General features: G+C 44.9%; 2 protein-coding genes across 3 annotated transcripts; both read right to left on the minus strand.

The window, feature by feature from the left end:
- Positions 1–25,641: 25,641 nt before the first annotated feature.
- On the minus strand, positions 25,642–372,187 carry ADAMTS17 (ADAM metallopeptidase with thrombospondin type 1 motif 17). 2 transcript variants are annotated; one of them, XM_046010435.1, is made up of 23 exons: positions 372,035–372,187; positions 371,195–371,565; positions 360,530–360,695; positions 308,590–308,762; positions 293,700–293,783; positions 292,783–292,940; positions 278,068–278,111; positions 230,317–230,422; positions 197,511–197,651; positions 195,531–195,681; positions 162,811–162,912; positions 161,604–161,749; positions 149,140–149,306; positions 140,885–141,012; positions 127,613–127,733; positions 111,453–111,533; positions 102,018–102,175; positions 99,077–99,236; positions 96,430–96,565; positions 48,211–48,415; positions 44,056–44,208; positions 29,630–29,807; positions 25,642–28,485 (listed from the first exon to the last, which is right to left on the minus strand). In XM_046010435.1, the coding sequence occupies exons 1-23, from the start codon at positions 372,111–372,113 to the stop codon at positions 28,316–28,318; spliced, it is 3,378 nt and encodes a 1,125-aa protein (XP_045866391.1). In that variant the 5' UTR covers positions 372,114–372,187; the 3' UTR covers positions 25,642–28,315. The 2 variants fall into 2 exon arrangements, with proteins under 2 accessions (XP_045866391.1, XP_045866390.1); XM_046010434.1 differs by having other exon boundaries at positions 162,811–162,915.
- A 54,652-nt stretch (positions 372,188–426,839) lies between these two features.
- CERS3 (ceramide synthase 3) lies at positions 426,840–506,165 on the minus strand. The gene is made up of 10 exons (XM_046010013.1): positions 505,992–506,165; positions 494,951–495,068; positions 490,519–490,637; positions 482,363–482,420; positions 481,336–481,386; positions 477,314–477,406; positions 473,638–473,766; positions 469,866–469,972; positions 459,320–459,473; positions 426,840–427,037 (listed from the first exon to the last, which is right to left on the minus strand). The coding sequence occupies exons 1-10, from the start codon at positions 506,162–506,164 to the stop codon at positions 426,870–426,872; spliced, it is 1,170 nt and encodes a 389-aa protein (XP_045865969.1). The 5' UTR covers position 506,165; the 3' UTR covers positions 426,840–426,869.
- Positions 506,166–528,811: the final 22,646 nt, after the last annotated feature.

Raw genomic sequence — 528,811 nt, forward strand, 5'->3', positions numbered from 1 at the left:
GGGATCATGACCAGAACTAAAGACAGATGTTTAACCCATTGAGCCACCCAGGTGCCCCTGCATGGTATATCTTTTGCTGTCATTTTACTTTCATCTTATGTGTCTTTGAATCTAAAGTAAGTCTCCTATAGATAGTACATAGTTGGATCATTTTTTAAAATTCACTTCATTAAAAATTGGAAAGTTTGATCCATTTATGTTTAATGTAATTACTAATAGGGTAGGATTTATGTCTTCCATTTTGCTGTTTCTTTTCTATATGTCTTAGGTCTTTTTGTTTCTCTGTTTCTGCATTACTGTCTCTTTTGTGTTAAAATATACTTTCCAGTGTAGTGTATTCTTTTGTTTATATTATATAAACAAAATATATATATATAAACAAAGTATATATATATATACATATATATACTGATATAACTGATATTATTTATATATATATATATATATATATATATATATATATATATATAATTTTATCAGTGGTTGCCTGGGATAGAAGTTGAAATAATACTAACTTAATTTTAATGATATACAAAATCTTTGCTTCTATATAGCTCTGTTCCCTCTTCCCTTCTTTAAGCTCATACTATCACAAATTATAATTCTCTATATTGTGCACCCATCAACAGACTTATCATTATGTTTTATGCAGTTGCCTTATAAACCATCTTTTTAAATGTGTCTTTCATTAATCTTCTAGAAAAAAGAGGTTACAAACAAAAAGATCAAATTATACTATTATCTTAATTAATTTAGGGTGGTGTAATAAAATACCATAGATTGAATGACTTAAACAACATTTAATTCTTTCAGTTCTGAAGGTTCAGAAGAATAAGATCAAGATGCTGGGATGGTTGAGTTTTATGTAATTGCTAATAGGGTAGGATCTGCAGACAGCCAACTTTTTGCTGTTTCCTTACAAGTGGTGGAAAAAGAGATCTCTTGTCTCTTCTTAAAAGTAAGTACATTAATCCTATCATGAGGGTCCCATCCTCATGACCTAATCTGACCCTAATTACCTCCAAAAGTCCCACCTCCAAATTCCATCATGTCGGGGATTAGGGCTTTGATACATGAATTCTGGAAGGACACAATCACTCATTCCATATTTACTGTCTTTTCAGTTTACCCACGTAGTTACCTTTACCAGTGCTCTTTGTTTCTCATGTGGGTTCACATTTCTTTATTATCTACCTCTTCTGAGTTCCTGTTCATTCCTCTTCATTTTCTTTTTTTTTTCTTTTCTTTTTTTTTTTTTTATTTGCTTATTTACAGCATAACAGTGTTCATTGTTTTGGCATCACACCCAGTGCTCCATGCAGTACGTACCCTCCCTATTACCCACCACCTGGTTCCTCAACCTCCCACCACCCCCCCCTCCTGCTGCCCCTTCATAACCCTCTGGTTGTTTTTCAGAGTCCATAGTCTCTTATGGTTCATCTCCCCTTCCAGTTTCCCTCAACTCCCTCTCCTCTCCATCTCCCCATGTCCTCCATGTTATTTGTTATGCTCCACAAATAAGTGAGACCATATGATACTTGACTCTCTCTGCTTGACTTATTTCGCTCAGCATAATTTCTTCCAGTCCTGTCCATGTTGCTACAAAAGTTGGGTATTCGTCCTTTCTGATGGAGGCATAATACTCCATTGTGTATATGGACCACATCTTCCTTATCCATTCATCCGTTGAAGGGCATCTTGGTTCTTTCCACAGTTTGGCGACCATAGCCATTGCTGCAATAAACATTGGGGTACAAATGGCCCTTCTTTTCACTACATCTGTATCTTTGGGGTAAATACCCAGCAGTGCAATTGCAGGGTCATAGGGAAGCTCTATTTTTAATTTCTTCAGGAATCTCCACACTGTTCTCCAAAGTGGCTGCACTAACTTGCATTCCCACCAACAGTGTAAGAGGGTTCCCCTTTCTCCACATCCTCTCCAGCACACGTTGTTTCCTGTCTTGCTAATTTTGGCCATTCTAACTGGTGTTAGGTGGGATCTCAATGTTGTTTTAATTTGAATCTCCCTGATGGCTAGTGATGATGAACATTTTTTCATGTGTCTGATAGCCATTTGTATGTCTTCATTGGAGAAGTGTCTGTTCATATCTTCTGCCCATTTTTTGATATGATTATCTGTTTTGTGTGTGTTGAGTTTGAGAAGTTCTTTGTATATCCTGGATATCAACCTTTTGTCTGTACTGTCATTTACAAATATCTTCTCCCATTCCGTGGGTTGCCTCTTTGTTTTGTTGACTGTTTCCTTTGCTGTGCAGAAGCTTTTGATCTTGATGAAGTCCCAAAAGTTCATTTTTGCTTTTGTTTCCTTGGCCTTTGGAGACATATCTTGAAAGAAGTTGCTGTGGCTGATATCGAAGAGGTTACTGCCTATGTTCTCCTCTAGGATTCTGATAGATTCCTGTCTCACATTGAGGTCTTTTATCCATTTCGAGTTTATCTTTGTGAACGGTGTAAGAGAATGGTCGAGTTTCATTCTTCTACATATCGCTGTCCAGTTTTCCCAGCACCATTTATTGAAGAGACTGTCTTTTTTCCATTGAATATGTTTTCCTGTTTTGTCGAAGATTATTTGACCATAGAGTTGAGGGTCCATATCTGGGCTCTCCACTCTGTTCCACTGGTCTATGTGTCTGTTTTTATGCCAGTACCACGCTGTCTTGGTGATCACAGCTTTGTAGTAAAGCTTGAAATCGGGTAACGTGATGCCGCCAGTTTTGTTTTTGTTTTTCAACATTTCCTTAGCAATTCGGGGTCTCTTCTGGCTCCATACAAATTTTAGGATTACTTGCTCCAGCTCTTTGAAAAATACCGGTGGAATTTTGATCGAAATGGCATTAAAAGTATAGATTGCTCTAGGCAGTATAGACATTTTAACAATGTTTATTCTTCCAATCCAAGAGCATGGAACAGTCTTCCATCTTTTTGTGTCTTCTTCAATTTCTTTCATGAGTGTTCTGTAGTTCCTCGAGTACAGGTCCTTTACTTCTTTGGTTAGGTTTATGCCCAGGTATCTTATGGTTCTTGGTGCTATAGTAAATGGAATCGATTCTCTAATTTCCCTTTCTGTATTTTCATTGTTAGTGTATAAGAAAGCCACTGATTTCTGTACATTGACTTTGTATCCTGCCACGTTACTGAATTGCTGTATGAGTTCTAGTAGTTTGTGGGTGGAGTCTTTGGGGTTTTCCATATAAAGAATCATGTCATCTGCGAAGAGAGAGAGTTTGACTTCTTCCTTGCCAATTTGGATACCTTTTATTTCTCTTTGTTGTCTGATTGCCATTGCTAGAACTTCTAATACTATGTTGAACAAGAGTGGTGAGAGTGGGCATCCTTGTCGTGTTCCTGATCTCAACGGGAAGGCTGCAAGCTTTTTCCCATTGAGGATGATATTTGCTGTGGGTCTTTCATAGATAGATTTTATGAAGTTCAGGAATGTTCCCTCTATCCCTATACTTTGAAGCGTTTTCATCAGGAACGGATGCTGGATTTTGTCAAATGCTTTTTCTGCATCAATTGAGAGGACCATGTGGTTCTTCTCTCTTCTCTTATTGATGTGTTCTATCACACTGATTGATTTGCGAATGTTGAACCAACCTTGCAACCCAGGGATGAATCCCACCTGGTCATGGTGGATAATCTTTTTAATGTGCTGCTGGATCCTGTTTGCTAGGATCTTGTTGAGAATCTTTGCATCCATATTCATCAGTGATATTGGTCTGAAATTCTCCTTTTTGGTAGGGTCTTTGCCTGGTTTGGGGATCAGGGTAATGCTGGCTTCATAAAAAGAGTCTGGAAGTTTTCCTTCTGCTTCAATTTTTTGGAACAGCTTCAGGAGAATTGGTGTTATTTCTTCTTTGAAAGTTTGGTAGAATTCCCCAGGGAATCCGTCAGGTCCTGGGCTCTTGTTTTTTGGGAGGTTTTTGATCACTGCTTTAATCTCATTACTAGATATCGGTCTATTCAGGTTGTCAATTTCTTCCTGGTTCAATTTTGGGAGTTTGTAGCTTTCCAGGAATGCATCCATTTCATCTAGGTTGCTTAGCTTATTGGCATATAACTGTTGGTAATAATTTCTGATGATTGTTTCTATTTCCTTGGTGTTAGTTGTGATCTCTCCCTTTTCTTTCATAATTTTATTAATTTGGGCTTTCTCTCTTTTCTTTTGGATTAGTGTGGCCAATGGTTTATCGATCTTATTGATTCTCTCAAAAAACCAGCTTCTAGTTTCATTGATACGTTCTACTGTATCTCTCGTTTCTACCTCATTGATCTCTGCTCTAATCTTGATTATTTCCCTTCTTGCATGTGGAGTTGGTTTGATTTGTTGTTGATTCTCCAGTTCTTTAAGGTGTAGAGACAGCTGGTGTATTCTGGATTTTTCAATGTTTTTGAGGGAGGCTTGGATGGCTATGTATTTCCCCCTTAGAACCGCCTTTGCTGTATCCCATAGATTTTGGACCAAAGTGTCTTCATTCTCATTGGTTTCCATGAATTGTTTAAGTTCATCTTTGATCTCCTGGTTGATCCAAGCATTCTTAAGCAAGGTGGTCTTTAGCTTCCAGGTGTTTGAGTTCCTTCTGAACTTTTCCTTGTGATTGAGCTCCAGTTTCAAAGCATTGTGATCGGAGAATATGCAGGGAATAATGTCAGTCTTTTGGTATCGGTTGAGTCCTGCTTTGTGACCCAGTATGTGGTCTATTCTGGAGAAGGTTCCATGTGCACTTGAGAAGAATGAGTATTCTGTTGTTTTAGGGTGGAATGTTCTGTATATGTCTATGAGGTCCATCTGGTCCAATGTTTCATTCAATGCTCTTATTTCTTTATTAATTTTCTGCTTCGATGATCTGTCTATTTCTGAGAGAGGCGTATTAAGATCTCCTACTATTATTGTATTCATATCAATATGGCTCTTTATCTTGATTAATAGTTTTCTTACGTAATTGGGTGCTCCCATATTGGGGGCATAGATATTCACAATTGTTAGATCGTCTTGGTGGATAGTACCTTTAAGAATTATGTAGTGTCCTTCTGTATCTCTGACTACAGTCTTTAGTTTAAAATCTAATTTATCTGATATGAGAATTGCTACTCCGGCCTTCTTTTGAGGCCCATTGGCATGAAAGATGCTTCTCCATCCCTTCACTTTCAGTCTGGGTGTATCCTTAGGTTCAAAATGGGTCTCTTGTAGACAACATATGGATGAGTCCTGTCGTTTTATCCAATCTGCAACCTTGTGTCGTTTTATGGGCGCATTTAGGCCATTCACATTGAGAGTGATTATTGAGAGATAGGTTTTTATTGACATCGTGTTGCCTTTGAAGTCTTTCTGTCTATGGATTGTTTCTATATTTCTGTTCAATGATATTCTTAGGATTTTTTCTCTTTTATAGGACCCCCCTTAATATTTCCTGCAGTGTCGGCTTGGTGGTTGCATAGTCTTTTAAGCCTTGCTGGTCTTGGAAACTCTTTATCTCTCCACCCATTTTAAATGTCAGTCTTGCTGGATAGAGTATTCTTGGTTGCATGTTCTTCTCATTTAGTACTCTGAATATATTTTGCCAGCCCTTCCTGGCTTTCCAGGTCTCTGTGGAAAGGTCTGACGTTATTCTAATGGGCTTTCCTCTGTATGTAAGAAGCTTCTTTGTCCTAGCTGCTTTTAAGAGGGTCTCTCTTGAAACATAATTCCCCATTTTAACTATAAGGTGCCGTGAGGACTTTTGAGAATCTAAAATCTTGGGAGGAAATCTTTCTGCCTCTAGTACATGAACATTGTTTCCATTCGTGAGATTGGGAAAATTTTCATAGACAACTTCTTCCACTATATCTTCTAGACTTCTTTCTTTTTCTTCCCCTTCAGGGATTCCAATAATTCTGACGTTGGAACGTTTCATGGCATCATTTATTTCCCTGATTCTGTTTTCGTGGCTTCTGAGCTGTTTGTTCCAGGCTTCCTCCTGATCCTTTCTCCCTATCTGTTTGTCCTCCAGATCACTAATTCTATCTTCTGTCTCAGTTACCCTAGCTTTTAGAGAGTTTAGATTGGATTGGAACTCATTGAGAGCATTTTGAACATCATCCCTGGTGGCTTTCAGTTCTGTCCTAACATTGTGAACATCATCCCTGGTGGCTTTCAGTTCTGCCCTAATCAATTCTGTTTGGTCATCCATGGCTTTCTCCAACCTAGCTATTGCCTGGATAATTGTTAGTCTGAATTCCTTTTCTGACATATTGTCTATGTCGATAGCCATTAGTTCTGTTGCAGAAGGTCCATCCTCTGTATTTTTCTTCTGTTGGGTATTCCTCCTCCTAGTCATTTTGGTAAGAGATGACTAAACAGATGCAGCTGGACTTATCGATTGTGGTGCAGTCAAGGTGCACCCTGGAATGTTTCTGTGCAATCAGGATTCCCCACCCAAATGAGAGAAAAAAGAAAAGAAAAAGAAATAGAGAAGAAGAAAGAAAAAAAAGGGGGAAAGAAAAAAGGAAAAAAAAAAGAGAGAGAGAGAGATAGGAAAAAAAGGGAAGATACAAGAGAAGGCTCAGCCCAAATGGGCCACAAGGTAAGATTTGTGGAGTATACAAACAAAAACAGACAGACAAAAAGAGTGATAAAAATATATGACAAGAGAAAAAAATATGTATATATAAGCAAAAAAAAAAAAGGGAAAACCTCCTCAGAAAGAACCCCAAGTATAAGATTTATATATTTTCAGGACAGACACAAATTCACAGAAACACTGACAGAAGGAAAAATTGGGAGAATGGTTATAGATTCTCAGTGTGGGTGAGGAAGGTTATTTTGATTCTTCCTGAAGGTATCTTGATGTTTTTGTTAAGGGACTCAACTTTCCTAAGTTACAGGGGGATTAGAAACTGGTTTGCCTATGGGGTAGCATTGATTGGGGAAAGGGGATTACCTTGAAGTTTAACTCTATATGTATAGTAGAAAATAAAAATTAAAAAAAGAATAAACTAGACTAAACTAAGTTAAAATTAAAAAAGAATTAAAAAATAGAAAAACAAAAGAAAAACACGGGTGTATGTATCAAAAAGTTCAGGTTAGAAGGTTATTAAAGAATTTGATGTACTGGACATCTCAGTGTGATGGTAAATAGGTTAAAAAATTATGTGTATGTATATAAAAAAAAAAGAACCAGAATATTGGCAAAGAGTTAAAAATAAAAGTTGTATTTATGAAGTAGTGGTGGTTGTTCTCTTGTAGTCTTTTTTTTTTTTTTTTCTTCCTTCCTGGTTGGTTTTCTGGGGGAGGGGCCTGCCACGTGGGTTTTCAGACAATGATGTTCCCTGAGTTAGGTCCTTCCGCTCCCCTCAAGGGGGTGAGCTCTGAGGAAACTGGTTTTTTTCAGCCTTTTGTTCTCTGGGGGTTTTTATGTTCTTTCATCTGCTTTCTCTCGCCTTGACAGCTTTTGATAGTTTTTGGAGGTTTAGAGGAGAGCAAACAGCACCCCAACCTCCCTCTCAAAGAGATGCCTCAGACTGTTTTGCAAAAGCTGCTGGCAGAGTCGGTTCTGAGTCACTGTCCCTGGGGATGCAGGAGCTCCTCGTTGTGCCCAAAACCAGGGCAGCGGTGGCTGTCTAGGCAGCTCCAGACCGCCAGAGAGGTTACGAGCAGAGATCGCGCACTGAGATTTTCCCGCTGTCCCGGGCTGGGAATGTCTGTTTTTTCCGGCTGCCAGAGCTCCAGGCTAGCGCCTATGAGCACTATCCCAAGGGAGGGTGTGGGACGCGCGCGTTTCAGGATTGCCGTCTGGCCGGGCTCCCAGCCCCTCACCGGAGCCAGACCCCACTCGTTCTCGGGCGCGCTGGCATTCAGGTGCACTGGCGGCTCAGGGACGGAGACCTGATTTCTCCGCCGCACTCTCTCTGGCTCCCCACCAGGGGAGGCTGTCCTGGGCCCGGGGACTTAGGTCCCTGACCCTAACCGCCCAGGTTCCCACTATTACCTCCACCCCCCACCGCGATCCTTTGCTGTTTGTTTTTTGAGGGCTTTCAACCAGACCCCAAGTTAATGCTGGTCCCCAGACGCAGAGCACTCTCGTGTTGGGGTGTTACTTTCCAATCGTTCACCTCTGGTGGCTCCCTCCCCCTTTTGTTTATCTTCCGATATCAGTCCGATGCTCCCAGTCTGCTTTACCTGCCACTGGCGTCTTCTGCTCCAGTAGAGATCCAGACGTGTATAATTCTGATCTCAGGCTGATTTCATGGGTGGTCGGAGTTCTTTGGTAGGTAATCAGCTCACTTTGGGGTACAGGTTGAAATGGTGCCTCCTCCTACTTCCCCGCCATCTTGATTCCCCCTCCTCCCTCTTCATTTTCTAACTTATTTCTGTCCACCTACAGCTTTGAACATCCTTTTATTTCATTCTGTGTGCCTGCAAGAGTTTAACTTCCTATGTGTGCAACCATTGACTCCTGCCACTTTCCAAGGTCATGGTTCCCAAGCTGCCTTCTCCCTCTGCCCAAGGACAATGTGAGGGCACCTATTTCCCAAGCTGTAGGAACATAATCCACTTGAGGAAAAACTGACCAACTTTCAAAGTATCGTATGTTCTATCTTGTCTCTAGAGACTAGGGCAGTAACTTCCACATTGTCTATTCTACTGTAGCTGATTGAATATAATTAGCAATCATTAAATAAAGCGCTGTCCCCTTGAGTAGATATGGGGCTCCTGTAGGGATGTTGTAAAACCCAGGGTAGACTTAGTAAAGGAGATCTGGTAGGAGCAGACCACCAGGGCTGGCCATTAACACCACATTATTCAGGGCCATTGTTAAAGGACTAATCAATTGTGAATTAGAGTTTGAGCCACATATAACTTAATTGTGGTATGGTGTCACCATTAATCATGTTCTGGAATGCTGAGAAAAGACTGAAGTGAGCTAAAAGTCGAAGGTTTAAGGTTTCTTGAAACAAAGCTCATTTAATGATATTCATGAGTGAATGACGTATTGTGGTAACCAGTCCTTGGTATTAGTCCAATTCCATTGGTGATCCCAGGGGCTAGATAGCTGCCCAGATGCTGAGCTTTCTGGAAAACAGTGATTAGTATTCAGCATGTGTCTGGGGAGAAACCATATACAGCACATCTTGTATTTTCAAAGATCCAAATGGAGACCAAATGAGAAGGAGAGGTTTAAGATTTCCACATAAAATTCAACAGTTGTATCAGGCTGGAGAGAGGGGCCAGATTACCATGCAGTTGGGGACTTCCTCAGAGCCCCATAGGACTGGAAACATGACCTAAACATGAGAGTCAACTCTGAAGGGACAGGAAACAAAGCAATCTTAGCACTGGGGAAACTGCTAAGGTGCTTTTTAATGCTATTGATCCAGATATTATTATTACCATGAACAACAAAAACACTTGCTGACCATCTGTTTGGACCTACTGTGTACCAGGCTCTGTCCTAGGTGTTTCATTGACACTGAAATACACAGTTCAATTTTCAGAACAATCTTTCATGGCACGTTGTATTGTCTTTATTTTAAGAGGTGAGCCATGAACCACATGTGCCTGTGGCATTGAGAACACAAAATTTCTGGAGTTGGGGTGTTCATGAATCATCTTATTGCTGCCTCTTCACTTCCTATAAACCCATATTGTGAGGCTAGTTCTTCCCTTGGCCCTGAATGAAAACTTTGGCCCATGAATTTTCTGGTCTCTCCTAGGTAATAAAAACAGTTCTAGGGTCACGTTCTCAAGTCAAGTAAATCTGCAAAATATTGTCTCAATTCAGTAATAAAAACATCTAGTTCCACTTAATAATCCAAATTCTGAACTTAGTTAAAGTTGAGATTACTCTTTGTCTTGCTTGGACTGGAAACTTGCTTGGAAGAGGGGTCTATGATAAGCTTCCTGAGTTTTTCTCACTAGGGCATTCTTCTTTTGTGAACCTGGGGAGGGTGGAAAGATCCCACTTGTCAGGTACTCATGTGGCTGCTGAGTATAAGCATTTTTTGGGACTCATGGGCACCAAAGGCTGACTTTCCTCCTAGAATACTTTGAAGGGTTGCTTGGAGATATACACCCACTATTGGGATCTCTCATCTGTGGGGCTGTGTGGGAGACATCTTTTCTCCATGTGTAGCTGACTTGTGGCTCCTTCCTCAGCTCCTGGATGTGGGCAGGTTAGAGTTGGATTCTTGTGGGTCCTCTCACCACACAGTCTTCTTGGACAGGACCCAAGCTGCCTACACTGATTCTCTCTTACATGGAGCCCACACACTCCACACACTCTAGAAACACAGACTGATCCTGGTGCAGCCATCTCTCTTGTGTTCTTCCATCAAAGCAGCTAGGCAGCTGCTATGAACCAAACTGTGTCCTCCCCAGCCCCATTTATATGTTGAACTCTTAAGCCCCTATGTGACTGTATTTGGATATAGGCTCTGTAATTAAGGTTAAATGAGGTCATAAGTGTTGGGCCCTGACCCAATAGGATTAGTGTCATTAAAAGACAAGACACCAGAGGCTTATTCTCTCTCTGCCTCCCTTTCTCTCTCCTTCCCTCTCTCTCCCTGTCTCCCTCCCCATTCCATACTAGAGTACATTCAGAGGGAGGACCATGTGAGAATAAAGCTTCAGTCCGCAAGCCAGGAAGTGGTTTCTCACCAGAAACCAAACACTGCTGGACCTTAACATGGGGCTTCCAGTTTCCAGAACCGTGAGAAAGACATCTTGCTTGTTTAAGTCACTCAGTCTGTGATATTTTGTTATGGAAGCCCGGGTAGACTGATACGGTCCTCACTCACATTTTTTTGTTTCTTTGGTGTGAGCTGGGCACTAGGACACTGTGCCACTCAAACTTCTGGATATGTATTATCCAGATACATAATACATATCCAGATATGTATTATGTAGCCCCTTTTCCCAGGTGGTAAGGGCAGTAGGAGACACCGTCTCTCTCCGCCCACTAGCAGGGCCAGAGTGAGGCTCACAGCGAACCATCACTGCTCCCCAAAGAAACCCATGAAGTGGGTGTGGGGTTTAAGAAATGTGTGGCTGGTTTTTCTACACAGTTTGACAATTTTGGTCAGGCACTATCTTGGGCACATAGTATCTCCTTGATAGCAATCCAAACATTCACTTCAATGCCATTTAGTGCACAGATAGGAAGAAGGTACACCAATGTTTTCAATCCAGAGCTCTTGAAGATTTGTGGTCTTTCCACAAAACTATTGCACCAACCTTCTAAAATGGAAGGATTTCAGGCCATAGGCTCATGAGGGCAGGGCTCAGTCTGTCATATTTACCACCATGTCCTTTGACTTTTGACATGCTTAGCACAGAGCCCACGTTATTTGCAGGGGACAATTGCCACATGGACATCAGCTAGTATAGTGCCAGGCACATCACAAAGGCTCAATAAATAATTGTTAAAATTGTTGAATGGAACTCCCTAGCACCAGAAGAAGGGGTTGGGAATCAGGTAAAAATTCTGGGGTCTTCTGAAGGGTCCAAGGAAGTCTGTTCAGTGAAGGGAGGCAGCTCTGTGGGACACAACCATGAAGTGTTACCATCTGAACATTTCCCCTGGACCAGGCCCATTTCCATTTGGGTCCAGCTTCCATCTTGCCTTGCTTCCTTCAGGGGATCCATGAGCCATCTCCTCTCTGCTCAGGGGCTGCTGTTCCACCTGGCCCCCAAAGGAGACACTTATGGGAGGACAGAACCACAATGCTGTGAAGGTCAGAAGAAACAAATGCCTCAGCCACCCTGGAGAAGAGGAGTTTCCACTTGGTCCCAGACCTCAGATAAGTCTTCAGTCCATGATTGTGTGGATTGTCTTTGGCCCTTGGTCAAAGCAAGTGGAAAAAAAGAGAGAGGGAGGGAGGGAGAGAAGCCCAGTTTAGGACAGGGGCCAAGGGTCATTGTTGCTTTCCATTTCAGCCCTAAAGTGCTGTGTGACCTTGGTGAAAATCATTGCTCTCTGAACAGACCAGGCACAGAGTGGGGGGATGGCAGGGAGATGGGCAGTCTGCTGGCTAATTCGTCGCATGTGTGTGTTGCAAGGAATAATGAAGTAGGCTCCATGAAGCCTGTTTTGTCCTTGAGGGGCAAACAGTACAAACTATTTATTTTAGGAGCATGGCTTCACCAGTTCTTCCAGCTCAGCTCGGAAACACCCTGGCCATCCTGGCACAGTCTCTCAGAAGCAGCAAAGTCTAATTAGGTGTCCTTTCTTGCCTGGAGCCCAGCTGGCCTGCTCTGAGTATAAGGCAAATATGTGGTTAGTCAGGCAGCAAGGTCCTCTGTATCTGACCATGGCTGCCTCTTGTCCTCATTCACTGATCCCGTCTCTTCATTGAGCCCTTCATCTGCACCAGGCCCAGGAGGTCCAAACAGGGTCTTCGCACCTCTAGGTTCAACTCCTATTACTGCCATGGTGTGGCACTCCATGTTCCATCCCCTCCATCCACCTCTGTCCCTTCCACCCGGAATGCTCTTTACTCGCCTCTGCCTGCCAAATCCTTGCTTCTCCATCAAGTATCCTCTCTGTGAGATTTTCATGGACTCCACTATGCGAAGCAAGTCACTCTGTGTTCTTGTCACTGCAAGGGGCAAAGACAAGAGTGCCTTGCTGGCTTCAGATTTCCTGGTGTTGAACATGGCCATGCCTTTTCTTTTCGAGCTAATGCATGGCCCAGGATTACTCTTAATTACTCAGAGCCAAATAGGACTTCATTTTGAGGTGGTTTCACCCATAAATCTACCACAGGACTTGGAATTTACAGTCAGTATTCCTTTAGATCTCTTGGGGGCAGTTTCTCGTTCTGATAAGGTAATGTGCTCTGGTAAGGTTTACAGAAGGCTGGGGTCTGTGATGCGTAGATCAAAGGTTCAAAAGGTTCCTACCATCCAGGAAGCTTGCACAATAATGAGAAAAAGATAAATATTTTGGTGTTTAATTTGTTAGTGTTTTCTCTTTCCAAAGAGAGCCAGGAAGGGTCAGGCCCATTTCCCAACTTAAGAAGGTACAACAAGCAATGGGACAGCTGAAAGTGTAAGGGCTGAGCATGGCGGGGTGGTTGATGGCTGTTGACCACCTGCTTAAACACAACATATTGACCCATCTATTCTCCTCCTGTGAAACCCACTCAGCTGGGCAAAAGGTCCCAGTGTGTCCACCTGTGGATCCTGCCTGAATCCCCCTGATATAATGTATTGATAGAATATTTAAGGTAGAGCATGGCCAGCAGACCAGGGGAGGAAAATGAAAAAAGAGTGTGTTGTTACTCACAGTTCCCAAAAGGGGGGCACAGGGCCCCATTGGGGGGCACTAGGGTCAGTCAGGAGGCAGCTGAAGCTGATGTAGACCAAAGCCTTTACTGTGGTTTCTGTAGGAATGGGTAAGGCAGGGGAAGCAGGCTTAGGATTGTCCCAATTGAATAATACCAGTGGGCTCTGGAGTAGAGGGGCTGTCCCTAGTTGTTTGAAAAGCTGGTCCTGAGATGATTAGGGCAAAGGAGAGTGGCCCAGAGTATTAGACAGAGAGCGCCACAAAGAAGGGGGTTGCAGGTGTGGTATGGTGGTTAGGGATTGGTTGGTTTGTACGTGAAAAGCACACCCTTGGACAGACAGGACACATTCTCCTGGGGTATCCAGATGAGGAAGTGCCTAGGAATTGGCTAGCCCTGGGTTGGGGGAAGATTTGTCCATTTATTCAGCCCTGTCTTTGTAGTGCACAAGCAGGCATACTTGTTTCAATAAAACTTTATTTATAACAATAGACAGCGGGAAAAGAACTGGCTGGTGGGCCACAGGATGCAGACCCCTGGCTGGGAGAGTTTGGTGTACATGGGGACTCATGGGCAGGGGATGGGAGGGGGATGGAGAGACAGGACTGGAGGGGCAGCGATGTTGCCTTGAGAGTGAGCTGGGTATTGGGCTTCGAGTAGGGAAACAGTAAAGGGAGCCCCATTAGACTTCAAGGAGTTGCTTTGTTATTAGTATGGTGGCTGGAGGTGGCAAGACTAGTGAGGAGGCAATTGCAATGAGCCTGAGGCTAAACAGTGTCCACTGCAGATGGGGAAGAAGGTTGGACTGAATGGAATTTGAAAGACGGAAAGTGACAGGACTTGTGACTATCCTGTTTATGGGCTGGTTCTCAGGTTTCTGGCTTTTACAAGAATGGGTGGATGGTGCGGCCACTCTTTGTGATGAGCAGGCACGGGGAGGGGTCATGAACATGAGAATTGACCCCTACCCATTGTAGGAGACTCTGGAGGGTTAAGATGAGCTTCCCCTGTATGTTCCATGAGACACTAATAGGTGAACCAAGCAGAAGGAGGTATAGCTGCTCTGGGCCCTTAAAGATATTGTTCCATTTCCTTCTTGCATCTGCTGTCAGTTAGCTGTTATTCCTCTGGGGTTCTGTGCCTTTCCTCTTTGGTTGCTTCTAAGATTTCCTGTTCATCCTTGATTTCTGCAGCTTTACTACAATGTGTGAGGTATAGATTTATTTCTATTTATTCTGTTCAGTATTTGTGGCACCTTTTGATATTAAAACTCAAGATTTTCATCAATGCTTGGCCATCCTAAGTATCTCTTTCAAATATGGCTTCTTTGCCATTTCTTCTACTCTCCTCTTGGGACCTCTTCTCAGACAAGAGTTGATACCTTAGTATTTTCACTCTCTTTTAATGATACTTTCATTAAAAAACAAACAAACCCAGGAAAACTTCATTTCTCAATAGTAACTTTTAGATAAAATTCTTCAATCTTACCTTCCAATCATGAATTCTCTAATTCCTTCAGTGCTAGAGTTTATCCAGTGTTCTGTGTTTTTCACTGTAATGACTTTGCTTGTTTTCTTATTGGCTCTTTTTCCTATCCTCTTGATTTTGTTACATGATTTTCTGTCCCTTTGAAAGCGTACGTTACTCCTTGATTTATCTGTTTGGGCATCCCAAGATAGCCATGTCAGAGTCCGGCTTCCATCGGCAACTGGCTGTGTACAGAGAGCTATGTCCATCCACCATGGCCAGGCAGCATGGTCTAGATGGAGCAAACTGCACAGGACCATCCAGTGTGGTCTGACCCATCTTTAGCTTGGAAAGCACAAGTCATGTCATTAGGAAGGGACACTGGTGATCAATGCAATGCTGGAGGCAGAGAAATCATTTGATGGTGCTTACAAGGAAGGCACTCAAAGTTGGAGAACTTGGCTTTACTGAATTACAACCATCTAAAGACAGTGGATCTGATTACTCTTGGGCAGAGGTTTGTTTATCCTAAATGCTGAGCCAATGGCCCTATTAGTTTTGAAATGAGTTATGTATTTTTCCACATTTGGGCAGAGTCACTATTTGCCAAGAGAAGGGTATGTACGGCAACATGTTGTTATGATTCTTCAAGGACAGGGGACTGCATGTCATCACTCATGCTTCCCTCCACCTCCCAGCCACCACACTGCCCCATAAAAGTGTACTGACTTACGCTGTGAAATGGGAATTCAGCACAGAAGTCATGATATAAACAAATTTGATACTCCGTCATTTGTACACTGAGATGGGTGTTGCATTTGCCTTGGGAGCCTCTGAACTCATGAAGCCATGTGGCCACGGCTCCAGGGGACACAGAGATCCTTGCTGAAATTGCTCTAGGGCCATTATATAAGGCACAACAGAATGTCTCAATATAACCAACCCTGTGGTCACACTTCACATGTAGACATTATGTATATGCATGTATGTCCATTAGATGCACACAGAATACAAATGAAATATAATGTAACATATATGGATATAATTATTTTATAAAAAACAATATTGGCAAAAATGATTAACCCATCAAACCAACGTTGCTGAACATTTGCAACACTCTCTCTTCCCTTGACTGAATTCCAACTTAATAAAAGGGTATCTGGCTTCCATCGAAATTTCAAAAATTTTCTGTATTTGATGGGTCAACAATTACAATAGTATGTTGACCTTGCAATATACTATTTTAATAATGTGTTAATACATAGCAATCTTTGGATGGAACTTCCAGAATTGCTGTTTTATAATCATCAGCAGGGATATTAAAACTAACCTCAGTGGCAACAAAGCCAACTGCTGATGTGTTGTTGCATGTGTGACCGGCACACACAGAATGAAGCTGGAAGTGAGCACCTGGAGACTTCTAAAACTTCTAAAGAACAGTTAGTTTGCAAGGATTCTGGGTGAGTGGTCTGGGAGTGAATTTTTAAAGGGTACTCGGTCATCTAAAGACTCTGCAGCAACTCAGTCCCTAGAGGAACTCACTCTTCCTTGGGGACCCATGAGTGGGCCCTCAGTGGAAGTTTCTACATCAACCACGTGGCCAGAGTCAAAGGGGACACTCATCTGAAACTGGAGGGAGTGGTAAAATGTAGACAGTGACCAGGAAAAGAGGAGTGAAGGAGGGATGGGTAGAGGAAGGGACAGAGAGAATAAATACATGTAACCCAAGAAGGAGACAGAAATTAAGATACAAAGATGGCAAGCATGGAGAAGAGAGAATTCTGAACACAGAGGATGAGGGGGAGAGAGATACTATGGAAGGAGCAGGGAGGAGCCTGTTGAGAGCACAAGGACACTTCTTCTCCCTGAGCCTCATTTAGGCCAAACTACACATCTGTGCACAGAACTTCTGTGTGTTGAACCGTAGGTAAGTGGTGGTCACTGGGGGGCGGGCGGCGAGGCAGCCCTGCTATGGGCTGATTTGCACCCTAATCGCTCTGCCAGAGAAGAGTTTTGTTTCATTTTGACTGGGCTTTATCTACCAAAGGACACTTCGATTCACTGGGTCATTTACAGTTTTCCTATAGACGGACAGAGTCTCCCAGACCTGAGTAGCTAGTCTTTTCCAAGGGAAATCCCAGTATTCTCCTAAGGAATTCCAGGAGGAAAACCTAATTTCTTTGTCATTTTTGAAAGTTAGCCTCTGAAATGCTGAAGCTGCTTGGGTTCTTTTTTCTTTCTTTTTTTTTTTTTAAGATTTATTTATTTCAGTGAGAGAGAGAGTGAGCGAGCAAGTGGGGAGGGCAGAGGAAGAGGGAGAGAGAAACCCAAGCAGACTCCATGCTGAGTGCAGAGCCCGGCATGGGGCTCCATCTCATGACCCCAAGATCAGACCTGAGCTGAAAGCAAGAGTTGGATGCCCAACCAACTGGGCCACCAGGTGTCCCAAAGTTACCTGGGCTCTAGAAGGGGTTGTTTTTCTGAGAAGGGCTTCAAAATCAAGGGGTTGACAGTTTCATAGTGCATGGGCGAGTAACGAATGTCCCTCATCCAGGAAATCTCCCAGTGAGCACCCACATTGCAGGGCTTGCCTGCAGGCACAGACGTCCTTCCTGACAACTCCTGGAGCCTCAGGGTTAAACACCAGATGGTGGCGCCACGTCAAGCCCAAACCTCAGCCTCTTTGCTTCCCGAATCTGTCACTCTCCTGTTCCAAAGATAAGATGAAAAGGAGAGAAAACAGCTTCTAGATCGCCATGGCAACCATCTGGAAACACCTGTCTCTGTTAGCAAGGGGTGGCTGACAAGGGGGAGAATCAGAAAAACTGCAAACATCTTGTTTTCATTGACTTAAAGCTAGTTGTCCAAATATTTGTATCTTAAGGTATAAGCAAAAAAAAAAAAAAAAAAAAAAATCATTGAATTTAGAGTGCACTTCTTTCATCCAGTACAAATATCTTCTGGTACAATCCTGAACTTAGCTGAAAATACTCTAAATAATATAAGTTGTAATCAGCAAAGGGGTAAGTGAGTTCACTGAGTGCGTTCACGTGCTGGGCATGGGAGTCATGTGTTTTCTGCCCTTACTTTTCTGGCACTTACTTTCTAGATGGGCAGACTTGCTAGCAAAACAGTTTAACAGACTAATGACAGGTTAAGACAAGCACGGAGGAGGGAATAAAGATGGCCGCCATGACTAGGCAGTGTCTTCAGAGTTCAAGGAAAGTCTGTCTGAGGAATAACATTTCAGCTGAGACATGAGAGATGTAGATATTCAGCCATGGGAAGAGCTGGGGCTGGGGATGTGTGGGAGCAGAACAAGCAATGGGACCTGTAAAGGCCCCAAATGGGGAAGAAGGTGGAGGATTGTCAGACAGAAGGAGGTCGTGTGGCTGATGTGGGTGTGAGCATGACCAGGTGGGAGGTTAGGACAGGAGGGGCATGATCACACAGGGCTGTGAGATGAGAAAACTCCAGGGGTGAGAAGCTATTGAAGGGTTTTAAATGGGAGAATGCCAGGATTTATGTTCGGGAGACATCGCTCTGACTGGTGTGCAGAGAATGTATTGGAAAGATCCAGAAAGGAGGAAGGGAGGCGGTTGGGAAGCTTTTGCAGTCCTGGTGGGGGTCTGTGACTTGGTGCTCGGTGGTGGCAGAGACAGAGGGAGAAGCAGACAGATTAGAGGCATAATTTGGAGGTAGAACCAGTGGTGTTTATGCCTGCTTTGGACTGGACTGGGGATAGAAAGGGAAACTGAAGAAGCAAGGATGACCTTGAAGTTTTGATGTGAGACATTAGTGGATAGTAGTGCCATTGACTGAGAGGAGGAAGTCTCTGGAAGGAAAGGGTTTATAAGATGGAGGAAATTGGGAATTTAATTTTGTAAGATCTAAGCTTGCGGCCTGCAGTGGGAGCTATGGTGTGCCACACAGATCTCCCTCTAAAACCTAGGCAGTGTTGGCTGACCCACAGCTCCATCCCCAGGCCTTGCCCTCAGCACAAGGGAGCTAACGCTTAAGGCTCCACCTTCTCCAGGGCAGCTGTCAGCCAGGGCCATCCACCTGCCTTAACAGGGGACAACTTCGAAGGGCCATTCCATCTCCAAAGCTCCCTATGGCACCAGCTGTTGTGACTGCACCAGAGTTGCATGTCTCCCTGTGCCCAACCCTGACTCTCTCATGCCATCACAGTATTCCTGAGCGCGCCTCCTCGTGAACCTCCCCCCATAAAATCGCCACCTCAGAGACGGTTCCCAAGAACCCAAACCAAAGGAGTTGGTGCCAGGAGTGATCCTAGGAAGCACACCTTAGAATAGGATGTTGGAGCTACATCACCTGCCAGCTAGACCAAAGGACCTCATGCTACTGGCATCAGTGTAGGGAAACGGTGAAAACTTTCACTGGTGGCGTAATGTCTCAGTCATTTGAAAGATACAGGCAAAGAAATTCAGTGGCTGTTACTGGGTGTTACTGATGCATTGGAGAAAGATGATAAAAATGCTGAGGGTGATTAATTTAACCATCAATCAGTTACATGCTGCACACCAGATCCAAGTTGACATTGCTGCTGGGGACCCCGAGTCTTACCATGGTCCCCTCTAAGAGTGAAGGGGGAGTGGGGTTCAGATAATAAATGGAGTCTTGATCCAGGTTGGGTTCATAATAGGCCCAGTGGTTCCTTTCGGTCACCCAGTGATCATTTCTCCTGTCCCTGAATGTGCACTTGGAATGGACGAACTTGGCCTGTGGAATAAGGCACCACTGTTGTGGGGAAAGCCAAGTGGAAGCCTGAGAAACTGCCTTCCCCTCTCCAGGCAAGAAGGTGAGTCGATAGCAATATCGCAACCCAGGGAGGATGGCATATTTGAGTGTCATGCTGAAAGACCTGAAGAATGCAGGGGAGGTTATCCCATCACATCCCCATCGAAGTCATTAGTTGGGCCCCTACAAAATTTAGATTTGGTCCTGTCTCACGACAGTGGACTACCACAGTCTTAACCACTGTGGTAGAATTAGCCACAAATGGATGGCTATGCCAGATGTATTTTTTCTAGAGCTGATCAACCAGGTTTAAGATACAAGGTATATGATGATGAAGCTAGGAAATGCATTATATTCCATCTCTACGGGAGAGAAAGATCAGAGTAATTCACAATCATGTGCAACAGCCAGCAGTAGCCATCACGTATATTCTCCTCCAAGGGCTATGTTAACACTCTGTTATAACATAGCCCCTGAAGGCTTGAACTGCACGGACCCTCCAAAGAATCCACACTGACCCACCATACCTATGGTATCCTGTTAACGAGACCAGACAAGCAAGAAGAGGCACGTAAATTGGAGGCCTTAGTGAGATACTTGTGCTCTAGCATGTGGGAAATAATTATTGTGAATATTCAATGACACATGTCATCAGTGAAATGTTTAGAGGTCCACAGGTCTGGAGCATGCCAGGACATCCTCTCCAAAGGGAAGAGCACTTGATTGCCTTTTGCTTCCCCTACCATTAAGAATGAATCATGACAAACAGCAAAGTGTTGCTGGCTTCTAGAGGCAGTCCCAGGAGAACCACTTGCCGGCAGTAGGGTTGGGACTGAAGGAGCTGGCCACAGGTGCCATGCTGGACTTTAGAACTGCTATGGACCGTGGCTGCCATGTGCCTCCCCTGCCCCTCCTTTTTATTTTTATTTTTCAGTGTTCCAGAATTCATTGTTTATGCACCACACCCAGTGCTCCATGCAATACGTGCCCTCCATAATACCCACCACCACGTTCACCGAACCTCCTATCCCCCTCCCCTCTAAAACCCTCAGTTTGTTTCTCAGAGTCCACAGTCTCTCATGGTTTGTCTCCCCCTCCAATTTCCCCCAACTCACTCCTCTCCATCTCCCCATGTCCTCTGTGTTATTCCATGTCCTCCATGTTTATTCAACAAGTAAGCGAAACCATATGATTATTGACTCTTTCTGCTTGACTTATTTCACTCAGCATAATCTCTTCTAGTCCCGTCCATGTTGATACAAAAGTTGGGTATTCATCCTTTCTGATGGAGGCATAATACTCCATTCTATATATGGACCCTATCTTCTTTATCTATTCGTCCATTGAAGGGCATCTTAGTTTTTTCCACAGTTTGGCAACTGTGGTCATTGCTGCTATGAACATTGGGGTACAGATGGCCCTTCTTTTCACTACATCTGTATCTTTGGGGTAAATACCCCGTAGTGCAATTGCAGGGTCATTGGGAAGCTCTATATTTAATTTCTTAAGGGATCTCCACACTGTTTTCCAAAGTGGCTACATCAACTTGCATTCCTACCAACAGTGTAAGAGGGTTCCCCTTTCCCCACATCCTCTCCAACACATGTTGTTTACTATCTTATGAATTCTGGCCTTTCTAACTGGTGTAAGGTGGTATTTCAATGTGGTTTTGACTTGAAACTCCCTGATGGCTAGTGATGATGAACATTTTTTCATGTGTCTGTTAGCCATTTGTATGTCTTCTTTGGAGAAGTGTCTGTTCATGTCTTCTGCCCATTTTTTGACATGATTATTTGTTTTGTGTGTGTCTTGAGTTTGAGGAGTTCTTTATAGATCTTGGATATCAGCCTTTTGTCTGTACTGTCATTTGTGAATATATTCTCCCATTCCGTGGGTTGCCTCTTTGTTTTGTTGACTGTTTCCTTTGCTGTGCAGAAGCTTTTGATCTTGATGAAGTCCCAACAGTTCATTTTTGCTTTTGTTTCCTTTGCCTTTGGAGACATATCCTTTCTTTTTAAAAAGATTTTATTTATTTATTTGACAGACAGAGATCATAGGTAGGCAGAGAGGCAGACAGAGAGAGAGGAGGAAGCAGGTTCCCTGCTAAGGGGAGCCCAATGCAGGGCTCGATCCCAGGATCCTGAGATCATGACCTGAGCTGAAGGCGGAGGCTTTAACCCACTGAGCCACCCAGGCGCCCTGACATATCTTGAAAGAAGTTGCTGTGGCCGATGTTGAAGAGGTTATTGCCTATATTCTCCTCTAGGATTCTGATGGATTCCTGCCTCATGTTGAGGCCTTTTATCCATTTCAAGTTTATCTTTGTGTATGGTGTAAGAGAATGGTCGAGTTTCATTCTTCTACATGTAGCTGCCCAGTTTTCCCAGCACCATTTATTGAAGAGACTGTCTTTTTTTCCACTGGATATTTTTTTCCTGCATTGTTGAAGATTATTTGACCATAAAGTTGAGGGTCCACATCTGGGCTCTCTACTCTGTTCGACTGGTCCATGTGTCTGTTTTTGTGCCAGTACCACGCTGTCTTGGGGATCACAGCTTTGTAGTAAAGCTTGAAATCAGGCGACGTGATGCCCCCAGTTTTTTCTTTTTCAACATTTCCTTAGCAATTTGGGGTCTCTTCTGATTCCATACAAATTTTAGGATTGTTTACTCCTGCTCTTTGAAAAATGCTGGTGGAATTTTGATCGGAATGGCAATGAAAGTAGGGATTGCTCTAGATAGTATAGGTATTTTAACAATGTTTATTCTTCTGAGCCATGAGCATGGAACGGTCTTCCATCTTTTTGTGTATTTTTCAGTTTCTTTCAAGAGCGTTCTATAGTCCTAGAGTACAGATCATTTACCTCTTTGGTTAGGTTTATTCCCAGGTATCTTATGGTTCTTGGTGTTATAGTAAATGGAATCAACTCTCTAATTTCCCTTTCTGTATTTTCATTGTTAGTGTATAAGAAAGTATCTGATTTCTGTACATTGATTTTGTATCCTGCCACATTACTGAATTGCTGTATGAGTTCTAGTAGCTTGGGGGTGGAGTCCTTTGGGTTTTCCATATAAAGTATCAGGTCATCTGTGAAGAGAGAGAGTTTGACTTTTTCATTGCCAATTTGAATACCCTTTATTTCTCTTTGTTGTCTGATTGCTGTTGCTAGGACTTCTAGTACTATGTTGAACAAGAGTGGCGACACTGGGCATCATTGTCATGTTCCTGATCTCAAAGGGAATGCTGTCCGCTTTTCCCCGTCGAGGATGACGTTCACTGTGGGTTTTTCGTAGATAGATTTTATGAAGTTGAGGAATGTTCCCTCTATTACCCTGATCCCTAAATCAGGCAAAGAACCCACCAAAATGGAGAACTTCAGACCAATATCCCTGATGAATACGGATGCCAAGATTCTCAACAAGATCCTAGCTAACAGGATCCAAAAGTACATTAAAAAGATTATCCACCATGACCAGGTAGGATTTATCCATGGGATGCAGGGGTGGTTCAACATTTGCAAATCAATCGATATGATAGAACAAATCAATAGAAGAGAGAACCACATAGTCCTCTCAATTGATGCAGGAAAAGCATTTGACAAGATACAGCATCCATTCCTGCTCCTCCTTTTTAAATAGAGTGTATCTACACTGGTTCTCCCATGCCTTTTCCACCATTTTCTCTTGGATGCTGGAGGCTGGGAGGAGGCAGTGTCTCTTTTGAGTTCCCTGGTCTTTAGATTGAGAGAAATAGTGCTCAAGAAGCTCTCCTGGAGGAAGCTGCACACAGAAGGAAGCCAACCTGCACCTGCACCTGACTTAGATGATGAAATCCAGGGCTTTGACCTTGACCATGACCATGATGTTGAAATGGGATGAGACTCTAGGTGAGCATATTCTGCGTCTGAGAGTATGTGAATCTTCCTCCAAATGGCTAAACGTTTCTCATCTCATCTGCTCTTCTGGAGCCCTCCCATTCTCCCCAGCATGAGACAGACTCTTCATCCCCTCCCCTTGAACTTAATGTGAGCCTTTGTGACTGCCTTAACTATTAGAGGATGATGGACGTGATGCCGTGGAACTTTCGAGTTGTCTAATGGGGTGACACAGCCGTCATGAGAGTCATGCTCTCTCTCAGAGTCTTGACCAGTGCAACCTCCCATCGTCCTTCAGGGTTGTGCAGCAGTTTCTTGGAGAGATCATGTTGTAGGTATTCTGGCTATAAGTCCCAGCTGAGGTTCTTAAGACCGGCACTGTTGGCCAGTTAGGCAAGCAGGGGAGCCATCTCATAATCCTGGCCTCTATTTGTGCTTTGAACCACCCCAGCTAATGTCGCATGGACAGAGGTGAGCTGTCCCCACCATGTCTCAGATTTGTGATAACTCTGAAGGGTTATCCCAGTCCCAGAGCTTTCTGTGGGATGGTCTGTGCACACAGAGAGGTGGTGTATGAAGATGGAGGTCAAGAGAGAGGTCAGGACCAAAGTTGTTAATTGGAGAGATACCAGAACATGTTTGGTTCTCAAAGTCTTGGGTCTGGGTGACACGACCTACAATGAAAGTACATAGAAAGATGGGGGTTAGGGCTGAGCCCTGGGGTATTCCATAGCCTAGAGCTGGCAAAGAAAGGAGACCCAGGAAGGAGCAAGAGGAGGACAAAAGTCAGGAGACAGTGATCCAGAAAGTGCAAGAAGAGCATGTCCCAAAGGAGAGGGCCTGCTGAGGACAAGACACAATGGAATAATCTAAAGGTCACATGACCCAAGAATAGTGTTAATGCAGGACAGGGGGCATGAGCCAGTGGAGTGGTCTGAAGAGTTCATGGAAGTTTCAATCCCCCCCACTTCTAGCCTGTGTCCAGAGGCCATCCAACAAACCAACAAAGGAGGCCTTGACCTTTCCTTTCTTAGAGTTCCTACAGTTCTTGCTCATTCTCTACCGTCCAGGACTCCAGGCTTGTCTGCTCAGTGGGGCTGTGGGCTACTGAGCTGGTCTTTGTTGCTTCTGTGTTCTCATCAATTCCAGGGAGTGCTTGGTTCCCACTAGAAACCCACTCAACACTCGCTGACTGAAAGCTTGTCCGTTTCACCCACCAAAGAGCCAACTGAGGGCCACCCGGGAATCGTAGCCGCTCCTGGAGAAATGACATACCACCAGGGCTGCTGGGCGTTCCAGAGAGATCAGAGCTCTCAGAGAAAAGAGGAGACGATACTAGCAGGTCTCTGAGGTAGGCGGCTGATGATTAATGAGAATGAACGCCAGCAACAGGCTTGTGTTTCCTGGCAACTGGGGATGCTGTGGGCAGTTTGCTCTGTTAAACAAAGGGTCTTTGCTTCAGGAAATTTCTGGGGGCTGTTCCAACATTCAAAGGAGGCCTTCCCTGTTGAATGGAGCTCCACGTTCTTGGCTGGGAAACTTTTTCTGCTTGCTGCTAGAAGGAGAGGAACCACCACCTCCCGACCCAGAAGAAGGAGCAGTGACATCCCTGCTCCATGTCAATCTCAGACGGTGTCCCACGGTGTGGTAACCTTGCCGTGTCCTTAGCCTGGGAGGATGGCAGGGCCAGGACTGCTCCTCATCCCTGCAGGGTGGGGGACGGAGGGGCTAAAGATAGAAAAGCAAGGCTGTAGGGAGCAGGTGCCCATTCTGGCATTACCAGGGCCCAGGCTCTGTTTGAAGTGCCCCCCTCGCCTGCACCAGGGGTCCCTGCACCCCAAAGGAGCATGGGTGTCTCCGTGAGCGAGGTGGCTTCTGCTCTGCGTCAGATACAGACTCACAGCACAGCTTTCAGGCCTTTGTGTCCCCACCCAGCGCTTTGCAACCACACGGGGGTGAGGCCCGGGACAGGATGATTTGTTAGTACTTGCTCAAGGAGAAGCAGCCACTGGCCAGAACCGCATTTACCAGTGACTTCTGACACTGTCCACAGCTGTGGTCGGGACACCGTTCCAGGCATGCTACAGGGCCACTTGCAGGGCAGGCCGTCCTCTGTCAGCCCTTGAGGACTGGTTTTTGTCTTTTACTTCACAGACAGCTTAAATTTGTTATGGAAAAACATTTTATTAAAACATGTTCGACTCACTTCCAATGAAATGATTAATTTTTCATTTACAGTGGTGTCCAATGTTGTCTTCTGCTTTTTTTTTCTTTCAAAACCAGCACCAAAATATAAAACAAAAATATCATGGGTACAGTACGTAACGTAAGTTAACTAATGGAAAATATATACATTTGACTCTGAAACGAAGAAAAGAGAGCAAAGCAATCATATTATTGCTGCCGAGGATCTTCCCTGTGTTCTGATAATATCAAGCCATGGTCAAGTGAGAGGGTTTCAATTGTACCCACGAAAGTAGCACCATAAGGTCATAAGACTCTGCAGTTAGTAACACATTTGTGCAATCAAAAAGGTACAGTACTCGAGTGACAGTACAGGGTTAGTGTTAATAAAGAAACGTCACTGTTGTGATCACAGGGTTTCAATGTCTTCTGTACACAGTGGAAGAAGAGCACCAGGCTGGTTTCGCTAACATCGATCATTGCTCATGCCATAAACAGAAGGCGGGCTGGGGAATTTCAGTGCCAGCGTGAGCTAAAAGAGGTCAGAAAGACACCGATGGGGGAACCAATGGGGTGTTTAATAAGAACCAAATCAAATCAGTTACTTTGGATTTTGAAGGTGTGAGGCCCTGGCCAGATGCATCCAGTGGATACGGTCAAGGTAGCCAGTGGGGGGTAATTCAGAGGCACCAGGGAGAGGGCTCGCCTATGGGCTCACCCAACTTGGGTACGAGCGTGCGTATGAGCAAGCAAGGCTGCCTGGCTTCCTTAGCTGGCCATCCTAGCTCTGCTCCTCAGGATCTGAGGCTGCTACCTTTCTGATGTTTTGGGGTAAAGCATAGCCCATTGGGGGCTGGGGGAACATGGAACCCTAGCTCCCCATGAATTTGAAAGTTTTGTGGAAATGGGGTTTGGGGGGATTCTGTTGGTGCCCAAGCCTGAGTTGAGGAGGACAGCATCTGGCACAGCCCTGGTACAACCACTGGGGGGGTGGGGCAGGGGTTACACTGCAGGGTGGATCACTCCATCATGGCATTCTCTGTCCTTAACACAGCACCCAAGCAGGTTTCTCGATCCTTCTCATGATTCAAGTGGAACCGCACAGATTTCTTGTCAGCCCTACCACTTCTCTGTCTCTGGAAAATGAAAAATCATACATTGAAACAGCCTTAAGCTAACCCTAACGTTGTGACATCATCAAAAACAAAAGCAGACACATAAACACAGCACCAAGAAGTCAGAAAGTCCTTGGAGATAACCCCAGCGAGACTGGCATACATGAGGCTTCCTGTCTGCAATCATGGAGGCAAAGCGGGTGTTTATCACGGTGAAGTCCTTGAATGTAAGCATCCATCAAACACCCACCAAGTTGGTGAGTGAAACAGGCCTCTTGGCATCTAGTCTTTCCCTTCCAGCTCCCAAAGTGGGTGGGGTCCCACTGTCTTCTGTACTCTTGTCATCTGCCCAGGCTTCTGGAGAGGGCGCAGCTCTGCTCTGAGGGGCTGCAGAAGGGAAAGACTTTCTTCGTGCTTTTCTGAGAGTCATCCTTGCCCTAGTAAGAAGATGGGTCAATGACAACAGTGTGACAATGCCGGGCCCCGCAAGGTCTGGGCTATGGGAAGGCATGGTGGTTGTGCCACGATCCTTGCAGGGGGGCTGTCCTCGATGGATCCTGGCACACCAGGCTGAGTGGCTCCTGGAGGAAACCTGTCCCAGGCCAGGGCAAAGTAGCCAGAGGTTCTAGAAAGAATCAACTTCAGGTAGATGGCCAGGGTCAATGGGAAGCCATTTGTAAGGTGCAAAGTTTTACGAAGCACTGCCTGGAGCAGAGGCCCCCAGAAGGCAGAGGGGCCATACGCCCTGGTTGAAGGGCTCACCTTTATGCCAGGAAGCAGTCCCATCCCCCAAATTAACATACGTCCCATTTCATAGCACCTTAGAGAAAGACTTTTCTGTTTCCCAATGTGGTCGACTGTATAGAAATTAGATGCCTCCCCAAACCCAAACACTTCCAGAATATTCTTCCCAACACAGGTGGTAGGCAGAATCACGTGGTCTTAGCATCCTTGGCTGACAGAGATTCAGACTGTCAGGGACAAGACTTCCAAGACAAGGCCCACGATCTAGAGAATGTGTTTTCAGAGATGGGCCGAGAGGCAAAGTGCTGATGCTCATGTGGTCAAGAAGGGCTCCGGCAGCCTGGGCCTCTCAGGAGAAGCCATTAGCAGAGGCTTGCTGACATCCGTCCTTCCTTCCAGGGTGGCGCCAGCTTTCAGAATAAAGCCAGTTTTCATGTAAAATGTCTCATTTGGGGGATAATCCCCCTGGCACATCAAGCACCAGAAATTCAAACGTCAAAAGAAAGCCAAGACAGAAGTGCTCAGGGACGTCTCTTTCTTTCGACAACTGTCCATCAGAGGTGTTCCCTTTGAGGTACACGGACCCTTAGAAAGGACAACAATTTTGTGACTCATGCCTATTTTTTTTCCTCACTGTAGAAAGCCATCCAGTGGCCATTAACAATATATTAAGTACAAAAGCGCTAACAGCAAACGTCAAGTCCACGCTCCAGTTCTATAACGGTCGGATTCTTGGGACAGCCTCGTGGGTCAGTGGTGGTGTGCTCCGGGGGTGGGGGTGGGGTCCGGCCGCAGGACTGGTGTGCTCTCAGGTGGGCGTTCAGCTTGCCATGTCATTAGCATGCAGGCCATGCCCTGCTGCGCTGGGGGGCTGCTGGGCCACGTGTCATGAGCTCAGCGACGGTGGAGGTGGCTGGCGCATCTTGTTTGCGTAGAAGTCCCTGCACGTCTGGCAGCAGCGCTGGTACCACCGCATGTCCTGGCAGAGGTTTTTTTCTCGGATGACCCGGCAGTACACCGTCCACTGGTCCCGTGTGCATTTGTAGGTCAGGGCGGCTAAGGGTGTGGTGGGGGGAGAGAGAGCCCAGGGGTTATGGACAGCTTGGGGAACATCCTGATGCATGCACAGAGAGGGCCCATGGTCTGTCTCTGGGGCTGCTCTTGCTCACACATACGCTGGAGCCTTGCATGGATGCGAGGAAACAGGCCCCCTGCCGGGGCCACGGGATGTCGCTTTTTTCTACAGGGGATGCACTCGTGTGTCTAACCTGACCACTTGGCAGGGCATGGTGGTCTGGCTGCTTCCTCAGGACAAGGGCACTGCACACCCCACTCCCAGCTAAGTGGTATGCACTGTTGCTTTTTGGCCTAGGACGCCATCCCTGCTGGCATTTAAGAGACAGAATGACCTGGGGGCAGTGGGCCTCAAAGGGCCACTGAAGCAGAAGCTAATGGCACAAGTGGTCTAAACCGCCTTCAGGGTCATTTTGTGGAGAGAAGGTCCTGCCAGAGGGAGGTCTCTGAAGCAGCATATCAAGGAAGTTTGTGCATGCTGAGGCTGGGGGATCCCTCTGCAAGCTCCAAGACCACCCCCATGTCTATGAAACAAAGAAGCCCCCCTCCTGGCTGCATTCCAACATTAGGGAACAGGACTCTGGGTGGGAAAATATTCCTTAGGGATTTCTATTTGGAGGAGGAGAGACTGTTTAAAGGAATCATTAAATTGGTGTTAAATGTCCCTCTTCTCCCTCCCATGCCACCGAATTCAAGACTGCAACCTATCAACACCTGCTTTCTTCTCGAGCATCAGCTTAAAGAAAACCGCACGTGCACATCCCCAAGGTTTCGTGAATGACACCCCAGCTCCTTCATTTCTGGAAGAACACAACTTCCCTTGCCCTTCTCATGCACAGGATCCCCAAAACCTTATTGGGGGACCATGTTTTGGGTGTGTCCCTCACTGTTGGCAGAGGGACTAGCGGGTGCTCGCCGTATTGTGTTTGAGGTTGCCGCTTGCAGACAAAGAACAAAACTCCATCTCTGAAACCTCTAACCTTCAACAGAGCTGACAGATGCTGGCCTCTCCAGGGCTGGGATCAGCCCCAAGGGGGGGTGCTTTCTGGCTTCTAGAACCCTCCACCAGCAGGGACTAGCTGGCTGGGGGCAGCAGTGCCCTCCCCACCAGCCTGGGGCCACTCACCGAGGCGAGGGGAGGTGATGGTGTTCACGTTGATCTTGTCATTGCAGACCTCCTGGTGGCACTGTCTGTAGGCGGCTGGCTTCAAGAGGGCGGGGCACTCGTTGCCATGGCGCCCGGTGATCTTGTGCATACATTGTACCACGCGGGACTGCAGGCCCTTCCCGCAGGTCGAGGAGCACTGCCGGAGATAGAGATGGTCTGAGCTGGGGGCTGAATCTGGGCCGAGTGGTCGTGACCATGGCTCCACGGAGCAGCGGCCCCTGTGCCTGGTCCCTGCATGTCATTCCCACGTGCTTGAAATAGTGCAGAACAAGGAGGCCTGGCTGCACACCAGCTGCCTGATAAGACGCCTGTTTCAAGATGTTGTGGACTGAATGTTCTTTGTCTCTCCAGATCCACATGTTGGAGCCCTGGCTCTCAATGGGTTGGTATTTTTTGTGGGGGGGCTTGGGGAGGTAACTAGGTTTAGATGATGCTATGAGGGCAGAGCCTCCATGAAGAGATTAGGGTCCTTTTAAAAGAGTTAGAGAGACCAGAGACTGACTTTCCACCACTTGAGGACACTGTGACTGAAGGGGCGGGCCAGGCCAGCTAGATGAAGACGGCCAATCAGTGGGGCATGCATGTATTTACTGAGGTGAGTTGCAATCCCATTGGCCACCTGTGTGTGGGCCGGGCTCAACCACCTCTATAAAGGCTGGTCTGTGAGGCTGTGAGGGGTGGAGGGTAGCAGGAGGAGTTAGAGTAGCCATTAGCGAAGCCATTGGGAGCCGTTAGGGTAGTGGTAGGAGTGGCAGTGTTGGGGTTGTGGAGAGTGACAGCGCCCTTTTCATCATCGGGAGCGCCATTGCTGGGAGCCCCGCCCCCCCAAGCAGTGGCGCTGTCACTAGACGGTCGGGAGCGGCCTCGTCAGGAGCGGCCTCGTCCCGGGGAGTGGCCCGTCCTGAGCGGCCTCGTCCGGGGAGCGGCCTCGTTGGCAGCGGTACAGTGAGGGTGAGGCAGGGAGCCTCCAGGAGGGACTCCAGGGCAAGGAGGCGGTGGCCCCCAGCAGGGCTCCGGCACCTACCGGTCAGTTTCGTTTCTGATGCATGGCGCGAAATAAAGCTTTGCTTGATTTTCGCTTTGTGTCAGTCTCGTTCCTTTGATCACGGACCCTAACAGTGACGAAGCAGTCATCTGCGAGCCAGGAAGTGGGCCCTCACCAAGAACCAAATTGGCCAGCACCTTGACTTTGGACTTCCCTGCCTCCAAAACCGTGAGAAATAAATGTCTGTTTTTTAAGCCTCTCATCTATGGTATTTCGTCTCAGCAGCCCAAGCAAAGACACAAGATCGTTGCTAAAATATTAATTTATGAGGCTTGCCTCTTACTTTCCACCCTTTCTACCTGTTCCAAGCAGAAAGCTGGGCTTCCAAATTCTCCAGCTAGCAGACAAGGTAGCTTGGTGGCACCCAGAAAGTGCTGGGCATGATGACCTCAGGCGTCTCCCCCTGGCCTTGGATGTAGAGGGGAGCTCAGTCATGGGCGGGGTTGAATTTCCCGAAAGCCTGAAGAGTTGGCGCTCAAAATTAAGTGGGAGAAAAGGAAGTGCAACCTTCCATCCTGGAGTCACAGATTATTTGTGGCTCACAGTTTTAACTCAGACACCAAGGCCTGAGTTGGCATCTCCAGTCCTTGTAGACCTGGGTTTGCCAAACCAGCCCAGTTAGCTAGGCAGACATCCCAGGTTCCCACTGAGCGCACTGGATAGGACTTCCCCATACAGTTCCTGTCCTCCTCCTGTCCCTCTCTGCACCCTTTTATAAAGTGTTCCACAGGGAACCCACCAGCTCCTTGGCCCCTCTGCCCTGATCCTGCCCTCCAAGCTCCTGGGCCCTTGCTGGCTCTCCCAGGAGCCCCGGGAACTCTCTCTCCAGAACTCTCTCTCTGATAAGCTGGTCTCCTTCGTCTGGAGAGTCAGGTGCACAGGCGCACTCTCTCCACCTGGGGTCCCCTAGTCACCCATATTTATGGGGTTCTGAGAGCACTCTGCAAAACTTTAATAAAGCAAACACCTCTGGAGCCACAGCCCAGCTGGAGTTCATGTCGGCAGAGAGGGGAGCAGGGCCTGTCCTCCGAACCCCACATGGGGTAGTGACACCAGGTTCCTTTGGATCATGTACCCCTCTGTCTCCTCCCTGTCCATCAGGCCTGACCTTGGCGGGGGAGGGGGAAATCAGTGAAGAGTCATCAGGCACTGGATCAGTGGGAGACTGCTGGGACCGGCTGCGACCAAGGGGCCTGGTCTGCTCCCCAAAGTGCTTATGCACACCTGGTGAATTCCTCTGCTTTCCAGTCTGACAAGTAGGATCTCGGTTGTTGGTTTTTGTTTTTGTTTGCTTGTTTTTGTTTTGTATTTCTTACTTTAGAAGGGTTAGGAATCTCGAGAGAATAGTGCAGGGGTCCCAGTCTTTTCAAATCAAAAAAGAGGTGGGGAAGCCACAAGCAACCCTCCCTGTGGGCTCTGGCATGTTCAAGCCAGAACAAGCACCCTCCCCCAGAGGACGCGGCCAGCCCCAGGGGCCTCAGCGTTGTGTCTTCCTTAACAGTCTTTTTTCTAGATAAACCAGGCAGGGGTTTCACACTGGGGCACTCCTGGGACTCAGGAGTTAGCACTGGGGCCCAGGGAAGTTTGAGGGGTACTGGGGTGGAGGGATGAAGCCATACGACAAGGTCCCACCAACAGGATACCTGGAACATGGGATGGCTGCCATAGCAACATGACTTCCACCTGGAGGGCATCAAGGAGGGACCTGGGATCTGTTGCAGGAATTTCCTGTTGTGCTTTGAAAAACCTCAATGTTCCAGACCAATCCATCTCTAGAAGGGGCACCCAGAACTGAGAACCTCTAATTTATCTGGAACTTCTGCCCAGTGTCCTATGTAGAGTATAATGAGCTCTCTTTTCTTAACAACAAACCGGTGAGGATTCATATACAAAAATGTGTAATGAAGCAAGAACGGACATCCAGCTATCACTCATCCAGCTGAGTTTATACAGGTATGCTCGAATAAAAGGGGGAGATGGCTTTCTCTCAAAATTATTCTTGGAAAAGACTAAGTTGCCATATACTTTAGTGAGAACAAAAGCTCTCACAGTTGAGAGGCAGGAATAAGGGATGCTTTAATTATTTGTAGCGTGATCACTTGGGGAGCAAGAAAAAAAGAAGGAAGCAAAAGAAATTTAATGATCTCCCGGAGGCATGACTCATAATCACAAATGAGGAGGATGAGGTAAAAAAGGTTTAAGAATCACTGAAAAGCTGGGGCGCCTGGGTGGCTCAGTGGGTTAAAGCCTCTGCCTTTGGCTCAGGTCATGATCCCAGGGTCCTGGAATTGAGCCCTGCATCTGGCTTTCTGCTCCGCAGGGAGCCTGCTTCCTCCTCTCTCTCTGCCTGCCTCTCTGCCTAGTTGTGATTTCTCTCTGTCAAATAAATAAAATATTAAAAAAAAAAAAAGAATCACTGAAAAGCAAGCTGGTAAGTGGTTATACAAAGAGCCTGGGATCCACACCAACAGAATGAAAGAAGGAAAAGGCTAAGGATCCTAACGTACTACAAAATCCCGAGGAAGCGGAGCATGGCCATGCAAACGCAGAGCTAAGCGACACCCCAGCTCACGAGGGCCTGTCCAGTGAGAGAAGCGCTTACAGATTCCGGAAGAGGTGGCATCTCTGTGAACTCAGCAGGGACAGGTCTTACGCTGGCCGACGGGGGACCCAGAAGGTGGAGGGGGCGATGATGAGGGCAGACGTAGCAAATGTTAGGTTGCACCGTATAAAACTGCTCAGATGCACTCGTTTTTGACCCCACACACCCAGCAGCTTCATCAGGTCTGACTTTATTACATGCTACAGAGAAAACTGGCACTATTTCTAAGTTAAAAGATAAGTATAAACCTTTAAATATGCACGTGTAACAACCTGAATGAATTATATATTTCAGGTAGGCATCTGACCTGCCTCTACCCTTAAAAACTTATATGTCAAGTTGGTTGTAAAATTAAAAAAAAAAAAAAAAAAAACTTGCTTCCTGGGAAAAATGGGATTACTGTGTACTTGGGACCTGGTATCTGCCTATTTGGCACTGAATTACGCATGTGGGGAAAAGAGGTATCTGTGTGCTGATCTAGGGGCAACATCAACATCCCTTTTCTCATCAAATCTTGACTCGGACTACAGGCCCTGGAACCACCTGGTGCAGGAGACACGTCGAGAAGGAAGAATTAGGAATCAAGTGTCTTCATACTCCTTCTAAGAGAGGGGCTCCTTCTGGGGCGGGACAGACGGTGGCTGGGGCCCCAGGAAACTGCACTGGTGAGTGGAGAAGGCTTCTGAAGCCGTGCCTGTCTCGCTCCCATGGCACCCCCTGACCACACAAGGTACCCAAGGCCCTGCCGGCTGGGCAGTCAGCCCAGCTGAGTCACTTCCTGACCGGGAACATCAGGAAGGGCTTCAATGTCTTTTGCAGGTGTCATTATTATGTATGTAAAAATCAGGGCAAGAACTCAATCCTGTGGGTCTATTCAAACCAAATGCAAAACTGACAAGGTCTCTGCCTGAAAATGATCGATGATCATTGTAAAACTCAGGTGTCTGGGGTTGCCTTTGAAAAATGATTTCCCCTCTGAAAGTTCTTAGTCTTGTTTCACAGGCTCTAAGGCCGGTGGGGGAGGAGGGGGGAGGAAGGGAGAGTGTTCATGACAGCCCTGTGTATACAGGTGGTGTGTCCGCTTGTCCCGTGGGCTCGCTTGTAAGGTTCCACAATAGTGTGGAACATTCCACAACAATCCTGAGGCTGCTGGCCACTGAGCTCAGTGGGGGGTCAGTGTTTGGGCCAAGGCCATGTAGTAAGGGGCAGAGGAGGGACAGGATCCCAGTTGCCCCATTTCATGGACCAAATTCCATCTTCCTGTATGAATTGTGGTTTATACTGGCTAGAGCCTCCATGTGAGCCAGGAAACAAGAAGTCAGGTTACTGCCCAGGTCCACCATCTTTCCTAGCACAGGTCACTGGCTTTTAATTTTCCAGCCTGGAGAAAGAACTGGCCTAACATCCACAGGTAACCACACTCTCCTTGACTGGAGTCTTATTAGGGACAGAGCAGCAGGGGAAGGACAGACCTGTTAGCACACTCCATCCCTACTTACTAGCTGTGTGACCTTGGGCAAACTACTTAATCTATCTGAGCCCCAGTTTCTTCATTTGTGGCTTGAGGATAATAAAATGTTCCTTGCAGAATGATTTCGATGATTAGAATAGCTTGGAACAGGGGCGCCTGGGTGGCTCAGTGGGTTAAGCTGCTGCCTTCGGCTCAGGTCATGATCTCAGGGTCCTGGGATCAAGTCCCGCATCGGGCTCTCTGCTCAGCAGGGGCCTGCTTCCCTCTCTCTCTCTCTGCCTGCCTCTCTATCTACTTGTGATCTCTCTCTGTCAAATAAATAAAATATTAAAAAAAAAAAAAAGAATAGCTTGGAACAGGGGCACCTGAGTGGCTCAGTCATTAAGCATCTGCCCTTGGCTTAAGCCATGATTCCAGGGCCCTGGGATTGAGTCCCGCATCGGGCTCCCTGCTTAGCAGGAAGCCTGCTTCTCCCTCTCCCACTCCCCCTACTTGTGTTCCATCTCTCACTGTCTCTCTGTCAAATAAATAAATAAAATCTTAAAAAAAAAGGCAAACAGAATAGCTTGGAACAGGTGAGCAGCCCGAGGGAGCCGTCTGCAAGTGCTACTGTAATTATTAACAGTCAGTGCTTGGACAAGAGCAGAGATAACCGACCAGGGAATCCCTGGAGCCCAGGAAAAGGTGCTGAGCCGCTTGGCCTGCTGGCTTAGCTCTCTGGGGGGTTGGCCACACCCCACCACCAGGCCCCACGGGCAGGTGTGGCTGTCTGCCTGTGCCTGGCCCCTGGCCCTGATCTGGCAGCTCAGCGAGATAACCTCCGGGAGCACAATTAGAAGCTGATCTGACCCTGAAAACGAACGTGACTGTAGACAGGTCCAAGGGGCTGCTTTGAAGAGCGGCCCCTTGTAACCTGAGCGTGCTGCACCGGGGATAACACAGGGGGCACAGACAAGGAATTCTGTCTCCTCCTGCCTCCCCTCCACCTCAGCTTTAATTAAACAGGGAGGAGACCACAATGTCTCCTGCTAGCGCTGGATTAGCCCCAAGCATCGCTGTGAAGCCATTCTGGGGCTTTTAAAAATCCCAGAAAACAGATCTATAAAAAACATATCTGGTCTTGTTGGAAGTCCTCTTTCACTGTGGGGTATTTTTTTCAGGTCGCTCATTACATTAACATTTAATGTGGCTCCCTGAGACTGGGGAAACAAAGAAATGAAGCAGTAATAAATCCAGCGGGGAAAGCTCCCCGCCAGACGACCCAAAGGGAGGACAGCCCTCACACCCCCCTCCCCAGCTGTGCACCACAGACAAGGCCTGGTGACCCAGCCCCCAGCCCCGGGCAGTCCCCCAGCTGAGATGGGGAGTAAAAGACACATGGGGGGGGGGGGGTTGTTCACTGGAAAAGCAATAACAGAATGAAAAATTCTGGTGCCCGGGAGCAAAAGACTTATGGCCAGAGAGAGAAATCTTTGACTTGGACATATCCATGGGCTCGTGGTATTCATTCGGGTGTGGCTGTGAACAAGAATCCCCTAAAAAACTGGGGAAGGCCTTTGGACCCTCGGACCCAGGTGACAGCGAGACATGGTGCAAAGCTTCCTTGCCCGGCTTCTTTGGGGGTGATGATGACGGTGCTGGTGGCGGCGATGACAGCAGTAGGAACAGCTGGGCCCACCTTCTGAATGCCTACCACGTGCTGAGCCCTGGACTTAATGTCACTCTCGTTAGTCCTCATTTATCGTCCCACTAACAGTGGCTACGGCCAGGGCGGCTCTCAGAACATAGTAGGTGCACAGTAAACATGTGTACACCACATTGCCTTTCAGAGAAGAGGAACGGGAGGCCCAGAGCATCCCTGCAGCTCCTCCCCAGTGATAGCTCCAGCCCCTTGCCCCCAACCCCAACCTCCTCCAGGGTCACAGGACTCCCCAGCAGGGAGGAACCAGGTCTCTTGTCACCCCATGGTGGCCCGGCCTCGATGACATGTTCCTCTGCAGCGAGGTCTGCCTTCTCTTCAACTTCTCCCAGCTGTAAAATCACGACTATAAATAACACCAGATCCCAAAGCGGTGTTTTGAGAATTAGCTAAAGGAGGTCGTAAAAACCTCAGGAAGACGGCAATGCTGCAGGAATGTTCGATACTTGCCGGAGCCCAGGTTCCGACGGTGGCGGGGGCGGCCAGGCTTCCTCCCGGGCTCTGGGGTGAGCAGCAGAGCTGGCAAGGGGGGAGCCCTCACTGCCCCAGCGTGAGGGGCCCACATTCTTGTGCTCTGCCGGGCAGGTTTGGCTCCCAGAGCCTGCGGCGGGGATGGGGGAAGGGCAGACCCTCGTGCTAACTCCATTTTCTGCTGGTGTCTGAAAGGCAGTTGGCTGGTGAAATGTCAAAAGCGCTTCAAAAGCATTTTTGACAGATTTCCCCCCAGACTTGGCATGAGCCGTGCAACTGTCGGAAGCTGTTGAAACCTGAAATAGCAGGTTTTAAGCAGTAATGAAAATCCCCACTGTCTTTCCTCCAGCCTTGAAACTGGAAATGCTTTCTCAGACACACACACAACTCATACTCCCTCTCGAGCTGTTTTTCCTTCCTCTCCTCAGCCTTAGCTTGGGGTTTCCCCAGTGCCTTTGAATTTGCAACCTGCTGACCTGCTGACAGATTCTGGCTGGGGTTCTACAGCCGGGGAGCCCCAAGGTCAAGGTGACCCCCGAAAGCCTGCAAGGGCTGGTGATCCCAAGAGCTCCTGATTGTGCTCTGGGAGCCTGGAGCGCAGAGGACCCTGCAGGTCCACTGTCCCTGTCAGTCCACAGGCAGGAGCTGTGATCACTCTGGTTGGTAGCTTAGCTCTCTCAGCCCATTAGTGACTGTGTGAAAGGCCTTCCACTCCTGCTGGAGGAGGCTGGCCCAGGCGCTCTGCAAGTGCTACAGCCTGCCTCCTGCCTCCTATGCACACTGTCACCATATGCAGGTACCACTTTACAGGACCTGAGCCACATTCAAATAGCTGTTGTAAGACATCAATATTTGATAGGCTCATGGAAGAAATGGGAGTCTGATGAGAGACAGCAGAGCAGGGATGTGGGACTTGTGTCCTCCCGACCACAAGCCCTGTTTGGGGGTCACCGATAGAGCATGTGTTCCGTAGAGACAACAGCTTCTCTGATTCAATGTCAAGGTCCAGGTAGTGGCTAAAACCCAGGCTGCCGTGCAGGGGAGCCACCCCTCTCTCTGATCCCTTGCTCCATACAAAGGCAGCTAGTTTGACAAAGGTCACCGGGTCAATGGACGGGCAGCAGGGCAAGAGAGGGGGCAGAGGCATCTGCTGTTAAACGATTAGCTCACTTCCACGCGGGCACCTGTCCTGGCAATTTCCGGGGGCTCCTCTGCTCTATTGGAAGTTCATTTCTCTCAACTGAGCAGATATGGGCTCTAGACTTTTCTCTGGAACTCTGTTACCCAGTGGCAGGCTCTGTTCACCCACTCGAAGAGCTCCACACCAAAGGGGTAATGTGCCCTCTGCCTTCTGACCCTGCTCTGAAAAGCACTGAAATGTGATGACCCTCCTTTCCCTGGGTGCTTATACTCCTATGAGTAACATCGAATGGAGAACTGGCTCTCTTATCTTCATGCAGAGTGCTGGCTGCCTGCCTGGTATGGCTTCACACAGTCCAGAAAAAGGCCCTGATGCCTCACACACTTCGTCTTTGATGTGCAAGTTTCTTTTTAATGAGGACTCAACTTTTTATTTCACAAATGAGGGCAGACAACAGACAGGACCTCAGAGAAAGAGAATACTAAAGAGAGATTTATACTAAAGTGTGAATGACTGATAAGAACCCTTGGAGGAATAGGTTGTGAGAGAGAACAGGCAGACACTTGACTTTTTGACAAGCATATGCCTGTGATGGTTCGAGCTGCGGGCATCTTAGAATTCAGCTCCTCCGTGTTTCAAGCTCAGAATCTAAAGCTCTGACATTATTATGCACCTGAACGAAAGGTGGATTAAGACTCAGAAGGCAGGGACCAAACTCTTAGCCCTGCCATTTTCTAATTGTGTGATCTTGGGGGTGGGGGGCGGTGGGGAAGCCACATCAGCACTGTGAGCCAGTTTCCTCATCTGTAAAACGGCCAAATGAGATAATATTAGTGAATGTACTTTGTTAATTCTAAAGCACTACTGGATGTCAGGGGCCACTACCGCTGGGCCCAAAAGAAACAGCATCACTCTCCACACAACCCCATCCACAGCTATCCAGGCAGAGGACGTCTGGGTCCCACAGCACAGTGTGCACACTGGACCAGGTGACTGAGTGTGGCCTAATGTCACTGGCTCCTTGTTGGTCTGTACCTAGGCTGGGCCACTGTCCACTCTCATACCCCCCTTGACCAGGACAGGTCTGGAACATTCTCTCCTGAGAAAAGGAGCTCAGGAAATGCTGCTTGAATCACAGAGACTTGGCTGCAGACCCCCAGCTTGGCAGGCAGGCCAGCCTTGCAGAGTGGGGTGTGGGGTCAGGCCCCATCCAAGAAAGAAGGTGCAGGCTTTAGAAGTGGTGTAGGCTGAAACACTTTCTGTAGCAAACCACTCTCGTTCTTGCTAAGGCGCTGGAGCCGAAAGCCCTGTCTCCCTGCCCAGAGCACCGGAAGGCATCTACCCGCTGTCTGGGACAGCACAGTATAGCAAGGTAGGAGCGAGAGGCTCTCCCTGACTTCTTCCCTGGAGTGCTGCAGCCCAGAGGCTCGTGTGCTCACTCCTTCCTCTGACGTTCCAAGGCCTCTAGGAGGTGTTGTGATTTCCATATCACAGTCTGGGGCAAGGGTGTGAGGGGGCACACCTGGGGCCTGACTGAGGCCTTAGAGTCAGACCAGCCCCCTTCCATGGGACCTCCAGGGGCACCAGGAAGTCAACGGTCCTTTGATCTCTTCAGTGAAAGGGAACGCCATACTCTTAACGCAGAAAGCCAATGGTTTTCTTTAAAAACACCATCCATTACAATCCCTCCAGAATAATTTGTTTCTAATTAGAAACATCCCATCATCTCAGTGGTGATTAATGCCTCTGGTCTTGAAACTGAAGCATCTCAGCTTGTGATCAAAAGTCTCACTATTCTAGAAAGAAATGTGATTTCCTCCTCTCCCATTTTAAGTGACATCTCCCTGCCCCCGGGTCGAATACCCAGCATTTAGCGGGTGGAAACAACGATTTGCACAGATCTGGAAATAGCTGGTATCCCAGGAGGACAGGTCATTTTTCAAACATGGCAGAGAGTAATAATGCCCTCAGCAGGAATGGGAATGTGAGGACTGTCCCACGTGGGAGACCTGGGTTGGGGTTCAGCCATGTGCTAAGGCTGGGGGAGGGGCCCTGCCTCCCCACAGTTCTGGGTGCTGTTCTCAGGCACCCTCACCCAGCTACAGGAGAAGACTGGTGCCAGCCCCTTCCCAAGGGATGACTGGTCCTTCTTGCTTCGGTGGGGGAAGGACAGCACCTCAGGCATGTCCTCAGACCGGCCTGTCCATCACCTCCCTAGAGACACGCTAATCTTTCTCAACAGCACCTTGGGGCCAACTAACAGGAGATTTCTTGGAGGCAAAATGTCAAAGCTTCCAGATACACCAAGGCTCTGACAGCCCTCAGACTCCTATTGACCTTCCTTTTGGGCAGCTTGTTTGAAGCCTTCAAAGTCTGGCACGTGGGCGGTTTGGGGGCTGGTTATAGGAGAGGATTTAAAAGTGTGCCAACCCCTTGTGTGTGATGAGGGCACTGTCCACAAGCCGTGAAGCCAAGCTAAGAGGTCAACGGCAAAGCAAATCTAGTCCAAACAAGTGTGAATATCAGGGTAACATTCACCCAGTGGAATCCACTTATGTTGGACAGTCACCCAGCGAGTGAGGACCAGGACCCCCATGGGGAACTCTATCCTTTCCATTCTCCAGAGAAGAAATGGGGGAAAACAACGGGCAGATTTTTAGAACTGTGCTGTACAGATCTCTGCACCTGAGGGTGGGGGGCAGACCACCTGGTGATGGCAGTGGAGGAGGGAGTGGTGGCGAGGCCAGCAGTCACGGTGTGGTCCCCCAGCTGGCTCTGTGTGGCTCCTGCCCCATCATGCTTGCTCCCAGTACGCTCATGCGATACAGACTTCCAATTCTGGGTCCGTGGCCAAGTTCTCACTTTGGGAGGTCAGGTCTTCCCTGGGCCCTAGCTCTGGCCAGACCTGCTGGGGAGGGGGCAGCTGGAAGCATGGGAGAGCATGCCTCCCTTCTATGCTGAGTACTCTCCCGCTTGGCTCTGTGTGCACCAAGCCAGTACCATCAGATACCAGCCCTGAATGGCAGCCGAGATCAGGCCATCAAGCTGTCCTGTTTTTACGGCCAGGGGTCATTGATCAAGCTGGCTGAGCTGAAGAGAAGGCTCTGTGGCCTTCCAATGCCTTACTTTCCAGAAAGCTGGGAGGCATTATTCACCATGGCCTGGCTAGTCAAGAGGCAGGCCAGCTAAGAGCTTGACCTCACTGGTGAACCTGGTGGGGGAGGGAGTTTGCTGGATGGCAAACCAGCCTCCGCAGCCAAGGAGGGGCGCTTGAACAATGGAGGAGGGTGAGTGGGAGCTAGCAGATCTGGGGTACCATGCTGCTGGGCCTCTCAGGTATGACTTACATTCATGTCTGGGGTTCTGTACCTCCCTGCACCAGGAAGTTCATGGTGTTAAGAGTACAAAAGTGTCCATCTGGCCTTCAAAACCAGAATGGGGAGGCTCGAGAAGGCCAGCCTCTGGAGAGCTGATGACCGTTTGTAGGACATGCTGTGGCTCAAAAGTACCATCATGGGGCCTCCGGAGCCCTTCTCCATGTGGACTGATCTCTGACCGGCAGTTCAGGAGCTTGGACTCTGGCAGAGGGGAGTGGACCAGTCCCTTCATCTCTGAGCATCTACTGCCTCTTCTAGAAAACAGGGCCAAGGACCTGGCCGGAGGGCACAGGCGCAGGGGTAGATCTCAAACAGAAAATGATGCAAGGTGCCTCATACTCTGATGGCTGCACATGGCCCAGGCCCTCCCTGACCCCTCCTCCCCTCTGCTTCCTGCCCAGGGACATCTGTGACCATGGAAGTCTCCCTTCACTAGTACAGGTGACACGTGGGGTGTGACCACAGGACCCTTCTAATTCCTCGGGTAGAATGACAGCTTTGTTTCAATCCACACGTGGACATTTGGAGACCAGACAATGGTCTTCTTCCTCTTACTATGTTGGAGAGCTCCCCTTCCATGTCTTCTGACAATTCTGACACAGAAAACTCCCAAGTGTTTTGAGAGCTCAAGTGTTTTGAGAGCTCGCTTCCATTTGGCTGGGCCTTTGGGATACACTGGTGACCTTTCTCAAGCTGGGTCTGACACCCTTGGCTAGGAGACATTTCTTGGCATGGTTGTATAAAAGGCTGGTCCTGCCAACTGATAAGACAAAGTTAGATGAGATCAGAACAGGTTAGTCCTGGAGACTGTGCCTCACCAGAGCGTAAACCCTGGGTGCTGGGTTTGGGGCAGGAAAATGGGCTGAGATGTCCCAGAGCTGGTCACACTTACTATAATGCCTTGAAAGCTCTGAGCATCTCTGAGAAACAGGCAGGGCCAGTGTTAATGAGTCTCTGTTTCAGAGATAAAGAGAATGAGGCCCAGAGAGGTTAAGATTCGTTAAACAGTGCGTCAGAGCTGTAACTCAGCCCCTTGATGCCTCGAGTCACAGGACTCCAGCTTCTAATGGCATTTTTGCACGACCCTTCAAGTGAAGCCGTCCTCCAATGGAAGACACATCCTTGCAACTCCATCCTAAATGTTATTATATCCACGGAGAAACTGGACTGTCAGCCCTGCTTCTATTGCTTTGGTCAGATGTACTGATTAGGGAGTAAATAAAAAGGAGGTGTTTTTGGTCTTCCCCAAATTTGCAGTTATCCGGAGGCTGCATTTTAGCACAGCTGGCAAACTGAAACTTGAGCTTTTTGGCTTTTATGTTCTCCAGGAGTTTGGAGGGGACCGTATGCTCACTTGCAGGAAGGTGGCATTTCTGCAAGGGCCTGATCTGGGTAAGTTTTGCTTTCCAATGACCAAACCATCTCTCCTTCCATAAAAAGAGGCACAAAGCAAATTACTGCCTGGGCCAGGCAGCTAATCAAAACATACAGTGGCTGGAGGAGTGTGGGGGGCTGGAGTGCCCCTGCCTGGGGAAAGGTGCCAGGCCTGCTTGGCCCCAGGTCATGGTGGCCAAGCGAGGACACAGGCCATACTGTCACATTGCCAGATATCTAGATAGGAGCCACAAATCCAGATTTTCAGGCGAAATCACCCTGTTTTTAAACATTGGCAATGAATTCCAGAATGTTTATGATATCCTGCAGGCCACACAAACACTGGGGGCAATTGGGCCACCAGTTTGCAAACACAGGGTGAAGAGACATCAAGAGGAATAAACAGGGAGTCTCCAGGTGCAAAGACCAAAAAAGAAACATGAACACCCTCGATGCTGACATTAGAAATTTCCCTTAGCAAATCAGAGGTTACCAGAAATTCTACAGTTCTTGGGAAAGAGTTCTCTAGCAGGCCTCCTGGCCACTGGTCACATGTCACAGCAGTCCTTACCTCAGCACCCACCGCCCAGCACGGGAAACAGGTGTCATAGGTAACAGGTTCACAGAAACCAGGGGAATGAAAATAAAAGAGCTGAAGAGCAAAGCAGTTTTTGTGTCTGATTTACGTTGCAGGGCCGTTTCACCATCTCTTCCCCCACCCCTGGGCTGCAGGCCAGGCTCTGGAAGATGGCCCTTCCTTTCTGCCACACCCCACCCTCCCAGAACCCCCATCCCTGCATCCTGTGGGCCCTCACCCAGGGGTCCTGAAAGTGAAGGGAAGTGCTGTTTGCCTCTGAGGTCCCTCCGCATCCGCCTCAGCCAAGGCTCCCCCATGTTTATGAGGCTTTTGTGATGGCTGGTGGCCAAGCCCCCCGCGGGATGCTGGGGCATAGCCAGCACGCAGCGCAGGAAAGCCAACTGGCATTGGGAGCACCCTGCTTCGTGCTCTGGGGAGGCCTTCGGTTTCCTTCCGACTGCACACAGCACAGGGGCACGGGCAGATGCAGAGCCTGGAGAGAAAGCAAACTTGCCCAGGTGGCCTGGGACTGCCTCATGCCATGGAGGCCCAGGGTGACTTCCAAGCTCTGGCTTGTAGAGTGCCCTGTGCTGCTGGGCAGGGTGGAGATGCAGACCCGCCACTCACCTTAGACCAGTCTCCAGTCTTCCACTCGTAGCAGCCTGAGTAGTCCTCACACGCCTCCTCCGCTTTGGGCCTCATGGACGCGTCACATTTTCCTTGTGAATTGGTGCATGTCACAGTTCGTTTCTGCGTCCCTTTGCCGCAGGTGGCCGAGCACTGCAAGACACCATCGGGATGTTTGACCCTGTCTGATTCAGTTCAAGGTCATCAATGTCTATTAAGTTGCAACTGTGTGCCAGACCCAGTGCTGGGGATGCAAGGATGAGGACATTTCTACAGGCTTCTATAGTCTGAGGCACATGGTCCCAGCTATGACTCAGCCAAGTGACTAGGGATAGGGAAGGGCCACAGGATCGGGGAGAGCTTGAGGTACCCAAAAGACTAAACCAGAATTTAGTGGCCTGCTACCAGGTTTAAGAGATCAACACAGTGCAGAAGTTCAAGGGGCAAATGCTGGTGGATCCCTCGAGCGGAGCAGGGGATGGGGCCAGGGAAGCCAGGTCAGGACACCCATGCAAAGACTTCTGAGGCCCATGACTCCTCCTGGCTGGCCTCCAGCTCCGTGCATTCTGCCTGGGCCAGCCTGGGGCAAAAGCACAGACTCAGGGCGGAAAAGGTGGAGATGTAAAGCCAAGCCACAGGTGACTTTCACGTTATGCCATTGGTAAGGTCTTGCAGAAAGCTACAATGACCGTGTTAGGTGTGGACGCTAAGAATGTCACCAAGCAATGGTCTCCGTGATGATTTACCTACTTCCCAGGAGACACTGTAAGAGAAAGTGTGGTGAGGGGACCCAAAGAGGGCCTGAGGAATGACAAATCATGTGTGAGCCCTGAGAGTTCAAGATTCCCACGCCCTTGGGCAGAAAGAGCCTTGGAAGAAGGGAGGAGAGGTGGGGTAATGGGTAAACATGGCGGACCTGCGGGGTGTAGCTGGACCCAGCTTCTGGCATGCTCCCTCTGAACTCAGGGAGGGACTTCCCTGGGCTCCGACAGAGCTTACCATCTTAAAACAAAGAAGGAAGTTCAGGAGGGGCCTATGACCTTGGGAGTAGGGACTGACAACATGCATGATTCAGCCAGCAACAGTGGGTAACACAGTCTGCAAATCCAGGGAGCTTTCCCTCCTATTTGCGGGTATGGAAGCCCTGCACGTCTCTACCACAGAAACAAATAATGTTTGTTTTTTTGCAGAGATGTTGGGCTGAAGGCTGCATTCTGCCCAGAGGTACAGACACAGTGAACCCCAGGCTCCCAACAGCTGGGTCCCAGAGCTATGGAGGGGACAGCCCATCCACTGTGGTAGCACAAAATGGAGCCCTCATGATTTGAGCATCTGCTTCCATACTTGCTTGATTTACCAGAAGCATATAGCAGTGATATTTTTGAGCCACAGCAAACTTGATTTTTTAAAAAGTTCCACTGTGTCCCCTGGGAAAATGCATCTAAAGGACAAAAGTTGTTCTTATATTTCTATTATTAACATTTATCCCAAAATGTTATGTAGCTTTATTTTTCCGATGAGTTCAATTTAGCTCTCTGAAGTTTTTGTTTTGCTTTGTTTTGTTTTTGAGACTGAGCTGGCTTATTTTAGAAGAAACACACATACTTCAGAACTGGCTGTGGCGTCATCTGGGGGGAGCTGGAGAGCATGCGTATTTGATCCCGTGTGTGGGTGAGGGGTTGGCTTAACAGAACCTTGGATGCAAGGGGTCAGTCCGGAGCAGGTGTCACCCTTTTGCAGTGGGAGCCTGGGTTACTGAGTTGAAGGTCAATCTCTCCGCTTCTATGCTGGGTGATGCTCCCTGACCATTTCATTAGCTATGCCCACACCCATGCTCCTTCTTCAACGAGAAACCTACTTACCACTTTTGCCAGAGTTCCTGCACTATCTTATTCTATTCTGCATTCCCTGTCCCTTTCCATTCCCTGCCCTTGAATTTCAGACACTAAAGTCTAGTCTGGTTCTTGACCAAACCTTGGCTCAGCCCTTCTGAGCAGCAGCCTATTGGCTGGAAGCCTGAAGCTTTGAGAAAAGGGCAGCCTTGCAGGTGGGCCTTCCTCTGGAGGGACAGAGGACAGGAGACAGTCACTATCTTTTGCTTCCTTCCTGATAACTTCTCCTCATTCTAACAAAGCTGGGAAGAAGCTGGGGGAGAGATAGGAAGGGCAAGTAACAGATGCCGGCTCTACAAAGGCAACCTCCACAGTCAAATAAATTTCTCTACCATGAAAAATTTAAACCCATTTGTTTCCGGATGAAGAAACATTAAAGAAGAAACATTTAAGGTTTCAGCAGTTGGGTGCCTGGGAGGCTCAGTCAGTTAGGCATCTGCTTTCAGCTCAGGTCATGATCCCAGTGTCCTGGGATTGAGCCCCATGGCGGGCTCCCTGCTCAGCGGGGAGCTTGCTTCTCCCTCTCCTTCTGCTCCTCTCCCTGCTTATGCTCTTTCTCTCTCTCTCTCTCTCAAATAAATAAATAAAATCTTTAAAGGGGCTTTGGCATGTGGTGAAGCCATAGAAATACCAGTTTGGTGAGTATCTCGTGAATGAGGGCAAGAATTGATTCCAAGTTGACTGTTCAGAAAGAGGTGATTTGGCTCGAGCCTGGACTGAGCCAGAAGGAGACTGATTGGTGTGGATACTATTTCAGCATCAGGATCAGGTCCACTCAGAGATATGACATGAAACTGGAGATATTTCTTTAAATCTTGCTTTAGTTGTCTCACATTTTCCAATCTGGTGTTCTTAATGCTATGATGATAGTTGATAATGTCAGCCTTGGTTACTTTGGTAAGGACTTTTTTTTTTCTATTAAAAAGAGTCTGAATGGAAAATTTATGGCTTTGATCTGATTAATGCGTAAATTTTGTTTGGATCAAGAGCTAGTGATCAAGGACCTCAGGCTCAAGGTCGGGGGGCAGGGTAGTGGGGGAAACTGCATGCCTGCCCCGAACCCTCCAGCAAGTAGTCCCCCTCCCTAAAAGAGTCCCCTGAATGTTCAACTTACAATCCTAAGCACATATAAAAATTAAAAATTTTAAACTCTTTTCCCTAAAATATCATAAAGTGCAGGTTAAAGTCTCAGGTCTTCAAACGTGTATATGTCCAAGATCTGTCTGAAAAGTAAACCCCATTTCTGAGCAGCCAAGAGTAGACTTTTCGTTCATTAAGAATGGGCTGAATACTTTCTTATTCAAAATAATTCCAACTGTTTGGCAATAAAAAGGAACTTTAAAAATATTTTCCACACTGAAGAGTGTCTTGGATTTAGCCTTTCTGACTTTCCTAGAACACATTTGATGGAGGACCTGAGGGAAACTTGCCCTTTATTCAAGCTATTTTTTGTTTTATGGCCAGTCAAAATCATTAATGCAAAGTCAACACAAAGCTTTGAAGGATGATATTAACAAAGATAAAATATTTCCAGAATAGTCTTTCAAGTTAAAACTTAAGGCTTAACTGACCTCTTTCTAAACTGTTTTATGGCATGAGATGTGTGACTCCAACTTGTATACTAAAAACTGTCCCTCCAAGTGTCTGCTTTGCCTCTTATAATCTGCAAAGACTGACACAGAGTTCAGAGAAAACCTTTGAAACTGCCTTCTCAATCTGATCGCACTAGAATTCAAATATACCAAGAGAAAATTAGAAGGTCAGCTGGTTAGTCAGTTGGTATGTTTACCTATGTAACTACCTCCCCAACCATCCACCCCTCCATCCATCCATCCATCTACCCACTCACCCACCCATCTTCCATCCATCCATCCATTCATCCATCCATCCACCCACCCACCCAAACATCCATCCATCCATCTACCCACCCAGCCAACCATCCTTCCATTCATGCATCCATCCACCCACCCAACCATCAAACCATCCATCCATCCATTTTTACTTGAGAATTTTCTAAGGAACTGGGATCGAACTGTGGTAAATATTATCAAAAAATGTACATATGATCAAAAACACATTACCCATGTTTGTTTAGCCATATTGTCTTCTCAGATGGAATTTAGGAACACGTGAGCTAGAATACATCTTTTTTAGTTATCTAGGGGCTGGCAAGCACTGTGATATTTGGGTTTGAGTCACAAACAGCATAGAGGGAAAGGCGCCATGTTGGGGTCCCTGTGGACAAGGCAGCCCGGGCACCCACCTGTGACCACTCAGATGCCTCCCAGATAGACAGGCAGTCCTGGCCTTCGCAGCTCTGCACTGGTGCCGGCCGGGGGCCTGGGCAGTAGAGGGGCCGTGTGGTGACGTGGGTGCCGTCTTGCAGCTGATATACGCAGGTCACCTCACGATGCTGGATGCCCTTCTCACAGGTAGCTGAGCAGGGGCTCCACGGGCCTGCCACCCACCTGTCCAGGAGAAGGAGAGACAGTGAGAGAATAACCAGGTGGGGAGGCCAGCTGCCCCAGGAGGCCTTCCGGACACATCATGGAGTCTTGGGCCTGTAGCATGAGGGAGGGAAATGGATATAGAGAGCTTTGCAATTGACATGAAAAATAATTCTGAAGTAGTAGAGCAGAGGGAGTCACATGAGTTAAATGGGTCAATGGCTTATTCAAAACAGAAATCCTTCTGCCCACAACAGCTCTATGGCAGATATAATTATTGGTCCCGAGTGGTTGCTCTCCCTGGGGCGGGATCACATATCCCACCCACTGTCTACATCATGCTTTGTTCAATGGGGTGTGAGTGGACATGAAGCTGGCCATTTCCCAGCAGAAGCTTTGAGTGTGCTTGTGTGGTTTGGCTCTGCTTCTCTCCATTTCCTGCCCTCTGCCATGAGAATAGCAGGTCCCACCACGGGATGCTCCGACATCTGACCTCTGTCATAACAGGACATGGCAGTCAGCCACTGAGAGGCTCAGGTGGTTTGTGACTGCAACAAAACCTGACCAGGACGGCCCCTGACAAAGGACACCCAGGGCCAGCTTGAACACACCAGGACCAGGGACTCTCTGGTCCTCCAAAGAGTGGAGGGCCTTTTTGGTGGGGACGGTCACTCTTGAGGAGACAAGTTGTGGGCTAGGACAAGACTGAGCCGGTGACAGTGCTCCACTAAAATCTGACCTAACTGCCTTCCATTTCAATGACCAGGTTCTCGGCCTCAGTGTGGCAAGAAGCTGAGCTGCTGGAAATCATGATTTCTCAGGACACAAGTGGGGCTTTGAATGCCTTTTGGTGGACACAAAAGGACCCTCTCCTCCGTCGGTCCCTGCAAGAGCCTCAGATCCTCCCAGCTCCCAGGAGCTCACCACTTGACAAAATGGCTGAATTCAGTGATGGCCAGGTCTGATAACCATTCAGGTCTTCCTCATTAGTTGGAATAGCCCTAAGCTCCTGAAACCAAATCTGATCATGTTCTACTGTTAGAAACGTCGTTGGTGTCTTCCCACTGGCAGGGTTCTTGAGGGGACACTGGGTGGTGCCAGGCCTCTCTTCATCTCCAGGTCCAGCTTACTTGCTCATTCATCTCTCCCAGCATGGCACATGCATGGAGGGCTTCCCATGTGCCAGGCACTGTTCTAGGTTCTGATGATGTGGCAGGGAAAAAAACAAAGCCCTGCCCTCTGAATCTTAGCCTCCTGATGGGGACAGACAGTAAACCAAAGAAGGATACAAAGTAAACTGTATATAGTGTATAGTAGATATATATATATATATATCTCAACTATGTATATCAGTATATATACCCAATATATAGTTGATATATATAGAATGATAAAGATACACAGAATGATATATAAAGAATGATAACACAATAGACCATATATAGTGTATATTATACATCATACATGAAGAGAGAAGATGCCACATGGTGGTAAATGCTTTAGAGAAAAGAAAAGCTGTGGAGGGCAGACTGGGGAGGAGGTGAGGGGTGAGCACTTAAGGTGGCAGGGATGGTCCCATGGATAAGGTGACATGTGAGCAGAGCCTAGAAGTAAGCAAAGAAGTCGTCATGTAGTTCTTTGGGAAAGGACTGCTAGGCAGAGGGCACAGTGGGTGCAAAGGCCCTAGGGAAGAGTGTGCCGGCAGGGCTGAGGAACAGCAAGGAGTCTGGTGTGGCTGGGGGAGGGGTGAAAAGAGAGAGGGGCAGACAGAGGAACACGAGAGAGGGCAGGGTGAGATCCTATAAGCCCTGGCTGGCCACTGCAGCTCTTGTTTGAAGAAGATGAAGTCACAGAGGGTTTGGAGAGAGGAGTGATGTGCCTTCCAAACTCGGAGAGGGTCATTCTAGCTCTGGGCAGATACCAGTCTACAGGGCAGCAACGAGGAGACTACTGCACCAGTCCAAGCAGGAGATGAGGGTCGTTTGTATTAGCTGGGGGGTGGTGGCAGTGGTTGGGCTAAATTTTGAGGAAATTTGGGGAGCTATCCAGGCCCCCTCCCCTCCACCTCTATATCGTTCCTCCTTGTCTGTTAGTGCAAGCTCAGGTCACCTCGTCTGACTTCCAGTCCCCTTGGTAGAGCTCCTCCCTGTCTTCCAAGCCCCTGAAGGGAAGCTCTTCTTACCAGATCCCTTGGCTATGCTGCGGGATGGAAGTGACCGTGCCTACCCTGGAGTGTGAGGACAAGGGACATATTGCCTGTAAGCTGCTTACACCAACACCTGGCACACTTAAGCCTATATAACTCCTGGTAATTGTTCTTCTTTATCTCCTCAGTAGGAGATAATGAAGTCCTAGAGAGCAATCAGCAAATCTTGCCCCAATTTTAGCCTCTGACAAGTACTTGAACAACACTCAGAACAAAACCAACTCCTACCCATTTCTCCTCTTTTGGTCTTAGGAGTAACAGGATTGCCTTCTTAAATATTTGAAGATATTGTTCCCCTTTTAAGTTTTCTCTTAACTTGTTCAGGATAATTTGCATGTGGCAGATTCTGAACCCTTTCCCTTCTAATTCTCAGGGGAGAATGTGATGATTTTTCCTTCCTCTTTAAAGGGAGGCTCTGTGTTCATTAAAGTAACTCAGCTCCACACTATGTCTGTTTTAAGCAAGCAGACTGCACCTCTGTTAGCTCCTATTTCTTCTTTTCCTCTCCTGAACTGACTCTCAGCCAGATCTCCTTTGTCCTGACCTTTTGCCATTGACTTTGTGAATGCAAATGTCAGGTTCTAGCTAGAGACCTGTTCGGTGCTACTGCATTGACCTCAACCATGGAAAAAACTTCATATCTTCCTCTTGTTTTTTCTTTTTTTAAAAGATGTTATTTATTTATTTGCAAGAGAGGGAGAGAGAGCACACACACAAGCAGGGGGAGCAGCACGCAGAAGGAGAAGCAGGCTCCCTGCTGAGCAGGAAGCCTGATGTGGGACTGGATCCCAGGATGCTGGCATCATGACCTGAGCCGAAGGCAGATGCTTAAGCCACTGAGCCACCCTGGGCACCGCCCCCTCTACATCCTACTCATGGGACTATCACCTGCCCGTGGGCATGCATGCTGTTGGGCAGAAGGTGCCAGCATCTCCACCCTAGGGCACACAACCAGAGCATGGGCTCTAGGGAATGTGCAAGTTGACGCTGGCCAACACAAAGGTCACGTCTGGGCAGGTGGAGGGATAGGATAAGGCCTGGGAGAGGTTCCGAAGTCCTCCCTCAGACATCTCCTATGTCTCCTGTTCCATCACAGACTGAAAAAGTCAGACCCGCAGGGATCTGATTCCTATAGAGCTGGGAGGGGTTACCAACCTTCCCTGTTCTGCTTTCCTTTCCCTCTGGTGTCTCCTGGGCCTTTCAGGGACTTTGCAGAAGGATGACAGAATGGAAAACAGCCCGTGCATCCCTCCTCCCCTTTCCAGAAGTATCCTTTGGCCCCCCTGCAATGTCCCTTCCTTGCTGTTGCCCAGAGTTTGGCAGGAGAATGGAGGACAGAGCTCAGAGTACATGCAGAGTGCATGAAAGAGATCTACGGCCTGCACTCACGGATACGTAACAGGGGTTTCTCTGTCTCCTGGAGCTGTGTAAGAGGGATCCTCCTGCTCCCCTCCTTGGAGGGCTAGTAATTGTTGGATGTACTGAGGACCCACTGGGATTCAAAACAAGCCTTGTCTGAGGCCAAGGCAGCCTCCCAAAACCACTGTGGTTCTCATGGACAATGTGATGGGGTGAGGAGGGGGCACAAATGCACTCCACACCCACAAGTTCCACAGGGGGCAGCTCACGGTATCTTCCCAGCTCTGCACAGGGTTATGGAAGAGGCAAATATGGCACAACTGGGCTGACTGGCCAGGAGGCCTAGGGAGACGTCTCAGTCCATCTCGGGGGGAGTCTGGGGGAGGTGATGTCTAAGAAGACCCTTCAAGTACAAGCAGAGGTAGCTGGAAATAAACTCGGGGGCTGAATATTGTTTTACTCAGGGGCCCTTTGTTATTCTAATACTTGATGAGTTTAAAAATAGTGAAAGGATGGGGCGCCTGGGTGTCAGTGGATTAAGCCGTTGCCTTCGGCTCAGGTCATGATCTCAGGGTCCTGGGATCGAGCCCCGCATCGGGCTCTCTGCTCTGCAGGGAGCCTGCTTCCTCCTCTCTCTCTGCCTGCCTCTCTGTCTACTTGTGATCTCTGTCTGTCAAATAAATAAATAAAATCTTAAAAAAAAAAAAGTGAAAGGAGTGTTAAATCACTATACTGTGCAATTGAAACTAATATAACACTGTATGTTAAGTAACTGGAGTTTTTAAAAATCTTTTTTAAAAAAGATTTTATTTATTTATTTGTGTGTATGAGAGAGAGAGAACATAAGGTGGGGGGGCAGAGGGAGAGGGAGAAGCAGACTCCTTGCTGAGCAGGGAGCCCCATGCAGGGGCTCCATCCCAGGACCCCAGGATCATGACCTGAGCTGAAGGCAGACTGAGCCACCCAGGTGCCCCCTAACTGGAATTTAGATAAAAAATTAAAATAAGAACAGTGATGGGGAAATATCTGGGTGCCCCTGCTCATGGCAGCATTATTCATTGTAGCCAAAAGGCGAAAGCAGGCAAAGTGTCCGTTGGTGAATACACAGGTAAATAAGGTATGGTAAGAACGTACCATGGGGATAGGACTCAGCCTAAAAAGGAAGGACCTCTTGTCCCAAGCTACAGCATGGATGACCCTGGGGGACATTACGCTGAGCAAAATAAGCAAGTCACGAAAGTACACGTCTTGAATGACTCTGCTTGGATGAGGCAACTGGAGTAGATTCAGAGAGACAGAAAGTAGAATGGGGACTACCAGGTGGGAAGGAATGGAGAGCTCGTGTTTAACGGGCGTGGAGCTGCACTTGCACAAGAGGTCTATAGACTTCTGGAGACAGTCGGCTGTCATGGCTGCACAGCTCTGTGAACGTACTTCATGCCACTGAGCTGTAACTGAACAGTGGTTAAGGTGGTAAAATTTATATGTATTTTACTACAATTTAATTTAAAAAAAGTGGTGGTTAGAAACAGGGAGTAGAGACATGAGAAAGGGACAAGGAGGTGAGGTGTCTCCCCCGTCCCAGGGAGGCAAGGATGAGGCAGGAAACAAGGCTGGTGCTCAGCTCTACGCAGCCACGTTGTGGTCATGAAGCACCCATGTGGAGCATTCTCACAGCCCTGCCTGAGAGATGGGAGGAGCTGGCTCACAGTGATCAGAGATGTTTTTCAGCTAGATGATGATGATGATGATGATGATGATCTTTTGCTTCCCATCTTGACAAATACCTCAGCGAGGTATGGGGAGAAAGAAAAAATGACTTTTTGGAAACTGGTTTTGGTGGCTGAACCATTTTACCAGAATGAGAACATGGCTGCAGGAAGCTGGTCTACAGTGGTGGACCATCTCCATGCAAACATTTGAGGAAAATCCCAGTAATTCCAAGTCCAGGAATTTGAGAAAGGAACTGCTATTCCATAAAACAATTCATAGGACAACTGAAGTCTGATTTTTTTAAAAATACTCGTGCCCCCTAAAAACCTCAACTGTGACATTTACTAGCTAAGTTTGAGTTCGCAGATCTTCTTAAAAGCAGTAAAACGAATTCTTGAGGAATCCACTGTTAATGCTCCTTTAGTTCAGACCACCCTTCCTCACTTCCTCTGGAGTCAGGAAGGATTCCTTTCCTGTCTAATAGGAAACAGACGGCTCCTCCACACACACTTCAAGTTTGACCATTCTAATCAGAACCTACCTGAGACCTTGTATTAATAATATTATTATTTTTACTACTGCTATAGCAAATAACCATAATGGCACAAAGTAACAGAGTTAGCATTTGACACTTCAGGAGGTTGGAAATCTGACATGGGTCTCACTAGTCTAAAATAAAGGCTGTGTCCCCAAGGCTGCTTCCTTCTGGAGACTCTGAGAAGACCTGCCTTTTCCAGCTTCCAGACACTGCCCCCCATTCCTTGGCTCATGTTCTTTTTCTCCATCTTCAAAGTTAGCAGCTTCAGGTCAAGTCCTTCTCACACTGTATCCCTCCAGCATTCCTGTGTACCCTCCTCCCCCGCTTTTAAGAACCTTTGTGATTGGTTTTGTTTCCTTTGCCTTTAGAGACATATCTTGAAAGAAGTTGCTGTGGCTGATATCGAAGAGGTTACTGCCCGTGTTCTCCTCTAGGATTCTGATGGATTCCTGTCTCACGTTGAGGTCTTTTATCCATTTCGAGTTTATCTTTGTGTACAGTGTAAGAGAATGGTCGAGTTTCATTCTTCTACATATAGCTGTCCAGTTTTCCCAGCACCATTTATTGAAGAGACTATCTTTTTTCCACTGTATATTTTTTCCTGTTTTGTTGAAGATTATTTGACCATAGAGTTGAGGGTCCATATCTGGGCTCTCTACTCTGTTCCACTGGTCTATGTGTCTGTTTTTATGCCAGTACCATGCTGTCTTGGTGATCAGAGCTTTGTAGTAAAGTATGAAATCAGGTAACGTGATGCCGCCAGTTTTATTTTTGTTTTTCAACATTTCCTTAGCAATTCAGGGTCTCTTCTGATTCCATACAAATTTTAGGATTATTTGTTCCAGCTCTTTGAAAAATACCGGTGGAATTTTGATCGGAATGGCATTAAAAATATAGATTGCTCTAGGCAGTATAGACATTTTAACAATGTTTATTCTTCCAATCCAAGAGCATGGAATGAATGGTCTTCCATTTTTTCGTGTCTTCTTCAATTTCTTTCATGAGTGTTCTGTAGTTCCTCGAGTACAGATCCTTTGCCTCTTTGGTTAGATTTATTCCCAGATATCTTATGGTTCTTGGTACTATAGTAAATGGAATCGATTCTCTAATTTCCCTTTCTGTATTTTCATTGTTAGTGTATAAGAAAGCCACTGATTTCTGTACATTGACTTTGTATCCTGCCACGTTACTGAATTGCTGTATGAGTTCTAGTAGTTTGGGGGTGGAGTCTTTTGGGTTTTCCATATAAAGAATCATGTCATCTGCGAAGAGAGAGAGTTTGACTTCTTCATTGCCAATTTGGATCCTTTTATTTCTCTTTGTTGTCTGATTGCTGTTGCTAGGGACTTCATCAAGATCAAAAGCTTCTGCACAGCAAAGGAAACAGTCAACAAAACAAAGAGGCAACCCACGGAATGGGAGAAGATACTTGCAAATGACAGTATAGACAAAAGGTTGATATCCAGGATCTATAAAGAACTCCTCAAACTCAACACACACAAAACAGATAATCATATCAAAAAACGGGCAGAAGATATGAACACACACTTCTCCAATGAAGACATACAAATGGGTATAAAAAAATGTTCATCATCGCTAGCCATCAGGGAGATTCAAATTAAAACCACATTGAGATACCACCTTACACCAGTTAGGATGGCCAAAATTAGCAAGACAGGAAACAACGTGTGTTGGAGAGGATGTGGAGAAAGGGGAACCCTCTTACACTGTTGGTAGGAACGTAAGTTGGTGCAGCCACTTTGGAGAACAGTGTGGAGATTCCTCAAGAAATTAAAAATAGAGCTTCCCTATGACCCTGCAATTGCACTACTGGATATTTACCCCAAAGATACAGATGTAGTGAAAAGAAGGGCCATTTGTACCCCAATGTTTATAGCAGCAATGGCCACGGTCGCCAAACTGTGGAAAGAACCAAGATGCCCTTCAATGGACGAATGGATAAGGAAGATGTGGTCCATATACATGATGGAGTATTATGCCTCCATCAGAAAGGATGAATACCCAAGTTTTGTAGCAACATGGACGGGACTGGAAGAGATTATGCTGAGTGAAATAAGTCAAGCAGAGAGAGTCAAGTATCATATGGTTTCACTTATTTGTGGAGCATAACAAATACATGGAGGACATGGGGAGATGGAGAGGAGAAGGGAGTTGAGGGAAATTGGAAGGGGAGGTGAACCATGAGAGACTATGGACTCTGAAAAACAACCTGAGGGTTTTGAAGGGGCGGGAGGTGGGAGGTTGGGGGAACCAGGTGGTGGGTATTAGGGAAGGCACGTATTGCATGGAGCACTGGGTGTGGTGCAAAAACAATGAATACTGTTACGCTGAAAAGAAAAAAAAAACACCTTTGTGATTGCACTAGACCCGTGTGGATGCTACAGGATAATCTATTTTAAGGCTAAGCTGATGAGCAATGGTATTATTCTGCAAGGGTTGCTGGAGAAAGGACCACAAACTAGGTGGCTTGAACCACCAGAAAGTTATTCTCTCATAGTCCTGGAGGTTAGAAGTTAAAAATCAAAGTGTTGGTAGGCTTGGCTCCTTCTGAGGGCTCTGAGGGATCTGTTCTATGCCTCTCTCCTCGGTTGTAACAACAGCTGGCCATCCTTGGCATTCCTCGCTTGTGCGAGTGTTACTCTAATCTCTGCTCCTGTCTTCACATGGCGTCTGGCCTGTATCTCTGTGTCCTTACATAGCTGTCTTTAGAAGGACTCCAGTCAGATTAGCTCAGGGGCTCACTGTGCTTCAGTATGACCTCATCTTTGCTAATTACACCTGTAATGACCCTATTTTCAAACAAAGTCACATTCCAAGATACTAAGGCTAGGACTTCAACATCTTTTTTGGGGCGGGGCAGGGGTGGTTGGGGGAAGGATACAATTCAATCCAGAGCACAAATTTACTTCCATCTGCAACCCTCTGATTTCCCTCATTTCCCTTTGACACGGAACTCAGCATACGCAGGAGTTCTGGGAATTAGGATATAGACATGTGTTGGGGGGGTGTTATTTTGCCTACCCCAGATCCATCATATTCACAGTTCTGAGTAATTTCAGCTTCTATTCAAAATGCATGTTCTTTTCAAATCTTGATTTGGCTGAGATTTAAACTAGGCAAAGATCTTGTGAAATCTGCTGAAATCTGACTTGGTGGTTACAAAGAATGAATAACATATTCAAGATCCTGTTCTTTTCACAAGGATATTTTATATTGAATATAAAGTGAATCCCAAATATAGACAACCAGAGAGAGAACACTTTTAGATCATTCACTTTCAACAAGTTCAAACTGAAAAAAAAATAGTGTGAGCTGTATTTCAATACAAGAGGTGCTCAAGCTAATAAGTGTGTCTATGGGATTCAGTCAACTTTATATATCTCCAAAATGCATCAGTAAGAAGGGTCTGGCATTGGCTGAGCACCAATCTGGGCCAACCTCTGTGCCAGGGATTTTCTCTGCATTAGCGAAATTAACCAAAGGAAGGAAATGAGATGTTTGTATGTGATAATCTGAGCAGTTCTTATGGAGACAAATACCAGGCATGGCATCATACAGGCCACATGTAAAATATCACAGCATAGAAAGGATGATGCGAAACAGCTCCAAAGCTCCAGGAAGCTGCAGGGCAAGTTAAAGAGAGAACAGCTACTATACAAAGTACAGTTGCTTTGTTCAACCTTGGCTTACATGTCCCCCAGACACATGAATGTCAGCTTTATGCCAAGTTCTCAACCGAGCACTGGGGCACTTGGCTCAGTGTCCCTACATTCATGAAGCTCAGGCAATTGTGTGTTCCTTGGGGGAAAGAGAAACATATAAACAGACAATTTCTTCACTATCTGATAAGTGCTGTGGAGGAAATGGAGTTTGAGTTGGGTCCAAGGTGAAGTTGGCCCATCACAGCAGCAGGGCTCAGTGCTCTCACAGAGAGAGCCTGCTATGATATGCCAAGGAGTGAGAGAGTGTGGCCGCCCAGTCTGGGACAGCTGGTACTCAAAGAGTACTTAAAGGTGGGTGGAAGAGAAGTTGCCTTGGGTGTCTCAGGTAATCATGAAACTTGGAGAAAGGTGATGGCCTTCACCGAGGCAGTAGAGGAGAAATGAAAAACGGACTCAAGGCTGTTTAAGAGTGAGGCTGACAGGGCTTTGGGTATGTGGGGTCAGAGACAAAGGGGACAAGAGTCAAGATCAGGATTCCAGCAGGCTCAGAGGATATCAATGGTGCCTCCACAGTGATGCAGAACACAGGGAGAAGACTTGGGCTGGGGGCAGAAGTGTGGGCACCACTTTGAGAAGGTCAGGTTGAGGCAGCCATTGGGTGGGAGCTGAGTGGTGCTGGGAAGGGTCTGCAGGGGCAGTTCTGGTGTTCAGGGGTGTGGTCTGGGGTGGGGACACAGGGTGGGAAGTCATCAGCAAGAAGGTCATGGTAGAGAGCTAGTAAGAACAACTCACCTGGGAAGCTTCTACAGGGAGAAAAGAGGACAGAGGACAGATGGCAGGGGCCAGGAATGCAAGCTTCTATGATTGGAATAAGGAGCCAGAGAAGGGGCAACCAGCAAGACTGTTCAAGAAATGCCAGAAAGGGTTGGGTTGGAAGGGGCCTGAAAAGTATTCTCTGGATTTAGCCACAAGGAGGTGTTGCTGACTCGGGAGAGGCCCCAGGGAGAAGGGCTGCCAGCGCTGTGACTGCTCAGTTGAATGAGGGTGGAGAAGAGAGACTTTGGGGATGCCCTTCAAACAAATCTGATTTGATGTCTACACAGTGGGCTCCACAGATCTCAGTCTTGGGGTAATACTCAAGCTTTGGAAACCAGGCCTGTCCCCATGGCAGAGGTAAGGAAGACCTCTCACCATTCTCATTGGGGCTCTGGTCAAGAGGCTGCTCATGGAAGAAGCACCAGTGAGAGAGGGCCTCTGAGTGAGAAAGAAGTGCTGAGAACAGCTCCAGAACAGACCAGGAGCTTCCTCTCATGGACAGGTCTGTGTACAAGGGGTAGGAGCTCTGGGAAAAATCATCCTGGGCCAGATGGCAGAGCAGGTAACCTGTCAGAGGTCCACACAGTATCTGAGATGCAGGTGGCCAGCAGGGGCGGGAGGTCAGGGACCAGTGAGTAGAGAGAATGTGTTAAGGGGAAGACTGGGACTCAGTCAGGGTTCGACCCTGTCTTCCCCTTGAGATTTGGGGCAGAGTCCAGGCCCGTTGGTTAGTCCACTTTGATAAAGGGTCCGGCCTTTGATAAGAGTGATATTGTCCACCCCTAAGCCAGGAAGCACCCAGGATGTCTGATCTGGAAAGCTAGACAGATCAAAGCTCTCCCTTTTCATTTAGAAAGTTTGAAGATGGGCACCTGGGTGGCTCAGTTGGTTGGGCGTCTGTCTGCCTTTGGCTCAGGTCATGATCTTAGGGTCCTGGGATTGAGCCCTAAGCCAGGCTCCCTGCTCATAGGGGAGCCTGCTTTCCCTACTCTCCCCACGCATCCTCTCTCTTGTTATCTCTGTCTCCTCTCAAATAAATAAGTAAGATCTTAAAAAAAAAAAAAAAAGAAAGAAAGAAAGAAAATAAAAGAAAGCTTGAAGAAAACTTGAAAACACAGACTCACGTTTGCCCTTTGGTGGGTCAGCACTATATCTATGAAGGCAGGGTCACCCCTCTGCTTTGTGACCAGATCCTTTCCCACTGCCTTCTTGATTTGCACCACCAGAGCTCCCAGAGGAAGGCTGCTCAGGGCTGGTTAGTCCTGCCTTAGAGATGGAGAAACCACTGGGAGAGGTGGCCAGGCTGGCCCAAAGTCCACCAGTTATTAAGGGGAGAGGGTCCTCTGTGTCTGAATCCAGGGGCTTTGTTCTTTACTTACACAATTATGGTTCTGGTTAGGCTACACCACCCTCATCATGATGTCCTATAAGTCGGGGTGGGGGGGCACAGGTACGTTAGATAGACATTCTCAGATTCTCGGAAGCCTACATTCATGACCTAGACTTGGGTCTTCACTCCATAGACTCACCAGCCATGTGATCTTGGGGAGGTCAGTGCTCAAGCCTCAGTTTCCTCCTCTGTAAAATGTCGGTACCAGTGTTCTCATCTCACAGGCCTGTTGGAGGACTGGCCCAGGTGATCGCTGCTACATAGTCCAGGCCAGATGCTAAATCATGGGAGGTAAAGCTCTGGGGGAGACGGCTCACCCAGAGGAGGCTCGCTGAGGATGTGGGTCTCTTCCCATCCTCCCAGGTAGAGGGCTGCTATCCATTGGGCAGTGAGGGTGTGGCTAAGAGAATGTAGACTCCTTGCTCAATTTCCCCATGGATGACAAGGCCTTCTCCAGGGTGCCACTTGTGCTGCATGCCGACTGGCCAAGAGATGGACCCCCTGGGCCCCTTCCCCAAAACACCAAGGAGGACGGTAGGCAGCATCAAACTCCCATCTGTCCGAGTGGCTTTTATGGCTTGAGGCAGACTGAGCCAGCAGCTCCATTAAGAAAACAATCAAAACAAGATTTTAACATGTGCCATTTATAGTCTCTGAAGATACATGGTTGCTTTTATTGAACAGATGTCTGTGAAAGAAGGCGCAGGGCGAGGAGCAATGACTGGGACTTCACAAGCTCAGCTGTGATGTTCTCCCCAGGGAACGAGGGGACACTTTATAGCCTCACGTTCTGTTTCAACTCAGCATTTCTCCATTTAAAACTTGAGAATTATGAGTTCTCATATATATTTCCCCGAAAAGTAATATTATTCACATATTTGTCTTTTGAAGGAGGAAATGAAAACCTGAAGGGCATAATGAGGAACAAATATGCAAGTCTGTGAATGTGAGGTTTTCTGGGCTCCAGTCTGTTAGTCCAGCCCTGAGAATCAAGATGGCTGGTTGGCCAGGGTCTGAGAACTTTCCGCGTTTTCCTGAAAAGGTCTTTGAGTCACTGTGGTTAGTTCTCATCTGCTGGGGAAGGGAAGACAAAGAGAGGGAGGAAGGAAGGAAGAAAGGAAAGAAAGAATGAAGGAGGTTGGAAGGATGGACAGAAAGACTTCAATACTTAGGTAAAATACTGTTCAAGGGAAAATGTTTTACAAATGGGTTTCTCTAGAGGAGGTGGGTGGGGGTGAAATAGGTGATGAGGATTCAAAGTACACTTATCATGATGAGCACTGAGTAATGTATGGAAGTGTTGAATCACTATGTTGTACACCTGAAACTAATAATAATGCTGTAAGCTAACTATGCTGGAATTAAAATAAAAAATCTAGAAGAAAATGATTTCTCTAGATCTTATACCAGGTAATCCTTTTTCCAGGTCTCCTTTCTGCCAGGCAATGTTCTCAGCACCTGACATGATTCAACTTATTTGATCCTTATGATGATCCCACATAAAGGCATTTGCAGGTGAGCAAATTGAGGCAGAGAGAGGTTAAACGCCTTGCCCCAGGTCACACATTAGTTAAGTGGAAGAACCATTTTAATGGTTCCAGTGAGATACAATTGACACACCATATAATTCAGCCATGTAAGGAGCAAATTCAATATATTCACAGAATTGTGCAACCACCACCACAATCAATGTTAGAACAGTTAGTTACCTCCAAGAGAAACCCCCATATGCCTTAGGTGTCATCTTCCCCTACCTCCATCACTCTCAGCCCTCGGCAATCACTAATCTATTTTCTGTCTTTATAGTTTTGCCTCTTCCGGACATTTCATATACATGGAATCCTATAACATGTGGTTCCTGGTAACTGGTTTCTTTTTCTTAGCATAACGTTTCCAAAAGTCATGTATGTGGTGGCATATAGCAGTACTTCATTTCCTTTTATTTTCGAACAATAGTTGATTGCATGGATATACCACATTTTATTTATCAGCTCATCAGTGGATGGGCATTTGGGTTGTTTCCATGTTGTGGCTATTATGAATCATGCTACAATGAACATCTGTGTATAATTTTTGTGCGGATAGATGTTCTCATTTTTCTTGGGTATATTCCAAGGAGTGGAACTGCTGTTTGATATGTTAGCTATATGTTTAACGATTTGAGGAATGCCAGACTTTTCCAAAGCAGCTGCACCATTTTGCAATCCTGCAGTAGTTCAGGAAGGTTCTAAGTTCATCACATCCTTACACACTTTTGCTATTGTCTGTCTTTTTCATTATGGTCATCCTAATGGGTATAAAATGGTATCTCCCTGTAGTTTTGTTTTATTGTGGCAAAAGATAACAAACCATGGAGTTTAACATTTTAATCACTCTTAAAAGAGCGTATAGTTCAGTGGCATTAAATACATTCACATTGTTGAACAACATCACCATCATCTTCCAAACTTTTCTTCTTCCCAAACCGAAACTCTGGACTCATTAAACAATAGCTACTTATTCCCACTCCCCCCTGCTCCCAACCCCCTGGGAACCATCATCCTTTCTGTCTCTATGAATGTGATGACTCCAGGTACCTCCCATAAGTGGAATCACATAGTATCTGCCCTTCTGTGAGTGGCTTCTTCAGCATAATTTCTTCAAGTTTCATCCATATTGTGTAGCATGTGTCAGAATTTCTTCCCTTCTCGTGGCACCTGGGTACCTCAGTTGATTAAGCCTCTGACTCTTGATTTTGGCTGAGGTCATGATCCCAGGGTTGTGAGATCAAGCCTTGTGTTTGATCCACTCGGCGTGGAATCTGCTTGAGATACTCTCTCTTCCTTTTCCCTCTGTGCCTCCCCATTGCTTGCACACTTTCTCTCTCTAAAACAAATAATCTTTAAAAAAAAATTTCTTCCCTTCTTAAGACTGAATAATATTCCATTGTATGTATGTAATACATTTAATTTATCCATTTGTCCACTGATGGACACTTTGGGTTGCTTCTACCTCTTGGCTATTGTGAATAATGTTGCTATGAACATGGTTGTACAACTTTTTTTCTGAGACCCTGCTTTCAGTTCTTTTGGATATATACCCAGAAGTGGAATTGCTACATGATATGGTAATTCGGTATTTAATTTTTTTGAGGAACCACTATATTATTTCCCCCAATGGTTATACCATTAGACATTTCAATCAGCAATATATAAGGGTTCTAATTTTGCCACATCTTTACCAACACTTGTTATTTGCTTTTTTTGGATAACAGCTATCCAAATGAGTATAAGGGATTATCTCATGATTTTGAGTGGTTCCCTAATGACTAGTGATGTTAAGCATATTTTCATGTGCTTATTGACCAACTGTGTCTTCTTTGGAGAAATATAGAACCAAGTCCTTTGTCTATTTTTAAATTGGGTTGTTTTTTGTTGGATTTGTGGAGTTTATATATTATATAATCTATATATATTCTGTAGAATATATATATTCTCTATATTACTCTTTTATAAAATGTATGATTTGCAAATATTTTCCCATCATTTTGGCTGCCTTTCACTCTGTTGATAGTGTCTTCAACGTATAAGAGTTTTTAATTTTAATCAAGTCCAAATTATCTATTTTTCCTTTTGTTGCTTGTGCTTTTCTTGACATATCTAAAGAAATCATCATCAAATCCAATATCCTAACACTTTTTTCCTGTTTCCTTTTAAGAGCTTTATAGTTTTATCTCTTACCTTTAGGTCTCTGGTCCACTTTCAGTTAATTTTTGTATACTGTATAAAGTAAGGATCCAACTTCATTCCTTTGTATGTATTTACCATTTGCTGACTTTCACTGTGGTTTGATTTGTATTTCCCTGATGTCTGATGATACTGAACATCTACTCATGTGCTTGTTGGTCATTTGTAGACCTTCAGAGAAATGTCTACTCAGATGATTTGTCCATTTTTAATTGGGTTGTCTTTTTTATTATTGAGTTGTATTTTTTATATATTCTAGATGCAATTACTTTATCAGATATATGATTTGCAAAAGTTTTCTTCAATTCTTTGGATTATCTTTTCATTTTCTTGATGACTTTGAAGCACAAAAGTTTTTTAAATTTGAATAATGTCTAGTCATCTATATATTTTTTGTTGTTGTCTGTGATTTTGCTCTCGTATCTAAGAAATAATTGCCTAATCAGGAGTCAGGAAGACTTATGATTGCTTTTTGTAAGTTTTAAAGCTTTAGTTCTTACACTTAGGTTTTGACCCATTTTGAATTCACTTTTGTCTACGGTATGGGCTAAGGATCCCACTTCATTCTTCTGCATGTAAACAGCCAGTGTCTCAGCACAACTTGCAGAAAAGATTAGTCTTTTCTTCACTGAAATGTCTTGGAATCCTTATAAAAAATCAAGTGACAGCAAATGAAAGGGTTTATTTTTGGACACTCAATTATATCCTATTATTATTTATGTTTTTCTTTATGCCAGAACCATACTGTCCTGATTATTTTAGCTTTGTAGTAATTTTTGAAATCAAGAAGCACAAGTCTTCCACCTTTGTTCTTATTTTTAAAGATTGTTTTGACTCTTCAGGGCCCTTTGCAATTCCACATACACATTAAAATCAGCTTGTCTGGTTTATGCAATGAAGACATCTGGAATTTTAATAGGGATTGTGTTATAGCTATAAATATACATATAATATGTATATGTATATTTATATATTTCTATAGGTTTAATAGTTGAATTTTAATAGAGATTGTGTTAAAGCAGTTGATCAATTTGTAGAATATTTCCATCTTAAGTCTTCCAGTCCATGAACATGAGATATATTTAGATATTTGTTACTTTTTCTTTCAATAACATTTTGGTTTTTTCAGTGTAGAAATCTTGTACTTCTTTTATAAAATCATTTCTAAGTATTTTATTGTTTTTGATGCTACTGTAGAAGGAACTGCTTTCTTAATTTCCTTTTCAGATAATCCCTTGCAAGGACAAAGCAATATAATAGATCTTTGTATATTGATTTTATATCCTAATAATCTTGCTCAGTATGCAGTTTTCGCAACTTTTTTTCATGGATTTTTTAGAATTTTCTCTATATAAATCATGTCATCTATAAATAGATACAGTTTCACTTCTCCAATCCAGATGCCTTTTCACTTTCATTTCATATTCTTGCCTGAAAATGTCTACAGGCACAGTACAATGTTGAATATAAGTGGTAAAAGCAGACATTTTTGTCTTGTTCTTCTCTTAGGAGAAAAACATTCAGTCTTTCTCCATTAAGTATGATGGTAGCTGTGGGTTTTTTATAGATGTTCCTTATGAGGTTGAAGAAATTCCTTTCTACTCTTAGTTTGCTGAATTTTTTTATTGTGAAGGAGTATTACATTTTGTCAACTGCTTTTTTGTGTGTGTTTGTCAACTGAGATGATAATGTGATTTCATCTTTTATTCTGTTGATGTGGTATGCTACATTAATTGATTTTCAGAGGATAACCCAACCTTGTATTCCTGGCATGAGTTCCACTTGATCATGAGGTGTAATCCCTTTTATACTGCTGAATTCAATTACCAATATTTTGTTGAGGATATTTGTGTCTTTACTGATAAGAGATATTGACCTGTAGTTTTTTGAGAAACATTGTGTCTAGTTTTGTTTTCAGGGTACCACTGGCCTTACAGGATGAGTCATAAAGTGCTTCTTCCTCCCCCACTTTTTGGATGAGTTTGTGAAGGATTTATACTAATTCTTTATATGTTTGGTAAAATTCATCAGTAAAGCCATCTGATCTTGGGCCTTTCTTTGTGGGAAGTTTTTATTACTAATTCAATCTCTTTACTTGTTATAGGTCTATTCAGGTTACCTATTTTTTTTTTCCTTAGTCAGTTTCAACAGTTTGTATTCCTGGGAATTTGTCCATTTTAACTAATTAATCTAATCTTTGTGCCAAAACCACTTTTACTTTTTCAAAATAGTAGCACCAAATCCCCAGATAATAATGGGGACAAATAGAGGGCTGTTCAAGGGATCAGGTATGCCAAGGTCACTGTGTTGTTTGGGAAAAGGCTAGTGCTTCTGAGTAACTCTGAACTTCACTGAAACCCTGAGAGTTCAGATATACAGGAAACGTTTAAGGGTAACCATTGAAAGAACAGAGAAACAATCTATAGTTTCCAAATAAAAGAAGGGAAAGAAGTAAATAAGAGATGTTGTTAATTCTAAATATTTTGTAATTTTCAGTACCATTTCCTTTTTAACCCACAAGTTACATATATGTATATTTTTGGTTAAATATATATATATATATATATATATATATATATATATTTAGTTTCTGAAAATGCAGAGTAAGATGGATCATTACCTTCTTACAGCTTATTTCCATTGTAGTTTTCTTGTGTTCAAAAAATGGGGTGTTTTGTTATTTTAGTTGCCAAAAATATGGACTTTACCAGTCAACAGAAAAAGAATCAACTACCCCATTACATGATGCAGAAGCAGCATGTTATCGTATGGAAGAAATAACTTCATGGTCTTAACTCATGCTATGCAGAGAAAGACATTCTGGATAGGTTAAAATCTTATATATGAGGAAAGCCAAATCTTAAAAATTCTGGAAGAACACGTAAGAAAGTAGACTGATGACTGGCAACATAAGGAAGGAATTGTCAAATAAGACAAAAGAAGCAAAACCCCCAAATTAAAAGTCAATCGATGCAAATAAATTAAAGATATAAGCTTCTACCCAAACACACCACAGGTGAAAAGAACAGGCCTCAAAGTAAGATATTTATAACCTAAGATGTATTAAGAACTCTTATCCATCAAGTAGGGATAGATAAATAGCCCAATAGGTTAACTGGCAGAGAACAGGAGAATCTATCACAGAGGAAGAAATAGCAGAATTTTCTATGAAAATACTAGATCTCACTATAGAGCAGGGGAATTAAAAAAAAAAAATCAAACAACGATTTACCATTTTCTGCCTACCAGATTGGCAACACTACCAAGTCTGACTAAACCAAATTTGGCCATAACCGGAGCAATGGTAGCTTCTATTGTGTTTATGGCATGGTAACTACAGGTAAGCCCTTTGAGAAAGCTCAACGTGTGCATATCTTATGACTCTCTCCTTGCATTTCTAGGGATGCAATTTCTTGCACATGTGCTAAAGGAAACTGGACAAGGATGTTTAGTGCATAACTATTTATATAACCCCCAACTGGAAAACGATCCAAATGTCAACCAATGGCAGAATGATTTAGATACAGAAGATGGAAGAATAAAAAGTCGAAAAAACAGATGCACCAGAGCCACAGTGGCAACATGAAAAGATCCCAAAGGCAAGATGAATGTACATATGCTGGCTAGGACCCTGCTGAAACATGCCAGACAATGCCTTCTCTTGTTTGCAGACAGATCCATATACAGTGAAAGCTTGGAAATTTGGACAGGTAAGCATATACGCTAATGGGAGGGGCAGATAAGAGGATCAGAGAGGACAAGGAGGGTTTTAGATGTGTCTGTAATACGTTATTACTTAAGAGATATGAAGCAGGGTGCCAGGGTGTCTCAGTTGGTTAAGTGTCTGTCTTGGGCTCAGATCATGATCCCACGGTCCTGGGATTGAGCCCCGCATGGGGCTCCCTGCTCAGTGGGGAATCTGCTTTGCCCTCTCCCTCTGTCCCTCCACCTGCTTGTGCTCCCTTTCTCTCTTTAATAAATAAGTAAAATCTTTAAAAGTTAAAAAATTTTTTTAAAAAAAGATATGAAGTGAATACAGCAGTGGTAAACATGTTTACACTGGGATGTGCAGACATAGGTGTTTATTAATCTCAGTGCTTTCCATATATAAGAAAATGTTAACAAGAAAAATACACACACCAGAGTCAGGTCAGTATGTGCCAACTGACCTAACTGCAGACCTACTGTGATCAACCAAGAACATGGTGCCCCGGAGTAGATGCCTGGACCCCACTGTTCCCCCATGGCCATGCGGGTCAAATGCTGCTGTTTATTTCTTCTTATTTTTTAAAAGATTTTATTTATTTATTTGAGATAGAGCAAGAGAGAGAGAGAGAAAGAGAGAGTGAGCGCACAAGCAGGGGGAGGGTTAGAGGGATAGGGAGAAGCAGACTCCCTGCTGATCTGGGAGCCTGATGCAGGACTCAATCCCAGGACCCTGGGATCATGACCTGAGCTGAAGGCAGATGCTTGACTGACTAAGCCAATCAGGTACCCCAGTATCTTTCCTCTCTAAAAGCATAGCTCAGAATCCAGCATCTTTTTTTACAATATCCTTATTTAAAGATGTTGGAAGTGGACTCTAAAACCTTAGGAGTCCCATGTGGGCCAAGCCACATCTGCTGTGGAATCCGGTCCTGTGGTCTCTCCAGTCTGAGATGTCACACTTTCAAATTTGGGGGGAGAGGTGTGTGGCAGTTCAGACCCTCCACCCAAGTGGCCAGATGTGTATTTTCCTCTAATTCTCACCTTAAAAGGCCACTCGGCACCGTCTGCTTGCCACCTGGGTGCTCTGTCCTTGCTTTGGTCCCCACGTTCCTGTTGTACACGTGGACTAGTTTGTCTTTTGATTGGCTTCATGGGTTAGCCCCAAGAAGTCTGTCCTAAGAAGATTAGGGAAAAAGACTCCCCCGGATGAATGATATGACATGGTTTTCCCAAGACACCAATCCGAGAAGACCAGTCTGAAATGAACGCCAAAGTCCTGAGCCCAAGTGGGCAGCCGAAAACACCCAGAGGCCTGATTCACACCAGCAGGAGTCCCTGCCTAGCCGTCCCAGCCACACAAAATTATTCAACGTGAAAACATGCAGGCAGACCTCCCCAACATTCCACCCCCACTGCCGCTCCAGTTTGGCTATGAAAATGCTCAGAATTTCACAAGACTCTCTGAAAATGTTCCTAGGGGGAGTTCTCAAGAGCTGGAGCGAGCCAGCTCTGCGTCTTCTGGAAGGGGTACAGAGGGGAAAGGCCGTTGTGTTTGGAGGGACAGAGGCAGGGCTCCAACACGACCAGCCTGAAAAGCTGGCTGACTCTGGCTCTGAGCTCGCTCTGGGAGGGTTCTGGCACATGGATTTATGAGCAAGAGAATTTACAGCTCTGCCCACTTCCCCACCCACGACTCCCTTTAATTGCAAGCCTCACATTTTGCTCCCTGTGCCCCTCCTGCCAGGAGTGCTCCCTGATTCCCCCAGAGCTGACGGGAGCCAGCCAGACCCTTCGACAACAACCTCTGAGGGGACTCTCTGTTGGTCTATTTTAAATCCCCAGTGCCTTGTCATACACCGCTGTGTTAGAAGCCATGGCCTTGCTGGTGATGGCCTGTAAAAGACTGTCCATGGTGAACCTGAGAAGAAATTCTTCAGGGGTTTCGGGCATCCAGGCCAGGGCCACAGGGAGAAGGCTGGTTGACGCGGGACTCAAATACTGTTCAGTGGCTGGTGTCCTGCCATGTCTACCCTCCTGCCCTAAATAAAATGACAGAGGGTCTTTGGTGAGCGTAACAGTCCTTGATGCAGCTGAGGGCTCCGACATGTCTGACATGGGTCACCACTTCGCCTGATTTTTGCTGGCTTTTGCTTTGATGTCTTAGCTGCTGAGACCTCTTGTCACTCCATCTTCTGTTCTCAGTGGTCTCCTCCTCCCGCATTCTCTGGACTCAGCCTTCCCCTTGGTTCAGTGGCTCTTTTGCTCTCATGGCTCACTTATATCTTATTTTTCCTGGCCTTACTTCTGCCACAGTTTCCATAGGTGTTTTGATGCAGAGGACCCCTGACTCTCCTCACCTCGGGAACTCGAGGCTCATGGGATTGACAGTGGAGAACAGAAGGGAACCCCAACACACCTCTGGCTCTGGGTGGGCTTGCTTATAAACCATTCCGATTTTCCGCACCGCCAAAGTCTGGTGGCTCCTTCTTTTCCAGGGACTAGGCATAAAGGGTATGAGGATCTGGGGGGCAGCTCAGAATGCTCCCTCAGCCATGTCCACGCACTGCTCAATGCCACTGAGCTAACCTCTACAAGGAATCTCAAATATGCCTTGCTTTCCCATTTCCAAGGCCACCTTTGCCTGGGGTATTATAACACTCTCCTAACTGGCCTCCTCTCCTCTTCCCTCCCACAGTAATCTGTGCACTTCTGCCCTGGTTTCTGTCATGTGATTTCCTCACTCTGAAACTATCAGGGGCTCCCTAGTACCTATTGTCTTTTACACGCTGGGCCCGGCAATCAAAGAATCAAGGCCCAGTCTAAAAACAGAGCATCCCTTCAGCCTATTCTCTTCCTCATTCCACCAAGGACCACTGATGTTTTCAGGAATACATGCAAGGCAACAAAAATAAGACTCTGGGCTAAGGAAAACAAGAATCAGGATAGATCAAGGTAAGGGGAACCCAGTCTTATCTCCTGGGTTTTGGTTGGTCCCATGTATTCTTTCCCTCCCCAGATTACCTGATATTCCCTGACCCAGAAATGTGGATGCTGCTCCTTCTGCTTAGCATGCCCTCCTTATTTTTCCCAGTCGGCCGATCTCCAGTGCCTGCCCCTCTGTGAGCTCCTCTGTGGGTCCTAGATATACCCTCTTCTACCTCTGGAACTTCTAAGGTTCTTTAATGGTCTGAATGATAGGGTTTTCCCTGAGAATATCCTCATGTTGCTATGGCCGAGGGCCTCCTAGGAGGCAGGAGGCTCTGTTCTAGTTCTGGCTCTCTGGCTAAGTCTCTGATGACCTCGGCTACTAAACTTTCTCCAGGTCCCCATGTGTCCATCTGCGAAATGGGCTGAATGGCTCCTACTCATTCATTTCTCACATAGATGTGTCAGCAATCAATATGGTCAACCCGTTATGGTCTCATAGCCCCTTCTGGGTTGACTCAGGTCTTCGGCTAGCACATTCCAGAACAGTCTAGGCTCTGTACCCCCTCCAACCTACACCACTGACTTGGCCACGGCCTTCACAGTCTGCCCACCTCCTCCTCAGGGGTGGCTCTCATGAAGGCAGTGTGTTCTGGGAGTGCACCCTAAACTTTGGCTCCAGCACATTGGAGAGACACTGTGCATTCAAGCTGCTGGCTAATAAAACAACCAGCAGTTTCCTATAAAAAGTTACAGTGGGATAAATCCACAATAAAATATTCATGCCCTTTATTTCACTTCACAGAAAGATTCAAACATCCCAACTAAATGGAGTCATGGCAGATGCTGGGCAGATGTTCTCCAGGCAAGCTAATGAGAGACAATAATTAGTTTCAATTAAGTTCTCAATAAATTATGCAACAGAGACCTTTAGCCACTCAGCCCGGAGTGCCTTGCTGGGCCAAAGTCAGTGCACTGGGTCCAAAATGATTTAGAAACTTTGGATTGCTCTGGATAATTCATGTTGTGAGTAAATTGCATAGTCTTGGCATGAGAGGAAATAATACCATAACCACTTTCAATTGAAAATAATCATTTGTTAATAATTTTAATAGCTAATGAGCTACAGAAAATGTGTCCTTGAGCCCTCCAAACAGAAAGGAAAGAGATTCATTTAATTCCTGGCTTTATTAAGTCTCTGGCATTAAATCACCGATATACTTTTGAGATTTTTATTCAGCAAGTATGTCAGAATGATCTGTTTCACTAGGATACTGCTTCTTCTCTTTGATCTTAAAAAACAGTTTCCTAAGTATCTGTTCAGTGAGAGTGTCTCTGTCTAACTGCATTTTAGGGATTTCCCACCAAGATGGGCACATGAGACTGGCTGCCTCCACTCCACCTTCCAGAACCTGAGAAGAGACTTCTAGATCGCAAGTCGTGTCAAACAGCTTTATGACACCCTCTTCCTCCTCCTCCTCTAAGTGTCATGTGTTGTCCATTTTTAGGTGAAGAAAATAAAATTTTGATTAGAGAAGTGGAGAGAATGTTCCACCCCAGGTGAAATACCTGGGATCACTCAGAGTCTAGATCCCCCTCCCTTCATGCTCCAAGGCCTGGTCTCGTTTACCTGTGGATGATCCTTGCTCAAGCACTTGCTTTACCCCTGGCACTTTTGAAGGGAAGTTTTCAGCATAGGGCTTTGTGTTCATTGAAGACCCAACAAACGTTTTTTGAACGTAATTGAATTCATGGTTGTCAATGAAGAAAATTGAGAAGGGATTTGGAGATTCCTTAAATGATCTTTGTGTTTGTCTCCAGGGGATCTCTGTCTACACTTCCACTCATTTTAGGAATCTCTTCTCTACCCACATTTCTGTTTACTTGGTAGAATTTATATATATAATCCATGCACATTGTGGAAAATCTAGAAGGTACGTAACAGTATAAAACAAGAGAATCAAAGAACGCATATGATCCTAGCCTCTACCTAAACATATTTTCTTTAATGTTAATGTCATACTATAAACAGGTCATTTGACATTTTATTTCGCTCTTATAGGCATGAGATCTATGTGATCAAAAATCTTTTCTCACGAGTGATTTCTTTCATGCTTGCATAACACGCCATCACATGGATAGAGCCAAATTACTTAACTAGCACATACTTACTGGACATTTGGGTAGTTGCCAATTTTGTCCCTATTTTGAATCATTTCCAAAGGGTAGAAATTGAGGTCCTGGTTCCCAGGTGATGAGTGATACATTCAGACAACCAGCAGTGACTTCTCGGATCTGTGCATGATGGGAGCGTGTTATACCATGACTGGTGAGATCTGTCCCGCTAGCCTTCTGATGCACCAGAGTGGGCACACTTGTTCTCTAGATGATGATGCTTAAGATACACAAAGGCAATGGGGCAAGAAGTCCTCAAAAATCCTTCTATGTTTCTCTTTAGTCTCTCTCTCTTGTTTAAAACCCATAGACACAGCCCTTCAGCTATTCTTAATGAATGAGGCAGTTGCATCCAGGACACTTGCCCTTGACTCCCAACTCCTGCTTTAGACACACCCAGTCAATAAGCAATAACCACACTGATTGGACATTTCTCCATGCCAGATGTCACATGCTTTGGGTCTCACTCAATCCCTAGTTAGATAAGGAAAGAGAGGCTCCTTTAAAGTAGGCTGCCTGGGTATGTCGCCAGTGAGTGAGCTGGGCTCTCTCCCCCTTTACAAACTCCCCCCAGCTCTGCTGTGATGCAGCTCAGCCACTGCTCCCTGGGACCCTGACACACTTCCATACAATTCCTGGCAGGCAGTTCTTCCTGTGTCCCCAGTCATAGGCCTTTTCCATAGGGCTGGAGCTGTCTTGCTTCCCTGTCAGGCATAAAGCTCTGAAGGGTAGGAAGGAGCCTCCTCATCTTAGGCTGGGCTCAACTGGACCCGATGTCTGTGCATAGAAGATGCTCAATTAAATCTACTAAATGAGTGAGTGAAGGAAGAGCTTCAGATGCTCAGATGAGTTTAATGTCAGTAGACACCCCAGGCCTCCCCACTTTTGAGTTACTGTCACATGTGGGTGTTGTATCCTGTATAATTTTATTTACGGGTAGAGGGGACTTTTGCATTAAAAAAATGTTGGCTATTAATTCCCATCTTTATTACTTTGTGATCAGAGGGTCTTGTTTGTATGAGTTCTACTTCATGGAGCCTTTGATACTTTCTTTGTGACTAATTACATGATCAATGAATTTCTCTGTGCCCTTGAGGAAAACAAGATTCTCTACTCTCAGGGTGTGGTGTTTGAGATACTATTTTTTATCTACTTGCCGCCTGATCTATCTTATACTGCCAATGGCATATTAATATCTCCTACACCCAATAAATTTCTCTCCAAATCCCTTTGTGTATCCTGTGATTTAAGCTTGAAGTAGTTGCTGTGTTATTGGGGCACAACTATTTATAACTGTTTTATCTTCATTGTTAATATTCTTGCCCCATATATGCTTAAGTCTTAGTTCTACAATTAAACACATTAAAATGTTTACCATCCAGTCCTTTGACCACAGTGTCCCCAGGTATCTCTTGGTTAGATGAAGAACAACCCTATCATGCAAGGGTTGGCCAAGCATGGTCTGAGCACCAAATCCCTTTTGACTCCTGTTTTTGTAAAGTTTTACTGGAACACGGCCCTATTTGTTTATATACTATCTATGGCTGCTTTTGTGCTACAAACAGTTGGATAGTTATGACATAGATCATATGGCTTGCAGAGCTAAAATATTTAATATCTTCCCTTCTCAGAAAAAGTTCGCCAAGTTCTGGTCTAGTAGATTCCTCAGAAAGGGCTCATGGGTATAGTATCCTAAGCTCTTGCATATTTAAGGCTGTTTTTCTAAAGTCTTGATACCTGAAGGACAGTTTTGCTGGATATAAAAGCCTCAGTTCAAGTTCTCCTTCCTGGTCTGCTGTCCTGTCCTGACACCATTCCTAGTCATATAAGCACTGAGAACAGGGGTCTCTGTGCCACTCACTGGAACAACAAGGCATGGGTGGGTGATGGAAACAAGGGAGAGCAGAGTGGGTGCCCTGGTCCTGGCAGGAGCCCTACCACTCAATAGCCACAGGTTTCTATGGTACACCTTGGTCCTGTGGCAGTCTCCACCATGGAGGCCTGCCCAGAGCAGTCACATAATGGGAAGCTGACATATTCAATGGGCCTCCCAGGACACAGATGAAGGAGACCTGGATCTAGCTGTAGCTCCAGGGCAATGGACTATAAGCCTGCCCCTGTTTTCCTGCTTCATCTATAGCAACATCACGATGACTTGCCAAATGCTCTGCTGACCTGGTTTACCACCCCAATATAACACTGATAGACACTGGTGTTCTCATTAAACCCTCCCCCATTTGGGGCATACATGCAGCCTTCTCCCTAAAATGCACATAAACCATCTTCCTAAGTTATTGATCTGTCCTCTAGTTGGACTGGGGTTTGACAAAAGTCTGAGATGGCATTCCTTGGACCTGTACATTTATCCACTTGGGAAACTGAAACCCACCCTAAGAATCTGGTCCCTCCCTCATCAGCCAGAATTTCACAGAACTAATCAGCAGAGCCCTGGAGGTAACATTTGGAGGGTTCTGTAGCATCTTGAATTGGACTGGATTTCCTTTTGGAATGGGGTTTCAGACACGTCTAAAAAATCATAACGATAACAACAGTGATCATAAAAATGATTTATTTAGCACTTACTGTATGCCAGGAACTGCCCTAAGCAATTTATTTCTACAAACTCATGTAATTCTCATGACAGCCATAGGGCAGCAGGTGTTATCCGTGTCCCCTGTTTTACAGAGGCTGAGTGGCCTGGTTGAGATTTCCCAGTGGCAACTGTGGAGCTGGGACCAGATGGGAACTCAGTAGCTGAGCTCTCATCCTTGAACTTGGACACACTTTGCTTCCTGGTGCTTGGGCTCTACGCTCCCTAATCGTCCTTGGCCATCATGTTCTGTGTGTTTTTTTCTGTCTTGTTCCAGTTTTAACCTCATTTGCCTTGTTAAGAAGTATTTTGGCCTTAACCTTCCCAGTTTAGCATAATTCAAAGTTTAACTTAATCAACAGCACAAGTCTTTTTTTTTTTTTTTTTTTTTTTGTAAACAGGTCTCAGCTGGCAGGCTTCTGCTTGACTGACCTGAGCTATCTGCTGAGGTTCCAAAGTGTTCTCTTGCCACATGTCCCTTTGGCCTGGCGTTCTTATGCCTTTGTGTCTGGCTCATTCAGAGGGGCTGGGCAGCTCCCTGGTTCTTTGTCTTCTCTTGTATGTTCTTTTGGGTCTGTTCATGATAATGGAGTCAGAATCAAATCCTCCAGAATTTGCCCTACCTTCTGAACTGTACTGACCTTCTTTAGGTCTGAGATCAGAACTAGCTCTACTTTGACTTTTATTTCTTCTGTTCTCCAAAAGCAGAGCAGTCCATGCCTAACCTTGCTGAATTCCCTTTCCTGTGACCAACTGAAAAAATGATATGGCAAGTCATGGCTTCCCTGTTTTCATCACTGTCATACCAATGATTGACTCCTTCCTGGTCTATCAGAATTAAAGTGAGAGTGATGGCCCCTTTCACAGCATCCCTCTGAGAGAAGAGCAAGTGAAGAGTGCTTTGTCTATAAGTGTGGGTGACCAGTTGCCTATACTGCCCCCACTCCATGCCATCTTCATCACCAGTCAGTCACAGAGCCTCTGCCAGGCAAGGCCAGGGCCCTCCTTGAGGGCCCTGCTTGCATTCTTGATGTAGTTAGAGTCTCCTGCCCCAGTTTCTCTTTCCCCCTCAAATGGTCTGGGGTCTGGGTCCCCTAGTCCTCCAGCCCCCAGGAGGTGAGATAACTGAGTACTTTTCCCTCCTGGATCAGTCACACATTCTTTCTACTGGAGGATTTTTGCATCTGCTGTCAAATTCAAATCATGGGACCCAATCCGCCAAACCTGGTTCTTGTCACCACACTTCTTCTTGAGTTAAAATTTCGAGTAACCTTTGCTACCATATATTGGTGGCTCTCAGTGTGGTGCCTGGGCCAACATCATTGGAAAGCTTGTTAGGGATGCAGATTCTCAGGTCCCTCTATAGATCTTCTGAATCAGAAATTCTGGGGGAGTGGGCCTGGATATCTGCAGGTTCATAAGATCCCAAGAGATCCTGGTACGTTAGAACCACAGCATACACTATAAAAATAATCAACTGATCTCTGACTTACTTCTGATGAGCTCTGTGAGAATGGCTGGTCCTCAGGTCACCTTTTGTTCTCCTTGACAACTCACTGGTCAGGTGCAGCTGAATTTTTTTTTCCATCCCTACTCTCAAGAGCTAATGGAAAGCTCTCTCCAAGTGGCCAGTTTGCGTTCCCTTCCCAGGAAGTGGATTAGGAGTCATGGAAGGGAAACCACTACCGAGTCGTGTGCTGGGTATGGGCCAGAGCACATTCATTACCTCCACGGGGCTAATTTCTGCTCCTAATGCCGTCAGGAATTCCTCTTGGATATTATGTACTTATATTTCACCAAGCTCCTTCCTTCAGTGGTATTTAATTCCAAGTATAGGTTAGCAGGCAGAAGTGCTGGCAGGATCCAGCATTTGACATCCATCCACATCAAGTGTAACCTTATTACTTACTCCCCACCATCTCTCCGGCCTGCTTAGTAATGAGCCATCTGGTCACGACACATCTGTGAAGCTTCTAGTCACGCACCAAGCCAGTAACCCAATCTTGGGGCTTGAATGACTCTGAAACCCTTTCATATAATCCCTTTTCCTCCTCAAGTCCTACCTCCATTCTGCTGATAATATTATCTGAAGTTCACAAATACAGTGCTCAGAAACAGTCATGATGCCGGAAATGAACCACTTGAGATTTTTCTGCTATTTCAATTTACCCCCAAATACATATAAATTATATAAACTTGTTCTAACAACAAGAGGAATGCTAGCATATATTAGGACCTTCCCCCAATCTTTCATTACCTGGAAAACACCAGTATGGGTTATTTAAATTAGGTAGTTATACACTATTAAAAATGTGTGTGTGTGTGTGTGTGTGTGTGTGTGTGTGTGTGTGTGTGCAGTGTCTTAAGAAATGACGGATAACCCATAAAATGCTGGGGTCCAACAGCTGGCTGATGTTTATTATTAATATAGTTTTGTAGCTGAGCAATGATGATGGTTTTGGCCAGCATTTCATCTAGTGCTTACTTGGGGTGGAGGAATTTATAGGCATTACTTCATCTAATCTTCTCAAGATTTCTATGAGAGAGGTTCTAATTTCCCAATTTATAGATGGCAAGATCAGGTAACCTGCCCATGTGTTTGCCTGTAGATAGCAGTGGCACTGAGACAAGAACCCATGCCGCAATGGACCAACCAGCCCATGATCTCAATAACCCTCACAGGAGGCTACCCCTGGCAACATGGAGAGAGCATTTCACTCTTTTTCTCAGCTACCAAGCCTAACAAACTGTGTGTCTTGGTGCCTCTATACAACAGGGATATAATGATCTTCTCTTTTCAAACTTAAAACAATTCTATTTAAATGAAGACCACAGTAAAGCATGGATTTCAGAAAGTTCTCCAGGAACTGATGCTGACAGTGAACAAGAAGGGTTCCTGGGAGGGGATAGGGTCAAGTCAGAGTTAGGTCAAGGTTAAGTCAAGGTGGGCTTGGATAAAGTCCATCCTGGGCTGTACTGAGGATGGGTGAATGATTTAACCAGAGGATAACTGAATACGCACCAGAGTCCCAAACCAGCCTCTGACTGCCACCCCCTTGTCAATGGAGCACTTGTCCAGATAGACATTTGTCTCCTGTTGGGTCAATGCTCATAGTGCTAGAATGAGACCTTATCTTCAACATAGCAGTGCTTGGCCATGGAGATAAGGACCTCAGTTGGTACTACATAATCCACTCATCCATTCCAGCAACTTACTAACCCTTAAGCTCTGGGCGCTGCTGGTACTGGACAGAGAGCAGTACACCCAAGTTTTCCCTGCCCACACATGACACACTGCTGGTGCTCTAGAAATAGCTGCTGAATGAATGGCATATTGACAAGGTCCTTTGTGGGGGAGAGAGAACAATAAAAAGAAGGGGAACAATAAACAAAGGAATACACAGAGCCATACAGATTATTGAACAGGAATGACAGAGGTGTCCTGCCCACACCTGCTATTTGGTCCAGGTGAATTCACTGTTTGGCCACAGTGGACATATTACAGGTGTCAGAGGTTACAAGTTTGATCCCTGGTTGGGCAGGCTTAGCTTTCTGCCCAGAAAATCATAGACCTGGGCCACAGACCATCTGTTCAGTCCCTGTAGCTTGGGTCTGAGTGAGAGAGTGTGAGGTTCTCCCCCAGGCTCCTGGAGCCCATCCCTGGCAAGCTGGGGATCAAGAGTGAGCTGTCTTGGTATTCACAGGACAGCACCCCTGCCAGCACCTCTCCCTGCACCCCCCGCAACACTCTGCACATACACAGGTCTCCTGGGAAGCCTCTTTTGTATTTGAACCTCATCTCAGATGCCAAAGTCCTGAATTTAAATTTCTTTCCTAACACGAGTCCAGATAATGTGAAGGACAAGCCAAAAAACTGGCCAACGACAGGCCTTTCTCAACTTATGATGGAGTTAGGTCCTGACAGATGATCGAAAGTCAAAGATACCAAAGTTGAAAATGCATTTCATACACCAAACCTACTGAGCATCATAGCTTAGCCTCATCCACCTTAAACGCGCTCAGAACGTTCCCATTAGCTCATGCCTGGGCAAAATCTAACACAAAGCCTATTTTATAATGAAGTGTTGAATGTCTCCTGTCATGTATTGATTACTGTACTGAAAGTCAGTAACAGAATAGTTGTACAGGTGCAGAACGGCTGAACGTGTATTGGTTCTTTATACTCATGACTGTGAGGCTCACCAGGAGCTGGGGCTTGGTGCCACTGCTGGGCACCACCACAGAAGATCATCTCCTGTATCTGTAGCCGTGGAGAGGATCAAACTTCTGGCTGCATGTTTCACTTCCAGAGAAGGGAACCATGATGGTTTCCTCTGCTTCCTGTCCCAAGCTGAAGTCCATTAAAATGCCGTCCACTGCCTTCTCTTGTCTCACTTCTGAGTATCTGTCTAAAGGTGCCCTAGTGAGAAAGGGTTCTTTTTCATGCCATGGTAGATGCAGGTTGTCCTATTTTTTTTTTTTTTTTTAAATGGGAATGTACAGCAGGAAGAATGCAAGATTTAAAGTAGGAAAATTTGGTTTGAGTTCTGCTTGCTACCGGTATGACCTTGGGTAAGTCACTTCTCAAAGTCTGCATCTGTAAAATGGGGTGATGACACCAACTTTCTAGCCGTTCCCTCCCTGCTTGCCTTACTGGTAGGAATGGATGGGACCACTCCTACCCTGCTTTGGATTTTTGCCACCTCCATAATTTACCTCTTATCAAGAAGAACACAAGTTCTCAGTTTTATGACTCTCTGCTTTCAGGTGTACAACAGAGTGACTCGGCAATTCTGTACATTACTCAGCGATCACCATGATACGTGCCGTCACCATCTGTGACCACACGCCATTATTACAATATTATTATGACGTACTTTTCATCTCCCTGACTTATTTATTTTAAAACTGCAAGTTTGTACCTCTTAATCTCCTTTACAGATTTTACCCATTCCCTTCCCCCCGTCCCCTCTGGCAAAGACAAGTTTGTTCTTTGTATTTCTGAGTCTATTTCCATTTTATCGTCTGTTTGCAAATGGGTATTGAGGTTTTTTGTTTGTTTGTTTTTGCAGTGAGGAAAATATTCGATTGGGGTGATGGCTGCACAACTCGAGTATTACTAAAACTTTATGTGAGTTATAGCTCAATAAAGCTGTGAAAAAAGATTCTCTGCTTTTACAATAAATTCATTTTCAGATATTCTTTTGAGAGGGAGAACAGTTTCTCTGGGATTTACAGGAACAGACTGAATTGTCAGGAGGGAAGGAGAAGGACAAGTGAATAGAGTTTAAGCAGCAGCTGATGAGCTCACTGGACTCAGACACATTTCAGCCCATCACACCTGATCCGGTTACACTCCAGGAACTGGCACTTGTGGCTGGTACAGTTTGGGGGTTAAAATAACCAGGAGAGGCCTGGGTTTGGTAACACGTCGTACCACACCCATCACTAAAAGTTTGGAAAAAAAAGGCTCATGCTTTGAGAATCGTACAATTGCTGATGCTGAAAGTTCACATCCAAGAGTAACATTCTCATCAGGCTGCCTTTCTTACTGGGACACAGGAATTTTCCAGTACAGTAGCCCTCCTGTTAATAGACTTGTCGGCTCTCACACTAGCTGGACAGTACTGACTGGATGGTTTTCCTTAGTCTCGCTTTGGTCATGACATCAGCATGTCCCTACATGTTTGGGGTGGAGGACGTCTGCTGTTTCTGCCGGCTCGCTGTTGTGTTCCTTCTTGGGGTTTCCTCTGGGTGACTATGCCACACCCTGCAAGAGCATGGGAGCCAAACCAGGCCAATCAGACCTTCTCTGAGAATCTAGATTCAAGTGGAGTCACTCCTGGAGGGGAGGCAGCTGGCTCCAAGATACCCTCTCCAAGACATGCTTTTCAGCATCTCGTCAATATGGGGCGCTATTCCATATCCTTTCTATATACTCTTAACTTTTTGGTATGTTTCTAGATTTCAGTTCTATTCCCTGGGACCAAAGAACCTTGATGCACACGTTTCTTGAGTCTAACTTCACTAGAGCCAAGGTCTAGTGTGTTTGAGAAGCTAGTGGTCTCAGATCACCTCTGCTAGATTTCTATGCTATTGCCACAGCCTCAAAGCAGGTGGGAGTCCCGTGGGCGCAGAAACACCATCTGTAGCCACGTCATTAGCTAACTGGGTGGTCTTCTGCCTCCCGCCATACTTGATCATCTCTTCAATGAGAGAAAGAGGTCTGAATACTGAGTGTACTTTTCTGGTAGAGGGGTAGAGTTACCCTGAGCAGGTCACCTTGCAGGGTGGCAGCAAGACACATAGCCTTACCTTAAGAGAATCATGAACCCCCATGGAAGGGAACACCAAAGCTGGGCTTTGAATGAAGGACACCATGTCATGTACCATTGCTAATATCTGAACTGGCATTTGTGGCCTTGGCCAACAAGCAGCCTGAGCTATTGCAGTTGTGAACCCTTTCCTTTGACATTTGGAGCTGTTCTGTAAGACCCTCTCAGGGAAGGTTCCAGCCAGAATGGGGGAAAGGCCCAGATGTGACTTCACACTGCACTGACTCTTTCCACCCATTCTCCCTCCTGCTTCCGTGTGTGCCTGACACCTGCTTCCTAGAGGACTCCATAAACTCATCCTGACATAGGATGTCAAAAAAAGGTAACATTTCTTCCCTCCCAGGGCAATGCCTTTGGCTTACCAAAGAAATCCTTAATTCCATTCCTTCCTTGACACAATGGCCCCTTAGCCCAACTGCGCAGGCATTCAGAGCTGGAGGGCCAGCTTCCTTGGAGCAGGAGAAGCTGGCATGCCTTCTAGCTAACCTTCCCTGCTCTCACAAAGAGCAAGAATAATGCTGTGTACCACAGGGCAAACATAAGCACTTGAGGTATTTGTAAAAAGATTAATTTTCAAAAGTGCAATAAGGCTGGGCAAAGACCAGGCATGCAGGCACAAAACATCACTTTAGATGGTTAGAAATATCCCAAGTTCGTGGTGCTGCCGCTTAACAGGTACCTCTTGAAAAGCTTAAGGATCCGGCCTATGTGGGGCCTTTCTACAAAGGTTTAGATGGTTTTTTTTAGGGGGGAAAGATGCAAAACGCAACTGGAAGGCAGTAGTTATTTAAGCTGTTTAATACAAATGCTGGGGTATTTCCAGAGCATATGCACTACTCAAGTCCAGCAAGAATGATCCTGTCTTTGTATGAAGGAGTTCTGACCACAGCTTCTGCCAAGTTCTTTTTTGAAAATTTTTACATCTTTACATTTTTAGATCTATGTATACAATGTAATGACTTGATATTTGCTTATATTACGAAGTGTTCATGGCAGGAAGTCTAGCTAACATCTGTCACCATATGCGGCTATAGAATTGTTTTTCTTGTGATGAGAATGTTTAAGATTTATTCTCTTAGCAACTCTAAAATATGTGATCTATTATTATTAACTATAAGAATAGTTATAATAACTACAATAGCTATAATAATGTGCCATCCTGTACATTAAAACCCCAGGATCTATTTTATAACCGGAAGAGCGTACCTTTTGACTTCCCTTACCCATTTCACCCACTCTGCCACCCCCTGCCTTCAGCAAGGACCAATCTGATGATCTCTGTATCTATGAACATGTTCTTTTTCACTTTCATTCTTGTTTTAGATTCCACATATAAATGAGATCATATAGCATCCGTCTTTCTCTGACTTATTTCACTTAACATAATGCCCTCAACATCCATCCATATTGTTGCAAATGGCAAGATTTCATTCTTCTTTATGGCTGAATATTATTCCATTGCATGTGTATATATGTTTTTCTGTATCTATTAATTTTATTTATTCATTTGCCAGTGGAAACTTAGGTTTCCATATATTGGTAAGTAATGCTGCAATGAGCAGTGAGCTGCATATATCTTTCTGAGTTAGTGTTTTCATTTTCTTTGGACAAATACCTAGAAGTGAAATTGCTGGATCATATGGTACTTCCTACTATGTTTCATAGATGGGAATTTACATTCCCATCAACAGTACACCAGGGTCCCCTTTTCTCCACATCCTCGACAACACGTTATTTCTTGTCTTTTTGATAACAGCCATTCAAATAGGTGTGAGGTGACAGTTCATTGTGGTTTTGATTTGCCTTTTCCTGATGATTAGTGGGTGTTGAATATCTTTTAATGTGCCTATTGGTCATCTGTCTTTGCAAAAATGTCTACTCAGATCCTCTGCCCATTTTTAAAAAGACTCTTTTCTTGCTATTGAGTTGTAGGAGTTCTTTATATATTTTGGATATTAACCTCTCATCAGAGATATGGTTTGCAAGTCTCTTCTCCACTAAGTAGGTTGCCTTTTCATTTTTTGATGGTTTCCTTCACTGTGCGGAAGCTTTACACTTTGATGTAGTTCTACTTATTTATGTTTGCTTTTGTTGCCTTTGCTTTTGGTGTCAAATCCAAAAAATTAATCACCAAGCCTGACTGTGCAGAGTTTACTTAGCCTATGTTTGTTTGTTTTTTTTTCTAGGAGATTTATGGTTTCAGATCTTACATTCAAGTCTTTACACCATTTTGAGTTCTTTTTTGTGTATGGTGTAAGAGTGTGGCCTAGTTTCATTCTTTTGCATGTGGCTGTCCAGTTTTCCCAACACCATTTATTGAAGAGACTGTCCTTTCCCCATTGTATATTCTTGGCACCTCTGTCATAAATTAATTGACCATATAATGTCTGGGTTTATTTTTGGGTTGTCTATTCCATTCCATTGATCTATATGTCTGTTTTTATGCTACTACCACACAATTTTGATTACTATAGCTTTCTAATATAGTTTGAAAACAGGGAGTGAGATATTTGAGCCTTCCTTCTCAAGATTGCTTTGGCTATTTGGGGCCTTTTGTGGTTCCAGACAAATTTTAGGGTTGCTTGTTCCAGTTTTGTGAAAAATGTCATTGGAATTTTGATAGGGATTGCATTTGGTAGCATGAACATTTTAACAATATTAATTCTTCTAATCCATTGGTATGGCATATCTTTCCATTTATTTGTGTCTTCTTCATTGTCATAGTTCTCAGTACACAGGGCTTTCATCTCCTTGGTTAAATTTATTCCTAAGGATTTATCATTTTGATGCAATTATAAATGGGATTATCTATAAAATTTTTTCTGGTAGTTATTAGTGTATAGAAATTCAATACTTCTGTATACTAATTTTGTATCCTGCAGCTTTACTGAATTCATTTATTAGTTCACAGGTTTTTTTTGGTGGAGTTTTTAGGTTTTTCTATATATAGTATCATGTCATCTGCAAACAGTGACAGTTTCACTTCCTCCTTTATCATTTGGATATCCTTTATTTTTTTTCTTGGCTAATTGCTCTGACTAGGATTTCCAGTATTATGTTGAATAAAAGTGGTGGGAGTGGGCGTCATTTTCTTGTTCCTGATCTTAGAGGAAAGCTTTTGGCTTTTCACCACTGAGTATGTCAAGTTCTATTTTAATTGTCTTAACAGTGTGTGAGGTTTGCTCATTCTTACTGTGTGATGTTTCTGCTTCAGGGTTTGGGGAGAAAGTGCCATGGATGAGGAGGAAGGGAGAGACAGAGCTTTTCTCAGAGTAGTATTTGACTGAGTTGGGTGAGCTGGGTGCGACCAGGAGAATGGGCAGGTCTGCATGTCTAGAAGGACCCTTGAGGTAGGGATCTGTAATCCTAGAGACTGGATTCCCCTGTCAGTTTTTTTTAATGGAGCCCTTTCTCATCCCATCCAGTACTAGACTCTGTGAAGTAGGTAGGCTAGGAGGCTATTAGGCTAATGTTAAATTCTTTGGCTGCTTAAAATACTTGGTACATGATAGTACATTGTTTAGATAATAAAAAGAAATAACCAAGTAAATAAAGAGATGGTACTACCAAATGGTAGTTGTTCCCTTCATTTTATGTATGCACAAACCACTGCTCAGAGACACAGCTGGGGATCCCCAAATTCCCCTGCCAGTGAGAGGCATGGATAGCACCAGTGTGTGGGGGTTGCGTTTGCTGCCTCCTGATTGAAAACACTGCCTGCTTACTTGCATGGCTCCTCTAAGTTGATGCTAGGGGGTGGCTTTTTTGTGAGGTCAAAAGAATGATGGCTGGCATGGGGAAAAGGACTTCCAGCCTCATCTGTCAGTGTGTTGGGGAATGGCAGCTATAGGGGGACATGCTTTAGCTTTACTAGAAAGCTCTCCAGAGGAAAGAGCATGGAGAACCCAGGGAAGCTTGGGAGACAGCCAAAGGGAAAGGTCAATTCAAACAGGACCAACGGGAGGACGACTGAATGTGCCCATTAAATTCTGTCCCAAGAATTCCAACCAGAGGCTCAGGTTTGAAAAAACCTGGCATTCTGTAGTGGGAGAGGACGGACAAGATCAACAGCCCATGCATGATAATAGTGGCCATTAAATTAAGATCTGGTGATGCCTGCTTAGGAGGAGACACCTAAAACATTCCAGCCAAGGCTCCTGACTGTTGTTAGTTCCCCATGTTCCGAGATACCTGGGCTCTGGGTTGGGACTGGCCTTCCAGCCTCTATACTCATGGAAACCTGCTGGAGGCCTCTGCTTAGAGTGCAAAGAGCCCGAACTTTTAAAAATGTGCACTTCTTTGTTTGTTTTTTAACAGCCTTATTGAGATATAACTCTATACCATACAATTCAGCAATTCAATGGCCTTTACCACAATCTAGATTATTCTTATTATGCCAAAAAGAAACTCTATACCTTTTAGCTACCAATCCTCAATTTCTTTTCCTCTCCTTCTCCTCAGGAGAAGTAACTATTCAGATCCCTTATTATAGAATTATGTGTCATTTTATTATTGAGTTGTAATAGTTCTTTATATATGCTAGCTTTTAATAAATAAGATATATAAATATATATAAAATATGCATAAAATAGTTTTATATAAACTTTATATATGGTTAGTTTCTTATCAGATGATTTGAAAATATTTTCTCCCACTCCATGAGTTGTATTTTCATTTTCTTTATTTTATTTTCGTTTTTCTTGATATTTCAGGGTATCTCAGGACACAGCAGGAAACTTATTAGCACATAAGGTTTTAATTCTGATGAAACCCAATATATATATACCTTTTTGTTGTTGCTTGTACTTTTGTTGTCATATCTAAGAAATCATAAACATAATAAAGATTTTTTCCCACTTTGTTCTAAGAATTTTATACATTTAGCTCTTTAGGTCTTTGATCATTGGGTTAATTTTCATACATGGTGTGAGGTAGGTGTCCAACTTTATTCTTCTACATGTGGACATAAAGTATCACAATTCCGCTTGTTGAAAAGGCCATTATTTCTTCACTGAATGCCCTTGGCCACATGTCAACAATCAACTGACAACAAATGTGAGGGTCTATTTCTGGACTTTCAATTATATCCCATTGTTCTATATGTCTGTCCTTATTGCAATACCACACTATCTTTTTTTTTTTTTTTAAAGATTTTATTTATTTATTTGACAGATAGAGATCACAAGTAGGGAGAGAGGCAGGCAGAGAGAGAGAGAGAGGAGGAAGCAGGCTCCCTGCCAAGCAGAGAGCCCGATGCAGGGCTCAATCCCAGGACCCTGGGATCATGACCTGAGCGAAAAACAGAGGCTTTAACCCACTGAGCCACCAGGTGCCCCAATACCACACTATCTTGATTACTGGAGTTTTGTAGTACACTTTGAAGTTGGGAAGTATGAGTTTCCAACTTTGTTCCTCTTTTTGAAGATTGTCTTGACTATGCAGGGCCCTTTGCAATTCCATTTGAATTTTAGGATCAGCTTATCCATTTGTGCAATAAAGACAGATGGGATTTTTATAGAAACTGCATTGAACCTGTAGATCAATCTGTGGAATATTTCCACCTTAACATTAAGTCTTCCAATCCATGAGCATGGTACATCTTTCCATTGATTGAAATATTCTTTAGTTTCTTTAAACAATGTTTTGTGGTTTCAGAGTATGAGTTTTGTACTTCTTTTGTTAAATTTATTCCTAAGTATTTTATTTTTTGATGCTAACGTAAACAGCATTTAAAAAAAAAAAAACTTCATTTCTGGTTTGTTCATCACTGCTGAATAGAAATAATTTGATTTTAGTTTATTGGTCTTATATCTTGCAACCTTACTGAATTTATTAGTTCTAATATTTTTCTAGTGGATTCCTTAGAATTTTCTATGTTCAAGATCATGTCAGCTGTAAATAGAGATAGCTTTACTTCCTCACTTCCAGCCTGGGTGTCTTTTATTTCATTTTCTTGCCTAAATGTCCTGGTTAGAACCTGTAGAACAATTTTGAAAATAAGTGGCAAGAACAGATACCGTGTCTTATTTTTGTTCTTAGGAGAAAAGCATCTAGTCTTTCACCATTAAGTACGATATTAGTTGTCGATTTTTTGTGGATACCCTTTATCAGGTTGAGGAAATTCTCTTTCAGTTCTAGTTTGTTGAGTGTTTTTATGAGGAAAGCATCTTGGATTTTGTCAGTCTTTTTCTGCATCTATTGAGATCATCATGTTGTTTTTAAAAAATTATTTCATTGATATAATGTATTACATTTACTGATTTTCAAATGATAAACAACTGCATCCCTGGTCACTTGGTCATGATCACTTGGTCATGGTAGATAATCCTTTTTTATGTTGCTGGATAGAGTTTGCTTGTATTTTGTTGAAGATTTGTCAGCAGTACTCCTAAGAAATATTCATTTGTAGTATCCTTTTCTTATGATGTCTTTGGTTTTATTATGTGGATAATACTGGCTTCATAGAATGAGCTGGAAAGTGTTCCCTCCTATTCTATTTTTGGAGGAGTTTAGGAAGTGTTGGTGTTAATTCCGCTTTAGATATTTGGTAGAATTTGCAAGTGAAGCCTTCTGGTTCTGGGTTTTTCTTTTGGGGAAGATTTTTGATTAGTAATTTAACCTATTTACTTGTTATAGGTCTCTCAGATTTTCTATTTCTTCTTTATTCAATTTTGGTAGTTTGCATCTTTCTAGGAGTTTGTCCATTTTATATTAATTATTGAATTTATTGGTATATAACTGTTTGTAATATTCCTTTACAACCTTTTTCATTTCTAATTTTGGTAATTTAAGTCTTGTCCCATTTTTTCTTGGTCTAGCTAAATGTCTTTTTTTGTTGTTGTTGTTTTCTTCATATAATCACTATTTGGTTTCACTGATTTTTCTTCCTTGTTTTCCTATTCTCTGTTTTAAATATCCCCCTAAGCCATAAAATTTCCCCTAAGGACTGCTTTGGATGCATGGTCTAACTTTGATATGTTAAGTCCTCATTTCATTCTCTCACAATTTCTTTTCGATCCAATTGTTATTTAGGAAGTTTTGTGGGTTTTTTTTTTAAGTTCCATGCATTGTAGTGTCCAAAATTTCTTTCTGTTGTTGATTTCTAATTTTATATACTTTGCATTATTTCAGTCCTTTTACACTCACTGAGGTACATTTAATGGCTTAGATGATGGTTCATCCTGGGGAATATTTCACAGGCACATAAGAAGAATGTGTATGTGCTCTATAGTTATCTTGTAGGCCCAGTAGATTTATAGTGTTGTTCAAGTTTAACATTTCCTTGCTGATCTTCTTTTTAGTTTTAAAAAATCTATTATTGAAAGTTGGGCATTAAATTCTCTATTATGGCCGAATTACTTTTCTCTTCATACTGTATATTTTAAGGTTCTGTTATTAGGTACATACATGTTTATAATTGTTATTTCTTTGATGGACTGCCCTATTATCATTATAAAATATTCCTTTTTATCTCTAGCAATTTTTTTGTTGTATCAAAATCATTTTGTCTGGTATTTGTATAGATAACTCTGATTTTTTATGGTTTCTCTTTGCATGAAATATCTTCTTCTATCCTTTTACTTTTGAATGTCTTTTTTTCTTTTAATAGAGTGAGGACACATGCACACATACACATGTGAGCAGGGGTGGGGAGGGGCAGAGGGTGAGGGAGAGAGAATCTTAAGCAAGCCCAGTGTAGAGCTTGATCTCAAGACAGTATCAAGAGTCAGATGCTTAACCAACTGAGCCACCCAGGCACCCCAGGAATTTGAGTGTTTGTGTATATAAATGTGCACCGGTAAGGAGAAAAGAATAATACTTTCCTAGGCAAAACACTCCTATCTATTCAATACCTGTGGACTATTCATACCTGTAAGAGAGCCAGCCAGCAAAGGACTCTGCCAGCAGTGGCCTTCATTAGCCCCCAGGGGAATGGGCTAATTTTCTGGGATGCTACCACCAAACATACTCCAAGCTCAGTTCTGAAATATCCCCAGAAATTTTACAAGTCAGAAATACTTCAATGTATACCCCCACTATAGAGCCACTCCTTCTTGGTGTGATTTTTTTTTTTTCCCCCAGAACCTGGAGAATATGTATTTCCCCTTATTTCTGATGGATCACTATGATTTTGGTTGTGTTTACTTTTATTCCTCAGATTGAGTTTCAACTTTTCCATATACTTTTCATTTTTTGTAATTGTGACACAAAAATCTAATGTGAACACTGAGTGCTCAATGCTTTTTATATTTTAAGACTCAGAAAAGTGAGAAAGAGGGAAGGCCTCTTTTTTTTTTTTTTTTTAAGATTTTATCTATTTGACAGTGAGAGACACAGTGAGAGAGGGAACACAAGCAGTGGGAGTGGCAGAGGGAGAAGCAGGCTTCCCTTTGAGCAGGGAGCCTGATGTGGGGCTCAATCCCAGGACCCTGGGATCATGACCTGAGCCGAAGGCAGACACTTAATGGCTGAGCCACCCAGGCAACCCGAAGGAAGGGCCTCTTAATGGACCCCTGGGTCTATATGCAAAGTCTTGTTGATGTTGGAGGTGGGGGGAGATGTTCAAATGATTGAAGGGTTAGTATGGCAGCAAAGGGCAGCAAACAGAATTCTCAAATGCAAATCAATACTCTGAAATGCTTTCTCTTTCTCCATCTGGAATGTTTCCTAACTTAAATAACTAAAGGCTTCAAAACCTTACTATTAAATTTAAATATAAGTGAAGTTCTGGCATTTGAGTAGTATTGGAAGAAAGATTTCAGATCCAACTGAATTTCTCCTCACCATTCTTCTACCATGGATAAGGGATGTAATATACCAATAATGCTATTCAACAGCTTCCCCTTCCTAGGCACTGCTTCTTTACTTAACATGGCTTGTGGGGTGCCCCCATCCCAGACCCATATGCCCAAGTGTCTGAAGAGTGGGCCAAACCTGAAAGAGTGGTGCCCCACTCTGGTGATCCCCAGTCTATCACTGTTGACCTGTAGGAACATACAACCTCGGGCCTCACCCTCCTGCCTGTGGGAGCAGTCCTGCATCGTAACTCCCGTTCTGCCCCAGGAGGCAGGTGGTGCCAAAGGTGGCTTCCTCCAGCTTCTCCCATCTAGGGCATGGGAGATGGGTATGGCAAACAGATGTACCTATTTTATTTTCAAGGAAAGCAGGAAACTGGAAAGCTTTAGGTTTTTGACTAGCTAGAAATAGATTAAATAATGGTATCTTTAGGGGCACCTGGGTGGCTCAAGTGGGTTAAAGCCTCGGCCTTAGGCTCAGGTCATGATCCCAGGGTCCTGGGATCAAGCCCCGCATCGGGCTCTCTGCTCGGCAGGGAGCCTGCTCCCTCTTCTCTCTCTGCCTCTCTCTCTGCCTGTCTCTCTGCCTACTTGTGATCTTTGTCTGTCAAACAAATAAATAAATAAATCTTAAAAAAAATAATGGTGTCTTTTCAGATTTTGGCTCTACCTGAAGATCTACATGTTCTACGTTTCATTCTTAAGTCATGAACTCACACACATACACACACATAACATGCTTTCATAAAAACATGAGGGATTCCATTCCATTCTAATTAAAACAAAGCTAAGACGGCTAAGATAATGGGTTAAGATAATGAGCAAAGAGGACAGATTTAAAATCCAAATATACTTCCCTGCAGATGACGATTCAACTCAATTGGCAGTACAATATTAAATATTCTTTTCTGAATCACTCTAATCCATTGTACAGTACAGTATGTGCTACCTGGGAAGGAGTTCAAATCACAGATCCTATGGGAAACATCTAATAGCTTGGAATGGCCTTTTCAAAGTGGCCAACAAGCTCTAAGAGACTGCAAGAATATTAAATCTGGGGTAGCATGAGCTATGTGTTCCAGAATGAGCCCATCCCCCTGTCATACCCCACCCTCGTTGCTCCAGCATTGTCGGGGCCTGGGTCTGAAGGACCTGGCATGCAGTGTTACTCTTTGGATGCCGAATGATGGTGGGGCCTCATCCCTGCAGACTGTGGTCAGCAAGGTGAAGACTGCTGGCCACAGTCATAACAGCTGAGCAGATCTGTGATTTCTGCCTTTCCTGCCAATGTCGGGGGCCAGGTTTGCCGATGTGTTTGTATTGGTGTGCAAGATGCTGGAGAGAGGCCATCTGCCTTGTGTGTTAGATTCCAGATTCCATATGGTTATGGCAGGGTTTGGGAGAAGTATCCACAGAGCTAGGGGCAGGATTAGAATAAAGAGGTGCTAATGGTGTGCCGTTGGGAAGGTAAGGGAAACTGTCGGGAACTTGATGGAAAAAGAGGGTTGAAGAAAATTAAAAGGAGATCAGGAGAAATAAAGAAAAATATAAGGGAAAAGACAAACATCGCTGTTGTTTTAAAGGTCAAAGAGTAACAATAATATAGAAAGGCTCTTTCGCCTTGCCAGATTCAACAGCGAGTTGCATTTTGGCTTCTTCAATAAAATTTACACCATTGGGTTCTCGGGCTCTCCTTCCAGCTTCCAGGCTCTGTCTTCCAGGCATGCCCACCCCACCTGAAACAGCCATTTCTCCTCCAGACCCTTCACATCTCCACACCTATCCCTTTTATCAAAGTTCAGTTCTTTACTTACAGATGAAATCTGATTATTTAGCAGTAATTTTCTGAGCCAATCTCTACCTTTCTTCACCTACCAGCCTAAGTCCATATTACTAGATGTTTTGAAGAAAGACTCAGGTCAACTAGATCATACTCTGTAGTAATTCAAGTTTTATTGTCCAAATGTGTGTGTGTGTGTGTGTGTGTGTGTGTGTGTGTGTGTGTGTAAACATGTATGCATATATGTATCTTCACATAACATAGGCATATATATATTGTGTGTATATGCGTATATATACATACATGTGTGTGTGCTTCTGCGTGTTTAAATATAAATAAATACAAGTAAGACTAGCAGGAGTTTTAAAATCTCTCAGATCACACATTTCTTTCAGCCAGACAATAAATACTCTTTGATGAGCTATGACATTTCATTCTTATGTGGGGCTCTTTCAGATGGGTTCTTCAAGACAGTATGAAGTCAGATGGTTCAAAATAAACAACTAAATAACCAGCAAATGAAACCAAACTAGAGGAGGCAATGAAGCATTTCTTGTCTAGGCCCTGAGACAAATTTCAGGTGCCATCTTCTATCAATTTCATTTTGTCTTCCGCCTTGGGAAATTCCACTCATTCTTTAAGTCTGATTCGTGTGATTTTATGGAGTCAGGAAGGGAATGGAAGGAAGTGGGTCAGGAAGGAAAAACAGTTGACCCAGAAAGATAGGTCAGAAAGGGAGGGAGGGAGAAAATTAGTATTTATCAAGTTCCATGACAGTGAAGACCTTGTGTGTCTTTCTCACCTCAAAATACCTTGGTACCTCAAACAGAGCCTGGTGAATGGGAAGGTGCTTGACAGGTGCATGTTGGATGAAGGAAATTCCCAATGTTGTACCGCTCAGGGTCATGCTGACTGCTTTAAAAATGAGTACTGAACAACTGGGCACTACAGACTAACCCAGTATAATGACATGTCCTTCTTTGTATAACAAGAAAGTGTATTTCCCGAGGTTGCATCTTCAGAGCTTGGGCTTGTGTTGAGGTTGTGGTTCCAACATGTCAGAGGGCAAGGCAAGGGTAAGTAATATTCTAAGGCAGGGCCGGCAAAGTTTGGGCCAAGTCTGGCCTGCAGACTGTTTTTGTACAACCCAGGAGTTAAAAATGGTTTTTACGTTTTTAAAAGGGTTATAAACAAAACAAAGAAAACCAGACATCAGAAACCATATGAGACCTATAAAACCACAAAAATACTTATTTTCTAGGCCTTTACAGAAAAAGTTTGCTGACCCTTATTCTAAGGAGATACTAAGCATGTGCTTCTGAACTTACTTTTAGTCTAAAGTGGGTTTGGCTTACACCCGTGTTCAACCAGGGCAAGACTGCAGGCCTGTGGTCTGTCAGAATGTTCTGTGAGTGATCTGGAGCCACACCTACCTCTTCTCCCCCTACATACACACTCCATACGCTTCATCCAAGCTTATGGCAGCTCTGTAGCACTGTTTTAAAGGGTACATACCTTTGTTAATGCATGCTGCGTGATGTGACTTCTTTGTATGTGTTTTCCTACAGGGTTTTCTGTATAGTTTTACAGTACAGTGAAGTCCCCTCCTGGAGTATCTGTGTGTGGCAAAAATCATAAAGGGGTTGCTCTGACCTATTGGTGTGATGGCGAGAGACTTTGTTATGAAGCTTTGAATTCATCTGGAATCTAGTGGAAATAATCAAGAAGTGACATAATTACCTGTCTTCTGTCTTTCACTAAACCTGGTTTGGTCATTGTCTCTTGATTATTTGCTGCTTTATTTTTCTCCTCTTTCTTTTATCTCACTCTAATTACACTTATATCAGTATGCCTGATGTTATCCCACAGATCACTGAGTCTTCTTCCTGTTTTTCCAGACTGGAGAATTTCTATTCTTCCACCTTCAGGTTTGTTCTTTTTTTCATCATCTGCTGTTAGGCCCAACAAAGAGTTTTTCTTTTTTTAAGTTTCAGATACTGTGTGTCTTGGTCCTAAAGTTTGGTTCATTTTTAGAGTGTCTCTTTTTTGTGCTTAGATTTCCTAGGGGTTCATTGATTGTGACCATATTTTTTCTTATGTCTTTGAGCATAATAGTTGCTTCAAAATTCTTGTTTGCTAATCTAAACATATGTGTCATCTTAGAGTCCATTTCCATTAATGTATGGATTACATTTTTCTGGTTTTCTTCCTATGTCTGGTAATTTTGGAGTGTATTCTGAACATTGTGAATGTTTTGTTAATCTACATCAGTGCCATTCAATAGAATTAAGACATGAGCTATATATGTAATTTTAATTTTCTACTACCATATTAAAATTTAAAAAGAAACCAGTGAATTTAATTGTAATAATGTGTTACATTCGACCCAATGTGTCCAAGGCATAATTATTTCTACATGTACTAAAAATTACTAAGATATTTTATAATCTCTTTCCATACTAAATCTTTGAAATCAGGTGTCTATTTTTACTTTTATAGTACATCTCAATTTGGACTAGCTAGTGGCTACCAAACACAGTATGTGATCAGCACAGTTAAGAGTATCCTTGTGAAGAATATTGAGGGTTGGTCCAATACAAGCAACCCCATCATTATGGAAAGAAGACAGTCCGTAACAGTTTGTAAACTTTATTCCTTGGTCCATTCCTTGGGCCTGTGATATGAGGGAGGGCAGAATGCACAAGGCTACTCTTCCTCATCACACATGGGTCTCAATTCAGTCAGAGCAACTCCAATTTCACGTTTTACGTTATTTGGCTTATATGCATAATTTAAGAAATCTCTGGACACTAAAATAGTTTGAAATCATAAATGATCTTAAAATATGATTACTGACTGGTTCCCTAAGATCTTTCTTGCTCAGTCATGCCCTTGAGCCCATGCTGAACCCCCTCTTCTAGGTTCACATATCCTACTTTCTAGTATGTCACAGAGCTGAGCTGTCTCTGTGGCCTGTCTGATCTTTTGGTTGTCACAGTGGCAAGGTCTTCCTTTTTTGACCCAGGGTGTGTGTGTGGTTGATTGATTCATCAACTGAGGAGTCTGTGGGATGGCTGCTCATAGTCAAGATGCAAAGTGAGTTGTTCCTCATGACTTTCAGGGTTAGGGTAGGATGACTTTCTTTGTTTAAAGTGAAGTATAATTAATATACAGCATTATATTACTTTTACACATACAACATAATGATTCAATAATTTTATACATTACTCAGTGCTCCCCATAAATACACTCAGCATCTGTCAGCAGACAACACTGCTACCATCTTACTATATTCCCTATGCTGTCTCTTTCATCTCTGTGACTTACTTATTTTGTAATTGGAAGTTCATACCTCTTAATCCCCTTCACCCATTTCACCCACCCTCCCATCCACCTTCATTCTTGATTTGCCAAAGACCACACACCACCAATGAAATAAGTCTCACCTCTTGCTTTCCCTCCTATCTTCCCTCTCCCACTTGCACACTTGACCAGTTTGACAAGGCAAAGGGGGATAGCACAAAAACCACATGCTTTGTGAAACTTCCGCACCAGACAAGAGGCCCAAGTTGAGCTTACAGAACTGCCATGTCATAAGTTTAGCTTCTTTACAGAAGAAAAACATGTACAGAACCACCAAGCAAAAGCCATACACCTCAACCCAGAGCAGAATGGGAGGCCAGGAGTGCTATTACACACTCTACTAATCACAGTACAAAGCAATGTATCACTGAAATGACCAGAAATAAAAGCTTAACTGATAAGCACATTTCACACAATTCATCTCAATTGACAGCCCCAGAAAATTCACTTCAGAGCACGTGAAGTATCATGGCCATGGAATCCATCAGAACTTCTGACAGATTCCAAACAACGAACACCAAGATCCACACTCATTGGTGTTAGTTTCAGCTGCTGAAACAGACCTATCACAAACACTAGCCTGTGTGACTCACTCATGGGTGCTCACACTCTGCGATTTCCTTTTCTCCTAAGACAAAAATAACTTGGGGAAGCTGACATGTATCAGGTGAGAGTATGTGGTGATTTTTTTCTCCATGAGATGTTCTTAGGGTCGTGCTAAAAAATGCCTTCTAGCTAGGATTATACATTTTTTTCAGAGCCCTGGCTTCATAGCCAGCAAATCAGTATTTTGAGCAAGCAAAAATCACCGAGCAGCAACAACAGTATATGGTGCAGAGAGGTACTGTGGGATCAACTGTCTATCACCGCCCCCCGGTGCTGGGTGTTTTTGCCCTGACCCTGGGGGTCCAAGCATGAGAACATAGCTCCTTACCGTGACTGACACGGATGTGAGTTGCACCTTCGGACCTGAGGCTCTGGACGGCTTGCTTGAGGACAGTCACTGTCATTCACCAGAGTCGTGGTCTTATTAACAATCCGTGTGCAGGACACGATGGTTCTGCGTTCCCCTGGAAACCAAACCACAGGGAACTGAGCAACTGTGGCTCTCCCACCTGGAAAGGCCATACATGGATGCAGATAGAGGAGCATTTGGGTGCATCTTTTGATCAGTTTGTCAGTGAAGTGACTGTTACCATGCTTTTTTGGTTGTCAGAGAAAGTACCATAATATTAGGGATGAGGGTGTGTCTGACATGGCAGGAGCAGCATGGAGCAGGAAGAAGATTCTAGAACAGGATTGGAAAAAGGTGACATCGCAGATTGGCTATGTTTTTGGATAGCCCGGGATCCAAAGAGGCCAAAGTTCTAATTTGGGACTTTAATTTCCAACAAAGATTGCCAATCTCTTTATCTGTTCTTTTGATATTTAAAAAGTCTACAGAGGTCTGGTCTTGATTATACATTTGTACATTAGTCCTTACCAGAGATCATAGCTACCTATTGGAGATTCCCTCCAGAACTGCTGGACAGCAGTGACAACAGGGAGGTTGGTCTGAAGGACACACAGACCTGCCTCCTCCACATGGGCAGTCTAGAGCTAGTCTGAGAATTTAATTAGCTGGCCAATGGCTACATGTCCTCAGCATCACCTGCATTTGGGGACATCACTAACTGGTTACCCCAGATGGGGGTAGCCATTCCCTGGGTGTCCCCAAAGCACCCTACACATGGCTTGGTCACGGTTTTGCCAGGGAGGAGGATGAATGGGAGCTAGGAGGGGTAGCTTCAAGAGCCAGGTTGTCTGGGCTCAAACTTGGCTCCATCACCGGCATAATGATCACAGGATCGACAGCTAGCCGCCATGATTCTGTGCCTCAGTTTCCTCAACCAGGCTGGTCCACTTAACCTCCCTGTGCCTTAGGGTGCTTCAGGGACAGTTAAAATTAACTGATACACAGAAAGTGTTTAGAACAGAGCCCAGTCAGGGTTAGCACTCATGTTAGTTACCTTCTGCTTTTCTGATTATTTGGGGAGTGTAGCAATATAAGAATAAGAGGATGTCAGGCACAACTCTTTGGACCCATTCCTCACTCAATCTGCCTCCTGCAGAATCCTGAATGATACCATCAGCTCCGACTCCCTGCAGCGGCAGCCTTGCATGAACGTAAGCAGCACGAGGCCACCTCAAACCACAGTTCAACTCTGACCGCAGGTCTGACAATGGTGAGTCATCAGTAGTCACTGGACAATCTGGAAGTCATTGGTGTCCCATAGGAATGCCGCTGGGCTGACAGTGACAGCAGGAGAACAGCACTCCCCAGCCCCCCAGCCAAGGGGAGACTGCTAACTGCTCTGTCTGGGACATGCTTAGTTTGTAAGTTGTCCAGGAGGAAAAGTCTGGCAGTCGGGGATATGGGAGGTGCTTCCTTTGGAGGCTAGAGGGCCATGGGCACAGGGGGACAGCTGAGGGACAGGGACAAGGACAGGGCTGACAGAGGATCCTGGGGCTGTGCTGACTGCCAGGGTTGCCTGAGGAACAGGCCAAGAACAAGCAGCGAGGACAGTGAGCCAAGATGTGCAGGAGAGGGAGGGAATTCACAGCTGACTCCAGCAGTGTCTGATGGCCCAATCACTTTATAGCTGTAATTCTTACCCAAGAGAAATGGGACAAGTCACTTAAACCAAAAACGGTCCTCTACATACTGGGTATCTGACAAATATCTAGGTGGTCAGCGACCATGCAGGAATGGGTATTGATGGGGCCAAGTCACTCCCTGGGTTGGCATTCCAGAGTCCAGGTGAACCTTCCGTCCTAACTCTGGGCCCATCAAAACCCACCCACCCTGTGTCTCACCTCCCGAGAACTGGTCATATGTCCTGCCAGGGTGACAAAGTACAAAAAGGCTTCTAGCTAATTGTTGTGAATGGCTTCTTCCTCTGCTCCCTAAACCTCCCAGTAATGAATACAGTGCCTTTGCTGATACTGATTTTTAGCATGGCGGTCTCATCCCTGCAGTGGGCATAGGGGTGGATCCCTCTGTTTTAGAGGCGAGGAAATTTTAGCATAGAGGGGATAAGTCATTGGCTAAAACATGGTGGCAAATCACGAAGCCAGGACTCATGCTTGGAATGTCTCCCTGGACTCGTGGGGCCCTTTCTTTCCACTGTGTCCTATAGTGGGGTACCTGTGGCAAAGAGGAAAGAGTATTTGGGGGCAAAACACCTGGGGGGCCCTCCGCCAAACAGTAACAGGTGGAGATCTATTCTGTTCATCCCCAGGGTCACTCACCTGTCATACCTGTGATAGACCTGTATGGGGCTAAACCTCCACTCAGGGCAGAGGTCGAGGGCCCTGCACCACAGGCAGAGCAGCTGTGTGGGCGCAGGAGTGTGGAGGGCTGTGTGAGTGTTTTGCAGAGAAAACTGCAGTGGGGCGTGGGTAAGTTCCTGCGGAAACAGAGGTGACACGGCCAGCCTTTCCCACGCCCTGCACGCCGGCCACAGAGTGCCCTGGGTTCACGCGCTCCTCCAGCAAGACCCCACACCCGACCCGACAGGCCCATGACCCTGGTGGCTCACCTCCTCCGCACTGCACACTGCACCCTTCCCAGCCGCTGTGGGTCCAGAGGAACAAAGAGTCCTGGGGTTTCTCGGGTTCACTCTGATTTTCTGCGGTGTAGTTGACAGGAACGGTATACTCATAATGGATTCCATAATTTTGGTCATGAAATAACAGCACCTGGATCAGCAGCAGAGATCAAAGGCCATTTTGAAATAGAGCAGAAGCCCACAGGCTTGCAGAATTGGCAAATGAAGCCACACTGTGGCCGGCTATCTCTACCGGAGTAAGCAGGTCTTTTCTGGGTTTCAAGACTGGTTCGGTCTAGGGGCGCTCCCTTATTTCAGACTCAGGTTCCTCAGAGACTCAACTGGGGCAGTAGGGTATGTGGACCCTCGGCAGGGAGCCCTGCTCTCTCCTGCTGGAGAGAGAACCCGCTTCGATGAGGACTTTGGGGAGGAGCACATTTGTGGGTTCTCACAGGGAGAGCTGCTCTATGCAGACGAAGAACCTGTTCCCACATACTCAGCCACAAAGCTGCCCTGGAGAGACACAAATATGTGGCTTTGACCTAAAACAGGTATCTGAACAGGGAGGGTTACTCTAGTCCTTTGAAAATGAACATCAGTTTTCCGTCCCCCAGCATCAGCCATTGCTGCATGTAAGGCAGGCTCAAGGGCAAACACAGCCCCACCACATAGGAATCTTGGGGACTTCTGTGGAGGAGTCCAGGGGTGACTGAGCCTTCTTGCTGCCACGGGAGCTAGGACAGTGATGTCCACAGGGTGGCAGGGGCCTGGCTCAAGGGCTAAAGCTGAGAGTGAGGGGGTGGGGAGCCATCCTGCAGCCTGGGGCGCTTGGGTCTGAAATCCTGGTGAGTGAGCAGATGGATGGGCCTGCCCTCTGTTTGGCAATGCATGTATAAGCCCTATCAGAGTCTGGCTGGAGGCGATGGGTTGTCAGGCTAGACTTGGAACCAGTGTCAAGGCAGTGATCAAGTTCACTTTGAGGCCTGGAAGAGTATGCTCCACCTGTCTTGACCTGGGGAGGTCCCCCTGCTGCCCCTGAGAATCTCTTAGCCCTTGAAGGGCTTGAGTTGCAGGGTAGGAGTGAGGTGCTAAGGGCAGCCTGAACCGCATAAACATCCACTTCTCCAAGAAACAGGCTTGCAGTGATACATTTGGAAAAATGCCTCCAGTTTAAAAAAAAAAAAAACAAAAAACCCTCCTTAAAAGATCTTTATTATCTCAGTATGGGAATAAGACTGGTGAATCAAGAATCCATATGAAACCAATTTCATGCAATTTTGCAGCCACGTATAATTTGTGTGTGTGAGTGTGTAATTGGTTTCAAATGCAGGTCCCTGTGACTCTGTGGGGGCTCCCGACCCTGCAAGCCATGTACACACCCCAGTTTGGGGACAACAGACGCCTCTGTAGAGGCAGAGGGGCACCTCTTATTTCTAGATTTAAAAGCCTGAACTAAACATATTTCAAGAGAGAAAAGTGATTAATGTTAAAGAGGGCTGGGACTTGGGCTGAGTTTATTTAGTTTCTGAGGCACGGTCTGAATGAATCTGGGCTGTACGTTTGCTTTCATGGGTGGATGATTCCCTTGTGGTTTGTGAAAGCTTTGGGCAAAAGAGGGAAATACACCCTGATCTTAGGGTTTGTTAGAGGAAAAGCAATTCACCAGCCAACAGGGGACATGGCTGCAGGGTCTTATCTTTTTTATCTTCCTCTTGAACTCCATTTAAATCAGAACAGGAGGATTTGTTCCAATGCCTTAGACTAGGACGGAATCTCATCACAGGGCAGTGGCCTGGGGATGGGTCCTGGGGGGCTGGGGACGTGCAGGGCCAAGTCTGCGGTGGATTTAGTGGGCTGACTGTGGCAGACACAGGTTTCTGGATGGCTGAAGCTGGGCATGGAGACCAGTTCCCTTTGCTCTCTCATTGTAGGCTGGGGGGCAGGGCCGGCATGGGCATGCCTGTCCGGCCGCCAGGTGCTCATGGGCAGAGCCAGTCTCCTCAAGAGATTGCCTGAGAGGTGGCTGGCAACTCCTCTAGGTGTCACCTAACCTTGAATGGTCGCAGGTTGCCAGAGACGACAAATTAACGGAGGGGAAAAAAAAAAATTTCCAAGCGGAGACTCCGGAAGCACAGAGGACAAAATGTGCTTTGGTTATAGACGCACAAACGGTCATGGAACCCGTGCTTTGGAACAAGACGTGGAATCAATAATTATGAGCTATTAGAAGGGAGTCATAGGAACTCCTGGACTGTAAGAAGGAAATGGTGGGATCCCTTTCTCTGGAGATTTTTAGTACTCTTAAAAGGATGCATCACTGATATTCAAGTGATTCGCATGGGGTCCCCCTGCCCTAAGACAACGGGCAAGACGAGGTGGCCCCAACCTGGCCTGACTGCCAGGTTCCATGACACCACCCCCGGGGCCGATCTTCCTGTGGAACCTGGTTCTCCCTCTCCTGATGCCCAGATGCCTGGGGCAGAGCCGAGTCTGGAAAATCTGAGTGATGCTGGTTTGGAAACGGAGTCAAACAGTTCATTTCCAAAAGGTAGTTTCCAGTGTGGATACACAAACTGTGGGGCGGACCTGTGCCATCTGATCTAAAAGCAGAGACTCTGAGTGGGGCCAAGTCTCTCCCTGGCTGTCACACGGCCAAGTATTTGCTTCCTGGAGGCTGTTCCTTTTGAAAAAGATGGCAGCTCTGCCAGTGAAGAGTCAGGGCGAAGTCTGGGCAGGGGAAAATTCTCAGGCATGTGGTGAAAGGGATGAGATAAGAAAAGACCAGGAGAGAGGGAGGCTCGAGCAGCAGGTTGCCAGGAAACCCACCAGGAACCAGGCAAGCTCCTCTCCTCAGCACCCCCAGGAAGGAAGGGAACTGGCAGACCCCTTGGAGCCTCGGGCTCGGGACAAAGGCAAGAGCACAGCAAGTTACCATCAGATGCAGTGGGATCTTGGTTGGTCCCTTGGCAGAAATCTTCTCCCACAGGCCCCTTCTAACATAGCGCACGGTCGTGCCCGCAATCTGGTACTCTCCGGGGAGCTCTATCTTCCAATCGCTGTTGATGGATCTCTTATTGGTATCTTTCAGAGCTAGGAAGAAAAGGGAACATCATGGAATCAGGGGGCATCAGTTGGCCTTTTCAGGGGAATCTGGGTATCCTGAGGGGTGGGTTGGAGATCTCCCACTCCGCCTCTACAGGAGAAAGGAGGGGGTCTGCGGTGATAGAAGGTGGGCTTTCTGGATGCTGAGAACAGAAGTCTTGCTCACAGAAGTCAAACAGCTCAAGATTTGCAGGACCCTGTGTGACAGAAGGCCGGGGGATGGAGACAAGCACAGCCCAATCACATTTTACTAAACTTCCAGGGTAGAGGATCTTCTGCCTGATGGATGAACTCTATTTTAATGTGTCCGAGGCCACAGATATGGGTTTGCTGCTTTAGCAAAATTCATCAATTCATTTAACTGTTACCTACCTGGGGCTTTTGACAGCCTGATCCAGCTTTTCTTAAAGACTTGAGAGCCCCGCGGTCATAAAGTGGGGGCTCCTCCAAGAAAAAAAGTTGCTGTTCTATTAAATGGTAGAGTTCGGGAACCTGAGCTGACCATGGATGGGACAGTAGCGCTCAGACGAGCCATGAGGGTAGGGCTCCATGGTCCTCGGGTTCATTCTCTGCTGGCTTACCCCTCCACTGGGTAGAGAATGTGTAGGAAGAAACAAAATCGACACTTTGCTGGTTGGCCAGAGCAAAAACCCGGTTTTCCACACAAGATATATATTGATTATCTGAGTGCAGACAGTGACTTTCTTACGTTGCCTTGCTTAGGTTTGGAATCATGTTGTTCTCACAACTAGAGCATTCTGCAGTGAAATTCTGTTTTGTTGTTGTTTTGGGTTTCATTTTGTTATTTAAGGAAGACAAGAACTAAAATGTACTCTGGCATTTGGGAGAAGGTCGCAAACGATGGCAGGTTGAGAACAAGTCTTCCGTCACTCAAACAATGAAACTCCCAGGACATCCTGGGTGCTCCCAGTCCCTCTCTCCCCAAGTGCACCTGGACAACCCACCCTACTCCCTGCCCATGCCCCAGATGCTTCCAATCGCTTTGAGACCCTGCTTGGTCCACAATCAGTGAAATCAGTTCCACCCCTTCCCTCTTCTCTGCTTCCCAAGGCCAGAAATAAAACACCCACATTTAATACCAATTTTGGATGATGAGAGCTGAAAACAAAAAGGGGTTTCTGTTAGTCCTCAATTCATGACCCCCAAGGCTGGGTCAGGATCTTGTTGGACCTGGTCCTGGTCAGGCCACCAGCATCTGGGGGATGCTGGGCCTCTGCTTCCCTGTCTCTAGGACACGACGGTCCCCCTGCTTGCTCTCGCCCTGCCAGGCTGTCCTGGCATGCATGGTCACGACTCCTCGCTTCTAGGAACTGCCAAGAGAAACTAGGAAAGAAGCAGGAAGGGTTGCTTTCCAGTAGAACGACTTCCAGTCAGGATTTTCATATCCAGGGTGGTTGTGGAGAGTGAGCGGTTGAGGGTTACAGGACTCCAGGGAAGGCTTAGAAAAGAGAAGGCTCTACCTCTTGGAATCGAACATTTCCCTTCAAGAAATTCTACCTGCTACTGAAATTTCCTGGCTACAAGAGGGAAGGGGAAATGTTAAGAGTACTCACAGTCTCTGCTCCTTTGTCCCTTCCTCAGCCAAAACCTACCAGCCACCCTCGAGAGGCAAGTTCTTGGATTTAGCCCCCAGGCGTACTTCTACCCATTTATTCTTCCCAACAACTCTCCAGGGGAAAGCATTATTTTCCCCTTTTCACAGATGAGGAAATGGGGGCATGGAGAGGTTAAGTTACCTGCCTAAAGTCACACAGCTACAAAGACTGGGTAACCTGAACCTAAACATACTGAGCTCAGCACTCTTACAACTCTGGCATTATTCTTTAGGTTACAGCCTCCGTCTAGAGTTTTGCGACAAATAAAAAAATGTGCAAGTGTCATACTTGTTTTCAGAAAGAACACATTCCAGGCTCCAACTGTCGCAGGGTCTCCCGTTCCATATACTCTTATTATAACGAAACTCACAGACTAGTCTTTCTACTTCTCTGTAGGTTTGGAGAATTGTTTCTTGCACAGGCACACACAAATTTGGTTTCAGAAATCAGTACATGCTGGTGGGGAGTGGCAGACACAGTGAGGGGTCAGAGTCCTCGAGGAACGGTCCCAGAGAGAACAAGTCGGAGAAGCACAGGGAGCGCCAGACACATGCCTCCCCTCTCCTCACCCCTGCCAACTCCACCAGTCAGGGCCTCCTCACTGGGTGTTGAGGACAAAGCTCTTGCCCTCAGGGAACTCAACATTTGGAAGGGAGACACGTAAGAAAACAGATAAACACGGTAGAGTTTCATAGGCTCTGTAGCAGAGGTGAGTTCAGGGTCTGCATCTGTGTGGGGGGGGACAGGGACGGGGGCATACAGAGAAGACTTTCTGGAAGAAAAGCAAGGAAGAGGGTGGCCTGGTAGTGCCTGGCAGGCATGGACTGTGGATCCTGACCTGGCGGCCATGAGAGCTCTTCCTGTGAACACCGCTCTGTGTGGAGAAGCAAGTGGGAGGTGAAGCAATTTTTTCCCCTAGAAGTCTGGCTGGGAAAGGGAGGCAAGATGAAGAGTGGCTCTAAAGGGTAGAGAAGGGGAGAGAAGTTTCACTGTTCTTATTATTGGGGTGGGAGATGCAAGCATGTTGAGACCCTCCTCCCCCACCCGGAACTTGGCATTAGAGATACAGGCAGTTTCTTTAGTTTCTTTATATGTGGACCACTACGATGCTTGACTCACCCCACAGAACCCATTTCCAACACTCTGGAGTGGCAGCTCTCCTGGCCACTGGCCACCCTCATGCACCTGCTGACTCCCTGACTCAGTGCCTGGGCTGGGGCCTTGGGTTTAAGAGTTGAGGCCCTGGCCTTGTTCTCATGTTATGGCTGCTATGAATGGTGTGTTGGCTGTCTCTCTATCTCTAAGTAACAACAACCCAGAGTTTCCTTTGGAGGGTTTTCCTCTACCTGACTCCAAACTCATCCCCATTCCAGGTATGGGACCATCCCCCAACCCTGGACTGTGAGAGTCAGTTCCAAGACTTCCGATCACCTTAAGAAGCAACTTTCTTGGGGCGCCTGGGTGGCTCAGTGGGTTAAGCCGCTGCCTTCGGCTCAGGTCATGATCTCGGGGTCCTGGGATCGAGTCCCACATCGGGCTCTCTGCTCAGCAGGGAGCCTGCTTCCCTCTCTCTCTCTCTCTGCCTGCCTCTCTATCTACTTGTGATCTCTCTCTGTCAAATAAATAAATAAAATCTTAAAAAAAAAAAAAAGAAGCAACTTTCTTTCTACAGGATTGCCCGGAGACTTAAAGTAAATCTGGATTACCACCTGGAAAGAGGCACCCAGATCAAAGTCAACTGAGAGGATAGTGGTGCCAGGGTAGAGAGGGACACAGTTTCCCATGACATCATTTTAAATCCCTGGATCCAGCAGTGCCTGAAGCTGATACTCACCAACTGAGAACAGTTTGGCTTTCACATGTGTCTTTTTAAGGTTTTGTTTTGTTTTGTTTTTTAAAATACCAACCATGATAGGGGCAGGGCAGGTTGGGAAAGAAGATTACTAGTATGGACTCCTAGAAACCACCCTAGGATCCTTAGCAGCGTAAGCATCAACCCTGAGATTTAGAAGGCTATCTAGGCCTTAAACTGTCTCCTGGGCCTCTGCTCCTATCCGGCACTAACGCTTAGGATGAGGTGGCTCCTTCTTACTCGGCCTTGTTTGTGCATCTCCTAAGGCCCTTTGTGTAAGATGCTTTCAAGTGACACTGAAAGCTACCCCGCCTCCATGCCAAAAGCCAAACATCTGGGGGGTTAAGACTGGGAAGGCCTAGCCAAAGTGCAGGAGGGACACCCGGAGACGATTCTCAAACCACCCGCAGAAGCAGCATGTAGAAATGTGCAAGCCAGCCTGAGGAGCCCTGCTTCTGCCGGCAGAGGCATGGCTCTGGCTGATCCAGGGGCCAGATGGACAGCCGGCTGGGGCTCGGGACATGTCAGCCTCTGATCGCCAGAGCAGGGATGTGCCTGTCAGTAGAAGGAAGGGTTGAGAGGGGCAGGTGGAGGAGACATTGCACGAGGTGGTCTGCAGGGTGGGTCTGGGAAGGCCTGGGAGGAGTAGGCACTGGTCAAGGAAGGGGGGGAGGCAATGTGAGAGCGGCAGGCTGTGGCTGGCCAGCTAGGACAGAACAAGGTCAATGCTGAATGGGGGAAGAACGCGTCAGACGGTGCAGCACTGGTACCCAGCTTGCTGGGGAACGCAGCCTAGATTTACAGGGCCTGTAAATGCAACCCCCTAAGCAGGGCAGATTTCAAGCAGTCTGTGTGACCGTGGTGAATGCAGAGCTCCTCCAAGCCACACGTGGCTGCTGGGGTGCCCCCCATGAGTTCGAAAGCTCCTGGCTTTGCTTTGGAGGGGCTAGGCTGGAGCTGCTCACTCTATCATAGCTCTGGGGGTGTGGGCGGGTCCACAGGGCCCTAGAAAGAATAAACTCTGAGTATGGCCACCTCCACGACACCTTCCAGGCACTGCAAACACGGCTTTCAAGTCGTCTCTACACCCAGCATGGGGCTTGAACTCACAATCCTGAGATCGAGAGTTGCATGCTCTACCCACTGAGCCAGCCGGGTGCCTCCAATGTGGCTTTATGATGGCCGCTTGGCACCCCTTCCTCAGGACAGTTCTATGGTGATGTCAGTCCTTGATGAATTTTGCAATGGGAGGGTTGCAAAGAGGGCTTTCCAAGAAGCAAGGTGATCACTTCTAACCTATTGACTCGGTGAGGAATCTAGTAAGCAACAGTCACAAATTTGCAAGGTGCTGGGGTCCACTGGTGACACTGGGACTTCCTGCTAAGATGGGAATTTAGCACCTGCGAGTCCTTCAGAAGGGTGGGATAGCAGCCTCAGAGAATCTATGAACATCAAGATTGTTATTAATAGCAAATACACAGGTACGGTGTGGAGTCTGATGGGAAACCTATGACAGGGGCTGGGTCAGCTCCAGCCAGTGGGAACACTGATCATCCCCTAGCCCATTGGCATCAGCCTCCACCCCAGGCAAGCTTCTCCTCCACGGGGTGTTTGAGAGCCGGTGGGGCAGGAGCGCCCAGACCCCTTGCAGGACTGCTTTCCAAGGCCTTGTACATAATGCTGCATTCATTTTCTGAAAGAAGGCCCCAGAGCTAAGTTTCGGCCCCTACAAGTTCCCGTCCTTCTCATTCCTGTGGCATCAAGGGTCTAGCCAAGCCCCTCTGTGTCTGTAAGCAGGTTGAAGTTAGCCTGCACTGAAATTAAGATTTTTAGGTCCAGAAGTTCAAACAGGGGCTATTAGAAGGATTACACATGCTTTGATTTGACAGGCAAATAATAAAGTGACAAACAAAGGGAAATCTTCAGCGACTTGATTTGATCTGTGTTGTCTGAAATTTGGATTTGCAGGGAGGAAAATTTTTTGCTTTGCTGGTTCTGTCTGGGTCAGAGGCTGGATGTTTTAAGCCACCATCCAAAACAGAGCAGTGCTTGCTTCCATGTATTTGGGTTAGAAGCCATGAGGGGCCTCTCAGCAGCTGGAGAGACTTTTGGAGCAATGAGGATGGGCACAAACAAGCTCTCTCTTGTTACTGTGGCAGAACAAAACCATTCCATTAAGGAAAGGCCCAGAACATGAGGTCTGATGGCAAATGTCCATTTCTCTCCTGGGGCCCTCTTTCTCCCTGTGGACAACTACACATCGTCCTTGGACATCTAGGCACTGTGGGAAAAGATCGTCAGCCATTTGGGGGAGCTGGGGATGGGGGAGAGGGGAACAGCTCCTTACAGCTGGCTGGAGGCACATTAAAGAGGTCCGACCCCATCCGCAGGCCCTCCTCTTGTGAGGAGCTGTGCAGATGCTGGGCTTCTTTCTGTCTTTCTCCCTCTTGGATTCCACTGGAAGACTTGACCCACAGTCAACCTACTTCTAATCCTGGCATCCCGTCAGTTCCTTGTATTTCCACTCGGAGCTCTGCCAGCTCTGTTCTCAGCTGCGGACACAAACTGCAGAGGCATTTCCTGTGCCAGGTGCCTTGCTGCAGAGAGCCAGGCAGTGTGGGCTGAAGGTAGGTGGGGTGAAATTCTGCAGGAACGGCTCCCAGCAAATGTGAGAGAGTAATTCAGAGTTACATTGGGTTGACTTCCAAAGTACCCAGCCCCGAGTGGAAACAGGGCTTGTTTGAACTAATTTTAGAAACATCAGGAGCGTGGACCACCTTTGGATTTGCCCTCACCCCCACACCCAGCCCTGGACTCCTTGGATTTAAAAACATAGGAATAAGATAAGAAGACCAAAGCTGGCTCTAAGCTCCCTCGGAGGTCCAGCACTTCTGGGGATGTTGTTCTGAGACACGGAACCCATCTCCTTGGGATGGAGGTTTGCCTCCTCGAGGTCCACACAAAGAAGGAAAAGCAATGTGCAAGTGTAACACGTGTACTCTGGGTAAAGACACCCCCTCCCCTGTCCCCGCTGATGTCTGGTGATGACTGGACATATCAGGGCGATTCGAGGAGGCCTGTAAATGGCCACAGCCCCAGAGGATATGAGGAGTATGCACAGGCTCCTGAATGGACCCTTGGAGCCTCTGTCTTGTCCTCGGTGAAACAGGCAAAGCAATATTTTCCAGTGCTTTTGGGGCGGTGAGGAATCAGGTCTGCAGAACAGGGCAGGGCTCAATGCCTGGGAACCCCGAATGTTGATGTTTGTGTCATCCCCACTCGTGGCCCGCCGACTCCAGGAGCTGAGAGGAACCAATTGGAGAGCCAGTCCCCACCACTGGCAGCACTCACTAGTTAGATGGCCCTAACACAGGCTCCAGGGAGAAGTTCATTTTTAATATTTTATTTATTTATTTGAGAGAGACAGTGAGAGAGAGCATGAGCGACGAGAAGGTCAGAGAGAGAAGCAGACTCCCTGTGGAGCTGGGAGCCCGATGCGGGACTCGATCCCGGGACTCTGGGATCATGACCTGAGCCGAAGGCAGTCGTCCAACCAACTGAGCCACCCAGGCGTCCCGAGAAGTTCATTTTTACTAAGTTGAGCAATCTAAAGGATTCTGACACCCTTCTGTCCTTCTTATCTTGCTGCAGGAAAGTACAGATAACGTTCCTGCTTTCGAGGGACATCTGGGGCTGGGGCAGGGGCAGGAATGGTGCTGGGAAGTCTTGGAAGCCAGGACCAGAAGCCGAGGGACTCGCTTGCTGCTGCTTTGATGAAAGAACCACGCCACTGACCATGGAATGGGGCTTGTTCCTGGGATACTGAGATTAGGTTAAAGGCAATGTCTGCCATCCTTCAAGGCCTGGTGCCCCCCAAGGGGCAGAAATTTTTCCAGGTAGGCGAGGGCTGATGTACCAGCTGGACAGGGTGAGACTAGGCAAATGGGTTTCCAAAGCAAATGCTGGTAAGGAGGGGGTGGGCTCTTTGGGAATTTTAGTAAAAAAGGCCATGGCTCTGCAGAAACTGCCAAGAGCAGCACAAGCCTATCTTAACAGTGTGCGTAAGCGTCATTCTATCTGCAGGGACAGCTGGGGCAACTGCAGAGAAGGGTGCCAGGCTAGACTGGGACAGTGGCCATGCTGGGAAGGTGGCAAAGCCATAGGGGCTGATGAGACCCATGTGAGTGTCACCCTAAGGGATGGTAAGGTCCTACCCTGGAAGCAGGAGCAGCAGCGGCCTCCAGGAGGTGGGGCGGATGGCAGAAGTGAAAGCTACAGAAGAGGGGACAGGGTTGCCTGGGACATACTAGGGACCCCAGGAGGTTGCTGGCTGGTGAGCCCTGGTGCTGGCACTCAGAAACAAGAGCTCCTGGACCCACTCCTGCCCCTCCCCAAGGCATGTGTGTGAGGATTAACTCGGTGTTTGCAAACAGTTCTTAAAGGATGGTGGTCTTCATTGTAAACTTGCCTACTATAGGTTTGTTTTATGTCTGTCTAATCAGATTTTCTTTTTTAAAAAAGATTTTATTTATTTGAGAGAGAGAGAAAGAAGGAGCACCTGTGGGCATAAGCAGGGGGAAGGGGAGAGGGGGAGGGAGAAGCAGACTCCCCCCTGAGCAGGGAGCCCGATGTGGGACTTGATCCCAGGACCCTGGGATCTAGACCTGAGCGGAAGGCAGACACTTAACTGATAGCTACCCAGGCGCCCCAGACTTTCAGTTTCTCAGGTAGGGACTATTTCAAAGAAAGACTTAGAGACTTCTGTATCTACAAAGGCAGGAACGTGGACCAAGATATAATTTTTTTTAAAAAGTCAGTGATAAAAGTTGAAATGAAAGCATTTCATGAATAACTGTTTCAGCTAAAACAACTTAATTCTTAAGTTTGAAGCCAGAGAGAAAGAGAAAGAGAGAGAGAGAGAGAAAGATCATGTCTTGTATATTCTTGTCAATCTCAAACAGAACCCTGCAACACAGACTGAGGAGATAGTAACAGAAGGAAGCCCAGGAGAAGGGTAACTGGGCAGGAGATCAGCCACCTCCAGTTTGAAATCCAACCCAAGACAGAAACACAGGAGGAAGGCTGGGCATCTCTTTTGTTCCCGTAACAGCATAAAGAACACTTGGGACTCAACCCACAAGTACTCAAGTACCAGGCAGATATTTGCAAGGACCAATGGAAAGGCTGGCTGTTCAGCTTAGGATACACCAAGAGAGACTTCAATGCCTAAGAAGGGGTTCAAATGAACAATTCTTAGGGCTTGAAGTATGGTTCTGCTGAAGGCAGTGAAGACGAACCTGGAATAGGACCCCATCCTTTGACAGAAAGACACAGGCATTTGTGCTCCAAGTCAATAGAGTTGGCCAGAAGGAATTTGGGGTACACAGAACTTAGTGAAAACCAGTGTTCTTTTGTGGTTCCATTAGCTCTAGGGCTATTACTCTTTTTTCCCAGCTACGAAACCATCCCCAGAGCTATCAATAGCTAGGCAATGTGCCCATGCTATGGAGGCAAAGGCTGCTCTGGGTTCTCCTGGGGTGACTTTGGGGGACTTTTGCGATCCCAATTCCTCGTTTCCTTCCTACTGATCTCCTCTCCCCTGCCCCATCCACTTGGGGGTGGCTGCACTTTAGCCAACCAAGATGGCATCATGTGGTCCACTGTGATTACTTCTATTGTTAGACCTCGGAAATGAATGTAACACCCACGGCCTAGGAGAATGATGGTGGACCATGTAATCAGCCCGATGATCCAAATCTCAGAACATGAATCATGAGTTAGATTCTTTTTGCTTTACCCAGAAAACTGTGGGCGGGTTTATCCTCCACCACGCGAATCCTCCGGGCTCCCGCTGGAATGATGGTAGCTTCGATATAACCTGTGGTGGCAGATAACAGGAAGGTTATAACACGCCTCCACCCCCCATCAGAGGAGCATGTAGAACCCCCCCCCCCCCAAATCCACCTGACCCTCCCCCTCCCCCACCCCTATGGTGATTTCAGAGCCTGCCGCTGGTCCGGCTCTAAAAAATCACATAAACTAACACAGAGCGTTCTTCTATGGCCAGAACCTCTGGGCTGCCCAAATTCTAGAAAGAACCATTTGTGTGTACTGAGAGTTGAACTGCGTCTCCCCTCCACCCCCATTCTTATGTTGAAGTCCTAATCCCCACTACCTCACCACGTGACCTGATTTGGAAAATGGGTCTTTGCAGATGTGATTCCTTAAGATGAGATCCCGCTGGAATAGAATGGGCACTGCATCTTCTACAAAGCAGGAGTTCGGATGCAGACAGGTACACAGAACTCCATGGAAGCAGGAAGCAGAGATCAGGTCGATGCTTGTAGGGGGCACCGGGGTGGTTTAGTTGTAAGCCTCTGCCTTCAGCTCAGGTCACAATCCCAGGGTCCTGGGATCAAGCCCCGCATCGGGCTCCCTGCTCAAGATGCTTCTACGAGCAAAGCAACACCCAAGACACCCAGCAAGCCACCAGAGGCTAGGGGAGACACATGAAGCAGATTCTTCCTTCCAGCATTCCAAAGGAAGCAAGCCTGCCCACACCTTGATCTTGGCCTTGTAGCTCCCAGAGCCGTGGGACAGCAACCGTCTGTTGTTTATGCCAGTCAGTTTGCAGTACTTGGGGACCATGGTACTTAGTAACGGGGGCCCTAGCAGACGGAGACAGCCTGGAATCCTGCGGGAACAGCCCCTCCCTGGAGCACAGAGGCAGCCTGCCCCTGGCCACTACATCTGCTGGAGGTTCCTTTGAGCGTTACTGTACTCTGAGCTGTCCCCCAATCCATGGAATGATAGCAGAAGCTAAGCTCCTTGCCCAGTGGCAACACCACTCCTTAACACACTGTTGGCCATTTCCTGCTTTCGCTGACCTCTGGGCATCTCTGCAACTCTCCCAGTGCAGTCTTTTGTCTGTCTCCTTGAGTATTTCCAACTATAACGGGAGGTCCTTGGAGGTGGGGGGCCTTCTTCTGCCCATCCTCCGACCCCATATATACTCAGACAGTGGGGGATAACGACAAATCGAGGAGGGTAAGGCCGAGGCTGCCAGGCAGGAGGTCAGGCCCTGGCTGCTGCCTGGTTAACTGGGTCACTAAATGAGCCCAGCCCTATGGTGTGATTTTGAAATACAGGCTGGTGATCATTTTGTTTTGATTTTCATTTGAGTTTTAGACAAGGATTATATGTGTTTGCTTCAGCAATTTAGATGAGGATCCCAAATTAGATTATGAAACCTTCCCCTGTGGTTCCTAAATGTGATCATCAGAGTCAGCAGGGGAGCATTAAAAAGGAGAGATTTAAAAAAAAAAAAAAAAAAAAAAAAAGGAGAGATTTTAAGCCCAACTACGTAGAGATTACGGAAATATCTATTTTTGAGAGGTTGGTTTATTTCCTCATTTTCTCACAGTAAAACTAGCCTTATTTTTACTATAAAAATAGTTCGTGATAATTCAAACCACAGAAGGGGAAAAAAAAACCCCAAAATGAACACATTGCACTATAGAAATTACCCCCTAAAAAAGTGAAATTTTGGTGACTAGCCTTTTCGGCATCTATTAATGCATATAAAAATACATACATCATTTTACATGAATAGGATATTGTATAGAGTTTTAAAAGATCAGGGACAACTTTAAAAGAGTTTTGCTAGGCAGTACCTTGTGCCCAAGGTACAAAATTCAAGTTACAAAAGATTATAGTAAAAAGGATGTGTCTCTCATAAGATATACCCTATACTTAGCTACCTTTGTAACACTTTTGTTTTTTATAATAATGTGTTTATTTTGGCCGGGTTCCTATAAAGCTAATTGAAACATCTGCTCCTATGACAGTTTTGTTTCTTCCGTTCTAATTGTTACGGCTTTAATTTCTTTTCCTTCACCATTCTTCTGGGAACTTACAAAACCATGTTGTGTGCAACAAGAGACGGTGACATCCTTGCCTTATTCATGATGTTCCCAAGAATGCCTCCAAAGTTTTCCCACTGAAAATGATGTCTGTTGTGTTAAGGTGACTGATATCAAGTATCAGGTTAAGGAAGTTCCCTTTCATCCTAGTTAAGAGCTTTTGTTATGAAGAGATACTGAAGTTTTGCTGAGATCATCATATTTTTTTTCCCCCAATCTGAAGACCTCAGGGCATTTGAACTGCAATCACACTGCTCATGGCTAACATGGAGGGTGGGTCAGTATCTTACTTTGTCTTTCCTTCACCTACATTTTAGCTAACTGTTACTTCTTTTTTATTCTGATCTTTTCCTGTTAACCTTTAATTGTATTTACATTTCTATTATATGGTTTGTCAGCTGGTAAGTGAAGTATTTTAATCCCTGGACAACAAAAGATGAGGAATCAGCATAATTACATTGTGCTTCACTTCCTTACATCTTACTTTCAACTTTTATTATATGAATCCTACACTGTATCTATTTGTAACATTTATCTTTTGCTAAAATAATTCATGCATTTGTTTTAATCTCAGTCCTAAAACTTAATTTAGTGTTCATTGTGCGTCCCTCCACCAGTTTCTTCAATGTATTCTTACTTGCCTCAAGTTTGTGCTCTTTGAGATGGGCTTTGGGAATTACATTTTCGGAAATACAATAAAAATTATCGTTTGCTGTTCTTAAACTCGAATGTCAGTTTGAAGGGTACAAAATTTTTAGATCACACTTTCTTCCTCTAAGCCCACTATTATGAGTTGCTCCACTGAATGTCAGTGAGGAAAAAACTGAGGCCAATCTGATGTTTTTATTAGATTACCTAAAATCTAGATTGAATGCTTATAAGAGTCTTACCTTTAAAATCTTTAACTATTAGGCTAATCATAGTTTAGTAGAATTTTTTCCTGGGATATGACACTATATTATTACTGTACTTAAATATCTATTTTTTCTGATTTGTTTGACACTGATTTGTATGACACTATATTATTACTGTACTTAAATATCTATTTTTTCTGATTTGTTTGGTTTTCCTTTTTGGGACCAAATTATGCCTGATTTTCTGCACCATTTCTGATCAAATGGTGTTCATTTGATCTCTTACCCTTTGGATTCTTTGTTCATTTACATTTTGCTCTGCTCATTTTTGTCAGTCTTGCCCTCTGTGTTCCTTTTTGTATTCTCAGCAATGTTACTGTCCTTTTTTTCCATGTGGACTTGGTTTCTGTGATGGATTCATATTCATCCTTGACATCTTTCCATAGCTCTACCAAATCATGTTTCATCTCCCTCTGTTGCTTCACTATATCTTACCTATGAGTTCTTGTTTTATTGAGGCTATTGTTTAACCAGTTTTGGAATTTATGGCAGTAACATTTGGTCCCGATTTTCACCTTCTCCCTGGCAACATTTTGCTGGTATTTATTGTCTTTTTATCTCTTTCCTCAGTGATGGATCCTGTTCTGATTTTCTTTCCAAATTACTAATTTTTAGTGATACAAATTCTAATTGTACCAGCTGCTTGTAGTAGGTTTGAGCAATAAGGAAGAACAGGAGAGTGTCATCGGCTAGCATGACTCTTAATTGTTAGGACACAGGCTTATGTATATCAGTGAATTTATTTTTATTTTTGTAAAATTTTATGTATTTTAAATTATACAAATATACATGCATGTTTTCTCATAAGAATATTATAATATAGGTAAATTTCAAGTCCTCTTAATCCCACTCCACTCCCTATGAAAACTGCCACTATTGGTCTGGTGTATATTCATTCATATATTTTATTTATATACATATCCATGAAAACTAAGAATATTTATATTTGTCCATGTTTTACCTATGCATTAGGAGAAACATTATATTTAGTCATAATGTACTATATTATACTTTTTGTAACATAACATATCTTGGGAGATCTATCCATGTGAGTGTGTGTAGTTCTATTTAATTTTTCATTTAAATTGTAGCTTACATAATTACTCACTTGCTGAGGTATACTTAAGTTGTTTCAAATCTTTTACTGTTAGAAACAATGCTATCTTGTGTATGAATATGCACATAAAACTAACAAAATAGTAGCAACCTAACCCAGCAACATATAAAAGGATTATATACCATGATCAAATAAGATTTATCCCACGAATTCAAGGTTAGTTTGACATGTAAAAACAAATCAATGTAATCTATATAAAAAAAAAACAAAACCCCCAAGATCATTTTAATAGGTTCAGGGAGAGTATGTGACAAAATTTTAACCCTTTCATGATAAAAACACTCAACAAAGAATACAAGGGAACTTCCTCCACCTGATAAACAGCACTTGCAAAAAACCCACAGCTAACATCAGACTTAATGGTGAAATACTTTAATGCTTTCCCCCTAAAATCAGGAAGAAGACATGGATGTCCACTCTTGGTACTTCTATTTAGCACTACACTGGAAGTCCTTTCCATATTGATCAGATAAGAAAGATATTTAAATGGATCCAAATTAGAAAGGAAAAGTAAAAACCTCTCTATTTGCAGATGTCAAGATCTTACATATAGAAAAATGCTAAGGAATACACTAAAATACTAAAATAGGTTCAGCAAGGTTGTAAGATATGAGGCTTGAGCCATTAGAGTAGAACAGTTTGAAATGAAATTAAGACAACAATTTAAATGAAATAGCATCAAAGAATGGCAAAGAATACTTAGGAATAACCTTCACAAAAGATGTGCAAGATTTCTACACCAAAAACTATAAAATGTTACTGAAAGATATTAAAGAAGAGCTAAATAAATGGAAAGACACTCCATGTTCACTGATTTACGTATTCAGCATGGTATATATATATAAATATCTGCTTTTTGTTTCTTGCCAAAAATGACAAGTTGATCCTGAAATTCATATGGAAATGCAAGGGACCCAGAACAGACAAAATAATATTTAAAAGGAATAAAACTGGAGAACTGACACTTACTCATTTTAAAGTTTTCTAGCCAGCTATAATAATGAGGACAATGTGGCACTGGCAAAAAGACACTTTAAAAAAAAAAGATTTTATTTATGTATTTATTTGAGAGAAAGAGAGAAGGGGCAGAAAGAGTGGGACAAGCAGACTCCATGCTAAGTGTGGAGCCTGATACAAGGCTCCACCTCACAACCCTGAGATCATGACCTTAGCTGAAATCAAGAGTTGGATGCTCAACGAACTGAGCCACCCACTGACCCCAAGACAGACATATTAATGGAATATAATTGAGAATCTATAAATCCTTTATTGACTTTTTAAAAGCAAAGTTGATAAGAACATTAAATGGGGGAAATAAATGGTCTTTTCCCCAGTGTTGGAATAATTGGCTATCCACATACAAAGAAATGAAGGTGGACTCCTATCTGAAGCCATACAAAAACCTATCCTAAAATGGATCATAGACCTAAATCTAAGAGCTATAACTATGAAAATCTTGAAGAAAACATAGGAGTAAAATTTTTACGACTTTGGATAAGGCAATGATTTCTTAGATATGACAGCAAAAGCACAAGCAACAAAAGGGGAAAAAAAGTAGACTATTTCAAAATGTAAGACTTTGTGCTTCCAAGGACACCATCAAGAAGGTGAAAAGCAAACTTACACACTGGGAGAAAATACTTGCAAACCATTTTGATAAAGAAACTATCTAGGGTCTATAAAGAAACCTTATAATTCAATAATAAAGTGACAAATAATCCAATATAAAAATAGGCAAAGGATTTTAATAGACATTTCTCCAAAGAAGATATATAAATGGTCAGCGGGCACAGGGAAAGACGCTCAAAATCATTAGTCATTAGGGAAATGCAAATCAAAACCACCAGCAGATATGACTTTATATCCACTGAGATGTCTATAACCAAAACAATAGACAAGAAATCCTACAGAGAATGTGGAGCAAATGGAACTCTCATTCATTATGAGCAGGAATGTAAAATGGTACAGGTACTCTGAAGAAGAGTTTGGCAGTTCCCCACAAAATTAAGCAGAATGATTGTATGACTGACCAATTCCATTCCTAGGTACATAGCCAAGAAGAATGGAAAGACATGTCTATGCAAAAACTTATATACAAATGTTCACATCAGCCTTATTCATAAAAGCTAAAAAAAGAAGAAAAAAGGGGGAAACAACTCAAATACCCATCAAACTGATGAATGTATTTTTAAAAATGTGGTGTAACCACACAATGGAATATTATTCAGCAATAAAAAGAATGAAGCAACTGATAACATGCCACAACAGGGAGAAAGCTTGAAAGTACTATGCTAAGTTAAAGAAGCCAGTCACAAAGGGCCACATATTGTTTGTGCAATTTATATGAAATGTTCAGAACAGAGAGAAAGACCTACAGAATGGTTGCTGAGGGGCGCCTGGATGGCTCAGTGGTTTAAGCCTCTGCCTTCGGCTTGGGTCATGATCTCAGGGTCCTGGGATCGAGCCCCGCGTCGGGCTCTCTGCTCAGTGGGGAGCCTGTTTCTCCCTCTCTCTCTGCCTGCTTCTCTACCTACTTGTGACCTCTCTCTCTGTCAAATAAATAAATAAAATATTTAAAAAAAAAAAAAAAAAAAAAAAAAAAAAAAAAAGAATGGTTGCTGAGGGCCAGGTAGGAAGGGGATGGGAATGACTGTTAAGGAGTGTGGGATTTCTTCTTAGGATGATTGCGGTGATGGCTGCATAACTATGTACACATACTAAATGCCCACTGAACTGCACATTTTAGAGGGCCGAATTTTAAGGTATGTGGATTTTATTTCAATGAAGATGCTTTAAAAAAAAAAGAAATGATAACTGCAAATGAATATATAGCTTTGCACATCTCTCACTGTGCATATATACCATGTCCTACCTGATCAGCTGTGAGAATTGCTGGGTCAAATATACATGAGCTGAAATGTTACATGGATAGCTCAACTGCCCTCCATAATAGCTTGACTAATACAGAAGTCAACAACACTATATGAGGTTGTCTGTTCACTCATAGACTTCTAAATACTTGAAATTGCTGAACTTAGCATTCACTAATCCAATAGGTGAAAAAAAAGAGATTTAATTTGCATTTCTCTCACAATCAGTTTGGTTTGGCCTCTTATTACACATTGATTGCCATTTGCTGTTCCTTTTCAGTTAACTGCCTTGCTGAGAAGCACTGCCCATTTTTCTACTTGTTTTTTGTTTTTATTTATCAGCAGGAATTTTAAAAGGATAACTTAGTATGTATTAACATATATTTAATGTGTTTTAAACTCAAACTCTCTACTTACTAGACTTATCACAAACATTTTTTTTTCTGTTTCTCACTTTTGGTGCCCTTTATCACATGTTTTTAATTTGAAAGTCATACTTCTGAGATCTTTTTGTTTTCTGATGGTTTCTTCTCATTCTGTACTAGTTTTATGGATACCATTGCATCTCAAATCTTTTTAAGGATAGCTGGTAGAGATTTTGCAACTTTTATTACTTGAGTGAACTTGTTTTTCCCGTGGGTCATCTTTTCAGGTTTCCTTGGTCTCTCCCATTTGTGTTGCAGGAAGGATGCCACAGATGGGCTGTCTCTGTCAACCTGGGTGGGGTTTGCTGACCATCAGGACTGGTTTTCAGCTGGCGGGTGTGGGGGGGGGCAGGGAGCCATTGTTGGGTGCCGACAACTGAAATAGTGAAATGTTTGCTCCATGTGCTGTGGTGTGCTGCTGGCCACCAACTATCTCTAGGTCTCTCTCCAGAAGTGATAAGGATGCAGTTCCCTGCCCTCTTAAACTGTGTGACCACGTGACCCGCTGATCCTTAAAATAAGTGTGAAAGTGATGTGTACATAGGAGTCTTAAGGGCATCAGGACCTGATGTGCTGTGTTCCTTTTTTCAGCCAAGGTGATATGGCAGCACCTGAACAATAAAATCTGTCAGCCCAGGTCTGTGAGTGGCTCAAACATGCAGACCCTCCTACTAGCCACACTGGATATACAACATGGGCAAGAAATAAACTTTTGTGTTAAGCCACTGAGATGGGGGGGGGGCTTTTGTATTGCATCGTTTGTTGCAGCAAATCCAAGTCTCTTTATTCAGATTCATGTACATATGAGATGTCCTTTTTCCCCTTAAACCTCTTAATAAGTTCCTTTTCTTTCCTTTTTTTTTTTTTTTAAAGTAGGTTCCCTGCCCAGTGTGGAGCCCAACGTGGGGCTTGACCTCACAAATGAAGACCTGAGCCAAGATCAAGAATCAGACACTCAACCTACTGAACCACCAAGGCACCCCTTAATAAGTTCCTTTTCATTCATTTCAAGGTGAGCGCAGGAAGAGGGGAAGCACTTGTTGTTCAAGCTGCCATCTTAGGAAGTTTAGCAGCGTCTGTCAGTCTTGACAGCAAATGCCTGGGCATTGTTACTATAGATCCAGCTCCGGAAGTTTTACAAATTCCTGTTCTACTTGATGCTTAGGGAGACTCAGATGTAAACACAGTTCGGTCTGAGGGCTGAAGACAGTTGTCTCACTTTGTATGCCCTGATCCTGATTCCCAGGCAGGATGATTTTAACCAGCTGGGGTGTGGTCCTCCAGTGTGATTCCTTCCATACACTTCCCAATGCCATAGGGATTGGCAACATTGGCTCAACCCAACAGCCTGCCCGTGGTCCCGGCACTACTCTGTCCTCACAAAGGGAGGCAAGGGGTTCTGATTAAAAACAGTTTCTGCTCTCACAAATGTTTTTCTACTTAAAACATCTGGCCACTAAACACCAAACAAAACAAACAGAACAGAACAAAATAACAACAGAACACATCTTTTAGGATTATAGCAATGGACTTTGAACCACAAATTTCTCTTAGAGAAATGCATTCCTTCTGGGGGAGTTTGAAGAATTACTGGATCCTCAGCATACAAGGCAGTGAAGTGCCAAAAACAGAGATAAAATTATTCAGGGTCAACATGATGGAAACCTTTTTGGGGAGGAGTCTCCATTTCAACCACAAAACGGACCTGGGAACACGATCTGCGTGGGGAGCTGAATTCTTCTCAGAAAAAAGCTGCTGGTAGATGGAATCTTCCTATTTTGTGACTAATAAGCCTTGGTGTCAGCATTACCAACTGCTAAAATTGGGGGTAATGGATGCATCCACCAAGATCCAGAGTCGCTCATTTTCCACATTCCAGAGCAAGGTAGGCCATTTGCAAACAATGCACGGTCACCACACCTATGTTTAAGTAGTAACACTGAAAAGGTACCTGTCTTTTCTCCTCTTTCAACTATGCTGGGGGCAGAGCAGATGAGTAATAAAAAGCTCGGGGCAGATGTAAAATCACGTGAGGCTCATCCTCAGGTGACCACCGAGTAATAGGGCAGGGGAGTCACTGCCATGAATGGGTTCTGGTAACCTCTCTAAGATTTGCAGAGAACTAATGAAAGAAAAATCCTGAAAGAAAAGGCGGGTGTTCAGTCCAGAGACCAAGGAAATCACCTCTACTTCACTCTCCTTTTACCCCTCTTCGGACCCACAGCTCAAAGCCCATGCTGAGGCTGGTATAGAAAGTCGCCAGCAATGGCAGGAGGCCCATCACCAAGTCCCAAAGCACCCGGTCATCCCTCATACCAGATGGCCCCTCAGGCCGATGCCAGGTACCACATGTTGACTGGGCATGGAAAATAATGAAAGGGGATGGACACTAAGAATTCACAAGATAAAGTCACAATTTAGGCAGGGTAGGCAAGACTTTATCTTTGGAATGATTTTCCATTCTAGTCTCTGCCATCAAGCAGGAGCCATCCAGTTAGAGGGACATGATTTGGTTTCATGAAGAAGCCATAGTTAACATTCAATGCCTTTTCCATCCTTCTAGGAGAACATACTGTTTTTGCTGTTGGGACAAGTAGTCAAAAGGAACGTCAATGCGATGTTGACTTGAAACCTATCTCAAGTCTTCTGAATAGTTACTATCATCAGGCTATGAACACATTCCCCTAAAAAATACTCTTCGTCTGAATCCCCCAAGTGCACCTGCCTTTAGATGATGCGGACACACTTTCCCCTTGTTTTTTTAGGAAGAAAACCATTGCGCTGGTAAGGTACTGTGATGGAAAGCAGGTGAAACTCTGGCTGTGTAGCCTGGGACTCTTTCACAAGGTTGTATTGAACATGTAAACAAAACAAAACAAAAAAAACCCAAAAGTGTGTGTGTGTTTGTTTGTTTTGGGGGGGTAACTGTCTTATAAAATGCTTGGAGAAGTTTTTGTATAAGTTAATAGTCCCCCTCCCCTTTTTTTTTTTTACAGAAAGTTGTTTATGAGACTACTACTATGTTTATGTCTACCCCTAGGGATTGTTTTGGGTCTCACTGGAAAGACCTCATTGTTTGGGAAGGCTGTGGGGCCAGACTCATACCCTTGTTCAGTTCCCAGAATGTGAGATCGGTGTAGGTGGGCCAAAACAAGGCTGTGACCTTATCTCTAGTACAAAGACCAGGAGGATGTGATCCCCTGCCCTTTGGGAAGTCCAAGGCTGTGATACAGACCCTTCTCTATGGAAGATCGGACCATCTGTGGCAAATTCTCCGGCAAGTCATAGCATTTTTCTGCCCAAGAGTCAAGTGTGGCTGAGGAGAATGAAGATGTATCCCTTGGCATATTGACACAAGTTTCTATCTGGTCTCTGATCTCATAACTCTTCACCTTTCATAGCTTTAAAAATTAGTTTTATTCTATAGTTTTTCTTTTGGGCAATCAGTTGTAAACATCAATTATACAGAAATGACAAAAGGCCTTTGAATTTATCCATGGCTTCATGCATGACTCATTCCCATTGACTTGGCTCAGAAAACATTCAGGCACGGAAGTGAGGAAAGAATCCCACACCAGATGCGTCACCTCGAGTGCGGCGCATGACACATAAACATCTTACATGAGAAACACTTGGGAACAGCCTTTGCCATCACACATGTGGACACCTTCGTACAAAGATTATTCTTGACTGAGGAAAAGAAATACACGGTCATTGGTTTCTAGGCACATTTCAGGAACTGAAACTGTAGTTCTTAATCACGGTGGTGAGACGTGTCATTATTTGTCATCACGTAAATTTCCCCATGGCACTTCCATACCCCACACCCAGAGAACAGAACGTGGCATGTGACAGAGTTTTTAAAGATAAATACGTGACTTGCAGATCTATCCACACTCAAAAGGGATAGATCATGTCACCTTCCCTTTTAAGAATTCATTGTTCGAGAAGGTTCTCTCTGAGGATAAGTGCAAAGCAATTTAGAACCCATGGGTGGTTCTCCGTGGTGACTGCAGGGGCTACTAGTCACCCTTGCAGCACCGAGGAAGAGCACAAAATAAAGATAAAATAGTTACAGTCACACTTGAATGAAGTGGAGGCATCATACCAAGAACGTTTAAGCTACTAAATTAAAAAACTCAGCTGTTTCAACTCAACCAAAGCCTTGAGCATGTTCAAGCCCATCCATGAGAGACGTAATACAATAGCCATTCGAAAAGATTCTTTCCATAGTTGAGTTGCTGAGGACCTCGCTTATTCCAAAGTCCGGAGTCAATAGGCCAGGGGGTAATAAAGAGCCTACACTCAGAATGCCATAACCCCACTCACTGCTGATGACCCTTAACACAAGAAGGGGACCTCCTGGGGGCTGTGGACACTGGGGCCTGTGTGGGTCCACTCTGGAGTCTCAGCTCAAGCACTTTCGTGACCAAATCCAAGCGAGTTCAGGCAAGGGTCAGGACTTCATCTAACTGGGCAAAAATCCTGCATTTGATTACTTGTTATCTTTCTGGTGTGGCATTTCTTTCCAATATTCACCCTGAAGGGTGATAAGACATTCCTCCTTCTCCCAGTCTTTGTAGATGCCGGGAGATGAAAGTCACCTTCCTATCTGAACTGACAGGATGAGTGAATCTGCCCCTGTTCCCTGATCCAGGGGGCTTTATACCCTTTCAAAGTTTTGTGTTTTTTTTTTAACTTTTCAGCCGGATATGTTCTTCTTCCAGTGGCACTATTAGTTCATTTCTACCTATCCTTTAAGGCTCAGGGACCACCCTCACCTTTCAGCAGGCCTGGGCTAGGGGCCCCACTAGAATTTGAGGCCCCACAGCAGCCCCCACTGAGCTGCCTCGCCTCACACGTGGACTCAAGCTGCTTGCCTGGGGGTACCCTCCCTCCGTGGTGACAGACTCGGTGGCTGTTAACTTTTATTTCTGCACATTTCATGCTTAAAATCTAGTAGTGTCGCATTAATATTTATGGGGTGACTGTTTGTCAGTATCTTTGCATAAGTACATTCCAGAATGTTGGGTTTGCATTTGATGAAACGCTATTAAACAGTGATTCATTCATGTGTGAGTGAGCCTCGGGAAGAAGAATCCACACTGATAGGAGCTTCTGCTCACAGAATCCAATGGTGAAGATTTGGAAGTAACTGGCTTCAGACTTTAAAACAAAGATGTGACATTTGGCCAACTGCTTGGAAGGACAGAAATTTCCAGGTGGGAGAAGCTGAACTGTGCTTATCTTTCTTGGAAGGTTTGTTAATGATGAGGGAGCAGAAGGCTAGCTGAGGAGGAAACATAAGCTGACACCTGCAACTTCCCCTCAACCGCACACTCCTGGGTGGGATCTGTGGGATATTCTTCCAGGAATCTCCCAACTAAATGTTAATACCTTGCTAGAAGGGAAGACAACCTGAACTTGACAATGGCAAGGACTCTGGTATCTTATAGGTTAGCCGTCTTTAGCATATGAAAGTCCTTTTGAAATCTTCCTTTCCCTTAGCTCCTCCAGCTCCTGAGTATCTAATCAGACACTCAAGACCCCGGTGTGGCGGCTTTTTCTGCCCATGGGTCCTGTCCACGTGCTTTAATAAAACCACCATTTTGCAACAAAAATGTCTCAAAAATTCTTTCTTGGTCATCAGCTCTGGACCTCACCCCACTGAACCTCACCTATACTCCAAAACCACATCTCTAAGACTTCTGTGCCCCAGAAGCTGGAAGGAAGCATAACACCACAAGCCAGGGTGGGGACAGCTACCCCCAAGAGGCTTCCAATGGCAATCTGTCCCTTCAGGAGGGACTCGCTGCCTGAGCCCCAGAATCCTGACCACCCTAGGAGGAATGCTGCACATTCCTGCTCACCTTCCTCCCTTGCACAGATGGGACTCAGGTACCAGGTAGGATGGAGAAAGGGGAGAGAAAGGAAAAGAAAAATTTACTATAACTGGGAGAATGGATTTACTCCTGTTGAGATCAAAGGTTAACAAGGGGAGGGGAGGGGTAGGAAAGAGAGAACATTTTCTGCTCCATCAGGACTCTTGGAAGTGATCTGCTATGTTGCCTGCAGTGGAGGTTTTCAAAGACCCGTGGCAGAAAGGGCCTTGGTGTTCTCGTGAATTGCCCAGGGGCAAGAGTGGGTGTGTTTGTGCTCAACCCACCTTCCACAGAAGGGAGCAACTGTGGTCAGTTCAGTTGATCGGAGCTCACACATTTGACTTAAATAAAGGGTTCTAATGCTTTTTTTTTTTTTTTAAATCAAAAAGTCAAACTTGCCAACTGCAGAGGTTTTTGTTCCTCGCTCCCCTTGCTGGCACATTAGGCAAGGTCAAAGTCTCATGGCAACCTGGAGCTGGGACCCAAATAGCGGAAGTGGCCGCAGACATGTCAAAATACATAGAAATCACCAAAGCTCCAGTGCAGTGTTGTTCCAGAATTTTCTGCAGTGATGGAAACATTCTCTCTCTGGGCTGTCTGGCACAGGAGCCCCAAGCCACAGGGGATCACGGAGCAGTTGAAATGTGGCTAGTGGGACTGAGGGCTGAATTTTAAATTTAAATTTAAACTGTAATTAAAATTTGAATAGACCAAAGTGGCCTGTGGCGACTGTCCTGGATGATGCAACTTTGGAGGGTACGTTCCCCCAAACCGACTTGCTCTAGTGTTTCCTTCCTCAGTTTATCTCAGGATCCATGTGGCAGGCAGATTCTCACATATTTCCTATTGCACAGGCTGGGCACCTGTCTTTAAAATCCAGAAACCTGGCCTGAAATGTCACTTTTTTTTTGTGGGGCACCTGGGTGGCTCAGTGGGTTAAAGCCTCTGCCTTCAGCTCAGGTCATGATCCCAGGGTCCTGGGATCGAGCCCCGCATCGGGTTCTCTGCTCAGCAGGGAGCCTGCTTCCTCCTCTCTCTCTCTGCCTCTCTGCCTGCTTGTGATCTCTGTCTGTCAAATAAATAAATAAAATCTTTAAAAAAAAAAAAATTAAAATTTTGTGCTTGCACTGGCCTTTGGTTTTGCTTTTACAAGATCCTGCAAAATGCTTGTGCAATAGGTTACCGTTTCTGCAAGTTATCGAGAAGGAATGTTTCCTCTAGACCAGGTCTCCCATTCATATAGAGACTGGGGAACATACACAGAATTTTCCTTTCCGCGTCAGTCCCAGGGGCCTGTGTTCCGTTGTAAGTGCCTATTTAGCCAGAGCAATGCCATCAGGTTAAATAATGACTTTGTTGTTTATACAGTAAAACTTAAACTGGCCCTGCCCGCCCTTCTCCCAGGGGACTTACTTAAAACAAGTCCCAGAAACTAGTCTCAGGTAGCAAAGCCCAAATACAAGGGTGGGTCAGGCCAGGTGGAGGTATTCAATCAGTGGGGGAGCATACTGTCTCCTACCTACCAAGGAGCATGGGCCCCGCCCTTTGGATGCCTTTTGGATGCTCATTCTGACCAAGGTTATAGGCTAGTTCAAATATCTACTACAGGGTAAACTGTGATTCAGTTGGTCACTTATGTGTGACCTAACAGGACTGTGCAGCTTTCTCTCTGTTATAATCTCATTGGCCGCCTATGCGTGGCCAGGCCCAACCACATGGCCTTTGCCCTTAAAAGCTACTCCTTAAGGCAGAGAGTTGTCACCTCTTTGCAAGAGATGGCCCTGGCCGGTCAGTTTGATTCTCGATGCTTGGCGTGAAATAAAGATTTGCTTGACCTTCACTTTGTATCAGTCTCATTCCTTTGACCACGGACCCAACACCGAGAGGCCTGCCCATGATTTTGTTCTCTTGTGGGGTTAATACTGAACTGACAATCTTCTATCCAAAATTTCATTCAAATTGAAATAGAGGCTTTTCAGCTCAGTTCCACCCAAAAGCTATGTTGGTGATGCTGCTCTTGGTGATGGGCGAGTAGACACTCTCTAAGGCTTCCAGAAGAGTTTTCTCCCCAGATGACCTGCCTGCCTCCTGCTCCTCTCCTGTTCCTACGTATCAACCCAGATACCTCCCTGGGCACCATAAGCACTTGTTCTCTGGTACAGGCGATCAGAAACCATCTCCCACCTCTGGGCAAAGCAGCTTATAGCTGTGCAGGTGTTCAAGCAGAAAGACCCATCAGCTGAACTTTGACGGTCTTCTCCTGAGCACAGCTTTGTGGGGGGTCCTACAGGAGACTCCCCTACTTTGCATTTACAATCAGCAGTGGCAACTCAGACTTCCAGGGAGAAATGGCTTTATGAGCCATTTAGGGATTTGTGTAAACGCTGTCCTACTTTAACTGAAAGAAAACTCTGAGAAAACCTCTTCTATCTGTAGGTGAAAACAACATGGCGAGGTGTCCCATCAGAAGATGGGCTGACATGAAGCTTCAGGGGGCCTGGTTGGTCAGGCAAACTACTCGCATCTAGGAACCTCAAGATATTCTGGCTAACGTGTTTTCTTTTTGCCTCGCATCTAGGAACCTCAAGATATTCTGGCTAATGTGTTTTCTTTTTGCCACACAGATGGACCAGGTCGCCTATCACTGACGAGCCCTTATCAGTGAAGTGCAGGGAAGGCAGGTGATCTTCGGCTTTGTGCAAAGGGAATAAAATATATAAATACCGTAGGCTGTCTTGCACTTGCAGTAAGCCCTTGGGTCTCCCCCTCACCCATCCTCCCCCCTTGGAAAGGCCAGGGTCGCCTTGCCCTTGGGCTTCACACTCACCTGTGCCCCGCGAGTGGCTGAAGTCGCCCTTCACCACTCGGCATGTCTTGCCGTCCCCACTGCAGACTCCACACCGGTCTTCCTTGGCCGCGGACCCGATGATGCCATCACAGCCAATTTTCTGAATGACCAAAGGGCTGGGTTATTCTGGGTTTAAGACTCGGAGGGATTTTCAAAGAGGATCTCAGCAGCACTGACTTCTCCACTAGGCTCAGCAAGCATGGTGCCTGGGGCCCACCGTACTTTCAGAAGCCAGAGAAAATATTTTAAATTCAGAAGAGAAAAAAAAAAAAGAATAGAATCTAGCTCGTAGTCTATCTGTCTTTATATCCACATAGTTGTCATACATATTTTTAAATTATTTGTTAGAGAAGAGGGGGGTGTGAAGGCAAAAAAGTCCTCAGAAGTCCCACTGAGGCTGGAAGCCTCCCCCTCTCGAGTGCTGGCTGAGGCCGACGCCAGTTGGCCAGCCTCTGACTCCCACATACCTTCCAGGGCGGCCACAACTTCACTGGATTCACATTTCCCTTGGGGCTGCATGGGGCAACCTCTGTCTTGGTTGGAATAGCCAGCAGAACAGTCTGGAGCAACCACCCTGACTTTTCTGTTGAGGTCAGGAAGCCCAGAGCTCACTGAGACATGGCTGGGAATGAGCCCCCCCCCCCCCTCCATTTCTCTGTTAAGACCTAGCCCAAGAAGACCCCTGTCTCCCAAACCTTTCAAAAAGGCCTGGGTGCGGTCAGAGAAGAGTAGCTTGACCCTGAGTGGCTCCGGGCAGCACAGCCCAAGTCAGTTTATGAAGTGTAGGAAAAAGATATAAACTCCTGTTCTCCCTTCAAAAACAAATGCGTGGGTTTTATACTCTGCAAAACAACATACCTAGCTTTATATTATGGTGAACACAGAGTATTTAATTGTTCAGTAGTTAAATTGCTAAAACTCCCCTCTCCACTTTTGCCCCTGAAGTGAATACTTCCAGAACAAGACCGAGTTTCCTCATCACCCTGCATTAGGGATTGGTGCTTCAAGGCATAAAGGGGTCAACAGCCAGATTAACTCAGGCCAAGGTGATTTTGCTCCTTCCCACTATGCTTGGGGGGGGGGCTAGCAAGGTGCCTCTCTCCTTGTACCCATTCCTACAGCAACTTCCTCTTGGCCCCATGGCTCACAACTTAATCAGAATCCACATGCTTTGTGATGGTAGTGCTGGTTTTTTTTTTTTTTTAAAGATTTATTTATTTGCCAGCGAGCAAGCCAGTGAGCATAAGTAGGGGGAGGGGCAGAAAGAGAGACTCTCAAGCAGACTCCCTGCTGAGTGTGGAGCCTAATGAGGGGCTGGATCCCATGACCCATGAGATCACAACCTGAACAGAAACCAAGAGTGGGATGCTTCACCGACTGAGCCACCCAGGCGCCCTGCACTGGTTCTTCAACAGGAATGTGCGTCCACCTCTCCAGGAGGGCTATCAGAACAGACTGCTGGATCCTGTGCCCAGCAGGGCTGTGCATTTCTAACAAGATGCCAGGCAAGGCGGCGGCTGCTGCTGCTGCTAATCGGGCCACACCTGGAGAACCACCCCAGGATGGGATGCCCCATGAAGAGTGAATGTGTGTTCCTTCTAAGCAACACTCCCAGAGTCTCATCCTGGGATCCTTTCATTTTCTTAGGGAAGAACTGTGAGAAAATTACTGTTGCGCATCCAAAAATGGTAGCATAACTGAATATGTTTCGGAGAAGATCTGAAGATCTGCTAATTGCTGAGCAAATTGAGTCCAAAAATGACCATTAAGAAAACTGAAAAAGAGCAGCATTTGAGGGGTGGGGAGAAAGAAGAAAAGTTCAAATGTGTTCAAAGTGATAGAAAGGCAGGCCAAGGGCAAGGCTGGGGCCTTTAACCAGGCAAGGAATGAGTGCAGGCAAATGGACTTGAAAGGGCTGAGGAGATTTAGGTGAACCAGGTGGTAACTGGTTCAGACTGCAACACGTCACCAGGGCAGGACACCCAAGGGTGGCCCAGAGGTAGACCAGTTGCTGCAGGATACCTGGCACCTGGAGTACATTATAGGAGCTGCCACAGTTCAGGGTCTGGACCGCTGGCCGATTGTTCAAGCTACTCAATATAAAATGAAGTAGCCTAAGAATCCAAGGCAGCCGAGATTCAAAATTTTGCTCAACCTGCATGCTCAGCAAAGGCCCTGGAAGCAAATCCACGGAGCCCCTCGTGTGTGTGCTGCCCATCTATATTGCTCCTATGTGCTCAGAGCTCCAGCCTTTTCCCTAAACCCTGACCTCTTTCATGTCACCCTGACCTGACATGTGCCTTCCCCATATCTCAGGTGCTTTCGGCTCTAGACTTTTCCTACATGGGCTTCCTATTTTCCTTAAACCACACTCCCACTCAGCAATAGTGGGCCTCTGGCTTGGCTACCCACTCCCTGTCTGGTTCCTCAGTTGGAATTTCCTGATTAAACACTTTCTAGATGCTCTAAGTTAACACCCAACTCTGTCCAGACAGCTTCCCTCCCTAGCCCCAGTGAAGGCACCTGACAAATCTGAGGCCACACAACAAGCTGTCTGGCGGGGCCAGGAACGGTCCCTCACCTCTAGCCTCCCAATCCTGGGATGGCTGGGTTTCTCCCCTGATTATCCTCAGCCAAGGACTGGCGATCACTGGGAGAGTTTCTGGAGAGGGCTCCTGAAGGCAGCTGGGTTTGCAAGAATGTATAAATGTTCAGAATAAAGAAGCTAAAGGAACAGGAGAAACGCCACCTGGAGGGAAAGGGAACATAAAGGGACAGTCTGTGCTGGGATTTCAGAAGGCCATCTACGGTCTGGCTGGGAGATCAGGACAAGGGGCAAAGCGTGTGTTTGTAATCTGCCAGAGCAGGAATTCACCCAGAAGCAGAAAGGGCAGGCATGGGTGGTACTTCAGGAAGAAATGGGACAGGGACTCAGTGGGAGGAAGGGCCCTTGGGAGAGAGCACACACTTTCCTGGATGAGCAAACCACTTCTCCCCCAAAGTCCCCTGAAAGAAGGACCTTGGTGGGAAAGAGACAAGTGATGAGGAAAAGTCATGGCATAAGTGAGGGCTTGTGAAGCCCCTGCATGCCCAGACCAGCATGTGGTGTCTTCGTGGCTGACCCTGGCAGATGTTGTTGGCCCACACAAGCAAAGGCAGGTCTGGGGCAATTTCCTACCCCTCATGAGACTCTTGTCATGGCGCCTGGAGCACAGTATAAAGAACATGTACACGTCTGTGCAGCAGCAAAGCCCCAACCAGTACCCATTTAGACCTCACGGCATCCAAAATTGAAGTAAATGTGATGTTTGGAGTTGATTTTCTTTTTTTCTGGGATGAAGAACGAGTCAGTTGGGAGTCCAGCAAGGCCTGATGTCTGTGGGGATGGTGGGGCATGCTGGGCCTGCAGGGAACTAGCCCTTGCCTCTTTTCTGAGGGTCTGGGATGTTCACAGGCAAGTCCAGGGGGCCCCATCCTCATCAGCATCTGTTCCTTTCAAGAGGCCCAATACAGCATCGAAAGAGTGTGGGCTTAGATGTGGATCTGACACAGTGGGGGAGCCTTTCAGAAACCAGATTTTTGGTTGGTCAGATAAAATTAGTCTATGAAGATGCTATGTCCTTTCCGACAAAGTCTGGCTCTGTGTGCTCTCGATAGCCTAAAAGGAACAACTTGCCCCATCTGACCAGTAGTCAATTTCTAGGGTAGGCAGGAGATCTCCCAGGCCCAGGGACATAAAACTGCCTAGGGTGGGAGTCCTCCAATGCCAGCATGCCAGAATCACCTCGAGGGCTGGGCAGGTCACCCATTGCTGCAGTGGGGCCCATGGATTCGTCATTTCCAGTGAGTTCCCATGTGATGCTAGGGGCCCAAGACATATTGGGAGTCCACTGTCCTAGGTTTGGAGCTCAGAGATAGAAATCCTCATGGAGGTAGCCGTTGCTATCAGATACTAAGCCTTCTGTGTCCTGTGTACCTCTCCCTGTTCTCCACCCACACCCCCTTGGAAAGGCCCTAGTCATGAATTCCCACTGGTAAAGTAAGTCCTGTTGCCTCCATCTTCTGTCACCCTGAGCTAAAGCAATTCTGGGCTGAGGCATCCTGGGGGGATGTGACGGAGCCCAGCTGAGCCACAGGACAACAGAAGCTGGCTTTCCTCTACTTTCAGGAAGCAGAGCCCCCTTACAGTGGTGCTCAGGCCAAGTAAATGATCCATGGGAAGAGCCATAACAACAGAATGTCTAGTCACAAAACCATAAATGCCCTCAGCTGAGGGTCTCACAGATCACCTGGATGTTCTGTCCTTCTACTCACAAGCTGGTTACACTTCTACACCTCTCCACCAAGGAAACAGAAACTCTGACCTGGAGACTTCAACAGCCTTGCTCATAGGATTCATGTTATCTTAACGTGTTAAGTTGTCAAAGGCTGGATACAGGGGAAACTGCTCTGTTATTTTCTCCTCTCTCCCTAAGCAGCATCTTGTTTCCATTTTAAAAGTCAGCTTCTTTCACTAAGACTTCACCTCTAAGAACAAAGCTATCCTCAGACCTCACTTCAAATTGTAGCTAACGGCCTTCTGGATTAGGGCTAAATTACCCAGGCAGGTAGGCCATCAGCTTCTCTTCCCTAAATGTTATGCTCAAGGTTGTCATCACAACACATATCCTGAGGATGATTACAGACTTGGATATGAGCCTCAGTTTCCCCATTCTTAAAGCAAGAGTAGTAACCTCAACCTCAGAGGTAGAAAATGACCTCTGCTCTGGCTCACTGCCCGAGGCCCTGGTGACGGGTGGGTACTGTCAGGGCAGATGGAGACTGCCAACTTCCTTCACAGGCTAACTTCCTTCTAGGGAGTTGGGGGACAGCTACCACTGTCTGAGCAGATTGCAGCTGAATAGGTCATTGTCCACTATCCCTTTTTCTTCCATGGAAACCCTGCTCTCTCCAAAAAAGGAAGAGAGGGAAGGAGAAGGTAGGCAGGACCACATCCTTCCCCCATCCCTCTTGGTAAAATATGCACAGAGAGCCAGTGTTTAGGGGCTCACCCACAGGTGGGCTCTCCCATAATATCAAGCAGCATCCCCATGCAGCAGGTCACTGTCTGCCCTAGGGAGTTTCTCAGATCAGGTGCAAACAGGAATGCACACAGGGTCACTCTTTAAATTAATGCTTCAGGGCACTCAGGGGCTGGGGCAGCTTAGTGCACTCTGCCCACTCTGCTTGGTATTATTTTCGGCGCTGAGTGCATTTGAGGGCAGGGCACAAAAGGGATGCCAGTGTCTGAAGAGCAGTAAATCTGAGAAGCAATGGACAACAGTCACACTAACCTGCCAATAGTGGCATTTCCTCCCTTTGCCACACAGTTAATGCAAATGATATAGAATATGCTTGTAAGGGCTGGGATTTTTTTTTCCCCCCAAATGGAAGCTACAACAGCATTCAATTCAAGTCATTAGTTCTGAGTTTTTTCTGAGAGAGAGAGAGAGAGAGAGAGAGACACTGAGATGGAGAGGGACAGAGGAAGGGGAAGAGAATCTTAAGTAGGCTCCATGCTGGGCATGGAGCCCTAAACCAGGCTTGATCTCATGACCCTGAGGCCATAACCTGAGCTGAAATCAGAAGTGAGATGCTTAGCCAACTGAGCTACCTAGGTGTCCCATTTATTTATTTATTTTTTAAATTAGTTCCAAATGTTAAAGGAGTTTTGTTTTATTTTTTTTAAACAGGCTCCCACTGAGCGGGAGCCTGATGCAGGGCTTGATTCCAGGACCCTGAGATCATATCCTGAGCCAAAGGCAGATGCCCAACTGGCTGAGCCACCCAAGCACACCCCAAACGTTAAAGGAGTTTTAACAGTTGTACTTACGAAGTCTGGTATTCTAAGAGGGAAAGATGACCAAACCAAAGGAAATAGCAAACAATAAACTCTAGAATCTCCCTGGGTTTTCCTAGCGATCCCCAGCAGTTACTTTTCTGCATACTCTAGCCATTCCTGCGACCCATTACTGAGCTTTCAAACAAATTATTAAAGTTCTTGGTCAGTGTCTGCAGTGGGGAGCACTGTTCTGACAAACCAGGGTATGCGGCACCAGGGGAGGGCACTTCTAGGGCATAATCAATCAAAAGCTCAAGATAGTGGGGACCTGGTAGAGAAAAAACAAGTTCTTTCTGGTAAAGACAGACCCTGTGAAACATGCAGAAAGCCTAGAAAAGCTTTAGTGCTTAGCACTGCGGCCTGGAGCAGGGCACAGGATGAGCCAAGGACAGGGTGGCCATTTTCCCCATAAGTGAGGAATATCCATCTTTAGTGGTTTGAAATCTGGATTCTACCCCTGGAATCCCAATCCTGCTTGATGGAAGATCACCAGTGACAGACAACCTCTTGGTTACCACATCTAGTGGCCTTTTCTCCATCCTCATCTTTGACCTGGTGGTTTTTTCTCCTGAAATCCTCTGGTATCTACTTTTTCCCCATGCTCATGGTCACAGCCCAGTTTAGACCCTGATGATTCAGGACATGACCTATAGTACCTGTTTCCTCTCCTCTGCTGCCAGATTAATCTTCCCCTAAGAAGATGAGAAGGCCCACGGTGGTGGACCTCCACTTAGGAAATCAAGACACTCCGTGACCACATCACACCTGCTCATCTCTTCAGCTCACCTCCCTCCTCCTTCAAATCTACACTGAACCCAATCTCCTACCAGCCCCGTGCTGCAAGCCCTATCACCTCTCAGTCTTGCCCTAACACCCTCCTACCCTGTTTCCCGGATTCCACTCAGGCCCTACCACAGCCAATTCTCCATAACCAAGATGACTTCTCTCTGCTTCAATCCCTCCACTCCTGTCAGAATGAAATCTAGGTTCCTGTCACAACCTCCCAGGCCCTGTATGGCCCAGAGCCCGACACCCCTGCCCTCACTGCCACTCCCTCCAGCACCTGCCACTCAGCCCTCCTCTGCTTCTGGAACCCACCAGCCTTAGAGCCACCTTCTGCCAGGAGCATTCTGTTTTGCCTTCACAAAGCTGATTCCTCCACAAATGCGATCTGCTTGGAGAGACAAGCCATGCCATTCAGTCTTGCTCAGCTACAACTTCTCTCAACCTATGACACCATTTTCTTCTCCACATGGATCAGTCCTTGGAACGACCATGTTTATGAGTTTATGTGTTCCTTGTTTATACACTGCACGAGGACAGGGACCCCCTTGGTCCTGTTCACCACTGAACGTCTAACACGCAGAATGTGCTCAATAAAGCTCTGATGAATGAATAAATCAAGTTCTACCCTAAGTGCTTTCTGCTACGTCTAAATCAAATCTCACTGGCTCTCAATCATGACTTCATTCTTGGTTGTTAGGGTCTCGCATGAGTAAGTCTTATCTTCGTGACAGACTCCAACCATAGGGAGGATAGTGTCTTACAATTCTTTGTATTCTTGTCCCCCATGCCCAAACACAGCAGCCAGCATGGTGTTAAGCACATCATAGATATTCAATAAATGCATAAGAAGGATGGCCTCTTACCAAGCTGGGGTCTGGGGCAAATTGGGAGCAGGAGACTTTGATTTTCAGAATGGGTCCGCTGCCTCTCTCTTCTTGCCCTGAACCTGCCAGCAACCCCTTCCCAGTGGGGAAGTTTATTCTCTCCTATTTTGAATTGGGACTTTCTCATACAGGTTTGGATGGTCTTTAGTTTTGTTTTGTTTTGCTTTTGCTTTTGGCCAGGAGAAGAAGCATTTGCCTTCTTCAACTTCATAGCTATCTTCTTACTACAACTCTTTCTCTTCTGCTGGAGGGATGCCACTGACTTCTTGCTTTAATTTTAACTGAAGGCTTTTAGGTCAGTAACAGCACCCGGCCCAGCATTGCCTGGGCTCCTGTGTTAGCTGTACCACCCATTGCTATATTTATCTTCTTGACGGTACCTTTGTTTGGCTATACTACACATGATTTCTTCAGAACGAATGCAGGAAAACTAAAATTTCTGAGTTCTTCTGTGTCTCAGAATTACCTTATTTTGTCCCTGTGCTTGACTGATAATTTAGCTGCAGAGAATTCTACGATTATCCTAACTTTGTGCCAGGGTCAGTGTCTCTGCATTTTTCTTCATCTTTCTTATTCCTGTTACTGGTTTTTTGATCATCAAAGAGCTGATGATCTCTGGTTGACCACTTGTATTTGAGAATGAGGTAGAGAAAAGTAGACTGAGGGGACTCTGTATATGGGGATGGAGGTGTTGTGTGATAGGCTTCCATTTGGGACTGGCATGAGGGAAACTGGAGTCCACTCCCCAACTCAGGAGGGTGAGCACTGTGCCCAAGCATGGAGGTCACACACCTGCTCCAGCTGCCCTTGACCAGTTTATCACACAACTTTGAAAAGGAGGGCCCTGATACGAGGTGTGAAGGTCATTACCCAACAGCACATCAAGCTCCAAGTGCATGGCCAGCCATGGTCAACCATGTTGTCTGACTCTTTGCCTCCTCTTCAGTTGCAGCCAACACCTCATGCCTACTCTCCTTCCCAAGTCCTAGATGCCCTCAAGCATTCTGCTTTCTTTTCTGTTGTAACTGCTTGCTCCTATTCCAGCCTCTGCTGCTTTGTTCCTTCAACGGAACTTCCATTCTCTTCCACCCTCCAGAAAGACATGCCATCTTTCTTTTGTCAAAGAGTGACCTCTGCTTCTCTTCCCCATCATGGTTTGTGCATTCCTGCCTTTATCATCAGTTTAGTGGCGTCCTGTCATGGGAGAGGAGCACATGTGAGGCTCCGTCTGCCAGCTTAATCCAGAAACTGTTAAGGGAAGTTAATCAGACGGAAGGGGTGCAGGGAATGACTTCAGAGCTTTAGGCACTGCTTGTCCATAAAGGTTAAGCACCAACAGTCCTCTGCAGAGTCATGACGTGGGGAGCAGGAGCAACCAGAGGGTGTTGTTGAAATACAGGCCCAAGCACAAGATCCTGTTATATTTTCCTGCCTGCTTGTTACCCTTCTTTATACAGTGGGACTCTGAGGCCAGAGTCTTATAGTCCTCCCAAATTCCACCAGTAATTCTACTTGCTTAATGGGCCATTGTACACAAAATGGGAGGCCAATAAATGCTGGATAATGAAAACCGTCCTCTGAAATGGGCTCCAGATTCCACAATCACTGAAGTCTTAAGAGCAAGTGACCCATCCACCCACACACCCACTCCCTGGGTTTCTCCTTCAGGACATAATCAAAGGCTCTCCTTCAAGCCAGCTGCTGGGAGGACAAAGATAACCAAACAGAATCTCTCCACCAAAGAAGCTTATGGGACGTGAAGGTCTTCTTGGTTTTCATCCAGCCCAAGATACATACACAGATTAGGAGCTCAAGCAAGAGGGACCTTAAATGGAGTACGATGCCTACACGTGACTCAAGCTGGTGAGGCCTTAAAGAAAGGCCAAGTATACCTGGTCTCAGGTATATCCAGATCTGCAGTTTGACTCGCTCACTTAAGATCAGTAGCTCTGAGGCAAAGTCGCACATTAGAAACATATTAACTTGATTTCTTTGCCTCTGCAGGCCAACAGTAGGAATTACGAATGATGGAACTCCTGATTTATACAGACTTGCTGAAAAATAGACAATGTTTGTGTTTCTTTCCCCGACTCGCTCCCACTTTTATGAGTGCTGTTAAGTTTCATTTCAGCATGTTAAATAATTTGTGACTCACTGAAATGAAACTTAACTCAGTCCTCATAAAAACAGAATAAGATGGTATTTCCATGTTTCATGTTATGGTTTGAATCAGCCTGCTATTTGAAGCTTAGTGGAATCTGCTCAAAATGCCATTTGGGAGCCTCTCGTCCCCTCCGTTCTCTACCAACTAGTCACCGTGCTTCTCAAAATTTCCCAGAACTCCTTCTGCCATACCAAAATAGCAAAATTTATAGCTGAAGGGAACAGAGGAAAAAGCTAGTAAGTGAACCATAGCAATATTTCTGTAAGTGCTATCTTACATAAAATGTGGATGATTCCTACCTTTTACCCTGTATAATCAGGTTACAGTATTGATGAATAAGTACAGATCCTCTGCTCACTAAACTCCTGAGATTTTTTTTTTATTACTATTCTTCTTTTTCATCAATTTTCCTTGCCTTAATCATTCACAAGTACCACAGGAATCCAGAATATTCTACTTTGGCAATTACTGTAATAAGGCAACTATATATATATATATGTTTTATATATATGTATATATTATATATACAAATATTATATTTGTATATTATATATACAAATATATATATATTTGTATTTAATTTCTTATACTCTTTTTAATTTAAAAGATTTTATTTATTTTTTAAAAAAAATGTTTATTTATTTATTTGATAGAAAGAGAGATCACAAGTAGGCAGAGAGGCAGGCAGAGAGAGAGGAGGAAGCAGGCTCCCTGCTGAGCAGAGAACCCGATGCGGGGCTCGATCCCAGGACCCGGGACCATGACCTGAGCCGAAGGCAGAGGCTTTAACCCACTGAGCCACCCAGGCGCCCCAAGATTTTATTTATTTATGAGAGAGAGAACATGGGCGAGAGCATGAGCAATCAGGGCGGAGGGGCAGAAAGCGAGGGGGAAAGAATCTTAAGTAGACTCGGCACTCGATCTCAGGACCCTGAGGGTCATCACCTGAGCCAAAACCAAGAGTCAGATGCTCAACCAACTGAGCCACCCAGGTGCCCCTGATTTCTCATATTCTTATTTAAGCATGCTCAACTTTATTATAAAACTTCATTAACTATGACTTTACTAAGTTGGATTCTTGTGAGAATTGATTTCCCGAAGGGCTAAACTGAAGCTTTATGGTTTCTCTCTGAGGAGTAAGAACGGTTAGTAAAATTACAGGGCGTATTTTTACTTCCTTCAGGAAGCGAGTGGTTTCTCAGGGATTTAATCTCATGAGGGGCCTATGTGTACATGCTGCCACCACCTATCAGGATGGTGGTCCTTCTACTACGACTGGAGGCAGCTGATTACTGGGGTACATCTCCTCTACCAGAGGAGATGGTACTTGTGAGAACTGACGAGGGGTGAGGTGAGGCTCCAATGAGCCTGAGCCAGCCCACTGCCACAAAACATCGGGGGTGGGGGGAGGGCACTGTCTGCACCTGTCTTGAGGAGTGGTGCTTGGTTAGGACAGTGGTCAGTAAATGCCAAGACCAGGATGGGGGTGAAGGCACTGGAGACAGATCAGGGGCCAGGCAGAGATGGGGTGGCTCCTGGGAACGGAAAGGCAATACTCATATTATTGCCATCACATTCAAGTGCAGGGCAGGCTCTGGCTGGATGGTGCCAGATGACCACAGACTGAAGGCTGTCAGAGCCGTTGCGTGGCAGCTCACCCATGTTGTTCTGACTGATAAACTGGCTCATTTGCTGTCATGGCACTGGGAAGAGTTCCTCATTGAAAAGCATGGGGTTAGAACGGAGGTCACAGAAGGGGCCCACTGGCACTGATCACTTTCGCCTGAAATCATGTCTCGCCACTTCGTACTGACCCTACTGGTTGTTCATCATTGTGCTGCAGGATGGCTGGCATAAGTGTAGAATTTAGGAAAGAAAAAAAAAAATCCTGCACTTGACTTGCTGGCGGTTTTACAGAGAATTGCTGGCAATTTCGGTGACAATGATAAGACCTGTGTTCACGCGGCCTCCAGGCTCTGCACATTCTCCACAATAACGCTGTAGCCCTGAGGCCCGCCAGCCCCACAACTGTCACTGCCTCCTTTCCCTGGAAGACTCCTTGCCAAGACTCTCAGGCACCCAGTGCCTATCACTGACACATATCTGGATTTGATAACAAAGCCAGGCAATGCCTGGATGTTGTCAAGTTCTTTTCCTAAAGAATCTCAGTTTGGGACTAGTTTGGACTTTGCAGGGAAAAAAATCCACTAGGGTTGAAATGGCCACAGGAACTACCCTAGAAGTTGTGTCTGTGTGTTTCTGCCTTTCTCCCTTTTACTCCATCTTGCCCTTGGCCAGGTGTCAGGAAGCAGAAGAACAAGCAAGATGTGCTGCCTTATGGGGTCAACGGGTCCCAGGCCTGGAAGCAGGTTTCTGGTACCAGTACAGTTAGGCGGAATGACAGCTTCTCTCCCCAGTGACCCCTGGAATTAACAATTGTTCAAAATTTTTTTCCCATGAAACTGAACATCAGAGTTGGGAGGCGTGGAGACCTCACGGGTTCTGGGACGTAGCTTCTCTTTTCTTAGCAAAATGAGAAGGCCCCCCAGGAGTCCTTGCTGAGTGCATTCCTTGCTTACTCTCATGCTGCAGGTGCTGGTCTGTGGAGGCCAAAGTAAAGCGAATATTGGAGGCAAGACCTGGCTTTCCTTCCCATGCCAAGTGCACAGCTCTCCTGCTAGCCGTCTGCTTGCTTCGGGCTCTGGGGACTCGCTCCTGACAGGTGCAGGTCAAACTGAATCATCAGGAAATACAACAGACGTGGCATAAAGGAGGGTGGCATTACCTGAGTGGTGGCTCTCTGGGCACTGGAAATACACAGCCTCCTGACTCCCTTCCCCAGTCCCACATCAGGAGGATGCTCCTTCTTGGGGAGAAATAGTCCTATCACACCGAGCTGGGGAGTGCTGCCTCGGGAAGGCTCAGCTTTGGGTGTGCCCCCAGCTCAGGCAGATTTAACACAAGTGGAAGATGAGCTTCGATCCATCGTCTCTCCCTCCCTCCTTGTTTTTCCTGTTGTTTTCGTAAATGATACTTATCATTCATTCTAATGAATCACAGACACCCAACACCAGGATGGCTTTGAGGACTATACTGCACTGGGCATACTGCTACCCTGGGCACCACCTATGAAGGATTCAGCTTTGTTCTACTCTTCTTTGGTAGCTAAATGCAACATAGCTTGCCCAATAACATATTCACATGCATCTTCCAGCCTGACCTTAGTATTTGACCTGTTCTGTTAAGTCGGAATGGCTTAAGTTACTTTAAGGTTTTTTAAGACTATCATGTTGCCACTCTTCTTCCAGCCACCTAAGCTCTCCAGGGGTATGAGGTGGGCTTTTGTTGCTGCTGAGGGAGGAGGGATACCAGTTTGCAGGAGAGAGCACCCCTAGTGCCTTCTTGAGAAGATCCATCCCCGCAAGCCTCCCAAGGTCTCTGCCCGTTCCCCCCACCGCTGCACCAAAAACTTCTGGGGGTGAGGGAGCCTCCCCTCTGAAGAAAGCCCCACCAAAGACACAAGGAAAACGTGTTACCTGGCACTTGCCATGCACACAGAGGTCGGTCTCATAGGGCCCGCAGGGGGTGCCATCCAGGACCCTGTCAGCCACCAGCAGCGGGGACTCCTTCCCAAGGGGTGAGCAGTAGAGTTCACATGGTTTATCTGAGGAGGAAAAGGGGAAGGTGGACATTGATGGAGGAAGGGGTGTGTGGGCCACACAAGAGGCAGGTGCTCGAGAGGCATGAGCCAAGTGGGGTGCAGGTGCACGTGGGTGGTGGCCCAGAGGACAAGAGATCAATCAATATGAAATAAAGGTCACAGAAGCCCAGCACATGTTCCTCAGAGGCATGAAGCTGGCCCCTGGAACATTCCACACAGCAAACAGAGAAAGGTACGTGAGTGAGGGCTCTGGGGGTTCTTATTTACCTTATTCTCTTCATCCTTTGCAAAGGTATAGTATTCCTTTTCCTTAAGGTATTAAAAATACCAGGCAGAACATTTTGTTGTGTGCTGACCTCTGAGTGAACTGACTATATATCAAGGGAGAGCCTGGGAGCTTCTCTTGTTGTGGGGGTGAGAAAGGGGGAGAAGGTGAATGAGAATGCCTCTGGGTAGGAGGGGGTGTGGGCCCTGTGTATGTCTCCACAGCAGTGGCTTTTGTTAAAGGCTTTAGTGCTCCACCAGCTGCTGGATAAAAGCAGTAGGGCTGTGATATATATGGCGAGAAGGTTCTGGGAGAAGCTGAGCTGAAAATACAGGAACAAAAGGGGCCTCTAGGACAGCGTGTAAGAGCCGTGTCACCTGACGGGATGGAAACCCCTGGTTTCTGGTGCTCTTGGAACCAAGAGAGCTCCTAGAACGTGACAAGCCCTCATGCCTTTGCCCAGGCTGCTCCTTTACCTGGAAATCCCTCCCTGCAGAGCTTCTGGAAGTTTCCTATCACCCCAGAAGTTTCCACTCCACAGCTCTCTCCTCTCATGCCATCTCTTGACATGGACTCTCCAACTGCACTTTGCATACACCTCCATCAAAGCCCTCAGACATTATCCTATTGTCTTATGAGTGTTTGAGTGACTTCCATATACAAAAGGATTTCTTATAAGGTGGGTTCCATTGCTAAAAGAGTTTGAAAGGGATGGGTTTTAATTATCTTTAGACTGAAGAACTGACAGTACTGCAAGACCTTAGAGGACAAGGGACTGAGATTTTTATCTCTTGTCCCAGACCAGGCCAAGGATGTGGCTCACAGAAGGACTTGGTAAATATTTTAATCTTTCCATATAAACTTTAGAATCAGTTTGATGGTATCCCCAAAATAACTTGCTGGGATTTCACGGGAGTTGTGCTCAATCTATAGATCAAGTCAGGGGGAACTAACATCTTGACAAATATTGATTCTTCCTATTCATGAACATGGAATATCTCCCCATTTAATTGTTTTAATTCACTCATCAGAGTTTCCCTCATATAGATCTTGCACATACAGTGTCAGTTTTATATATAAATATGCCATTTGGGGGGTATTCGTGTAAATGGTACTATGTTTTTAATTTCAACCCCATTTGGTCCTTGCTGGTATATAGGAAAGTGATTTTTGTACATTTACCATGTATCTTGTAGACTTGCTGTAATTATTTACTAGTTTCAGGAAGCTTTTGGGTTTTTTGTTGTTGTTGTTATTGTTTGTTGATTCTTTTAGATTTTTGTGTAGATGATGTCACCATCAAACAAATGTAGTTTTATTTCTTCCTTACCAATCTGTATATTTTCAATTTCCTTATCTTATTTCATCAGCTAGGACTTCAAGTATGGTGTTGAAAAGGAACAGTATAAGAAGAAATCCTTGCTTTATTCTTGATCTTGGGAGAAAATCTTCAAGCTTATTTTTAAATAAATGAATGGATTTTGTTCTTCTCTATGGAACTCCGAAAGAGGAATACACCCCTATCTCTCTCTCAGTCACCTAATTCTAATGACATTAATGGATTATTTTTGCAAAGAAACTTCCAGAAACAGAAACACCAACGCTTTTGCGCTGCCTCTGTCGGTCCCTTTGTTTCCACCACTGGCTCATTTTCCAGTGGTCTCGGGTAAGCAAGCGCAGGGGTAGAAAAAGGCTTCTGGAGTTGACTTGGCTTCAGAAGATCTTGGCATCCCAGCTGGACAGTTCCTGTCAAAGCAGATGTGTTGTCTCACCCAGGCTCTGGGGCTTTCATGATTGAATGACATTCAGAAAGCCACAAACATTTTCAGCAGCTTTCCATAGTTTCTCTCCCATGGAGCTCTGCTGACCAACATGTCCAGTGGGAAGTCTTGCCTTAAAACACTAGAAAGAAACTACAAAGGTTCAGTAGAAATGTTCAACTTGTTTGTTCTAGTTAGTTGTGGAGGTGCTGTGGAGGGGGTGTTGTGAAGAACTTCCCAGGTAAGTAAAGTAATGATGTTTCAGTGTTTATTCATTCAAAAAACAGTAACTGAGTCCCTTGATCACACAAGGTACTGTTTGGGCACTACTGGGAAAGAATGATGAGTAGTGTATGCTTTTCAAGGCCTTGGTAGTCTAATGGACAAGTACAGAGCAAATCCCAGATGAGGCAGACTGTGAAAATACCTATGAAATGGGCCTGAGCTGTTAGAGGGCAGGGTATAAAGTGGAAGGAATGTCCCAATTCCCCAGAGAGCAGGCTAGAGGCAGCTGTCCCTCCATTTAGATGGAATAACCCAGGAAGGCAGCCAGTGGAAGAAGTATGAGAGACTAAAATGTAAACTGAGCTCAGGTTCTGGAAGGTTCATTTGACCAAATTTTTGAGGTCAAATTTTTGAGGTCCTTGGGACCCCAAGGTTTCCTGTTGGCATCTTGGGGAACCACTGGAAGAATGCAGCACCATAGCTCCCAGTCTGAATGGATGGGGTATTTTCTTCACACACTGGGCTTCCTCTTATGTTTCACTGTTAAGGAAAGAAGGGTCCTCTGGTCCAAGTGGTTTGAAAACTATGGATTTTAATTACCTTTAAACTGAAGTGCTGGAATAACTGAGCTTTGAAATGGTTCAATCAATAGCAGTAATAATGGTGATGATGGTGGTGACGTTGATAAAATCATAAATGACATTAATTATCTACTAAGTCAAAGGCAGCATGCTAAGTAGCAACTATGCATTTCAGGTGGCGCTGTCATCTTTCCATCTTATAGATGAGCATGGGAGACTCACACAAGGTGTGTGGCTACCCAGAGTCCCCCGAACAGGCAAGGTCAGACCCTGACCTCTTTGTCCCGCCTAGTTTTCTTTCTACCATCACTGTTTTCTTTTTGGATAGAGAACGTTAGTGGCCCCAAATACCAAGAGGCAAAATGGTGCTGCTGAAAGCAAACCACCAGTTTCATGAATGCTTCTGGCTTCTGAGTGTCCACTCTGATTTGAGCAGAAATGGAAGTGGGATTTGGGTAGAAAAGTAGGGGGTCTTTTGTGGCAAGTTAGAAAGACCAGATTTGGAGGGGATAAAGATGGTTTGTCTGGGTTCTGTTATAAACATCAGGAAAATGGAGATTCTCAGATGGAGGGATTTTGGCCATGACCCCAGGCAAACAGGTACACTCAACTCCACCTACACTGGACTTTCCCACCTGCAGACACTGTCCTCCTCGGCTTAGGCAGCTGGGGACACCCAGACTCTGGACCCAGAGTCCAGAGGTAACACTTCCTTCCTTTGCTCAGCTGAAACTCCATTTGTCCATCTCCTTTTCTGGAGTCTGTGCTCAGAATTTAGGGCACTTCCTCACCTCTAGGATGGTATAGCACTATCTCCCCAAAGGACTCAGGATAACCTTTATAAAACTTGAGAAGGAGCCCCTCAAAATTCTCTGAATATTCCCCTCTAAGGTACCTTGGGTGGGCAAAGAATCCCCAGATAAATTCTTAGCACAGAACGAGGTCAAATCTTCTTAAGAACTATAGAACCATGCACTCCAAGGAAAGAAGCTTGGAACATCCCTTTTACATGGTTGATGGGGGCCTAAATGAAATTCTAATTGAGGCTGGACTGATTGGTGTGGTTCCTGGTCTCTTGTTGCCAGGAGTTATGCTTGGATGGGAAAACCACAGACAAGGCAGGGGAGATGAGCTCAAGGGCTTGAGAGGCACATTATCTTATTTGCTTAGTGGAGGCTTGGAGGAATCCCCGTGGTACTCCATGGTGAAGAGGACACTTGTGGGTCTCAGTATACTCTCGCTGTTCTCTTTCTGCCAGTGGTTGTAACGTCTTACTAAGAGATACCAAGGAATTCTGAGGCCATCACAAGTGCTCACTCCAGCTCTGTCTGGCTATCTGTGGGGGATACAGAGGAGGCTTCCAAGTCCCCTGTCCCCAAAGCTGCCTACAATAACTCTAGAGCCAGGCCTTAGTTGACTGGATCGGAAGAAGCCACTTGATCATAGCTATACCAGTCAGAGTCTTTCTCTCCATCACAACCTCATAGCTATGCTTCAAGAGGCCTCAACCGATCGGACTGACAGTGGCCAGCTGACTGCAGGTGGACCAATCAGTCCCCGTCTTAAAGAACCAGCACTAAAATTCAGATTTAGAGAGCTGTGTCTACTCATAGTTGATGAATCTGAAAGAAGTCTGTACTCTCTTATCCACAATCCAGAAGTCCAAAAAGCTCTGAAAACTGCGAGCATTTTCTTACATATATGGCAAACACATCTGGCAGCAAAAACAGCTTTGACTAACATGAGGCTTTGCTAGTGTTCAGAATTCCAGTTAGAGGCCATTCATGTGTTATTTGGTAGAGACATCCCTGTACTTCTCTGGGCTGTGGGGTGCTTCCCTGGACCCCACTGGGAGTACTGGTAATATATGGTTGATGCGCTGTTGTTACCTAACACCAAAAATGCTTTGGCCAACAGATTCAGATAAAGGATGGAAGTGTTGTGGGTCACCCTTCAGCCTCATGTGGACAAGTCACGAGAAAGCTACTTTTCAGTTGGGAACAGGAAGAAATGACTCACAAACACAAACTGGGATGGGCATGGAGAGAGGTCCTGATATTTTCAGAGACCCTGTCCTTAGACCCCAGCCCTTGGGATCTGAGACACCCTGAAACTTTGCAACAAGTCCTCTCTTTTTCATTAAGCAACTCCAGTTGGCTTGAATGAATTGGAGTTAGAGAGACCTTAACCATCCTACGCTCCATACCCTGGAAGGCTCAGCCCCAGAGGGGGTTCTGCCATGCCAGCCCGGGACGAGCTGGGAATGCACCTCCATGTCCAGACACGGCCTTAGCCAAGCCCTCTGACACTTCAGCGGGCTCGTGGCCTGCTGGCTTGGGGAGGAAGGACAGAACTCCTGAAGGTTTCCACTTAAATGAGATTCCACGGGGAAAGCAGAAATGGGGTGGGTTTGGCAACAGGCCATCTCCATGGGTTTCTGTCTAAAGGCTTTCCCACTTAGAACTATTTTCTAAGGAGAGCCTTTGTCTTCTTTTGGAGGTGGTATGGATTTGTGGTCCTGAGTCCTCCCTTGGAAAATCTACCTCTGCAAGAATTTTTTTTTTTTTTCAGTAAGAGAAAAAAGAAAAAGTATAGCTTCCCCTTTCTTGAACCGTGTGTCACTCGCCAAAGAATTCCACAGTGATAGCAATGCTATGAATAGGGCAGTCATAATGGGCTTCGAGAGAGCCCAGAGCCCAACCACAGGAATCGTTCCCATCACGGCTGAGCTAGAATTGTGCCTTTTATAAGCTGATTTTTGAAAGGAGCAAACTTCTAATCTGTATTCTCCCCACTGCCCTCTGAATTGGCCATTTGTTATTTTGTTTTCATCCTTGTGAAATGCTCCTTTTAAAAATGCTGGCTTCTGTTTATATTTGAGAGGGAAATGAAACCAAATCTGCGAGAAGTCAGGACAGTTCCACCCCAGAAGGGGATATGTCAAGCTAGCCTTGCAAAGGCCTGAACTTGGGGTCTTTCCCTCAAAGACAAAATGCTTACTGCCCCTAAGCTGTTCTTATCAGAGAGGGTGGCACTTTTCAGATCAAAGGCGGTCGCACACTGGCTGTAATGATCTGTTGCTTTAATAGAGAGAAATGAAAAGCGAGTGGGTCACAACACATTCTGAGCCTGGTGGGCTTCCCCAGATAGCTGCCTTGCGAAGTGTCCTGGGTGGGGGATCCAGGGCAGACATCCGTTTCTGCCCCTGGGATGATAAGGGACCCAAGGAGCTCAGCAATCCAAAAGTGGTTACAAGTCAAACAGAAGTTTAATAACGACTTGGAGAAATCTGTGGAAAACCAGACATTTAAGTGGGATTTCTGCATTGAATAAAGGAGCAGGAGAACGCAAAGCTGAATCAGACCAAGGAAAGAATAACAACAAGGCTGTGTGCACAGTTGAGTGGAAATGGGAATGGGGTGAGTCCCTCTTGGAGCTGACCTCTTCTTGCTCCTGACAAGAGTCAGTGAAGGACAGGACAGTGGACCTAAAGTGTCTCTGTCCAGCAGGCTGGAATGGCTGATGGTTTGGAAACAAGGCTGTCTCTTGTCAGAACCCACCATGGTGCTGGAAACTGGGTAGCCTCTGCTGCCTGGGCTTGCTTTCTCTCGATTAGGGGTCCAAAGATGCTCGAGACATCTGGAAGCCTCCTGGGTCTTCTTGCATCAGAGGAATGCCCAGGCGGAGAGCAGCGAGCATCCAGCTGTGCATGTTCCTTTCAGGAGGGTGGGCCTCCTCTCTCCCTCATCTGCAGACAAAGCTGAGGGTATGTGGGCTGCTCTTCTCTTGAAGTCATGGTTAAGTGACGCTGCACCTCCCATCACACAGCTCCAAAAAGTGGTGTTTTTCAAAAGGCAAAAAGTCTGGGGAGCTCCCCGAGGCTTTTAAATGAGCCCACATCTGCTCCGCGGGGAGCCTGCTTCCTCCTCTCTCTGCCTGCCTCTCTGCCTACTTGTGATCTCTCTCTCTCTCTGTCAAATAAATAAATAAAATCTTAAGAAAAAAAAAAAAAAAAAAAAAAAGGAGCCCACAGGTGAGCCGGCTGGTGGTTTCTGCCATGACTGAGAACATTCCAGGTTACTTTACAACTCGGTTCAGAGCTGATGGGTCAGCTGTCATAGCTGGTGATGCCTGGGCCTACCCTCTCCAATCCCCCAAAGCTACGCACACTTGAGCCTATAAGAGCAGACTGCAGAGTGGAGATTTCAGAGGTTCTTCAAACCACAGAGAAGAAACCTAAGACCTGGCACAGGAACCTCATTCTCCTGCAAAAGACTGAAGAGGCTGATAAAAATCAGGCTCAGTCACTGTAGTTCTTATTAAAGCCTCTTCACTCGACACTTAGGAAGTCATGCTCTTGCTGTCTTACTCCGGTACTGGAAGCCAGATGATAGCTGGTTATTTTCCAAGTCAGCTCCTCTGGAATGGGGGTCCCTCCCTGCTCCTTATCAGCCGCAGGAACTTTGATGTGTCATGTAACCCATAACCTCCTATCTTTGCATGGCTTGCTCTGCATGGTAATTGAGATGACGGATGCAGAGCTAACCTTGGCCTGGCCTATGGTGTGCTCAACAAACAGGACATCACCATTAGGACATAGTCTTGTCTCCCAGAGATGCGCAGAATTTTAAGTGTAAAAGACCTTGAACTAGGCCATGGGGGGCAGACAGTCCTTATCAACAAACATTACAAACCCTATGGACACGATATACCATCGAGAATTTGATCAGCCACTGGAAATGCTTGCAGTGGCCCATGGGGCAGAGTCCCCTGATTTGGGAGAGAAAGCTCTTGGAAAGAAAACATGACCCATGCCTATTATCATCTCCGAGTTGTAAACTGTCCTCAAAACTTTTCCCCCCCACAAACACCTTAGTCAAGAAGTGAAAGCCAACAAAACGAACCAAGAAAAGAAATGCAAGAAAGCATCAATGTTGGAAAGAGAGAGAACAGACATAGAAGCCCACCGTCCTGTGCCTGCAGAGCCTCTCTCTCCTCAAAGTTGGCCCTGGGCCCCTCAGTACATGGCACTAGGTGGCAGGCTGCCAGCACCCCTACCTTGCTGCAAATGGGGGTGCAGGACGATTCTGCTGCTTTTAAGAAATCTCCCAGGGCTGGGTCATCCAAGTTCAATCCCACTGCTCCAGAAGCGGGTCCACTGCTCACCGGTGCAGCGGGCCTGGAGCGTCCCATTGGATGGATGGCTGGGAAGGGGGAGCCCCATGAGGTTTCCTAGGAGGTGTTTACATTCTTGGAGGAGAAGGGGGGCACTGTGAAAGGACGTGCCATATGCCTTTACCATCAACCACCACTGCTGTCAGCAGGCCCTTCTTCTTGCTGCTCAGCCGGTCATGGGTCTGGCACTGCTGGTCCCGGAAGCTGGGCAGGCCCTTGGGGCAGGGAAGGTTCTCGCAGACAGCATGCTCTACACTGGCTCCCAGGCAGTGCGTGCCCCCGGGCCCAGGCCTAGAAGGAAGGAAAGGTCCATGTTAACCAGACAGTGCTATGGACACAGCAGGGGTGCTCGTTTTTTTTTTGTTTTGTTTTTTTTTTGCTTTTTTTCTTTTTTGTTTGTTTTTTCCCCCTTTTGCTAGGAGGGGAAGGGGCCTGGCCAAGTTTCCAAAGTAACCTCCCTCTGCTCTTCCACACTATATCTCAGCAATCCCAGTCCCATGCCGATGGCATGTTTAAGTGAGCCGTCAGAAAAATGCATTCAAGAACTATAAATCAGCGTCATCTGGAAATAGAACCCGGTATCAGTTCAGCAAGATCCACAAATTGGGTCTTTCATCTGAACTTAAAACTTGGCCATTTGTAACACTGAAAACCCCAAGGGGGAATATTTAGTGTGTGTGGGTTTTTTGTTTTTGTTTTATTCTTTTTTTTTGGTCTTCTATAAAACAAAGACCTTTACACGGCTCCTAGGTCTACTCTGGAGATCACTAAATTTCAGAATGAGTAAACTGCTCTCGTTTAACTTTGTAATGAGAAGAATCAGAATGGTTCATTAACTAGTTCAATGGCTTAGGGTAGAGACCTGCCAGATCCGAGCTCTGCAACCTTGACCTGGGGACTTGGGCAAGTGTGAGACAAGTGGTCAAAGATACATCCTGGGTCCCTGAGGCTCTGTGCTTAGACTGGGGTTCCAAGCAGTTTGGGAGCCCTAGCTATGTTCTCTGGCCAAGCCCATGTGTGTGAGGGGCAGTGAGGAGGAGCAACAGGACCCTGGTCTGGCTGGCTGAAATGTGGGTCTGCCCAGCTGTTCCATGAAGCCCTGGGGTGTCCTCAAAGGGCTCTGACCCAAGAAACCTCAGTGGTTTCTTTCATTTCCACAATGCCAAAATCACCATGAAGGAGTACGACTGTTTTCTCCCTGAAGTTTTTATTGAAATTCAGCATCAAGGGGAAAAGAATGCAAATCACAACTGTTTTGCTCATTGGCTTTTCACAAATTGCATACACCTGTTGGCAGGGCAATAAGTTTTGACACAATCACCATTTCATCCCAAGTATTTCTTTTTCTCCCTTTGCCATTCATTGTAGTCAGACAATGAGGCCACCCTATGGTCACTGCTTCAGGGGAGAGAGATCAAAGCAGAAGTCCTAGGCGTTTGTGTCATCAGGGATCTACAAACTTTTTCTGCAAAGGTGACTATTTCTGGCTTTGTGGGCCATGCAGTCTCTATCCCAACTACTCACCTCTGCCACTGTAGTACAAAGACAATGAATAGCCAAAAGGGCATAACTGTGTGCCAATAAAACTTTATTTATAAAAGCAGGCGGTGTACCGGATTTGGTCCACAGGCCATCATTTCCAGGTTCTGGTCTACATAAATGTGTTGGAGAAAATGTCTGAAGCAGGAAGAAAGGCTTCATTCTTCTTACCTCTATGCCCATCTTATGTACACCAGGCAACCTCGCCCTCACTTGGGTATGGTGGCTGCCTTGAGAGGGTTATACACACTGGTGGCCCCAGAGAGGGGCCCTGAGTTCTGATCTCCTTCCAAGTCAGGAAACAGCAAAACCTCTCTAAGCCTTTTGGGATTTGAGAACAGAGAGACCTTTTGTTCTTTTTCCTTCCCAGAACACCAGGGAGGCAGCTGGATCTTGGAGAAATGATTGCATGGCATGTTTAGGGAGACAGAGTCTCCCAAGAGCCCTGGGCCTGAATGCCAAGTGTGGACAGATGAATGGATTCCTGTGCTGCAAAGCACAGTATAGCAGAAAGAGAGAAGGGAAAAGCCATGTGGACCAGCAGGAAGGACATCTCTGTAACGGGCTAGTTCCCATGGCTGGGACCAGAGAAAGGATGGGTGAGGCAGCAGATGCTGTAGGGTGAGAAGTTACGGGTTGAATTGTGTCCATCCAAAATCATATACTGAAGTCCTAACCCCAGCGCCTCAGAATGTGGCCTTATTTAAAAATAGGACCACTGCAGATGTATTTAATTAAGATGAGATCATAGCAGAACAGGGTGAGCTCCTAATCCAATATGACTAGTATTCTTATAGAAAGGGGAAATCTGAGATGGAAACAGAGGGGAGAACAACATGCAAAGATGAAGACAGAAATCGGGTGATGTCTCTACATTCTAAGGAATGCCAAAGATCACTAGTAAGCCACTAGAAGTCAGGAGAGAGGCATGGAACAGATTCTCCTTCACAGCCTTCTGAAAGAACGAATGCTTTCAAGACCTTGGTCTTGGACGTCTGGTCTCCAGAACTAAAAGAGAATAAATTTGTGTTGTTTACGCCACCCAGTTAGTAATAGTTTGTTATGGCAGTCCTTAGAAGACAGATATACCAGAAGACACAAGGATCAGAGGCATCCTCACTGAATATAGTTGTAGATTCAGGGAATATGGGGCAAAAATTCCTGATGTGATTAGGAATCCAACCTGAACTAGAATGGAGTTCAAAAATACAAATTAAAACATCAAAAATACAAATACAAATAAAAATTGGTTTCTAGAACAATGAGGCAAGCTACGTTTGCCAGTTAGGGTGGAACTGAGATTTGTGCACCTCATGTAACTAACTTCCTGAGCTGTTCCTAAGCTTTATTTTAGCTTCCGTTGCACCTATCTCTAACAATTGCTTTTTCCAGATTTACATCTGACTGACCTTTATAAACCAACTACCTTTATGCCTTGTGGCAGGCGGATGGAGAGATTAGACATAAGAAAGATCCAGCAGAACGTGGGCCTGGAGGTGAGGGGTAGTCTGTGGGATACCTCATGTGTCTCAGGTTTCTTTCCTCCTGGACTCTGTCTACCTACCTGTTTCGTCTCCCTAACCAACCTTCTCCCATGGGCAAGTCCCCTTTCAGCCCCCCATCTAGTCCACCATCCCATCTTCCCCACCTCCCCTACCCCCGACTCTCCGTCCATCCTTGAGGCCACCTCCACCCTATAGCCTCTTTTTACTTCCTACAAGGAGCCTCTTTTGACCATGCTTGTCTTTGCTATGCTGCTTATCATTAATCTTGTGAAATAGTGAGCTAGATTATGATCTTCCTCCTATCTTTCTGCAGCTTCATGCAGAGAACCTTGCACAGACTAGTCTTTAACAAACAGTAGACTGTGGTGAACTAAATTATCAAAATTTATCTTAAAAAGACCAAAAGAGAGAGTGAAGTTAGGGAACATGGGGGAGTAGGAAGCACCAGGAATCCATCTCTCCACTGAGACAACAACTGTATTGGCAAAAAACTGTCTGAGGTAACTATTTTGAAATTCCGGAGTCTACTTGAAAGCATACACCCTTCTGGAAAAAGCTTGGCTGGTAAGTTGTGGTTTAATTTAGATGCATTTTAGCCTTTATTGTGGGAGTGGCTATCTGTTCCCCACACTCCAGCCCCATGGCAGGCAGCTGTGCCTGGTGTGTCTTGCTGCAGCCAGGCTGGACAATAAGAACCTGGGGTTCTGTGTTCTGACTGTTCACTGTTGCTTTTGATTTCTGTGATGCAGGAACAGAGGGTGGCCACCATTGTTGCAACTCCTATGAGCTGAAGGGACCTCCAGGGAGTTTCAAAGAGCAATACATTTTTCCCCCTTCTCCCCCTCTGGGAGCCAGATATGTAAGGGTTGTCATTCAAAAGCAACTGCACGTATGGGAAAATTTAGGAAGCCACCAGGTAGGCTTGAAAAGATGAAGGCTAGAAAAGGTTCGGGAATATCTTATGTTTTTTACTTCAGGTTGATCCCCAGCACAGAGAAACCTTTCAACAGCAAAGAAACAGAAAATCCAGAAAGGGAGAACTGATTATCAGAGTTACATTATAAGATTCGAATGTCCAGTTTTTCAACAAAAGAATCACAAAGCATACAAAAGAAAAGAAAAGTATGGCCCACTCAAAGGGACAAAATACACTGGCAGAAATATACCTGAGCAAACTCAGATGCTGGGCTTATTAGGCAAAGACTTAAAAGACTGTCTTAAAAATGCTCAAAGCACTAATGGATGACATAAAATAAATACATAAAATGATATATGATAAAAATCAGAGTATCAATAGAGACAAATTATAGAAAGGAAAAATAAATTCCAGGATTGAAAAATACAATAACTGAGATAAAAAAATTCACCAGGTGGATTCAGAAACAGATGTAAGCAGTCAAAGAAAGAGCCAGCACATTTGAATATAGGACAATTGAAATTATTAAGCCTGGGGGTGAAAAGAAAAAGAAATGAAGAAACGTGAATAGAGGGGACCTGTGGTAAACCACTAAGAGGACCACCGTAGACATTATGGGAGTCTCAGAAGGTGAAGAGAGAGGAACAGAGATTACTTGAAGAAATAACGGCTGAAAACTTTCCAGATTAGAAGAAACACATGAATGTACAAATCCACGAAGCTCAAAAAAATCCCAGTAAGATAAACTCACTGATACACTTTTCAATTAAACTGTCAAAAAATAGAGAATCTTGAAAGCAGCAAGAGAGAGGCAACACAAAACACATAAGAGAATCTTAATAAATTATGAGCCTATTTCTCATCAAAAACTCTGAAGCCCAAAAGACAGTAAGGTCAATACATTCAAACTTCTCAAAAAACAAACAAATGAACAACAATAACAACAACAACAACAAAAAGCACCAAGCCAAACCAACCAACCAACCAACCAAACAAACAAACAAAACCTATCAACTAAGAATTCTATATCCAGCAAAACTGTCATTCAAAAAAAGGAGGGAGAAATTCAGACATTTCCAGGTAAACTGAGGAAGTTTTTATGTATTGTTTTTAATACTAGACACGCTCTACAAGAAACACTAAAGAGAGTCCTTCAGGATTCAAATGAAAGGATGCTAGATAGTGAGGTGAAGCAGATGAGGAATTAAAGATCTCCAGTCACACAGGTATGATGTTAAGCTTTGTCAGTAGAAGGTACCAGAGAGATACTAGAGAAAGAACAGACTTTTGTCTCTGGTTCTGGTATTGAATTTTTCTCAATAGACCCATGTGGTGGCCTGTGATGCATGCCGCCTCCCTCTGGGTGGAGGCAGCATCCAAATAAACCAAAGCCTTGGAAAAATCCCCAGCCTGGTTTCAGATGCTATTTCTCTCCTTGGGTAGCTTTCCCAAACACCCCTTGCTGTGACTTTCCAGAGGGTTCCACCAGTGCAGCAGCTCTGCAAACTTCTTCATCACCCAATGGGCCTCGATTTCATCCTCTCCAACAAAGTCTAGGAAATTCATCCCTGGGTGTGTGTGGGCGGGGGGGAGGGAGGCATCTTCATTATATTTGTTCCTTTTTTGAGTGCTCTGCCTCAGACTGGAAGAGAGTGGCCACTTCCTATGTTTGCTCTTCCACCGTTGTTCCTGTATTCTCTTTATCTCTTAGCAGCTAGGTCCTATTACTCCAACCACCTGTTATAGCTAATGTTTTTTATGTTAAACTTCCCCTGTTCAAAAAAAAAGACCGACTTTTTTTTTTTTTTTCTTTCAAGCTTTCCCTTGGTTCACTATTTGATCCTGATTGGCAGGGCTGCTCTGCAAAACCAAGCCCCCCTTCAATTACATGCATGCGCCCTAAGAGCCAATAACTCCTTCCCACTGCCAGCATGCATGGCCACGTGTGCCCAGCATACAGCTCTCTGCCTACGATGCACAGCACTGCAGCAGGAGCCTCGCTCTAGGATAGGTGGGTTTTTCTGCATATTGTACCTCAATAAAGATGTTTAAACACAAGGGAAAAAAAAAAAAAAAGGTAGAGAGGCTCTGGTGAGAGATTGAAAGTGTGGAGAGAAAAGTGAGCTCCTACTGGGCAGGACCAGCTGTCTCTTGCTAGGGTGGGGCATGGAGAGCTTTGGTCAGACCCCAGTGCAGAGTTGGGAGGCAGCAAAAGTTCACCAAGGTGAGCAGGATCACAAGGCACTTTTCTTTGGGAGTAGATGAACACACAGAATCAGGACAGGAGGAAGAGGAATGCTCTGGCTGATGGACACTTTTTATTTTCTTTGCTCTGTTTAGTTAGCGAAGATTGATTATAAATTGAAAGTCTCAGCAGTAGTTCAGATCTGCTCACCATCCAGAGACACAGATGCTTAGTGGATGGCTGGCAGCTGCAGATATCAGGAGTAGTGCCTGCCTCGTAATGCCCCTTCTGGGCAGCAGACATCCTAGTTTTAAGACCTCTTCTGCAAGGTATCCAAAAGACTGAGATTTTAAAAGTCCATCTGTGGGAACACCAGGTCACTGACACGTTGAAAGCACGCATATGGGGGGTTTCACTTCAGAAGCAAAAAGCAATTATAGGCACAGAACGTCACTCGCTACCCCCAGGCGTCCCCCTGGGTCTTAGGAGCCTGGCTGCTTTCTGAGCTATGCTGCTCCATTCCATAGAATTGCATTCCACTTCTATGCTTCACTCACCATCTTGTCTTTCTTGTGCTCTGACAGAGTGGGCTTTTCACACAAGACCATCTGAGCCTTTTTCCCCCAACCCTACTCTCCATCCTTCCCTCTAAAACACAAGCCTTCTGATGGGGTACCAGAATTCAAATGACAGATGAACTTTCTGCCTTGCAGTCTTTGGGCAGAAACTCCCACCGACAGTGACACAAATTGTGGCAGGAAAGAATGAGCCTAGGAAGCTAGATGAAAAACACGGATGGTCCCCCAAGGCCCTTATGTCAGCTGGCAAGAAATACAAATTCCAAGTGCTATGAAGACCAGGACTAGAGAAAGAAAAAGGTGGGGTGGGGGAGAGTGGACTGTTTTGCCAGTGTTTTTGAACAGTGAATAAACCAGCTGCGGAAAGCAGGGAAGGAGCCAGGAATATAAAGTGAAGGGGGTAAGGAGTGGGTGGTGGGAGTGCTCCAACCCCGAGATGTACACAGCAGTGAGATCTGGACATCCTTGGGAAATCTCAAGGCAGCGAGCCTGGTGAGCTGAGGAGTGAGCCAGGGAGAGGACATTGCTTTGGTCAGAGATTGGCTCCGGGCCTCGATCAGCTGTGCTTTGTAACAATCACCACGTCAGGCTTCTCTGCAAAGGCAGGCTAACAATGGTTGCCTGGAGTTCACAAAACACAGTCTGTATCCTGCATGTCCCCCAGAAACACTGGGGGCTGCTGCTAACCCACCTGCCCAAGACTGGGCCCTTCTCTTTCCATGCACCTGGGCTGCTTCCCTGAAGGTGAGGAACCTTGGAGAACACTGCCAGGGAGAAAGCCCTTTGGTGTTCTCCAGAATGAGGCACAGAACAACACTGTTATTGCACAAGACTAAATAGGTTGACCAGGCATAAATATTACAGAAGCAAAGACATAACTGTTTCTCTCACTTGGGATAAACAAGGCTGGGTGACATTTTGGAGTCTGTTCTGGAGAGGACCCTGAGGTCCCCTAACTGTGGGCTACAACCTCCCTGGGGCAGGGCAGGCATAATCCTCATATGCAGGGGAACCTGAGCCCTGACTCAGGGCTGTCCACAGCACCGGGACCTCTGTGAGGTGTGATGGTACAAGAAAGGGTGGCTAGCTAGTGACCTGCCTTCTTGGCCTAAGAATTTACAATAACCTTCGAGTTTTGGGGGAAAAAAAACAGTATCGAGTGGGGTTCTGGGGCACTGGCAAGCAGAGACTGCTTTTTCTCAGCAAGCATGCCTCCAAGTAGTGAGGGAGGCAGCACGTGTCATAGAGGGCTATTCTGTTAGAAGCATGGAAAGGAGAATGGTGTCCAGCCCCAGGCGGCCTTCATGGAGTTCAAATCCCCGTGTGGGGGAAGGCAAAGTGAAAACAAGTAAGCAAGGACATAAGGGCAAGTGCTATAAATTGTTGTAACACTTGTAACGTGGGAAAAGGGCACTGAGAGAGAGTGTAAAGCCAGCACCCTGCCTTGTGCAAGGTAGTCGGGAAGGAGGCCTGAGGAGACATTTACTTAGAAACCCAAGGAGGGGCACAGCAAGCTGGGGAGAGGGAAGGGATACTGAAAAAGGTCCAGAGCTTGGAGTGCTCTGAGGACAGAGAGAAGTTCTGCAGTGGGTTGAAACGGTGGCCCCTTCCCCTCCAAGATAAGCCCACCCAGAACCGTTGAATGTGACCTTAATTGGAAAAAGGGTCTTGGTAGACTCTTTTGAGGACTGAGGATCTCTTAAGTAGGAGAGGTGGTCATCCGTCTGACTTGGAGTGGGTCTCAAATCCAGTGACAGGTATCCTCAGAAGAGAAGAGAAGACCATGTGAAGACAGAGGCAAGTCTACAAAGGCAAAGCATGCCAGAAAGTGCCCGAAGCCACCAGAAGTTCAGGGAGAGGCATGGGTGGGATGAATCCTCCTTCGGGTTCGAAAAAGAATCAATCCTGCCAACACCTTGATTTCAGACTTCTGGTTTCTACAACGGAGAGAGGATAAATCGCTGTTTTAAGACACCAAGTTGTGGTAATTTATGATGGCAGCCCCAGGAAATGAATACAGAGACCATGATTAAGAGTATGGACTTCATTCTAAGTGTAGCAGAGACTGGTGGAAAGGGCTGTAGCAGGAAGAGAGAGAACTGGATTTGTGCTTAAGTGGATCTCTGGTTCTATGTGGAGAATGAACCTGGGGGGGCAGGGAGTATGCGGGAAGCAGGCAGGCCAGTGCAAAAGGTCTGAGAGAACAACACAGCCTCACCGCTGGGCTCTACACCAGTTGACAGTGGGCAAGTTACCTAACCTCTCCACAACTCAGTTTCTAGGGCAAAGAAAGAGCACCCATCCTATAGGGCAGCATTCATTGATTTACTACATGTAAATGCCGAGAAGGGAACTGGGGCAAGGTGCGTTTGCCATTCTTATCACAAGAGGTTGTGGAAGAGGAGGAGAGGGGACAAGGGGACCATTCATGGACTCAGGGGCTTTGGCCTGGAGCCATGTGATGGAGGGTGGTGCTGTTAATGGAGAGCAGAGATGTGCACTGGGAGGAGAGATCACAGTCTGGGAAGAGTCACGTTTGAGGCATCCAGGAGAAGACTGAGGGAAGTTGGCAGGACTGTGCCCATCGAGAGTGGGCAGGGACTTTATCTGTTTTTGCTTGTCACTGTAAGCCTAGACCTAGCAGAGATCCTGGCCCAGAGTAAGAGCTTTGTCAAGGTGTACTGAAGGTACCATGTTGGGAAGGCATGACTGAAATGGGGCACAGGAGCCAAGCGACATGAGAACACCATCATTCTCTTTCTGGTGTGTCTACTATTGCCTGACCCATGGGATGTGGCTGGACGGCCGAGATCAGACATAAAGACTTCCCTCCAGGGATGTGTCAGGGCCCATAGCCATCTGATGTGCTGGGACCCACATACCCCTCAGTAGGCCTGTTTGCAGAGGCCTGGCGAATTCTGCCATTCCTAAATGATGAGACATAGGAAGAGGTGCAAAGAGAGAAAACTCATGACCCCCACTGGATGGGGGTGCCCCTGATAAAAGGAATGGAAGATTTTTACAGCAACTTCGGGGTTTCCGGAATAGCCTCTGTCTTGAGGCCAATGGGCCTGGAGGGACGGGGTAAGGACCTAGCCCATGAAATCCCACAGCAGGCCAGGCTGGTGGGGGAAGGCATATTAGCTTGGCTTTCTGAAGAAGGGGTTTTTTAAGAGTGGTAAGGGCAGAAAACAGCTGCGATGGGAACAACAGGTCCAGCCAAAGTATGGGGGAGGCCCTAGCCAAGGTCATGCCAAGCAGACAGAGTCAGGCCCTTAGGTGTGGCTAATGTGTCTGCTCAGCACTGATGACATCTTATATTCTTGTAAGGGTTGTCCTCACCTCAATACAATCCAATTGTCCACTGTCTCGGGCCACGGGATCCTTCTGGGCATTTAATGGTTCTGCTATGCCCCTCCTATGACATTCCTGGGTGACACCTGATACGGAATGATGTGCTGAAGGAGACTGATCCTCTGCCAGGGTATAAGAGCTCTGGATGCAAACATGAAGCACTGGGACAGCTACAACTCTTGCAAATTGTGCCCTGCTCTGAACAAAGCCTTTCCACGTAAATCACCCTCCTCTGAGCCTCACATGTGCTGGGAGATCGGTGACAGGGCACATAGTTCTCTGTTCATGTAAGATGGAGAGGGCCATGTCCTCAATATAGACCATGTCCTTTATAGGCATTCCCATGAATTATCCCAACTTCAGAGAGAGACAACACACGTAATAGCCATGGGCTGCTGTAAGGAGCGGGGACTTGAAGCCTTCTCTGTTTCTGCTTCGAAGGCCAGCTCTTCCTGTGATACCCTGCCAGCTCCCTCTAATGGTGGAACTGAGAAGGGGCTTCCTTGAGGTCACATGACCAACAAACAAGCCAGGCCCAAATCTCTGCATCCTGATTCCAAACCCAGAGCTCTCTTCTTCTTCTTCATTTTTTTTCTTTTTAAAGATTTTATGTATTTGAGAGAGGGAGCATGAGTAAGAGAGAGAGACCAAGCACAGGAGCAGGATTGGGGGAAGAGGAAGCCTGACTCGGGGCTTGATCCCAGGACCCCAGGATCATGACCTGAGCCAAAGGCAGATGCTTAACTGACTGAGCCACCCAGGGGCCCACAGAGCTCTCGTCTCAGGTCCACAGAAGGAACTATTTTAACTTCCTCACAGGGCTATGAAAAAAACTGTTGAAGCCTCTCTCTATTAATTTCTCACCATTTAGCTAAACAGGCTTTCTAACCAACTACACATCTGTGATGGTTACTTTTCTGTGTCAACTTGACTGACCTACAGGTTATTTCTGGGTATGTCTGTGAGAGGGTTTCCAGACAGATTGGTATCTGAATCTACAGATGCAGGGATCTGGATGGCCCTCCCCAAGAGGCATCATCCAATTCCCTGAAGCCCTCAACAGAACAAAAGGCAGAAGGAGGAGGAATTCACATCCACCCCGTGCGCCCTCTACACCCACTAGGACCTCCCTCTGCATCTTCTCTTGCCTTCCCACTGGGATTTACACCATCAGCTCCCCTGGTTCTCAGGCCTTCAGACCCCGACAGGATGATGCCACCAGCTCCCCTGGGTCTCCAGCTTGCATATGGGAGATCATGGGACCCTATGAGCCAATTTCTCACTGCAAATCATATATATATTCCTTGATTCTGTTTCTCTAGAGAATCCCAGTATATCCTCCATGCTTTTAATTAAGAAGTCATTTCTAAAAGATTAAAAACCCACCTACTATTTTTCAGGTACTCTGCTTAATACTGGAAGGAAGAGTTTTAATAAGACACAGTATGTGATGCCAATTCTCATAGCACTACTGGGGCAGGGGGCGCGGAGAGTGCTTTTGACCTTGACTAAACTGAGAGGTCAGTTTCCTTTAATCGGCAGGTTCTGGACCTTGGCTGGCCATTGGGTTCACCTGTAGAGATTTAAAACATCCAGTTCCCGAGTCCCAGCTCCAGAATTTGTGTGTTGATTGCTCTGGGATAAAGTCTGGGCATCAGAATTTTTAAACACAAGGGGGGTTTGCTACTTATTCATCAATATGACTTAACCATGGATATAAAGCATTTCTCTTTACTCATTTATAACTCATTCATTTGCAAAATTAATGTGATCCAGCTGATGGCACACCAGACATAAAGAAGACTGTTTAATGAAATATTAAAAATGGAAATCTCAGAGGAGAAGAGAAAAACCTGTGGGAAAGGAATTACTGTAATGAAGCACAAATCTAGCCCTGAGCTTTCTGGAACAAATGTGCCAAGAACAAGAAGGGTCATCCTCAAGGTCAATGAAAGGAAGCCAATGAGGGAGGAAAACCCTTCCCAAAAAACAAAACAAACAAAATATGATTTTCTGTCAAACAGTTCTAAGAGCACAGGTGAAAAATATCTGGATGAACAAGACAGCTGAACCCCCAGATGCTCTGTGACTCATTCACAGCCAGGCGGCTCCCACATCAGCTCATAGCCAATCTGAAGGCCAGCCATTCTTCCCAAAGGTCCACAGGCTTTCCTGAAATGACCCTGATTGAGGAAGCCTGCAAAGGGAGATTGTCACCCAGCTATCTCACGAAAGCTTTCTACCCAGGCCCACATGAGGAATAAGGAGCCAGCTCACGATGGGACTTCCTGCATCCATGTTCACAGCTAGAGCTCTGTCGAAGCCAAGACGCCGTATGACACACATGACACCCTTGCCCCCCGGGGGCCTTGGAGGGATTTCATTTTTTTTTCCCCTTAAGCTCAAATTCTCCTCAGGAGACAGACCATTCTTGGCATCAGATGGGAAGAGCTGCGATTTGGAAACCCCGATCAGGGCACCCTGGAGAATGCCTGGTCAAGGGGGACTTACGGGGGGTTGTCACACTTCCTCTGCCGGAAGCGGGCTCCTGTCCCACACGTCCGGCTGCACATGCTCCAAGCACCCCACGGGCTCCAGTCTCCATCCACGTGCTCCGGAATGGGCGTCTTGCTCACACACTCTCCTGCGCGGCACCACTGAAACACAGCAGGGCAGGCCCCGGGCCCCAGGGCCACTCAGCGCCAAGGAATCCCACCTGCTCGCTCGCCACATCATTGCAATTTCCTCCACGTGAGAAAAGACCACGCCATTCCCAGTGGCTTTTTGTAACTTACACAAAAGTAGGCCCTTTCAGGGGTAGGCATGCTTGTTAACTCTGGAGACCATCCTTCTTACTCGCCCTGACACGTATATACCTGTGGGCTTTGCATTTTGCCCTAACAGGCCATAGTATGGGCTCCCTTGGAATTTTCTCAATTCTCAGAGAAAGGATTAATTCACAGGGCTCGTGAAGAGACCCGAGCTTAGGCAAACTTCACTTCACATGAGCGCCTCGTCTCTCTGGAAGGCTGTGCTTCCTGGTTCTGTGGTTTTGCACTCCAAAGTTGGGTTTGGTGCTTGGAGAGGACACTGCCAGCTCCACAGAGGTGAACCCTGGCTCCGAGAATAAGAGAAAGCCACTCCTCTACGATGGAATTGCCCAGCGTGCCCGGCACTTCTGGGCCATGAGAGGTGATTTAGTGGTTTCCCATCATGGCATCTGGTTCACTCCTTGCAGTTAGGACTAAGGAGAAATCTGTGGCTGCGGGCCCTGAACACCCCTCCTCTCCAACATCAGTCTCTCCTGTTAATGAACATCAGGCCTGGGGCTCGCTCTCTAAACCTCTAGCTAGACTCGGCTAACACTGTGCTCATTGAACTCGTTTTAGGATAGCCTTTTGTGTATGACCAGCGATCCTGTTTTCCCATGTATGGTTTGTTGATGTAAAAGATTTTTTTGTTTTTTAAGGAAATTCACTTTTGTGACAAGAAGAGTCAATTTAATAAAAATATTAAGCAATTCTTGTATCTTATCAGAAAAAAAGGAGAGACGTGATAGAAGTGTCGCTCTTTGCCCAGAGTGGGCTCCATGGCCCTTTCTGGGGCAGCCCGGGGGGTGTGTCGAGCACGAGTATGGTGTGGAGACTTAACCTTCAGGAGACTTGCCCAATGCCCAGGAGACGGGGGCCAGGGGAGGGCCATGGGAGGTGGGGGTTACCTTGTCTGCCCCACACTCGGTGCCGTCCAGAGGAGGGTCCAGCTTGGTCTTGCAGGACGTATCTCCTTCCACCAGGCACCACAGTCCAGCACACATCAGATGCTGCTGACAAGGGAAGGAACACAACTGCCTAGAACGCCATAAACAGGTCACTTCTGGGGTTGGAAGGTGGGGCCCAATGACTGGTTTGGATTCGGAATTTGAAATATGAAGGGAAGAAGGAGGGTCATGAATCTGGATATAAAAGTGCATCATTCAACTGGTTCATTTTAATTCCACAAAATTCTGTGCATTGACTCCGAGGAGGGCTTTGTCTCGGGGGATTCGGTTCAGCAATTTCTGCATTAGCTACTGAGGGGGTGTCCAATGCAGGGTGCAGGCTGGGCGCCATTAACACATACCTTCCGTTTAAATGGAGGAAGATGTGAGGCAGATACCCATGGGTCAGACAGAGTGCATGGGAAAAGAATCTCCCTGCCCTCGCCTCCTCAGGGAGGGCCTGCTAGAAGAGGCAGCTCTGTTGCTGAGGCTGGAGGGGCCCATACACAGGCCTAAAAGCCAGAGCCCGAAGGCCAATAAAGGGCTCAGAGACCCCAAGGGGTTAAAGAAGGTTTTCCACTCTCTCCGTGGCCACCCATTTTCTAGTTCAGCTGACTTATGCATAATTTCTTACAGTTATTTCACCTAAGGAATTTCTTAACATGCACAAATATACAATTAAAATAATTCTTCAACAAGGCCAGGCATTTAAAAACAGACTCCCGTTTGTGTTAATAGAAAACCTGCATGTTGACCAAGTGCTCAGGATGGAACCATTTATGAAAAGAACTGGAGCAGACATGGCTAGCATCCTCCCTGGCTGCCTCAGTCTCCCCCGCAGGACTCAGAGCATACTCAATGTCTGTACACACCGGCTGCCACTTCTCCAGTCTCTCTGCCAGAGGCCATCCTCTGACCTTGGAATGACCCTGGACCACAGGAATGGGAGTTGGATAGCCCATCTCCCCTGGTGGGATGGCGCCGAGGCAAGCTCCTCACTTCTCTCAGAGGGTCCTGGTGGGATGGCCCCACTGTCCCTGCGGTCACCTGCCCTTCAGTGCACTTTGGTCTCTCCACCCACGTTCCTGCCCCCTCACAGTGCTTCCTGGGATCACTTCCCAGATAAACTACTTGCACCCAAATCCTCGCCTCGTGGTCTGAAAATTGAGAACAGATGTACTGAAGGCTCTTTTAAAGAAGCAGTGCTTCCAGGATGCCAAGCCCAATCATGGGGAAGAGGCCTGGGCTGAAGCAAGGAAGACCTCACCCTCTGGGGCATGGCCAGGGCACCTGTGGGTGCATTTTGGGCTGGGTGAGGGTCAAGAGTCCTTGCTCAGTGGAGCCTGCAAAGCGTGTGCCTCGCTTCGTGCAGAGGGCTGCCTTTCCAAGTACTCTTAAACATCTGCACAGAATAGATGTGTACCATGCTGTCTCAAATCAGAAAGTATTTGGAAGCTGAAGAGACAAGAGGAGAAAAAGGGAAGGAAAGCAGAGCTGGAGGGGCTTTGACAAAGAGCCCAAAAGCCTACGGCACTTCCTCATTTCTCAAGTATGTCAAAGCGGCTCTGGGCCTTTAAAGAAGTTGATGATTCAAGTGGAATGGTGCACATTTGGGGTCAGGAAAGCCCCTGCGTTCCCATTACTGCTCACCTCTCCATGGAATGGTAAAAAGATGAGAACCCCGAGCACACTACCAGCTGGTCCCATAAAGACAGACTGCACCTCATTAAATGTTTGATTCCATGCACCTTGACCCCAGAGCTCTTCAAGAGTGTGGTGTCAGTGTGTGGACACGTCTTCATGAGACAGACTGACCCTGAAGGTAATTTATGGGGGAGGAGTGCTTGGGATTAGGAGACGAACCTGCCCCATCGGGAGGGAGAGGAAGAAGGCAGTGTGGACTGTTATGCACTTTATAGACAGCACATTCCCATAAAACCTTTCTAATCATCAGAGAAAAGGAGATGGGGTCAGGCAAAGCTTTCTTACATAGAACACAAAAAGTACTAACCATAAAGGGAAAACAATCAATGACTTGTCCTATATTAAAATGAAGAATTCCGTTTATCAAAAGACAACTGTAAGAAAGTGAGAGGGTATTTGTAATACATGGGAGAGATATTTGTAATGCATGGAACCAACAAAGGATTTGTATCTAGAATACACGTAAAAAACACAAAACAAAAGCCCCCGTGGACAATTAAAATGGTGCAGTAGAAAAATGGGCAAAAAACTTAGACACTTCACAAATGAAGGCATTTAAATGTAAGGAAGGCCAATAAACATATGAACAGGCACTCAGTTTCATCAGCCATCAGGGAAAGGCTAATTAAAACCACCAGTCCTTACCTCTACACACCCACCAGAATGACTCAACAACAGAAACAGAGAATACAAAGTGTTGGAAAGGATGTGATGTGATAAGAACGTTCTTAAATGAATGCCGAGCTTCTAACTTGGTCCAACAACTCTGAGAAACTCTTTGACAGTACTTACTAAAGCTGAAGACATGCACGTTCTAATACTCAATAGCGCCACTCCTAGGTATGCACTGGACAGAAACGTGTGTCTATGTTCACCAAAAACATTTTGTCAAGAAGGTTCCTAGCAACAATCTTTGTATTTGTCCCAAAGTTAGAAACTGTCCAAGTGGCCATCAACAGAGGAATTATGGTCTACTAGAACAATGGAATACGGCATGATCCCATTTATATGAACTTCAAAAACAAGCAGGAGAAAAATGGTGGTGCTGGGAGTCAGGACAGTGGTTACCTTTCTGTTTAGTCTCAAAATGAAGACAAGGGGATTGAGCAGGGAAGGCAACTTTAGAGTGGCAGCCTCTGACCCCAGCTCGGCCATTAGCATCGCCCTGTGTGCCCAAGCTAAGCAGCTGCCCTTCTGTGATTCATTTTCAGTACTGGAGGGGCGCCTGGGTGGCTCAGTGGGTTAAGCAGCTGCCTTCGGCTCAGGTCATGATCTCAGGGTCCTGGGATCGAGTCCCGCATCGGGCTCTCTGCTCAGCAGCGAGCCTGCTTCCCTCTCTCTCTCTCTGCCTGCCTCTCTGTCTACTTGTGATTTCTGTCAAATAAATAAATAAAATCTTTAAAAAAAAAAAAAACAACCATTTTCAGTATTGGAAAAACAGTATGGACAGTATGAATGCTTGTTACTGTGATGCCTTTTAGAGAGCTGGCATTCATGCTGTGCTTTCCAAATGACAAAGTACTCTGACATGTGTCCGAGGCCCATGACAGCTGTGGGAGGCAGGCAGGACAGGGCTTTCTCTATTCTTTCCATTTTTCCAAAGAAGAGGTGCACATTTGTAGAGGTCAAGGGCCTAAGCTGGGTCAGAAGTACTGGACTGGGAGTTCATTGATCAAGGTTCATATCTTGGTTCTCAGCCTATGTAGTGGCTCCACAGATGTGTTCACTCTCTAAAAACTAATCAAGCTCTAAATAAAACATGCGTTTTTATGCAAGCACAGCATACTATTTATAGTAAAACTATTTAGAGAGAGGGAAGATAAGGAGAGAAATGCATGCTTCAACTGGCGAGGGAAGATTCTCTGGACCCAACCTATCACCAGGCAGAAGTAGGAAAATCAGGGCTTCACAAGGAAATTACAAGGAGAGACCCTACATGTAGGAAGCCACTCCTCAGAGCAAGAGACAGAGTACACAGTGGGCAGTCTTGCAACTGCTGGTCTCTTTAGGTCAGAACCCACACTCCTCTTGTAAGGAAAATCACTGTTAGCCTGGAAATAACTCTGACAATCTCCAAAATGAATATCCTATCAATCGCTGGTCCAAGAACAACTCAGAGGTGAGCAATAGTCAAAAACAATCAGTATAGGATTTACACAAATTAGTACAAATAAAAAGGGAGAAGAAAGCATGTGAAGAATACTCACCAGATAATATGATCATCATATGGGTAAAAAGAATGTCCAAACCTATGTGCATTATTTTTTATAAAAACCATAGTAATTTTTTTTTTAACTTGCAAAAAGCAAATACATAAGAACTCAGGGAAAGGATGGTCAGGTCAAAGGAGATAAATTATCAACCATCAGAACTGGAAGGTAAGAAGGTAAGAAAGAATCAAATCAGATGGCCAATGAGGACAACACTGAGAGCAGAAGAAGAAGAGCGATACCACTGAACACAGAGAGGTACATGGAGTTAATGACTGAGAAAAAATGAATGTAATAAAAGGAATAAACAACTGAAACAGAGTTGGCAAATATGACAGACATGGAAGTCACGTCAAGGAGATGCAACATAAAGCAATTTTGTGGGAGGCAAGGAGGATGAGCTCCAGTTTGTCCGAAGAGGAGACAGATGTTTGTGGAGGTCAAGGGCCCTGAGCTGGGGCTGAAGCACAGCACTCCTAAAGAGAACCACGATGAAGGAACAGAAAAGGTATCTGAAGAGAAATTCAAGATCCTATCCTGAAATGAAATGAAAGAAGGTCTCGGTTTGAAAAGCAAAGCCCCATTCGAGGAAAACATGGCAAAGAATAATGAGCATGAGGCATGTCCTGATAAAAGTTACCAGATTTCAGAGATACAGCCCCAAATATTTTAGGCAGCCGGACAAAAAGATCAAGTCACCGACAATGGGAAAAGACAGCAGATTTCCCCACAGCAGCACTCATGGCCAGACGGCAGTGGAGCCACGCTGAGAAGGACACGAGGAAAGAAAGTGTAACCCGAGCAATTTCTAGCAACTAAGTATTGCTCGAGTATTTAGGTAACAGCAAATTAATTTTTTAGAGATTTTATCTATTTATTTGAGAGAGAGAGAACGCGCGCACACGCACACAAGTGGGGAGGAGAAGGAGAAGCAGACTCCCCACTGAGCGGGAAGCCCACATGATCCCAGGACCCTGAGGATCATGACCTAAGCTGAAGGCAGATGCTTAATTGACGGGGTGCCCCAGAAAATTATTTTCAAACCTGTAACTAGCTGATTCCTTTTTTCGAGAAAATACTAGAGGATAAAGTACAGTCAGCAGAGAAACGAATGCAAAACCTAGAAGTGACTAGAAGTGAGCACCCATCAAAGCACTGATTGAAATGTGGGGACTGAAATTAGAGAACAGAATGCAGAGTATATAAACCTGGATGAGGCAAAAATGATACAGATATAAGAACGGGCTAGAAAAGAAGGTGCAGTAGGGTGGGGGAGCATGAGACTGTCCATATATATCAGTTTCTTTATCACGTCTAGCAGGGGGAGGAATAAAATATAAGAAATGTAAATATATAAGAGCTTTTAAAGGGAAAATATGAATTACTAAGACAAATAATTAAATTGGGGTGTTGAAAGAATGGAGATAAGGAGCTTAAAGGTGGAAATGCATTTATTTCAACGTGCCCAAGGAATTAGGGTATAGTACAAACTCTAAAGAGAGGTTTGCCTATGACACCTTTTGCTTCTAGCAAATGTCAGAATAGATAAGTCTGTGGAAGGCAACACTATTCTTCCATTCCAAAAAGAGCTAGGTATTTTTTTTTGAGCTAGGTATTTTTTTAATGACATTTTATTAAAGATTTTATTATACCCAATGTGGGGCTCAAACTTATAACCCCAAGACCAAGAGTCTCATGCTATTACCAACTGAGCCAGCCAGATGCCCCTAAAATGTCATCCTTACTGCTGAGCTAACCAAAGTAAAGGAAATGTTCAAGGAAACCATTACAAAACACACACATAGCTATACTTGTACGTACTTACAACACAGTCCAATCTGTAGTCAGCACATACAAGGAGGGCTGGCAATGATCAACATTCCAGTTGGGAGAGTAAGTCTGGAATCTGGAAGGGTGTTTACCAGTTCTAGAAGGAATGGTGGCACCCCTAGCTTTTTGAGACAAATATAAAGTCTCTGTGAGGAAAAGCAACCACCATTCAGGCTCTCAAAATTCCCCACTTATTTTCAATAAAAGTAAACTCACGATGAAACATGGCAACATAAATCACAGCTGGCAGAAGCAACCAACAAAATATTTAAACTTCCAAGGTATTTAGATGATAGAAAAATCACAGATACAGAATATATAGTAACTATCTAGGAGTACCTGGGTGGCTCAGTCAGTTAAGTGCCCTATACTTGATTTTGGCTCAGGTCACTGTCTCGGGGTTGTGAGACCGAACTCTGCACTGGGTGTGGAGCCTGCTTAAGATTCTCTCTCTCCCTCTCCCTTTTCACCTGCCCACCCTCTCCCTCTCCAGAAAAAAATTATTATAATAATTATCTATAAAATTTTTAAAGAAATAGAAGATAACATCGCATATGCAAGCCAGTGGTGAGATACGATTGAATATGATCAGGCAAATCTGAAAAAGAGACTAGAAAGAACTTTTATTATAAGACAGTCAAGGTATAATTGTTGAAGGAAAGCAGTGGATTCTGACATCACTGAAGGAAAGAATTCATGACTGGAAAATAGATGTGAAGAAATTATAAAGAAGAGAAAAGAAATTGGAAAAAACTTTAAAAAACTGGGTTAGGAGATAACAAAGAGGAAAATACTGATGTCTGTGTCTACTCATAGTCCCAGAAGGAAAACAGAAAGAATGGAAGAGAGGCAGTATTTGAGAAGATAAATAGCTAACACAGAATATGTACTGTGTAAAATAGTGAGTCTCCCCGCTTAGCAGGGGCAGTCTTCTAAAATGGGCCCTCTATCTCCTCCTACTCATGCTTTTGTGAAACACCCTCCCCGTGTAACATCTGATGAAAGTACAGGCTTGCTTTACAACCACTGAAAACATCAAAAATCATATGATGTCATTTAAAGCAACTTTTGGGCCAATGGGAAAGTCAAAACCAAAGTTGCAAATTATGAAGAAAATAATGAAGATGAAAATGCTAGATATTGTGACATATGAAAGAAGAGTCTCAAATACTCAAGCAAGGAAGAAAATAAATTGTCTACTTCAAAATGTATGAAAGGGGAACAATATAAATTTCTAAGAAAACAGACTAAATTAACAAAGATAAAAGGAGATATTTATTATTTAGCAAACAAAAACCACAGACAAATATGAGTTGGCTCTCTGGGGGAAAAATGAACTGGATAAACCACTTGTTAACCTATTCAAGAAAAAGGGAAGAAAGCATGAATAATAAGACAGAAAGAAAGGAGAAAGAAAAAAAGAAAAAAGATGGACAGAGGGAAAGAAAGAAGATAACCAAAATGTAAAGAAAATTTTATGTATGTAGAGATATATATGCACATAAATTTTAAATAATAATCAGTGATCACTGAGCTCTATTCTAAGTACATAAACTTGAGATGAAATGATTTCCTTACAGTGTATAAATTAATAGAGCGATTGTTCAGAATAGACTAAAAATGCATACAGACTAGCTGCTATAGAAGACCTATGTGGGGGGAGGAAGAAGACCTATGGAAATTGGTCAATGAGCTACACTTCCTGAAAACCTTTGGCCCACATGGTTTCTTAACAGTATTTTTCATAAGGAGATTCTATTTAATCTTTCAGAAACAAATAACACCAATACATTCAAACTGTTTAAGAACATTTAAAGCGGGGGGATGTTTTCCTTATTCTTTGTATTAATTCCTATCACACTGAAACCAAACTGAATAAGATAAGCACAGGAAAAGAAAAAAAAAGTTAATACCAAACTCATTTATGAAGACTGTGGCGAAAATCCTAAAGTTTACTAATATAGTAAACCATGTACCATGTCCAAGTAAGGTTTACTCCACGAATCTGAAGATGGTTCAGTATTAGAAAACTTGCTAATATAACTGCCATATTAATAATTCAAAGAGAAGTCATCCAGTTCTCTCAATGGATACTGAGAAGACATTTAATAAAATTTAATCATAACCTCTTATTAAAATTCTTAACAATACACACACAAATGGATACTTCATTTGATAAATATTTATTTCATGGGGAGACATCAGAAGCATACTCATTAAAATTGAGAAGACAAATGTATATTACCAGACTGCTATTATTTTAGATGAAAGAAAGAATTAGGGGCTAAAATGGGATTATGTAACTAAAAACCCGAAATGACTCAAGGAAAGAAATACTATAACTTCTAAGAGAATTCAGTCAGATGGTTGGGTAGAAAATTAAAATATGGTAATCAAAGCTCTTTATAAATAGCAACTACAACCAATTTTATAGGTATAATGGAATAAAAGATCACATTCATGTGGGAAAAAATATTCTATAGGGATAAAGAAACTTATAAAATATACATAAAGAAAAATTTTAAATTGCCCTGAATGAGGGAGGGAAGATGTCTTGAATGGATGTAAAGAAACACTATGTAGGAAGACTTAAAATTATAAAGGAATACATTTTTCACTGAGTCTCTAAAATAATTGAATTTAAAATACCAATACAATTTAGACTTAAGTAGATTCTAAAGATCACATGAAAAATAAACAGGAAAAGAATAGCTAGTAAAACTGTGAAAAGGCATCTGGTTAGTATATTAAAATATTTTATAAAGCTATAGTCATGTAAGTATTAAGAGGTACATGATTAAATCAGTGAAACAGACTGGAAAAATCCAGAAATATATTTTAAAAATAAGATATAAATAAGTATAATATATTATAAAAATGGCATTTCAAATTTATGGGGAGAAATGAATTATTTAATAAATGTTATGGAGCCACCTGAGAGGCCACCTGGAAATAAAGTAAAGTTGGATCCCTTACCTCACACCTTACACTAAAATAAATGACTCTGTATTAAGGATTTATTTTTTTTTCCCATTTTATTTATTTTTTCAGCGTAACAGTATTCATTCTTTTTGCACAACACCCAGTGCTCCATGCAAAACGTGCCCTCCCCATTACCCACCACCTGTTCCCCCAACCTCCCACCCCTGACCCTTCAAAACCCTCAGGTTGTTTTTCAGAGTCCATAGTCTCTTACGGTTCGCCTCCCCTTCCAAATTTTTTTTTTTTTAATAAACATATAATGTATTTTTATCCCCAGGGGTACAGGTCTGTGAATCGCCAGGTTTACACACTTCACAGCACTCACGATAGCACTTACCCTCCCCAATGTCCATAGCCCCCTCCCCCTCTCCCAATCCCACCTCCCCCCAGCAACCCCCAGTTTGTTTTGTGAGATTAAGAGTCATTTATGGTTTGTCTCCCTCCCAATCCCATCTTGTTTCATTTATTCTTCTCCTATCCCCCTAACCCCCCAGGTTGCTTCTCCATGTCCTCATATCAGGGAGATCATATGATAGTTGTCTTTCTCTGATTGACTTATTTCACTAAGCTTGATACGTTCTAGTTCCATCCACGTCGTCGCAAATGGCATGATTTCATTTCTTTTGATGGTTGCATAGTATTCCATTGTGTATATAGACCACATCTTCTTTATCCATTCATCTGTTGATGGACATCTAGATTCTTTCCATAGTCTGGCTATTATAGACATTGCTGCTATAAACATTCGGGTACACGTGCCCCTTCGGATCACTATGTTTGTATCTTTAGGGTAAATACCCAGTAGTGCAATTGCTGGGTCATAGGGTAGTTCTATTTTCAACATTTTGAGGAACCTCCATGCTGTTTTCCAGAGTGGTTGCACCAGCTTGCATTCCCACCAACAGTGGAGGAGGGTTCCCCTTTCTCCACATCCTCGCCAGCATCTGTCATTTCCTGACTTGTTAATTTTAGCCATCCTGACTGGTGTGAGGTGATATCTCATTGTGGTTTTGATTTGTATTTCCCTGATGCCGAGAGACGTGGAGCACTTTTTCATGTGTCTGTTGGCCATCTGGATGTCTTCTTTGCAGAAATGTCTGTTCATGTCCTCTGCCCATTTCTTGATTGGATTGTTTGTTCTTTGGGTGTTGAGTTTGCTAAGTTCCTTATAGATTTTGGATACTAGCCCTTTATCTGATATGCGTTTGCAAATATCTTCTCCCATTCTGTCAGTTGTCTTTTGGTTTTGTTAACTGTTTCCTTTGCTGTGCAAAAGCTTTTGATCTTGACGAAATCCCAATAGTTCATTTTTGCCCTTGCTTCCCTTGCCTTTGCCATTGTTCCTAGGAAGATGTTGCTACGGCTGAGGTCGAGAGGTTGCTGCCTGCATTCTCCTCAAGGATTTGGATGGATTCCTTTCTCACATTGAGGTCCTTCATCCATTTGGAGTCTATTTTCGTGTGTGGTGTAAGGAAGTGGTCCAATTTCATTTTTCTGCATGTGGCTGTCCAATTTTCCCAGCACCATTTATTGAAGAGGCTGTCTTTTTTCCATTGGACATTCTTTCCTGCTTTGTCGAAGATTAGTTGACCATAGAGTTGAGGGTCGATTTCTGGGCTCTCTATTCTGTTCCACTGATCTATGTGTCTGTTTTTGTGCCAGTACCATGCTGTCTTGATGATGACAGCTTTGTAATAGAGCTTGAAGTCCGGAATTGTGATGCCACCAACTTTGGCTTTCTTTTTCAATATTCCTTTGGCTATTCGAGGTCTTTTCTGGTTCCATAAAAATTTTAGGATTATTTGTTCCATTTCTTTGAAAAAAATGGATGGTATTTTGATAGGGATTGCATTAAATGTGTAGATTGCTTTAGGTAGCATAGACATTTTCACAATATTTATTCTTCCAATCCAGGAGCATGGAACATTTTTCCATTTCTTTGTGTCTTCCTCAATTTCTTTCATGAGTACTTTATAATTTTCTGTGTATAGATTCTTAGTCTCTTTGGTTAGGTTTATTCCTAGGTATCTTATAGTTTTGGGTACAATTGTAAATGGGATTGACTCCTTAACTTCTCTTTCTTCAGTCTTGTTGTTGGTGTACAGAAATGCAACTGATTTCTGTGCATTGATTTTATATCCTGACACTTTACTGAATTCCTGTACAAGTTCTAGCAGTTTTGGAGTGGAGTCTTTTGGGTTTTCCACATATAGTATCATATCATCTGCGAAGAGTGATAGTTTGACTTCTTCTTTGCCGATTTGGATGCCTTTAATTTCTTTTTGTTGTCTGATTGCTGAGGCTAGGACTTCTAGTACTATGTTGAATAGCAGTGGTGATAGTGGACATCCCTGCTGTGTTCCTGACCTTAACGGAAAAGCTTTCAGTTTTTCTCCATTGAGAATGATATTTGCGGTGGGTTTTTCATAGATGGCTTTGATAATATTGAGGTATGTGCCCTCTATCCCCACACTTTGAAGAGTTTTGATCAGGAAGGGATGCTGTACTTTGTCAAATGCTTTTTCAGCATCTATTGAGAGTATCATATGGTTCTTGTTCTTTCTTTTATTAATGTGTTCTATCACATTGATTGATCTGCGGATGTTGAACCAACCCTGCAGCCTTGGAATAAATCCCACTTGATCGTGGTGAATAATCCTTTTAATGTACTGTTGAATCCTATTGGCTAGTATTTTGGCGAGAATTTTTGCATCTGTGTTCATCAAGGATATTGGTCTGTAGTTCTCTTTTTTGGTGGGATCCTTATCTGGTTTTGGGATCAAGGTGATGCTGGCCTCATAAAATGAGTTTGGAAGTTTTCCTTCCATTTCTATTTTTTGGAACAGTTTCAGGAGAATAGGAATGAGTTCTTCTTTAAATGTTTGGTAGAATTCCCCTGGGAAGCCGTCTGGCCCTGGGCTTTTGTTTGTTTGGAGATTATTGATGACTGTTTCAATCTCCTTACTGGTTATGGGCCTGTTCAGGTTTTCTATTTCTTCCTGGTTCAGTTGTGGTAGTTTATATGTCTCTAGGAATGCATCCATTTCTTCCAGATTGTCCAATTTGTTGGCGTAGAGTTGCTCATAGTATGTTCTTATAATTGTCTGTATTTCTTTGGTGTTAGTTGTGATCTCTCCTCTTTCATTCATGATTTTATTTATTTGGGTCCTTTCTCTTTTCTTTTTGATGAGTCTGGCCAGAGGTTTATCAATCTTATTGATTCTTTCAAAGAACCAGCTCCTAGTTTCATTGATTTTTTCTATTGTTTTTTTGGTTTCTATTTCATTGATTTCTGCTCTGATCTTTATGATTTCTCTTCTCCTGCTGGGTTTAGGGTTTCTTTCTTGTTCTTTCTCCAGCTCCTTTACGTGTAGGGTTAGGTTGTGTACTTGAGACCTTTCTTGTTTCTTGAGAAAGGCTTGTACCGCTATATATTTTCCTCTCAGGACTGCCTTTGCTGTGTCCCACAGATTTTGAACCGTTGTGTTTTCATTATCATTTGTTTCCATGAATTTTTTCAATTCTTCTTTAATTTCCTGGTTAACCCATTCATTCTTTAGAAGGATGCTGTTTAGTCTCCATGTATTTGGGTTCTTTCCAGCTTTCCTCTTGTGACTGAGTTCTAGCTTCAGAGCATTGTGGTCTGAAAATATGCAGGGAATAATCCTAATCTTTTGATACTGGTTGAGACCTGATTTGTGACCCAGGATGTGATCTATTCTGGAGAAGGGTCCATGTGCACTAGAGAAGAATGTGTATTCTGTTGCTTTGGGATGAAATGTTCTGAATATATCTGTGATGTCCATCTGGTCCAGTGTGTCATTTAAGGCCTTTATTTCCTTGTTGATCTTTTGCTTGTATGATCTGTCCATTTCAGTGAGGGGAGTGTTAAAGTCCCCTACTATTATTGTATTATTATTGATGTGTTTCTTTGATTTTGTTATTAATTGGTTGATATAATTGGCTGCTCCCACGTTAGGGGCATAGATATTTAAAATTGTTAAGATCTTCTTGTTGGACAGACCCTTTGAGTAGGATATAGTGTCCTTCCTCATCTCTTATTATAGTCTTTGGCTTAAAATCTAATTGATCTGATATAAGGATTGCCACCCCAGCTTTCTTCTGATGCCCATTAGCATGGTAAATTGTTTTCCACCCCCTCACTTTAAATCTGGAGGTGTCTTCGCGTCTAAAATGAGTTTCTTGTAGGCAACATACTGATGGGCTTTGTTTTTTTATCCATTCTGATACCCTGTGTCTTTTGATTGGGGCATTTAGCCCATTAACATTCAGGGTAACTATTGAGAGATATGAATTTAGTGCCATTATTAGCCTGTAAGGTGACTGTTACTGTATATTGTCTCTGTACCTTTCTGATCTACTACTTTTAGGCTCTCTCTTTGCTTAGAGGACCCCTTTCAATATTTCCTGGAAAGCTGGTTTGGTGTTTGCAAATTCTTTCAGTTTTTGTTTGTCCTGGAAGCTTTTTATCTCTCCTTCTATTTTCAATGATAGCCTAGCTGGATAGAGTATTCTTGGCTGCATGTTTTTCTCGTTGAGTGCTCTGAATATATCATGCCAGCTCTTTCTGGCCTGCCAGGTCTCTGTAGATAAGTCTGCCGCCAATCTAATATTTTTACCATTGTATGTTACAGACTTCTTTTCTCGGGCTGCTTTCAGGATTTTCTCTTTGTCACTAAGACTTGTAAATTTTACTATTAGGTGACGGGGTGTGGACCTATTCTTGTTGACTTTGAGGGGGGTTCTCTGCATCTCCTGGATTTTGATGCTTGTTCCCTTTGCCATGTTAGGGAAATTCTCTCCAATGATTCTCTCCAATAGACCTTCTGCTCCCCTCTCTGTTTCTTCTTCTTCTGGAATCCCAATTATTCTAATGTTGTTTCGTCTTATGGTGTCACTTATCTCTCAAATTCTCCCCTCATGGTCCAGTAGCTGTTTGTCCCTCTTTTGCTCGGCTTCCTTATTCTCTGTCATTTGGTCTTCTATATCACTAATTCTTTCTTCTGCCTCATTTATCCTAGCAGTGAGAGCCTCCATTTTTGATTGCACCTCATCAATAGCTTTTTTGATTTCAACTTGGTTAGATTTTAGTTCTTTAATTTCTCCAGAAAGGGCTTTAATATCTCCAGAGAGGGTTTCTCTAATATCTTCCATGCCTTTTTCGAGCCCGGCTAGAATGTTCAGAATCGTCATTCTGAACTCTTGATCTGACATATTACCAATGTCTGTGTTAATTAGGTCCCTAGCCTTTGGTACTGTCTCTTGTTCTTTTGTTTGTGGTGATTTTTTCTGCCTTGTCATTTTGTCCAGATAAGAGGATATGAAGGAGCAAATAAACTACTAAAAGGGTGGCAAAGACCCCAGAAAAATGCGCTGTAACCAAATCAGAAGAGACCCCTAATTGTGGGGGGGAGAAAGGGGATAAAAACAGGTTCTGAAAAAAAAAGAAAAGAAAAAAAAAGGAAAAAAAAAAGAAAAAAATTTAAAAAATAAAACAAATAAAAAATATAAAAAAGAAAGAAAAAATATATATATTTAGATGAACTAGTCAAAAAACGTTAAAAAAGAAAAGGGTAAAAGTTTTTAAAAATTTAGCAGAAGAAGAAAAAAGAAAAAAAAATTGAAATAAGAAAAAAAAAATTGAAGTAGCCGCAAGACTAAAGAATCATGGGGAGAAAGCCATGCGTTCCGTGCTTTTCTTTCTCCTCCTCTGGAATTGCTCTGCTGTCTTAGGAATTGAACCTGCTTTCTCCTTGATAGATGAACTTCGTCCTGGCTGGATATTTTGTTGATCTTCTGGGGGAGGGGCCTGTTGTAGTGACTCTCAAGTGTCTTTGCCCGAGGCGGGATTGCACCGCCCTTACCGGCGGCCCCACTAAGTAATCGGCTCGGGTTCGCTTTTGGGAGCTTCTGTTCCCTGAACGCTTTCCGTAGAGTTCCGGAGGATGGGAATGAAAATGGCGGCCTCCTAGTCTCCGGCCCGGAGGAGCCGAGAGCCCGGGGCCCCACTCCTCAGTGCGCCCCCAGAGGACAGCACCCAATCACTCCCGTATCCCCAGCCTCTAGCCGCGCTCTGAGCTCACCCAGCCCGCGACCAGTTCAAGGTAACCCCGAGCTGAGAGTTCAGTCCTCGGCTCTGTCTCTGCAGCCAGCTTCTCCGTTCTAATACCTGCGAGCTCTCCAACACTCTGACACCCCCGATCCTTCTGTGACCCTGCGGGGCCTGGGGCCACACTGACCCCGCGTGGGCTTCACCCCGGTTTAGCCTCTGGAGCAATGTCCCTCAGTGGAACAGACTTTTAAAAGTCCTGATTTTGTGCTCCGTTGCTCCGCCACTTGCTGGGAGCCGGCCCCTCCCCCCGTGGTCTATCTTCCCGTCGTTTTAGATTCACTTCTCCGCCAGTCCTACCTTTCAGAAAGTGGTTGATTTTCTGTTTCTAGAGTTGCTGTTCTTCTTCTCTTCGCTCTCCCGTTGGATTTGTAGTTGTTTGCAATGTTTAGATAAGCTATCGAGCTGATCTCCTGCTACCTGATGTAGTCTCAGGCTGCTACTTCTCCGCCATCTTGACTCCTCCCCAAGGATTTATTTTTTTTAAAGATTTTATTTTATTTATTTATTTGACAGAGAGAGACTCAGAGAGAGAGGGAACACAAGTAGGGGACTATGAGAGGGAAAGTAGGCTTCCCGATGAGCAGGGAACCTGACTCGGGGCTCGATCCCTGGACGCTGGGATCATGACCTAAGCCGAAGGCAGACACTTAACGACTGAGTCACCCAGGTGCCCCTGTATTAAGGATTAAACATAAAAATGAAATCATAAAATGCTAGAAGATATCACATGAATTAAATTTATTTACAGTTTTGGAGTAGGAAAGACCTTCCCAAGCATGACATGAAATTCAGAAGCCTTATAACATAAATACTGATATATTTGACTTTACACACATACACACCCGCATACACACACATTCCTGCTTGACATAAATGATTAAAAAAAGTAAACTGCAAAAAAATTGTAATTCATATTTCAGCTAAAGGGCCAATTTCCTTAAACATAAAATCTCTAACAAATCACTAAAAAAAGATCAATAATCCAAAAGATTTAAAAAGACAGTCCAAAGGAAAAAAAAAGAACACAATTGGCTTCTTAATATGTGAAAAAATGCTCAAAGTCATTAATAAGAGAAATGTCATTCAACCTGCAATAGACTCATTTCCTAAATGTTCAGACTGGCAAGGACCAGAGAGGCTGAGTAAAGACATGGGGAGATAGGAACTTTCGTATGTTGTTTATGGGAGCATAAATAGATAAGCTTCTTCGGAGATCAATCTGACAATATCTATCAAGAACTGAGAGGCATGTACCTAATTTCACCTCAAGTTCAATGACAGGCAAAATTAATCTGTGGGTTCAGAAAGAAAGATAGTGATTATTGCTGGCAGTTAGTGAATAGAAGAGGTCTTTAGGGAAGCTTCTGGAATTGCAGAGATGCTATATTTCTGATGTGCAGGCTAAACTGATGTGTTCAGTTTACAAGGAAAAATGAATATAACTGTACACTTAGGATTAAAACTTTTCTGTGTTTCCTGTTGTGTTATATACAGGTGAATAAAACATGCAAAAATGACCTTAAAACCACTTCTAGGTATTTATCTTGTAGACTAACAGTTCTCAATTTGGGGTGATTTTGCCCCCCTACAAGGAATTTGACAATGTGTTAAGACATTGTTTTGGTTGTCACATCTAGGGGATGCCTGACTGGTAGTGGGTAGAGGCTAATGTTATTAAATATCCCATATATTTATGGGATAAGATAGCTGCATAAGCTATCATAAGCATAAGATAGCTGCCCGTATAAGATAGCTGCAGCAAAGAATGACTTCAGTAGCGCCAAAGTCAAGACACTCTGTTATAGATATACTCAGCAGTAATGACAAAAAGAAAAATAATAAGATACAGTGAAGATAAAAGACTCTTATCTATAGGAAAGAAACTGAGGGTTGCTGGAGGGGGTGCGTAAGAGGGGAGGCTGGGGTAACCGGGTGATGGGCATTAAGGAGGGCACTTGATGGAATGAGCGCTGGGTGTTATGTCAATGGTGAATCACTAAATTCTACCCCTGAAACTAATAATATGCTATATGCTAATTAAATTTAATTTAAATTTTAAAAAAGTTACAGTGGAGAGTCCTTCAAGATACCTTACCCAGGTGACCAAGGTTAGTATCACCAGGACAACATTCCCCATGTATCCACAGGGGGTGTGTTCCAAGACTTCCAGGGGATGCCTGAAACCATGGATAGTACTGAAAACTACAGACACTGCTATTTCCTATATGTATATACCCATGACAGAGTTTAATTCATAAATTAGGCACAGTAAGAGATTCTGAATGATTACAAAACAGAACAATTATGACAATATATGATAATAAAAGTGTTATGAAAAGTGTTATGTGTCTTATTGTAGTAACCCTAATGATGACGTGAGATGATAAAAAGCCTATATGATTTGATGAAGTCTCACTTCATGACCTAGGTATTGTGACCTGGGGACAGGCTACGAATGACCTGACCACAGGTCAGGAGAAGGATCAGCTGCTTCAGACCACAGTTAACCATGGGTAATGTGGATAAGGGGGTACCACTATAACAAGATGTTATGTGTTACAAGATGTTACAATCATACAGAACCTCAATATAATCATGAGAAAACAGCAGGTAAACCCAGATTGCAAAATAACTGAACGATACTGCTCAAGTGACAAGGTCATGAAAGACAAAGACCAAGGAACCACCACAGACTGGAGAGACCAAGGAGACAGGACTAACTAGATGCAGAACAGGATTCCAGTACAGAAAAGGGGCATTGGCAGGAAAACCGGTGACATCTGCATGCACTTTAGTGAAGAGAATTGTACTGGGATTAATAACCCGGTTTTGATAATGGTTTTAGTGTTCTGTAAGATGTGGACACAGAAGGAAGCTGGAGGGAAAGGTATACACCTACTGTACTATTTTTGTACCTCTTCTTTAAATCTAAAGCAAACTCACAACAAAAAGCTAAATAACATAGTTTGTAGTTAAAAAAGAAAAAGGATGGGGCAACTCTACACAGGGACTGAACAACTCTAAAACATCCTTAAGAGGAAAAAAGCAAGATACACAACAGCACAGTAGGATGCTTATATTTGTATGAAAAAGGAAATCTACAAATGTTTTGAATTTCACACCTTGTGCATACACTGCTTATTCAGAAAACAGACTTGATTCTGAAGTCACACTGATAACCAAGCATCTGTGGTGGAGATTTGCTACAATGACTTCATGCCCACAACGCATATTTACAAAGTATCGATCAGATAAAACGTGAAAATGGCAATGTGGCTTTTCTGGAGTGAATTCTTTCCTTACAGCTTCTGTAAACAACAAGTGCCACTGCCTTGTTCAAGTCCTCTTCCTTTCTCATCTGGACAAATGCAATCATTTCCTGTAGGTCTTCTTGATTGCAGTCTTCCTCATGATTAATGTATTTCCAAAATCTCTTTGGAAACACAGATCTCAACTTAACCTCAACACCCATCGCTCCCTGCAGGACTCACTTAAAATCCCTATGACACATCCTGGCTCCTCACTTAGCTTCTGCCCCTGTCCTCTCCCTGCCACCACCAGGCACCCCTGTCCTACGTGCCCCTGACTACCCACATTCCACAGCTCCTCTGTGCCCCGAGGCCCCAGCATGGGCTGCTGTTTCTGCTGGGAGAGCCCACTTCACTGCAGGCTGTACCACGCCACACTGGAGAACTAAGGTAGAGAGCGAGGATGACCTGTGCCTGCCCTCGGAGGTCAGTGCAGGGAAAGAACCAGAAATGAAATAAATAATCTGAATAGAGAGCCATGAAATCATTCTCTGTATTCTTCAAGGCCAAATCCAGGAGCCCCATCTTCTGTAAAGTCTTTCCTTCTTTTCTCCGTTCTCACCAGGAAGAACCCATTAGGGGGTTCTAAGAACACTCCACCTCCAACTGGTTCTTCTGAGTGACAGTCCCATGTGTCTCACCTGCTACCTCTCTGGCTCCCCTCCATCCTGAACTCCCAGGGAGGTGGCGTGTACTGGCTGTGTTTCACTGCCTCCTCCTCTCATTAGCTGGAGGCTAATACAAATATTAGCATCCTGCCATGCTATTGCATATCTTGTTTTCCTCTTAACATTTTAGAGTTGTTCAATCCCTGTGTAAACGGAGTTGCCCCATCCTTTTTCTTTTTTTTTTAACTACTGATTGTGTTATTTTGCTTTTTATTGGGAGATAGCTTTAGACTTAAAGAAGAGGTACAAAAACAGTACAGAAAAGTATGTACTTTCCACCCCCACACCCCTACCAGCTTCCCTCTGTGTCAGCAACTTACAGAATCCTAAAACCATTATCAAAACCAGGATATTAATTCCAGTACAATACATGTGGAAGCACACGGTACACACCCAGACAAGCCTTGCTGAATGAGCAAATGAATGAATCAGTGAATGAACAAATACATTCATGAGGAGGCCATGCACTGCTCTGACAGCGTAAGGGAAGAGCTAACATACTCTAAGAGTTTACTGAGTTCAGGCTAAGTACTTTATCAGAATTATCTCATTATCACTCATACCACTTAGGAGACAGAAACAATCACTTGTCACACTTTGCAGTGAACTACCCAAGCTGTGGATCTGGGATAAGCATCCTCTTATCCACTGCCTCTTGATGGGTCCCAATGTCTTCCTCTGCTTTGTCCACCTACAATCTCGCACCCTCTCCATCAACTAGAAGCATGGGCTCTTCACATCACTGTCTCCTATTTGCAGAAGAATGGAATGTTTTGGGCCCTGAGCCCATAATGTTCCATTTGCAAGCATCACTGGGCTACATAATCTTGGCTCTAACGAAATGTACAGTCACTCAAGTCACATTAGGGGTGAGAGTGCACAGGCTCCCCCAGCTCCTGCTCCAACAAACAGAAGAAAGTAGGGCAATCAGCTCGAGACCTGCTCCTGCCTAAGAGGAATAAAGGAGGATCAGGTTTGTCATGTACAGGTAAAATTTTATCCTGCCCTGGATTTTAACTTTGTGTTAAATGGTGAAAGTATCAAGTTTTATAGGGGAAAAAAAGTGAAATAAGGTCAGATGGGAGAGAAAAAATTAATAACAACCACCACCACCACCACCAAAAACAAAAAACAAAAAAATCCCAAAACCAAACCAAACCAAACCAAACAGCAGTGGAAAGCTACTTGTCTGGGACAAAGAACAAGGAAAATGAAACAGCTGTCTGGTTCTAGCATCTGTTGCCTCCCTGGCTACATTTAAGGTTTGGCAAAAGTCGTATCAACTGCATTTTGCAGCAGAGAGCCTCCATGGCTGCGGGACCAGCACACCAGTGCCAAGCTTTCCTCCCATGGCGTACTGTGAAAACACAGGCAAGATCTGAGTTCCCCAGGAGACAAGCACTGTTCCTGCATTCAAAGCTTTACCATTATTCTGCCCCTGGCAGTGTCTGGTGTCCGTTTTAAGTGCTGGGGAGGTTGTTTTGATTCTCTTCCTCACTGGGCACCCACTGAGTGTTTGGAGAACAGCTCTGTCTTACAGCCATACTGAAGGCAATGGTTATGTAAAAACCCTCAGCAATGTGTTGCTGATAACACCAGCCAAAAGGGAGATAAAATAAGAGCTGGATGAAAAAGTTACTAATCCAAAATTTCCACAAGTACTACTGCAGTTTGAAGCCTTCCCCTAGGCTGGTATGCCAGCCCCATTTCTGGAAGGCTCCCTGAGCCCTGAGGTTGGTCACTCCTTCCATGTCTCGTGGGTTGTAGAGACGGTTACCTGACTGGCCACCTTGAGGGAGAGAGGGGATGTCGCAGGGTGAAGGCAGGGCCGGGGCATCCAGGCACTCTGCTGGCAAGGGGTTGGGGGACAGGGGATAAGAAATGGCAGATAACAACACAACTTGCAAAGTCTGGAGAGCTCTCTGAGGAGGCAGTCTACTGTAAACTTCCAAACACTTCTGGAAAATTGGGGCCATCTGCTGCCAAAGCCCAACAGTTTTGAGAAAGGCTACAGATGCTGGGCAGGAGGCTGAGGCTGAGACTGAGGCAGGCAGGACAGCTTTCAACTTGGCACCCAACCCAACGTCCTACTGCGTGGCCCCGTCTGTCTGAGAGGGGCAGGGCGAGGCTCTGGCTTAGCCCAGCCGCCCACTCTGGCCAGGTACTCGGCATTAAAGGGGCAGGTCTCATTTAGATCGGCAGTTCCCAAGCCTGGCTGAGGGTGAGATTTCCCCAGGAAAGCTGTTTTCTAGAGACTCAGAGACTGAAGATCTGGAGGAGGGCGTTCAAACTTCCGACTTTCTCTGGAGAAGCTTCTAATGACCCACCAGGTGTAGAAGTGACCAACATGAGAGAAAAGCACCTGTAGTTCCCGGTGGAATTCTGACACTCTAAGCTTCCTGGACCCCACAGGGATTTCTAGTCATTAAGATGCCTGTGAGAATCTCTATAGGATCTGGGAAAGTTGGCAAAGAGCCTTTCCATTCTGGCGACTTGAGGTGGTGGGGGGTTGAGGTTATGACAAGAGAGAGAGAGACTGGATGCTGGAGAACAATGCCTGGTGTTCCTAAGGCAGCAGGAAAAATGAGGAAAAGAAAGAAAGCACAAGGAAAGATGCAGAAAAGAAGGACCAACCAACAAGACCGTCAGCTAAATAGTGGCCCCTCTGCCACTGGCTTCAGGGCGGAAAACAGTGGTAGTACTACCCTTTTCTGAGTGCACAGTACAAGTCATTTGTTACTTAGCCCTTATAATAACCCTATGGTATGTAAGTAGAGCTTCCCGCACCCCATTTTGCAGACTGGAAAACTGAGGCAAAAGAGACTGTGTAATTAGCTCAAGAGGCAGAGGCAGGACATGACCCTGGGTGCCTGATTTGGGAGGCGACCTTCTTAAGGTGTGATAGGAGCAGTCCTTCCTGCTGTGCAGAAAGGCCAAGAGAACTAGAGGGGAAGAGCGAACGATAGGGAGAAAGAAGACATAAGACCCTCAAATCCCGATTACCATTCTAGACACGCTTGCCTTCCTGAAACAAGTGGCCTAGAGCTTCTGTGCTCAATGCTTAAAAAAAAAAAAAAAAAAAAGAATGATTGGCACATGCCTGTCCATTGCAAATGCCATGATGCATAGGCATACCCTTGCTCAAGTCAGTTATAAGGCTGGTGTTCATCCCTTCCCAGCACTACCTTCTTCTCTAGGTGGGGCTATCATACACGGGCTTCAGGGCAATGATGGAATGTGTTGCCAAGGAGATTGTTGGGTTAAGGGTCATTACATAGCACCTTCCAATTCAGAATCTCCAGGAACCAGGGTGATGGGGGGGCAGATAAGTATCTTTCATGCAGGAAAGGGCTGGGGGCTTTATGATACTGTGATCATTGTCATAATGTTGTCCTAACTCTGCATATCTTCCTTCTGTCTCCAGGAGCCATGTGACACTCTGCCTTTCAGCTGACAATACCTACCTTGGGCTCTCTCACACTCTGCTCCACCCAGCACGATATCTGAGCCCCAACAGCTTTAAAGTCTTGTTAAATAGTGCCTTGGCTTTCTAGTGACTTTCCTGACAGAGACAGGAGGAACTTGTAATCATAAAGAAGATGGACCGGGCTAATTGTGTAAAGTTCATTTCCCCTTTGTAATAAATATTTACCATGCAATGTTTATAACTTTTATGTTTGGACTTTCTTGAAATGCTTTATTGAATTAAAAACATCACATTACCATTGGCTAAAAGAGGAGACAGCTATATTTGCCAATAATTGCTGCAAGAAATGCCAGCTATCGATGCCAATTTTTTTTTGGTAGTTCATATTTCCATAGACAGCTCTGAGCCTTACAATACCAGTGTTTTGCAGACAGACAAGGATGTAATGGTGATGGTGTAGGGATCTCCAGAGCCCTAGACAAGAAAATGGACTGCATTTTAATTTCTCTGGACTCTCTAGTATGCAAATCTTTAAGAAGGCAAGAAATCTGGTTAATATTTGAAGCTAGCCTGCTCCCAAAGCAACTGTTTTTCCCAAGTTATTTACCCTATGCCTCTGAATGCAGAAATGGCTTGTAATTTTAATTGATCTTAAAAAAAAAAAAAAATACACAAAATCCCAGTCAGAAGGAAGTTCCATACTTAAATTCCAACTAAAGAAGAGGAATAGCTCATGGCAAGCCAGCACTTCCTGCTGGGGACAGATGGTGGCCTGCCACGGCCTAGCATAGAGCCTTTTGCTATGAGTCACTAGGGGAGCCTATAAACACCTTTGCAGAATAATATTTGTCAATGCATAATTACAGAATTCATAAAATTGCCAAGGAAACAATTAAAGTATAATACAAAATATAAAAATAAATAGTTCAGTGACCCATGTGTTTCTTTGTCAACACATTACCTGAGAAGATCTGGCCCTGGGTCTAATAACCACTGTAATTTTAAAGATTATTTATTGGAGAGAGACAGAGACAAAAGAGTAAGCAGGGGGAGGAAAACAGGGAGTGGGACAAGCAGACTCTTTGCTGAGTGGGGAGCCTGATACAGGGCTTGATCTCACGACACTGACAGCATGACCTGAGCGGAAATCAAGAGTCAGATGCTTAATCAACTAAGCCACTCAGGCAGCCCTAACCATTATAATTTTAAAGTAGTGGTGAGTGTAAATGGTAACTTGAGGTAGCAGCTACAACCATCACGCAGTATGAAACTATCTGGGAGTTCTAATCCCGAGTCATGGGTGCTGCTAAGACTGTTGTGGCTTACTGCCAATATCCATGGTTGAAGGAAACTACAGTTGAGCCTTGAACAACACCGTCATAGGGATGCTGACCCCTGACACCACTGAAAGTCCACATGTCACTTTTGACTTCCCCCAAACCTGACTACTAATAGTCTTCTGCTGATGGGAGGCCTTACCAATAACATAAACAGTTGATTCGCACATGTTTTGTATGTTACCTATATTATATACTGTATTCTTACAATAAATTTAGTTTAAGTACAAGCAATGTTAAGAAAACCATTCAGGAGCGCCTAGGTGGCTCAGTTGGTTAAGTGACTGCCTCGGCTCAGGTCATGATCCCAGGGTTCTGGCATCGAACCCCGCACCAGGCTCCCTGCTTTGCAGGGAACCTGCTTCTCCCTCTCCCTCTGTCTTTCTCCCGACTCATGCTTGCTTGCTTGCTCTCAAATAAATAAAATCTTTTACAAAAGAGAAAATACATTCATAGTACTATACTGTATTTATTTTAGAAAGTCCCATGTATAAGTGGATTCCTACAGAGCATACCCGTGCTGTTCAAGGGTCAACTGTACTCATTTCAGTTATACATCGGAAAAAGATAAAGACGAAAACTTCCATCAACCTTGTTCACAAAGCCTCTGAAATCTATCCGGCAGCCCCTGGTTCAGAACCCCTGCTTCTGTACAATAAACTTGTGTCCATGAGAAACATAACCCTCTGAGATGATAGGCATCCACCTTCTGCCAGGGATCAGCTTTGGTTCCTCATAAAAAGGCAGAAGCAAAATGAAAACTTTCCCCGCTGGTAGTCATGGTGGTTGGTATTTTTCTGAAAATATAATCTCTCCAGTTTCTTTTCTTCTTATTTTTATGGGTCTTTATTCCAGAAAATGAGAAAGAAAATGTTCAACTCCTCAGCACTGGTGTGTTTTGTGGTTTTCTTCCCTTGGCGGTGTCCAACCTCGGTTACATTTCATTATTTTCGTGTGTGTGATAGGCTTAAATTTCTAGAAATTTCTAACACACACACACACGTTCCTCATGGATAGTTAGGTATTTTTCCAACCTACCCCTACTGCTCTGCACAGGAATATCCACTGAGGGGCTTGCCAGTGAAGTTCTCACCGTCAACAAGTTTTGGGGGATCCCAGACCTGAGAACAGGGACGGTGTTCCCAACTTAACAACTGCATGAGTGTGGTTTGTAAAAGAAAAGGTTCCTCCACATTCTCAGAGCTATAATGGCTTCGTGATGTTCATTCCCCTAAAATTCCTGGCTATGAGTGTTTTTCTTTCTTTTTCACACTCTCTAGAAAGTAGTACCTTTTTTTCCTATTAAATGGAGCCTCACATGATTTGGAGAATTTTGCTGAGAATTCTCCATCGCAGTTCATCTCTGAAATAACCAGAGACCCTTGACATGTCATGATATCATGGGCAAGATTATTGTGAAGTGGACAGCTGGAGAAGTGGGATGAGCACAGGGCGACAAGGAGACCTACATCTAAACAGAATACATCATGGGCCCTAACGTCAACTGCACCATTATCTTAGCAGAATGGAGTATAAATGATTAATGTGAAACATACACTAAGAATCCACTTTATGTAACCTATTTCTAATATGCTTAAGGGGCCACAGGGATAAGCAATACATGCTCACGTTTTTTCTTTGTTGGCTTATGAGCTGTAACTTTGTTGTGTTGTTTATTGGTTGACTGACAGGTGATACTATACATCTTTAACTTATCACAGTCTTTCTGTGCAATCATTCCACCTCATACGTAGTATAAAACCTTACAATAGTATACGAACCTCTCTCCTGCCCTGGCCTTTGTGTGAATATCATGCACTTTACTCTTAGGAATGTCATAAACTCTACATTACTGCACTGCTTTTCCATGGCAAATCTATTACTGTTTCTTACTGTTTCTCTAAAAAAAACATCGCCCTAAACTTCATGATTGAAGAGAACACCAATTTCTCATCATACAATTCTAGAGGTTGGAAATCCAGAATCAGTTGCAATGGGCTTAATTCAAGGTTTTCACAGCCCCTCTGGAGGCTTTGAGGGGACAATCTATCTCCCTGAACTTTCCAGCTCCTAGAATCTGCCTTGTTCTCCTTGGCTGATGGCCACCTCCTTGCATGACTCCCACTTTTTCCTTTCTGCTGCCTATTCTGATCTCCTGATTCGCCTTCACTCAGGACCTTCTGATTACATCAGGTCCATCCAGGGAATCCAGGAAATCTCCCCATCTCAAGATCCGTAACTGAATAAAACCTGAGAAGTCCCTCTTTCCCTGCAAGGTAAAGCTCACAGTTCTGGGATTAGGACACGGACATCAACCATGACTGTACTCTTATTTTTTCTGTAAGATAGTTGTTTAAATGGTCGAGGATCTTTTAAAGACAGTTGAATATACTTAAGTATATCATATATTCACCACGTAGCCCCTACTTCCAGGGTTCTTTTCTTTGTGTAGATCTAGATTTCTATCTACAATCATTTTCTTTCTGCCTGACTCAATCCCAGGACCCCGAGATCATGACCTGAGCCAAAGGCAGAGGCTTAACCCACTGAGCAACCCAGGCACCGCTGCCTGAAAGATTACTTTTAATATTCTTTAAAGCATGGGTTGGCCAGCTGTGATTATCTTAAGCTTTTTTATAACAGAAAAACTCCACTTCACCTTAATTTGTCAAAGAGATTTTTGCTGGGTATTGATTTCTAAGGTGACAGCTTCCCCCCCCCCCCTCAGGACTTTAAAGATGCTGTTCTACCATTTTTCCACCTGCATAGTTTTGAATGAGAATTTTTTTTTTTTTAACCTTTGTTTATGTGTTCATAACTTTTCTCCTCTGGCCTTTTTAAGATTTTCTCTTTATCATTACTTTTAAGCAACTGGATCATGAGGATTGTTGGTCTAGATTTCTTCACGTTTCTTGTGCTTGGGGGGTCACAGAGCTTCTCAGATCTGTGGGCTTATCATTTTCACGAAGATAGAATTTTTTTTAGCCATTATTTCGAGTATTTCTGTCCTTGCTCTCTCATTTCCTTCTGGGGTATCGTGTGTGTGTGTGTGTGTGTGTGTGTGTGTGTGTGTGTGTGTCTGTCTCCACCTGAAGACCCACAGCTCACTCATGTGGTCTTCTATTTCTTACCTTTTTTAAGTTCAATCACTTCATTTTCAAGTTCACTGAGGATTTCTTCTGCAATCTCTCATTTCCCAGCAACAGGGTCTCTTTCATTTCAGACAGTGGAGTTTTCATTTCTAGAATTTCCTTGGGATCTGTTTTATATCTTCCATATCTCTACTTAACATATTCGATCTCTCTGCTATCTTCTTGAATCTGGATTATGGTTACAATTACTGTTTTAACACTCTTGTCTGTTAATTCTCTCTTCTGTGTCTTTCTTGGTCAGTTTTGATTGATCGATTTTTCTCCTCATCATGGATGTATTTTTCTGCTCTTTGAAGACCTGGTAATTTTTTATTTGATGCTAGACATTGTGAATTTTATTTCATTGAGTGGTAGATGATTTTGTATTTCTACAAATATTTTTTAGCTTTGTTCTAGGGCCTGCTTAAGTCGCCTGAAAACCAGTGTGATCCTTTCAGATTTTGCTTCTAAACTTTATTAGGTGGCATTAGATCAGCATTTAGGACAGGGCTAATTTTGCCACACTACTGATGCAACACCCTTCTGTGCATTTTACATGAGCTCTGGAGGTTCTTCCCTCTAATATTTCCAGATGGTCTTGGGTCATCTTCTCACACGTACATTGCTGAGTACTAAGCTAAAGACTCATGGAGATCTTGTGCACATTTCTGAGGTTTTTTTTTTTTATTATAAAGCTCTTCTATGGAACCTCTCTCTGTGAACTCTAACTTCCTTGGCCTCTCTGTGCTCCTAGCTCCATTTCTTCAACTCAGGAAGCTCTTTCTTCTCAGTTCTCCCTCCCCATGCCATAGCCTCGAGACTGTCCAGGCAGTAAGTCCGGATAATCAAAGGGCTCACCTTATGTGCTCCACATCTCTCAAGAATGACAATTCTTTCTTGCTGGATGTCCAGTGTCATGGAAAAAAAATCACTATTTCATATAGCTCATATAGTTCATCTGATTTCTTAGTTGCTTCAGGTGGGGCAGTAAATCTGGTTCCTGTTACTTCATCTTGGCCAAAGGCAGAAGTCAGAATAGGAAACTAAAGGCAACATTGGGACCATAATCATTTTATTACATGAGATCCAATTCAATCCTCAAAGTCATTAAAGAATAATAATGGTTATAAAGTTCAGTCTGGCATGGGATTAAAAGACCTTTCTGTTGGTTCTGGATATCTCTGGCTGCCGGAAGGATACAGGTGTTACATAAGGCTTTATTTTTCATGCCAGTGAGAAGTTCAATATAGAGAAATGCTGAGCCTACAGATGTACACAGACAGATTTAGTTCTGAGTTCCATAGATGGGAATCAGTACTACCCAGAAGGGTAATAATAACACACATATCAGCTCAAGTACTTGGGTGCTGACATGGTGACAGACTCAATTCTCAGTACCTTATGTGTATTAACTCACCAGGAGCCTTGGATTTTACCAATGAGGGCACTAATGCACAAATAAGAGACACACAGAGATGGTCACTAGCAACCAATCACTCACTATCAGATCTACTCTGCTACTTTGAACAGTTTCTTGTCTTGGGAGGAAGCCAGAGGAAAGATCTTTTTGGATCCCTGCAAGACATTTGACAAAGTCTTACACGTATGTTGCTGAAACAGAGAGTTAACTCAGCTTTAGAGAGAGTCAGCACATTATAATTATACAGGGACGTCTCTAAGAGTTTCTTCTTCAAAACAGTCTTGTCCATAGGGTCATCAGTGGTTGGATTAAAGTCACATGAAAACTTAAATTTGCTGTTAGGGTTATGGATGGATCCCAGATCAACAATTACTTACCAGCACCTACTATGTGCCAGCACAGACCAGAGTACTTGGAAAACAATGGTGAGTAAAAGCAAAGATTCCTGCCCTTGAAGGGTTTATCATCTAGAGGGAGATTATCAATAGTTATGACAAGCAAGTGAATTATATAGCATGTTAAAAAATGTTAAGTTTCTGAAAGTAGGGCTTTCCTTTAGGGAATCAGGAGAACTGGGTGTTCTAAGCGTGGGTGGGAGAGGGTTACCAAATTAACATTTTTAAGGATTTTTTTTTTTCCCTTTTTATTAATTTTTTCAGCGTAACAGTATTCATTCTTTTTGCACAACACCCAGTGCTCCATGCAAAACGTGCCCTCCCCATCACCCACCACCTGTTCCCCCAACCTCCCACCCCTGACCCTTCAAAACCCTCAGGTTGTTTTTCAGAGTCCATAGTCTCTTATGGTTCGCCTCCCCTCCCCAATGTCCATAGCCCGCTCCCCCTCTCCCAATCCCACCTCCCCCCAGCAACCCCCAGTTTGTTTTGTGAGATTAAGAGTCATTTATGGTTTGTCTCCCTCCCAATCCCATCTTGTTTCATTTATTCTTCTCCTATCCCCCTACCCCCCCATGTTGCATTTATTTACTTATTTATGGCGTGTCAGTGAGTTAGGGGGAGAAGCAGAAGGAGAAGAGAGAGAGAGAATCTCAAGGAGACTCCCTGCTGAGCACTGTGCCTGATGCGGGGCTCAAACTCATGACCCTAGTATCATGACCCAAGCTGAAATCAAGTATCAGATGCTTAACCAGCTGAGCCACCCAGGCATCCCTTACCAGATTAAAATTTTAAATTGCATGGTCAGGGTAGGCCTCCTTGAGAAGGCTGAAAAAACAAACCCCCAAAACTCAAAAAAGATGAGGTACTTAGTCAGGGACAAGTGGGAGGAGAGTATCCTGGCAGAGGAAATGGCCAGCATGAAGCAGAGCGTGTCCCTGCAAGTTCAAGGAAGAGCAGGTAGGCAATTCAACTGGAATGGAGAGGGGAAAGAAGATGCAGAAGGAAGTGAGGACAAGGATGAAGAGGGGAAAGGGCTCATACTAGCACCAAAAGTCAGTGTTACAGGGGATAAGAAAGGAACAATATAACATATGTACACCCTTCTGTTATACTGAACACCTACTGAAACACAGATTCATAAAGGTACAACATGAGTAATTTTAAGACAAAGCAAGTCTTAGAATCCCTTAGTTGGGGGACACCTGGGTGGCTCAGTCAATTAAGCATCTGACTCTTGATTTCAGCTCAGGTCATGATCTCAGGGTCCTAGAATCAAGCCCCCCCACCCCTCGGCCTCCGCGCTCAGAGTGGAGTCTGCTTAAGACTCTTTCTCCCTCTCTTTCTGCCCCGTCCACTACTCATGCCCTCGCTCTCTAATTAATTAATTAATTAATCTTTAAAAAAGAAAAGAAAAAAAGAACCCCATAGTGGGTACTGCCTTAGTTTGGCTTTGAATCATATGGTGTGTTCCAGGCCTAGGGTAGGACTCCCCAAGCTCTTGGTTCCCAGCTAGCTTCTGCCTCTCTTCTCCATCCATATCTCCTGTGCTTCAGCATGGCATTACCACTATCTGACTGTGTGAGTTGCCGCTGTCTGACTTTAAGATTCGCACTGAAGGGAGCACCCTTGTCTTGCAAGCAGGAAAATTTCCACCAGCTCCCTGAGGCTGCTGGCCAGCTAGTCAGCTGTGCTAACACATGCTCCTTCGCTCCTGCTAGGTACTGGGGAGACAAATGTCCATTTTGTTTTAGGACTGGTGAGCTCTCAAAGGAAAGGCAAGTGGGAAAATGTATTTTGTGGTTCCTGGTGAACTGTGGAAATAAATGTTCGGTTTCCCTATAACTTACACAATGAGAGGATCTCACTTTATATATTTGTATGTTGAGCTTCTATGGAAAAAAAAAAAAAGTAACATAGCTGAGCTGATGATTACTTAACAACATTTCAGTGTCTTCTTCAAACAAAATGAAGCTAGCAAAGGAAAATGAAATACCAGGTCACTTTCCTCCCTGTTGGGATCTGTCTTTAAATGACTGTACATAGTCTTTTCTCCCTCAGTAATAGACACACCCAGGCTCAGTCTGCACCCCACCCACACCTTCCTGGCTGGTTGACCTTGGCCTATTACCTAAGCTCTCTTAGCATTCTGTTTTCTCATCTGTTAAATGGGGGTACAAAGCCTCTGCCTTGACAGTTATCCTCAGGATTTCATGTGACGGTGCATGGAAAGTTGACCCTATCTATGCGCTCTCTCTCTGCCTGGGAACTCATGAGTCCCCAGTATAGGTACCTCCCTCCTCCTATCCCTCCTGGCCCAACTGGTATGCAATTACCTGGCTCCTAAAAGGCAAAAAATGGCTGTAGCTCTCAGGCAGGGAGTGGTCTCTGCCTGGCTCCCCACCCCCACCTCACCTCCCCCATCCATCCTGCCCCCGTTTGAGCCAGCAGAGCCTGGCCTGCAATATCCCACCAGCCCTGAGGTTGGGCCGAGTGGCTGCTCTGTGTCCTGTGACTCAGCTGGGCACTTCCCTCTTCTCCATCCCCACTGTCCAGGGCAACTTTACTCTTCCTGAATGCTCAGGGTCCTCCCCTGGGGTTCTAGCCACATGGATTTTGTGCAGACACCACACCATCAAAGGATCCTCTGAAAGCTGCCCTTTCTGATGATTCTATGTCGTCGGGTACTTTAAAGCACTGAAGGCTAGGACAGGCAAATGGTGCCTCCTGACTAGCACATGGTTTATGAAGAAGCGTCTTCATGGTCAAGGCCAGTGGTGAGCACAAGACATACCAGTAGCAGACTGCCAGGGATGACTAAATCCTGGGGCTCATTGCATCTCCCCAACGAGGTGTAAGGTACAAGGCACTGGGGTGCTCGGTGGGCGATGGCTCTGGAAGAGGCCCTTGCTGGCACCTCCGCAGGGGGATGGGAGAGAAGGATTCACGACAGTGAACAAATGCCCTTCAGGTAAACAGCTAATGGGAAGTACTGAGGAGGTGCTGCCCTTTTCTGCACCCCAAACAATGGCAGGTTGTTCTCCACCTGAGGACTCTGCCCTGATTTCCTGAACCAACACCCCCAGAACCAGGAAGCCCTCAAGAGGCAGTATCCCACCTCCCGGAGTCCAGATGGACTTGTTCTGCCTGGCTGTGACCCGGGGGTCTCAATCTGGAGGCACAATCCCTGGCGTGTCTGTCCTGGAGTTAGCCTTGCCCTCGGCTCTTGTTCTGGGAACCTGCCCGGCCCTCCAGGCTCCTGCCCTGGGACTTCATGCCAACCTGAGCTCCAACTCTAGGACAGTGCCCCTTGGGCCTGCTGCCACTGGGTGCCTCCTGAGTCCCAAATGACCCCACCCAGGCTAGTTCTCCTGCTTCTGGCCTTCTGCTCCAGAACAGCACAGGCCCTGCCCCCCTACCTGAGCCAACTGCCAATGGCCGGCTAGCACACCAGCTTCTCTGGCCTCCCCCTGGGCCATGGCACAGACATGGCACTGCCCCAGGTCCTCACGTGTCCATCTTGGTACCTCCACCCCCAGAAGGGGCCAAGCCGCGGCCTGCCGTCTGCAGCATGGTCAGAAGGCATGCGCTCTGCAGGCCAACAGACTTGAGACCAACCCTTGCTCTCCTGCCTACGAACCAAGCCATTCGGAACGACTGCTTCAACTCTGAGGCTTGGTGTTACCCCCCGTATGCTGGGGAGAGCAGCCTGGGAGCCTGTGGTGAGAGCTGACTGGGCTTACACGTTAGAAGCTCTAGCAAAGGACACACCATGCGGGCATGGCTCAGTAAATGGTAACATCCTGACAGGGTCATTGATGCCCACTATCAAATAACCAATGTCATCACTTAGTGAAATGTTCCCAACCTGACACGTCCCAGCGCTTCGCGGTTTCCGGCCGCCTCCCATAGCTGTCTGGGGTCTGAGATCAGGTGACACTACTTCACTCCCGAGAAGGATGGGGTGCTCCTGTGCAAACGCCCGCCAGCGTGTTCCATACGTGCGTGCATGGGTCAGTGAATGTGTGCGTGCATACACAGGTGTGTGTGTGCGTGCACAAGTGGCACAGGAGAGCCATGTCCTCCAACAGAAGGCAGGCGATCTCTCCTGAGCCAGCCCTCCTGCAGCTGCTTACCTCCATGTTTCGGCAGAAGGTGGCATTGGTGCCAAACAGGATCTGGCACTGCTCGTTGGCGCTGTAGTGCATCCCTGGCAGCTTGTGAGGGAGGCGGACAGCATGCCGGCTCCTGGGGTCGGTGACCAGCAGACATGTGCTGACTTTTGACCTGGAAGAGCCAAGAGGCAAGCTGACTGGCGAGTGTCCTGCCCAGGTTTCTGTTCTGACTTGCCAGCCAAGAGCAAGTCAGAAGACTGCATCTCCAAACTACCGATGGCAGGATGCCCCATGGCATCCTGGATCAAAGCATCAAAGCATCATGGATGGTGCTTTTTGGTTCTTTTTTGCTCTTTTTTCCTACCTGGCCCAATGCAGATATTTACAGCAAAGGCAATGGGAGTTTAGCAACTAGGAAAGGGCCTGAGACGCACACCCACGAGGCTAATGTACCTTTCTCAAGTTTGAGCATTCTTGGACAAGAATGCTTTTGAAATAGATTCCTAGGGTATTTTCTTAGAATATGTCTCTGAGCAAAATTACTAGGAATGAAGAAAAAAAGGGAGAAGTTAGGGTCATTCTGTTCCATTTCAAATAAAAACCAAGTTCTTATTTCCAACTCTGCAGATTCTCTTGGAGGGGCTGTGGCAGGCCGTGACAGTGGATGGGTCCAGGTATCCCATCCCCGAAAGCTGGCTGGTGGCACGGCCTGCGAAAGACATCAGGACGGCAACCAGGGTGGGAGTGTCCACAGATGTTGAGAGCAACTCTGAGAAACTGAACCAGGGGGCTGTGGCTCCATTAGGAGGTTAAATACTTGAATGCTTTGATTTCTCAATTCCCAAAGCAAGGCAGATGGTCATGGAGAGGAAAGCCAGCCTCTTACCAAGATTCCTAAGGGACGGAATCGCACACGAATACACACAGGCTGACACTGGTCCACCTCTCCTGGGCTCAGATACACACAACACTTGAACAAAGGCAGTGGGACGAGCCACGTGTGTATGAGCAAATGAAAATGCCCCACCCTGGTTCACTGACCCTTCTGGGAAAAATGAAACAATGTCAAATGGCTTACAATATTTCATTAAGGTTCTATGATAACAAGTCCTCAGGAGGAAACAAATTATATTAAAACTAACAAGTCCATTTTTAAGACTTTTGTACCGCTTAATTTCCCTAACCAGGAGGCAATGTCACAAAAGACTCAGGATGAGGAGAGAAGGCAGAGTGATGTCTTAACTGCCCGATCCTGAATTCACTGGGTGCTTTAATGTGTTACTGAACTACAAAGCTTCAGAGGCAGGTAAGACTCCCTGAATCCCTTTTGTCTTCATGGAGAGGACAGATAACTCCAGCTAAGTACGGAAGTGATTAGGGTCTATCCATCAAATCTGTAAGTTTGTCCCTGAGGTCTTGACACTAAGGGACGCTTATGGTACAGGAGCTACAACCTTGTTTGACAAAGGTCTAAAATCAGACTGCCAGCTCTTCCATGGAAATCTGCGAGTGGAATGGTGCAGATATATTCTGGAAAGAAAGTGGCCGTGAGATAGACAGAGCCCATGCCCACATGGGAGGGAGGTGAGCGGGCCTCGCTCCTCAGCAAATGCTTTCCCTATCAAGGGAAGCAGCCTGAGCATTAAGGAAATGTCCTTTTGCATAGCAGCCCAGGGATGCTGCTAAGACAGTGTCCATTCAAGGTCAAAATACTGCAGAGAAACAAGATGGGGTTCTTTTCAAGTCACAGTCACCATGTTAACATTCAATCAAATAACAAAACATTTATGAATAGCAGCTGGATGCCCTGCATCATACTGGACACACACCTGGGAGGAAGTCTTGGTCCAAGAGGGGAGGTTCTGTACTGACCGCCTCTTTGCCAGCTCACAGTTCTAAGAGATTCATTTCTCCTTCCCATACTTGCTAAGACTCCAACTGTTGTGTCTTCTGGAAGTACTTTCAAATGTAGCAACTGTATAGAATGATTCAAGGACTTACTTGAGGAAGTTTTCAAGGTCATCACGACTGCATGAGGACCAAGAGAGGTCGCTGGGATTCCGGCCTTTTACCCATTCTCCTGACATGATGTGGGATCTGCCGGCACAGGACGAGTGGTCATCATCGTGGTTCATTCCCAAGCTGCCCAAGGGAAAGGAAAAGGAGAGAAGGACACTTAGACTATAGGCTTTCACATACTAGGCTAACTTAAGTCAAACCTGAGAGACCAAGAGTGACACAGGTTGATACTCGGTACTTGGCTGCTCTCAACAGAGAAGACTGACAACCACAAGCTTATATAGAAACAGAGGGATGATTTCCTTACTTCATGAATGAAGACTGATGAAGCACACAGAACACCATAGCATTTGCTAAATGCATGAAGAAATGAACAAATTACATTCACTGTGGTATCATAGTTCTTAAACTCTAAGTTTCTGATGATTACACTTGCTTTTTGACACTAAAATGTGCCAATATTAAGGATCTAAGTGTTTTGTTGTCCTACGGGGAAGTCACATTGTGAAGGTCTAGTGGGGACCATCCAGACTTTGGCTTACATAATATCATGGGTGCAAATCTTCAAATCAGTGACAAATGCGGCTTTTCTATCTTTTCTATCACATCATTATACCTGGGCCCACCAAGATCACACCTGTCACCTTTCCTGCCCCAGGGTACCTAACAGACACCAGGATGCCTATCTAGATGTATGTGGCCGACCACACAGCATAGGCTGAATGACGGTCTTAGTTTGCACATCTGCAGTCACTGGGATAACCTGGGACACAGAACATATGAGATCAGAGGGCCCACGCTTTGTCGACCTGTGATTTCCAGGGCAGAGACTTGTTGTGCCCAAGGATGCCCATCCTTTGTCAACAAGCTCAACGGAGATGACATGCACCTTCCTTCATTCAAAAATATATAAGAGAAGTTTCCCAAGTGCCAGTTAATGGACTAGAAATAGAACAAAGAATGGTGCATGATATACCATCCTTGACCCCAGATCACTGCCAGCCTGGGCAAGGAGAAGACATAGAGATAACTCCAAAAAGAGGTTCTAACGGCTTCCCCAGAGCAACTTTTCCCAGTTTCCGTCACATGTCTCTGACCATTTTCCATCAATTCCCCATGTTGGCTGCTTAATTTTGGTGTCTCTCAACAGAAACCTACCTGTTCTTACTCTGCATGCCCTCTAGGTCCCTCCATACGCTTGCCTACAAGACACAGCCTTCGCTGCCATCACATGGAGTTGGATCAGTCAAAACCTTTCACATCCTTCTTGAAATACACCGGCAGGCCCTCGTGCTCCTAGGTCTCCAGGCTAGCTGGGCACTCTCTGCTCACTATGCATCTCTGCTCCTATGAGTCGAGAATACACTTAAACAGGGCTTAACTGTATGTATTCTCAAACCGATTTATGTCACTAACACCTGCTGTGCCAGTTAACACGGGTGGTCACATCTTGTGCTAACCAGTGAAACAGGAGAACAAAAGCCATTGTTTTCAGGAAAACGAACTTAGTGAGTAGCTAAAAATAGCCCAATGCCCAACTGGGGGTGGGCAAGACAAGTGTAAAAGATGAGGGGGAAGAATATAAAAATATGCGCTAGCCCCCTTCATAAGGGTCTTTTATGTTCTACTCCGTCTAGAAAGAAAAAAGGAAAAAAAAAACCAAACAAACCCTGGGATTTGAACTCATTTCATTACAGTTGCAGCTTGCGTGAAGGTGATATTTAAGTCCAGTTGGCAGCCCTCAAAGAAAAAGCTTTCAGCCCCACCGTGAAATCGGTGAAAAAATTTAACATTTTCTGGGGCACCTGGGTGGCTCAGTGGGTTAAAGCCTCTGCCTTCGGCTCAGGTCATGATCTCAGGGTCCTGGGATCGAGCCCCACATGGGGCTCTCTGCTCTGTGGGGAGCCTGCTTCCTCCTCTCTCTGCCTGCCTCTCTGCCTGCTTGTGATCTCTGTCAAATAAATAAATAAAATCTTTAAAAAAAAATTTAACATTTTCATGGCTTAAGCTAAAACAAAATGTAGAAGGCACCTAAGTATAATTTCTTTACATTTCCCCACTTGGACCAATTTTTTTGGTCAGTTGGTCAAGTGGTTAACTACTATCCTTTCAGAAGAAAGCACACCAGCGGTGTCACCTTCGTGTGGATGTCCACATTGTGCCATGGTCCGGACTGCTCTACTAGACCCTGCCCTCCACAATGCCCTCCCTCTGCGTTTCCCAAAGGCTCTTCCAGCTCCCCAGATTCTCTCAGGGCAGCATTCTAACCCAGTTTCTCCACCAGTGACTGGCACAGAGCGGGCATTCCATGCATATTTCTTGGATGAATTATCTATTTAATATGGGGGAAAGCACCACAAAATTGGAGAATCCATTATCCATTACAGGGGTGCTAAGTCATGCAGTGGCAGCTCATTCAATGGAATGATGCAAGTCTTCTTTGGTTAGACAATCCTGCCCTCCTGCCAAGAGACCAGGTAGCCATCCGGTTCAAGCAAAATGAAGAAACAACAGATTGCCCGAGAAGTCTGACCAAGAGGAATAATTTAGATATATTTCCAATAGATACTTTGCTGAATGAATCCTCTTTTTCAATGCCACAACTCAGTTTTTCTTTTTCCTGCTCATTATCTATCTATACCTACAACTATCTACAGTCATCTGTCTACCTATCATCTCTTTGTTTTGTGTTAACATTTGAAGGAACTAACTGGTTTTTCAAGTGCATTTATAGCAGAGAATGTTAAAAGCGATCTTACATTTGATTTAGGGTTTGATTTGAGATCTTTACATAAAACTAGTGAGAGAGTTTTCAAATGGAGCTTATGAAAATGTTGAAGGATTTCAGTGAACTCTGCTCAGTGTGCAGAGGTGACAGAAATAAAATGTCTCATGAAAAACGTGGCTCCATCCCATCTTCGGTGACAAGGTGTAAGCACAGCAGTGGACCGGGTGAAAGGGCTTTGTCGTCAACCTCGGAGAACCCAGTTCTACCGAGAACCAATGTGTGAGTCAGTTGTTCATCCGGCTTTGTGCTTTTAGAAGCCGGTTCCCATCATCCCAGGCTGGGAGCTCCAGAGCAGCCACCAGATGGGTTTTTTCAAACAACAAGGACGCCCTTTGGGAAACCACAGTTGGGGGAGATCCAAGCCCTGGCAGAGTGGCCTCACCACAGATGGAGGAATGTTTCCTTTGTGACCACTTCTAAGTTTTCTCTGGTGGTCAAGTTGTTGTAAAATCAAAGAGGCTCCTTTGCTTGCACTGCCAGACTCTGCTGGCGAGAGGGCCTTGTCTCTCAGGAGACAGAATTCTGTTTAAAACAGTTGTTCAGAGAAGCTGGCTATACCATCCATAGTTGTGGGCCTGCACAGTACGTTATGTGAGCATTTCAGGACGCCGGCCCCAGAGGAGGACTTCCCCAAGGAATGTTCCAGTCAGCAAGATCAGCCAAGAGTGGGATTCTTGGATTTCTGGAGCCTGTTTCTAACACAGGTTATGCTTGATCTGGTTTAAGATGTTCAAATGCTAACGAAGTGCCTCATAAATTTACAGTTAGATGAACTAGCATTGGGCTGGGAGTCTTGATATTTGAGGTTTACATAAACTACTGTTTAAGCTATTTTTAGATTAAATTCAGGAATACTTGACTAAGAAATGTATGTTGTTTTAGATTTATGTCCCATGGCATCTATTACTTCCGGCAACATTATATTTTACAAAAAATGGGTAGCATTAAGCACACACGCTAATTCTAAGTAACAGTGGGGTTAAGGATACAGACAGGCCTCACGTCACACATGACCCAAATTTATCAGACACAATAACAGTTTAATGGCCTGGAGTTGATTTTTATCTTAAAACAAATAACATACTGCTTCTGTACTTGCCTTAGGAAACCTGATAAATAACACACAGGGAGTTCTGAGAGAATCCCTACAATGTTCAACCCCTCCTAGCTTCATCCCAAATCCTGAAAAACCATGAAGAGGGTTGGGTGTTCTAGTTCTGGGTTTGGTGTATCTGCCATGCTGAAAGCTTTGATTTTACCTGGCTCTGAGCCTACTTGTGGAAACTGTATTTTGGAAATACAGTTTTTACTTTTGGAAATACCATACTGTATTGTGGAAACTGGGATTTTGACATCAGGGATGCAATCAGGTTCCATCTCCCCTCAAAGTGGTCTTGCCTGGGAATCTAGGGAAACGGTTCCTGCAATGTAGCCTCTCCACTGAAGGGGTTCTCAGCCAGTCCAGGCCCTATCCCAGTAGCCCTGTGGGCAGAACAACAGTCCCTTTTCAGGAAATGCTCACTGACGCTACAGTAACAGGGATGGCTCGTGCCTCATTTCTAGGAAATGAGAGACAGCTTTTAGTTAATATTACTTAACATGATAATAACTCACACCCCACCTTTACTTTTCCTTGACAGGAAAATTCTCACTGTCAATACTTCTTTGCCAAGAACCACACTGTGCCCTCTTCAGCCACTAAGAAATGTCCCCTGCACATGCTGAAAGTCACTAGGGGTAACAGGGTGCACTCGCTTATAGAGGCTAAACTGTCACGATCACCCATAACCTCTTTGCGGGAGGAACAAAACAAGTAGGCAGCAATCACATCGAAATCCTTTCACCCCAGAGAAGTCTTTGTTAGTTTTTGGTTGTGCACAGGGAAGTAAGCCTGTCAGCCTTCAGGAATTCAGCAGCAATGCAACTTCCAGAATAGATCTGGGGGTCTCTACAGGTTCAACTTTACCTCCTACACACACTGGATCATCGTGGGGAGAATGATTCCACAAGCCCACAAAATTCTGAATCGCCAATGGGCGAATCACGATCCACAGAGCGCCGGTGTGATCTGCTTTGCCATAGCAGATTACACCAGAGTGGTGAAGATAGGTAAGACGCATACAGTATAAGCCATCTCTCTTCCCTAGCCAGAGCGCTCAGGTAACGAAAACACTCACGTTCTTGAACTAACACCTAAGGGATTTTGAAGTCAAGTATCTGAGCCAGGTCTGTCCTCTCCTCAGTCTGGCCCGGGACTACGTATGTGTGCGCATGCATCCATATGCGTTTACTCATATGGAAGATTCACATCAAATGGGCTGTTAATTTTTCGCTTAACAAAAATTCAATTCACTGGTGAGAGAGAGGTAAAGAGAGAAGGAGCACAGAGCAGATGACAGTGCCCCTCGCTCCAGCAAGTGTGTGCCCAGCCTGAGTGTGTGACAGGGCTGGTTAGACTCCTTGCTGCCAGCCAGCCTCTTTTTTCTGAGACCATCTTTCTGGGCCAGGTAGACCTGAGCAGGTATCTAGCCTCTCAGTGATGAGGCTGGGTATTCCACGTCTTTGCTAGATGTGGTGAATGAGGTCTGCTTTTTATTCTGCTGTAAATGACCTACCAGTGCACAGGAAAGCCATGGGTTATTGTATATGGGTCTTGTGATTGGCATCAATGTGGACACAGTGGTTGCAATAGTTTGTCAGATGATTCTCTTACCACATGCAGATAACCACCACTCTGACTCTTCCCTTTCAATGCTTATACCTCATTTCTTGCCTTACGGAATTTGGCAGATTTCCAAAACAATGGAAAATATTAGTTACCACCTGGACATCTCTACCCTGGTCCCAAGTCTAATGGAAATGCTCTTAATTCACATACACTGAATACATCTGCTCCAGATTGCTTGTAGGTAAGCAAACTTGATCAATTTGAGGACATCTTCTAAATTATCATTTAATTTTTTCTAAATTATCATTTAAGGAGGACTTCCTCACTGCCATTTGAAAGTAAAGACACTAAGACACTCTGACATAGTGGACAGAGTGATGGTCCAAGGATAAAGAGGTCATGGTTGGTGTTAAAGATTTGCCCCAGTTAGCTAGGGGACCTGACACAAGGCTCCAACCATCCCAGGCCTGTTTTCTTAGTTGGAAAGTGAGGGGCTTGATCCAGATACTATGAAAGGTTTTCTAGTTCAGGATGTAATCATTTCATGATTCCTATTCTAGAAGACTGAACACAATTTAAGGTAGAGTTGCTATTCACTCTTTCAGTAAGAGGTGACTGAACATGACCTTGTACCAGGCATTTTCAGGGTGCCAGTTATAAAGCAACGAGTGGCACACAGTCCTGCCTGCAGAAAGCCCACAGTCTGGTGGGGACCACAGATGAATCAACAAGCACGCACCCTTGCTGTCCAGTGAAACTTTCTATAATGAAGGAAAATCTCTACTTGTGCTGTCCAATATGGCAGCCACTGACCACAGGTGGCTACTGAGCGTTTATTTTTTTTTTATTTTTTAAAGATTTTATTTATTTATTTGACAGAGAGAAACACAGCGAGAGAGGGAATACAAGCAGGGGGAGTGAGAGAGGGAGAAGCAGGCTTCCCGCTATGCAGGGAGCCTGATATGGGGCTCGATCCCATGACGCCGGGACCATGACCTGAGTCGAAGGCAGAGGCCCAACCCACTGAGCCACCCAGACGCCCCTACTGAGCGTTTAAAATGTGCAACTGCGGCAGAAGAACTAGAGCTCCTCTCTCATTAAATTTTAATTAAGATCACTTTAAAGATCCACCTGTGGCTGAGCACTACCATGCTGGACCACACAGGCGTAGGCAATAATGTGACTGAACTAATTTGAATACCATCAATAGGCTAGGAGCGGTGGATGTCATCACCCTGGCATTAAGAGTATATCCATGCCCACAAATTACTTACAGACTTACAGATTCTGGGAGAAATAAGACAACCTGATGACACACCCAGAGAAGAAGTAGTGGCCAGGTATGGATACCAGGAGCTAAATGCCATGGACATTTAGAGAAAGAAAAGTTCCACAGGTTATCTCACAGTGACTTTTTTTTTAATTAAGGATTTTATTTGGGGCACCTGGGTGGCTCAGTGGGTTAAAGTCTCTGCCTTCAGCTCGGGTCATGATCTCAGGGTCCTGGGATCAAGCCCCGCATCAGGCTCTCTGCTCAGCGGGGAGCCTGCTTCCTCCTCCCTCCTTCTCTCTCTCTGCCTGCCTCTCTGCCTACTTGTGATCTCTGTCAAATAAATAAATAAAATCTTTTAAAAAAAAGATTTTATTTATTTATTTGACAGAGAGACAGAGATCACAAGTAGGCAGAGAGGCAGACAGAGAGAGAGAGGGGAAAGGGGAAGCAGACCCCCTGCTAGCAGACAGCCCAAAGCGGGGCTCAATCCCAGGACCCTGGGATCATGACAGGAGCTGAAGACAGAGGTTTAACCCCGAGACACCCAGGCGCCCCTCATAGTGACTTTCTGTATGACCTTCATTTATGCCTACTTTTTCTGCCTGCTGATGGTTGTGCTGATGATGCCATCTGTGAAAAGCCCTCTAAATCCCTGAGTGTCATCTATTAGAAGAGCCTGCATTGGAAGAACCAGAGTAGAACCTCCCTGAAGGCTTTACACGGCATCCAAGAAAATGAAAGAATGTCAGCCTAAATTGATTTTGACAATGAGGTGCCTGAAGAGCAAACATAATCTCCAAAAAAAAGAGGGATGCCTTCTCTGTGCAATTAAATCTGGGGCATTCTCTGTGTCAAATCAATTTAGTCAAAGAATGATAGAACATGCCTTTGCTAAGTGAAAAAGTGAATGTTGAGATATAATAAGGCAGAACAAAGGAGATACTTCTAATGCTGAAAAGTTCTGTGAGGTTCTCTTTGGCTTTTTAGAAGAAGAAAATGCACTGGAAAAAAACATTCTTTCTATTTCAAAAGAAGACTACAGAAGCAATGAGAGCTTCTAAAAACAACCAAAGACACAATGAATTCCATCCTAGTCCCAGAGCCTTCATCCCTGCCTGCTCTGGGCCTAGAGTGCTGAAGTGCTCCCTACCAAGGGCCTGGTGTGACCTGCTGAACCCCAGAAGGCTATGAGGCCCATGTTGACACCGTCAGCTCCAGATGCCAGCATCATCGACATGGCTGAGCTCCCTCCACTCCCTCACCCTCCCAAACTGCACAATGGTTTACTGGGACTCCTGTCTTCCTTCATGTCTGTGGTAGGCCCTCCTCTGGCTTGGCTGCATTTGATGGAGGCAAGCATGAGGCATGGGAATGAGGCAAGAAAACTGAAGGACTCCACAAAAATCTGTGTTTTGCTCCTTTTCCTGCTTCTATTCTTGCTGGGACCAGCACCCCTACCCCACTGCATATGTGTTTCATGGTACAAATAACTGTATGTCATCATTGTAAAGGACAGGGAGTCATGACTTCTCTAGAACAGATAACATCTAAGGAAGGACCAGGTGAGAATGACTGGACAAAGCTACCGTATGTACATTCCAGACCATTGGCACTAGACATCTTGACACCAAGACCCCTGGCTCTAAGGAGTAACACCCGGGCTGTTGTCTTTGTTCTAACTGGTTCCTGGATGTCTAAGGGGACTCTATACCAGACCACTGTCCTCAATAAAAACCCCTAGACCCCAAACAAAGATGAGACTCATGCTCCTTTCCTTTTGGAGTCTCTCAGATGCTCCATCTGTATCTGCTCTTACATTTTCAGTAAACTCTGCTCTCACTTCTTGTGGGCTCATGTTTGATTTCCATCCTGTGTGAAGTCAAGGACCCTCTTGGCTGGTCCTGCAGGACCCCCTCTGGGTCTCCGAACTGCCAGCATCAGGAAGGGTTCCAAGAATGTAGGCTGATGCAGCATAAGTGGGTCTCAGCTCCACTCATTTCCCCAGTCTGCCAAAGGGGCTCTGCAGCGATGGGGAAACCAACCCTGAACTTCGGTTCCAGGACAGCTCAACAAGAAGACCACGTGCCTGGCTTGGCAAGCAAGAACACAGAAGAGAAGTTGAAGCTGAAGGGTACGAAGTGTTTCTCTCTCGAGCAATGTGCTCCCCAGATCCTGCCAAGGAAAGGCTGCCGGAATAGAATACCGTCCCTGTCACGGCACCAGCTTTGTGAGCAGAAACTGGGAGACTGGGTGAGAATGAGAAACATATGCTTTCTGCTTCTTGGACTAAAGAGTAATTAACCTAGTGGGGCTGCAGACACCGGGCTGGAAAAGGGCAGGAAGTGGAAAGATAGCTAAAACCTTCCAAAGATGCAAAATCCCGGGCTAATACATCCTACCTCCCAGATGTCAAAAAGGAACTTGTAGTTAATAATGGATGGCAAAAATGACATGTAAATGAAGCATGATATTTCAGTTGTAGGGAAATATACAGCCAGCCCCCATCCTATGTCACTGTTCTCCGTGGAGTGTGACAGGGGCAAGTACTTCAGGCAAATACTGAAGTACTTGCCTCTTCGGTCAGGGGTTCCAGATCGAATCTCCTGGTCCCTCTGCAGTGGGTCAAATCTCCATGGCTCTGCTCTGCAGTGAGGTAGAGAAGGAAGAAGAATGTGATTCTTTCCCTTCCCACCACGGTATCCAGTGCCGGGGGTTACCTATCCCCAACTGTCCCCTTGTGTCCCTGATTCAGAAGAACCTTCCCTTCCCCCGCCAAAGCACTCTGTGTTTTAACAGTCAGCACATCCATCCAGAGGAGTGATGGCCCTGTAGGGTGTGTTGGGCACTGTGGTGCCAGATGGGGCAAAGGGGGGGGCAGGACTCAGGGCACCAAAGTGCAGGTTCTGTTCACTGCGTTCCTCAGAGATGGGGATTTATCCGCTCCTGCATCAGCCAAGGTCTGCCGTTCCCTCAGGTGTGAGCTGGGTAAGCCCAGAGGATCTGAAGGGCCTGAGTTGATGACCTAATCATGCGCTCTACCAACACGGACTCCACGTCTGTCACGTACAAGGCACGGCTCTAAGCACCCAGGTGCCCACGGGACACACATCAAAGGTGCAGACAAAGGTGGGCCTCTCCCTGGACACGGGTGCTGAATGGGATGCTAAAAATAGGAACAGGGAAAGCAGATGCATTATGATAGGGGCCTCCTGCCCAAGCAGGAGGGAGCACCTGGAAAAGCAGAGGAACAGTGTTTTCATTGTGCCAGGACATGTTATGTGTGTTAACTCACTATTACAGTCCCCATTTCACAGGCTAGGGAAAGCAGAACTGAGGGGGAACTGAGAAATCAAGCAGCCCGCCCAAGGTCAGAGGGCTGGGAAATGGTCAAGTATAATTTGAACCTGGGCAGTCTCTACTTTGAATCAGAGTGTATGGCCAGCCCTTAGAGGATAAAATTTGCCCCCACACCCAAAGGAGAGCGAAGGATGAGCCTCCTAACACGTGCCAAGAGTTGCTGTCTTGAGGGTCAGGAGGCCTGACAGGGAGCCCTCAGAATACTATGGACTTCATAGAAAAATCCCTTTTGGCAACAGTAATGAAAAGCCAAGAGGCACCAGAGAGGCTCAAGTCTGCTCTCAGGGCAAAGGGACTTGCCAGCAAGACAGTATGGAGAGAGGGGAGGGGCCTACAGAGTCCGGACATGGCCTGGGGGAGAACAAGTGCTGGGAAGCAGCCAAGAGCTCTCCTGGGCCCAGCTTGAAAGAATCACATTTCTGTTCCCTGGGAACTGAGATGTTCAGACAGGGGTTCTGACTTGGTCCCCTTCTTTTTGGACACCTCCCGGTTATCTCATCCAGAACACACATCTGAGACATTGCTAGCATCCACCCTACCCTCTAGCCTTCCCATAAATATCTGAGGCTCAGAGGGCAAGGGCAGGAGAGGGAGACAGATCTAGGGCTATGAGATGCTGGGTGGGCACAGTAAGAATGCCCACCTTACTTTGAGAATGACTCAGAGAGTGTGGGGTGAGGGTGGGAAACCTTGGAGTTTTTGTGGTATCTACCCATCCTCTTCTTTTAGTACTTGAAAATTTTGCACGTTAAAAGCATATTGCCAGGAGACTGTCACATGGGATACTGACTACTTTTCTATTTGAAACCTGGGCTCTAAAGAGCCACAGGGTTTGGGATATTATGGGTTCTTTTTTTTTTTTTTCGGGGGGGGGGATATTATGGGTTCTTGAAGCTCCTCTGTCTGAGCCAGTGTAGAAACCAGAGTCTAAAGAGAGATGCTCCCCTATACCTCTCTGCTGGCAGCAGGAAGTGCTTCTAGGAACCAGGGGTCTCCTGTGTTCTGGTGTGAAATCAGATTTCTGGTCTACTTCCAGGTTCTGCCTTCATTCAACAGAGCTTGTGAATGGAGATGGGAACTATGTCTAGAATCTTCAGAAGACATCACACTGGAAATCCTTCAAAGGTCCCTCTATGGACTTGAGGATGACATTTGGTTTGGTGTCAGAAAACCTCAGAGTCAGCTCTTAAATGACTGTCTTTTAGATCTACTTAGAAGAAATGCTCTACATTCACTATTTTCTATTGGCCTCCCCTCGTGCCGCCCGCTCCCAAGTCCCCTACAAAGAAACAAAAGGGTGGTCTTGTTTTCCTTTTCAACCACTGATATCCCTTAACTAAACATGAGTATTTTCAAATATGCCTAGACTTAGCAACTGATTGCTTGGAAGGCTTGGATTTAATAAGCCTTCCAATCACAAACAGTAGCTACTACCTGATTTCTCAGGGGGATAATTTTCTTAGCCAACAGAAGACCTGGCTTAGAGTAGCCAAAATAAGGGTATGGCAGAAATTAAAAAGATACAAAGGGTATTCAAATTGGCAATGAAGAAGTCAAACACTCTCTCTTCACAGATGACATGATACTTTATATGGAAAACCCAAAGGTCTCCACCCCCAAACTACTAGAACTCATACAGCAATTCAGTAATGTGGCAGGATATAAAATCAATGTACATAAATCAGTTGCTTTCTTATACATTAACAGTGAAAATATAGAAAGGGAAATTAGGGAATCGATTCCATTCCATTTACTATAGCACCAAGAACCATAAGATACCTGGGAATAAACCTAACCAAAGGGGTAAAGGATCTGTACTCAAGGAAATACAGAACACTTAAGAAATTGAAGAAGACACAAAAAGATGGAAGACCATTCCACGCTCATGGATCAGAAGACTAAACATTGTTAAAATGTTTATACTGCCTAGAGCAATCTATACTTTCAATGCCATCCCAATCAAAATTCCACCAGCATTTTTCAAAGAGCTGGAGCAAACAATACTAAAATCTGTATGGAACCAGAAGGACCCCAAATTGCTAAGAAAATGTTGAAAAAGAAAAACAAAACTGGGGGCATCACGTTGCCTGAGTTCAAGCTTTACTACAAAGCTGTGATCACCAAGACAGCATGGTACTGGCACAAAAACAGACACATAGACCAGTTGAACAGAGAACAGAGCCCAGATATGGACCCTCAACTTTATGGTCAAATAATCTTCAACAAAACAGGAAAAAAAGATCCAGTGGAAAAAAGACAGTCTCTTCAATAAATGGTGCTGGGAAAATTGGACAGCTACATGTAGAAGAATGAAACTTGACCATTCTCTTACACCATACACAAAGATAAACTTGAAATGGATAAAAGACCTCAACATGAGGCAGGAATCCATCAGAATCCTAGAGGAGAACATAGGTAGTAACCTCTTCAATATCAGCCACAGCAACTTCTTTCAAGATATGTCTCCAAAGGCAAAGGAAACAAAAGCAAAAATGAACTTTTGGGACTTCATCAAGATTAAAAACTTCTGCACAAGAAAGGAAACAGCCAACAAAACAAAGAGGCAACCCACGGAATGGGAGAATATATTCACAAATGACAGTACAGAAAAAGGGCTGATATCCAAGATCCATAAAGAACTCCTCAAACTCAACACACATAAAACAGATAATCATGTCCAAAAATGGGCAGAAGACATGAACAGACACTTCTCAAAAGAAGACATACAAATGGCTAACAGACACATGAAAAAAATGTTCATCATCACTAGCCATCAGGGAGATTCAAATCAAAATCACATTGAGATATCACCTTACACCACTTAAAATGGCCAAAATTAACAAGACAGTAAACAATATGTGTTGAAGAGGATGTGAAGAAAGGGGAACCCTCTTACACTGTTGGTGCAGCCACTCTGGAAAACAGTGTGGAGATTCCTTAAGAAATTAAATATAGAGCTACCCTATGACCCTGAAATTGCACTACTGGGTATTTACCCCAAAGATACAGATGTAGTAAAAAGAAGGGCCACCTGTACCCCAATGGTCATAGCAGCAATGGCCACAGTCACCAAACTGTGGAAAGAACCAAGATGCCCTTCAATGAACAAATGGATAAAGAAGATACGGTCCATATATACAATGGAGTATTATGCCTCCATCAGAAAGGATGAATACCCAACTTTTGTATCAACATGGACAGGACTGGACGAGATTATGCTGAGTGAAATAAGTCAAGCAGAGAGAGTCAATTATCATATAGTTTTGCTTATTTGTGGAGCACAAGGAACAACACAGAGGACATGGGGAGATGGAGAGGAGAAGTGAATTGGGGGAAATTAGAGGGGGGAGACAAACCATGAGAGACTGTAGACTCTGAGAAACAAACTGAGGGTTTTGGAGGGGAGGGGGATGGGACGTTGGGTAAGCCTGGTGATGGGTATTATGGAGGGCATGTATTACATGGAGCACTGGGTGTGGTGCATAAACAATGAATTCTGAAACACTGAAAAGAAATTAAAAAAAATTTTTTTAAAGATACAAAGTGGTTGGAAATGAAAACTGAGTCTACCTTCCCCCACTGTAGTTTCGTAGTCCCCTGCTGCCCACCCCCCAACCCAGTGGCAATCTCTGTCACTCATTTTCTAGGGGCTGCTGTTTTAATGGGCACTGGAAACCAGCCCCCAGCACTTCCTATCCCCTTCAAAGGCAGTGCAGAGGATGGGATTAGCTGACCTGCAGGAGGTACCTGCTTCCCTGGGGAAAACCTGCAGCTTCTCAAAGTTCAAAGACCCCTCAGGGACATCAAAGGCCACAGGATGCTCCAGGCAGCAGAAACCCTAAGGACCTGCTCCTAATGACCATCACCCCCTTCCTTTCCCTAAAAGCCACACATCAGGAGGGGCTTTATTGCCTAATTATTTGGACTCTGCCTTTTCCTCCTTGCCTGGGGAGCCGGGGGAGGCATGTGTCCTCCTACCTCCTTAGCACTGTGAAATGCGTGCCATGGTTCAGCAGGCATGAGAGGATTGTAGCCCCAAATGACCCCAGCGCCTGAGCAGGCACTAAACTCTCACAAGACCCCAGGGCCTTTGCCTGTGCACTTCATCTCTATGTGGCCACCCCTTCCTGCTCTTCAGGTCACTGCCTCTCTGTAATAGCCCTTGACCCTGCCCAGCTAAGAGGGATCCCTCTAGCCTGAACTCCCATGCACCATGGTCTTTCTCTCAGGGCTTCCCTAAAGGTGGGACTAGTCAGTCTTCTTTATACCTCGCCATCCCAGAGCCTCTCCACAGCCTGGCCACATGGTGCTAACCACACAGAGGTGCTGATAACTGTTAACTGTTCAGTTAAACTGAACAAAACCAACTTGAGCGTATCTTAGAGTTTCCCCTGAAAGCTTTTACCCTCATGGATATATACGGTCTCTTTGCTCTATTTAGGTGGCAGGGTTGAGTCTGGGAGTCTCATCTCCCCACAGAAATCCTGTGGGCCCTTTCTCCTGCAAGTGTAGTAAAAAATCAGAAGCAAGCAGCCACACCTTCCACCAGGAACAATGGGGTCTCTATCATACCTTCCCTGCTCTAAGGCAGGTTATGTCCTGCCTGATGAAATATAACACTAGAGACCTAGGAGAATTTCAGAGACAAATCCTCCAGTCTTACAACCAAGAGGCACCCAAGGGCAACATTTCTGTAAGCCCTGGTTCTCACACCCAGCCGCACAGGGGACTCTCCGGGCGATTGCTGGAAAAATGCTGGGGCCTGGCTCCTACCAGCAGAGGCTCTGATTTCACTGGGAGGAGGCATGACTTGACTAGCGATTCTTAAGTGCATTAGAACCACTGAGACAGTGTTAACCGGTGGTTCTCAGGCTTCAAGGCACACTGGAATTCCCCTACGGACCCGTGAAAGCTCAGATGGCTGGCCCCGGCCCAGAGTTTCTGATTCAGCAGGTCCAAGGGGAGGGGGGTAGCAGAGAGAGGGATGAGAATCTGAATGTCTAGTAAGTTCCCCAGGGATGCTGAAGCTGCTGGTCCAAGAACACAATGACAGCCACTGTTGGTTTTTACTATGTGTCCCACACTGGCTGCAGGTGAAAGTCACCTGGGAAACTTTGACCATTACCAATGCCTGGGGTCCAGCCCAGACCAAGTAAATTAGGACTTTGGAGGCCATGGCAGGCACCTGTGGTTTTCAGGGACTCCCAAGTTTTCAGTCCGGTATACCTCCAGTGCTGAGAACACTGCCTCTAAGAGAGAGGCTGTCTGTGAACGTGGTGGCCCAGTTTCTTCCTATTCTGAGTAGAGATGGGCCTTCATGCAGCTTCTACATACAGACCCCATGCCTGCCTTCTCCATGAGAACTGATCAACCCCCCTCCCCTTCGTGGTATGACAGAGTCTGAATATTTGAGAACACGATCCTACCCTCCTTTTCTCTTCCCTTCTCCTGCCCACAAATTCCAGGGAGACGTCCACACTGATAACAAATGGCAGGACTTCTTACCAAGCTTTAAGCCAGGCCACAGAGATTTAGGACAATCAATTCCTGGTGAGTCAAAGCCAAAAATCCTGACTGTACTTTATTTCTGCCTGGATTCCCAGTTGAGGGGGCAAGACCCAGGGAGGGCATTCCTGATGGGAGATTCTGCACACACACAAAGTCCAAGGCCCAAATATTCCATTTGCGAATTTTATAGTGATGATGAAGATTCTATGGAACAGACAACTTTTGGGAATGGTGGTCACCCTACTGCTAAATTACTGAATGCTGGTTTGTGGGACTCTCTGTGAAGCATTCTGGGTACACGGTACATAGACACTCTTTGTTTCTCTAACACCAAGGATTTGTTTGAGAAATTTTGACACAATTGAGACCTTGGGGGCTTTGTTATTGCTCTTTCTTTTCTCCTTTGCTTTTTTTTTTTTGAGGCTCTTCTTAAGCTATATTTTTTATCTTAAAAAAGAAATCTTCACTTCCCCTGGTATAAATTATAGCTTCTTACAGTAATCACTACTGCTTAACTGGCATTCAATTTACAGGATAAAAATATATTCCTCCGGCCGTCTTAACGACTGTGTACACAGCTTGTCCTCAAACCCTCTCTGAATTTTGGCTCAGAGCAACTATCATGTTAAGAGGATGGAATGTGGTTTCAAGCAATGCCAGGAGGATTGCATAAGCGATAATTGATATTTTTACTAGCGGCAACTTTGTAGTTGATAATGGGTTATTAAAACAGGAAAAGAGGCCCTCCTCCACAGAATCCCATCTGAGATGTAAAAGGAAAGGTGTTCCAGACAAAAAGCCCCTCGGTGTGAATAAAGGTTGGTTCTGGCAGGTCCCATAGCTTCCAGAATGTGCAGCCCCGGGGCAGAAAGCAGCAGCGAAGAGAACCCCCCTTGTTTCAGGGTCTCCGGGGCCGAAGCCTGGGCTGCAGCAGCCCCTTCACTCTCCCTCCCCTTCAGGTACATGCGACCCAGCTCTTAGCAGAGCTTGGTGACACTTCTGGAGCAAAGCGTGGGGTGGGTAGGGGGAGAGACAGAAATAGCAAGGGTACCAAGTGTCCTGCCATCCTTGTTCCTTTTTAAAAAATAATTTTGATACTGGCTTTTAAACATCTGCTTTCAACTTATGTTTACAGAAGGCATCAGTGTCGAATCTGGCAGGCCTGACAGAGCAGAAACTCACGGGTCTGAAGTAGGAGTTGTCAAGGGCCCACAGGCTGGCCTTGTCTTTGGCAGCTCCCACCACCCAGGTCCTGTCCTCCACGTAAGATGTCACTGCACTGAAGGCAGCAGAAGGCTCATCTCTTATAAATACCATAAAGGTTCCCCTGCCCCCTGCCACTCTGAGGTTTTCAAGACAATCCTCATTCTTTAGGAAACAGAACCCACATGCTGATCCTTTATGCATAAAAGGAGGCTGAGGCACAGGCAGCTGCTGAGGCACAGGGGATGGTGAGGGAAGGCGGGCCAGGGCAGGGCGGAAATGCTAGACCTGGGGGGGGGGGGGAGGGTCACCTTTTGTCCTCATGCAATCACCAGCTCACTCAGCCTGCATATCACATCAGCGTGGATTCTGGTTCTGGGGTCACCCCGCTGTCTATGTGGATGCCCGTACCCTGCCCCCTGGCCCTGTCACCCCTCAGGTGTGCAGTGCAGTGACCCTGTCCACTGCTTTGCAAGATTTCATACATTTTTTTTTCCCTTCATCACCCTCCTCCAGCTTCAACACAGACTTGGTCTTGTCAGTGTCACAGGCATATACATACTTATTTTTTTGTAGATAAGGCTTTTGTTTTTAGGGCACTGGAAGGAAGACAGCTGGAAGCGAGGGGGCAGGGAGACTCAGAGAGAGAAAAAGAGAGCTGAAGGTGGTGGAAACAGTGACAGACTGACCTGCTCGTGTCAGCACTCCCTGGAACAAGGCTGAATCATCTTCCAAACCAGGTAATAGGCTCTGCTGCCCGCTGGGGCCATGATACCAAACAAAATCACACTGACCCACACAGGTATGCACTCTCTCTGTTGCTACATCTTAATTTCTTTCTGAGTCAACCTCAGAAGGAATTGCCTTCAAAGGAATTGCCTTCAAGCTGTATCCATGGCTGGTCAAGTCTGGGGGCCCTGGGACCCAACTGTTTGCTCCCCGTCTTCCCCGCTCCACTTGCCCTGGTTCCAGAAGGAACCATAACCCAGCAGCACAGACATGGGTCCAAACCGTAAAGAAGCACCTCCGGGTTGGAGGAAGAGACATGGGAAACCCCCAAAGACCACGACGAGTGAAGGCTTTCCAAAGCCAACTCATGCCGATCCCCATCTGAAAATGTACAGAGCTCTTCCAAAGCAGGGAACACAGCTGATAACCGTCTCCAGGTGCCTTTTCTCTGTCGTTACAGAGGAAAGTCAAAGGGGCAACGCCATGACAGAACCCATGACAAAGAAGACTCCTTTTCGAAATGAGGGTGGCTGCCTAAGAATGAGGGAGCCTCATATTTTCGATGCTTCTGGGGTCATCAGACAGTCACCTGCCCACATGGGAAAGGCCATGTCCTAATGGGCATGAATGAAGGAGAGCGGTCATTACTGACAGTGAACCGAGCCAATAAATGGATGCGGACAGCTTCAAGCAGCATGCGGCTCTGCACAAGCTTGCAGCCGCCATGATGCCGGCCAGGAGGAAGACCAGGACAATGAAACTGCTCATGTGAAGGAGTGCAGGCCTGCCCGCTTGGCTGTTTGTTGGAAACACCTAAGGAAGTCCAGAAAAATCCCACCTGCAGAAATGCTGATTTAATGGTGTGAGATGCGGCCTGGGCAACCGCATTTTAATGTGTTTCTGTGGGGGGAGGAGCAAAGGAGGGGAGAGAGAGAGAGAGGTAATCTGAAGCAGGCTCCGTGCCCAACAGGGAGCCCAATGTGGGGACTTGATCTTGCCACTCTGAAATCACGACCTGAGTTGAAATTGAGAATCAGACACTTCACGGACTGAGCCACACAGGTGCTGCAGGACATCTGCATTTTTAAAAGATCCTCAAGGCAGATCTTACTCTGAACTTCTAAATTTTGCAATAATTAAAGGTACATAGGGGGCTAAAAGGAAAATGCAAGGAGGTTCTGTGCACCCTTCACCCAGCCTCCTGCTATGGTAACATCTTACATCATAACTGTGATGCAAGGTCAAATCCAGAAGATGAACGTTGCTACAATCCACAGTGCTTCTCCAGATCTCATCGGGTATATATATATACTCTCCCAGTGTGTATTTCCGTGCTATTTTGTCACACATTCAGCTTCCTATAACCACCACTTTGATCAAGAGATCAGAGCACTAACACAACGGGTCATCTGGGTGGCTCAGTCGGTTGAACGTCTGACTTTGGCTCAGGTCATGATCTTGGGGTCCTAAGTAAGCTTCTCTGTGCCTCAGTTTTCTTACCTATAGAATGGGAAGAATGACAGTACTTAACCCAGGGGATGGCTGGAAGGATTGAATGAATTGAATAGATGTAAAACACTGAAAACAAGCGTGATTAATAAATAACCCATGAGGGGCGCCTGGGTGGCTCAGTGGGTTAAAGCCTCTGCCTTTGGCTCAGGTCATGATCCCAGGGTCCTGAGATCGAGTCCCACATCCGGCTCTCTGCTCAGCAGGGAGCCTACTTCCCTTCCTCTCTCTCTGCCTGCCTCTCTGCCTACTTGTGATCTGTCTGTCAAATAAATAAATAAAAATCTTTAAAAATAAATAAATAAATAACCCATGAGATTTGCCACTGTTTAACAGGGGTATATATGTGTTGTCACCTTGGCCCTGGGGTGTATATACCAATCCCCCCAGATCCCAATCCTAGTTCCTTTTGTCCCATATGTCGTCCAAGGGTCACAGGATCAACCACAGGAGAGTGGGATGTGAGATCATAGATCAGTTCAACCCTCCTCAGAGTCCACGAATAGCTACTTCAACCCCCAGGCTGGAGGGTGAGCTCGGTACAAATACCAGTGTGAGAGGAAATCAGCCCTGCCTCTCAAATTTCTGGAGGGCTCTGATTTTCAGAACGTTCTTCCTCCCACTGAGTGGAGACCTTTTTCCCTGTGTCTTGAGCACCCTGGTTCAGCTCTGCCACTGGGGGCCATGCAGAGATCTCTTGGGCCCTGACAGCCTCTACTGTGACCACCTTCAGTGTGTCCCCTGCACACCTCTTCATCACCAAGACATGCAGTTCTCCCAGCTGTTTCCTTCATCATCCCCTCCCCGTGCATGTGGACACGGTCCTAGCACAGCCCTCCTCATACCGAATGCAAGACTCCTAGTGCTCATAACTGCTAAAAGGCAGGGTGAAGCTCCCACTGCCTCCCGTTTCTGGAGATGAGGTTCATGTCAATGGGGTCTAAGAATGCCCTGGGTTTGAAAGCATGTCACTCACCACAGCCCCTTATATCCAGATCTATTTCATCCCTTGTGTCAACCTTTGTCTACTGGCAGTGGCTGCCTATAGAATGAGTAAGTACTGTGAGTTGGGACTCCATGGAAAAGGATTCTGGGATCACTTAGTAATGTCTGTCAGCGAAGCACAACAAGAAAGTGGAGACCAACATGTGTGTTGGCAGTGACGAGAACCTTTTCAAACAGGCTGCCATGAAGCCGTGTTTTCACCATCCTGTGTGTTCCATCTGGGTCATCTGGGATTTAACTTAAATTAAATACCATCGGGAAAGCTGAAAGGCATAGGAGCACTGCCCAGACTTCAACACTGACAAGGGGCTTGAAGCCAGACTCTGCCACTCACCAGTGGAAGGATCCCTCATTCTCCAATCTCTGTAAGATGCAAACAACAGCAACAGAGAACCAGGTACAAATGAAATGCAATCAGGCACCGCAGCACTGGCCACTGTTCCCAGGTGGTCAAGGACTGCGTGTACTCTGAGTTTTTCCACGCTGTTCTCCCTGCCATCTTTGTGCTGTCGCAAAAACTGGTGAGCATGCTATCCCTCTCTGCATGCAGGTCATGACTGAAATGTTACGAGGAAGCCCCAAGGTGGGAGGAAGTTTCTCTCCCACACAGCACTGTACCGACCCTGCCTGGAGTAAGGCTGCCCAACAGTTACAAGTTCACTTAATCCCAGCAGTATCCAGTCCACCATTTCCCATACTTCTCATTAGGAAAGTTAAGAGTTTGGCAGAAACCTTGGTGAAATTTACACTCCCAGCCTCTGTACAACCTGCTTTGGGTATGACTTGTTATCCGTTGATTCTTGGTGGGGGTCTCGAATGGCCTCTTTTCACTGTGAATGCTCACAAATGATATTCGACGAATCCTTGGGGACTCTCTCCTGCAAACCATATTAACATTGTGAGTCTAAATTGTATGCCATTTGTTTCACTTTGGTAAGAGGACGTTTGCCTAGTTCAGCCTTTGGCATACCTTGCTTCTCCTTCATTGCTTCTCCACAATGATCAAAGCGGGCTGGCACTCTCATTTGCAAACAAGTTGTCAGTCTGGGCCAAGGGAGCCCAAACCACGTGAGGCAGCTGTCTGATCTCTTATCGCCTCCTCCATTATGTGGGGCTTCAGCTCCTCACAGAACAAGGCGTATGGAAACCAGGTGGGACGCACTAGGTAGCTGGCTCATGATGAGGCTATCCAAGCAATAAAGCCAATTAAGTTATAAACGGCAGCGTGGCATAGGGTCTGGCTCTTCAAAACACAATGTGCCCTTGGTCTTCAAAAGGGGTGTCTTATAACCCTTTGCAAATCTGTAAGTTTGGAATTATGATTGCTTCTGCGGGAGCTGGGGGGCCCTCTTAATTTTCTTTTCACTTTGGTAACCAACCATCCTAGTGAGTTATTTTCATGAGGAATCACTTGTAGAAATGGCTGTATGCACGACAAGGACTAGAGAACAGTTAGTACTGAACACCAATGCCAGGTGGTCATGAGACTCAAGAGGGGACCAGCTTCTCGGGACGCATGATTCAATGAGTGTTGCAGCAAGAAGTGACCGGTTCTGCGCTTTAGGGCTCACTCTAAACCTTCAGACTCCAGCGTCCCACATGGTACTTACTGGACTTCTAGACCTTAGGTAATATTATGGAAAATGAGAGAGAAAATGATGCCTTTGGTATCAGATCCAAAAGTGGCTGACTTGCCAACTCTGAAAATCCACCAACAGGGCAGCTGTGGGATGGGTTCTCCACACATGTGTCACTGGTGGCAAGGATGTGAAGAAGCTATACTTAGGGCCAGCACAGTCACTCATGCATCTGCTTCTGCCTTCAAAACCCAAAGAAAATCTGAATGAGACGGGGCAAGACAGGAATGCCGGCATATCTAAGCCTCAGGCCAAGGATCTTCCTCTGCACTTTGAGCACGTTAAAGACCACTGCTTTGGAGCTTTTAGGGAGAGTTTGAATTTCTACCCAATGTTTCAGTTCTGCCTCTTTCTTCCATATTCTAGATGCTAAACCCCCATTCCATGGGCAAACCAAATTCTGGTGGGCCAGGAGGTTTGTTGCCACCCAAGAGGTGGGCATCTTGGAGGTTGGCCAAAAATTTACCAGATTTTATGATGCATCAAGTTAAATGTTTAGACTGGAGTGGGGTCTCTTTAAACAGACAGGATGGGTGGTGGCTGTTTCAACCATGTCTTCAAAGAGAGCTGGTGTCCAAGCTACAGAGAAAGTTGAGCAGGAACCTGGAACCTAGCTCTGGAAGGCAGCAAAAGAGCCCTTGGCACCTGCTGGCACCATCTGGGCAGTAAAAAAAGCATGGGTGAAAAGGAAGGATCATGGGAGAAGTTCTAAAACCAGGGCAAGAAAGCTATTCAAAAACCTGCCCCATGGAAAAAAACTTACAAATGAAACAGACAGACAGATTTTCCCATCAAGACCAGCGGGCAGGTGCATGACCCACCCAGCTAGGAGCAGCCCCATGCTGAGATGGGATCCGCAGAAGGGGCTACCGCTCTGATGTGCTCTAACCGCCCCCCACCCCCCCTCAACTGTCTTGTGCACGGGAACACCTGGCTGTCCCAGAACCCGCCCAGCTCCCAGGTGGCACGATAACACTGGTGTTCAGAACACACTCTGAAGAGCAAGGCGCTAGCTAGATGCAGTTCTAGAGGTTTCTCCAGGAGTGGGGTTGCCTCATGCTTCTCTGCCAGATTCTGGACTGGGCAGGGGATAGGGGAGTTTTAGGGGACAACTGTTAAGTCAGTAAGGGGAGTTTGGATTGGGTTTGGGGAATAGGAAAGCAGTGGGCTTTCTGGGAGTTTGTTCTGTGGACAAAGCTAAGCTCCACGTGGACCAGACAGCCAACAGCAAGCTGGCCTCTTCCCCCCAACCCCCTGCCAGCTGTCGGAACACAGCTTCTGCCTCCCCTCGGTGATCACAGAACACCTGCCACAAAGATGAACAGGCTCTTAAGGAATCCAGGTCTCCCCCGACCACAGAGCCACCCACAAAGACAACTGTAGGTTTAGGTGTCGCTAACCCAGTGAGCACGTGTTTCTTCCTGGAAGGCTCCCTGGACTGGAAACCAACCTGCACATGCCTCTTGGTGGTGGGCAAGGCTCCTGTCATCTGGTCCTCAGTGTGTCTGAAGCTGCCCCACAGTAGGCATCCTACTGGACCTGTTATCAAGTTTGGCTTACAAAGACCATGATGGCTTCTTGCCCCTCCTTCACTTTTGTGGTCTACCCGTGAGGAGCTGGGGGAGCCATGGCCACAGTGCAGTGCAAGCTCATGCCCTCACCAAGTAGCACAGCCCGGTGTCCCAGGGTCCAACATCTCCCCATGGCTGTGCAGCCAACCCACACCACAGCATCAGCATCTCAGGGGCCTTGATAACCCTGAGATTGTTCCTGGCTCAGGAACCAAGCTCTCTCCTTTCCATTCTCTCTCCTGATAATAATCAAAAGTGAGCGCCAGCAAATGACCGGGCTTACTTAGCACCCACCCCCTCTCAGCACCACAGAAGTGTGGCTATGATTAACAAGACCATGTCTTTGCAATGCTTCCAGTGACTGGTGAAGAGTATTACAACATCCCTCCTTCTATATCTACCTACTTATTTATGTTTTTTCCAAGAGAGGTCACTCCCAGATCCCCACACGGGCCCCTGACAACCACTTAGTTGCTCAGACTTCAGCAACTAGGTGCACAATTTCAGACCCCTCCCACTGGTTCTTTCTGCACCACCGTCTGGTGAAACCACCACTTCCACACCCTCTGTGCCTGCAAATGGATAAGGATGAGGAGAGCTCTTTTCCCAGAATGCACTGTTGACAGTGCTGACCGCAAAGTCTGCAGGGTCTTCAAGAACGTGTGGCTGCCCTCACGTTCAGTTTGGAAGTTTCCATCAGCAGCAGGCAGTAGATAAATGAGGATTTCAGGCATGACACGAAACACCTTGGGAGAATGGGGGCATCTCTTTGCAAGCTTGGGCTGCGATAACAAAATACCATAAACTGGGTGGTTTATCAATAACAGAAATTTATTTTTCATAATTCTAAGAGGCTGGAAGTCCAAGGTTAGAGTGCCAGCATGTTGGGGCTCTGGTGAGGGGCCTTTTTCAGGCTACAAAAGGCTGTGTTCTCTTTGTATCCTCATGTGGCAGAAATAGAGCTAGCTAGCTCTCTGGTCCCTTCTTATAAGAGCACTAATCCCATTCATGGCGACCCATGACCTAAGACCCACTAATACGATCAAAAGGGGGATTAGATGTCAGCATATGAGTTTAGAGGGGTACAAATATTCAGTCCATTCCAGAACACTCTGTCTGTAAAGAAATCGGTATCATATACCCGGTATCGTACACCTCCCACGTTCCTTACAAAATCCTAGCCATGTGAGCAGAAAGTGTCTTTCCAGGTAAAGGTAAGTAAAGCCAGTTACCAGGAGACCCACACGGGGAGGGCTGGGCCTCAGCACAGGCTCGTTCTCGTGTATAAAGGGCACCATGCCATGGCTAGATGCTCCTGCTCAAAGTCTCCCACTGGCCACTTACAGCTGCAGGTAGGGCAAGAACTGGCCATCTGCTAAATAAGGCCGAGTAGACTGCGCCTGTCCCTTCCTTCTCTGAGAACCAGAAGAAAAGCCTCTTCGCCAAAGCTGCCGGAAGCTCTGGCAATCTAATGAGAAAACTGGATCTCATCTCATTCCTGGAATAGTCTGTAACGTAAGGAAGTTCTGAGGGGATTTTGGAATTTGGTTCTTCAGCCAAACTCCACGTTCCTCCCATCTTCTCCAATACCATCTCAGACAACGGTCTTTTAGGCAAGGAAATCCACCTGATAATTAAATGCAAAGAACTCCTGGGGCAGAGAGAGACACTCGCAACAGCTTCCGTAGCCTTCCCTGTTACAGTAATGACACTCTGGGGGCTATAGACGGACGCCCCAGAGCCAGCTGGAGTTTCCATCAGAGCGATAAAGTCGAGCCAATGGCTATGCCGCCTGGCTGCTCCAAATGCAGGTGGGACTACATCTGTCTGCTTGCTGAAGAGCTTTTCCCTTTGTTTGTGTTCCCCTCCCAGGCCTGGCCTGTGCATATCTGGGAAGGCTGTGGTCAAGGTCCTCTTAAGGACAGCGGCTCTGGGCCTTCCAAGCAACTGGAACAAGTGTTCCGTCCCCACATTCGAGTCTGCATCAAGGGCAAGACTGCAAAGGAAATCCTGGTAACTTTCTGTGCAATGCCTGTTAAGGCAGGGCCATGAGAAATCCTAGCTCAGGGCAGAAAAGCCCTGTGAAAACAGCCACCAGTTACAACCATTCCTTGCTACTCTGGACACTGCACCTCCCATTCAAAAGTTGCACGTCAGAAGGGGTCAGAAGGAAATTCTGCCCTTTTGAAAGCCACACTCAGGGCCATGAGGCGTGGGCTCATGGAAGTCATGCAGGGCGCAGGCCTGCCTTGCAAATCCTCGGGGCACCCCTGCCTCTGACGTCTCAGGTCTTTCTAGCTCAGTGAAGACATGAGGAGGAGGGTGGCTTATAAATTAATGTTCAAGACCATGCAGTTTCCAGCAGCAAATGTAAAAAAATAATAATAAAATGAAAGGAAACGAGGCCTGAATGTTTTGCACAACTCTGGAATTTGGATAAGACAGCCGCGCCCTGTGGATGCTTGCACCGACTTTGATCCGGGGGCCAAACGCCGAAGAAATCGTCCTCAGGAATCCCTCCAAACTCCTCTGCGTGAAACCTGAGAGCCCCGAACACTGCGAGCACCACCAATTACCCTTCAGTCTGGAAGGGGAGGCTGCAGGAGGCCGTGGGAGCTGAGTGGGAACAAAGGAGGAGACCCAGAGAACCAGGGAGGAACCTGTCTGAAAACCCAGTGTGGGACTTGCCTGTTCTAGAACCAGACCAGAGACACCCAGACTTCTGCAGATCTCCTGGGGGGAATGTACTCCAGCCCAAACTTTCTGTTCTGCAAGAAAGGTAGACCCCCTCCCACCATGTGAACACAACTATCCCAATCCCAACTAGAACAAAAGCATACTTCCCCTTCCCCCTGGGATTTCTAAACAGTTATGACATTTCCAGAAATCCTCTCTCTGTTGTACCTTCTTTATACAAGGCTGGCCCATCTAAGGTCTATGCTCTGCCTACCAGACTGAGCCCCCCGGCAAAGGGTCCGGGCAACAGCTGTGGCTGCCAGGGCCATCCGCTAGCGGGTGACCTGCCTGAACACATCTGGCCTGCATTCACTCTGAATCTCCCCCACGCTGCACAGGGCAGCTTTCTTAATACAGATCACAGACAAACATTTCTTCTCTTCACACATCTGGATAATGGCTTTCCTTACTTCCTGTTCTGGGATCGAGACAATTCTTTTCAGATTGAATTTTGTCGACTGTAGTAATAAGAACATTTCCCCCAGAAGAGTTCTCTCCTCCCCTTTCCCTCCACTCCCCCGGCCTCCCTAGACACTTGTCCACTCTCTGCCCACAAGGCACAATTCTCAGGGATGGGAATCAGATGACATTCCGTGCTGCGCCCCAGGCGAGCAGGTCCCCAGGCATGTGTCAAGAGACATCCTTCCAACATCCACTGCCCCGAGCTCATTTGCAGTTTGTCACGTTCTGGCTGGAAATATCCAGAGTGCCTGGATCTAGCTTTTAAGGAATGTCTTTAAGGGAGGATACCAAGCGTCACATGGAAACTGCCTGGGGTCGAGGATCTCCCTCATTACTTCAGGGCAGCACGCAGGGGTATCCCACCTGCCCGGTCCTCGGTCCTCGTTGGGCGGAGCAGGGGAACAAAGTCCTTGCTCTGCTCATGTCTCAGTGCTCCTTCCAGTTCTGCCAGCCAGGACGATGCTTCCAAAATACGGGGCATGGCTCCAGTGGACCATGGGTGGGTGGGTGTGTGTGTGTGTGTGAGCCCGCAGGTCTGAGAACCTGGCTGTACCCCACACATTGTTGCAACTGAGCCCATTTGTAACTATTTGCATGTCTGTGGGTGCACATATGACTGGCCCAAACACAGCTCCTTATTAGGACACTTGTATCTCTAAACCTCAACCCAGCGTTTCTCTTCGGACGCCTAGCGACTCAGTACCCTGCCCCTCACATTCCTCCCATGGCCAGGCACTTAACACTTTGTTCAGAACCCTCACAGAGGTCTCCTGGTAAGTGTCGGGTGAGAGGTGACAGGACTGACCCTGTCTACAAGGCCACGGTCAGGACAGCTGAGCTTTTCTCCACCTGCCACGCTATGAATGCACATGGTTGGTGGGGTGTCAGGGAAGTGGCAAAGGGAGTGGAATTCTGGGTGACCAAGAGGTGAGTGAGAGTCAGGGGAGCAGGATCATACCTGGCATTACTGCAGTCCACGTGATGGTGGCCCAGAGACAGACATGAGAATGTAGACGACACCAGAAAGCAACAATGAAGCCCCTGAGGCCCGGGAGCCATGGTTCTCCACCCTGGATACACCAGGAATCCCTGGAGGGCCTTCCTTAGCACTCTCTCTCCCAGAGGGCAAGTCCTAATTGCTCTAGGGTGAAGCTCAGGCCACTGGCACTTAGAAATGCTTCGGGGGCTCCCCTTGTATAGCTACGCCCATGTGTCTCCTGCCCCAGGTTCCCAAGCTTCCCCAAAGAGAGCAGTTTTCAGAGGCCACAACATGAGGAGAGGTAAATTCCAGAACAGAAAGACTTGAGAAAGGGAATACGGAAGTCAGGGAAAAAAAAAAAAAAAAAATTCCAGGAAAATCGGGTGGGAAGAGTGCCCACCCCGAGAACAGGCAGAAAGAGCCCAAACAGAGAGCATGGCTTTGGGGCCTATCTGGAGGGCTTTTTGTAGATTTACTTGGGTTAGAGAAGTTTGCATAGTTTGGAAGGACTCAAGGCAGGAATTGATCTGGCTCAGGCTTATCTAGCAGAGCCTCCTAAATAAATACAACAGAAGCAGAGATTTACTTTCGGCAAGAGAAAGCTCTTTGTTTCTACCTATAAAGATAGGTCTTTATTCCCCCCTGTATGTGGGTGGCCGAGTATGCACTATGCGGTTTCCCTCCCCTCTTTCAGCACCCCATCTAGATGGGCCTGTGTTCAGATGTTCCCTGGGAGCTCTCGGTCTTACCTGATTGAGAAGCAAACTGCATGTTATGGTGTTCTGGGTCTCCCCAGGCCCCAAATGTCCATTTGAGACTCTTTGCCCTCCTCATCTCCCACTGTCTACTGCCTCCTCTGGGCCTGATCATGCCACCCCCCACCCACCCCAAACAAAAGGCATTCTCACCAGCTGTTCTAGAACTGCTTCCTTTTCCCCTTTTACACTAAAACTCCCAAATCACAGCAAACAGTATATTCTAAAATTCCCGCAGAACTACTATACTGGTTATTTTAGTATTCTACTGAAGTCATTACCAACTCCCTCCTTGATCTGTGAGGGTGTCATCTGATTTTGGTTTTGCATTTCCCATGGGCCATCAGTATGGACCTGGACCTAACCCTCATTGGGGGAGAGTCCTATCCATGACCAGTCAGGGCTGGGCCTCAAAAGCACGTGCTTGCCCAAGAGAAACAAATGCTTGCTTCTCACTGTCCCTCTTTCTTTTTAAAACCAAATATTGATAAACATCTTGGACACTGAAGTCTACCACAAGGCACCCTGTCCTGGTTTCTTGAGGGAAAACACCTGGGCAGCGCTGGCCCAGCTGGGCTGTGTCTCTCAAGGAATGGCCCCCTCACTTCATCAGTTCAGTTATAACCAGTAACAGCTGTCAGCTACAGCTCTCTGGAGGGAGAGAGGTCCGTCACTGCCATCTTCTCACACTCAGGAGCTCTTCCTCTCTCCTGGTCACCGCAGGATGAAGGAGTCCCTCATTTCCGGTTAGGTTCTCAACTATCATGGCAAGACAGGGAGACAGCTGCCTTCCCAAATGCACACTACTGAAGGAGACAGGCAATCTTTCACCCCAAGTAGGCAACTAAGTCATGAAGTCTCATCAGAAAACCTCAAAGTCAGAGTGCCTGGGTGGCTCAGTCAGTGAAGTGTTCAACTCTCGGCTTTGGCTTGGGTCATGATCTCAAGGGAGTGAGACAGAACCACATGGCTGGCTCTGAGCTCAAAGAGGAGTCTGTTGAAGACTTTCTCTCTCTCTCCCTTTGCCCTCCAATCCCTCTCTTTCTCAAATAAATAAATGTTAAAAAAAAAAAAAGAAAGAAAGAAAGAAAAAGAAAACCTCAAAGTCACTGTTATCATTGCTTCTGCATGGAGCCAACTCATCCTCCCAGCAGAAACACAGATAGACCCTCCCACATTCTCCACCTTGACTCCCACCAGGAACGGCAAATCCTTCAGACCCGTCCAAAGCTGGGGCTGCAGTTTTTCCCACGCTTTTTCTTTCTCAGGTAATCAGAAAGCTGTTGATCGTAGCTGAGGTACTTGAATTTCCTAGGGAAGTCCCTCGGCTGATACGCTGTCTTTCTTCTGCAACTAGGAAGCCACAGATTGTCCTTTCTGCCTTGGTTGGCAGCAATCTTAAGGTACCTTGGTTTTTGTGATATGTAACAAGTTTTCTTCTTATTTCTATCTCTTAGAACATGGGTCTTTAATAGCCCTGATGTATGGGTATATGATCCCAAAGTGATCCCAAATCATTTCAAGTAGAGACTAGAAATTTTTAAAAAGTAATACTAGTTTCCTAATCTATTAAATAAAAGCTAAATAATACCTACCCCATAGAAATGATCAATAGCATAATGATTGCACAGCATCTAACACAGGAGGTGTTTGGTAAATGCAATCTGATTTGACTTAAACACCATTAGTACATTATTAATTCCTGTCCTACGCAGAATTATTGATACTACCATGGCAAGAATTTTCCATTTAATTCATAACTTAAAACCCACACGATTGCAGATTGGATTAGAGACAGTTTACGGTACCAAAGAAATTATTTTTGAACTACAATATGTAAAATATGATCATTCATACAAAGAGACACAGAAAGAGAGAGGAAAAACACAATTCCAGGATCTGGATGAGTTAATTGAGGAAAATGAGCTTAACATTCCCTTTGTGTTTTCTGACAGCCAAAGCAGGGAGAAAATCAGGTTAAGGTATAGGACTCTCATTTTCTGATAAATGCAACGTGTACCTCATATGGAAAGTGAATTTTTCTCCTGACATTCAGAGCTGGAGTAATGGCTTACACGGAATCATATATGAGATACTGTGGGTAAGCAACAGAAGGGTCATACTTAGGAGCATCCAGGGGCAAAGGCACACACCAAACTTTCAGAAGAGAAGTTTCACTTTATCAGTATTAAATTTTAGGAACCAATGGGTGAGCCCCTCTGGGAACTTTCTAGAAGTACATAGAAGGGTACGCTTTTTCATTTCCTAAAGCTTTCACTGAGAAATTTTCTTGAAGGGCATAGACCAGTGCTCAGGTCCTCCGAGAATACCCTCCCATCCCCTCTCAGTGCACATGTACTTAAAGAACGTACTTAATTTAACTTAAGTAGTTAAATGACTCCACTCTGTTCCAATATGCAGCCGCCTACAGGCTTCAGATCTGTGAAGCAGCCTGGCTTCATTCGGACTATAGACTGATCCCTCTTGTTAAGCCCCAACACAGCCTCGCCTGGGGCTCTGAGCCCAACTGGTCAGAAGGGTCTGCAGATGCAGAGACTGTGGCTTTGTCCCTGCTTCCCATTGCTCGCAAATAATCAGAGACAACAGACTTCCCTGGGAAAACTATAATCGCCCAACTAGGGGCAAGGCCAAATGCTCACAGAATTTATTGGCTTTGATGAACAATTAGGTGTTTGTTTTTGTAGGTAATTAGAGCGCAATAGCAAGCTGTAAAGGGCCCTCCAAGAAACGGAAGCAGACTGTAGCTAATGGCTACTGGAGTCAGACTGAATCTCCCCATTCATTCCTGCAGCCCTCCTGCGCTGGAATGCCAGTGGCCCTGCACAATCCCCCAGGTCAGCGGGGAGAAAATGGCCCCCAGTGCTCTTCACGTCCAAGGAGAAAGGTCTCTGTGCGGCACGTGTGTGCTCACACATGGGTGCAAAGAGCATTCCAGTGTGGGCCCTGGCACTGAAGACTGCATGGAATCTTGCAGTTCATATAAACAGATGCATTCAAAAGTCCACGACAACCCACGTGTCGGAAAATGTTTTGACAACTGCATTCTCAAGACCACTAGGTCCTTGATTCTGAGGAACCAAGATGGGCCGGGTGGGACCTTTGTCACAAAGAAGAGAAAAGAGGATGTTTGCCAAAGCCATACTAATTTACATTTTTCTCTCAGCAGCCACTTTCTCCCACAGCTTTGAGTGTGTGTGTGTGTGTGTGTGTGTGTGTGTTTAGCAAATCAGAAATATGAATACATACTTGATTACAATTAATTTTTAAAAATTATTTCCTAGTAGTATGGGCAAAAAAAAAAAAAAGTGTGGGCAAAGGACTGTTGCCAATATTTAAAAAATACTGTTGAGAAAAAAGAACTGTGTACTTAAAGACAACTACTCATTTTACTTCTTTTAGCCAATGACATGTTATTTCTGCCTTAATCCCAGGAAATACACACGGGATTATTATCATTTGCTCTGCTCACATCATGATACTCAGTAGGCACAAAAAGGTAACAACTAAACCCATCTACGAGAGCGAAAAAAATGAGAATGGGACCAAAGAAAAGACCAAAAAATACAAATAAAGTCACAGATACGGCTAACCTTAGATGAAATTGATTTTGTGCTTCTCCTTGTAGACCGACTTTACTTTTGCAGAAGGTTGAGCTCACATTTAGGGTCCCGCACATCATACTCAATTTTCGCCAAGAACTAGATTTCTATTTAATTTTGTTCTGCCCAACCCGATATAAATTTTCCTATTGTTCTGCATGCTCTGACTGCCTCAATTTATGTATTTATTTTTTAAGTTCTCATGCAGTCATACCAGTTTTTTTTCCCTTCAGAGAAATACAAAACAGACACCTACTGCAGGAGAAGTAGTAAACCCTCAAGCCACAGTTTTTAGGGTTGGCTGGCTTTCTGCCACCTGAGATTTCCTGCAGGTGATCTCAATCTTGGGCCAGCCACTCAACCCCCCTGACCTTCTGTTCCCTCCTCTGAAAATCCAGGAGGCTGCCTCAGATCCTTCCCACAACATCTTTGGGCTCTGAGGTTTTATGGCTCTTCCCTCCTCCGGGGAAGAATTTCCATGGACAAAGGCAGCAGCTGATAAGTCTTTTAAACTAAGACACTGACATTCTGCCTTAAGACAGTTGGACTCCATTGGAAACCAGCTCTCAAGAAATAGAAAGTCAACAGTATGAAGATAATCCCATTATCTGAACTATAGAGTGAATCAAAGATCATGCTGGTCCAGGAAAGGAAATGCAACCAAAGAAGACATTCTGAAGCAAACCTCTTTGCTCTAGACTGTGTGCACTAAGAAGAGACATGAACATGAAATGAACATTTCAAGTCTCAGATCATCTGGTCAGTAATCTTTCTGGGTTCCCTGAAGGACTGGGACCCAGGCTTGCTGGCCTAGGTCTGTGTTACAGAAGAAGCAAAGGCGAAGAGCAGCATGTTTCAGAACTTTTGGAATTCAAGAAAAAAAAATAATAATAAATATATAAATATGTATGTTTCAGAATATATATATGCACACATATATTCAGGAAGGAATTGGAAAAGGCAGAACAATACAGACTCTGATACTTACTTGTGGCCCAGCTCATGAGCGATGGTAAAGGCCAAATTGAGACCATTGTCTTCGGCAAGCACACATTTCCTCTTAGCACTGCACACGCCTCCTAAGTAAGCAATTCCTGCAGCAGAGACACAAAAACACATCCTCTTCAGAATGTGGGAGGCCCTGACCTCGCTAGGCCAGTCCATAAGGTCAACATCACTCAAGACGGAGAGGGGAGGGGCAGACTAGAATGGTAATGTGGCCATGGGGCTGGATCCCTCATTCCAGAGCTCCTGAGGAGGATGGGCTGGTGTCTACTGCTTTGGGATTCAGCGACAAAGCATTAATGATAATAATAACCACCACACAGATCTCCCAAGCATTTAGTAGGTGTCAGGCAATGTGCCGCATTTGCACGCATTATCTCATTTCATCGTAACTACCCAGGCTGGCGGTGACAGAGGGAGACCAAGGCTCTGCAGGGAAAGGTGAGTTGGAGTGGCATGTGGTGGTGGGATGCTCTCCAACTTCAACATCCAGTGGGGACGGGGTGAGGCCAGTGAGGCAAGGCCCCCAGCGTGAAAAGTTGAAGGAGGGTCCCCCTCCCCAGAGCTGACCCTGTGCTTGCACACCCAGAGAGGAAGGGGATGCATCCTTAAATTCTGCACCCCGGGCACCTTCTTTCCCTCCTCCCAGTCCGAGCCCTGCAGGACCAGTACCCTCAGGGTGGGAGTAGGGCACCTAAGAGCTACTAGGCTCACAGAAAGCAGGCCAGGGAAGGCTGTGCATGATATTCAGAAAAATGTTTCAGGAGCCTTCCAGAGAGAATGAGACTGGGAGAGAGAGAGAGAGAACTCCCTGGAACAGGAGTCATCAGTGACGCTGAGCCCAAGGACCAACTCACTAATCTCCACACACACCTGACTGGGGTCCCTTGGCTGCTGAGACAAGAACTGAACCCAGGCCTCCGGCTGGGAGCCAGACTCAGGGGAAGGGTATAAGCGAGGGACAGGAGGCTGCCAGCCTCTGGAGGATGGAGCAGAGTTTTCTAAGGGACAGAGGTTACCCTGGCAGAAAGGCATATGTGAACAAGAGGGCTTTGGCCCGCCACATCTGAGGCACAGCCATGTGTCTGCAGCTGCCACTCCCCACGGTAGCTCTCCACGTTCCCTGTTAGCTCCTGCTGTCTCTGCACCCGGACAGGCATCCCTCACTACCCAGGTGCTTCTCAATGACACGGGGTTTATCTTAACACCAGGAGTCCACAGACCCCTACCCCCATCCAGGGCTTGGGACGGAACCCGTGTGAGGACGGGAAGCCCCTGTACTCCCCGGGACTGTAGCCTCTGACCCCTTCATACAGCATGAGACACATCAGTGGGTGGTGGCCCAGGGCAGCTGGCACGGCGCACACTGGCAGTGGCTCAAGGCTCCTCTTGCTGTAAGTTCACAAGGGCTCTGCGGTGGGCTGTGGCTCCACTGGCCCCACAGCCAAGCACGTGCTGCCCAGGGATACCTGGTGACCAGGTGGATGGAGGCTGTCTCAGCCAGACTCTCCCCATCAGCACTGTGCCCTGAGAGGGACTGTGGCCACTGGCATGAGAGGCACCCATTTTTCCACCCACGATGCCATGCCCCACCAAGTTGCATGCTGCCCCCTATTTAGCAGGCCCCTTTCACTAATGCGCACCAGGTGTCTCAGGAGCAGACACCAGCCTTGCAGGCACAGGAACTGGGGAGGGAGGGAAGGAGTTGGTGGAAAGTGGAGGAAAATGGACAGGGGAAGTTAATTAAAAATGAACCTCTTTCCTTGCTTCCCAAAAGCAAAACCTATCCTCTTTGTTGATACAAATCCAAGTGGAGGTGGCCCTCAGCCGCACACAGGACACTCCCTCCTTCCTCCCAACAGCCCCCCAGGAACCCCAAGAGGCAGAGCTCCCTTGACCTGGGCTCTACTCTGCAAGGAGATGCTGCTCTGGGGCTGAGCTCACAGTCGGCACACCGAGCCGGTACCACAGCGCATGTCGATTTTTATTTGGGAATATGCAACATGCTTGGCCAAGGTTGAAGAATTAAGAAAAAAAAGAGAGAGAGAGAGAGAAACAGAGGGAGAGAGAGAAAACGAAAAAAAAAAAAAAAAAAAAACAAAACAATGAAATGTTAGTTGGCTTCAAGATGTGGGTTTTTTTTGCACGTGAACATCATAATCCAGCAAAGCAGACATTGGAAGTAGAAAAATGACAACCAGAAAGTATATGATCCGGCTTCTTGGTGCCTTCAAGGTCATTATTCTGGTTTTGTTTAAAAATGCTTTGTGGGTTTCTGCACCAAGTCCAGCAGTGAGTAGGTGGAATGCTACTACATAGTACCGATGGTATGTGCATGCAACAACACACACACACACACTCAAATGCACACCCAGCAGGCCTCTCCTGGCCTGGGGGCTGCAGCATCCTGGGTCAATGAATCAATCAGAACAATCAGATGTGTACACCCCCCCGGGAAAAGCCATCTGGTGAATGGGGAAGGGAGGCATCAGAAGCCAGCTGTGCTGAGCTTGCGGTCCCAAGAGTGGCTGCTGAACCAGCAGACTTCGAAGCCACACGAACACGTTCCTGGCCCCTGCTGCTCTCAGCACCCGGAGCGGGCAGGCCTGAGTTTCCACTGTAATTAGGTAACACGCAACATTAGGGAAATAGCTAAGCAAAGAGCCTTCCAATAATTGCATTTTAATTTTTCCAAGGCACAGAGGATGTTTTTTTTTTTTTTAAGGAGAAAACAAAGGATCAGTTTATTTAGGAGAAATGTTCTCACACACGGAGGTGGATTAAGATCTAGTGCTTTGAATGATGTATTCCAATCATGCACAGCCTGGTCAGGAAAGCAAGCAAGGCAAAGTGCGTAAGTGAAGATGGCCCCCAAGATGTAGTGCAGGAGCCTGGAGGCTTTAGGATCCATGGTGTGGAAATGCCTACAACTCACAAAGTCTGGAGAAATCCCAGGTTGTGATAAAAGAGCTGCAGGCAGTAAGCGGCAATTGAGCCATGAGCTTCAATGAGAAACAAAGCCCACCACTCTTCCTGTTCCCTGGAAAAAATGGAGGAGCAGTGGGAAGGGGAGGGGAGGCTGAGGCTGTGGCATCAGAAGAACTTCCTATTGCACCAGAATTCCCTACACCTACAGTAAGACCTTAGAGAGGTGTTTTCCATGTCTTTAGCCTTCCATGATTTACAATTCTTCACCAAAAAGGGAAGAAAAGCAACATGGAACTTGTGTTCTCAAAATAACTGAACTTGAAATGTTAAAAACATCAATTCCACATATTTGCAGAGCTCCTCGGAACAAAAAGGGAAGCAGAAAGGCAACTGGCATTTACTGGGATCCCCTCTAGGGGCAAGCACAACTCGGAACGCGTGACCCTCCCTTATTCAGTGGGTATGGTTACTGGCCCCATTTTACACATAGGGAAATGGAGGCCCAGTAACCAATTACATGGCTGACCAAGCCGGACCCAGGTACAAAAACAGGACCCTCTCTAATACTGGTGCTCCTCCAGATAAACCCTGAGCCCCCCCCACCAAAGCTTTGGTGACCAAGAACAATGAGTCATCTTTGTGGGTTTCAAAGATTTTCATAAATCTTAACGTGTGCTTATGCAGAGATGTGGGTGGGATAAAATAAAGATTTCAGGCATTTAAGTCCAAGGTTTTTTAAACTAAAGATAAAAAAGACTCAAGAGATATGTGCAACAATATTAGCAGTTACCTCTGCTAATGGCGCAGTTCGTTGAGGATCTGACTCTTGGTTCTGGCTCAGGGCATGATCTTGAGGTTGTGAGATCAAGCCCTGTGTCGGACTCTGAGCTGAGCATGGGGTCTACTTGAGATTCTCTCTCCCTCTCCCTCTGCCCTTCCCGCTCATTGGCTCTCTTTCTCTAAAATAAAAACATAAATCTTAAAAAAAAAAGAAAAATCCAAAACGCCAACAATAAAAATGAAGAGATGTAAAGATTTTTTTCCTGATGCCTGGAGAAGTCTATCAGATTCGTTCAGAAAAGCCAGAGTCTCCTAACCCATCTTCCCAGCCATGTCAACTCAGTGTGGACATTCTCCCTTCTCTTCCTTTCTTTGGTAGGACTGCAAATTTGGAGAGGAAAATGGGTGAGGAAGTTTAATTATTTTCTTTTTCAGTAGAAAACTGCATGATATAAGCACATAATTCTTAAACTCAAGAGTTGACCATATCCTTTCTAGATTAAGGAATAAACAACACACAACTGTATAAACTCTGATTTATCCAGCAAATTGTCACATGTAAACAGTTTGCAGCTGTTGGCCTTATTGGCCATTACTCATACCTTCTTGGACTCTGCCTCAGAAAAAAATGGTCGAGTTTCTCCTACTAACTGCTCAAAGTACTAACACCATCATGGTTATCACTGGGACACCACGCTGACAATTACAAGATAGCAACTTACAGCTCTTCACTTGGCAGTCACAGTGACTGAGATAGAGTTGCACATTCAGCCTTGTGGACATGACCTCACACTGATGTAAACTTCCCTAAGTGGTTGGAGGTATGATCTGAATTTCTGAACAGCATATAGGAGCAAATGTCTTAGAGTCTAGGGTGCGACGAATGATAAAGAACTACAGTCAATTCTCATTATCTCTGGGATTTAGATTCTAAAAAGGCACTATGAACATGAAACTCTCAAGTACAGAACCACCGCTCCTAGGGGACATACAGGATTAGGTTCCTGTAAGCCTCTGGTCACAATACCTTTGTCAACTGACTAATATGGCACCTTGTTTTATGTGAGTTCCTGTTTAAAGACATGTTAATATAATTGTTGATTCATTAACTTTGAATTCATGGCCAACAATCCTATAACTAACGCCTAAATGAAGCTTAATCTTGTATTTTTCTCTGTAAGACACACTGCAGCCCTTCTGTGCTTTTTAGAACACAAGACAGAACTTAAGCACTATTCCTGGAAGCCACTGTAAAAAGCAAAATCATCCAAAAACAAGCACAAAAATGTAAAAAATATGGTACCAGAAGACCAAGAAAAGGACTTTTTTTTAACAATATGAGAGTTGAAATGAGAAGGCAAAGGTCCCCTTGTTCAACCTCATCTGCGAGCAAGCCTCTTTGGTAACTCAAATATTTTGCTTCTCTGCACACATCTGCAAATGACCACATAAACACTATAAACATTGATTTTGGAGTTACAAATAAATTTTAGCGAGTAGGCAAATTCACAAACACAGAATCCTTGAATGACAATGGACCATATTCTTAAAATTATGTCCTATTATCAGACACGATGGAGTCCTTACCAGTTGCAGTAAGAAAATTCTACATTTAATTATCTACATTTAAGTGTTACATACGTTTCTTAACTCTGTATTACCTAAATTATTTGAGGACACCTAGGTGACTCAGTCGGTTGAGCATCCAGCTTTTGGTTTTGGCTTGGGTCACAATGCAGGGTTGTGGGATCAAGCCCTACACACAGTGGACAGAACCTCTGCTGAAGAACAGGTACAGCTTCTCACAAACTGGGATAGAACATGAAAGATAAGGCTCTGGAAGGCTGGCAGGAGAGGTGGCCTGAGTGGCATGGTGCCCTAGCTGGGGACTGAGGAGCACCACCTTCCAGATCTGTCACAACTCAGTGCTCCTATCTCCCAGAAGCACAGCTGGATAAGCTCTTCCAGACCTATTCTTGCCTTGGCAATTCCACCTCCAGTTTCCCTGCTTCTTGTTTTCTGGATCCCTGGGTGTCAGTTATGATAGGAGGAAGAGGAGTTAGCCAAGGTCTTTATTCCTACACCATGAACAGAGGGTGGGAGCCATGGTCAAAGAGGAGCACTGGCTCTCTCCTAAACAGGAGTATTGTAGAAGCTGCCACTGTAATTAAAAGCTACAGTACCTAACACTTTTTACTGAGCAGAACACTGATGACCTGAAAAACCCAGCAAATTCCTTGAGGCTAAAGAAAGTAGTAAGTGGGCAAAGTAAAGGGAACAGATTTCAAGTCTGATCACTGAAGAGTTCAACATTCCTGATTTTGCAACTTAACACAAAGAGTAGGCAAAGTAATGTAGGACTTGCATAAAGACAGACATTTCGACAGAACCAGGAGTCCAGAAATAAACCTGCATATTTACAGTCAATTGATTTTCAGCCAAGGTCCCAAGACCACCCAGAGAGGGGAGAAAAAGGTTTTTTTCAACAAATGGTACGTGTTAACAATTGGAAAGCCACATGCTGAAGATTGATGTCAGACCCCCTTCTTTACATGGTACCCCCCAAATTAACTCCAAATGGATCGAAAAGCTAGATGTAAGATCTAGAACTATAAAATGCTTAGAAGAAAACAGAGGAATAAGTCTTTCTGATATTGGGGTAGGCAAAGCCTTCTTGGGTATAACATCAAAGGCATAAGTGGGGGATGCCCATGCCAGTGTATTCATGGGTGCAGTCACCGTCCCTGGAATACAAGAATAGCTGTGCGGGGGCTGGGAGTGAGGTGGGGAGATGGGCCGTCACCAAAACAGGCAATGATTGTGCTGACACATCCCAAGGAAGCTTCCCAGCCTTCTCCCTGCACCGTAGCTTTCTGCTAATCTGCCCAAAAGACTCCATGTCACAGGCAAAGGTGCTGAGCCCGTCCAAATGTCACAAGACCTGCTTCTTTGAGATAGGGGTTTCCAGATTATGGTCAGAGTCAAGGAAAACCACACTTTAGTTTTCCCCAATGCCTCCAGGACCCAGGGTTTGGGGAAGAGATGCCACCACAACTCCCAGTGAGGGAATCACACAGCCAAGTCCCCAGAAAGGACTGGAGGGTCCCAGGACTGAAGCCACAGCTCCTGCAACATTCTGATGAGTTCAGTAAGTGTAAGTGTAGGAGTCAACTTTCCCCATAATTTAAGTTTGGAGCAAAAAAGTTCATCCCAACACTTTACTGCATTCTTTGAAATCCCAAACACGCTGGGACAGGGGAGGGAAGAGAAAGAACTTGATACTCAACAGACCACGACCAACGTGAACCAAGTGCACAGAGAGGTCCTGCAGATTTCCCACCCTCCAGGCAAGATGGCACTTGTGTCCCAGTGGGGCCCAGCACATGGGAGGGGAACTCCAGGGAGTAGACTTAACATTCCTCAAATAAGCAAAACGCCTCTCCTCGGAGGAGCCCATAGCAGCTCGGGGGTTCTGAAACAGGCCTGGACACCCACCAGGAAGGGCCCCCAGCAGGTTCACCTCAGGACATCGGAGGGGAGTCTGTCCGGACATTCTTAAAGATCTCTTACTCTGACAAATACTTCTTATCAAGTGTTTCCCGACTCCCTGTGTATGACGGCATCGTGCCAGGTGTGGGATCCCAAGTCGAATAAAAGCCACGCAGGCCTAGAGGGAAACACAGCTCTGAGAACGACATCCAGCAGAAAGCCAGCGAGGCCGGTGGCGCCGGGAGCGAGGCCGGTGGCGCCGGGAGCAGAGATGCTGTAAATCAGGCGCTGAGCCTGCAGGCTGGGAGCCAGGGTCTCTAAGACTCAACTTCCCCAGGGAGCTGAGCCCACAGCCAGCTCCTCAGCAGCGCGGACAGTGGAGACCGAAGCTGGAGCTTTGGCACCGAATCCCCTGCGGCCTCCCGCTGTACGTCACCTGTTATTTTGGAACACCCCCCCACAGCCATGCCCTCATCCTCACTTCCGTTTAGTCGGCCAGCTCTTCCGGGACCCGGGACCCGGGACCGCGGCTAGCTCCTCAGGCCGGAGCGTTTGCCGCAGCATCTGCGAGTGCCGCAGGAGCTGGAAGCCTATGAACTCCCTTCAAAAGTTCTCTGAGCACTCGCATGTGCTCCCCGAGCGCAAGAGGGGCACAGACCTGCCTTCCAGCATCTGCCGCTCCAAGAGCGTGACTGCCTCAGAAGCCTGCTCGACGTCTGCACCTCCTTAACACTGAGTCCTCTCCTGCGCATGCGTGCGTGCGTGGGTGCCTCTGCGTGTGCGCACACAGCGTGAGCGTGTGGACGTGATCCCGGGCATGTGACACAGCAGTCTTCCTGGAAGCTGGCGCTAGGAGGCCGATGCCCACACTCTCATAGGAACGGGCACAGACGCATTCGTGTTTTTGCATGGATGGCATTACTTATCATTTGTTTTTGTCAATAACTTTACAGGGGGCTTTGGCAGTCGCTCCAACAGCTTTAAGACTCCTCTGTCCTCCTTTCTCGCCACCTGTTCCCTTGACTGGTAGGTTAGCAAGCTCTCCCTCTCCCTCTGGGAAGTTGGGGTTTTAGGTGGAGGTGAGGCTGAGAGGACAGGGGAGGTGTTTTGTCTAAAAATACCTCCTCTGTGTGGGAAGAGACAGCTGAGGCTTCCTCCCGGCCAGATGTCTCCAAAGGGGTCTGAGAGTGAGTCCAGGGGCTCCTTGGAAAGAAGAGCACGTTCCCACGTTCCCAGCCCTTCTGTGGCCAGAGGATGGGCCTGAGTTACAGTCTGTCAACAATTCTGTTTGAACTTGTTCGAGAGCCTGCAGGCAGAGCCAGGGGGGGCGGAAAACGGCTAAATCGTGCCATTAGCCAGTGCCAGGAAGAAAGCGAAATGATGGGTGGCATCGTGCCCAGTGTGGAGGACTGTGTTGTGTCCCGCCACATTCACAGGCTGAAGCCCTATCCCCCAGTGTGACCCTTCCGGATATAATTCAGTTCAAGTGAAGCCACGAGGATGGGGATCAAACCTGATATGAGTGGTGTCCTCAGAAGAAGAGGAAGAGATGCCAGAGACCTCTCTCCCATGCATGCCCAGAGAGCTCATGTGAGGACCCAGCGAGAAGATGGCTGTGTACAAGTCAGGAAGAGTGGCTTCACCAGAAATCTACCCAGGAGCATCTTGATCTTGGACTTACAGCTTGAAAAACTGAGAAAAATAAATGTCTGCTGGATAAGCCACCCAGTATGGGGTATATTGTTACAGTAGCCCGAATGGACTAGTACACCCAGAGCCTTGCCTAGATACAGACCGGAAGTGCTGTCTGTTCGGCTTGCTCACCTGAGTAAGTGGTCTTGCCATCCTCATGTGCTACATGACACCAGAGCTGCCCCACAGGCTGTGGGACCAGGCTCACCATTTAGGGCATAGCTTCATAACAGGGAACCAGTCTGGAAAGTTGTATGGACCATCTGGCTGAAACAGTGAAAATGCTTGGTACAGAAGTCCCAGGGTGGAATGCAAGGAGTCAGAGAAGTGTCTCTGGCTCTGTATTTCAAAGTCAAAACACCTCAACCAGTGGCACGTGGAGACACAGGTGACATCGGAGTCATTTGGCAGTGGCGAGCGCAGGCGAGTTAAAGCTGGGCTCCCCATCGGGGAAATGAGGAGAGAAGTGGGAAGACAATGTTGTGACCAATGCAGTCCCACGTCTATCGGCATCTGGAAAGTTCCCCATCCCTACGAAATGCTTTCAAAAAGCTCACAGGTATAGACTTCAAGAGACGAGTCAGTTTCCAATAAGGCTTGTAAAGGTTACACAGTCCTAGGTCTGAAGACTAGGGGGCTGAAAAACCTCTCTTCAAATCCCCAGGGAATTGCAAAGAACACCTGGGAAAAGGATGGGGAGCTAGGGAACCGACCCTTCTGGGTCTGTGTGGGAACCTGCAAGCCTCACCAGGCACCCAGCAGGCCCCCGAATTTCTGCCACGCAAGGGAAAGGGAGCCCTGCTGCTGTTTCTGTTCAGTGACTCTCAATAAAAGCGGAACCAGCAGCAACGGACATTCTGTGTGCCCAGGGCCAAGTTCAGCAAGCTGAGAAACACAAACGCCGCTGTTCTTTTCACCTTGACTCATTCAAAAATTACAAGAGCACGAGCCAGGAGACACTGGAGCTGTCGATGCAGACGTCCAGACAGTGGTTACGTGTGGGAGGAGAGGGGCCGTGACTGAGATGGGGCCCAGGGAGGGGCATCCACTTGGTTGACGAATTCCAGGGCCTGACTCGGGTGGTGATGGCAAAGAGGTTCCTGTTAGAGTAATTCACTGAGTGATTGAAAAAAAGTCGGTCTGGTGATTCTTCGGGGAACAGACACCAAAGGGGCATGCGTGAGTCTTCCCAGAGGCCAGGACTGTCTTATTTCTGGATCTGGACTGTGGTCAGGCAGGGTGCTCCATCCAGAAAGATCTGCTGAGTGGTGCACTTAGATATACTCTGTGTAAATGAGACTCCACTTCAATTTTATGTAAAGAGATGTGAAATAGGAAAGTATGGGCCTGATTCAGCAATGTGGGAATGACCAAGATTAGAGGCCAACATAGATGACAGGATCTGATGTATAACATAGTGACTACCCTTGAAAACACTGCATTAATTGAAATTTGCTAAGAGACACCTAAATATTCTCACCAAAAAAAAAAAAAAAAAAAAAAAAAAAAAGGAGAAGGAAGGAAGTAAATATGCAAGGTGATGAATGTGTCAGTTAACTTGAGTGGAATTCCTTTATAATGTCTACATATATCAAATCATCATGCCATACACTTTAAGTATACTACAATTTTATTTGTCCATGATACCTTAATAAAGCCGGAGGAAAAAAACGAGTTTGCAGGACGAGCATTCAAGGGTCACAGGTTGATGAAGTCATGGTGCTAATAATTAGTTCATTAGTTACTGGGATTAAACAAGTCAGTCTAATTTTATCTGCATCACCAGACATCACCTGGATTACCTGCATTTCTCAGACCATATGAGCTATATCTATAATTCACCTTCACTATCTTGCAAGGACTCTCACAATGGTATATTCTTGAAAGTTGTCTGAGACAGCCTTGATAAGCAGCTTCATACTCATAGCTGTATTTCCACAGGAAAAATAAAATATGCATAGACATGTTTGCCAAGTTAGCAAAAAAAAAAAAAAAAAAAAAAAAGGAGAAAAGAAAAGCATTCAGAATAATTAAGAATCCACATTTCTTGCTAAATACTTAGCCCAGCAAAGTCATCCTCTTGGGGATGCAACGTGAAATCGAAGTGAGACACCAGGACAAGGGTCTAGAGCAGCACCAGGCGCACTTTGAATCCATGCTTGGAATCCTCTAGGATGGACATGGCTCTCGGGCTATGCTTGGGGGTACAGGGAGGAAGTCAGGCCAAGCCCCAGGGCAGCTCTGCAGGGCTCCCCGAGCACAGGTCTGTAAATTCCCCCACTGGCAGGATATTACAGCCCCTCAACAAAAGAAGTAATCTAAGGTGGGAGTCGGCTCTCATTTGGATATTGACTCAATGTTCACAGCTAGTCAACCTACCATGACGAGCCCTCCCTTCTGATGGCCTAGGGAGCCGCAGGAGGGGCTCTGCTTCTGCTGACAGGAGGCAAAAAATGACGTCATTCCTTTTGATTAAAAAAAAAAATAAAAGACAAAAGCCAGCCTCTTAAAAAAAGAATGTTGAGGAGACTGGGGCTAGGAAGGCAGGAGGAGAGCAAGCACAGGGAGAGGAAGCAAGCTGATTTGTTTTGGAGGGGGCAGACAAAGAAGATGGTCAGCCTCTGGTGTGGCATGAAGTAAATGGGCTAAATTCCCAGGCTCTGCCTTTAGGTTCACGTCCTTTTGCTGCTTTACGCATATGGGTAGGACTCCTGACCGAGAGGCTACTTGTCTTAGTTTGATGGAGCCACAACAACAAGATACCACAGACTGGGGGGGGCTTACTGACAACAGACACTTATTTTTCATAGTTCTGGAGCCTGGAAGTTGGAGAGGAAGTCAGTGCGGTCCAGTGAGGGTCCTCCTCCAGGTCACAGAGGCCATCTTCCTGTTTTAGCCCCATGTGGCAAGGGGCGAGGGAGCTGTGGGGCATGTTACAAGGGCACTGATCTCAAGCTTGAGGGCCCCACCCTCATGACCTCATCACCTCCTAACACCATCACCCTGAGGATGAGGATTCCATCCTATGGGTTTGGGTGCTGGTGGGGATGGGACACAAACGTTCAGACCACAGTAGGTACCCTGAGTTTTGGGATTATTCCAGGCTGTAAAAATAGTGTGAAAGTCAGTGTCTGTGTCTACAATGTCAAAGGCAGAGAATACGCATGTGTTTCTCATCTTTTCAGTATTTCACACACTTCTGTGTCACGTCTGTGCTGACGAAGTTTCCCGTTCCCTCCCCACCTCTCCACCCCCTGTCTCCATCCCCAGGACCAGGCTCTCATTCAAGCCCTGCTGTGGCATTCGACCAAGGCTGGCCAGTCTGGCCATCTCAACTTACCCCAGACTCAGCCCACACCAAACGGGACTTGCTACTCCAAACTGAGCCTCCTCAAGGCCCCACCACCCCCCACTTCGAAATTCAAAAGCTTGCATGGCCCTCTCTTTCTCTCCGTCTCCCACCCCGTCTCAGACATCACCAGTCATTTCCTGCTGCTCACAGACTCTGAGACTTATTCCCTACTTCCTGGGTCCAAGTCCAGACCTTAGCCATCATTGGTCCTCAGCGGTCACCTCCCCAATCCCTTCTCTAGTCCTCATAAGTCCAGACTGGAGGGTACCTTCCTCCACTGATTCTTCCCTGATCCTACCAGGCTCACTCCTCTCCTCTAGAGGCCCAGAGCCCATCACAGTACCTTCCTGCAGTAGGAGTCCCATTCTCGTGGTAGCCCAGGCATCTGAACAAAACTTACATCTGTAAAGACATGAAGCAGCCTCTTTGCAATTGTGAGCAGTGTGGAACAATGAAGGTTAACACATCCTCAAATGAATGAATGAATACATACCAGCCCTGCCAGCTTGATCTTTATATAACGCCACCCTCTGCTACTTACAAGAAGTCAACTGGAATAGGGGAGAATTAACGAGGAGAAGGAGGCTGATGACTGCTAACATTTCTTGAAACATTTGCCATGTGTGCACCACGCCCTGTGCTGAAGATTTCTGTGTGTTATCTCATTTTATACTTATAATCACCTGGTAAGCTACATACCACTATTGTCCCCATGGTACTAATGAGATCCCAATGAGGAACTACAGAAGTTGACAAGTTGTCCAAGTTCCAGCAGCAAGTGAAGGTGCTGGGATTCGATCCCAGGTCTTTTGTACCAGAGGCCTTGCTTGAAACTTGCATCAGAGGTTGCCAACCGGTGCCCACATGCAGGATCTGGACTGCAGAAGTGATAGACCATCTAATAAATGGTGCCAGGGCAGTGGGAACAGACTAATTATGTTCTCCACCATGTCATACCATATACAGAAAAAACTCTAAACATTAAATGTACGAGTGTGAAAACAAAACTGACTCCCTCAGAAGGAAATGCAGGAGGATGTCATTACCATCTTAGAGTAGTGAAAACAATTTTTTATGATTTTATTTATTTAACAGAGTGAGAGAGAGAGAGAGATCACAAGTAGGCAGAGAGGCAGGCAGAGAGAGAAGGGGAAAGTAGGCTCCCTGCTGAGCAGAGAGCCCGATGTGGGACTCCCTCTCAGGACCCTGAGATCATGACCTGAAGGCAGAGGCTTAACCCACTGAGCCACCCAGGCACCCCATTAGTCAAAACATTTTAAAGCAAGACCTAAAAGCCGCAATCATTAAGGGACAGGACCGAGAAATCTAGCTAAAATCTACACTGAAAATGTCTACCCTACAAAAAATATCACAAGGTTAAAGACAAAGGACAGACGACGTGATTTTCAGCTCTGGTGGCCAAGCAAAAATTTAAAAGCTGCTCCCCCTCACCAGTAGTCAGAAGTGCAAACTGGCTGTTCCCACCGAGTATGCTGATAAAACCCAGCAAGGTCAGCAGGATTAAAGACCCTCAGATGCCTTTAACGAGAGTAGACGGGGATAGAAAGGCCATTTCAGAGAGCAATCTGGCCCGTCCAGAAAAGTTGAACGATGCACAGGCGTTGAGAAGTGACTCTACCCAGAAAGTACCAGGCTGCATCTCTGCATGGATGGTTCCCCCCCGCTGGCCCTGGTGACAGGAATCTCCATAGCCCATGATACACAGACACACATGTACCTGTGTGTCCACACATGTCCACATTCATGACCACATGTGCACACACACATATCTGCACACACACAACCACCACTCCATAAGATGCAATTACCGTCCTCATTGACGGAGAAAATCAAGGCACCAACAGGGTGAGCCTTGCCCAGGCTCGTGCTACAGCCAAGAGGAAGAATCCATTGACCTGGGCAGTCTGGCTGTAGGTCACCCCTCTCCCAGCCCTGAGCAGGAGGGTGCCTCTGCTTCAGGGAACAGAAGGGAGGCAGGGGAGATGGACACACAGCCAGGTCTGTACCTAATACACTCCAGGGGATGTAGGAGAAGTCAGCCAACTACTGTTCAAAGTCCAGGGAGTTTTCTACTAAAACATAAAACTAAAAAGGCTCTAACACAGATGTCTTTAACCCTTCACACTGGGCAAAATCTGGTTTATGTGCGTTTATTTCTTGCAAGAAGTTTATAGCTTTCCTCAAATTTCCAAAGGTGTCCAGAACGTCAAAAAAGTTAAAAACACTAAACACAGGAATCCCAGAATATAATCAAGGACATTCGCTAGGGGAAAAAAATCCTCTCTGGACAGCCAAGTCAGACTAAAAGATCCTGAGAAAATTATCCTTCAGCCCTCAGGGACTACCCGAGCATTCCTCAGAAGGTGATAACCACCAACGTTTCACAGAATGTGCTTTTCTTTGCCAGATCTCAACTGACTGACTCACAGAGTAAAGGGGAGTAAGGGTCTAATTGCCATTATTCACCAACAATGCTACTCTTAAAAGAGCAGCCAAATCGACATAAGAGATGGAAGGGGGTAAGGGTTCTGTCAATTAGGAGTGTGTGTTTTATTGAAGAAACACCTTCAATTAAGTATCCAAGTTAAAGTGGACACAATGTGACAATGAAAGAAAAAAACAGCTAAGGGATAAGCATGCACACACATATGGTTTGCAAATACATAACCCAGACTGTTGAAATATATGCACGAACTTTTCAAAGAAACCACTGTTCTATTCTGACAAGGCCCCTATCTGTCCCCCCAGGGCTGCATTTAACTGTAGGACCTTTACTGTATCTTAGAGTTTTTTATTGGATTAGGAAATTGCATGTATGTAGAAATGGACTTCACACTGCAGAGTACACGTGATGTTGGTTACAAATTCTTTTTTTCTGCACTCGTTTTCTGCAAACGAGTATTTCTAAGAAATGAATGGGTTTGGGGTTAATACGAGTGAAAACTCAACATAAAAGCCATCTGTTGATTTTATTCCCTGCTGGAAGGACACTGACAAATTACCGTTCTCATTCAGAAAATTTACATCAGTGTCTGCTGTATCAGCTTCAAGGTTAAGGTCAAAGGACCCTTGTTCTGCTTCATCCCGCCCACAGCATACATACCCTGAGGACCTCCCACGCCAGTGCCCACCAGCACAGGAACAGAAGAGAGGTTCAGTTTTCCATAAGTCATCCTCACTCTTGGTCTAACGTAAACAACCAACCCAAACTTGGAAGACAAGGCAGGGAGAAGGCAGCCTATAAAAGGAGAAGTCCTTCAAGCCCATCTTCTGAGAAAGTATGAAATTGCACACAGATTTTTAAGGTATTTCTTAACCACACTGCTGGCCTGGCCACCGTCCACTCTTCCTGGTACTGGAAACCACAAAATGTTCTGGGTTCATCTGCCCGGCCCGCCACCCACATAGGACACTGAAATCACTTCTTCAGGCCTCCTGTATTAGCTCCCTTAACTGGTCACCCCAACTCTAAATATGCCACAGACTTCCCCGGGGATGGGCTTAGATTATCACTATCGCAACCACGATGTCATGGAGAAGTGGAGGTTTGCTGTGAAATTGTCCCAATGCACATTCATTATTCTCCCGCAAAGATAACTGTCTCCTAGGGGAATAAAACTGCCCCATTCCAATCTATTGTCTTTTGAATCTATTGATCTTTTGAACCTGAGTTTGGTATCATGAAATAAAAATTACTTCCAATCCTCTCAAGAGAAGATCTTCCATTCAAAAACATAATAACCCAAGAAGGCAAACCAAAAACTTGTGAACCTGTACTATGCTGGGCAGGCTCTGAGTATAGCCAAAGACAGTCCCCATGGCGGGTTTGGAAGGCAGAGGCAATCATAAATCAGGTGAGATGGGTGAATGCAGGAATCAAACCCGAAGGTGGTAGGACAAATTTCCCAAAGCAAAGCAAGATGTTGATGGAGGATCATAAGATGAAGTGACAATCTTTCTTGATTCCTTTTTAGATTTCTTGTCTGGATCTTGTCTGGAACATCTACCAAAGTGATTCAGGACCAAATACCTGGCTTTCCTTTTATCACTCCAGCCCTGGGACTGTCCCTTGGCCATGGCAGTGGGAACCTCCCTTCCAGCCTTGATTTCTGGTTATGACTGACTCTCCTCCTTTATCACCTGAGCTTATCCAGCACAGATAACTCCACAGATATCTCTGGAGTCTTTACACTGCCATCAGAGTTTTTTTTTTGTTTTTTGTTTTTTTTTTTTTATTTGACAGAGAGAGGGAGATCACAAGTAGGCAGAGAGGCAGGCAGAGAGAGAGGGGGAAGAAGGCTCATCGCTGAGCAGAGAGCCCGGGCGCGGGACTCGATCCCAGGACCCTGAGATCATGACCCGAGCCGAAGGCAGAGGCTTAACCCACTGAGCCACTCAGGCGCCCCGCCATCAGAGACTTTGATGGCATCTGCAACACCCAGGCTGGCCATCACTGCCCTTGGGGGACCAGCTGTCCCTCTAGAAGATAGCCAGCAAAGTCTCTGACTGACCTGGCTGGAGTGAGTGACCAAAAGAGCAGAGAATCCCTCTTCAGGATGATCCCCAAGGTCCCCGGCCTGCTCTACAGCTAAGGGCAGATGGACCTCCCTGGAAAAGGCTTCTAGTGTATTTCCATTCTCCTGCTCAAAGACATGTGTGCCACTGGCAGAATGGCCAATGAGCCCCATGGGAGACCCAATTTCTCTGAAGATTGTTCTCAACCTCAAAGTTATTACTATACAATTAGGATACTGCCTGACTCTAAGAAAACCAGGATTGTGCTTCGTTAGCAGGGCTGACTTGGAAGCCATGGTTTCCAACATAACCTTGGCCAGTCTTGAGGATATAAACCATGGGTGGACTTCTCTTTGGGGCAGCTGATTCTGAGGGGCTGGAGCACAGCAGCTCTGGACTCTGGCCTGTGTCTGAATCCCATTCTGCCACTTACCACCTGGGTGATTACAGCAATTACTTAATCTCTTCGAGAATTCTTCCCTGTCTGTAAGATGAGTCTAATGGTTTGAGGATTAAATGAAATAATGAGAGTAAAGCACCTTTCCCATAGTAAACACTGAACAAGTATTATCTGTTACAGCAATTATTTTTGACCAAGTCCAAAAAAAAAAAAGAAAGGTTTAATGAAAAGTATTTATCAAGCAAAACTTCTGTGCCAAGAAGTATCTAACAATCTCTCAATTATAAGCTTTAGTTGCCAGTGTAAAGATGTGCCAAGCCTCTAAGTGCTTTTTATCAACATGATATTTGGGAAGCTGAAGACAGAAGAGTAACCAGCTGAGGGCTTGCAAGGCACTATCGTCAGTGGACTCGGGGCCACTCTCTCTATCTGCTCTGGAGACAAGGAAGTAGCCTGGTAGGAAGAGCTATGACGGGTCTTTCAATTGTCTGGAACCATGCTGCATTTCCTCTCTTGGTCTGGACTCCCCCAGCAGACCCAACTTCAACTTGGATTTTTGACTGATTCTTTTCAAGTATGAGGCTCAAAGAACTCCCTTTGGAGATGCTTCTACCTGCCTGGACAGTGCCTGTGTCTGCCAAGCTACCAGGATGCTTCATCCAGATGTCTCCACAAGCCAAATGTCTATGTCCTGGTGGATCAAGCATGCTGGATAACTTCCCTGTGCTTCAGAGAAAAAGAGAACCCTTTATAAAACGTTCTCAGGTTCAAAAATAGGTGAATTACTAAAACTTGAATAAAGATATTTACTAACATCAAATCTATAATGCATACTGAACGTACTCCTTGCAAACGTCATGATCTCTCTGAGGTCACCTTGCCATAGGCTTCCCAGGTGTCTGATCAAATACAATCCTAAAAATTAATAAAATTAGGTTCCTAAGTCAGGAAATGCTATTTTCAAGAGAAAGAGTTGATATTAACTCTGAACTGAACAACAGTAACTTGGCCTGCAGGAGTATGTGTTATAGTTCAGAAGCATGTTTCTGAAAGGAAACAAAGAAGTAGGATGTCTTCTATCCCACCGAAGAAAAGATCTGTCTGGGTTTTCCCACCAAATTGGGGTTCAGGCCAAGACAGTTCAGCGGAGACAAGAATAGTTTTTTCAATAAATGGTGGTACGCCAAGTGGAGTTCCACACACAAGAAAATGAATTGACACCCCACCTTGTGTCATACACAAAAACTAACTCCGAGTGGACTGTAGACCTAAATATAAAAGCTACAATGATAAAACTTTTAGAAGAAAACTTAGAAGTAAATCTTGGTGACATAAGGTTAGGAAATGATTTTGTAACTTTGACACCAGGACGTAAGAATGATGAGAGAAGACTGGTAAGCTGGGCTTCATCTAAATTTAAAAGCTTCCATGATCCAGTGTGTACCATCACTAAAGTGAAAAGGGCAACACCCCACTCTTGGAGAAAATACTTGCAAATTACCCACCTAATAAAGGAGTTGTATCTAGAATATATAAAGAATTCCAACAACTCAATAAAAAAGAGGAAAAACAATTCAAAAAGGAGCAAAGATGCTGAACGGACATTATTCCAAAGAAGACCTACACATAGACATAAGAGTTGATCATATTAATGATCAAGGAATTGCAATTCAAAACCACAAGAAGATGCTACCTTACCTCCACGCAACTGACTGTCATTCAAAAGACAGATGTTGGCAAAGAGGTGGAGGAATTTGAACTTTCGGACGGTGCTGGTAACTATGTAAAATGGGCAGACACTTGGGGAAACAGTCGGACATAGTGTTATCTCATGACTTAGTAATGCCTCTTCTAGTTAAATGCCCAGGAGACCTGAAAAGCCATCCATATAAACACTCAGACATAAATATTCGTAGATGTATTACTCGTAACATCCAGAAAATAGAAATAACCCTAACACCCATCTCCTGAGGATGGATAAACAAAATGTAGTATATCCAAGGAATGGAATATTCTTGAGCAATGGGAAGAATGAAGGACTGACACATGCTAAAATATGGAGGAACCCTGAAAACATTAGGCTAAGTGAAGAAGCCAGGCAGAGAAGGCCACAAAGTGTAGGATTCCATTTAGATGGAATGTCCAGAATAGGTGAGTCTAGAGAGACAGAAAGTAAATTTTGTTGTTGGATAGAGCTTGGAGGGGAGTGGGAGTGAGGAAGGAATGTGGCCTTCTTCCAATGGGTCCATTTCTCTCCATGGTGACAGAAATCTTCTAAAATTAAATTATGATCAGGGCACCTGGGTGGCTTAATCGGATAGGCATCCGACTCTTGGTTTCGACTTAGGTCATGATCTTGGTGTTGCGGGATCAGACCCTTGCATCAGGCTCTGCTCACTGCAGGCTCTCTTGCAGTGGGCAGAGGGATTCACTCCCTCTCCTTCTACCCCTGCCCCCATTCACACACTCTCTCTCTCAAATAAATAAAGTCTTAAAATTTAAAAATATTAAACTATGGTCGTGGTTATACAACTCTATAAGTATACGAAGAAACACTGAAGTATATACATACATTTTAGACAGGTAAACTTTAAGGTATGTGAATCATATTTCAATAAAGTTGTATTAAAAATGTTATCCTCCACTTAGAAGGTTTTTTTTTAATCTTTTTTCCTACTTAAAATAATAATTAACAGAGTAGGCAGTCTTAAAAACACTGAAGAACTTGGAACAGGATAATAAAAACCACTCATAACCCTGTCCCTGTATAAGGAGGCAACCTCACTCTCCTTAGATAAGGCTTTTTCCATTTCGAACCCAGGGTTGTGATGGCAGACAGAAGTAAGCTGGCGGCCAGCATGCCCAGAAGCCCTGAGTCTACGCCCTTCAGGTGGGCTCAGTCATCACCCTCAAGTGGGTTGGGGTAGGCAGGTAAGGAGAGAAACCTGGGAGAAATCATGGCAGCTTTACACTTGGGAGATGGCCAAGGGAAGAAGAATTCTGACTGTTCCAGGTGGAAGGAAAGGGTCCCTTCATCTAATTTGGGGCACTAGAGACCCCGAAGTGTTCTCAAGCTACAAATGCCCCTTTTGTGCAAGATCTAAACCATTCAGCTAATTCCTCTAATTCCCCATCTCCCTCCACCACTATCTACCTTCCACTGAACATCAGTACACAACTTCTTAAACAATGTGTGCCAGAACTTGTGATAAGCAGTTTCCACATGAATGCCCCACAACAATTTTCCGTGTTAGGTACAATGATTATTTCCATCTTGCAGAGGAGGAACATAGAGCCATGTGTTCGCCCTTATGGCCTAAGTTCATAACCTATTCTTGCCATAATTTCTGATGTGTGAAGTCTTATCAACAATCTATCCACTCATTCACTTATTTAACTGGGACTGCTAACCCGATGAACTGAAAATAAGACCTTGAATGTTCTTCATAATGAACAGACATGTATCAATGTCAGGAGACTTCATAAGGGACAACAGATGTGCCTCTCCACAGAAGACTCCTCAACAAGGGTCAGACTAACCCCAAGGAAAATGGGAAGTATTCAGTAGCTTGAGGGTCAACCAATTCCTACCATGTCTTTTTTTTTTTTTTTTCACCTCAAATAAATCCATCTCAAATGTGGATACCTCTTGCCTTTGCTTTTTTCTCCCAAACTATTCATTGTGAGATCTTCAACACAGAAAAGTTGAACGAACAGTCATATTATCAGCCCTACTGCTTCCATGAGAATTAATGGGTAACATCATTTTCTCCTATTTGCTTTCTCTAGCCTTTTACTTAAGATTCAATTCATGGACCATAAAATTCATCTCTTGGAGTGTGTCCTTCTGTGGGTTTTGGTATCTTCACACAGTTGTACAATATCACCATGATCGAACTTGAGAACATTTTCATCTCCCCGAAAAGAAACTGTACTCAGTAGAAGTCACTCCCCACTCCTTGTTCCCCCAGCCTGAGGCAACCACTCATCTACTTACAGTCTCTGATTTCCCTATTCCTGACATTTCCTCTAAATGGAAATTATAGAGCATGTGACCTTTTATGCCCACTTCTTTCACACTGCATGACATTTGCAAGATTCATCTCTGCTGGAGCCTGTATTCATACTTTGTCTCAGTGAATAATATTCTCCATTGTGTGGATATACCTCAATTTGTGTAACATTTGGGGAGTTTCCACCCTTGGGGTATTTATGAATTCATATAGGACCTCCATGTTGAATTTTTGAGCAACTGAGGATATGCTTCTTGATTTCCAATTTAACACTGCCAGTTCGATGGGCAAGGCAAATCTCTGCGCTGTTCTTGAGACCGTGGCCTACAAGATGTGTACAAATCTTCTCAACTAAAATAATACATTGTGAACGTTTTATGGTGCTTTTCTTATCCTTTCCAGGAACCAGAAGAATTCCCCTGAGAAAAAAGATATCCCAGTGTGTACTTACAGCTCTCCTCTTTAAATATATTCTCACTTGTTCTACTACCTGTCAGGTACTGGGTCAATTGTGACAATTTGCCAAAGACCCACATCATTCTCGGGGGATCAGAGATCCTTCCAGAATGTTGTTTCTAAAAAAGGTGGGGAAAGAGTGTCTCTGTGTAGATTTGTGGGCTGGCCTGAGAGCTGGTGTGAAACTGTCCAGAACCCAATCCACTTCCAAGGACTAAAGGTGCTATTAGCAGGGCCTAAAATAAGGCCCTACTGTCTACTTCTGTTTGTGCTCAGGGCTGGTGGGACCTAGAGACTCCTTCTGCCCTCAAGCTGGCACACAGCCAACAGTGGCTTGGGGTTTCCAAGAATACCATGCAGGAACCACCTTGAGGGCCTTGGAGATGCTTTTGCGTCCTTTTCCCCATCGCACTGGAGTCAGTCGAGACCCTTACAGTCTGTGACCTCGTCAGCCAAGTGGGATAGCATGTGGCCCAAACTGTCCTAGTCAACTAAATCGTGTCTCAGCCTTATGAGCATTATCCATGACCCCTGCAGTCAACCCATCCATTTCCACTGCCACCATCTCCTTGAGGCTCCTATAGACTAATCCACGTGGAACAATGCACTGAGAAGCACTAAGATACATGCTGGGAAGAAGCGAAGGGTCAGGTCACCACCGGGGAGGTGCTATTTTGTGCAGATATTTCTCTGCCTTATGTCCGGGCATCCGTCTGGCTTTGGCTCACTCCTACTACCACACTGGCAGACAAGCCAGATGGTTGCTCCTGCCAGCTCCCTGGGATCAAAGGGATCATGGCACGTTTGAACAGAAAGGTGTGATCAGAACAATGTGGCTTAGTTCTGCCAGATCTTCTGCAGCCTGGTAGGCCAGCTGTCAGAGGCGGCAGATTTGACAGGCCTCAGCACTCAGCCAGGAGCACGCGGCGCTTGGGTGACTGGCACACCTGGGTAGTCTTTGAGCACTCCCCACACCAAACTCACAGGCTTGGGGCCATCCGCTCTTGCCCACAGTCATCCCAGGGCTCCACCGTCCATGCTTGGCCCCTCACAGCAGAGCAAGCCCTGGAAGGCAATGTTCCTCCACCTAGGGAATATGTGGAAACACTGAATTTTGGAAATATTATAATGACTGAAGGTCACTTGTGGGCAGGGGCCACGGAGGCTGAACACTCGAGCACATCAGACAGACCTGTGTGCTGGGAAAACCACTCTGTCCAGGAGGTCAATATGACTGCCACTGAGAAACAGCCCTTCTAGGACAAGAGCCACAAACTCAAATGCCTGCGAAGACCACGCAGTATCCTGCAGATGAAACAGGCTCCCTTATTATGGCCTTGTGAACTGTGTTCTTTTGACACAAACACACCGTGCTGGGATTTTGATTAGAAAGGGCATTTTTCTGCGATTTAATCCTACCCCCCCTCAAAAAAATACTCTTTCGCACTTTTTTCTCCTTCACACTTTTTTCCCCTTGAAACACTCAGCCTTCCTTACCCTATTTTTCATTTTCCCACTTTTTATAAAGATTTCGGTAAAGGAACATTTAGTTTCCTCTTAATGATGGCACCATGGGGAAAGCAAAAGCATACATTTGCAAATGCATAGCACCTGCCATTTGCCAATGAGCACCAGAGCAGAGAGACAAGAGGTCCGGGTGGGGACTGTGGCACACCGGAAACCATCTAAAGCGGGCAGCCCCTACTCTGCTCCAGCAGATACTGGCCATCCAGGAACGTGTGCCTGGAGTTGCCAGATCCATCCAGAAAAGCCAGAGAGACAGGGAAGAGAAAAAAGCACCATTTTTTTAATTGTTTTTTTGTTTTTTGGGTTTTGGTGGGGGATAAGTATTAGAAAACTACTAAGGGGCCAGATGCAACCCCTAGGTAACAAGTTTGCTGTTTCTGCACGGGGTTGTATGACCACATTTCATATGTTGCCCAGCTGTGTTGGCCCTGAGTGGCTCTCGAGGGGCCAACAGCTGGACCCTGCCTTCCCATGAGGTCGGGAACAGGGCAAAGCACCCAGCCCCAAATGAGGAGACCCACAAGAATTACAATGATCTCTGTCCCAGTGACTCACATGTGTTGGGATGTCTACACTGGCCACATTTTTTTTTTTGTGCTACTCAGCATAGGCATGTCAACTGCGAGTGTCCAAGTTGGGGGAGCGTGGCTGGCGGGGGGGTGGGGTGGACACATGCACCTGAGAGGGGCTGCTACCCATGAGGAGGTTTTCGCCGGCAATTTCCTCCTCTGCAGCCAGATGTTGATACCCCAGGGTAAAGAGAGCCGCCTGAGATACCCAGACATGGTTACTAGAAGTTACTTAGCACACATTCCAAGAAGGGAACTCAAAAGGATTTGATCTGAAAGAGAAAATGCTTGCCATTGTGAAGGGGCAAAAAATTATCCTTTTTTACAGTGTCCCAGTTCTTCACCCCCAAGTGCAAAGGCTGAGAAAGGGCATTGTTTTCCCAGCATCCCCTCTGATCTGCCTTCACTTTCCCCGAGGCTTACATTTCTGAGGCAGCCACAGATGGACACAAAAAGCACTTTGTCAGGCACAGGCCACCTCAGGCATTGACTTCCCAGGGAGAAGACTTCCCCTCAGCTCCAGAGTGAGCCCCAAGGTGCAGCCCCAGGCTCTGGACAGTTCTGTTCTTTGTCCCTGATGGGGCCACCCAGAAGTTTTGGGGTGTCAGAACAGCAAAGGAAGCTGTTAAGACTGGGCAGGCAGCCTCAAGAATCCAACAAACTTCACCACTAGAGTTCTGGCCAGCCCCAGGAGCACCCAGGATCACTGGGTCTGAGATGGGGTGGGGGTCTACAAGGTGGCCTCGCTGGGACCCTGTCATCCTTGCCGGGCAAATCCACCACCAACCTCACAGATTGAGGAACCCGTCCTTTGTAGCCTGAGTGCTACAAGAAATAAATTTTCTTCTATTTGCAGCAAAACAGGCAGTCATTACTGCCCCACTGTTGAAAAAGTAACCGTCTTAGCAAAAGCCTTCTGAGGGACAAAAATTTCACACGGGGACCTAAAAACATCCCTTTCTTAAGCTTGGGGAGGCATATAAAGAAATATTTCTCCATCGGGGCAGGAAGGGCATTTGGCTTCATGAAAACCAACAAGTGCCAGGGCACAGCCCAAACGAGGACCCAAGAGGGGAGAGAGGGGCTCTACATGAGTCCCCCCAATCTGATGACTGTTGCACTTGGAGGGCAGGAAGGGGAGCAGGGTCAGCCCGTGGGGGTGTTCAAAGACAGAGGAAGACAGGGGACCTAGGTCTTCAAAGACAAACAGGAATCAGCCAAGAGTGGAAGGGGGCAAAACCCTTCCAGTCTGCACCCCAGAAACATGAAAATGGAAATGGGTGGAGTTTGAGGGGTCATAGCACCCCGGGAAGCACAAACTGGTACTATCCACAGCTAGACCACTGAGTGAAGCAAAAACTTTCAGCGCCGCTGAACTTGTGGCATGAAGCAATGTACAAGAAAGAGAAGATGCTCAACGGAAATACAATCCTGAAGAAATCTTGTGATCCCATCACATTTGCAAATCTGGGGTGTGCCTGGAAAGTCAAGTGCAGGAGACTTCTGGCAAAAGATGAGTCTGGAGAGGCAGGTGAAGGGGTGGACAATAAAAGGCCTTAGAGAATGCATCTCAGCTGGGATTTCATCCTGTGGTTGTGGAGGAAACCAGGGGCGAGTTTCATGCAGGGGAGTGACAGGAGTAAATTTAAATAGGAAATAAGCCACGGTATATCGGTCGGTTTGATCTAGCTGGTATATACTGGGTACCAAGAAATATGAGGCTGAACCACTCAAAACTGCTGAGAGTCAATGGTGTTGACATAAAAAAATGACAATTTCACTTGGTTCAGTCTATATGTGCTTTGACGCAATTAAGTGACAAACAGGCGATGTCTGTCATTTAATGAATAAAGATATCAGGAGGGCTAATCAGAAGAGGATGAGGTGTCTACGCCTGGCCATCTCCTTACCCCCCTCGCCCCCCAGGTGACCTCACCCCTTTCCAAGGCTCCAGTTATGTTGAACGCTGATGAACCCTACCTGCCATCTCATTCAGACCACTCTTTGAAAACCCAGATCCACATTACATGACTCTTGGACATTTCCACCTGGATTTCTCATGGTCTAAAACTGAATCTCAGGCTCATATCCAGCACCAAATCACAGCTGTTTCAACTTGACCGAAGTAACAACAGTCTACCATGCTGGTTGCTGAGCTGGGTGCTCATGGGTGAACAAGACGGACATCCTTCATCACCCACCTACCATCCACCCTCCATCGTGCCAGAAATCCTTACCAATTAATCTCCAATTAATTACTGACTCATATCCATTTGGCCGTATCAGATCCAATCTTTCCTTCATCTCCCCTGATGTATAAATTAGGATGCATTTGCTGCAAGTAACAGACAACTTGGCCAACTGTGGTTCAATCATAGAGGCAACAACCACTGCACTACACAGAGGTCTAGAGGTGGGAGACTCCTGGTCGGTTAGCTAGCCGGTGGAGGCGTAGTTCTGGCAAGTCTGTGGCTGTTGGCCTTTCCCTTGTGGCCCCAAGAAGTCTGTTGTAGTTCTGGCAAGTCTGTGGCTGTTGGCCTTTCCCTTGTGGCCCCAAGAAGTCTGTTGTAGTTCTGGCAAGTCTGGCTGTTGGCCTTTCCCTTGTGGCCCCAAGAAGTCTGTTGTAGCTCCAGGCACTACCCTGACACAGTTTCTTCTTAGGGAAGAAATTCTTCCCCTGAAGCTCCCAGCAGGCCTTCCTGTGGGTTTCCCTTAGGGCAAACATGGTCATAAGACCACTGCTGCAAGGGAGCCCATATGAGTGATTATCTGGGCCGCCATGACTGGTGTTATCACCCGAGGGTGGGCACACCAGCAGGGGAGGTGGGTGAGGTGGTGTGGCTGTTAGAAACAGAGCTAGCAGGACCTTCTACACTGGCCATTCATCTTAGAACAACAGCTTCCTCCTGACCCCCACCCTACCCCTGACCCCTTAAAGTAAATCAGGTCATGTCATTCTGCCTGAGGCTCCTTAATGATAAATCACTGCACTGGGTAAAATCTACAACCCCCAATAAGCACCTACAAGGCCTCATGTAGTATGGCCTCTCACCTCCCTCTTGGCCTTATTTGTCACCATTTGGCTCCTTTTTGTTCCTCAAGTGCAACAAGCATTTTTGTGCTTCAGAGATTTCTGAAGGGGCCATCTCCTCATCTAGAACATTCTTTTCCAAGACCTTTATATGGCAGACTTCTCACACTTCAGGTCTCAGCCGTCATGGGAGTCTCTCAGAAAGTTCCTATAAGTAACACTAACACCCTGCCCTTTGGTTTCACCAACCTTAGCAGAGTTTATAGCGCATACCTATTTGTATGACAATTTCTTTTATGTCTGTCTCCTCAATCAGAATGTAAGTGTTCCTGACACAGGAATCCTCCCTGGTTTGCACCACTATAACCAGGGCAGTGCACTCCAAGCCTGACATGTAGCTCATGCTAATGAACACTATTGAAGTCACAGTTGATTAATTAGAGAATGAACAAACTAGCCCTCGAAAGATGGACTGGCCCCAAGGGAAGAGGAACGTTCAAGGGTGGTAGTGTATAGGGTACTTTCTGCAGGAAGGCAAGGTCCAGGACACTGGGTTGGCTGAAGCAAAGATCTTGGCGTGAGAAGTAAGAAACCACTGAACATGTATGGCAGGCAGTGGCATGAACTTTTGACTGCCATGTTCAGAGTGTTCTCGTAGGACCCTGATGCTCCAGCCCTCATGTTTCCATGCGGACAGACCTCAGCTGCAGTGAGATTCTACTCAGTAAGTGGGTGGCTGGCCAGCCTGGAGGCCTGGAGGAAGGAGTTCGCATGCTCACTAGCCTTTCCAACTTGCCCTCCTGCCTGAGGAGGACAGGACCCAGAGGTGGACTCACCACCCATAGCACTGCCTCTCCTCCCCTGCAAGAGCTGCAGGGGAAGAAGCTTGGTAATTCTTGGGTGAAACATTCAGTGACATTCAGGGCTCCTTCCCCAGTCACTTCATCAGTAGAAGCTGTGACGGCCACTGGCTCCAAGCGCAGAAGGGGAAGACAGCTACTGCGGATTAGCCCCGAAGACCCCCCACTCCGCAGTTCACCATTAATTCCACAGATAATGGCTATCAAAACACCTCTCTCCTCCTAAATGCCTCTCTGCGCATGTTCCCAGTGTTGAGTGAACTGGCGAATGTGGGCCCAGCTCCCCAGGTGCACAGTCTTAAATGCCATCCCACTCTTCTGACCTGGAGTGCGAGTCCTGACAAGTCTCTGCTGATACACGGTTCACTCTCAGCCTGGTGGCTTCCCCTCTGTGAGATACCGTCCCACCTGTTTACCGGGACACTGACTGTACATGTCCCTGGATTGAGAACCACCATGAGGCTGGCCCCACTACACCGAATAGGCCCCAATCTCCCGGTCAATGGTCCAAATAGTCCACTCCACGCTGACCACACAGAACCACATGATGTCGCAGAGGCAGCCCCCCAAAGGCCACACATGCTGTAGAAGCTGCTGACCCCCGATCCCAGCAGCAGAGCCTGGAGAACCAGCACGAAACTCTGTCCACCTGAGCAAATGCAAAGGCTTTCCACTGCAGCGCAGTCAGGGAACGTGAGGAAAAGCGTCTCGAGGTGGTAGCGCACAGAGCTGCAGTGGGCGGGTACGTGCAAGACTAAGACAACAGGCTCACAGTGGCTACCCGGCCAGCATGAGACTGCCATTAGTCTCATGAAGGAACAGACACAGGGGAACCGTGACTGCATGGGCCCCCCTCACTGGACGAAGGCACACGGGCTGGCAGGCCCACTGGCCGATGGCAAGGGCTTCAACTCACTCTGTTCTGACCTCCAACCACCTATGAGGGCCAAGCCTGCAAGAGCATAACCAAAGTGAGGCCTTTAAGGAGAACCACAGAGAATCAACAGAGAGAACCCTCCGGATGGTCTGAAGAGGAGCAGAAACATTAGCAAGGACACTCACGGTGGGCCAAGGCTGCCCGGCCTGGCTGGTGGCTGCCTTCTGATGTCCTCAGAGGGATCTCCACCTTCTATAGATGAGTGCCCAGGGTTGACGGTGGGCGAAAAGGTAGCAGATCTGGTGTGCAACATAACTCTCTCCAGATATGGTTAGAGTTCAAGGAGAAATAGTTTATGCCAGGGAGGCATGTAAGTGACATCCAAACCTGTAAGGGGTGGGACGGGATGGGGGGTGAGGAGGGGGTAAGGGACAGGTACTAACGCCAGCAAAGGCTCAAGAGCAGAGGCGTGGAGGAAACTGGTTCGGACTGGAATAGCAACAGCATGCTAGCCGGAAAGCTCCAGAAAAGATAGAGGGTCTAACTGTCCAGAGTCCTCTTCATAATGTCCATTTCAGGCCGGCCACTGGGGTGGCACACAAAAGACTGCTACCGAACATTTCCAGCAGGTCCAGCAATTCAGCAAAAATTTAGGAAGTACTGGGTTTTTAACAGCAGGTTTTCTTGTTTAAATGAAGGTAGCTCGTGGGTAACAGGAACAAAGATTAATTACAAAAGTAGATTTAAAAACACAGACACACTCGGGCACACAAAACACATCTTAGCAGGAGAATCAAGGCCCCTTGTTTATACCAAACAATGCCAGACGTGGGTGTTCAGACTCTGCCTGGAGACCCAGCTCGGGGGTCATCACTCTGTCTCCCAGCAGCTCGGGGACAAGAACCACACGCAGGGAGGAGGAGGAAGGAATCATCATGGCAAGGTAAGTCCTGGAAGGCAGCCACTCTTTCCTCCCGGCACTGAGAATTCTGTTGGCACCGAAAGGAATTTCAAAAGTTGGAAACCCTTCCCATCAGAGTGCAGATGGAGAGCCCACACGTCCTAGGGGGGAAATAATCCAAGGCAGTCTTTAAGATAAATACTTCCATCGGGGTAATTTAAGTGCCTTGTATCTAGTGATGGCGTGCCTCATTATTTCCAGCGCTGCGTTATGTTATGGCGCCCGCTGCTTTAAATTCTGAACGCGTGCCATCTATCAAAGACAAGAAAATCCCAAAGGCACACTACTTATCATCAGATAATCCAATGGAAAGTTTAATTGAGGCTTCGGTGCAATGCCTCTTGGCAATGACCCCTGCTTCTAACTCTCCGGCTAATGCTCATTTCATTAAAGACATTTCCCAGTGTGCCTGAGCTTCTTACTTCCTAACCCAGCCACTGGAATTGTGCGGATGACAATCGTCTGCTTGCAGGAACAAGCAGCACCTCTCAGCTGCTGGCCTGGCCTGGATGGGAGACGGGCACCCGTCCGGTTCCTGCCAGGAGACCTTGTTCCCTTCCCCAAGGACCACCCGTGATCGACCCATATTTTTCTTTTTTTTTTTTTTAAAGATTTTATTTATTTATTTGACAGAGAGAGATCACAAGTAGGCAGAGAGGCAGGCAGAGAGAGTGAGAGGGACTCGATCCCAGGACCCTGAGATCATGACCTGAGCCGAAGGCAGCAGCTTAAACCACTGAGCCACCCAGGCGCCCCTCGACCCATATTTTTCTAAGTGTTTCACCAGCTGGCCTCTTACTTGGGATTAAAAGGCCTTCTCCGGGGGCGCCTGGGTGGTTCAGTGGATTAAGCCGCTGCCTTCGGCTCAGGTCATGATCTCAAGGTCCTGGGATTGAGCCCCGCATCGGGCTCTCTGCTCCGCAGGGAGCCTGCTTCCTCCTCTCTCTCTGCCTGCCTCTCTGCCTACTTGTGATCTCTGTCAAATAAATAAATAAAATCTTAAAAAAAAAAAAAAAAAGGCTTTCTCCAGAGCTGACGTCACGGGATGAGTAATTTCCCAGCATGCTCCTGGCTTTCTCAGAGCACCGGAGGTGTTTGGAATCATTTGCTTGGTTGGTCAGGTGTAGGCTTTCCCTGAACTCACTCAGTCTTGTGCAAAACGGTCTTCTCTTGTCTGCTGCTTTCTTGTGAGCTTTGAGTATACATTTTCTGGCCTCTGAGTCAGCCACAACTGTATTATGTAATCTCGTGGTAATCCCCTGGAGACTTCAATGATGTATAGGAATTCCTCGTCAGTTTTCTTCTTCGGAGCCCAAATTTGGGCTGAGCACAGATGGAGAATAAATCCTTGGCATCATTCTCCTTCATTAGTCTCCACGTCTGATTCCTGAACCTCTGTCCTACTTAATAAACTGCACTTATTCTAGAACGTAAAAGATCAGCAAAAATGAACCAAGGAGGCCTTAGCCCCAAGAGAATTGTCTGAAGAGTCAAAACTTGTTTTCCCTCAGCTGAAGTAATGAAGGAATTTATGCTCAGAAGATGATAAGCAGAAAAACCGGGTTGGGCTGGGGATACCTGCCCAGAAGGCAGTTCCGGATTTCACTGCACATTTCAGAAGGCAAACCTTTCTCCAAGGCGGGCAGTACAGCCCCAGACCAGCACAGGGAGCCAAGCCCTCCAGGTGGGACCCCTGCTTGCAGCGTGGAGTTGGGACAGGAGGCTCAGCTTCTCTGCAGCCACCAGCGCACCCCTCAACCTGCATCTTCTCCCCCTCCCCCAAAGGCAGAGGTGACATTCAAGTCCTGGGCGTAGACACATCCATGGGCTTTGGAAACCAGAGGGAGATGGAAACAGTGCCAGATAAGGAATGAATTCTCTGGTATTCCAGAGAATACCAGCATCAAGTCATGCAGAGAGGTTACACGTGCTCCCAGTATGCCTGTTCTCTTCTTAATCAAAAACACACTGGAGGGACACAGAGGCTATGTCAGTGGTACCCCTCCCTGCTTGTGCTGGGAAACCTAAGGAGGCTATGAGGGCTGTGTGGGTCAGTGTCAGCCCCAGAGTCAGCAGAACAGCGTCCTTCCTCCCACTGCCTACCCTCCCAGTCTGCCACCTGACTAGCTGCTGTCACAGAGCGGTAAGGGTGATGCAGGCTAATGCGGATTGAGCACACCTTACCTGCAGACCACACGCTAGGCTTCCTCTCATTTCATCCTCACAACACTTCTGTGCAGACACCGTTTCCCTTGCCCTTCAGATCTACACTGGAGTCAGCACACATTCAGCCAATGGCCCATAGTTTCACAGGCAGGAGGACCACCTCAGCTATGCCCATGTGAGGCACACCCTTCTTAACCTCCAAGTCCCACTGCACTGTTTTCTTTCTTAAAAGTGGAGTTATCTAAATATTTAACAAGTATCAGTTGTGTCTGAAGATCTTTTATAGAAGATTTAACACATTGGAAGGTTATATTGAGCAGCTTTTTTGTTTGTTTATTTGAGAGAGAGCAAGCACCCACACATGTAAGCATGGTGGGGAGGGCCAGAGAGAGAGGGAGAGACCCTGACATGGGGCTCCATCTCATGACCATGAGATTATGACCTGAGCCAAAATCAAGAGTCGGTCACTTAACTGAACCACCCAGCCACCCCTGGGTATCCTTTCAAGATGGTAAACTAGAGTCATCAAGGGAAGTGAAAAGCCCCTAGTGGTGGGATAGAAGCTCTTAATCTGTCTGGACACCTCTGTCAATTTACTGATTCATTCATTCGGTTATACCATTAACACTCGTGGAGCAATCAGGTGCCAGGGCTGGGAATATAATGGGGTCATGAAGACAAAGAAGTAACTGCTTGGGATTGGTGCTCCTGCTGCAGAGGCCGACAGCACACGGGTGAACAAATCTTCTGGGGTACAGATTGACTGAGTAGGGAACAGACAGCACACCATCCAGGGCCCAGCAAGAGCAGGTGCAAAGCCTTGACACAGCGGCAAGCCTGGCAGGGGAGGAACAGGGGGAAGGCACAGGCGGGCGAGGCCATGGGCACCAGGAGGTGAGGTCAGTAAGGAAGTCATGGGCCACAATGTTCTGGGGCCTACAGATCCTTGGATTTTATCCCAAACCACCAGAGGGGTTTAATCAAGGAACTCACGTGATCTGCTTTATGTTTTAAAAGGAACCCTCTGGTTATGACCTAAGAATGAGCTGTGCGGGAGGCCACCATGGAGGACTGGAGACCTGGCAGATGACAGTAAAAGGCCTGGACCACAGGGGGAGCAGCAGGGGTGCTTAAAGGAGGTCTGATTCATAATATATTTTGAAGGCACAGCAGGGGAATTGCTGGTGAGTTAGATGTGTCAGGCGTCTTCTGAAACATGGGCCACAGGATGGCCAGTTGACTCCTAGAAATGGCTAATAAAAATCACAGCCACCAGTTTCCATGAGGCAGACAGGTGCCAGGCCAAGCGCTTTACATCCGTTGGCCTACTCACTCCTGATGACCCTGCCAGGCAGGCACCCGCTGCGGAGGGAAGAAGGAGGGAAGAAGCCCGAGGTCACATGCCAGCAGGGAGGGGAGCCAGAATGCCTCTAGAGTCCCTCTTTCTGCTTCTGTGACCCGTCTCCTCAGCCACAGCCATGATCCCTGAGCTCACACTCTCTCTGACTTTTACGTGCAGCCCATGCATATCTGGGTGTGGAGAAAAAAGTGTGCCCATGCATATCTGGGTGTGGAGAAAAAAGACGGCTTGGAACAAAAGAGCGACTGTCTTATTAATTTCCTTTTCCAAGATTTACAAAAAAAAAAAAAACAAAACACAAGAAACAAAACCCTCTTGGGGTTTCCACTATATCTCAAAACCTATGTTTACCTTGGCAACCGGAGGTCTGTGGCAAAGGAAATGCTATAACCAGCTCCTGGAAAGGCCGGCCCCGGGTGGTGCGGTGGGGGGAGGGGGGCTGCTGCCACTCTGCTCACACCCCTGCCTCTCCGGGAGGGAGGAAACCCCCCCTCCACTTCCATCAGGAGCCCAGCCGGGGTTGAGGGGAGAGCCGCAGGCCATCCCAGCTGCTCCCAAGGCAGCCCCTCCGCGGCCCAGGCACAGCTGTCGGGTGCTATCTGATTCTGTAATGAAGGGGTACCGGAGACAGTAAGAAATATCTGGAATAGCAGGACACCGAACAAGAGGAAAGGGGTGAGAACCTGAGAGAGGGAAGCCATTAAGTTGAAATGGCTCTTGGGGGGGGGGGGGGGGCAAAAACCGCTCATCATTTTCATAGAGTAAAAAAACCAAACCAAACCAACAAAAAAACCCCTGGAATGCGTGGGAAAAGTAACAGGAGCCCCACGTTGTACAAGCAGCACCTTTTGGCAATTTGAAGAGAGGGCCCAAATGGCCCCGCAGGGGGGCAGGACGCCAGAAGATTCTCAGCGGGGGTCAGGCTGGAAAAGGAGAAAATGGAAAAGGAGAAATGGCAGAATAGCATTCGGGGACAGTGTCTTCTTCAGCAGTGACAGGGCCAGGACTCTGTTTACCAGAAGGTTTAGGGCCGGCTCGCTCGGGGAAGGAAGTCAGCGGTGCTGACACTGGGCAGGGGTCTGCGATGCTGCCTCCTGGTTCCTCTCAGGCAGCTGCTGGGCATCTGCTGGGCTTCCCTGAGCTGGCAGGTGAAGATCCCCGTGTCCTCTCCCACCCTACACACGCACACGCATGCACACACATGCACACCCAGTAGAATTCAGTTCTCCTGTTTCTCCGGTGCTGCCAAGGCCTAGGTCAGCGGTTCTCAAACTTGAGTGCCTGTCAGAACCCCCTGAGAGCTTGTGAAAACAGACCGCAGAGAAACTGGGATGCGGAAGGGCTTGGGTGGGGCCAAGAATGTGCACTTCTACCACCTTCCCAGGTGCTGCAGATGCTGTGGTCGGAGATCACCCTTTAAGACGCATGAGCTTTGAACATCTCCCTTCCTCAACAGCAGCACCCAGGACTCCCAGGTCCTCTTCAGACACCCGCTGGGTGCAGGGGGCACAGAAACAAGGCCAACAGAGCGTGCACGGACAAAACACTTATGGTGAGTTCCCGGCCCTCTGCCTATGCTTCCCATTTCCTTTCCACAGTGACCACAAGAGAAGGAATCAACATCACGCCCATTTTACAGACCAGGAACCTGAAACATGAGGACAAGACTAGCCCTGGTTTCTACAGTTAGCAGAGCTGGAATTCTTCAAAACAGGCCTGGGGAAAAACCAGAGGCCATGTTAGAAACTTCCACTCCCCCCTGGCCCAGGCTCAAATCTAAACTCGCAAGCTGGGCTCTCCCCCACAGGGGCCTTCAGTACCCTGCCCCAGAGTCAGCTCCCCCCTCCAGCACGAGCATAGATCGGGGGTCAGGCTGGCCCACACTGGCCCGCTGTGCAACCTGGGGTGAACTCTGCATCAGTTCCTTCATCTGTCAGGATCCTGTCCCTTCGACATGAGGTGCCAGCGTCAACCCTCAGTCTCAGTTGTCCTCACTCACAGTGTGACTCCTGCCTGAGGGGCCAGCACCCTGACATGCTCTGAAGCCCTGCCCCAGAGCCCTTTCCAGAAGACCCACACAGTGACAGGCTGGGGGCAGCTGGGCAGGAAGGCCTGTGGCCAACTGAAAGGAGGCAGACGGGATGTGCGGAGCAGCGGTCATCATCAGGGCTCCCCACAGGCACTTGGCGGGAGCAGGGAGGGAACAGGCCTGGGGGAGCACATCGAGATCTTCTCCAAATAGGGAAACTGAGGACTGTTGAGTTTGTGAAGCAGCATGCCCAATGTCAAGGAAACAACAGCATGAGGACCCAACCCAGGTCGGACTGTGGCTGAGAAGCAGAGCCAAGGGTCCTGCGAGAGGAAGGCAGAGGGGGAGAGGGCCGGGGGCACCCTGCTTGTCCCCACTGCGGGATGGCTGTGCACCCTGGGAAGCCGTTGGCTGTGCACCAACGGAAGTGTTGCTCTTAGAGATTAATATCCCTGGCATGGGTGACATCGACATCTCTAGAAGCCCCTGTGGGCCAAGGAGATTACAGGCAGAGAGTCTGACTGCCCAGTGTCACCCTCTCACCCAAGTCTTCGGCCACTCCAGCTACGATCTGAAGTCCCACCTCCACAAACCCCGATGCCCCTTCCCTACTTCTCCTCTTCACGGAGGATCTCTACTCCTACTCTTGAGCTTACTTCTAGATCACACACAGCCAACCCCTCTGCAAAATGTCAGTGCTACAAAGACAGGGGCCTTGGTTTTGTACCTCCAGTGTCCCCAGGTCTGGAGCCATGCCTGGCACAGACGAGTACTCAAGGAAGGTGTACGAATGTAAAGCCTGGAGAAGCAAAGCGTGAGGACAAGGTCTATTCTGAAAAGACTGCGTGATGGAGACTGGGAAAAGAAGGCCGTGCTGGGCACACGTCATGATGGGCGAGCGATACTTGCAGGAAGAGAAAACCAAATGGGCACAGATGTGGCAAGAGAGTTAGGAGTTAACCCTCAGGCTTTCCAGTGAGTTCCTTTAATGCCAGCCGTCACTTATTAATGGTATAATCCCAGACAAGAAATGTATCCTTTTGGGGGCTCAGTTTCCCCATCTGCTCACAGGAATGAGGATACTTCACTTAAAAGGCTATTGAAAGACAAGATAGAGTTAAGAGAAAATACTGGAACTGCACTGTCTGGAGTCAGTGTCTGGCTCCACCACTTACCACGTGGTGTGGGGCTCTGGACAAGTTAGTGATCGCCCGTGCCTCAGTTTCCCCACACAGAAAACCTGCAGCACTTCCTCAGAGAACTGGAGGATTAAATGAATTACAGGCATGCAGCATCTTACACCAAAGTTCCTGACAAACAGGGGTGGCAGCTCTGTCACCACCGGACAACAGGACAAGCAGCAGCACGGACGCCATCTACCCAGCAGGGGCTCGTGCGGGGATACAGCAGAAGGCTCTGTTGAGAGCAGAGCTCCTCCCTGCTCCAAGGAGAAGTTCAGAGAAGGCTTGGATCTTGGCACTGCTCCCGGGCTTGTGAGGTGCTAAACTGTCACCTGTCGCTGCCTACTACATGCCCCATGTTTGCGTCCCCCTCCCCCGAAGTCATTTATGGAAGCCCTGACCCCCAGTGGGCTGGGGGTATGATCAGATTTAGAGTAGTCATGGGGCTGGTGCCCCCACGGTGGGATTAGTGTCTTTGTAAGCAGAGGAAGACAGAACAGGCACACGGGCTCGCTCTCCACTGTGAGGACACAGCAGTCATCAGCAAGCTGGGAAGCTGGACCTCAGCAGACACTGAATTGGCCAGACACAGACGATGATGGCCCATGGTCCCCAAATATCAGTGGTAATGCTTCCTTAAGTCTCAGTTGCCTGCGTGGTCCAGTCTGGCCCAGGAACTGAAGCCCAAACAGCACACCTTGATCTGGGACTTCCCAGCCTCCAGAATCATGAGAACAAATGTCTGCGGTGGCAGCCGGCCAGCCAGGAGTGTTTTGCTAAAGCAGCCCACGCTGGTGAAGACAATGCCTGTGACCAGCGGGAGATGGAAGGCAGCTAAAGAGCTAGAAGAGTCTACCTTTTGTGGAAGTGAGCAGAGAAGAGGGTCCCTGCAGGAGGGAGCCCTAGAGAAGAGCTCTACCACCACAGAGGCTGGTACCCTGTCCACATGTGGATATCTACTGAGCCGCCAGGTTCCCTGACCTGCCTGGTGCTGCTGGACCTCCTGCAGAGAGAATGTCACCAGGAAGAGGGTGGACAAGGACACATCACCCTTATTTACTCGACTTGATAAAGAAATCAGATATGAATCCCACCCATTGGGGCCTCACTACTTTCAGAGCAGGAGATAGTAAGCCCTCTGGGGGAAATAAGTCCTACCCTCAGGATCAACCCAGGACTCTGACCCTCCTAACCAGAACCCAGCCCTTTCCCAACTAGGACTCAGTCCCTTCCCAGCCAGAACTCAGCCCTTTCTAGCCAAGACTCAGCCCCTCCATGATGATGGCTCAGCCCTTCCTAACCAGGACTCAGTTCCTTCTAACCAGGATTCAGCCCTTCCTAACCAGAACTTAGCCCCTCCTAACCATGGTTCAAGAGGTCACTTATTAATGACCTAACCAAGACTTAGCCCCTCCTAACCAGGACTCAGCCCTTCCCAGCTGGGACTAGCCCTTCCTAGCCAGGACTCAGCCTTTCTGGTGCAACAACAGAACCCCCTCCCCCCACAACAGCACTTGTCAGGAAATTCTGATCCAAGTTGTCTATGCCAATAATTCCAAAGGCTATTTCAATCCAAACCCTAAATAACAGCCAGGCCCAGATCTGGTGTCTGCAACAGAACAGACCCACAGGCTGGCCTGACATAACCTCCACTCCCTGTCCTGAAGCACTCCTAAGTCTCGAGCTGCATATTTGTAGAAACTGAGCTAGAAAACTCAGAGCCAACTTTCAACTTCCCTCAGGGGAGCTGGGGATTCTTCAACTTAAGGAGCTCACAACGACCACAGGATTCTGGTAAACCCCCTGAAACATTCAAGCAACAAACAAACATTCTTCCCCTTCTGCATCAGGAAGGTCACACACACCCTCCCCTGTGGTTAATTCTGAGCACCAACCACAGGGCTTGAATGGGACCAACCCCAGCTTTCTACACCATGAATCCAACAGTTGAGCAGTCACTGAGAAAGTGAACTCTTGGCTCAACTGTAAAGTGATGACTTTAATGCCAGACACAGATGACGATGCCCCATGGTCCCAAAGTACTAGTGTAACACTTCACTGAGTCTCCATTGTCTGCCTGGTCCAATCTGGCCCAGGAATCCAAGCTGAAGGAGCATACTTAGCAACCAAAGAAACTTGCAAAGGGCCCCCTAAGCCCTATATGCATTTAAGAATATTAAAGAAGGCTCTCTAATTCAGCCCCCCAACAATGATTCTTCTAATGCTCTCTCCTCTCTTCACTCTTCCCCGAACCCATCCCAATCTCTACATGTTCTTCTCCTCCTCCTTCCCTGCTGTGCCCTGCATACTACCCAGGGTCCTACAGCCCCTCGCCTCCCACCCGGCCCCCCAGGAAGGGAAGCATGAGAACCCCCTTCTCTGGGAATTGTACTTCTCCTGTCCTGTTTTCCTAGAAGAAATCTCAAAAAGAAGGGGGTAGTGAATAACATTCATAACTTTGCTCTTTTGGTCATCTCGCTTAAAAAAAAAAAAAAAAAAAATCCGTAGGGGCACCAGGGTGGCTCCATCCGTTAACCATCTGCCTTTGCCTCAGGTCATAACCCCAGAGCCCCGGGACTGAGCCCCGCATTGGGCTCCCTGATCAGCAGGGAGCCTGCTTCTCTCCCTGCTCCTCACCCCGCTCTCGTGCTTGTTCTTTCTCTCTCTGTCTCTCTCACTCAAATAAATAATTTTTTAAAAAATTAAAAATTAAAAAAATTTGTAGTAAACTATATATGGCACAAAATTTACTATTTTCACCATTTTAAGTATACATTTCAACAGCATTAAATACATTCACATTGTGGTGCAACCATCACCATCAGGTACCTTGAGAGCTTTCTCATTTTTCTTTTTTTAAAAAAGATTTTCTTTATTTGCCCAGTGAGAGAGTGAATGAGAGAGCACACACAGAAGTAGCAGAGGCAGAGGGAGAAGCAGGCTCAATGCTGGGACCCCTGGGATCATAACCCAAGCTGAAGGCAGATGCTTAACCAACTGAGCCACCCAGGCACCGGAGTTTTTTCATTTTTCCAAACTGAAACTCAACATTCATTAAACACTAACTCTTCATTCTCCTTCCCCTCCAACCCCTACCATCCTACTCTGTCTTCATGATTTTGATTCTAGAAATCCCACATAAATGGAATCATATATTATTTGATTTTTGTGACATGCTTATTTCAGTTAGCATGTCTTTGAGTTTTATCCATGTTATAGCTTATTTCAGAAAACCATTTTCTTAAATTTTTATTTATTTGACAGACAGAGATCACAAGTAGGCAGAGAGGCAGGCAGAGAGAGAGAGGAGGAAGCAGGCTCCCCGCTGAGCAGAGAGCCCGATGTGGGCCTCGATCCCAGGACCCTGGGATCACGACCTGAGCCGAAGGCAGAGGCTTTAACCCACTGAGCCACCCAGGCACCCCAAAACCCTTCATTTTTAAGGCTGAATAATACTTGGGCATATCACACACCATATTTTATCTGTTCACCATTCAGAGAGCACCTAACTCACTTCTTTGTGAATAATCCTGCTAAATACGTGAGTGTACAAATATCTGTTCAAGTCCCACTTTTCTTGGGTATATGCCTAGAGAAGGAATTCCCAGATGATATTTTTATTTTTTGAGGAACCGCCATTCTGTTTTTCATTGTAGATGAACCACAGCTTTCCGAGAGAGGTACACAAGGGCTCCCCTTACCTCCACATCCTCACCATCACGTGTATTTTCTGGGGTTCTCTCAGGCAACAGCCATCCTACTGGGTGTGATCAATCATTGCATTTCACCCTCAGAATAACCCTGGGTAGTCTTACTCCCATTTTACAGATGAGAAAACAGAGCTGGAGATTTTAGATGACTCACACGAGGGTAGTGGTGGAGGCAGGACTCGAACCCACGTCTAGCTGCAGGGCCGATGCTCAGACCACCACACTAAGCCCACTGTGGCCCCTGAGGCTGGTTCAGTGTTCACTGTGGAGGTGACGGGGCTCTTTGGGTGGTACAAGGGACCACCACGAGGGTCATACTGCGATGAAAGCAGGGTGGAAGCCCTTCTCTGATTCTCTGTTCCCACTGGACCGGCAGCATACGTGAACTGGGCCCCCTCCCCGCCGGGCCAGTCCTACGGCTCTCAACACCTGGGAAGGCGCACAGGTTCCCAGAGTGCATCAGGACTCACAATTACACAAAAGGCATCTCACGAAGACCTCGTTTCCTATTTATGATTCTACTCCCTATCCCGCCCTCCATTCAAGGAGGGTTTTTGGTGGTTGTTCCTAGCAAACCTAATAAACGGTCAGGACTGACTGAGAGTCGCATGCCTGGAGGAAGGGCCACACCAATAATGAGGTGAAGCACCCCACTTCATTCCCAGCTGATCCCAAAGCCCACCTTCGGCCTTGAGGAATGGAAACACAATGGAGACGGACATATCATGCCTCGGTCCATGATAAACGACGGGGGCGGGCTGTGGCCCAACACCAAGGTCACCAACACCTCGAGTATCAGAGCCACCTGACTAGAAGGCCATCTGTTCCAGAGTCCCCTTCAAGCCACCTGAGTGCAGAACCTGGAAAGGTGCTAGTTGGCAGTCTTGGGGAAGGACAGCCTCCCTAAGGCATCCTGCTTTCTGAGCTGAACACAGATAGGGGCTCCAAAGCCTGCATTTGAAGGACCACAGCTGGAAACCTTGCAGAGGCCAGGCGCTCTCGCACTCAGCCCTCTTGCTTTCCAGCCCAAAAGGCAATCAAGCACAGCTCTGCGTTTTTGTTGGTCTCTGGATCGTTCCAGAATAAACAGAGCCGCAATCTCCAAAGGGCTGGCAGAATCCTACCCCATGCAAAACATACCCACGTATTTTTTTTACCATTTTAAAATGTATCTCGGCCATTATGTAACCTTAGACATGACCCTGGCACAGGGAAGAAGAAAAGCTGAATTTGGTCCCCCGGGGCAACTGGTTTCAGGGGGGACTTCCTGCCAAGTCCCCAGCAGAAACCTCCCGCCCTGGGTTCTTGTGTCGGCGCCAGGGCCGGCGGGCCTCGTCGGGGCGGCTCCCTCCTGGGGAGCTTCCCGAAGTCTGTGAGCACAAAGGAAGCCCCTCCAGACTTCAGGGCAGAGGAAGTCCGTACACCTACTACACGCTTCCACCGTATGTGCACGCACCTGGGCATGTGTGCATGTCCGGGTATGTGTATATGGACATATGTAGGTGCATGGGCAAGTGGGCGCACGCGCGTGCGCGCACACACACACACACACACACACACTCGTTCACCTTTTCATTCTCTCCAGTCACTATCTTCATGTCATGCCACAGGACAGCCATACAGCAGTAAACAGGTGGGAGAACCCCCAGGGCCATCCCCTGCTTTAGGCATGGAGGCTCCAACAAAGGTTTTTGGAAGACCCTCTCCAACATCATTTTTGAGAAGCTACTCTAAATCTACATGGGAAGCTGGACAGGGGAGGGAAGAAGCCAGGCTCCTGAAGTACCTCCTGTTTAGCTTTCCCAGATAATTTCTGTTGGCTGAGAAATCCAAGCTGAATTTGCAAGGAGCAAAGCCCTCACATTAACAGAATGCGACTTTGCTAACTCTCTTAAGGGCATGGCCAATTTTTTTTCTTTTTTAATTATATGAGGAGGAAGGCAGCACTGGCCCAGAGAATCTAAATCCCTGATTGCTAGATGCATGCCTATTTGATTTACAAAATTGAAGCCTTTCATAAAACCTCACACACACACCAAAAAAATCACAAATCATGGTCAGGAGCCTAACTATAAATACCGATCTGACTCCTGAAAACAATGAACTTGCTGAAGACCTCAGGTCATCTGATTCGGGACAACTAATATATCATTGACTGTTAAGCCTTCTCTTCTGGAAGCCTCTCAGGGTAGACACAAGGGACACAGTGTGGGTCAGCCTGACGGTGGGGCAGCATGAGGTGGGGTTAGAAGGAAGACACATCAGACCTTGTTCCCTCAATGGAGTAAATGTCCTTCGGGGACAGACATCTGAGACTACTTCTGACAAACAATTCTGAAGCAAAACTGAACCCTGACTTCTGTGAGGTCAGAAGGAAAAACAAAATAAAGCAAACAAACCCACAGGAAAGCTCTTGGATGCAAACCCGAAGCTCGGCCTTACTCGTGAAACTTTTGTATTTTTATCTCAAATGGTACTTTCCAGCGGCATTCAGCACACAGAACCTTTGACGCCTCTACCATTCAAAGCTGCCCTCCCCGAGTGAAGACTTAGCAATACCAGAAAAATGCAATAAATAAATAAATAAATAAATAAATAAAATGTGCACTCTGAAGGACATTCCACAAAGTTTTTCAGTTTTTCAGCTTCAGCACTAGGACTGGACCAACCAAAGGTCCTCCAGGGTGATGAATGTGGAGGGATAAAGGGCAGCCAGACGGATGCTTTTTGATGTTTTTTTAATACACACAAAGTGGCAAGACGTTCTTGCTGAAGCCCTGAGACATGACAGTTCAGAACGTCTCCTCCTTGACACTCTTATTTAATAAAAACCCAACAGGGCAGTGTTTGGACACTAAGCCCTCGCCCTCGTCTCTCACTGGTTTCCCAGCAAATGTTCCTTCCGTGGTCTTATGGAGGCTGCCCTGAAACAGACTTCCAAAGCAGATATGTCATTTCCCAAAACCTTCATCCTGGTGGGTGATGCTCCCTCTCGCACTTCCTCCCTCCCTGACAGACCTGCTCTGTGGATGTCAGTGGCCACATCCATGAAGCCCCCGCTGGGCTGCCCAGACATCTCAGGGAGCTCAGTGCCAGCACGATGGGCCACACAGGGACACCCAAGTTCAGGGACAGCCATGGAGACCTCTGTCCAAACAGCAGGGTTCCAGTGTGTGGACCAGTCTCAGAGCCCCTCAGTGGTATCTCCCTGGTCTTGTATATGCAACATTTCATGAGGCCACTGAGCATGTCCATTGTCTTTGGTGCAGGATTATCACGTATCACATCCCTTGACTTGGCAGCAGTAGGGGAAAGGAGGTTTTGCCATTAATTAAAAAAATGAGAGCGAGCAAGCAAAAACACTAATGCCAATAATTAGAACTAAATTTGTGAAGCTTGAATAAGGTTGTTGTCCGGAAAAAAAAAAAAAATCACCACAGCTCAGTTTACAGCTAAGGTTAGAACCAGGACAAACGCCACGTTAACTCAGATGTGTCTGGTGGTCCAGGCTGCTCAGGTACCACCTACAGATGCCCAGAGGCGTGTGTGTTGGGAAGTGCAATGTGAAGGGCCAACAGAGGCTTTCAGAGGTCTCGCCCCTTCATACTCCTTCTTACTTAGGACAGCTTTTTCCTCGGGATGAAGCAATTCAACAGAGAAAAAGCCCACAACCCCCAAAAGGCAAGGTTTTAAAGGTTTTAAAATAGGGACCATCCAGTGAGGGGGCAGCTGTTTCTTTTAGCGATGAAGCTGTTTTTCTAGAACCTTCTGCCGTAAGCGTTGCCTTTTCTCCCTGTACATGTCTTCCTACAAGGTGGAGATCAGCAGGACCTCTGTGCTGCCATCCCTTCTCCTTCCACAGTGGCCCAAACTGGAAGAGCTGGGAGGGAGGGTCCATCAGGTGTGACTGTTTTAAAAGCGTGTTTACTCATCTGTGCAGGCCAGCTCCAAGCCAGGGAGGTGGGGCTTGATGAGGCTGCTCCCCCTCAGGGGTCAAGACCACCTCAGACTTAGGGCCAAGGAAGCCCTCCTTGCTTACGCCAATAGGACCCCGGTAACATGCTGCAGACACATGGGTTTCTCATATTTCAATCTTAATGAAAGGGTCAGGGATGCATCGGACATTGGTGGTCCTGGACTGTCTAGCATCCATCCTTCCCCCTGGCTAAAGCACGCTGACTGCCCTCTGGAGAACTCCTTCCCGTGTTATTGCTCCCCGGTGGAAGCCCAAAGAGCCAGAGCCTCCCTAGCCCTGTGCAGATATGTTGAGGAGCTGCAGGTCACGTGACCCGGGGCATGACTGGGAGCTGGTGACAAGCAGATGGAGGCCATCCCCCACCGGCCCCACCACTGACCTCTGCATGGCGTCTACGGTCTCCCCTTCCAGGGCTACCTGGGGTGCTATGTTCCAACCAGATCGTGCACCCACCTGGTCTGCTGAAATGGGCGCATGCAGACTGAACAGGGAAAGTAATTTTTAACAGGACCCCAAACTCCACTAGCTACCTGGGGGTTCTCCGAATGAATTGTTAGAATTTCACTCTGAAATCTATTTTAAGCTGCTTTTTAAGACAGTAGTTAAAATGTTTACAACAGGGGCGCCTGGGTGGCTCAGCTGGTTAAGCTATTGCCCTGGGCTCAGGTCATGATCTTGGAATCCCGGGATGGGGTCCTGCATCGGGCTCCCTGCTCAGCAGAGAGTCTGGTTCTCCCTCTGACCTTCCTCCTCTCATGCTGTCTCTCTCTCAAGTAAATAAATAAAAAAAATCTTTTTTTAGAAAAAGTTAGTAACAGCACATTACCTTTGGGGGGATAGTGGCTGGGAGGGGGCATGAGATAACCTTTGAGGGGGCTGATGACATTCCACACCTTAATCTGAGCAGTGGTTTTGAGGACACAGACATATGACTATACCACAGTGTGGATGTGCTTAATGTCACTGAACTACACACTTAAAAATGGCTAGGATTTTATATATAAATTTTATGTTATATATATTTACTACCATTTAAAAAATAGTTTAAAAGAGAATTCAAAATATTGCTTTAGAACTATTTCAATAGGGGCACCTGGTCTACGGCCATACCACCCTGAACGCGCCCGATCTCGTCTCAATAGGGGCGCCTGGGTGGCTCAGTGGGTTAAAGCCTCTGCCTTCGGCTCAGGTCATGATCCCAGGGTCTCAGGATCGAGCCCTGCATCAGGCTCTCTGCTCAGGGGGGAGCCCGCTTCCCCCTTCTCTCTGCCTCCCTGTCTACTTGTGATCTCTGTCTGTCGAATAAATAAAATCTTTTTTTTTCCATTTTATTTATTTTTTCAGCGTAACAGTATTCATTGTTTTTGCACAACACCCAGTGCTCCATGCAAAACGTGCCCTCCCCATTACCCACCACCTGTTTCCCCAACCTCCCACCCCTGACCCTTCAAAACCCTCAGGTTGTTTTTCAGAGTCCATAGTCTCTTATGGTTCGCCTCCCCTTCCAAATTTTTTTTTTTAATAAACATATAATGTATTTTTATCCCCAGGGGTACAGGTCTGTGAATCGCCAGGTAGCAGGAAATAAATAAAATCTTTTAAAAAAAAAAACTATTTCAATAAATACAACTAAAAAAAAAAAAAAAAGCACAGGTATAAATTAAAAATCCACTAAGACTGGTACCTTTTGCTGTATGCATGTAAGTTTATACCCGAATCAAACCAAGAAAGCAAACAGAAAACACTACCATGTGCCAAATTACAAAACACCAGCAATCCCCAAGCTTCCCTGGTTTCTCAAGGTGCCACATTCTCCCATTTTCTGTAAAACCAAGGGCACAGCCCCTCCTGCTAGAGCCTGACCCTGAGATCTGAAGGCAGCTGTTCAAGATCTCTCAGCACTGGCAACCTCATACCTATGTGATTCAGATTATTTTTCCATTCTGCAGAATCAAAACAAATACAAAAACAAATTGGATGCTGGAATGACAAAATTATAGACTTGGAATACAGATACGTGGTAGCCAGGAGTTAGGGAAAGGAAAGGGGGGAGGGAGAAGAAGGAGATTTACAGGAGCAGCCTGAGTGAGCTGCTTAGAGGTGATGGACCAGTTCTGCTCCGACTGTCTTGGTGGCTGGATGAATTTACATACATAGTAAAATGGCATGGAACTATATGTAAAAACACACCCCAAAACGGGATTCATGCAAAAACCCAGTGAAACCTGAGTAGAATCTGTAGCCTAGCTCACTGTACCGTGCCAGTCAATTTCCCGGTTTGGAAATACACTACGGTTACGTAAGTTGCAACCGTGGGAGAAAGCAGGGTGATAGGTACAAGAGACTTAGCTCTGAATTTCTTTGGCAACTTTCAACGATTCTGTAATTATTACAAAATAAAAGGTTAAAAAAATACAGAAACAAATTGGATGAGACTGCTGTAAGTCTGCCATAACCCCAGTTTTCAAATTTTTCTCTTCATGGAATCACTGCTGTTCTTACAAACCGACTTGATAATAAGTACAAATAAATTATGGCATGTTAAAACAAAAGCACTATGTAAGTTTTGTTTTGTTTTTTCTCCCAAAGGAAGGGATTCATTTCCTTTGTAGAAGCTGAACATCACTGAGGTATTGGAAAAGAGGATGCAATAAGGAAGTATGAGACAGGGCTGGTTCAGCCTTGTGCTAAGTGGCTGTCACAGAAAGAATGATTACAGCTGGTCCATGCAATTAAGAGATTTTATGGAGGAAACAGAGACACACACATACACACACACCTGGGAGGTCATGCAAGGACATTAGATTTCATCAGCAGTGTGCAAAGTGTCAAATGAGTAGTGTTATGGACCGAATGGTGCCCTCCTCTCCCTGAAATTCATATGTTGGGGTGCTGACCTCCGATGTAAATGTATTTGGAGACAGGGCACTTAAAACTGTGCTAGGACTCCCTAGGAAGCACAGGTTTTTAAATATTTGAATCCCACGATAATATGTATCTGTCAATCCTATGCTGTTTACCTACAATTCTAAGCACGTCGCATTCAGATTCTTGCTCTCGGTGGTGCCATATTTTGACCTCGTGGTAAATAAAGATGTGTGCCCCGCAGTCACAATTGGAAACCGTCTTGATGTTTCCTTTGTGAAGAAAGCACCCTCTTCCTATGGGTCAAAAACTGGTTCCAAGTGGAAACCTATGAGCTATCAAGAACAAGCCAGATACCAAGAAGGATAGAAGAGAAGGGAAGATGGCAAGTGGAAAAGCTGGGGAGGGAGTGAAGTTAGAAGAGGGAGGGAAGGGGGAGAAGGAAAACGTGTCTTGCCATGCTGTGTGTCAGTCTTGGGACCTTGTAACCAGAAAGCAATAAGCCTGGTGCCCAGCCTGGTGAAGGAGGCTAGCCTCACACCCACACAGTCCCAATTTACCGCTTAGGCCTTTGCTAATGATCAGCCACATGCATGAGAGTGAACCGGGAAACTCATGACAACAGCATAACGTTGTGGGGTCCCCACCTATAAGAGTGACCAAGAGGCTGAGAGCCAAGCGTGCCCCCAACCACGGTCCCCTTGAGGCAACCTGGAGGCACCTCCCGTAACTTCACTTTTCCTGTCTTCCTTACTCAGCATCTGTCTTGATGCCTTCTGCCCTGAGCAACCTCACACTTCCCAGCAACAAAAGAGGAAGTCAAATGAAGACAAAGAACCAATTTACAAGAAAAGAGGCAACAGGAAAGGCAGGGTCTGTCTGAGGAGAGCTCCTCCAGACTGGAAATGTTACCAGGTCTCCAGATTATCATGGGGTTCAGCAGCCCCCTAAGTGATTATTCTGCTTCTAAACTTACCAACGGTGTCACACGGTTCGTCTTTGTGTACGCAGAAATCTGTCCTAAAGAAAACAAAAACACACAAAACACAAAGACAGACATGGTCAGGTGTATGCAGTAGCCCCCAAGGATGGGAGAAGAAATCACTGTCAGCTAAGCTTGTCTGGTCGTCCTGCCCAGAGCAATGCTAGCCATTTGTCAAGAGTAACCCATCCACAATATTCCCAACTGGCAGGCCCAATTACCCCACCGTAGGCCCTCCTTTCATAGCTAGACTACTCCACCTAACACCTGGTTGCTGGGAGGGCTCCCTCCAACAACTGTGGAAGTTCTGGAAAAAGGTTTGCAAGTCCTTCATCACAGACGATCCTTCTTCAGTATCATCAGACTATGGTGACTTCCCCAAGCGACTCTACTCGGGCGGCGACTGGCTTTAGATGCTGAGGTGGTCATGTAGCACTTCCATGAGAAGACGACGGAAAGCGACTTCTTCAAGTTATAGCCTTTAAATCTTCCCAGGATCCCCTGGGGCCTGTAGCTATGTGGGAAGAGCAAATTTGCTCCAAAGCTCGTCCAGCCTCAGGGGTTCACTATGGCCTCTAGCTACTCATGTTTGGAACAATAGGTCTGGGTCCTTCTTTTCCAAAACCAGAGCATTCCCACAGTTAGGGGCTGACCTGACCACTGGTTGTCTGGGACCAGGAAAGGAGAACAGTGGCCTGGTCTCCCCCTCCCGACCCCAGGGCCCCATGTTTGCCTTCTCAAGAGGGCTGGGGGGTGCTGACAAAAAATGTCCACTCCCTTAAACTCCTTCAGGTTTAAAAGGTGTGTTCTGAACATTTTAAAGTTCTTCTGGGAAGGAAGATAGGGCCAGCCAGACAAGGTGGGCACTAAGCCCAGTTGTGAAAGAAAGTGGCAGGTCTGGGTTGGGCCACTTTTCCCCTTTCAGACACCCTGGCATCAGTGTCCTCAATTCCTCTGCTACCCTCTGTCAAAATCTCTTCTCAGGGAAGGATCTGACCTGCCGTTTGCAGTGGGCACAATGACAGAGAAGGCAACGTGTCAGTCTCCTACCCTAAGTCTGTAAGGTCATCTTTCCTTCTGCCTCCGCATCAGTCCCACTCTGAGACGCAGCATGTTCGGTGTATTTACCCCCAAACGGTGACCCACACCTGATACTTCTTTTTTTTTTTTTTTAAAGATTTTATTTATTTATTTGACAGAGAGAGAGATCACAAGTAGGCAGAGAGGCAGGCAGAGAGAGAGGAGGACGCAGGCTCCCCGCACCACACCTGATACTTCTTAGTGCCAGGTGGCCTCCTGTGGAAATGGAGCAGAGCCTGTGTTCCCAACTCTGGCTTTGCCTCGGGCTCACCTGAGGTGAGGTTTGTCAAAGGTTCCACCTGCCGACTCAGACCCACAGATTCTCCGCGGGGTCCTGCTCTACAGAACCAGATAACACTGGGCGCTTATGAGCGCAGAGGAGAGGAGGGGGCAGCTTTGAAGGCTTAGCCCCGAAACCGGTCAGAGAAACACCAAGGAGAAGCTGGTGCCAATGCTGTCAGCAGCTCACACAGGTTCTGCTCACGGCAAGTTTCTAATTTTTTTCCTGACAAGCCTCTATGTTTGACAATCAATTTGAAAGCCGTTTTAACAAAGGGAAAAAGGAAGCCTTCAAGAATCCCACATTTGGAGGGGAGGAGTCAAGATGGCGGAGAAGTAGCAGCCTGAGACTACATCAGGTAGCAGGAGATCAGCTCGATAGCTTATCTAAACATTGCAAACACCTACAAATCCAACGGGAGAGAGAAGAGAAGAAGAACAGCAACTCTAGAAACAGAAAATCAACCACTTTCTGAAAGGTAGGACTGGCGGAGAAGTGAATCTAAAACGACGGGAAGATAGACCGCGGGGGGAGGGGCCGGCTCCCGGCAAGCGGCGGAGGAACGGAGCACAAAATCAGGACTTTTAAAAGTCTGTTCCACTGAGGGACATTGCTCCAGGGGCTAAACCGGGGTGAAGCCCACGCGGGGCCAGCGTGGCCCCAGGCCCCGCAGGGTCACAGAAGGATCGGGGGTGTCGGAGTGTCGCAGAGCGCGCAGGTATTAGAACGGAGAAGCCGGCTGCAGAGACAGAGCCGAGGACTGAACTCTCAGCTCGGGGTTACCTTGAACTGGTCGCGGGCTGGGTGAGCTCGGAGCGCGGCTAGAGGCTGGGGATACGGGAGTGATTGGGTGCTGTCCTCTGGGGGCGCACTGAGGAGTGGGGCCCCAGGCTCTCAGCTCCTCCGGGCCGGAGACTGGGAGGCCGCCATTTTCATTCCCGTCCTCCGGAACTCTACGGAAAGCGTTCAGGGAACAGAAGCTCCCAAAAGCGAACCCGAGCCGATTACTTAGTGGGGCCGCCGGTAAGGGCGGTGCAATCCCGCCTCGGGCAAAGACACTTGAGAGTCACTACAACAGGCCCCTCCCCCAGAAGATCAACAAAATATCCAGCCAGGACGAAGTTCATCTATCAAGGAGAAAGCAGATTCAATTCCTAAGACAGCAGAGCAATTCCAGAGGAGGAGAAAGCAAAGCACGGAACTCATGGCTTTCTCCCCATGATTCTTTAGTCTTGCGGCTACTTCAATTTTTTTTTCTTTTTTCAATTTCTTTTTCTTTTTTCAATTTTTTTTCATTTTTCTTTTTTCTTCTTCTGCTAAATTTTTTAAAACTTTTACCCTTTTCTTTTTTAACGTTTTTTGACTAGTTCATCTAAATATATATATTTTCTTTCTTTTTTATATTTTTTTATTTGTTTTATTTTTTAAATTTTTTTCTTTTTTTTTTTTTTCTTTTTTTTTCAGAACCTGTTTTTATCCCCTTTCTCCCCCCCACAATTTGGGGTCTCTTCTGATTTGGTTACAGCGCATTTTTCCGGGGTCTTTGCCACCCTTTTAGTAGTTTATTTGCTCCTTCATATCCTCTTATCTGGACAAAATGACAAGGCGGAAAAAATCACCACAAACAAAAGAACAAGAGACAGTACCGAAGGCTAGGGACCTAATCAACACAGACATTGGTACTATGTCAGATCAAGAGTTCAGAATGACGATTCTGAACATTCTAGCCGGGCTCGAAAAAGGCATGGAAGATATTAGAGAAACCCTCTCTGGAGATATTAAAGCCCTTTCTGGAGAAATTAAAGAACTAAAGTCTAACCAAGTTGAAATCAAAAAAGCTATTAATGAGGTGCAATCAAAAATGGAGGCTCTCACTGCTAGGATCAATGAGGCAGAAGAAAGAATTAGTGATATAGAAGACCAAATGACAGAGAATAAGGAAGCCGAGCAAAAGAGGGACAAACAGCTACTGGACCATGAGGGGAGAATTCGAGAGATAAGTGACACCATAAGACGAAACAACATTAGAATAATTGGGATTCCAGAAGAAGAAGAAACAGAGAGGGGAGCAGAAGGTCTATTGGAGAGAATCATTGGAGAGAATTTCCCTAATATGGCAAAGGGAACAAGCATCAAAATCCAGGAGATGCAGAGAACCCCCCTCAAAGTCAACAAGAATAGGTCCACACCCCGTCACCTAATAGTAAAATTTACAAGTCTTAGTGACAAAGAGAAAATCCTGAAAGCAGCCCGAGAAAAGAAATCAGTAACATACAATGGTAAAAATATTAGATTGGCGGCAGACTTATCCACAGAGACCTGGCAGGCCAGAAAGAGCTGGCATGATATATTCAGAGCACTCAACGAGAAAAACATGCAGCCAAGAATACTCTATCCAGCTAGGCTATCATTGAAAATAGAAGGAGAGATCAAAATCTTCCAGGACAAACAAAAACTGAAAGAATTTGCAAACACCAAACCAGGTCTCCAGGAAATATTGAAAGGGGTCCTCTAAGCAAAGAGAGAGCCTAAAAGTAGTAGATCAGAAAGGTACAGAGACAATATACAGTAACAGTCACCTTACAGGCTACTAATGGCACTAAATTCATATCTCTCAATAGTTACCCTGAATGTTAATGGGCTAAATGCCCCAATCAAAAGACACAGGGTATCAGAATGGATAAAAAAACAAAACCCATCAGTATGTTGCCTACAAGAAACTCATTTTAGACGCGAAGACACCTCCAGATTTAAAGTGAGGGGGTGGAAAACAATTTACCATGCTAATGGGCATCAGAAGAAAGCTGGGGTGGCAATCCTTATATCAGATCAATTAGATTTTAAGCCAAAGACTATAATAAGAGATGAGGAAGGACACTATATCCTACTCAAAGGGTCTGTCCAACAAGAAGATCTAACAATTTTAAATATCTATGCCCCTAACGTGGGAGCAGCCAACTATATCAACCAATTAATAACAAAATCAAAGAAACACATCAATAATAATACAATAATAGTAGGGGACTTGAACACTCCCCTCACTGAAATGGACAGATCATCCAAGCAAAAGATCAACAAGGAAATAAAGGCCTTAAATGACACACTGGACCAGATGGACATCACAGATATATTCAGAACATTTCATCCCAAAGCAACAGAATACACATTCTTCTCTAGTGCACATGGAACCTTCTCCAGAATAGATCACATCCTGGGTCACAAATCAGGTCTCAACCGGTATCAAAAGATTAGGATTATTCCCTGCATATTTTCAGACCACAATGCTCTGAAGCTAGAACTCAATCACAAGATGAAAGCTGGAAAGAACCCAAATACATGGAGACTAAACAGCATCCTTCTAAAGAATGAATGGGTCAACCAGGAAATTAAAGAAGAATTGAAAAAATTCATGGAAACAAATGATAATGAAAACACAACAGTTCAAAATCTGTGGGACACAGCAAAGGCAGTCCTGAGAGGAAAATATATAGCGGTACAAGCCTTTCTCAAGAAACAAGAAAGGTCTCAAGTACACAACCTAACCCTACGCGTAAAGGAGCTGGAGAAAGAACAAGAAAGAAACCCTAAACCCAGCAGGAGAAGAGAAATCATAAAGATCAGAGCAGAAATCAATGAAATAGAAACCAAAAAAACAATAGAAAAAATCAATGAAACTAGGAGCTGGTTCTTTGAAAGAATCAATAGGATTGATAAACCCCTGGCCAGACTCATCAAATAGAAAAGAGAAAGGACCCAAATCAATAAAATCATGAATGAAAGAGGAGAGATCACAACTAACACCAAAGAAATACAGACAATTATAAGAACATACTATGAGCAACTCTACGCCAACAAATTGGACAATCTGGAAGAAATGGATGCATTCCTAGAGACATATAAACTACCACAACTGAACCAGGAAGAAATAGAAAACCTGAACAGGCCCATAACCAGTAAGGAGATTGAAACAGTCATCAAAAATCTCCAAACAAACAAAAGCCCAGGGCCAGACGGCTTCCCAGGGGAATTCTACCAAACATTTAAAGAAGAACTCATTCCTATTCTCCTGAAACTGTTCCAAAAAATAGAAATGGAAGGAAAACTTCCAAACTCATTCTATGAGGCCAGCATCACCTTGATCCCAAAACCAGACAAGGATCCCACCAAAAAAGAGAACGACAGACCAATATCCTTGATGAACACAGACGCAAAAATTCTCGCCAAAATACTAGCCAATAGGATTCAACAGTACATTAAAAGGATTATTCACCACGATCAAGTGGGATTTATTCCAGGGCTGCAGGGTTGGTTCAACATCCGCAAATCAATCAATGTGATAGAACACATTAATAAAAGAAAGAACAAGAACCATATGATACTCTCAATAGATGCTGAAAAAGCATTTGACAAAGTACAGCATCCCTTCCTGATCAAAACTCTTCAAAGTGTGGGGATAGAGGGCACATACCTCAATATTATCAAAGCCATCTATGAAAAACCCACCGCAAATATCATTCTCAATGGAGAAAAACTGAAAGCTTTTCCGTTAAGGTCAGGAACACGGCAGGGATGTCCACTATCACCACTGCTATTCAACATAGTACTAGAAGTCCTAGCCTCAGCAATCAGACAACAAAAAGAAATTAAAGGCATCCAAATCGGTAAAGAAGAAGTCAAACTATCACTCTTCGCAGATGATATGATACTATATGTGGACAACCCAAAAGACTCCACTCCAAAACTGCTAGAACTTGTACAGGAATTCAGTAAAGTGTCAGGATATAAAATCAATGCACAGAAATCAGTTGCATTTCTGTACACCAACAACAAGAATGAAGAAAGAGAAATTAAGGAGTCAATCCCATTTACAATTGTACCCAAAACTATAAGATACCTAGGAATAAACCTAACCAAAGAGACTAAGAATCTATACACAGAAAATTATAAAGTACTCATGAAAGAAATTGAGGAAGACACAAAAAAATGGAAAAATGTTCCATGCTCCTGGATTGGAAGAATAAATATTGTGAAAATGTCTATGCTACCTAAAGCAATCTACACATTTAATGCAATCCCTATCAAAATACCATCCATTTTTTTCAAAGAAATGGAACAAATAATCCTAAAATTTATATGGAACCAGAAAAGACCTCGAATAGCCAAAGGAATATTGAAGAACAAAGCCAAAGTGGGTGGCATCACAATTCCGGACTTCAAGCTCTATTACAAAGCTGTCATCATCAAGACAGCATGGTACTGGCACAAAAACAGACACATAGATCAGTGGAACAGAATAGAAAGCCCAGAAATCGACCCTCAACTCTATGGTCAACTAATCTTCGACAAAGCAGGAAAGAATGTCCAATGGAAAAAAGACAGCCTCTTCAATAAATGGTGCTGGGAAAATTGGACAGCCACATGCAGAAAAATGAAATTGGACCACTTCCTTACACCACACACAAAAATAGACTCCAAATGGATGAAGGACCTCAATGTGAGAAAGGAATCCATCAAAATCCTTGAGGAGAATGCAGGCAGCAACCTCTTCGACCTCAGCCGTAGCAACATCTTCCTAGGAACAACGGCAAAGGCAAGGGAAGCAAGGGCAAAAATGAACTATTGGGATTTCATCAAGATCAAAAGCTTTTGCACAGCAAAGGAAACAGTTAACAAAACCAAAAGACAACTGACAGAATGGGAGAAGATATTTGCAAACAACATATCAGATAAAGGGCTAGTATCCAAAATCTATAAGGAACTTAGCAAACTCAACACCCAAAGAACAAACAATCCAATCAAGAAATGGGCAGAGGACATGAACAGACATTTCTGCAAAGAAGACATCCAGATGGCCAACAGACACATGAAAAAGTGCTCCACGTCACTCGGCATCAGGGAAATACAAATCAAAACCACAATGAGATATCACCTCACACCAGTCAGGATGGCTAAAATTAACAAGTCAGGAAATGACAGATGCTGGCGAGGATGTGGAGAAAGGGGAACCCTCCTCCACTGTTGGTGGGAATGCAAGCTGGTGCAACCACTCTGGAAAACAGCATGGAGGTTCCTCAAAATGTTGAAAATAGAACTACCCTATGACCCAGCAATTGCACTACTGGGTATTTACCCTAAAGATACAAACATAGTGATCCGAAGGGGCACGTGTACCCGAATGTTTATAGCAGCAATGTCTACAATAGCCAGACTATGGAAAGAACCTAGATGTCCATCAACAGATGAATGGATAAAGAAGATGTGGTATATATACACAATGGAATACTATGCAGCCATCAAAAGAAATGAAATCATGCCATTTGCGACGACGTGGATGGAAGTAGAGCGTATCATGCTTAGTGAAATAAGTCAATCGGAGAAAGACAACTATCATATGATCTCCCTGATATGAGGACATGGAGAAGCAACATGGGGGGGTAGGGGGATAGGAGAAGAGTAAATGAAACAAGATGGGATTGGGAGGGAGACAAACCATAAATGACTCTTAATCTCACAAAACAAACTGGGGGTTGCTGGGGGGAGGTGGGATTGGGAGAGGGGGAGCGGGCTATGGACATTGGGGAGGGGAGGCGAACCATAAGAGACTATGTACTCTGAAAAACAACCTGAGGGTTTTGAAGGGTCAGGGGTGGGAGGTTGGGGCAACCTGAGGGTTTTGAAGGGTCAGGGGTGGGAGGTTGGGGGAACAGGTGGTGGGTAATGGGGAGGGCACGTTTTGCATGGAGCACTGGGTGTTGTGCAAAAAGAATGAATACTGTTACACTGAAAAAATAAATAAAATAAAAAAAAAAAAAGAATCCCACATTTGGCAGGAAAAAAAAAAAAACAAAAAAAAACCAAGAACCCTACACTTGTCACAGTCCCACTCTAAAACCACAGGAACTGGCACAGGAAGGGAGGTGGGATAACCACAGAAGCCATAAAAGGAAGCCTTGATTTTTTTCTGTCAAAGTTGACCTTTCAGTATTTCTGTATCCTCTGGGTAAATACCCAGGAGTGAGAATACAAAAACACTAATCCAAAGGGATACATGCACGCCTATCTTTTTTTTTTTTTTTTAAGATTTTATTTATTTATTTGACAGAGAGAGATCACAAGTAGGCAGCGAGGCAGGCAGAGAGAGAGGAGGAAGCAGGCTCCCCGCAGAGCAGAGAGCCCGATGCGGGACTCGATCCCAGAACCCTGAGATCATGACCTGAGCCGAAGGCAGCGGCTTAATCCACTGAGCCACCCAGGCGCCCCGCACGCCTATCTTTAAAGCAGCACTGCTTACAGTGGCCAACATACGGCGCAGCCCAAGTGTCCATCGAGAGACGAAGGGAGAAAGAAGATGTGCTGTGTATATATGCAACACAGTATCACTCCGCCATCAAAAAGAGGGAAATCTTGTTATTTGCAGTGACGTGGACGGAGCGAGTAAGTATAATGCTAAGTAAAGTAAGCCAGTCAGGGAAAGACAGATACCACAGGATCCCACTTATACGTGGAATTTAAGAAACAAACAAAAAAATGAGCAAAGGGAAATAGACAAATCAAGAAACAGACTCATGACTAGAGAGAACAAACTGATGGTTATCAAAGGGGAGCTAGGTGAGGGATGGGTGAAATGGGTGACGGGGACGAAGGAGGGCACTTGTGATGAGCACGGGGTGACGTATGGAAGGGATGTATCGCTATATTGACACCTGAGACAAATATGACACTGTATGAGAACCAACTGGAATTAAACACTCAAAACAAAAGATAAACTTCTAAAAGGCTGACTAGCAGGCAGTAGAAGGTGGCAAGGAACCAGCAGTGGCAGAGCTCACTACTCTCCTGTCTATCTGACCCCAACTCAACAATGTTGATGGGCCACCCCTCCCGTTTGAAGGTATTGAATGTCATATGCACACAAGGACCAAGGTGGTCCAACACCTTGTCCAGGGTTTCCCAGAGTGAGCATAACTAAAAGCCTGGGTAAAAGGAGAAAGCGGACGTGACCATCAGTCCCACGGTGAAGAACTAAAGAGAATCGAGTAGAAGACGCTGCCATCTTGGAGAGAGTGCCATCTTGGAGAACGCCAGCCCTGCTGGCTGACGGGAGCACTGCGTGTTCCCTCATCCTGTGGCTTCCCTGAAGGGAAGTAGGTGGTCTCAAATGATGGACCCTGCAATACCACCCATTGCTTCTCCTGAGAGAGTGGGAGGAAGTGCTGTCTGCTCAGAGAGGGGAAAGCCAAGCTCAATTACAAGCCTGGCTTGAAAGGGTCAGCCAAGATTTGGATCTTCTTTCTCCTTCCTGTTCAAGGTCCTTTCTCAGGAAAGAAAACACAAGGCCTCTGCCCAAAGGGGCAGCTTCATCTCCACGTGATCCTGTACCTACTGCAAACTCATGCCTAACCCACATGCCGGGGTTGAAGGGTTCAAGTGGGGTTCCATCAGAGCTCTCCCGTCCTAGTCCTCTTACTTTCCACTGCTTGCTCTTCAAGAGAGGGCAGGCCGCGTGGACCTCCGCGACCTGGCACGCTGCATGGGTGAGTCAGCTGTGTGCACTAAGGCTTCTCATCCCCCGACCTGGTTTACCGCTTTTCTATTGCCATCTTGAAAGGCTTTTTTAAGATCCCTCATTTTCATTCTGCACCGGGTCCCACGATTTTAGGTAGCTAATCTTGTGCATAACCTATTGCCTGGCATGCCGTTGGGGCTTAGTAAGTAACGGCTCCTTTATTACCAACCGACACACATTTCCAGAACACTTTCAACTTGCCGTGCAGTCTTACGGGTAGCCTCATTTCTGCAGTGTTGGGGAACCTGAGAAAATGCAAGGCAATGGTCCAGATACTCTCTGAGCGCTCACCATGAGCTAGGCCCGCAGGAGACCCCCTTGGTCAGAGCCTGGGGAGCTGGATGGAGTGACACAAAGGGCAGGGTGGAGGGACAGCTGCAGGTGGACCCATGGCGGAGCTTCAACTGGCCCTGCGCAACTGTTCCCGGTGTCTCCTGCAGGCACAGACCTGTTTGGGGTTGGGGGGCGGGGGGAGGAGCGATTCCCTCTCTCGTGGCTTCCTAAGGGAGATGCAGGGCCAAAGGTAAAGTGGAGTCAGGTGCTGAAGCCCCACCTGGACCCCAGTCCTCTGTGTGGGTCCCCTGTGGTCCCCAGCCTCCGTCCACTCAGCGGGGTTTTCCAGCCCCAGACAAGGCTGTGGCTGCTGGAAAGTCCGCTTCCGTGGCTTCTGGCTCGGCAGCTTCCGCCGCATGTGATGTCATGCTCACATCTCTGTGGCTGGCCGTCTGCAGGGCTGGTGGGCGTCTGGGACAATGTACTCTCGGGCTCAGCCACAGCCCATAAGGAGCCAGAGGAGGGCGGGAAGAAAGCCTTGCATTGACCAGCCTCGGTCCCAGGACTGGGGAACACCGGCCCGTAAACCCCGTTGGGTCCCTGCAGCCCGTGATTAGACTCTCAGCTCGGATTACTCTGGGAGGAAAGAGCTGCCTCTCGGGAGCAGCAGCTGTCTTACACCCAATTTCCACGTGAAAACATCGGCCCATTATTATCCCAACCTAGTGAACTGTGGCTCTCAGCCTCTAATTATTAAACAGTGCCTCTTGGCCAACTCGGCTCCCAGCCCCGACTCCCCTCTGCCTCCCCCGTCCTTCTGGGAGGTCTTCAATTTCACAGCTGGGAGGATCCAGAGTGAGCTGGGCATCGGCCGATCCGGCCCAGCGGCTCCACAGAAGCAGGTGAAAGGAAGGACGAGCGCTCATGTAGTTCATCAGAGGTCTGTGTGAAACCAAGGAGGAAAACCCCGGCTAACAGAGATGCAGGAAGGCTTTGCAGTTGGCTCTGCCTGCAGCAGAAGGAACCCTGCTCTTCAGGGGTCACCAGACATGCCCCCGCCCTAGCACCTGCCCCCATGCTTTCGGGACCACCCCCTAAGGGCTTAATTAGAAAAATTCTCAAACTGTCTTAAAGTGATTAAAATACACAGAATACAGAATTTGCTATCTTAAACCCTTTTAGGCATACGGCTTCATGAGGTTCAATGCATTTATAATGTTGGGCACCAATCTCCAGAAGTCTTTTCATCTTATAAAACTGAAACTACATCCATCGAACTTCCTATTCCTTCCTCCTTCCAGCGTTCCACCCTGTCTCTAGGAATTTAACTGCTCTAAGCGTCTCAGAGAAGTGGAATCATACCCTCTGTGGCTTTTTGTGGATCTCACTTAGCATCACGTGCTCCAGGGTCACCCATGCTGTGGCCTGTGGCAAGATGCCCTTCCTTTGTAAGGCTGAATAGTATGCCATATGCATAGCCCATATGTTATGTACCCATTCACCAACAAAGGACACGTGGTTGCTTCCACATTTTAGCTATTATGAGTCATGCTGCCACGAACACAGGAACACACATATCTCTGGAAACCCTCCTTTCAATGCTTTTGGGTCTATACTCAGAAGTAGGATTACTGGACCAAAGGGTAATTCTGCACTTAGTATTTCGAGGATGCATTTACTATTTCCCACCAAAAGAGCGCAAGGGTTCCCGTTTCTCCACATCCTGACAATGGTCGTTATTTTCTGTCTTGTTTTTTTTTTCAGTAAGAGCCAAAACCTAATGTAACCTAATGGGTGTGAGATGTTAAAAAAAAAAAAAAAAGTGATATTTTTATGCAAAATATTTCCACTACAGTAAATAAGTTTGTTAGAGGCGGGAAACAGAAAAGAGAGCCAGAAAACCTAACTTAACTGGCAGCCTTCTCAGGCCAAGGGTAAATTCATGTCTACCAACAATAGTGTTTTGCAAAAAGGCTAAGCCGGAGGCTTTGTCAACACTGATTTCAGTAACACTTACTTAGTGCCTCTGAAAAAAAGGGGCTACTCGTTCCTAAACGGAGACCACGTGCAAGTGCATCCTTGACCCAGACAAGGAATGAAACTGCAAGAAAGAGATGATGTCGGGAAAGATCTCACAAACACCAGAATTTGTATGTTTTATCTAGTTTGGGAACAAGCCACTTTCAAAGTAGTGACCTTGGAAGTTCAGTGGTACGTTCCAAAGATGATGTTATTAGAGCTCTTCTCTAGGAGCTCACTTAATGAGCATTTGGAAAATCAGTTGCGTGAATTTACAGCTATACACAGACATGGTTCCCAAGGACCCTACCCTGCTCCCCAAATCAAATCCACTCTCAAAGGGTGCTATGTATCACCCCAACGCCGCAATTCTTAGGGTGCTTTACAGAAAACCCCACCATTTCGAAGTGCTTGGAGCCATGGCAACCTCTGGCCAGTACGCATGAGGCCAGGGAGTGGGGGTGACCATTGGGGGAGGTGGTGCCTGGATGCTCCCAGCACTCCCTGGGGTGAGCAAACCCAGATCCAAAGCAAGAACCAGCTCCTGCTCATCACTTGTAGGGCACCAGCCGGATGGCAGCCATCAGAATTACTGAATAGATGTCTTCTCACATGTCCTATTATACATTTAATCAGAGCCTGTAATGGCAGCAAATGCTCTCCTAAGGGATCAGCATGTTACAGAGCACATTTTTAACCCTTTGGGGTTGGCAATTACTGCATCATCCACCCACAGTGGGGACAAGGTATGTGCTCGGGTCTGGTGGCAGCAATACCCATGTCCTGGGGCTTTTTAAGAGGAGAAGGTTAGGCGGTTGCCTTGCCTGGTGCCTAGAGATAAGGTGTCAGAAGTTCCCCAGACAGCTTTGGGATGTCACTTGGCCAGGGGCTAACAGGAAGTAGCTCAAGAGATATACCAGGGAGCTTTTCTGGCTCCTCTTCGAGGGACAGGCTGTCTCAGGCTACCAGAATGATAAAGCCCTCCTTGCCACAACTTAACCTCTGAACTCAGAAGAAAGAAAAAAAAAAAAGACAACCTATAATTTGAGAAGTAGTTTCCCTAAATTAACTTAAAAAATTCCCTAAAATTCAAAACAGACAGATTCATAGCAAGTCTAATAACATTTTCACATTTTAATCCAACAGATTAAAATGATCAAGAAACACTTCTGCCTATTTCGTAAAGGGGGAGTTTTGGTGTGAACACAACGCATTCTACTTATATCATGGAAGTCAGGCAACCCAAGCAAATCAGTTTTTCTCGGAGAGGTTTGAGACATGAGACGAAAATGAAAGAGCCACATCCATATCTGTTGTGGGTTAAAGTGTGTCCCCAAACACAGATATGTTCAAGTGTTAACCCCTAGTACCTGTACCTGTGAATGCGATCTTACTTGGAAAGAGGGTCTTTGCGGGTGTAAGCAAATTAAGATGGACTCCCACTGGGCTACAGCTGGACCCTAATCCAAGGACCGATGTCCTTATGAGAAGAGGGAAATTGGGACAGAGGGAGGAGGCTAAATGACCATGTGATAGTGCAGGAGAGGTCGGAGCCATGCGCCTACAAGACAAGGGATGCCAAAGATTGCAGGCCACCACTGGAAGTTAGGAGGAAGGATGCAAGGATCCTCTCCTGGACCCTTCAGAGACAGCACGGCCCTGCCCACACCTTGACCTTGGGCTTCTGGCCTCCAAAACAGTGTAAGAATGCATTTCTGTTGTTTTAAGCCCCCCAGGCTGTGCTCATTTATTACTGCATCCCCCTGGCAAACTAAGAAAATGTGGCCGCTGCCTGCATAGTAAGTCTGTCTTTGGTTTCTGTTCTCCGCTGCCAGGCCCCTGTTGTCCCTCTCAGACTGGAAAAGTCCAGCTCTATAGTCTAGAAAGATGCTCAGCTCCTTACTTGCAACAGAACATCCATGGGAATTCCCCAGGCCTCTCTGCCAACTGCTGTTGCCCCAGGAGTGCCCCGGGGTTGGGGCCATGCACAGCACATGGGTACCTACATGTATTCCCTCCTACAGGAAACTCAGGGTATCCACTCCCCCTCCACCACCGACAGCACCCGCAAGTCAGTCGAGAGGCAACCTCAAACACAGGTTAGCTCTTTCCTGGTGAACGTTATCTCTGGTGCTCAGGAGAGGTAGCAGATACATTTTCTTGGAAGCTTTAAGACTCTTGGGTAACCAGGATTTTGGTACTTTTCTTTTAATAGTAACAACAGCAACAATTATGGCTAACGCTGACTGAGTCCTTACTTTGGGCCAGGCACCATTAGAAGCACTTCCTGCGTGCATGGGATCCTTGCAACTCAGGGTTAAATACTATAATTTACCCCCATTTTACTGATGAGGAATCCAAGCCTCGGTGAGCTGGCTCACAGTCTGATTTCCAAGCCTGGATTCCAAGCAAACTGCCCTCTTTTCCACTCCAAAGAGGGACATGCCTTTCCCCAATTGTGTGCACCGCTACAGACCAAATCCAGCCTCACCTGGTAACAAATACAGCCGCGTCCACAGGGGGCGTATCATCCTTCCCTCCTGGAACCTGATTATTGCCGAGGTACCGGGCTCCTCCGTATTCCTCGTTCTGCCAATGACAGAAGCTTTCCAGGGACCGCTCACCATGGTGCCCAATGGACAATTTGGCCTGAAAGAAATAGGGGTGGGGGGGGGCAGTTAAAGAAGCAAACAGCCAGGGAAGCCAGAGTTTACATCAGAATATAGTGTGGAGACAACTGCTTGCTGGGACATCATCCCATGATGTGCTTCCCCCAAATGCAACCGTAATGCTGGTAGGAAGGTGCACAGACCAGAGAGAGGCCAGGGCCTTCTTTGCAAGTTCATATGAAGACTACGTTATTAAAGAAAAAAAAATTTTTTTTTTCTTTTCTTCTTTTTTTGGCAAACTGAACTACATACCCAACCAAGCATCATCGGTCTCTTGTTTTCAAGTGCATTGCCCAACTCCGCGAGTGACATTATCATGTGGGAATGCACTTGACTCAAAGACAAGAAAACAATGCTACAGAGAATCCAAATTTGGCCCGAGGCTGGGATGTAGCTCCAGAAGGTAGCGATTGGTTTCCAAAGACCTCACCATCTAGAGTTGCACATGTGAGATGCGCCGGGAGTGTTGGAGGGATGCGCACAGGCCCACTGCTCAGGGTTCCCTTGAAATTCCAAGCACATCACGTGCACACCAAGCTTCTAGTAACAGTACCTGCCCTCCTCCCACTGGACATCCCCTGTCCCCAGCCCAGGGCACACTGCTGCCATCTGCAAAGCCTGGCAGGGCAGATAAGACTGACAACCACCTGCATTCCTCCTTAGCACTCCACAGCAACTAGGAAACTTGCAGACCAGTTACGCTGTCTGTGTGCTCTGACGGGCATCCGTGGGGACTTACAGGCCGTTGTCGTAGCAGGACGAGCTTGGTAACCTGAATGTTCACCTTACTTCCAAGGCTCTGGTGTTGAAACATATTGTACACCTGTCAAGAGAAAAAAAAAAAAGAATGATGTAAAAACTAATTTAAAAAATTAATAAAAAATTGGGACGCCTGGGTGGCTCAGTTGGTTAAGCAGCTGCCTTTGGCTCAGGTCATGATCCCAGCATCCTGGGATCGAGTCCCACATCGGGCTCCTCGCTCTGCAGGGAGCCTGCTTCTCCCTCTGACTCTGCTTGCCACTCTGTCTGCCTGTGCTTGCTTGCTCTCTCTCTCTCTGACAAATAAATAAATAAAATCTTTAAAAAAAAAAAAATTAGTAAAAATACAGTGGTATCCTGGATGGGATCCTGGAACAGACAAAAGATGTTAGGTAAAAACTAAGGACATGTGCATTAACTATTGACTTTAGTCAATAATAATGAATCAGAATGCCAAAAAACAATCCAATGGGCAGAGGACCTGAACAGACATTTTTCCAAAGAAGACCTACATATGGCCATTGGACACATGAAAAGATGCTCAGGCACTAGGGAAATACCTACCCAAACTACAAGGAGCTATGAACTTACACCTGTCGGAATGACTAGCATCAAAAAGACAAGAAATAATGAGGATTGGCAAGGATGTAGAGGAAAAGGAACCCTCGTGCACTGTCGGTGGGAATGTAAACTGGCGTAGCTACTGTGGAAAACGGTACGGAGGTTCCTCCCAAAATTAAAAATAGAACTACCCTCTGATCCTGTAATTCCACTAAAAGGTATTTACCTAGAGGAAATGAAAACACTAATTTGAAAAGATGTATGCACCCCCACGTTTACAGCAGGATTATTTACAACAGCCAAGTGTTGATCAACAGACGAATGAATAAAGAGGTAGGATACATCTATACAATGGAATATAACTCAGCATAAAAAAGAATGAGATCTTGGGACGACTGGGGGCTCAGTCGGTTAAGCTGCTGCCTTCGGCTCGGGTTGTGATCCCAGGGTCCTGGGATCGAGTCCCCCCGCATTGGGCTCCTCGCTCAGTGGGGAGTCTGCTCTCTCTGCCTCTGCCTGCCTCTCTGCCTGCTTGTGTGCACACGCGCTCTCTCTCTCTCTGACAAATAAATAAATAAATAAAATCTTTAAAAAAAAAGAATGAGATCTTGCCATTTGTGACAATATGTATGGACCTGGAGAGTATTATACTAAGTGAAGTAAGTCAGAGAAAGACAAATAAATACCACATGATTTCACTTATATGTGGAACCAAAAAAACAAAAAGAACAAACAAAAACAGGCTCTTAAATACAGAAAACTGATGGTTAACAAACTCAGGGGAGGTGAGTAGGGGCATGAGGGAAATAAAAAAGGGGGATTAACCTTAAAAAGATATAAACTTCCAAGTTATAAAATAAAGAAGTCACATCGGGGTGCCTGGGTGGCTCAGTTGTTAAGGGTCTGCCTTCAGTTCAGGTCACGATCCCAGGGTCCTGGGATTGAGCCCCACATCAGGTTCCCTGCTTGGTGGGAAGCCTGCTTCTCCCTCTCCCACTCCCCCTGCTGTGTTCCCTCTCTCGCTGTCTCTCTCTGTCAAAGAAATAAAATATTAAATAAATAAATGATAAAGAAGTCACAGAAATGTAAAGTATAGCGTAGTAAATACAGTCAGTAAGATTGTAGTAACATTGTTTGGGGACAGATGGTGACTACACTTATCATGGTGGGCACTGAATAATGTACAGATTTACGGAATCTATACATTGTATACTTGAAATATAATACTGTATGTTAATTATGCTTCCATAAAAATAATAAAAATGATAGATCATTATTGGTCCATTAGTTTATACCATACTATTGTAAGATAATAATAAGCGGAGATTTGTGTATAGGAACTCTCTGTACTATTTGCTCAATTTTTCCATAAAATACAAACGAATAAAATAAAATTTTTATAAGTAAGATAAAAATTATACTCATTAAAACTATTAATGTAAAGATTATAAAATATTAAAATATTTTAAAACTTGCATTTTGCTAGTACAAAAAATCTGAAGAAAGAATAATTATATGAAATTTAATTTTCGGTGTTCATAAAGAACAAAAACAAAAAAAAATGTATATATGGGAAATATGACCCAGATTTATTTAAAAGGCCTTCTGGGGGCACCTGGATGGCTCAGCTGGTTGAGCATCTGACTCTTGATTTCAGCTCCAGTCATGATCTTGAGGTCACGGGATTGGGCCCCATGTCGGGCTCTACACTCAGTGGGGAGTCTACCTGAGGATTCTCCCTATGTCTCTACCCCTTCCCCCATGCTCACTCTCTAAAATAAATAAATACTTGAAAAAAAAAGATCTTCTGAGATCTAAAAACTCCCATAAATACGATTTCCCAAAAGAAAGACGCACATGATAGGAAACTCTGGAATCACACCCACATGTGTGTACATACACACAAAGCTAAGCTGGAAATCAGTTGTTAAAAAAAAAAAAAAAAAGACATAGAACAGTAGATTCCAAAAGAAAGAATGGATATTAGATAATCCTGGTAGAAAACTTAAAACTCCCATTATGGACTTTTATGGGGGATGTTGTAGGGGACCTTTAAGAAAGGGAAGGGAAAGTCAATGCCTTTGGCCATCCGTCATGTGCCAGCCTATGTCCTCTCCAATCCTCATCAAAACCTGTCAAATTCAGTATCTCCACCACCTTCAGCTAATCAAGAGAAAGACACCTGCTCAAGACCCACAGCCAGTCAACAATGACCCCAACTCATATCCAGACTTGTCGGGACAATAAGGCCATATTCCTCCTTTATTCCCCAGAGTCTTCATTCTAACCACAGTGTGTCACAGAGACAGGATTATAGTAACAAGAGAAGATTTGTCCCTCTCAGTTTTGTATCTCTTGCTTTTAGAATTTCATTATGAGGACCTCAATATAAAAAAAAAAAATCAAAGGAAAGCATTTCAAGGGGAAGAGAAAGAGGAAATCTCAAACAAGGCAGAGGAATCAAAGTTGACATGAGTGAGAAAAGCCCATTGAATGTGAGACTCCCTGGTCCCTCTCTGTAAATATGGACAAAGCAGGATGCAGAGGGCATAATGGGATAATGGGGTAAATATATATTATCCCATATATATTACATATATATCCCATATATATATTATCCTATATATATATTATCCCATAAAATACATACATATTTTATATATATACACAATACATATAAGTATATATTATATAAATATAATGGGATAAATCACATGGGTGGTAGAAGAAGATATGGAAAGAACAGGGATGGCGAGTCTTTTGAACACCTGGGGAAAGACTTCCGCTTTAGTGTGTGCTGGTTTTTCCTTTGTTTTTTCTAGTTTGAGATACGATTGATATACAACACTCTATTATTTTTAGGCGTACAACAAGATTTGACAGACACACACACACACACACTACAAAATGATTGTCCCAAGAAGTTCAGCAAACACCCATCACCTCGCATAGTCACAATCTGTTCTCTTGTGGTAAGAACTTTTAAGATCTATCCTCTTAAGAACTTGCAAACATGTGATTCAGTATTATTAACCACAGTCACCTTGCTATACATTATATCCCCAAGACTTAGAATAACTGGAAGTTTGCACCTTCTGACCCCTTTGCCCATTGCCCACCCCCACCCCCCCCCATCTCTGGCAACCAGCGAACTCTTCTCTGTACCTAGGAGTTCAGCCTTTTTAGATTCCACATATAAGTGAGAGCACACAGTATTTCTTTTCCTCTGAGTTATTTCACTTGGTGTTGAAACTTCTTTTTTTTCCCCCCCGATAGACACCATCTAGAAGGGAGAATTTTCCAGCAGGGACATTAGAACTTTCTGCTGTGTTCTTTGGTACATCGGCAGCAACATAAAGCAACAACCAGAACGGACAGTGGAGGCACAGTTAATTCAGGCCACGTGAAGCTGGACACAGTGTCTGGTACACACTCGTCAGAAGCCAGGCACGCACTGTGTTTGAGCATCTGTGTGAGAAAGGAATTAGCTCTGTCATTGCTTGGATCGTACTCTTTGAGAACTATTGTTAAAGCAAAAGAAAATCTTTGTGTAACTTAGTATCCTTTCCCACAAGGAAAAATAGAACACATTTAGTTGTTCTGTTCTTACTTCCTCCCCCAAATTTATTCCCCCAAGAACAAAAAATAGCAGTCATTGTTTCTTTTTCTTTTCTCCTTTTTTTTTTTTTTTTTTTACACTGGACCATCTGTAGGCCAATTCTGAAGTCATGTCTTAATTACCTATCCCCAAACCTGGGTGAAGAAGAGGAAAACACATAACTTTTTCCTTGTTTTGATATTTTGAGAACCACCCAATGGCTGCAACTCAAATTCTTCCAGAAATATTCAGCAGTAGGATTGGGCCCAAACTGGAAAACCTCAATTCAAAACATGAAAAATAGGAAGAATGAAAACCTGCAGTTCTGAGGGAGAAAATTCAAGCCACACAGGATTTCGAGGTGCCATCTTATCATTGCCGAGAACATCAACACCAGCCACAGACATTAAAGGACATATTATTTAAGGAAGGTTTAAAGGAATAACATAGAAAAGCAATTTTCAATGGGACTGGGACATGTCACAGAAAAGCTGCATGAAGATTGCAAATTTCAGGAAAAAAAATCTATAGGGACAACCTCCCTTGGCAGAACCTTCCATTTCCTCCTCGCTGGCCTGATGACGGCTCTGTGCGTGCTATACAACCCTACCCTAAAGGCCTAGTCGCTTCCCTTGGGGCCAATGCTCAAAAAGGAGGGGTGATGGAAGGAAGACAAAGCTTCCTGCTTCAGAAGGTAAGAGGAAGGGCTGGAAAATGGGACAGTTTAATGGGTACAGAGTTTCAGCTTTGCAGGACGATAAAGTTCTAGAGATGGGTTGCACAACACTGTGAACACACTTCCAACTGAACTGTGTGCCTACAAATGGCTAAGATGGTAAAATGAACGTGTATGTCACCACAGTTAGAATTTTCTGAATTAATTTTTTGAAAGATACTTCATGCTCTAGCGACATTCTCTACCAAGCCCAAAGGCAGGTACCACCCCTCAATGTGCACCAGGCTGCTCACGTCCTGAAAAGCCTATCTGGGAGCCTGACTATGGCCAGAGCACCTCGTCATCTGCTGTGAGCGGTCCCATGTTCCCACAGAGCTCGGCAGGGCACAGGGCAGATGCACAGGTTCTCCCGGGAGGGCCCAGGGCCAAGCCAGGCAAGCCAGACGCAAATCTGACAACAACCACAAACACAAAGCGGCAGGCCCCAAAGACATGTAACGAAATCTCCTCGTCTTTTTTTCCCATGGAAATTCACGCTCAGGGGCAGTCCCGGAGGCGGCGGCCATATGATGTTGAAGGAGACACCTGGTTGGGCAAGGAACAGCACGGCCAATCGTCTGGAAATTCTGACTCCGGCGTCCAGCTCTGGCTGCGTCTTGGCAAGTGCTCAGAGCCCTGGCTGCATTTGTCACATTTCCTTGGCAGCCGGGGGTGCCGAGCCAGGGGGGACCCACTGCCAGCAGCACAATGCAGCTCTCCTGGCTGGGCGAATTGGGGACATGGGCAGGGAGGGGCAGACGGGGTGACGGGGACATGTGGGGAAGAGCTATGCCAAGTGCCCACACAGGGTTCCCCCAAGAGCACCACCTACCTGTGCCACTAAGAGCCTCCCCAAATCACATGCGGTGCCCATTCAGACTCCCATATGGGAAAGGACTCTTTCTCCAGCACAGTGCCACTCAGGGGGGGTCTCTGAAGCAGCAGCAGCAACATCGCCCGGCAAATGCTGGAAATCCATTCTGGAGCCCACCCCAGAACCAAAGAGCCAGGGGCCCTGGGGGTGGGCCTGGCCACGTGCATTTTGCAATCCTCCCCCCCACCCCCCCGCCGGCAGCTTCCCTGGGATGGCTGCTGGCGTGTGGGAACCAGCGCGTGCTCAAACACCGTGACAGTTTCTCTGGGCACAACGGAGAGGCTTGTTGTCTGTTTCACATGGTAATTGAGTAAAATTGATGTCATCTTTCCTCCAAACAGAACTTGCCTGGAACATCTCACGTTTTCTTTTCACTCCACGGTTCTTAAGAAAGCTAAAAACAACCAAGGCTCCAGCAAGTGGCCCCGTTTTCCAATCTGGCTGCCCAAACTACAGGTTTTTAGTGTCAAAGCCACCTGTTTCCGTCCGCAATTTGTTCTTCAAAATATTCCTGTTCCCGTGTCACTACCACCCCCCACCCCAACCACAGGAAAACCCAGAGATATACATAGAAAGGCACGACAGCACATTGGGAGCAGGGACAAAGCCAAGTCCAGGGGACCATGCTGTGGCCTGCTGCCAGCTCAAAGACCCAGGCTGGCAGAGGCCTCTCCCCCTGTGGGTACCAGTGCCGGTGAGCGGTTTGCTGGGGACCCAGAGCCCAGGGCAGGGCTCCAGTTCCATGGAGAAGAGACAGGCAGCGGCGTTTTGTTAAAACAGAAGTCAGTGCATGCCACGCTGGTGCTTCAACCCCTGCAGAAGCTTGTGGTCACACATGGAGTTAATGCCCACCCACCTGCCCTGGCGTACCAGACCGTGAGGTCAGCTGGTTGGCACAGCCCTCACTCACCAGAGACTGCCTCTTTCCGGGCCCCCCAGATGCCAGACAGAGCACGGCTGGGTGGCTCCTTAGTGCCTTCCCCCTTCTCACTGGAACATCACTTCTCACAGTGGTGACCTGACCACCTCACTCACCCATGTGCTGTCACCCGGATCTCTGTAGAGCAGTTTGTAAAATCTACACGTTTTACTGATCTGTGTGTTGCGCACTGTCTTTTGGTCCCACTGCATGAACTCCATGGGAATGGGACCTGTTACAGTCCCGATTCTATCCCCAGACCCTAGAAGAGTCCTTAGCACACATGAGGTACCCAGTAAATACAGCTGAATAGAATTAGGGAGTGAGCCTCTTTTTAGCCTATTTTTAATTACAGTAAATACATACAACATAAAATTTAACATCTTAGCCACTTTTAAGTACACAGTTCAGTAGTGTTAAATGCATTTACGTTATTGTATGACAATCACCACCATCCATTCTCAGAACTCATTCATCTTGCAAAACTGAAACTCTGCACCCATTAAATGCTACTCCCTATTCCCTCTCCCCAAGCCCCTGGCAGCCCCCATTCTACATTCTTTCTCGATGAATGTGACTACTCCGGGGACCTCATCTAAGTGGAATCATACAGTGTTTGTCCTTTTGTGAGCGGTTTATTTCGCTTAGTGAAATATCCTCAAGGTTCATCCACATTGTAGCCTGGGTCTGAATTCCATCCTTTCCTAAGGCTGACAAACATTCCATGGTACAGATAAACTACACTCTGTTTATCCATTGACCCGCTCATGGACACTCGGGTTGCTTTCTCCTCTTGGCCATTATGAACAATTCCACTATGAACACAAGTGTACAAATATCTGTTTATGATCCTAACTTCCCCCTTTTGGGGTATATACTCAGAAGCAGAACTGCTGGATGACATGACAGCTCTAAGTTTACCTTTTTTGGAAGACCACCAGTCTGTTTTCATAGGGGCTGCACCATTTTACCGTCCCACCAACAAATCACGAGGGTTTCATTTCTCCACATCCACTCAACTTGCTATTACATGTACTTATAAATAATAGCACCCTAATCAAAATGGTTGAAAGGCAGTGGGACACACAGGCTTCCAGTTACGGGAATGAACAAGCTCCAAGGATGAAGGTGCAGCATAGGGAAAACAGTCATTCCTATTATAATAGCGTTGTATGGTGACATAGCATGACTCATGGAGCTGTCAAATCATTATGTTGTACACTTGAAACTAATGTCATATTGTGTGTTGACTCTGAAATAAATAAATTAGATTTAAATAAATAATTAAATAAAATCCTAATGGTAATGAAGTGGTATCTCGTTGTGGTGTTGACTTGTATTTCCCTAATCATGGCGGACACTGAACAAGTTTTCTAGGGTTTACTGACCACTTCCAGATCTTCTTTGGAGAAATGCCTAGACAAGTCCTTTTGCCAATTTTTAAATCAGTTTTTTTTTTTTAATTGTTGTTGTGTTTTAGGAGTTCTCTATATGCTGGATATTATCAAATATGTATTTGCAAGTGTTTTTCTCTCATTCTATGAGCTGCCTTTTGATTCCAAGGATAGTGTCCTTTGATGCAGAAAACTCTTCAAATTTGATGAAGTCTGATTTGCCTATTTCTTCTTTCATCGCCTGTGCCTTTGGTGTCATAGTCAAGAAGTCACTGCCAAATCCAATGTCATGAATTTTTTCCCCTGTGTTTTCTTCTAGGGGTTTTATAGTTTTAGCTCTGATATGTTCAGGTCTTTAATCCATTTCAAGTTAATTGTTGTATATTGCATTTGGGAAAGGTCCAACATCATTCTTCTTCATGTGAATATCCAATTTTCTCAGCACTATTTGTTGAAAAGACGAACACTTCCCCCACCGAGTGGCCTTGGCACCCTTGCTGAAAATCATTTGACCCTATAACTCAGGGTTAATTTCTAGGCTCTCTATATATTTGTCTTTATGCCAGTGCAACAGTGTTTTGATTACTTGAGCTTTTTGTAGTAAATTTTGAAATCAGAAAGAGTGGAGTCCTCCAACTCGGTTCTTTCTCAAGATTATTTTGGGGATTCAAGGTCCCTTGAGATTGCATGAGCATTTTAGGATGAATTTCTCCACTTCTGCAAAGACAATTATTGCTGGGCCTTTACTGTACTGCACCTGCAGATTGCTCTGGGTAGTACCAACATCTTAATAAGAAGTCTTCCAACCCATGAACATGGATGTCTTTCCATTTCCTTAAATTTCTTTCACTAATGTTTGGTAGTTTTTAGTGTATAAGTCTTTCATCTTTTTTATTAAGTTAATTACTAAGTATTTGTTCTCGATGCTACTGTAAATGAAATGGTTTTCCTAATTGCCTTTTTGGATTGTTCATTGTTAGATACAGAAGTTCAACTGATCTGTGTGTAGTGGTTTTGTATCCTGCTACTCTGCTGAATTACACTGTAAGTTCTAAAATTTGAGAGGACGAAGTTTTAGGATTTTCTACATTTAGGACCATGTCATCTGTAAACAGAGAAAATTTTATTTCTTCCTTTCCTATTTGAATGCTTTCTCTTTCTTTTACTTGTGCAACTGCTTTGGCTAGGACAACCAATATTATGTTGAATAGAAGTGGCGAAAACAAGCATCCTTGCTTTGTTCTTCATCTTAAGAGGAAAAACTTACAGACTTTCACCCTTGAGTACGAGGTTCACTATGGATTTTGCAGAGATGTCTTATATAATGTTGAGGTAGTTATCTTCTGGTCCTAGTTTGTTGGGTGCTTGTTTTAATGGGAAGGTGCTGAATCTTACAAATTCTTCTTCTAAATCAGTTGAAATGATCATGTGTTTCCTCCCTTTGTCGTCTTAATGTGGTGTAGTACATTGATTGATTGTTGTATGTTAAACCATCCCTGCATTCTGGGCATATCTCCCTCTTTGCCATGGTGTCTGATTCTTTTAATATATTGTTGGATTTGGTTTGCTAGTGTTATGTCAAGGATTTTTACATGGATATTCACAAAGTAACTGTTCTTTTTATTCATAAAGAAGTTTTCTTTTCTTGTAGTGTCTTCATCAGATTTGTAAGTCAGATTTCTAAACCTACTGATTCACTCTCCTCACTAATTCTAAGTCTTTCAATTTTCTATTTCTTCATGATAAAGTCTTAAGTTTTGTGATCCTAGGAATCCAACCAGGTCACCAAGGTTATCCAATCTGTTGGTGGACAATGGTTGCTAGCACTCTCTTATAACGCCTTTTACTTCCATAGAATTGGTAGTCATGTGCCCACTTTTGGTTTTAACTTTAGTAATCTGAGTCCTCTTGTTCGTCCCGCTAGCCACAGGTTTGTTGATTTTTTTAATTCTTTTGAAGAATCAGCTCTTGGCTTTGTTGAGTTCTTCTACTGATTTTCTATTTTTTATTTATCTCTGTTCTCATCTTTTACTATTTTCTCCTCCTGCTAGCTTTGAGTTTAATTTTTCTTCTCCTCCTAGTTCCCTAAGTTTTAGAGTAAGGTTGTTGATCTGAAATCTTTTTTTTTTTCCTAATGTGAGCATTTACAACTATACATTTCCCACTGAGTACTACTTTTGCAGTGTTTCATAAGCTTTGATGTGTTTTTGTTATTAGGCATCTGCATGCATTTTCTCTTTTCCCCTGTTACTTCTCCCTTGACACATGCATTTAGAGCATGCTGTTTAATTTCCCCATATTTGTCAATTTTCTATTTTTCCTTCCATTATTCATTTCTTACTTAACCCCACTGTGGTCAGGAGAAGATACTCTGTACAATGTTGAGACTTAATCTGTACCCTAAGATACAGTATATCCTGGAGAACATTCCATGCGTGCTTGTAAGTAAGGACTATTCTGCTGTTGTTTTGGAGGGTTCTGTATATCTGCTAGATCGAGTTGGTTTATTATGTTTGTCCAAGTCCTCTATTTCCTTACTTATTTTCTGTCTAGTTGTCCTATCCACTACTGACAGTGGAGGGGGTAAGTCTCTATTATTACACAACTGTGTATTTCTCCCTTCAATTCTACCAATTTCTACTTCACATAGTTTGATGGTCTTTTATTAGATGTAAAAAGACTTGACAATTGCTATATTTTCTTGCTGTATTAAAATTCTTTTTTTAGAGATTTTATTTATTTGACAGAGAGAGAGATCATAAGTAGGCAGAGAGGCAGGCAGAGACAGAGGGGGAAGCAGGTTCCCTGCCAAGCAGAGAGCCTGATGCGGGGCTCAATCCCAGGACCCCGAGATCACGACCTGAGCCTAAGGCAGAAGCTCAACCCACCGAGCCACCCAGGCGACCCTAAAACTTTTTTAATATATGGTATCCTTGTTTCTTTTTTTGATTAAAGTCTATTTTGTGTGCTATTACTATAGCCACTTCTGCTTTCTTGTGGTTACTATTTGCATGGGGTTATCTTTTTCCATACCTTTGTTTTCAACTTATTTGTATCTTTGGATCTAAAGTGCGTCTCCTGTAGACAGCATATAATTGGATATGTATTTTAATCCATCCTGATCTTTAAAAATTTTATTTATTTGACAGGGGTGGGGAAAGAATGAGCAGGGGAGCAGCAGGCAAAGGGAGAGGGAGAAGCAGGCTCCCTGCTCAGCAGAGAGCCTGACATAGGGCCCGATCCCAGGACTCTCAGATCATGACCTGAGATGAAGGCAGATGCTTAACTGACTGAGCCACCCAGGTGCTCCCATCCTACTGATCTTTTGATTGGAGAATTCAATCCATTTACATTTAAGAAAATTACTGATAAGGAGGGACTTCTGTATTTTACTATTTGTTTTCAATAAGCTTCATAGCCTTTTGTTGTTCCTCATTTGCTGCATTACTGATTTTTTGTGTTGAGTTTTTTATACTGAAACTTAATTCCTTTCTCATTTTTTTCTTTTACTATATTTCTTTAGTGAGAGAGAGACTGGAGGGAGGTGCAGAAAGACAGGGAGAAAGAGAATCTCTGGCAGGCTCCTCAACGCCCAGCTCAGAGCCCAATGCAGGGCTCAGTCTCACAATTCTTGAGATCATGACCCGAGCCAAAATCAAGAACTGGACACTTAGCCGACTAAGGCACCCAGGTGCCCCTCCTTTCTCATTTCCTTTTGTGTATATTCTGTAGCTGTTTTCTTTGTAGTTACCATGGGGACTACGTTTAACATTCTAAACTTATAATACTCTAATTTGAATTTATAGCAGCTTAAATTCAGTAGCATAAAAATATCTCCGCAGCAAGACAGCTCTTAAAAAGCAAATAAATACAGCATTATAACTTGAGATAAGGACCAAGTACAAAAGCAGACTGCTAAAAAAACAGGCTGGCCTTTTCAGAGGGTTCAGCAAGGAGAGCCCCTCTGACGGGACACTGACCCACAGCCCTCTAAGACAGAGAAGCTAGCTTGATAAGGAGCAGGGAGAAGAGCATTCCTCACAAAGAAAAACCACAAGTCACAGAAGAGCTTGAAGACCTGAGAAAGAGGCCCGCATGGCGGGAGTTCAGTGCTGACATGGAGTACAGAATCAAGTCCAGGAGAAGCAGGTGGGCCCAATTCCACAGCCAGACAGGGCCGTGCAAAACAGGGCCATGCAAAAATTCCCTGTTAAGTCCATGGGAAGCCACAGAAGGGCTTAGGGCTGCTCAGTAACAAAGTCCTAATTCTGTTGGATGAAGCTCTTGCTGGCCATTCTGTAGCAAGGTGTCAAGAGGGGAGAACATGAATGTGAAGAGCCCAACAAAGTGGCTCCAGCAGTCACCAGGGTCTGAAATAATGACGAGCAGTCCAGGGCAGAGATGGAGATAAACAACGGGCCCCACACCTGCTCGTGACCTTGAACAGGTGAGACAGGAGTCCCTCAGCCCTGGCTCTGAGAACCTGCCCTGCCCTGTACTCGCTCACTAGCTGCACACCCTGATGATGGCACTCCTGGCAAGCTTCCATTTCCTTCTCTGTACTATGGGAGTATAATGAAATCCACCAGGTCTGAGGAGGGGAAGGAGGAGAAACAACCCAGCTACTCATCGCAGACCTCCACTCCTTTCCTTCCTCTCAGACACGTGCCACTGTTTGGTGCTGATCTAATTCACTCACACACACACACACACACACACCCAGGAGAGGCTACAAAAATTCTAAGCAAACACGTGACACCCAATTCGCCCAGGTTGAAAGTGTTACCAAAGCCCTACGAGTGCCCAGGCTCGCCTCGCGGACAGGAGTCTGTCTAGATTTGGCCCTCAAGGGTCCGAGCGGCAAGCGTGGGCAGGCAGGCCTCTGAGAGAGTCACGTGAGAAAGTTGGGAGGGCGTGGGAGCCTGGATGTCGGCTCCCAGTGATGCTCTTTCCGCAGCCTGCGGAGAGTGTGTTGCAAGGAAGGCAGCAACTACGCCTGCAGATTCCTTTTCCAAATCCACCGAGGCTAGGGAAACAGAGCCAGTTCAGTCCTGTGGGCCCACAGTCAACCCCCTGATGGGAGAGAGCTGGGCTGGCTGGCTGGCTTCGGCCCCCCCTCTCATTGCACCTGGAGACCTAATGACAGGGCTCCTGAGCCCAACCACAATCCCTTCCCATCCTCCTGGCTTAAAGGAGATCTCACTTCCTAACAGAAATCCCTTGGCTACAACAGCCACAGGAAGAACAGATTCCTTGGGATTCTCAAACTCAGGTTTGAGGGCCTGGAGGATGGGAATGGTGGAAGGTGGCTTGTTGGAAAGAAGGTACCAGGTCCGCACACAGCCTGTCTTTAAACCTGCTAAATGGCAACCTCACCACGAGAGCAACAGAAACCAGCTCCCAGTGCTGAGAGTCTGCGTAAGTGCGGTCAGCAGACTCTGCTCTTGTTTGCTTTCCGGCCTCATCGGACTGGCCAAGAAACCCGGAGGTGACAGGAGGTGACCGGAGGGGTCCGTATTAGCGCACACATGTTGGAGGCCCTTCGCCACAGTGGCCCTGCTCTCACTGGGTAGGCCTCATCAGGGAACATCTAAATCCCCATTTAATGGGGTTGGCCCCAGATTTGCCCTCGGCAACAGGATCTGGAGCCTCCAACCTCTTTATCCAAGCAGCGGAAAGGGCGTGGGGAGCGCTGAGTGAAAGCCAAGCCTGGGGACCGCTCGGTCGGTCCCTGTGCTTCAGTGTTACAGCCATGGGCAGCTTGAGGGCAACATTGCCATGGACCCCCCCACACCCTGCCCACTGGTGGTACTATAGCTGCCCCTGTCCTGACCACAGAATCATGGAAGCAAATATCAACGTGGAATTCTGCCTCATCACTACTTGAGCTGCCGTACTGAGTGGTTGCTCCTGACACTGGTGCTCCGGACCATTAAAAAAAAAAAAAAAAAAAGAAAAGAAAGAGATGAAATGAGCTACAGATGAAAGAAGCTGGTGTGGAGCCAGCCCCAGCAGCTCCCCTCCCAGGTGTCCTCTGGGCAGCCCAGCAACCCGCCATGCACCAGCCACCAAGAGGACTCGGGGTTGTGCAGATGAAGAACACGTACTTCTCAGAGACCAGGGCCAGCCTTCTTCCTCCCCACGTGGCGACCTCCTCCACCCTCACGCCTGCCCCTCAGCTCAGCCCCTCTCCCCACCCCATGCTCTCCATGTCCAATGCCCCCTCTCGCCTCTTCCCACTCTAGTCCCTGCTGAGCACAGCTCAGTTCCCGCCTCCCTCACCCCTTTCAGCAGTCCCGTTCCTCAGGACGTCCTCCCCACCTGCCCCTGTCCAGTGTCCACCCACACCCCTCAGGCTCCCCACTCCCTCCTGCAGCCAGGTCACACCACCTGCCTTCCCACACCGTCAATGTGACGGTTTCCTGCTATCCCCATTCATCAAATCAGACGTAGACACAGGTTTCGGGGCTCCTTCCCTGTACCCACAACCAGACAACCTCTCCCAGCTCCAACTTTCCTCCGGCCCTCACGGCTCACAGCAAGAGCTGATCACACTCAAGTGTGATCCTGATTCCTTCTACTAGACTGCTGATTCCTTAGAAGAGGGAGGGGGACCAGCACTGAGGAAAGGTCTTGGCAAACCACTGGTAAGGAACAGCAGGCAGGGGTCAACCACGGCACAGACCCTAGCGCTGAAGGTACATGGGAGGGCAGGCCCTCCTCCGGGGGATGGCGCTGTGTCTCCATCCCCCACCCTAGGGAAAAGTCAAGGACACAGCCCTCATCCCGGACGGCGATGGGATACTCACCATGTTCATGACGGTCAGAATGAACCTCTGGGCGGCCTCTGCCCCGTGGTACTGTACCATGTCGGCATCGGCCACCACTAGGGTCTCCACCGTGTGCTCGCTGGTCAGCTGGATGGCGTTCCTCCGCTCCCGCCAGTCCCGGGATGGCCTGTCCCTCCTTGGCTTCTTCTTTTCTAGAAAGGACAGAGACATCCATGCAGTTCTTGGCATTTTGATTTCCAAAGCCAGACAGTGAAGCGGCTTCTGCCGAGCCTCCCACAGAGAACGGTCGGTCTCCAGTGGCCAGGAGCTGGACCTCCACCATCACAGGGCAGTGGGGGGGGGGGGGGGGACACACCTGAGCTCACATCCCCACAGGGGGAGCTGAGGGACAGAAGGGGGCTCACACCTGTCCACATCGCAGCCAGGAGGCCCATGGGACTGAGTATCAGGGAAGAGAAAACCTGTCCCATCAGAGGAGAGCGGACAGCAGCACAAAGTCGGTGGAGGGAAAGGAAGCCCAGACCCAGTGGGGAAGCAATGGGAAGGCACCTCAGGTTAATGGCAGAGAACCAGCAAGCTTTCTGAAAGGGCTAAACCCACTTCTGACAGCTGCAACCCAGGGAAGGGGCACTCTGGCCCACAGTCACAAATAAGGAGCCATAAACATTAATAATCACAAAGCATTATTTCAAAGAAAAACAAAACATCATCAGGAAAGAAAATCTCATGACATGCCCATCCCGGCCAAGACGGGTCCTTTTGTGAACCAGGGGAAGGGTCATTGCTGACTCTCTAGATAAACTCATTCCCTATCAGATCTGATAGAGATACGCACTCACTGTTATCGCTTAGAGCCCAAATCAGAGTGGGCAACTACAAGCTGCTAGGCGAGGGTGACCCCGGCTTTGCTGGTGAAAAGCCCTCTGACCAGTGCTAAAGGCTGATTCAAATAGCATGCATTTTCAGGAAGCCAATGTATGTAAACAGAAAGGCACTTCTTAAATGTGGTAACAATTATTTCCATTTTGAGCGCTAGACCCTACAGAGATGACTGACGTCATCTCTGCTACAATTTCCACGCAGCAAACCCAGCCTTCACATGCACAAACCAGCTTCAGAGAGTGACCTGACCCTTCCAGAGCCCAGACAGCACACCGTGAAGCAGGCTGAGGTACGGGTCATCCTGAACAAACAAGAATACTCTGTGCCATATAACTTACACCTGTGAAAACTGACGAGCACTGGAAGTGTCCAACCACAAAGAAAGCCAGCCACAGTGAATGGTCTACAGCCGGGAAAGGCACGTTTGTCACGATACAGTTAAATCGCGATTTTGCAAAGATTTAGCCTATAAGTACCTTTGCTCCCGCCCCCCGGCCCCCCCAAAAAATGAGTAAGTAGCCAGACAACCAACCAACATAGGTAGGACACAGCTAAAACATGAATGGTAGGGGATATGTGATCTTCATTTTCCTTCTTTTCTCCGTATTTTCCAAGCGTATAGAATGAACCAAAATTACTTTTTATTTGTTTAAAATAATGACGTTGAGTTTGAGAAAAACACAGATGTCCCTTTCACATTCTCCACAATAATCCAGAAGGCATGGGGGAGCAAGGTGCCTTATCTGATGAGCTAGAGAAAAGCAAGAGGAAAGGCACAAGTGTGCTGGTCGTGTCTCTCCTCACCCAGAGCCAGATCCACCTCCCAACAAGTCTTCTGGGCCTCAGCAGTGGAATGAGGGAAGAGTCCATGCTAAGACAAAAGGCAAGGTCTCCGACGCCCTGCCTTACACGTGAGCAGAATGGAAGAGGCCTCTTGTCCCTCTAAAGAAGTTCTCTTTATACAACTAAACCCGCATTCAGCAACCTGCTCATCTCCAGCCCAAGGAGTCAGGCACATGGGTGATCTCTATATTCTGGGCTTAGGATGCTCACCTGCCTGGATCAGGCCAACCTGTCCCACTTGGGTTTTCTAACAAACCACCCTGCTCCCATTTCAACAGACCGAGGTGAAAGGTTACCCAGGTGAGGGCTCTGTCGTCATGAGCACAGCCAGCCACGTTCTCCCAGCCACGGGGTGCTACAGCTCCATCTCCTGGGATGGAGCCCCACGTTGGGCTCCCTGCTCGGAAGGGAGGTCTGCTTCTCCCTCTGCCTCTGCCCCTCCCCCTGCTCACATTCCCTCACTTGCTCTCTCTCATAAAGGAATAAAACCTTAAAAAAATGCACTGTGCGGGGCGCCTGGGTGGCTCAGTGGGTTAAAGCCTCTGCCTTCGGCTCGGGTCATGATCCCAGGGTCCTGGGATAGAGCCCTACATCGGGATCTCTGCTCAGCAGGGAGCCTGCTTCCTCCTCTCTCTCTGCCTGCCTCTCCGCCTACTTGAGATCTGTCTGTCAAATAAATAAATAAATAAATCTTTTAAAAAAAAAATGCACTGTGCATCACTCTTTAAGTACAAAATAGGACTACTGAGACCTGGACCACAGGGAGCTAATAAGCAGGGTGTCTGTTCTACAGGATGAAATGCTATGGGCTGACACGTGCCCAGAATACTAAGTAACAGGTAAAACACAATGGTCAGGAGCTCTGGGTTTTGTTTTGTTGTGTCATTTTTTGTTCTGTGGTTTTTAAAGGATTTTCACTATAACTATCCCATGTGTTCCCTTCACGGCCCCCAGCCCCTGGCCTGGCACTTAGTGTGGCATAAATATTCACTAGACAAACGCACCCACAGATGGATGGATGGATGGACAGACAGATGCACAGATGGGTGAGTGAGTCAGTGAGTGTGTGAGTGGAGTCCCTGTATCCCGCTTCACAAAGCTGAAGTCAAACACTGGGCAGTGGTGACTTCAGTCCTTGAACCCAAAGCTCCCCGCTGGCTCTGCTCTGACTCTCCCCACCTGCTCTTCCCCCGGGTGCCGAAAGGCTCCTCGCTGCCCTCTGAACAGCAAACCTAACAGGAGGAGGGCCGAAGAAAGCTCCGTAGGTAAGGGTTCTGGGTTGAGCATCACGAAATCGATGCTCCTGCTTCTGCTGCTGCAGGATCTACCCAGGAAGACAGGGCACAGCTCTTCTGAGTAGCCCTCACTGACCGTGCTCCTTCGCTCGGAGGGTCTCTGGCTTGTTCCCAGCCCTCCAGCAGCTACCGCGTAATTATCCCTCCCAGCTGTCTGGGGCCCGCCGTCAGGCTGCCTGTGCTCCCTTCGCTGCGCATTGCTACTCGGGGCTATCAGGCTAGACCCACGCTGGGCCGGCCGGTGATGCGCAGCTCAGCACCCTGTCCTGTTCCTGAACTCCAGGGACGAGGCCAGAAGCCTTGATTCAAATCCCTGCGGCCCGATGGGTTTCAGGAATTCAGAACTTTTCAGATTTTGCAAGGCAATCCAGTGGGCATGCCACATAATGAATACCACTTTCAAATGAGGTCTGGGGCACCAAAGCGGTTATCAAAAGTCTCTACGATTTCTGCAGTGAAATGAATAAATGAGGGGTCAAGAGAGACGCTTGTTAGCCTCACTTCAGGGCAGGTCAGGCCTTCCACAAAATGAGTGTCAAAAGTCCTAGTGGTGGGACGCCTGGATGGTTCAGTGGGTTAAATGTCTGCCTTCGGCTCAGGTCATGATTCCAAGGTCCTGGGATTGAGTCCCACATCGGGCTCCCTGCTCAGTGAGGAGCCTGCTTCTCCCTCTGCTCTTCATCTCATTTGTTTTCTCTCCCTCTCTTTCTTAAATAAATTTGAAAAATCTTTAAAAAAAAAAAAAGAATTCTATGTATTTATGTAAGCTACGCCAAGTCTTCTTTAGAATAAGAGAAGAGAAAAACACAAAAAAACTAAGGGCATTCTAAATGTAATGTTTTTAGAATATTCACACTATTACTGAGTCTAAGAATTTGGGGACTACTGAAAGTGCTCAACAAACACATAAACTGTCATTTTAGTTATGAGTTTTGCTCTTGGCAAACTAAAAAAGAAATCCCAAAGTCGCAGTTGTGAATTATCAAGCTCTGTATGACACATATTTCTTTAGTTTAAAAATAGAGTCTTTAGATATTTACCAGAGAAATAACACACGGATCACATAATATTTGGTGTGAGAGTTCAAGAGCCAGAAGAATTACTTTGTGATTCTACCCATGTCATTTCCAGGGAAGACCTCAGGTCACCTTCATGCGAAGAGAGAGGAAAAACAAGCCTGTGCCAGCTGCAGAGGCAAGTTAGAGAGAAAACAAATAGAGGACACGGGGGCAGCTGCCCAAAGGCACTGGGCCCTTGGAGACCAAGGACAGAGGGCGCTTCAGGCCGAGAAGACCAAGACTGGTGCCAAGTGGTTGGACACTTAGGTCCTGAGTGTCCAACACGCTTACAGAGTTAAAGGAAAGATTCAGACTTAAACATGTTGTCATTCAAGCCAGTAACATAAGCTTTCCCCCACACAGCACTCAAGGTCCAGGGGCACAGGGGACTGGGAAGAATTTAGAACCAGATGTTCACCTAGCTGCCCCGACTGCGGCTTTTCCCCAGCTCTCCTGAGGACAGGGTAAAGGCAATCCTATCAAAAACCCTTGATGCCAGGGGTGCCTGGATGGCTTAGTGGGTTAAGCCTCTGCCTTCGGCTCAGGTGATGATCTCAGGGTTCTGGGATCGAGCCCCCGCATTGGGCTTTCTGCTCAGCAGGGAGCCTGCTTCCCCCTCTCTCTCTGCCTGCCTCTCTGCCTACTTGTGATCTCTCTCTCTCTCTCCCCCTCTCTCTGTCAAATAAATAAATGAACTCTTAAAAAAAAAAAAAAATCCTTGGTGCCATCATGCTACACTGCAAAGAACTTACCTGTGGTCAGAAGAAGGACACCTGCCCCTCCTTCTCACCTTGAGACACACAGATTCTGTGATCTGTGCCCAATCCCCTGAGACCCTTATAAACCCTGTGGGGAGGAATCCCTTCCCGTGCGTGCCGGTAGAGGGGTGTGCACTGGCAGGACGGTGAGGGAAGCGAGGGGAGGAAGGTCTGCAGCCTGAGGGCCACAGCACTGATGACAAGATTCAACTCCTGATGCAACTGAGCACGCCCTCGGCTCTGCCCTAGACTGCTGCAGTCTAGGGCAGAGCCGAGGGCGTGCTCAGTTGCATCAGGAGCCAGGGTAGGCTCTCCAAGCCTTCTGTGACTGCCTTCAAAACTAGAACCATCACACCCGCCACGCAGGTTTGCAGCAATTAAGTGAGATGCTCACTGAATGCTTACATTCCCTGGAATGTTACGATTCTTCTATAAATGAATGGCACCTTGGTCATGATGAGGATTTCGATGGTGGCGTGGCAGTGACCTAGTGGTTAAGGACACGGCTTTCAAGACAAAACAGCTGGATTCAAATCCTCCCCGACCGTTTTGTCTGACCTGGGATAACTCTCTTGGCCTCTGTTTGTCTCAAAGACCTCATCAGTGAAACAGAGAGAATCGCAGCATCCCCCACACCAGGCTGCTGCAGGGAGAATCGTGGCATCCCCCACACCAGGCTGCTGCAGGGATCCAATCCCTCAGTAGGGCGCCTGGCTCGCAGTATGTGCTCAGTAAAGCGTGGCTTGACGACTGTCATCCTTCGTGGAGACGGGAACAAGAGAGGCGCCTGTGGAGTCTGCAGGCAGGGTGTCCCTGTTAGCCGTGTGACCCAGGCAGGTCCCCTAAGTCTCCCTGTGGGCCCAGGCTCACATCCCAGAAACACAATTGCCTGCAGAGACACCTTCAGAAACAGTGAAAAAGGCCTCCCAACCACTCCATAATTTGCTGCAGAGGATTTGGGTTTTTAAGGTAAGAGTCCAGGGGAATCCCTTTTGGTTACAACATTCATTTTCACACCTTCTTTCTATGGAAACAAACAGGCCCTGGGCTGTCCGAAGACACCCTCTGGAGAATCACTTCTAGAGAGCAGTTATTTCATCTGAAGGCTTTCTGGATGAAAATGCACCAGCCACATATGAGCGCTAAGGAACACTGTCTCGGAGGAAGGCAGCTGTGTGCTCCCCTTGCCTGCAGTTTAAGTCCCAATTCCAGCCTCCAGAAGCCAGGCTATCACCCCTCATGAAGGACTGATGCGCACGGATCAGTGTGTCCACAGCGAAGGGCATGTGGGGCCTCTGGGTGGAGCCACCCCCCCACAAGTTGACCTCCTCCGGAGTGGGACAGGGACAGCTCTAGATATCTGGGCTCTGTGGGAAATGCATTGCTTGTGTGATTCTTTGAGGGGTGACAGGTGACAGGTGAGTTTCCTTGCTCTGAGCTGCAAATCTGCTTGTGCAAACTAGGTCAAAGGCAGAATCAATAAAATGGCCACTCCCTCAATCTCCCTGAAATCAGATCCAGCTGGCGCAGATGGAGCCCTGCATGGGGACATGAGGACAGAGGGCAAGAAAGACTTCAAGCTCCCTCACGATTTTCCTCGTAGCATAAGAGATCGAAGGTGACTCACCCCCAAAACAGACAGACTGAAATTAGAGAAATAACCAGAGAAAAGAGAACGCAACTACATGGACAGAGAAGGTCACCATGGTGGCTCTGGTGACAGAGATCCCCAATCCGTGTATTGTTACCCAAATTCAAGGCACCCAGGCACTTGGCTCTGTGTCCACACTGTGGGGGTCCCCTCCCTGCAGCCAGAGTCACAGACTGTCACCATGCAAACCTCCAGAGGAACAAGCTGAAGCACCAAGAAATTTGTTGAATTATCTAGCTCTGGGCTGCCAACTCACTTGACTGGGATTCCAGGGATGACGGTCTAACCTGCCCATTCTGCCTTAGAATTTGGTTCTGAGTTTCCAGAAATCAGGGAGTTTTGTTGTTGTTTTGTTTTGTTTTTTTTTTAAGATAAACATGCTTGCTTGTCAGTTTTCTCAATCTCTGACAGGTGGGAGGACACCCTTCCTCAGGGAAAGGCAATATTTACCTCACACTGGCCTCTGCAATAAAAAATACCAGTAAGACTTTACACGGGGGCCTCTGGGTGATGCCCAAGACAGCGTTTTCAACACGTTTTATGGCAAATGTGATCATGAATTCTCTTTCCTTGTATCTGATAGGAACCTTCTCTCACACCGAAGGGCCTAAAGTTAAACACTCAACAAAAGGAATTCCGGAAAAATTCCACTGTGTGCTCCAAGTCAGGAGCCTTGGATAGTTTCTCCATGCAGGGAGGGCCCGGCAGCCAACATGACATGAGGAGGGCATGAGCGGGGCAGCCGAACTAGGAAAGGAGAGTGGCAAGGGGCCTGAGTGCGAAAGGACATGTGAGGTCACAGACGATGACAGGGCTTCTGGAATAAGAGGGGAGTTGTTTGGCAGGCAGGATCCACTCATTCGCCTCATGGCTCAAGCCCTAAGAGGGGCCCCAGAACCCCCCACCCAGGTGCTGAGGTCTGTGGACCCCCAGCGTACCCAGGGTACCACGCAGGCCACGTGAATGGCTGTTTGTTTTTTCTCTTTTTTGCTTTTCTGTGCCTGTCACCTCAAAAACAAATTTAAATCTGGCAAACAAAAGTAACAGTGGGACTAGCAGAATCTCTCGGCTTAGATCAAGCAACAGACCGGAGCCTCGGGGTCCGCTGAGAGTGCCTGGGAGCCCGTCCGTGGCCACTGGTGGGAAAGCCCGTCGGCCAACCTCAAGGGGCTTGGAGCACCCCCCAAATCCCCTACTCACCTCCTAACTCCGCAGCTGTTAACATTCCCTTTGCAGTCTAACATGGGTCTAGGCTTGTCTGCTGGATCTGACTGTGAGCTCAGGGACCCAAACATTATCCCCCTGGACCTGCCATAGCGCATACCCAGCACAGCCCCGAGCACAGGAGGAATTCAAGAATTATACTTCGTTAAATGAATTTTTTTGAAACTTTTTGAAACTCCTCATGAATGTCAAGATGAATTTTTCGGGAACTTCACATAAATTGTCCTAGAATGACATTCCCATGGGGCGCTTCCTCCACCTAGGAGGAGGTAGCAAAGCCTGTCATGAGAGGCCCATAGCTCTGCCGTCCAACGGAGCTGGTGAGAATCTGCCCCTCCCCCTCCACAGTGATGGCCGGAAAGTTCCCTCATCGAGAAAGTAAGGCTATGATTATGCCTCTCCCTGAGGGCAGATGTGCAGAATAAGGAAGGGATACGGGCTCAGTCTCTAACGCGGTCAGATCTAGAATGCCACACCCAGATCACAGGGCCAGTCTGAGTTCTCCCCCCTAGCATTACGCTGCTATTACCAGGGTTCACGGTTCGGGTCTAAAGATTCACTTTTACACTTTGCCTGATCCCAGAGACAAACAGAACTCGGACGCCTTTCTGCGCTCTGTAGGGTCTCGCTGCTCATACTCTCCATCAACCAGCTCCTCTCATCTAGACACACTCATCAACCAACTTGTTGCCTTTGAAATTTCTTGCTGGGCAGGGGGCATAAACAGATGTCTCTAAGGCCATCCTCAACCAGGCAACCATGAATTAAAAAAAAATAGAAACATAGTTTCCAGAAGAGTGAGGGAGTAGCTTGTCATTCCTGCTTGACGTGCCAATGTAACCTCCCAATATTCCAGGAGTGGGGGGGGGGGGATATTGTCATCCCAAATATGACAGAACATAATACATGGCTGTATGTGAAATCAGCTGTTGAAACTATGAAACATTCAAAATGTCTCATATAGGCTAGAAGAATGAAAACCAAATGCTTTTCACAAAAGCCTGGCAAACAGGGTCAGTCTCTTCTTGGGGGGACACCCGGTGCTGCTGGGAGTGGGCTTTCCACACACAGACAGTCCCCACCACACTGACGTCACTGCCACCACAGCACAAGAAACAGTGAGATGCATGGTTTCAACTGTATGTCCAATAGCCCCACTGTCCTCAAATAAGCAGCCACCGGGTATAATGAAAACACCTTCAGGCTGGGAACTCTAGATATTCAGTGGGGCCTGACCTGGATGCCCTCAAAGGGGCCAGTTAACAGAAAGGTCTCTGTCTCCCATGCACGGGGAATTTGTCTTTTGCCTCTCAGCATCTCTTCCACACTGGCCGGGGCGGGGGGGGGGGGGGGGGGGGGGCCCGCTGGGAATCTGCAAACTACACTTCCCAGACTCCTTTGCCATCTGGCTTTCTGGGCAGCTCCGCCAACAGGGGGCACTAGAGGTATACCAAGAGAGGGTGAAGGGGCTTCCTGTGTTTTTAGCTCAGGATGGCACTGATCCAGCAGGACTGCTGGACAACAAGACTCCAGTCTCCAGCTCTTGGGACAATCCCAGCCTAGCCCCCTACCCACCTCAGCGGTACATCCATAGGGACACCAGCTTGGCTAAAGGTCTTGGCGGTCTGATGCCCCCTCAGACCCTTGGGTCTCTTTGTTCCCAGAAATGCACCTCTTCCCTTTTCTTAACCCAGTCCTCGGGTGACAGCTGTTTCCTGGGTCACCCTAGCTTCCCCCCTCTGCTCATTCAGACTTGGTCACTGATAGAGCAAATTCCACGAGAAATCCCTCTATTGGAAAACACATGGCACGGTTTCCATTTTCTTGGCCAGACACAAATGGGTAGAGCCTAAAATGAGAGGGTCATTCCTTACACTACTTCCTAGATTTCACTCGAGCATCAAGGATTTTTTCCCCGTTATGGAACTAAGGATTTATTTATTCGCCATGGGAGCCCTGAATGGGCTTTTCGGCTCTGCCGTAAACAAGAATGCTGCCCTACATTGGGAGTCACCATTTAACAAAAACAAATCACTAGGGGGTTTCCAGGGAAGAAGTACAAACATCCACACGTGCCATCGATCTCTCCAAGGACCTATCACAACCACATCCCAGGACATGGGGACAGTGCCACACAGACTCCGAGTCAACGTGGGAAAGTGCAGGAGGAGGAACCGTGAATAACCAAAGAGCCAGCAGTGGGCTTTCAGGTCTAATTTCAGCAGTTTGCACCCAAAGACATATCCACACCGTGCTTTGCAATAAAATCATCAGGTTCCCCCAAATTACTTTCTCATCCCTTTCTTTTCGTCAACCAAAGCAAAAAGGGTCTGTTTCTAGAAAAGCGATCCTTTCCAACTGGAAATGATGGTTCCACGTGTGCAGAAGAGCTCCCAGCCAGGTGAACTTTTCCGGCAGCTGCAGAAATTCAACATCCTTGAAATATAATGGCCTTCTCTCTCTCTCTCTTTTTCAAATAGGAAAAAAATAACGTTTACTCTCCAAGTATGAATTCCTTAAATAACTTCCCCCAAGGCCAAGTCATTTCATAAAAGGCATTTTTTCATGTAAATTCCTTATAAAGAAAGGTGGAAAATAAGAGTTGTGTTTTTTGGGGGGTGGGGGGTTTTTATATTTTATTTCTTCATGGGGAAGATCCCCCATGAAGAACTGATCAACCCTGGGATCCGAAATGAGTCCCTCCACCAGGCAGGAGGTGTGATCCACATCCCGGCCCTGGGACTCAGCAGGGCCAAGGGCAGGAAACATGCGCCAGCCCCGCGGGACCTTTCCGCCCGTGGTCAGAGTCATATAGGTACCCAGCAGTCAAGCACCACTGCCTGTGGGTGAGGTCGAAAGGTATTTAGTCAGCCAATAAATGCTGATGGGGAACCCACTGGGTGCTAAGCACTGTCACCATGTATAGGTGACCCTCCTCTAAAAGGAACAGATGTTAACCAAATGCACAGATAAATATACGGAAATTTCTAAATGTAACACATGCTTGTAAGAAAGAGTAGAGCATACTGTGACAGAATAAAAAGGAAGGGGTTCCAATTTATACTAGATTCCACAGGGCAGTGACACGTGGGACAAAATCCAAAGGACAGGAGTTAACGTGGGGGTGGGGAGAAAGAAGTTGGGAGCAGGCTAAGCAGTGGGAGTGGCATGAGCACAGGTCCTGGGGACAGAAGGAGTCATGGCGTGTTCTAGAAACTGTGGGGTGCTGAGACAAAAAGAGAGTGTGACTGGCAAAGAGTCTTGAGCACCAGGCAGGGGCAAGGATGCAGGGTCACGTGGCACATGTTTGGGGTTTTCTTCTTCACCCCAGGAGCCTTGGGAAGCAAATGAATGCATCACCCTGGCTGCTGTGGGGAGAAGAGATTCCAGGGGCCACCACCACGGAAGGTGGGGACTCCGGCTAAATAACCAGGACAGACAGGTCATTTTTTTTTTTTTTTTAGGAAAGCAAGTTTATTCAACAAAGTATTTACTGAGCCCTTAATGTGCCAGGCACTATTTTAGGTGCTGGGAGTACATCCCGTTGATTTAAAACATACAAAAATCCCTGTCTTCATTGTGCTTACACTCTAGAGAAAGAAAATGAGACAATAAACATAATAAATAAATAAATTGCATAGGAAGTTAGAAGGTAATAAGCACTATGAAAAAAAATAGAGCAGTTGTGAGAACGAAGACAAGTCTTATCTGGGAACTTTCCAAAACCAGAAATGGGGAGAAAAAAAAAAAAAACAAAAAAAAAAACCTCTTTCTTGGAAAGTATATATATCTATAAATGACAAAAGAATATACTTCTGGCTCTTTCATGTTCATGGGATTTGTACGCAAGAAATTAAAGGGAGTTAAAAACATGAGAATGGAATTGAAAACTAGGAAGACTAACTTTCATAAAAGGAGGCAAAGTGCAGGTAAAAAGAACCAATAAGGGGCACCTGGGTGGCTCAGTGGGTTGAGCCTCTGCCTTTGGCTCAGGTCATGATCTCGGGGTCCTGGGATCAAGCCCCGCATCAGGCTCTCTGCTTGGCGGGGAGCCTGCTTCTCCCCCTCTCTCTGCCCGCCTCTCTGCCTGCTTGTCATCTCCCTCTCCGTGTCAGATAAATAAAGTCTTAAAAAAAAAAAAAAAAGAAACAATCACATTCAGGATGTTGACTTAGAAGGGGACAAGGACACTACAGGGGGTATTTGCGTAAGAAAGAAGGGCCACCAGAGATCATTCCTGCTTAGAATGGTTGTGCTAATCACGGAGTTAGGGACCACTGGTTTGGGTTTCAGGTGTTCTTGAATCACATGAGTGCAGAGGTCAAGTTGGCTGCTCGATGTGCAGACTTGGAGCTTAACAGCAAGGTGAGAGCAGAGAGGGGCACTTAAGCATCAGTGATCCCAGACTGGTCCCTCAGGGACCTCGAAACCGTATGGCTGGCTGGAAGAGCGGGGACAACAACACAGCAGCAGGCAAAGGTGGGGGCTGGGGAGCACTTGAGGTGCAGGGAGAGCAGAGCACGGAGTCACAGGAGCCAAGAACATAAAGTCTCAGCATCTGTGACACAGGAGAGGACCTGGTCAAGAGGAACTGGATACAACAAAAGGGGGTCTCTTAGTGAGAGCTCCACTGGGCGGAGACGGGGGAAGTGGAACTGAAACCAGACCAGGGATGGGTGAAGGAGAGGTGTGGAAATGGGGCAGATGTTGGAGAGGTTGGGGAGTAGAGGAACAGGGATACTGCCGGAATGTCCTAGAACAGAGGGACCATTTCCCTGAGATGGCAAACACTTGCACATCCAAGGGGGAAACCCAGGTCCATGGAGGACTGCCATCCTCTCTCAATTTCTACCCCTCTTTCCTGCTCATCGGGCCCACAAACCGAAGTCCACAGACTCTCAACCAGGAAGAACAAGGCTTCTAACAGGCCGACCTTATACCAACTGAGAAAAGATGACCCCCTGTTCAACAGGCACTAGCCCAGACCCAGATCTGTAGCTGGCCCTGTGCTGGGTACCCACCCCCCCAAAGGGAGAGAAAAAAGTACATAAAACTTCACAGTCCTGTGAACACCCAAGAATGAAAGGACCACCGGAAACAGCACAGAACTCTTAGGGAAAGTGCGATCTGAATTGGAAGAAGGGGAGGAAAAGCATATTCGCTGAATCAGGAAAGGACAGAGCTGCACCCCTAGGAGAAAAGCAGCAGGGAAAAGAGAAGAGGGAAAATGCTGGTTAGCACCACCTGGGAAGAGATGCTGGGTCTATTCCAAGCAGATGGTTACCCTGGTCGATACAGGGTACCCTGGGTAAGGCAGAATCCTGCCATTTCTCATTCAAATCGCATCCACCTGAAACCTTATCTCAACCACTATTAAATCGTCAATGTACCTTTGAAAGGTATTGTATTCATCTGCCAGGGTTTTGCCCTTACCAAGTGCCACACACTGGGTGGCACAAATAACAGACATTGATTTTTTTACCCTTCTGGAAGCTGGGGGTCTAAGACAGAGGTGTCAGCGGGGTGGATTTCTCTTAAGGCCTCTCTCCTTGGCCTGCAGATGGTCATCCCGTCCCTATATCTTTGCAGGTCTACCCCCCTCTCCACACGCCCCCCTCAACCCTGTACCCATCCGCGTCCCATTTTCCTCTTGTTATGAGGACACCAATCATGTTGAATTAGGGCCCACACTAATGACCTCATTCCTACTTAATCACTTCTGTAAAGACCCTCTTTCCAAATACAGTCATATTCTGATGCGCTAGAGATTAGGACTCAACAATAGGCCTGGCAGGGAGACAATTTAGCCCATGACAGACGGATATTCATCGTCTTCCCTGTCTTAGGAAGTGCGCACTGGGTACGTCACCTTTGCATGAGTTGGTGTGTGTATAACCATATTTCAGGACAGTGGGGCAATTCCTGTAAAGGCACAATCCTTGCAGGGGTCCAGCAAGATGCATTTGGCAAATTTTGAAAAATTGCTTTATGCAAGCGCTTGGCATAATCACATGCTTTAAATCTTGCTGAAAGCATATACACAGCCTACTGGAATCTGACAGTTTTATCTTCTAAACTGATGGAAGAGGAAAAAAAAGAAGAAGAAGAAGAACATTCCCCAAACACACAGCTTGGGGGAAGAAATTAATTAACGTGCTCGTGTTTCAACCAGAGCAAGACAGGGCAGACAAAAGCCTGAAAAGAAATCGATTTGTCTTCTGCACCTGGAGTCTCTGCCCCCCTCCCCCGGCCAGTCAGAATCCTGGGTATTGTTTCTTTTGACAGCCGGTCTTTCATCTTTGACAAGGAAGTACAAGAAACTTTAGATAGCTCTGAAATTCCTCCACCTTTGCAAGGAGGGCAGGCCACTCTTGGAGTTGGAACTCATATGCAAAACTGAAATAAAGCTGAAGGCTCCATCCTTCTACCCGTCCCCCAACACCCCCGTAGCACTCAGCATACCCTAGAGCAATTGGCGGGACATCTCCCTAAGCTTCTGGGCTTTGAAGGTGCAGACTGCCCACCTCCTTCTCTCCACCCTGATGAGGGCCCCTGGAACAGAGTCAGTCTTCAGCTGCTGTTCTGGAATGTATACATGAATGAGAGAATGATTGAACAACGAGCAAAGGATCAGATCATGTTTTTGCCCTCTTTTTAGAGGCTTAGAAGAAAAAAAAAAATCTCCATGGCCTTTGTAGAGCTCTCGGATGTCAGAGCTTCTTCCAAATGTATTAAATTTCCACCTATTTCCAGAGTAGTTTGCAGTGGGACCTCATTCCCTCCTCTCCAGACCTCTTAAGTCTCACAGAAGCCCCAGATGTCTCCTGACACATGGAGAAAGGGGCTCAAAATACCCGACATACAGGCCTGGAGGTGGGAAAACAAGTCCAGGTGCTCCTCTTCTGGCCTAGAACCTGCCACCAGACTGTGCTGCTTCCCAAGCAAAGAGCCCCCTTCCCGAATGTCCAGGACACTCCAAGGCGAAAGAACCCACCCTCCCTGCACGTTCGTCTGAGCGTGGCCATGGTTCTCGGGGCACCAGGGTGACTCTTCCTAATGAAGCTCTGAACCCCAAGTTTCCAGGGCCCCTAGCAGGTTGCCACGAGGTGGGCTATCATTCCCTTGCACCCGGGTCAGTCATCCCTTGGACTTCCACATGTAAAGTCGCCTTGGGCTCCACCAGGGTGAGCAAACCAGCCAAGCAGGGGAAGGGGTGGAAACCTCTGTTAGGCCAACTCAGAAATACCCAAGGACAGCCTCTGCTGTCGCCCCACGGCTTCCTCTAAAAGCCAAGGAAGCCCCCACATTATCATGCCAGACTTCAGGAACTGTCACGTCTCTTTCCCACATGCTGGTCTCTGAACATGTCTTAACACCAGTTAACCAATGATCACATGACTAACTGGTACACGCAACTCGTATGTCGCTTCTTCCACGAGGCTTTCCTTGGACCTCTAAGTCACAACAGCACCTTTCTATTTTCTTCAGATCACTTACCAAAGCTGTAATTATTTAATCGTTCCGTGTTTAATATTAGTCTCTTCCCAGGGCAACTAGGTGGCTCAGCTGGTTAGGTGTCTAACTCTTGGTCTTGGCTCAGGTCATGATCTCATGGTCATGAGATTGAGCCCCCCACTCCCACCATGTCAGAGTCCATGCTAGGCATGGATGTGAGATTCTCTCTTTTCCTCTCCCTCTGCCCCTCCCCCACCCATATATGTATGTGTGTGTGTGTGTGTGTGTGTGTGTGTGTGTGTATGCATATATATATATGTATTTTTTTTCTCTTTCCCTAGACAGGAAGCTCAGTGAGAATAGGAACTATGTCACTTTATTCATCACCAATAACCTAATACTTAGCATGTAGTAGTTGTTCAACAAATAGGGTTACAATAAGCAGCTGAAAAAGCAAATGAAAGAGTATTACACATTTGTACTACTATGGTAAATATTTTCACAATTTTATCACCTTTCACTTGTTTTTGATATTTAAATCTTTACCTATGATTTTAAAGTAATTTCTTAGGTATCGTTTCTGAGTCTTTGTCCTTGAAGAGAGGATTTTAATGCCTTGATATTTATTGTAAAAATTAATAATGTTTGAACTATCATATTTTTAGTTCTTTTCCTCCCTATATTTTCCTATGTTAACTACATTTCATTAAGTTTATCATCTCTAGTATTAAGGATGCAATTCTGGGGCGCCTGGGTGGCTCAGTCGTTAAGTATCTGCCTTCAACTCAGGTCATGATCCCATGGTCTTGGGATCAAGCCCTGTGTCCAGCTCCCTGCTCAGCAGGAAGCCTGCTTCTCCTTCACCCACTACCCCTGCCTGTGTTCCCCCTCTCACCGTCTCTCTGTCAAATAAATAAATAAAATCTTAAAAAAAAAAAAATAGGATGCAATTCTACTAGTAAGTTATCTTTACAATCTTGAGGAACATCCTTTACATAGCTTTCTGATTATCAATGTCAAGATAGAATTTTGGCTTTCCCTTTTGCACAAAAAATAATTTAGTCTCTTTTTCCTCTCATATTCCCTCAATTTCTCAGATTTATAAATATTTCTTAAACCTGAAGTACAGATTATTATTAAAGTATTATACCTTATACTTTACAGCTCTTAATTTTTACAACAGCTTTGTTAAGATATAATTCTCATACCATAAAATTCACCCATTTTAAGCATGCAATTCAATGGTTTCACAATCATCACAACAGAATGTTTTCATTACCCAAAATGAAACTGCATATCCTTTAGCAATCCCTCCCAATCTCCGCCTTCCCTAACCCCAAGCTTTCTGTCTCCATAGATGTGTCTATTCTAAACATTCCATATAGACAGTGTTTTCAGGGTTTGTCCATATTGTAGCAGGTTATCAGTATTTCATTTCTTTTTATTGCTAAACAAGATTCCATTGTATGAATGTACCACACTTTATTTATCTGTTCATAAGTTGACAGACATTTGGGTTGTTTCCACTTTTTGGCTATTGTGAATAATGCTGCTATGAATGTTCATGTAGAAGTTTTTATGTGGACAAATGTCTTCATTTCTCTCGATCAAATGTCTTTCATATTTCAGTCCCCCCATTTTTAAATTGAATTTTCTTTATTATAATTGAGTTACAGAATATATTCCAAAGACAAAGCCCTTATCAGTTGTAAGAACTGGAGAAATTTTCTTCTATCATGAAAGCTGTCTTTTGCACTTTCTTGATGATGTTCTTTGAAGCACAAAAATTTGGGGGACACCTGGGTGGCTCAGTCAGTTAGGCATCTGCCTTCAGCTCAGGTCATGATCCCGAAGTCTTAGGATCGAGCTCTGCATTGGGCTCCCTGCTTAGTGGGGAGTCTGTTCTCTCTGCCCCTCCCCACTCATTCTCTCTCTCTCTCTCTCTCTCTCTCTCTCTCAGAATATTTAAAGAAAAAATTAAGTAAAAAATTTTTCATTTATGAAGAAGTCCAAGTTATCCATATTTTCTTCTGGTTGCCTGTCTTTTTGGTGGTGTATCTCAGAAATCATTGGCTGACCCAAGGTGACAAAAATTTATACCTATATTTTATTCTAAAAGTGTGATAGTGTTCCACTTTCATGTTTAGGTCTTTGATGTCCCTGTAAATTTTCAGTATTTTGCATTTCATGTGTAACTATATTTGCATCAGTTAGTTAAGCTTGCTCTATCTGAAGCCAGTTCAACCATCAACATCAATTCTATATCATGACTTCCCTATGTGCAGTCTCGATTTTACTGCAGCACAGAATCATCTGCAATTGTATCTTAAGGAAATTCTTCCTGGAAGAAGGACAAGAGGGGTGTATAGTTTCTAAACTCTACCCTCAGTTGGCCTTATACTTGATCAACAACTTGTCTGAGTGTCACATTCTTTTTTTTTTTAATTAACATATAATGTATTATTTGTTTCAGGGGTACAGGTCTGTGATTCATCAGGCTTACACAGTTCACAGCACTCACCATAGCACATACCCTCCCCAATGTCTATCACCCCGCCACCCCATCTTTCCCACTCTCCTCCCCTCCAGCAACCCTCAGTTTGTTTCCTGAGAGTAAGAGTCTCTTATGGTTTGTCTCCCTCTCTGATTTCATCTTGTTTCATTTTTCCCTCCCTTCCCCTATGATCCTTTGTCTTCTTTCTCAAATCCCTCATATCAAGGAGATCATATGATAATTGTCTTCCTCTGATTGTGAGTGTCACATTCTTAGGGCACAACCATCTCTCACCCCAACACTGCCACCTTGGCTCCATTGTCTTCTGGGACTGAGTATCTTAGACAACTCTGAGGCCTGCCAGATTTCTGTTTCTCTTTAAATTTTTTTTTTATTTTTTATTTTTTTTAATTAGAGAGAGAAAGAGAGAACAAGTACGAGTAGGAAGGGGTGGGACATAGCAAGACAGAAAAATCTCAGGCAGGTTCCACACTCAGTGTGGAGACCAACACGGGGCTCAATCTCATGACCTTGAAATCATGACCTGAGCCATAATCAAGAGTCTGATGCTTAATTACCTAAACTACCCAGGCATCCCCACTGAGTAACCTATTTTGTCTGCTTGAGGATAGTACAGCCTTTACTGTGACTCCTGTAATTCACAAATTTTGCAAGGACAAATAACCCTGGGTCTATGTATATTAATTTTGACTAGAACACAGAAAGACTTTTATCCTATAAACTAAGCTTTGTTTTTTTTTTTAACCTTCCAGAAAGTGTTCATTCAATATAAACCTTTGATCAGTGCTCCCATTCTTTTTTTTTTTTTTTAAGATTTTATTTATGTATTTGACAGAGAGAGAGGTCACAAGCAGGCAGAGAGGCAGGCAGAGAGAGAGGGAGAAACAGGCTCCCCACTGAGCAGAGAGCCCAATGCGGGGCTCGATCCCAGGACCCTGAGATCATGACCTGAGCCGAAGGCAGAGGCTTAAACCACTGAGCCACCCAGGCGCCCCCAGTGCTCCCATTCTAACTTGGTGGGGGGGGGGGGGGGGCATTCAGGATTCCTTCTTCAGAGATACTGAAATTGGGTTTCCATTTTCTACAACCCATTTCTATTCCTTCTATCTCACTGCTTTCTTTCCTTTGCATCCCAAGAAAGCATCTCACATTTATTCTCTGCATCACTATTTCAAACAGGTAATGTCATTTCTGCCCTGCACTCCCTCCTTCCTGGGTTTTAAATTTTACTATAGCAAACTTTAGTCTTATAAGCTTTCATTACCTCACCAGCTCCCTTTTATGTCCAGGCTATTATTTTTCATCTCATTCTGTGGTCCTAATGAATTTGCTTCTTAGAAGCCCTATGTTTCTGTACCCCATTCACAGACACTAGTTTTCTTAGATTTACTCTGGTCCCTGGCATAAATCCTTTCTGCCTGGCCAGCTCCGCCAGGCTGGGGTAGGATTGTAATCTCCAGACAAGCGAACTATACGTTCTGAACTGATAGGATCTTCAGTCAGGATCAACAGGCCTCCTTCTGCCCACAGGGCCATGCTAGATGCAAAAATGCCAGCAGCAACACGCCTCGTGCCGCAGGGCTGTCCTGGAGTTGGCCAGAGAAAGGCTAAGAAACACCAGTGAATGCCAACCCAAGAAAGACAGCTGACTGGTTTCCTAAGCAGCCCAAATCCTCTGAATGTCAGAGCCAAAGAAAAACAAGTGGAAGTGGGAAAATATTTTTCTCTTGCCCTCCTGTGGACCGGCAAGGTGTGGCTCTTTGTCGATCTGGGCCCACCGTCCATTACAGTCAATGCAAGGACCTCACTGATTTTAACAAGGAATTGCTTATTTCCTTCATTTTTCTTAAGGTGTTTTTGTTCTTCTCTATCTTCATATGGGTTTTTGTGGGAAAAACTGCTTATTAGGTCCAGTGCTCAACCCAAGGTCAGGCTGCAAGCATTCTTTGTAATACCCTCGTCAGCCAGAGGTTAATAAAGAGAGCATTTCCTGGCCTCCTAATCTGAATGTGTCATCATATCCCAGGGGATTTATTTTAATCCACTGCCACTGCAGATTATAACAAACTCATTTGGACTGTCCTATGCTCTGTGGAGTAGTCTTTACAAGAGGCTCAAAATGTCCTGAGCCCAACAGCCTCAGGATCCAATTCCTGGGCGAGAACACAGCTGCATGACATTTCTGGGAGCAGAGATTCTGGAAGCATGACATCTGGAAGCAGAGATGCCCAAGGACCTCCTTAGGACAGTCAGAGCAGACACATGTGCTCTCTCTGTAATGGTAAACTGTTTCCCCTGATCTCTTAGATACGGGTTAGCCTCTTCACTGCCTCCCTCCCTTGCCTCCATGTCCTTTTCATCTATATTTAGCGCACACCCTCTTTGGAGTCAGGCTCACGTCACTTCTGCTCTGGTCCTGGCACGTCTGAGCCAACCATCCACCGCACAACACGGGCTTGCACCCAGTGGCCCTGGGGCCATCCTGTTGTAAAAGGATGCCTTCCTCTATGAAGTACACAGTCATCTTCTGTCTCATGTGATTCCAGTTACTTGTATCCCTGGAAACCACACTGGTTTTTCTCTTCCGGAAGCCTCTAAGAGCAGACCAACATCAAGTCACCAGCCCAGCAATCTTCTGGGGCTAAATTCTGCCACCATGTAGGCCTGGCCATTTCCAGCAGACCTCTGCCCTGGGGTGACCACCCTGGGGCATCAGTCAGCACGGGGTCTGGGATTTGCTCCACATATGCCTTCCATCTGCAATCACGCCTGGCTACATGGCCCCGGCAGGAGCCTCAGACAGGGCACAGCAGCCGCATGAGCTCAGGGTCTGTGACCAGTCCCGCTACAGGTCAACCTGTTCCCTATCTGGGTGTCGCCCAAGATGAGATGAAAGTCTGGCCAGGGAAATCCACAGGTCAGCTGCTAGTGTCATGACCAACCTGCTTCCCAGCTCTGGGAATGGCACCAGTGACTCTTCCTTCTGGAATGCTTCCTTCTCCAGGCCAGTTATCCTGATCGACAGGAGAAAAAAGCCCACACTTCCTGTCACGCCCAAGAGATCTTTAAGGAATATTAGATCATAGACTGTACTTCCAGAAGATCCACTTCAGTGCTGCCTAAATTAAGTCATCACCTACACTAGCACACTGCCACGGGCAAGCTAACCTCAGATTTATGATACATAGCGTTCCTGACTAGAAGAGCCAATTTTATGACAACATTGGTTCCCAACGTGGCCGTTTTTCTCTTTCATTCCATGAGCCGCTAGAAATAGCTACTTGTGTCGCACTTCTGGGAAGAGAGTATGAGGGGCTCACTGGGGAAAACTATTAAAAAAAAGGTTTGAAGACCTCTGGAAATTTTCTTACAGGGCACACAAGGAAGCTCCATTTCGGACAAGCGAGACTAAGAAGATGCGCTCTTCTACCCCTCGGCCAATCAAGGGGTTGGGCACTTCACCAGGAGGGGCAGGCCACCAGCATTTCTCCAACCCTCCAAGTCCTCACTGAAGAGTCTAATCTCCTCATGGGTGCATCCAAAAGGTCGGGGCTCCCTTCCTTTGCATTGCCCCCACCACTCAGAAGAAGGCTCTATCCCAGAAGAATACTGGAGGCACCAATCACCACCCCAGCAGCTTGCTCATAAGGCATATATTCCAAGCCAGGAAAGGCAAGCTGAGAAGACCAGAAACTACCAACCCTGCCAACTGCCCAGCACGGTGGCTCTGTGATTTTCCCCGGGGACTAAGGCAATATGCTTTCCCCAGAAAACTGGTGTTATTTGAAACAGAGTGCAGGAAAGTTCTAGTCTAAGGGCACTCTCCAGAAATAATGGCAATGTTAGTGGTAAGCAAACAGGAGGTTGAAAACTCGTCTTAATTAAGAGTAATAAGCTAAATGACAAGCCAGCTAGTTCATCAGAGAAAACCTGAGGGAGAAAAGACAGGTAAGAACAGCCTTCCTGGGGTTAGAAGGGATCTCAAAGGTTTGCCACAAAAATGACGCCTTGCTGAACTTACATCAAACTTGGAGCAATGGGGGGCGCCTGGGTGGCTCAGTGGGTTAAAGCCTCTGCCTTCGGCTCAGGTCATGATCCCAGGGTCCTGGGATCGAGCCCCACGTCCGGCTCTCTGCTCCACAGGGAGCCTTCTTCCTCCTCTCTGCCTGCCTCTCTGCCTAGTTGTGATTTCTCTCTGTCAAATAAATAAAATATCTAAAAAAAAAAAAAAAAACAAAAAAAAAAAAAAAAAAAAAACTTGGAGCAATGTATGCCCCAGGGCACTGCTGAAAATAATAGAGCCACCAGCTGGGTGTGATATCAAATGAGGCAGGAAGCTTAATAGATCAGGGAAAAGAGAAAGTCAGACAAGCCTGGTTAAGCCACTGTCACCTCTGAGTGACCACACCCATGACATAACCTGTTCCTTCTGAGGAACAAAACTGAAAGTTTCACTCTGCACAGGAAAAAAAACCATCACTGAAATAAATAGTCCGAGTCACTAACAAATAAATAAGCAAGCAACAAAAAGGCAAACCCTGGGAAAAAAAGAATAGGGGAATCAGCATCCGAGAGGGGCGCCTGGGTGACTCAGATGGTTAAGCAACCGACTCTAGATGTTGGCTCAGGTCATGATCTCAGGGTCATGAGATTGAGCCCCACAATGCGGGGTGTGGGGGGGGGTCCATGTTCAGTAGGGAGTCTGCTTCTCTCCCTCCAACCATCCCCTACTTCTACACACATGCTCTCTCTCTCTCCCTCTAAATTAAAAAAATCTTTTTAAAAAGTATTTAAAGAACTAAATGAAAATCTTCAAAGAACTAAATGTTTAAAGACTAACTGAAACTGTGCCTAAAGAACTACAGAAAGCTATGTTGACAATGTCTCATCAAATAGAGAATATCAATAAAGACATAGAAATTATTTTTGTTAAAGAACTAAATTGAAATTCTGGACTTGAAAAGTATAATAACCAAAATGATAATTTCACTATTAAGGGCTAAAAAAACATTTAAACTGGGAGAATAATCAGCAAATTTAAGGATATACTGATAGAGATTATACAATCTGAGGAACAGAGAAGTGAACAGAGCCTCAAAAGAATATCAGATAACATTAAGCACACCAACGCACATGTAATAGGAATACCGGAAGGAGGGAGAGAGTGAAAGGAATAAAAAATACATATATCTGAAATAATAATGGTTGAAAAATCCCTAAGTATGATGAAAACCATGAATCGATACATCCATGAAGCCCAACAAACTCCAAGTAGAATAAAAATAGAGATCCACATCCAGACTTACAGTAAAAATGATGAAATTAAAAAAAAAGATAAAATCCTGAAAGCAGCAATAGAAAAATGAATGGTCACGTATAAGGAGATCTCAGTAAAATTAACAGTTGACTTCTCACCAGAATCAATAAAGGCCAGAGACAGTGAGATGTCCCATTCAAAATACTGAAAAAGTAAACTGTCAACCAATACTCTTATACTCAGCAAAACCACCCTTTAAAAATAAAGGCAAAATAAAGACATTCTCTAATAAACCTTCACAGAAAATCTGTTCCTAGCAGACCTGCTTTGCAAGAAAGTTTTTCAGACTGAAAACAAGTGACTCCAGATGATAATTCAAATTGGGACACTCAGAAAAGAGAAAAGGTGTAGTTGTAAGAGACATAGAACTATGTATTTCTTCCCCTTCTTCTCTTAATCGATTTAAAAAGACATTCTGTGAAACAGTATTTATATAGTTATACTGCCAGGCCTTTCACATATAGAAATACAACATGTTTGACAATCATAGCACAAAGGAGTTGAATGAGAGCAAAGTTGTCTTGGTGTGAGGAAAGGATACCAGATGGTAATTCAAATTGACAGAAACAAATGAAGACGATCAGGAATGGTGAATAAGAAGACTGATATAACAAACTGTCTATACAGACCTGCTCAACTTTCTTTTCTCAGCTCCTTTATCAGACACAAAATTATATAAACAATTTGATAAATTAAGATAAATTATACAAAGTAAAAACGATGTATTGCTGGGTTTGTGATATATACATATATACAAACATATAACATATACCATGATACATATGTAATTACATCTGTATCTCCGTATCTGTATTTATCTCTATATGTATAAGGGTAGAAGAGAATAGAACTATATAGGAATAACATTTCTATATTTCACTAGAATAAAGTAAATAAATCTAAAACAGCTTCTGGTAAAATGTATATGGTAATTTCTGTAGCGATCATTAGGAAAATAACTCAAAAAATGCATAGTGAAATAATTAAAGGAATTAAAAGTATTCATTTAATAAAAAAAAAAAGTAAAAGGAAGAAACAGGAACAAAAGGACATGTAGAAAATAAAAATTAAAATGGCAGACATGGGGCGCCTGGGTGGCTTAGTCAGTTAAGCATCTGCCTTCAGCACAAGTCATGATCCCGGGGTTCTGGGATCAAGCCTTACATTGAGCTCCTTGCTTATCAGGGTGTCTGCTTCTCCCTCTGCCCTTCTCCCTGCTTGTGTGCTCTCTCTTGCTTGCTCTAATAAATAAAATCTTCTTTAAAATGGCAAACATAAATCCAATTATATCAACACTAACATTAGAACAGATTTCAGAAATCCAAGTAAATGTAATAAAGGAAGGACATACTTTATTTAAAATCATACAAACAGCTTAACAGTAAAAGAATGAAAAAATAACATGAAAACAGCACAGTAAGAAAGCAGGGGGGCGCCTGGGTGGCTCAGTGGTTTAAGCCACTGCCTTCGGCTCAGGTCATAATCTCAGGGTCCTGGGATCAAGTCCCGCAACGGGCTCTCTGCTCGGCAGGGAGCCTGCTTCCCTCTCACTCTCTCTGCCTGCCTCTCTGCCTACTTGTGATCTCTCTCTGTCAAATAAATAAATAAAATCTTAAAAAAAAAAAAAAAGAAAGCAGGAATGGCTATAGCAATATCAGGCAAATCAGACACTTAAACCTTGAAACAGACAATTCAACAATAACCGAAATTTCAAATCAGTAACTTAACCTTTACCTTAAGACATGAGAAGAGCAAACAAAATCCAAAAGAAACAGAAGGGAAGAAATAACAAAAATTACAGAAAAGAATTAATTAAAAAAAGAACAGAAAAATACTAGAGAAATACCAACTCAACCAAAAGTTGGTCCCATGAAAAGCTCGAAAAAATTGACAAACTTTAGGGGCATCTGCGTGGCATCCAACTTTTTAATTTTTTTTTTTTTTTTTTTGACAGAGATCACAAGTAGACAGAGGCAGGCAGAGAGAGAGAGAGAGAGGGAAGCAGGCTCGCCACCGAGCAGAGAGCCCAATGCGGGACTCGATCCCAGGACCCCGAGATCATGACCTGAGCCGAAGGCAGCAGCTTAACCCACTGAGCCACCCAGGCGCCCCGGCATCCAACTTTTGATTTTGACTCAGGTCATGACCTTGGGGTCATGGGATCAAACCCCAAGTCAGGCTCTACTCTTGGCATGGAGTCTGCTTGGGATTCTCTCTTTCCTCTCCCTCTGCCCAACCACCATGTGTCCATGCTGTCTCTCTCTCTCAAATAGTTTTTTTTTTTAATTGACAAACTTAAGCCACATTGGCCAAGGGGATAGGGGAAGATCCAGATTACATCATGTATGGAAGAAGGAACATTACTACTTATCTTACAGAAATACAGAAGATTATTAAGGAATACTATGAACAACTTTATGCCAATGAATTATAATGTAGAGGAAAGGGACAAATTCCTAGAAGTAAAAACAAACTACAAAAACTGACCATGAAGAAATACACAATCTGAACAGACCTATTGTAAGTAAAGAAAGTGAATTTGTAATTTAAATATTATCCATAAAGAAAAGCCAGGCAAAGATGGATTACTGGTGAATTCTGCCAAACACTGAAGCAGAAGTCGGTACCAATTCATCACAAACTCTACCAAAAAATAGAAAAGACGGGAACACTTCCCAGCACATTATATGAGGCAATATTACCTTGATACCAAAACACGATAAAGGCATGACAAGCAAAGACCACTACAGACCAGTATCTCTTATGAAGATAAATACAAATATTCTCAACAAAACTCCAGGCAACTGAATCCAGCAATATATAAAAAAGAACATATGTCCTGACAAATTGAGATTTTATTTATTCCCAGGAATACAAAATTTATTTAACATCCAAATGTAAGAAACCAATACAATATCTATAAAACCACACCATCCCCCCAACAGAAGTAGGAAAAACACTGGACAAAAATGAACATCCCTTCATGATAAACAACAACAAAACCACAATAAAAATACTCAACAAACTAGGAATAAAGGAAATGACCTCAACCTGAAAAAGTATCTACAGAAAACACACAACTGACATCATCCTCAATGGTGAAAGACTAAATGCATTTCCCCTACTTTAATTCCTCAACTTCATAAACTCTATCTATGAAAAACCCACAGTAAATATCATCCTCAATGGGGAAAGGCTGACAGCCTTCCCTTTGAGACCAGGAACACAACAAGGATGTCCACTCTCACCACTGTTGTTCGACATAGTACCAGAAATCCTAGCAACAGCAATCAGACAGCAAAAAGAAATAAAAGGTATTCAAATTGGCAATGAAGAAGTCAAACTCTCTCTTCGTAGATCACATGATACTTTATATGGAAAACCCAAAAGACTCTATCCCCAAACTACTAGAACTCATACAACATTCAGTAATATGGCAGGATACAAAATCAATGTACAGAAATCAGTTGCTTTCTTATACACTAACAATGAAAATATAGAAAGGGAAATTAGAGAATCAAATCAATTTACTACAGCACCAAGAACCATAAGACACCTGGGAACAAACCTAACCAAAGAGGTCAAGGATCTGTATTCAAGGAATGACAGAACACTCATGAAAGAAATTGAAGACAAAAAAAAAAGGTGGAAAAGCATTCCATGCTCATGGATCAGAAAAAAAAAAAAAAAAGTTAAAATGTCTATACTGCCTAGAGCCATCTATACTTTCAATGTCATCCTGATCAAAATTCCACCAGTATTTTTCAAAGAGCTGGAACAAACTATCCTAAAATTTGTATGGAACCAGAAGAGACCCCAAATGGCTAAGAAATGTTGAAAAAGAAAAACAAAACTGGAGGCATCATGTTGCCTGATTTCAAGCTTTACTACAAAGCTGTGATCACCAAGACAGCATGGTACTGGCACAAAAACAGACACATAGACCAGTCGAACAGAGTAGAGTGCCCCGATAAGGACCTTCAGCTGTATGGTCAAATAATCTTTGACAAAGCAGGAAAAAATAGATATTGGGGAAAAAAACAGTCTCTTCAATAAACAGTGCTGGGAAAAATGGACAGCTATGTATAGAAGAATGAAACTCGACCATTCTCTTACACCATACACAAAGATAAATTTGAAATGGATAAAAGACCTCAACATGAGGCAGGAATCCATCCAAATCCTAGAGAAGAACATAGGCAGTAACCTCTTCAATATCGGCCACAGCAACTTCTTTCAAGATAAGTCTCCAAAGACAAAGGAAACAAAAGTGAAAATGAACTGCTGGGACTTCATCAAGATCAAAAACTTCTGCACAGCAAAGGAAACAGTCAACAAAACAAAAAAGGCAACCCACGGAAAGGGAGAATGTATTTGCAAATGACAGTACACAGGGCTGCTATCCAAGATCTAGAAAGAACTCAAACTCAACACACACAAAACAGATAATCATGTCAAAAAATGGGCAAAAGACATGAACAGACACTTCTCCAAAGAAGACATATAAATGGCTAATAGACAGATGAAAAAATGTTCATCATCACTAGCCGTCAGGGAGATTCAAGTCAAAACCACACTGAGATACCACCTTATACCAGTTAGAATGGCCAAAATTAGCAAGACAGGAAACAATGTGTGTTGAAGAGGATGTGGAGAAAGGGGAACCCTCTTACATTGTTGGTGGGAATGCAAGTTGGTGCAGCCACTTTGGAAAACAGTGTGGAGATACCATAAGAAACTAAAAATAGAGCTTCCCTATGACTCTGCAATTGCACTACAGGGTATTTACCCCAAAGATACAGATGTAGTGAAAAGAAGGGCCACCTGTACCCCAATGTTCATAGCAGTAACGGCCACAGTCGCCAAACTGTAGAAAGAACCAAGATGCCCTTCGACGGACAAATGGATATAGAAGATACAGTCCATATATACAATGGAATATTATGCCTCCATCAGAAAGGATGAAGACCCAACTTTTGTAACAACATGGATGGGACTGGAAGAGATTATGCTGAGTGAAATAAGTCAAGCAGAAAGAGTCAATTATCATATGGTTTCATCTACTTGTGGAGCATAAGGAATAACATGGAGGACACTGGGAGTTGGATAGGAGAAGTTAGTTGGGGGACATTGGAGGGGGAGACAAACCATGAGAGACTGTGGTCTCTGAGAAACAAACTGAGGGTTTTGGCGGGGGTGGGTGGTTGGGTGAGCCTAGTGGTGGGTATTATGGAGGGCACATATTGCATGGAGCACTGGGTGTGGTGCATAAACAATGAATTTTGGAACACTGAAAAAAACATAAATTAAATTAGGAAAAAAAAAAAAAAGAAAGAAAGAAAAGGATCCAGCAAAGCTGCCCTATTCATGGATGACATGACCTAATTCATAGAAACCTCTAAGGAACCTACTATAAACTGTTTGAATAAATGAGCTGAATTAATACTAAATTAATAGAAGATCAAAGGATGCAAGATCAAGAAACAAAAATCAATTGTTTTCTATAAAGTAGCAAAAAAGAAACTAGAAATGAAAAGAAGAAACAATTCCATTTACTACAGTACCAGAAAGAATACAATGTTGAGGAACAGAGGTGAAAATCTTACATTCTGAAAACTACAAAACACTGCTGAAAGAAATTAAAGAAGACCTATACAAATGGAAAGGTATCCCATGTTCATGGATCGAAAGACTTAATACTGGGAAGATGGCAATATTCCCCAAACTGATAAACAGATTCAAAGCAAAATGTCATCTGGCTTCTTTACAGAAATTGAAGAAGCTGATCCTGAAATTCATATGGAAATTCAAGGGAGCCAAAAGCAGAATAAGGAATGAAGGAAGAAGGGAAAATATCCTTTGTAATAGTTACAATACAGTTATTCTTTAAAAGGTAAATACAGGGGCACCTGGGTGGCTCAGTTGGATAAGCATCTGCCTACCAATCAGGTCATGATCCCAGGGTCCTGGAATCAAGCCCCACATTGAGCTCCCTGCTCAGCAGGGAGTCTACCTGTCTCTCTCTCTCTGCCCCCACCCCGCTCCTGCTCTCTCTGTCTCAAATAAATAAAATCTTTTAAAAAAAACTTTTTTGAAAGGTCAATACATATCTACTTTATGATCCAGCCATCTCACAACTATATATTAACCCAAGAATTAAAAGAAAACAGTCCATAAAAACACCCACAAACCAATATTCATAGTAGCTCTATAGCATAGCCAAAAACTGGAAACAACCCAAAAGTCAGTCAATAGGTGAAAGAGATGACCTGGATTATCCACACAATGGTATACTACTCAGCAATATGAAGAAATAAACTAGATACACACGAGAACATGGATGAATCTCAAAATAACCAATGAGTGAAAGAAGACATTAGGAATATATATCATATTCTGTACGATGACATATATACAAAATTCTAAACAGTAGACACCGATCCAGTGGCAGAAAGCAGACTGGTAGTTCTTGAGGAGGGGAAATGTTGGGAGGGACAGGGAAGAGGCTACAGGGGGGACAAGGAAAGTTAGGAGTGATGGAAATAGTCATTACCTTGATTGCGACGGAGGAGGCTTCACTGTGTGTTCATGCATCAAAACTTATCAGTTGTACATTTCAATCACGTCTGGTTTAGTATACGTTAATCTGATTTCCTTAAAGCTATAATCAGTTAACTGACTAAGTACACTCAGTGGGGCTGTACCACATTCCCGATACAAAGCCCCCCACTTCAGTATTGACACCCATAGGCGATGGCCCAACAGTTTCTAAAGAAATCAAGGCTGAAGAGACAGATACTTGACATGTTCTCTCCTCCCTTTGAAAGTGGGAAGGGAGTATGCCCTTCCTCATGCTGTCTGGGACCTGGGATCCTCATCATTAGCAGCATCACATGCCTGCCAGTGTGAAGACGTGGTTCAGAATAAGGCCTCTAAATACTCCCATATTGAGAGGTGGGGGGTCTGTCACCAGCTCCCTTGAAACTGGGTGCACTGCGACTGCTTCAACCAACAGAGGACAGTGGAAATAATGCTCTTTGGTGTCAGAGGCAGAGCCTAAATGGCTGGCCAGTGCCAGCCAGTTGCTAGAACTCTGGGACTTGGGAGCTTTGAGGGGCCACATAAGAAGCGTAACTTCCCCCATGATGTGAGAAGGTCAAGTCTCAAGCCGAGGCCACCTGTAGATGTCCTGGCTGATGGTCCCACCTTCCGTGTCAGATGTGAGTGAAAGGGTTTCCTAATCATTCTGACCCATCCCCCCCCACCTTCCCCACTTCAACTCCTCCCCAGGCTGGAGGCTCAGCTGCTATAGTGCAGATCCAAACTCTCTTCTCTATGCCCTATCTGAACTCCTGACCCAAGGAGTCTGTAAGTAAATTAAAAAGGCAGTTTCAAGCTTCGGGTTAATTTGTTACACAGCAGTAGGGACTGCTGCAGAGGGAAATGCAGTAATTTGTTGGGTTTCTCCCAGGCCAACCTAGGTAGACACTCCTATGCCCTGCTCTGCTTCCAAAGCCCAAAGCACCTATCTACATCACCAAGCCCACCCAGACTTAGGGACCTGGGTGTCCCACAAGAACACAGGCCCGGAGCCCTGCTTTTAGAATGGTCTCTCATACAGGCATAGCCCCCAGCTTGAACATGACTTCTTTCCTCCACTGCCCTCGGGTGAATGAGGAGGAAGGCTGAGAAGGGGACAGTACTTTACTGACCCCTGGGGCAAAGGCCTGGGTACCATGCAGTTTGACCATGGCAGAAAGAACCCAACTCCCAAGGAAGGATAAATTGAGGAAATGGATGTTAACATGACTGACATGACACTGGGCGAGTGGCTGAGGTTCCCTGTGTCCCCGTGGAACAGAACTTAGTGTGAGCTCCCACAGACCCTCTGCATGGGGGGCTGCCTTCAGGGCGAGAAGTTAAACCTGATACAGCCACACCTGGGAGGCCATCTTACACACAGGTAAGAGCACCCACGAAGACAGCCCAATTATCACAGATCTGATCTGGACAAACAATGACACTATTTTATGAAAAATACAGAAGTAACCAGTACATCCTGAGACTCAGGTACATCTCCTGCCAGAAACTTCTCCCCTCTGTGTAAGGATGCCCTCCAGATTCCTCAAAATGGTCAGCTCGTGTACTTAATTTAAAAGTTGGTTCCCGGGGCGCCTGGGTGGCTCAGTGGATTAAGCCGCTGCCTTCGGCTCAGGTCATGATCTCAGGGTCCTGGGATCGAGCCCCGCATCAGGCTCTCTGCTCCGTGGGGAGCCTGCTTCCTCCTCTCTCTCTGCCTGCCTCTCTGCCTACTTGTGATCTCTCTCTGTCAAATAAATAAATAAAATCTTTAAAATAAATAAATAAATAAATAAATAAATAAATAAATAAATAAATAAAAGTTGGTTCCCTTTGCAAAAATCTTGCTTTTTAAAACAACTTTCCAGTGACGTCTACTACCAAAAACATTACACCCCAGAGGAGAACAATCTCTGCTTCTTGCCCCCACGTGCCCAGACAAGTCACACCCATACACATACACACCACAAAATGTCTCATGGTAGAACCTTGTCAAAAAGTTCTTACACGGGGTGCCTGAGTGGCTCAGTGGGTTAAAGCCTCTGCCTTCAGCTCAGGTCATGATCCCGGAGTCCTGGGATCATGCCCCACATCAGGCTCTCTGCCTGGCGGGGAGCCTGCTTCCTCCTCTCTCTCTGCCTGCCTCTCTGCCTACTTGTCATCTGTCAAATAAATAAATAAATTCTTTAAAAAAAAAAAAAAAAGTTCTTATACAACATTGCATTTTATCTGGCAGCCAGAAGTGATGTTCAGCTATCTGGACCATAGGCTGTGAGAGGCGGCTTGTCACAGACAACTGGAAGGGAGAGAAACCGAGAAGAGGACGGTTGTGAATTTCAGAACCTCCGAAGACAAAGCAAGTGGCCCAATGCCATTGGTCAAAGTCTCAGGCCTCCTGAAGAGAGAAGAGAGTACCCCGTAGCTCACACTGGTAGTAATTAACTCAGAATTGTATTCTTACTGCAATTTGAACTCTTTCCTTTTTTTTTTTTTTTTTTTGCTATTGCTAAATGCTTTCCCTTTTTAGGTAGTTACTGATGTATTACAACTCCAAGGAACTGTTCTTTAACACAGCTGAAACTGGAACACCTTCCAGAAGTCTGTATTGTCAGCATTGGAATCATGGGGGGGGAAAAAAAAAAGTCATGGGAAAAACAGAATCCCGGCTTCGCTCTCCAGCTTTGCTCTGGCTTCCCCTCCCAGCTTGTTCTCCTCACCGGATGATCCTATATGGGATCCCCGTGGGAGCTGGACCAGGCATCAGAGAGCTCTGCCCCCGGGGACGCAGGGACAAGTCTCATTTACCTGGACACACACCTCAGGTGCTGAACGAGCTGGTCAGACGAGGCAAGAAAGCCACTGGATTCAGAGCCATCAGTCCCTCCCCTTGATTCCTCCCAAGCCACTGTGTCCCCAAATCTAGCAACCATCTGGCCTCTGCTGCTGGCAGGGCGTTTTGCTGGGGTATCTGATTTTTTTTTTTTAAACAACATAGGTGTCCCAAAGGAAATGATGCTTTGATCACACGATGCCCATTTTCTACCACAGCTGGAAGATCTGCGCCAACAGAACTTCTGTCCTGATGTTGCTGCCCCACGGCCCTCCACCAGGGATCTCGCCAGGGATCAGCCTGGGATGGAGCCTCCACGACAGAGAAGGTCTGGGGGAGAGGCCCATGCTCGAGGTCACGCAGTACGCATGCATGCTGAGCCAGGCCTCGAATTCAGGCCTCCCTGACCCCAGGCTCCACACTGACTACCCCGGCTGCCACGGAGCCCTCGCCATATTCCCAGACCAATTCCTGGATGACACTCCCAGGCCCTACAAAGTCCCAGGCACACCCACGGTGTACAGAGAGACAGGTGACTGGGACGGTTTGCGATCTCTGGCATCATCTTCTTGGCACATCTCTTTCATTCCTACCGTGTTCAAGGCTCAGCTCAAGCACCACCCCCCGCCACTGAGCCCTCCCAAATCCCCCCTTCTCAACCTGTCAGCACCCCTGCCCAGCCCATCTGAGGTTGGGTACCTAGATTCTGGGTGGCTTAGCCCATTTCTCTGAGCTCTTTCTCCATGTTCCCCGCCACCCACCATGTTTATCCCGTGAGGGCCTGGCCTTCACGGCATGACGTGAACACAGAGGAAGAGGAAATGTGCGTGGGACATCCTCAGAGGGGCTCGCAAATGGACTTCCTGTATGTTTCGTGGGGTGTGTGCCCTATAAAACCGGAAAAGAAGGACTGTAGTATATTCCTCACAGTCTGCAGACAAGCAAGTGAAAAATCTCCACCTACATACAGGCAGGTCAGAGACCTGAAGACACTACCAGGGCCAGGGCTGGGGAAGGGCAACAGGGTGGGGAAACAGGCGTATCTGAGGCAGATAACCTGCTGGCAAGGCACAGCCTCCCCCCTGAGGGCCTGAAACACAGATGCTCACATCCCTGGAAAGGCCAAGACATCACTCGCTGCTGGAAAATGCATATTTATACTGAAGGAGACAGTTTTTCAAACTCAGAGACAAGCCAACAAGGCCCCTGACAGAAATTAATTGAGGGCCTCAGCCTCAGTGCTTTTCTGCGTACTCGACACCAACAGAATGATTAAGTGCCTCACAGAAAGGGGACTAACGGTCCAAATATGACTCAGACGGTACCCTCTGGGACGGAGCAGGCATGAAACACAAATGCTCAGCTCTCCCCACTATCGACTGTCAGCTCTACACAAGGAAAAGGCACTGTGTCAAGGTCAGGAGGTTGGAGACAGTCAAGGGAAATCAAAACTCACCCGAAAGCAGTCAGAAAAGTAGCAGCCGGCCTTGGCGGTGATGGCTAACAGTTTATTTTCTGGGAGAAAGTTGTCTTTCCTTAAATGTTGACATAAAGAAAGCTCATTCCCTTGGCGAGGACCCAGAAACCCAAGGATGGGCTCTCTAGGGGACCCAGGGAAGTGGGACCTATAAGCTGTGTCTCTAAATCACGGCTGTCTCCTTGGAGAGAAGAAAAGCCTCTTTTCCCTCACCCACACCCTGGGCAATCCCTGGGCCGGGGGTCTGGCATCAGCACCCATGGCAGATGTGGTGGGGTCTCTCTGTGTCCCCTCCTGGGGGCTCTGGCCCTTTGCAGCCCGTCCCCCGGCTGTGTCCACACCACCACCACCGCTGACCACTGGTGACGCCTGCTATTTTCTGCTCAACTGGGCGGGAACACCCCCGGCTTTACTGGGCTTTTCCCCAGTGGTTCATTGTCCAGCTCTGTCCAAACACAGTGACAGGGAGTTTGATCTATGACTTGCTAATGGACTGAGAAAGGCACAGCTCCTTCAGCCTGGAGGCACTTTGTGCAACTGCACACCCGTTCCAGTGAGCAAATTCCCTGTCTGTTCGTGCACACGAAATTGCCCGTTGCTTTGAAAGAAAGCTGTGCAAAATGAACCCGCTGCATTTGTGGCTGGAAATCGCCCAAGAAAAATGGGCAGCAGATGTCCTGATGAGACTTTTTTTTTTTTTTTTTTGCTGGGCTTTTCCATGAGAAATTAGTGTACTGAAAAGGCTAGACCTTTCTGTGGGGTGGTGCTGGGCTGGGGGTGGGGGGGTGGCTGGGGGGGGAAGGGGAATGCAAACCTAGAGTCATTTCTTAAATGGACCCAACAGTCACTCCAAACCCAGCGTCTGTTCCCTTTCCCTCTCTGCGTCGGACTTCCTGGCCCGAGTCTGCTGCTGGGAGGGAAGCCAGCCGGGCAGGCGGGTGGGCATGCTCCTTCGCTCAGTCACACACTCTCTCCTGCTCTCTCCCTTGGAGGGAACATGAACTCTGCTGATTCAAAAATCAGACACTTCTGCGGGAATTGGCAGGGCCCAGATCTTCACCCCCACTGGCCCTGGAACACCAAGTCAGCACCTCCGCAGGCAGGCCCGGCCGGCCGCCTGGACCGCGCCTTCTGGGGGCCACAGTCCCTCGTCCAGCCCCGGCATTGGCCTGGCTGCCAGGAGCTTCCTTGAGCCACCTGGACAGCTCCAGCCAGCGTGTACTTTAAATAATAAACTATGCATTCTTGATCCGTCTGCAGCTCAAGGCAGATTTTCCTGTTGGAGCTGGAGGCCTTCTCTGCTTTGAGTTACTGAAGTGGGGCGGGAGCGGGTTGCGCAAGAGGCACAGGAGACAACTGGAGAAAGACAACACCGCTCCTCTTCCGAGTACCCTGGCGGGGAGAGCTGCGTGTGGGAAAGTGGATTCAGACACACATGCACAAAAAAAAAAATATCCTGGTCTCCTTTTCTTTTTTTTACTCAACGATGGAATTTCAGATTTTCTTCCTCAATCGAGAAATGAGAATCTGGAAGAAGAGGACTGATGTGCTTGCCCTATGGTGGCTTTTCAGGGACCATGCTTAGAAGACGCCTGGCAGCGGCAAACCAAGAACTGTTAAATAAAAACTTGCAATGCTCAGACTTACAGGAGAAATGTGTTTCATAGAAACATTGGAAATATATTTATGAAGGTGGTGGGCTGAAGAATGCCGGCCCCGCCACCAAAGATGTGCACAGCCTTGTCCCAAGGACATGGGTCTGTATTAATTTAACATGGTTAAGAGGGGCTTTGCAGATGGGATTAAGTTAAAGATTCTGAGATGGGGAGATTATCTGGGATGCTCTGAGTGGGCCTGATGTAATCACCCATATTATTATATAAGGGAGACAAAGAGATCTGACTATAGAAAAGAATCATGGAAGGGATGTGGCATAAGAAAGAATCAACTGCCCGTTGCTGGCTTTGAAGATGAAGGACGCGGCTGGGAGCCAAGGAATACAGGCAGCTTCCAGAAGCTGGAAGAGGCAAGGAAATGGATTCTCCCTCAGAGCCTCCAGAAGGAAAGAAGGTCGGCTAACATCCTGACGTTAGGCCAGTGAAACGGATCTCAGGCTTCCGACTTCCAGAACTGGAAGATAATATATTTGTGTTGTTTTAAGCCACTAAATTAGTGGTAATTTGTTACAGCAGCAATAGGAAAGTAATACGAGTCTTTCTTCCAGCCGGAGGGCCTTAGACACAACTAAGATGACAAACCCCTGATTGAGGCAAGTGTGATATTCAGAATGCAGACAAAACACCTCTGGCTTCTAGAAAACTAAGTGAGGCAATCAGGGTGGCTTTCCAGGAATAAGTAACATCTAAATTAGGCCTCTGAAAATAAGATAGGCTTTGAGAGCAGTAAAAAGATCTATACGAAAGGGTCATTCCACACAGTTCCCTAAGCCAGAGGACAGCTTTAATATACCAAAGGCTCTGTGAGCTAAGAATTACAATCTAGTTGGAATCACATTAAATAAATAATTACGTAATACGTCAAGTAAGGGGAACCTCGATGCACTTAAATTTGAAAACCTAGATGAAATTTTCTAAGGAAATGCAATTGACCAAAATTGATCTCATTAGCAATACAAAACTTAAACCAATTATTTTAGGGAAGAAACTGGGAAAGTTAGAAAGGAACTATAGTCACAGAAAAGCACAGTGCTGAGCTGGTTCCCCACGGGACTCCAACAAATGTTCAGAGAGCAGACGGCCTCAATGATTCATAAATCGTTCCAGAGTCTGAAAACAAAGGAAAGCTTCCACGCTCTTTTATTTTTATTTTTTTTTAAGATTTTACCTATTTATTTGACAGAGAGAGAGAGAGAGAGACACAGCAAGAGAGGCAACACAAGCAGGGGGAGCAGGAGGAAGACGGAGAAGCAGGCTTCCTGCCGAGCAGGGAGCCTGATGTGGGACTCCATTCCAGGACCCTGGGATCATGCATGACCTGAGCAGAAGGCAGATGCTTAACGACTGAGCCACCCACCCTCCCCTTCCATGCTCTTCTAAAAGCTAGTATATCTTCGATATCTAAGCTGAGGACTAGCATATAACCCACACGTGCACACACACACAAATTATGAAGCAGTATTGCATATGAATATGGATGCAAAAAGCTTAAGCAAAGCATTGGCAAAGAGCAGTATCACATTAAGGAAAAAAATATACTATGACCAAGTGAGACTTATAATACCAGGAATTCAAAGTTGGTCTAATATTAGGACATTGTTTACATCATATACCACCTTACTATATCTAAGGAGAACAATCATATAGATGCTTGTCTCCCCAGTGCAGCCAAAGCCTTTAGCAACTCAAGTATCCACGTCTGATTTCAAAAGAATTACACTTGCCGTGGTCATATCTGAGACGATTTGTACATCAAAAGAGATAAGGAAGTGAAGGTGGGGGGAATCAGAGGGGGAGACAAACCATGAGAGACTGTGGACTCTGGGAAACAAATGGAGAGTTTTAGAGGGGAGGGGGTGGGGGGATGGGTGAGCCTGGTGGTGGGTATTAAGGAGGGCACGTACTGCATGGAGCACTGGGTGTGGTGCATAAACAATGAATCTTGGAACACTACGTCAAAAACTAATGATGTACTGTATGGTGACTAACATAACACCACAAAAATTTTTTAAAAAGAGATAAGAGTAAATAAATGAGTATCCATGGAGTAAAATAAGAATCTACAAGTCCACGCAGATACACATAAATAAATGGGGGAGAAGAGGAAGCTCTCCTTGCAGGAGAACGTGGATCAAAAATCTGGAAGAAATAATGGAGTCAGGACAGCACCATTTTGAAGCCCCCATATGAATAGAATCTGTGGAGAATCAAAATGCTAAAACTGAGTGAAAGTCAGATGAAGAACAGGATATTTATGTCGCCTCAAAAATAACCCACCAATTTTTGCTAATTACAAAAGGAAAGATCATAACTCTGTATTGGATTCACCTAGAAACTCAACCTGAACCAAGTAATAAAAGTTGACACCCAAGAACGGGACAAACCAGCAGCACGTGCCTCCTGAGAAGCCGCACTGGGAAGAAGACAACATCGTTTCCGTGGTATTCCTGCTGAAAATACATAACCTCTGTCCCATCGTGAAGAAACAGCAGACCAAACCACATTTAGAGACCCCCTACAAAAGAAAGCTAGACTGCACCTGTGTTTTCTGAAGAAAGGTGAAGGTCAGGAAAGACACATACTAAGCAACTGACCCAGACTGGAGGAGACTACAAATGCAATAACGAAATGCATCATGGGACTCCAGATTGGATTCTGGAGCAAGAGAAAGCTATAGAACACATCATTGGGACTACAAACAAAATTTCAATAAAATTGCACATTAGATAATGACATTATGTCAACATTTCATAAGCCCATTTGCTAAACATACAATGTTAAGAGTCCTTAAAAAATATAAATATAAGTATATGGGGCGCCTAGGTGGCTCAGTCGGTTAAGCATCTGCTTTGGGTCAGGTTATGATCCCAGGGTCCTGGGATCGAGTCTCCAGGTGGGCTCCCTGCTTGGCAGGGAATCTGCTTGTCCCTCTCCCTATTCTCACTTTTTCACTCTCTTTTGCTCTCTAATAAATAAATAAATAAATAAATAAATAAAATCTTTTCCTTTTTTAAAAAAGGGAGTATTTATAGATAAAAAGACAGTCTGCAAATTAGTCTCAGGTGGTTCAGGGAAAAAGTGTCTGTGTAGGGGGAGATCACTGGGGAGCGTGGAAGGAGGGGAGGGAGAGAGTGAGAGGGAGAGAGTGAGAGAGAGAAAGAAAAAGCACATGACCCCGCAAGGAGAGGAAAGTGTGAACTATCAGTGGGCGTGAGTAATGGGTATACCAGTGCTTTCTGCAACTATGAACACAAGAAGCTAACAAAAGTATGGTGGAGTACAAGTCAAGAGGACAGGGGTACGAGAACAAATAGTTCACTGTGAGTCTGATGATGGGGAACAAGTGGGTCAGAGCACTGGGTACCAGCCTGGTGGAAGTGGGCATCATCAGACAGGGACGTGGCTCAGAAACACCCGCTCTCAGGGAGCAGGTGGGGACAGCAGCTGGCCACTGGACATGCGTAGCTGGATCACCGGAAGATGTAGGGCTCGAGACACAGTTTGGGAAGAGAGTGGCGGGGACCATTTCAGGGTGCAACCATAAGGACCCCAAGGCCGCAAGAAAAAGGGCAGGCAGTGGTCAGCACCAGGGCCCCCTTGGAAAGCGCTGGCATCTGGAGGCCAGGAGACAGCACAAGGGCGAGCAGTCCTTGACGGCAATGCTTCCATGACGCTGGGAAGATACAGCTGAGAAAATGAACCAGGCTTGGGTTCTGAGGCGGACACGTCAGTTCTCGAGCCCAGCTGGTCCCAGAGGTAAAAGGAAAGCAGAGAACAGCAAAAGAAGGCTCGGAAGGCCGGCCCGGAGGCCCGCAGGTGAGCAGGCAGCGCGGGAAGCTTGACTCCCACCTGGGCACCAGGTCCCACCCGCAGGACCCATGTGCCCCTCGCAACACCCCTGGCCCATGTTTGGACACCCCCGCTTCACATTGCAGAGTCAGCATCCGTTGGGTGTCTGGGCCCTTATTCCCATTCTTTCCTCCCTCCGCCCTGCCCGGCAAGCACCACGGGGAAAGAGAAAGTCCTTCCAACCGGAACTCTCCTTGGTTAGCACGGGAGAAAGGGCTGATGTCAGGACTGACCCTAGAGCCCATCCAGAATGACTCTGGGCATCAGTGTTCCACTCCAGGGTCAGCAGTCACCTGCTGGAATGTTGTCTCCATGAGGGCCAGGACCAGATCAGGTCTCTCATTTACTCCTGGATACACAGGGCCTGACACAGAGTTGGCATCAAACAGACCCGGACTGAGCGAATAAATTACTGCCTTGGGTAACAGGGCCTGTGCCAAGTTTTAACACAGAGAACTGAACATAAAATGGACTCAAGCCAACTTATGGAAAACATACACAGACCCACGGTCATTGAAAGCTTAAAAGCACAGAGAATGGGATTAATATTTCTACAGAGATTCATTCAAACACTGTTCCCAGGCCTTGTTTATCCTTTTTTTTTTCTCCTGATTCTCCATCAATCAGCCCAGAATCAGAGCCTCCAGAGGGAACCCCAAGAGCCCTGGAGATTTCTCCAGGCGAGAGGGACTTCCCTTCCAGCCTCCAGGGGGCCCATGCGTGCAGTGCTCTGTCTACTTCTTTGGAGATCTTGGGGCTACTTTTGCTGAATGATCCAATTTTTTAAAAGAAGGAAGGATGGAAGAGGGAGGAAAATGCCACAGATCAACTGATAGTTCATGCAGGAGGAATTTTTTTAACTGAATATATAGGAATTTTTTTATGGTAACAAGCTTTCTTGAATTCTTCACATTTTTAAATGTTTTGGGGTCTCTCCCACTGTGTGCTGCCTCCCAGCCAGGACACCTGTAGGACCCTCCCTTCAGTGCCCTGTTGCCCCAATTTCTGCTCCCCCTGTGATGGTCAGCTCGTGCCAACAGGCCCCGTCCTCAAGCATATGACCCTGGCCTTTCCTTTTTGTCAGGCTCTTAAACCTAAAAATGCCTGGTTGGCTTATACAAGAGCGGCTGGAAATCTGGGAGACAACAAGCATGGACAACATTTCAGCTCCCCAGCATTCGCATCCTGGAGACCACTCTAGAAGCTTCCATGTACTTTTCAGAGTGGCTATTGTAGGAACCAAGCTCCTGCTGCCCACAGCAATAACCTTGGCCTACTTACTTGCCTTCCACTGGACTTTCCACTGGATTCCACTAAACTGCCCTTCCCTATCTGTCTCCTGTTTCCTGGGACTCCTTCCTCTCTCAAACCAACTACCTGCACTCAAGTCCTCATCTGAGGCCTGGATTTTAGAGAGCCCCCTCGATGGACCTTTCCCATAAAGGGTTGACACCTTGTGTTTTAATAGTACTTCCTCCTTAATGAAAACCCACCAGCAATAGCTAATTTAACTCCCAGCAACCTGCTGAAATGAAAATTTTGAGAAAAGTACTACCTCTCTTTCACAGATAAGGAAACATGGAAGTAAGAAAAAGCAGCGGACGCCGAGCATCTCTGCAAGCTGGGGAGGAGCGGGAGACCCCACTCACAGCTGCCCGCCCTGTCCCTGGCCGCATCCACTCCCAGGCCACGTGGGCGGAAGTGTCCATTTCACAGAGTATAACAGGCTCCAAAGCCACGGAGTTATACAGCCTCAGGGAATAATAATGGCAATAATTACAATATTAGTAGAAGGAAGATGATGGCTTTATAGAGCAATTTTACTGGGTTTTAATTTTATTCTTTCCAAAGAACTATTACCAAGCATCCTCCTCCCACCCAAACACCCCAAACGAAAATCCCAATGATTTCTTCAGTCATTTGTCTTAAAAAGAAAGAAAAAAATGAGATCAAAGGGACTTGGATGAACACATGGTTCATATAAAGCAAAGGGCAGGATCGGAGATTCCCCCGAGCTGGGGAGAATGAAGTCGGAACACCACAGCAAATGCCGAAACCATTATTCCTAAACACTCAGGAGGCCAAAGGGGCCCCGTGGGTTTTTCTAGAAGACTCTGAAGTCCGAGAAACACTTACCTGGTGGTCTCAAAATGCCCCCTGCGAGGACCAGGCAGCCAGGAGATGTGCATGTGGAGCTCCAGCCCCAAAGGAGTGGGGAGATCTGTCTGCTCCCCCCCACCCCTGGTCTTCCAGGGCGGATCCGCACTTAGACACCGGCTAACACTGGTGCCAGAACCCTCCACAGCGGGTGGCGGGTGCACATCAGGAATGCCGCAGGACAACCAAGAAATGCTGCCAGGTGGTTACAGGAGCCCCCCCGCCGGCCCAAGGGCATAAACTCAAGCTCCACAGAATGTGAGAATCATCGGGTATGTTCTGTGAACAACAATGGCAAAGGAGATAGTGCGTGTACTGGACGTCAGTGAAAGACGCAGTGAGTGACTTCCGTGTGCTGATTTACTGGGTATTAATGTGAGTTTTTTTTTCTAAAGCTACTGTCCTAAGGTAGCCTTTGTTTTCTTTTGCCGTGGCTGTTTTGTTGGGCAGAAGCTGGGCACAGCCACCATTCCCAATCGTAGTTTTGTTTTTTGGGGTTTTTTAAGATGTTTATTTATTTATAAGATTTTTATTTATTTATTTGCATGAGAGACAGTGTGTACCAAAGCACAGAGGGAGAGGGAGAAGCGTATACCACCCCCCCCCCAGCAGAGAGCCCAACGTGGGGCTCAATCCCAGGACACTGAGATCATGACCTGAGCTGAAGGCAGAGGCTTAACCCCCTGAGCCACCCAGGTGCCCCCTGTTATAGTTTCTGAAGCTTGACCTCCATGAAAGAAGGATGTTAGGGCCCTTGTCACGAGGTGCAGGGGTGGAAGCAGCAAGAGCAGAGGGGGCGGCTTCCCTAGCCAGAGGAGAGCTGGATTGGGTTCGCTGAGCAGCAGGGAGGCACCCCACCCTGCAGCCCCCAGGTGGTGGGCCCCAGGCACCACGGCCCCTCTGCAAGGTCCCTGTCATCAAGGATGGCACAGATAGGTTGAGAAATTTCATACCTGGAACAGTTAATGAGTGACCTGAGGCCTCAGTGACCTGGCAGACATGGGACCCAACCATTGGCCTAAAGGGCGAGGGGCCAGGGTCAGACTGCCACTGTGTGATAAGAGATGTGGCCAGGAACCCTGGGGGCGGGGCAGTGGAGAGGCAGGGCACCTGCACACACAGGCACGGGGAAGTTCAGGGAAGTTCCTCTCTATTCACAGCTCTGAATGCCAGGGGAGTGGAGGGCAGAGTCTCGGGGGGTTAGTTGCTTCAGCCTGTGCTACACACAAACACATGTCAGCCTCATGGTAACAGCTTTCCCGAGGAAAAAATGTTAAGTAGAAATCACATTTGGGCTTGTGAAAGAGTCCTGGGGCACCCAACAGAAGCACATGTGAAATTACTTCGTAGAGATTTTCCCATTAACCCAGCATACAGAGCACTCCCAGAGAAGGGGGAGAGACACAGCAGTCTACATCGAGCTCAGAGTACAAATCACAATCCACATAAGAAAATGGTCCAATGTGAGAGTGGACCCACAGGACAAATAGCAAGAGCTGCACCGTAAGAAACTTAGAAGGCGGACTAATTCGAAGAAGACTTCAAATAAATTAGGGTAAAATAACGAAAGTGCTCAAGGAGGGCTCAAGGAGGGGTAAAGTCATAATGAAAGAAGAGGACACTATGAAAAAGACAGGTAGAACTGGAAAAGAATCAAACATAACTTCCAGAAGTCTAGAGTCCCATCACTATAACTGAAAACTCAATGATTAGATTAAATGGAGATTAGACCCGATTGAAGAGAAATCTGGTGAAGTGGGAGACCAATGAGAAGAAATGGTTCCTAATACAGCATAGAAAGAGACCTAATACGGTAAAAAAAAAAAAAAAAGTTAATGAAACACTGAGGAAAGAACAGGAAGGTCCATATTGCTGGATTAGGAGTTCCAGGAAGGGAAAAAGCTGACCATGGGAAAGAGGCACTTCCCACTGCCCTGAGGCTGGGTCTGTCTCAGAACTCAAAGAAGTCATGAATCCTCACATCCAAAAAAAATCACAGTGGGTCTCACATGAGATAAATATGGCAAAATTCTGCCACAGACACACCACAGAACACAAAGATAACATTGTTTAACCTGCAGAGAAAAAAAGACATATTTATATAGAATCTAAAATCGAATGGATAGAAGACCTTTTGTAGCAAAAACAGAAGTCAAAAGAGGGTAGAATAACATCCTCAATGTGTTGAGAAAAGACAAAACCATCACTAGGAGTACAGGTGAAATAAAGACAGCTTCGGGGAAAGCAAAGATAATAATGGAACCACTCACAAACCTGTTTGAAAAGGTTTAAAAAAATGAAGAACCAAACAAAAAGCAGGAGCAGACTCATAAATACAGAGAACTGATGGTTGCCAGAGGGGGAGGGGCAAAATGGATGAAGGGGAGTGGGAGATACAGGTCTCCAGTTCTGGAAAGAGTAAGTCATAGAAACAAAGGACACAGTATAAGGAGTGTGGTCAATGAGACTGTAACAGGGACATAACAGGTGGTGAACGGTTACGCTTATGGTGGACACAGCATAACGTACCAACATGCCAAATCACTAAGCTCTACACCCGAAACTAATGTAACATGGTGTGTCAACTGTATTCAAAATAGTTGAAATTTTAAAAATTTTTTGAAGAAAGGTTCTTTGAGAAGGATGTTACACAGAAAAGTGGGTTGCAAGAACCAATACCGAGCAGATTAGTTGGCAAATAAGTAAATAAACCTAAATAACTCTGTGAAGAGAGTAATGATGAAAAATAAATAAAACAAAGAAAAAATACATAATAAGTATCATAATAATACATAATACACACTAAGTAGGAGGAGGGACAAAAGCAAAAGAGAAGGGGTAAAAATAACAGGTAAAGTGCAGTGAAGGCATTCGAAGACTCTTACATCATGAAGCATTGATACCTGGTGCCTTACAGACTTCCCTAAGACAAATATATTTTTTTACCTTTTAAGGTAGCAACCAAAATGTAAGATTATAAACTTGCACACCAATGGAAGAAAGAAGGGACATTTGAGACTATCTGGTGAAGCCAAAAGAAAGGAAGAGAAACAACAAAAAGAAATAGAAGCAAAGAAAAAGCATGAGTATCGTCAACCAAAAACAAAACACAAGATGGTGGAAATAAATGCAATGATATCAGAAACAGCACAAATGTAAAAATACTAACATTGCCGGGACTCCTGGCTGGCTCAGTAGGTCAAGGCTATTCCTTTGGCTCAGGTCATGATCTCAGTGTCCTGGGACTGAGTTCCACGTCATGTTCCCTGCTGAGCCAGGAGTCTGCTTGTCTCACACTCTCTCTCTCAAATAAATAAATAAAATCTTAAAAAAAAAAACAAACACTAACATCATCAATGAAAAAACAGATATTCTCAATTGGACATTTTTAAAAATTTGGACACATAATACTTTTAAGAAAATTACACAAAACATCATGATAGAAAGACTGAAAATAAAACTTAAGGAAAAAGAAACATCAGGCAAACATTGACCAAAATAAAAACTCTGGCAATGTCAGGTACACATAGATAGGAAGCCAGAAATTTTACTAGGGATAAAAAAAATGGTCCATTACATGATAGTAAAAGGAATAACTCCCCAGGAATATGGCTCCTACACCTGAATACAGCAAACAATACTGTCTCATAACATAAAGTGAAAGTTGATAGAACTGAAAGGTGAAATTGGCCAAACCACAACAGTTACGAGATTTTTAACATACCTCGAGTTACAACAAATAAATCAAGCAAGCCAAAAACAGGAGTGATTTTGACATCACAAGTTTGAGCTAATGAACATAGGTATAGAACACTGTTCACAACAATTAAAGAATATACATTCTTTGGGCGCCTGGGTGGCTCAGTGGGTTAAGCCGCTGCCTTCAGCTCAGGTCATGATCTTGGGGTCCTGGGATCGAGTCCCACATCGGGCTCTCTGCTCAGCGGAGAGCCTGCTTCCCTTCCTCTCTCTCTGCCTCCCTCTCTTGTGATTTCTCTCTGTCAAATAAATAAATCTTAAAAAAATAAAAAAAATTTTAAAAAAAGAAAGAATATACATTCTTTTAATGTATGCATAAAGCATTTATTAATACAAAAAAATGCCTAAACTCTAAACCGCAACGCAAACCTCAACCATTTCCAAAGAATCAGTATTATATGGAATGCAATATGGCCAATGAGCTTCTACTGGACCTAACCGTCCTATAGAGAGCAACCACAAATCTGAACAAAATACAAAAATGCAGTAAGCCAAGACAGGAAGACGCTGAGAGTGGAGGAGGCGTGGTGGGCGATCAAGGCTAGGAAGAGAACAGCACAGGGGGCTGAAGGCAGGCCTCGTCACACTCTACGGGGTAGCTTATACTCTAGTAGAAGATCTGTAAGACAGAGCTCAGGGTGACAAAATGATGAGGCGGGAACTAAGGACATGCTGGAAAGGCAATCCCCTAACTGAATTATAGTATGTTGTTGTAATCATTTTATTTTATTATTGTTGTCGTTAATCCCTTTCTATGCCTAATATATAAATTAAACTTTATTGTACCTACATACATATAAGAAAAAACACAGTAGATACGGGGTTTGTTACTATCCACGGTTTCAGACATCCAGTGAGTACCACAAATGTATCCCTCAGGATGGTGGTTTCTTCCGGGGAGTAAGTTAGAGGGATGATATGGGGTGGGGTGGGGGGACACTCGGTCATGTCCATAAATGCTTATGTCTCTCAAAAAAGAAAAAAGTTTGGAAGCAAATACAGTGTATCTTAACACTGGTTAAGTCTGAATACTGGACTTAGGGACTTCTGGTTTTCCTTTTGTGCATGTGGGTCATTTTCGTTTTTGCCTTTGTTTTTCTGCCCGTTTTAAATACCTCAGAACTAAAAATAATGTAAATCTGCTACATTTGTTTACCTCTACACTGTCTGTGTCCCCCACCAAACCATAAGCTCCCCAGAGGCAGGGACTATGCTGTGTCAAGCTCACCCCAGTGTTCCCAGTCCCGGGGCGGGGGGCGGTCAACAAATACTTAATGGCCAAATAAATGAAAAGCGAGGGGGAAAATGTAAGCATATGACCTTCCAGGGCAACTTCTGGTCTAGAAACACTAAGATTCCTTGATTTCACTGTAGATTTATTCAAGAGTCAAGAATGGTGGATTCAAGAAGAATAAGGAGAGCTTTCATCTCCTAGCTCAGTGCCCTGTAGGGTTTCTCTTTCTCTCCCACTGAATACAGAATGAAGGCATTTCAGTGGCCCCCTAAGGATGAAGAACGGGGGTACAAATAATAAGTACAAGCACGGCAGCTGCCACTATAGCTAAAATTTGCTAGCGGCTAAGGGACAACTTGCACAGTATCACCTGTAACACTCACAAAATCACTAAGTGATAGACGACATTACTGAGCTGCAGACAGTGAAACTAAGGGTCAGAGTGGCTCAGTCCTTTCCACTTTGTCTGAGGCTATGCAGCAATTTCAGTATTTATCAAGAAAAATATGTGAACAGATGACCAGTCAGCTATGACCTCTATTCTTATAGAAAGGGTCCCTTTGTACGGCCTGTTTCTAATTTCTCCCAAATTTGTTTTTACCTTTTAGATATTTGTGAGTGTTCTCAAAAACATGTCCCCCCACACACAATCCCACCATGGGGCTGGAAGGATCACATCGTCCCTCATCGGTGTGTTCCTCAGCAATTAACACTGAGAAGTGCCCAGAAGGAAGACTGTGTGAGGACACAGGGAGAAAGTGGCCATCTACAAACCAAAGAAAGAGACCTTGGGAGAAACCAACCCTACCAACATCTTGATCTTGGACTTCTGGCCTTTGGAATTGTAAGGAAATGAATGTCAACTGTTCAAGCCACCCAGGTTGTGGTACTTTGTTCTGGAAGCCCTAACAAATTACCACAGAGACACGTGGGTATCAAGGGACTCTTCTGGGGTCACACCCAAGGAAGACAGAGTCAAGCTTCTAGCACTGTTCTTCTTTCTTTCTGCTGGAGTAACACTTAAAACATTGGTGTCTGTTCTTTGTGTTAATATTTTTATCTGTCAATAAATACTTAAGAGATTAAGATGGAGAAACTCAAAGTAGCATGTTTAATTCCATTTATTTTGGATTCTTCTACTAGTTGAGATGCAGAACAACATAGGAGACCATCACCACCACTGAAACAACAACAAAAAACACTGACTAAACTATGAAATCATTTCTTTTTAATCCACTGGAGACCTGAGGTCTTGATGAAGTTGGGAGTAAGGACTAAATCTCCAAGGTTCTGAGGGATTGAGCCCTTCCTAAGTAGCAAAGACCGGCAGCCACAAGCATTCCCCGTGGCACAGGCAGGATGAGGAGCTGAAGCAGCAGCAGACAGAGGATGTTGTGTTAGTCCGAGGGAACCAGCCAAGTCCTTATCAACTCTGTGAGCTGAGAGGATGGATTAGATCTGGAGCAGGGGTGCCCTGAATCTTCTCCACCAGAATTTTTCCAACTATGGTGGCCTGCAGGACGCCAGGACAAGAACAGAGAGCAGAATGGTACCTCCACAGTGATGTGGGGACTGGGATCTAGGTTCTCCCGGTCCTGCCTCAAGACATGAGAAACCAGTGGAGACCAGAAAGTAGGTAAAGTTCCAATCCAGATCAACCCGCCTCAACTCTCCATTAAAGAGGAGAGTTCGTCTCCTGAGCCCTGCTGCCTCGTTGTCACTACAAAGAAGCCAGCTGAGGACAGGCTCTCAGAGAGAGAGAAACAATTGCTGAGAAGCCCAGGCCGGCCAGGCCTACCTGAGGTCCAACCTCCTGCTCTGCTCCTCGGTTCCACGAGCCCGGAGCACCGATGTGCTGGGTGGTTAAGCCGGTCTGATGTCTGTCATTTCCAACCAAAGGAGTGGTTGGAAAACACGAGTCCCAACCAATGACTTATTCTGAACCATATATACAATTGTTAGGCAAACGACTGCATAAACTGGCAATACAGTTTCTGAAGAGTTACGGCACCTTCTAAATCCTCATTACAATTCACTTTATAACACTACAAATGAGCCAAACAATACTACAAAATAACTACAGTGGTTTTCTAAAGCAATCGTAACAGAACTGAAAGTAGACATCAACGTTGTTGCAGGAACCGCTGTTGGATGGTGTATCTGTGTTTTAACAAACAAACCAAAACACAGTGGGATTCCTAACTTGACAGGGCCTTGTAGGAAGTGTTAATATTCTGCCATCTACCTCGACCATTCCCACATTACACGTACCATGAGGGAAGAGACAGATTAAAATTGTTACTAAAGCCCATGAAAATGGGGAGATTCTAAACTGAATCCAAATGGAGAAATTAAAATGAACATAGAAAACAGAAAAAAAGTTTTGAAGACTGAGAAATGTTTCAAAATATCCAAAGTACCATTTTCGCTGCTGAGAATACCCCCAAAACCTTCAAAAATTCATGCTGTGACCAAAAAAGAAAAAAGGAAAAAAAAAAAAAAGAAAAAGAAAAAGAAAGAAAGAAAAGAAGGCTCGCAGACTCCACATTTTTCATGCCAAGTTCCAATCTGGAGTGACACTTTATGAATCATTTTATAAGGTCCTAAAAATAAGAAGCTATAAAGGTAATAGGATCAGCCTATCCTCTCCCTGGGAGCCCCAAAGCCTACTAGAAATGCAATCTCAGTACTACCTACAAGAAGGCAGTGGGTCCTTCCAGGTGGCCTTGTCCCTGGGCTAGTCCCTTTGTCCGCCTAGAGAACAGGGTGGCTGACCACAGTTCAGCTCCCAGGCAAATGGAGCGCCTCATGAAGGAGGAAGACTTGTCAGACTCTTCCTCACCTGCAAAGCCAGCTGGTTACTCCCAGGCCAGGTGCAAGGTTGGGGTAACACAAGATCCAAGGCAAAGCACAAGGACACCTAGGACAGCCATGTTCAGCCATAAAGAATATGTTCCCATAGGAAATCCTGGATGATTCATTTCATTCCTATTTCCAGGAAGCCAAAAATGTGTCTTGCTGGTTTCCCAGAGAATTGATTTTCTCAACCTCTCAGTGGAATTTCTAGATTCCCAGGAAGTCAATTCACCCTTGATAGGGCCTGACTGCTTTATTGACTAAACCTATTAGAAGGCCCACGATCTTTCTCAACACAGGAACAAAATTTATGGAGTATGTCACCCAAAGCAAGAAGGACTAGAAGGAAATAGATACCCTTCTCCGGCGTCTGTGCTGGCTCACCTTACATACCCACATCACTCTAGCACCACAGAGCACAATGACGTGAGAAGCGGGGGCAGCGAAGGGGAGAGGATTTTTTAAGCAAATTCAGAGATTTCTTGCACAACTGCTCTTATTTTAACATCATTTCTATCACATCCTCCCCATCCAGGTTTTCTTCATTTAATTTCCTCTATTATAGGCTCAACACTCAACAAAAGTGTGCCTTGATCACAGCCTCTGGGACAAAAATGCAAACCCGAGCACAATTTATCATGTTGTCAGCAATCCCGGGGGTTGCACATGCCCCTAAAGAGGATGGCGGGGGGTAATGAGACAAATATTCTACGATATCATCCACAAGCACCCTAGGTTTCCGATCCAGACCAGCAGTCAATGAGCGCCAGCTTGAATTGAGGTAAAAGTGAGAATAAAACATACTTGCCCTTGGACTTCATTGTGGGCCCCTGCTGGGTGGTTCTCACCTGAAAAACCAACTTCCGACGGCCCACCGGTGCTGTCACTCAAGTTTAATACTCCTTAGTGCGGTGGTTCTCAGCACCAGCTGAACCCTAGGAACACCTGGCGAGCTTTTAAATCACCAGATGCTCAAGACCAATGAAAACAGCTCTCCAGGGGCAGGACCCACGCGGGAGTAGTTGTTATGCCTCCCCAGCCCTGAGAACCACTGCCTCCGCCTCATCCCCTGCCTCTGAAATGACATATTCAGATTAAGCAGAAAATGCACACAGATGTAGAATGACCAACAGTCATTTGAAGGCAGATTTAAAAACAAAACAAAACAAACAAAAAAAACTCTTCCACCAAGACGTTCAGGGGCCTGATGTTTAAAAGAACACCCCAACATCAGGTCCAGACATACATCCGACCAACTCCCCCAAGCCCCTGCTTTCGAGTCAAGAGCACGTTTTAGTCACTGGTCATTTCCTGCTGAGGTCCACCTTCCCCACTTCTCTATGTGTACGGTGGCATTCTCTATCCCTCGGAGCTCTGCCGGGGTTTTAGAGATGGCCTGGATTCAGCAAAACTACCTCCACTATCTCCCTGCCAATGCAGAACAGCTAAAGAGGGCCGCTCCCTGGATGAGGTCAGGTCTACAGGCAACAACTGAGCCGGGCTGCAAGGCTTGCTCATACATCCAAAAGCTGCCCTAAAGAAGAGTTCGAGCGTGGATGTATTTCCGAGGTCACTGGAATACCAAACAGAGACACTACATTTTTTTTCATCCAAAGATTAAGTCTTTAAACTACAAAAGTACAACTTCTAAAGCTCAGCCGTGGAGTCCTATGCCCTCAGGCCAGGGAGGAAATGCCACCCGTGAGCAGCCGTTTATGCATCTTTATCAGGGGACGCTCACAGGAAGACTGCTGGTGACATAGCGGTGACCATTTCTGTGGCTGTGAGATGTCCTTAAACACCTGACCTTGAGTCCACAGGTCGCTCGAATAGAGAGAGGCACAGAATATAAGAACCCTGGGTTCTCCCCCCAAATGACTTAGTAGAATCACCTCTAAAAACACGGACACCCCAGTCACACCCCAGACCAATGCTGGGGAACATGCCAGTGCCAGGCATCATATAAAGCAGTGGTTCCCACACCTGAGCACCCATCAGAAGCACCTGTGAAGCGACCGATTCCTGGACCGCCCCCCCACCCCGCCAGGTTCTGATTCAGGAAGTCCCGCTGGGCTGAGAACACGCAGATGACAGGGTCCCAGACCACAACACCGATGCCGCTGAGAATCACGGCTCCTGAGGCTCCCCAGGTGCAGCCAGGTCTGAGGAACACCCCCCAAGACTGAAGAGCCAGCTCTGGCCAGGGAGGGAGGCAATTCTCCTAGCTCGGCCCCCAACCTAGTGTTTGATAAGAAATAAGCCACTGAGGTGTGGGGAACCTCAACTCTTTCCTGATCTATTCAACCGGGGCACTGCATCAGGGAGATCCTGGGAGCCTTTCCTTTCCAAAGGGCTCCTATACAGGAAATGCCAACACTAATCCAGACAGAGAGGGGGAAGGCAGTGGCCTTAGGGGAGATAAACAAATCAGCTTCAAAATACAGGGGAATGTAGGTGGTTGCTCACGGGACTCGAGTGTGTCTGGGGACGTGCGGTGGTGCCGAACGATGTGTGTGGTCAAGCGTGCTGTTTCCCAGACTCACCTGTTAGAACCTGGCAGAGCTGCCCTGGACCCTGGGCCTCGGTGGTGGGGCTGGGTGCCGAGGACCATTTGCGCCTGACCAGATGCTCCCGTGCGCTGAGTGGGCCCTGGGAATTGTTGAGGGGCTGGATGAGCACCTGCTCCTGCCCAAGCTGGATGAGGCCAACCTGCCCAGAAAGAGGAAAACGGGACATGAATCACCCTCGTTCACGCACACCCACGACCCCGACAACCCGAGGGCGGCCAGGCCGCCTGGCTATGGCCTGGGTCTCACGTCTGGGCTTTTGCTTTACAGGGTGCTCTGATTCACTGAACCCAAGAAGGAGCTTCTGTGGGCCTTGAAACATCCAACCCCATGGCTGTGTTGGGGAGAGGGGCACGACGCGGTGTCAGGGGTGCAGAGCTAATATCCAGCAGCACTGACTGCCCAGTTTCACTTTCAAAAAAAACATATAATTTCATTAGTAGTAAAACTTTCTTTTAAAAATTATTTTTAAAATCAGCCTCCAAAAGTCTACTTGATGAGGCAATGCCAAAGCTGTTGGGGATGAATGACAAGGACGTCCTTAATGAGGCGGGGGGAAATGCATCTTATCCCTGGAGATATTGAGAATGAACGAGAATGGAGCCAGTCCTATATCAATATCAATGCATCAATATATCAATAGCTTTGTGGCAGCGGATTTATACATTCTTTCAGAACTTGTGTTTACGAGAAATCGACAGAGTCTATCCATTGGATGAGATTCGTGAACTTAATTTCAAGTTCATCATGGGCTTAGATTTGTGATGTTAAAATCTTAGTAAGTTTTGAAGCGGTATTACAATGTGTCAGAGAACTTAAGACCTCCCACCTTTATAGGACTAACTTACTGGGTTTGTAGGGATCACTGAAATACTTGCAAAGGGCTTCTTAGCCAACCAGAGAACTTGGAAAAGAAACTGACTATGTTACATTTCCCAACACAGTTTTAAAGGTTTCAAGGTTGTTAATCACTAAATTTACAAGAGGCGCCGAATATTATCCAAAGCTTCCTTGAAAAGGATTGCAAAAAACCTTCAAGATAAAGGGGATTAAGAGCATACTTATCTAGAGGAGCCCGGGAAAATGTATGGAATTTTTGAATCATATTGTATGCCTGAAACTAATATAACACTGTTAATTATACTTCAATAAAGAGTTTAAAACACTTGCTAGATTAGAAATAGGACACGACTTGTAAATGGAAGGAAAAATTCAAGAACTAAGATTTTTAATTTGCTCCTTTAACAGAGTGAATCTTAATTCTAAAATACATTTATATGGTGCAGAGAACTCTTCCCAGCCCTTAGAACCAAAGCTGACACATGAAACCGATTTGTGCTCCTTCCCTGGAATGCCTACTGCTAGCTTCCCTTCTGAGGTGTCAACAAAGCAAGGTAAACCTCCAGCAAAGAACCCCACCGGGCCCCAGGCTAGAGGACCTGAGTTTGCATGCTGGGCTGTGCAGTCCATGGCGCCTCCTCCAGGTGGATGCCCAGGACCATCTAAACAGAGTCCGCAGCTCCCAGGTCAGTCTTCGGCTGAAATGAGCATCATCTCTCCCCTCTCCCCACCCCAAGCCTCTTTTAAAGGCCACATCACATGGAAGCAGTGCTTCTCAAAATTCACTGCATGGGAAAACCACCTGGGTGTCTTGGGTAGGCCCGGAGAACGTGCATTTCTAAGTAGCCCCCATGTGACCCAAACCTCTGCTCTCCAGCACAGCAAGGCCTCTGGTCTCTAGGACAGAGCTCGCTCAAGCCAAAAGGCCGATCTCCTCGGCAGTCAGAGAGGATGTCTGGACACCAAACCTCTCCAAAAGTAAACCATATCAACTCATGAGATCGCCTCCAGAACACAGGGGGAGTCCCCAAAACACAGGGTGAGACCCTACTTACGGCTCCTAGCAGATTTCAAGGTTTCCATTTCATTAGAACTTCTGCCAAGAACAACTCCGAGATTTTACTGCCCAAATAAAAATGTCTTGAAGTGGCATTGCATGACCCACGGGAAAGCACGGCTTTCTTCCCTCTCCTTTGAAGTGAGGACGTAAATTTGCTCACGAAGATACTTTGGGGAGATGGAAGGAGTGAAAGCAGAAGGTGGCCGGGTAGGGGGGGCACACAGAGCCCTGCTGGGGCTGCACCTAAAGAAAGCCTCGGTACAGAACACACACCTCGCTGCAGCGAACACTTCCATGGGTCACAATAAAGTTGGCAAGTGGGACACAGCATGTGGGATGAGGCGCCCTGTGCTTCCTGGAGGACATGCTCAACTTGAACTCTGCCTCAGATGCTCTGGCTTTGGCAGGTCACGAGCCCCCTTGGGTCTAGCACTTTCAAAGCCAGGTACCTGGTCAGTCTAGTGTTTGCCTTCACAAGCTATGGTGTAAAAGGCCAGGGAACGGGTAACTCTCGTGCAGTGTGATACAGGGGTGGGGCACACAGGTGCACACACCCAAGCCACCAGCAGAAGTAGCCCCTTCGCTGTAGCAGGTCTTGTTTGCAGGGACCCGCACGCTGGTTTCCACCCCTTTGGGGAGGACAGTGGTAACAATGGTAAGATGATTACATGGACTGACGGTCTAGACTCTACCTGGCAGCTACTTGGCTTCCTGGGACCCAGCTTGCAAGCGGGCATGGCCAAGACTAGCACCCGGGAGCAAAGGGGCCCGGCACAGCCCTCACCCTGGGGAGCCAGAGCAAGGAAGGACTTTGCCCCGCCTCTCCCTCCCCCAGTCTCTGGCTGTCCCAAGACTCCCTGACATGTCTCTTCATGCTCATCCTGTCATCACATTACCAGTGATAAAATGTGCTGCTGAAAAGTGCCAATTGTGCCCCCTACACACACACACCATCCAGCCCCAGGGCAAAACAGTCACCCACCTTCCCTCTTCCTCCTCCCTGCCCACTGCATTATGGGGCATTTGCCACCACCTGACCGTTTGTTCCTTTGAGACAGGATCACAATTAGCTCTCATTTTTTCCAGTATCTGCCAACCTGCCATATCAGGAAAACGCAAACAGAGTAAGAGAATGGGCTGGAATGCAGTGGAATGGACTGGACCAGGAGGGCATTTCTGCAGTCCCCTTTATGCACGGGCTCTCATCCCTGGCTATACAGGAGAGCCATCTGGGAAACTCCGGATGCCCAGGCCTCACTCTGGGCCAGATGAACCAGAATCTGTCAGGCGTTGGGGGAAAAGGAGCAGGGACTCAGGCCCTGGTATTAAGAGCTCGCCAGGAGATCTCAAAGTGCAGTCAGGGTTGAGAAGCTCTCTGCTAGCTTTTAGCTAGGTGCCAGAGACACTGGCCACCTCCTGCCTTGACTGAGATGTCTGAAGGTAGCCTGGGCTTGAACTGGACCTTCCCCTGACCCTGGGGCTTTGGGCCCTGCCCGGGCTTCCAGCCCCCAGCTGCCCGGTGGCCCCAGAAGATGGGCAGGGCTGCTTGGACTTGCATTCATCCCCTGGTCCCCACCTATGCTGAGAAAGGAGACCCAGGGATGTCTTCCCAAGGCCTCTGTGTCATACCAAGGACAGCGAGGGACAGCAGCAATGAGCCTGAGGTTGTGGGAGATGAAAGGGGCCTGCAGACTTCATCCGAAGACACAGGGCTGTTAAGGGAATGCCTGTGGCAGACAGAGCGGGGGGGGGGGCCCAGAGGCCACCTGCTTTGAAAGGGCACAGTCATCCTCCAGAAGTGGTGCTCTTAAAAGAGAAGCCAGAGTTCGCTAAGATGCACAGTACCCTCCCAAAGCAATGTGCGTCCAGTCAAATGCATCAGGCTGTAACAGTTCTGAGTGGCTCCCTGGCGATTCTCTTTGTTCTGGGGGATGGTCTGAAGCATTTCTGTGCTGCCTTAGGAGAGCATTACAAATCAGGTGGTGTTAACTCTGGCCCAGGCTCCAAAGCGCGACAAGCCCTCCTGGCTGCGTGCAAAATGCATGAAGGACATAATGGACTTTTCTCACCTGCGGACGTCAGCACTACTTCTCAGCAGAATGGAGCAAATGCTTTTAGAATAACGTAAAAAATACACATATAGTCTCTGTCCTGCGGATGCTCCGGGACTGAAGGGCACACCTGAGGGGACACCGCCACATGACTGTCCACCTCGCTGGGATTTCAGGGCCCAGGGAACCCTCCGAGCCTTTTCTTCAGGAAGCTGTAGCTCCTTGGTTAGCCAGCGTGAGTGTCGGGGGGGCCTTCTCCGCATCGACAGGTTAGCATGGGTGGTTCAAGAGTACAGAGCAGGGCGCCTGGGTGGCCCAGTGGTTTAAGCCGCTGCCTTCGGCTCAGGTCATGATCTCAGGGTCCTGGGATCAAGTCCCACATCGGGCTCTCTGCTCGGCAGGGAGCCTGCTTCCCTCTCACTCTCTCTGCCTGCCTCTCTGCCTACTTGTGATCTCTCTCTGTCAAATAAATAAATAAAATCTTTAAAAAAAAAAAAAAAGAGTACAGAGCAAATGGGGTTGTTAGTCTGCTTCCTGCGTGAGCCAATCTGCTTCCAAGAAGGAAAAACAATCCTGTGACGACAGGCCCTCCTGCACCTGCCTCCGCCTTTCTGGGGGGCCTCAGTGAAGCTCCTGTGGCAGAAGCATGCCCAACCCCGCACAGGCAAGATGGGCTTTCCAGCCTCCGTGCTGAGTCCCACTGCCCCTGTCCTGGAGTGCCACCCAGAGCCCCCTTCAAAGGCCAGCTGCTGTATCTGCAAATGTCAGGTGCCTAAACAGATTCTTGGTCTTCTTCCCAAAGCCAGCCTCCACCCCTATAACGTGGACCAGTCACCGCCGGTTTTCCCCCTTCTGATCACTAGAGCCAGTCACAAAGATGGGCAGCTCTTCCTTCAGACTCTCTCGTGTATAGACACCTTGCTTCACACTTCCACAACCCGAGGCTTGAGGCTCATCACCTTGTGCTTGCAGGTGCCCTCCTCCTCCAGTGCCCCCCACAGTGTTATCACCAGGGGGACCCCCCCCCGCCCCGCCAGTCAAAGGCCAGAAATGTTCTGAGTTGCCTTGAGCCCAGTGATCCTCACGATGTGCTCCCCAGCCAGCGTTAGGAGTCCAAGCTCCAGGCCCACCCAAACTGGCTCAGGAACTCTGGAGATGGGGCCCAGCAATGAGAGTAAGGAATCCTCCTGGGAACAGAGCGGAGAACCACCGCTCTATGATAAATCTGAAATGCCTTCGGTTGGTCCCCAACCTAAGGAGGCCACCAACCAATTAGGTGGCCTCAGCTCATCCCCATGCTTGTCTGTTCAGTCCTTCTCCCACCATCTCCTAAGATACCCATCTCCACTCCCACCCCCATCACACAGCCACCTTGTGGGCCCCGATCTGGGGAAAAACTTGGCCTTGGAGGCTCTGCTGTCATTCCTTCCTCTTAGAACTGGAGGCCCACCTGCTTCTGCTCTAATCCTCTCCCCGAAGACCCCACCGCACCGCAGAGCCCCCGCTGCTCTACCCCTTGGCCACCCTGTAAGCTCCGGTGTAGGTTCCTTCCGAGACAAGCCCCACATTATACTCCTGAGGCTTGTTGCAAACCCACCAGAACCCACCTGTCTTACCCAGGGCAGGTGGGTGATAAAGATCGGTTCATTTAGTCAACAGTGTTGACTGATTGGCTGATTTATAACTGGAAAAGTCTGGGCCCCAGAGGGCAACGGAAGAAACATGTTTTTAATGCCTTATTGGGCCAGACTCATCCTAAATGATTTCACAGACTTTATCTTACTTCATTCTATCTACAGCCACATGAGGCTGATGTTATTTACTCCTCCTGGGGCTGTAGACGGGACCGTGCAGGGGAGGTGGCTCCCTTAGGATCACAGCCCCAAGCACCCGTGAAGCCTCATTTCCTAAAGAACAAGAACGTGACCGTGCATCTGCGTGCAGAGGCGGGCACAGGGAAAGGATCAGCAGTGACCATGCGTGTGTCCCTCCGACATACCGGCTGCAGAACCGTCCCTCATTGCACGCGTCCAAACCCAGGCAGCTGCAACATTTCAAAGCTCAGGAAATAAGCCCCAAGAATGCAATCAGTCTAAGACATCTTTGGTTTATCGTCCCATCTTATGCTTTTTTTCTTTTTTTACAATGTTGCCAACTACATAAAAGTTCAGATGCGGAAATCTAGTTTTGGACTGTAGGTAGACTGGGGAGCACGTAGGGCCATCGCGACGCCCGTGAGCAGTGGGGGCAGTCACTGTGAGGCAGCATGCACGTCCTTCCAGAGGAAGAGGGGCAATACCTTAGAACGCTCCCATGCGGGGTCTTCCCTTCAAATCCTCCACACCTCCCAACTTCACATTGTCTTTTCCCTCTTTTCCCTAATGTCCTTAATATCCACTCAACTGTTTCTTTTTATGAGGCTTTAAAAATGTGTGTGCAGGGTGCCTGGGTGGCTCAGTTGGTTACATGTCTGCCTTCGGCTCAGGTCACGATCCTGGAGTCCCAGGATCAAGTCCACGCTGGGCTCCCTGCTCAGCAGGGAGTCTGCTCCTTGCTGTGACCGCCCCCCCATGCTCTCTCTCTAATAAAATCTTTAAAAAAAAAGTGTGTGAATTTTCCAAATACGTTTACACTGTAAGAAATGAGTTCTTCGGTAATAGTGATGACTCTCTTAGGACTCTGTGCCTTCGCCACACTGGCACCAGTATGATAATGTAGGATGCTGTGGTTTGGTCTACATGCTCCCTTCCAAATGGTCTCCATACCATACTATTACTGCCCTAGAGAATTCCTGTCTGGCTGTGTGCAATCAAGGGATGCTGTATTAAAAAGCTAAGTGATTTTATAATCAATCAAAAGGGTCTGATCATTCCAAAGGAAGAGATGGCAACCTCCCAAATCTGTCCCCTTCATCAGAGGAGTCATGCAAAAGCAGGCTGCCTTCTTGATTATGGAGTTCCCCAAAACTGCCAGGCCACCTGCTCACTGACTGACCCCTGCCCCACTCTGTTCCCATCGGCCTACCCCCACGAAACAGATGAGCATTCTTGAGAAGCCCCTAAGTAGACCACAAATGTTGTGCCACCAAAATGGCCCCCTGTGCTTCAATTCGAGCTGATCAGCCAAAGCCAGGTTGGGCTGGGCCATCAGGTCAACCCCAGGGGCCAACCAGAATGACTGATCCCACAGAGCATAGCTGTGACTCCAGGGAAAGCCTGCCAGGAACATCCCTGACCTTGTCTCTCTCTCTCTGGGGTGGCTTGGCAAATGGGTATGGCTTTTTCAAGTTCCACGGCCCAGGGCTCCCGGGTGTCCTGTCTGATCTCAACATTTCTCTCGTTGCTGGCCTCAGCAGGCCACAGCCTCAGCCCAGAAGGGAGGGACAAATTCAGGTGGGAGGACCCTCTGGAGCCTACATTCATTAAGGACGATCGGCTGCGGCTCAGCAGACCAACCCTATGGGCAAGGGCCTCCCCCACTCTCTGTCCTCATGTGTGGGGATGGAAAACAGCCCCTTCATCCACTCATTTCAGGCTTTTTCAGACCCTGACACTCAGTCTATCACTTAAAATTCCTATGCTGCCCACTCAGGTGAAGATTAACCTGATCCCAATTCTGCTGGCCTTCCGGGCGCTGGCCCCGTTCACAGGACGCAGCTGATCCAAACTTGCACAAATTCTCTGGGGGTGGAAATACCTGCCTCACATACCCAAAGTTCATTGCTTTGAAATTGTACGGTTATAGAAACTCTTCCAAAAACTTAGGTAATGTCTAAGGGCTCCCTGAGACGTAAATAAAACGAAGAAGCATAAACAAAAAACAATTATTACTTGCACCTAGGGTCTCTGAAGAGCCAAGAAGTGCATTTGCATAGCTTTTCAAGATAAGTGAGGGAGAACACCACCAGCCTACGCCTCTGCCCACAGTCCAAAGCAGAAGAGGCAAAATGCAACACGAGATTTACGCTTCATGTCCCATAAACAAGTAATGATCTACTCTAATTATGCATCTGCTTTAAACAGATACCAAACCTCTCTGGAGACAGCACAGACGCCACGCAACAGAAAACAGAGCCCACATTCCCCTGCACCGTACACTCGCCGCTAAGTCATTCGGGAGATATTTGATGCATCAGGATTTAATTGCTACTCAACATCAGAATAAAGTTTTATTGACTATAGCCACGCCCATCTGTTTATTTACTGTCTACGGCATTTCTGCGCTAAAAGGACAGCATGGACTTAACCGTGACGGAGACCATATGGCCCACGAGGCCTAAAATATTTCACTGTCTGGTCCTTCCCAGCAAAAGTTTGCCAACCCCAGGCTCTACATGACCTTTAGATCCAAGGTGGCTTTGGAATGCTCCCATGGGTGGACATCAAAAATCTCCTAATTGCTATGGCCCCTCTCCCGCACTCTGCGGTGGAGGCTGTCCTCACAGACACACAACACACACACCCCATTCCACTTCCCGAGGCAGTAACCGACACATTACCACCCACCTGAACCATCTCGAGCACATTCAAGAACCAAAATCCAAGCGAGGTAGAGGGCCCTGCAGACTTGGCTAGCCTAGGATCCTGTTGCTTTCAGACACGTCTCAGGACTACCTTGCCACCAAGAGGGCCGCCCCGAGTCACTTCCTGCCTGCCTTAGGCCCTTCCTCTACAGAGGGCACTTAGGAGGAAGTGTCCGACGTTTTGCTCACACGAACAAGATGAACACGGCAGACTAAACACCAGAAGTGTCTGCTGCTGCAGGAATTTCAGAATCTAAAGTCTTAGAGGTCCACCCGCAGCTGGTATACACTGAACGCAGACTCTTGGCGGGGTTCTTTTATCTAAAGCACAGCGCCCTCACATGGTGCCGAAGGGAAGCACAGTCTTCCCGAACACGGGAGGACTGAGGGGAACCTTCGCACAGCTCGCACAGCTCCGATGCCATCTGTGAGAGGGCCCCGCGTTCAACTCGGTGAGGATTTGGAATCAATGTTATCCAGATTTCCACCCACAGCTCCTTCACAGATAGCTGCTCCTCGCTGGAAACTTTACACCGAGAAGTGTAAACTCTGACCTCTACAGAAACTCACCAAACCGCAGCAAATGGGATTCAGATGTTTCCATGTACAGTACAGTGATGTGACCTAGACTTTAAGCACTTTGGCAAAAACAGGAAAAATGATGTGGGCCTTCCAGTCCCTCCCAGAACATGATACAGCCTTGACCCGAGTCCTACGGTGATCTGAGCCTTTCTCACTCCTCCTTAAGCCTCCTCACCCGCAGCCCACATTCTCTGCCCCTGTTCCACATTAGCTCCTAACAGGCTGCCTCCACGGTCCATTTTCCTTGTTTAACCGAAGACGCCAATTTCTCCCAGCCCAGCAAAAGTAGATCACATTCTGATCAGGACTCAGAAAAAAACCTGCAAGGAGAGCTAGTGAAAGCCTGGGAAATCCTAGGAAATGACCCCCCAAGATCCTCTGCAGAGCTGCGAGGAAAGCAGAAGTCTTACATAAAGACTTGGACCCCCCGGCCCTCTAGCTCTGCCGCAGATTCTCAAGGACTGGTCACATACTATGTGGGTAAGGGCTAGAGAATTCTAGACCGCGGAGCAAGATAAGGCGGAGGTGGAGGAAGCAGTTTTCTTCTGCCAGGGAAGAACAGACACAAAAGAATATCAGAAACCGCTCTCCCAGAGGCCAGTCATGACAGAAGATACAAAAACAACCCGGGTGTCTCACGCTCTGAGCCATAGCAGGCTCTGCTGGGGGCAGCCCATCTGTCAGCCATGTGCGCTCCCAGGGGGCAAGATGGAGAAGCTGAGAAGCACGCGGCTGGGCACCGGTGTACAGGGATCGAGTGTGAACACAAGCAGGGCAGGGGTGCACCAGAACGTCCCCTGCCCCTCCGAGCACTGCACAGGTACTTCTAATGAGGCAGGGCAGGGTCCCGGGGGGTGGGGTAGCTATTGCCCCAACAAGGGAGCTTCCGGGGACAGGAACAGGGCCTTATCACCAATGTAAGCACCCCCCAGACCTGGCTGAAGGTGGCTGCCAGACACATACCTGCTGTGGTATAAAGGAACAAAGGTTCGAACACTCTCTCTCCGTTCTCGCGTTCAACTAAAAAGAGGTTAGTACCTTGTCGGGGGACCTTGTCAAACTGTCCTTTTCCGGGTACAGTAAGAATCAAGAGGGCAGAAGGGCGGTGAATGTTTACTACCCTACCCCACATCCAATAACAGATGCGATACACACCTCGAGGTATTCCCCGTGACACACACACATACACACCTGTGCAGATACAAGTAAATATGAGAGAAGTGCGTCTCTCCGTCTAGGGGCCTGACAAGGTTTCCTCCCCGCCAAACCTATGCTCCCCTGGGTGGGCTGCTGCGTATCCTCCTGGGCAACACCAGGACTGCACAGTCCCTGTGTACTTCAGAGCTTCCGCACAGCCAGTGGCAGGCACTGGACAGTCCACTGCTTCCCCTCTCGCCGTCTTTGCTCAGAAACCCTCCGGAAGGTCCGGCTGGAAGAGGGGAGGCTCCCTCCGGACGGCGGGAGGGCAACCCTGGAGGCTGAACTTCCCGCGCATGCACCGCCAACCCCAGCCCAACCTGCCCTGGGAACCACCCCCGGCGCGGCGACAGATCGACGGGCAGACCCGGAGGGGGCGCGGGCAATACCAGGCCGCCGCCGGCGCCGCAGGCGCTGAGCGAGACGAGGGAACCCGGGTGGCCGAGCACGCGGCCCGAGTAGAAGCACAGCTCGGCGGGCCGTCCGCGGCGCCCGGCCGCTCCCGCCTCCTCCACCTCGAAGCCGCGGGACAGGAACCGCAGGTCGTGGCGAAGCTGCAGGTACAGGTCGCGCCCGAAGGCCGGCAGGTGCAGCAGCAGGGCGCGCTCGCCCGGCCGAACGCGCAAGGCGGCTGGGGGCGCGCGGGGGCGCCGGCGCTTTCCGGGCCCGGGGGCGCGGGGCAGCGGCGGCAGGTGCACGTCGTCTGGACGCACCCGCCGCGGCAGCACCACCTCCACGTCGGCCGCCGTGTCGCCGACAGCTGCGGGGAGAGAGGAGACGTGTCAGCGCGGCGGGGCCCGCCCGGCCGCCCGCCCTCCCTCCGGCCGCCCGCCGCGCACCGGGTCCAGCGCCGGGACAACGCTGCCCCGAGCGGGCGCTCCCTTCCTTCCCCCAGCCGCGGCACCTCCGTGCCGTCCAGCGCCTCAGCCCGGGACACGCGCCACCCGGGGAAGGGCTCCAGCGCGGCCGCCCGAGCACCTCCGGGTACGGCGGCGCGGCATCGGCGCCAGGAGACCCGGCGGCTGCTGCGCGGACGCCCGGGAGCCGCCTGGAGCCCGGTCGTCCAGCCACGGCCCGCACCCCTCGGCCCGAGCGTTGTCAGCGCTCCGCCGCCGGCCCCCGGCCGCGCAGGCAGGCGGGGGCCGTCAGGACGCCTCGGGAGGGCAGGAGGAAGGTGGTGTCGGCGAGAGGCACGGGCGAGGAAGGGGCGGTGGGCGAGGGAGCGCTACCTGTGCCCGGGTCCAGTCCCCAAACCAGTAGCAGCAGCAAGGGCAGGACGAGAGGAGGCAGCAGGGCGCCGTCACACATGGTACTTGGGAGGAGCAGCCCCCCGGACGGTCGCGGCGGAGCACGAGCACGCGAGGCGGCGGCGCCAGCCGGAGTGAAGCTCTCCAGCCTTTGGAAAAAGTAATTAGCGCTGCGGACAAACCCAACGTGGTAAATCCCAAGCCCCGCCTTCTCCTCGGAAAACAGGCGGCGATTGGGCTCTCGCTTTCCCCTGCCCCGCCTCCTCACTCCCCATTGGCTAGGACGGGTCTAAACCAGGGTGCGTAGTTAGGTTGTAAGCACTTTCTTACACGTGGTTTCTGGTCAGTGGCGGGGGCGGGACACCAGGTGGCGCCATGGAGCCCCTGGAACTGCGCTACCCCGGAGGCCCTAAGAGGACACCTGACTGGTCTTCAGAGTGTGCTCCTTGTCACACTCCTCTCTGACCCTGTTGCCCAGCATCCCAAGAAAACAGGCCAGAAATCGTCCTGGACAACCGGTTTCATCCTTAAAAGCATGTTCTCTCTACATCTACAGTAAAAGTAGTTTGGGTTGTTTGTGGCTGGACATTATCTGGCACACCTGAGTTTGCACCTGATGGCTACGTACAGTACAGTGCAGCAGCGTGTAGTCAAAGCCTTCGCAATTCCTGCCGCCTTTAGCCTCACAGAAACCAGCAGTACAGGCGTGACCACACCCTCTTACAGACTGAGAAACTGAGGGAGAGAGAGCTGAAGGAGCTTGCTAGTTACTGGGGTGAGTTTCTATCAAAACAGGAACTAGAATTTGTGGTCCTACTTCCAGCCCGGTGCTCCTTAGGACAAACAGCAAGAAAGAGGTTCCAAGGGCAGGCAGATTTGGGGGGGGGGGGGGGCTCTAGGAAACTCATACTAGGTGGCAAAGCCTAGACTTCAGTTGAGTTCATTCTTTTCCCACAAAAATATAACTGAAGTTTGCAAGAAAGATTATTCTTTTAGCTTCGTGAGGAGCATCTTGTAGAAAACAAAAACAGAATTAACCGAAGCGTAACCGTTCTTGGGTCTCTCCCTCTCCCTTCCTTGTCCTGTTTTCTGTTTCTGTTTTCTCAAAGCAGAGAGGTTACCACACTCCTACTTGACTCTGCTTGAAGCCTTTCAGAATCTAAAATGTATCACAGGATTCTGCGTCAGCAGAAGGAATCCAGAGGTGAAAACTGTCCAGCTTCCAGGACATTTCGTTAACCCTGGGAGTGGACTGCGTCACTGGTTCTCAATAAAGCCTCCTTCTTTTACTACAGCAAACTTGCTGCTCTGGGGGTCCTCCAGAATGTGTCTGATAGAATTTTCTTCTGCTCTGTCTACCCCTGTCCTCCACAGGGGCTGGCCTCTGTCATGCGCTGCTCTGGGGACTGCCACTCGCTGCTGGGTACCACACACATCCACACACGTCCAAAAAAGCCTTGGTGCTTTTCCCCTCCTCCTTGACAGCAGCGTCAACCAAGTGCTGATGGCACAAGAAATCATGGGGAGCTTCATGGGGCAGCTTTGTTAGAAAGAGCCACCTCACAGACCTGTCCCCCGAAAGCCAGGGAGCACCAGCCACTCTGCTTTGCATGGTTTGAAGTCATCCTTGTCAACCTATCAGACGATGCTCTGATGCATGAGTCCAAAGGACCATGCAGACTGAAGCAACAGCAAGATACTGTCGCATCCCCCAGACTGTCCAAAACTGAAGAGCGAGGAAATATCAAGCATTGGAGAGGACACTCTCCTTCCCCTGGGTGGGAGTGAAGATTGGCATGGCCACTTTGAAGAACAATTGGGAAAACTGTGATCAAATCCAAAATGGACATGCCCTACAACTCTGTGATCCCGCGTCTGGTTAACTACCACAGAGAAACACGGGCACGCATTTTAGAATGTTGACCACAGGGCCTTGTTAAGAGCAGACATACTGGGGCACCTGGGTGGCTCAGTGGGTTAAAGCCTCTGCCTTCTGCTCAGGTTGATCCCAGGGTCCTGGGATCGAGCCCCACATCGGGCTCTCTGCTCTCCAGGGAGCCTGCTTCCCCATCTCTCTCTCTGCCTGCCTCTCTGCCTACTTGTGATCTCTGTCAAATAAATAAATAAATAAAAATCTTTAAAAAAAAAAAAAAGAGCAGACATACTGAAAACCTGAATGTCTATCATTAGATAAATAGCAGTTAGAACACAAGGCATCGTTTCAATGCAGTAAGTTCATATTTACACCACAGAAGGAACTCCAAGACTGGTTGTCATATTTTTTTTAAATCAAATTGAGGAAGAATGCACATAATAATACTTCCATAAATGCACACAGTGTTAAATCATTTGTATGGTAAAATCCTAAGGAAAAGTCTGGAAGGATACACACTGAACTTTTTTTAAGGTTTGGTGTCCTTTTTTATATTAAATTGCATGAAAGGATGCCATTCAGGGTCCAGGCAGGATAACTGCTACCATTCTAGGTATTTTAAGCAGGGAGAATCTAACATGGAGAATTGAGTACAAAAGTGAGGAAGAGCTAAATAGGGAAATTCAGTGATTATACACTGCCCCTGCCCATGCGGTGCATTCCAGCCCCAAGGGCCTCTGTTTCCTGCTGCATCACTGAAGGCACCATCACAGCTGGCTCTGGATCTACCAGATGTGCGAACTAGACTGGGGCTCTGTGCCCAGGGCCACACCAGCAACTCCCAACACATGTTGCACTGGATCCTTATCTCTGTTCCTTGCCATCTGATCTCCTGCCAAGGCCTCCTTTTGGCAGAATCTAACGGGAAGCCTAAGAAATGTAGGGGAGAAAAGTCAAGAGATCACAGCATCTAGGTCGCAGGCTCTCAGCCTCAACGATGAGAAGCAGCCCTTAGAAGTGAGCATGTGGAGCTGCGAGACGGACCTTCTAAAGGTCTTAATTTGGTCTAGATGAGTCTGAATTCCCTCTGCCTCTCACCATTGTATTTCAGCCTCCCTTCCAAAGTGATCTAGTACTTCAGTGCTATCCCTATCAAAATTCTGTTGGCATTATGCACAGAAATACCAGAAACCCAAAAGTCATATGGAACCACAAAAGACCCCAAGAAGCCAAAGCAATCTTGAGAAAGAAGAACAAAGATGAAGGTATCCCACTGCCTGGTTTCAAGCTATATTACAAAGTTGTAATACAGTGATCGGAACAGCAGGTACTGGCATTAAAAACAGACACATAGACCAATGGAACAGAATCCAAATCCCACAAATAAACCCAGGTCTATATGGTCAACTAATATTTGACAAGGCAGCCAAGAAAACTCAGGAGAAAGGACAGTCTCTTCAATGAGAGGTGATAGGAAAACTGGATATTCATATGCAAAAGAATGAAATTAGACCCCTGTCTAACACCACTCACGGAAATCAACTTGAGTTAGGTTAAAGACTTAACTGTAAACCTTGAAGCCATAAAACTCATAGAAGAAAGCATAGGGAACAGCTCCTTGGCACTGTTCTTGGCAATAATGTTTTAGGACGATATCAAAAGCATAGGCAGCAAAACGAAGAATCAACAAGTGGGACTACATCATTTTCTGTGCAGCAAAGCAACCATGAACAAAACAGAAAGGCAACTCCAGAATGGGAGAAAATATCTGCAAACCATGTATCTAAGGAGGGATTGATATCCAAAACATACAGGGAAATCTTACAACTTAATAAAAAAAAATAATAATCTGGGGCACCTGGGTGGCTCAGTAGGTTAAGCACTCTACTCCTGGTTTTGGCTCAGGTCATGACCTCGGGGTCACGAGATCAAATCCTGTGTCAGGTTCCACACTCAGCACAGAGTCAGCTTCGGAGTCTTTCCCTCTCTGTGCCCTCCTGCCCCCCACCCCTGCTCAAGCATGTGTGCTCTCACTCTCTCTCTCTCAAATAAATAAAATATTTTAAAATAATAATAATAATCCAATTTAAAAATGGGCAAAGAGGCCAAATAGACATTCTTCCAAGGAAGACATACAAATGGTCAACAGGTGCATGAAAAGACGCTCAGCATCACGCTCAGCATCACTCATCGTCAGGGAAAAGCAAAGGAAAACCACAATGAGATACCACCTCCCACCTGCTGGGATAGGGGTTATCAAAAGGACAAGAGATCACAAGCACTGGCGAGGATATGGAGGAAGGGGAACCCCTGTGCACTGTCGGAGGGGGTTTAAACTGGTTCAGCCACTAAGGAAAACAGTGTGCGGGTTCCTCAAAAACTTTAAAATGGAGTTATCCTACAATCCAGCAACTCCGCTTCCGCATAGACATCTGAAAGATGATGTGACACCAGATGAAGTCAATCACAAGAAGACAAGTCACAAAAAAAAAAAAAAAAACTATACAATTCCACATATGTGAGGTACCTAGAATAGTCAAATTCATAGAAACACAAGGTAGAATAGTGATACCCACGGGCCAGGGAAGGGCAAATGAGAGTTCGTTTAATGCGTACAAAGTTTCCATTTGGAAAGATGAAAAAGTTCTGGAGATGGAGGGTGGTCATGGTGGCACAACAGCGTGAATGTACTTAATACCACTGAACTATATATACCAAAAATGGCTAAAATGGTAAGTTTAATGTTATGTGTATTTTCCCACAATAAAGGAATGCTTAAAAAGAAAAAAAAGAAAAAAATCGTTACCATAAGCTTTGGTTTCAATTCATCTTAACACACACAAATAGGCTTGTCTTAATTTTGTGGAAGGGGGTGCTTAATCCCACTTCACGGATGGAGCAAAGGGTTCTGCGTGTGGTTAAAATCAGACCAGTAAGCAGACAAAAACCCTACAGGTGGCAGTGATGATCTGAAGGGGCGTAAGGGAAGCCATCCCCTGGGTCTGGTGGTCAGAACAATTTGTTGTGCTCATGGTCGACAAAACTCAACTTCTCAGCTCAACCATTTTTTTTTTTTGCAAACAACTCTATTCCGGTGGGCAGTGGTCTTTTCTGATCATGTTGTCCAGCAACGGACCCCCAGGAGGTCGGGTACATTGCTTCTCTTGGTCTCTCTCTTCTGACACTTCACAGCGACACTCGGGTTTGGATGCTGGTGGCCATCAGAGACCATCACTGTTGTTGTGAGTGAACGCAAGACAGACTCCGCCAAGACCCACCATTTCGAAGCCCATACTTAGAAATAGAGACCCCAAGACCCAGACCGGGCAGAGGATAAAGAGAACTGTAGGCACTGAAGTCAGATAGTATCTTCTTGAATTTTCCATCAGGGCTTTCTTGAGCTGGTAATTGGTGAGTCCAGGGGCCTTGGCCTCATGTGCAAACTTGACCTGCTTGTAGGTGGAAGAAGGCCCCTGTGCCCTAAAGATCAGTAAGCATCGGTGGGGTGTTGGGAGAGGATGAGGGAGGGGCTGGACACCGCAAGCCTCCTCTTGGAGGCTCAATTCACTTGGCTCTTGAGGCAAGGAGCCTCCTTCTGGGCCACCCATGAGATGCCGCATCCTCTCCAGCAGGGGGCGTCCAGCATCAGTCTTGTCTTCCTAAACAAGCATTGGTGTGAAACGCAGCCATCCCTGCTCCAAAGGCAAGGTTTTTCTGATTTGTATTTCACCCTTTCCCTGGTGAGCCTGGATCCTGGCCTGAAATGCAGCTACTTGGCCGGCATCGTAATCCTCCGAGTGAATCTTGCTCACCTCTCCCTGTGGAGTCTGCTCCTCCCTGGACCTCCCTGGACCTCAGGGTTCTGGCCCCATTTGCTTCACCAGGAATGGGTGCCCTTGCCACGTGAGACCATTCCTGCCTGATTCCGGGAATGGCCGCTGCCTGGAAAGTCCTGCTGTGTTCCATTCCTGCTCATGCAAACAGGCCTTCAAGGCAATGATGCAGAGCAAGTCCAAGTTCCTACGCATTGGAAAAGCGATTTTTTTTTTTTTTTTTTTTTTTTTGGTCTAGCTATTATTGTTCAATCAAGGTTGCTACTAGCCATACTCATTCCCAGTATCTTGGACCTACCCAACCCCCCAGGCTGTGCCCATGAGGTCTCAGCCTGCCCAGAGCTGAGTGTCCACCAAAGCCTTCAAGAGTCCCCATTGTTGAAAAGACAGCTCTATCTTCATGTCCTTCTGAAGGTTGCCAGAGGCACCCTTGGGGTAGTAGCCAGCACTGGCAGCCCTGACGCATCTGAATTAGCAGAATGCAGGCTTTTAGTGTCAGGCATGAGCACAGGGTTTCATCCCAACTGATTTCTCTCCCCAGCGAACATCGGAGAAAAGCAGTATATTTTCCATTGTTCTGTAACACACCTTTCTCTTCCATGTCTTTCTCCTCTTTCAGGCTTGAGGTTCTCTCCCAGTTCTTCCTTTGCTCAAGGATACTAGGCTAAAATGTGATGCCAGGATGGGATGGAAAACAGAAGGGACCCACATTTATATGGGATTTTGGTAAATGCAAATGAGGATGGCTCGGATTGGTGTGGTAATGATAGAGTACTCCATGGGTGCCAGCTGTCTGCAAACTCAGACAAAACCTAAGTCGGATTCTTCGATGGTTTTACACTTGATCTTAGCCAAAAGGCCGAGAAGCAATCTTTGATGGTTTTAAAATACACTTGACCCTTGAACAACATGGGTTTGAACTGCATGGATCCACATATATGGAGTTGTTTTTTTTAATATAAATATACTACAGTACTCTGTATGTATTTTTTCTTCCTAAGACTTTCTTAATAACGTTCTCTTTTCTCTAGCTTACTTTATAGTAAGAATACATACAACATGCAAAATACATGTTAATTGACTGTTTATGTTATTGATAAGACTTCTGGTCAACAGTAGGTTATTATTAGTAGTTAAGTTTTAGGGGAGTCAAAAGTTATATGCAGATTTTCAACTACACAGGGGAAAATAAATTATAATTAGTTTTTTAAGCCACTAAGGTCTGGGGTGGGGGGGCAGGAGAGGAGTGGATAATTTGTTACACAGCAACAGCTAACTGATACAGACTCATAATGCACACTAAAATTAACTCCAAGATAGACTGAAGATGTGTATGGAGACATTCATTCAATGGTGGCATGCAGGAGGTGGTCTTCAGTTCAATCTATTCAGAAGCTACCTGCTGGATGAGCAAGATGACTACAGTAACCAGAGCAGACAGACAGCTGGTTGGTCCCCATCCTTGGCTCCTTCCCTAAGCCTTGGCCCAGGTTCAGGGATAAGACTGACTGGCTGGCTTGTCAAGCAATGAGTATGGGTGCTTGAATCCATGCCTACATGTGTTTGGCACCCTTGAAAAGAAACAAGGAGTCTCAGTACCCAGAAGGTAAGCAGAAACTAACCAAAAAAAAAAAAAAAAAAAAGAAAGAAAGAAAGTCACACAAGAAGGAGATAGAATCATAATATGTGCTTGGCTCTGCCCAGAACAACTTGTACATAATCATCACCATATAAACACTGTGAGATGATTCTCAACTGTTCCAATCAACTGGAGATAAATGCCAGAATAAATCATTCTAGCTACAGAACCAATTGTAGAAATTATCACCCTGGAAAATGTACAAAGAATAAACACCAAGGGAAGAGAGGTAAGAGGTTTTTAAAAAAAATGAAGAAAACTATAAAGGGTAAGTATCCTTCCCTTCCAAAGTGGGGAAATCAAAAGATACAGCCTATGGCTAATAAAATAAGAAGTAGAGGGATACATGTATTTTTTGACTTACCAAGACAACCAATAAAAAAAGTAAAAATCTCTTCTGTTGGGATAGGAATGTGATATAGGGGAGGTAAATCCTATCCACTGTAGCAAATAAATGAACTGATATATCTAATCTTGAGATCTAAAAAACATTGATATAAGAATAGTTTTTTAATGAAATGAAGGAAGCCATCAGAAAAATTAACAATAGAAATAGTTAGAGATGGAGCAGGTGTCACTGTTTCACACCTTGAGAACTTCCTTATCATTTGCTTTCTTTGCTGAGTGTAGTATTTTGGATTTTTTAAAAAGATTTTATTTATTTATTTTAGAGAGAGAGAGAGAGAGCAAGTCAGCAAGGGGAGGTGCAGAGGAGCAGAGGGAGAGGGAGAGATCATCTCCAGTGGACTTCTTGCAAGCACAGAGCCTCATGCAGGGATTGATCCCACGACCCTTGAGACCATGACCTGAGCCAAAACCAAAGGTCAGATGCTTAACCCACGAAGCCCCCCAAGGACCCCTGCAAATGTAGTATTTTGAAAAAATTCAATTTTTACAAAAATTCCAATTTGTTTCCACCTTTAATCTATTTAACATATTGCTTTTGTGTTTTCAAGTAGGGAGTGTTTGTACAATATAATATACACAAACAAACCACATAACCTTAAATTAACCCTGGGAGGGAAAAAAATTATCTCTCATCATCAGACGGGAAAAGTGAATTGAGAAATACTAATGATTTGTCCCAGATCACTTAAGTAAATTACTTCCTTAAGAATTATAACTCCTTAAAACATTGATCACTTCTGGGTCAGTCTGTTACGCATCAGATTCTTTTTTTTTTTTTTTTAAGATTTTATTTATTTATTTGACAGACAGAGATCACAAGTAGGCAGAGAAGCAGGCAGAGAGAGAGGAGGAAGCAGGCTCCCCACTGAGCAGAGAGTCAGATGCGGCACTGAATCCCAGGACCCTGGGATCATGACCTGAGCTGAAGGCAGAGGCTTTTAACCCACTGAGCCACCCAGGTACCCCAAAGCATTAGATTCTTGGTTTCAGCTCAGGTCATGATCTTGGGTCATGGAATGAGCCCCATGGCAGGCTCCACACTCAGCTGGTGGTCTGCTTGGGATTCTCTCTCTCCTCTCCCTCTGCCCCTCCACCCACCCATGCATGCACTCTCTCTCTCAAATAAGTGCATTAATTAAAAAAAAAAAAAAAAACAACAACAAAAAAGCCACTGACCATTTCTTACAAGTGTCCATGAGGTAAAGAGTTCCACTTCATGGATGAAAATGTAATAGCAACAAACATACGTAATTCCCTTCTCCAGGATCCTGAGGACATAGTGGATGGCCATGGCTCCTATTTCCTATTTCCTTCCTGCTTTGTTGCTTTTTTGGTGGGAACCAGTGACCATCAACACAGCATCTGAAAGTTGGAAACAAGAGGAAGCAAGTGAGGTACGAAGGCCTCATCATAACCGTTGATGGGAGTATTATTAACCACATTCTACAGGTGGGGCCATAACACTAGGGAGAAATAAGCATTGTGCTCACTGAGGCCACACAGCGGGTCAATAGTGGCCTGGGGATTTGAATCAGTGTTGGGGCACCGGAGTCATGCCTCAGTCATTAAGGGGAGAAACTGGAAGGAAAAAAGGAAGTTTGCTTTCCTGTGAATGGGATCCTATGGCTGTATAGTAAATCTGCCTCTAACTGTCCATATGGTTTAAGGCAATGATCTCTCTTCAGATCCTCCATGTTCTCATCTGTAAAAGGAGACGGTGAGCTAGATTATCTCCCTTTGGACCTTGAACTTGATTTTAGCTTAGCTGTTGAAATCGGGTAAAGAAAATAAATAAATTAAAAGATTCTACTGGGAAGGAAGAAATAAAATTGCCTTTATTCACAGAGAATATCTTCATCTTTGTGGGAAATCTTAAATCTATTTTTTTAAGTTATTGGGACAAATAAGTAAGTTTGGCAAGGATCCAAGATACAAGATCAGTATAAAAATTTCCATTGTGGGGCGCCTGGGTGGCTCAGTAGGTTAAGCCGCTGCCTTCGGCTCAGGTCGTGATCTCAGGGTCCTGGGATCGAGTCCCACATCGGGCTCTCTGCTCAGCGGAGAGCCTGCTTCCCTTCCTCTCTCTCTGTCAAATAAATAAATAAAATCTTTAAAAAAAAAAAAAATTTCCATTGTATTTCTCTAGGTTAACAATGAACAGTTAAGAAATTAAAATTTAAAAATACCATTTATAATCTCACAAAAATAGGAAATACTTAGGGGTAGTTCTGGAAAAAAGATCCCAAAAACCTGTATGCTCAAACTACAAAACATCACATAGAAAAATTTAAAAAGACCTAAATAACTGGGAGATATACAATATTCATAAGACTCAGTCTTGCTAAAATGTTAGTTCTCTCCAAACTGATAAACACATTTGATGCATCATCAAAATCCCAGCAGACTTTTGGAGAAACTAATTAGTGAAGTCTAAAATTCCTATGGAAATGCAAAAGCCCTGGAAAATAACTCTGAAAAAGAACAATTTGGTGGACTATCTGATTTCAAGATTTATTGTAAATCTATACTAATCAGGACAGCATGGTATTTGCATCAAGTCAGACAATATAGATCAATGGGACAGAAAATAGAATCCAGATATAGACCCACACATGTGCAGACAACTGACTTTTGGAAGAGGTGCAAAGGTGGAGAAGGCATAGTCTTTTTTTAAAATGTGGCTAGAAAATTTATTTATCCATAGGAGAAGAAATTAACATATATACCTTGCATCATGTATAAAATTAAATCAAAATGTAACAGAAACCTAAATGTAAAACTTAAAACTTCCTGAAGAAAATGTAGGAGAAAATCTTTGTGACTTTAAGGCAGGTAAAGATTTCTTAAGATATGACATCAAAAGAATGATCCATTAAAGGGCATCGTGGTAGACTGGACTTCATTGAAATTGAACACATTTGCTCTACAAAAAAACACTGTTATGAGATGAAAAGACAAGGCACAGTCCATGAGAACATATTTGCAGAGTATACCTCTGATAGGATACTTATATCCAAAATATATATATAGAACTTTCAAAACTCAACAATAACCCTATTCAAAAATAGTAAAAAGGGGGCGTCTGGGTGGCTCAGCAGGTTAAAGCCTCTGCCTTCGGCTCAGGTCATGATCCCAGGGTCCTGGGATCAAGCCCTGCATCTGCTGAGCAGAGAGCCTGCTTCCCTTCCTCTCTCTCTGGCTGCCTCTCTGCCTACCTGTGATCTCTGTCTGTCAAATAAATAAAATCTTAAAAAAAAAAATAGTAAAAAGATGTGAATCGACATTTCTCCAAAGAAGTTTCACAAAAGGCCTGTAAGCACATAAAAAGATGCTCAACATCATTAATCATGAGGGAAATGCAAATCAAAACCACAATGAAATACCACCTCACACCCATTAGGATGGCTGCTTTCAAAAACAATGGAAAATATGAAGCACTGATGTGGAGAAACTGAAACCCTCATTCATTGTGATAGAAATGTAAAATGTTACAGTCATTATATAAAAATATGGCAGTTCCTCAAAAGGTCAAGCACAGAATTACCATACATGTCAGCATATAGATTTATGAGGTTGGAAAGCTATGTAATATATATAGTGTTTCTCTGTAGAACAGATGATAAAAAAAGTTTTGAAAACAGATAGTGATAACGGTTGATCAACATTGTGAATGTACTTAATGCTACTGAACTGTACCTTTAAAATGGCTAAAATGATTTTATGTTACATATATTTTACCATAACAAAAAACTCAATAATAAGATGACACACACCCAAATTTAAAAAAAAAAAAAAAAATTGGCAGGGGCTTCTGGGTAGCTCAGTCAGTTCGGCAACTGACTCTTGGTTTGGGCTCAGGTCATGATCTCAGGGCCCTGGGACCAAGCCATGCATCGGGCTCTGCACTCAACAGGAAGTCTGCTTGTGGATTCTCTCTCTCCCTCTGCCCCTCTCCTTGCTTCCTTTCTCTACCTCAAATAAATAAATCAATCTTTGAAAAGAGAAAAGAATGGCAAACTTTCATTCAACATAGTACCGGAAGTCCTTGCCATAGCAATCAAACAAGAAAAAGAAATAAGAGGCATCCACATTGGTAAAGAAGAAGTGAAACTCAGTATTTGCAGACGACATGATACCATATGCAGAAACCCTACAGACTCCACCAACAAACTACTAGAAGTAATCAATGAATTCAGTAAAGTTGCAGGATACAAAACTGATACCCCCAAATTGGTAGCATTTCTATATTCTAATAATGGAGCAGAAAAAGAAATTAAGAAAACAATTCCATTTCCAACTGAACCAAAAAGAATAAACTACAAAAAAAAAAGACTACAGGTAAAAGACCTGTACTCTTGACAACTATAAAATATTAATGAAAGAAATTGAAGATGACACAAACAAATGGAAAGATATTCCATGCTCATGAATTGGAAGAATCAATATTGTTAAAATGCCCATATTACCTGGAGCAATCTACAGATTCGGTACAATCCCTCACAAAATACCAACAGCATTTTTCACAGAACTAGAACAAACAATACTAAATCCTTATGAGAGATCCCAAATAGCCAAAGCAATTCTGAGTAAGAAGAACAAAGCTGGAAACATCGCAGTTCCAGATTTCAAGATACACAGTATGGCACAGACATAAAAATGGACACACAGACTAATAAAACAGAACAGAGAACCCAGAAATAAATTTATGCTTATATGGTCAATTAATCGATGACCAAGGAGAGAAGAATATACAATGGAGAAATAACAGTCTCTTCGATAAATGGTGCTGGGAAGACTGGACTGGTACAAGCAAAAGAATCAAACTAAACCACTTTCTTACACCTTACAAAAAATATAAACATAATGTGACTAAAGACCTAAATGTGAGACCTAAAACTGTAAGCATCCTAGAAGAGAACACAGGCAATAATTTCTCTCACTCTGGCCACTGCATTTGTCTAAGCTATGTCTCCTAAGACAAGGGAAACAAAAGCAAAGATAAACTACTGGGACTACATCAACGTAAAAAGTTTTTGCCCAGCAAAGAAAACCATCAACAGAACAACGACCAAAAAACCCTACAACCTACTGAAGATATTTGAAAATGAGATCTCTAGTAAGGGGTTAATATAAAAAATATGTAAAGAACTTACACAGCTCAACACCAAACCAAACAGACAAACAACACTGTTTAAAAAATTGGCAGAGGAGGGGCACCTGGGTGGCTCAGTCAGTTAAATATTAGACTCTTGATTTCAGCTCAGGTCATGATCTAAAGGTTGAGAGATCAAGCCCTCCTCCCCACAGCATGGAGCCTGCTTGAGATTCTCTCTCTCTCTCTTTGCCCTTCCCCACCCTCTTTTTTAAATTAAAATTAGAGTAAATTAATTAAAAGTGGGGAGCGGACCTTGAATAGACAGTTTTTTTTCCAAAGAAGACATACAAATACCGAAAAGATGCTTAATAGCACTAATCACTAGGGAAATGTAAATCAAAACGACAATGAGATATCACCTCCCACCTGTCAGAATGGCCAAAAAAAAAAAAAGGTAAGAAATAACAAGTATTGGTGTTGATACAGAGAATAAGGCACCCTCATGCACTGTTGGTAGGAATGTAAATGGGACAGCCATTACGGAAAACAGTATAGAGGTTCCCCAAAAAATTAAAAATAGAAATACCATATGATCCACCACTGGGTATTCACCCCCCCAGAATGAAAACACTATTTTGAAAAGATATATACACCCCTATGTTCACTGCAGCGCTATTAACAATAACCAAGATACGAAGCAACCCAAGTGTCCACTGATAGATAAATGGTAAAGAAGAACAATGGTGGGCTCTTGGGTGGCTCAGTGGTTTAAAGCCTCTGCTTTAAGTTCAGGTCACGGTCTCAGGGTCCTGGGATCGAGCCCCCCATCAAGCTCTCTGCTCAGCGGGGAGCCTAATTCTCCCCCCCCACCCTCTGCCTGCCTCTCTGCCTACTTGTGATCTGTCTGTCAAATAAATAAATAAAATCTTAAAAAAAGAAGAAGAACAACGGAATATTCCGCAGCCATAGTAAAGGCATGAGAAGGTGCTATTTGCGAAAACACGGATGGACCTAGGAGGTATTATGCTAAGTGAAGTCAGTCAGACTGAGAAAGACAAATATCACATTTACTCACTTATATGTGGAACCTAAAAAATAACCAAAAGACAAAACACAAAGAAATGAATAAATAAAAAGTAGAATCAGACCTATAAATACAGAGAACAAACTGATGGTTGCCAGAAGGAAGGAGGGTGGTGGAGTGCACAGAAGGAGTGAAAGGGAGTGGGAGATACAGACTTCCAGTTACAGAATGATTAAATCACATAAATAGAAAGCACAGTATAACAGGCAATACAGTCAATGATATCGTACTAGCGTACGGTGACGGTAGCTACACTTGTGAGCAGAGCATAACTTGCTGAGAAGCTGAACCACTATGTTGCATACCTGAAACTAATATACTCAATTAAAAAAAAAATTTAGGGGTGCCTGGGTGGCTCAGTGGGTTAGGCTTCTGCCTTCAGCTCAGGTTATGATCTTAGGGTCCTGGGATAGAGCCCCACATCAGGCTCTCTGCTCGGTGGGGAGCCTGCTTCCCCCTTTCTCTCTGCCTGCCTCTCTGCCTACTTGTGATTTCACACACACACTCTCTCTCTCTCTGTCAAATAAATAAATAAATAAATTTTTAAATATTCAAAAGATTTGAGTAGACATATTACCAGAGAAGAGATACAGATGAATAATAAAATCTGAAATATGTCCAATTTCATTAGTCTTAGGGAAATGAAAATGAAAAGCCACAACAAAATAATAAGGATGTATGTATAAGAAATGGGTTAAAAAAAAAAAAAAAGATACCAAGCATTGGTGAGGATGTGGAGGAACCGGAATTTTCATGCCTTACTGTGAAAACATAAAATGGCACAACCACTTTGGAAAACATTTTGGCAATTCCTTTAAACATTAAACATAGGCCTACCCAGCCATTCTACTCTTAGGTATGAACGTATCTCCAAAGACTTATAAATGAATGATCATGACTGTTTTACTGGAACAGCCGAAAACTAGGAAGGACCCAAATGCCCATCAACAGGTGAACGGATAAATAAATTGCAGAATAAACAGTTTACAGTGGTGTGAACACACAATACTCAATGAAATCCTACTTAGCAATAAAGAAGAACGAACTATTGACACATGCGACAATATCAACGAATCTCATCGAATTTACTGAGTAACAAAACCAGAGGGTAGCATCCAGGATCCCAATTACTAAAATTCTAGAAAATACAAACTACTGTGGGATGACAGATCATTTATTGTCTGGGGAAGGGACAGGTGCAGGGACCTACACGAAGAAGAAAATATAAAGGGATAGGAAGGATCTTGGGGGAGTGATGACTACATTCAGCATATTGATTACAGGGGTGGTTCCACTGAGGCACACCTGTGTCAAAGCTTATCAAAGGTATGGGTGAGGGGCGCCTGCGTGGCTCAGTTCCTTAAGCGTCCGACTCTTGATTTCATAGGTCATGATATCAGGGTCTTGAGATCCAGCCCCTCTGGGCTCTCCGCTCAGCAGAAAGTCTGCTTGGGATTCTCTCTCTCCCTCTTGATCTTTTTTTTTTAAAGGTACACGTGAGATATGGGCAGTCTGTCGTTCGTCAACTGCATCTCCCTCAAGTTTCAAAAGCAATGTTGATTTTAAAATGCAAATAATGGGATAAACGTTTGAGGATACTTTTACGTAAGTAAAGCTCAGAACAACACTGTGTGAAGACAGAAAGTGGACTGGGAAGACATACCTTAAATACGCAGACTGGACTCCTAATGGGAGTGGGAGATGAAGGATTAAAAAGAAAATAATAGAAGAGAAGAGAGAGAAGCTCCGGGTGGCCCTATGACGACAGCGTCCAAGGAAGATTAAGCAGAATCTGCGCTACTAGAGTCCTGGGGCGGGCTGGGGGTGGGGGTGGGGGGGTGCCGAGGTGGTGCAAGGGAAAACTGGAGGAAGGAAGGGAGAGAAAGAATTGAAGGTGGGAGGAAGAAAAATAAAGGGGGAAGCAGGGGGCGTGGGGACAGTTGGACACCCCGAGCTGAAAGAGAAATGGAGATTGTAGAAAAGCCTCTCTGCAAGCTGGGCTCCGCAAACACGCCCTTGGCCAAGGGCCAGACAAGGCCTGGGCTACATCTAAGGGTGAACATGGTTATCAAATTCCCCTTCCCTGGAGCCTCTGGAAGTTGTTGCCAAGAACAGAAGTGGGGGTGGGCGGGGGGCGAGAATCCATCCCCTTTGTCTCTCTTTTTTCCCCTTGGACCTGATTTCGCGGTTTCCTCCGTCTTATTTCTCCCCCGGGACCCTCCGGCCCCAGCTGCGGATGGGGTGTGAGACGCGGGAGTGGGGCAAAGGGCAGGAGCGCAGCGCTGGGGTCCCCAAAGCCGCAAAAGAGACCCGAAAGTGGGGGTGCAAGCCCAGCCTCGGCCCAAAGCCGCTTCCGGAGGGGCCGGGGCCAGGTGCGCGCCACTGCGGGGCGCGGGGAGGAAAGGCGGGGGCGCGGGGCCCAGAACCCGCCCTCTGCGTTCCCCCGCGCAGCGGCGGTCTCACCCGCGCGCCCGCCCGCCCTCTCCGCCTCGCCCGGGCCGCGGAGCAGGAAGTTCACACAGACGAGCAGCAGCCTCTGCGGAAGCGTTCGCGCAGCCCCCGGGGTCGCCCGGCCGGGGGTAGGGGGCAGAGGGCAGGCGGCGCGCTGGGAGGCCTTGAACTTGGCGGGCGCGGCGGCTTGCTCTCGGGGAGGCCTGGGCATCTCCCATCCTTTTCAGTCTGGAAATATTTTTATTGTGATAATACACAGTCCCCCAAAGCGAAAGTCAAACGGGCGGCCAAAGGCACCCTGGGGATCTTCCAGGTGGACAGACGGGCAGAACAACCCAGGCTCCGGGGAGCGGCCAGATTACCGCGGAGCGAGAGAAGGGCTGGAGGGGGGGGCGGGGTTAGAAGGGGGGAGAGATGGAGGGGGAAGCGGGGAAGGAGGCTGGGAAAGGGCGGGGTGGTACGGGCGGAGAAGCGAGCGGGAATGAGGGGGAGTTAGGAGGAGCCTGGAGAGGGGGAGGGGAAAGGGGACCTCCTGCCCCCTCCACCGAGACCTGCTCGCCCTCCAAGGCTTGTGCTCGCTCCTTCTTCCCGCCACCCCATCCCACCTCTTTCTCTTTCTGGCCCTCTGGCTCTTTCTCCTTCGCTGTCTTCCCCCGTGGCCCCCTTCCCCGACCACCCACCCCAATCCCCCTCTCTCGTCCCTCTACTCTGTCTCTTATACTCTTTTTGGTTTGCGCTATTCTCCTCCTGGCTAGGTCTCTTGCTCATGCTTGCACCACCACCATCACACACACACACACACACACACACACACACACACACACACACTCCTCCCGGCTAGGTCTCTTGCTCATGCTTGCACCACCACCATCACACACACACACACACACACACACACCCCGCGCGCTTTCTTTGACTCCCATTGAAAGCCCCACACAGGATCTGCAGGAGACCACAGACTCTTCCCCGCTCTCCCTCTCCCCCTCCCACCCCACCCCGCCCCCGTGGACCCCAGCCAGGCATTTTCCCTAAGGGTTCTAATCAGAGTGACCACATTGACCACTGTGTTCTAGGATGTCCATCCTGGATTCTAAGCCCATAATTTGACTTGGTTTATTAAACTGCTCCAGATTCTTTTTTTTCCTTTTAGAGATAGGTACAATAAGGTCATTGTCATGGCCCATTTAATAGGGGATCAAAAATACCCATCATTTTCCCCCTATCTATTTTGTCACCCTATGCTAGTTTCCATTGCTGGGAGGGGAAGGAGCCAAACTTCCCTGTCATTATTTACCTTACCCAAATCCCAACCTCTGTTTAGACTTGACATCTCTGCTGCATTTACAATTAGTCCCAATTAATTATAAAAAAGCTGAGCTCCAAAGGATTAAGAGGAATTCACCAAGGCCCAAGATAATGGGGAATGGAGCTTGGAGTGTTGGGTTTTTTGTTTTGGGGGGTTTTTTGGTGTTTTTTCTTTTTTAAGATTTTATGTATTTATTTGAGTGAGAGAGTGAAAGAGAGAGAAGGAATGGAGTGGGAGGGCAGAGGGAGAGGGAGAAGCAGACTCCCTGCTGAGCAGGGAGCCAGGCATGGGGCTGGATCCAGGGACTCCGGCATCATGACCTGAGCCGAAGACAGACACTCAACCCACTGAGCCACTTGGAGTGTTATGTCTTCAAATGTCAACTCACTCTTTCTTGACTATTTTACTTTTAAACTGTAGAATGTATCCCATATACAGAAGTGTCCAGAAAGGGTATATGTACATTTAACAAATAATAAAATGAATACCCATGAACCTATCACGGGCTATGGAATAGACCACCACCACTTCCTTAGAAGCCACTGCTCCCGGGCTTCTAGATTCCTGCACCTCCTTCCCCACCAATAGGCAACCGCTGTCTGGACTTCTCCATTCATTTTGTATTCTTTCTACCCAAGTGTGTATCCCCACCTAATATGCTGTTGACTTTTAGAAAACCAAATAGCCAAACAGCCCCTGTTAGCAACAGGCTCTCTGGAGAAAAGGAGCTGAACAGAGACCCCAGGTCATAGTCTGGTTCTGGCTCCCCTGAGAGTTTGCAAGGGCTTGTTCTTGGAAAGTATCATGGCAAAATCATGACCAGGTCCTGGAAACACGGGACTTACCGTGTAAGCTCAGCTTACAGGAAATGACTGGGTACTGGTCTATCCTCAGTAGTATGAAAAGGAAGGAGTGAGATGCTTAATAATTTTAGCTTCTAGACTGGCCATGGCTGCTGGAAGACAATATGCATAGGCCTTCTGCGTTTCTGCAAACCTTAAAACATGGATCATTTTTGTTTCAGACTGTCTTTTCAAGGACATTTGTAACAACAAAAAAATATATATATTTTGGAAGGTGGAGATAGGGTCTAAAGTAAAAATGTATAGGAATGCAGGTTATACTGATGTTACCAGTTTTATAGGATAAAACGCGAACATCCTGCTTGGTTTTCAAGCCCAGCCCTGCCATGCCAAACTGGGTCACTTTGGACTAGGGGCTCTTACCTCCAAGATTTGACTTTTTCTTCTTAAAAACAAGAGAGTTATGTCATCAAGATAATGGCAGCTGTGTAAATTCAAATCTCTCAACACATCTTTAAAAAAGTAATCCAGAACATGAAGAACAACCATAACTTCACAAAACCCACATCCTCAAAAAATCTAGGAGACAAAAAAGGTCCAAGTTCAAGTGTCATGTAAGTAGAAGAATTAACACCAAATCCCAGTGAGCAATCATGATCTCACTAGAACCTCTGAGGACAGCAAGTATCGTACATTAAAAAAACAAACAAACCAGATAAAACACATAATGGAAAAGAAGGGAGCTAGCACCAGGTTTAAGATTGACCTTAATTTATATCCAGAAAGACAATGATCCTGAAACAAGTCTGACAGACCAGAGCACTTATTACAACAGGACTGTCTTCGAAGGACATCACTCCGGGAGACACTTTGCACACATTTTCATGAGAATTTCCTAGCTGCTGGGCGTTAGAGAGTCTGCAGGGTAGCTCATCACAGTGGGTCCCTTGGTGTTGCTGGTTCTGACTGTACCATATCCCTAGAAGCAAAATGGAAGAAGTGACCCCCGAGAACAGGCTGACTTTGGGATCCATAGTATCTCGAGTTTCTCGAAGAAATTTGCTCTCGAATTAAAATAAGAGGGGGTTTTGGCAAAATGCAAGTGGAACCTAGCCAGATTCCTCTGGTCCAAGATAGAATTTGGGACATTTGCCAACTTGAAAACATCTGAGCCTATTACAGCCTTTTCTTTCTCAAAAATCCTTCAAGGCCACCTATAGGTGAGAACTTTGTCCAGCTCTGCTCGGGTCTTGGTAGCAGAGAGAACTTTCTGTTGTAGCCCATCCTAGGAGAGGCAGGTGGGCTGGAGACTTCTTCATCAGGTTGACCAGTTAGCTGTGTCCTACAAACAGATGTCAAGTGAAGGGCTGCCTATCCAGAGGCAGTTAAGACTGCTTGGAAGATGTGACTTTGGAATCAGGACACACGGGTTGGTCTGTCTGGAAACACGGAGGCTCTCGCAGCAAGCAGCTTGGGAAGAAGGTGCTATTCGTTGATGTGGCTGCCATGTTCTTATCCTATTCCTGAGAGTATGACATAGTGACAGAATCTACTGGACAACAGGTCATTTTCTCAAGAACACTCGCTTTTCACGTTCTTTTAAAAATCTTTTCTAGAGTATAACCCACATATGAAAAAATGGGCCAAACATAAATGGAAGGCTCAATGAACAATTATAAAGTGAAACCCCACATAACCTATAGCAAAACAAGAAGAACACTGTCATCCTATCAGAAGCCCCATTGGCACCTGCCATCACTGCTATCTTAACTTTCAGTGCTATGGTTTAATTTTGCTGATTCTTGAATTTTGCATAGATGGAATTGCACACCATTTGTAACTAAATTCTCTGACTTAAATCACGTTTGCTAAATTCACCCATGCACACAGCGGCAGTTCATTTTCATTGCTACTGATTCTTTCATTGTCTAAAATTACCCCAGCTCGTTTTTAACAGCTTTACTGAAATATCATTCATGTACTGCAAAATGGACTCATTCAATGTGTACGTTTCAGGTTTTTAGTACATTCACAGGGCTGTGTAGTCATCACCACAATCTTAAGATTAGAACAGTTCACCACTGTGATATTGACATATCCTGTCACTGCTAGCTGTGACTTTCTATTCCCCTCATGACACTCCCACTCTGAAGATCTACATTTTTGTCTCCACGGATTCACCTATTCTGGGCATTTTGTGTAAATGGAATGAGTCTTTTGTTGTGACAAGCTTCTTTAACATAGTGTCATAATTTTCAAAGCTCTCCCATGCTATGGAATGCATCATTTTTTATTCCCAGCTAATACTCTAATACATCATTTTTTATTGCCAAGTAATACTCTATTCTGTGGCTGTTCATGTTCTATTTCATGTTTTGGCTATCATGAGTAATACTGCTATCACTATTTGTATACAAGTTTTTGTGTGTCCGTGGACTGGAAAACAATATATTTAACATGTCAATTGTTGTATAAAGGAGCTAATCTACAGATTCAGTATAATATCTATCAAAATCTTAGTTGACTTTTTACAGAAATCAGCAAGGTGATCCTAAAAGTCACATGGAGATATAAGAGATCCAGATAGCAAAACAGTTTTGAAAATGAACAAGGTTAAAGAAATCAGACTCCTGATTTCAAAACTTGCTACAAATCTATAGTAATCAAGACTATTAAGGATAGACATGTAGATCAACGAAGTAAATTGAGATTCCAGAAATAAATTCAGAAATAACTCTAATTTTAGCCAATATAGTGAATGTCTAATTGTACATCTAATTGTACAACCAGTAGTGGTTTTAATGTCCACTTCCCTAGTGACTAAAAAATGTATATTATAGATTTTCTTGGCCATTAAGATATTTTCTTTTGTAAAGTGTCAATTCAAGTCTTTTGCCCATTTTCAATTAACTTGTCTTTCTCTGGTTGAGTTTTAGACCCTCATCGCATATTCTGGATATGAATTTTTGGCCAGATATATTATTACAAATACATTCTCCCTCTCTTTCAGTGTTCTTTTCACTTGTTCACTGGTGGTTTTTTTGAAGAACAGGTATTTTAAATCTTAACATAGTTCAGTTTACCAATTTTTGCCTTTATTGTTAGTGTTTTCATGTCCTACTCAAGAAACATTTGCTTATTGCTAAATATTGAAGATATTGACCTATGTTTCCTTCCAAAAAAAAAAAAAATCTAGATTACATCTTAAAGAGCTAGAAACTATTCTAAAATCTGGAACTTTTCCAAAATCTATGTTTTCTTCTGAAGTTATTTTATCTTTAACATTCAGTTTCATTATCCATAGGGCTAATTTTGCCCATAGTGCAGAAGTGGGGAAAAAAATAATTTTCTATATGTGTTTCCAACTGCACCAGTACTATTTACTGAAAATAACTGTGTCAGTTATTAATTCATTTATTGCCTCTAAGCTCCAACTTCACCTTTCAGTGCCTTCTCTGCAGCAGCGCACAGAGCTCCTTCAACAGTTGCCCATTATGTGAACACCACGTCACCCTTTCTGGCCTGAGAGCGCCAGGGGGATCCTGCAAAGGGAGGAGCCTCTCCTGCTGCTTCCAGTGGCTGCACACTCAGTCACCAGCATGAGTGTGAGGACATCCCGTGGTGTATGCCTAAGCCACATGCCCAGTACATAACCTCCCTCAGCAACTTGGCAACACCAGCCCCCCACGGTGTGCACTTTTGCACTTTCCCTGGCATCCTTGGACATAGACACTGACCATTCTCAACCTCTCACTTTCACCAGTATCCCCACTCCCTCTGCACACCTGTATGCTTGGCCTCCAGCTGTGGTTCCCTGCAAGCGAAGTGTTGCTTCCTGTTTACCCAATGAGTGGTTCACCTCTGGTTGGGGCGAACCAGAGAATTCTGGCATTCAGGGGACACCCACCATCCCTTCTCTGAAGCAATCAGAACCCCTGCCTGAGAATGGAACCCCCGCCCAAGTTCGTTCCTCCTTGAGAACTCTTGTTCAGCCCAGGTGCCCCCTTATATTTTCTCTTGTATCGTAGCTTCATAAAGAATTTATGAAGAATTAAACTTCTCTCTTGAGGTCCCTGTGTGGTTTCTGTGTCCTGACTGGCCACAAACGGATATAATAAGCATCATTTGGGACAGCTTCCTAGACACATGTGGGTCTGTGGCCAGACTCTATTCCGTCTCGTGTGTCTTTGTCTGACCTTGAGCCAGTAACCCCAGTAACATTATGAGGGTTTCGGTACTGAGGTCTCAGAATTCTTTTGTTATACTTGTTTCTCAAGTGTTTGAGGTTTTATGCTCTAATAAATGGCTTACATTTTTAAAATTTTGACTTTCTTCCTTTTTATTCCTGATGTATAAAATACAGACAGTCCTTGACTTACAAAGGTTCAACTTAACATTCTTTGCAGGCTCAAGAGAAATGGTATTTCACATTTTGAATTTTGATTTCGTCCCGAGCTAGTAAATGCAATACAATACTTTTGTGATGCTGGGCGCTGGCAGTGAGCCCCAGCTCCCAGCCAGGCACGTCAACACGAAGATAAACAATCCATATGCTCACCATCATTCTGTCCCCATAGAGTCATTCAATTTTCACTTTCAGTACGATATTTAATAAATTACATGAGATATCTGACACTTGATTATATAACAGGTTTGTGCTGAAGGATGTCTTTAAAATTTTTTAAAAATTCGATTTAATTAACATATACGGTATTACTAGTTTCAGGGGTAGAATTTAGTGATTCATCAGTTCCGTACAACACCCCGTGCTCATGACTTCAAGGGCCCTCCTTCATGCCCATCGCTCATTTACCCCATCTCCGCACACACCTCCCCTCCATGAACCCTCAGTTTGTTTCCCAGAGTTCAGATTCTATTATGGTTTGTCTCCCTCTCTGTTTTTGTCTTATTCTATTTTTCCTTCCCTTCCCCTATGTTCACCTGTTTTGTTTCTTAAACTCCACATCTGAGTGAAATCGTATAGTATTTGTCTTTCTCTGACTGACTTATTTCGCTTAGCATAATACCCTCTAGTTCCATCCATCTCATTGCCAATGACAAGATTTCATTCTTTTTGATGGCCGAGTAATATCCCATCATATAAATACCCTGCATCTTCTTTACCCACTCGTCCTTCGATGGACATCTGGGCTCTTTCCGTATTTTGGCTATTTGTGGACATTGTTGCTATAAACATCGGGGTGCATGTGTCCCTTCAGATCACTATGTTTGTATCCCTTGAATAAGTACCTAACAGTGCAATGGCTGGGTCACAGGGTAGCTCTATTTTTAACCTTTCGAGGAACTTCCATGATGTTTTCCAGAGTGGCTGCACCAGCTTGCATTCCCACCAACAATGTAAGAGGGTTAACTCTTTTATCCACATTCTCACCAACATCTGTTGTTTCCTGATTTGTTAATTTTTTGTGCTGGATGACTTTTCCCAAATGTAGGCTACTGTAAGTGTTCTGAGCACATTTAAGAGGAGGGAGGCTAAGCTATGGTCTTAGGTATACAGAATGCATTTTCAACTTATAATGCATTTTGGGGAGATGTAACTCCATCGTAAGTCAAGGTAGATCTGCACAATGGACTTTTGTAGGTTGACTTGATGCCCAGAAACTTTAGTAAATGCTCTTACTAATTCTAATAGCTTATAAGCAGACCCTCTGAACTTTCTATGTATATAATAATGTCATTTGAGAAAAATGATTATTTTATTCATTCCCATTTCTTCTGCCTTTCAATTTTTCACCATAACATATTCACTAGCAAGGACCTCCAGGACAATGCTGAATAGGTAGTGACAGAAGGCATTCTTGTCTCATCCTGGATTCCAGTGAGAACATTTTCAGCACTTCACCAATAAGGATGCTGTTTGGTAAAGCTTTTTTAATAGATGTAACTTATCTAAACTTAATTCCTAATTTTCTAAGAACTTTTTAAAAAATTCATGAATGGGGGTTAAATTTTGTCAAGTGCTTTTTGTATATCTAGTAAGATAGTATTTTCCCATCTGTTTTTTGTTTGTTCGTTTCTTGTTTTCATCATCTACCCCACCTCCTGGAGCCCTTTAAACTTTTTTTTCCTCATTGTTCTCCCTCCATGAAATTTAAATGCTACAGATGCATTGTGTATCTGCTTGTGTGCTGTTTGACCTCAGCTTCGTACTTAAAAAGAGAAAAGCTTTTTCACTCTGCACAAACCAATTTTCATCACTTGGAGAGCAGTATCATCTCTACTGAGAATGCATATGATAAGATTATCATATTGTTTCATTTTTTCCTATTAATGTGATAAATTGCATTAATTCAATTTGGAGAGTTAAACCTTGATTGCATTCCTGGAATAAGCCCTGCGTAGTCATGAGGTACTATTTTCTATGCATTTCGTTGGATTAGCTTTGCTAGTATTTGGGTGAGCATTTTTCATTTATGTTCATCAAAGAGATGCTGTGTAGTTTCCTTTTCTTGCAACACCCATGTCAGTTTTGAGATAAGAATCGTGCTGGTCTCATAAGAGTTCTAGAATGTTTCTCTTTTTCTATTATCTGGAAGAATTTATGTGTGATTAAGTGTTATTCCTTAAATATTTAGGAAAGGTCATCAAGAAAGGCATCTGAGCTTGGGATTTTCTTTGTAGGAAGGTTTACAAGGACAAATTAGGTTTTAAGGAGGATTTTAATGTTATTATTCTTTGCAAAGGACCAACTTACAGCTTTGTTGATTTTTCTTTTCCTTTTTAAGATTTTATTTGTTTGACAGAGTGAGAGAGAGAATGATCAGGGAGAGCTGCAGAGGAAGAGGGAGAAGCAGACCCCCAGCTGAGCAGGGAGCCCGATGCAGGACTTGATCCCTGCACCCTGGGATCATGACCTGAGCAAAAGGCAGATGCTTAACCAACTGAGCCACCCAGGCCCTCCGCTTTGTTGATTTTTCTAATGCACATTTATTTACTGCTTCGTTAATATTTGGCTTGTCTTTATTATTCCTTTCCTTTTTCTTACTGAGGTTTGATTTATTTATAGGTCTTTTGATAACACCTAATATCACTGCGTTTTTTTGTTTTTGTTTTTGTTTGTTTGTTTTTGCCTTTTGACCTTTCATGTATATGCATATAAAGCCAAAATTCTTCCTGGTACTGCTGTAACCAACCACTGCCCACATGTTTTGATCTGTTATCTCTTCTTTTTGTTAATGCTTTTTTAAATTAACATATAATGTATTATGTATTATTTGTTTCAGGAGTACAGGTCTGTGATTCATCAGTCTTAAGCAATTCACAGCGCTCACCATAGCACATACCCTCTCCTTATCATTCGTTCTAAAACAGTTTTGCATTTTTGTTTCTAACTATTGACACGTGGGTTATTTATGAGCAGTCTTTCATTTCCAGGCAGTTGAGAATTTTCTAACTATCCCATAGTTCTGGTTTCTGGCTTACCACACTGTGGATGGGAACATACTCTTGTCTTGTTGAAAAGAAATGTCTTAAGGCTTTCTTTCTGGCCCACATATAGTCCATTTTAATCTGTGTTCCACCCGTGTTTGACACAAATGTGAATTCTGTCATGGCTTAGTCAAGTGTTCCTATGTGTTAATTAGGTCAAGTTTGTGGACTGTCTTATTGAGATCTTCTGTATCTCTATCCTTGTTTTTCTCTTTTTTTATGCTCTGTTATTAAGAGAGAGAGGTATGTCAGTCTTACACTATAGCAAATTTGCCTGTTGTCATTTTAAACTCTGTCAATATCTGCTTTATTAGTTTTGGATAGTTTTATGGAACATTTGACCCTTAAACCACACAGATTTGAATTGCATGGGTCCACTTACATGTGGATTTTTTTTTTATAGTGACAGTATATGACTGCAAATGTCTTTTCTCTTCCTTATGATTTTCTTACTAACCTCATTTCTCTAGCTTCTAGCTGGCTTTATTGTAAGAATACAGGACATAATGCATATAACATGCAAAATACATGGTAACTGACTTTCTGTTATCTGCAAGGCCTCCCGTCAACAGGAAGTTCCCAGCAGTTAAGTCCTGGGAGTCAAAAATTGTATGTGGACTTTTGATTGCACAGGGGTCAACACCCCTACACCCTGCATTGTTAAGAATCAACTATAAATTATGTCCCTTGCTTTAAGTTCTCTCTTTCTACATCTTTGCATTTATTTTTTTCTTTTTTTGTCATTTTTTAAAATTTAAAATTTAAATTCAATTAATTAACAAAGAGGATATTATTAGTGTCAGAGGTAGAGTGCAGGTAGAGTGGAGGTCTGTAACCCTCCGGGCTCACTGCATCACGTGCCCTCCTTAATGCCCATCACCCATCACCGGTCACCACCCATCCCCATCTACGTTTCTGTGTGTAAAGTGTATCCCTGTAAATAGCTCATAGCAGGCAAATATTCTGCATTTGGGTCCCCCCTATTTCCAGAAGCCTAGAAACCCCTGCTGGGCTTTCCTTTGAGAACTTGGGGGATTTTTTTTCTTCTCAACACTTGCTGGAATGTCCTCAGCATTTTCTCCCACTGTGCAGCTTCAGAAGTTGAAAAATGTTTCAAGGGTCTGCCCAACTGGGTGTCTGCACCTTTCTAGTCCCCATATCATTACTCCAGCCCAAACCAAGAAAAAAGTCGTGTTGAGTTTTTGTCCCACAGAAGGAGCCCTCTTCTGGAAGATATCCCTGGATTCTCAGACTCTCACTCTGCCTGAATTGGGAAGCGTTTCCAGGGAAAGACTCATCTCAGCAAGCCAGTGTCGGCTCTCTTCCCTGGAGGACACTGGGTTCTGTCTCCCATGGCCTCTGTCCTCACTGGATCTTTTCTGTCTCTCCAGCATGGGGCGATTCCTCTGCTTTTCTAAAGTTTTGGCTTTACTCTCCAGCTTCTCGCCCACATGTCTTCAGAATTTAGCAGAAGTCTCCAGGAAACACCAGCCCTGTGTGGGAGGCCCTCAGCTTTATATTTCATGGCTCCTGGGTACTGCCAAAAGCCCTTTGGCTTCTCTGGAGACCCACCCTCCACCCCCCCCCACCTTCCCTCCCACTTCCCCTACCCCCACTCCACCCCCAGCAACCCAAGTGCTGCCCCAGCAAATGCCCCCAGGCAAGGCAGGGGATTTCCCCCGCTGCCTTCTGGAAGGTTCTGTCTTCCCTGAACTTCCAACTCTCTCCAATCCTCATTGTTTCCACAGCACCCCAGCGCTTTTATACACAAAGATTTAAAAATGTGTTCACCTTTGCTAGCTGGTTCTCAGCAGGAACATTAGCTGGCTGAGGCCTACTCCATTGTACCTAGAGGTGGAAGGAGAACTATATTGATTTTTTTTTTTTACTTGCAATGTTCATAAAGTTCTAAAAACTTAATGAGGTAAAACTGAAACATAATAAACTTCACATATTAATGTTGTGTGTGTGTGTGTGTGTGTGTGTGTATTTCAGGTACAGAAACACCTGAAAACAAGACCATAATCAAAATAATAAATGCATTCATCACCCACAAAAGTTTCCTCAGACCCCTGTGTGACCCCTGTGTGACCCGTGTGTGACTTCACTCACCCACCCCTCTCCACCTCTCCTCTTGCCTCAGGCAACCATTTAATCGGCTTTCTGTCACTATGGATTAGTTTGCATTTTCTAGAATTTTCTATAAATGGAATATCAAAGAGTTTGTGCTCTTTCTTTTCTGGCTTTTGTCACTCAGGATTCATTCTTCCATGTTGCTGTGTGTATCCACAGTTCATTGCTTTTTCTTGCTGAGTAGTAGTTGGTTAGGTGGGGATTAACCCACCCTTATTTATCCGTTCACCTGCTTGATGACATCTGGGCTCTGTCCAGTTTTTGACCGGTATCAATAAAGCCTCTATGAACAGTCTTATAAAAATATTTACATGGGGGTGCCTGGGTGGCTCAGTCGGTTAAAGTGTCTGCCTTCAGCTCAGGTCATGACCCCAGGGTCCTGGGATCGAGCCCTTCGGCTGGCTCCCTGCTCAGGGGCAAGCCTGCTTTTCCCTCTCTCTCTGCCCACACCTCCTACCTCCTATGTTTTCTCTCAGTCTACTGTCTCTCTCTCTCTCAAATATATAATTAAATCTTTTAAAGAAATATTTATATGGACATGTTTTTATTTCTTTTGTGTAAATACTTAGGAATAGAATGACTGGCTCAGAGGGTAGAGGAGTGTTGAACTTCGTAAGAAATACCATCTGGTCTTCCAAAGCGGCTGTACCATTTTACACTCCTGCGCGCAGCAGATGAGATTTCCACTTGCTCACATCCTTGCCAATACTTGTAATCGTCAGTCTTTTTTTTTTTTTTTTTTTTAAGATTTTATTTATTTATTTGACAGACAGAAATCACAAGCTAGCAGAGAGGCAGGCAGAGAGAGAGGGGGAAGCAGGCTCCCTGCTGAGTAGAAAGCCCAATGCGGGGCTCAATTCCAGGACCCTGAGATCATGACCCGAGCGGAAGGCAGAGGCTTAACCCACTGAACCACCCAGGCACCCCTCTTCAGTCTTTTCAATTTGAGAGATTCTAATACATACATGGTGGGGTGGTTTTAGTTTGCATTTGCTTAATGACTGATAATGTTGAGTATTTTTTTTACACTTGCTTCTTTGCCATTCATCTGTCTTTTTTGGTTGTGGATCTGCTCACATCTTTTGCCAATTTAAAAAATTTGGTTGTTTGTTTTCTTAATATTTAGGCTTGAGAGCTCTTTATGTATTCTGGACACAAGCTCTTTATTAGATCTGTGATTTGCAAATATTTTCCTCCCACCCTGTAGCTTGTCTTTTCATTTCCTTAGCAATGTCTTTTGCAAAGTAAACATTCTTAATTGTAATGAAATCCAGCTTATCACTTTTTTTCTTCCATGGGTCCTGCTTTTGGCGTTGTATCAAAAAAATGTTTGTCTGATTCAAAGGTCACAAAGATTTTCTCCTATGTTTTATTCTACAAATTTTTGTTTTGTTTCAAATTTTACATTTAGATTCACAATCATTTTGAGTTAATTTTTGTATATGGTATGAGATATGGATCCAAGATCTTTGTTTATTTTTTGCGTGTGGCTGGCCAATTATTTCATCACCATGTGCCGAACATTATTTTTTTCAAATTAAACCAGCCTTGCTTCTCTAGAATAAACTTAACTTGGTATGATGTATTTTAAAATAAGTCGTTAAATTCTGTTTGCTCTTATTTTAAGGATTTTCAAATTCATGTTCATGAATCAGATTGGCATGTAATTTTCCTTTCTCATGAATTTTTTGTGTGTGAGATAATCAAGGTTATTATAGTCCCCTAAGGGAAACTGGGAATTGGCTCCTCTTTTCCTATTCTCTGTAGAAGTGTATATTGACTGGTATTATTTATTGTTTAAATATTTGTAGAACTCACCAATGAAACTATTGGATCCACAGTGTTCCTTAAGGGATGGTAAAATTTAATGTTTACATAGTTATGGGATTATTTTATGGAGATCCCAATCCTGACCCTGACTAATTGAGTGTAATCTCTTATTACAGTGCAATTCAGCTAGAAATTGACAATAAAAATATTACTAGAAAGGGGCGCCTGGGTGGCTCAGTGGGTTAAAGCCTCTGCCTTCGGCTCAGGTCATGATCCCAGGGTCCTGGGATCGAGCCCCACATCGGGCTCTCTGCTCAGCGGGGAGCCTGCTTCCTCCTCTCTCTCTGCCTGCCTAGTTGTGATTTCTCTCTGTCAGATAAATAAAATATCAAAAAAAATATATTACTAGAAAAAATGTATAGGTGTGTGGAAATTAAGAGATCCTCCTCCTCCACGTCTTCCCATTCTTCTTCTTCTTTTTAAGAGATACACTTCCAGGGGCAGGTGGGTGGTTCAGTCATTAGGTGTCTAACTTTGGCTCAGGTCATGATCCCAGAGTCCTGGGATCGAGTCCCACATGGGGCTCCCTACTCAGTGGGAAGTCTGCTTTTCCCTTTCCCACTCCCCCTGCTTGTGTTTCCTCTCTCGCTCTCTGTCAAATAAATAAATTAAAAAAAAAAAAAAAGAGAGAGAGAGAGATACACTTCCAAGTAACCTATGGGTCAAACTGAACTCATAATGGAAAATTTAAAATTTTTTCTTGGAAATCTAAAAAAATTTTCAATTAAATGATAATGAAACTACTATGTATTAAAATTGCTCTGATTTAACTAAAGCCATACCTGAAGGGAGAATTTGTAATAAAATAGAAGGGCTGAAAAATGTATAAATAATCATATCAAAAAGTTAGAAAAAACTGGGGTGCCTGGGTGGCTCAGTCATTAAACATCTGCCTTCGGCTCAGGTCATGATCCCTCCGTGGGTCGTGGGATTGAGCCCTGCATCAGGCTCCTTGCTCAGTGGGAAGCCTGCTTCTCCCTCTCCCACTCCTCCTGCTTGTGTTCCCTCTCTCGCTGTCTCTCTCTGTCAATTGAATACATAAATAAAATCATCAAACTCGACTTTACAGATTAAAGTCTAGAACCCAAACAACAACAAGAGGATATTATAAAGGTAATAGTAGAAATTAATGAAATGGAAGCAAAACTATAACATTAGGTGATCAAGGAAGCCATCTTTGAAGACTAACCGCACCAATAAACTCTTGGTAACAGCATCAATAAACCCTTGGAAGACTGTTTTTAAAAAAAGACACAACTACTATCAAGTTATTTATCAAGTTATGAAAAGAAATATCTCTGTAGTCCTACAGACTTTTTTTAAAGATTATTTATTTATTTATTTGACAGAGAGATCTCAAGTAGGCAGAGAGGCAGGCAGAGAGAAAGAGGGAAGCAGGCTCCCAACTAAGCAGAGAGCCCAGTGCGGGGCTCGATGTGGGGCTCAGTGCGGGGTTCGATGTGGGGCTCCTTGTGGAGCTCGATGCAGGGCTTGGTCCCAGGACCCTGAGATCATGACCTCAGCCGAAGGCAGAGGCTTAACCCACTGAGCCACCCAGGCGCCCCTGGTCCTACAGATTTCAAAAGAATCCTAAAATGATAGAATGAACTTGTTTATGGCAATAAATCTGAAATTTTAATAGGTGGAATGGACAAATAAAACAATGACTATTAATTAATTTATCTAAAAATTAGGTGACTTTTAGAATGATTAAAGAAATGGAATCCACTATTTAAAACTTTCTAAAACAACAGGTCAAGCCAAGGTAGCTTTACCAAAGGATTCTAACAAATATCTAAGAAAGGTCTGAGGCCAATCTTCTTCACATTCTTCTGGAATAAAGAGAGATAATATCCTAATTTGTTCAGGAAATTATAAATCATGACTACAGTCCCATAACAGTAATGAGGATTCTAGCTCTGTGTGATGTCTTCCTTGCTCGTTCTGTGTGTTTGTGTGCCTGTGTGTGTGTCTGTACTAATTTGTGTCTCTTCTTTTCCAGTTGCATCTCGTTACATAGAAGCATGAGGCTGTTGTTGTTTGGAATTCTAAATACTTATGCAAAGGCCTGTGTGGGTGTTGAGTTGTCAGATGGATAGGCTGTCCTAATTATTTACCTATTACCTCTCAGGTCCAAATCCCCCTTCTAAACTCTAGTCCCTGGTGCCTACTCTGTTTCTTTACAAACTCCATGTCCCAGACCCCCCTTGCCAATGGCATTCTTGTTAGGTTTGCTGGTAGGAACTGTTAGGAATGAGCTAATTAGAACTAGTTAACTAATTAGTTAACTGGAATGCAGTGAGAAGGGAGAAGGGAGCTCCTTGTTATTTTCCAACTTGCACTGGCCCTAGGGCTCACAATCAGCTTCAGTGGAGCCCCTCAGAAATGCCAGCAAGAACCAGGTGGTGGCCCTCTGAGAAACAGAGCACCAGCCCTAGGCCTCTTTCACCTCTTAACCCCTTGGACTGACCCACTGGGCCTCAATGAATATGTTTGATCACATCCATGCAGAAGAGCATCGTTCTTAGAGATCAGTCAAATGGCAGATTTAAATCTAAGTTCTGCCATTTACAAGATGGTTGACTTTGACCTATATTTTGGAAACAGAGCTAGGACTATTTCTGTGTTCAGTGCTTCAAAATAGGTCTCATTTAATTCTTACAACGTACCTCAGAGGAAGGCATTCTTACAGCTAGGACAGTGGCGGCTCAGAGAGATGAATTTTCTGTTGGGTCCCCCCAAAACGGGGTACCCCAATAATGGGTCCGTGATTAAAGGAGCGAGACTGATATAAGGCGAAAGTCAAGCAAAGCTTTATTTCGCGCCAAGCATCAAGAATCTAACCGAACGTTCAGGGCCGCACCCGTTACAAGAGAGGGCGACCCTTCTCTGTTTCACAGACTAGCTTTTAAGGGCAAAGGCCATGCGGTTGGGCCTGGCCATGCACAGGTGGCCAATGAAAATGTAACACACACAGGAAACTCCACAGTGATGCGTGCATTTCCTTGTTGGCCATCCCTCATGGTCCACTGAGTTGCCCTGTATCATCTTGATGAGGGAGCAGGAGGCTGGCTGAGGACAAAGCGAAAGCTGGCACCTTGCACCCCCTCTCCATCCACTCCCCTCGGTAATCTGTGTAGCATTCCTCAGGCACCCCTGACCGCCATAAACAAGAAACAAAGAGCTAACTTGCCAGCAAGACAGGAATCTCCCAACTATCTTGATGTTAATAGCTTGCCAACAGACAACACTGATCAACCGGAAGACATCCGGGATACTCCCAGCACTTTGTAGGCCTTCTTTAGCATATGAATACGCTATTGAACCCTCCCTTTCCCTCACCTTCCCCCAACCGCAGGGTACAGAACCTGCCATCCCTCACAACCCGGGGCAGCAGCTCTTTCTGCCCATGGGTCCTGTCCCCTTGCTTTAATAAACCACCATTTTGCACCTAAGATGTCTCGAGAATTCTTTCTTGGTCATCGGCTCCGGACCTCAGCCCACCGAACCTCACCTAGGTTCTAGAACTTCATCAATCTGACCTATTGCTCTCCCTTGTACCCCACCCCAGGTGGCTGTCACCACCCAGAGGCCCCTGACTTCTTTCTTCTAAGATCAGGTTCATAAGCTAGGACATCAATGTAAATGTTACAAAACCCTTCCCTTCCTCTCCCTACGAAGAATAGCATCAAAAAGCCTTGGGGCAAAGAAACTTTGACTGCCCCCAACCCAGCCGCCTCTGTGGGGGGCAGGGTGTGCCAGGAGTCCCCTCAGGCATCTGCCCCACAAGGTCTCCATCCCTCTGTTTTAGCTCATGGGGCTGGTGCGGAGGAAACCCAGGGATGCGGCCCAGGGTGTCCCGTCTGTCACCAGGTTTGCTCGCGGACATCATTGCTATAAAAACAAAGGTGCCTATGGAAGACCAGTGATTCCACATGGCAAAGCGCACCTGTTAGCAGCGAGTTCCAGGGAACCTGTCCACCACCCACCGAGGCCAAGGAGAACAGAACGTGTGAGGTGATGCACAGCACGGAAGAATGGCTGGCCAAGGATCCCAATTGCTCTTGTCCCAAATCCCAGACGAATGGCTTGGGCACCCACGGCATCCGCCCAGGGACGGATGTCTTCCAGAGCAGCCCTGGTAGAAGCTCTTTCATTCATCTCTTTCTCTCTGAGCCTATTCCCCCTGTTGAAAAGTCTATGGATTTTGTCTCAATACACCCCCGCTCCCCCCACCGCCCCACCCCCAGGAGCCTTGCCCTTCTTAACAGGAGCTTGAGGGCCACCTGTTGGAAGGTTTTATATGCAAGGACAAAGGAGAATGACAGCCTGGCAAGGGGCTTTTGAAAGCAACAGGTTGTGGGGGGGCGGGGGGGGCGGGAAGCAGGTCTCTGCTTCACTGGGACCCAGGATGGATTTCCTCAGCCACTGCCTGACATTCTCGGCCCCAGCAGCCTTTGCTCACCCACGACACCGGCTGAGTTACTTCCTTGCTCACAGGTACTAGGGGTGAAAGGGGGCTGTTCCCAGAGACCCAGGGACGCCAGCAGGAAAGCCTGGGGATATATGGCTGTCAAGGGGGGGGGGGGGTAGTGAGCCATGAAAACCACCACAGTAAGTGGCCACTTGCAGGGCAGGGTTCAGAGCCAAGCCTTGAGGGGAAGGTGTGGGTTTTCCTGTTCAGATTTCAAGTGGGAAAGCTTCAGTCCTTTTGTATGGATCCTGTGATCTGCCCCCACTCCCTGCGGCTATGGCAAGGCACCTCAATCCCTTACCCAAATGTAAAGAGCCTGGATGGGGCTGAGTATCATATGGTCGCAGTGGACAAGTCCCTTCTCTTAGGAGGACTTAGGTTTTCTCATTTAAAAATGGACCCTTCCAGTAATCTTCAGTAATGGCCAGTTGTTTTTCTAACACCCAGCACGGGAAGTAAAGCTCCACAAAATCATCTTATTGAAGGGGTTACTGGAGGATGGAAGGCAAAAGCATAGCCTTCCTCAGTCAGCAGACAGTGGGTGGAACCAGGCCCCCCAGAGTTGGTGGGAACCCCCAGACCTCCTCACGTGTTTCCTTTTACCCCCTTCTACAATTCCAGAAGGTATGGGGGTTTTCAATAGAAAATCAAACCTGCACAAAATATTCCTAAGGGGTTGTGGATAGAGTAAAATGTGAGAAAAATTCCCAACTTATACTATTCAAAATATTTATTGGTGGACCCCAGTTATCCTCTCTTTTTGCAAAGGAGCACATGCACAATCAGGCAGACAGGAAGGCTTCCATATGAGAAACTTGAACTCAGACTCCCCTTCCCTTTTAAGACATTCCACATGGAAGAAGGAGGGACTAACTTTCTTCGGGTCCCTGCTAGAGCCAAATGTTATCCCGTGGCCCCTGGTCTGGGTCACTCTGAACAGGAAGGCTCCCCCCAGTTTCCTGGGGGGTGAGTCAGAGCTCTAACAAGACTGGAAGCTCTGAGGCTGTAGTTAATATCTGAAATTATATCCCCTCACATAACATGTATAAAGGCAATCTTTCAGAAATTTAACATGATTGAAAAGCTTCCAGAATAGCAGAAGGGAAACACATCTGCACAGGTACTGCAAAAAAAAAAAAAAAAAATCCCTACAGAAAAGATAGAAATTGAGGGGAGAATTAAAATCTGAAAATAAGAGAGAACTTAGAATATAAGTGTTCTATCAATAAATATAAATGGAATAAACTTACTTATTACAAGAGAAGACTTCCAGACAAGATGATGTTGTAAGGACCTATTTTAGCCAGAACACTTCCATCAACAATAACCTTGTTGTTTAACCCTTAAACTGTCCCTGCTCCCCTTCCCTCAGGGGACTTACTCAAAAACAATTCCCGGACACCAGTCCCAGGTCACAAAGCCCAAATACAAGGGTGGGTCAGGCCAGGTGGAAACATCAGATCAGTGGGGGGTATGTATGCAATCTCCTAGCTACCAAGGAGTATGGGCCCCGCCCTTTGGGGAGCCTTTTGGGTGCCAATTCTGACACAGGTGATAGGCTTATTCAAATGTCTACTAGGGTAAATTGTAATTCAACTGGTCACCTAGCATGACTGTGCAGCTTTCTCTGTGTGTTCCAATTTCATTGACCACCTATGCATGGCCAGGCCCAACTGCATGGCCTTTGCCCTTAAAAGCTAGTCTATGAAGCAGAGAGAGGTCTCCCTCTCTGTAAGAGGCACGGCCCTGGCTGGTCAGTCTGATTCCTGATGCTTGGTGTGAAATAAAGATTTGCTTGACTTTCGCTTTGTATCAGTCTCGCTCCTATAATCACGGATCCATTATTGAGGGACCTAACAGAAGTCAATGCATTTCTTCATATTCTGTCCACTAAGTACAGTTTAAAACCCTGGATTACACCTCAAGCAAGCATGCGAAGACACCAAAAGGTTGAGAAAAGAAGGCAGACTGGCTAGGGACCTCAGGACCTAAGCAAGAACACAGTGGTGACTTTGTGGGTTCTTCTTCTGCCTCATAAATCCAGGACTGAGTGCTGGAGAAGCTGGAAAACCATCAGTGTCAATGGGCACAGAGAGCTGTCCAAGAACCCTATTCTCTTGGACAAGAGACTAGGAAAAGGAACTTAGCAAAACAGAAAACATCAACAAGAACTCCTTTACCCCACATGGCTTCACCCTTACTTCTGTCAGCAAAGATCACGGGGGAAGTCTAGAACTTTCAGCAACTGTAATAAGGCATACTGGCCCCCTCCTTATGCTGGACTGGTATCACTGAAGGCAGACTGAGGAGTTGGGACATTCCTTATCCAATGAGAATGAGAATGCAGCCCGCTCTGCAGGGTCAGTGGAAACCACATGGGGAAGCCATAAGGTGTCCTACTAGCCAGGGTGGCGTAGGTGTATCAGCCTCTGTCTGGTGGGGAGCCTGAGAAAATAGGAGTGAAATAACTAACAAACAAAACCCCCAAAAGATGAATGTAGCTTTAGAGACCTGCGGAAATATAATAAATGAGCTAACACATGTATCATTGGACTCCCAGATGAAAAGGAACAAAGACAGGGACTGGAAAGGTATTCAAATAAATAATGACTGAAAATTTTCTTAATTCAGTTGAAGACAGCAGCCTATAGATCTAAGAACCTGAGCAAACACAACAGAGAATAAACCCAAAGAAATTCATATCAACATGTGTCATAATCAAACTTTTAAAAACTGAAGGCAAAGGGCACCAGGGTGACTCAGTTCGTCAAGCATCTGCCTTTGGCTCTGGTGATGACCCTAGAGTCCTGGGATTAAGCCCCATGTCAAGCTCCCTGCTCAGTGGGAAGCCTGTTTCTCCTTCTCCTCCCCACTCTTGCTCTCTCTCGCTATTTCTGACTCTCTCAAATAAGTAAAACCTTTAAAAAAATAATTAAACATTAAAAAAAAAAAACCTGAAGACAAAACTTAAAGCCACAAGAAACAAATGACACCTACCAATAAGGGACAGACAATTCAAACGACAGATTTCGCATCAGAGACCATAAAAACCAGAAGGAAGCAACAGGGCATTTTTCAAATGCTGAAAGAAAATAACTATAATTACACACTTATTTAGTTATATAGTTACTTAATCCGTAATTCTATATCTGGCAAAAATATCCTTCAAGAATGAAGGGAAAATCAGAACATCCTTTGCTGAGGGAAACAAGAAAATTTCAGCTCCTACCCTAAAAAAAGTGTCTGAACAGAATTTTCAGTACGGAAAGATACGATGAAAGAAGGAATCTTAGAACACCAGGAAGGAAGGGAAATAAATGGACTGAGTAATGATACGGGTGAGTATGACAGAGCCCTCCTCTGTTCAGCTTTTCTAAATTGTGCATGACAATTGGAGCCAAAATTCTCATATGAGCTGATATGGTTCTTAAAGTATGAAGAGGAAATCATTAAGGCAATTAATTTTATAAGTGGGGGGTGGTAAAGGGACATAGAGGGAAGTAAGATTTTCACACATCACTTGATTTTGGAAAATGTCAACACTAGTGATTAATTATGCATGTACAATGTCATATATGCAGAGGAAATAAAGTACACAATAAAAACTGCAAAATTAAAAAAAAATCCTCCAGGGGCACCTGGGTGGCTCAGTGGGTTAAAGCCTCTGCCTTCGGCTCAGATCATGGTCCCAGGGTCCTAGGATCCAGCCCTGCATCGGGCTCTCTGCTCCGCAGGGAGCCTTCTTCCTCCTCTCTCTCTGCCTGCCTCTCTGTCTAGTTGTGATTTCTCTCTGTCAAACAAATAAAATATTTTTTAAAAAATTATTTAAAAAAATCCTACAAATTTCTTTTTATAAATTCAGCACAATATTTCTATTAAAAAATTTTAAGGAGAACACAAAATAGGAAACTACACAGTAGCATTTTTACGAACATCTACACTAAAATCTTCAAATATTGGCAAAAAATCTTAGTAAATTTAAAAATAACACACTGGGATCAAGAAGGGTTGACCCCCTTCATGCCAGGCTAATTTAATGGTAAGAAACTAGTATTATCAGATTAACAGACAAAACAATGATTAGGGCATGTGAGTGGCTCAGTTGGTTGGGCACCTGCCTTCAGCTCAGGTCATGATCCCAGAGTACCAGGATCGAGTCCCGCGTCCAGCTCCCAGCTCCAAGGGGAGTCTGCTTCTCTACTCTCATGCCCTCTCTCACTGTTTCTTTCTCAAATAAATAAATAAATAAAATCTTAAAAAACAAAACAAAACAAAAAAAGATTAGATCAGCACTCCAAGAAATGAATTTCAACACCCATTCCTGATTTTTAAAAAACTGAAGGAAAAAAAAAAAAAAGCCTGAGGACGAACTGAAAATCTATCAGATGGGATGTTGACTGACTCAGTTGGTAGAGCATGTCATCCTTGATCTTGGGGTCATGAGCCTGACAGTGCATATGGAGCCTACTTTAAAAATAAATAGAATTCTGTTACACTGAAAAGAAATTACATTTTTTTAAAAAATGAAAATAAATAAATAAATAAAGGGGCACCTGGGTGGCTCAGTCAAACACCTGCCTTTGGCTTAGGTCATGATCCCAGGGTCCCGGGATCGAGCCCCTCATTGGGCTCTCTGCTCAGTGAGAAGCCTGCTTCAGTAGCTTTTCTAAATATTAACAAAAAAGAACACATAAAAAAGTAAAAATCTGTTTTTGCAATAATAGTAAAAAAAATACATCAGTGTTTGGGGTCTGTATGAACCAAGTCTCCCAATTCTACTGAGAGACACAAAAGAGGATTTAACTGAATAAGAACACAGACCTTACTCTTGAGTTTTGAGGAAAACTCAAAGTAATTTGCCAACTCCCCTCAATGAATTATAAATTCAAAGCAATCTTAAAAAATTGCATGCCATCAGGATTGGAGGTGAGGAGAGTGGAATCTACCAAAAGAAGCTCTTGAATTCATTTAGCTTGTAATAAAATAAATGTTGGAAATAAAATTAGATCAAAGAAAACTGTGAGATGGACCAGTGAAATTTGGAAATACAAGAGTAAATATGGGTCACTGACCCAACCATTTTAAAACCAATTATAAAGTTTTACTAATTAAAGCAATTTGGTATAGAATGAGTACTTTGGTGAAACAGAATGGGAAGTCCAGATGGGAATTTAAGGGTAGTATTTTTTTTTTTTAATAAATTTTTTTTTTCAGCGTAACAGTATTCATTGTTTTTGCACAACACCCAGTGCTCCATGCAATACGTGCCCTCCCTATTACCCACCACCTGGTTCCCCCAACCTCCCACCCCCACCCCTTCAAAACCCTCAGGTTGTTTTTCAGAGTCCATAGTCTCTTATGGTTCGCCTCCCCTTCCAATTTTTTTTTTATAAACATATAATGTATTTTTATCCCCAGGGGTACAGGTCTGTGAATCGCCAGGTTTACATACTTCACAGCACTCACGATAGCACATACCCTCCCCAATGTCCATAACCCCCTCCCCCTCTCCCAACCCCACCTTCCCCCAGCAATCCCCAGTTTGTTTTGTGAGATTAAGAGTCATTTATGGTTTGTCTCCCTCCCAATCCCATCTTGTTTCATTTATTCTTCTCCTATCCCGCTAACCCCCCATGTTGCATCTCCATGTCCTCATATCAGGGAGATCATATGATAGTTGTCTTTCTCCAATTGACTTATTTCACTAAGCATGATACCCTCTAGTTCCATCCACGTCGTCGCAAATGGCAAGATTTCATTTCTTTTGATGGCTGCATAGTATTCCATTGTGTATATAGACCACATCTTCTTTATCCATTCATCTGTTGATGGACATCTAGGTTCTTTCCATAGTTTGGCTATTGTAGACATTACTGCTATAAACATTCGGGTACACGTGCCCCTTCGGATCACTGCGTTTGTATCTTTAGGGTAAATACCCAGTAGTGCAATTGCTGGGTCATAGGGTAGTTCTATTTTCAACATTTTGAGGAAACTCCATGCTGTTTTCCAGAGTGGTTGCACCAGCTTGCATTCCCACCAACAGTGGAGGAGGGTTCCCCTTTCTCCGCATCCTCGCCAGCATCTGTCATTTCCTGACTTGCTAATTTTAGCCATTCTGACTGGTGTGAGGTGATATCTCATTGTGGTTTTGATTTGTATTTCCCTGATGCCGAGTGATGTGGAGCACATTTTCATGTGTCTGTTGGCCATCTGGATGTCTTCTTTGCAGAAATGTCTGTTCATGTCCTCTGCCCATTTCTTGATTGGATTGTTTGTACTTTGGGTGTTGAGTTTGCTAAGTTCCTTATAGATTTTGGATACTAGCCCTTTATCTGACACGTCGTTTGCAAATATCTTCTCCCATTCTGTCAGTTGTCTTTTGGTTTTGTTAACTGTTTCCTTTGCTGTGCAAAAGCTTTTGATCTTGATGAAATCCCAACAGTTCATTTTTGCCCTTGCTTCCCTTGCCTTTGCCGATGTTCCTAGGAAGATTTGCTGCGGCTGAGGTCGAAGAGGTTGCTGCCTGCGTTCTCCTCAAGGATTTTGATGGATTCCTTTCTCACATTGAGGTACTTCATCCGTTTTAAGTCTATTTTCGTGTGTGGTGTAAGGAAGTGGTCCAATTTCATTTTTCTGCATGTGGCTGTCCAATTTTCTAAGGGTAGTATTTCAAACACAAGAAAAAAGAAATAATATTTAGCAAATGCCTTGAGGAACAATTAACATATCATTTAAAAGAAAAAGAATTCCTCCCCACCTTACCTCTTATACCAAAATAAATGCCAAAGAATTGATAAATCCATGTTAGTTGTAACAAAAATTATGAATGATTTTATCAATAAATTTATTTAGAGAAGACTTTCTAAGTAACAGACTCCAGAGACCATTAAGGAAAAGACTGATATATTTTACTACAGAAAAGATTTTAATTCATGGATTCCCCCCCCCACCTGAAATAATACATATAAAGTCATAAGACCAAAGGCAAACTGGGAAAACTTTATATTACATGTGACATTAAAGAAACCAACGTCCTTCATTTAGAGCAAGCTTATAGAAACCTGAAAGGGAAAGAAAACTAAGCCAATAGAAAAATGGGTAAGCAAATAGAAGAAACACAAATGCTCCATCTCATTCACATTAAAGACATAAGAGACAAAAAAACCCCAAAATACCAAAATTCTCAGACTGGAAAAAAGGTCCAAGGTTGCTGGTTCCCATTTCAGAGAAATGGCAACTTTCTAATACTATCAGAAATTAAATCTAGACAGCTTTTTGGAAGGCACTTTGTATCTACTAAAAGGAAAACTGCACGTGCCCTTTGACCCAGAAATCCACCAGTAGAAATTTACCCTGAGGTAATTATGAACCATAAGAAGAGTTAACATTTACTGAGTGCTCAATATATATATATGAAGGTAGGATATAACATGCATTATGTGGCTCACCTTCTTTATTTCTAAAAAATGACAAAATGAAGAAAGTTTTGTGCCAATCTTATGGATGGGTAAACTGAAGGCTAAGAGATCCAGAGACTCACCCAAGAGAAGAGAGTAAATAACAGAGTAGGGATTTTAACCCAGCTAGCCTGGGTTAGATACTTCCCCCCAAGCCTGCTCACAGCAATATTTTAAGAGCTAAAAACTAGACAAAATTCAAGCATCAGCAATATAAGACAAGTTGAACACTTGATGATCAGTTCCTGAGGACTACTGGGCGGCTCTTACAGAAGTGAATCGGATCTCTGTGTACTGATATGGAAAGATCTCTATAGTGCACTGTTGAGGAAAAAGCAAGGAACAGAGCAATGTCTAGACTTAGCATGCCCATCTTCTGCATTTAGAAATGTATTGTATAATGCTGCCAATAGCCTATATGGAGCCTTAGTGCAAACTGGGTGAAGGCGCCTTCTCTGGAAGTTCACAGTCTTGGGGGCCATATACAGAAGGGGCCTCTGTGCCTTCATCTTCCCCCTTACTTGGGCCCATTAGAGTTTACATGGACAAAGGTAATGGAAATATATGTACGGATAACTTTAGTATATACTGAGAACCCGAACACCTGCCCCCACACCCCTGTCTCCATTAACATGACTATTTCCTTGTCTTCATTAGCATGACTTTACTATTCCAGAAGACTTCTGCCAGGCATAGAACTACATTGTCCATTTCAGATCTTCTCAAGACCCATCAACTCTTTAGTAGAAAGCATCAGCAGATAGGTAATTGCATAAGAAACTTACAACTTCTTGAAGGCTTCATCTCCAGATCTTTACCTTGTTGCTTTCACCACTCCTAAACAGTTATATCCTGATCTTTAACTCATCCTTAGTTGGATTCGAATCAAGTCTGGGCACTGAAAGAACCATAAACCCAACTTCAAATTCTCGATGCAATCCGACCTTGCCCTTCCTCACTGAGCATGGCCAAGCCTCTCTGGGGGCTCTGTCTTAGCAATAGGGTATGTTGAAGAGGTTTGGGGAAATCGCATTTGACAACAGAATCATGCCAAAATAGGCATACGGATGTTTCTGGAAAGAATCACAAGGAACATTACAAGTGCTTCCTTTTTGGAGAAAGACTGTACACAGTTTTTCATTTTTCATTCGATACATTTTTACATTACTTTTGCATTACTTGAATGCCGTAACTAAGCACATGTACTACTTTTATTTCTGTTATTTTCGGTGCCAGTGGGATTATCTGGTAGTGAGATTATGGACTTTTATGTATAAGATACTTTGGGTACCAAAAATCTTTTTTAAGGATTTCACTTATTTGGGAGAGAAAGAATGAGCAGGGAGCAGGAGGGGCAGAGGGAGAAGGAGAAGGAGAATCAGGCTCCCCACTGAACAGGGAGCCCAATGCAGGGCTCGATCCCAGGGCCTCAGGATCATGACCTGAACCTAAGGCAGATGCTTAGGGGACACTTAACTGACTGAGCCACGCAGGCGCCTGGTATCAGAAGTTTTTATAAAAAAGAACAGACTGTAGTCAATATCAGCTGTCTCAGAAAGGTAAGGAACTTTTAAAAGTAGCTAGCTTTTTCATTTTAACAACTTACAAAAAATTATAATATACCTACAGAAAAGCATACATATCATAAGTGTACAGTCTGGTGATTTATCACAGGCTGAACACACTCGGGTAACGATTATCCAGGTCCAAGGCAGAAAGTCATTGTACCCTGAAGCCCACTCTCGCCCAGTCCAGGCACGGGGTCTCCCTTCTTCCCAAAGGTAAGCAGCATCCTGACTTCCACCACCATAGATTGGTTTTGTCTGTTTTTGAACTTTATAAAAAAACAGAGACATAAATTATGCACTCATTCTCCCACCAGATTCTTTTGCAAAACAATAGGATAGTTAAGAGGATCCCACATGTTGCAAATACCACTTCACTTGCATTGTTATACAGTATCCCGTAATATAAATATACTACAACTGACTTAACCATTCTACTCCTGATTGGTCTTTGGGAAATGCCCTGTTCGGGCTATTATGAACACTGCTGGATAGTGTTATGGAACCTGGACTGGATCCTGATGGAAGAACCAAGCAGCTCTCGGAGACCTTGGAGGATCAGAGGTTTATTTGACAACAGGGGGCTCAGAGGAGGGTGGTCTCCAAAGGCTTGAGCCCTGAGCACAAGCAGGGAGGGTAATTGATACCCTTTTGGTGCACGTGGGGAAACGGGTAGGAATGAAGAACCCGGAAGGGCTTTGAGACAGACTGGAATTCCTTTGCTGGTTTGGTCGGCCTTTCTAGAGTAGGCCTTTGATGCCCCTTTAAACACCTAGTTTAGAGAACATCATTGTCATCTACTAGGGGCCAATAGCCCTGCCAGACTAGTATCTCGGCAGTGGCTCACCTGGTAATACTGTTTTCTATGAACTTAGCAATCCATCCTAAGGTTCCTAAGGTGGCCCAATAAGCAATAACAATAACAAATCTCTGGAATTCCAATCAGAAGGGGCAGGAGCGTAAAATCTGACTCCTGAGGTGAGGGATATCACATGGATGATAGCCAGGGACCGCGGTGAACAGATGGCCATCAGTCAGTAGGGTCTCACTGAAGGTGGAGCCGGAGTGGGCCCATAGGGTCTGGCTGGGCTTTCCACTGGTGTGATTCGTCCGACTGGTGAGCCTTCTTTACTCTAAAGTGGTGGACCCACTGGGTGACACCTGAGACCTTGAAGGCAGTAGAGGTGGATAAAACAGTGTGGGGCCCTGTCCACTGTGGTTTGAGGGGGTCCTTTCTAAAACTTCTTGGGAGATGCACCTTAAAGTTTTTCCCGGGGCTTGGAGGTGTAGGGGCACTTCTAAGTTCCCAATCTGTTCAAGGTCTCCTCTGAGCCTGCTTATTACAGGGGGTGGCCTGCCATTGAGCCTCTGAGGTGAATTATAGCTATGGAAATCTTTAAAATCCAGTTGACTTGAATAAACGAGATCAATGACCTCCAACAGTTACGCTGTATAGAAGTGCCATGTTCAGGTCCAGGCATAAGGTAGCTGGGTTTAAAGTCTGACAGATTTTAGGTGTTATTTCAGGCATATCTCTAAGCATAGCCTGGTATTTAATAAGTCAGTCTCCATCATCCATTGGTGGTTTTTGGTTTCTGAGACACTCTGGACCTGATGTGAAGTCATTATAGCCAGGGACTATCCTACAGTGAGCTGCAAGGCTCCTTTTACCAGAAGGGCTGTTCTATGCTTAGCTAAAGCCTTTGTTTGCAATTGTACCTCAATAGAGGTAGCTTCTAGGATAAATAGGACTAAAGGATGAAACTACTAAGAACTCTTTGTTTGAGGTAAAGTGTTAATATTCTAATTACAAAGGATCACTGGCAAGTGGGAGAAAATTTGTCAAGAGATAAGGGGTATCCCAGTGACTGCATCATCCAATCCAATCATAAAGAGAGTGGGGTCATCCATTATCCCCATGAGTCTATAGTTAATCCTATGGAGTGGGGTATGCTGCTGGCTTTTAGGGAATTTTGTCATCCCAGCCATGCAGAATTGGTCAAGGTTATAGTTACAGTATACAACTGTTGGGGAATCCATCCCATTTTCCAGTTGCTTAATTATGCGCCATTGGGTCCTGTTATTATCTCCACAGAATAAAAAGCAAAAAGACAGTCTAAACCAGCTATGGTGCAACTTATCTGAAGTTTACCTCCGGCTGTCTAGCTTAGGTAAACAGACATTTAAAGACAATCAAATCTAGTATTTAACCTCCACAAAGGTGGGTGTTATTTAAATAATTTTTCTCTCCAAAATAACCCTCATTTCCAGAGATAGCCAAATCAGGAATAATTTATTTGAAAAAAACAGGTCCAGTTTTAACAAACTTGTGCCGAATTATTTATATAAACTCGGTAGGAACAGTGAATGATCATATAGATCTTTTAGAATCTGCTTTGCTGGAACTTTTTATAATGAATCTCTAGGTTGAACTTTCAGTAGCCTCTCCAGGCCAGAAGGCAAGCCAAGTGGTTGCCATCAGACATGCCTGCAATACCTGTGAGATTTGGGTGAATTCCTCTTCACGAGGTCCCCAACTATCCTGAGGTTCCTGCACCTGCCAGGAAATGACATTCTTCACTCAGCTGGTGAGGCTGCTGGGAATCTGTAAGTAAGGTATCAGGCCAACATTTTCAAGGGCTTTATGGCTCCAGCTTTCATAAAGCCAACCTCCATTCCTTAAAGCTATCTGGTCATATCTGAGTCCAGGCATGTCTTTCTCAAACATGACATTCCAGTCAAAGCCTTGGTAAAATAACCAGTGTTTCCAATGGTGTCCTATTACAAGGAAAACAGATTCTTTTTTTTTTTTTTAAGATTTTATGTATTTATTTGATAGAGAGAGAGAGATCACAAGTAGGCAGAAAGGCAGGCAGAGAGAGAGGAGGAAGCAGGCTCCCCGCTGAGCAGAGAGCCTGATGTGGGGCTCGATCCCAGGACCCTGAGATCGTGACCTGAGCTGAAGGCAGAGGCTTTAACCCTCTGAGCTACCCAGGTGCCCCAAGGAGAACAGATTCTTAATTGAACTTATGCAAATGACTAGGACTGCCATGGAAGAAGGTATACTTACTGAGACCTTTTGGGTTTCAGAGGGTTCCGATAGAGAGGAAAGTTGAATGCTTCAGTCTTCTTACAAATGATTATTTCATCATGTTTCTTTAAGTCATAGAAATCTTAAATTTCCATAATCAGGAAGCGTGAACATTAAGGAACCAGTAATGTTTTTCGAACAAGGATCACAAAACTATAGTCGTCTTTTTAGTTCATTTAGTCCCATGTTATGGATTCTTGTTCAGTTTGAATGCAGCTTTTACTTAGTTCTGGAAGTTCTTACTCTTTTCAGTTCTGATCTTAAAGATATTGAATACCCGTATTGTCCTAAAAGTCCTTTGTATGAACCTCCTCGAAGATGAAACTCATTTCGCAAGACAAAGAGAAAAAATTATAAATGACAAAAATCTCAGGCATGAACACTGTTGATGATCTGATAGGAGAGTTCACTACTATATGATTGACAAGGGAACTTGGTTATTCTGTGACACAGAACACTTCAATAGCCAGAATCAGAATGTTACATACCAAGCGAGCAAGCCCAATTAGTCAACTAGACCTTTGTTCATGATTTAAATCTTGGGAAGTTTGTTAAAACCCTAGAAAGTTTAAAAAAAAAACAACCTAGAAAGTTTTAAAGCAAGTGCCTAAACAGGATTAGGGATGTTAAAGACCTGATAAAAGCAAGACCAAGAAACCCGTTTTTCTAAGCAGCCAAGGAGAAAACAACCATTTGCATTTTCTTATCAAGAGCAGAGACCAACAACTGGAGAACACTTTGTCTTTTTGACCAGAGAGAAAGCAGACTTTCAATCTTAAACAAGTGTACTCTAAAATCCATTCATTTCAATCTTGGTCTGTCCCAACCACATCTAAAATTCCGTTCCAAAGTTTTTCCTCCATAAACCTTCTACAACTTTCCTTTGCATTTAGATTTTGTCCCAAGTCTTCCCCCCCACCCCCCACCCTGCCAAACAACCATCTCATTTATGACATAATTACTTCCTTTTACCTTCAACAAAAATGCATTCCCATTCCTTATCTTCCTTACATATCTCCTACTTTTCCATATACAGAGTTGTTTCCCTTATTTCCATCAGTTTTAGTTATAGTTGGCAGAATTTTACACTCTTAGAAACCACCTTAGTCCCCAGTGATAAGTAGGTATTAACCAATCATGAACTGTTACAACAGAATTCTTTAGATGGCAAATTTATGAATCAATTAACCACAAAACATGTTTACCAACAGATTTAAATATCCTCAGTTCTTTGCAATAAAAAGTCAAAAACACAAACCTATGTCCAGTAATTAATGACCTGGCACTTTCTCCTATTTGGAAAAAAGACCTAGATGTACAATGAATTCAATTACATTTATCATCCAAGCAAAATTTTAAAGTTTTAGTTCACCAAAGACTTTGAAAGCTGTCTTAACAATTACCCAAGAAAACTTCGAGACAATTAACCATCAGTGCAGTGACCTTTGTGTTAACAAATTGCAACAGGGGTAACAGGAGGTTATTGGACCTTCAGTAAACCTTGATAGAATAAAAGTTTCACATTTACTGCTGATAACATAAAAGACACGTCTATCTTAATTAAATCAACAAATTTAGCTTAAATACTGAATTATGTTCCACCTAGATCCTCCCCATGGTCATTTTCACCTGATACACATGGAGAAATCTGGAGTGGTGGTGGATCGAGGAGGTGTCCTCCTTGCTCCTTGAAGGTGAAGGGAGGAGCCATGGTGCCTGAGGCACCGAGGATGGTCTAGAAGCCAATAGTGCAGGCTGCACCCAAGATGGCCGCAGAACCAGAGAAGGGGGATGGGGAGGCAAAAGAGAAAAAGTGGGTTAGGCAGTCCACATCAGGCCAGAGAAGACAGGGAATTTCCCCCAAAACAAAGGGAGTTTTGGCAGCTGCTTGGGAATATTCCTTGAAGTCCCTGTCCTGAGCGACGCCTAGGACAATGACCTGAGCGTAAGGCAGGCACTTAACCATTGAGCCATCCAGATGTACCCCCTTAAACATTAAGTATGAGACATGCTGTTTCTGTCTGGATCAAGTGTCCTGTGGGCTGTCAGAGCTGCTAAATCAGGTATCTCCCCACAAACACCACTTAGAAGCAGCAGGAGCACTGTCTTCCTGCAGCTCAGCTTTAGGTCCCGGGTCAGAGGAGGACTGTGGTCCCCATACTTCCTGATCGGTTCATCCTTGTCCCGAACTCATCCCCGTTGCTGCCCCCGATGCCCCGGGCAGGGCCTCCCTGATAGACTTTGCTTCCTTAGAGCCGTTGGGCACCTTTACCTCTGTTACAAATTTCCTGCTTTGGTCCCTCCTATTAGCACAGAATCGGACCCATGGGGGCAGAGTTTGGGCTATCTGAAGCCAAGAATCAATATATGGGAATTGGTCAGAGTGTCCGGGAATCCTGACCATAATTTTGTAAATGACCTGGAGAGTGGGTATGTCTCAGGACACCTTGGAGAGCCAGTCGACCCCAAAGGTGGCCCATTACGATTCACACAATGTGCCTAATTTTCCAGGAGATGTTTTGATCCCATAGTCTCCTTAGAATCCCTTCTTAAGGGGCATCTGGCTGACTCAGTGGGTTAAAGCCTCTGCCTTCAGCTCAGGTCATGATCCCAGGGTCCTGGGGTCAAGCCCAACATTGGGCTCTCTGCTTGGCGGGAAGCCTGCTTCCTCCTCTCTCTCTCTCTCTCTGCCTACTTGTGATCTCTGTCTGTCAAATAAGTAAATAAAAAATCTTAAAAAAAAAAAAGAATCCCTTCTTAAAATTTTTGAGCACATAGGCTAACTGTAGGTTTTGAAGAACTTCCTCCCACGATGAGCAGAAGCTCTCTCGTCCATCCTGTGTGTTCCCTCCCTGGGTCGTTGGCATAAAGTCAAACAAAGGGTGGGTGTCCCTCCAAAGGAGAGACCAGTCAGATGTCCGCCTGTCCACCCTCCCAGAGAGACCTGGGTGCCTCTTAGCCAAAGCAGTCCATATAAACGCGGGACTGGCACCCCAAAAGGGGGTCACCTTAGACCTTACGAGGTCAGCACAGAAACAGGTTAGGGCCCACTTGGTCTCCATAGGTGTCTGGGGACCCTAAGGGTGTCCCACCGTGGAGCCACAGAATCAGTCTGCCCGACAAGCCAGGACAAACTGCACATTCACACCGAAGTTATTAGAGTTCCTCTCCCCCTGGGAGGCCCTGACCTATGGAATTCCTTTTGGAAATTCCTTCCTGTCCCCCCTTCCAGGGGGTTCCTGATCCAAGAGACCCCCCCAACCCCAGGAGTCCCAACCTGTGAGACCTCTAAGAGGTCTCTGGGACGTGATCAGTTTCCCCTTCCACCCTGACGGTGTGTGGGGGGCGGGGGGGCCTGACTGGTCCTGGGGCCCCAGGTCTTAGTGGAATCCGACCTCTGGACCAGGTCCTCACCTGCCAAATCTCCTTTGAGTCGGGTGGGAACAGCAAGGCGGGCCCACCAGGGGCAACCGGGCAGGAAACTGCTGGAAATTAGGTAGAGTGTGCCTCCTCCATTAGGATCCCTTGTTCCGTCGCCCAATGGGCCAGTGCGGGTGGGATTCCCGGTCAGGGAACCAAATGTTACGGATCTTGGACTGGATCCTGACAGAAGAACCAAGCGGCCCTCCGAGGCCGTGGAAGATCAGAGGTTTATTTGACAACGGGAGTACTCAGAGGAAAGTGGTCTCCAAAGGTGGGAGCCACGAGCACAGGCAGGGAGGGTTATTGATATCCTTCTACTTCCGCAGACGTCGTACTTCTGGCGCATGCGCGGAAACGGGTAGGCATGAAGAACCCGGAAGGGCTTTGAGACAGACAAATTCCCTCGCTGGTTTGGTCAGCCTTCCTACAGTTTTTGCCTTCTCAGTCGGAACATTCACATGCATTCTTCTGGTGTTCATGTGTGTGCCTTGTAGATACAGACCTAGGAGTAACACTGCAGGATTATAATATGTGCATGCATCCAATTTTAGAAAATGACGACAAACGTTTTCCCAAAGTGGCTCTTACAGCCCTCCTCCAGCAGGGCATGGTTTTTGTTTTTTTTTTTTTAAAGGTTTTATTTATTTGACAGACAGAGATCACAAGCAGGCAGAGAGGCAGGCAGAGAGAGAGAGAGGAGGAAGCAGGCTCCCTGCTGAGCAGAGAGCCCGATGTGGGGGTCGATCCCAGGACCCTGGGATCATGACCTGAGCTGAAGGCAGAGGCTTTAACCCACTGAGCCACCCAGGCGCCCCTGATTTTTGATGGTTCTATGTGGTCACACTTAGTTCTAGGGGTCTCCTAATGATTAACGAACTTGAGCACCTTTTGTATGCTAATTGGACCATATGGTATTGTGTAAAGCATCTGATTAAGTGCCTTGCTGATTTTTTTTTAATTGGGGTATTAGGGTTTTTTATTTTTGTTTTTTTTTTTTTTTTTTTAGGAGTTCTTTATCTTTTGGATATAAGCCCTTTTTCAGTTTTAATTGTCATAGGTATTTCTGTGGCTTGCTTTTTTACTCTGTCAATGGAGTCAGTTGAGAAAATAGAACTTCTTTATTACTATTTAGTCTGATTTGTTAATATTTTCCTAGATGTCTGATACTTTATCTTTTTTTTTTTTAAGATTTTATTTATTTATTTGAGAGAGAGTGAAAGAGAGAGATTATGGAGGGAGAGGGAGAAGCAGACTTACTGCCGTGCAGAGAGCCTAATGTGGGGCTTGATCCGAGGACCCCGGGATCATGACCTGAGCAGAAGGCAGCTAGCTGCCCAACCATCTGAGCCACCCAGGTGCCCCTGGTACTTTATCTTTTAAGAACCTTCCGCCTATCTTAAGATCATGAGGTTGGATGTCCTCTTGTGTTTCCCACTGGAAGCTTTATTATTTCACCTTTCACATTTAGATTTACAAAAAACCCTGACCTTTATTTCGTGTATGATATTAAGTAGAGATCAAGTTTCATTTTTATGCTTAAAGACAGCCAACTGCCCGTATATGCTTGAATTTGTTCCTGGACTTCATATAATTTTATTGTTCCATTTGTCTGTCTTTGTACCAATTTTCACACTGCTTTACTATCTTTTTGTAATAAGTCCTGCATTTAGTAAAATGAGTTCTCCCGCTCTGTTCTTTTCAAGATTGTCTTGGCCAGTCTTGTTCCTTGATATTTATGTAAAAATTCATACACATACATACACACACACACACAAAATGTGTGGGGATTATTGCTTTTACGTTTGTGATAAGAGCTTTTCTTTTTTTTTCAAGCCTTGTAATTTTTATTTTTTTTTTTTAAAGATTTATTTATTTATTTGACAGAGAGAGACCACGAGTAAGCAGAGCGGCAGGCAGAGAGAGAGGAGGAAGCAGGCTCCCCGCCAAGCAGAGAGCCCGACGCGGGGCTCGATCCCAGGACCCTGAGGTCATGACCTGAGCTGAAGGCAGAGGCTTAACCCACTTAGCCACCCAGGTGCCCTGTAATTTTTATTTCTTGAAATATTACATTGAGCAGGGTGAAAATTACAACATTGAATATATTCAGGATGATGGGCTTCGTTAAAAATAGCGGACATCCCCATCTTAGTGATAATTCCTGTGAGAAAAGCTTTCAGCATTTGGCCATTATCACATTATAGGATACTGGCTTTATGCTTTCTGAAGATGTTATTTACCAAATTAAGGAAGTTCCTATTTTTCTGTGCTTTTGTTTTGTTTTGTGTGTGTTGCTGTTTTGGTTTTTTTTTGATGAATAGATGTTGAACTTTATCTAAAGATTTTGAAGACATGGCTTTTTCCTTTGTTCTTTTAAAATGGTGAATAACATTGATTTTCAAACAGTAAATCAACCGCAAGTTCCTGAAATAAACCTAACTTGTTTGTCCTACACTCTTTTCTTGACTACGTATTACTGAATTCAGTTTCCTCGTGTTGAGGAATTTCACGCCTATGTTCACAAGTGACTTAGCCAATAACTGTTGGGTTTTTGCCTCTTAATATTCTGCCAGATTTGAGTACCAAGATTATGCAGGCCTTCAAAAACAAGTGTGGGAGCGTTCCTTTTGCCTCTACAAAATTTGTGCCATACTTGGGTTAATTCTTCCTTAAATATTGGAAGAATTCACTGGATGAGTCATCTGGGCCCAGAGATTCGTTTTTATGTGGAATGGAGGAGTGCATTTTGAAATTTAAGATTTTATATAGTCTTTTATATAGAAATACATTTATTTATATATAATTTATTTTTTATTATTATTTATAACATTTATCATATGTAATTAAAATAATGTTAGTATATATGTATATATTATTTATTTATATAAATACAAATATATTTAAATGTCTACTTCTTTTTGTGCCCATTTTGACAAGTTGTATTCTTCTAGGAACTTATATATATTCATACCTTCAAGTTTATTGATATAAAGTGGCTCATAATATTCTCTTATTTGTTGAACGTCTATTTGATCTATAGTCACAGTGAAAAGTGTGGTGAAGAAAGTACCTTTAGGATCAGTCCCCTCTCTTAGCATTTCAACCCTGCCTTGTGCCACAGGGCCCAGATGCCATGACCCAGGTTAGACTCCAGCCCACAGCGGTCTGTCTGTCCACACTATACACAGCCAAGAGGCTCACCCCCAGCCAGGCCGGAACTGCAGCCCTAATGTCCTGTCTTGACCCTGTGCTTCTTACTCTTCCCTCTGATTCCCAGCAGGGCCTTTCTAGAGGCCTGGCAAATCTTTTCGTCCACTTCCTGGTGAGACCAGTCATGAAGTCTAAGAAGCCAGGCAATGTGTGCGCTGAGTCCACTCCGCCACCATTGGATGCTGTCTTTGTTTTATTGGAAGTTATTTCATTACCATCACAATAACATGGGTGACACAGTGAACTGCATTTTCATAAAGTCATCCGGCATAGTATGAGCTCCTGTTTCTGGAAGGAAGAAAGGTTTATCTTTGAAATTGACCACAGAAGCCTTTAAGGATGTTACAGATGTGTGCATCTACCTCTCCAGAGGTATTTCAGTGCTTCTGACTGTATCACAGTCAGTTTCACTCTCATGAGGTCTGATTGGGTTGGACAGCAGAGGTGGAAAAGGGCTTCATCCTCTTTCTGTTTCCAAGATTTCCCTTTGGTCAGGAGCTCGTGTGCATGTCTTGCCCCAAAGTTTCAGTCTTTCTGGCAAATAATGGCTCAGTGAGCAGCCCGCCCTGGGTCTGACTCCCCTGGACGGGCCCCCAGATGGATCGCATGGCTGACTGGGCAGTTCTATTGGCCTGAAGGAGGGGCTCAGGGTAGTGGTAGCCAAGTTCGTCTCTTAGAGAGGAAGCAAGGGAGAGCCCAGCAAAAGACAGGAAGGAATGGGGCCCAGGCTCGCTCTCCTAGGCCAGGGGCAGGGCGAGGGTGGGGAGTAGACTTGGGGCAGAGAACTGGGGGGAATTTGAGACTCACCCTTGGGGAGCTAATGAACATACAGTTACCAGATAAAATGGAAACAGCCTTCTGATTATTTCCATTTCCAGATATCTCTAGACCCACTTAAAAAGAATTTTTTAAGATTGTGCTTTTTGCTCAGGCCCATTCAGTGCCAAGTTTAACCAGGTTTCTCTCTCTCCCAAACAGAGCTGGAATCATAGTGAAACGAGGGTCAGGTCCCTGTCACGTCAGAGTGGACAGTACACTTTCACTTCCATTATCTCATTCGATCCTTACTCCAACCCTGGGAGGTAGGCAAGACAAATATCATGTATTCCTGTTGGAGAGGATGAAACACCAAGGCTTGGAGGGTTTAAAGAACTGCCCATGGCAGAAAGTGGCCAGTGAGCCCTGGAAGCCTGGTCCACTTGCTTCTGCCACTTCCGTGTTACCTCCTCAAACTCATTGTTTTGGGGAAGAAATGAGCTGCTTTCTGTGGCTGAACACACATGAAAAAGTGGATTACCTTAGCACTTCTTAGGCCATCCTGAGGGTGAACGAGCTGGCAAAGTGAATGGCCGGCAACCAAGTAAGCGCCTGGAAAAACCACATGTCTCACATACATGAATGAACACAACTGAACTAAAATGGTTCTCTGGAGAAATCTTTGAAATCTTTGACCAGTCTGAGTCCTAACTGCAGTAAAATCCATAGGGATGTTATATTTAACGTTTTAACACAAGGGAACAACATTTTGTTTAAATATATCTTGGGAGGGGGGAACATGGTGGTTAAAAAGAGGGAAGGGCAGAATTGGGGGTCCCTGTAGCTCCTGTAGGCCACAGGGATGGAGGGGGAAGCAACTCTGGCTTCCAGCAGCCCTCAGAGCACACTGTGCCCCAGGAGCTGCGTGGGCTTCAAGCTAATGGCCATGTTGACCGTTGGGAATAAGGTCCCTGTTGGCCCCGAGGCCATTCTTCAAGCAGTCTCTCTCTTTGCCTTTGGTGATTTCTTCCTTCTCCTCCTCCTCTTCCTCTTCTTCTTCAAACTCATCCTCATCCTCATCTTCACTCCTCACATCCTGGATGTTCTAGAGAAAGAAAAGAATGGGCTGTGAGTGATAACCCTCCAGAAAGTGACTGGAGTGAATAAGAAAACTCAAATCCCAAACTCAGAAAGAAAACACAATATTCAAAAACCTCCAAACCAAAACCAAAAGTTCACCAAGGTAGAACATATCATAGGTCACAAAATAAATCTTAACAAAAAAGAATTAAAATCATGCAAAGTATCTTTTAGAGCATAATGGAATTAATGTCAAAATGAATACATAAAAAAGGAAAATCTCAAAACAGTTGGAAATTAAACAATACACCTTTGACAATGGATCAAAGAGTAAGTCACAAGGGCTTTTAGAAAATATTTTGTACTAAAATGAAAATACAGTGAATTAAAATTTGTCAAATGTAGCTAAAATAGTGCTTTTAAGGAAATTTATAGCACTAAATGCTTATATTAGAAAAGAAGAAAATTCTCAAATAATTTGAGCTTCCATCTTAAGAAACGAGAAAAAAAAAGCAAAATAAACCCAAAGCAAGCAAAAGGAGGGAGAAAAATAAATAAAGAAATCAGTTAAATTTAAACAGAAAAAGCAATAGAGAAAAGCAATAAAACCAAAAGCTGGTTCTTTAAGAAGATATATAAAATTGATAAATCACTAGCAAAATTGACAAAAAGAAAGAGAAGGCACAACTTGCCAGAACATGAAAAGGAGATTTGACTATGGATACTATAGATATTATAAAAATAACAGAATACAATGAACAGTTTTATGCATATATATTTGACAATTTAGATGAAATGGACCAACTCCTCAAAAACCACAGACTACCAAAATTCACCCAAGATGGCACAGATAACCTAAATAGTCATATAACAGTGAAAGAAATTAAATAAGCTAAAAATCTGGGAAAGAATATTATTAGGCCCAGCAGTTTTCACTGGCAAATGAAACATATAAAGAAGAAATAACGCCAAATTTCCACCAATCTCTTTCATTTGATAGAAGAGGGAATACTTCCCAGTTTATTTTATGAGGCCAGAATTACCCTGATATCAAGGTCAGAAAAAGACAATATAGGAAAAAACAACTACAGACCAATATCTCTAATAAGAGTACACACATTAAAAAAAAACCCTCAATATGAACAGCCCAAATCAAACCCAGTAATGTATAAAATAATAATACATCACAATGAAGTGGGATTAGTCCCAGAAATGCAAGGCTGGTTGAATATTTAGAAATCAATGAATGTAATCCACCCTACCAATAATCTAAAGAAGGAAAAAAATACATAATTATATCAGTTGATGCCAAAAAAATCATATGACAAAATTTTACATCCACTCATATTTAAAAAAAAAATGCACCAAAGAGAAGATAACATCATACTTACTGATGAATGACTGAATGTTTTCCCCCCTAAAGTTAGGAAAAAAGCAAGAATATCCACTTTCACCATTCCTATACAACATTGTATTGGAAGTCCTAGTCAATGTAATAAGGCAAGAAAAAGAAATAGAAGTCATACAGATTGGAAAGAAAGAAATGAAAGTATCCCTATTTGAAGATGACATGATTATCCATGTAGAAAATCCCAAAGAATCTACTCAAAGCTGTTAGATTTCATAAGTGATGTTAGCACAAAGTTGCAGGATACAAGGTCAAAATACAAAAGCACACACACACACACACCTTGATTTCTTTTTTTTTTTTTTAGATTTTTTTTTTATCTTTACTTATTTGACAGAGATCACAAGTAGGTAGAAAGGCAGGCAGGGAGAGAGAGAGAGAGAGGAAGGGAAGCAGGCTCCCTGCCGAGCAGAGAGCCCAATGTGGTTCTCGATCCCAGGACCCTGAGATCATGACCTGAGTCGAAGGTAGAGGCTTTAACCCACTGAGCTACCCAGGCGCCCCACATCTTGATTTCTAAACACTAATATAGTAGGCTGAAAAAGTGTCCTCAAAGATAATAGGTTCTAATCCCTAAAACTTATGAATGTTAGTTGATATGGTAAAGTTTTTGCAGGTATGATTAAGTTAAGGATATGAGAAGATTATCCTGCATAATCCAGGTATACCCTAAGGTCACCCCACGTGTCTTTTATAAAATATGCAACGGGAGATTCAACACAGAGAAGAGTCAATGTGAAGATGGAGGTAGAGACTGGAGTAATGTGGTTATGAGTAAGGAATGCCGGCAGGCACCAGAAGTTGGAAGAGGCAAAGAATAAAAACTGCCTACAGCCTTTGGAGAGAACACAGCCCTATGACATCTTGAGTTCAGCTCAAATCTGATTATAGACTTCTGGCCTCCAGAACTATGAGAGAATAAATTTGTTGTTTTAAGCCACCAAGTTTGTGGTATTTTGTTATAGCAGCTACAGGAAACTAACATGACTAGCAACGTCTGACTAAAAGCTAAAATTTAAATTTAATTTAACCATAATATTTACCATAGATTCCAAAAATAAAATTCTTGGGTATAAATCTAACAAAGGACATATAGGATCTGCATGTAAAACCTACAAAACTCTGATGAAATGTTTAAATAATTGGGGACACATACGATGTTCATGGATTGGAAGGTTAAACATAATAAAAATGTTAATCATCCCCAGACTGATTCCACCCAATATCAGTGAAAATCTCAGCAAGACTTGTACACAGAGACAAACTGATTCCAAAATGTATATGGAAAGACAAACTAGAATAGCTAAATCAGTTCTGAAAAAGAAAAATAAAATTGGAGGACTCCAATTCCCCAAATTTAAGACTTACTATAGAGTTACAGTAATCAAAACTGGGTGGTATTAGCAAAGGGACAGGCACATAGATTAAGAGAACAGAATAGGGTATCTAGAAATAGACCCCCCACTTACAAATATGGCCAATTAAGTTTTGAAAAAGGTGCAAAAGCAATTCAATGGAGAAAAAAAAAATAGTGTTTCCAACAAATTCTGTTAGAACAGTTAGAAATCCATAGGCAAAAGAGTAAACTTTGACCTAAATGTCATACCTTGTACAAAACCAACTCAAAACGGATCATAGATCCCAATGTAAAATATAAGACTAAAACTTTTCGAAGAAAACATATAACCTTGGGTTGGGTGACGAGTTCCTAGATGTGGCACAAAAAATAAACTCCATTTAGAGAAAAAACTAATCAACTGGATTTCACCAAAAGGTAACTTTTGTACTATAAAAGACACTATTCAGAGAATAAAAAGACAAGCTGCAAACTCAGGGATAATATTCACCAACCCTATAGCTGACAGGTATGCATCATAAAGAATTGTCAAAACTCAACAATAAGAAAAAAAAAACAATCGAAATATGGGCAAATATATAAAAATAAGCATTTCCTCAAAGAGGATATAGGATGTCAAAGAAGGATATATATGAAAAGATGTTCAACATCACCAGCCATTAGGAAAATGCAAATTAAAGCCACAATGAGATACAACTATAAGAGATGCCTGGGTGGCTCAGTGGGTTAAAGCCTCTGACTTTGGCTCAGGTCACGATCTCAGCATCCTGGGATCCAGACCCGCATCAGGCTCTCTGCACAGCAGGGAGCCTGCTTCCCCCACCCTCTCTGCTTGCTTCTCTGCCTACTTGTGATCTCTGTCTGTCAAATAAATAAATAAAACCTTAAAAAAAAAAGATACAACTGTAAGCCCATTAGAATAGCTAAAATTAAAAATACTGACAATATCAAGTGGTGTCAAGGATGTGGAGTGACTGGAAGGAACTGTTACACATTGCTGATGGAAATGCAAAATGGTACAAATGGTTGGAAAATAGTTTGACAGTTGCTTTAAAGTAAAACATACATTTACTGTATATGTCAGCAATAACACTTCTGAGTATCTACCCTAGAGCAATGAACATTATGTTCACACAAAACAAATGTTTATTACATCTCTATTCATAATTGCCAAAACTGGAAGCAACCCAAATATTTTTCAATCAGTAAATGGGTAAGTGGTGATACATTTGTACAATGAGATACTACCTACCAGTGAAAAAGAACAAAGTGTTGACATTTACAAGAAGCTGGATGAATCTCAAAGGCATTATGCTGAGTGGAAAAAAAAAAAAATTGTTTCCAAAGGATACTTACCAGATGACACACTAATGTCATTTACATGCTCTTCTTGAAAATACAACCTCTAGGGATGTAAAAGGGATCCCAGGAACGAGGGTGGAGGAAAGAGTGGTTTGGGATGCTGGACTCATCTCATATTCTGATTATGGTGATGGTTACACAAATCTGTTAAACTTCATAGAACTTGGAGCATCAAGTTCTATGGGGAGACTCAGTGGGTTAAGCCTCTGCCTTCAGCTCAGGTCATGGTCTCAGGTTCCTGGTATTGAGCTCTGCATCGGGCTCTCTGCTCAGCAGGGAGCCTGCTTCCCCCTCTCCCTCTGCCTGCCTGTCTGCCTACTTGTGATCTCTCTCTATCCCTGTCAAATAAATAAATAAAATCTTTTAAAAAAGAACCTCATAGAACTTTACACCCATGGAAAAAACTCTATTTTGCTGATGATGTTTAAAAATCAAACTTAAGGGCGCCTGGGTGGCTCAGTGGTTTAAGCCGCTGCCTTCGGCTCAGGTCATGATCCCAGGGTCCTGGGATCGAGTCCCGCATCAGGCTCTCTGCTCGGCAGGGAGCCTGCTTCCCTCTCACTCTCTCTGCCTGCCTTTCTGCCTACTTGTGATCTCTCTCTGTCAAATAAATAAAATAAAATAAATAAAATTTTAAAAAAAATCAAACTTAAAAGTATTCCTTTTCAGGTATCCAAATTGGCAAGGAAGAAGTCAAACTCTCTCTCTTTGCAGATGACATGATTCTTTATATGGAAAACCCCAAAGACTCCACCCACAAACTACTAGAACTCATACAGCAATTCAGTAACGTGGCAGGATACAAAGTCAATGTACAGAAATCAGTGGCTTTCTTATACACTAACAATGAAAATACAGAAAGGGAAATTAGAGAATCGATTCCATTTACTATAGCACCACGAACCATAAGACACCTGGGAATAAACCTAACCAAAGAGGTAAAGGACCTGTACTCGAGGAACTACAGAACACTCATGAAAGAAATTGAAGAAGACACAAAAAGATGGAAGACCATTCCATGCTCTTGGATTGGAAGAATAAACATTGTTAAAATGTCTATACTGCCTAGAGCAATCTATACTTTTAATGCCATTCCGATCAAAATTCCACTGGTATTTTTCAAAGAGCTGGAGCAAATAATCCTAAAATTTGTATGGGATCAGAAGAGACCCTGAATTGCTAAGGAAATGTTGAAAAACAAAAACAAAACTGGCGGCATCACGTTATCCGATTTCAAGCTTTACTACAAAGCTGTGATCACCAAGACAGCGTGGTACTGGCATAAAAACAGACACATTGACCAGTGGAACAGAGTGGAGAGCCCAGATATGGACCCTCAACTCTATGGTCAAATAATCTTCGACAAAACAGGAAAAAATATACAATGGAAAAGACAGTCTCTTCAATAAATGGTGCTGGGAAAACTGGACAGTGATATGTAGAAGAATGAAACTCGACCATTCTCTTACACCATACACAAAGATAAACTTGAAATGGATAAAAGACCTCAATGTGAGACAGGAATCCATCAGAATACTAGAGGAGAACATAGGCAGTAACCTCTTCGATATCAGCCACAGCAACTTCTTTCAAGATATGTCTCCAAAGGTAAAGGAAACAAAAGCGAAAATGAACTTTTGGGACTTCCTCAAGATCAAAAGCTTCTGCACAGCAAAGGAAACAGTCAACAAAACAAAAAGGCAACCCACGGAATGGGAGAAGATATTTGCAAATGACAGTACAGACAAAGGTTGATATCCAGGATCTATAAAGAACTCCTCAAACTCAACACACACAAAACAGATAATCATATCCAAAAATGGGCAGAAGATATGAACAGACACTTCTCCAATGAAGACGTACAAATGGCTATCAGACACATGAAAAAATGTTCATCATCACTAGCCATCAGGGAGATTAAAATTAAAACCACATTGAGATACCACCTGACACCAGTTAGAATGGCCAAAATTAGCAAGACAGGAAACAACGTGTGTTGGAGAGAATGTGGAGAAAGGGGAACCCTCTTACACTGTTGGTGGGAATGCAAGTTAGTGCAGCCACTTTGGAGAACAGTATGGAGATTCCTCAAGAAATTAAAAATAGAGCTTCCCTATGACCCTGCAATTGCACTACTGGGTATTTACCCCAAAGATACAGATGTGGTGAAAAGAAGAGCCATCAGTACCCCATTGTTTATTGCAGCAATGGCCACGGTCACCAAACTGTGGAAAGAACCAAGATGCCCTTCAACGAACGAATGGATAAGGAAGATGTGGTCCATATACACGATGGAGTATTATGCCTCCATCAGAAAGGATGAATACCCAACTTTTGTGGCAACATGGAAAGGACTGGAAGAGATTATGCTGAGCGAAATAAGTCAAGCAGAGAGAGTCAAGTATCATATGGTCTCACTTTTTTGTGGAGCATAACAGAGAACACGGAGGACATGGGGAGATGGAGAGGAGAGGGAGTTGAGGGAAACTGGAAGGGGAGATGAACCATGAGAGACTATGGACTCTGAAAAACAACCAGAGGGTTTTGAAGGGGTGGGGGGGGTGGGGAGGGGGGATGAGGAACTAGGTGGTGGGTAATAGGGAGGGCAAGTACTGCATGGAGCACTGGGTGTGGTGCAAAAACAATGAACACTGTTATGCTGAAAATAAACAAATTAAAAAAAAAAAGTATTCCTTTTCAGGAAGCAAATAATACGGTTTTCCCGATGAACGTTTGCTAAGTCAAGTCTTCCTCATGTAGGACTTTTGGTTGTCAAGCTACTTTTATTGTTGGTGATTGGGATGTTTTCTATTTTCTTTACGCAGGGACTCCTTCAAGGGCCTATTAAGCCCAGACTGGAAAAGAAAAAGACCACAGAAGATGGAGACCAGTTTCTGACACCCCATCTTTCAAATTGCCAGCCAGAGCCTTACGGATTACCTTTTCCTTTTGTGCCCTACAGACTACACCTGAAACTTCCAGGTATACGTACCCAAATACCTCCTCTGCGTACAATCTTCAGGCAAACATGGCTTTTGTAAAAACCCAGTGTACATGTGTGCTGCCGCCTTAATTACAGAAATGTAACATCCTGGGCTCTTCTCTGTACGATATGCTCTTTTCCACAAGACAGCAAGGATCTCCAAATAAACAAGGCTCATGGTACACATAGAGGGACAAACTTGGTGTCTCCCCAGTTAAGATGCAATGGAGAAAGACAGATTGGGTTTTTTTGGGGAGCAGTGATGCTTGGTTGACAATTGCTTTCATGGACTGTGCCCCTTGGGTCTCCTTTTTCATCTTCTAAAGATTTTTGCAGGTAACAAGGGGGAAATTTGAGTCAGAACAAAGAAATGAATTTCTCTCCAGAAAACCAGACTAGCATCTACTGGCCTGTTTCTCCAGGACTTAAGGAGCTGCTTCCGCTGAGACATAAATTGGTCCTCGAGGATGTTCCCCATCACCCCAAGCTGCATCTCCAGCACCCTCACTTCCAGGAAGGGGTCCTGGACCAAATGAGCCTTCTGGTAATTAAAGGCATCAAGGATTGGGGATCATTACTGATTTTCAGTAAGCAGTGGCTAGGGATGCCCGCAATCCTACAACGCTCATGACATCCATGTGTCCTGCCAGACCTCAGTGTACATGGATCCCCATTTAGCACCTAAAGACATCTTACATTCAAGCACAGTAATTTTTGTCTGGTTTTAGTAGAGTCTCAGTTTTCCAGGAATGCAGCTACGTGCACAATTCAAAGGAAGGCTATACATTGTTTTGTTCAGAGTTTCTCAATTTCAAAAAGCCTTGTCACCAAGGGCAGACAACACTAGAGGGGCAGTGCTGAGTCCCCAGTGTTGAGTCCTCCAGTGCTGAGTCCCCAGTACTGCATGCCCATGTGTATACAGCTGCCCCAGTCATGCCGAGTCTCCGCAGTGAGTGAGCACAGCACCTGTTGACCTTGGGATGCTCTTGAGTATTGTCTAGCACACATATTACATGTGAAATGCTGATTTTATCTGAAATGCTTTTCTTTCTATTTCTTTTCTACTGCAGTTGTGGCATTCTATTGCTATTTTTTTAAAAAGATTTTATTTATTTATTTGACAGACAGATCACAAGTAGGCAGAGAGGCAGGCAGAGAGAGAGAGGAGGAAGCAGGCTCCCCACTGAGTGGACAGCCCCATACGGGGCTCGATCCCAGGACTCTGGGATCATGACCTGAGCCGAAGGCAGAGGCTTAACCCACTGAGCCACCCAGGCGCCCCTATTGCTATTTTTTTTAAAGATTTTTTATTTATTGGGGTGCCTGGATGGCTCAGTGGGTTAAAGCCTCTGTCTTCGGCTCAGGTCATGATCTCAGGGTCCTGGGATCATCCCCGCATCGGGCTCTCTGCTCGGCAGGGAGCCTGCTTCCCTTCCTCTCTCTCTGCCTGCCTCTCTGCCTACTTGTGATCTCTGTCTGTCAAAAAAGTGGGTGAAGTCTTTAAAAAAAAAAAAAAGATTTTTTATTTATTTATCTGAGAGAGACAGAGCATGAGCAGGCAGGAGCAGTAGAGGGAGAGCGAGAAGCAAACTCCCCACTGAGCAGGGAGGACCCAATCCCAGGACCCTGGAATCATGACCTGAGCCAAAGACAGGTGCTTTACTGACTGAGCCACCCAGGTGCCCCCTTTCTGTTGCTTTTTGAAATTATGATCACAGATGAGTTGTATTACCTGGGACTTTAATTTCAGGCTAGTGAGGGGGGTACGGGTCCAACAGGGTTAAGAACCACGGCCCTGGTTGATGAATTCAACTCCAAAAGGATTTTCAGATAATTAGAATTTGTTTGATGGATATACATGTGGTTACACATTATGCAAGCTTAAATAATATAAATTGGAAATTGCATGGTATTCAACTACTGATAAAACTTCATATTCAATTTTGTCTTGTATAAAACCGTAATAGCATGAAAACCTTAAAGGGATTTTTTTTTTCCCCACTGCTCTACCTATTCACCGCCCCCCTCTCCCAACCCCTGGTGACCACTGATGTTTTTACTGCCTCATAGCTCTCTCTTCTCTAGAATGTCACCAGGTGGAATCATTCAATAGGTAATATTTTAAGATTGGCTTCTCTCACTTAGTTACATGCATTAAGTCTTCTCCATGTCTTTTCATGGCTTATGAGCTCATTTCTTTTTATTGCTAAAGAATATTTCATTGTCTGGCGGTACCACAGTTTATGGGTACATTTGCCTACTTGGGAGACATCTTGGCTGCTTCCAGGTCTTGGCAATTGTGGATAAAACTGCTGTAGACACTCCTGCTATTGATGTCCATGCACTGGGCACTGGGCTAAGCAGTTAGTATGAAGATAACATTCCCTCCTCACAATAACCCAAGGACACTGGAGCTGCTCTCTCTGTTTTAACAGAGAGAAAGCAAGACTCAGAGCTCAGCCTTGCCAAGGCCGCAGAGCTAAGAAAGACAGGATGAGAACCCTACTCTGAGCCACAGTTAGAGAACTGAACCACAGTTCTCTACAGACCCCTGGTGGAGTCATTTGCACAAACACTTGAAATAGGGGACCCAGGAGGCAGAGGCTCGGTTCTGTTTGCGGTCTGTTGTCCATATGAGAAAGCTCCCTTTCCCCTCCGACTGAGCTCTTGTCACATCTCTTCACCCTGTTCTGACTCTGCCCTTGCCACCTGACTCTGAAGCATAAAATCTGAAATAATGAAAAGCATCCCCAATTACTTATTTTTACTACGTGAGACAAACACACCATGTTTTAGTCTGTTCTGTGTCAGTTACAGCAGTGATGGTCAAGGCCCTGGAAACTGATTCCGGATGTGTTACTGGTCTGCCACCCACAGTTTGAAAATGGCTGGCTTTGGGTATGCCGGGAAAATGAAGCTTTCCCACATAGCTGAAATCAGACAAGTTTAAGAGAGGAACCGTAATTCATGTTCTGCAAAGCACCTTTTCACGACTGCAAGTCTTTCCCAGTAATGACAATACTTCACAGTAATGAAAACCAAGTTGAGCTTGCTCTAGTGGAACAAGGAACTAAACACTTGCTAAAGGTCAAGCCACCGTGTTTTCTCAAACACTACCTGTGTGCTTTGATGGAGTGCCAAGACTTTGCTTACACAGCAGCAGTGAGTACCTTTCTTGGAATCAGCCACTTTCTTTCCCTGCATTGCCCTTCCCTTTCACTGTTCTCTGCCCACCGGCCCTGCTCCTTCCTCTATTTTTAGTTGTCACTGGGCTAGGAGAACATGTCTCATGCAAATGTTGACCCAGAAGCCTCCTACAAATCTTTAAAGGCCTAAGAAAATGCAGGCATAAAGAAGGATCCAGAGGGGCGCCTGGGTGGCTCAGTGGGTTAAGCCGCTGCCTTCGGCTCAGGTCATGATCTCGGGGTCCTGGGATCGAGTCCCACATCGGGCTCTCTGTTCGGCAGGGAGCCTGCTTCCCTCTCTCTCTCTCTCTGCCTGCCTCTCTATCTACTTGTGATCTCTCTCTGTCAAATAAATAAAAAAATAAAAAAAATAAAAATCTAAAAAAAAAAAAAAAGAAGAAGGATCCAGAACCTTCCTTAAAGAGTGAGTTGGATCTGGGCTTCAGCAGCCAAAGGGCTATAGCTCCTTGGTTCAGTCCTCACACTTGTCCAAGCATAGGGCAACTCACCTGCTTACCATGATCTGCCCAACTGGACTTCCCCTTAGTGAGGGTTTCAGCAGCTGCCATTACAGAGAGCACATTAGTATTTGATAATTATAAATAACCTTCCTCTAGAATTAGGAAAGATATCTAGCATATAACTGAAGTTTTTCCAGAGATGACCTGGGCCCTCTAGAACACATTATTAACAACATTATTAATTCCACAATTGGAATTCATTCCACAATTCACTCCACAATTGCACCTTTGATTTCACAAAATGATGGTGAAAAGAACGAAGAACAAGTTATTCATGTAGGAGAGACCCTGTTACTAGTTGGAACAGGACTTCGGAACCCCCACACCACTAAAAGGCATGAATATTGGCAAAGGTCATCTACCTGGCACTCCAAGAGGCCAGGGGAGATGTGTGGTCAGGGGATGTGTTGAAATCACAGTCACCATGAAGGGAGATTGGCAGTCAGTCTGAAGGTGTCCCGTACACTAGGAGAGATAGGGACATTAGGACCAAAACAGCCTTCTTCAGTTAAAGTCACTGACATTAAAATACCCCTTTGAAGGGCAGGTTCTAGGAATGGGGGTGCAGAGGTGAGCTGACTCACATTCAGAGACTCAAGCATCCGAGCACTGGAATACCCCAAAAGCAATGGACAGTCTTTCAGCTCTGCTATTTCTTTTTTTTTCGGGGAGCTCATTAAAAAAAAAAAAAAAAAAAAAAGAGCTCGACCCTGTGATATCACATGGTAATTGGCTTTGGTTGGTGTCATAGCTCTTGGACACAGAATACCAGGACCAAGACTGCAGGCGCAGCCCTCACTCCCTATCATCCCAAGTGCAAGTCAAAGTAGTACCGAGTCTCTTACGTTCTATAGAGTTTGGATCCAAGTTGCTGAAAACATGCCCTAAAGATTGACTTATTTTGCATGGAGCACTGGGTGTTGTGCAAAAAGAATGAATACTGTTACGCTGAAAAAATAAATAAAATGGAAAAAAAAAAAAAGATTGACTTATTCATGATTCCCAGTTTTTGTGACTGGTCTGCATACACAGAAAGTTTCCTCTTGAATTTCAGAGCCAGACTCAAAAGGTGCCTTTGATATTGCCCCAATTCACCAGTGTAAACTAGAATACTGATGACCTTTGAACAACATGGGGATTGGGTGCACTGACCCCCTGCATGGCCAAAAATCCACATATAACTTTTGATTGGCCAAAAACTTAACTACTAACAGTCTACTGTTGACCAGAAACATTATCGAGAACATAAACAGTTGACTAACACATATTTTATTTGTTCTATGCATCATCTACTGTATTCTTGCCATAAAGTAAGAAAGAGAAAAGGAAATATTATTAAGAAAATCATAAGGAAGAGAAAATACATGTCTGTCAAATAAATAAATAAGATCTTAAAACAAAAAAAAAAAAAAAAAAAAAGAAAGAAAGAAAGAAAGAAAAGCTATGGGGCTTCATCCCACCCCAGCTGAGAACCCAGCTTAGTGGCAGCAGAGCTCAGATCCCCCTACATGGCTCTTGATAAAAATGCATGGTTTTCTTTCATAGTCTCTGGATTACCTAAAAATTAATTAAAAATGTGCCAGACTCTGTGGCAATTATCAAATTGTGATGGGTATAGAAAACAATTGATTTCATAACTGTAATTTGCTTTGGGGATTAAAACCATTAAAATTAGTGCATTCTCCAATTTGCTACATATTGCTTCTTTTGGAAATGGCTGTAGACGCTATGGTTGGAAATTTAACAACTCTGCCCAGGCAAAGATGCAAAATGATTTTGACCAAAAAGAGAGAGAGAGAGAAACACCCACTAGGATTTAGGTAAGCAAGGCTTAAGAAATAAGGCAGAAGATTAAGTATATAGCCCACGGGCACCTGGTGGCTCAGTCAGTTAACCATATGACTCAGTCAGTTAACCATATGACTCTTGATTTCAGCTCAGGTCATAACCTCAGGGTTGTGAGATCGAGCCCCATCAGGTTCCTTGTTGGGCATGGAACCTGCTTAAGATTCTCTCTCCCTCTACCCATCCCTTTCCGCCACCCCCGTTCTTGCTCTTTAAAATAAAAAAAAAAAATTATATAGTCCAGAAAGTGTGTATTCAAACTGAGATGTTAAAGTTTGTTTCAAGTATCAGCATCCAACAAAGAAATTATATGCTCCATTAAGAAGGGAAAAAATCCAATGTGACAGAAAAGCAGGCAAAGGATATGAAGAGGCAATTCTCAGAAGGGGCAACATTACTGACTAATAAACTATACAAAATATTCAATCTTAGTAATCAGGAAAGTGCAAACTAAAATGAAATACAATCTCACATTCATCAAACTGGTAAATAGTGAAAAGTCTGATAAAACCAAAAGTTGGTGAGGATGTGGGAAAAGAGCGACTCTAGTACACTTGGTTTGAAGAATCATTTGGTAGCATCCAGTAAACTTGACTTGGGAATCCTACCCAGAAACTCACATATGTTCCCAAGGAAACAGATGTGAGAATGTTTATGGTAGAACTGGCTGTAAACAGGAGGATAAACAGAGTGTGGAATGTCTGATTCATGGCATACCATAGAGGAATTAAACGAATTGATCTACGGAGTTACATATATTGATGTGAAGGTGATGAATGAAGAAAGCAAGGTGCACAATCATATTAGATCACAGATCAAGTTCATTAGATTACTAATTAATTAATTATATTACTTAATTAGATCACTAGATCATAGCGTTCATGCAAAGTTTACAAATATGGAAGCAATATCCTAATGTTTGTGACTATACCCAAGCATAGTAAGTACATAAAAGCGTGGATGGAAGGATGCAGCTTCAGTGGTTCTCTTGACAGAGCGAGAGAGGGAGAGAGGGGAATGGGTTGGGGTGGGATATGCCAGAATATATCATTTGCCTTCCTAGTTTCTCTGAGGTGATTTCATCTAGCACATGGTAGGTGCTTGTATCTATTTGATGAGACAGTGAGTGAATGACTCTAACTTCTCAGTATTAAATCCCACCTAAATTCAAGAGACTCCCCAATTTTTTTTAAAGATTTATTTATTTGAGAGAGAGAGAGAGAGAGCATGAGGGAGAGAGAGGGAGAGCAGGGGGAGGGGCAGAGGGAGAGAGAGAGAGAGAGAGAATCCTAAACAGACTCCATGCTGAGTGCAGAGCCCGACAACAGGGCTTGTTCCTCCAACCCTGAGATCACAACCTGAGCTGAAAACAAGAGTTGGACACTCAACTCACTGAGCCACCCAGGTGGCCCATAACTCTCAAATTTATACCTCAGTGTGGATCTCTCTCCCTGGCTTCAAATGATCACAGCTAGACAATCTCCTCTCCGTTGCCTAACTGGCCCATCAAATCCTGGTCTCCCTGTTCAACACTTTTTCCCAGTCTTCAATATTTTGGCAAATGTCACTTCCATTCACTCAGTTGCTCCAGGTGAAAACTTCCAGATCATCTTCAGTCCTGTCCTGCGTGGGACACCTTGCTTCCCAGCCCACCACACTCAGTGAGGGTCTTTGATACAGACCTCTGTTCTTGTCTTCAGCCACCTCCTCACTGCATCACATCTCCATGGCCTGGATCTACCTTCTGTGCTGGCTTAGCCCATGGGCTGGCCACCACCTATGACCTCAGAATACTGGAGCATATTGGTCAGCCAGGCTACACCACGCTGGCTGGCCTTCTGAGACGCAGTGCACGGGTTTGGGTCCCCAGGTCCCCCTGCTGACTTAGAGCACTCTGCAGCTAGACTCTTGACAGCCACTTCACATAGTTTCTTGTGGGATAGTGGTGTTTCCTCCGCTCAGAGGAGCCACATTGCTGTCGTTGACGAGATTACTGAATAAGGAAAATTCACAAAGTATCTCACCTGCTCTTCTGTAGTGGCAGACAAAATATGATTTGTTCTTAGACAACTACAAACCACCAGCCTACATCTAAAACGGAATACAGAACATTATCATGGCCCATAGCTGGGCAGCTAGAGCATAGTGGGGGCAAATATACACCAGAGTTTCCCAACTGGTGTGCCAGGGAATGGTTAAAATATGCAGAAACATGGATTCTTTCAGCACTTGGAGCAGCTACCAGAGCCATCGTCTCCTCCTTCTTTGGACAGTTGCATCGGTTTTCCCAAGTGCACTGTCCAAGCAGTGTGTCTCCATGCTCTGAGGGGAGGAAGGTGTAGAAGCGCTGAATGGAGCTGAAAGAAATGTTCCAATATGTCACAACCTGGGAAGACTTCCTCCTAGGTGCAGTGCCTTGAGCTAGAGATGGGAAGTTGTGTGGCTGAAACTTGGATTCTCTGATTTCTAGGGGAGGGGAAGGTGTGTGTGAAGGGCAGGAGGTAGAACTGGCTGACTCCAGGACATGAATGGTTCTGTTGCTTAGATCCAACACTCAATGAGGGTTAGAGGTGAACAAATGACCAGAGAGGAAGGGTCCTCAAGGGAATGAGAACGAACCAAGAATGACTGGCATGGTCAACCCTACCTCACCTGCTATGCCCTTCCCAACTCAAACTGTACATGACCACGAAGGAATGGGAAGTCATAGTGTTCTAAACATGGTCGTCCTCTCCCAGTTCCGACTGAACTATAAGCTACGATTTCATTCTCTCAATTCATCAGAACTTTCCAAATGCAGTTGCCTGATTTCAAAAGGAAATGGCTGGCAACTGTCATCACTTGAATACTTGTTAACTGCCAATATTTACATCTGAAGAAATGCTACCCAGCTAATAACGCAGAGCTTGGCTTCTCAAGAAATAGTGCATTTGGCTATTCCGGAATAAACTACCTTCCCTCTGTACAGAATGACACAGGCAGGTCAGAAAGCAAGAAATAATTTGGGAACACCTCCAACCACAAAGCAACTCAGCCAAAAGAGAAAGAAGTTCATCTATTCATTCCACGAATCTCAGCCTGGGCACTCTTGACATCATGGGGCAGACAATTCTTTGTGTGGGGACTGTTCTACCCATTAGGAGGGTTAACAGTATGTATCCTTAGTCTCTGTCCACTAGATACAGTTGTGACCATCAGAAATGTCTCCAGAAATTCCCAAATGTCCCTGAACATCACCCCAGTTAAGAACCACTGGTTCAAAAAATTATTTTTGGAGCCCCCATGCATTGTGCAAAACATCAGTGACTTAATAGTCTCTGTCTTGAGATAGCTTGTGGTCTACGGAAAGAACCAAACCTCAAGAGCTCAAACACATAATAGTAAATACAAAGCTATACATTTATAAGTGTTATGAAGTAGAGATACCCCAATATGTAAATTGGGGATCTCACTTAGATGGGACAACATCAGGAAGGAAATGGAATGCAAAGGTTGATACCTGAAGGTTAAATAGGACTGGTCAGGGAAGAGTGAGGTAAAGGGTCTTAGGTGGGGGAAAGTCTGATGTGATTAGGGTGCTTAGGGATCAGAAAGGCCAACACAGCTGAAACATAATAAGAAAGATGGAGCCTGCCCTGAGATGAAGTCAGGGAGCCAGCATGGACCATATGATCAGTTTCACAGGTCACGGAAGTTCTATTTACTTGTAAGTCCAAAGAGAGGCCATTGTGCCGTACTTTTTGAGATATGGGGAGCAGACCAGTGACTCAAACAGACAAGGTGTCTATACTCAGAAAACTTCTGCTCTAAGGGAGATGCTGGTTGATATATAACGGCAGACCCTACTGCTATAAGTGGTGGAGGGAATTCAGAGTGGCCACAGGCAGACCTCTGGTGGCTGCGGGCGTGGTGCAGGGGAGAAGTGGCAGTGGCATAGGTTGGAGGGGGAGCCCTGGAGATGCAGAGGGGTTAATGCATGAGCGAGAACAGTGCCCAAAGCCCTCTGTATTTGGAAAGGACTTTTACGCTCATCGAATCTAGTTTCTACTGATGCTGATATGCTTTTTTGGATAACCAAGCAAAAAACATACACACTCCTGCCTATACATCTCCAGTAATGACAGTAATTGTCCGAGAGGAGTCTGGGTACTTCCTTCAAACGCTGGTCAGTTTTTCAGACATTTAAAGACAGTTAAATCCTCTTCCCGGTAAACATTCCCATTTCCTTCCACTGATTTCATATGATAGAACATCAGAATGCTTCTCGGTGCTGTGGCTGTCAGAGAACATTCTTCCATCCATACCCATCAGCCTGCATTGTACTATGTGTGTATCAGAACCAACACCACTCAGTTCAGACACAACTTACTACTTTCATCTCCACCAAAAAGGGGGGGGGGGGCACATACAGTAAATGTAGTCAAACCCTGGTATCTGTATGCTTGGCTTTTTGTGTGTGTGTAATTTTTTCTTCATTTTTTTTTAAAGATTTTATTTATTTATTTGACAGACAGAGATCACAAGTAGGCAGAGAGGCAGGCAGAGAGAGAGGAAGGGAAGCAGACTCCCTGCTGAGCAGAGAGCCCGACGCGGGGCTTGATCCCAGGACCCTGGGATCATGACCTGAGCCGAAGGCAGAGGCTTTAACCCACTGAGCCACCCAGGTGCCCCAATTTTTTCTTCATTTTAAGATTCCAGAATCTATAGATCTTTATCAATCAATCATGATTTGTCTGTTAGTGAAGGTAGATACATCCGGCCCTGGTCTGGACTCCTAAGAACAGATTGCAAGAGTTACCAAACAAAGCAAATGCTGACAATGAGGGGAAAATAATAGTAATGCTAACAAGAGAAAATGCTCGTTTTGAGTAAAGGAGTCAACTCTGCCACAGCACTCCTGTACACCTCTGGGTAAGACATCTGCACCTAGGGTTTCAATAAATTGCAGAGCTGTGTTTCTGAAATGCCTTCAGGAAACTCTGGGCTTGGGAATCTGTGGTTCTCTAGTCATGTTAAAAGCCCAGGAGGTCATGAATGACTCATAACATCCCACTGCCTTTTGAATGGCTCCACGTCTAAATCCACAGCTGGCAATGAAACAAAGGACAATACAATAAGCATTTTATGCTGTTTTGAAAGCAAACTTGTAGCTTTCCCTGTCTGAAAAGAAAAAGAAGTACATTCACTCAAGGAGTGCAATTTTCTGAGCTCCTACCAAAATGCGTTCCTTTTTGTTATACTGCTTCTTATTATCCAAGATGACAAGGTCACAGAAAAAAAAAAAAAAAAGATTGAGTTTTTCCTCCATTTTCTTTTCCCTCAAAGAAGTTGCATTAAATTTAAATTGGAAACTATCAAACCTAGCTATACGCGGACATTTCCTGTTAGTTACCTGGGTCCGAATTTTCTAGACCCATGCTTCTTAAACTTTAATAGGCATATAAATCACCTAGAGTTGCTGAAAATACAGACTCTCCTTCGTGAGGTCTCTGGTGGGCCTGGAGGTGCCGCATTTCTAACCAGCTCTAGGTGATGCCTGGGCTGATGTTGTGGCTGGCAGGCTGTTTCTTAGGCCACAGCCCCTCCCTAGACTGCCACTCTCTGTAACCGAAGTTGAAGCAGAGGATCTTCTTTGGGTCTTTCCGGTTTTAAAATTCCATGATTCCAACTCATTTTTGTTTCATCAATATCATTAGGTCATGAGCCCTTTTAGTCCAGAGAGGCAGTAGAAAATTAGCAGTATGTCTCACTTCCTATAACAGATGGTTGTTTAAAAATAATTAGTAAATCATTTTATAAAATGAGTCATGCCTTTACTTCTCTAGAGAAATGTACTATTTAAAGAATTCTGGGTTTCTACGAAGGAAACAATCTCCAAGTGTTTGTTTCAATAATCAGAATTTTCTTTTACAAGGATTTTTTTTTAACATTAACACCTGTGTAGCATGAAAATCTACGGCTTGGATTAAAATTTGCAAGATGGGAGTATTCGTGGAGGTCATGTCCAAAAACTCCACACACAGGGGAAAGAAGGCAGATCCCTCTGTTTTTTAGAAAGCAGACCAAGAAATGGGAGAGCCATCTATGGACGCTTGCCCAGTAATGGAGAAGACACACACATACACACACACAGATGGTCTTCTCTACTTTCTAGTGGCTCTCAACCTGAAAGACAGATCAGAATCACTTACTCAGGAGAAGTAGTCTGTTAAAAAGTCTGATGTCTGGGTCCTGTCTCCATAAATGCTGATTTAACTGATCTGAGTTTGGGCCTGGCCATGAATATCTTTCTTTAAAGGCTCCACAGGCCATGCTAGTCAGGTGTAGTTGACATAGCTAATGTGTAACCAGGTCTGAAATAAAAAGTGGGAATCCTGGGAGAGCTTCTTGTCGGTCACTCACTCTGTATTTGCCTTAAATGTGATCACAATCCTCACCTGATGAAAATATGTATCAGGTAGAAGCATAATGACTTTTTTCATGAGCAGATGCATATAGAATATTCCTAAATCTTTGACAGGCCTTTTAGACAAAAGGTCTTCAGGAGCATTTAAGCATCTGTCATCAAATGTCATGCTTTCCTGTTCCTAAACAAAAGGTTCAAAGGATAAGCTGGACAAGTGAAGTTTAATAAGAAGAAATGTAACTTCCAACACAAATCATGACCATCACCAGACAATCCTTGAACGGAAGGAATGTAGCTTGGCCCATGTGAAGAAGACCTAGAAGTTTTAATCGATTTCAAACTTGGTATGAATTAGCAGCATAATGTGACTGCCCAGTGACTCAGAACAAATCTAGGCTGCATCGACGGAAGTAGAGTTTTCACAGACCTACTTTTGTATTCGACCACGTCTCGAAACTGCTGCTCATTAAAGGAGAATCTGGGCAAAATGAAACAAGAGAGGTAGCTGAAAAGACTCAAGAGTGTATCTTAGGACGAAGGACAGTTGGAAGAGTTGGAGGTGTTTAATCTCTGGAAGCAGAGCCATGGTTGGAGGGTGGGCGCATAAGGTTGGTGCCTGAGGGTTGCTGGGCTGCTGTGTATAGCTTCCATACCGAGACATTGGCAAGACATCTTGGGGAACAGAGAACATTGTTCAGATTATCTATAAGAAGAAAATATACACCCAAATTCCAATAAGCCACCACAGCTCTCTAGCCTATGGCTGGAAAGTGGAGAGGGCAAGCTTGGAAAAATAACCCATGTGGGTGTAGTGACTTAGAAGAAGCACATGGACCTCCAGAAAGTCACCTCCAGAAAGAGTGAAGGAAAGCATACATGCACAGGCTGGGACCTGGTAGTTCTTAGCTCTTGCTAAAGAGAAGGAGCCCCAACATGTATCAGACGGGGAGCGGAGCTTGTCAGGAAGAATCAGGTATATAAACAGGATGTGGTACTTGGAGATAACCAATGAAGGGAAAGAAGAACACAGAAGACAAGACAGGATCTTGCAGAACAGAAAGAGACAAAACCATAGGCCAGCTATCATCCTCCCTTGCTCACCTACTGAAAAGCTTTCTTGAGTGGAAAAGGAAGGGTAGGGGTGCCTGGGAGGGGCTCAGTGGGTTAAAGTCTCTGCCTTCAGCTCAGGTCATGATCCTAGGATCTTGGGATCAAGCCCCACATCGGGCTCCCTGCTCAGTGGGGAACCTGCTTCCTCCTCTCTCTCTCTCTCTCTGCCTGCCTCTCTGCCTACTTGTGATCTCTGTCTGTCAAATAAAAAAATAAAATCTTTAAAAAAAAAAAAGGAAGGGTAGTGGGTTTAGCCAGCCCATTATAATTGAGTATAACATCAGAGACTCCATGAGAACAGATCCCAGAGGAGAACAGATCCCACCACCTATCCCATATGCAGGGGCAGAGAAGTACCTTTGTTATTCTAGAGCCAAGACCACAACAACCAGTGCGGTAGCCACTCACCACACATGGCTTCTGAGCATTTGAAATGTGGTCAGTCCACATTGAGATGTGTTGTAAATGTAAAATAAAATCCACATTGGATTTCAAAGACTTAATGTGAAAAGAAGAACGAAAGAATCTCATTAATAATTTTTGGTATTGATTGCTGAATTGTGATATTAACCTTACATCTGATTATAATCCTTCCCTGGTTAAAATATTGACCAGGCAAGATATATAGCAGGCAAGACTGAAATGATATTTTGCTACTATTGTGTTCAATATATTACTAAACTTAATTTCACCTGTTCCTTATGAGTTTTTTAAAAACACTACTAGATAAGTTAAAATTATATGTGTGGCTCACATTATGTTTTTATTGGGCAGCACTGGCCTAGAGGGAAAGATTGTGAAAAAAGAAACTTCTACCTAACAGTTATACTTGTTTGAAAATGAAATAGGCTGTCTCAGGAAACTTATAAGCTGTTATTATTTGGAAAATGAAATACTGTGACAACTGTTTCTGGCCAGGATAGAAAAACAAGATTAGATTATCCTAATGTGTTAGACAACTGAAAGCTGGATAAAATATATCTAAAAAAGTAGCAGTAGGTTTTAGACATTTAGACTTTCAATAAGCAGCTCAGGATCATGGTTCCTGAGACAAAGAAAATGAAGGAGGGGAGCGCTGCACTTGTGCCCGCACACCATCTTACTGCTTCTGAGCTGAAGCCCAGACAGAGCCCAGAAGTGCCACCGAGTTGAGGAAACAGAATGTGGAGTTCCCCAAAGTGAAGCTGCTGTTTGTGGAGTTCGTGGAGAATGCTGGAGAGAAGGGAGACACACAGAAAGAGAGCTCCTGAGATACTCAGTGGAATTCCCTTCCATCCTTGATCGATGACCTGTGCATGCAAGTCAGGAAACTACCAAAGGCCAGGCAGAGCTTCACCAGGATAAATTGGCAAAACAACCCCGGGAGCTCAGACTGTGGTCATAGTTTTTTGTCTTCTCATCAGCCAGAGTGAAAGGAACTCTTAGTTTATGCACATCGAGGAGAATGCTAAGAAGCACTTCACTTAATAGCCAGTGACTGAAGGCTATTCTGGGCTCACTCCAGCAGAGCTTAAAAACCAGCCTTTGAAAGGATCAGACTTCTTACAAGCAACTTGATGCTATACAAAAACAAAATACACTAATTGTATTATATACAAAACCACTATTTTTAAAAAAGAGTTTTTTTTTTTTATTTGACAGACAGAGATCACAAGTAGGCAGAGCAGCAGGCAGAGAGTGAGAGAGAAACCGGCTGCCTGCTGAGCAGAAAGCCCGATGTGGGATTCGATCCCAGGACCCTGGGATCATGACCTGAGCCACCAGGCGCCCCCAAAAACACTATTTAAAACAACAAACAAACCAAAACCACTATTTAGAAGGAATATGACAATATCCATCATCCAACAATGTAAAACTCAAAATGTCTGGCATCTACTAAAAAAATTAGCAGGTTTGCAAAGAAGTTGGGAAATAGGGCACATAACCAGGACAAAATTCAATGAATAGAAACAGACCCAACATTATCAGAGATGATGGAATTAGCAAACAAAGATGGTAAAATAGCTGTTATAAATATGCTCCATATATTAAAGGAGTAGAGAAAAACACAAACATATTAAGAAAAAAATGGAAGATATTAAAAAAGACCAAAATATAATTTACAGAGATGGAAGATAGAATATCTAAAATTAAAAAACACACTAGATTGGATTAACTGCTGATCAGATACCACAAAAGAAAAAAAAATCAAAGATTGTGAAGTCATAGTAATAGTAATTAATCAAAATGAAGCACAGTCACGTTTTGCATGGAGCACTGGGTGTTGTGCAAAAAGAATGAATACTGTTACGCTGAAAAAATTAATAAAAAGGGAAAAAAAAAATGAAGCACAGTAAGGGAGTACCCAGGGGGTTCAGCTGGTAAAGCGTCTGACTCATGATTTTGGCTCAGCTCACGATCCCGGGGTTGTGAGAGCGAGCCCCATGTCAGGCTCCAAGCTCAGTGAGGAGTCTGCTTGATATTCTCTCCCTCTCCTTGTGGGGACGGGTGTTAGGTCCGGAAGGGGGTGGGCAGAGACCAGAGGCCCTTCAGGATGGCGGCTCCAATCGGCCCTGGGAGCCTCTCAGGCATGTCCTTCTCTGGGTATTATCCTTGTTTAAAGGAAGCTGCCTTGCCTGGAGTTACACCCCCCTCCCCAGAGGGCAGCCCACATCCAGTGACACATTCAGGCCAGGGTACAGAGGTCCCACCCCTATGCCACAACTGGATATCACAGGAGCGCCACCCAGCTCTAGGGCTCTCTGTAGAGTCGGCTGAGGGCTCCATTATAAATGCACCACAGTTTAACTTCTCCCTCTGCCCTGTCCAGCTCCCTTCATCCCCTCACAGGTGTGGACCCCTGGGGCACCCCTGAAATCCTCTTGTACGTGTGCTCGCACAGTCAAAGTCATACTCACACACGTACACACTCACAGCTGATCAGGGGGAGCAAGATGGGTACAGAACATAGGCAGTTCTCTGTCCATTGCCCCTACTCCCCAGAGCCTGACTTTCTGTACATTCTTCATACCATCTTGCACCCAGATAAGTGGGTAAAGGGAGATTTCCGGGGGTGCAGGTAGATTCAGAGCCTTCTACAGAATCATGATATAAATAGTCACCCACTGTAGCTGCTACGGCATCAGCTCTGACCTCAGCCTGTGAGCCCACCATGGCGGGGCCCCAGTGGAATGTTCTAGACATGGGGTCAGTGGTCCCAATCCAGCCACATGAGCGAGAACAGCAAATCCCATTCACTTGAAAGACATGACCAAGGTTTCCAGAAATTCTAAGAACATTACAGGGGTGTACATACAGGCCCAGGTTGCTTGGAGCAACACTGAGGCTGAGGTCTGACTGGGAGTCCGGGCAGGCCTGTGAAATGGGCCGCCGAGTCTTGGGAAGAGTGCACATGCCCAGTGCTGCTCTCTTTAGCCTTCCCAGAGTCCATTATATGTGGCAAGGAGACACAATTTGCAGAAAATAGCCCCCACTGAGAGGTCAGGTTTCCACGGATGGCACACTTGCTACCCCCCACACAGAGCGTGGATAACACCGTCTGTCTACGTGGTAAGTCATTCAGAGGCTAAAGCCCACACCCTAAATGAAAATGAAAGTTTTGTTAAATGTTCATTTATTTGACCCATGATCTACAAACCAAATGAGTTTTCAGGAATAAGATTTCTTTTCTGTTACATAAAGCTCTCTTCTGAGACTTCTGTAGGGGGGAGGAGAGAGGACCACCGGAAGGGTGTGGCCACAGAAATTCATGAGATATTAGCAGGGGCAGTAGACCTCTCCCCTACAGGTGCTTCTACCAATCTCTCTGGCCCAAACACCCACTAATTCACCCCCTGGTGTGAATATGTAGATTTAGTAACAAGCCATGAACTGTGCTTGTCCCCTCGTCTAGGCTGATACAGAAACAGAAACTCAAGTCCCATATAAGACATCTGCGTATGGCGCCTGGGTGTCTCAGTGGGTTAAAGCCTCTGCCTTCAGCTCGGGTCATGATCCCAGGGTCCTGGGATCGAGCCCCACATGGGGCTTTCTGCTCTGCAGGGAGCCTGCTTCCTCCTCTCTCTCTGCCTGCCTCTCTGCCTAGTTGCGATTTCTCTCTGTCAAATAAATAAAATATTAAAAAAAAAAAGACATCTGCGTGTGTACATGTGTTAATGTGTCTGTGCGTGTGTCTGTTTCACTACTAATAAAATGGAGAGTATCTGTTGCTTTTAGGAGTATATAAAATTCAATTCCATTTTTAATGGAAGGATTTTTATTTATTATTATTTATTTATTTATTTAGAGAGAGCATGAGGGCATGAGTGGAGGGGGAGGGGAAGCAGAAGCGGGAGAGAGAGAGAATCTTAATCAGGCTTCATGCCCAGCATGGATCCCAATGCGGGGCTCAATCTATTGACCCTCATCATGACCTGAGTCGAAAATGAGAGCCTGACATGTCACCGTTGGAGTCACCAGGCGCCCCAAGGATTTTGTGAAATGATTTTTAAAGCCAAGTACAAGAGATGATCTTCTCCCATCCCTCACGTCTTTTTCAACTTCCACGAGATATGATCCATGTGGCTCAAGGAAACATCAGAGTCAACATTTGGGACAGAGGAAAGAAAGGACAGGACCTGAGTGCCTACTGCTACCCTCAGAGTTGCTTTCCCAGAACAAGTTTCCTTTGAGAAAGTCCCTTCCTTTTACAAAGTCTTCAGCTGATCTCCTGTCCATCCAGAGACCAGACCCGTACCTCCAAAGAACTAGTATCTTCGAAACCACTGTTAGGAAACACCTAAGACAAGAAATGCAGGAGTATGCACAAAGGGAGCTAATGCGGGATAAAGTAAATGTGGAAAATCATGTGCATAATTAAAAATTCACAGGCGATTTCAGGGAAGTGAGATTTGCTGCTTTTGAACAAATACCGAGCAGCTGAAAGCTACAGATAACAGTACTCACTCGGCTGCTGGCGTCTAGCTGCTGCCCGTGCCTGTTTCCAAAGGAACGGAGGATGGATTGAAGAAAACTGAAATAAAATCTTGTTTGACTGATTTAAGAACAGTAATACAGTCTATTTCCATCAGAGGCCCGTGTGCTTGGAAGGAAGTGCTGAGAAGTCAGCCTGTTTTCGTCAGCAGCAGGAAGAGGGGTCATAGCACCTGGACACAGGTACCCACTGTGACTAACGGAAAGAAGAAACAATTTGGAAGAAGATACTAGAAGAATTTCCAAACAGCTTGGGAATGGCTATCAAACAGCCCACTATCTAAAGAAATCCCTGGATAATGGTATCCTGCTGTGTAGAAAAACAGACATTCACTGAGAAGGACCCACTGTGTGAGTTCCTGTCGTGGTTCGAGCAGCCTGAGGAAGCCCCTCTGTCCCACTGAGCCTCTACTTCCCCACTGGGCAGATGAACCCCTCTTTCCAGTTCTGAGTTGCTTCCATCTCAAGATGTGAGTGTGAGGTTGGGTCTCCTCCTACGCATTTATCTAGGTGCCCTGGTTGTGCCTGGGGATCTGTTATGAGGCCCCTGGGTCCAGGGCAAAGAAACAGGGATTCTGCTGGAGGCAGGGATCTGGGGAGAGGCCAGTTTGCTCCTGGGTCTCTCACTCATGATACGTTTTTCTCCTGTTTTTATCTTAGAGTCACGCAGATGGCTATGCTTCTACTCTGATTTCTTTAAATAACTCCACACCTTCAAGTTCATAAAAACTCGGATTTATGATTGTCTTAAGCCACAAAATCCCCTAATGGGGATAGGCCTAGGGAGATTTTCTAGAGAGTGCCCTCTCCAAAGAGCCAGAATTCAGGGATTACTGGCAAGGGGACGGTGATAAAGGGAACGGGGATGAGTCATGATAAGATTATGAAGTTCGTAGTGAAAGAACATAGAGAAGCACACGCTGCATGATTCCAATTATATAAGGTTTAAGAAAGTCGAGGGGTGCCTGGGTGGTACAGTCTGTTTAGCTTTTGGCTCAGGTCATGCTTTCAAGGTCACGAGATCGAGCCCCGTGTTGTCTCCATGCTTAGCATAGAGTCTGTGTGAGACTCTCTCTCTCTCTCTCCCTCTGCCCCTCCAACTGCCCCCTGCCCCTCCAACTGCCCCCTGCCCCCGCACTCTCTCTCAGTAAAATCAATCAATCTTTTTTTTTTTTTTAAAGAAAGTTGAAACTGATCTATGGTGATGGAAATAAGAACAGTGGTTGCCAATGTGGGAAGGGGTGTGGACCACCAGTAGGCACCAAGAATTTATAGGGCCGGGGGAATGTTCTATATTTTAACAGAGGAATGGTTGCAGGCTCTGTACATTTATTAAAACTCCCTGAACAGGAAAAAAGATGATGAGGTGTGTGAGAGCTGAGCCTACGTCACACTAAATGCACACACGGACAAACACAGGTAAACACAGACATACTGAATACCTCTCACTCGTGTTTGGAGGACACAGAGCTACTGGAGAGTCAGAAGACCACCACGGCATTAGCAACATAGGCTGTGAAGTCTCGGGCTTCGTGGGCACGAAGCCCGCCCCTGTGTGACCTTGGGTGAGTCATGGTAACTTCCTCACTGACCACCCCTTCCTTGGAAATAACAAAGTTTTATAACACAAATGAGCCTTGAGGAGAAGGGGGCCATGCTGTCCTGGTGGATGTTTAGTGGGCTCCCCCAGTTCTAAAAGTCTCTTCTGTGGCTCGGCTAAGTGTACAGGGTAGAAGAATATTCAAATCTGGAATTCTTTAAACCAAGCAACTTTGCGCAGTTACTTTTTACAAGTTTATAAATTCCACCGTTGTTTCTTCAATAGGTTGCTCAAGCAGCTAACCTATATAAATATTCAGAAATATGGAAGTGTAAACTCACAGTATTTTTAAAAATTTTATTTATTTATTTATTTGAGAGCATGTGTGTGTGTGCGCATGCGCGAGCAAATTGAGGGAGGGAGGGGAGAGGGAAGGACAAGCAGATTCCTCACTGAGCGCAAGCCTTACGCAGAGCTCTGTCTCATGACCCTGAGATCATGACATGAGCTGAAACCAAGATTCATACATGTAACTGACCACATGAGCTGAAACCAGACTAGCCACCCGGGTGCCCCAAGCTGATAGCATTTTTACAGTACTCTATTTTAACTGCCAGCCTTTGTGATGTTTTTATCTCTTGTTCAGCAAAGGGCAGTTTCTAGATCCACTATTAACTACTAGCAAAAGAGATCTGGAGGTTTGCTGGATGTTTCTGATTTTATATTTCTTCATCAACACGCTGCTCTCTGAGAGCATGTGTCAAAAAGAATTATCAGAATGTGAGTCACGCAAGTCAACTGGCCGAAGACAGCTTAGCAAATGGTCATGGGCACCCTGGATGGACATCTGACTCAGCTGCAGCATTATCCATGGGGAGGGAGGGAGGGCTTGACTGACAGCAAACTGCCAGGCGACCTGGAAGACACAGCCTCTCTGTAACTTGCCACAAAGAACCTGAGTTAATAGGAATAATGGTAATGGCAGCCAACATCCTCATGCTCTTGCTCTGTGCCAGGCACTGTTTTGAGGGCTTTATCCTACAAGGCAGGTGTTAACACTATCACCCCCATTTTACAGGTGGAGAAACTGACGCAGTAAATGAAAGTAATATGCCTCAGATCACACAGCTAGCAAACAGGAAAGCCTGTACTCTTAGCTATTCTAGACTTGCTTTACTAGGAAGTGACCTGAAACTAAAAAAAGAATTCCGGGGACCCCTGGGTGGCTCAGTTAAGTATCTGCCTTTGGCTCAGGTCATGATCCCAGGGTCCTGGTATCTAGTCCCACATCAGGCTCCTTGCTCAGCAGGCAGCCTGGTGCTGCCTCTGCCTCCTGTTCTCCCTGCTCATGCTCTCTCTCCCTGACAAATAAATAAATACAATCTTCAAAAAAAAAAAAAAAAAAGAATTCCGAAATGTTTTTTTTTCTTGTGTTTTCAGAAAGTTCCAAAACAAGCTAAAGAATCTGTTCTTGTTTCATTCTACTATCTCGATTACTCAGGTTGTTTATGGACTCTTTTTTACTCCATGCCAGTTGTTTCGGTAAATTTTCTGATTATTTCAGATCAACAGGAATTACAAAAGGCAGAGTACTACAAGAAAAGAGACCCGAGTTTGAGCCTTGGCTTGGCCACAAACTTACTGTGCGAATCTGGTCGAGGCCATAGATTTCTCCTATTTATGAGAAGGGGCCTTTCTTGAGGGAAACGGGTCCAGCGTGTGTCAAGTGTCATCTGTGAACTCAAGAGACATTGCCTGTCGGGAGCAGATGGCTGGGGCCGGTTGCCAGGGGCTCGTTGCTCCGTCCTGGCTCTAGGCTGTCATGGCGGCCTGCTCAGCCCCACCCTCTGTGTCTTGGCAGCTCATCAGCCCAAGATGTCAAAGAGACACGCTTGAGTTGGTCGGCACTCAGTGTGATATTTAGGAAGAAGAAAATAAAAGCATAGGGATGATCACATTCTCTTAAGTAATCTTAAATGAGAGCATGCCACCCTCCTCACTTCCTCTGAAAGCATGTCTCATGTTTGCAGAGAGAATGACAACACAAATATCTTGGCCCATCATACTTCCCGATGTGTGCATGGGCGGGGAGTTCCTCACAAGATCCCCCATTTGAAAGGAACCAGCTCGGTTTCAGTGCCTGCTGGCCATGGTCTGTGTATGTCAGAGCCCTGAAATTATAGTGAGATTGTTATTTTTAAGGTACTGGACAGCAGAAGCAAACGGTAGAAGGTCCTCGTTCGCCATATGCAGGCGGTGACCCCACTGTTGAGGGGAAATAAGATGTGGATATTTCAACAAATGCTCTTTTTAAGATGTGTTCTCACTTTTGTCTTTCCGGTCTACCAGGCAAATCCATGGAGACCAGAAAAAAAGCTTAATAAACAATTTTGTAACTTTCCAGCACCATCCCCTCCTGCCCCCGCCGCCCCGCAATTTGTTTCCCTGAATTACATATTCATTTGCATATTCAACACTACTTATCAAGGGCCTATCAGGGATAAGGAACTTAAAAAGACAAATTCCCATTCTCTGTTAGAAGATTTGAGAGACATTTTAGGAGGCCTAAGAACTTCGGTAGTTCCGTTTTCTAAATACCCAAGAATTCGTCACCTTCGTAACGAACTGAGGGATGTATATGAAACGCTAACAAGTTATTAAGTAGAGTTGAAAACTGACTTGTCCTTGCTCCTCTAAGAATGACCACTCCCGCCTTTATCTGTCTCCTCCCCTTCGCATGCTACGGGGCCTTCAAACAGCATTCTTTAAAAGGCAGCTTTACGGCTTTGGAGGAAGAAGCCAAGTTCACAGCCAGTTTTGCCACTGCTATGGAAAACAGCGTGCACATGCAAGCCAGCTGAAGTCATACGAACTGCAGGGATTAGGGCTTCGGGGGCCTCCGCCACCACTGTCAAATCACAATTGGAAACAGCTTTTCCAAAGTACAGCATGAGAAATCGGGAATTCCTATCCACGGCTCCCCGACCCACTGGGTTTTTAATCAGGCCTGGTACAACCCATTAGAGATCGGAAGTATGAACACAATGCTGAAACCAAACAAGAGTATCTTCTGGGCTCCGAGCTTTGTTCAGTCTGGCTCCCTTCCAGCCTGTAATTATTGTCACTCACCAGTGATTAAGGGCACAGTTTCCGGCAAGGCAGACCCATGCTCCGGGAAGCTCGACCCAGGGCTGGGACTGGCTCAGTTCAGCGCCCTTCCTTCCCTCCAAACTCCCCATGTGCAAAGGGTCTAACTGCTCCACTTTTTAACCTTATCGCACTCCCTTCAACTTTGTCAGTCACTCGGAGGTAAAATAACTTTTACAGAGGTCATGAGATAACTATTCAGAATATTAATAAACTAGAACCATTCGAAGAAAGCGTTTCTTCTTGGCACTCTGACTTTTTAAGGGAGAGAGTCCACTCCCAAGCAAACAAGCTCAAGTCAGTCATTTGGTAAAACAAACAAATAAAAACTACTTTTCAGGGTGCCTGGGTGGCTCAGTGGGTTAAGCCGCTGCCTTCAGCTCGGGTCATGATCTCAGGGTCCTGGGATCGAGTCCCGCATCGGGCTCTCTGCTCAGCGGAGAGCCTGCTTCCCTTCCTCTCTCTCTGCCTGCCTCTCTTGTGATTTCTCTCTGTCAAATAAATAAATAAAATCTTAAAACAAACAAACAAAAAAAACTACTTTTCAGAATTTGGTTTGAGATTAATCCGGATGTAGCCCAACTCCCTATACCTCTGTCTAGATCTAGAAGCTAGGAGATGGTAGAAAACCCAGAGGTCAGTTATCACGATGTCCATTTCATCAGAACATGAGCTTCCCAGGTAAATTACCACTGTACCTGTTACATAAAAGTCACTCCCTCTGATGATACCATATTGCGTTATATGTGGATGGTAACCTTGGAAAACGGGCCCGCTGTAACTTCCACCTTGAAAGATCCTTAATTAAAACTTCCTCAGGGGGTGCTTGGGTGGCTCAGTGGATTAAAGCCTCTGCTTTCAGCTCAGGTCATGATCCCAGGGTCCTGGGATCGAGCCCGCATCGGACTCTGCTCAGTGGGGAGCCTGCTTTCCTTCCTCTCTCTCTGACTGCCTCTCTGCCTACTTGTGATCTCTGTCTGTCAAATAAATTAAAAAAAAAAAAAAAAAACTTCCTCGGAAGTATGATTTTCTGACAAGGAACTGTTGATTTTCTTTTCCTTGCCTTCAAGGCTCAAGTCAAATTCCATTTGTTTGATAACGTTCCCTGGCCGGCCGGTGAGTCAACGGGTTTCTGTCTTCCACAGCAAGTTTATAGGATATCTCTTTAGCACACTATAGGAAGTCGCTAGTAGGTGAATATTCCGCACCCCCCCCCATGCCGGGTTGTTTCCCCAAAGGCAGTGAATTGTTTCTTACTCATTTCTGAAGCCCTCCCCACCTTGCTCTGGAATTAACACCCAGAACGGAATTCAAAACAAACAAATGAAAAGCTCCTATTGTCTAAAATGTATTATTAGTTTGTTATTATTTGGAGAAGAAGCTGTTTTCAGGACAAAAGCATAGTCAAATGACAGACAATATTTCAGATGGTAGGAGAAGGGTTGGGGTGAACATCACCTGCAAACTGGGTGCTCAGTGAAGGTAAACGTAAGGCTCTGAAGTATTACTCGGTAATCACTTATAATCACCATAAAGCTTGTCCCAAACCAGAGCAAATTTAGACTCGGACATTCTTTAAAAAGCAACAATCAGGGGCGCCTGGGTGGCTCAGTGGGTTAAAGCCTCTGCCTTTCACTCAGGTCATGATCCCAGGGTCCTGGGATCGAGCCCCGCATCGGGCTCTCTGCTTGGCAGGGAGCCTGCTTCCTCCTCTCTCTCTCTCTCTCTCTCTCTCTCTCCTACTTGTGATCTCTATCTGTCAAATAAATAAATAAAATCCTTAAAAAAAAAAAAGCAACAATCTGGGCGCCTGGGTGGCTCAGTGGGTTAAAGCCTCTGCTTTCGGTTCGGGTCGTGATGTCGGGGTCCTGGGATCGAGGCCCGCATCTGGCTCTCTGCTAAGCAGGGAGCCTGCTTCCCCCCCACCCCCCCACATCTGCCTCTCTGCCTACTTGTGATTTCTGTCAAATAAATAAATAAAATCTTAAAAAAAAAAAAAAAAAAGCAACAATCAGGACGCCTGGGTGGCTCAGTGGGTTAAGCCTCTGCCTTCTGTTCAGGTCATGATCCCATGGTCCTGGGATCCAGCCCCGCATCAGGCTCCCTGCTCGGCGGGAAGCCTGCTCCTCCCTCTCCCTCTGCTCTCTCTTATGCACTCTCTCTCTCTCTCTAATAAATAAATAAAATCTATTTTTTAAAAAAGCAACAATTTTTGGACCAAAGTTTTATAAAAATGACTTATCCTCTAACAAAAGCCATTTCTTAAAAGCACCGTAGAGACCTACCTAAAAAAAAAAAAAAAAAAAAGTTACCTTTTTAGATAAGTTTTTATCAATCATGATCAAATCAAGAGGAAGAAAAGGAATTCTGGTTAACTCCAAATTAATTAGCGCGTTCTGTCGTCTGGGCATCACCTCCAATCTGGCAACGAGGTCCGCTTGCTGAGACCAGTGAGGTTCAGACCGCCCTTACCGTCATGAATAAACATCTTCTGAGCATCTTTAGAATGAAGTAGCACCAGTACAGGTGAAGGGCTTGCAGGACCAGGAGCTGGAGGTTGAGGAAGATGTATGAGAAGAAAGGCTCCAGGTAGTGCAGAGGCAGAATCAGCGTGCAGTATAAAATCCTAAACAAAACAAAACAAAACAAAAAAAACAGACCAAAGGATTTTATTACACAGTACTAGTGAATTTTCAGTGGGAAAACAAATACTTTTCCTCCCAAGGCATTCAACATTTATTTCATTTCTAACCATGCCCAGGAAATTCTCAAGGGAAAACAATATGATAATATTACCTTTTATATCATTATTGGCGAGCTACAAAAAATAATACAGTCTGCCTCTGGGGAGAAAAGTTAAAGCAAATGGAATTTTTATGGTCAGGCTGCCTGCACTCTAGTCTTTGTACCTGGGTTTCCCCTCTGCAAGCAGAAGAGCATACATGACCCTATTCGGCTTCCCCAGGATTTGTAGAATAAATAGGATAATGCATGTTTACGTAGGGTTATAATTGCCCTTATGACACAATCTCGTGTATTGGGCAGCAAAGTGAATGGTGAATTTTACGAAAGTAAATTTTCCAATAAAAGAGGTTTTTAAAGTAGCAAAAATTCTATTATTACTTCCAGTTTCTAAAGTGAACTGCATTCTTTATGGATTTCGTGAACAGACTCACGGACATCATTCTGAGCTGCCCTCGATCACCCAGAATGCACAGTGACTTTAGATATGACTGCCGTAGGAAGGGTTTACCTGTTCCCTTCCCAAACTTCATACACTATCATGATCTTAGAGTTCCTGGATTGGTTTGTAGGTATATTATTCTAACTATAAAAATAATCTATTCATACAAAAATAGGAAAAATAAGAAAAACAAATAGAGTTGCCCATAATACCACCAGTCTAAACAAATTATATTGGGACTTTTGTGTATTATCTTCCTGTTTTTTCCATACATATTTAATTTTGCCTTTTACATGAACATATGGTAAAACTGACTCTTTTTTTTTTTTGGTGTTGTGTGAATTATAATACATAAAGAGATCTGTATCCCTCCTAAAAATACATTCTTTAAATCTTTAAGGTCCTTTTCCTTTTGGCCCCTTCCCCATTACCACGCGATTTTATACCACAGAAACACACTAGGCATGTAATTTTGTACCCTGCTTTTATGACTCAATAATGTGATACATAGAGCTTTCCATGTTGATGAATATACCTACATATCAGGGATCAGTAAACAGTTTTGTAAAGGGGCAGATAGTAAATATTTTAGGCCTCTGGGTCATTTGGTTTCTGTTGCAAATACTCAACTCTGCCACCATAATGTGAGAGCAGTCACAGAATTATACCATTAATGGGTGTGGCCATGTGCCAATAAAGCTTTATTAACAAAAACAGTCAGTGGGCTGGATTGGCCTGTGAGCTGGAGTTTGCCAACCCCTACTATATGCCATCCTATGTAATACTTGCACAGAAATATACTTATAGATATCATAATTTATTTAACTAATCCCTTTTTGGGTAGATATTGTTTTCCAAATTTTCATAGTGTTACAGAGAATATTGTAAGAATTACTTGTAAAGACATTTTGATAGAACTGTTTGATTATTTTCTTAAAATAGCTAAAATTCTTAATAAAAAAGTATACTCATTTTACATTTTAGAATACATTGCTAGACTGCTTTCCAGCAAGACCACAGCAGTTTACTGTCTTACACTAGTGTCTGAGATTACCTGCTTCCTTTGACCTTGACCAACATTGTACTTTGTCAGCCTCTATCTAAAAGAACATCATGCTGTTTATATTTACATTTTTATTTCTTGTGAAGTGAATATATATATATATATATATATATACACACTTGTAATTTATTTGGTAATTTTGATTTATATTTTTGTGAACTTCTTCTTCAGGGTATTTGTCCATTTTTCTATCATGGTGTTTACTTTTTCCATTGATTCATGAGTGCTCTTTACATATCAAGGGCAACAACATTATTTTTTAAATCCTATTAAATATCACCACATGGTCTAATTCTTTCAACCTTGTTAATGATTTTTGTGGCAAACTAACTTCTCAAATATTCTCGTAACCAAATTTATCATTTTTTTGCCCTTTTAGGTTGCCTCTATGGTATGCTTTAAAGGACCTTTCTTATCTCTATCATCACAAAATATATTTTCCCATATTTTCTTAATATATTGGCTCTTTCACTTAAAATCCTGGTTCTGTGAAGCCTTGATCCAATTCTCCATGCATTTTCTCAACTGTAAAATGGAAGCAACGAGTATCCATCCAATCCATTCAATAAGTGTTCACTGGGCACCTACCGAAGTGCTACCTGGCACTTTATAGGAGCCAAGACTAGGGCAATGAATAAAACTGACCCAAATCCCTGAAGCGGTAAGGCTCACATTCCAGTGCCTGCATTCACAGGGATTTCAGGAAATAACGTGCATCGTAAAGCCTCTTTGCCATTCTCATTTGGTGGATCTGTAAGCAATTGTGTGCCTTATTCTGTACTCTCTCAGCCTACAATGCCCTTCCCCGTCAGCTGAGATTGTCTTCACCCACCAAAGCATGGGCGCCTCTACAACAAAGCTCTCTGTGCTCTTCTGATCACCTCTCGATGTATAGCAATTCCTCTAGGCTCCCCCACTACCAACTCCTTGAGAGAATTTGGCCTGATTCAACCTGCCCTGCAGTCACAGTTGCTCATACAAGATCACTCTTCACTTGCTGGCACGCTTTCCGAAGGGAGCGGCCATGACATCTTCATCTCTGTATCCTCATCTCTGTATCCTCCCTTCCCCTGTTCCTGGGGCCTTCCTCTTTACTAGATACCCATTAGGAATTGGTCAATGTCAAAAAGAACAAAAGAGGGACTCCCGGGTGACTCAGTGGATTAAGCCCCTGCCTTCAGCTCAGGTCATGCTCTCAGGGTCCTGGGATGGAGTCCCGCATGGGGGGCTGTCTGCTCAGCAGGGAGCCTGCTTCCCCCTCTTTCTCTGTCTGCCTCTCTGCCTGCTTGTGATCTGTCTGTCAAATAAATAAATAAACTCTTTTAAAAAAATAACAAAGGAAATGATTCAAAAGCATCTCCTTTATGAGAATGTGAATAATGCCTTAACTATGTAATTACTCGTTATGATCCAAACAAAGAAAAAACAAAACAGGAGGTGGGAATAACTGACCTGAGATTTCTCTTTTCTTCAAGTTCAAGGGAAGACACAGAAAAGAGGGTCCTGGTTGGAAGGGACCACATGGATGAGGCCCTCAGGTGGGAGGCATGGTGGAAAAGTCAAGGGCTAAGATGAGACTTAAGATGAGTGCTGCTGAAGGGAGAGGAGTGGCAGGGAGGGGTGGTGTAAGATACAGGTGCGGAGGTGAATGGAGGCGCCCCCTGTTGGCTTTGCAAGACATGGCATCCGGAAGCTTTGCTAGTTTTAGAAAGGGGAGTGATACAACCGGCCCAGACTCATCAGAGCAGCCTTCTGGGGCTGAGGCCACTTTCCTTGCCTCATAACCTACATCCAAGTCACTAAGCCTCCTGGACCTTGGACAGAGTGGAAGTCACCCTGCCCCGTGACTGGGAGGCTCCAGGGAAACCACACAGTCAGCTTTGCAAACTGCAGCGTCCTAGAAATGGAAGAGACCACCGCTAAAATACAGATGCCTCCAGACAGAGCCAGTTATTGCCCCAAGGGGAGAGGAAAGGCATGGGCTCTGGGGCTGGCTAGCTGAGGATCCCGGCTCCCCTGCAGTCGGCAGCAAGTGACATAAGTTCTCTGGGCATCCGTTTCTTCTGTGAAATGAAAACACCACCACTCCCCTCATCAAACTGTTGTGTGGGCTAAATGATTGGGCAACTGGGAAGAGCTTCGCATCCAGGAAGCACTGGGAAAACAGTATTTCTAACCATGGCCGTGACTCCCGCTCTGACAACGCCTTTTCCACCCACCCCTTCCTACTGTGGAGAGCTGGCATTCCCACTACAGGGAGAGCAACCCAGGGGACTGGGCAGCTGAACGGGCTGGAGTTTCTGCTTTGGGAAAGGGGGGGGAAGCCACTTCGGAGAGGGACTGGGGACGCTGTGCTGCTGGAACATTCTGTGCGGGAGGACAGAGGGGACCAAAACGGAGAGGCGCTCCGAAGGGGGTGGCCGCTGTGGCCCCAGGGACAGCGGGTCTGGGGCCTGCGGTTACTCGGTCAGGACCTTTTCCTATCAGTCTGCGTCCTCAGTAAAGGATGGTGCAGCCTCAATCTCAAGTCTTCTCTTCTTTTGCTAAAATAAGAGTGGGAAGGAGGAAAAAACAAACCCCTCTGTCCTCAATTTTGTCCCAGACACGTGTGTCACGTGTGTAAACACACGCATGAACACACAAACACATATTTCCCTTCCAGGCCATGTGGAATTTCTCTTTCCACAGAGGATGCTCAGAGACTCTGTGCTCCTGGATTCCTGAAACCATGCTGCTCTGTCCACTGGCCTTTAATCTGTCCGAACGGTTGCACTACGCCTGTGACCCTGCATTGTGAACCTCAGACTTTTCCCTCTTTGGTTTGCTTCCCCACCTTCCCTCTAGCAATTACTAGCGTTTCCGTGGTTTGGAAAAAAAAATCACATGGTTGGTTTAAACAGTAGTTGGATTTGCTGGGCTAGAAAAGGCAGCCACCAAAAGTTGTATTTTCCTAATGAAAACTGGAAGGTGAAGGTCCTTTTCTCTTGCTAATTATAGGGGTGTGCATTCAGCCTTCTCAGGATAACAAAGACTGGTTCTACTGGTGAGTAACTGCCTACCTTATATGTCAGGGGTGCCTTACATTTCAAAGTGACTGTGTAGTGAAGGAAATTTAATAAATACTTAGGGAAGGCAAATTATGTCTGCTTTAAGTCGTCTGATTTACTAATTGAATTTGAACGTATCTGTTCTGTGTTTCAAATGCCCTGTTTCTAGTCTTGGTTCTTTCCTAAGTTGCTGTGCGATCCTGGAAATATCTTAACTCCCCACCTGGAATATAAATAGGGGGGCCTGCATGCTTTGACAACGCTGATGACCTGAGACACCGAAGGAGAAAGGGACTGTTCCAGGTGAATGAGAACTGAAGGCAAAATATGATCCTGGGCCAGATCCAGTAAGAGGGGGGAAAAAACATATTGGATCAATGGACAAAACTGAAACACGGATGGTGGGTTGCTACGTTTCCGGAAATGGACAACTATGCTATGATTCGTAAAAGGATCTCCTTGTTCTTAGGAAAGATGCAGCGAAGAATTTAAGACTAAGAGGACATGATGTTTGCAACTTTCAAATGATTCAGAAAACCCATGTAGATACGTATATGCATATGTGTGCGTGTGCGTGTGTGTGTGTGCGTGTGTGTGTGTGTGTTGAGACAGAATGAGAAGGATGAGAGAAGGAGAACAGAAAAGAGAAAGCAAACAGGGCACAATACCAACTAGTAAATCTGGGTACACACAATACATTAAAATTCTTTGTAATATACTTGCAAGTATCCTTTACGTTTGAAATTATTTCTAAATAAATAAGTGAATAAAGGAGTTGGGCTAAAGTCTGGGTAACGTCCGTTATCCTAAAGTATTATGATTATGAAGAAGGGTGATTGTTGGAGCTCTCCTTTACACATCTACGAGCAGCAGAAGTAATGAGCACGTGGGTGAGAGGGAAGGAGTTCCCATGAGGGCACACTGTCCAAGGAGACATTGAACAATTCCAGGTGGTGAAGTTCATTGTCTCTTACACAAGGTGTGAAACTGGAAAGTCTAGTTCAGAGATACACATCTGCGGTGGTGGCTCCAGGGAGGGGCCCCAGCTTCAACAGAGCCACTCTCACATTGCACGAGCCCTTCCTTTCCTCCAGTGGCTGTGAGTCAGGCACTGCGCCATCCCAGGAGGGCCTAGAAACCCACCAGGGCACCAAGACACCCAGGCTCTGCCCTTGACTTATTCAGAACCCAGGCTCCAGGCCTTAGGAGGATGGGAAAGGTCCCCTGGGTCCTTACTCCTGTCTCCCTTCTGCTAAGAGCACTGCTTACGCTTCTAGCTTTGTCTTGTCTTTTCTTAAAACTGCCCTCTCTCTGATAGCCATTCCAAGTACTTCTAGGGCCACACGACCCACAGAATTCCTTTTCACCTGAGGCTTCCCGTGGTACTGTTTTCTTCTGCCAGTGAGAGCCAGATCCTCGAAAGCTGAAGCCTGAAGTCCAGCAGACCAATGGTGGGGAAGACATAAAGTTACCGCAAGCATATGTGCCCTTGCAGGTAAGCAAGTTCCTTACTTGAAGATTATTCACCTTTGGAAAATTTTTTTGAACATCCAAAACACAGGTCAGTATAAATAATCTTCAAATATGTAGATCGGGTGGTTGATACAAAGATCTCTTCTACTGCCCATATGAACTCCTACCGCAGGGTAGGAACTGTGTCTCATTCATCCAGTATATTCCTCACAACTATGTGTGATGAGTTCAACGAACCAGCGAGTCAGCACCTCCCCCTGTAACTCCCGTTGCGATGGAGTGCTCCTTTCCTTCAGCGGATCAGCCTGGACTAAATTGTTATCTGCCCTTGCGGTTTATGGAGGAAACTGTCAAGAGTCAGAGAAGTTGTTTACCTGAACTTAGGAAGATCTTTCTAGCCTAGTGCTTCCCCAGCAGTATTTGTATGATATTCAAATAGATAGATACATCCAATAATTCCAAGACAGAGAAGCCATTATTTTAAAACAACAATTGCAGGCACTTGGGTGGCTCAGTTGGTCAAGTGTCTGCCTTTGGCTCAGGTGGTGATCCAGGGGTCCTGGGATCAAGTCCCACATCAAGCTCCCTGCTCAGGGAGGAATCTGCTTCTCAATCTGCCCCCCCCCCCCCCCCATGCTCATTCACTCTTCTTTCTTTCTCCCCCTCTTGCAAAAATAAATTAATAAATCTAGAAAAAAATAAAACAACACTTGGGAATCCCTTAAAAAATATAAGCCTGAGATTTAAATGCTTATAAAAATGCAAACAAATGAGGTAACTAGGCAATCAGATTAAAGTAATTTGGCCCGGGCCGATTGGAATTCCTGCCTGATGTTGAGAGGAACCGTGTTATAAAAAACCATGTAATTACCACATGCTGACACTGATTGAGTGAGAACTGGCTAAATAAGATTCCTGGGGGGTTAAAAAAAAAAAAAGCATAAGAGAAGAGGGGACAGAGTTGTACCCACACAAAAGAAGCTCATCCGAGGAAAGCAAACAGTTTGAGGCTGGGGAAAACCAAGGGAAAGTAAAAGAGAGGGAAAGGGAAGTGTAATGTACGGGCTCTGTTTCTTTCTCCCACAGTTTCCAGATAAATTTCAGATGGGTCAGTGTTCTCCCCACTTGGCTTTGTCTTATCACAAAATGTGCAACGAAAGCCATTGCGAGGAACAGAGCAAGTGGTGGACTGCCCGCCTCCCGTGGCGCCTCGGACATGTCTGAATCTTGAAATAGGTCTATCATCTGTACATCGTTTGGTCCATACTAAATTCTCCCCGAAACAGAACTAATAAAATATCCTTGAAAAATGAATCTATGCTTACACATTTTAGACAGATGGTTGGAGCCAGGCTAACAACAAGGAACTGACTTTTCCTCTTTGGCACCGCAAGATGATTGTGTAACATGTTCAAGCGGATGGGAACGCTATTTAAGCCAGGGTAACACACCGCAATGGATTCTTTCAAAAACCATCGAGAATCAATCTCTCAAACTTCCAATTGGTGAGGCTTTCCTTAGCCTTCCAAACAACGAGGACCCGTCAACGTCAGTGTGGAAAAATTTTTACCAGCAAAAAATTTTTTACAGTCGGGTCTGTTAATACTGGTTTATTTGCAATCCAACTCCCTGAAGACAGCAAACAGTGGTATTGGCTGCCCTCTGCAGTGGGCTGGTGAATTCAGTGAACTATCAAGATCAAGAAAATGCCAAATGCATGCAACTAATTCTTCTTGAAATCCAGAAATGCTGGCAAGAGAATGGCTCCTTAAATCTAGGATTTTTAAAGTCGAGGGTGTGTGGGAAAGTAACATACCACCTCCACAATCACTCAACCCCAGTACGATGTTTGGTTGTTTTCTGGGCAAGAGGAAGCTTGCTTGTTGATTTAAGACATCATGGGAATGTCTGAGGTTAACGTCCTTCATTGCTAAATCAAAAGCCAACTTCACAAGACTGTGAAGCTTCTCAAAGAGTTCCCTTGGACTGAGAGCTTCCATGGTGTACGTTTTTAAAATATGCCCACGAATTCTTTGAAACTATTCCCATGAAGAAATGGAGTCTAATTTTCTTTCCCTCAAATATGAGCTGGCCTTAGTCACCTGGATCCAATGAAGAAAATGAGGTTGGAAGTGGCATGATGTGACTTCTGCAGGTGGCTTATAAAAAGACACACAGCGTCTGCCTAGCTCTCTTCTGGGCTGCTCACCCTTGAAATCCAGCTGCCATGCTATGGGGAGATCAGGCCATGTGACAGGATTCTAGCTGACAGGCACAGCTGAGGTCTCGACCAACAGTCAGCATCAACCAGTTGACTTTTTATGTGTTACTTCAACCATGTGGGGTGAGGAAGTCTTCCAGAAAATTCCCAACTCTGGCCACATCTGACTGTAACCACAACAGAGACCTTAAGTGAAAACCACCACCTCGCTGGGGCCAGTCGACTCTGCAAACCATGAGCCATAGTAATAATTAATACATGTTGTTATTTTAAGAGTGAGGTCTGCAAACTAAGGCCTGGTGATAAAATCAGGCCTGAGATCTGTTTTTCTCTGGCCTGTGAGCTCAGCTGGGTTTGGTACATTTTTAAAGGGTTGTAAATGAAATGAAACAAAGCAAGGAATAGTATGTGACAGCGACCATATGCAGCCCTTAGAGCTGAAAATAGCTCTTCTATGGCCTTTTACAAAAAAAAACCCTTGTTCAACACTGTCTTAAGCCATCAAGTTTTTAGATAGTTTACTATGTAGTAACAGATAAACCAGAAAACATGGTAGTTCTGGAACACAAGAAGAGGCCATCGGTGGGCAAATGCTGGATTTATGACATCATAAAAGTCACGCTGAAAAGCCATAATTCAACTATCACCTGAAAGTCAACACTATCAGTATCCGCTATCATACAATATTACAAGTTCACAAGAAATACACTCAGCCAAAGCGAAAGTGAGGGTAATGTGATTCATCAGGAGAGTATTATAAATGTACGTCTCAGATTTGATTCTAGATTACATTTCAAATTCTTAGAGACTCATTAATAACTTTAACAAACGTAGCTGGCATTTGCCAATCCTTACTATGTTCCGGACACTATTCTGAACTGTTTCATATGCATTACTTCATTTAAGCCTGTGACAACAATTACTTCCATTTTACAGATGAGAAAACTGAGACCCAGGGAAATGATCTAACATGTCCAAGATTATACAGTGTCGTAAGTGTGGAGTCAGGATTTGAATCTCGGCCTGACTAGCATCCATGAACTTAATCACCACACTATGCTGCTCCTCTCTAGAAGATGTCTAAGTAAGACACTAGTCTTGGTTTAAGCATGTAGCTGGCTTCCACAGGGAAGTCTGGCCAGACTTCCCCACAGGCTAGTCAAGGGTGCCGTTCACTCACTAAGAATCAGGTCTGGAACCTACATTCCTTCTCTTTCCCCTGGGACCCAGGATCCTCAGCAAAACCAACCCTACTTTTCTATTGAGAGGATATGAAACTATGAGACCAGGCCCAAATAGTGGGTCATTATAAGTTCTTTCTTTCAAACTATCAAAGACTTCCTCTTTTCTTCATTTCCTGTCAATCAACATATGGAAAATTATGCTTGCTAAAGGGATGGCTGTCAGAGGAGACACAATTATCGGTTCTTCATTGCCAGCCCTTGGCTAAACAAAATCAAAAGGCTGATCAAGAGCCAATCAATATGAAAAGGTTATCCAGACCATTGTTAAGACCAGTCAGTGATCATGGAAAATGAAATCAGTATCGGTTTTCTCATCTGTGAAGTAGGAGTGATAAGACCTTATCTTTATGATTCGTTGTATAGACCGGAGCCAAGATATACAAAGGGCCTCATCCAGTGTCTGGCATTCAATTAATGGTGGCTATATTTACAATATTTTTTTAACATAGAACCTGTCTCTCTTTCAAGGAGCTGGTGATTGTCCAATGACAGTTCCACGAATAACGGAAAAAGCTGGTAAACACAAAGAAAGATCCACATTCATGAAACGAGACAGATTAAGAATTGCTGTTTACCCATTGTGTGGCACTTTTTTGACCTCCCTTTATCATAAGCCTTTTCCACATTGGAAGGTGTTGTTTTAATTATTCATAAAAATGGCTCCCTCCCTTTATTTTCTCCAACTGAACTTGGCACAAACAACCAGGCATCAAGAGACTTCAACAACGTGCCAAGGCCACCTCAGCACGGTGACCAAAGGCACGGCCCAGCCCTTTGTCTACTCACCAGAAGGGAAAGATAATGAGGCGGCTGATGAAAAATATGGTAGAGAAGATGAGAAACAGGGTGTTACATGTTTGCTTCCATCCGGCATAAGAAAACATCTTAGCAGACTGAAAACAAAAAAAAAAAAAGCAATCACATTCAGATAAAATGATGTTAGAATAAAATTCTTAAATTAAATATTTATAAATGATATGATGTCCAGGATTTGGATCAAAGTGGTCTCTGTTCAGGGGGAGGAGAGGGATGGATGGGGAAACCGACAAAACAAGGCTGGCCACACTGACCACTGGTAACACTGGAGGAAAGGCCCACTGGGTCCATTATGCTCTTCTCTTTGTCGTTTGTTTGAAATTTTCCATAATAGAATGTTAAAAAAAAAAAAGATATGTTAAAATGACTGTAATATTACTCCTGTCCTTCACAAGCCCTACAAGTTAGCCCAATGATTGTTAGCATGCATTTCATTGGGGCACTGATTTATTTTCTCCATTTAGCTGATTGGAGAGCTGGATTAGAGAAAGGTTGAAATATGAATGAAGTCCTGAGCTGGGCTGCACACATTGCAATCAAGGCAGCTGACAGAAGGGGCAGAGTGAGGGGGCCGCCCTGGGGGCTGTGTCCTGGTTTAAATGAAGTTTAAATGAAGTTGCAAGCGCTCGATTTTTTCCCCATTTACTCCATGCTAGTCGACACTGCCTGTATAGTCTGCCTTGAATAAAAGGAATTACAGAAAGTGTTTAATGTGGTAGTAGCAGGTTAATGGATGTGAATTCTCTCTGGCATTATCTAGTGGAGCCCAAGGCTGCATGGGAAGGTATCTGGAGTCGGGGGTCGTGGGAGGTGGGTAGGAATTGCTGAGTGTAGGTCATTCCCCCAGAAGCATGGCTCAGGTCTGCATGGTTTCAGGACTAAAATTGGTCTGGAAGCTCAAAGCCACTCTAAACCAAGAGAGGCAGCATATTTATACTTTGGGAAGGGTTTTCATGACATTTCCCATACTCTGCCATATTTACCGTGGGGTAAGGATATGATCAGATTGTGGAGTGGCAGGGGGCCCAGAAGGCAACAGCCTCAAATGTTGCGATGGAAGGCTAGTCTGCCAAGTGGGTGGGAAGTGGGTATGGGGAGCCAGGCCAGAAGTTCAGCGTGCTTGGAATGGAGTGTGGGAGTTGTTTGAAGAGTCGGAGGCCAGGCTAGGGTGGCTAGCTAGATGTGCACAGGCAGGAAGGGCGTGCACTTGTGAGGGCAAAGTAGCATTCCTCGGAGCAAGTACACACATGGAATATTCCGGGCTGTGTAATGATGGAGATTGACAGTCACCCTGGTCCTTTGCTAAGCATGAGTCAGGATACTGTTCAAGCATTGGGCCCTGCATCCAAACTTGAACATGGGGGAAACAAGAAGATCAGGAGGAGACATGAAAAAAGCAGAGGTTCCTTCTAAGTCAGAGTTCTAGATGTTGAGGCTGTTTTATCTTGCTGAGAAAGAGCTAAAAAATGACCCACATGACATGATCAAAATGACATGATTCCTCATGTCTTGAGGAATATGAAAGATTAATAGTCACCATCTTTAGGAGGGTCTCAACAGGGCCAAAAGTTGTTCCATGTCTGGGTTCAATGAGAACTTGCCCTAGAAGACAACCACAAAAGCCAACTACTCGAGGAAGTTGTGGACCAGGCATCCTTGGAGGATATCAGAAATTGGCCCCCATGGCACCGCTTCATGGTGCCTCTTCCCAGCTGGTGGAAGGTACTGGCCTAGCTCATTGAATCTCAGGTTAGATTGTGGTTTGTGAATCAGGAATGATTCATGATCATTAACAACATGAGGCTGTTCTCATAGTTTATCCGCAAAGGGACCTCTGAGTCTGACATTTCATTTTCCTTCTGTTTGCTTTTTTTTTTTTTTTCTCACCTAAGAACCTCAGAACATTTTCCAACAGTAATGAGCTAAACCTCACGATATACCCTAAGGAGCAGATATGACTTCTCATATTACCGCTGAGGACAGAAAACAAAGCATTAAGTGATTTGCCCCAGTCACCTAGGGAGTCATGGCATGTCAGGGATGGGGTCGGGGAGGGTTGGCAGGGACAACCCAGAGCTTATTCCCAGTCTCCACATCTAACTCCCTTTTAACAACACAATGAAGCTATTTTTACAGTGGACACACACCAAAGGCTAGAGTGCTTAAATCAACAGAGTAGCATCAAGTTCTTAAGTCATGGCCAATGTGGTCTTAATTACAGGCAGGGTTACCGAGATACGATCAGAGAAGGAGGTAATTATAACAGATATGGCTACCCTGAGATACCAGCACATGGGAAAACTGGCACAATCCTCTTCTGCTAAGCCATTTGCTTCCCTGAATAATCTTGGCCTTTGGAATGGGATTTACGTGTCTAATGCCAATTACACAGAAGAAACAAAATTCTGTACACATCTAATATTTTAATAGTAGCCAGTGGCTTTGAAATGGCTTCCAATGACTTCTGGTTACATCTAGAACAGGGTTTAGCAAACTACTGTCCAGCCAATGGGCTAAAAGTAGTCATTCTGTAAGGATGGGTTTCACATTTTAAAAGGGGTATGAGAAAAGAAAAAGCAAACAGAAAAGAAGATGATATGGCAAGAGATCCTATGTTGTCCACAAAATTGATTTACTATCTGGTCCTTCACTAGAAACTTTGGTGGACCCTGATCTAGAAGAACAAGATGCTATCAAATTGAATTTCTCCCATACCAACTTACATTCAGCTATTAACCCTTCAAGAGGCAATCCTGCACACGAGATGGGCAAGCATTATTTTCCTCGGCTTCATTATAAGTGAAGGTATTTAGAGGACAAACTTATGGCTCTGGGAAATGTGGCCCTAAGTACAGCAGGAGAGGTGGTGGGCAAGAGGGCTGCTGGGTCACTGCCTCGGGGCAAACAGGAACCAATACATAACTGAGACGAGTAGAGAAAACAATCCTAATTTGCTTTGTTGCTCCTGTTGGGTGTTGCTTGGGATGAGGAAGACTCTTGTTTTAATGCCCCCTGCTCCAAAACATTCCTCCCTTAGGAAATAAATGCCACATGAAGAAACATCAGCTCTCATTCTTTAAAGCTGGAGGAAGATTCCTGTCAGGCCAGCGTGACCCTTCAATGGGTGTTCGGCTTGGCTTAAGTCAGTATATGGTACCATCCAATGTTAAGAATCCATAAAGCCACAAATCCACATTTTCCTTTTAAACGATTAGAGCTCATTCCTTCCTCAAGTTATCTCACCTTCCTTCCTGAGCTAGTCTCTGCAGGCAACTTGTACAGGTGGAATCCCATGGGCGAACCTCTCTCAAGTACCGTGGAGAAGACTGGAGACTAGACACTAAAAGCTTTCATTTCTCTAAGCTTCAAGGACCTGAGGACCCAGAGACATCCTCAGACTTTGGGTGTTTTCAGGACAGGGAGCCTTGCTAAATCACTCCCAGACTGTTATTCCAGCGAGGAGTCCCAGAAACCCAGGACGTGGTATTGTTATTACTTTTTTATTTTTATTTTTTATTTTTTTTTAAGATTTTTTATTTATTTATTTGACAGAGAGAGATCACAAGTAGATAGAGAGGCAGGCAGAGAGAGAGAGGGGGAAGCAGGCTCCCTGCTGAGCAGAGAGCCCGATGCGGGACTCGATCTCAGGACCCTGAGATCATGACCTGAGCCGAAGGCAGCGGCTTAACCCACCGAGCCACCCAGGCGCCCTGTTATTACTTTTTTAATGGCAAATGTTTACCTCCAGCCAAATGTCAGCCACATCGTGCACAATCATCACGAGGGTCCCACTGCGAATATAATTAGCGCACCAAGAGAAGCTCATCAAACTAAGAGCAGCCAGGTGGTGGATGACATGAGCTAGAAAATCCTACAAAATGGGAGGAAAATGGAAACTATTAAGCCAATGCAGTTATTTCCTAATCACTGGAAGTGCTAACAATAGTAACAATAATAATAATAATATTTTTCAAAAAATAACTTTTTAAATTAACATATAATGTATTATTTGCTTCAGGGATACAGGTCTGTGAATCATCAGTCTTACACAATTCACAGCACTCACCATAGCACATACGGTCCCCAAAGTCCATCATCCCGCCACCTTCTCCCTACTGCCCCCCCACCAAGAAGCCCTCAGTTTGTTTTCTGAGATTAAGAGGCTCTTGTGGTTTGTCTCCCTCCCCAGTCCCATCTTGTTTCATTTTTTTCCCTCCCTTCCCCCAACAGCCCCCTACCCTACCTCTCAAATTCCTCATATCAAAGAAATCGTATGATATTTGCCTTTCTCTGATTGAGTTATTTCACTCAGCATAATACCCTCTAGTTCCATCCACGTCGTGGCAAATGGCAAGATTTCACAAAAACCCGACAACTTACATCTGAATGTTTTGAAATTTGTAAAATGCTTTCACTTTGATTCTTAAACACAATCCTTGTGAGGGAACTAACACATGTTATCCTCACTGATGAAGTCACTTGCATGTGGGACAGCATTGAATAGTTATCATCTAAATCCTAACATCTGCTGTTCTTTCCACTGCCCCACAATGGATATACACACACACGCACGCATGCGCGTACACACACACACACCATATACATACACACACATTCCTGTGTATATTTACATTTATCTTTTATTCCCTAATTCCAAAAAGGGAAGAAGACAGATATACAATATTACAACCATTAAATTACCATTAAATTATAATTTTACATATATAATATATATGTATATATACATATATAATTTATAATTATACAACCATTAAAATAAGAGTTACCCCATAGGAAACAAGTAACAAATGAATGGACAATACTACCAACTCTGGGCTAAAGGAAGCTACCACAATTAAGGATAAAAGCTTAAACATTTTCTGCAAAGAAAATATACAAATGGCCGGCAAGTACACAAAAGACACTCAACCCTCATTAGTCGTCAGGAAAATGTAAATCAAAACCACCATGAGATACCGCTTCATCCCTCCTATGACAGCTATAATAAAAATGATGAACTCTAACAAGTGTTGGCAAGGACGTGGAAAGACTGGAACGCTTGTATGGTGCTGGGAGGGGTGTGAAATGGTGCAGCACTTTCGGTTGCCCAAAAGGTTAAATATAGAATATCATATAAGCCAGCAGTTCTACTGAAAGAAATAAAAATAAAAATATGTCCATGCAAAAACTTGTATATGAATGTTCATATTCCATTATTGCCAAGAGACAACAAAGAAAACATCCCAAATAGCCATCAAGTAGTAAACAGGTAAAATAAAATGCAATCTTTCCATACCATGGGCAATTATTTAGCAATAAAAGGGAATGAAGGATAGATACATGCTTCCACATGAATGAACCTTGAAGACATTATGTTAAGTGAAAGTGCCAGACACAAAAAGACCATATATTATGATTCAGCTTATTTATATGAAATACACAGAATAGGCAAATCCATAGAGATGGAAAGTAGGTCAGTGGGTTGCCTAGGGTGAGAGAAGTTAGGAGAAATAGGGGAGTGACTGCCAAAAGGGACAGGATATCTTTTGGGGGGGGTGACAAAAATATTCTAAAAATGACTGTGGCGGTAACTGTGGACATACTCGAAACCACTGAACTACACACTTTCGATGACTGCCTTGTACAGTGTGCAGAGACCTCAAGAGGGATGTTTAAAAAAAAAAAAAACCAAGTTAAAGATTTCAGTTTCGTTGTAGCAGAAGTAAAAGAGTAAACATGATAATGGCTAATAAATTAGTAAACTAATAATGGCCCAACTTCCTGAGTACTCACTGTATACCAGGAAGTGCTTTGCATGGGTTAATCTGCTTAATCCTCACAACAACCAGAGAAGACGGAAACTATTTTTAGTTCCATTTTACAGGTGAGGAAATCAAGTTTAGAGAGTCTGGTCAGCTACCCTGAGATGTTAGTGAGTGGTGAACCCAGAGTTTCAAACCTGGGCATTCTGACTCCACAGTCCATGCTTTACCCACCTTCTAAAAGTTTTTGTCTCTGAAGATATGTATTTACAAAATATATGACATCTATTTATATTTAATTTTTGAAAAGGTACCCAATGCCCTTGTTAGTAAAGAGAAACCAACTACTGTAAACTCAGGTGAGCGAGAAAGACAGGATCATTATAACACTGACCCACGTTAGTATATCTTTGAAGACCTTTTAAAAAAAGGGATTACTTTCAAATCTTTCCCTTGAAAAAATGACTCAAACAATTAAATTTTGATGTATTCTTCACCCAGGCTAAAATTAATGACAGTTCAACTACAGTTATGACTGAGTTTTATGGAAAAGGAGATTATTTCTATCAGATTTTTTCATAATATATTCTTATAGTTACCTTCTGTAAGTTTTCTTTTAAGATCTTCTCTTCACTACAGTGGATTGAGCCCCTTCAGTGATAGATGGGGGCCACCATCACATACCCAAACATTTAACCAAGCCAGCTTGGTCTTACCTCCTTAAGTTCAACTTAACTTTATCACACAAATTTTGCCACAAACTGACTTTGTAAATAGAGTGTAGCATATGGAGGTATATGCCAAGAGTATTTATTATTTGATCTGAGTTGCTAATTTACATGATAAAATCTTGTGATTGCATTGAGAATCTAATAGGGTTTTCTGTAGCAGCAAACAGTTCCTAAAATGCCTCACTTTGTTAACTCAGAGGATATATTTTTTAGCATGCCTGTGGCTCAATTTCCCTACATCTAAAGCAAAGCCAAGCATGCCCACAGTTTCCTCCTAAAAATCTTGGTTGAATTAAGGACAACATGTATTTGAAGTCTTTGAACACAACAAAAAATTACATAAGGTGGTTTGTAATCAACTAAAGGATGTGGCCGTAGAATTAAAACTACTAGCACCTGTACTGAAGAACAGCAGATGCCCAAACCCAAAGGACAAAACAGACCACATAAAGGAGAGTTCTCTTCTTGCTGAACAAGAGGGGAGTTTCCAAGTGGAAGGGTCTAGAATGCTTAACTGCAAATACTTATTGAGGCTCCAAAGCACGAGCAGGATTTGCACCATTCTATAAAATGCAAAAAGGCTAGGAATGGAAACTAAACACACCTAAGAATACAATGTAAAGATTAGGATTGGGGGTGTGGGGGTTGACAATTTTTGAAAAAGTAGATAAATTAGCTTTGTAAATAAGATATTTACCTAGGCACGCCTGGGTGGCTCAGTCGGTTAAGCGTCTGACTCTTGGTTTAAGCTCAGGTCATGATCTCAGGGTCCTGAGATCGAGCCCCATATCTAGCTCGGCGCCCAGCACAGTCTGCCTAGGATTCTCTTTTCCTCTCCCTCTGCAGCACCCCCACCCTGCTTGCTCTCTCCTGAGCACCCCCCCAATAAATAAAATCTTAAAAACAAACAAAAAAAGACACTTACCTTCCTCTTAACATCAGAGCCAAGGCTAAATATCAGAGACCAATAAAAACTCATCTCCAAAATGTAGTACCAGTACTGAGAAGGCAGCAAGGGCTAAGGAAAATGACAGTATTCATTTTAGTATAAATGTATAAATGACTCATTTTAAGGCATCAAACTTTTGTTTATACCTATTTATGTTCCACAGAATTCCCCAAAATGGTGATGCTTTAAGATTTTGATTTCTGAGGGGCACCTGGGGGGTGGTTAAGAGTCCAATTCTTAGTTTTAGCTCAGGTGATGATTTCAAGGTCATGAAATGGAGCCCCTCCTCAGGGTCCATGCTCAGCACAGAGTCTGTTTAAGTTTCTCTCTCCCTCTGCCCCTCCCCCTCTCTCTTTCTTCCTCACTTAAATAAACAAAGTTTAAAAAAGATTTCAACTTCTGAGAAGGAATCAAAGATAATATTCCAAGGGATTTTATTTCTGAAAGGGTAGACAGAATTCCAAAATCAAGTTAAGGGTTTTGTTTGAAAGTTAATAAAGCTACAACACGTGTAATTGCCTTAAGTTGACCAAAAGTTAATTAATTAACTTTTAACAATTAATTAACAAATTAAAAACTCTTTACTTAAGAGTATTGGCAGGTCTGTTCTGCCATTCCCACAGTTTACCTGGTTTTATGTTTCTTGAATACTACTCAAAATCTTATGTCCTAACCTCTCTTCTGGTGACAGCTAGTAATCAGAATTGGCCTGTTCTCAAATGGGGCAATAATAAAACATACAGAACTATTTCAGTACTCTAAAAATGTCTTCTGAAAAAAAAATTTCTATATCTAGAAGTTTCCTTAATAATTTTATACTGTGTGGGTGGGTGCTTATTTTAGCTAAGTTGAAATATTATATTACTTGGTGTGATGGACTGTTACATCAATGCTTCCAATGAATTTCACCTTCTGATACTCATGTACTGGCATAGTCTTCTCCTACATGACCATGAACTTGATCTTGGGCTTTGATGAAGGGAAAATAAGCAAATATAAGGCAAGCAGAGACTTCATAAGCACCAGGTAAGAAACTTGAGCTATCTTGCTGATAAGAACAAAGTAGAGAATCAAGGTACCCACTGCTAAAAGTATGAATGAGGACACCAGGGACATAAGCCGCCCCCTGGACAGCCTACCAACTGACTGAAAATACACGCATTGATTCATTTAACACTACCTGGAGCAGAAGAAACTGTTCAGTTGGGCCCAACCCAAATTATTAACCCAACTCATTAGCAAATAAGTGGTTGTTGTTTTAAGGCACTGCATTTGTGTTGGTTTGTTATTACCAGTAAATAACTGATATACCTGAGAAGTTCAGAGTAATTTGGAGGAGAAGAATAAGATTGGAGTTTGACCTATGTAATGCCCAAGTATCTTATGGTCTAACCTTCTTTGATTGTCTAATACTGAAGCTAACACATTAAAAGGGATAATTTTCTGGTCAACTGATCATCCTTGATAAGGCCATAAGAGAATGAGACAGAGTTTTTGCTTTCTTCTATGTCAAACAAGCATGTATGAGACTAACTCTCCTAGTGAGAACTGAAAAAGGATCTGGGTAAAATGCATTAAAAATATCTCTGCAAATGCATCAAAGAGCAACCAAGGCACCCAGAAGCTGGGAAGCTAAGATTTCAAAGACAAATGCATTAAAAATGAATCCTTTATTTCTAGTGAATCCTTCATCCAAGAAGTTCCATAGATCCTAGGTGGGACAAATTCAAAGAAAACCACATGTGTGTATAGCATCAGTCAGCATTTGCCAATTTATAAGCAGTATGGAGTCCAGAGACTAAGAAACAGAAAAAGTTAAACAGGACTTCTGGCAACTTCATGGTGCTAGGATGCAAACTGGTATCAGATTCAGCCAAAGAAAAAGAGTCCTGGTAAACACTGTAATCCTTTATTCAAATCACTAGAAAAACACCCTAGGAATATTGGTAAGTTGTAAATACATCTGCCCTCCCATAGACTGATATCCACATTGAATCAGCTTGATCACATATAAAATGAAAGTAATCTGTCTCTACTCTAATGAGTAGAAGTGAAAGTATATATCCTCAAGAGGAAGATAGTATCCTGAGCATCTATAATTTTTCATATACAGTATCTATTACTCAATCAAAAGTTATCAAGCATAAGGAGACAAGAATACAAAAAGAGAACAGACCCATAGGTGATCAAGACATTAGATTCCTCAGACTTGGACTTTCAAATAACTTTAAAAACTTGGTTAAAATGTGGAAAATTTCAGTAGAGAACTGGAATCCGTTAAAAAAGGAGTTAAGTGAAAATTTGAGAAGTGAAAAACATAACTAAAATTTTGAATTCAAGAGATATGTTTTCACAGCAGTTTTAGACACTGCTAATAAAGGCAGCAACAAACTAGAGGACATGAAAATAGACTATATCCAGATCTGTGAAGGGTCTGAGATTTTACCCTACTTGTGAGATAGATTGTCACAGGTTCATTGGGGCTGATTGAAGATCTGAGACTCCTAGGTCAGAGTTAAAGGATAGCATATTATTCACAGTAATATCTGTTGTCAGAGTATCAATATTTGGGACAAGTCTCCCATCTTAATCATACAGGCCTAAGCAAAAAGTGTCAGATGACATCTGCATATAACATGGGTTGTATTACAAGAGAGGAACCCTGAGTGAGGGAGCATTTCTATCTTCCAAGTTTGTCTGCTATACAAACATCCTTAAAAAGATAGTATAGAACAAAATAGATAGATAGTATAGAACAAAAGATAGTTAGATAGTATAGAACAAAAGGAAGGCAGGGCTTCACGTAATAAGACATTTAATGCAAGAAATCCATGGAGAATTGTCTCCCAAAAGACTTAAATCTCAGAGAAGCAAGAGGATGGAAAATATTAGAAAAAGCATAAGAGACATGTGGGACCTAGTGTGAACATCTATCCCATTAATATATATGTAATTGAATTTCCAGAAAGAGAAGAGAGAGAGAAAGGATCAAAAGCAATGGCTGAGAATTTTCTAAAACTGACTGAAGATATCACACCATAGATTAGAGAGGTTCTATGGGCATTAGGCAGCAAAAAGTCAAAGACCATCACATTTATGCATATCATAATAAAACTTGAAATACAAAGACAAGATATTGAAATCAGTCAGAGAAAAAAAGTCATTCTGTTCAAAGAACCAAAAATAAAACTGACAACTGAATTCTTAAAGAAAACAATGGGATCCAGAAGGCAATGGAATGCCATTTTTGAAGTGCTAAAGGAAAGTCGTTGCTAACCTAGAATTCTATACCCAGCAAAAATATCCTTTAAAAAATGAAGGCAAAGTGGTAACATTTCAGAAAAGCAAACCAAAGGGACATCTTCTGCCAGACGGATAATCATCCCAGACAGAAGCATGGGAAAGCAGGATACAAGGTTGAACGTGGAGATGGAAATCTGATTTACAAATCAGTAATAGCAATGACTTGTAGGGTTTTAAATATTTGAAGGAGGAGAGAGGAGGAGGGTATATGAATAATTCTATGAAGAATTCTCATGACTTTCCAGTGACAGGAAAGAAGTAAGAGCACTAATTTTTATTAGACTCCAGTAATTCAAAAATGCATATGGTAATCTCTAGGATAATTACTGGAAGAATAAAAGGATGAAGCTAATATAAAGGAAGAAATGGAATAATAATTTTTTCAAGAATTTGACTGTCCTATAAAAAAATTGAGAAGAGAGTATAATAAAAGGACCAGGTATTACAAACAGAAAATAAATTGTAAGTAGGAGATTTAAATTCAAATATGTAATTGCATTACCCTAAACAAACTAAAGGAACAACACGAGTGATAGGTAAATAAGGAATAAGAATGAGTAAGCTCTGGTAGAGAAAGAGCTGAAGGACTGCACAGATGTGGACATAGAATAGGAAGGGGACTCGGGCCTAACTCAGGGGACAGTTTGAGGGCCCCAATGTTGAAAGAAGGGAGGACTGTATCAGAAGGGACTTACCTGCCTGGGATAGCCATTCCACACCTCCCACAGGTCATAAACCCAAGGTTTCTGAAAAAACAAGGGACCAAGAGAGAAAAAATCAGTTTGTCAGTGTCAAAGGCTGATTTCAGCAGAAAACATAAGCTCTTTCTGATGTCACTGTTGTTCCTGCTGCACCTCTCTCTGCTGGTATTTATACATGTCCCCATATAATATGCCTGGGATGCTCACGACTTCTAGTGAATCTGGGACCACACACAGTGCTGTCTTGCACAGGAAATTAATCAAACAGAGGCTCCTGGGTGGCTCAGCCAGTTGAGCATCTGCCTTCAGTGCAGGTCATGGTCCCGGGGTCCTGGAATCGAGCCCCACATTGGGCTCCCTGATCAATGGGAAGCTGGCTTCTCCCTCTCCCTCTGCTCCTCCCCCGGTTCCTTCTCTCTCTCTCTCTCTCTCACTTTCTTTCTCTCAAATAAATAAAATCTTTTAAAAATATTTTTTTAAAAAAGGAAATATTCAACCTACTATGTAGTTCATACATCACTTAATGAGGTAATGGTTTAGTAACTCTTTAAACAGACAATGCAAAGGTCATATGGTAAGGGAAGATTTCTGATGACTGAGTACCGAGTCTTGACAGAACGGGTGGTATTTTGTATGGGCCTGGATGGGATTCAGCAGGTGGAGGTAGAGGTGGGAAGGACAAGACATTCCCAGCAGAGGGGATAAACTGGGCTAAAATCCAAAAGCGAGATATACCAGGTATGTTCAGTGAATTGTCAGGAGTCCAGGGTCATTGGCACAGAGATCATGTGAGTGGAAATAGGGAGAGATTAGGTTTCAGACTTATGTTTGCATATTCAATGCTTAACAAAGGCTTTGAAAGGCAGACTGAGGTGTTATGACTTCTCTAGACACTCACGTGATTTTAAAAGCATAGAGCTGGTTAACTTATTGAGAACCTTATTTCATGAGGAATTCACAGGCAAGGATTTTTAAAATTAAAGACAAATTCCCATCAAAGAATATCAGAGAGACAACTTACATCATAAAGAAAGACAATTCCAGCAACAGTAATCATTAAGTAAAATGCAAATCTCCAGCTGCCAAAAGAAAGAAAGATCTGGTAAAGGTGATTGACATTTGAGGAGAAATACGTTTGGGATGACGGTGTCTGGAAGGAATGCACGGGCAAATCTAATCTGATATCCTGACTCTGCCCTTTGTCTGATGGCTGTAACTGTAGGGAAATCACTTAACCTTGGGAAGTCTTCATGTCTTCACATATAAAATGGGAATGACAAAACTTACCTCAAAATGTAAAAAGAATCGAGGTTAATTAGTAAAAAGTACTGATCACAGTGCCTGGTATGAAGCAAGCATTAACTAGTGGGGACAACTATTACTACTCTTTGTATTATGCCTGACACACAATAGACCCAGTTCCTGGTACACAATGGACAACGGTCTGACATTAGTATTAATTGAATCCTTTATTTTATCCCCACTTAAGTCCCAGTGGAAAGGTTTCCATTTGGCCAGACTTTAGTCTTGTCTCTGAAAAGAAGACTTTGAAGAAAAAAAAAAGTATTTTTCTCACATATGGAGAAAGACCTACAGATTAAGAGATTCAAAAGACTACCAACCCACCATACTGCATGCGTTTTATTAAGATCCTGGTTCAAACAAATGAACTGTAAAGAAAATTGTGAGTTAATCAAGAATATTTACTATTACTAAAGTTTTTTTTTAAAGATTTTTTTTATTTGAGAGAGAGAGAGTGGGCACAAGCAGGGGGAGGGGGAGAGGGGGAGAGAGAGGGATTAGCAGACTCCCTGCTGAGCGTAGAGCCCAAGACCAGGCTCGATCTCACAGCCCTGAGAGCACGACCAGAGCCGAAACCAAGAGTCTGCCCACTTAACCGACTGAGCCACCCAGGCACCAGTTATTAAAGATTTTTTTTTTAAGTATGATATTGGTATTGCAATTTTGTTTAAAATAGAATCCTTACTTCTTAGAGAGACATACCAAAATATTTACAGTGAAATCACACAATGGCTGATATCTGTGTCAAAAGTAATTTTCAGTAATACTAGGATGAAGGTGGTCAAAAGGAACATACTCTGGGTTACAGGCTAAATAAGTCCTGGGATGTAATGTACAGAGTGATGACTAGAGTTGACACCGCTGTATGGCATGTTTAAAAGGTGTTAAGTGAGTAGATACTCAAGTTCTCATCACAAGGAGAAGACAACACTTTCTTTTCCTTTTTGTATACTAACTAAATTCGCTGCGGCGATCATTTCACGATATATGGAAGTCCAACTATCATGCTGTAAGCCTTAAACTTACACAGTGATGTATGTCAACTATATTGCAATGTAAGTGGCAGAAAAAAATTTATCCACAGAAACAGTCTTTTGGGGGGTGAGGGGGGGACACAGATGACACACGATTGCCATCAACTGGTGATAATTAAACACGATGATGGGTACATAGCACACAGAGTTCCTTATACCAGTTTTTCTGCTTTTGTGTATGTTTATAACTTCGCAAAGTAAAGTTGCAAAAAAAAAAAGTATGACTATTTTACTTCATGACTGCTGAACCAATAATAATATTAAAAATAATATTTGTTGGGGTGCGTGGGTGCCTCAGTGGGTTTTCTGCCTTTGGTTCAGGTCACGATCCTGGGGTCCTGGGATAGAGCCTGGAGTCCAACTCCCTGCTCAGTGGGGAGTCTGCTTCTCCCTCTCCCTTTGCCCCTCTCCCTACTCGTGCCCTTTCTCAAATAAAATCTTAATAATAATAATAATAATAATAATAATGTTTGTTCCTTATTCTTGCATAATGCTTTACAGCATTTTCTTCAATATGCCTGAAAGCTAAGTAAGAAAGAGGAAGGCAGACATAGATCCTTTTAAAAAAAAAGAAAAAAAAAGAGTAACATATAAATTGGAAATTTGTGTATCTTAATTGTGAAGTCAAAATTCAAGTAGTTTTATCGAATTTTCTATTGGGTTGCTTTTCTTCTTGTAGTTGAGTTACAATCATTCTTTTTTCTGGATACAAGTACTTTGTCAAATATACCTATTGGGACATTTTTCCCCATTCTATGTTTTCTCCTTTTTTTCCTTTTTTAAAATTTTTTTCAGTGTTTCAAAATTCATTGTTTATGCACCACACACAGTGCTCCATACAATACATGCCCTCCTTAATACCCACCACCAGGCTCGCCCAACCCCATTTTGTAGATGGACAGTCAGGCTCATCAAAGGCAAAACCAGTTCCCCGGCTCCCACACCCAAGCAGGTAACTCATCTGAGGCTGAGGGCAGGTCTCTGGACTCTGAAGCCAGTGGTTCTTCCTGAACATTGTCTTGCCTACAGGCTGGATGATCGTCTTTCTTCCTGACTTGTTTTGATAGAAAAAAAAGTAGGGTCCCAGTCTTCAGAAATCTGAACCATAAAAATACCCAAAGAGCATTTGATAAGTTGAGCCAGCTGAGGCCTGTCCATCCTTGTCATGTTCACAGTCCATCTGGCAAAGGCCCACACTTAGACTCAAAGAGCATATCCTTGGTTCCCTGGATTATCGTGGCCAAACAGGAACAGAGAAAGTAGGATCGGACCTGCAGGCCCCAGACGAAGCTGTGAGTCTAGGTGGCACATCTCATATTGTTCGTTTCTCCGGCATTTGCTGACCTCTTGACTCTGCGCCAGGCGCTGTGCTCAGCCCGTGGATGTTGTCACGTGTTAATCTTCACAACAGGTTTCTGGACTAGGAACTGTAGATAAGGTGGTGGCCACAGTGGGCCACCAGGGGATCACACGGGAGATCATGTAATGACCCCCGAGGCTGTGCAGGGGACATCAGACGTGAGTGCCAAACCCAAGTGTCGCACTTTCCCTAACTGGTCCTGGTAGGCTCCATTATGCTCTCCCAGGGGTTCTCAAAGGGTGTGCCAGGGATTCCTCACGTCAAAATATTTCCATAACATGACTACCGTGTTACTGCCATTTTCGCTCGTCCCCTCACAGGAACAGTGATTTCCAGAGGCTCCGTACAGGAGATGCCATCGTCGCTCTAAGAGTTGATACGATGTGCGTTTGTGTATTCTTTTTTTTTTTTTTAAGATTTTATTTATTTATTTGACAGACAGAGATCACAACTAGGCAGAGAGGCAGGCAGAGAGAGAGGAGGAAGCATGCTCCCCGTGGAGCAGAGAGCCTAATGTGGGGCTCAATCTCAGGACCCCAGGACCATGACCCGAGCCAAAGGCAGAGGCTTTAACCCACTGAGCCACCCAGGCGCCCCATCATTTATGTATTCTTATGTTTTATAAATGTCTCTACTTTCATTTCTGGTATCAGTAGTCATAACATACACAAGCAAGTGCTCTTTGAGGTCCTTCATGGTTTTTCAGAGGACAAAAAGGGTTCTAAAACCAAAAAGTTTGAGAGCTGCTGCACTTCCCTAATTGTGAGATGAATGATAAAGTACTTGTTGATGCTGGTTTACTTGTTTCAGATGAAAAAGGTAGTAAAACTGTCCCCCCCCCCCTTTTTTTTTCCAGGAAAGGCTGAGAAAAACAAAATTAGAAGTGAAAAAAATTTCCTGGAAAAAAGAAAAATCCAGAAAATGATTGGTCAGGCCCAGGTGGCAAATGCAATCTAGGGCAATGGAGAGAAAAGCTGGTAAGGCCAGCAGTCGGGCTCAGGAGGGGGCAAGACACAATGGAGCAGGCAGGGACCTGTCCCCGGAATCAGCAAAGGCAAGATGGCAGCCCAGACAGCCAGAGGGGAGCCCTCCCTCCAGAGACAGGGGAGCTCCCTGTCTATCTACATCAGCTCCTTGGAAATTACCTGGGATCTTTGTAATAAACTTTTTGCTGTTAGATGGAAATGTTTATTTAAAAAGAAAAGTGGACAGCTAATATGGAGTTTACTTTGAAAATAAAGGATGTGGGGCACCTGGGTGGCTCAGTGGGTTAAGCTTCTGCCTTCGGCTCAGGTCATGATCTCAGGGTCCTGGGATCGAGCCCCACATCAGGCTCTCTGCTCAGCGGGGTGCCTGTTTCCTCCTCTCTCTCTGTCTGCCTCTCTGCCTACCTATGATCTCTCTCTGTCAAATAAATAAAAAATTAAAAAAAAAAAAGAAAAGAAAATAAAGGATGTGCTGTGGGTTAAAATCCTGAATTCTGCAGAACAGGGTTTAGGGGTCATCATTTTAAAATATAACCAATTGCAATAGCCAAGATATGGAAGCAACCTCGTGCCCGTCGACAGATGAATGGATAAAGAAGATGTGAGATACACACACAAGACAGAATACTAGTTGGCTATAAAAAATGAAACCTTACCATTTGTGCAACATGGAGGGAGCTAGAGCATATTAACCTAAGTGAAATAAATCAGACAGTCCACAAAGACAAATACCATATGATTTCACTTACACGTAGGGTCTAAAAAAGAAAGCAAGTGAACAAATAAAATAGAAACAGACTCGCAGCTACAGAGAACAATCCAGTGGTCGCCAGAGGCAGTGGGTAGGGGAACGGGTCAAACAAGGGAAGGAGAGTCAAAGGTGCAAACTGCCAGTTATTAAGTATATAAAACTTGGGGATACAGAGTACAGCACGGGGGATACAGTTAATAGTACTGCAACAACTTTATATGGAGGCAGAGGGCTGCTGGATTTATTGTTGTGATCACTTCAGTATGTATGTAAATGTACAATCACCATGTTGTACTACTGAAACTAATTCAATTCTGTAGGTCAACTATACATCAATTTAAAAAAAGGAAGTCATCAAGGAAACAATACAGTAAAAAGGTGTTCCTCCTGATATCATAGAGGAGTTTCTGCCTATTGGCAAGTCATTGTCAAAGCTCGGTGTTGGGAAATAAGTTTTCTGAGATTTTCCACATACTTGGGGCTAGGTGTCTCTTACTATGATTCTCACAGCACATCACGTCACTGGAGGAATAAAGCACAATCCTTATACAGTTCAATGGCTTGGCATGTTGCTTGATTTATTAAGTCTATAATGGTGTTCTGACTTTGAGGAAATTTGTGGTATCTATAAAGAAGAAGGTAAAGCTTGCATTGGTCTGTTGGCCCCCTTCTATATCCTGAATACATTGTTCACATTCCTGCTTTGTGTCTTTGCCTTCCTTGAAATAAGCTCCCCTCAAATCCTGAATTCTTTTCTCATGGAAATCCCAGCTCATTCCTCAAGATCCATGTTGCCACTCCTCCTCTATGTCTGAGCTCTAAAAAACCTTCCTCTACCTTAACCAGTTTTACCAACACCATCTCCTCCGAATGCCCACAATGCATTGATACATGACCGTGGACTTTAGGTGTAGAGGCTCATGCGCCATTGGTAGAATAACTGGATGGATCCTGTGGTTTCATAAGGGACAGTCTGGTCTCCTGGATTAGCTGTTTAAGGTTAGTGACCAGGACTTCCACTTTCACTTCCCTCTTAAAATTTCAAAAAGCCTAAGGAAGGATGAATACCCACCATTTGGATCAACATGGTTGGAACTGGAGGGAATTATGGTAAGTGAAGTAAGTCCAGCAGAGAAAGACAATTATCATGTGGTTTCACTCATGTGGAACATAAGGAACAGCACGGAGGACCATAGAGGAAGGGAGTGAAATCCGAAGGGGAAGAAATCAGACAGGGAGATGAACCATGAGAGACTGTGGATCCCGGGAAAAAATCTGGGGGTTTCGGAGGGGAGGAGAGTGGAGGGAAGGAGTAACAGGGTGATGGGTATTGAGGAGGGCACGTGCTGTCATGAGCACTGGGTGTATACTTAACTAACGAATCGTTAAACACTGAGAAAGAAGAAAGAAAGAGGAAGGAAGGAAGGAAGGGAAGAAGGAAGAAATAGAAAGAAAGGAAGAAAGGTGTTATAAGAAGAAAGTATCGGGCAGAAGTCGTTGACCAAATTTCACATCTGGTGCTAGTTTATCTAGTTACAACATGAATCCCTTTCTTTAACAGGGGTTTCCTGAATTTTCCCAATTCCAAATATACCAAATGAACAACTTGAAAATGGGAGAAAAAACAACACTAAACAACCCAGAACTCCGCTCAGTGTAGGGACGTACTGCATACAGAGAGTCAACATAACCGTCTTCACTGCCTGGCTGATTGATAGCTGACAGCCTGAATTTCCCTTCCCTGGCCCGAATTCCAAAGCTGACTTTCAGTAGACTCACCAGCAACCAGATTCCCAACGTTAGGCCTCATTGACCCAAATGGTTAATTGACCTAGGCGGTTTCTTGCTGAGAGCTAAGCATTATGGGTCAAGAGGCTATACCACGGAGCAGAAAGAGTACCACAAAAGGAGTCAGAAGACGTGAGTGCCACAGCCCTGGCAATAGCTCAGGGACCTGGAGCAAGTTCCTTTAAGAAGCCAGACCTGTAGTTTCTCATTTCTCTTTTCCCTCTTGTTTCATTGAGATTTGATTGACATACAGCCCTGGGAAGGTCGAATCATTTTTCATTTCTTACATGGGGCTAGCTCCACTTTCCTTGGTTACCTCACAGCACTGGCGGGAGGATCAAACATTATTTATAAACTGTAAGGCACTATCATGTACAAGAAATTACCAGAGACCTTCCTGGGAGCATGATCCAGCTCCAAAGGAGAGAACTGGTCCCTGCCTGGGGATTTTATTTAAGATAAGAATCATTTGTGAGGAAAAACACATGAACAATAGTAGGAGAACAGGAAAATGTAATATGAGACCAATGCTACCTTGTAGTGTTTTGTGGCAATGGTTTAAAGAGACTGGCCAAGCTGACATCAGTGATAACAACATTATCCAGTCTCTGAAGAGCTAAAAATCAGAGAGAAGCTATTTGGAAAACAAACCAGGCCATTCACTTTGAGCTTCCAGTGGAAGCCTGTGATGGGAAATGATCGCTTATTTCGAGACACCTTGAAGGCTTGGGTCTGTGCCCTAACCCTCACCAGCATCAGAGCGGTATCATAGACCCCAGGCACGTACCGGTAAACAAAGGAAGCCATTAAAGCTTAGCCCCAGCCTCCATTCATGTGAGTGTCTGACATCAGCTCTCTAATAATCACTTCGCCATCGGAACAAAAAATGTCAAAGCCACCAGGCAATGTGAGGCCCATAAGAAATGGGCAGAAAAAAGGGACACTGTTGGTGTGTAGAATGTGGCATCAAACACAATCCAGGGGCACCTGGGTGGCTCAGTCATTAAGCATCTGCCTTCGACTAGGGTCATGGTCCCAGGGTCCTGGGATAGAGCACCTGCTCCGTGGGATGTCTGCTTCACCCTCTCCCACTCCTCCTGCTTGTGTCCCTCTCTCGCTGTGTTTCTCTGTCAAATAAATAAATAAAATCTTAAAAAAAAAAAACCACCACAACCCAGTGAACGGGCATTTGTCTGGATGTAAAGAAGAAGAAAAAAGTGATAACAATGACCTAGTCCACTTTTTGCACACACGTGTCAGTTTTTGCCACCAAGGGAGTGACCCAAAGTATAACAAAATTCTACAGGAGGGGGAAAAAACCCATAGAACTCAAATGAAAAAAAAAAAAAGTGCCATGTAGCCTCACTGCCCTCAAGGCATATTCAAAGTAGCCAGTTCTGGCAAAAATCCTACTTGGTACCCCAGCAGAGGCTGACCTCCCTCTTCCACCCCTCCCCTCCGCACCCCTTCCTGCTAAAGCCAATTGGGAAATCCAGAGGAATTGGCTTTCCAGTCCACAAGCATGGGGTGGGAGGTCAGAGGGAGGAATGAGTCAAGTGGGACAGAGGAAAAGACACCTGCCCATCCACTGCTCTTGTAATGTGATATAATAATTGGAACGTGATTGGAAACAGGTGATAAAGTCTTATGACCCAGGGCCGACCTCTACCCTAAGAAAAAATAAACACCAATTTAGACGTTTGTATTTTTTTTTCTGGACTTCAAGATAAGAACATTATATCTCTTACTCATCTTAGAGAGTTCACAGCTTCACTCCATTTCATCGAGAAGGAAACTGAAGGAGGGAAGTGACTAACTTAAAACACCCAACGGGTGAGTGACAGGGCTGGGTCCAACCCTTCTTTGGCTCCAACGTTAGTGTTCTTTCTGAGATGACCATTCTGCTCCATTATTATAAAACTGCAGCTTTGCAAAAACCTCGACTGGCCTTCTTACCAAGCTTCCTGGAATTTCTTCATCCTGCAAGGCCTCTCTTGGTTCCGCCGACTCCTAAACCATCTTTCCACCTGGCGCTCTGTCAAGTTACACTTCTTTGCCAGTCCATAAATATCAGTCTGAAAAGGGATAACATGAATGAACAGGTGACAAAGAGCAGTCAGATGGGAAGGCGGTCAAGACGGGGTTACGGCACGATTGGGTTACCAGAGCTCGTGCGCTGGAGAGGAGACACATTCTGCGTTAGATCTGGAGCCAGTGATTTGAATTTACCTCTTTGGCTTATGTGATCATACACACAGACACACCAAAAAAAAAAAAAAAAAAAAAAAAAAAAAAAAGAAGAAGAAGAAGAAGAAAAATCCCAGCACTCTGAGTTACCAAGAAACATCAATACTCCGTAATTTGGCAGCAACCCATACATTCGAGCTGCAAAGTTTTTATCTAGGCTTCCCAGGTATCAGCTCGAGTAGTAGAGTTTCAGATCAGATCCAATCTCCTCATCTTTCCTATAAGGAAACTGAAACACCAAGAGTTTTAGTAAATTGTCCAAGACCTAAAATTAATAATAAAGTGAGGATAAGAACTTAGGCTAATGCACTTTCTGGTCTTTCACACAATCTTAGTGATGGCTCCACCAGATAAGACAGCAGGAACTCAAACAGGAGTTGGCTATCACTGTCACCTTTAATCAGATGTAGAGCCCATGTAGAACTAATCCAAAATAATTCCGATCATAAAAAAAAAGTAAAGATCGTAGAATATACTAATGATGATTGCCTCTCTTCTGGGAAGCAGAACTCATTTTTAAATTTGGACATAATATGGATGATGGATTAGCTCAAAGTTCATACACTTGAAGTTCTTCTCCTAGGGCCAGACCAAAAACGCACATGGCTGGATGGATCAGGTCTGTTTCATGGCGGGAGTTTAAGTTGTATTCTCCAACACAGTCAGGTTTTAGAGGCTAAACCTACAGTGTTTTCAATTGACACAAAGAACTAAGCTCTGTAAGTTTTTTAAATACCTTTACCTTGATCTTCCATTTTCCAACACAAGTACAAGAACAATTTCTATCTCCTCTTTAGTAGAAAAATAAAATGGCATCAAACTGACCCTCAGCTTCGGTGTTGACAAGATTAGCGGGAGCCATGGACGCAGCAAACAGGAAAGTTCCTTCTTGTTCCAAATGCATCTGTGAGCCAGCTCTGGCTGGCGGCTCCCAGAGGGAAAGCGCACACCCAGAATCTTAATGGGACATCGCTAGTGGGTTCTAAATCTTGACTGGTGCCTCAAAGTAGATTTAAGCCAATTGTGGACCCACATTGCAAGGGCCCAACAAGGCCTGTCTGGTGTTTGAACACCCCAAGGTCTGAGACCAGTCATATAGTTTCCCCTGGGTTATGTGCAGAGTTCCCCTAATCGTTCAGTCCCGCAGCGTCAACAGTCGATAAAATTCATAAAGCAGCTCTGATGCTGAAGACTGGCAAAGGCCTAATTGCAGGTGCTCTGTACCTCCTAAATTGCTACCTATTTATTTAACCTGCAAGAAGGAAAGCAGAACAAAACAAAAACAGGATATCGCCCATATGATTGTCTCTTTCCTCTCGAATACCTACTCTTACAGGCAGAGGGTTCGCTGGCTGATGTCTGGTCATTGTTTTGTTTTTGTTTTTGTTTTTGTGCTTTTGAGAAGACTGAGTTGCCAGCCACTTATTGCTGCCTCTTCTTGCAAACATTGTGCTAGTCCCTGGGAACTAAATGAATCATAACATGGACATGGGCCAGGAAGGAAGAAAATAAAACAAAGAATTCTAATGAAACACCATGAGTGTGAAGATAGGGAAGAGCAGGGCACCGGGGGACCTATGCCTGTGGGGACTTTCTGAAAGTGACACATAGGCCGGACCCTACAAAATGCCTCAGAGAAGGAGATAGAGAAGGGACGCGTCCTGGACAAGGGACCAGCACGTGAGGTCGTCTGCAGGTGAGAGTAGGGGGTGAACAGGGAACACCTGGGGAACAGAACAAAGTCTGGCAGGGTACAGCCCTATGAAGAGGAGGAGAGGAAAGACGTGGCTAGGCTCACATCAAGGGGGGCTTTGTCTGGGATTTATCTTGGGGGTGACAGGATGTTGGCCCTGATAATGTCCCCCTCCAGCAGCATGTACAGATGGAAGGAGCAGGAGAATGTCTGGAGTTGGACTCTGCATTCACTTTGCCCTTGTGTCCAAGGCCTTTGTTCTCACAACTCTGGAGGTCTGGATTCACTAACCCACGCAGCTCATCACACTCCCTCATGGGAAGCAATTCTGTTTGTTTTTTTTTTAAAGATTTTATTTATTTATTTGACAGACAGAGATCACAAGTAGGCAGAGAGGCAGGCAGAGAGAGAGGAGGAAGCAGGCTCCCTGCTGAGCAGAGAGTCCGATGCGGGGCTCGATCCCAGGACCCTGGGATCATGATCTGAGCAGAAAGCAGAGGCTTTAACCCACTGAGCCACTCAGGCGCCCCAGGAAGCAATTCTGTTTTATGTTCGCATCATTTCTATAGATATCTGCTTAATATATGCGTCTAGAAATAGCACTCAAAAATGATTTGTAGCAATTTATTTTCTCTTTTGGAGCACAGATGTGTCTGGTGGAATGTCAGTCTTGACAATACTGGCTTCGTTCACTATCATCTTATTGGGATAGAAAACCTCTTGGAAACAAAAGTCTCTGGAAGTAATTTCTTATCGACACATAAAACAAGCATTTATCGAACACCTATGATGCACAGAAAATCGTGCGAGATGTTATGTTGGTATTTCTTTAACTGTCATGTGGCTCTTTTCTCTTCATAGCAGGGAAACTGATAAAGACCAAATTTCCTAATTTTAGATTTCCTAGAAAGCTGACCTGAAGCTTTTGCATAGAAACATGTCAAGTAATTGAGAGCATAGCACTGTTCTTCATGGTTTATATGCGGTATTACCCAGGTACAGTATTCTCAAACAGAAAGAGAGAAAAATAAGGAGTTTCTAAAAGGCCCTGAATTTTTCATAAACACGGCTAACTAACTTCGCTTTTGAAAGATGTGAAATGATCTTGGGCATTTATTATCACCAGTTAGTAAGAGCAGCGTTGAAATGAACACGAGCCGTCCTTTAGAGCACATGGAAATAAAGACCATGTGGAAATGGCTTGTCAGAATCTCCTCATTTTAGAAAAAGAACAAACGAGGAAGTCCGGTAGAGAAGCTGAGGGCAGAAGAAGTTACAGACAGCGCTGGCTAGCTGTGAGCAATTCTGGACCCGATGCTTCACGCGACGTGGTCCGACCTCCACGTGGTCCGACCTCCACGTGAGCCCACCGGATCCATGATAGAAGTGGTCATTGTAGACACAACGGCATTCAGCAAATAAAGTTCGGCGCCCTTAAAAATCTCTCTGTCCTAAACTATGCTAGCACATACTCTTGACTTTTAAAATGACCAGTGGTCACTGTCGGTATTCATCATAGAGGTTGTCGGTCATATTGGGAAGAGTTTTTATTTCATCTCTCATTTAAATGATGGTGAAAATGGAACTAGGCCTGCCAGAGCATTATCTTCTTTTTTTTTTTTTTTTACAACTATTAGATTAAAATGTTTTTTTTGTGGGATACCTGGGTGGCTTAGATGGTTAAGCATCCGCCTTCGGCCAGGTCATGATCCCAGGGTCCTGGGATCGAGTCCTGCATCGGGCTCCCGGCTCAATGGGGAGCCTGCTTCTCCCTGTGCCTCTGCCTGCCACTCCCCCTGCTCGTGCTCTCTCTCTTTCTCACTGGCAAATAAATAAAATTAAAAACAAAACAAAACAAAACCTTTTGTGTGTGTTATGTAAAGATTCCCTGCGCTACACCATTTCATGAGGTGCCTCTGGTACCGTGGAGAGATCTCTGACTTTCCTGGGGAGTAGGCAGGAGCACGGCACATTTCTAACTGTGTGGATAAAATAACTCATCACAGCCACCCCAGTGAACACTTTCCTAATGTGCGTGATGTGTATCAATGGAACCACAATCATAAGAAGTGTCAGGTACGGGCTACTCTGCCTTAGCAGTCAGTGGTCTCCTGTGAAAGGATCCTTTTCATATATCCCACCCCCCAAAACTTAACTTTCAACTTTATACCGAAATTATGGCATTGATTACTAGTGTTGAACACTGTAGTTGAACACAATAATTCAACTATGAATATTGGTTATTTTATAATATTTCTGTGTCATTTTATACTATGCTTGGAACAGTGTATAACTTGTCACCAGAGGGGGAAAAAATCCAAATGAGTCAAATCATTTGATGGTCAACAAGAACAGGTATCTTCACAGATGACGTAAGCCACAGGTGACTGAGACATTAAGAAAGGAGCTTTTTTGTTTTTAATCCAAAAACAAAGAACTTGTACTTACTTGAGATGGTTGCCTTGTGGAATGTTTGAAAAAGTTCTCTAAGACAGTATTTGGTGTAATCTTCTTTCGGACTTCCTCTTTAATGCCAAATGATTTTGCTAGAGGCGTAGCAATAAACCTACAAAATATGAAAGAAAGTCCAAAATCTGAGAATGAACCCACAAGGACACCAGAAAACTCAAGCTGTAACTTTTGATTCCAAATGAAGATCAGCCATTGGGTCATGTTGTCCTTGGGTGACCTACAGCCAACCTCTGCCTTGCAAAGAAGTTCAAGGAGAGAAAATTTTGAGACCATTTACATAAGCAATAACTTAAAAAAAAATAAAATACTTGCCTGTTAATAATCCACTTATGTAAATCCAAATATATTTATATATGAGATCCTGGAATTGGGATAAGCTATTTCACTTAAGGGTTTCATTTTAAGGCTCCAAGAGATTAAAATGAATAATAATTTGGTTATTGAAAGTTTTACTTGGTGATATTGTCTTAGAGAATTACTATGTTCGTATTTGAAGTTCTGACTTATGAAGAAGTGGTCTGACTCTTGGGTAAAGATCAAGGAGTGGGATTGGTGGGCGGTATGACAAGTATACATTTAACTTGATAAGAAACTGGCAAACTGTTTTCGGGGGCGGGTGGCACCGCTTTGCGTTCCTGCCAATAATGGGCCGGAGTTCCAGTTACTTTGTATCCCTGCCAACACTTGGTATTACAAGTTCGTCTAATCTCAGCAATTTTACAGGGTGTGTCCTGGTTTTTATTGATTTTTTTACTCTAATCTTTATTATCTCCTAACTTCCGCTTGCTAGAAGTTTAGTTTGCTCTTTTTTTTTTTCTAGTTTCTGAAGGTAGAAGTTTATTGATTTGAGATCTTTCTTCTTTTTTAATATAGGTATTTGCAGGTATAAATTTCCTTCTAAGCACCATGTAGTCATCGCCTAAGTTTTGACATTGTGTTTTCTTTGTCATTCATCTCAAAGTATTTTCTAATTTACTGTGATTCTTCCTCTGACCCATGGGCTATTTAGAAGTATGCTGTCCAATTGCCACATATTTGCTCATTTCCCAATTTCTGTGTGTTACTGGCTTTTAATTTCATTTCATTGTGACTGGAAAACACACTTGGTAAGATTTGCATTTCTTTAAGCTTACTGAGACTTGTCTCATGGCCTAACATATGGTATATCCTCAAGAATGTTCCTTGTGCATATGAGAAGAATGTGCCTTCTCTTGTCATTGGGTGCCATGTTCTACCGATGATGTTAGGTCTACTTGGTTTATAGAGCTGATTGAGTCTTCTATTTCCTTATTAATCTACCCCCCAAGTATCCATTATTAAAAGTGAGATATTCACATCTACAACTGTTTGTTGAGTTGTGTATTTCTCCCTTCAATTCTGCCAGGTTTTGCTTCATGAATTTTGGAGTTTTGATGTTAGGAACATATATGTTTATAATTATTATGTCATCTTGATAGATTATCCTTTTATGTTATAAAATATTCTCATTTCCAATAACAGTTTAAAAGTCTATGGAAGCCTAAATTGCCTGATACTAGTATACAGACACTCCAGCTCTTTTTTGGTTACAGTTTGCTCGGTATATCTTTTCCCATACTTTTCCTGTCAATCTATTTTGTCCTTGAACTTCAAATGTGTTTCTTAGAGAAAGCACACAGTTGGGTCATGTATTTTTTAAAAAGATTTTATTTATTTATTTATTTATTTATTTGAGAGAGAGGGCAGGGGGAGGAGCCGAGGGAGAAGGACAAGCAGTCCCTGTCCTAAGCATGGAGCCTGATGCAGGGCTCGATCTCACAACCTGAGATCTTGACCTGAACTGAAATCAAAAGTCAGACACTTAACCAACTGGGCCACCCAAGCACCCCAGATCATGTATTTGTATCCATCTCTCCTATCTATGCCTTTCAGTTGCAGTATTTAATCTATTTACGTTAATGAAAATTACATTTAATTACTGATAAAACAGGATTTTTATGTCTGCGCTTTTGTTATTTGTTTTTTTAAATATCTTATGTCTTTGTTATTTCTCTATTCTTTGGTAAGTTTTCTTTTGTGTTAAATACTATCTAGTGTAACTTTTTAATTCTCTCTCTTGCTTAAAATATTTTTCTTTTACTTTTTAAAAAAGATTTATTCATTTTAGAGAGACAGAGTGTGCACAAGCAGGGGGAGGGGCAGTGGGAGAGGGAGCAAGTGAGAGAATCTCAGGCAGACTCTGTGCTAAGCATGGAGCCTGATGAAGGGCTTGATCTCATGAGATCTTGACCTGAGCCAAAATCAAGAGTTGGATGTTCACCTGACTGAGGTACCCAGGTGCCCCAAAATATTCTTTTAAAATAATTTTCGTAGTGGTTAACCTAGGGATTATAATTAACATCTTCACGCATAGCATCCTAGTTCAGATTAATACCAGAATAATTTCAGCAATATACAAAAACTCCATTACTTCCCTGTTCTGTGCTATTAATTATACAAATCATACATTTATAAATTGTGTTTTCATTGACACAGATTCATAATTACTTTTTGATGTAGTTGTGGTTTAAATCAGACAGAAGAGAAATGTGTTACAAACAAAAACTGTGTGTATACCTTCTTTTTATTTCTTATATAGGTGACTTTACTGGTGGCACTTTTTATTTCTTCATATGGATTCAAGTTACTGTCTCATGTCCTCTAATTTCAGCCAGATTTAAAGTCTTTATCTAAGGATACCTGGGTGGTTCAGTCAGTTAAATGTACGATTCTTGATTTCAGCTTGGGTCATGATCTCAGGGTTGAGACTGAGCTCTGTATTGGGCTCAATGCTGCACATGGAATCTGCTTGGGATTCTCTTTCTCCCTCTCCTTTTTCCCCCTCCCCTGTTCACACATACTCTCTCTCTCTCAAAATAAATAAATAAATAAATAAATAAATAAATAAAATTAAAAAATAATGAAGTCCTTATCTAATAAGGCCAACATCTTGGTTTTGTAAGGGACATTTTCCTTATAAAAAGGGGGCTACTTTTTCCTTGAATGGACCACACTTCTTGTTTCTTTATGTGCCTTATAATTTTTGTTGAAAATTGGACATGGTTTTTTTTTTTTTTTTTAAAGATTTTATTTATTGATTTGACAGAGAGAGATCACAAGTAGATAGAGAGGCAGGCAGAGAGAGAGAGAGGGAAGCAGGCTCCCTGCTGAGCAGAGAGCCCGATGTGGGACTCGATCCCAGGACCCCGAGATCATGACCTGAGCCGAAGGCAGCGGCTTAACCCACTGAGCCACCCAGGCGCCCTGGACATGTTAAATAATATAATGTGGCAACTCTGAAAATTGGGTTATCCCTCTCGGAGTTTCTTGGTTTTGTGGTTTGTTATCATGTCCATTTGTTTGTTTCATTCCTTGTTTGAAATGATCTATGAAGTCTGTATTCTTTGTCATGTTTGGGCACTGAAGTCTCTATTGGATTAGCTTAAGAGTCATCTAATGACTAGACAGAGATTTCCTTAAATGCCAGGAATCAATAAGTCTCCCAGTATTTGCCAAAGAGCTCTGCCTACATTTTGGGGCAAACTTTCAACATTCAGCAAGGCAGTTGCCAACTTTGCCTTAGCCTTCACTTCCTCTGCACAGAGCCTCAAGATCATCCAGAGGTGATTGCTAGGGGCCTTCTCATATCTTTTCTGGGCATGTGGAGATCCCTGGGAATACCCAAATCTCTACAAATTCAAGTGTCCTTCTGATTTCCAAGAATATGTCAGAGCTTATCAAAGTCTGCTATGGACATCTTATTTTCCAGTTTTTCTTTTTAAGTGTTCTGGTTAGTCTATTATTTGCCCCAATCGTTACTGACAACCTCAGGTAGTTCCAAAGTTAATCAATTGCCTCTATGTGTTTTAGACAGGCACCTTCAGGGAAAAGGCTTTTCTGACTTAGGTCAAATAAAGACAGCCTTATAAGTACTGGCTCCTCTGGAACCACAAGAGAGGTCAGATAATGACATTTCTCTGGTAATGATGCTCTGTTCTGCTCCATTCAATGGCTGCCAGGATACTGGTTTCCACTGAAATTGAGGACTATTGGGTTTTTAAGGCTATCACAGAGGTGGACAGGGCAGGATAGGAATAGGGCAAGTTAAAATGTCACAAAGTTTGTTGTTCTTTCCGAGTCAGCTGTTTTTCTTAAATAACAATCCTTGGACTGCTGCTAACCTTTGGTTAATTGTGAATTTTGAAAAGTTGATTTTGACCATTTTTGCTAGTTTTCTGATGGCTTTTAAGGAAGAGAGAATTTTTGGAGATCCTTACTCTGACATTTTTGTTAATTTCTGGGGTATAGTGGGGCTTTTTTTAAGATTTTATTTATTTATTTGACAGAGAGATATCACAAGTAGACAGAGAGGCAGGCAGAGAGAGAGGGAGGAAGCCAGCTCGCCGCTGAGCAGAGAGCCTGATGCGGGACTCGATCCCAGGACCCTGGGATCATGACCTGAGCCGAAGGCAGCGGCTTAACCCACTGAGCCACCCAGGCGCCCCTGGGGTATAGTGGTTTTAATTTGCATTTTGCTAATGACTAATGATGTTGGACAACCAATGATGTTGGCATGTATTTACTTGCCATTTATATATCTTTGGTGAATTATTTACTCAAGTCTTTTGCCCATTACAAAAATTAAGTTATGTCTTTGTTTATCATTGAGTTAAAGTTTTCTTTATATATACTGGATTTAAGTCCCTCATCAGATACATGTTTTGTAAATATTTTTCTCCCAGTCTGTAGCTTGTCTTTTCATTTTATTTATACTTTTTAAAATAACCTAAGGCATTTTTGCATATTGCATAATTCACCTTTTCCAAGTATACTATTCAGTGATTTTTTTAAAGTATAATTACCAAGTCATAGAATCATCACCACAAATCAGCTTTAGAAGATTTTCATCATCCCAATATAATCCCTCACGCATATTTATTGTTAATTCTGTTCCCTTTCACCCCTGCCCCAGGCTATTGCTAATCTGTTTCTGTCTTTATAGCTTTGTCTTTTTAGGATATTTAATATAATAGAATCATACAATAATATGTGGCTGCTTGCGGTTGACTCTTTCATTAGCTTAATGTTTTTGAGGTCCATTCATGTTTTTGGATATATTTTGAGTGAGCTCCTTTTTATTACTGAATAGCAATTCATTGTATGCATACATTAACGATGTCTTTTGAAGAGCAAACACTTTTAGCAATTTACCAAGGGAAATAAAAGCATGTGCCCGTACAAGCTCTTGTACTCAAATATTCATAGCAACTTTATTCATAATAGCTAAAAACTGTAAACAATTCAAACTTCCAACAACAAAAGGATAAATAAATGGTGGTATATCAATATGTTGACAGACTACCCAGCAATGACCAGGTATAACTGATACACACAACATGGAAACAATCTCCAATGTGTTATGTTAAGTGAAAGAAGCCAGGCACAAAAGACTGGGATCTACACGATTGCATTTGTAGGAACTGAAAAGGCAAATTAGGCTGACAGAAAGCATATCAGTGATTGTGAAGAGCTAGTAGGTATGGAGAAGATGAACCAGACAGGGTATAAGAGAGTTTCTCAGCTAATGGAAATCTTCCACATCACAATTGTGGTGATGATTACTCCACTGCATAGTTGTGCCTAAATGCACCAAATTTTGGATGAACTTTATTGTATGTAAAGCATAGCTCAATAAAGCTGATGTTTAAAAAGATTTAGTTATTTATTTTAGAGAGAGAGAGCGTGAGCGAGTGGGGGCAGAGGGCGGGCCAAGGAAGAGGGAAAGAGAAACCTAAGCTGAGTCCGTGCTGAGCGCAGAGCCCAACACAGGGCTTGACCTCATGACTTTGAGATCATAAGATCTTAATATCCTGAGATTCCAAGAGTTGGAAGCTTAACCTACTGCACCATCCAGGTACCCCTAAAGCTGATTTAAAAAAATAATGATACGACTCTATTCTTTCTCCAGTTCTAACAAAGGCTCTATCTTCTGCCAGTCAGTCTATTTTAGTACTTACTCAGAGGTTTCTGTGTTTAATTAAATGCCATAAATTCCAGTTATGAATGATCATTTAGCCCTTCAATTCATTTTTTATAACCATGGGAGTTGAATAAAATTTTTTCTAAAATAATTTGATAAAATAAAGCCAATCCAACTTCCAGATGGACTAAGTTTTCCTGGAAACGGCCCATGCATTTCAGAGACATATAAAAACAAATTAAGTATGCACCAGATGTACATAGAGCAATGTGGATAGCTCATAAAACATAGGGCTGCATTTAAAAAAAGAAGAAACAGAGTAAGGTCTTATCACCACACCATTATGTCAACTAACAATATGTATCCTTTTTATACACATGTTTTACTGGGTCGTACAAATAAAAAGCCATCAACGACATTAGAACCCAGCAGGCAGGAATGTAACTAGGAAATGGGGATAAAAGGTAATTAATGAAAAAGTTAATTCGAATCATTCAAAAAGAGGTCTTACACAGACCAGAGAGCATGCTATGATTTGAGGATTGTGATTAATTAATTCCCTTTTGCATAAAACGTCCAAACCAAACAAAAGTGAAGATGTCCTTAAAACTAACAAAATCTCAAAAAAACATATTTGACAAAGTTTTGGATAAATAATGGAACTGGTTCATTTATCCAACCTACTAGTTATGAAAATTTTTATTGGGGAAACACTCATTGTTCTTACCAATTGAATAACACAAATATAGAATGCTTTAATATGGTAGTGTTCTCAGTCATAGTCACTCATTGCTCTCTCAAATGTCAGAAATGAAAAAATTAGGAAGAATTTAGAAAGCAAAGAGGAATTGAGCCAAAAAAAGATTTATGCAGTAAGGGAATACAATCAACCTCAAAGCCAAAGAAAGTATAACATTCCCTTTTAGAGGATCATGTGGGAGATTCGTATATGGTTCAGTATACTCAATGGATAAATACACGTGTCCATAGTATACTTGCTGAAATCAGGAACACATCTATATTAAAATCATTAATTTAAACAAAAAAGAGAAATGTGGACTTATTTGTTAAGATGCCCAGGGCTTCAAAGACAGAAATAACATTTTTGATGAAACACAGGAAGTATACAAATATTGTTTTCTATTTCAGGATTATCCTTCCTTTTCAAATAAATCTGGAAAAATCAACCATTTTATCTAATGTAAATATAAATAATTATGAACTGGTACTTAATTTAAAAATCTCTTTTGAAAAAGGAAAAAAGAAAGGAGTATAATAAATACTTGATAAAAAAATAAATAAATACTTGATAAACTGAACTGAAAGAGAAGGGAAATGACAGGTCTTAACTCTAGAAGGACCTTGGAGATTAACTTGCCTGAACTTTCATTTTATGGATATGGAATATAAAAAAAAAGTCCAAGAGGAAGAAAAAAAGAACGTGAACTTCTGCTCCCATGTAAATGGTTCACAGTTAGGTTAATTACCAAGGAATGAGTCTCTTAGGTTTGCTACTATTGCAGAATTGAGCCTTCAGATGGTCCCATTCCGACACCCAGACAACCCCCTCTTCATCTAACACTTCATCAGTTACTTGTGAGCCAAAAGCCTATAGCAATCCCAGACCCCTACCTCCCCCCCTTTTTTTTTTCAATATTCTTTTATAGAATAAAAAGAAGGCAGCCCTAGGCAGATATTAAGCATGTGAAGTTTAAATACTTCTCCTAAACAGAAACAATAGGCCACTGCCATAAGATCGATTCCCAGGTCCTACAGATTCAAAGGCTCTTTGAACAGAGTTTAAAAGATTTTATTTATTTATTTGACAGAGATCACAAGTAGGCAGAGAGGCAGGCAGAGAGGGGGAGGGAAGCAGGCTCCCCGATGAGCAGAGCACTATGTGGGGCTTGATCCCAGGACCCTGAGATCATGACCTGAGCCAAAGGCCGAGGCTTAACCCACTGGGCCACCCAGGTGCCCCTGAACAGAGTTTAATCAGGGGATTTTATGTGAAAGAACAAAATATTTGAAGCAATGTAAGTCTCAGGTAACATTTAAGTCTAATGTGCATATTTTGAGATTATGTCAATTTAGGACACTTAGTAACTCTTGTAAATTGCTACAGATGAGTCATCCCACCCTCCGGTCTTTGCAGAATGAGGACATGTTATTCCATCATGAGCTTATGTTGCTCAGTGAAAATGATAGAAAAACTTAAGTGTACTCAGTGCAGAACTAAATACAAGGAAAAAGATCACCTTTTGATTGTACCACTTCCACACCTGCCTTGAACCATTCTGGGACCATAATTTACTCTGAGATGTAAATGTGTTTATTACACAAACATCTGAATTGGAGTGGCTTAGATCTCATTCAGTCATACTTCAGACACATAGAATAATGCATAGAAGAGTCCAGATAACTAGTTAGAAAGTGTTATTCTAGGCTCCCCTCTACCCACCGTGGCCAACAACAACAACATACATACACATGTACCTAAATATTTATATATGCCACAAAACTTATAAGGAAAAGCAATCCTAAATACAAAGCAAATGCCAGTCACTTTCAAATGATCTTCTTTGTTCTTCATCAATTCTCTCTCTGCTCTTGCTTTTCTAGGAAGGGACATCACTCCCTGATCTTAAATGGCTGCTGGCTAGTACTAAAGGATAAGAATGAGTCAGCCAAATCACAACTACTGGTCACTTCATAGAATGAGAAGGCATAATATAAACAGAGTCTAGGACAAAAGAAGAAAGCTTTCTTGTGATAAATATAACATAGGATACGCTGAAACCCAGTGTCAAATTTACATGAATTTTTAAGGTAGTTCAGAAAATTACACATTTGCTGGACTTCTTTAAGCTATGTTTTCTATATTTCCAAGAGACATTAGTTAACTCTTGTCTGCCATCAGGAGTATTTCACTGTGTCCAAGAAGTACGGTTATAGCAAGAGAATAAAACACCATGACCCCTGAGCCTGATATCATGGCATGTTGGTTCAAGAACCAAATCTATCCCTTGAATATAACTGTGATCTTGGCCAGATCACTTACCTCTTATTTTCTTGACTGAGATCATATCACTTGTGATTTTATATACTTTTAAACTGTCTCTACTCAAATGCAAGGTGTGAATAATATTTTATTTATGACATATGTGGTTTAATCTAATGCACTTGAAAAAGATATAAATGTATGCTTCAAAAGGCATAATCTCCCTCCCCAGTTAAATTTTCCTTCCTTCTATTGCATTCAAAGAGATATGAGGCTAGTGGACCAACACGTGGTTTTCTGTAGTGTCACAGAATGGAAAAAGCTAAGGCTGAGTTATTGGGAGTTAAAGCATATAAGAAGACTAGAAAAATGACAGAGAGTATCCTCAATCCCTTGGGAAGAAACAAGAATGGTCCTAGGAGTTACAAGAGGATTGGATTCCTTCCTGATTGTTCTTGGAGCAGCCTCGGCTAAGACAGAACAAGTTGGTTCTCCACAGCTGTGCTGCTTTGGCAACCAAAAGAGTTTTCTAGTTCACTGTCTTGATCACAGTAAAAAATGGAGCTGTCCACCGAGAAGCAGGCAATCTACAGTGCAAATAAGTAGAGGACCCGGGAGCCAAATTTAAGGATCACCACATGCCATGCAAGAGAAGCAAGTATTTCAGGATAGTAGAAAGCGACTTGCTAATTTAGAAGGGCAGCGGCAAAATTCTACTTTATGCGTTCTTTGACAAATCCAAACACGGGACTAGAAAATAGAATTCATGGTCAAGAAAGAAGAGCATTTTCAAATGTTTCCAACCCGAGTTTAAATGGTATCCAGGGGCTTCTTCATTCTCTCAATAACAATAGCACATTGTTGGCTCAAGAGAAATTGCTATTTGCACAAAAACCTTTTGGAGAGTCCATGAAACAGAGTTGGTCAAACGAACTCTTGAGATAAGGACCCTGCAAATGGTTATAAACATATGATCTGCATTATGGTTAGTCTTGGACAAAATGATCTTTATCAAATTTTGTCTTAAGTTTTTCCAACTCTGACATTCAAATATTCTTTTTGCTCCAAAAAGTTAATGTGCTAATAACAGTTTTTTGAAATAGAGACAACTACAGAGATTATAGATGAAAATTTATCTCCTATTATCATAACACGAATATAGTTTTAATAAAAAAGGCTGAAGTAATATCTCTTTCAATTAAGTTAAGAAAAAGAAAAGAAGTTTACTTTTTCTGAGAAAGCAAATTGGTATTTTTTTCTTTGATTTCCTTATACTTTGGAATGAAAGGCTGCTATTAAAACTTTCAATAAACCTTTAAAATAAACTATGCTATAAAGAAATATTAAGTTGGGTCTTTAATGAGACATTTTTTGCTATTTTAAATAGGTAATTTTTTTTTTTAAGATTTTTATTTATTTATTTATTTGACAGAGAGATCACAAGTAGATAGAGAGGCAGGTAGAGAGAGAGAGAGAGAGAGGGAAGCAGGCTCCCTGCCGAGCAGAGAGCCCGATGCGGGACTCGATCCCAGGACCCCGAGATCATGACCTGAGCCGAAGGCAGTGGCTTAACCCACTGAGCCACCCAGGCGCCCCATTTTTTGCTATTTTATAGGCATTCTAAAATGATAATGTTTCCCTTAGACACAGAATCTTCTAGCATTGCCTTTCTGGGAATGTATCTATATATTTTGTCAGACAGCATGGTAGAAGATGAAGTGGGTTCCCACACCGTCAATGACACTAACAAGCTCTGTGTTCTTTAACCTCCCTTGATCTCAGTTTTCCCCACTGTGAAACTAACACACTTAAGAAGACTGTGTTCCTAATTTTTATGTGTTCTACTTCTAGATCATGTTAGGTGTACATACAATTTGTTGAAGTCCCCCAGGAATCTGTAGCCCATTAGTGCCCTCCTTTGAACAACAGATTCTTCAAATTTCTTACCAAGATTCCAGGATTCCAGAGTTGGGGTAAGGAAGAGGCATGGGAAGGAAAGACACACAGGTCCCACTTACTTTTCAAAGAAATGTCTGATGATCAGCAAGCCAAAAGCATATGGGATTGTCATGTACAAATGAGAGGGTTTTACAAAGACGAGTCCATCGTGATCTTCAAGATCTGACCACTTGATTGTTGGAGGAAGCCAGAATCTTTCCAACCAAAACCATTCTTTAAATGTCTGAAACATTCTAGAGAGATGGGAAAAGAATCTGTTAGACTTGTGAAACGAATACTTAAAGTTCAAATAACATTGAGTATTATTTCTTAAAATACCCAAGCCTGCGAGTTTTGAAAACAAAGCAAAAAGTGATCCTATTTGTCAATGGGTTTTCAGACACTTCATTGCATTAAGGAAGAATTACTCTGCTCATACTCTCAGAACAATTTTGGCTACAGCATAGCTAACTAAAATTTAACATACCAAAGTTTAACATACCACTTTCGGCACAATGTACGTTAATATTATGGGTATGTATCTTCCTCTTCTATCATTCTTTGGTATGAAAAATCATTTAACAATAATCTCTATAACTTCAACATGCCCAAGGTCAACCTCATGAAAGCTTCAAGTATGTATAAGTCTATAGTAGTATCCTAAGAACTTCTCTAGGAAATAAAGAACAAGTATATTTAATTTCATATTATAGTAAGTTCAGATTCGTCCATGTCAACAAATACCTACTGGGTTTCTATTATTTATCAATCACTGTGTTAGGCACTTGAAAACACAAAGATTAAAAAAATGGCATTCTTGCCTTAAGGACCTTACAGTCTGTGGTCAAGGCCAGCCTGAATACCTAGATGGTTTTGACATACCTTAAGTACAATAAATAGATATGGGGTGCAGTGGGAACAAAATGATGGACACTGAACCCGGCCGGGAAGTGCCAGAGAAAGATCACTGGAACAGAAGATCCTTGATGTCCCAAAGAGTTAGTGAGATAGACCAGGGAAAGGCAGGAACACAGGGAGGAGGGAATAGGAGTGCTAAGGAGGGAAAGTGCTATAATCAAGTAACCGGAAACACAGAAGAAAACAGGATTAGATGTTTTAGTCTCATTGTTGAAGCATGAACGATTTTTAGTCTTGACATTTTGACCTTGAGGATGTTTTGATTTCATCTTTTAATAGTCAGTCGGAGAAAGGAATCACAATGTCCTCAGATTCACAACAGGGAGGTTGAAGTATGGGTGTGGTGGGAGTGGGGTATGGACCAAGAGAGCAGGAAGGCTCCATCAGGGGTGAGGGTCAGAGGGTGGGGTCCTGACATTGCAGATTTCCACCTCCAGATGATGAAGAATACCAGAGCGTGGACCCTGGTCCCCTTCAGAAAAATCTATACCACAAGCAACAGCTATAAGATAACTCCTTGCTTTGGTTTGCCCCCATCCACTGTTAAAAATGCGCTCAGCCCGAAGTAGCACTACCTTAGTCACACCCACACCTGCAAGGTTTGTGTGCAGAAAGAGAAAGGCTGCCTTCTTTCTCATGTGTTGATCATTTCACTATAATTTCTACTCTGGGGGCGGGTGAGTCCCATAAAGACAGTTGCAAAATTGTGCAAATATGGTGGAATGAAGATAATCAAGAAAGACTTGTTGAATACTTCCTATCAGACTTTGGGGCCACAGAAGGAAAAGGGGGTGATCCTGGACTCAGGGAATTTATGAGTAAGCCAGGACTTATGTGGATCTGGACTCAAGAGGAGGCAGGGAGAGCAAGGGAAAGAGTTGTTAGGAAGGGAGAATCACACACTTTGGTAAGGGAACTAGGGATTCAAGTTCAGTCGCCTGGGCCATTTGATGGAACAGACCGTAAGAAGAGATGAAGAGCGGAAATCTGTTTTGAGTGCACAGCCAGATACAGGCCTAAGCCTATTCAAACCTCCTACAGATTTCAGAAATCAACTCTGACCATGGGAGGCTCCCTGTAATGGGAAAATCTTGGCCTTGACCCTCACTACATCAAAATGAGCTACACCTGCAAGGGCAATGATATTTTCTCCTAAAAGTTCACCTCAGCACGTTCATTACTTGATTCGCTCCAAATTTAATAGTCTAGGGCTCAGGGAACAAACAGCAAGGGTGATGAGTTAGTTTTTCTCTTGCTATTGGTATAATAATTATTACACAAGAATAGTTTGCTCGCTCCTAAAATGCGACTCCAGGCAGCACAGATTCTTTTGTCCAGAATGAAATATAACTAAATAAATAGCTTACAATGGCTATGTAGGTGTTGCCACTCTAAATAATGTCCTTGGGTATCATACATAAGCAATGAGTCAAGATCTTGAAAGCCACAGTAATGCTAATATCCCACAGCCTAAAACATTTAAAGCGAAATAGAAAGAATACAGAAGTTGAGGGTGGGACCCTGGAAAATGTAGTTCAGACCGAGAAAAAAAATAATAAATCTCATTATTTATTCCTTCTTTAGGTGCTGCCACCAACCATCAATTATTGCTGTTAAGCAAAAACAGTTAAGACTCCCTTCTTCACACCATATACAAAAGTTAACTCTAAACAGCACAAACCTAAATATAAGGGCTAAAACTGTAACACTCTTAAGACTAGATAAGAGTAAATACTCATGAGCTTGGGTTTAGGCAAAGCCTCTTTACATATGACACCAGAAGCACAAATGACAAAATTAAGAGGAATCGATAAATAGGACTTCCTCAAAATGAAAACTTTTTGTGTGCCAAGAGACACCAACAAGAGAGTGAAAAGTCAACCCACAAGACGGGAGAAATACCTGAACGTCACACATTTGATAAGGGATTTGGACTTAGAATAGAATAAGAACTCATGCAACTCAGTAAGAAAAGGACAAATAATCCAATTCAAAAATGGGCGAAGAATCTGAATTTGAATATTTCACCAAAGAAGATAGACAAATGGCTACTAAGCTCATGAAAAAAAAAATGTTCAACCTCATTTCCATGAGGGAAGTGCAAATCACTTCCACGCTCAGAGCTACCATTCACACCCACTAGGATGGCTATCATCATGAAGATAGCAAGTGTTGGCAAGGATGTTGAGAACATGGCAGGTGGGAAAAGTGAAATGGTACAGCTGCTGTGAAAGACAGTCTGGGCGCTCCTTGAAAGGTTAAACATGGAGTTACCATATGACCCAGCACGTCTATGTGTAGGCATTCAAGAGAGTATTCCAGGGCATTAAAATGATTCATGCTACAACACAGATGGTTCTTGAAAACATGCTAAGTAAAAGAAGCCAGACACAAAAAGCCACACAGTGTGTGATTCCATTGATGTGAAGTGTCCAGAAGAGGTAAATCCACAGAGACAAAAAGAAGGTTACTAATTCCTCGGGGTGTATGAAGGGAGTGTGGGGAGAAATGCAAAGTGGCTGACGAGGGGTACAAGGTTTCCTTTTGGGGTGATGAAAATGTTCAAAGATTAAAATGCGGTGTGGGTTGTACAACCATGAACATGCTGAAAAACAGTGACTTGCACACTCTTTTAGATGGGTGAGTTGGATAGTCTGTGAATTATATCATGCAAAGGAAAAAAGAAAAACTGTTAAGAAGCTTCCTGAGTTTCAATCCTTTTACCCCAGAGCTCATCCTGAACTTCATGCTATAGCTCCCCATTATTTCGTTTATGGGGCTTAAGTGTTACCTCCCAAATTCACCTGTGTCCACGAGCCCAGAAAATTCATTAAGTAAAGGAAAGACTATATACCTCGATTCAGATTTCAGCATGATTTAAAGTTCATGACTTCTTGGAGGAAGGAAACAGCAGGCTTTAAAGCAAGAACAGACTAACTGCCCTGAAGGCGAAGTGACTGCTCTAGCTGATAGCCTTTTTGGGGGTAATAGTACTTGGTAGACATCCACAAGCCAACATTTTAACTCTCGCCATGGGCTTTAAAACTCAGGCTACGCCTCTCACCAGCCTCTCTACCATCCTGTTATTTCTTTCAGGATGAGATCAGAGGCTAAACACAGAGAAATGAGCTGAAGAGAACTGGGGCCAGCAGTCTCCAATCCTCTGGGCCACTTCGGTTTATGAGCAGGAAATAAATCAGGAAACTCCCACTAGCTGCTCCTAAGGCCACAAGGCTGTGCCAGTACCTCTAGCCTACCTTTTCCTAACTCTAGTGTACCAGATGTGCCATTTTGGATGTAGCCAGTGTCCGGCTCTCAGAGCAGCAGGGGACATCAGCACTGTGGGGGGAGTTGGTGCACTGCCTTTCCTACTATGAGAGCCAAGGGAGACCATCCTACATCTGCTGAGAGTTGGCTGGAATGGCCTTGGCTTGGCCAGTTGGATGCTTTCCTCAGGACTGAGTCTGGAGCAGAGAGCGATATCCAGCAGCAGCAGATGGCATCCTGCCTAGGCTGCTGCTGCTGAAAAGATAGTTGTCATCTCTCAGCTTTTTGGCCTTCCTGATTGCCCTGGTTTCTTGGTTTCCACTGTCATCCAAGTCTGGCCCACCAGCCTTCCTTCAGGGCGGTGAGTCCCTTCCAATGAAGTCCTTTGTTTAAGATAGTAAGAGGTGGATTCTGTTGTCTCTAACTATGAGATTTTAAGTGGAGGAGGAACTGGGGGCATTTGTCAGTTCCTCCCTCTGATCTCATCTTGCTAACAATGGGCACTCGTGTATCCCCTTCTCTCCCCCCCATTTTTGCTTCTATTCTGCCTAAGTTTCAAATCTGACAGTGACATTATTACTAGTCACCACTTGAGGTATTTTTCCAATGTAAAAGAGGGTGCTGGCTTCTTTGACACAGACTTAAATGGTGCTTGGTAGACGACAAGACATTTACCCACCCAGCGAGTAGAGCAACACCTTTACACCACATTAACTAAGTATCACAGTATTTCAATAATAACCAGGGGGGAAGGGCATAACCATGGGGAAGTACCGGCATTTTTTTTCAGAGCCCATAGGTGATGGCTCTAAGAATAGTCCTGAGCATTTGCACCAATGAATCTGTCATTCAAGGCCCCTTTCCCCATGGCTCCTTCACTTCTTGGACAGTTGGAGAAGCCCACTGATTCCCACAGCCAATTTATAGCCCACCTCTCATCTGGATTCATTTTGCTCAACTCTAGGACTTTACGGCAACTGAAATATTGTCAGCTCTGTTGACTCTTTCATCTCTGCTTGGTGTGCTTTTTAAGCAAAGGTATTTATTTACTCCTTGACTACCCCCAGCGCTTTTTTTTTCTCATCAGCTACTAAGTCCCCCTTTCCCATCCCATGTCCATTCTCTCAGTCCTGAAACTCATATTTATATAAAAGTATCTGAAGGAACTTTACTATTTACATTAAAAATATCTGAAGCTCTTTTTAAAAGTAAGAAAAATGTGCAAGAAAAACACCTGTGGTTATTTCTTTATACTTCGCAGAAGAATCGGTATTGGAGGTGGCATCATAGCCCAGCTGTGTTTTCCCACCTGCCAGTACTGTGGACGTTTTAAACCCTATTTTCGACTCCAGCTGCCAGCAGTTTGTAGGAAGACAATCTCCCTAATGTAGGTTTTTATGACTCATTATTTTCTGACCTCATGGATACAGAACCCAACAGGGTGAAGGAAGCCTGTTGAGCCACTTTCTCAGATGAACACCATTAAACTTGACCTTAGGACTGAAGAAATAAAACCATCTGGGCCACAAGTTTATCACTATTTGAAGCAACATTTTTGCAAAGTACTAAAAAAATGTGGCCCTCTGACCCTTGCTGAGGTAAGAACTCTGAGTTAGGCTGAAGTTTTGGGCAAGTTATGAAATTCTGGTAATTATCTGAGTAGTATCTACTGTAAATAACCACAGTGCCTTAGAAGATAACTCTACAGAACATATCTCTTGGCTAGAGGAGGGTGACAAGACAGTGTCTCTACAGAACAGAACACATCTCTCCCAGGAAGGCCAGTGACCGGAAGTGGGAAATTAGGCAGACAACTCTAATTGAGTTAAAGGTGTATTCCTGAGTGATAAAGTGAAACAAGGACACGTTGGAATCAGCGCTTACTATTTCAGAGCATCATAATGGTTGGAGGAGGTGAGAGTTGGTGAGAACTTTGGAGACTGGGTGACCAGCTAGATTATGGTGGGATGAGGGTTCTCTGGGGACATAAAGTCAGCTCCAGCAGAAAAAGGACCTTTCCTGGCTTGTTTACTGTTGTATACCCAAGACTTAGCACAGCGTAAACACTAAATAAGTATTTGTTGCATTCAACAGAAAGGTAACCGAGGCTGGAGTGGACTTTTGAACACTCCAGGAGCGATGCTATAGTCAAAAATGATAACTGGTTTCATTATCTACAAACAATCTCATATTTATCAGTTGCAAAACAATTTTTAAAATTTGGTGCAAGGGTATCAGGTAAACATGTTTATCTACATTTAATCCGTTTGTGTTCTTTTTGGAATGAACTCTACCAACTCAGCCAAAAAAACTGGTTATGCCTCAAGATAAAACACAAAGGAAAACATCAGCAGCTACTTGCTTCCTGTCACTAGTGTAAGGACAGAGTGAACCGCAAATTCCAATTCTAAAAGCATTTTAAATTGTGCCATTGCAAATGGATAAGACAAGGCAAATGACAGAGCAGCTTACCTCTGAGGGCTATTTATTACGATGGAGTTAGTGCATTAAAAGCCTATAAATTCCTGGGCTTATTGTAAGAGGAACAAACAAACCAACAGACCCTACTACACCTTGTGTAGAGAAGTAATTAAGTTGTAACAAGATAATAAGTGATTCTTTCATTTTACATTTTACCTTGATATCAGTTTAAAGCCTTGAAGAAATTCAAAACACACCCACAGATTTAAAAAAGAACAATTCAGAGGATTTGCAAACAAAACCAGGTATCACCTCGAAGATGTCATTGAGGGGCATCAGGAGGTCCTGAGTTTCTAATCATTCTGCCTTTTATTTATAGTCCCCCTACACCCCGGCCCCCAGGTTTTACATGGGCATGTGACTGCCCTACCACGTGAGACATTTCCCAACATCCCCTGTAACTAGCTGTGGCCATGTGTGACTACATCTGGGTCAAAGACACAGTGGTGGCATTGATTTGAGTAACCTCCTTAAATACCAAGCTGTGTGTCCTGGCTTCTCTCCTTCCTTCTTAATAACTGAAAATAGGGATGACAAGATATAGGAGCAAGCTTTGAGGCCAAATAGCCCATTTTCCTGGCTACATACAAGAGAAATAAACTTTTACCTTCTTTGTAAGTCACTGAATTTTGAGTCCTTTTTGTTTTAATTGTTTAGATCATAATTTGAACACACAAGGGAAAATTAAAGGAGACATAAATAAGTACTATACTGCTGTATTGTGTTATATTGCTTCCAGGCAGATTATAAAACCTGGAGACGTCTGCTCATCAAATTACTGTTTAGAGAATAAAAAGGAGACCTACAGATTGGGAGAAAATATTTGCAACATTTGAAATAGAAAGTACCTGTATCTACAATATATAAAGAGCTCCTGAAATTCAATAATAAAAAAAATCAGGAGACTTCTTCCATAAGTCATTTGGGGGCATGTTTTTCCTTTCTGCCTACTGGGGAGCATCCTAATTATTTACTCTGCCTTTGGGGCAGTTATCAATTTATTTGTGCCAATACCAATATCAATATCCATAATTTGTGCCAATTATCAATTTATTGCCTCTCAACTCCCAAATTCACTCTTTTTTACCTGCTGTGTGAAATGATCTGGTGCCTTTCCTATTTTCCCTTTGCCAGCTAGCCCTGGAGTTGTCAGTAGAGGACAGTGGAGAGACATTGCAGGATGAAAGGGTGCTGACTCTGGTACATCCCAGTAAAAGGCTCCAGGAGCCCCTGGCAGCCAGCGGATTCTCCTGGCAACCCCCTTGGGAGTTTCATAGTAGAGTGCCTCCAATGACACACTTACAGTGAATAGCCCTCCCTGCACCCTAGAGGGCAGATATCTGGCAAGTTCCAGGGAGCTGCTTTCCAAACTATTCTGCTAGTACCAGGAGTAACTCCTCCGTTCCCTCCCCAACTGGTCTGCCCCTCAAGGGGGTCCGGCAAGGGTGGTGTTTCCTTGCAGGCTCTGGTTCAGCCCCAAAGGTTATAAGTTTCCTAGAGCAGTGATCCCTATATTCTTTAGAGTTCTTCCTACTGGCCAATGCCTCATGTTTCCAATCTTGATTGGGCCCAGACAGCCTTGCTGGAAAAGTCTAACCTTATGTGCTTAATCTAATACTAATTCACAAAATCTCAAGTTATCCTAAACAAGTTAAAAAAAAAAAACAAAGAAATCTTCTGGAGTTCAAATTAGGAGGGAGAGCCTTCTCACTTTTCCCTTCTAATACTGTGTGGAGTTTGCGTGTAGATTAAATGATGTGTTGAGATTTCAGGAAGATGGGCTTCTGCTCCTTTCCTCCTAGCTCCATTCTAAAGCTTGGGTTAATGTCCCATGAGCTGGCTATCCCTTTCTACAACGGCAACAATTCCTCTCTGTTAGTAAACATAATTGAGATATTTTCCCAGCAAAACTAATAAACCCCTAAAATGCCAGCTAGGCACTTGGCATCTGTATGGGGTCAAGTTCTCTTTGAAGCCAGAGCTATCCCCCAGTGCTATTCTCTTTAGGCCATGTTTCTCTTGGCTCTGTAATAAAATTTCACAATATGCCTTGATCTAGGGTCCTAACAGAAATCGTCCCTTCCTAACTAACTTAAATATTGAGCCAACGAAGTTCAATTCCTAGAAAATCACAAGTTACTCTTTGCTGTTGTGCGCAGAAGAAAGCCCATTTGGGGATGGCTGTGCCAGAGGCTTGCTGTCCTGAGCGGCCCCAACCTCCTTTGAAGGCAGGTCCTTGGGGCCCTACCCCATCTCGGGAGACTCCTATAAATGAGAAGCTGTAACAAGCCCCCAGGCCACTGGGCCCCTGTCTGCTTTTCCAGGCTTATGCCTCCCTTCCCCTTCACTCTGAGACCCCACAAGCCAGGTCTGGTTTCTGACCCTTGGGAAAAAAAGACAAAGTCCTCTCCTGCCTTCAGGCATGTGCATTAACTATTCTTTCTGCCAGATACCCTTTCCCCATCTTTACCCAACTCTCTTCTCCTTGTCCTTCAAGCTACAACTCGAGCCTCCCCAAAATCTCCTTGAGGTCTTCTTATGACCCCTACCCCCCACTGCTCCAAATCCAAATCAAGGACTGCCATTGCTCCGTGTTCTTTTCCTTCATAACCTGTATCAATTGGTAAATATATGTTTGTATATTGATTTGATTAAAATCCGGCCCCCTCCTCAGACTTCAAGATGCAGGACAGTGCACATGATACCTGTTCTGCTCCCAATAGCATCCCTAAGTTGGCATACTGTAAGGGCACAAAGAGTTAAGTGCTCAATAGATATTAAGGGAAGTTAGTATATAGCACAGTGGTCAAGTCCATGGATTTGGGAATCCAGACTGCCTGGGTTCAAGGCTTCGTTTTGACACTCTAAGAACTGTGTGCCCTCGGACAGCTAACTTAATGTCAGTTTCTTCATCTACAAAGCAGGTGATAACTGCACCTCCCTGATAAGGTTGTTTAAAGGGTTAAGTGAGTAACTATCTGTAAATCACTTTATCACATGCCTGTTAAATAATCGATTGGAGTCAAGCTCTTAAATACCATTTGCCCTTCTAAAGAGAGGAGCAAAACGAACTTTCAGGTCCCAAAATTCTGTAACTGACACTTGTTAAATTAAAAGAAGTCACTTAAAAATAATATACAGTGCTGTGACTTAGTTAAAACACTTACATTTTAAAAAAACCTAAATGATACCTGCCGCTTAGGGTAACAAATTTTAGGAGTCACTAAAATATTCAAACCTACCTTGGAATATATATGAAACTGGACAAAAAATATGTTTAGGCTATAGCTAATAAATAATACTTCGGTGTTCATAATAATGATTGTTTTAAATATCTGGAATATTTAAGTCCATTTTGAAATGTTAACTCTATGCAATAACATTCAGCTAATATTAAAAATTATATTTACCAACATGCAAAATGTTTAGACATGTAAAAAAGTTCAAAATTATATCTATACTTTAATTATATGGTGGTATATGATTTCATTATTTTTTTTAAAGATTTATTTATTTGACAGAGAGAGACACAGCAAGAGAGGGGAACACAGTGGGAGAGGAAGAAGCAGGCTTCCCACAGAGCAGGGGGCCCGATGTGGGGCTTGATCCCAGGACCCTGGGATCATGACCTGAACTGAAGGCAGACACCTAATGACTGAGCCACCCAGGCACCCCTAATTTCATTATTATACTACTTTATACATATACATCTAAATGTGTGTGTGTGTGGGTGTGTGGGTGTGTACGCACGCACACGTAAAGGCAAACCAAAAGAAACCTGAAAAAAGGGTAAAATCCTTGATGTTGAAAATTTTAAAATTATTTTTACTGTTGATAATTTGTTACTGTTGGTCCAAAATTAGGAAAATTAATAATTGATTTCTTATTAATGACTCAAGTCAACAAAGGTACATTTTGTTCTAAAAATCATACTCTCATCCAGTCCAGCCCTATCGATATGAAGAAAGAGTCCCAGGGAAATACAGGTGCCTTGTCCAAGCAAATCCAGGAAAGCCAGTGTTTTCCCAATACACACACAGCTGCCCCTTACTAAGACGTGTTACTAAGGTGATTTATTTTGCATTAACATTTTGAGAGAGTAATTTTTCATGTAAATGTTTCATATACAAAAGCTAATAGCTGATTTGAAGTAAGGCAAGTTTGTTACCTACACAAAACTTCTCCCAGCCTTCTTCTTATACATGCAAAAGCTAACTCCAGAATCTTTTGTATTCTAACAATTTCAAAGAAAATAAAATGTGCTTCCATAGTCAGTAGAAAGATAGGATCTTGAGATCCATCTATAAACTGACTTCAGGGGTGCCTGGGTGGCTCAGTTGAGTGACTCTTGGTTTCAGCTCAGGTCATGATCTCAAGGTCATGAGATCAAGCAGGGTTGTCGGGATCTACACTTAGTGAAATGGGGGAGCCTGCTTGAGATTCTCTCCCGCTCTCTGCCCCTCCCCCCTCTAAAAAAACAGATTTAAACTGACTTTAGATTTCGAAGGTAATAAACACAAGATAGAAAATGCAGTTTAAGGAGGCAGTATTCACCAAATTTCCATTCTTCCAGACGCCCCCTCAACTTTATCACATCTCTGCTGTGTCTCCGACCCAGGTGCTAACTGACAGAGATTGCCAAAGCCCAGGTCAAGGCCAAGAAAGAGGTAAGTGACCAAGAAAGTTTACTTACACTGGCAACATGGGTAGAAACTTGCAGAAAAACAAGTATGACTGAAGTCCGCAGGATATGAAGCAAAGTTACAGAACAGAGAAGTCTTAGAAGGATGTAAACCCTAGGGTTTAAAGAGAAGGGACCCAAGCTGATTGGGAGGGACTCTACAAGAAATTTACACAGGATCCACTGTTCATAATTCTGCCTTCAAAGGCAGAATTCCCTCCCCCCTCTTGTTTTTTTTTAGTTAAATTTAGAAGTCGACAATGTAAATTAAGAGTTGGGTAACTAGGCAATGCTGTTGCAATGTAAAGAAATGTTAACCCAATTAGCATCACGTCAGCATCTCCTTTCCAGTTGCTATTAAATATTTTGCTCCTCTCCACCAAGTCCTTCCTCACAAGCTCTCCTCCCTGGCCTGGTGAGTCACACATCTTGTTCCACAAATTACCCTGTTATTAGTCTCAGGGACAAGTGAGTGATGTAGGCAAGAGCTAGGGGGCTGGGAACTTTGCTGATGGTGACTCACTCCCAGAGGAGCCTGAGGAGAGGCCCTGATTCTGTCTCAGTTCTCCCATCTGAGAGGCGAAAGTACTGGCCTAGAGTCTGTAGAGCCTTCCTGGGGACCGCTGAAGGGTGCTGCAGAAGCCTTCCTGCCAGTTAGTCCTGGGTAAGAAGAGTCAGAAAGACTACTATACACACACACACACACACACACACACACACACACACACATAATGCAAGCCTGTAATTGATGAATAAAATCTAAAATGGAAAAAAAAAAAAGCAATCCTTCACATACCACCAAATTTGAGGAAGAACTATGGCTTTAGAGTCAGAAAGCCCAAGTCTGAGCCCTCGCCTTGCCTCTTAAAACTAGATGAACTTGGGGGGTGGGGTGGCACCTGGGTAGCTCAGTTGGTTGGGTGTCAGACTCTTCATTTTGGCTCAGGTCATGATCTCAGGGTTATGAGATCAAGCCTCATGTCCAGCTCCATGCTCAGCATGGAGTCCGCTCGGGATGTTCTCTCTTCCTCTCCCTCTGTCCCTCCCCTGGCTCTCTCCCTCCCGCCTCCCTCTTTCTAAAATAAATACATAAATCTTAAAAAAAAAAAACAACCCACACAACTAAGTGAACTTGGGCAACTCAGTCTCTCCGAATTCTTTGCTAGCTCACTTGCTCAATGGTGCGAATTCCACCTTCCACATAGACCTGTTGCAGATTAAGAGTGATTCATTATGTGGAAATACCTGAACGCAGTAAGGGGCCAGATCTATGTTACAGAGTCACGTTATCTTGTTATCTTCACCTTATTGGGTCTGGGCAAGACTCCCGATGTCAGGCTGGCTTAAACAGTAAGATTAAATGCTCAGTTTAAAAAGATACCCCAAGGGAGAGTAACGGGACACCCCTGCCCCTTCACAGAGGCATTCTTCCCACGATCTCCCCATCTCTCACTTGGGGAAAAGAACTGGTTTCATATCCTTCTTTCAGTAAGGGAAGCCTACCTAAAGGACACAGACAAGGCTAACCTAAACAGAAAACCTAGAAACAGACTTGGACAGGCTGTACTACACAATGTCATCTAGTTCAGACCTTTCAGACAATCAGACTCACCTGGGGTGATACCCAGGCCACTCCCCACAACACCCGGGGGTGGAATTTCTAGGACACCACATGTGGGAACCCAAGGCCCAGTGGCTTCTCAAGGAAAAGGGGTTTGGGGCTCTGAATACCCAACCTCAGCCCTTTCCAGCTACCTGAGCTAGAAGAGCATGTGACTTTCTTCCCAGCCTTGAATTCCTCATCTATAAACCAGGAATGACATTTTCTATTTCTGTACAGCCCCAATCGGGATTAAATAAGGTCATGTGTCTAAATCACTCTGTAACTTGGGGCATATGGTGAGTGTGTTAGGACTATCACTATTTATCTTTCCTCATCAATGGCGCCACGAACTTTGAGGTGGCCCAGCACTCAGCCCTCATTCATTTCCTGCAGTCCCCTAGTCAGAGGTAAGGTCGCCTGGACCGATTGTCGGAAAGGCTGCAGCTTTTCTGAGGGACGAGTGCGATCACCTGACAGGGTAACTCATTTCCTCAGTGACAGCAGGATTTCTTTCGTCACTGGAACCCAACATGGGCAGTATCACCAAAAGAATCATTTTATGAAAGAGAGGAAAACCTACAGAAGGGTGTGGGGCTGCATCTTGATCGAGAAGGAATTTCGAACATCCCTCTCACAGATGAGGAGGCCAAGTTCCTTTTAGGGAAGGACTTGGGGTTACTAAGGCACACTGATGAAGCAAGCCCTGAATTTTAATGTTTTAAAAATATATGCTTACGTAATAGTTAAAGGCAGGGTTTCCGGTCGCACGGCCTGCTGCCCCCGCAGAATGAAGCAGTCTTTGGAAAAGAACGAGATGACAAAGATTCTAGTAATCTTCAGGTGAGGGTGAGGTACAGTGGGCGGGGGAGCCTCCAGGAGAGGGCAAGAAAAAAAATTTGCCATTGCTCCTTCTCAACAGTTTTCTTCACGGACTCGGAAATCATAAAAGAAGTTAGAAGGATAAAAGACAAGATTTCCTTATGGCAAGAACTGCTGGTGTGGGGCTGGGAGAGGAGCACCTGGTAATCGCTGTTTGCTCCTTTGAGTAAATAGGGATGGGTCATCTCCCTTCCTTGGCTGGGACAGCGGCTTCATCTGTCCGTGGACACTAGTCCTTGCTATCCATTCGTCATAGGAAAATAGTCCCTAAAATCTCAAAACTGAACAGAACGAGTCATTCCTGTCCATCTTGATCTACTGCAAGAAGCCCCTTAAAGGGGGGAAAAAAAACCCATATGTATAACGCCCAGATTTTAAGTAGATGGGGGAGAGACAGAGACAGACACGGAGAGACAGACAGAGATCAAGAGATACGGAGATAGAGACTTAGGCAGGGCATACACAAAGTCTATCTAGAACATAGGGAACATATTTCATGTATTCATTTTACTGGTTTTGACTAATGATTAAACCCATGGCTTCAAATGTAGAGCTGTTTTGCCTGCGAAAGTGTCTGGAAGGAAAACATCCCAGGTTTATTGTATGAAAATGTAACATATTTAAAAGTAAAAATTTCGGGGCGCCTGGGTGGCTCAGTTCCTTAAGTTGTCTGGCTTCGGCTCATGTTCTCGGAGTCTGGGGGGATCAAGCCTCGGTCAGGATCTGTGCTCCGCGGGGTGTCTCCTTGTCCTTCTTCCTCTTCCTTTGCCCCTCCCCCCGGTTGCTCCCCCCCACCACCAATAAACAACATCTTAAAAACGAATAAATAAAAATTCCCCTAGATTTCCAAACATCTCAAACATTCTTTCTGGAAGCATATTCTTAACTTTCTCTCCAAAATATTTTTATATAATTCTCATTTCCGTCTCTCTGATTTCCATCTACCAGAGCAAATCAATGTTATGAATGAGGGATAACACTGTGCTAACATATACAGAGTTACCTATGGCAAGCTCACATCTTACGCATGGCCAATTTCTTTCTCCCTGCGGGACACAGATGTGTCAATGTGATTTTTCTGGCTACTCCTCTATTGATCCTGATTTGGGGGTCTCCGGGTTCCTAAGTCTTGTGCTTCTAAGTCCTTTCTCCTTAGGCTAAGATTTATCGGCTATTTTCTCAAAATTTTTTTCTGCCAAGAAACAGAGTTAGCCGAAGTTCTCCTGGGAATAACTGGTCTGAATCGGGTGAAGCAGGACCACGTGTGATCCTAGAGAAGGGACTGGAACAAAGATAACCCACAGCACAGGTGCCGGCTCCACGTGCTGTAGGAGGGGATTCAGAGTTCCTCCTCCCTGTGGTTCCTGTTAGTGAAATTTCAGTATGGATGTCTCTTAAGGTCCTTGTCAAAGAAAGGCAAGCGCTGAAAGCAAGCCACTGTGAATGGAAGGGTCACAGGATATTCAACAGCAAGCATCCCAGGTGCAAGGAATGTCCAAAACATACAGAGAATGGACGACTCTAACCTTGCATCCAGTTTCTTGAAATATACCAATATACTAAGAGATGCCTAGCGGAGCCTCAACAAGGTTCAAGAGGGGGAGGGAGAGCCTTGGTGCTTCTCTTCCCTGCCCAGTAAAGCCATTTCTCAGTAAATTCGTCTTCCTAGTAGTTTACAATGTTACTCAGCTGCCGCCTTATGAAATCTGAGCCATTTCAACCTTGCCATGCTGTTAGGTGGAGGTTTCCAGGGTGTGGTAGTAGGACAGGAGTCATATTTACATATTCCACAGCAATTCTGAAATGCTCAGCCTGTTGCTCTGTCATGCATCAGTCAGTGATATCATTAAGCACCAACTGTGTACAGAAGGCACGCAGCTTTAGGCCCAGGAGCAGCCCTACCCTGTCACCCTGGCCTTGTTCGAAAAAGACCCCAGTCTGGCCTTGCCCTGGTCATACCTCTCTCCCACTGGCTGAGAAGTCCATAGACCCAAAGCTGCAAGCCTACCCACACACCATACCCCCTTTCTAGACTTGTTAGGGGTCCCCAGGACCCTAGAACTCCCTGCCTAACACCTCCAGATCCTCTTTCAAGGCCTGCATGGACCCTTCCCCCGGTCTATCCTCTGAAAAATGGTAGCACAGTATACCCCTAGGCCTAGGAATGGCCAACAGGAGACTGTTGGGCAGAAGATGAAAAGACTCACACTTGGACACATACACAGAGGTGTCCGCACACACGGGCACTGAGGCCTCAAGCCAAGCAGGACAATTCTGAGGCCAGGAAGCGGGATAGGGTCAGGCTGAGAGCCAGACAACTCCACATGTCCTCTTGCCTTGGGGCCTGAGGAACAAGCCGGTCCACAGGGACTCAGCATAGGTCTGGCCACTCTAGAGGCCCCAGGAATTCTGGAAGCCAAAGATGCATTCAGGCTGAGCAGCCACCAGAGGGACTGGTAGCATGACAGAGACAGAAATCCTCAGGTAACTTCCCACGGTTCAGCTGAACCGCTCCTCCCCAGAGAAGGCAACTTCTTTGTTAGCAGAAAGTGATTTGTTCACCCGGCTCCCCTAAGCTTCCCTCCCTCCCCCAACCAGCAGGTTACAACTTCACTATAGAAAGCAGGCGGGGCAATACAGTTGTGATCAACGGGGTTCGTGTTTGGTAAGAAGGTGTAGAAGAATAGAGGTTAAAAGGTGGGGGTGGGGTTGGGCCTTGGTCAGGAACCCCTTCTGCATTCTCCACTGATCCACTGCGGATTGGTTAGCTGGAGGTGGGGCGAAGGCCCGTGCCAGCGAGCCCCGTCGGTGCAGGGAAAGTGTCAGGGACGTGATTCAGAGGCCCAGCAGCCGTGCTACCTGCTTTCGCAGCTGTAAACTGGGAATAACAGCACTGTCTCTTCACAGACCGTTCCAGAAGTTCAAGGCAACAACTACAATGGTAACTAGTAACTAGCACGCGTATACAATGAACACAGTTTCTTCCACCAGCATTCGCTCATTGGATCCTCACCACAATAATAATTATTCATGCCCCCAATTCACACATGCAAAGAGAAGTTGAGAGGGATCATGGGACCTGCTCCAAGTGACACAGCCAGACCAAAGTCAGGTGCTGGGCTAAAAATGCTCCTTCTCTTTACAGGACTTGATTTTGGTCTTTCATCCATATTTGTGAACGTGTGCCGTCATGCAAGTCATCATTTCTGATTGTCACTTTTGATGACTTTGAAGACATGTGCTTTTCAAAGCCTGTTTCTCACAAGGAAGAGCCTGGAAGCTGGAAACCTGCAGGACAGACAGAGCCAACTCTTCCTTCCAATTAGAATTGAGGCTCGGGGAAAATGGGACGGTCAAGGTCGGGGGCGGGGGGGCAAGATGGGATCACAAACAAGGCAAATACCAGCTAAGCTTGAGAGATCTTCATCACCTGGCACTGCCAGAGGAAACTGTCACTCAACGTCCCTCCTCTCAAAAAGAAGAGATCTACAGTATATCATAGAGAATAACATGGAACTTGCTTTGCCCAGAACACCACTCCTTCTCAGAACACAGAAAACAATACCATATAATAATAAAGCTTTGGGGCACAGATATAGTTTACCAAGATCACAGTTAAGACAACACAGTAGAGGTGAAATAAGATAAAATAAAATAAAACGTAAATAGCAGTAATTACCTTGAGTATATAGGATAGCTTTCTGCGAAGAAATTCAAGTACTGTGTGTATAGGTATGTGGAGATATATGTAAAAGTTTCGCCTTTCCTTTCACAACATCCCTGCAGAAGCAGAAAAGGGAAACATAATTAATAGACTATGATACCTGTAAGTTTCCTTCCGGCTCTGAAACTCGAAGTCACAGTTACAAACCAGTGGCAGAATTTGGTGCAGGTGGAACTGGCCCTATGAATCAGTTTCATTTGATTTGGGGAGTGTTTTAACATAATTTGCGCCAATATCTAAAATTCAGGAATTTTCACAAAAAATCCAGATTCACAGCTTCACTTGAAAACAACAACAACAAAACAAAACAAAACAAAAAAACCTGGAAGATCTGGCAGTAATCACAGGACGGGCAGGCCTTAACTGAGGCATAAGCTTCATCAACCAGCCCACTGCTCATTTCAGTTACCTGTCCAGGCTTCTAAGGCATTTACGTTATAATTCCCTACGCCTCTAAGATTCATCAATGGGAATTAAGTCCTTAAAGTCAGTGCAACTTAAGTAAAGACAGTAAGAGCACAGCCTCGAGTAGTGATTACAGTTCTATCAGCACATGGGTCTTGGAAGAGCCACTTGTGACTCATTAGTGTCCTGGTTCTCCCTGCTGGCTGTCTAGGGGGACTACCTGGAAAAAATTTTTAAGCCATGCTCTTGCCTGATTCAGAACACCTAAGTCAGGACCTCTGAAGGTGTCATCTTGAGATCAGCATTGTTATCATTGCTTAACAGATGTATTCATTAAAGCCCAGCATGCCAACAGTAGAGCAGCAAATCCCAGAAGTTAACACACCTGTGTTAGAACGAGCAGCCAGACCAAGAAGTGGGACACTAACAGCACCCCAGGTCCTCCACTGTGTCTCTGCCCAGTCGCTACCCCACTTCCTCCGATTATCCTCACTTGACCTCTATCACCATGGACTCATGTTGCCTGTTCTTGAACTTCGCACGATCGGAATCACACTGACGGCATTCTTTTGCCTCCACATCTTTCTGTCAGCAGTTGCGACTGAGACAATACCCAGGCTGACGTGTGTGTAGGAGCTGACTCATTTTCACTGGGGGTTGGTGTTCCATGGTACGACTATATCACAACCTCTTTTTCCATTCTCCTGTTGAGGGAAATTGGGGTTTTCTGAAATAAGGCTAGTCTTTGCGAACATTCTTGACCGTGTCTTTGGTAAACACATGTCCGCGTTTCTACAGGGCAATGGAAATGCTAGGTCACGGGTTTATGTATAAACAATTAATAGACCCTGTTGACCAGTCTTCTAGAGCTGTTGTGTAGATTTACTCACCCACATCTGTGTGAGAGTTCCAACTGTTTCACATTCTCACCAACACACCTACTGTCTACCTTTCACATTTTAGCCTCTCTGGTGGGTGTGTAGCAATATTTTACTGTGGTTTTGACGTGCATGCCCCTAACGACCGATAAAGTTGAGCACGTTTCATGCTTCTTAGCCATTTGGATATGTTCTTTCGTGAAGCCCCGATGTAAATGTTTTGCCCAGTTTTCTATTGTGTTGGTCCATCTTTTCTAATGGGTTTGTTTTTTTTATTCTGGATATGATTCCTCCTTGTTTATATTTATGGCAATGTCTCCTTCCCTTCTGCAGCTGCTCTTTTCCTCTCTTAATGGTAAGCTTTGATGGAAAGAAGTTATTAGTTTCAATAGAGTCCAATTTATAGATCTTTTCCATATGCTAGTACTTTCTGCACCTTGTTTAAAAAAAATCACTGCCCATCCCAAGGTCATTAATCTACCCTATTTTGTCATATAGAATGATGCTGCCCAATAGAAAAATAGCAGGAGCCAAATACGTAGTTTTCTTGTAGTTGCATTTTAAAAAGAAAAAAAGTGAAATTCATCTTAGTAATGTATTTTATTTAACCCAACACATCCAGAATATTATCACTTCAAATACAATCAATATAAATATTATTACTGAGACATTTTGAATTCTCTCTCCCTACAGTCAGGTTTTGAAATCTGGTGTGCGTTTTGCACTTAGAACCTATCTCTAGTGGCTCAGCTACGTTTCAGGGACTTGGCAGGCCAGTGGCTGCCATAGTGGACAACACAGATCTAGGAATTATAGTTTTACCTGCCAGTTTTATTTTCCACATCTACATTAACATTCAGATATGTATATGCCTTTTAACATTTTATTTATTTGTTTATTTTAAGAGAGTATGTGTGAGTGATGTGCATGAATGAGAGAGGGGCGAAAGGGGCAGGAGGAGGGAAAGAGAGAAAATCTAGAGCCGACTCCCCAGTGAGCACGGAGCCCCATGTGGGACTCGATTTCATCACCCTTGAGATCATGGCCTGAGCCCAAACCAAGAGTCAGATGCTTAACCAATTGAGCCACCCAGCACCTCAGTGTATATAAATTTTAAGGATAGAATCAAGACTCAGGTGTTTTTTTTTCCATCTGTATATTCAAATGACTGTTCTTTCTGTACTGTATCAATGTTATCATAAATCAAAGGTCCAAACACATGGAGGCTTATTTCTAGAATCTCCAGTCCATTTCCTTGGTCAACCGTGCTTTTGGCATTTAGCATTTTTTTTTTTTAGTTCCCTAATTAATTCTTACATTCAGCCAGTATTGAGAACCAAGAGGCTGACCAGAGGTCACAAAATTTGTCCATAGCTATGACCAGAAATTTTATAGAGAGGAGCAGAATGGAATAGAAGAGAAAACATCAATATGTGCAGTATTGTTTCATGAAACTTTGATTTCCACTACTGTGTGTGTGTGTGTGTGTTTCCAAATTGAGGTCTAAGGAATATTTCTTACCATCAATGATTGTCCAAAAAGCAGTTTAAAATCCACGACAACAGTGTCATCTGTGGAGTAATTACTTGGGAAAATCAGCTTGCATATTATTTTATAGTCATCATCTAGAAATGCTCTGAAGTTTTACTCTTACACAACTGGCGATAGACCAGACCTCCACACAAAGCAGATCTCCATTTGGAACAAGTCAGGGAAAGCCAGTTACGGCTGGTGGGACAGGAGGAGCTCATTAGAAAGCCTGTGACTTTGACCCAAAGAGGAATATGATAATGAGTTCGTGATGTGAATATTGCAAATGAAAATTGCTAATCTGCACAATTGGAAATTTGTTCAGCATCAGCGGATTTTAGGTTTTTCAGGTTTTAATTGGATGTCAAACAAGAAAAAATTTGAGGGGAGGAAATTAAAGCCATTTTAGTTATTAAATGATGTTAAGTAACCTTTGTTATTGAAGAAAATGCTCTCAGAGTATTTGCTTGAATCTTGAAATGCTTATTTAATTGTTCAGCCTATGTCAAGGTCAATCTAATCAACAACAATTTATTGACTCTCCACTAAAATATGTCTGGCAAAGGAATCAAAATGACAGAAATAGACTTTGTCCTTGCATACAAGAACTCTGGAGAAAAACGGATTGTGGCATATGATTTTCCCTTCTTTTAGAACATGGATATAGTAAATAAAAATTATTTGAAGCCCCTTAATGTAATATTTTCTCTTCAATCAACCTAAATTCATGCCTTAGCTGTGATTTTTATAGTTTTCCCATTGAGAGGGAAAGGAGAGATGTATTTGGTGGTCATTTCGCAATATATACAAATACTGAATTATGTTGTGTGTCTGAAACTCATATCATGTCCTCCATCCATTATACCTCAATTAAAAAAGTTAAAAAGCTGGGGACCTGTTTTCATTTCTCCCTTCTGTAGTCCTTTTTTTTTTATATATATATTTTTTTATTTATTTGACAGAGATTTTATTTATTTATTTGACAGAGAGAGATCACAAGTAGACAGAGAGGCAGGCAGAGAGAGAGAGAGGGAAGCAGGCTCCCTGCAGAGCAGAGAGCCCGATGTGGGGCTCGATCCCAGGACTCTGGGATCATGACCTGAGCTGAAGGCAGAGGCTTTAACCCACTGAGCCACCCAGGCGCCCCCCCTTCTGTAGTCCTAATGACCAAATGTCACATGTTTCAGAAGGCACAGCTACAAGGTGGAAGGAGACAGAGCCATCTATGGCAGGAAAAGAAATAAAGTTGGTTGCACACACACACAATTTTATATAAATTGTGTTTATATAAAAACACAATTTTATGTGTTTTTATATAAAAACACATAAAATGTTTTTTTATCTTTTGGTTTTGTTTTTATATTGTGCACTAGCACATGAAGTGTGTGTGTGTGTGTGTGTGTGTGTGTGTGAGAGAGAGAGAGAGAGAGACTACATGGGGTATGTGTGTATCAATCCTAAACAGACAGATTTGGATACTTTCAATAAATATCTCCATTTCTTGCTTTCATAAAGATATAATTCAGAGATCAATAAAAAGGAAACTTTCCATGAAATCAAAACTTTCATAAACCAAACACCAACTATGTTAGGTCTCTGGTCTGTTCAGTTACTCTCCTTAAGAATGCAGCATGAACTGTCCCCACAGACTCTCCAGTGACCAGGTGGGCAAAAAATAAATACATAAATTAAATTAAATTAAATTAAATTAAAAAATAAAATAAAAAATAAAGAAATGGTTATTAAAGCGAACCAAACCCCTTTAACTTTACATTTGAGGGGAATTTGGACACACAGCTTACGAAATTTTAAATTCTCATACTTAGGAAGGGTGACATTTGTTTCAAGGTCACCCAAGCCAAATTAGTGCGCTCAGACTTTAAGGTACAATAATAATGAAATTTGGGAATAAGTCTTTTAAAAACACAGTGATTGCTACAGTTTATTTACAATCAAACATCTGTCTACCATCACCGAAAGCCCTGTGGAGAATTTTGGCTGTTAAAGTGTTGTACAAGGTCAAAGATTCTTAACATCCCCCATTCGCTTGCTATTTGAGGATTTTATACCTAAGCCCTAGTTTATTTTAATTAGGTTTTTAGCTTGGTTTATGTTCTCGTCATTTAAAAAAAAACCCTCCACAAGACGAAATTTTAAGGTAATATGTAGGGTAGGACCTATACAATGATGAGATTGACTGTTTCATAAGGCTTAGGAAAGTAAGTCTCTTTACTTTACACAGACTTCTTTCATAGTGCTAATTGTCTGGTCCGTGTAGGGTGTCCCAAAGATGTCTTCAATCATTCTGGGCCCACCAAATAAATAAAACAACAAACCTGGGCCATGTAGGACCAATTAGGCTGGTGTTCTGGGTGTGCTGGTGTTCTGCGCGTGCAGGTGTTTCTAAGAGAAGGGAGACCTGCATTTAATTCCAAAGGGAGCTCCCTTGTGTTCCTTTAATCTCTCTGCCATAATCTGCAGTTCGTCAGGATTCAATGTTAGGGACAGATCGCCAAAACACGACTCTTGATGCC

This window comes from Meles meles, chromosome 6 (assembly GCF_922984935.1).
Source record: "Meles meles chromosome 6, mMelMel3.1 paternal haplotype, whole genome shotgun sequence".
NCBI classification, from domain to species: Eukaryota; Metazoa; Chordata; class Mammalia; order Carnivora; family Mustelidae; genus Meles; species Meles meles.

Bases quoted from the DNA above. Each gene is read 5' to 3' on its own strand.
- ADAMTS17 (XM_046010434.1), bottom strand. From the start codon at position 372,113: ATGTGTGACGGCGCCCTGCTGCCTCCTCTCGTCCTGCCCTTGCTGCTG. The intron at 195,682-197,510 runs GTAAGTCCTTGA...TGGCTCTTCCAG, and splicing joins GACCTTGAAAACTTCCTCAA to GTCAAAAGTCAGCACATGTC. The intron at 44,209-48,210 runs GTGGGTGCCCGG...GGTGTCTTGCAG, and splicing joins AGGCATCTGAGTGGTCACAG to TGCTCGGCCACCTGCGGCAA.
- CERS3 (XM_046010013.1), bottom strand. From the start codon at position 506,164: ATGTTTCAGACATTTAAAGAATGGTTTTGGTTGGAAAGATTCTGGCTT. The intron at 477,407-481,335 runs GTAAGTCCCTTC...CATTTTCCTTAG, and splicing joins GGAATGGCTATCCCAGGCAG to CCCTTGCTGCCTTCTCAGTA. The intron at 473,767-477,313 runs GTAAGTGTCTTT...CCCATTTTGTAG, and splicing joins GCTCTGATGTTAAGAGGAAG to GATTTTCTAGCTCATGTCAT.